This window comes from Homo sapiens, chromosome 4 (genome assembly GCF_000001405.40).
Source record: "Homo sapiens chromosome 4, GRCh38.p14 Primary Assembly".
In the NCBI taxonomy this organism is placed as follows: domain Eukaryota; kingdom Metazoa; phylum Chordata; class Mammalia; order Primates; family Hominidae; genus Homo; species Homo sapiens.
The window spans coordinates 174,041,889-174,606,132 of NC_000004.12; the positions used below are offsets into that span (position 1 = coordinate 174,041,889).

Below are 564,244 nucleotides of genomic sequence, written 5' to 3' on the forward strand. Positions count from 1 at the left end.
TCTTTTACCTATGAAGGGTGGTCTATTGACTTAGCTGCTGTGCAAAACAAGGCCCTGCAGGGAGCCCTGGCCTCTCGAGGGGATTTTCTGGGAATTATTCTTCACGTACTCCTAAGCTTGTTTCTTTCTTTGTTTTCTACGTTCTTACTTAACCTTAATTTATATAGTCTAGCTTTGTATTTTCGAGGCATTATGCCATCGTTAAATTGCTAATACTTACCACATTGTTTAAAGCAGGCATCATTCCTCATGTGCGACGCAGAGACCCAGAGATGGGTTAAGTAATTTGCTCAAGGAATCAGAATGGGAGTGAATGATGAGGCTTCAATTAGAACTCAGAGTTTCATATGTACTGTTCTTTTCTCAGGTCTCTGGGGCACAGTGTTATTATCTGGGAACTGATCCCAAAGACCAAACTAAGTATCCCTAGCTGTGGTGCTTCTTCCTAACATATAAACACTTCTGGGGGAAGAGGATGGAGGAGGAACTGAAAAGAAACAAGTATCCTCGTTTCCCTAATGTATCAAATTCATTGAAACATAATGAAGGTATTAGCTCTTATTCAATCTTTGTAAAATCATTTCCTCATTATTTTAATATATTTTAACACAGTCGTTTAAAACCTAACTCAATTACACCTTAAGAAATAAAATATTAGATAAAAACTTTTAATTTCAACTTTTGTTGAGGTACTTTATCTGTTTTCTCTTAGATAAATTGCTACATTGAAAAGTTTATGATTCATTTTTTCAGGTAGTATAAAATCAGAAAAAAATGTATATTTTATCAGTTTCTAGTGGATATCTGCTGAAATTAAAATATTTATTTTAATACAAACCTAAAAATTTGACATATAACCTAATAACAGAAGGAGGTAAAATTCAGAGGAATTACCCTCTTCTAATTTTCCCCAATCCCTTCTCTCACTGACAGTTCTCTTGTGGATATCTAGTAGTTAGTTTTCTTCTTCCTCTGTCCTCCCTGGATTACTGTAACTGACCTGTTTCCATTGTCATGCAGGTTGCATCTAGGTCTTTCTTAACCTGTACTTAAGACCATTAGGGTACTCTAGAATCTGCTATTGTATATGTAAAATTTCCATCTAGATGTATCCCATGACTCCAGAAGTCTACTTTGACAACTCGGTTCAGTGTTTTATTTTATGCTGCCTTACTTCTCCAACAGTGCCAGTGACAAACATTCTCTTGAGTCTCTGGACCTCCTTCTTTTTTTTTTTTTAAATATATATCATTTACAGAAAGGCAATACATTTCTATGTATAAAACGTTTCTCACATTTCCCACTCCCTTAGAGGTCCACTAAACAGCTTCATCTCTCAGTAACGTTCCCCAAAGTGCCACCAACATAATTACCCCATGTTCATCATTCATACCACATCATCTCCATTCTGAAACTCTTTTCAATGGCTTTCAGGCTTATATCTCCCCAAAATGGGCTGTATAAGCCACTTCATTCAGTCCTCATTCTAATATAACATTAAGTCTTCCCTGAAACAATTTAGGGTGTGACTTTTTCTCCGATCATGGCCCAATTTGTTGGTCTCTAAGGGCTTGGCAGAACTCCTTCTGAGCATTCCCTAGATTTCAACTTACACATGTCATAGCCTCTTCCATTCCATTCTACACATTGTAATTCTTGCCCTTTCATCTCGAACTCCTACTTCCATCAAGAAGTCTTTCCTTATTAACATGACATGCCCCAAATCTCTCTGTTTACCAATTGTTTATTACTGCAGTTTTCATACTTTGGCTTTTTAAATTTCCATTTGGTAAATTCTTCTTGTTATTCTCACATCTGTCTTGCCTTTGTCTCAAAGGACAAAGTCTTTAAAGTTTTTATACCTATTTAATCTTAAATATATAATGACAATTCTATGCTATGCCCTTAATTATCTTTTGTTTATTCAAAAAACTGTTGAAAAGCACGTCTTGAAAAATTCATGTACCTTTTTCTCCTAGGAAAACCTCAGTGTTGATATTGGAGGTCAGTGTTTCAGAAGGTAGGTGCTAGAGTCAGATGTCCTCGCACTGCATCCCTAGCCCAACCTTAATTATTAGTTTTGCATACTCAAGCAACTTCACTTTCCTGTTACCCAGTATCCTCATCAGTTACAAAGGAATAATCATAACACCTGTTCCTTAACATGGATGTGAGGTTTTAATAAGAAAATACACTTAAGGAATTAAATGGAGGCTTGCACATAGTAACTGCTCAATAAAATACAACTATTACCAATTTATTCAAAAGTGGATTTCATTTATGTATATTTCAACATGCTGACCTTTGGAAGAAGGGGTACAGACAGCAGAGTGGAAAATAATCTACTACTATCTTCAAAATAATTTGTATTATAAAATATTTGGTGTGGTTAGGTATTAGTTCAAGTTCTTACTTTAATTATAGTGAATACTACTGATAAATTTCATATTTTTAATCATTTAGATTAAATTTAGTATGCATTGGTCTAAAGAAAATTTATGCACACAGATATAGGAATTTCCCTGTGTGTTCTCAGTAATGAATATATGTAAACTTAAATGTTCTTCCTTGATTTGGTCCTCTTTACCAATCCAAATAGAAAGTCATATAATACAGCATTCTCATTCTACTAGAACATTATCCATAAAAACTGATTCAGAGAAGTTTCTATATCTCTCTCCCAGCAACTATATTTACATCTAAATTTTCCCAAGACCTATATTAAGTGGAATGATCCCACCCAGTAATAAAACTTCCTGGTACCATGCTTGCAGATAGCCTATTATCAATTTAATTTAATAATGTTTTGCTATGCATATAAAATAAAAACCGACATGTCCTAATTCCAATTTTTGAATATATTTATAGCAAATATATATACATTTACATGGGTAAGTAAAATAAGCCTTGCAAATATCTTAAAAAATAAGGAGTTATTTTCCTAGTTAAGGAGCTGAAGGTCAAATACAAGCAGTTTCCTTAAGAAGATCAAGAAAGGCTTCCAGTCAAGACCACAGGGTAAGTTGTGAATCATATCCCGCTCACTGGACACATAGAAATAATAGAAAATATAAAAACTAAGACCCTCTCCTAGAAGGTTAAAGAAGGAATCAAAAGCAAGACAATCATCCATAATTTTGGTTGCCATAAAAAAATACGTTAGACTGCGTACATTACAAATATAATTTTTTTGATCACACAGTCTGGAGGCTGAAAAATCCAAGACAAAGGTGCCAGCAGATTCAGTGTCTGGTGAGGACTCATTCCCCGTAGATGATGGCTTCTATGTGTCTTCACATGGTGAAAGGAGCAAACAGTCTTTCTCAAGCCCCTTTTACAGAACTAATCTCATTCATGAGGGCAGAGCCCTTATAACAATAACTTCCCAAAAGGTCACATTCCTTAATACCATCATATTGAGCATTAAGTTTCAATGTATGAATCTGAAGAGAACACCAACATTCAGACTATTGCAGAAATTGATTAAAATCATAGCCAAAGCACAAAGCTGTGGGTCAGGCTGAGGCCTGGGCTAGCAGCAGCCAGTAGCAGCTAGAAGGGAACAGGGTCTAAAATGTACTTAAAATTAGGTTTTGGTGTAGCTTTGCTATAAGTGAATAAAAGCCCCAGTAAGCCACTTAGGAATCAAGACTGATTGGAAGATATGAGACTAGAAGATGTAGGAGGACCTTGAGAATACAGATGTTGTCAGGACAGGACAAGAACCAAGACCATTCACCTTTGACCTTGGCGATTTGACATATATATCCCTGGTATCACTAATGACTAGGGATGCTAACCTAATGATATAAAGCAGGATGCTATACCATATGGAGGCAGCCACCTAACTCTACAAAGGGAGGAAAAGACAGGGAGAAAAAGAAAAAGAGTACACTGCAAATTTTCCTTCGTTTTTCAACTCCAAAACACACAAAGAAATCCTTTGATTGGGAAGACAGTTGACAAACAATATAAATTCATTTTACAAAAAATTAAAATAGTATCACATAAAAAGATGATTTAAGTACATTTAAGCTTTCCAAATACATACAAGAAAATAAACCACAAGATGACCATCAATGATAGACTGGATTAAGAAAATGTGGCACATATACACCGTGGAATACTATGCAGCCATAAAAAAGGATGAGTGGGGTTTTTTTAAAAATTTTTTTTTATTATACTTTAAGTTTTAGGGTACATGTAAAGGATGAGTTTATGTCCTTCTTAGCGACATGGATGAAGCTGGAAGCCATCATTCTGAGCAAACTATCACAAGGGCAGAAAACCAAACATCACATGTTCCCACTCATAGGTGGGAATTGAACAATGAGAACACTTGGAGACAGGGCGGGGAACATCACACAATGGGGCCTGTCGTGAGGTGGGGGGATGGGGGAGAGATAGCATTAGGAGAAATACCTAATGTAAATGATGACTTAATGGGTGCAGCAAAGCAACATGGCACATGTATACATATGTAACAAACATGCACGTTGTGCACATGTACCCTAAAACTTAAAGTATAATAAAAAATAAATAAAAATAAAAAATAAAATAAAATGCAATTTTCAAAAAAAAAAAAGAAACCACAGGAAAATTTGTGAAAGAAAAAATCAGAAAAAGAAGAAAAGAAATGAGGAAAAAATAAAAAGTCACATATAAAATTCAAAATAACAGAAATAAAAGATTATAATGGAAATGACTCAATAGTATAGATAAATATTAGACTGGACACAGTAAAAGAATTAGATGGTACTTCAGTGAAAGCACAGAACTTAGTTCAGAGAGATAGAAAAGGTGAAAATACATAAACATACATTTAATAGAAAAGTTAAGTGACATGGAGAGCTGCAATAGGTGCCTATTATATGTTTTTGAAAGTATAATGGAGTGAATTGTATGAAACAACATTATAATTTACAGTCTCTGAAAATTTTCCAAGTGAAGGAAATAGATAAAATAATGAATTATATGACTGCAAATGTACTCGAACTATAAGCAAGATAAATAAAAATAAGTACATTAAAACATATTATAGTAAAAATGTAGAAACAAAAAGGTAAAAAGAAAAATCCTAAAAGCCATCACATAGAAAAAAAAATACTGTTAGGAGGAAAACAAATTGCACCAGTATCAATAGATGCCAGAAGACAACACAATAATATGTTTAAGGATGTAAGAAAATAGAGTTCTTCAATTAAAAACTGTTATCCTGGTTGTCTGTCTTTGGAGATTAAAGGTACATCCATATATTTTCTGAAATAGGATAAAGGAAAGTATCTACCACAGGCTTTTTCTTAAAAGAACAAAACAGCAAAATGAAAAGTAAATCTTGAAGGAAGGAACAAATAAGAGACATTTTGCATTGTTTAACTTGTTAGAAAAGTTTATAATCTTGTGTGTGCCCATTAAATGCAATCAATAACTTCCAAACACAGAAAAAATAACTGAGTATAACACTGTCAAGCAAACATAAGTCAGGTATTATCAGATAAATTTTGATTCCCAAAATTCATATGCGGAAGACCTAAGCCACAGTACCTCAGAATGTGACTGTATTTGCAGATAAAGCCTTTGAAGAGCCGATTAAGTTAAAATAAGGTCGTGTGGGTGGGGCCCTAATTAAGTTAAAATGAGATCATGGGAGCGGGGTCCTAATGCAGTGTGACTGGTGCCCTTATAAAAAGAGAAAACTTGGACAAGCAAGAGAGATATCAGAAATGCACACACACAGAGGAAAGATCATGTGAGGACACAGGGAGAAGGTGGCCATCTGCAAACCACAGAGATATGCCTCAGAGGAAATCAAACCAGCTAACATCTTACTTTTGGGCTTCTACCCTCCATAACTGTGAGAAAATAAATTTGGGTTGTTTAAGCTCCACAGCCTGTGTTATTTTGTTATGGTAACACTAGCAAACTAATACAGCAGGAAAGGAGGGGAGAGAAGCAGCAAATGATTGATAAACAGATACAAGTTGATATATTAAATGATATAATGAAGTCAATATAATAAATTCATAATGATGTTGATATAATGAAGTTTATGTAAATTGATGCAATGAAGTCCAAATATATAAGCAATTCAAGTAAATTAATCTGGCATACCGTAAGAGATTAGCAGATGGATTTTTTTAAATCCACTGCATGATGTTTACAAAACACACACACTTGAATACATGTACATACACACACAATTGCAACTAAAACAAAACTGCAGAGAAAATTTGCAAATATAGTGATGAAAAATATATTATGCAGATATTAGATGAGTTTGATACAGCAATGTTAATATCAGACAAAATAAGCTTAAAATGAAAAAATTATTACTATGAATAGTGGCATTCCATTATTTTAAAAAGAAAAATAAATCACAATGTTATCATCCAAAATAGATTTCTACTTAAAGAAAAATTGTCAGAATTGCAAGGAGAAATTGACAAGTTCATAGTCACAGTGAGAGTTTTTATTATACCCACAAATTGACAAAATAAGACATAAATGATTTAAACAACAAAAATAACAAAAGCACCTTGAAGCCAATAAGTGGAAAAGGTATATTTATTTCAGCAATTTGAAACATTTTCAAAAGTGGGTAACATGACTTTTTTAAAAATAGATTTTAGTTTTTCAGAGCAATTCTAGGTTCAAAGCAAAATTGGATGAAAAGTACAGAGGTGTCCCATGTACAGTAGTGGATGCCTGAAAGCCTGGATATACCTAACCCTACAGGTAATATGTTTTATCTGTATGTACATACCTATGATAAAGTTTAACTTATGAATTAGGCACAGTAAGAGGTTAACAATAACTAGTAATAAAAGAACAATTATAACAATATAGTGTAATAAAAATTATATGAATGTGTGCTCTCTCTCTCCCTCAATGTATAATATTTTTGGACCGCATTTGATTACAAGTTTCTTTTTCTTGTTTTATTGACTAGGATTATTAACTAGGACTTCTAATATGATGTTGAAAAGCAGTGGTGAGACGTTCTTGCCTTGTTTCTGATCTTAGTGAAAAATCTTCAAGTTTCTCACTATTAAATATGATGTTAGTTGTAGGTATTTTGTAGATATTTTGTATTAAGTTGAGAAAGATCCCCCCCGTTCTTTGTTTACTGAGAGTTTTTATCATTAATAGGTGCTGGATTTTGCCAAATGATTTTGCTGCATCTACTAATATGGTCAAGTGATTTTCTTCTTTATCCTATTGATGTGGTAGATTATATTAATTGATTTTTGAATATTAAATCAGCCTTGCATACTTGGGATAAATCCCACTTAGTTGTGATATATAATTCTTTTTATACATTGTTGGATTCAATTTGCTAATATTTTATTAAGGATTTTTGCATTATGTTCATGAGAGAAATTGGTCTGTAGTTTTCTAATAATATTTTTGCCTACTTTGTGTATTAGTATAATGCTGGCCTATAGATTAAGTTAGGAAATATTTCCTCTACTTCTATCTCTTGAAAGAAATTATATAGAATTAGTACAATTCCTCCTAAAATCGTTAGTAGAATTCACCAGTGAGCCCATCTGGCCTGGTGCTTTCTGTTTTGGAAAATTATTCAGTATTAATTATTAATTAAGTTCAATTTATTTAACAGATATAGGCCCACTCGGATTGTCTATTTCTCCTAGGGTGAGTTTTGGCAGGTTGTGTGTTTCAACAAATTAGTCTATATTATTTATGTTATAAAATTTGTAGGCATAGAGTTATCCATAATATTACTGTATTATTTTGTTAATCACTATAGAACCTGTAATGATACCCTATCTTTCATTTCAGCTATGAATGATTTGTATTCTTTTTTCTCGGTTAGGCTGGCTAGAGGCCTATCAATTTTATTGATCTTTTAAAAAAACAACTTTTGGTTTCATTGATTTTTCTCTATTGATTTCCTATTTTCAATTTCATTTATTTCTTTGCTATTGTGAATACTGCTGCAATAAACATATGAGTGGGTGTGTCTTTATAGTAGAATGATTTATAATTTTGGGGGTATATATCCAGTAATGGGATTGCCTGGTCAAATGGTATTCCTGGTTGTAGATCCTTGAGGAATCGCCACACAGTCTTCCATAATGGTTGAACTAGTTTACACTCCCACCAACAGTCTAAAAGCATTCTTATTTCTCCACATCCTCTCCAGCATCTGTTGTTTCCTGACTTTTTAATGATCACCATTCCAACTGGTGTGAGATGGTATCTCATTGTGGTTTTGATTTGCATTTCTCTAATGACCAGAGATGATGAGTTTTTTTTCATATGTTTGTTGGCTGCATATATGTCTTCTTTTGAGAAGTGTCTCTTCATATCCTTTACCTACTTTTGGATGGGGTTTTTGTTTTTTTTCTTGTAAATTTGTTTAAGTTCTTTGTAGATTCTAGATATTAGCCCTTTGTCAGATGGATAGATTGCAAACATTTTCTCCTATTCTGTAGATTGCCTGTTCACTCTGATTATAGGATAGTTTCTTTCGCTGTGCAGAAGCCGTTTTTAGTTTAATTAGATCCCATTTGTCAATTTTGGCTTTTGTTGCCATTGCTTTTGGTGTTTTAGTCATAGTCATTGCCAATGCCTATGTCCTGAATTGTATTGCCTAGGAGTTCTTCTAGGGTTTTTATGGTTTTAGGTCTTACGTTTAAGTCTGTAATGCATCTTGAGTTAATTTTTGTATAAGGCGTAAGGAAGGGGTCCAGTTCTCTGTATTTCCTGAATTTGAATGTTGGCCTGCCTTGCTAGGTTGGGGAAGTTCTCCTGGATAATATCTTGAAGTGTGTTTTCCAACTTGATTCCATTCTCCCCATCTCTTTCAGGTACTCCAATCCGTCATAGTTTCGTTCTTTTTACATAGTCCCATGTTTCTCAGAGGTTTTTTGTCCATTCCTTTTCATTCTTTTCTCTCTAATTTTGTCCAATTGTCTTATTTCAGCAAGATAGTCTTCCATTTTTTATATTCTTTCTTCCCCTTGATCGATTTGGCTATTCATACTTGTGTATGCTTCACAAAGTTCTTGTGCTGTGTTTTCAGCTCCATCAGGTCATTTATGTTCCTCTCTAAATGGGTTATTCTAGTTAGCCACTCCTCTAAACTTTATCAAGTTTCTTAGCCTCTTTGCATTGTGTTAGAACATACTCCTTTACCTCAATGAGGTTTGTTATTATCCACCTTCTGAAGCCTACTTCTGTCGATTCATCCATCTCATCCTCCATCCAGTTTTGTGCCCTTGCTGAAAAGTTGTTGCTATCATTTGGAGGAGAAAAGGCACTCTGGCCTTTTGGGTTTTCAGCATTTTTCCATTGATTCTTTCTCACCTTCATGAGTTCATCTATGAAATCATGTGCAAAATCACAAGAATTCCTATACACCAATAGACAAGCAGAAAGCCAAATTGTGAATGATCTCCAATTCACAGTTGCTACAAAGAGAATAAAATAAATAGGAATACAGCTAACAAGGGGCATGAAGGACCTCTTCAAGGAGAACTACAAACCACTGCTCAAGGAAATAAGAGAGGACACAAACAAATGGAAAAACACTCCATGCTCATGGATAGGAAGAATCAATATTGTGTGAATGGCCATACTGCTCAAAGTGATTTATAGATTCAATGCTATCCCCATCAAGCTTCCATTGACTTTCTTCACAAAATTAGAAAAAACTACTTTAAATTTCACATGGAACCAAAAAAGAGCCCATATAGCCAAGACAATCCTAAGAAAAAAGAACAAAGCTGGAGGCATCATGCTACCTGACTTCAAACTGTACTACAAGGCTACAGTAAACAAAAGAGCATGGTACTAGTACCAAAACAGATATATAGACCAATGGAACAGAACAGAGGCCTCAGAAATAATGCCACCCATCTACAACCATCTGATCTTTGACAAACTGGACAAAAACAGGAAATGGGGAAAGGATTCCCTACGTAATAAGTGATGTTGGGAAAACTGGCTAGCCATATGCAGAAAATTGAAACTGGACCCCTTTTTATAAAACTAATATAACATTGATCCTCAAATCACATTCATTACTGACTTTTTAAAGTTCTGAGTCAAAACTACAGGAACAGTTTTCTAACCAGACAAAACAAACTTATCTAAAAACTGTAGTAAAATTCATTTCAGAAATGATGGTGTGAGAGTATGACACATAATTTCCCAAGAACAAAAAATTTACCGGCTAAAAATTATTTTAAAACAAATATTTAAAGTTTCTGTAAATTTGCCAAGGAGAAATCTTCTTCAAATAGCAAATGAAGAAACATATATTCAAAAAGATTTAATAAATCTTAATATGATCAGTGAGAATCTGTGGCATTTGAGCCATGACCCACTCATAACTCCTTCCTCCAGCTCAGTGTGTTAACAGTTTTACTCTTGGCATGTGCAGCCAAGAAGGTAGGGGTCTCTCTCCACCTTGCTTCCCACACAGAGATATGGTTTCATGCTGGGAGGGACAGACCACTAGCATTTTTCATCCCTATCTTCTGTTCCATATTTCAGAAGCAATATTCCAGACAGACATGGCTGAAAGAATCTATCTCCCTTCCTCCTCTCAACCCCCACTAACAGAGAAGCTCTACCAGAAGGAGCGTAGGCTGAGAATACAAGGCCTTAAATGCTTCCATCAAAACTCACTTGTAAATGAGAGAAAATATTCACAAATATCCACAAGCTATGCATAGACAAAGGTCCAATTTATCCAGCATCTATAAGGAAATTAAACAATTCAACAAGCGAAAAACAACCCCATTAAAACGTGAGCAAAGGACATGAACAGACACTTCTCAAAAGAAGATATAAATTCAGCCAATAAGCATATGAAAAAAATGCTCTGCATCACTAATCAATAGTGAAATGCAAATCAAAACCATAGTGAGACACCATCTCACACCAGTCACAATGGCTATTATTAAAGAGTGAAAAAATAACAGATACTGACAAGGCTATGGAGAAAAAGGAACACTTACATGTGGATGGTGGGAACGTAAATTAGTTTAGCCATTGTGGAAAGTAGTTTGAAGATTTTTCGAAGAACGTAAAACAGAACTACCATTTGACCCAGGAATCCTATTGCTGGGTATATACCCAAGGGAAAATAAATTGTTCTGCCATAAATACACAGGCACTCACATGTTAATTGCAGCACTATTCACAATAGCAAAGGTATGGAAACAACAAATGTGCCCATCAGTGATGGATTAGATTTTGTTAAAAAAGTGCTACATATACACCATGCAACACTGTGCAGCCATAAAAAAGAACTAGATTATGTCCTTTGCGGGGTCATGGATGGAGCTGGAGGCAACTATTCTAAGCAAATTAATGCAGAAACAGAAAACCAGTACTGTATGTTCTTAGGTATAAGTGGGAGCTAAACATTGGGTACTCAGGGACATAAAGATGGGAACAAACACTGGAGCTAGAGAGGGTCGAGAGAGAGAGGCAAAGGCTGAAAAACTACCTATTGGGTACTATGTTGACTACCTGGGTGACGGGATCATTTGTACCTCAAACCTCAGTGACACACAATATACTCATGTAACAAACCTGCGTATGTACTACCCAACCTAAAATAAAAGTTGAAAATTTTGAAAAGTCAATGAATGCTACAAAAGTATTTTTATAAAAATAAAATTAAAATAAAATAAACTCACGTGTAAAGATTCCATACTAGTAGGAGCAATTTAAGAAGACCAGGGTAGACAGGGCATGGTGGCTAACATCTGTAATCCCAGCACTTGGGGAGGCTGAGGAGGGTGGATCACCTGGGGTCAAGAGTTCAAGAACAGCCTGGCCAATATGGTGAAACCTCGTCTCTACTAAAAATACAAAAATTAGCTAGGCGTGGTAGCTCTCGCCTGTAGTCCCAGCTACTTGGGGGAGGTTGAGGCAGGAGAATCTCTTGAACCCAGGAGGCGGAGGTTATGGTGAGTGGAGATAGTGCCACTGCACTCCAGCCTGGGCAACAGAACAACACTCCATCTCAAAAAATAATAATAATAATAATAAAAGAAAGACCAGGGTCTACTGTTCCCACCCAAAGCTCTGTTCATAGAGCAGGGGTTTTACTCTGAGAGAAGTGGGTCTCTTCTTGGCCAGAGTTCCAGAGTCTGTGCCTAAGGGGAACAACAGATTATAAGAACAAACAATGCCACAACTGTGCTTAAGAGAACTGACTATACTTGGAACAGAGTATGAGGAAGTCCGTGCCAAAAGGTATTGTGGAAAACAATGAAGATATTGATGCTGAGCAGTTAAGAGGTGGCTGATACCAGCTGATCATTTCTAATTCAAAAACCTGAAATCCAAAATGCTCCAAAATCTGAAACTTTGAGCACCAACATAATGCCACCTATAGAAAAATTCACACCTAACCTCACGTGATAGGCCAGTCACGACTTTGTTTTATATGCAAAATTATTTAAAATGTTATATAAAACTAAATTCAGGCAAGTGTGTAAGGTTTATATGAAATGTAAATGAGTGTTGGTAAAGGTAATTATAAAATAATTGTAAAAGTATATTGCATATTTCTTTTCTTTATGAATCAATTCATTTAAAAATAAATTTTATAAGACAATATGTATACAACTATTATTGGACTTATAAAAAATGTAATGCACTTGGCAACCACAGCAAAAGAGACATGGATAAAAACAAAGCTGTGTCACAGCACAAAAATGACACCAGATGGCAACTAGAATTCACAAGGAGAAATTAAGGGAACTAGAAATTGCAAATAAAATGCAAAATAATGTAACAAATTCCATAAATATATAATTGTCTTCCTTTCTTCTCTCAAAATATATAAAATTCTAGTAAAAATTATAACTAAATTTTTGGATAGGTTACACATATAGACTTAAAATGTACAAAAATAGTAGCAGAAATGAGGGAAGGAAATAAAATTTGATAAGAGTAAATTGCATTTTCCTATGATTAAGTTAGTGTAAATCAGAAGTAGATTCCGATAAGATGTTTTTGTACTCTTGGAATGACCATTAAATTTTTTTAAAAATGTATTTTAAAATCATTAAAGAAATTAAATGGTACACTAGAAAATATTCAGTTAATACAAAAGATGGCAGTAAAGCAGGAACAAAGAAAAAATATGAGATGTAGAGGAAACAAAAAACAAAAATTCAATCATACCAATAATAACATTAAAGTGAATGTATTAACAATCCAATCAAAAGGTAGAAATTGTCAGACTGGAGGGAAAATCCAGATCCAAATATATGCTGTCTAAAGGAGACACATTCTATTTATTTATTTATCTATCTATTTTCCACTTTTATTTTGGGTTCAGGGGTACATGTGCAGGTTTGTTATATAGCTAAATTGTATGTCACAGGAATTTGGCATACAGATTACTTCATCACTCACATAATCAGCATAGTACTTAATATGTAGTTTTTCAAGCCTCATTTCCTCCCACCTTCCACCCTCACGCAAACCGTGGTATCTGTTCTTCCCTTCTTTGTGTCCACGTATGCTCAGTGTTTAGTTCCCACTTATAAGTGACAACATGTAGTATTTGGTTTTCTGTTACTGTGTTAGTTTTTTAGGATAATGGCCTCCAGTTTCATCCATGTTGCTGCAAAGAACATGATGTAATTATTTTTTATGGCTGTATAGTATTCTGTGGTGTATATGTACCACATTTTTTTAACCCAGTCTATTGTTGATGTGTATTTAGGTTGATTCCATGCATTTGCTATTGTGAATAATGCTGCAATGAACGTATGTGTGCAGGTGTCTTTATGGTAGAACATTTTCTTCCAGTAATGGGACTGCTGGGTCAAATGGTAGTTCTGTTTTAAGTTCTTTGAGAAATCACCAAACTTTTTTCCACAATGGCTGAACTAATTTACATTCCCACAGCAGTGTATAAGCATTTCCTTTTATCTACAACCTCACCAGCATCTGTTAGTTTTTGGCTTTTTAACAATAGCCTTTTTGACTTGTGTGAGATGGTATCTCATTGTGGTTTTGATTTGCATTTCTCTAATGATTAGTGATATTGAGCGTTTTTTTCATATGCTTGTTGGCTGCATGTCTTCTTTTAAAAATCGTCTGTTCATGTCCTTTGCCCACTTTTTAATGGGGTTGTTTGTTTTTTGTTTATAGATTTAAGTTCCTTATAGATGCTGGATATTAGACTTTTATCAGACGCATGGTTTGCAAATATTTTCTTGCATTCTATAGTCTGTTTACTCTGTTGACAGTTTCATTTGCTGTGCAGAAGCTGTTTAGTTTAATTAGGTTACAATTATCAACTGTGGTTTTATTGCAATTGCTTTTGGGGTCTCCATCATGAAATCCTTGACAAGTCCTATGTCCAGATGGTATTCTCTAAGTTATCTTCCAGGGTTGTTATAGTTTTAGGTTTTATGTTTAAGTCTCTAATCCATCTTGAGTTTTTTATATGGTGTAAGAAAGGGGTCTAGTTTCGATCTTCTGCATAGGGCTAGCCACTTATCTTAGCACCATTGATTGAATAGGGAGTCCTTTCCCTATTGTTTGCTTTTGTCTATTTTGTCAAATATCAGATAGTTGTAGGAGTGCAGCTCTATTTCTGGGCTCTCTATTCTGTTCCATTGGTCTACTGTTGATGTGCATTTAGGTTAATTCCATGCATTTGCTATTGTGAATAATGCTGCAAAACATCTGTTTTTGTACCAGTACTATGCTGTTTTGGTTATTGTAGCCTTGTAGTATAGTTTGAACATGGGTAACATAATGCCTCCAGCTTTGTTCTTTTTGCTTAGAATTGCCTTGGCTATTCGGGCTCTTTTTTGGTTCCATATGAATTTTTAAACAGTTTTTTCTAGTGCTGCGAAGAATGTCATTGGTAGTTTGATAGGAATAGCATTGAGTCTGTAAATTCCTTTGGCCATATGGCCATTTCAATCATACTGATTCTTCCAATACATGAATATGAAGTGTTTTTCCATTTGTTTGTGTTATCTCTCATTTCTTTAAGCAATATTTTGTGATTCACAGTCTAGAGTTCTTTTACCTCCCTTTTTAGTTGTATTACTAAATATTTTCTATGTCAATTGTGAATGGGATTGCCTTCCTGATTCGCCTCTTGGCTTGGTTGTTGTTGGACTGTTGGAATGCTAGTGATTTTTGTACAATAATTTTGTATACTGAAACTTTTCTGAAGTTGTTTATCAGATCAAGGAGCTTTGAAGTAAAGACTATGGAGTTTCCTATACATAGCATCATATCATCTGCAAACACGGTTAGTTTTACTTCCTCTATTTCAATTTGAATGCCTTTTATTTGTTTCTCTTGCCTGATTGCTCTAGCTAGAACTTCCATAACTATATTGAATAGGAGAGGTGAGAGAGGGCATCCTTGTCTTGTTCCAGTTTTCAAGGGGAATTCTTCCAGCAGGCGAGACATTTTAAATTCAAAGATACAAATAGATTTAAAGTTAAAAAAGAAAGGAAAATAATATTTATTGCAATTACTTTGCTAATATCAGACAAGATAAACTAAAATAAAGTGTCACTAGTGAAAAAGATGAACATGAACATTTTATAATGATAAAATAGTCATCTTAAAATATATATATATTTATTTATTTATAAAATTACAGAGGACCAGAATACATGAAGTAAAAGCTGACAGAATTAAAAGAAGAAATGCATGATTCAACAATTATAGCTGGAAATTTTAATATTACACTTTCAAAAATGTATAGAACAAAAAAGATTAATAAGTGTATGAAAGATTTGAAAAACATTGTAAGCCAGTTATACCTAATAGACATCTAGAATACTGTACCTATTCTTTTCAAGTACACTTTGGAACATTTGTCAGAATAGATCATATGGTAGGCCATAAAACAAGCCTCAATAAATTTAAAAAATTAAAATCATACAAAGTAAGTTATTTTACCACAATGGAAAAAAATTAGAAATCAATAACAGAAGAACAAGATAAGGGTATTACTTTTGCCATATTATCTTACACTGTAATGGAGGTTCTAGCTATGGCAATTTGGTAAGAAAAAGAAATAAATGCATCTGGAATGGAAATGAAGAAATAAAACTGCTGCTATTTGAAGATAAACCAATCTTATACATAAAAAATTTTGAGCAATCCACTAAAAGCCTATTGAAATTAATAAATAAGGTCAGAGGGGCTGCAGGATACAAGATCAATATTCCAAAATCAGTTTTATTTCTCTTCACTAGCAATGAACAATCTGGAAAATAAATTCAGAAAACAATTGTATTTGTAGTAGCATCAAAAATAATAAAATACTTGGAAAGAACTTTATAAAAGCTATGCATTGTTAAAAGAAATTAAAGAATATATAAATAAACGAAAAGACATTCATGTTCATGGATTAGAAGACAATATTGTTAACGTGCAATACTCCGCAAATTGATCTACACACTAAACATAAATGTCTATAAAAAATCCCAGCTGGCTTTTCATATAATAACCCTAAAATTAGTATAGAAATGCAAGAGACATCAAACAACCAAAACCATCTTGAAAAAAAAATGCAACATTAGAGGATTCACACTTTCTGATTTAAAAAACTTACTACAAAGCTACACAGTGCAAATATTGACATAAATAGACATCCAGATCAATAGAATAGAATTGAGGGTAAACCTTCACATTTATGATCCTTTCATTTTCAACACCAATGACAAGACAATAAAATGGGAAAAGAATAATAATCTTTTCAACTAAAGGTGCTGGAACAACTGGATATTCATATGTAAATGAATAAAGATAAACCCCTACCTCACACCATCCACAAAAATTAATTCAAAATGAATCATAGACCTAAAGAAAAAATAAAGTGTGCTTCCTCAAAATTGTAAAAGTGTGTGCATCCGAGGATAACATCAAGAAAGTGAAAAGAGAGGAGAAAATATTTCCAAATTATGTATTTGATAAAAAGCTTTTATCCAGAACATATAAAGAACTCTTACAACTCAACAATAAAGAGGCAAATAACTCAATTTAAAAATAGGCAAAGGATTTGAACAGTTATTTCTCAAAAAAAGATAACAAATGGGCAATAATCACATGAACAGATGTTCATTATTAGTCATTTGTGAAGTGCAAACCAAAACCACAATGAGATACCACTTCCAAAACACTAGATTACTAATCAAAACAACAGGATATGAAGAAATTGGGACCTTCATACATTGCTGGTGGAAACATAACAAGACATATATAGCATCTATGGAAAATAGTTCAGCAGTTCCTTAGAAGACTAGCCATAGAATTATCATATTACCCAGAAATTTCACTCCTGGGTGTATACTCAGGAGAAATAGAAACATATGTCCACAAAAAAATTGTACATGAAAAATTGTACATGTTTATAGCAGCATTATTCACAATAAGCAAAAAGTAGAAACAATCCAAATATCCATTAATTGTTGAATGGATGAATAAAGTATGGTATAATCAAAAGGAATAAAAATCTGATACATGTGCAACATAGATGAACCTTAAAAATCTTATGCTAAGTCGAAAAGTCCAAAAACCAGTCACAAAACAAACAGTTTTTGCATCAATCCTTTTTATTTAAAGTGGTCTGAGAAGGCAAATATATAGACATGTCATGATTAATTTTTTGTGTCAACTTGACTGGGTAAAGAAATGACCAGATATCTGGTAAACACATTTTTGGATATGTCTATGAGGGGGTGTGTTAGGCCATGCTTGCATTGCTTTAAAAAAAATACCTGAGACTGGGCTATTTATTTTACCTTTTTTAAAAAAGAGGTTTAATTGGCTTAAGGGTCTGCGGGCTGTGCAGTAAGCATAGCAGCATCTGCTTCTGCGGAGGCCTTGGAAAACTTAAAATCATGGAAGAATGTGAAGTGAAAGCAAGCACATCATATGGCCAGAGAAGGAGGAAGAGATAGTGGGAGGAGGTGCCACACATATTTTAATGACCAGATCTCACGTGAACTCAAAGTGAGAGCTCATTTATCACCAAGAGAATGGCCAAAGCTATCCATGACAAATCCACCCACATGACCCAAACACCTCCCACCAGGCCTCACATCCAACATTGAGAATTACATTTCAACATGAGATTTGGGTGGGGACCAATACCCAAGCTATATTATTCCACCCCGACCCCTCCCAAATATCATGTCCTTCTCACATTGCAAAACACAATTATGCCTTCCCAATAATTCCCCCAAAGTCTTAACTCAGTCCAGCACTAACTCAAAAGTCCAAAGTCAGATCTGAGATAAGGAAAATCTATGAGCCTGGAAAATCAAACCAAATTAGTCACTCTCAAGATACAATGGGAATATAGGCATTAGGTAAATACTCCTTTTTCAAATGGGAGAAATCAGCCAAAAGAAAGAGGCTACAGGTCCCATGCAAGTTTGAAACCCAGCAGGGCAGTCATTAAATTGTGAAAGTCCAAAATAATATTCTTTGACTCCATATCCTGCATCCAGGTAACACTGGTGCAAGGGGGTGGACTGTCAAGGAATTGGGCAGCTCCATCTCTGTGGCTTTTCAGGGTGCAAGCCCCGTGACTACTCTCATGGGCTGCAGTGAGTGCAGTGCTTTTTTAAGGCACAAGGTGCAAGCTGCCAGTGAATCTATCATTCTTGGGTATGGATGGCAGTGGCCCCCTTCTCACAGCTTCAATAGGGAGTGCCCCAGTAAGGACTCTGTGTGAGAGCTCCAATCTCACATTTCCCCTTGGCACTGCCCTAGTAGGGGTCGTCTGTGGGGGTTCTGCTTCTGAAGCAGGCTTCTGCCTGAACACCCAGCCTTTTCCATACATCCTCTGAAATCTAGGTGAAGGCTGCCAAGCCTCATTCAGTCTTATATTTTGGGTGCCTGCAAGCTTAACACCATGTGTAAGCCACCAAGGCTCACAGCTTGCATTCTTCAAAGTGGCAGCTTGAGCTGTACCTGGGCCCTCTTAGAGCCCCAGCTGGAGCTGGAGCTGGCGTGGCCTGGATTTGGGGAGCAGTGCCCTCAAGGCTGTTTAGGGCAGTGGGGCCCTGGGCCTGTCCCACAGGATCATTCATTCCTCATAGGTCTCAGGACCTGTGACAGGAGGGGCTGCCATGAAGGTCTCTGAAATGCCTTTGAGGCCTTTTTCTCATTGTCTTGGCTATTAGCACTTGGCTCCTTTTTAGTTACACAAATATCTCTAGCAAGTGGTGACTTTACAGCCTGCTTGAATTCCTCTCCTGAGAAAGCTTTTTCTTTCTCTGCCATATGGCCAGGCTCCAAATTTTCCAAACTTTTGTGCTCTGCTTCTTGTTTAAATGTAAATTTCAACTTTAGGTCATTCCTTTGCTACCACAGCTGAGTGTCAGAAGCAGCCAGGCCACTTCTTGAGCACTGTGCGGCTTAGAAATTTCCTCTGCCAGATACCCTAAATCATCACTGTTTCGTTTAAACTTCTACAGATCCCCAGGACAGGGACAGAATGCAGCCAAGCCCTTTACTAAGGCATAACATATGTGATCTTTGTTTCAGTTCCCAATAAGTTCCTCATTTCCATCTGAGACTTCAGCACTCTGGCCTTCACTGTCCATATCGCTATTAGCATTTTGGTCACAACTATTTAACTAGTCCTAATAAGTTCCAAACTTTCCCTCAGCTTCATGTCTTCTTTTGAGCCTTCTAAACTCTTCCCATCTCTGCCCATTATCCAGTTCCAAAGCTTCTTGCACATTTTCAGGTATCTTTATAGCAATGTTACACTCCTTTCCAAACAGAAATTGGTACCATTTTTTTTTTGTGTTAGGCCATTCTGGAATTCTTTTAAATAAATACTCAAGACTTGGTGATTTATTTGGTTTAATTGACTCAAGATTCTGCAGCCTGTAGAAAGCATAGTGACGTCTGTTTCTGGGGAGGCCTCAGGAAGCTTACAATCATGGCAGAAGGTGAAGGGGGAGAGGTACATCACATGGTCAGAGCAGGGGCAAGAGAGAGAAGTAGAGAGCAGTTAGGGGAGGTGCCACAAACTTTTAAATGACCAGATCTCAGGCCTGTGAACTCAGAGCAAGAGTTCACTTATCACCAAGGGAATGGCTCACGCCATTCATGAAGGATATACCCCCATGACCCAAACACCTCCCACCAGAGCTCACCTCCAACATTAGAGATTATATTTAAACATGAGCTTTGGGCAAAGACAAACTATACCAAACCCTATCATGTGCTTCTGAAAGAGATTAGAGTTTGAGTCAATGGACTGAGTAGAGAAGATTCACCCTCACCAATGTGGGATGATATCCTATTCACAAAGGGCCCCAGTACAACAGAAAGGTGGAGGGAAGGTGACTTTTCTTTCTCTGTTTTTGAGCTACAACATCCCTCTTCTCCTGACCTGGGACATTGGAGCTTTTGGTTCTTGGGCCTTTGGAGCCTGGGACTTGAACCAGCAGCTTCCCAGGTCCTCAGGCTTTGGGCCTCAGACTGGGAGTTATACCATCAGCTCCCCTGTTTTTTAAGACTTTGGATTTGGACTAAATTACACCACTGGCTTTTCTGGTTCTCCAGCTTATAGACAGCATATTATGGAACTTCTTGGTCTCCAGAATAAATATCCACTTACATATCTGTATATATTCTATTGGTTCTGTTTCTCTGGAGAGCCTTGACTAATACACAGCCAAAAGTAGGGTTCATGGTTGCCTAGGGCTGGGATGTAGTGAGAATTGGTAGCAACTGCCAATGGACATGGGGTTTCTTTTTGAGGTGAAAAAAATGGTTTTAAAATTAGATTGTGCTGATGGTTGCATAGAGAATATCTCCGCAATATTCTATACTTTTATTGCACACATTTACAAAAGTTTCAAGGATTTTATAAATGATATATTAGATGGATCAATTTTCCCTCAGTGTTATGTTTTGAAACTTAGCCATGTTAATACAAGAAACTTGAGTTTTATCTACTGTATGATTTTTCCTTATGTAAATGTAACAAAATTTACTTATCCATCTGCTTATACAGATGGACATTTCAGAAGGTTTTAAAAGCTGCCACCATAGATATTTCTGTAATAAACATCTTGGATATGTTCCATTATAAACATATAGATGTGTTTCTCTGGGATATATACACTAGAAATAAAACTACTGGGTCATAAAATACATACCATCTTTAACTCTGCTTGATATTACTACATACCTCTCTAAATAAAAGCAGTTTGCTTCACATTCTTGCCAATAGTTGTTTGGGTTAGACATTTCAAGGTTTTGCAAATCTGATGGAGTGGGAAATATTATGTCTTTGTGGTTGTTATTTGTATTTCCCTAATTACTACAAAAGTTTAATGTTTGTTAATATTAACTATTTGAGTTCCCCCTTCTATTATGTATTCACACCATATTTATATTTTTCCATTGGGATCTGTATCTTTAAATGTTTGGAGTTCTAAATCCTGGGAGTTCTTTAAATGTTTTAGATACAAATTCTTTTTTTGTTGTGCATTGTTATGCATATGTATTGCATTCTGGCTTGTCATTTTATTTTATAATGTCTTTTGTTAAAAAAAGAGTTTTGGTTGGGGTTTGGTGGCTCACACCTGTGATCCCAACTCTGTGGGTGGCTGAGGCAGGAGGGTGGCTTGAGGCCAGGAGGTCGAGACCAGCTGGGAAACACAGTGAGACATCATCTCTACAAAAATTTTAAAAATTAGCTGGGCATCGTGTCGCATGCCTGTAGTCCTAGCTATTCAGGAGGCTGAGATGGGAGGATCTCAGAGCAACTTCAAGACAATATTTAGAGTTGGAAATGGAAGGGAGAAAAGGAAGGGAATGTAACTAGAAAAGTTCAGAGAGGGTTTTTAATAGATCTAAGATATTTTCCTTTTCTTAAACATTTTTGATGCAAATTTAGCAAAATGCTAATCCTGTTTTTCTATTTTTTTTTTTTAGAGACAAGGTCTCGCTCTGTTGCCCAGCCTGGAGTGCAGTGACACGATCATAGCTCTCCTGGGCTCAGGCACTCTTCCCACCTCAGCCTCTCTAGTAGCTGGGACTACAGGCATGCACCACCATGCTCAGCTAATTTTTTGTATTTTTGTAGAGATGGGGTCTTGCTATGTTGTCCAGACTGGTCTCAAATTCCTGGGCTCAAGTGATTCTCCTGCCTCAGCCTCCCAAAGTGCTGGGATTACAGGCATGAGCCGCTGCGCCCAGCCTAAACATTTTTAAAGTTGGAGAGTGACCTCATGGTATTAGTTAGACTATAATCCTCTATAATTTCTTTCATTTTGAGATTTTTCACCATAAAGATCTTTAAAGTAAAATTCATTTAAGAAACACAATAACAGTGAATATATTCAATATTGTATGGTGGAAAGCAAATGGACTTTGGGATCTGGCACATGAACTGTGCATCCTTGAGAAATTTTTTAACCTATCTGAACATCAGATTCTCCATTTGTAACATGACGGATAATCACACTTGCTGGCTGGTGAAATTCTGAAGGGTAAATGAGTTGGTATAAAAAATATGTGCCTGATATCTCTAATAAGTGCACAATAATAAATATTAATTATCTTATCCTGGAAAATTTACTACTTCAATATGAACATATGCATAATTGCTTTTTATCATGTCCTGTAATGTTACTGAAAAAAATCATTGCTGAATTTTTCAGCAGTGAATATCAGCCTGGAATATATTCGGCTCCACAAAAAGAATTATATCTTGCTGTGGAATGGTGTGTTGACTCTATGATGGCTTCAGGGATCTGAATCTCTTCTCTCTTTCTATCCAGCCATCTTCAGTAGGTAGTTTTGTCTCTCACACCCTTTATTTCTAGTCACGAAACGACAGTTCCACATCTAGCATTATATTTTCAGCCTAGCTATGCAAAAGAGAAAGGGCAAAGTCAGCTCCCCCTTTTTAAATAATTTTCCAAGAAGTCTTACCCAGGGTGTTCTGGTTACTTCTCATTGGCTAGAACTGTGTCACATGGCATCTGTCATAGCAAGAGAGGCCTGGGAAGGTGATCTTGGAGCTGGGTGTGCCCCTGGAAAAAGAAAATGAGGTTCTGTTAGTAAGGAAAATGAGGAGAATGAAAAGTATTAAGTGAAGAAATTGCAAAGACAGCATCAGAGACTGCCATTTTATGCATTCCACAAGAACCTCCTTTTTTTTTTTTTTTTGAGACAGAGCCTAGCTCTGTCACCCAGGCTGGAGTGCAGTGCTGCGATCTTGGCTCACTGCAACCTTCGCCTCCCGGGTTCAAGTGAGTCTCCTGGCTCAGTCTCTCAGGTAGCTGGGATTACAGGGACCCGCCACCACACCCAGCTATTTTTTTGTATTTTTAATTGAGACAGGGTTTCACTGTGTTGGCCAGGCTGGTCTCGAACTCCCGACCTTGTGATCTGCCCGCCTTGGCCTGCCAAAGTGCTGGGATTACAAACATGAGCCACTGCACCTGGCCAGGACCTCCATATTTTGAGTCAAGATTTCTTTTTCTGGTGTGTGATGGCTTCAGAATTCCTACCTAGAAATGATTTTAGGATGACAATATTGAAGGAAATGAGTTTCTTTAAGTGGTTTTATTTAAGCCTATGTGCAATGTCAGTACAGGGCTTTTGCTGAAATGGCATGTTTATTTGGGGCACTTGGTGTGGGCGTGAGAGAAGTAGTTGATGGAGCTGACGGGTGAGGAGAATTCGAAGTCCTCTATAGTCTTCAGCTGAACCACCGCTTCTAATAAATATGCTTTTAAATCTCCAGACACAAACACTTAAAATCGAGCTTTCTTTGCTCTTGCAGTAAATCAGTAAAGTACAACGCTCACAACTATTATTAATAATGCTTCTTCATGAGGGGGACTAACTGGATTTGGCAGAATTGTGCTTTTTCCCTTTTAGCTGCTTTCTTTCTCTTCTCACGGTATTATAGGAAGAAACTATTAGAACTAATTTTTTTTAAGGAGAAAAAAACAATACTTCTCCTAAGAGGGACCTTGCCTGAAGCAACCTCTTTTATATGGTGCTTCCTAAGGCAGTAAGCCAGCCTTTTACAGACATGGCCAGCACAGGTGTGGCAGAGCCGCACTAATGAGCAGCATATGCTTTTAGTTACATTCTCATTATGGTGTCATCAGGGCCCAAGAAAGCAACCATATTACACGTTTAAGTTTTTAAAAATGGAAAGATGCTGGGGCTCCTTTAATTTTAAATATTCTGGGAATCATAATTGAAATCAAAACTTCTTTGAACTATTGTGGTGTACCCCAATTACAGGAAATCACTTACCAGTGAAAATTACACGGAGAAAGAATATTTTCAATTCTATGGAAAAGGGGGGAAAACATTTTTCTTTAATGTTGGTCTAGTCGGGAAAACTTGACCAACCTTGTCTCTAGATCCAAAGATTGGTCCAATGCATTGATCTTTATGTAAATTCTGTTAATATTGAATGGCACTTAAACAAGGTCAAAAATGAAATTCCATTAATGACTCACATCAAGTTTTAGCATCAATGGACACTGCAAACCAAGCCTTGGGCTCCTTAAAATTCTAACTGGCTCATTTAAAGTCAACCTCAGAAGTTATCTTGGTTTCATTTGGATCCCCTTACCATCAGAGGTAGTCATGAATGATTCTTCTTGGGGGACTGATGTGAATCTTTAAAATTTATTCACCACCACAAACAGTATCTGAGTTCATATGAACTGTCATGGATAAGGAAATGTGCCTGAGTTCCTTATTGTACTCACACAACATAATGAAGACACACAATTCACACTCATGCCATTTTCTGCTGCACTAAAGTTTGAAACTGTCATAGATGCTAATGCATGAAAAAAGTGCAAAGTGCTTCCACTTGGATTTTTAGCTCCAAGCCATTTGGCAGTGAGTTGAAGGGAGTAAGCATACTGACAAGCAAATGTGTTAGCCTTTTATATCCCATTTTGAGAGTTTTGGGTGTGAAAAAAGTGGGAGAAAATGGAAGATTATACATCTACTATTCTGGACTGTTGAGTTCCTTCCAATGGAGAATGATGATGTAGAAACTGCAAAGCAAATCTCTAGGGGATGGGATGAGGTCAGACACTGGATCCCAATCCTAGCATTTAGAGCAAAAGCAGAGTGGGAGCCAGGCCAGTCACAAGCTAGACAGCTGGCAGAAGATGCCAAACCAAAGCTGGGCAGGTGCAAGAACCAGAGTCCTGGAGCACATTTAAGGTTATAACGACTAGAGTTAAAGAGGAGGAAAGGAAACTAAGAAATACTCCTCCCAGGCGACGTTCTTTGTGGGAGTTTCTTTCCAATCCCTAAATGCCATGCTGCCTCTGGTATGCTTGGAGCAGCATTTGATAACATTTCATCAGCTGTCGTGTCCTGCACACACCTTTCCAGTTTTGACACATTTCACACAGTTATCACACCCACTGTCCTCAGACAAGTTTATGTGCTTCAGACAAACCAAGCTGTGCTCATACATGTTTATATACCTGCAATTGACAAGAATGAGGCATCTGGAAGACTTGTGGCAGCTAAGACCAGAAAAGAGCTCTGTTCCTTCTCCTCCTCTCTTTGGAAATTGATGCCCTTTCATCTTCCCATCTTAACACTTATTCTTCCAAATTTTTCATTCTGGCTTAAGCCAAGATAATTCTTGCAGGAGCCAAATCTCTCATCTTTGACTCAACCTCCTCCCCTTTCTTTTTTCCATGGAATCTCATCAAATCTGCCAATATCTTCTTTTGAAGAGCTTCTGAATTTATGTTTTTCTTTTCTCTCTCACTCTCACCACCTTGTCTAGACCCTGGTCACATCAAACCTGGATTGTTTTAACATTAACTCTTCTCATTAGATGTGCTGGTTCCAGCCTTTCCAGCCCTGACCTATTCACACATCAATCCCCAGCGCAGGGGTTCCTGAGAGGTCCCATTGCCTATAATGCTAAGTGTACACTCCTCCTGCCACTCTCAGTATCTGGCCCACCTTCTCTATCCAATCACATTTCTCTCCTACTCTTTCTTATCACTCATCTCTCTATCTCCAGTTTTACCATTTCCCCCACTTCTACTAATCAATTTTCTTTGCTTAAAATGTCTCCCCATTCGTCCTCAGCTATCCAAACACTAGCTATCCATCTAAGTTCATGCCAAATTATCCCCCACTAAGTCTTCTCTGAAAAATTGGGTCCCTTTCAATTCCATAGTTCTAACTGCCAATACTTCATATTTCTGTTATCTAGAAGATTATGTTCTGACTCGAGGTTACTTAATGCTTGTTTTATAAACCTGTTTGCCTCCTTAACTCTTTAACTTTTGAGAGCATTGTCTTGATGATACATTTCTCCTGCATTGAGCTTTTTCCCCTTTGGGGAACACGCTGTGGAAAAGTAGACACCCAATAGATGCTTAATGTACATATTTATAAAATTTGTCTGGGAACAAAGATTTAAAAAATTTATATTAAAAAGGACTCTGGGAAAGTCAGCTTGGGATTTGGAGAGTTTTAAACATTTTATGCACAGAATTAGTTTAAAGACACAGGACTGAAGTATCCTGCTCCCTCTGACCTTTGGGCTGGCAGCAATGCTGGCAATATTCTACTCTTTCATTTTTGGCCCTTCTTCCACAGCTTTCTGGGCTGCTTAATTGGCCTGCATTCCAACTTCATCACTGGAATGTAAGCTATCACCTACACACTTAAGTAAATAGTTAAATCGTTCTTCTGGCTTTACCAAATGGAACAGTGGTTTCCAAAAATGGGACTCCACAGCTCTGCCATGTCCTTCGTTACTTGGGAAAGGTTCTGTTATAATCTCCTTGCATCCCTACACTGAATTTACTTTCTTCTTCTCTGAAAATAACACTAAAGTAAGGCAGGGGTAACACTAAAGTAAGGCAGAGTTCATTGGAAATGGAAGGATGAAGAACATTTGATTTTAAACTGAGAAAAGTTTTCATTCTAAAGAACTTGAGGCCGGGCGCGGTGGCTCACGCCTGCAATCCCAGCACTTTGGGAGGCCAAGGCGGGCGGATCACGAGGTCAGGAGACCGAGACAATCCTGGTAACACGGTGAAACCCCGTCTTTACTAAAAATACAAAAAAATTAGCCAGGCGTGGTGGCGGGCGCCTGTAGTTCCAGCTACTCGGGAGGCTGAGGCAGGAGAATGGCGTGAACCCGGGAGGCGGAGCTTGCAGTGAGCTGGGATTGCGCCACCGCACTGCAGCCTGGGTGACAGAGCGAGACTCCGTCTCAAAAAAAAAAAAAAAAAAAAGAACTTGCATATATGGTATCTTCAGCTAAACAAAATTATATGGTTTTTATTAAGCACCAGAAAAGCAGAGAGCCTGGGTGAAGTTGTAGCCAGCTCTGGGCCTGCTTTATAATTGGATGATCTAATCAGTGAACACTACAATAAAGTAGAAAATATACCCAGAATATGAAAACTTATTAAATAATAAGAGTGTGCAAATTCTCCTTAATTCTGTCCTTCCTATTCCATCTTTAGAAACCATAGTAAAGTTGTTTAAAGTATGGAATCTGTGTAAATTTTGTAAAATCATACAGGAAAGGAAAGTTGATTTTTGCCTACATGGACAACACCAGGACTGGGATCATGGAAAACTAAATTGGCATGTACTATCTAGAGGCAGAAGTAATCAAACAATTAATTTTGAATAGGAGCATCTCATTTGTATCACTCTTTCTTAATACATGTGGTTTAGAATTTCAGTAATCAAACCATAATAGCTTAAAAATACCAAGTTAGCTACCAAATCTATGCGCAGACGAGATTAGGATTCAATAATGTGCTGACTAGTCTCATTCACTCTAAACATATTATTTTCAGATTTGACTTAAATAGCTAAGTTACTACTTTATCGCTTTGTCCAAACCAATGCCTTCCCTCTCCTTCCTTCTACAGTACCATCTTTTTTCCTGCTCAATATTATCAAACCAAGCTACAAATCTAATTAAACTGTCTTGATGCCAAAATCTCTGCTCCTGGAGAAATGCATCATGCAGCACATCTAGGTAAGTGAATTAAAAAAGCATCCAGGCAGGTATCTGGTGAATGTCTCAGTTCATCCTTGCATAATAAACTATCTTCTCCTGCTCATTCATTTGTCAGTCACAGTAACTAAGGATTATTATTTGCTGAATGTACGTGACACCAGCAATTTGCAAAGTCTGTTGGCAAGAAAATCAGGTTAGCATGACAGAGTGAGAAATTAAGCAGAAGCCTGATGTAATTAGCTACAACAATCAGTGCTCTAATTTCTGATTTATTGTTTCCTGTTTTCCTGCTGCACTCCACTCTGTGTATACTGTATGTACTTCATATAGGTCAAACAATTGCCTTATCAGTCCTGGCAAAGCGAGAGGTCAGAGTTAACAATATTTATTTAAACATGCAGGATGCTTCCCTCTGCAATTAGGAAATAACTATTACTAATAGGTCCTTGGCACTATTTCCTCATTTATACAATTTTTGGGGAAAAAAGAAACAGAAGCAAGGAAGAATTGGGATTCATTTCTTACATATGCACAAAAGTTTATTTAGTTCTCCCTCTTGGATAATTCTTTTACTCTCAAAAGATCTATGATTCTAAAAGAGCCAAATGAATCATTACTGTTACAGATGAATATTTATAAAAATACAGTAAAAATATCTTTCTTGATAAATAGTGGGGTTTTGTTTTCAAAGCCCTGTTAAAAGGTTATTGCAGAACCCCCTTGGAAACTCTAGTCCATGGAGAATTTTCTTGCTGTCCATCATTCAACCACAAACAGAAAGTGGTGTTAGCTGTTCTTTTCATATTTTTAGAAAGCATTCTTTCAAATTGCATATAGGTTCTATTTTGCAGAACTATGAGCTTTCTTACATTCAAAATAGAATTTTCTTAAAACCTCTGAAATAAAGCAATGAACTTCTATAAGATAAAAATACTTCACTCAAAATAATGTTAACATTTCTGAAAGAATGAAAATAACTTAATTCAGGGTAAATTAAATGAAATTTGCATCACTGGCATGTAAAAGAATAGGTTCTAGGTTTCTTTAAAAACAAAGGACCTGAATATAATAAGACAAATATTTCTGTTTGTATTCTTTTAATTAAAAAATTTTATATGTTAATTCTCTCAAGACACTGTATACCTTTGAGAAGATAAAATAGAACATACTTCCAAGGCTTTCAGAAAATCCTCAGAATCTAGTCAGACTGAAAAGCAAGATGGGACATAGAAGACACATTAGACTGCCAGGAAATCTGGATTTTTCTAAGGTCATCTCTTTCTTAACTAATAGCCTTGGGTAAATCATTTGACCTCTTTAAGTCTCATTTTCCTCATAGACCAACCTGTACTATGAAAGGCATGCATTCATTAGTTCTTTCATTATTCCACAAAATTTTACCGAGTACTAAACAGGCACTGTTGCACTGTGCTAAGTGTTGAGAAAACAGTGGTGAACAGCAGCAAGTAAGAGAAATCTTTGTTCTCATGAAGCCTACTCTAACAACTGCAAGATAAAAGTAGATATGCTTCAGGACCAATGATAACAGTGTGTCATTAAGTCAGTGATTATAATAATGTCTTTTTCAGTTGCTGATATCCACCAAAATGATGGAGGGGAGAATGAGCAAATAAACAAATAAATGATCATAATAGGCTGAGAGAAGAAAAATAAAACAAGTGAAAGTAACAGAGAGTTACTGGAGGACAACTTGAAAGGGGAGGTCAGGGAAGGATTCTCCAAAAAGGTAACATCTGAGTTGAGACTTAAGTGACAAGAAAGTGCCCACTGTTCAAAGATCTGAGAATAGAGCATTACCAGGAGAAATAGGAAATAGAAGACTTCAAGTGGGAATAAATAAGTTGTGACTAAGCAACAGAAAGGAATCCAGTGTAAGCTGCTGTAATTTCCAAGTGTGGTAGTGGAAAAGTATTTAAATGAGGTCAGAGAAGTAGGTACAGTTGTTATCATACATTTTTAAAACCATAAGCAATTTGAAGTATATTCTAGGTTGGATGGGCAGTAATTGAAGCTAAGTAGGCTTATACTGTAATCTAATTTAATATGTAAAACTAATTCAGCCTCTAGGTAGAGAATTGAGAGCAAGAGTGGCAGCTATGGCAACTGATTGGGAGTGGATGGCAGTAGTAATATTGGCTTGGACTAGGCAGTGAAGATGGAGAGAAGACTAACATAATGAACCTTGGAGACAGTTGGTAGGACTTGCTCTTGGGTTGGATGTAGAAAATGAGAGGAAATGAGAAATCAAAATGACTCCTAGGTTTTGGACTTGAGCATCTGGGTGGATAGTGTTTGCATTAATGAGGTAGTGACTACTGATTGGGGTAGAATAAATTTGGCTTCAGCCATGGTAAGTTTCAGTTATCTATTATATGCCCAAGTAGCATATAAAATAGGTAGCTGGATATTCAAGTCTAACTAGCCAGATCAGGACCAGAGTTATTGATACAGAGATGGTATTTAAAGCCATGAGGAATTAGATGAAATTATCCAGAAAAACATTATAAATAGAGATGCAGAGAAGTCCTAAGACTAAACTCTAAAGTACCTTAACATTAAAAGGTTCAAAAAAGAAAAAGGAATCCACAAAGGTGATTGAGAGGAAGAAACTCCACATGATTTGATATTATGGGAGCCAAGACAAGAAAGAATTTCAAGAAGGAAGGAGTGATCAGTTTTGCCAAATATTACTGACTGGTAGAGAAAACTGATGACAGATGATGGTAAAATAGAAGTTAATGACCTTGACAAAAGTAGTTTCATGAACTGTAAGGTTACACATCTATGGATTTAAAAATCAGGCTCAGGCTGGGTGTAGTGGTTCATGCCTACAATCCCAGCATTTTGAGAGGCTGAGGTTAGAAGTTCGAGACCAGCCTGGCCAACATGGTTAAACTCCATCTCTACTGAAAATACAAGAATTAACCAGGTGTGGTGGTGCATGCCTGTAGTCCCAGCTACTCAGGAGACTGAATCAGGAGAATCTCTTGAATCCAGGAGGCAGAGGTAGCAGTGAGCTGATATTGCATCACTGCACTCCAGCCTAGGAGACAGAGCAAGACTCCATCTCAAAAAATAAATAAATAAATAAATAATAATAAAAGTAAAATAAAAATCAGGCTCTACAACTTAATAGCGAAGCAGGATATTTCCCTGCCCCTTTGCAGGTGGGAACTTGAGTACAGGGATGCTGGAACTAGCTGGCTGCTTTGGCACTGGCAGGGGCAAATTCCACTCACTTGGATCCACTGCACTTCACCCTTCATGGGGGGCGGGGAGTGTGCAGGTGAGTGGATGCAGGAGCTGGGGCGAGTGCTTTTGAGCACTGGCAGAAGCAAAACTCTGTGCGGCCCCACAGCAGCATCTGGGGAGGTGCCCATGACCCCTGAAGCCCCAGAAGGAGTGTTACCGTGCCCTTTTAGCTTTACTGTCCATGGACAGCTTAAGTGGTAACAGCTCAGTGGAGGGTCATTGTGACAACATTTTGCACCTGCACTCATGGCACCCAAGTTCTTGTCCAGTATCCAGAAGGAATGAGATCGCATGAACAAATTGAAGATGGTAAACAAGGGGGATTTTATTGCCATTGAAAGTAGCTCTCAGCAGCAAGGGGAGCTGAAAAGGGGATGGAGCCGTAAGGTAATCTTCCCCTGAAGATTCCCCGTGGATGGCCAGACTCCTCTCCAAAGCTACGCTGTCAAGCTGTCCCTCTGAAGTAAAGACTCTTCTGTCTGACGTCCTACCATAGTCTCTGACATCCAGCTACTTCCCCTCCTTCTGCTGGCTGAGCCTGGGGTTTTTATGGGCACAGAATGGGGGTGGGGTAGGCCATGGGTGGTTTTGGAAAGGCAACATTCGAGCAGGAAAACAGGGATGTAAGTTCTCACTTTGGGCTGCATTGACAGGCTTTTCAGCTTAAGGGTGGGGCCCTCACCAGGGACCTGCCCTCTTCTGCCCAGAATTTCCCTGCCTCCTGTCCCTATCAATAGCTATATGACCTTGGGCAAGACATTTAAATCTTCTGTGCCTCAAATTTTTCTTCTTGGCAATGGGAGTATAGCACCTACAGTCAGACTGGTTGAATGATTCAACACAGTAATATATTGGAAAGATCTTGCCATGATTCAATAGACCTTCTTTCTGTTCCCCTTTTCCCAACTCACCAGAAAATTTAAAATATAGTTAACTAACCAATTCTGTTAAAGTCAAATAAAGTCCATACATCAAAATTTGAAAAAATAGATGCTAGAATTCTTTAAGCTACTCTTTTACTCACAATTTTATGTAGGACAGCAAAGCTTAAACTTTGTAATGGAAATGGTCATAAGTTACTACGTAGTTATATGTAGTTATGTAATAGCCAATAATTCCAATAAATTATCTAAATTTCTATCACAAAGGAAATAACTAAAACATATTTTTTACCCTTAGTACTAAAATTTATTCTGAAATAAAGGCACAATGAAAGAAGAGATCATGACAATGGGAGTATTCTAACGCATATTAATTTTTAAATTAAATAGTATTAATGTCTCAGTAGGAATGAATCTATGCTTTTTTGACTGAGAGAACAATTTCATGTATAATCTCTGACAAGATAAATACCCTCCTTGCAGTGGAATCTGTTGTTTTACAATTAATTAAATGTTTTAGCTAGGTTAAATCTCAATCTCTGCCCAAATTCTTAAAGCAATATGAATTTCTACCAAGATATTGAAACACCTAAAACATTTTGTCATCTGGCAATTTCTGTAGTATCTTCTTAATCGTATGTTTAGATTAATAACATTTTCTAATTTTAGTGGAGTCTGATTTGTCAATTTTTTTCCTGAAGGGTTAGCACATTATTTGTCTAACGAACTTTTAGAAGTTATTTTTTTCTCATCTAAGCATTTATTATTTATTTAACAATATTACTTCAGTGCCTTCTGGGTCAAAAATAGGATATAAAAGTTCTCTCTCTGCCTGACTCATTGATGAGAGACATGGATCTTCTGCCCTTGGACTGGGACTTACTTCATTGATGCTCCTGGTTCTCATGCCTTCAGACTCAGACTGGCATTTATTTAATACAACACTGGCTTTCCTGGGTCTCCAGCTTTCAAACAGGAGATCATGGGACTTCTCAGCCTCCTTAACTGTATTAACCAATTCTTATAATAAATTTATAAATATATATGTATAAACATGCATATGTGTGTATACATATATCTCCTATTAGTTCTATTTCTTTGGAGAACTCTGACTAAAGAATGTGAGATAGAGATTAAATGATAACTTTATTTCCCATGTTGATATTCAATTGATGTAGTACAGTTTACTGCAAGTACAATCATTCTTCACTGCCCTGCAGTGTCAATTTTTTATAAATTAATTATCCTTATGTGTGTGGTCTGTTTCTGAACTGTCTATTCTGTGCCTTTGGTATATTTGTGTATGTCTGCCTAAATTCTACACTGTCTCAATCGTATTAACTTTATATTAACTTACAGAAGAGAAATGACTCCTCAAACTTTATTTAGCATTTTAAGATCGTCTTAGACATTCATGGCTCTTTGACTTTCCATAGAAACTTTTGTATTTTTCACAGAGACAGGGTCTCACTTTGTTGCCCAGACAGGTCTCAAACTCCTGGCTTCAAGCGATCCTCCCACCCCTGCCTCCCAAAGTGCTGGGATTACAGGTCTGAGCCACCATACCACAGACTAGAACCTTCTTTCAGTAGAAGGCTGTTTTATCTACAATGAAAATTTGTTCTTTAGTTCAGCCACCTTCATCAATTACCTTAGTTAGATCTTCTGGATTACCTGCTACAACTTCTCCATCAGCACTTGCTGCTTCACCTTGCCCTTTTAGGTTATGGAGACGTCTTCTTTCGTTAAACCTCATAAACCAACTTCTTCTAGCTTCCAACTTTTCTTCTGCAGCCTCCTCACCTTTCTCAGCCTTCACAGAATTGAAGAGAGTTAGGGCTTTGCTCTGGTATAGGATTTGGCTTAAGAGAATATTGTGACTGGATTGATCTTCTATCCAGACCACTCAATTTCCTCCATATCAGCAATAAGGCTGTTTTGCTTTCATATCATTTGTGTGTTCACGGGAGTAGCACTTTTAATTTCCTTCAAGAACTTTTCCTTTACATTTATGATTGGCTGACTGTTTGGCCTAGCTTTCAGCCTATTTCAAGTTTGGACATGTCTTCCTCACAAGCTTAATTATTTGTAGCTTTTAATTTAAAGTGAAAGACATGTGACTCTTCCTTTCACATGAACACGCAAAAGTCATTGTAGGGTTATTAAATGGCCTAATTTCAATATCTTTGTGTCTCAGGGAAGAGAGGCCTGAGGAGAGGGAGAGAGATAGGGGAACAGCCTGTCAGTGGAGCATTCAGAGCACACACACTTATGGATTAAGTTCGCTGTATTATAGGGGTGTGGTTTGTGGTACTCCAAAACAGTTATAATAAAAACATCAAAGATCACTGACCACAGATCACCATAACAGATATAATACTACTAACAATAAAGTTTGAAATATTGCAAGAATTACCAAAATGTGACACAGAAACACAAAGGGAGCACAAGCCAGTGGAAAAATGGCACCAATAGACTTGCTCAACACAGCGTTGCCACAAACCTTCAATTTGTAAAAAACACAATATCTGCAAAGTGCAATAAATCAAAGCATCACAAAATAAAGTATGCTTGTACTTATATATCATATCTTCATTATTATTCAGTTTTAAATATCTTCTAATTGCAATTATGTTTTGCTGCCCCATATATTTCTGCAAAATTACGTTGGGGATTATATTGAAGATTTTCCAGTTAATCTTTTTAAATTTAGTATTTTTATGATGAATTTTAGCAAATGTTTAAAATACATTTGAAAAGCATAGGCATTCTTTGGTTACTGTGTACAGTGGTCTGTATCTATTGATTATATCAAGTAACTTAATTGTGTTTATAACCCTATAATTTTTTCTTGCCTGTTCTATCAGTTATTGAGGGATGTTTGCTAAAATCTTCAAATATATTGTGGATATTCTGCTGTCCTTTTAGTTACATCAATTTTTGCTTTATGAATTTTCAGGCTATGTATTAAGTACATGCAAATTCAGAATTCATAAGTCATTCTACTGAATGGAAAATTTTATCATTCCAAAATGTCCTTCTTCAGTTCTAGTAATGTCTCTTGCCCACAATCAACTTTGTCATTCATTTAAATATATCAGATTTCCTTTGGTTAGTTTGTACTGTGTGTGACTTTCCATCCTTTTTTTTCCTTTTTTAAGGCATGTATCTATTAAGTATTACATAGTTGAATTTCTTAAGGAGTCTGACAATTATTGCCTTTTAATTAGAGTCTTTATTATATTGATATTTAATATAATTCCTGCTGTATTGGGATTTAAATCAATGCCTTGCTTTTTATTTATTTTTCTGCATCCAACGTGTCTGACATTCCATTTTCCTCCTCTCTTACTTTCTCTATGGTTAATTAAATATTTTGTCTCATCTTATTTATCATTCTGTTTCTTCCTGGTAACATTAATATTTTTAGTCATTAGTCAGAGATTACAGCATGAATCCTTGACTTATTAAAATCTAATATAAATTAGCATTTACCACTTTCCAGATATTGCTAGAAGCTGAAAATAATATAACTGCAATTACCTAGCTTACTTGTTGTACAATTATTCTTATGTATTTTAAATTGACATATATTTCAAACCCCCTGTTAAAAGACAAACTTCAGCTGAATTAAATTTAAAGGAGTTTAATTGAGCAATGAATGATTTGTGAATCAGGCAGGCCCCCAGAATCACAGTAGATTCTCAGAGACTCAAGGGATGCCTCATGGTCAGAATAAATTTATAGACAAAAATAAAAATGATGTACGGAAATTAGAGGTGAGGTACAGAAACAGCTGGATTGGTTGCAGGTTGGTGTTTACCTTATTTGAACACAGTTTGAACACTCAGCAGCTTATGGTTGAAATATGGCTGATAAGACTGACCAAGACTCAGCCACTGTTACAGGCACATACTCCAAAGTTAGGGTTTCAATCTTGTCTACCTACTAAGTTAGGTTGCAGTTTGTCCACAAGAACTCAAATATAAAAGTACAGAGTCCTTCTCAGGCCATATTTAGTTTGCTTTAACACTCCTAAAGCAATTTATACAATTAATTTTCATTTCTATATACTCAAATATTTACCCTTTATTTTGCTTGTTTTTCTTAATGCAGCTACATGGTTCCATCTGGATCATTTCACTTCTGCTTAAAGAAATCCTCCTGAATATTTGCTGCTTTGGTAGATAATCAACACCTTCAGACAATTACTTTAAATTTTTGTTTAGATTTTCTAGTTATTATTGGTAGGACTTTTGGTCTGAAATAAGCTTGTCTGATATTGCTGGAAGCAAAAGTCTCACAAAATATCTCCCTCTCAAACCTTTCTCCCAGATTCATATATTCAAATACCTGCTGGACATCTCCACGTAGATGTCTAACAGCTCAAACCATATTGAAACCCTGGTCCTTCCCTCCCCCTCCACAACAAAAATCTCACTCCACCCATATCACTTCCATCTTACTTGACGAAAATGCCAACCTTTTAGTTGTTTGACCCCAAATTTTGGAGTCATCTTTTATTCCTGTCAGAAACTGTTGGCTCTATCTTCAAGACTTGTCCAGAAATCAACCATTTCCCTCCATCTGTACTGTTACAACTCTGATCCGAATCACTATAATATCTTTTCTGGATTGCTACAATAATTCCCTGATAGGTCTCCCTGAGTCTATATTTGATCCCCACAGAATGCTCAACAGTGCAGCTAGAATGACACTTTTACTGGTTAAATCACATTATGCCACTTATCAGCTTATACCACCCAATGCCTGCCCATCAGACTAGCCAAAGATCTTACTATAACTTGCAAGGTCCTCCTGGATCATCGCCTCCTTGCCTTTGATTTCATCTTCTACCATTTTCACTGTGCTCCATCACACTAGCCTCTTTCTGTTTTTAAACATAAAAGGCATTTTCATTCCCACATCTCAAAGTCCTCGCTCTAGCTGTTTCTTTTGCATGGAAGTCTCTTCCTCCTCATAATCTACTGGCAAACCTTTACCCTCTTGAGTCATTGCTGAAATCCTACCTTTTCAACAACCCCTACCACGATCAATCTATTTAGATCTGCAACTCACCCCAACTTCTGCATGGCCCTCTCAATCTCCCTTACTCTGCTCTACTTTTTTTTCTATTGAATTTTTCATCTTCTAAAGTAAAATGTGCTTATTTTTATGGTTTATTTATATTTGCCTTCAACTACTAGAATATGTGTCCCAAGAAGAAAGGGGTCTTTGTGTTTTTCATAGATGTATTCCAAACATCCACAACAATGTCGAATATATAACAGGCTCCCCATATATATATCTGTTGAATGAAGAAGTGAATGAATGAATAAATGCCTTCCTCTTTCTACACAGTCCTGCTTAGAAGGTGAATGAGACATTTGGTTTTCTTGAACATGGAGAATATATACCATTCCCTAGGGTATTACCGTTTGTATCTGCTATAAGAAATTACCACAAACTTGATGACTTAAAAAAACAAAAATTTATTATCTCACAGTTCTGGAGGCAAGAAATAATCAGATTGCTGGGCCAAAATCCGGGTATCCAGAGCCACACTACTTCCAGAGGTCCTAGAGGAGAATCCATCCATTCCTTGAACTCAGAATTCAAGACGGGAACTCCTAGGCTTGTGACCACATCACTCCAGTCTTCAAGTACAGCATCTTCAAACTTGTTCTGCCTTCAGTGTGTTTGTGTGTGTGTGTGTGTGTGTGTGTGTGTGTTTATAAAATCTCTCTCTGCCTTCATTTATAAGGATATAGGTTATGGCATTTAGGGGCCACCTGAATAATCCAACATAACCTTCCCATCTCAAGATCCTTAGTTTAATCACACCTGCAAAGACTCTTTTCCCAAATAAGGTAGCATTTACAGATTCTCAGGACCTGATATCTTTTGAGGCCTAAGATCTTTTTGAGGACAGCCCACCACACCTGGGCACAATGTACAGTGAATATAGTTCCCTTATGACTTAATGGAGCAAAGCAGTCATGCAAGCCTTGGAAATCCTTACTTTGAGATACTAGGTTGAAGAGAAATAAACATATTTTAAGCCACTGTTACTCTGGGCCTTGTTGAGTTCAATCATAATGAATCCTAACTGATAACAGTGAATAACTGTGAATATTTTTAATTGAAATATTACATTTACCGAAATGGAGTTGCACAAACTCTAATGTTATGTTTCTTTGCTTTGGACTGGAATTTTATTGCCTAATTGGGTAACCCTGGTTATTTCATGTTGAAATACTCTCTGATACACAGTGGAAATAAAATGTATAACTTTAAAATAAAGTTTGGTAGATAGTTTAAAAACTTGAAGTGCCTAGAGAATACAAAAATTAATATTTAAAAATCTGATTGTGGAACTGTTTAGAACCACTGCTCTACATGAAAGCACATTAAATGACTGAACAGTTATCCTCTTTACCTACTACATTTTCTCCTAAAGCCTGGTAAGGAGCAAATTGCAACAGCCTAGACTGAGTCACAAAGACATGGATGTTCACAAGAAAACATGTGCTAAACAAATACCATATTTGGTAAGTACAAGTGGTTAGCAACTGAAAAGCCTTGCTTTGTAAATAGAAAATTCCCTCTTTAACCTAATGGTAAAAGCTGGCATTTATTCTGACATGTTTGTCCAACAGTAAATTAACAAAAGAGTGGCACTTCTAATTCTACAAAATTAATCCCCAACAAGCTTCCCTGGATATCTTCGAGGATCAGATACTATTGGAGATAACAAACTTAAAAGGTGTTAGAAGATTGGAACTGTGAAAGACAGCCTCAGCAACCTGTGGAATTCCAATGAACATTTGTGTTTGGTCATTGCCATGTATGTTCTATTATTAAGTAACTGTTGGGTAACATGTCTCAGGCCAAAATAAACAGTATTACCTGATAGATGTATGCACTAAACATTAATATATTATAATGAACAGAGCTACATTGCTGCCCAAATGATCATATACAGATCATACAACAGTGTAATCTGTTTATCACGATACCAAATATCTTACGTTCTGGCTTTTTCTATAGAGTATCATCAGTTAACATTCAGAATTAATGCGCCCCATCCAGCCAGCTGCCCAAGCCAGAGGGTTTTTTCCCAGTCAACCCATAAACACCTAGTGGAGAAGTCTTAGCTATTTAATATCTCCATCCATGTGTCTCCATCCCCATTGTTACCACTTAGGTCAACTCTTGAATTCACATTTCTCATTCAGGTTCCATTAAGCTCCTAAGCGAGCTCCACACACCCACTGATGCCTCTTTAATACATTCTCCACTCTGCATCCAGAGGCATCTTCTAATAGTATAAATATGTCATTGTTCTGCTGAAAACCGTTTGATGATCCACTATATTCTTCAAGGCTATTCATAATCTGGCAATACAGTGGAGCCATCAAGAACTTGGGCCCTAAAGCCAGACAGTCTAGGTACAAATCTTGGCTCTAACACCAGATGTGGTTCTGGGAATTCACTTTATGTCCCTGCTTCTCAATTTTTCCTTCTGTAAAATAATTAATGTAATATTAGTGTTGCATTAATATGGTTGGGATTAAAAGAGGTAATGCTTATAAAGCCCTTAGTCCAGTGTCTGGCACACACATAGTACACATTCCATAAAAATAATCTGTTATCATGTCTTGAGTTCTGTGTTCTCTACAGTTAAAACAAACTGCTGGCACTCTCTGAAGACATTATTCTGCCTCTGGATGCTATCTTTACATGTGCTGCTTCCTCAGGCAGGAAACCAGTCTTCTCCCATGGCCCCAACACCACTTTCTCTAGTTGATTCCCACATTTAACCTTTAAAAAATCATGGAGATTGAATGTCCTCCTAAAAGCCTTTCCTCACTTTCTGCCATCTAGGTTTAATTCATATACTCATGGAGTAGTCCATACATAACACTACTCTAGGGCCTTATAGATTATATTGCAATTGTCTGCCTAATGGCCTATAACCCCACGTGGGTTATAAGCTCTTTGGAGGTCAACAATATAACTATTTGTCTCTGTATCATTAGTTCATTTTTTGTTTTTTTGAGAAACAGTCTCACTTTGTCTAGGAGGCTGGAGTGTAGTGGTGATCTCAGCTCACTGCAACCTCTACTTCCTGGGTTCAAGCAATTCTCTGCCTCAGCCTCCCAAGTAGCTGGGCCTACAGGCATGCACAACCATGCCTGGCTGATTTTTGTATCTTTTATAGAGATGGGGTTTCAATGTGTTGGCAAGGCTGGTCTCCAACTCCTGGTTTCAAGTTATCCACCGGCCTCTGCCTCCCAAAGTGCTGGGATTACGGGCATGAGCCACCACGCCCAGCCTCATTAGCTCACTTTTGCACTGCTATAAAGAAATACCTGAAACTGGGTAATTTATGAAGAAAAGAGGTTTAATTGGCTCATGGTTCTGCAGGCTGTACAGGAAGCATGGCTGGGGAAGCCTCAGGAAACTTACAATCATGGAGGAAGGTGAAGGGGAAGCAGGCATCTCTTCATATAGGCAGTGCAGGAGCAACAAAGGTGGAGGGAGGTGCTACATACTTTTAAACAACCAGATCTTGAAATAACTCATTCACTATCACCAGAACAGCACCAAAGAGGAAACCTGCTCCCATGAGCCAATCACCTCCCATCAAGCCCCATCTCCCACATTGGGGTTTACAATTTAACATGAGATTTGACAGGGACACAGACCCAAACCATATCACACAGTGACTGAAGATAAGCAAAGGAGAAGTAGCAGGAATAAAGATTCTGTAGACTTAGATGAATCTGAGAAAAAGAAGACTGTCTAAGGGTCTCAATCATCAAGTGCATGGTCATATGCGAGTACTTAGAACTGTATCTTTTTCTCACCAGATAAAATCCAAACTAATTATATTCAAATGTAGAATATGAAACCATACTAGTACAAGAAGAAAACATGGGCTAACTCCTTTATGGCCTGAGAAAGGGGACAACATTCACAATTATGATTCAAAATCTAGAATCAGTAAGGGAAAAGATGGATAAATGTTAATATAAATACATATAGATAAATACACCCATATATACATTCATACCTGAAAGTTTTGCATGACAAAAATAAAAGCACAAGCAAAGTAAAAAACAAATCATAATACAATTTTGAAAATCTTACTTATACAATAGGCAAAGATTTATTATTCCTAAGGTGCTTATTTTAAAATATGATAAGTAAAGTGAAAGAATAGTGGGTTTTTCCTGCCTGGAGTGTTTTTAGATGAAATAATATGATGTTTGAAATTTGTTTTGTGAAAAAAAAAAGCCCTCCCTTTCGACAAAAGTAAGGGGATAGGTGAAATAAGTTTGACAAAATGATAGCATTGGAATTATGCAATTGATTCATAGATACTCATTCTGCTGTTCTGTCTACTTTTGTGTGCAAACTTGCCATAATAAAAAAGCTTTGGAAGTGCATTGGAAGAAAATTATGCAATCATCTGAAGGGTTAGGCTAGTTGAATTCCAACACTTACTTATCAGTTTCATAAAATATATTTCCTAGGAAAAGCCTTTATCAATATTATAATTTTCACTTGGGATTGAAATCACTACATGCTAAGCTCTATAAAAAGCTAAGAAATTTTATCTTGCATGTTTTGTTTCAGGAAGGGTCAGCAACATTCAAGGACGTGCTATCTGAATTAGGGATTGAGCTTCCTAAATCTCAGCTTAAGCTTGAATGTGTCAGAATGGTTCCCAGCTGTCATGATTGCACTCAATTAGGCTGAACTTCTGGCCATCATCTAAACCAAGACCTTGCTAGACACCTCACAGGCCCAGGCCCACACATTTGAGCTGCCTTGAAGCCAAGGCAGGTCCAGGATATTGATATATACCATATACACATGACTGTTACACAACTGTGGCAGATGCATCCTTACCATCTCACCATCTCCTACTGCTTCCCAGTAAAGTCTACTCTGCACTTCACTGCAAAATTATTTTTCAAGAAGGTCTTTATCGCTATATTCCCTTTTTGGAAAACGATACATCTTTAGCTGTAGATTAAAATTCACAGTGTGGTATTCACTGCTCTCAATCCGGGCAAATTGAGAAGATTCTGGTCTCACCTTTGTGGCTATAAGCCTCCCTCAAATGTTTGCTCCCTAGTCTATGTTATTCTCACTGGCAACCTGTACTTAAAGCGCATCCTCTTCTGAACAGGTGCTTTTCTGCTTATTATACGATGCTCGACATTTGTAAAAGTAAATGTCTTATGTCCCCATCCAGATTTTTGAGATTTCTTCTCAGTATTTCCTGAATCCAGCATTAGGATAAGGAGTGGGCACTCAATAACAGCGATTGATTCTTAGAGTCGAAGCTGTAGAATTTTGTGGTGAGGAATATGATTCTTGCAGGACAAGTCAATGAAGGTACCATCACAAGCTACTATATGGTTCTTTAAGTGGCACAAAATGTGTGAGAGCATTTAGTGTGTCAAAGGAACAAGATTATCAATCATTGAACACATATAACAATTTCTACTTGTCCACTCATCACTATAATTTTCAAGTGTTCATTTCATCTCATATACTATTTCCAGACTTCAGAGTTATTCCTTTAGATTCCCCTTTCAACTGACTCATATCCATCCTTTATTCCAGTTTTCCCATTATTCTCACCCCATAGTTAAGTGCCTCATCACTTCCTTCCTGAACTGGAATGCTTACTATTAAAGGAAATCTCTTCTTCCTCTATGTCAGTGATTTCAACATTCAGCAAGAAGCCACCATTCCCCATGACAATCATCCTGCCATAAACCACGGTTAACTGATCAGAGTGTAACAACTCCTCAAGTTCAGGGAAAAAATCATTTTGAGAATTACTGCTCCAATCAACTTCCTACAAAATTTGTCCTAAAATTATCATCCTAAAATAGCCCTGTGATCAAACTACTCCCTACTAATACACCTTCAATGGAATATTGTTCTCATAGAATAAATTGCTAACTCCTTACAATTTCACATTACCTGACATATCTACCTGTAACCTTTGCAAATTTCAAGGTAGCTCATCCCTTATCTACACAGAACATTTCAAACTTACCTCCCTCGGGGCCTTTTCTCAGCTGACTCCTTATCCAAAAAGCTGTGCATTGCCTGCGCCACATCTTAGAGTATCATGCTTTTACTTATTTTTATAATTGTATTCTTTCTACCTCCACCTTGACACTAAACTTCTTAGACAGTAGAAACTACATCTTAAAATTATTTTTCTCCCTCAGCATTCTTAACACAGTGTTGTAATGTGTAGTCAACAAATTAGATTTATTTTTACAGTACACATTTATCAAGCTATAATTTTCACAATGTTTTAATTCTGTTCTGAGGTCTACAGATATCTCTACATAAACACTAAAGCCAGTGATTTAATAAGTGAAAGGAATGCATACATTGCTTTGCAAAAAAATTAGCCTGATACATTTATATCTATATATTTATAGAATCATTTTCCCAAGGCTCATGAAACTAAAGCGCACACATACACCATAGACACACACACACATGCACACACACACCATTATAGTCAATTCAAATGGATTTATATTGTGTCAAATTAAATGCCATATGAAATTTATAATCAGATACACAAAATATGAATGGAATCATGAATACACTGTTGATAATGGATACCATAGCTCACAAATATGATCTCCAGTTAAGAAGAGAGAAATAATTGTTTCATTGGATTTTTGGTATGCGCTAATCACCATCACAAAAAAATCAATTTAATTACACAGTATTCAGAAATTTAACAAACATGCAGATATTAAGTTGACCACAATAAAACCTTTAAATCTGCAAAAAGACATGAAAATATATGGTCAATAATACCATTGTTCACTTGAGTCAGCTTAACATTTTACTTTATTCAGATGCCAAAGATAAGGTAGTTAAACAAGATAACCTGTTAGGTTTCTTATTCTGGATTTCTACACTCCATCTCTTAGACGTCTGAGACCAGGTATTGAACTGTAGTTCAAAGGAGCTTATTGGTTTGCAAATGTGTTTTAAATAGATCCACTGTTAGATCACTAAGCACATTGCATGACTCATTTTCAGAAAACTTACATTTTCATACTTATGTAATTTTCCTGATAAACCTAAAAAGTTGTTTTTATTTATGTATTTTTTTTGATTGATTGATTTAGAGACGCAATCTCACTCTGTCATCCAGGCTGTAGTGCAGTGGCATGATCATAGCTCACTGCAGTCTCAGACTCCTGAGCTCAAGGGATCCTCCCATTTCAACTTCCCAAAGTGCTTGGATTACAGGTGTAAACTACCGCACCCAGCCTATTTATTTTATAAATAAACAACTCTAACAATTATTTGTTAGATCACAAGTTTACGGTGGCACAGAGCCTCCGGGAATTTATGGGTATGTGAAAGAAAATTTCTATGTGAAGTGGCAATTGCTTACTTCCCTTGTAACATCAGATGAGACCTTTTCTAGGAAGGTATAATAAAATTTGGGAAGCCAGGATTCGCTTCAAATTGGCAAGCCCCAAGCAATTTTTTCTTAAAACTTTGAAAAGTTTCTAATAATGATGATTATTCCTTAAAAATCAAGATTATGAAAAAAGTACGTTTAGGATGCTAATAATTCAAGCGTATATCTGAATTTATCTGTCCATCCATCCATCTAACCTCTCTTTCTCTCTCTCTCACTCTCTAAGGCTCACTATAGGAAAATATAACATTATGAATAAAAAGTGTTGCTCACTTTTGAACTGCAAAGCAAAATTTAGTAAAAGTATACGCTGATGCTTATCATCTAAGCATGATCCGTTACTTCATGGGAGTTTGGTTTTCTTAAACGTTAAAAAAAAAGATTATCCTAGTCATAGCTACAATTGCTGAGATAAATCAAAGACACCATTTCACTTCTTCGTATTATCAAAATCCACATGTTGTTGCCAAAATAGACACGTGCTCATTTTTCCAGGGGTCTTTTTAGGAGGGAAGTCCCTGCAAGACGTTATCACTAATTTGCTGCCAGTAAATGTGTGGTACAAACCAGAATTTCAGTTTGACCCTTGATTTTATAATTTAATACCAATATTACTTACATTATTAGTTTTACTGGTAAATCAGGAGTAAGTTGTTGGAGTCCAGCTGTGACCCCAGGGCAAGAACTTTTTGCCTGCTGTCACCTTCTGACAGTTTAGGCTGTTAATTACCTCCATCAACTAGAACACAAGCACCTCTCTGTCTGCCAGCTGGCAGGCTGAGCTTCAGAAATTGGCAGCTTGGGAAGATCTAAAAAGCTGTAAAGGGGGCTGCTATGTAAACAGTTTATTGTACAATATTTGATGACCACAGTAGGCCCGCATCAGTAATCAAAGGTAGGCTCCGCTATTGGGCATTGATCGGTTAGCAAAGAAGAAAGTTTAAAATAGCTTTTGTTTCTATGTTTTTTATCCGGCAGAGTGAAACTAAGGGTTTAGTTCTGGAGGCATTATGTTGGTGGCCGTGGGAGGAAGTCAGTCAATCATTTAGTTCTGCTGAGATAAGCTTGGACCCAGTCGAAAGAAAGGTAAGTCAGCGGTTGTGTGTGCGCCTTGAAAGTTTAAAGCTCACTGCTGGTTAAGGATACTCTATGCACATTCCCTATAAAAAGGAACTTGTTACCATAGGCATGTGTGTAAATTATGTATGCACTGTATGGAATAACTAATTATGTTTGCAACTATATTCTGATCAAAATGCCTTTCCTAACATATCAATGATTTTGTTTTGTTTTGTGACGGAGTCTCACTCTGTCACCCAGGCTGGAGTGCAGTGGTGCAACCTCAGCTCACTGCAGCCTCCGCCTACTGAGTTCAAGTGATTCTCCTGCCTCAGCCTCCCAAGTAGCTGATATTACAGGCGCCCACCACTGCACCCAGCTGATTTTTGTATTTTTAGTAAACACAGGGTTTCAACATGTTGGCCAGGTTGGTCAATGATGTTTAAGACACATTTTCCAAAGCCATGCTCAAATTTTGAGATTGTATCTGATATTTCACAGTCTCCTTTCCAAACTCCACAGAAACATTTATAAATGTTAATTTGATAAGACTATCAAATAAATAAAAATGTTAAAAACAATACTGACTTAATCTTTAATTCTATAATTCTATTTGAACATTAAAATTCTGTCATCTGGTCTTTGTTGATTAAATGGCTAATTTCATAAGCCACGTGGGCTTAAGTTTAAATCACAATCAAAATCCAAGTTACTTATTTGTTTTAAAGAAATAAAAACAAGCATAATACACTGTGATAAAACAACATTCAGTAATTTTCAGCAAAGAAATGAAACCAAGTTAGCATGCATTTGCCTTTGATTCATTTCTTTGAAGCATTTCTTCATCAGTCTTTCCAGAGAAAAAAGTAGCCTTCCTGACATTTTCTTTGGAGCCTCTTTTTATAGAAATTATCAGACCTGTTTAGAATTAACCATTTTTATTCAGGTGCATGCATGAGTGCGTACACACACACACACACACACACACACACACACACACACACACGCCCCATCCAAACATTCTACAGGTATAAAGATGACTCTACTGCAAAAAGACTTGAAAACTCTACATCTGCGTAAGAGGAATTCCTACAGGCCTGCAATCTTTGCCTTTGCCTCCAGAGAAGATCTCAGATCCGCATGCCCCTCATTCTTTTTAACCTTCCCAAAGGATCTGTCACTAATATTGGTAATAGTAGCTAATACAGATTGCTTACTGTATGCCATACAATATGAGAAGCACTTTAAGGGCATCATTTCTCATTTATTTTTGGCCACTGTCTTATGAGATAGATTATAAAATTGCCCTCACTCTACAGATAAAGGCCAGATAACTTGCTCAAAGCCACGCAGCCTACAAATGTGAAAGCAGAGATTCAACAGGAAGTCTTTCTAACTCCTGGCTCCAGACTCTAAATCACTCCACTACACCACCTCCCAAGTTACTTTCTTGAAAGACAATCCCATTTCTGTGCTTTCCTGGCTCTCCTTCTTTCTGCCAAAACTTCATCAACTTTCTATTATTGTCTCTACGTACATGAAAGACTTTTCCCATTCCATGCGCTTCTTCAAATTCACTGTTCTCATTTATTTCAGTAGTTTTGAATTTTACTACTATGGGTGTGGTTCTAAAATCTTCATCACTTTTCTTGAGTCTCTGAAAGCTCTGTTTGGCTGTGGTTGTGCTTAGCCAACCAGGCTATGACCGGTCTGTCCAACATGGTGAAACCCGTCTCTACTAAAAATACAAAAATTAGCCAGGCGTGGTGTTGCATGCCTGTAGTCCCAGCTACTCAGGATGCTGAGGCAGGAGAATTGCTTGAACCCAGCGAGCCACTGCACTCCAGCCTGGGTGACAGAGCGAGACTCTGTCCTCTCTGGCAAACCTGCCCTTCCACTTGTAATTGCATCTTAGTTGATGGTGCACCATCCACTCAGAATTTAGGATTATCTTTCATCTTTTCATTCACCACTCATTCAGGTGAAAAAAGTCTCATGAATTCCACTTTGAAGAAATCTTTTTTTCCTGTACTTATCGTATGGCCTATTTTGTGTCCCCATTGTTACTCACCAAAGTAATAATGCAGCAGCCTCCTAACTGCTTGCATAGCCTCTTGTCTCTGTCCTCACTAATCAGTCCCACATTGTATCACCAGAAGCATCCTTTTAAACACAGAACCAGTTCTTAAACTCTCCTCCTCAAAAACCTTCAGTGGCTTCCCAATGTAAACAGATGTCCAGTATCAGTAAACCCCTGGACTTAGTTCTGGCTTATCTTAGCGCAGATTAACTTCTACTTCAATACTCCAAGAGGCATGTGCAGCCATTCCCTAATCGCGCCCTCCCCTTGCCTCTCCTATGTTTGTGCTATCCCTTCTTTGTGGGCTTTTTCTCCTTCTCTCATCTTAATCCCTCACAATCCACCTCGAATTTCCTCCCATGAAACTCCTGATGGCCCTACTAAAAATTTATCCTTTTCTTCATTTACTTAACAACTATTTATTGAATATTTACTAAGCTTTAGAATCTCAAAAATAAAAGACAGGCTCCCTTCCCAAGAACAGTCTATAACATTCTAATGGGGAAGACAAGTAAATAAGCAATTAAAATTACATATGGTTTTCATGAAACACACAAACTACCAATGCTCTCTCAAGAAAAATAAAATTAGTATTTTATTAATATATTATATTATTTAGTTTTAAAAATTTTGTTTTGCTATAATTTTGTTTAAAAAAAAAAGATTGTTGGCTGGGCGCAGTGACTCACGCCTGTAATCCCAACACTTTGGGAGGCCAAGGCGGGTGGATCACCTGAGGTCAGGAGTTCAAGACCAGCCTGGCCAACATGGTGAAACCCCGACTCTACTAAAAATAGAAAAATTAACTAGGCATGGTGGCACATGCCTGTAATCCCAGCTACTCTGGAGGCTGAGGCAGGAGAATCACTTGAACCCAGGAGGTGGAGGTTGCAGTGAGCTGAGATTGTGCCATTGCACTCCAGCCTGGGTGACAAAAGTGAAACTCCGTTTCAAAAAAAAGAAAGAAAGAAAGAAAAAAGAAAAAAGAAAGATTTATTCACTAGTGAGCTCTTCTCAACATTTAAGGAACAAGTGATACCAATTTTATACAAACTCTTCTAAAAATTGAAGAGTTCACTAGTACACTGATATTAAAACCAGGCAAAGACCTTATGGAAAAGAAAACTGGGCCAGATGTTTTGGCACATGCCTGGGCTGCTTGAGGCCAGAAGTTTGAAACCTGCCTAGGCAACATAGCAAAACCCTGTCTTTACAAAAAATAAATAAATAAAAAATAAAGTAATTAAAAGTTAGCTGGGCATGGTGGTATATGCCTATAGTCCTAGCTACATAAGAGACTGAGGCGGGAGGATTACTTGAGCAGTCTTTAATTGCTTCAGTTTGAGGCAGCAGTGAGCTATGATCATGCTACTGCACTCCAGCCTGGGCGATAGAGCAAGAAGACTCTGTTTCAGAAAACAAAACAAAAGAAAAAAGAAAACTAAAGATCACTATCTCTCATTAGTATAGATGCAAAATCCTACACAGTATTTTAGCAAATTAATTCAAGCAATATATTTAAAAGGATAATGCTTCATAATGAAGTAGATTTCATCCCAGAAATATGAGATTTGTTTCAATATTTAAAAATCCATAAATGTAACAGTTTCTCAAATTTTGCTTGTTTCGATGACCTAGGCAGTTTTGAGAATTACCAGTTGGGTATTTTTTAGAATGTTCTTTAATTGGAATACATATGAAAATTTTTAAATAATTAGTCTGGAATTATGGGAATAGGAAGAAGAACACAGAGGTAAAGTGCCTTTTTTTAATCACATCATTTCAAGTGGACATGACATAAACGTCACTATCACTGTTGATGTTGACCTGGGTCACTTGGCCAAGGTAGCAATTGTCAGGTTTCTTTACTGTACAGTTATTCTTTTTCCCTCTTTTCATATTGTACTCTTTTGAAAGAAATGAGTATGTTCATGTCCGACTTAAAGAGCATAGAGTTATGCTCTTCCTCATTGAGGAAGTAGTATCTACATAAATTCTTTCAAATTTTTCTGCACAAAAATTTGACTCTTCTTCCTCATTTAATTATTTTTTTATTTTACTTATGCTTTAAGTTCTGGGATACATGTGTAGAACGTGCAGGTTTGTTACATAGCTATACATGTGCCATGGTGGTTTGCTGCACCCATCAACCCATAATCTACATTAGGTATTTCTCCTAATGCTATCCCTTCCCTAGCCCCCGACCCTCTGACAGGCCCTGGTGTGTGATGTTCCCTCCCGGTATTCATGTGTTCTCATTGTTCAACTCCCACTTATGAGTGAGAACATGTGGTGTTTGGCATTCTGTTCCTGTATTAGTTTGCAGAGAATGATGGTTTCCAGCTTCATCCATATCCCTGCAAAGGACATGAACTCATCCTTTTTTATGGCTACATAGTATTTCACGGTGTATATGTGCCACATTTTCTTTATCCAGCCGATCATTGATGGGCATTTGCATTGGTTCCAAGTCTTTGCTATTGTGAACAGTGCTGCAATCAACATACAGGTGGATGTGTCTCTATAGTAGAATGATTTATAATCCTTTGGGTATATAGCCAGTAATGGGATTGCTCGGTCAAATGGCATTTCTGGTTCTAGATCCTTGAGGAATCTCCACACAGTCTTCCACAATTGCTGAACTAATTTACACTCCTACCAACAGTGTAAAAGCATTCCTATCTCTCCACATCCTCTCCAGCATCTGTTGTTTCCTGACTTTTTAAAGATCGCCATTCTAACTGGCGTGAGATGGTATCTCATTGTGGTTTTGATTTGCATTTCTCTAATGCCCAGTGATGATGAGCTTTTTTTCATGTTTGTTGGCCACATAAATGTCTTCTTTTGAGAAGTGTCTTTTCATATCCTTCACCCACTTCTTGATGGGGTTGTTTGTTTTTTTTCTTGTAAATTTGTTTAAGTTATTTGTAGATTCTGGATATTAGCCCTTTGTCAGGTGGATAGATTGCAAAAATTTTCTCCCATTCTGTAGGTTGCCTGTTCACTCTGATGATAGTTTCTTTTGCTGTTCAGAAGCTCTTTAGTTTAATTAGCTCCCATTTGTCAATTTTGGCTTTTGTTGCTTTAGTCATTTGCCCATGTCTGTGTCCTCAATGGTATTGCCTAGGTATTCTTCTAGGGTTTCTATGGTTTTAGGTCTTACGTTTAAGTCTTTAATCCATCTTGAGTTAATTTTTGTATAAGGTGTAAGGAAGGAGCCCAGCTTCAGTTTTCTGCATGTGGCTAGCCAGTTTTCCCAAGATCATTTATTAAATACAGAATTTCTTCCCCATTATTTGTTTTTGTCAGATTTGTTGAAGATCAGATGGTTGTAGATGGGTGACGTTTTTCTGAGGCCTCTGTTCTATTCCATTGGTCTATATATCTGTTTTGGCACCAGTACCATGCTGTTTTGGTTACTGTAGCCTTGTAGTATAGTTTGAAGTCAGTTAGCATGATGCCTCCATCTTTGTTCTTTTTGCTTAAGATTTTCTTGGCTATATGGGCTCTTTTTTGGTTCCATATGAAATTTAAAGTAGTTTTTTCTAATTCTGTGAAGAAAGAGCTATGATGACTAAATGTAATGCCTTAGGATGGGTGGGATTCTGAAACAGAAAAAGATGTTGGATAGAAACCAAGAAAATCCAAATAAAATATGGAGTTTAGTTAATAATAATTTGTCAGCATTGTTTCCTTAATTGTAACAAATATACCATACCAATGTAAGATGCTAAAAGGGAAACCAGGTGTGGGGTACACAAGAATTATCTATAATATGTTTACAATTTTTCCGTAAATCTAAAGCTGTTCTAGAGTTTTAAGTTTATTTGTTTTTTAAATGCCTCAGTTTGGAGGCACCATATACCGATCCTTGAAAGGATGTGGTCAGGTCTCTCAGAAAGAGTGAAGAGGCCAGGCGCAGTGGCTCACGCCTGTAATCCCAGCACTTTGGGAGGGCAAGGCAGGTGGATCAGGAGGTCAGGAGATTGAGACAATGCTGGCTAACATGTTGAAACCCTGTCTGTACTAAAAATACAAAAAATTAGACGGGTGTGGTGGTGGGCGCCTGTAGTTCCAGCTACTGGGGAGGCTGAGGCGGGAGAATGGTGTGAACCCAGGAGGCAGAGCTTGCAGTGAGCTGAGATCAGGCCACTGCACTCCAGCCTGGATGACAAAGCGAGACTCCGTTTCAAAAAAAAAAAAAAGAGAGAAGAAAGTGACTGGATAATTGACCTGGTATTTACATTATTGGGAAGCACTGACCCTATCTAATGTTGGATTTCTGGGCTTCTGGTGTGCTCTTTTCCTTTTTCTCTCCTGTTCTCAATCAATATTGTAGCCCACTCTCCCCAGAAAAGAGCTTTTGGTGACTTGGAAATGAATGAGTTTCATTCCCCCTGCCTGAATTATAGATTTAACTGTAAAAGAGATACCATCTAATTTTATTACCGATACCACTAAAGCATAACCCTAGTTTGGGGAGAGATCTGATCTTTATGCGGTTTGCGGAGTAGAATGTAACCACCAATTTGTTTCTGGTATTGCTAAATGAACTAGACTTATACTTTTGTTGTTGTTATACTACTTATAATTGCTCTTTTGTTACTTTAAAAATTCAAATAGTTGTAATTTCATCTGGTTTGACCAAATAATAATGTCAAGAATAAAAGGGAATAAACATTTATTTGAGCATTGAAAAAGAATCCATAAGTGTAATTCATCATATCAATAAATTAAATTTGACTACAAAAGAAAAGCCATATGATCATCTCAATAGATGTAGAGAAACCATTTGACAAAATTCAATGTCATTAGTGCATGGTAGAAACTCCCAGGAAAGTATAAATAAAAGGGAACTTTCTCAACTTGGTAAAGGGCATCTACAGAAACTGTACAGTTAATCTTATTACTAATGGTATGTGATAGTGAAAGCTTTCTCCCTAGATATTAGAATCAAGAAAAGATGTCTGTTTCCAATACTTTTATTCAACATTATTCTGGGGATCTTAGTCAGTACAATAAGCTTTGAGAAAAAAGAAATAAAATACAAACAAATTGGAAAAAAAGAAATAAAAGAGTACTTGATTATAGATGACATGACAGTCTTGGTAGAAAATCCTAAAGGATCAAAAAAACCGTGGCCAGGCATGGTGGCTCACGCCTGTAATTCCAACACTTTGGGAGGCCGAGGCAGGCAGATCACTTGAGGTCAGGAGTTCGAGACCAGCCTGACCAACATCGTGATTCCCCTGTCTCTACTAAAAATACAAAAATTAGCCGGGCATGGTGTTGCGTGCCTGCAGTCCCAGCTACTCTGAAGGCTGTGGCAGGAGAATAGCCTGAACCCAGGAGGCAGAGGTTGCAGTGAATGAAGATTGTGCCACTGCACTCCAGCCTAAGCAAAACAGTGAGACTCTGTCAAAAACAAAAATGTCTAGAAATAATAAGCGACCATAGCAAAGTCACAGGATATAAAGTCAGCATCCAAAATATATTGTAGCTGGGCGCAGTGGCTCATGCCTGTAATCCCAAGACTTTGGGAGGCAATGATGGGAGGATCACTTGAGGCAAGGAGTTTAAAACCAGCCTGGTCAACATAGCAAGACCCCGTTTCTACAAAAGAAAAAATTTTTTAAAATGTTAGCTAGGTTTGGTGGCATATACCTGTAGTCCCAGCTGCTGGGAAGGCTGAGGAAAGAGATTAGCTTGAGTCCCGGAGTTCGAGGCTGCAGTGAGTCATGATTACGCCACCACACTTCACCTGCGTGACAGAGCAAAACCCCTAAACCCTGTCTCAAAAGAAATTTTATATATATATATATATATATATATATATATATATATGACATTAAAAAGATCAAATTGTAAACTGCCTCTGAGAAATTCACCTGACCAGTAAAATATATATGTAAAATATATATAAATAGATAACATATAAAAATATATATGGAATATATAAATATATAGATAATATATAAATAAATATACATATATACGATATATAAATATATGACATACATATAATATAAAAAGTATATTTATATATTATATATTCTATATATAATTTTTATTTGAAATTTCACGATATATACTGTTTTCATGTATTAGAATGTAACAATTAGAAATTTTCAATAAAAATAACAGCATCAAAAGCTAAATATTTAAGGATCAATTTAACTAAATCAGTGAAAAATCCTGGAAATTTCAAAACATTGTTTAAAAAAATTAAAGAACACCTAAACAAATGGAGACATATACTATGTTCATGTATTGGAAGGTCCAATATTGTAAAGAAATCAATTCTTCACAAGTTATAAATTCAGCATAATCTCAATCAAAATCCCAACAAGCTTTTGTTGTAGAAATTGACAAGCTGACTCAAAAATATATATGAACATGTAAAGTACCCAGAAAAGACAAAACAATTTTTATCTAATTTTTTAGATTGACAAATAGTTATTGTACATATTCTTAGGATATATAATGAGGTGTTGATAAATAGACAGTGATCAGATCAGCATAATTAGCATATCCATCATCTCAAATTTTTATCATTTCTTTGTATTAGGAACATTCAATATCCTCCTTCTAGCTATTTAAACTACATGATATATTATTGTTAACTATAGTCATCCTACAGTGGTAGAGAACACAAGAACTTCCTTTCATCCAGTTTAACTTTTATATTCTTTAACAAATCCCTTCCTATCCTTCCCTTCCCCCAAGTTTTCCCAGCATCAGGTATCCTCTGTTCTATTTTACTTCTATGAGTTCAACGTTTTCTTACCTTCCAAATATGAATGAGAACATGTAGTGTTTAACTTTCTGTTCATGGTTTATTTCACTTAACATAATATCCTCCAATTCTATTTATATTTTCACAAATGATAGCATTTCATTTGTGAGGAGGCAAAACGTAAGAAATTACTCAATAGGCAGCCAGCCTGGGGTCATGTCTGCCCTGGGGTCATGTCAGCCTGGGCTGTTACTCAGATGTAGGATGTGGGCTTTTGGCTGTATGGCCAGCCTGGGATCATACCTGCCAAGAGTGGCCTGTGAAACTGTTTCTCAGGTCATGATGCTTCTTAGGTCTGAAACACAATTGCAAGGATGCTTGGTTGGCTCAGGGGTGTCCTCACCAACAGCAGCCCAAAAAACTGTTTCTCAGGCCCGGAATGTGGGTACATGGCTGCTTGGCCAGCCTGGGGCATGTCCACCTGGATTGGCCCACAGGGCTGATACTCAGGTCTGGGATAGGTGTTTTTGGCTATTTGGTCAGCTTAGTATCATACCTGCCAAGAGTGGCCTGAGGAATTGTTTCTCAGGCCCTGAATGGGGATACAGGGCCACTGGGGCAGGCCAGGGCTCTCTCTGGAGGGTGCAGGTGTGCTGTGGGACTGTTTCTCAGTTCCTGGGTGCAAGCACATAGCCACTTCACTGGCCCTGGAGCATATCAGCTGCTCACAGGCTTGGGGGCCTCTCCTGCTTTGGGGAGGGTATGCAGCAGTTTGGCCAGCTCAAGGGCAGGTTCACCCTGAACAGAACAGGACCAGAGCCACAGCCCATCCTTGGCCCATGCTTTACGAATCTGGGATTGAGGTGTTCAGCTTCCCATATGGGCTTGGTGGAATGAAGATGGAGCCCAAGTGCTGGAGAGGTGAAGTGGCTACTGGCCCTCAGAGCAGGGCACACTGCAGAAGTAGCTCTGGTCTCAGTATGGTGCCATGCTATAGCACCATGGCTCACAGGGGATGAATAGAGGGTTGGGGGTCCACACCTTGTTCTCCTAATCTAGGACAATGCAGCTGTGTGAATTCCCAGCAAGACTCCAAACCTGTCTCAGGACTTGTGAGGACTGCTGGATTCACCTGCTATAAGGATTGTAGGTGTTTGTGATGGCAGTGGGCACTGGTGGAGATCTTCTGCTTACCTTTATCCTTGCAGCAGGAAGTCCTTCCTGACTCCAGCAGATCTCACCCAGATGAAGAAGACAGGCTTCAGAGGCCAGGTGCCTCCAGCTGCCCTCCTGTACTTCCAGCCACCACAGCTGCATCTCCATCCCCGCACTGCACTCCAGTGCTCTCCCTTTCATACTCTAGTAAAATCTTAGCTGTTTATTTGTTGCCTGAGTCCTTTCCTGTGGAGGAGGGGATGAACACCAGGTGTCTGTATTCAGCCATCCTGCTGACATCACTCCCAATACAATTTTTTGAAGAACAACAATGTTAGATGGCTTATAAGCCATGACTTTAAGAATTACCATAAAGCAGGTGCTGGGATAACTGCCTATCTATATGCAGAAGAATGAAACTGGACCCTTATCTATCACTATGTACAAAAATTAATTCAACATGGATTAAAAACTTAAATGTAAGACCAAAAACTATAAAAATCCTTGAAGAAAACCTAGTAGGTACTCTTCTGGAAAGCCTCAGCAAAGAATTTATGACTAAGTCCTCAAAAGCAATTGCAACAAAAACAAAAATTGACAAGCGGGAACTAATTAAACTATATAGTTTCTGCATAGCAAAGAAACTATCAAGAGAGTAAAGAGAGAATCTATAGAATGGGAAAAAATACTCACAAACTATGCATCTGACAAAGGTCCAATATCTAGTATCTATGAGGAACTTAAACAATTCGGCCAGGTGCGGTGGCTCACGCCTGTAATCCCGGCACTTCGGGAGGCCAAGACAGGCAGGCAGATCACCTGAGGTCAGGAGTTTAAGACCAGCCTGGCCAACATGGCAAAACTCCGTCTCTACTAAATACAAAAATTAGCCAGACGTGGTGGTGGGCCCCTGTAATCCCAGCTACTTGGGAGGCTGAGGCAGGAGAATTACTTGAACCTGGGAGGTAGAGGTTGCAGTGAGCCAAGATTGCGCCACTGCACTCCAGCCTGGGTGACAGAGTGAGACTCCGTCTCAAAAAAAAAAAGAAAAAAGAAAAAAAATTCAACAAGCAAAAACAAAGAACCCATTAAAAAGTGGGCAAAGGATATGAACAGACATTTCTCAAAAGAAGACTTACATGCAGCCAACAATCATATGAAAAAACGCTCAACCTCACTAATCATTAGAGAAGTACAAATCAAAGCCACAGTGAGATACCATCTCACATCAGTCAGAATGGCTATTATTAAGAAGTAAAAAAAAATATGCTGGCAAGTCTGCAGAGAAAAGAGAATGCTTATACACTGTTGGGAATCTAAATTACTTCTGCCGCTATAGAAAGCAGTTTGGAGATTTCTCAAAGAACTAAAAATAGAACTACCTTTTTACCCAGCAATCCCATTACTGGGTATATAGCCAAAAGAAAACAAATCATTCAGCCAAAAGACACATGCACTCATATGTTCATCACAGCAGTATTCACAATAGCGAAAACATGAAATTAACCTAGGTATCCATCAATAGTGGATCAAATAGAGAAAATATGGTACATATACATCATGGAATCATTTTAAAAGAACAAAATTATGTTTTTCACAGCAACATGGATGCAGCTAGAGGCCATTATCCTAAGTGAATTAATATAGAAACAGAAAACCAAATACCCCATGTTCTCATGAATAAGTGGGAGCTAAACGTTAGGTACACATGGACATAAGGATGGGAACAATAGACACTGGAAGCTACTGAAGGGGGGAAAGTAGGATGGGGACCTATTGGGTACTATGCTCACTACATGCGTGACAGAATAATCCCACCCCAAACTTGCCTCACACAATATACCCGTATAACAAATCTGCCCATATACACCCTGAATCTAAAATAAAAGTTGAAATGTAATAAATAAAAGACGAATTACCGTAAAAGCAGGGACTTAGCAAAGGACAGAAATAAAATAAGCTTAAGGTAATTCAATGGTGAATTAATAGTATTTTCAACAAATCATAATAGAACAAGTAGATATGCATATTAAAAAATAAGCTTCAAGCTTTGCTTCACACCAGATATAAAAATGAACTCAAAATGGATTATTGACCCAAATGTCAAAGATAAATCTACTAAATTTCCAAAAGAAAACATAGGAAAAAAAATTATGACCTTAGGCTAGGTAAAAAACTTTTTAGAGGAGATAACAAAAATGCACAAACCATAAAAGAATAAGTTTATCAGATGGACATAGTCAAAATCAAAAACAGCCAATCTTTGAGAGACAGTATAAGGAAATGAAAAGACAAGCCACAGATTAAGAGAAAATATTTGCACAATACATAACTGATGATCTTCCAGTATCATAGACTCATTAACTCATGAGTTATTCATTCAAACAGCATTTCAGCCTAACTGACTTTTCTTAGGAGATAAGTGTAATCAAGTACAAAATTTACAGTGAGAACTGTTTTGTATTGAAGCAATTATATCTTTTTCTAAAACACATTCAGATGTGAAATGAAGCAATTATTTCTTAATCCAAAACTTCCAAAGCAAGTAATTCCTCTGTGGTTAAATGGTCTGTATTAAATCTGGTTATGTAAGCCAATAACCCAATATTTTAACGCAATAGAAGTTTGTTTCTTACTGTTGTCACAGTCAATTGCAGTTTGAGAGGGTCTAGGGATGATTCTGCCCTATGCTGTCATTTGAAGATTTCATCTTCTTGCTTCCTGTGGTTTTGCTACCTTTATAGGGCCTCGTGTTATTGCACTGGACCTAGCTGGAAGACTGGCAGAGATAGAGTGTGGCAATCACAAGATCGATTTGAAGTGCAAGGTCTGAAAGTGGGGTACATCACTTCTGCCTGCATTCTATTGCCAGAACTCAATGCTATGGCCACACCCATAGGCAGGGAAATGTAGTTAAGCCATGTGCACAGGAAGAAAAGGAAGCAAGTGAGCATATACAATTGCCTCTACTACAGTAACCATGAGAAGAACACATACTTAACCATTTTCCTTTAGTACCACATATATTTTAGTTGCCTAAAATTTTTTGGAGCAAAGTGGATTATAAATCAATCACTTACACTTTCCTTGTCATTAAATTATTTTTATTTATTTATTTATTTTTTGAGACAGGGTCTTGGCTCTGTTGCCCAGGCTGGAGTGCGGTGGTGTGATTTCAGCTTACTACAACCTCCGCCTCCTGGGTTCAAGTGATTCTCCTGCCTCAGCCACCCAAGTAGAGGGGGCTACCGGCACGTGACACCATGTCTGGCTAATTTTTGTATTTTTGGTAGAAATGGGGTTTTGCCATGTTGACCAGGCTGGCCTTGAATTTCTGAGCACAGGTGATACCCCCGCTTCAGCCCCTCAAAGTGCTGGGATTACAGGAGTGAGCCACCACTCCCAACCATCTTGTCATTAAATTATAACCAGTTCAATAACAGGGATGTTCTGTACATGAAAACTTTCCATAGTACTTTATTATATTTACCATTATGGAAGGAGATCATTAAATTTTTGCTATGATCATCAAAAAATGCTATAAAAATGACATCTAATGAAATTCGAAAGTTTCCACATTTGCACCCATGTGTGTAAATATGACTGACTGCACATAAATATCTGAATCCATGTTTCCAGATAAGCTCAAAAAAATAGGTATAGTTCATTATTTATTTTCTTTATTTCTTCTTCTTATCTAGGACAAAAGTGCATATTGACTACCTCATTATATCATCATGTGATAGAAAGAGAAGTAGGGATCCCAGGCTCTAGCTCTGGCTCCCAATACCTGTGGCCTTGACAAACCAGGTCATGTCTCTGGAATTCACCAGTAAAGTAAAAAGTGCGTGCCAGATGATCTCCAAGGTACTTTCTGTTTCTGGTATTCTGAGAGTCTTTATGGGGCCATCAACTCAAGCTAGCTGGCTCCCATTTGGGTCAAAGTGTCTTATCTTTCAAGAAGTGAATATTTTGGTGTCAGAAAGTCAACTGAAATGAAAAGAGAGGGAGTAAGGGAGGCAAGGCGGGAGAGAAAGAAACTAAAGTGAACCAAAATTCTTCTTTACCCTAGGAATTTGTAGAAATTTGTACAATTAACTCTACCCAGGGAAAATTAGTTATTTCTTTTCTCCCCACAAGACATTATTTGGGCCACCCTATGCAGCATAATGAGGCCCTGCCTCTACAAAAAAATTAAAATAAATAAAAAATTAGCCGGGCATAGTGGCACGTGCCTGTAGTCCCAGCAACTGGGGAGACTGCGGTGGGAGGATCACTTGAGCCTAGGAGGTCGAGTCTGCAGTGAGCCATAATCACGTCACTGCACTCCATTCTGGGGGACAGAGGCTGACTCTGTTTTTTAAAAAAGAGATATTTGGGGCTCAGAAAGTCAGTAAACATTGCCACAGATTATAACCTAATCTACCCTGCACCTATTGATTGTGGGACAAGATGTAACATTTCAATGGCTAAGATAATCAAATAAATATTAAAAATATTAAAATTTCCTAATCACCTCTAATTCATTTATAAGGACTAACCACAGATAAGATGATTTAGGTTTCAAAAGAAGCCACATGAAGTAGTGAAAAGAGCACAGAAATGTAAGCTTGAAAATCTATATTCTATTCTGTTCTCTGTTCTGACCCATTTGTAGGATACTGGCAAGTGACTTAAGATCTTTAAATCCCAGTTCATTAATTGAAGAATAAAATGTTTGGATTTGTTGGTATTTAAGATGTCTGGCAACAATGGAATTTCTTGACTCTATGAAAGATGAGACTTATTGAGAAATAGAGGTAACTTTATAACACTGAAAGCCTATCCTAGTTAGATGCAGTAGGAAGGCTCATGAGCAACGTTTTCTTAGAAACCAGAATTCTTGCTTATTTTGGATTTACCACCACTGTTATAAGGAGCAAAAGAAAAACTTTTCCATCCTGGTTAGAAGATAAAAGGATGAGTTAAGATCATATGTCACAGATCTCAAGCCAGCAAAGTTTATAGGTAGAATAATTTAAAAATAAGCAAGTATGTAATCTACATCAATGAAAACATGGGAAACTTGTTTTTTTTTATCATTAATTAGAGCAACAAAACTGGGCAGTGGGGGTGGGGGCAAAGGCTTCTTAAGAGAAATTAATCTCAGTTTCATGCCTCAACTTGAAATGTACCAAACTTTCAGGTAATAGATTTATTTCATAGAAAGCAAAAAGAGAATATGTATTGAAAAAATTATTCCAAATAAAATGAAAATAATTTCCAGCAAAGATTAATATTGCTCTTAGAACTTAAGGTACAGGAATTTTTTTAAAAAAAGAGATTTCATATTCAGAAATATTCTCATAGCAGGAACTTTTTCTAGCGTAATATTAGAAAATTTCCTGAATATTATAGTAGTGAGAAACTTCATTTTAATTTAAATCTATTTTGCTGTTAGATTTCACACACCAAACATCCTATTAGTCTAGGTGGTTCAATTGCATAATAACAGTATTTTTTATCGCTTTAGATGATCTCTTTAGATCTGCTGGATAATTTTATCAATGAGAGAAAATGAAGACTGTTATTTGATTACTCGAGTCTTGAGACAATCATAAGTATTTAGATTCATAAAGCCAAATAAACAAAAGGGGGGTTTGTTGCTGGCCATATGATGAGCACCTAGCTTCTCTGTCGTTAAAAGTTTCCTCACACCTTACGATGTAACAAAACATTTCACAAATAGCCAGAAAGAAAATCAGATTCTTGTGAGGCTTCTCAAGATAGTTATTGTGAATGTTTGTGCATAAACATTCTGAGACAGACAGGGGTGCGCACCCTCCTGCACCCCACCGCCACACACAACCTATCTCAGAAATTTGCGAAAACATAGTCTAACAGTTTCTGTGGAAAATGCCTCATTAATCTTGGGTGAATCACCATAGGAACCTGTGGAAGGTGAAATCTTGAACAGGATGGAGCCTTCTCATCAGTCATTGATTAGTGTTAGAAATAACTCCTACTGTTTCATGTTACCTACAATCTTCAAAGTAATAATGGTTTTCAGTACAGAAATAAGTTAGAAATATTTCGAAGATAATGACTCAGATGTTATTTTAGAATTCCCCATTACACTAAATATCTAAAACAATAAAATGTTTACAGTTATACTTTGTTCTCTGCCCGATTTTTTCTAACTTTCCACGAATTCTCCTGTATCTCTGGATTATCTATGCCTCTGTTCTCAATTAAAATCTCCAAAGAATGGAAAGACTGAAATACAAGAAAAAGAGACAGAAGCTACAAGAGAAGAGAGAAGAAATAAAAAAGAAAGACAGGAACTTCACGTTCTTAAAATAAAAGGTAAAACTTCCCTTCTAGACTCTATTGCTCAAGATTTTCAGCATTGACCGCGATAACAAAAACTTCTAAGGCTTTTCAAAGTAAGTCTTTCGAAAAATTTCACTTATTTTTTTAACTCACTAACTATATCCAGAGGGAAACAAAATTCAACTGAAATATGAAACTCTCTTGGATGTCATAGACAGCCCATACTACATGTTTTCCAAAAGGGAGGAAGTTTTCCAAAAATTTGTAGAATGAGGTAGGTGTTTGTTCATTCTGGGCAAATCATCCATTAACACTCAGAAGACTTTTAAGTATGCCATGAGAGATTCTACCCATAGTCTCTATAGCACTTGTATTTCTTCAGCTAATTATATGAACACATTAATTAACAGTGGCAAGGACAAGCCTCAGCCCTCTAAAGGCAGGCAGTGACTTTACAATTCACAGAGAATAAATTGGAATCAAAATAAGGCTTGGCTTCTGTCAATGGTGTGCTGGTGCGTGTGCCAGGCTTAACGCCAGGCTTTCCAAAAGGGAAATAAATAAATATGTATATATGTATATATTATATATATATATATATATATAATATACCTGTGTTTATTATTTCTTATAAATTTTACTAATATACACAATGTATAGTATACAAATTATAAGTAATAATGAAATACCTAAAACTATTTTACATTTTATATAGCCAATTTATTCTCACAGAAGGCTTTTGTTTATTTTTGCCAGATTCTTAAATCCATAATCAATCTTTTTACAATTAATGAATGCGGTATCAACGTGAATGTTGGCTAATATTCCATTTACCTTAACAAGCAAGGTGAAAGTAAACACGTCAAAGTATGTTGGAACTTTATTCATGTATCAGGGATGTGTTCCTTTGCTGAATCAGATAATAGTTTGCAAAAACAGTACTGGAAGGATATGTCATCAAATTGTGTGCTATTCACAAGGTAGCAGCTACAGCTACAACATCCACATCCTTTTAGGTTTGATCTGTGTTCTTAACATTTCTTCCATAGCTTCCTCAAGTCTAGACTACCAAAAATAAATAAATAAATATTAAAGGCTTGATTCTTAGTGTTTGCTGATTTCCATGGTTTAAGTACTCCCACAATGACAGAATTTAAGCTACCAAAATCCCTGAACACGGAGTTTGGAAGAGATATGCAATAGCACAGCATTATATAGTATTTCCACCAGACGGACACAATAATTATAAATAATCTCAAGAGCACAGATAATATTATGATGTAAGTTAATTAGAAACTAGTGAATTTTGATTATTACCTTTCCTTTTGGTATAATTTATTTAATTGTAAGTTTAACCACTCCAATTTTCATTATTGGCTGTCTTTAACAACCAGATCACAAAATACCTGACTATTTAATAATCTGTTCTTGTGAGCCAGTGTGAACCAGCTACGGCACTTCACTGCCTCTTGTTCAAAGTTTACTGGGAACTTGAGTACTGAACATTTTGTTACAGCTTCATGAATCTAAATTCCTGTCCAGGTAAAAGATTACTGGAGTTACCAGAAAAGAATTTTGTTTAACTTCATCTAAGACTAAGACTATACCACTTAATAAGTCCTAAATTTGACAAATGCTTTTGAAACTTAATTTGTTAACATTATGAACTTCTTACCTCAATGTGTATTTACACATCACTGAAGAACAATAAAGGGTAGTTTACATGGGTTGACATGCTACATAGGCTTAAGGGCTTTCTGTTTCTTTGTTTCCAAAACAGATTACAGTGATCAGAATAGAGGTAGCAGGCAAATAGTCTGCTTATTCTCGCTGAAGCCATTCAGAGCAAAATTTATTTATACTATAAAATGCCAAGGCCTATAAAATTCCCAAAGCCCCATCTTTAAGAATGTAAGCAACAGATACTTGGATGTACAGACCAGAGTTTGGCCAGAATTCCATTAAGTGATCTTGAGTCCTATCAAAAAGCTAAGCTAAAAGATACATTAAAATAAGTAATATATTTAGTTGTGAATAAAACTGTGCCTCTAAAAAGTGAAGAGACAGTGACAAAGCAGAAGGACCAAGAGGGCCAGGAAGGTGGCCTCAAAGAGGGTCTGAATCGAAATTCCAGTCAAGCGGCTACACTAACCATGTAACTTTGGGAAGTTATTCAATCAGTCTAATCTTCAATTTCCTCAAAGATAAATTAGAGATGGCAGTACTATCAGGATTATATGAGAGACTATTTGAACATCACCTGGCACATAGTAGCAGATCAGTAAGTGACAGTATCATGAAAACATACTCCCTTCTGCCTAACCAGAAAGGCGAAGACTCAGGTGGGAACCTCATTGCGAATACGTGTGAGTAATTACTCAAGATTCTTTCTCTTGGAAGATTTTATTCAAAGGTGAAGTAAGCAAATACTAGCATTAGCTCCAAGGCTACCTCAGCCCCCAAATATCTACAACACACAGTTGGAGTTTGTCCTTTGAGTTAAGGCAATGCACATGAAATATGGGACTCTGAAGCTATACAGTATTTGATCACCATCAAATACAAGATATTTGGAAGTACTGCTAAACCTCTGCAGTCTGTTACAAAACAATAATAAAGCAGAGGTGTTAAATATCTGCTATCTGCTATTGAAAGAAATACAAACCATTCAAAAGGCACAATTTAGATATGATGAGATTAGAAAATTCCATTTTAGATGCATATTTTACCTGAAATTGATTTCCTTAGCCCTCAGTAGCCACTAATTTATTAATCTGTATTAGTTTTTCCATTTCATTTTTCTGAGAGAAGGTGGAGCAAAGAACAGGTAACTGATTTAGGTGAGGATGGGAAACTCCTACCACCTGGGAGGGCAGTCTTCACGGCATGAGGCAGTGATGGGCTTGGGCTGACCGCAGCTACTGGGGAGCAATGGGGGGCAAGACAAGGGAAGAGCTGCTCCAAACAAAATGATTTCATTTTCTAGTTTTTTTGTGAAAACACTTCTGTCCACAGTCATAAAATCACTTTCTTTGAGATACACAATATTTTCTTGGCTATTCTCATTAATATAGCAATATTATAACAATTTTGTAAATTTTAAAGAAATTACTGGGACCTTTAACTGCAAAAGTCATCTTGTGAGGTAATGAACAAAAAAGAAATGCTTCAACTGAATTAATAGTACTTCTTCATGCTTGTAGGACTCTAGAAAAAGTGTATGAGCTAGAATTTTGGAAATAGCACGTAACAGAAACAACAGCCAAGTGGGAAATTAAAGTCCAAAAGCAAAAGCAGTGGCAGTTCCAGAATGTTTCCAAAGGAGAGGCATAGGGGTCATCTTTTAGGTGGAAAGAAAACTAGGGAATTTTCCTTGATACAGTATTTGCAGAGTTTTTGCTTACAGGATATATTTATTTAGAGTAACTTGGTACCAGGAGTTGGAGGGGGCCCTGACGGAGATTATGAGTGAAATAAAGTCCCTACAAGACAAAAAAAAAAAAAAGTCTCACATTTCTTTGCCCATATACCTGGAATTGCTAAAATGAGAAGGGAAAAAAATCTAAAATTATATCCTTAGCTGAAAAACTTTACCCAATATTTTTCTGCTTATAAGAAACTAAGTTTAATCAATAATCAACATTGATTGCCTACAATATGTTTGGCATAGAAATTGGTACTGGGTAGGAACAAAATATGTTCTCTGCCCTCTTGTTGCTTAAATCAGGAGAGAAGACGGACATCAGGCAAGAAAGTGGTGTGATTGGTTTCAGAGGAGGAGGAAGGATGAGTGGAGATTCAACCTGGTCTAGAGGGTCGGCGAGGTCTCCCTGAGGAAGTGGCATTCCAAAAGGGGTTGCCTAGGCAAAAGCTGTGAGTTAAGGGGTGAGAGAGCTGAAAGGAGAACAGGAACAGAAAACATTTCTAGCAGAAGGAACTGAGTGTGGGAAACTCAAGAAGCAGAACGATAAAGAGTCTGAGGAATTTAAAAATCCTATCTGTCTGGAGCCGTGAGGGTGTTATCGGCCAAAGTCTGTAAGAAACAGGAAAACCACATTGGTAAGTCTAACAAAGAGAATTGAGAATTGCTTCATAGGCATGAGACAACAAAAGACTATAACTTCAAGAAACAGGAATCCCTAAGGCTAGGAGTACAAGGAGAAGAGAATAGGGTTACTAGAACCTAGAAGCTTGGAGGAGGGACCAGAGCTGGAACCTAGACCTCGGAGCAAGGGACTCTGGCCAACAGATCCTGATGGTATCTGTGGGGACACAGTGAGGCTGTTTTGGGTTTTGCAGGGAGGCTGGAGCCCACTGCTATTAGGGTGAAGAGCTCCTGCTGGGGTGATCTGCATACTCGGGAAAAACTCAAAGGAGCCTGCAATCACCCCTACCTCGTTGTTGCCAGCAGCATCTCATCCTTATGCTGCTGTTGTAAGATCAGGAGGCTGTTGCCCTAGTCTAGGTGAGAGAAGGCAGTGACCTGGACTGGGGTGATGTGTAGCAGTTATTTAGTAATATAAAATCTGAAGAATTTGTGATGGATTACACTGGAAACGGAAGGAAAGGGAAAGAACAAGGACAACTCATAGATTTCACCGGAGCAAGTAGGTGGGTGCTAAGGCCATGAACCAATACAGGGTTCCAAGTAAGAAAGGAGGGGTTGAAGAACAGAAGTTTAATTTGGGACGCCTATAAGGCATTCAAGCAGGAAGAGGGGCTAGAGCTTGGGGGACATAAGTGATCTAGAAATATAGTTTGGAAAACTTAGGTAGGACAGATAGTAGCTGAAGCCATGGAAATGAGTAATCTAGCCTAGGAGGGTATTTAGGTCACCAAAGAGGGCTTGGACAATGCTGGAGCAAACTTTTAAAGGAAGCTGTACCATACATGAGCTAAAATGCTTCTCTTTGATCATCCACACGTACAGCCGTGAACTGGAGAATTATCACTGAAATATGAGAGACAGCAACATACCAGCAGAAGAAAAGACAATAACCTTATCAGTCGAAATTATTCTGGTTGTTGCTAAGCAATTTAAATTTGATAGAAGCATAAGTTTACTTCTGAATAAAATTACCTGTCAATTTATACCTTTTTATCAACCGCTATCTTCCACCACTGGAAAATAATGCAATTGAATCTGACACTCTCTTTAAGAAAGTCTCCACATGCATAGCCAATTGCATTTTGATATGGAATTGCCCCCCTTTTTAATATTAATACTTGATTTACAACTGTATATTCATAGTTAAAAACTACCATTTTATTAAAGTATATCAAGTTGTTTTATTCTCCATTATTTTGCTTTTCACTTAATCTTTTTAATTCCTGCCCCAAATTAGAGTAATTCACTCCAACCAAAGCCTATTGTAAATGTATGCTGCTGGCTAAGTGTTCTCTTTTCAGTTTAAAGGGGCATCAGTCAGGACTCTCCATTCTTCCCAAAACTGCAGAGTGAAAAGTACAGCTGCTTCTTTCAAGGAAAGTGAAAAAAAAATGAAAAAAACTGAAGCCAAGTGTTTTGCTTTTCTGTTATTTTAAAATTCAAACTCTCAGAAGAGCTTCAATTTCTGTCTTTGATCGCAAAAGCAATTTATAAATAGGAAGAATTACTAAAGAGGTGGGATTTATCCTTTTCTTTTAATCCAGATTTTTCTGACATTTCAACTATTTCTAAAAAAAGATGAGAAGGTAAGATCTCTGCAACAGCTCTGCAAGGGTGAAATAACAGATACAAAGCTTTATAACATTTTTATGTATTGAAGTTTTTAAACTATACTAGAATAAAGTTACAAATTTCAGGTAGTTAGCAAGAAATTTTGCCTGACTTTTGTATTTTTTTCTCCTCAAATCACCTTACAAAGTGTTTTTAAATCGTGACAACCTCCAGAATTTCTCATTTTATTTGTCTTGGGCTCATAAGTCTCTTTCATAGATATTTCAGCAAGGATTGGAAAAGGCAGGGTGAAAAAAAGAGTAAGACTTGCTTCATCATTTTAAAAACATCAGAACTAAAATATATTATGGACATAAATACAAACTTAGAGTTTCCAAAGTGGATACAATTTGTGCAGCTCAATGTTTGATATCTAGATATATTTGTAACATCTCAAAGCACTCTGCCCTGATTTTTTTAGACAGATTTACAGAACCCAGCTTAAGTTAACAGAAGTTGTAAATTATGTCTAAGTGGAATTTATAAACAAAAGTTAAAGTTGAGCATGCAAGGGAATATTGAAAAGTTTGCATAATGCTGTCAACATCTACAGTGCCAATGTTCATCCTTTCTTTTGTTATTAGCTGAACTTTTTTCTGTATACATGGATATATGTCTGAGTAAGTACGTGTGTACAGATGTATGTTTTCAAATGAAACAAAGCTGTGCAGTTATTATCGCAGGGGCCGACTGGTCTCTAGGAGCACGTGCTTCCCCTGGCCTATTAAAATACAGTACCAACATTTCCCTCCTGTAGCATTGTGAGTGTGATCTGACGTGAGCTTGCGTTTCTGGGAAAGCGCCTGGAGAATAGCAATTTAATTTAGAAACTGCTCAGCGTAAGTGTTGGGTAGGGTTTGACGGTACTGCATCAGGTGATGAGATAAATTTTCAGAGATACCACAAAGAAAGGTTGGAAATGTCATCAGAGAGTTTATATTAAGTGTAGTTTTCCTACAAAGAAATTGATTTTAAACACCATTTAAATTTATAATCTGTGTCAGATTTCAGTGTTTTATTGCATTACAGAAGTTAGATATTAGTACCTTGTTTTCAAACTGTTTTGGTACCTAGTATGGGCTTTTTCTTGAATTGCAAACATTGCTATTCTTTTGGATACTATTAAGCTAATAGCCAAAATGGAAATTCGTATGTCATGGAGATGACAAATATGTCTCCTGCTAATTGAAATGCTCTAATGTTGTTAAATAGTATTTTCGGATATGTTTACTCTTCTATAGCCTTTTTCATTCTTATTATACAGTCAGATGTTAAAATATGTGCATATATATATATATATATATATATGCACACATGCATATACACACATAATTTTATAGTTGGATTAGACCTAGAATGTCTTCAAAAAAATTATGAAAAAATTCCTCCTTCTCCACTTATCATCATTATCTAAAAAGCATGCATTCAGCTCAAATTTTATTGAGCACGCACAATGCATCTTAAGTAGTATTATATATTGTCCCTGAAATTAATAGGGGAAAAATATTTCAGTCTAGATGAAAATCGTGTTCATTAGTAACCGATACAATGTTATTTCCAAGGATACTCAACTTTATTTTCCTTTTGATGACACTCCGTGGAGAGAAAAAGTTGTTTAATTCTAAAATTGGACTGTTTCTTCTTAACTGGCCTATCAGCTTGCTTCTCTTCCTGCCTTTTTATTGAATCCATACTTTGTATTTCAGTGGCCCATTAAATTCTTCCTGCTTTTTAGAGTTTCTTTGAAAATATCTTGTGAATACTGCAGGAGAAAAATTGCACTGAGTGTTACAAATCTCCTGTATTCTCTAAACAGGGACAGAAATGTCTTTGGGTTTTGTTTGCTTTGTTTTGTTTTGTTTTTAAAGGAAGGATAGAACATTAACACATGACAACAGTGAGATTACACAGATAAATTTTTGAGTCCTTTTATCTAGTAAACATTCTAATGACCTACTTCAAAGGCAGGCTGGGAAGAAGCCTCCCTGTCCTCCTGCCAGAATGAGAGGCGAAGCTCTTTACCACTCATATGGGAGATATGAGGAGACTTTGAATGGATCATTGCTTTTTATGAGTAGTAATGAGGTGAGAAGTATTCTAGTGTGTGGCACAGGCCTTCATTAAGAAGCGTGAAACAGAATGGCTTATGGTTAAAGGGGGTAATTTGTTCTAACATACTTGCTAAATTGTGTTGTAACCATGCCAGTTAACAGCACTATATTTTCCATAGGATTCCTGAGTGCATTTGTGTGCAATTATTCTTCCCATACAAAATTCAGGGATTTTTCCAATAGCTTGTGTTAACTAGTTGACAATGCTCACTCCTTCAGTGGAAAGTACACGGAGCCCCACCGTTAAAAAGGGGTGAAAGAATCCAGAGATGTTCTCATTCTCTTTCTAAAGCCAAAGGGTTCTTGTAAAATCAAAAATTCACAGAACCCAAAATTAAATGAATACCATTTGTCCAAAAGGTAACATCAGAAGTAATAGGTAGTTTAATAACTACAAAGCTTCAATTTTCAAATATGCATTATAATTAATAGAATCCATAAGAAAGAAAATAAGATTTGGTGGTTTCAAGTCCTTCATTAAAAAAAAAAGACAAGAAAAACTGAAAAGTAAGAGCAATAATTTTGCTACATTTGTGAGGAAATTCTGCTCATAACAGAACTTGAAGTTCTACAACATACCAAGATTGCTTGTTCAGACTCTTACTGGGAACATTGAGCTAAGATTTTGTTCACTGGAAAAATCTTTCTACTTAGAGAAACATAACATGAAAACATAACATGTTTTTTTCACATGACCAACTATCAAATGAGAAAATGTTGTAGGACAGAAACATAAAGGTTTGGACAAGACCCAGAATTTGGGTATGTCATACGGGAAAACTATTTTATAAGTGGCAACTTTTTAAGACACATTATTACACGGGAAATGTTATAACATTAAAATTTGAGGGGAATATCCCTATGAATTTTCTGGAATTTTCTTGAAAGGCAATAACACGAATATGCATTGTTTTATAAAATATTTTGTAACTGATGGCACAATATTATTGTAATAAAAACATTAATTAAATATAATTGATAGACAATCACAGACTGAAAATGGAGACTTAAAATTTAAGCACCAAAAACCTTTACAGTGAAACAGGAAGTATTCATGTTTGTCCACTCTCTGGAATTTTTGAGCCTTTGCTGTGGGGGAGAAGAATTTCCGTTTTGTCACTTTCCATCCATTTCATTATTATTCAGTTTTTGCACATTCGTTATTTGATATTTTGAAAACAATGTTTGCAATCATAGGTAAGTACATGATTCTAGCTTCAAAAATAAATACTGTCAAACTTAATAGAAACCAGGCTGTGGGCCTCCAATAAATGTAATAGGCCCAGCCTCTCCTTTCTACTTCTTTTATTGGGTTTTCAGGAAAGTCTATGAAAGAAATTCTAATTGCAGCTGCTCCTAGCCAATGCTTAGGTTCTCTTCCCCTTAGAGAGGGAAATGGTAGCTCTGGGCTATACGGTGGAATGAGTGGTTTGGTGTTTGTTTTTTGTTTTCAAGCTAATTGAATATGTAGCATAGTAAATAACAAAAATTATATTTACACATTGCCTAATTTTCCTCACTGCGCCACAAGGGGTAAACCAGATACAGCTGTTATTTGAATACAAAATAACATCTTATTCAATGCTAAATTCACTGACCTAGAATGTTGCCCAGAGAGAACAAATCTTTTTATCAATGTCTGAATAGTTATTCTCAGAATGAATTTCACCTTTCCTCAATTTAACACAAATATGAACACTCTGAGTTAATAAGTGACAACTAGGATAGAAAACCTGGAGACTGACATAGGAAGAAATGTACTTTAAAGGGATATTTACCATTCTTTAAGCTTTCTTGTTATTTTTACTTCTTTTTTTTTTAAGAGACAGAGTCTCACTATATTGCCCTGCTGGTCTAGAACTCCTGGCCTCAAAGAATCTCCTCACCTCTCCCTCTTTAAGCTTTCTTTTGCATTGTGTCTTATTTATATCTGACTGGAAAAATTAAGACTTGTGAGACTGATAAAAAGAAGTAATACAAGGATTATATTAATACAGTGTGAAATGAATGTATTTCATTGAAACTGTTCTGAGCTAAGCTGGTCTAATTTTCTTATGACATCAGGGCTTCCCATAACTGGGAATTCTCATAGCTTCATGATATCAAATGCCTGCACTGGCTTGCGTGTAGTCTGGAGGTTTCTCTGAAATTAATTTTTTCAAATCAAGAATAAAACAAATATGAAGAAACAAAAGCATAATAACTATCAGAAAGAAAATATGTATCCACATATGTTGAGACTAAATGCTATGTAATAAAACATGAGTCCTGAGAGAGAAAATAGCTAAAATATTCCATGCCAAGTGTATACTCACACTTGAGAAAAGCTTTTATTGGAAGAGTACTAGTGGTTGCATTTTCATAAGAAAGGTGAAGCCATTTAAAAAAACTCTTGCATGCTCCAAGCCTCTAGCAGGTGTGAAGGTGACAATCCCATTCATCCAGTAGGAACTACCTGGGCAGTTGAAACGATGTGACAGCTCCATTCTCTCTGTTGTGGACATCTCTACTTAGGTGGGATTAAAGCAGTAGAATGCATAGGAATATCTAAAAAAAAAAGTACAGTTTTATTCTGTTTCATCAAAGTGTCTGAAAATTGAGGAGTAGAAAGGAAGAGGGATAAATATACTTGGGGCAACACTGGCAGAAGCCAACATTTTAAAGCAATCATTGTTGATCTTTTGATTCTCCTCTTTTGGTTGTATTAGACATCTTTCCAAATCCTCCTTGTGTGAGTCTCGGAAAGATGCTAAGCAAACTTAAGCATTTCCTTCATGACTTGGCACACTTAAGGTGGTACCCTAGCCTCCCCAAAATTTGTCACTGCCATATTAGTCATTACGGTACTTGAAATTTTACCTCTGTTACATCCATTCAATTACATCTGAAGATACCCACTCTTGATTTATACTATAACCCAAGGCCCAACTCAAGCGACTTCTACACATAAATTGGACTTATACGCTTCTGCCCATCGGAACCCCCTTGTCCTGGCTAGTATCTGTATCACATTTATTTTAGGTGGTTTTATTTAATTTCTCTACTTACTATTAGCTTTAGTTTGTTCCTAGATTGTTTCATGATAAACTCCTGAGGACAAATAACATATATTACAATTTACAATTTTTTTTGTTTCACCAAGAGTAATATACAAACAAAAAGTAATAGAAAAGTTGAAAGACACCCAGCACTTTGGGAGGCCGAGGCAGGTGGATCGCTTGAGCTCAGGAGTTTGAGACCAGCCTGCTCAACATGGTGAAACCCCGTCTCTATCAAAAATACAAAAAATGTAGCCAGGTGTGGTGGCGCAGGCCTATGGTCCCAGCTACTTGGGAGGCTGAGATGGGAGGATTGCTTGAGCCTGAGAGGAGGATGCTGCAGTGAGCCAAGATTGTGCCACTGCACTCCAACCTGGATGACAGAGTGAGACCCTGTCTCAAAAAAAAAAAAAAGAAGTTGAAAAACAGAAGAAACACACCAGCCTCAATACCTCCTTTCTTATTGTGTATATTAATATCTTTTAAGGAAAGACTCCAACCTTAATGCCTGATTTCTAATGAATCTCATAGTGGGAATTACTATCTCAATAAGAAGAAAAGAAATAAAATTGGCAAACAGCAGAAGTCTTGAGATGAGCATTACTTCATGGTACTTCTTGAGATTTCTCCTATATTACCCAGTCTGCTTGGCATTGTCTAGAAAAGGAGAGAGCAAAAAATGAAAGCAAAAATGAATCTGAAATGTTAGATATTTGGAAATGAATGAGAGACTGGTTTGAAGAAATATAAGAGAACAAAGACATGCTTGCATTTTGAAAGCCGTTTTCCATAAATTCTTCAAGAGCTGAATATGCTAATTTAGCACACTGAACCGGTGATTTGATTTATCCTGTTCTGGATTTCTGTAATATAAAGAAATTATACTACAGTGAATGTCTAAAAATAGCAAAGTGCAACCAATCATGTTCCTTATTTATTGAAAACCACTAAGTGAACGTGACATGAGTGGTTCTATTCATGATATTGAAAGAATTCCTTTTTATACCTCACAGAACAGAAAAGCCTTTTATCCTTTTAATCAGAACAACACCTTTCCAGATTATCTAACAAGTCAGAAAACCCATTTCTTATAGTATGATATGGCATGTTTTAGGTTGCTGGTCAAAACCTCCTTTAATTAAATTGGTCATATATATGAACCCAAAGTATTTAGAATTAAGGTCTCTGTAGTAAGACTAACCCATTTAATTTTCTTATTTATGCTATTCATAACTGAAGGAAATTTAAAGAAACTGCTAAATACTGCCCATTAATTTTCTCCTTGCTCAATTTTGATGTAGAAATAATTTCGCTTTTATTTGTTTACCAAGAAGTACCATATTTAGGAACATTTAGCTAGACGTTTCAAAGCTATAAATAAAATTCTAACTTAATTCTGCAAACTGTTTCGTACCCCAATAACTAGAACCATAGAAAATAACTGGCTGGCTGCCAAAAAGTAAGGCGTGGGATAGAAAGCCTTTCTAGTATTCAAGTTTCTGAAATGAGAAATTTAAATGAATGCTCCTTATGATGTCAAGAAATCTCCATCCTGCTTAGTCCAACTCAAATATTTCCAGTTTTCAAGTTAGTATCTCTGTTTAAAATAAGCAAATGTGGATTGGTCTTCAGTGTTTGTCTGGATACTTTCTGGCAGTGGAGAAACGGGCATGCAAGGGTTCCCAGATTCACCCCACAGCCTCGCATTAGAGCAAAGGTGTTAATTTCCCTTGTAATTTTTCCTTCTCAATAACAGCATGCTCAAACCCAAATATTTCTCAGTATATTATTACAATTTTAAAAAATTGCTGGCTTATCCAATTCTGATCTGAAAAACCTTTCTCTAATTAGTGTCTTTGCAAAACTGAACTCAGGCAAATTTTAATCCCTCATTTACTGATTTTATTTTAATACTATTACTCAGCATATGTTGGCTGCATTAAACCATTACAGTAAAAATTAAAATGAAAGTCATATGATTTATTCCCCTTTAAAAGTGCTCAATTGGTCTAGTAAAAGTCAAGTGCCAAATACCAGATGTCGGATTTAAAAGAAATTCTGAACAAGAAGGAAAAAACCCTCCCATTACTCTCTTAAGATATTTAGTTGAAATTAATGCCATCCCAGAAAAAAATAATATTAACATATGAATACATTAGTCTGAATATATTTGATTTAAGAAAGAAGAGATGCAGGGAATAAAAATAAAAATATATTAATATTTATTGATTTAAACCCCGCTTTTGAAAACTACATTTGTATTGCTGTTACACACAATTTTCAAGCCAACTTGATATTTTACAAAGAAAATTAGAGTGGTTGTTTCAATTTAGAATGCAGAAGGTCAGAATAGGAAGACAAGAAATAGTATAGATACTTATATCAAGTTTTTATTACTTTTCCTCCAAACTTTTGTTTCTCCTCACTATTTATCAGCATAATTTTTAACCAAAATCCACTTCCTGGAAAAATAAACTGATGTGCTGAAGTTAATAGAAAGATATGTTCAAAAGAAATAGCCAAATAAAGATAACTACCTTTTCAGTTCTTATCATACTTTCAAGACAGCTATTTCATATTCAACACTCCTAAAACATAGTTATTCCCCAACTCCAGATCTTTGCCTACATTACTTTTTTCTTTCAAAAATTGCTGTTCTCTTTCCAACAGTTAAGACCTACACCTCAAAGATGGTCTAACTATAGCATTTCTTCCATAATTTTTTAAAAATTATTCCTCCCCCACCCACTCTGCCATAACTACAATGCTGCTATAGTGGTCACTGGCTAGCAATTCCCAAAACACTACTGCCTTTCTCCCTGGATGCGGCAAGATTACAGTCCCCGGCTTTCTTTTTTAGTAAGGTATGGCCATGTGAAAGTAGACTGACCAATGGGCTGTCCGCAGAAGTAGTTATACCCTCTGTATGGGTATTTCCTTTCACTGTGCTGGCTGCATTTGATTGGCAGTATGATCGTGGCGGAAGTCCGTGCTGGAGGTGGTAGTTCTGGGGTTCCTGATGGCTCCATGCGGTAGATCCTGCCCTCCTGTTCACCCCAAACCCCAAACCCAGCCCTCCGTCCTATTGAACTTTACATAGCATAAAATATTATACTGTGTTTATCCACTGAGATTTCTCAGTTCCTCAGCAGCTGACAATATCTTAACTAATGTAAGTAAAATTATGATCTCTCAGTTGACAGAATATACATAATATTTTGTGTTTTTCTTGTCACTGCCTATATTCTCCTTATTTGTTAATGATACCTCTTCTGACAAGTTCCTTAAAGTCAGGAACTCCTCTTTTTTTTCAGCTTTTATTCCTTACAGCCTCTGGTAATAAGTAGATGCCTAATGAATTGCTCTTTATCTGTCAATCTGAGTTTATTATGCTACCCAAAACTAACAGTCTCTTGGTTCATTCATTTATTATTTTATTCATTTATTTATCCAAAATATCTGTTGCATCTTTGCCATTTGTCAGTGCATTAGACACCTTTGGGATATCTTCCCAGCTCACATTAACTCCCCATTCGTAAGGGGTGACCTTCGACAATAGTCTCAGTGCCTAAGCTTGTGGCTGACTTGACCAGAGTACATTATCTCACTCAAGCTGGGCCAGTTAGATCCGGTCCCCAGGCAAGTTGCTAGGAAATAGCTAGTTCATCCTAGCTCATGACTGAAATTGTACTCTACCTACTTGAAAGCATTGGCAGCTATGTAATGCCACATTGACCTAAGAAGCCCAAAAAAGTATAGAGCAAAGAGGAAAAATAAAATAAGCACCCCCAAAACGTAAAACCCTGAAGCCTCTCCATGGCCTGTCTGCAATTATTTCCTTAGACCAGCCTGAATTCTACCACTGTGCTCTATAGCTTAACTATACATTACCTGTTTTGTATAAGCTATGTCAGGATGGCTCCTGTTACTTGCAACTAATAAAATTTTAATTAATAAAACAAGACATTTTGCTTTTCCCAGGGATACAATGATGAACAAGAGATATATAGCTCTTACTCTTATAGTAAAACCAGTAGGTGGCAATTCAGTAACTTTGCAAGGGAAAAAAATGAACTTATTTTTCAACCCTCTCAGATGCTGATTTTCCTTCCTTTTGAAGAAAAAGATTTGGGGGTGATTTTCATTTGTGCTACACATGAAACAAGAGTTTTATTATTCATGATAATATCACTTTCTCCTCTCCTAATGTTTTTTCTCTTGTTATTTTGCGATTCCAAAGTGTAACAAAAATTGTAAATTTAAACATCGGAAAAAGAAGTCAAATACATCTGTGTTGAAAAGAGAAAGGTGGGAAACTTTGAATTGGGGTGATGGTAATGGCGATGTGACAAAGTGGAAAGATATAAAACATTAGTGAGATGAAAGACGCGGAACTTAGGAACTAACTACACACAAGAACAACAGAGGGGAGAACCAAGATGGCTGTGTTTCAAGCATGAGTCACTAGGAAAATGGCGCAAGACCAGGATGCTGGTTAAAGGGAAAAAAATGACACATGGCATATTGCTGCATTTCAGAAAGTCTCCATTCTCAGGGTACATCAAGATATTTTGGAGATCTTTGAAAAGATACAATTGCCCCTCCTTCAGCCCCAGAGATGATGAATCCATTGGTCAGGAGTGATTCTGTGTATTAGTGTTTTTAAAAACCCATGTTGATGGGATTGAGAACAAAATTCATTTGAAGTGTCTGGCTCTTCCACAAAAGTATTTGCTTGTTTACTTTCTAAAAGATGTTTCTTAGTAGACTCTGGGGACTTCAAAAGTGTGGAGGGAGGAAGAGGGCAAGGGTTGCAAAACTTCCTTTGGGTACTATGTTCACTATTTGGGTGATGGGTTCAATGTCAGAAACCTGCATGTGTAGCCCCTGAATCTAAAATTTTAAAAGAAAAATAAATCAATTTAAAACTAAAAATTTTTTTTTATTTAAAATAGTAAAACACTGTACAGAAAACTTGAAAACCATGCCACTTAGTAATATGGAGTTGAAAATTAAGGCAGAAGATAAGAGGAGGAATGAAAAAATGAAAACAAAGCAAAATACCTATTAAGTAATACAGAGGATGGAAAGGAAAGGGTATATTCTGTAAGTCCTGCAGTTTCTTTTCCTTACCTCAGATACTGAAGCTTCTAACAGAAAATCCAGAAGACTCTGGGAAGTAGGTGAGGTTTGACTTCAATTCCTCTTCTTGCTGAATTCCCAATCTTTCCGTGCCTCTCACACCACACTCAGTAATTGCCTGTTGCTTTTACTTACACAGACACTCCTAATCACTGACTTCAGCTTTTCTCTTCATTGCTTTCTGGGATGGAAAAGAAGGAATAGTTAGCTAGGGAATTATCCAAAGCATCGTTAATAATTACCTACAAAACAATTCGCTTCTATAGCTACTGAATGAATGAATAAGTTGCTACATAAGAATCAACTACAATTCTTTCCTTTTTCTCCTCTTCAAAAGGAAAAAAGAGAAGAGGCATTATCTACTATTTATTAAACTGAACTTAAACAAGAGATGAAACCTAACGCAGCTTCTCCTCCCTTACAGAATAGGTAAAACAGATATGAATCAGTGAAGCAGAAACCATGTAATAGAAAAAGTGGAATATAATGAATTTGGATTTGATGATGTTTTACAAGCAGATATCGCAAGTCAAATTTCACAGCAGTAAAAACAACAGAAGTCCACAAAGGATAGATGAAAACATGTCTCTCTCCTGTCTCTCTCCAATCTCTGTGTGTGTGTGAGAGAGTGTGTGCGCGGGCGTGTGCGTGTGTGTGCGCGTGTGTGTGTGCGCGTGCGTGCGTGTGTGTGCGTGCGTGCGTGTGTGTGTGTGGTGTAGGGAGAGGGATAGATTCCTTTTCAAAAAGTGTCCAGAGGGGGAAAAAAAATGCATCATGCCACCTAGTGGCGGAAATTAAGTTGATTCCTTTTAACTCGACAAAGCGACTTTGCCTTTCTTTAGAAAATCAGATGAATTCATTAACATAGTGGAATCTTGATTTGGCAAACTACACAGTAGTTAAAATGTAAATACCAGGTCTATGTTTTAATTTTTCATCCACCAATGGCATTAAGAAATATGATGAACTTTAAAGAGCCCTGAAGTCAGAAGCAGGATATCTTTCCTTCTCTTTCGACCAGGTCACTTAACCACCCTGGAGCTCAGTTTCCTCCATAAAGGGCCAGAATAGATGAACTCTTAGCTCTTCAATTCCATGTTTCAAAGTATGCAATAGACCACATAATCAGGGTACTCTTATCTAATGCAGTTCCTTGTGACAAAGTCAGGCCACCATCTTCACTGATTAAACGCCGGATGACACAACATGCCTTCTACACTTTCAGCCTCATTCCAGTCACATTTTACAGAGTCCGTGCTTCATTGCAAGCCTTTCTTTATTACTGCTTTGCATTATTGGATGTCTGCTGCTGAGAGTCCCTAGATTACAATTCTTAACTTCTGTGAACTGCAGTGGTGCATATTTGTGATGTATTTTTCTAACTTACGTGAATGTCCACAAATTCCCCTTTGAAATCAAGTAAAGTATTCCTCCAAGAGAAAAAGAAATAGTTTGGAATTATGTAGCAATATTTTTCAGACATTGTGAAGTATAATTGCCCCTTTCTCCCACTCTCACTAATAATATACATCCATAATGATATACATCTGTGAATCAGATTTAGAAAGGGCATTAAAAGCAACAATTAATCTGGGCTATCCAGAATACATAATCTCCTACTAACTAATCTGTCCTTGTAACTTAGCGACTAAAGTGTGAACATTTTGTTTTAATTCAAAAAGAAATAAAATTTTCTTAAAATATAAGATTTTCTTTTTTATTTATTTTATTTTATGTATTTATTTATTTACTTTTTGAGATGGAGTCTCACACTGTTGCCTAGGCTGGAGTGCAATGGTGCAGTCTTGGCTCACTTCCACCTCTGCCTCCTGGCTTCAAGTGATTCCCCTGCCTCAGCCTCCCGAGTGGCTGGAATTACAGGTGCCCACCACCACGCCCGGCTAATTTTTTGTATTTTTAGTGGAGACTGGGTTTCACCATGTTGGCCAGGCTGGTCTCGAACTCCTGACCTCGTGATCCACCCACCTCGGCCTCCAAAAGTGCTGGGATTACAGGTGTAAGCCACCGTGCCCAGCCATAATATTTTCATTATTCCAAATGTGATGGAAAACCCATAACACTTAGCTGATGCAAATTGTTTAAAAAGTATCAGATACATAGATGAAAAGTCTTTTTAGTCAGATATTTGACTTTCTCTGCAGCAAAGCCTTGCCCCTCACCCTCAGCCCCAGCCAGCTGAGGGAAGAGTAATTAGCTCTCCAAAGAGAATAAGTGGTTAATGCAAGAACATGTTTATTTGCTCTAAGAAGACTGTCTTAAGGTTATATTCTCTACCCAGATTGCATCTTCACTGTTGACAACACAGTGTGTCACAGATGAAATTATGCTTGGGGTAAAATTAGTATTTCCTTCTCCAAACTGGAGATTAGAAAATAAATGGGTCAAGCATAGGAATGGGATAGTACACACATTAGCATTCTATGAACACACAGAGGGACTGGCAATTAGATTCATGGTAAATATTGCTGACATTCCCCTGATGCAAACTCACAAATATAAGAGAGAGAATTTTCTAGAACATGCTTATCAATGTATTTGTTTCTTTGTTCAACTCCCTTCTTAACATTGTCCAGACATCCTTTAAGCCTCCAACCTCCCCCAAAGACATGCATACAAACATATCCAAACACTTCATTTTTTCACGCAGTACCTTATAACACCTCTATTTAAGCCTTTAAATGATATGTTTACTTGTCTTTCTATCTCACTAGACTGTTAATTACAGCAGGCAGGGACCTTTTCTTTGTTAAACTTAGGACTTACTACTATGACTAGCATATAGTAGGCACTTTAACACCCTTGATTGAACTGAATGTACTGTGTTAATTTAAACAGTGCATTATTAATACTGGGACCAGATGAGTCTATCTTCCTCCTATGTCTCATTGCTAAGGAGCTGTGGATTCTCAATAGTAGAGTGTCACAAAGGGAGCAGCCTCTACTTCATTTGGAACTATTACAAAACATTGCTTTCCTCATGCTTTTTTTAGAGTATGGACAACAAAATTCTTTTCATACTGTTATGAAACACTTCTGATAGCTGGGCAACAGCTAGGAAGTCTCTTCAGTGAGGCCAGAGGCAAGAATCAGAGGATGTTATTCCCTTCATTTCCAGCGTATTATGTGGCAGGACAAAATTTTAAATTTCCTTCAAACACTTCATTCCTTCCCTTCTTCACCCATAGTAAGGAAGAACTTTTAGCATAATGACACACTGAAGTTAAACAATTAGACATGGTAAAATTTAGAGAAAGATGTTTGTTTCATTGTCATTGATATTTTTACTGTTCGAATAGTTCACTCTGGAAAAATCTCCAAAGACAACCTGAGCTTGTTCCTAGGATGAATTTATCTATTCCTATAAATGGAGCCAAGAATAAAAGTCTCAGAGCCTTTGACCTTAGCATGTTACTAAACAGAAGCCAGGACCTTGGAGCAAGGGATGGAGTAGGCAGATGGGTAGAAAAAAACAGGAGAATGGCCCCTTGACTTCTGTTTGAAGTGAACTCTCTGAACTAAAAGGTGCTGTGATGGAAAAACACTTGGCAGCACTTTCCAGATTCTATGCATCTTTATAATAAGCAAACATTAAGATTATTTTTCAGTAAAATCATCTTTCTGATAATGGTCTATATCCACATATCCTTCCAGATGTTGGAGGAAATAATGAAGTGATTACAGTCACTGGATTTCTAGACAAAGCTGAATGAACAGCAATCTTGGGGGGTGGTGTTTATTAAGGCATCAGCAAGTTTAATATGGAAGGAAGGGAGCCATTTCACACTTTTCTATCCAACTAGTAGCTAGCTTGTCTGACATTAGGTTGCTTGTGGATGCATTGCTTTGTCAAATATTTTTAGAACTTTAAAGGAAAGAGCACTTGTTGATTCCTCAATTGGATTGTCCACAGCTTGAAGACAAGCCGAAGACATGGTGATATTTATTGTTTCCTTCTATCTCCTCTGCAATCTTAACCTTCCACTGTCATCCACAGATAGTATTTCTCCCCAAAACAAATTGTACATGTGGATAAACTCTTGAGTTTGTTGTGCACAGAATGATGCTAATACTGGAAGGAGTTTAAAGAGTGCAGCAGGGTGGTAGAAAATATAACTGTCATGATGAAATGTGGAGGTAATTAAGGCAAGTGTAAAGAATTACAATTTTGTGCCTGATGATTTTTAAATAATAATAATAGTCACTATTTACCGAGCATTGATCAGGTGCAAATTACCATGCTAGATCATTTTCATATGTCACCTAATTTCATTCTCACAAACACCCTGTAATATTGAATATTACTAGCCTGGACTGGAGGGACTGACTTGCCCAAGGTCACTCTGTATGTAAGTGGCAGAGCTGGTACTCAAACCTGGATCTGTCAGACCCCAAGTTCCTGATTTCAGCTTCTACAAAGAAAAACATTTTCTGTGCTTCACCAGGAGTGTGTTTTGGTTGTTTGTTTGTTAGTATGTGTATCTATTTATGTGAGAGGGATTGTAGTTTTACTCAAGATAACTTAAGAAATGTGACAATAGAGATAGATACGATATTCCAGACAATGTAAAGAATGTCATGGTAAGGTCCCAACAAAATATTTTTAAATCAAGGGTATATTTCGCCATATTTTTTACTATAGGACCAAGATTCATTTTATCTGGGGATCCAAATATTCATGGCTCTATTTGTATGTCTCACAAACCTGGAGCTTGATGAGTCCAAAACAAAGCACTAATTTTCTACATCCCATCCATGTCCCCTTCCTCCCCCGCTTATTCTTAATCTTGGTTGGGGGAACAAAAATGAAGCCTCCAAGACAGAAGCTTGAGAATGTTATTTAACTCCTGACTACGATGGACTCCTCACCAATCTCACTTTTCTGCCTCCTATTTCTCCATCCCCTTCTTCTCAGCTCCTTTTTAGGAGTTTCCTTCTGCATGCATCTCTTCCTTGCTAGTGTTCCTGCACTCAGCTTTCTTCTCACTTGTCTCTCTCTTCTCTCCTTATGTAAGTCCACTGATGCTTAATGCTTTGCATACCATCTTAACATGCTAATAAATCCTAAATCTGTGTCTCCATCCTAGAATTTTCTCTTTCTCTATCTTCAACAGATACCCAAAAATTAAGATCTCTAAAGCAAAATTTTGTTATTTCCCTCCTCAGAATCTGCACTTCCTCCAATATTTAAATGGCATTACCATTCATAAAATTGAACAAGCCAGAAACATAGTGGCATATTTATCTCTCCTCTTTACTCTTCCCATCCCTGCCTAAACACCAAACCCTTCACAAGTCCTGCTTACCCATCTCCTAAACATTTCCTGAGTCTTTCCACTTAATACCATCCCCTTTGCCACAGTTTCCTAGTTCAACGCCCCCATCCCCAAAATTCTTTCACACATGTTATTGCCCAGCACCTTAGATGGTCCTCTTGCCTCCAGGCTTGAAAGGAATAGATCCTTTCAATCTATTCTCTATTTGGGGTAGAGTTGCTGGAGCATGCAGAGAGTATACTAAGGAAGAGAACAGGCAGGTAACTGACTCTACTATCTCATTCTAATACACTATATCTTACAGTTAGAAGAAACATTAAAAGCCATTTAAGCCAACCATTGCATTTTAGATAATGAAATCAAGGCCGATGATATGCATAACATCTCTTTTCTAAGTCAGTACTACTCCTTTACAATTTACGCTCTTACATTCTGTTGAGTTTCACATGTTCCAGTCAAATGAATCATGCCCTTTTCTGACCAGATATTAAAATGAATCCTTCATAGTCAGAAACGTTTTGAAGGTAAATAAACTGAGTAGAAAACTGGGAGCATAAGCCCCTCTGACAATAGATCAGAGGGTACTTACTTCTCCCACTGTATTTTTTCACATACAGTCAATTCCGAAGCCAGTGGACGTAGTTGATTGCACTTAGAGGGATCCTCACTTTTTTGCCTTGTGCATTTTGCTGTGTTACATGTGACTATATGAATATAAATTTAAATTAATGAAATGAAATGAAAAATTTAGTTCCTCATTCACTCAAGCCATATTTCAAGTGCTTAGTAGCCACATGTGGCTCATGGCTACTGTACTGGGCAGCAAAGATGAAGAACATTTTCATCACCGCACACAGCTACATTGGGCAACACTCATCTAGTGCTCTGTAAAACTGACCACAATACCTCCTGGCCTAGATTCAGGTAGGAAAAAAAACAGCCTTGAATGGAGTAATTAAGAGAAGGAATAGAAACTTTGGAAACCTTAGCCATACAATACCCTTTTTAAGAAATGCTACTCCTCCAAATCATGACATCATGAAAAATTGTTTTCTGAATGAAACAAAGTATAAGCATCTATGGTTGGTATGGTTGAAGATAATCAACAATTTTCATTGAGAGAAAATCAAGATCCCAAACATGAAAAAATAGACACCTTTCCCTTTCAGTGCCTGTTAAGAATCCAATGATCAAAAGTAATTGCTCATTAATTTTACAATCAGAGGTAGTGAGAAGGGTCAAAAAGTCACCAGGGCCTGATAGAACCGTAAAAATGAGTTTTGCAGAGACATGCCAAGAAATATTTGAAATCACTGAAAAGAATGGAGCTTCACTGAGCTGCCGAGTCCTCCAAATAATGAAAAACAGCACAATAGGCCATCAATTTCAACAGCACCTAAATGAGTCACATATTATGGCTGATATATATCAGATGTATTTTTCTTTTATTTTTATATAATGTCATCTTTTAATAAAATGTTTTATTTTAAACTTTCATTTAATTAAATAAATTCAAGTAAGCTTTATTAAGAAAAAGATGGCATCAAACCATGTATTCATAACTTTTGGGCTAGTAAATAAATATGGTGTCCATATGTGAGTTGAACTATGAAATTGCCACAATTTAACTATTTTTGCCTTACAAAAACAGCAATTTCATATGATTCAACTACCTGATTTAGAAAAGCTATTTTTAATCTTTGAATAAATAAAATGGAGTGTATGTTAGACCTGAAGAACAAATATCATTTTGCCCCAGTATTTTAAATGGAAAAGAACCTTTAAATTCTCCATTTTAACCTTTAGTCTTTATGATTCTCTGAAATGATATAAAAGAATGTTACAAAGGCAGCACTATCTACCCCCTAAATCTGCTATTGCTTGTCAAATTTCAATTAGTGAAGGGAAAAGCATGCATTATAGCTGTAATATGTTGCCTTGAAGTTTAATTTTCATAGTTCTGTTTTTCCAGTTTGCAGTACTGATGGTTCACCTTCCTTAGAAAAATAGGTATAAGGCAAGTAGCCTCAAGCAGTGTGTAACAAGCTACTTTATATCATGCTCATTTAAAATCCATGCTTCCTCACCACTTTTTAAGTTGATCAGCAAGGAGACATCAGGGATGTTGGCTTTGGGTCTGTGGGGGACTGACGTAGATTAGTATATGGAGTCACTGCACCCCTGAGCCCAGTTTGTGACCTGAAATATGGTCGTGAATTTAAGCTGATCACCAGGAGTTGTAACCTTTTGGATTCATGCCTCACAGAAAGCATTAGCCCTTCACCTGAACTTGCAACTAAGGAAATAACCTTATTGGAAGACCCATGGCAATTGGGGCTGTTCTGGTTCCATCAGGAGCCGAGAGATCAGAGAGCCAGCACAGTCCACTCTCACCCCCAGCCTCTACAGTTCCATTCCCAAACCTCAGAGAACACGCTGCCCTGCTGGCAGCACCCCTTCCACTTTCCTGTAACCCACACCTCCTGCTGGAGACACTCAGCTGCTGCTGATCTCTGAGGAGCCCCACAACTGCGGAGGTGATCCTTTCTACCAAGAAAGGTGTCTCAGTGCCTAGGGCCACTGGCCTGCCCCCATCAAAATCTGTACTGTCAGCCAAGAGGAAATTGAAAAAGCTTTACACCACAGGGCCCTAGCCTCATAACCTAGCATGCCTTTCATGGAACATCAGGTTAAGAAATGAGCATCTCACCTTCTGAAGATGAGTTTCTACAGGGAGCGGCAGAATGCTGGCAATGTGGGGAGTTGGGAGCCACACCCGGCTCTCATGATTTAGACACACCTCCACTAAGCTGCCCTTTACCCTCCACTGCCATTGACAATCAGAGTTACGATGGAACTCGGCAGCTAACAGGGAAGGCTTGGAAACTGGGATGGGATTTGAGTGGATTTATGAACTTTCTGTTACTTAGAAAGTGGGGATCTTGCGTATCTGAATTAGGAGGACTGTTTGGAGTAAATGAATTATACTTTTAGAGTGCAAGGTGAGGCTCCAGTTACACAGGCCTTTGTGCTTAATTTGGTTTCACGTTCTACTTCTTATAGATTTATCAAACAATGATTATCTAAAATGAATATCTAGACTAGCAGCTTTGGTCAAAAGAAGGGATTCGTATAGAACATCTGACATGATTGTAGACATAGAAGCTCACCATTTTTTTTTAGGAAAAATTGAACATCAGATCTTGTAGGAAATTTTCTTAACAAAGCTTAGAACTGTCAAATGTAACAATATCCAAAAGTATTTTAAATTGGTTATTTTATCTGCCCGAACTATTTAATTTTAATCAAAATCTTAACAAAGTTTTGAAGCTGAAATAATGATCACAAATTGTTTGGGATCATGTGTGGATCATGGGGAACATACTGTTTCTTGTTTCTTCTTTTATTTTTTTTTTTTTTTTTGGAGATGGAGTCTCACTCTGTCGCCCAGGCTGGAGAGCCAGTGGTGCCATCTCGGCTCACCACAAACTCCGCCTCCTGGGTTCAAGTGATTTTCCTGCCTCAGCCCCTGGAGTATCTGGAACTATAGGCGTGTGCCGTCACGCCCAGCTAATTTTTATATTTTTAGTAGAGATGGGGTTTCACCATGCTGGCCAGGCTGGTTTCGAACTCCTGACCTCGTGATCCGCCTGCCTCGGCCTCCCAAAGCGCTGGGATTACAGCCGTGAGCCACTGCGCCCAGCCCACTGTTTCTTCTTTAACCAAGTTCTATGGTAGTCATATACAATGCTTTGTATTTTACATTCACACCATCTGTATTAAAGGAAAATATTCAGATAATAAGCATTAATTAAGAAAAACTGCTTCCAATGGCCAAAATTGGGACAACATGGGCATCAAAAAAGTAAATGAAATCAATTAATACACATTGAATACATATACATTTTAAAAGTTTATGTTTCTGTAATACTGCAAATAAATGAAAAACCAAACAACTCAAAACAACCTGTAGGCAGCATAGGAAATAACTAGAGCACCAAATCTTCATTGTTAAAATATGAAAATCAAGATTTAAGCTGACTTAAATGTATAAATTACCTTTGCACCGTTCTTGTATGAATTGTATTTCCAGCCATTTTTCAGACAGGTAAATTTGATTATGGACTGCATATTAAAAGATATGATATTACTCTTCTTTTTATTTGGTTAGATTGTGCTTATACCCATATGCATTAGTATGGAGGGGTAAAGTGATATAATTACTGAGTTCTTTTTAAACGTCAACTAAAAAAAATAGATAAAACAAATGTAGCAAAATCTTAACTGCATAATCTGGAAAAGGTATTAAATGTGATTCATTGTTCTACTCTCTCTACTTTTGTCTTCAGTTGAAAATATTTCAAAACAAAAATTTTGTAAAAGAAACATTTGCTTTTTAAAGTTTCAGTTAACACCAGTGTATTTGGGTCTAAAATATACCGTGCCAGGTAGATACCACTTCCTAAATGCTCTCAAATCTGCCCACTTCTCTCCATTCCCACTAATGTCCTTGGACTTTTATCTCTTGCTTCAGCAAATGAAATACCCTCCTTTTAATTGTCCTTCCTTACTCAAAGCCCATCATCCATGTGGTGTGCCTTTGGCCCTAGCCAGGCACCAACCAAAGGTGCTGAAGCAGCAATCGGGAAACAGTCCTATAAGACAGGTCACACAATTAAGAGAGGAAAGACCAGATAAATGAGAAAATATGCAGAATTCAAGAGGTTCTAATGATGTAGGGCTTTTGGGGTTCACTAGATGCCAAGTCTAGGGGAGTATGGGCCATTTTCATGTATCATGGCCTCTTTTCTGATGTATACTCTTCTCATTCACCAAATATTAGGTGCTCATAGGAGTCTACCATCAACCTCTGGTTCTCATCATGGGTTTTGAGGGATGTGAGCGAGATCTTCATTCTGTGCAGCTGGAGAGTATAGTGTCTCTGCAAGGATGGATCAACCACAGCCATCCCATCATGGGCTAGCAGTGCCATGAGCCACCACCTCGAATGGCCATTTGAATGGTTTGTCCTTGCTTTCATGTGATTCTCAGTCTAGGAATATTTTCTTAATTAATAAGTGTATTTTTCTAATTTTCCTTCAAATAAAATATAAGGTTTCAAAAAGTGTGAATTTGGGGGCAATTTCTGAAGCAGAGAGTAGGATAATGTTTAGAAGTTAAGGTGGCATGGAAAGTTGCTTTCTTCCAGGTAGGGGGAATAAAATGCACACAGGTGGGACAGCATGAGGTCCAAGAGAACTGCATATAGTTCTGAGGGTCTAACAGGTGGTTATATTGATTATCTCACATAAGCCCTTATGGGCACTAAGCTCGTTCAAGGGATACAAAGATGAAGAAATTACGTTATTCATACACTAATGAGCCAGAAACATATTGAAAATGTACCATGTGGCCGGGTGTGGTGGCTCAAGTCTGTAATCCCAGCACTTTGGGAGGCTGAGGCAGGCAGATCACGAGGTCAGGAGTTCAAGACTAGCCTGACCAACATGGTGAAACCCCATCTCTACTAAAAATACAAAAATTAGCCAGGCATGGTGGTGCGCGCCTGTAATCCCAGCTACTCAGGAGGCTGAGGCAGGAGAATCACTTGAACCCAGGAGGTGGAAGTTGCAGTGAGCTGAGATGGCGCCACTGCCCTCCAGCCTGGGAGACAGAGTGAGACTCCATCTCAAAAGAAAAGAAAATGTACCATGTGCCAGACACTGCAATAGATGCTGAATAAGACATGGTTCTACTTCTCTGACTTACTATTGGGAAATTTTGGTGCTTTGTTCATTAGGCTGCTGCTTGGGGAACAGGAGGTCCATGCTCAGGTTTATGACCTCATATCAGTGTTGACAAGAAGTTAACTTTCGTAATTTTTTTCAACATCTTTTTTGGTGCTTAAAAAATTGAATATAAGAGCTGTTCCAAAAATAATTACTGGATTAGAAAAGTTAAAAAGCATATGTGTGATGGAAGATTATGTTTTTAATATATATGAACTTTGTATGAGAGAAAACTAGTACATATTAGAAAATGAGATAATATGGTAGTTTAACAAGAAAAGACTGGCTAGGGCGCGGTGGCTCACGCCTGTAATCTCAGGACTTTGGGAGGCTGACGTGGGCGGATCACCGGAAGTCAGGAGTTCAAGACCAGCCTGACTACTTGGTGAAACCCTGTCTCTACTGAAAATACAAAAAAAAAATAGCCAGGCATGGTGTTGCGTGCCTGTAATTCCAGCTGCTCAGGAGGCTGAGGCAGGAGAATACTTAACCCAGGAGGCGGAAGCTGCAGAGAGCCGAGATTGCACCATTGCCCTCCAGTCTGGGCAAAAAGAGTGAAACTCTGTCTCAAAAAAAAAAAGGACTGGCTAAAATTAAAACCTCATAAGGTACTAAATGTAAGTCATTTCTATCATTTAAATTTGCATTTGAACCCAAGGTGTGAGTGACCTGAGGATAATTTTTTATTATAGAATTCTACCACTTCAACTACAACTGAACCCAAATTTCACTTGCAATGCATTTGTCTTTCTCCTTATTGATTCTCAAATCACAGTTAAAACTGCTAATTTAGGATCTAAGATCAGGAACTGGATGGATTGAAGGAGTATTGCAGTGAACGTGAACAATGACTACTAAATGTTCATATAGAAGGGGGTTAAAGAGTAGTAAAATAAATTCTTGTAGGTTGGGGCCAAAAAATAAAAGCTCATACACATTTGTTTGATCTTAATGTCACTAAATTTGGAGTATGTTTCCTTTAAATAAATGTAGGACACTAATCTCTTTAAATTTCAAAAGGGAAACTTTCAGATGTGCTATTAGTAAATGTGCTATTATAGTAAAACTCCAAATAAATGATGGGTGGAAATCAAGCTGTTAGTGTAAAAGCAAGACATCTTTTTGGCTTTGGGCACTGGAATATTGCCTTTGGTTGATACAGCACAAAAACTAGAGAAATGTTGCAAAAAAAAATGTTTTAAAATACTTCCAGGAATAGACAGCTAGAATGGGTGGGCCATACTTCTATCTTAATGGCCTGTACATCAAAAAGTTTTTAACTCAATTTATTGGAAATGATTTTTTCCACTGGAAATCATCTTCACTAGAATCCAAATAGAAAATGGATTCGCATTTCCAATATTTGCTTTACAGTCATTAACATGTTTGTGTTGTTTAAAGTGACGTTTGCTCCACTTCTTACAATTGTGATTGTTTCTACCAAACAACTTCAAGATAACTTTAAAACAAATTATTTACTAAAACAGAAGGAAAGTAATGCAAGTCCTCAAATTATAAGAATCACTGATGGTGAAATATCTCTATTTTAAAATTTAATAATTAGAATGCTATATTTATTTAGTGGATATAATGAAAACACAACATTTTAAGTCTGTTAAGTATCATCTTACTAAGTCAGTGTTACCTTAAGAAGTAACTACTTACCTTAGCCACAAAAACTTTTTTAAGCTTACATAGGTTGCATGAGGCATCAAATAACTGACACTTTATACTTTAAAAGTCAATCCAATCAAAGAAGAGAATCCAAACCAATTGTTTTACGGTGGGAAACCTGGCTGATTATAGACACTCTTCTGAGACATACAGCCACAGCTCCATTTCGACAGCAACAGAAAAAGCTTAGCAATAATCCAAACATACATGCAACTTATGCCAATTATTTGTTATTTTCCTGTTTTGGATACAATTTTTACATGAATATATAACATATAATTTATTCGTGTATAAAATTTTCCTACCAGTAATCAAACTAAGAAAAAAAAAACATAAAATAATTGAGGATCATTGAGAAAGTTACATTTCAGGATACCAAATAATGGAAATCATAAAAAAGATCAAGGTTATTTCAGTTATTGAGGCAATATGACAAAGTTATATTTGGTTAAATAATATACACTCTATTATGACAAGTAAAATAATCAGTTTAAGTCTAAAAGTCAACAGTACAGACACTCTTTTGTGCTTCTACTAATGACAATTTTAAAAGAATTAATAATATAATTTACTTGGAATTTTGTGGATCTTTAATGTTTAGTAATGAATGTCTCTTTGTTACTTCAATTAGTAACTCCCCCAAATTGCAAATGATCCAAACAATTATTTGTACATTTTTCCAAAGAGATTTTTCCCAAATGTTTCAACCATGAGGAAGAAAAAAATATATATATATATATAATAAGAGGAGAGCTTTGTGTAAGTAATAAATGGTGAATATATTCTATATTAGTGTTTATTGAAAATCAGATATTACCAAACAAAATGTTGAAAATGTATTTATGTACAAATCCTCTTTGTTTGTTTTTTAACATTCAAAGATCCCACTATGACTTTAATTCTAGGATTATACTTTTGGATTTTTTTTTGTTATTTATTTTAAGAAACAGCTCGTATCTTTAAAGCTCTGGAATGGTGTAAATCATTACAGTGGTTTCACATTTTCATGGGATCAAGGAAACAACAGTAAGCTCATAAAACAGATACCACTAATTATGCAGAGAAGAAGCCATAAAGTCACTGGGAGAAGCATGTTTTATATTCATGAACACATCATTAAAAGTTTAAGACATGCTATCAAATTCTACATTTTAATACTATGCCCAACAGCATTAAACCCTCCCAACAAGAAAATCAGATTGTTTAATGATCCTTTTTGTGTCACACTGGTTTTATATGTCTGCAGTTGAAGCAGATGTGGAATTTGTATTGCTGAACTTTTTTTTTAAATCATTGGATAGTTAAAAAATCATTTATCCTTTATATCTAGTTAAAACAAAGAAGGTCTGAATCATCTTCCAATGTATATCTCTTAAATAAAATGTATTTGTTGAGGTAATAAGCCTCAATTCCATATTGCATGTATTTTTTAAATAATAATTTGGGTTTTCTTTAGAACATGTAAAAATGTAAAAGGGGTTAATAAGGATAAAATAGCTTCCATTTTAAATTAATTTTTAAAATGCTAAATAAAACAGAAATCAAATGAAATCAAATTTTATGAGGCCATATGAAAACACAAAAGTATGTGATATCATTAAGAGAAATCCAAGAATCATACAAAATGTTAATAATATTACAGACAGCAATTTTAAGAGCTGTTCATAGAACATCACATTTGCCACCAGTGCCGCACAGATTTAAACTGCAGCCTCTCTTCACTTGCCCACAAAGGGACTCCAGATGCGCTAATATTTTAATTTGCGTGTAATTCTAAAATGTTTCCATTTGTACATAATAAAATGCTCAGCATTCCACAATTTAAGCACATCTTGTAGACAGCTCAGCAATACACACTTTCTTGGATGGGATTTTACATAGTAATATGCTTCAAGCTTAATCTCAAAGTGAAAGTAAAATGGAGTTATGACAAATTTAGAGAGGAGGCCAAAAATGCTGCAAATGGGAAAAAATTAAGTAGGGGGGTTAGTTGTTGTGGACAAGAAATAAACTATATAAAAGTAAAGACATTGAAAAATACTTAAAATGTATAGGAGAGATTTATGCCCCATGGACAGAGCCTGAATAAAAGAGCCAATCACTTCAAGGAATTTAGTGGGGATTGATTATTTGAATTTGGTGAAGACGGTGTGTGTGGCATGTGTGGCGTGTGTGACGGTGGATGTCCATGGCAGAAGACAGGAAGCCTGGGGCTGCTCTCCTGCTGTCTGGCTTGGCAGTTTTACTTTGCTATGATTTCACCTACATTAAGTAATTTTTGATTGTTTTTCATGTCTTGTAGTAGACTTCCAATAATGAAGATGTGTGGATAAAATACTAGCCAAAAAATTCGCAAGCTTTGAATTTTGGACACATCAAATCAGGATAGACATTGAACAGTCTAAAAGCCACAATATTTATTATAAAATGTACACTAGCATGTTGCAGCAACACAAATCGATAAGCGTTGTGGACTACAAAGTGAATAAAACAATAATTCTATTGAACTGAAATATGGAGGGAAAGGTAGACAGATAATGAGGGATTATTATTATATGCCAATTTACTGTTTGATAAAACTACATTCAATCTATACATATGCACACACATCTACAGAATTGCAATTACTGTCAGGCATTATCCTAAGCATGTATATTAATTTATTTAACATGTACTGATTTGTTTAACGCTTTCAACAACTTAAGAGGTACCACTATTATTGTCTCCATTTTATAGTGAGGAGACTGAGGTAAAATAATTTGTTCAAGGTCCCAGAGTTTGTAAATGGAAGAATTGAAATTAAAAACTAGGCAATTTATAAAAAGTTCTCGGACTATGATGTAATATTAGTCTATTCCACAAATCGGGAAATATATAAACAAATTACTCAGGCTTTAAATTATCTGTAGGTATTTTTATAATGCATAGAGATACTTATTAACATTTCTAAGCTTGTGTGTTTTTTTCTATCTGAATCTCCACCTGTGAGCAAATCTTCAGTGTTAGGTATCTAAGGACACAATGACTTCAGGGCTAAAACCATTGAAACCTGTAAACATGAATAAATGCAAATTTGGTCCTTTGGGGTTAACTAATATGTAAATGTTTTTAGTGAAACTACTGGTATATAGACAAGCACAGAACTTTTCTAAGCTTTCAGGAATCAGCTTTTACAAATGCTGAGCTGGTTTTAATTTAAGCACTACAAGTGAAATAGAACAAACTCGGAAGAAAACATGGTTACTCATTTGCATCTCCAATTTAATAACGCCTATAATTGTCCAGTTACCAAAGTTAGATCCAAATGCTTTTTCTCTGCCAAACGCAGCTGCTCGAGAAACCGAACACTGATTTGATTTTTCTGCAGGGTACATGTTCACTCGCGGCTCTCATGATGAATAAATAATGCCATGATGCCGAGGAGCTGCGGACCTTGCCCTTCTGTGAAAAGGGCTGCATCTGCTTATTCTCAGACATTCACGATCCTAAAGGAATAAGACACCAGAGGCCTGTGAATAAGAGGGCCTTTTCAGACTTAACAAAGCCTTCGCTCCTGAATCCACCTTAACCAGTTGCGAGAAAAGAGCTTTTGGCACCAAGTCATCCTTCAGGAAAAGACTGATAATGATCACTAAAGACATACTCGGGGCTGCTGCCTCACTCACTTCAAAGGCTTTCTCTCTTAATCAACATTAAATCATCATTTCGCCAGGGATATAGGGACAGCTGTACACAATCTATTTATTTTAAAACAGATTACAACCAGGTCCCTCTGCCAAAATATAAACTTCTTAATGTTGCATGTTACTTCAATATTTTTCAACTTGGAACTTTTATTTCTAATTTAGTGTCCCAAATTAGCATTTCTGTCTCAGCTTATGGACTGCATCTTCCCACAAAAGCTGAGCTAATAATTTTATCAATTATACAGATAATTTAAGCAACAAAACAAAATAGATCAAAACAAGACTTTACATAAATTATCCAAATATTTTAGGCTAAAAAATATAAAGTCTCCATTCGCTACATCATTTTGTGGTTTGTACAAGACACAAGGCCTGTGTTATTGTCTTATTGGTTGTTATTAACCACTTGATATTTCGTCATGCCTTCTCTGTTCCTCTTTAAAATGTAGACCCCTGTGCCCTATATCTTTTACCTTTGTTTTGGTCTCATGACAGCTGTAACCCTCATCTTACTTAACCTCGAGGAAAACTACAAAGGCATTTTTCCCCCTACAAGCTAATTCTTTAAAAAAGATAATGATCCAGGACCTTTATCCAGTTTATCACTTCAGTTTTATACAAAAGAATATTAAGCTACAACATATAAAGTTAATCAATGATCATCACTTCAAAAATGTATGTAGTAAGTAGGTACAATTAGGTAGATATAGGTACAATTTCTGCTACTTTGAATTATAATCAACTAATACAATGGCTTTGCTTAGTTAAATTTGGTTCAAAATAATATCATTAATAATGCAAGTGATTGAAGAAGATGTTCATACTGTATAATATTTTTATTGATTTTGAGTAGTTCACCTTTGTTGATAGTTTATTATGAGTCATTGCCCACTTTGTGCTGATTACTGAATGCAACAACACAAAATAATTTTTAAAGTTTTAATAAATTACTTTGCTACAGTATTAGATAAGAATTTAAAAATATTTACTTTGGTCCTATAATTCCAGTATCTCTTGCTATCAACATTTTATAAAATCTCTTACATTATTTGTTAGAGATGTAGAAAGAAAAAAATTAATGTAGATTATAATTTTCTTACTTAAAATATATAACAGAAGATAGCATTTTATAAATCTATAGAATCTTAAGAAAGTCCTCTCTGCTAAATTAAACTTTTTCAGTTAGAATTTATATTATACAGACAGTGGTGAAGGCTTTTAATGTTTATTGGAGAGATTCACTTAATTTCCATTGTCTTTCATCATCCAGAGGGGTTTTATAAATGAAAACCCAAAACATGAGGAAATACAGAATAGAAGAAATTAAAGACACCAGATGGATGAGCACCTCTTTTTTTCCACTCCCATTAGAAAGAGTGCCAACTGCCAGGAAAGGCAGGTGCCATTGAGTCTCCTTCTAAGAGTAAACAGGGTCTGGAACCTCCTACCCCAACCAACCCCATGGGCTAACCATAGAAAGATGTAGGAGAGATCCGCAAATCACAGCTATGCCACTTTCACACCTTCCAGTGCAGGAGGAAACTTCTGCCTCTGTCCATATTTCAGGTGCTGACACATTTCATAAGTGCCGTAAGGAAAGTTCAAAAGGACTTCTACCTGAAGACCATGCTACCACAGCACAGCAATGGATGAATAGGAGTCTCTAACCCAGCTCAGGAGATCTGGAAACTACTTCTTGTTTTTTTTTTTTTATTCTGTTTTCTCCCCTTTCCTTTTTCTCCAAGCCTTCAGCCCTCTTGATAAAATTTTTAATTTGATGACCCACTTAATTCTTGAGTTTTCAGACAGCCATAAATGGTACAGTTATGAGGCAGTATAACCCGGCAATTGAAAGCATGGACGCTAGAATCACATGCACTGCCAGAATTCCAATCGTGGCTTAGCCACTGTCTAAGGGTGTGCCTTTGAGATGTTACTTAAGTTCTCTAATACAAGTACTTAAATACTTGCCTGTAGGATTGCTGTGAGAATTAAATGAGGAAGCATGTAAAGGGTGCTTAGCACAGTACTTAGTATATAGTAATTGCTCAATAAGCATAACATATTATTATTATCACCTCACCATAAATAGCATTCAGGTCTGTGAGAGAATAGCATTAAAGCTACAAAATAAAGATTATTAATTATAGGGTGATATTATTATTCCGTATCTCCAGTTTGCATTCACCCTAAATAGACAGCTCTTGTTGCTTTCCTGAACAAAAATGAATATGACTCCAAAATAATAAATAACTTTTAGAAACCAAAATTGGAAAAGAAGAAAAATTTACTTTTTGGTTGATTGATATGAAGTTGTAAGAGGCTGCCTTTGGAATTCCTAAAGAGATACCCATCTCCCAAGGAAAGCAATGGAAATCCTTTGATTGCCGCATTCCACAAACCATCATGAAAGTATTTATTTAGTCTAAAAGCCTAACTAGTTCATCATCTCTAGAGGTTTCATATCTAATAGTTTATCCTTAAGCTCAGGAATTCATATCACCAGTGGAATTTTTTCCATCATAGTGAAATAGCTGGGTTTCAACACTAAGGAAATACATGCAAGCATTTTATGACTGGACTTCTCAGAACCAAACTAAGAATTCTATTTTAAATGTTACATGATGCAAACATTTATTCTTCATCTTTTCTTCATATTATTAATCAAGACATTTCTCTTAGTTATTTTCCTTGAAATAATATTTTATTGGCATCTAATACATTTTATTTTTTTGAAAATAAATTTATATTATTTTGTGTATTTTTATAGCCAACGTTGCACAAACTTGAAGGCAGTATTTTGAAATATTGAAATATCAGAGGCCTGAATACTGAACGGGGGAAATTATGGACAACTGAAATATTAACAAAGCATGTATTCGAACTCCTGAAACCCAAAATAATAATATATACTACGACAAGAAAATAATTGGCAAAAACTTTATTTAAAAGACACCCAATGAAATAACCAGAAAAGGAAAAAAATCTCCCTAAAATAAGAGCATATTAGCATTGATTTGAATAAATTCTATTTCATGTCCTTTTAAAGGGGAATATTGATTGAGGTATTTCTAAAGGAGTATTGATAAAGGTTGTGTAACACTCCAAAAGTTATCCATGCAGTATAATCAATATACACATTATAACAGCATAGAAACACATAAAAGAAGCATACCAGGGCATTATCATTGGGGTAATTTTATTTTGGGTAATCGAACTACTTAAAGTAAAGCTAGATTTACATTCCTTGATGTAGAGCCAGCTAAGATGTTACCAAATCTGGTACCCACGACTTCCTCTAATCCCTCCTCTTTATTTTCGGTCATGTGTGTCCCCTGGTGTGCGGCAACCCCATTTTATCCTCTGATGCTCTGCGGCACACTACGCAGGGCAGAGTTCCCTCCACCAAAATATATTCCCTGTGAATCTTACTATTGAAAGCTGCTCACCACTGCCTGGAAAACTATCTGACAGTTCATTCATGATTAGTGTGACTAGCTGATGAGGTGGTTAAGGGAATATCTAGTTTAAATATTGTATGAGTCTATGTTTTCATGTGTTACCATTTCCAAGAGTTAAGGGGGTGATTCCTTAACAATCGACAATTCCAAATTAATAGTAAATGCTGAAATTTCTTGCTGGTGAGAGCTTTCTGAAACTTGTAAGAAATTACTTGTTTCCGCCGGGTGCGGTGGTTCACGCCTGTAATCCCAGCACTTTGGGAGGCCGAGGAGGGCGGATCACGAAATCGGGAGATCCAGACCATCCTGGCTAACATGGTGAAACCCCGTCTCTACCAAAAATACAAAAAATTAGCCAGGCGTGGTGGCAGGCGCCTGTAGTCCCAGCTACTCGGGAGGCTGAGGCAGGAGAATGGCGTGAACCCAGGAGGCGGAGCTTGCAGTGAACCGAGATCGCGCCACTGCACTCCAGCCTGGGCACAGAGCGAGACTCCGTCTCAAAAAAAAAAAAAAAAAAATTACTTGTTTCACCATTATCTGTTGCTATGCAATTGATCACCTGAGACACCGCATTTGTTACAATACATCCTTTTATTCATAGCATATAGATCACTCCTTAGAATGTTCTTACATTGTGTTAAAAAAAAAAAAAAGCTATATGAAATCATTCCACCTGAAAGAAAGAAACGAGTTAATGATAACCTTCTCCAACATTTTAATGATCTCTGAGGGAGAATACATTAAAGTAGAAGAATGGTTCATTGGAGATTTTCTAAGCTTTTTTATACATAATGACTTCAGTCCATATATGAGAAAATAAAACTATATGAAATAATTTTATCAGCAACGAAAGTTGTTTTCATACAAAGTGAAGAACTCAAGCAATCATTAAAAGAAATGTCCTCCCCAAATGCTCAATTTCATGCAATATTAAGACGAAATGACTTTCCAGCTTGAACTATGTGGATAATTGGCTCAATTCTCTAATTTATTTTGCAAATATAGTCACCATCAGAATAATAAAATTATATCTATTATAAAGATACCTCAAAAGGCTGAGCCATCCAGGTCAGAAATTGAAAACAAAGCCAAATATTTACCCAAAATCAAACCCAGAACTTCTTTCGAAATTCACTGAAAGAGCAATCATTTCCAATGTCTTTTCACCTTCTGGTATGAGATGGAAGTCAAACTGGAAATACTGAAACACTTTAAGAAAGGCAGTAAAACAAAAACAAGCCTTCTTGTAAGACTTCCAGATGAAAGAGTTTTGAATAAGCATTTAATCATGTGTATCCTGGTTCAAGCCAAGCTGAACCTCAAAGGTTTACCTGCGCTCATTATTTAGAATTCACAATGAAATGGAAACGCATTACATCTATTGGGAACATTGACGATATGATGAAATGATTTTTGTAAGGAAACTGAATGTTTACATTAAGCCCATAGCCATGGTTCATCTGGCAATAGGGAAAAAAACACAATGCTGCACTTTTGCCAGGCTGTGTGGAGGGAGTTTTGTTTTCAACTTCAGTATTCGCACAATCTGAGTCTTTTTTTATGCCTGCATGGAATTTTGAGACTAAGTCAATGCACAAACTAATTTTTCTAGCTTGTTTTAGATTTCTGTGATTGTAATGTTTCTATGTAATGAAATACCATTTTGTTAAAAATGTTTTTGGAAAGATAGTTGTTTACAATATGACAAGGAATATTAATAAAGTTAAATATTACTAACTATAAGTTGCTCCTAAAGCACATGCCTAATGAACCACAATTTAAATTTAACATTTAATTTAATTAAGAATGCCAATTTCCAAAGAAGTTTTTGAACTTGGAGTATTTTAGAACTGGTAGAGTGTCTGACTGGCTGCCACATTGGCAAACTGGCCTGGTAAAATCCATATTTTCTACTGTGTTATGAAATACATAACTAATAATCAAAGAGGGAAAATAAATCATGAGTTTTCTGCAAGTGGAATTATCTTTCAGAACACCAGGGTCAAATTTCCTGACATTTTGTCTTAAGAATCACTGGAGATTGTAAACTGAATAAATTGGCACTACCAAGAAGTGGACCTAACATAATTTGGCGTAATTCCAGAGCTGATTTTATTTCTTCTTCCTTTAGAAGGTGACAGCGCCTCTTCTCCAAGACAGGATATCCAAGCACACTGTATACATACTCTGAAAAAATGATGCTTACAACTGTCACATGAAAGAATTTACAAAATTACATTTCCACACTGTTTTGGCTTCCTTCATATCCTGACAATAACCAGACTATACGTTTCACTTGTTCTGCAGCCATATATAAATAATAGAATGATATAAAGAATAAAACAAACTGCTTTCCAAAAACAGGGCCTGTAAATCACACAGTGCAGCAGGTTTTGCTTCCAAAACATCTAAACTCTTCCTGGGTGCCAGTAATATCCACCACAGAAGCCTCACTGCATTACCTTTGATAAGGACTGGTTAATCTTACAGAAGATAATTACAGAAAGAAGAAAAAAAACAGAGACCCTGGGAGTATTAGAAATCTATTATGGATGAACATAACATCACCCAAAAAAGGTCTTTTTACAATAAGCAATAGAAAAAGTACTCTCTTATTGAGAATGTAAACAATGAAGGAAGTGAAATCAATATTGATAGTCTACTGACCACTGGTGCACTGAGTCATAATTAGTAACTCCATCTAGTATAATTTGAAGGTCATTAGCAGGATTTAGATAGTGGGATTTTTTTTAATTAAACTCTTTTCTGGAAGTATAACATACATAAACAATGCAAATTATAAATACACAGCACAATAAATTTTTACAGCATAAATACACTTAAGTAGCACATTCAAATCAAGAAATAATTACCTGTAACTTAGATGACACCCCCATGAGCCCTCCAAGTCACAACCTCATCCTCATCACAAGATAATTAGTAGCTTAACTTCAAAGAGCCTAAATTGTCTATTCTGGAAACTTTTATAAGTGCAATTATACAATATGCACTCTTTTACCTTTGTCTTCTTTTGCTCAACATTACATTTGTGACATTTGTCTAGGTTGGTGCATGTCAAAGATCTTCATTCTTTTTCATTGTTATATAATATTCAATATATTGAATATTATATAATGGATACCACAATATTATATAATGGATACCACAACATATTCTACTGCTGTCAAACACATGGGTAATTTCCAGTTTTATACTATTGCAAACAATATTGTTCTAAATACAATTATGCTTGTATTTTGGTGCACATTTTTAAGCATTTCTGTTACAGGTATACATACAAGTAGAGTTTTTAGGTCATGAAAGATACATATCTTCAACTTTAATAAACAATACTAAAAAGTTTTTAAAGTTGTCACAACAAATGATACTCCCACCAGCAGTTTGCTTCACATCTTTACTAGTACTTGAATTTGTATTTCTCATTTTAGCAGTTTTAATGGGTATATAGTGTTATACCATTGCGGGTTTTTTGCAGTGATTAAGGAGGTTGTATAGCTCTTCACAGGTAGATTGTCCATTTGAATAGCCTCCTTTGTGACATATTTGTTCTAGTCTTTTCATAGTTTAGTTTTGCTGAAATTATTTCACTTTTCTCTCCTTTAAGGTAAAAAATTTATATCTGTAGAACCAACTCAGAAGAGTCCTGTGCCAAACCACATAATTGCTCACTCAGTCCTCACACCTCTATCGGATAGGCCCCACTTACCCTTCTTCATCTGTCGGCGAGAATACTGAGTCTCAGAGAGGGTAAATCACTAATCCAAGGTAACACAGCTCATAATTTCCAGAGCTAGAATTTAAACCCAACGTTTTCTTTAAGTTGATCATCTTTCCACTTGGAATATTGAATCTAGGCAACGCTGTCATGAGCAAAGGACTAACCAATGATATATACTAAAGAATATTTAAAAGAAAAAAATGTGACAAGTATATTTGCATTTATTCTCACAGGTCCTTAGTACAATTAATAACCCTACTAAGGAAAGGAGACACATTATACATGATAGTAAGGTTTCAGCCAGGCAACTCATAAAATCAGAGTAGAATTACTACAATCAAAACCAAGGGGTCCTTAGCCATATCTACTTACACTGTTACTAATCCTTTCCACAGACGTTTGAGTAATTACTGCATTTGACATTTCTACATCACTAAGTTAAAGTTAGCAACACAAAGCTTCAACTTCACATTTTACCCGCATACTTCTTCTGATGAATTCAATTGAATAGAATTAAATTGTTCATCTAGGTTTCTTGGGTCTCTTCGTACATTTCAAACACATAAGACCTTCTTTCAGTTTAGACAATATTTAAATTGAGAAACAGAGAAAAGGCAGAAAGGAAATCTGTCATGTCATATGAGTGGGAACAGTTGACAGGCCAGATATATGATGGTCTGTTAAGAGATTGCCTAGTTATAGAATTTTATTATGCACATTATTGTAATAATTGTGCTGTCTACTTTGAACATGATTCAAACTGGTCTCCCAGCTTACTATCAAGATAGAGCAAAACAGTTCCATTTGTGGAGCCAACAGAGCATTCTGAATTCTGCTGTATGCACAGAGACATGGTCAGTACCCAAGAGACAAATTGTCAAAATTGGAGGCCAGAATTTTAAGTTGCTTAATGGCTTTTCTGGCTTTTAAAACTATACACACATTCATATGGTAAACATTCTATGAGGTTCATACTGTGTCGTTGAAACATTTTACTATTTTTTTAATATAAACTAATCCGAAGCTCACAATGAGGAATGAATTGCCCTGAACTTGGAAAGATATAATGACTTCTAGTCCTCATGAGATTTCACCTCTCTCCTGCCTGCGCCTTTAGCCATAAATGAGGAGGATAGACACTGTATCTCTAGTATCTCTTTCAATGAAAAGCCCTATCTCTTCCAATAGATAGTCCTATTGTTTCCAATTTGGGGGAAGCATGCCAGGGTAAGGACCTGGGGAGAAAAAAGTCCTGAACATGAAACGGCAAGTGTAATGAAGGGGGGTGATTTGCTAGTTTTGCTTTTTAGTCATGTGTATCTGGATATACAATCCTCAGTCTGCCTCTTTCTAGCCGGGTGATTATGGACAATTAACCATTCAAGGATCTCTTTCAATGTAAGAGTAATCTTTGGAGAGTTGCAGGAAATTGTCGGGAGAGAAATAAGATATATTCAAATGGAAGGGGAAAAGAGAAAGCCTCTTGCTTAATAAATCTTCCCAAATTTCCCCAGGTAGCAGCTATTGACAAACCAGGACACACAGATAATGAAATAATATTGGATCATATGTATAAAGTGGTTGCCATGTGTTAAGTGCATTACACATTGAAGGAGTTTACACACACAAACACACACACATGAATATGCAGTATGCCACCTGGTCTCCTAACTTCCTGCCCTGTTTAGAGATATTTAAAGTCCAAGCTTCTTTATAGTTTGATCCTCCATTACAATTTTTAGCAATATATATCTGCTTCCACATATGATGCTTGCTCTTTTAAGCTATGCTTTATGTTCCCCACAATAACATTTTTTTCTTGTGAAATCTCTGGTGCAGTCTTAAGCAAATAATATTCATCAGTTTCCTCATCTTTAAAATGCAAATGATAATAATCCCTTCTTCACAGCGTTGCTGCAAGAGTTAAATGAGCTAATTTTTCTAAAATTCTTAGAACAATGCCTAGCACATAATAAGAACAATGTAAATATTTGTGAAACAAAATAAATCTATTTTGTTTTGTAATTTAGTTTTTATATTTGGATTTCTTTTCTTAACAATGTTTTCTTAGGAGAAAATACTATGCCATAGATATTTGTGTTTCATTCAGGAAAGCAGGCTAGAAGGAAGAAAAGAAATGATCTTTTATTGAATAGTTCCAATAATCTGAGCACTGTACTGATGTTTTTAAAATAAATTTTGCCATCTAATCTTCCAAAGACTATATGAGTTGGGTATGATTATCCCTGGGTATTACTTCTCACTTCAAAAATGAGAAAATAAGATCAAATATAAGTTTCTTGACAACCAGGCATAGCAGTGGCTGAAAAAATAATTTTAAAAGATTTTGCCTTTTACATGCTTTTGGTCATTACCAAATCTGGCTTTGCGTAATTTCTACATCTGAAATGTACTAAAACTAAGTAACAGCACTGATAGCTGTGGCACCCTCAACTTAGTGCATAGCATCCATCTGTCTATCTACCTATCTACCTACCTATGTCCTTTCTTTCTAAGGACGCCTTCTTATCATAAGTGTCAGACTTTGTGTTATGCTGAGTGTGAACCCACTGGCACTTGTTAGCTATAGGGATCTAAAGTAGCATTTTTGAAACTGGGAATCCAACTGGATATATCATAGATGTTCTCCAAAACTCAGTTCTGAGGTCAAAAAATATTTGATAAATGCGAGATTAGACAATGTTAAATTGGTTGCTTGCTGCATAACTTCTCAGAAATTTGAATATTCTAATATTGTCATATATTTCCTTGAGGATTAGAGGGTATGCTACAGTGCCAAGTTTATTTTACTACAGGATTTTTTTTAATTTTACCCATTAACATCTCACAAGTTAATGGCATTCAATAGACCATGGTTTAGAAAATTCTGCCTTTTCCAAAAAAAGACCAGACACAATGAGGAAGCACATAAAAGTTGAGAACAAGTTAACACAAATATCAAACTCTCAAGAAGAATCTAGACACCAAAGAACAGCATTTTAATAGAGACACTTACAATGTAGCTTTCACAAGCCAGTAGCTAGACCCACACCGCATAGAAACTCAATGGATATATATTAAATGATGAATGAATACAAGCCAGTTATTCTGTTTAAAGAAAATGCATTGCTCTATTCTTTTTCTCATCCTATGTGGAATCAAAATTACAGAAAGGAAGGAGGAAGAAGTGACAAAAGACATCAAAATGTTAGTGTCTCTATTAATATTGTTACTTAGGCAAAAAAATTTAAAAGGTTGTTTACCCAGAGTAAGAGGAAGGAGGATTGTGTGGCTAAGGGGACACTGGTGCAAAACCAAGAGCAGTCCCTTGAGAAGAAAGATCACACATGCATGTGCACACACACACACACAATCCCTGGCATCCTTCAAACAAATTTTCTCACTCTCCCAAGGCAAACATTTGAGTATTTTCACTATCCATTTCTATGAAACAGAAATCTCTGGAAGCAAGAGAACATACATCACATGAGGAGCTTTTGATATGATTTTGAATTATCCAACCACAAATATCTCAAGTTTGTGTTGGACCACAAGGTTGGTAGAAGAGAAAGGCAAATGGGAAAAAACAATTGATAATTTGGCTCATGAATAATTGTTTTCTAATACACCTCTGTTTCTTCATTTCTCCACAAATCTTTTCTTCTCTGCCTCCTACTCTGTTTTTCTCCATGATCTGTTCTGGTTATTTCTTAACTTGGTCTGCGTTTTCTTACTAAGATGCCCTTAAAAGTAGGGTTAGAGGTTTTTAAAAGAGAAGAGAAAGAAAGAAATCAGAAAAGCAGGGAAATTAATCAGAGATATTTCCAGTAAAAGAGCTTTTCAGATGAACATTAGAAGCGAAAAATGGTATGTGGCATAAAGTTACACCAGCAATATTCTTAAGTCATGGAACATTTTAAACTAGCAGCTGTAAATGCTGTCTTCTTCCTAATTTAATAGGGCCCTACATCTAGATGTGGCCCAGAATAGACTTGGTGGAGTACACCAATTAAAACTAATTCATTTGTTCATATTCCTTATGCAGGTTTTCCCTTTTTGCTTCATATACAGCAAGAACCCACTATTCCACTAGTTTATTTTTGAAATAAACTCCTTGTGCTTTTTCAAGCAAAGTGCCGGCACTGGTTACAACCATTACAGAAAGAGAAGAGGTTATACAGAAAGAGAAGAGGTTAACAGAGAGTGAGAATCCGAGTGTAAAGCGCATGGGCAGAATATAAAGAATTTCCAAACTGCCTTGAGCCGCTCCATATGTTCCTGGTGCTCAGTGGCAGCCCTCAATAGGAGCACCATATCTTTTAGTCCCATGTATAAATTTGTTCTGTAAATTAAAATGTTGGCTTGTGCTCCCCTGGTGTTTAAGAAGGTGAGTGATGACCTTGGTGGGAGTACGTTTGTGTAGAAATGTGTCATAAAAGATGATGTCTTGGCCCAAGCAATGCAGGGTCCAGGTTTAGTCATTTGTTAAAAAAAAAAAAAAAAAGAGTTAAATATAACTAACACATCATGGGAGTGAGGCTCTTGCCAAATGTAACTTTCTTTTGAAATCTGAGATGTCAGCTTTCGCCCTGTGCTTTTTAAAAAATATTTTTAGCATTTTCTTTTACAGAGTTTCCTTGCTTTGGTCATTTTTTTAAGTTGCAAACAAAGCAATAAGTAGTATACATTTTTCACTAATTAAAATACTGTCAATTGATTCTTTCTCTCTTGCACATTTATTGGACAATGATGGACTTAGTTCAACATGGCATTTATTTTCTGAAATGACTAACAAATAGCAGGTTTTATGTATTCATTTATACTACCATTTTGATTTGAATATTAAAATATTGTTCATAGATTTGAGTGAGGAATTTTTTTAACCATTCTTCTTCCTATCTTCTGTGTCACTGTTTTTTTATTTTGCACGTTAAGTGAAATAAATAAATTTACGCCATTCATTCACAGAGCTCTTTGGCAAATCACATTTTGGAGGATGCCTCAAAGACAAATATCAATGACTGGCTTCCTCCAACTACATTGCTCCTCAGAAAATGGGTTCCATGATGTTCTGATACTCTCATGCTAGTTTATCTATTTTTTAAGACAAAAACAAAAGCTATATTTCAGATTGACAAATACTGTCACTTCAGGGTGATTCATTTAACATATGTTAGGATGTCACATAGGCTGATACTGTGCTATTTCAGAAGCAGCTGGACTACAGAAGCATGCGATAAATGTAGATTTTATAAATCTAAAATAAAAGGTACTTAAAACAATTATTGAAAGTATTATGTGTACCTGAGATCTATAATATAAGTTTTCCAAACTTTCACGGAAGGTGCTATCAATGGCTAAATATCTCCAGGGAATGCCTAAATTGATAAGGATTGCACAGGGAAGGAGATGAAATATTATTATTTTCTATAGGGAAACTGGAAAAATACTATTAAGTTGTTTGCTAAGTGCCAATCAGTCTGTGTTTGTAAAGACTAAAATTCCTCATGATTTGAGCAATGCATGCTAACGTTATAACTGTATCTCATTTTAGTCCAGTGGAAAATGAACTATAATGCAAAACTCAAACAAGTATGTTCTGCTCAGATAAAAATTTATGGTTCATGTATCCAAAGTGATATCTGGAAAGTTCACTTGTTCAAAATCCAACAAGCTTGTTTCAAACTTTAGTGACCATATAAACACTGCCTTTCTTCTCTGGGCTATTCTTTATCTAGTAAGTGGGGATGCTTTTGATTAACATTTAAATAGTATATTTTAAATTTATTTTGTTGATTGTTCCTGATAATACACTGAGGAATCATCTGCTTTATTTGACAATAAATGCAGCTGTAAACTATAGCCATCAAGAGTCATAATCTGAATGACATGTCATGCTTTCTTGGCCACAAACCTTTCTTTTAATTATTTTTTATTTAATAGCGAACTTACATCAAAATAAATCTGAGCCATCACTTCTGTTAAGGGCCTCTCTGGGGGGCCATCATTTTTTTTTCTTTTTTATAATATAAACTTTTGGTAAAATTTACTTGTTTTTAAACTCTCTTGAAACTTCATCCAATGGTCAAATGTAAGATCTTAGAGGTGGAAACAAGAGACCTATTCCTCAAGTCCTAGAGCAGGCCTAGATGTGAGTGACAGAAATCTCTCCATGCCCACTAGACAACAAACACTTAACCACTCATTGCAACTATTTTTCAAAAGCACCTCTCCAGTTGTACATTATGGAAATCAGCTCCACCAAAATCGCCTGTACTTGCTGCTTAGGGATGGTTTAGATACCACAGATCCTGCAGGCAGTCTCTGAACCCAAAATGTAAGCAACATTTGCAATGACAGAGAAAGAAAATCTCTTGGAGGGATACAAAGGCAAACAAAACAACTGCTTTTCATTACCAGACAGATGAACAAATTAGAATTCCATTAATGAATAGTTTGTTAGTTTTTTCTCTCTCTGGACGGGAAAAAAAAACTAAAATTTAAAGCCTATGAAAGTCATTTTCTTATAATAACTAATTTTAATGGAATATTATCAGTTTGTTACAGAATAAACTGGAAAGGTGGGTGTGAAGGACAGGGCCTTTATAACATTAAAAGACAATATAAAAAAGATAAAGTGAACCCAAAAAATGGTAGGATGAAAAGCAAGTGAAAAGTAAATCTGTGTTCAACCAGGACATATGTTAGATTTTACTCTTTTATTTTAATTCTATTTATACTTCAAATTACATGTCGGAATGTTTTTCTACTATAAATATTTCCAGTGTGTAACAGCAGAACATTCCTAGTAAAACAAAAGGAGAAACCATGACAAAAATCTGAGTGACAGCTTTCTCTCACTTCCAAATACTGATACAATGATGGGTAAGGTAAAGCAAAGGATCAAAAGGCATAAAAGTTGAAATATTTTCCTTTCTCGCCCATTTCCTCCCTCACCGTGCAACCTCCATCTATCCTACTTTTATTGTCTTTGAAAGTGAAGCTCATTTTTTAAACCTTCTTGAATACTTTTGGATCAGGGTTCATTACACTGGCAACAGCCCACTTACTGCTTTCAATAGAAACTTTGCAAACAAGCTCTGTGACATTTTTGCATTTTGTTTGAAGGCTAAACTGGTCCCTCAATGCACTCAATATTTCTTTCCTGAACAAGAGGTGAAAGATAGAAATTGAGCTTGGCCATCCATTGAACATGTCAGACTTTTTCCTCAGTTTTGCTAAAACACCCGTTTTTCTCCCTTTAGAAAGATACAAATGACCATTGGTTATGAGGTAGAGGAACAGGCACTTAATGTCAGATAACTGAAAGTTCTACAGTGCAATTCTTTTAACTGCACTAGCTTGTGATAACCAATAGGATTTGGGCAGGAGTGGGGTGGGCTACTGGGATGAAACTGGAAGAAGAAAAATTATACAAAAAAGTAAAATACATGCATGGAAGAATAGAGAGTGAAATTAAAAGTCATTTAAATGAATATAAAAAAATATAAATACATAGCTGAGATACATTTAGTTCCTCATTTTACCACATTTCTCATCTTTTGAAAATGTGATTTTTCATTTCTTTAATGTGGGATGCCAGGGTTGTTGTAAATAAAATACAAAACAAAATTTAAAATATTTAAAGTAATAATATAGGAAGAGGCATAATGGGAAAGGGAATTACTGATTTCTCCCACGGCAAAAAAAAAAAAAACTTGAAAACAATTAATGTGAAAAAAAATAAACAAAGATCAAGATACATTGAGAAGCAGCACAGAGCTGTCACCTCTGTGGCACTCACATCTGCTTCTTTTCCACAGTCTAACAACCAGCCAGGTGAGAGACGCTCAAGAAAGCCGCTGCAGGACACAAGCATCCCAAAGGTGACACAGGTTTCCTACTGATAAAATAGCTGCCGTCTTTTTCTATTTCTCAGGAAAGATGTATCATCCATGGATAATATGTTTTCAATTTTAAATTTTACTCATATAAATTTTTCTTTAACCTATGGAACGTGCAACTGCCTAGCTGCCAGCAACTGCTAGCAAAGGACAGAATAAATAACCAGCAGGAAGACATTAACTTAAAAACTTAGCACAAGAATATTTGTTACCATGGACTCATAAGTTCAAGGCTATAGATGTAAAACTCATATATAGTCAGACTTCTGCTGTGATAAAAATGTTCCTACTTCATATGATGTAATATTTTCTGGTGTGCTATAAAGGGCATCAGAACTTTGGGATAGATTTTCACCTCAATAAGTTGGAGAAGCACTAGCATGAGGATTAATTTAATTAATTTTATTAAAGGCACTATTTTTTTAAATGTTACCTTCCTGTCCAATTGATAACAATGATAGAAGAGGATACCTTAACCAAGGAATAATTAGGAACATGGGACAAAGACCCAGTGTTCTTTGACTGGTTAATAATTTGTACTTTCCTTGGTCAAAATCAAGAGGGGCTTGATAGAAAGTTCTCTGAGTATTTCAACAGGAAAAAAGCTGAAGTTTGACTTAGCTTAAATTAGTTATCACCCTCAATATCATAAACTTCTACCATTTGGATCATTCCTTTGGTTTACGGTACCACAGTCCTCATGAAAATGATCACGTTTATCAAAATACTTTTTTGCTTGAGGAGCAATCCATAGTAGGCATTTAATATAGAAAAACTTTGGTAGTGTAAAGGATTAAGGAAAGGTCAGACAGATTGCTGCTTGACAAAACTTGTGCCCAGAATGTCATATAAATGTGCACATAGTAACTGCACAATAAATGTTGACCCACGGAAGTGGCAAGCTTAGAAACAAGGCAAGTGCTGAAGGTGAAAATGAAATGCTAAAATGGGCATAGCCATGCCCAAACCACACTCCTCAAAACCAGCCCTCAAGCTCCAGTTTCCTCTTTTGATTTTCTTATCCATAATCAGTATTTTTCAGCCTGATGAACAATTCAGAAGAGACAGTTTGAAGAGTTCAAGATTTTAATAAGTCAGAATCTCCAAAATCTTGTTTTCTTTTCTGCTCTTAATGCAGGAAAATTTGCTTCTGCTCTGTGAGTAGGAAAAATGAGCACATGGAGAGAGAGAGTGTGGCCTGAATGGTAATCCCTAGCCTAAAGCTTCACAAAGAAAAACTGAAAAGGCTTTTATGAAGAGAATTCAGCCTTTACGTGCATGACTTGAAGCAATCTCTTGAACTAGGTTCTGAAGTTCAGAAAACAAATTCTATATAATCAAAACAGAGGGCAGAGTTATGTGTGGATGTCTTGGCTCTCCTAAAATTTTGAGCATTTCCTGTAGGAAGTCTCTAAGAATAATGTGGCTCAGCCCCAGATAGAGGAGCAACAAGAGGACACCAGGGTGCTGCCAATCCTACTTGTCCATCCTTCTGGTTTTACAGCAAACCTAGCAGGAAGCAGCAATTGGAGCCTGGGAATAATGGGTGAGGGCGTTGATCTTTGGCCACTGAAGACAGCCTGCTTAAAATTGGAGAAAACAAAAACAAAAACAAAAACAGAAGAAAAAAAAACCCCACTGCACTTCTTCCAACATGTAGTTTCAAAATGTAAAAGAATAAAAATTAAGCTTCTTTCCCTTGGAATCTTGAGTTTATCTTTTCATCAGGAAGATATAAATTGTAACCTCCTCTCTTTGCTTAACAAACAGCTAACTATAATACAGAGGGTTTCCCTCCTTAGAGGTAATATGATATTTCCCCCCCTTTCTCACTGTCATTTATACATAGTGGAAGTGTCTTAAAGAATAAGCATGATCATGTAAGATATACATTGTGGTTTGTAAAATATTCAAGTTTTTTTACTTAGTCACCTCTATGCCAGCTTTTAAATATGACTGAAATATGTTCATAAGATTATTTAAACTTTTGTCCTAAAGTTTTGTTCTCCTTATTAATTTATCACATGTGTCCTATGTAATATGATCATCTGTATATGGTATGTAAAAAATATATATATGTTTAGCTCCTACAAAGGTTTTTCTCAGATAAATCCAACTACGAATAAGTAGACACACCCCATCCACATTCAGAAAGTGATTTAAAGCCCAGGAGACCCCATGATGTGGCCATACTTTGAAACAGGGGAGCTACATTCAATTTTTAAGAAACCTAATGAAAAAATTATAAAGTCATGAAAAAAGTTATAAGCACAAATATCAGGGTTTGAGAATGGCAGTTGTATAAGGTCACTCTGGAAAAATTAATATTTTGTCTAAAATAAAGTCCTATATTATTTAAATAGTTATAAATATGTTTATAAGCCAAATTAATTTCAAAATGCTACATTTATAGATATATGATAAGCAAATGAGTAATGAAAATATATTAATATATTAATTATATTAATTAAATATATTATTTAAAATATATATTTCATACATAAATTAAATATAGTACAATATTTATATGTACTACAATTATATATCTACATATAATAATTATGTTATGCATATTACATTGCATATATTTTATATGTAAATGACATATATTTATTCTTTTTAACCATATAGCTTAAACTTTTCTATTTCAACAAAGAAAGCAAAATACGTATTTTATTTCTAGGATTCCATTCAGAAGACATGTGATACACCTCGAAACTGAATTTTTATTTGTTTATTAAAAGCCTGACACATGGATTTTGATATTTTTTATGTCCCTACCCTGTGCTAATGTGATAAATATAATTTCCTTTTTCAAACTACTCATATCTTAAATGCTCTTTTACTACATGTTTGGCCTCAAATTCCTTTTTGAATAAGGTGGAGTACTATAAACAAACAATATTTAATGGCTGTTTTGCTGAATAAAAATATAACAGTTAACAGCTTTCTTCATTAACATGCTCGCCCAGGAGCTGGTTTAACTTTCCATAGCAAGACGTGGTCATCAAAATTCCTATTCCATATTTCCAAATGCTTTTTCTGTCATATTATTTACTGGAATTTAGATTATTATAAGCATACGTTCTATGAGGAAATTTTTTAAACTGATAACACCATAAAAACTACATCACCTGGGAGACTGAAGCTCTGGTTTAGATGAGAAAATTCTTTTCAGATCCACAGTTTCGATTTGCAGCAGGGATGACTCAGCCTCCGATAGCACACTGTGTATCCAATGCCTAGTGATTCAGCTTGGGACAGTTGGGATTATAGAAGAAGGAACAGATTTTCTTATAAAAACAAGTGGTTTTTTTCCTTCTTCATGCCTTACAATCTGTTCAAGAAACAAATATCATTCTTATCTTACCCTTAAGACAAAATTTTTGTCAGCCACAAAAAATCAAGTAAATATTAACCTTAGAATATCTGGAGTACAGTTCATCTAGAGAAAATGATAGATTCATTCTGGACAAGTAGGAAATAAAAGAATAGTAATACATATTTTCTATTGTGTACTTCCAGAGATAAAGTTGATTGATTTTTTTCCCAATTTTTTATTTTGAAAGATGTGAAGAATTATATAATGAACACCAACATATCTTAGGGTCATCCTTTTTTTAACAACTTGCTTCATTTGCTTTTTTCTTTCTTCATCTCTATGTATATTTTTTGTGCTTATTCACTTGAAAGTTAGTTGCAGTCAACATAACATTTTAGCCCCAAATACTTTAGCATATATCACCTTAAGAACAAGAATATTCTCCTATAAAACCATAATATAACATACCCAAGAAACATATTATCTAGTAGACAGTTGTTCCTCAATGCTTTATTGTTTCTGATCCAGGATCCAATAAAAAATTACACAGTGAATTTGGTTGTCTCTTTCGACTCCTTTAATCTGGAATGAGTTTTTAATTTGATACAGTGAAAATGCTTATTTTCAAAATTACTCAGTCTCTAGAGTATCATCAATTAATACTGTCAGCAAATAATCAGGAAGACAATCTTAGAAACCTGGCCAGATACCAAACTTAAAAAAAAAATCTATAATCATTTCACTGGAAAAAAAATTCCTTCCCAATTCAACCCATGTAAACCTCGGCCAGGTAAAGAACAAGAGAAGCAAACTTGAAAGTAACCAGGGGCTTAAACCATACAAACCCCATACATCAAGTTCAGCAGTTTGAATTGAATTGGTGGTCAGCCTACTTTGTGTAGTACAACAAGGTAAATGTGCTGGCAATACAGTAGAGCCAGCCGACAAAATAAATGTTCATTTTGACTGATACTTCACTATTCAAATACTCTGCCCTTCTTTCCCCCTGAAACCCTCAATGCCATTTTATATAAAAATTTAAACATATTCTGACAGTGGTTTTATGGATAATACTAATGAATACTATCATATTAAATTTCTGTTCGTTCTCTGAATACTTCTCTTCCTCCCAGTTTACATTATTTTGGGAAAAGCACATCTTTAATCTTTATTGGCAATAAGCTCGCCTCTTGTTATTCACTTTAGGAGAAAATCCTTATTAGAAATGCAGTGCTAAAAAGGTACCTAAGTCATCAATATTATGGTATTTCATGAATTGAATTTGATGTATCATACACAGATGCTTGCATTAAAGCATACAACTTATTTTGGTTCAATAAAATGTTAATACATTGTTTAGCATTTATAAACAAACGTACCATCTTCAGTGCTAAATACGCAAATGACAAATGTAACAAACATGATGAACTTATTTTCCAAATCCTGCATCATAGGCACATGAAATACTTTGGTTCACCTGAAACATAATCTTTCATCATAAGAAAGGGAATATTATGATGAGAGAGGAGTGATAGAAATGTGGCTGTTTTCCTGTTTTTGATTTTTATGTGAAACTTAAAAGTCAATAAGAGAGAGTGGATTTCAAATGCAAGGTAATGGACAAAGGCAGCAAAGGGGGGTTTCTATTGCCACCTAGTGTCTAACTTTATAAGGGACTTATTTTTGAACATGACAGCAGTCACACAATGTGAAACAGACTCTGAAACGGGAAAGGTAATTACGGCACTTTCCAGCCAAAGAATTTCAGTCTTTTTTTCTTATGGTCAACCTCCTGTCACTGTATAACTGGTCTATATATATAAAAATACCAAAAATTTCACATATTAAAGAGTGATATTTATGAAGATGGTGATTTGTGTATATATCATGATATATACATGTACATTTGAAATTAATTCCATTATTATTTTGGATCAGTATAACTATTTAGAAAGTATAATTCCTGATGAAACAAGAAATAGTTATCTGTCACACTTACTCCATTGATATTTACTTAAAATATTACTACGAAATTTTTTCACTTTTTTTTTTACTTTATGTAAAGCAATCTATTTAGTTTGGCTAACACATTTTATGTCCTCAAGGCTTTTGCCACCTTATAATTAGACTCTAATTTTAGAAATTGAATTGGTTATTGTGTCACTGTATAAACTACTTAATCTCCCTCCCCGCAAAAATGTCCAGCAGTTCACTGAAATAAGAAATCAATGGAGCAGATTTAACTAGCTTCAACTGTGCAATGAAAATATGCTAGTGAAAAGTTACTGGAGATATGCCCCAACATAACTGTAATCTAATGATCCAAATCAATACATATTTGAATAGTCAGTTATTTTTCATCCTTTTCATGTTGTGAGCATAATGCAGTCATGTAGATTATGCTGTCTGAGGAGTGGTTTAGATTGTTTTATTGGTCTGCAACATGATTGCCAAAGTACAACTCCTTTCTTTTATAAATAGATATCTGCGGTTGGCGTAGAGATGTCATCTTCTCCTATAACAGCCTGATAAAGATCAGGTTTTAGTATTTAAGGTTTTGTTTTAAAGTCAAGTTGAAGTTTTTAGGCATTAATTTTATCTGGCATGAGGCGAGCTGGAGTGGTGTATGCAAGTGATAACCACTCTTTCTTTGAAAATAAACTGCACAGTTTGACTTTGGCAGGGTTTCAACGGTGGAAGACTTATCTGCTTGTAAAGTTCTCCCTCACGTACGTGCTTACTCCATTTATTTTTTTACTTAGTGTAATGAGGTCTGTGGAATGGAAAAAAATAGCAACAGGAGAGTTGGAGACTATTTTATAGAGCGAAATACATATGTGTATGAATAATGTTAACTCTGTGAATGAGTAAATTCTCTTTAGTTTTTTCAATCAATCATGCAAAGCGAGAATCAGAGCCTTTAAAAATACAAAAGATGGTATTTATTTTCTTGAGACTAACTTGCAATCATATAAGCCACATATTTTATCATTTTGTATCTTTACATGGAGTGCCTATTCTTGAGGGTGTATTCACAAACTCATATTTGAGTCATTGCTTCTTTGGCCATGTACGTCCATATTGCAAAGGCACTGATTAAAATATGACAATAAAATGGACTAGGTGACTTTTTAATAAGTGCATGTAAATAGTAGCAGAAAAATGAAAAAAAAAGTGTTACTGAAAGATGAAACTGAAGAAAATTTGACCCATGCTAATTCTTCACTCAAAAAGGGGAAAAGAAAATATCTACAAATATGTTCTTAAAGGCAGGAATAAAACATTGCAGCTAGGATTTCCTGGTAATAATTAAGCTTCATAATTATACCTAAAAATTGTATCATCTCAGTTCTATTTAGTAACAAAGCAATTCTTTTCCAAGTTTTTTTCATCAAGCACCCCACCACACACAGATCCCTGCAGTCACTAACTCACCAACATCACCCATATGTCCCCAGTCTCCCAAACCATATAGAAAGCTATTTTCCTTTCATCACCTCTCTCAAAGTCAGCAGTTTTAGGCTTGAAAATCCATACAAGGGACAAGCTCTGTCTTAGTTAGAGTTCTTAAATTACCCTAGACTTGGGAGGCTTAAACAAGAGAAATTCATTTTCTCACAGTTCTGGAGGCTGGAAGTCTGAGACCAGGTTACCAGCATGACTGGGTTGTGGTGAGGGCCCTCATGCAGGTTGTGGATGGTCATATTTCTTGCTGTATCTTCACAGGGTAGAAAGAGAGTGAGAGAGCTCTCGGGTCTCTTTTATAAAGGCACTACCATTCATGACGGATCCACTCTCATGACCTAATGACCTCCCAAAGTCCCCACCTCCTAATACCAGCACATTGGGAGTTAGGATTTCAACACTCGAATTGGGGGCAGGGGGCACTAATGTTAAGTTCATTGCAGGCTGCTGGACAGAGACTTTCCAGGCAAAATAGACCACGATTAGGGACACAAGTGACCATGGAAGGCTGCACGCTTCTTTATGACTGTGGCTATTCTAGTCAGAGAAGGGGACAGAGACTTAAAGAGTATTTGGAACCAGGTGAAAAGGTTCATGCCCAAATTTTATGGTGTCCAGCCATGTGTCATGATAGCAACAAAATTCTCGATATTTCTATGAGCAATATCAGTCGGTCTCTTTTCCACATTGTTAGGAGATCCCAACGGGCCACAGCTATGGAAAAGCAGGGAGAAGGGAGGTCCAGCAATGGTAATTCATGTTTGTTTCCCTTAATTAGGTGGTGGCTTTATATCCCAGTGTCCTGTATTTTAAGGGACATATGTTGGGACTTAATTAATACTGAGGAGGAAAACAATTTTTCAAATCCTTTGTGTACAAAGAGAAATCAAGCAACTTTGGCAAGCTTCAGTAACTATTTCTGGAGACCAGAGTATTAGCAAGTTTATAAAATATTGTGTGCCAGTAGGTTCAAAAGTATTATTAAAATTCTCTGAATTATTGAATTTTGACAAATTCCATGTGTGAAAATATATCAAAAGGTACATATAAGGAAGGTCTCATGTCCTAAAGTTGGAGAAACCGGACAAATGAAAACTTTATAAAAGCAGAAATAATGCAGGATTAAATGCCAATTCACTAAAACAGACCATCTACACTGACAGAGTTCAGAAGGAGGAGAAACGGTGGCGGGAATAGCAGTATGGATGGAAAGGAGTCAGCATCCAGGCTGACCTTGAAGAGACATTGGGACATACACCAGTGGGTGTCAGTAGGAAAGTCAGGACAGGCAGGGGAGCAGCAGGCACAGAGGATGGGGTTCAGAGATGGCCTTGATTCCAGAACTGACCAACTACACCCACCTGTTCCAAAAATAAACACCTAGTGTGTTCTTTCTGTCTGAGAGACACTGTGGGAAGAGGTGTGAGGGAAGAAAATGTTTGAGAAGGAGAATTCATGCTTATGGCTCTCTTCAAAGCACCAGACCCCATGCTAATCACTTTACCCTTGAGTTCCTACTCCAGAAGTCTGTAGTGAAACAAACACAAAGCATACCAATAACTACAGCACTGGGTAAAGGAGGAGAGTTGCTGTATGAGAGTCATAATGTTAGAAAACTCCAAGCACAGAGATGCTCCTCAAGCTAGGAGAAATAAGGAAAACTCAACAGAGGAGGAGGCACGATTGTCAGGACTGAAACTCGTGTGGGATTGAAGACGGAGTGATGTCCCCAAAGAGAGAGATGTCCCAAAAGAGAGAGATAGAGCCAGACTCAATGGGCTTTAAATATAATAGAATGGGCTTAAATGATTTTCTGTGTTCAGTGAGGGGCATTAGAGATGTAAAGCAGTAGAGCAGAGGTATGGAAGTTACGTTTTCTGGATGGTAATTGGGTGCTGAGGAGCAGAATAAATCTGTTGGAGAGCCTTCCTTCAGGCAAACGAGGTGTATTATTCTGTTCTCATGCTGCTAATAAAGACATACTTGAGACTGGGTAATTTTAAAGGAAAGAGGTTTAATGGACTCACAGTTCCACATGGCTGGGGAGGCCTCATAATCATGGCAGAAGGCAAAGGAGAAGCAAAGTCACACCTTACATGGTGGCAGACGAGAGAGCTTGTGCAGGGGAACTCACATCTATAAAACCATTAGGTTTCGTGAGACTTATTCACTACCATGAGAACAGTATGGAGGAAACCACCCCCACGATTCAATTATCTCCACCTGGCCCTGCCTTTGACATGTGGGGATTATTATAATTCAAGGTGGGATTTGGGTGGGCACACAGCCAAACCATATCACCAGGAAAGAAATCTACTGGAGTGAAAGGAAAGATCTGGCCCTGGGTAGTGGCCTAGGAAAGAGCTCCTGCAATGTGATATTAAAAAAGCAGAATTTTGGGCTTGAGTTTCATATAAGGGTCACTAACTAGATTGTAAATTTGGGCAACTCTTTCTTCCTCTTCAACATTTAATCTTTTCATTTGTAAAGAGAGAAATGAAGGACACTTAAGTAGTGAATTCTTCGGGAGATTGATAAATTACATGTGAGTAGTCTCTCTGCCTTTTATTTGTCTCTAGTGTTTTTGATATGAGAAGGTCCACTAATATAAATAGTTCTCTTTTTAATTAGGTTGATGAAAAATATGTGTACAGATATAATCTACTAATCAATCTTTAAATTATTGAACTTTATTAATAGTTGGATAATCTGAGTGCAGCTATCACAAAAGCCTAAAGCTCAAAAGACCTGGAAGATCATCTGGTTTAATTCCAGTTGTAGATTCAGATACTAAAGCCGTTGGAGGGTCAGTTACTAATCAAAGTCACATAAATGCAAATAGCCAATGAAAAAACTTAATTCAAAGTCCTCTGATTGGTGAGCCAAATATATTTTTCCCTGGGCAGGCTGTCTCTGCATAATATGTTTTATTTTTTTTTCCATGTTTCAGAAGGTAGGTGATATGCATAGTATTTTTCAATGAAATGGATGCATTACATACCACCAGGCAAGGAGTTCTGACTTGACTCTGCCATGTTAGCAAATCTGCTTGTATGCTACCCTAGGAAGACAGCAGAGTATCCGAGGATTTGGAAATGCAGTTGATTGGATTAATACCCTGGCTCTGCTACTTACGACCTTAAGCAGGTTATTAAAACTCCGTTAAACTAAATTTACTCATTGATAAATGGTGAAAATAATGTTGAGCTTCCAAAGTTGTTGTAGAATCAAAAGAGAAAATGTAGGTAGGTTACCTAGGGCCTCATCTGATAGCTTATTGCTGTTTATCAGGTTTTCTTCCTTTCTGTGTCATTTCCTGAGGAAGGCTGGTATTCATTTAGTTCTCTTCCAAAACTATGACATTTGAGGGTATGACTCTAGTAAATGCTTACTATTGAATGAATGGCTCTTCCTGAACATGCTATGCTTTACTACAGCACTTTTCACAGCAGTGTCATTCATCAACTTGCAGAAAAAATAAATGACTAAGTGAATAGATAAATAAATGAATAAAATAGATGAGTGACTAGAACTTAGCCCAAGACTGTAAAATTTCTTGTGTTTGTGAAAGTCTCACAGACCTTCTCCAGAATATGGAGGTAAAACCTAGAGGGGCTCAAGTCTTGTCAGATCCTAGGGACTCCTCAGGTTACATAAATAGCTTCATGTGGTCTCAAAATTCTAAGCAAGTATTTGTAAAGCTGTGTGCATGCGAATATTTTAAAGGTAAAGATTCATAGCTCTCATTAGATTTTCAAAAGAGTTTGTAATACCCAAAATATTAAGAACTACTACCATAGGCCTGGCCCAAGACTCTATTCTACATACATTTCAATCTATGTAGTTCTGCCAGGCAATATATGGCCCTCCCAGCAAATAGCACCACAGTATTACACTTCAATGGAAGCCATGTTTTATTCGTCAATACCATCTCACAACAATTCACAATTATCCACATAAATAGCTTACAGATCAGGAACTGTTTGGGAAAACCATTCTGATGTTTTTAAAGAGCTGTAGTTACATACTAAACATATGTAATACAGAAAGTGGTCTCAGGGAAAGAGTGAGAAAGCTGTAAATTCAAAGTATATGTTAAAACTCAATGTGAATATGTAGTTAAAATTCAATTAAACTTAAAATGCATATATAATTTGAAAGAAAGCTAAATAATGAGTGTAATTTATAAATACATGATAATTATCCTATGAGTTGTGAAATAATGGTACTTGGTAAATATGAGTAACAACGAATGTCAACAAATATTTATAAAATTTCTATGGTGATTGAAGCTCCCTATATAAAATAATTTGCATTTAACAAATTTTCTGACCCAGCAAGTTGTAGCATATATTATATTCCATTGAAGGAAGAAGTTTCCATTTTAGCAATAAGATTTTTTTCATCAATTAGAAGTTGCATCTTTCCATATAAATGTGAAATATAATCCTAATTTTCTTCATTAGCAACTCCTAACATGCTAATTTTCTTAATGTATGTATTCAGTATCTGAACAGTGATTTTTAAACCTGAAAATGTTTTATTATTGTGAGTTTTTAAATAAATAAAATGCGATTGATATTGCAAGCAGGCTTGTCATGCCTGAACGCAGCACCATACTGTTTTACAGAATAAAGAAGATCTTGAACCATAGAAATGTTTTGCTGTTGAAGGATACTACTGTTGATTCTAAGGACCCTCTATGAAATGGAAGGATCTTTAGAGGGTCTTCCATTCCTCCTTTTTTCAGTAAGGGCACCCCAATCTTCCTTGGGAAAGCATGGCTATTCTACTGTCAATCTATGTAGTTCTGCTTAGCATGGTTGCACATGCTTGTAGCCCCAGCGACTTGAGAGGCCAAGGTAGGAGGATCACTAGACCCCAGGAGTTTGAAGCCAGCCTGGGAAACAGGGGGAGAACCCCATCTAGAAAAAAACACAAAACCTATGTAGTTCTGGTGAAGCTGATTCTACCCCTTACTTCAGGAGTGAATATTTGACCCAGTCCTGGTGAATCAGAGCATCACAAAGTCCCTGTGAGTTAGATTTCTGCCATTTGCAAGCAAAAGAGCAAACCTGCTACACTGGCCTATGTTCATTTTTCTTCTGGGATCATTTTGCCACTTCCATTCTGACATTACTAGTCCTCCTATTACTGTAGGAGGTGCTGGGTTGGTGCCGCATGTCATGTACATTTCAAGATGGGCCACTGCCTTTATTATTTGGTAAGAAAACATACATTCTAATTTTTATAATATTTATATAGTGCTTTATGGTTTACAAGGCCTTTCACATTAGAAACCCCTGTCTTGTACCCTTTTGCTTTCTCCTACCAAACTTTTCTTATAACCAACTCACAATTATTGGAAACAGTTTAAGAAACGTGAATCTCAGAGGAACATGGTCATCATGGATTAAAAACAGAAGAATGGTCAATATATTTAATATTTATTGACTGCCCACTAACACCAAATTCTTTAAGTTTGTGGTTCTCATTTATACTGCTAGCATTTGTTCAAAGTCAATGTTATCGATCTATCTGGAGACACAGTTTAAAGATATTACATAACTCAACCAAGATCACAAAGTAACTCAACCAAGATTGTTAAGTGGTAGAGTTGTGATAAAAACTCAGTTCTACCTGAGTCCAGAAACAGATTGTTTAACCAATATGTTCAACTGCTGGCTCAGTCACAAAAGCAAAAACAAACAAATAAGAAACACATCATGCTCATGGAACTCCTTAAAGAAACACCAATGGTAGTAATGTACTTTTCAAACTGGATGAATACATATGTTATCACAACAGATATGTTTAATTAATACTGACTTTATCCCTTCCAGTTTCTGATCCAACAACTCAGATTTGGGGAACCAAGAACTGAAAATAAGAAAAGCCTTGCTCCATGATTTCAGTCTTAAAAAAAACTCAGCTGTAGAAAAGGTCCACTTTGAGAAACGTAATCTATAATCAAATGGATAAAGGCATAAGAGTGAAAAATGAAGTTGTTAAGCTGAAGTGATGAGAACTGAAAAGGGTCAGAGATGCATGGAAATTGAAATGAACTAGATCTGTCTGTTAGGATGCTGTTTTTGTATACTACAGGCAGCAGATTTTGAGTCAAAGGTGAACCATGGATTCCGTACAGACTACTCAGGCTCACATGTGGAAATGAAATCTCAAGGAACAAGACACACACACACACAAAAACCTGCTTTAATAGATTTGTGGGGATGTTGGCCAGTCACTCTAACCATAGAGAAAAAAAGACTTTAGGAACTGCGTCTCTGGCACATGCTTCAGGATTCCTTCTAGAGATCAGGAGGTTACTCTGTTGGTAGGAAGAACACCAGAAAGGCATCATCTTGCCAGGAAGACCTTGCTACTCTTTTGCTGTAAGCAGTTTATTCCTTGATCCACAAGAGACCACAATTATTCTTAACTTTTAAAACATAAACTTTGAGTTAAAGGAAAACTGGTTGAAAATATCCAATTTGAATTTTATAGCTTCAGAAAGTTGGATCATAATTGCTCTCTGAAAAGAGAGCTCATCAATTCACCCTCCCTGTAGGAGATAGTCAGTGTCTGATCCATTAAGTTATCATCCTAAAGCAGGACATTTATCATAATTTATTCTAGGATATTCTAAATTTGCTCTGTTGATTACCATTGTGTAAACAATGTCTTCTGCGAGCTTGGGTTGCATGATTGAGCGTTGGAACTGGCACTGATTTGAAGTTACCATTTGCTAAAGAGCTTCTGGTTGTTCTATCAGTACAAACTCCAGGGATGTCTAACAAGGGACATAGTGGTTATGAAAAAAAAATGAGGCTCTTCCTCTATGTAATGTTAATGGGCCACTTACTGAACTATATCTCTTTGGAGAGGCAAGTCTAAATGGTATGAGGTTAAAGAACATTAGAAAGTGGTTTGTGCATGTTCAACAACATGACTTTTCTCATTAAAAAAAGAAAAAAAAATCCTGCACCTAAGATATTTGTAGAAGTCAGCATTAAAAAGGTTTTTTTAAATAAATATCTTAAATGACAATGTACAGAGCAAAGTAATGGCAAGTTTTCTCATAACTATAGTAGAAGCTGTCCAAACTGGAAGGAAGGACTTATTTTTTAATTTGCTATATTTTTCTTAAGGAAAAATATATATTCAAAAATGTATTTGACATTGGCTGAAGACACTGAGTATTTATTAAAATTAGTGACATCTGGCTCTTTCTTTCCTTCAGACATTGCTCATAACTCTTCTACCCTTTTTCTCCCCAATATTTCTCTTGCTTCATTTCCAACCGTATGATAATTATTCAAGTTATTCCCAATCCTTCAGCCTTTGGCATTGAAAGGGACTTGACTTTCTCCATCCAATGTTACCTTTATGTTTTTGTCCTTCTCTATCTTTCAGAATGGAGAAAACTGATGTAAAATCTTATCTGAGGGCCGGGCGCGGTGGCTCACGCCTGTAATCCCAGTACTTCGGGAGGCCAAGGCGGGCAGATCACAGTCAGGAGTTCAAGACCACCCTGACCAACATGGTGAAACCCCGTCTCTACTGAAAATACAAAAATTAGCTGGGCATGCACCTGTAATCCCAGCTACCCAGGAGGCTGAGGCAGGAGAATCTCTTGAACCTGGGAGATGGAGGCTGCAGTGAGCAGAGATCGTGCCACTGCACTCCATCCTGGGCGACACAGCGAGACTCCATCTCAAAAAAAAAAAAAATCTTATTTGAATATTTTTGTCTCTGCTGCAAAAGATTCTTTCTTCCCTTTGTTCCTTGACTTTCTCCTAAGAAATATTTTATTATTTTTTTCATACAGATATTTGTGTCAGACTAATGCCTAATATACTGAGCTTCTTTCCAGATGATACCAATAGAAAGTTGGAAGAAATTATCACAAAAGAAAGGAAGTTTATCTAATATTTTTTCGGCACAGCTTTCTGTCTCTTTGGCTTAGCTCGAATCAAATTCAGCCTTTAGTCTGATGTCTCTTTTAATGCTATCTTATTTCTTTTTTTCAGCAGCATGGTTGCCTCATTGAATGTATTTTCAACTCAATTGATTGCAGTTATCTCTGAGTGATACTATAGCTGTTCTGGATAATCCATGAAATTCTAAGTGTCTTATTTACAACCTCATTCTTTGGATAATGCTCACATAAAGATGTCATTCCTCGTGCTGTATTAACTGTTACCATGTTAATCTGACAAAGGACTGGCTGATCTAAAACATAGCCCTGAAGAGGCTGAACATAGAAAGTTTACCGATCAAAATGGTGTCCTCATGAAGTGCTCTGCCCACTTTGATAGAACAAGCTAACCCCATCATATTACTTTATGGCATCTAGATATTTCATTTCCATCAGACCTTGCCCATAATTCTTCCACACTTTTCTCCTCAATTTTTCTTTTGCTACCTCATCAACCACATATTCATGGTAACCTAGTTATTTTCAGTATCTTCAAGCTTTGGTTTGATGAGGACTTGATTTTCACCACATGATTTTACCTTTCAATGTGTTCTTTTCCATTAAAGTTTTTTCTCCACCTTTGCCTTTTCAAAGTGAAGTATAATGTAAAATCATATTTGAATATTTTTTCTGTGCTTTGAAAGTTACTTGCTTCCCTTTTTCTCTTTTCTTTCCCTTTGAAAGTCCTTTGTCATGGTGGAGTATAAACATAAGATTCACACAGGAGCCTAAAAGGACAGTAATAGAAAGCTACAGAAAGACAAAATGTCTGGGTCACTAGAGCTTCTAGTGAATGCAAAATTAGGATTATTCCAATTTTCCACAAGGCCTAGGGCTTAGACTCACTCTACAGCTTCTGAGATGTTGCCATCGTTCCATGCTCTCCAAGTATCTTCACTAAAAATTTACATTTCTTTGAAATTTTAAAAAACCTCATGCTCACCTTTTCATCTCAATGAAAAATTTGTCCTTGAGTAAGTTTATCTTCTTCCCTCCTTCTGACCTCAATCCAGTTCCACCCTATTACAAGATGATACTCGAGTTCTGTTTCAGAGGAGAAGGTTGAATCCATGTGGCCTAAAGTATACTTCTGGAAAGAGCTTCATACTTGCCTTCTATAAAATCAGCAAGCACAAAATGCTCAAATTGAGTGAGGGTTAATTGTAAATTTACCTCCTTAACCGTATATAAGAATAATTACTAGCTAAATACCTTATAGAAATTAAGAAAATAATATATTTTTGTGAGATATCATTAGACACAATTTATCAAAAGAGCTGGAGTCAGAAAGGGGTAAACAGAAAACAGAACACTACTTTATTCTTTCTTCAAACTTTCCCATTCAACCCACCCTATTCTAACCTATTGTATGAAATTCTTTAGTCATTTTCAGTGATTGAAAAGTCAAGCCATTCTACAAGGCAATTTGCCTGTTCTCTTCAAAAACTCAATATCATGATTAGTAACTTGAATAATGTACTTAGTAGAAGAAACACGACTAACAGAGATTTTGAACTCCTAATGTTTAATAATTTAAAATATTGAAATGTGTATATGGCATTTATAAATATTTCTCATTAAATAAACGTCTAATGGAAATATATAGGAATATAATACACAAATGTTTCAAACCCTACTATTTGCAACAAAGTGGGAAACTATAATACTAATAATACTTTCAATTTTTAGCCAGTTGGCAGAATTGGCAATTCTGGTACTGTTAACTCTTTATATAGTAAAACATTGGATCTATTGGAACCCTGCAAAGTCATTATTGTCACTATTTTAGAGACAGAGAAACTAATACCCAGAGAAGATAAGTAACTATCCCCAAAACAATACAAGATATGTAATGACCTCAAGCTCTTAAACAGGTGAGCAAATAGACCAAAGCTAGCAAAAGTTGTGAAGGAGAATGACTATATTTACTATTTTCTGATGTTTTTCCATATGCTATGGCATATATGTGGAAACTGACAAATGTCATCAACAGTGGGCCACTCAGCCCCTTCCAACTGCAGAACAAAAAAAAAAGTTATTATTGTACAATCTTTAAAATCATCCAGGATTTGCACACTTTGATAGAAGTACGCAAATATAAAATTAATAAAATTTGAATAAGCAAAATGACCACAAATATTAGAATACTTATCTGTCTGAAGAATTTTTGTAATGGTAGAAATCAATCTCACTTGTGTCTTTTTTGGGGGTATTCTGTTTGTTTTTCGGTTTTGGCTTGTTGGTAGGATACAGAGTTCTATTTTAATGACAGTATACTCATTTTCACCGGTGTAAATACAAACACGGTTCAATTTAGAGATGGCAACCTTGAAATGAGAGATGTTGTCTTAAATGTGAACTCTGACAGGTAAGAATAGAGCAAATTCATTTTGACCTCCAAAATCATGGGAGACTGTTCTATATTTTAAAAGACAGAGACATACAATGTATAATTAAAATATAAAAATAAAAACAACTATACAAAATATTTTGGGGGGGGATGGGGAAATTTAAACATAAATTTGGGGAAGAAGATGCCAGGAATATGCAGTATCTTTGTAATTGAAGTAGTAGAGACTAGATCTCAGCAGCCTGGGAGATAGTCCTTCCAGAGCTGAAGTCCCTCACGAGGTCTCTGTGGGTTAACATCAGCAAGGGTCCCAACTGATACTCACTGATACTCAAAGGGCGCGCCTGCTCTCTCTCTCTTTTTTTTTTTCTGATGGAGCCTAACACTGTTGCCCAGGCTGGAGTGCAGTGGTGCAATCTTGGCTCACTGCAACCTCTGCCTCCCAGGTTCAAGTGATTCTCCTGCCTCAGCCTCCCCAGTAGCTGGGACTGCAAGTGTGCACCATCACACTCAGCTGATTTTTGTATTTTTAGTAGAGACGGGGTTTTGCCACGTTGGCCAGGCTGGTCTCGAACTCCTGACCTCAAGTGACCCACCTGCCTCAGCGTCCCAAAGGGCTGGGATTACAGGTGTGAGCTACTGTGCCCCGGCCAGGGTGCACCTGTTCTTGAGAGGACAGAAGGCATCAAATCAGACCCCAGTCAGTTTCACCAGCCTCACTCAGCCTGTAAACGCAATACAGAAGAATCTACTTGTGATCCTCTCTACTATAGGACACTGAAAATTGCCACAATCTAACAATCCAGCAGATTACACCACTAGTGAGTGGCAGTGGCAAAATGTGAATCCTGGTTGCCTGACTGCAGGTTTATAACTAGATACATAATAGCTCAGAAATAGAACCACATATCCATGGAGGCATTGCTTACGACATGTGGCTTTGGCATAACAAATCATTAAAGCAAAGATGCAGATTACATCATTTTTGATAGTAAAAATATACATTACTTTATTGAAAAAATAAAAATAACACTATCTCACTCCATACACAAAAATAAATTCTAGATTTTGACTATATAAATATAAAAAATTAAAGCTCAAAATTCTAGAAGATATTATAAGATTTATGACACATCTAGACAGGAGATAATTTCTTAAGGCACAAAAAAGAGAAAGATTGATTTGTTTAAACTTTCATGTTAAAAAGCCTTGAAATCCACAGACTTCATAACGTATTTTCCTAACCAACTGCCTACAATCAAGATTTTTAATTTTTCCAAAGTCATTCCAATAGTATACATATCATTCCAAGATAATGCCTACTAAAATTACAGTGTTTTAGTTTCTGATAAAGTTTTTCATTTAATAAAGCCAAATACCTGGACGAGCGCAGTGGCTCACACCTGTAATCCCAGCACTTTGAGAGGCCAAGGCGGGCAGATCATCTGAGGTCAGGAGTTCAAGACCAGCCTGACCAACATGGTGAAACCCTGTCTCTACTAAAAAGACAAAAAAGTAGCCAGGCGTGGTGGCGCATGCCTGTAATCCCAGCTACTCAGGAGGCTGAGACAGGAGAATCACTTGAACCAAGGTGATGGAGGTTGCAGTGAGCCGAATTCACACCATCGCACTCCAGCCTAGGCATCGCGCCACTGCACTCCAGCCTAGGCAACAAGAGTGGAACTCTGTCTCAAAAAAAAAAAAAAGAGGAAAGCAATCAAACGCCTATACAGGGAGTATGCAATAATGTTCTTTCACAGAGTGTCCATTTGTTGTGAAACACTGAAGATCAACACAGAGGAGCATGGAAGGAAGAAGGAAGATAGTTGGAAGAAAAAACATTAATTACTATTTTTGCCTCTTTTTTTTCCATGTCTATCTTGTCTCCTTAAGAATCCCAGGATGAGATCTCTCTTCACATACATTCCTATTTATTGGTTGGCCTTGAGTGGGTAGGTTTCTATGTAATTAGCTGGAATACTATGGTAATATTGAGGATGTCAGACCTGTCAGTTGGAGCAGCCAAGTGGGAGGTCCTTAAAAGGGCCACTACAATGTGGAGGTACTTTTTGTCTTTTTATAAGACAGGATTTTTGATCCTCTTTAAAAATCAACCAGTCAAACTGCAGTCTGGCTCTACAATTTCTCTGGATCTGTCTGAAACTGCCACACAGGGAGAGGGATTTCACCCTGGGAAACGAGCTGATGCTTCCAAGGTCTTAAAATAAGGCATACACCTAGGACAAATATTGCGTTTGAACCAGACGAGTTTGGGCAACACACACACACACACACACACACACTCCCAGATGTACACCTCTATCTCTATTTATCATTTTATACCTTTCTGTTTTAAAATTTCTTTATTGTGTTTTCCTAAGCTACACAAGTAGAAACTGCATGACTGTTGCTGTCCATTAAAAGACTTTCAGTGAATTACTTTCATCTAATTGATCTAGATTTGTATTTCAGCTGCAGATTTGTATCTCATCATCTTCAATAACTTTTACTGTTGTGTGTTCCACATCCAGTGGCAAAACTAGGAATCCCAGCATCTGATAAGGACCACAAATGTCAGGACAATTCATTGGCATATGCAGAGAGTAAAGTTTCACTTGCCGTAATTCTTTGACCAAACAATACATGTGTGCCTTGGATCTTTTTACTTTTAGGCTTAAACAAGGGGATAAAATGAAAAGACAGAAGCTCAAGAGAATTTACAGAATCAGCTAACATTCTCTTTACTCCTTAACTTCAGTTCAAATATGAATAAAAGAAAACTAACATTTGTCCTAAAGACCTGAGTCTTGAAGAGCAACAGACACAGAATTATGATTTGTGAATAAGTAGTTGAGAAATGGGAGAAAGTATTGGAGTAAGCTTGGCAAATGGACTGGGGCAAGGTGGGGAAAGTGAGATCCCACTTACATTTCAGGCCCATGAGACACCAAACAAGCAGAAATGAATAAATTATGGAGAGTTAAGCTGAGGAGAACAAAAGCTAAAGGCATCACATGGACCCACAGTTATAATTTAGTGCACCTCACATGCAGTGTCTCCTGGAGTTTAACGCATTTGCAGCACGGCACACACAGATGGATCATCCCTCAGTAGATACTTTAGTTTCTTTTCTCTTGTTCCTTCCATCCCTTCAAGAGTACAGGATGAAAAGAGTTTGGGAACAATCACCCCAAAACAGAAAGGCATATACTGTAGTTCTAAAGGTATCTAATGAAAAAAATTGAAGTTTCTTCATTGAATACTAAGATTTAAAATTATCTTAAAGACTTAAGGTAATTTAAGCAATTTGCATGTCAAAGAGCATTTACTGCCTTACACTTTATAAGATTGTACATTAGTGGAATAAAAGTTCTAATTAAAAAAAGAAAATTCTTCCTTCTATATATATGTGAAAAACATAATTTCAAGGGTTTCTTTCTATAAAGATGAACAAATGTGATCAAGTTGCTATATCTAATGGATATCCAGCATTTATGTGAATGAAAATTCAGCAAACCAAACCATGTATAAAGAATCAAAGAGTGATTAATGGCCAGACAAAGCAATAAATATTATCAAATCATGTGTACTATCTTCTCTACATCCTGAGCACAATAAGATATATGCCAAAAAGATTATGCTTACCATTTTTTTGAGTCACTATGTATTTTTTACCCAAATATTTTGATTCATTTCCTAAAAATATACTTACTCTTTATCATCCTTATAAGTTCATTGATAAAGAAATAAAAATCTATATAAAATAAGTTGAGCTTTGAGAAAAACAGCATATATGAGAAATCACAATACTATGCCAACCACTCAAGTATGTGAATTTAATTACATATAAAAACTTTAAGAGCAAATTAATGCTGACAGTCTCATGCATCATTTTGTCAAGAAGATAAGTCATAGATATTGCTCATATAAACAAAATAATCAGTGTCAACATTATTAAAATTCTAGAATTACGGTATTTGGTACGTTATCAAAACCTGACTTGCTGCTTTATCACTACATTTTCAGTAACTACTATGTTAATAAGAAATTAGCATCCAACGGACATTTTATAGTTGTAAATAAATTTGTCCATTTAAAATATACCCATATGTTATCAAACTAAAGGATACTGACATCTCTTAAGGAAAAAAGACATCTTATAAAATGCTGCTAGTTGTGTTTTCTGGTTGTGTATAAAATAATGCCAGCTCCAGTAAAATGTTTACATACCTTTTAATAAATATTTTCTTTAATCACGAGCAACCAAAAAATTGTGTTTGCTTTCAAACACAGTTTATATATAACATTTTAGAAGCCCTGAACTTTGTATTAGTCACATCGATATAATAGCATGTTTTTAGTATCAAAATAAGAATAATAAGTTAATTACCCATTGACTACCCAACAATGGTTTTTATTTTTTTAATTCTGTTCAGTTTTTTGACCAAGACTCTACTAGATAGTAAAATGAGCGTTAAATAAAGTACACAAGATTTAGCAAAAATATTCTCAGTGAACACGGGATGGGGCAACATAAAAATTAGATAGTCACTTAGTAATTCAGTCAAAAGAACCCAATAGAAATCTCTAAATACTGATGAAAACCTATAATTTGTGTGTCTTTTATGTCTGTTTGAAAGAAAGCCAGAGTGGGGTGATGAAAGTAATGTTCAAAGTCCCCAATTTATATTTAGTGGTAAAACAATTTGTACATTAATAAAAATTTTAAAAGAAAACAATAGTTTGAACTGAAAGCATCATTTTCCTCCTTAAATTTTCACTTAAATGTTAAGATTTTCCTCTTCTAAGAAGTCAAATGAGGAGCAAGTACAGCTGTTTTTTCTTTGAACATGGGAATGGCTTTTACAGTAGTTATAAGTTTGATTATATCCAGAGACAGACTCTCCCAGGGGAAGATTTATCAACCAAGTCAGCATCAACCACAAATATTCACAAACAGTTGTTGAAACAGTTGTTTATCAATTATATCAAATAACATTTGCTCAGTCTCTTATGTTGGGGGGAGGGAGGGCAGAAGTCTTAAGTCTCATTTCTCTCCCTACATACTTAGCATATTTGGTTCTTGAGCTTATTTATTATGCTGATCAAGAGACAACCGGAGAAGGTTTAGAGAGCACATTGATTACATTGAAAATGGCCAAGAGTTACTACAGGAAGAAAATAGGCCAACAGCCTCAGTGAGAGACCTGAGGAAAAAGAAACAGACCTGAGACTGGTATTAGTATATATACTATTATATTATAATAATATTACATGCTATGGTATTATAATATCACTAATATATAATATTTACATTTTATTAAAAATCTAGAGTTATGATATTCAGTATATTACAATATTCAGCACATTATCAAAACCTGACATGCTGCCTTATCCCTACATTTTCAGTTACTACTATGTTAAGAAATTAGCATCCAATGGACACTTTATAGTTGTAATTCAATTTGTCCATTAAAAATATACCCATCCTATTATCAAACTCAAGGATACTAACATCTATTAAGGTAGAGAGAAATCTATATATTCACTAATATATAGTATTAGTGATATTATATAGTAATAGTGTTGGTCATATTAAGGTAGAGTTTGAGGGAATTTGGAGTGGAAGAGGAGAGAATATGGAAGGAAACTACCTTGCAGGAGGAAGATTGGGAGGTGGAAAAGGAGAGTTTAAAATATCTTTCATGCCGGGCGCGGTGGCTCATGCCTGTAATCCCAGCACTTTAGGAGGCTAAGGGGGGTGGATCACCTGAGGTCAGGAGTTTGAGACCAGCCTGACCAAGATGGCGAAACCCCGTCTCTACTAAAAATACAAAAATTAGCCAGGCATGGTGGTGGGCACCTGAAATCCCAACTACTAGGGAGGCTGAGGCAGGAGAATAGCTTGAATTGGGAGGCAGAGTTTGCAGTGAGCCAAGACTGCGCCATTGCCCTCCAGCCTGGGTGACAGAGTGAGACTCTGTCTCAAAAAAAAAAAAAAAATTACCTTTTATACATGTAACTCACTTTGGCAATTTCTTGAAGGCTTTAACTTTTCACTTATTTTGCCTGCTGAACTGTGATTTCCCTCGCTGGGATAATCTGCAGAGATTGCCTTCTATCTTCAGGTTAAGTTTGTTTGACCAGCCTTTCACTTGAGGCTTTTACCTTTTCTAAAGTGACACTCAGTCCTCTCCTTTCCTCTATGTTTTGTCCAGAGTGATGAGCTGAATTCTGTCCCTCCAAAATTCATATGTTGGAGTCCTAAAACCTAGTACCTCAGAATGTCACTGTAGAGATAGAATCGTTAAAGAGTTAAGTTTAGATGAAGTGGGCCCTAACCCAGTATGACTGGTATCCTTTTAAGAAGAGATTAGACACAGACACACCCAGAGGGAAGACCCTGTGAAGATCCCAGAAGACGGCCATTTACAAGTCACAGAGGCTCTCAGAAGAAAACAACCAGTGGACACTGTTACCAGAAAGCGGTCCCCATCCAGACCCCGAGAGAGGGTTCTAGGACCTCACTCAAGAAAGAATTCAGGGTGAATCCATGGAGTAAATAAAGTGAAAGTAAGTTTATTAAAAAAGTTAAGGGGCCGGGCCCAGTGGCTCTCTCCTGGGAGGCCGAGGCAGGTGGATCATCTGAGATCAGAAGTTCGAGACCAGCCTGGCCAACAGGTGAAACCCCATCTCTACTAAAAATACAAAAAATTAGCAGGGCATGGTGGCAGGCGCCTGTAATTCCAGCTACTTGGGAGGCTGAAACAGGAGACTCACTTGAACCTGGGAGGTGGAAGTTGCAGTGAGCTGACGTCACACCATTGCACTCCAGCCTGGGCAACAAAAGCCAGGGGGAAAAAAAGAAAGTCAAGGAATAAAAAATGGTTACTCCATAGACAGAGCAGTGGCATGGGCTGCTCAACTGAGCATACTTATAGTTACTTCTTAATTATATGCAAAACAAGGGGTGGATTATTCATGAATTTTCTGTGAAAGAGGTGGGCAATTCCAGGGACTGAGGGTTCCTCCCCTTTTTAGACCATATAGGGTAACTTTCAGATATTGCCATGGCATTTGTAAACTGTCATGGTGTGAGTGGGAGTGTCTTTTAGCATGCTAATCATTATAATTAGCATATAATGAGCAGGGAGGATGACCAGAGGTCACTTTCATCAGCATCTTGGGTTTGGCTGGCTTCTTTACCACATCCTGTCCTTTTTTTTTTTTTTTTTTTTAATACTTAAAGTTCTGGGTTACATGTGCGGAACGTGCAGTTTTGTTACATAGGTATACATGGGCCATGGTGGTTTGCTGCACCAATCAACCCGTCACTTACATTAGGTATTTCTCCTAATGTTATCCCTCCCCAAGCCCTCAACCCCATGCAGGGCCCGGTGTGTGATGTTCCCCTCCCTGAGTCCATGTGTTCTCATTGTTCAACTCCCACTTAGGAGTGAGAACATACCACATCCTGTTCTATCAGCAGGGTCTTTGTGACCTTTATCTTGTGCCAACCTCCTATCTCATTCTGTGACTAAGAACACCTAGCCTCCTGGGAATGCAGCCCAGTAGGTCTCAGCCTTATTTTACCCTACCCCTATTCAAGATGGAGTTGCTGTGGTTCAAATGTCTCTGACAACACCTTGACCTTGGACTGCTAGCTTCCAGAACTGTGAGAAATTAATTTCTGCTGTTGAAGCTGCCCAGCCTGTAGTATCTGTTATAGCAGCCCTAGCAGATTAATCCATCACCCCTTAAAATCTACTTTTCTTTGCTCCTGTCTTTTCAGTTCCACTCTCTCTTTCTCTCCTCAACTTCCCAAAATAGCCAAGGTTCTCTATACCAATGCTTCTTACCATAGTTCCTTGCAGACTACCCAGTTATCTAAATTCAAATCAGGGTCGGTTACCTAAATAAGGTACAAAGTAATCTAGGACTGTGAAGTTATCAGGCAAGGGGTGGACTGTGAAAAGGACAGGAGGGAAGTGCTGGGAAGAAAAATCATTCAGGAAAATCACCCCTGGACCAGAGAAGGAAGACAGAATAAAAGGTGCTTGAGAGATGGAAGAACATAGTTCACCTTGGGGATGAAAAAGAAGAAGGAAGCAGTATCATTAATTGACCAATCTTCTTGTGCCAGACACCCTACAGAATTAAATGTTCCACATGTTTTATGATATTTAACCTCTTTAGTGGCATAGGGGATAGGTATTAGTATTATCCCCAACTTACTGTTGAGGAATTGAGGTTCAGAGAGGTTAGATAACTTGGCCAAGTTCTCACAGAAAAGGAGTAATTAAACCATACATCTATTCTGATCCACCTTCTTCTAGATTATGGGTCCATTATCATTACACTCTACCCCCAGATAGATAAATCAAGGAAGTGAAATTTCTAATTAATAAAGTTGAGTAAACAAGGCTCTATGCTAGTGTGGCTACTCAAACAAGATAGAGAACAAAGCAACAAGATGCAAAGGGAGAAAGAGGCATAGGAAATGACCCCAAAGACCAAACTAACCATCTGGAAATTGGTAGAGTTAACTCCCATCAAACCACTCTATCTCCTATTCTCCATCCTAATATAGGACTTAGGTCAGATTCCACACATGTATGAACATTCTTACTTGATTCCCAGCCACTAAATGATTCCCTTTCTTGCCATCCTAGCTTCCCCATCCCCATCCAACTGTATTTAAAAGGTCCTAGGAGTATTCTAACTAAGCAGCCACCAGCTGACCTCATCCACAGAATAACTTCCAACTGGCATAAATGTGTTTGTTCACCTGCTGACTCAGACACCTGCCAACACTTAGACACATCTGGGGCACCTGATGGCAAAAGCACTTTTCACCAAGCAAAACACACCTTCAAAAAACACAAAAATCATGGTGAGTTAAGCTTCAGAATTTGCTGGACAGTCATTAGGACCATAGGATTTCATTTCCCAAGAAACTCTTTGGCAAACTTAAACTTTTGCCTTTGTAGCTAAAATAGGGAAATTCAATCAAAAGAAAGTTCAGATAGGAAAATACTGGAAATAGACCACAAGCTCACAACATTCCCCAGTCCTGAGTATTTGAGCCCTAACTATTCAGTAGCTGCTTTTGCTGTGCTCTGGTTCCTGCACAATGTTGATGAAATACATTTTCTGTGTATGTGAATAGGATTTTGCAAGATGTTTATGAATTCAGAGACTTTACTGGGGACTAAAAGCCCCTGCCCTAGACACTCCACTTGTAGAGTTCATAAATCAAATGGCTAAACCTTTCCTACATCTTCCAGACACAGCTAGAAATGTTTTCAGTTGGCATAACAGCAAAAACGAGGAAGGGATTATAAGATACTCACAACCAGATTTTAAGTGGCATCACTAAAACTCTTGTGCACATGAGTCTGAAATATGTTTAAAAAACTTGAATTTCAGCCTCTCTCATTCTAATTCCTCTCTTGCTTAATATAATTTGAAGCTGTTATGGTCTTATATTAAACAATCAAGGACAAAGTAGCTTCATTATAAGTTTTTTGCACATTTTAGCATTAAGGTAAGAGTGTTATTTTTCATCACTTTCTAAATCTGTTGATCTTTATGTACATTGGTGAGATGTCACATAAGTGAATTTTAATCACTCTATTGCTTGTTTTAATTTTTTAAAGAATATTTTTGAACACTTATCAGTAAGGTTTTTAGTATACTATTATCTGCAAAGTGTTGCTGAAATTATATTTTTCTACTCTGATGATTGAAATTTGATGCCATAAAGAAATTTGTATTTGTTGTACTGATTAGAGTTGTGAATGAATCTCATAACCTTAACATCCAGTTTTAACATTATTGAAAATCTATCTCCCACATACTAAATTACTTCCATGACAATTATCAATATAATATGACTCCTTTAGCTCTTGAATAACTTATTTCTGTTTTTGTTATTCTTAGTCAAAGGTTTCAAAACAGACTTCAAACCCCAAATGGATTTTATGCCTTGATGCTCTCATGTCCAGCCATTAATCAGGTTAACTACAGCAATTTATAGATTAATCATAGTAATTAGAAATGCATCTTTATGTAGAAAAGTAAGGCCAACTAATTTTATCTCAACTTTCTGGTCCTAATATTACCCATTTGAAACATTCTGCAGACCAGCCTGGCCAACATGATAAAACCCCATCTCCACTAAAAATACAAAAATTAGCCAGGCGTGGTGATGCGCACCTGTAATCCCAGCTACTCAGGAGGCTGAGGCAAGAGAATCGCTGGAACCTGGGAGGGGGAGGTTGCCGTGAGCCGGGACTGAGCCACTGCACTCCAGCTTGGGCGACAAGACTGAAATTCCGTCTCAAAAAAAAATAAAAACATTTTGCATACCATCATTTTAGTACATCTCTATTGAAAACAAAGCATCATCTTTTCCTTATTCTTTATAAAACTTTCCAATGTTTGGAGGAATTTCCAAATTGATCATAAAAATAAGTTGAAAGAAGGAAAAGTATTTTCAGTCCAACAATTTAAACTGGCTTTGTGCCTCAAGCTAAAGTAAATTATGTCAAGGAAAGTTTATTTTGGTCGATAGATATGCCTATAAATATTCTTCCTCTTCTTTGAAAGAGGGTGACAGAGAGGGTCTAGGATTCCAGAAAGGTATATTCCAAACTGCTGATAACTCACAAGCCAAAGAAACAGCTGACATTACTACCCTTCATAGTAAAACATAGAAAGATTTAGCCCAAATGGAATTGTTTACTGGCAGCATACGTTAAATGTCTCAGTGCTAAAAAATCTTTCAAAGAATATACAACTTTCTATGCCAATCAGGAAACTTTCATGGAAAATCTGCCTTAATTCTCATTTATACTTTTAAAAAGTAGGTAACTATTGATCCTATATTTAAACACTTCCAAAAATGTTTTTAAATTCCCAAAACAATTTAGCTATTATTGTTATGGATTATTAATCCCCTTATAATTTTTTACAGTAATAGCAAAGAGAAGGCTAATTCTTTAAAGGACATTAGCAATAATCTCTCTCCTATATCTAGGCAACAAATATGTGTTAATCACTTACTAAAGTCGCAATAAACTCTGTAGGAGGATATAAAAACATACAGTAATTTAAAATATGTAAAGAAAATAAAATATGTAAAGAAAATAAAATATGAAGGAACATTTTAAGAGATAGATTGGATAAAGGATAGTAAAGACAAAGGATAGTAATGACAAAGTATCACGTGAGCTCAAAAAAAAATAACGTGGTTTTTGCCTAAAGGGTAAACGGATGATTTTATAATGCAGGTGCCCATTCAGCCGGGCCTCCAAGGATGGTCAGGATGTGTGATCCCGTGAAGCAAAGTGGGACACCTTCCAGCAAAGAGAACTGAAAAGGAGACAGAATGAATGAGAAAGTATTCAGCTAGAAAATGCAAAATACCCTGAATCTTAAAATCCTCAAATACTGACAAATCCTGCAAATATTGAGGCAAAAGAGGTCCTGTCCAAAATGCAAATTAAATATGTGAGCACCTGACATTAGTCATTTTAAAATAAAAGTTTATAAAATCCAGCCTTTCTTTATAGCAATGTGAGAATAGATTAATATAGTAATGTCTGCATTCCTCATTTTTCATACACACAGACACGCAAACGCACAAACATGCAGGTGTTCTATCTTTTTCTTTCTCTCCTCTTTCTTTCTTATTTTTTAGGAACAGTTTTTCCCATGACTACAAGAAGTCTCCCACAACTTGATCTTCCATCAAAATGGAGCTTTGGCTGCCTTCTATCAAACATCTGAAGGCCCATTTTAATCAAAGTTTTGATGTCCTCTAAAACAGATGCCACCAGGTTCCCAAGCCACTCAGTGAGACTTCTCATCTAGATATCAAAAGATTTGTGTTTCCTACTTCTTCTTTTTAGCCTTGAAAAAGTAAAAGATTTCGCCTCAGTCATCAGTGAATTATGAATGAGAGTGCAGGATTAATGTGTGCTACGGGACATGAGAGGTGCATATGGAACTCTTCCTTACTGTGTGTCACATGTTAAAAAATATTTTTTAAAGCATTTTGTAATCCTGTAGGCGTGATATTATTTTAATAATGTAAAGTACTATCTAAGTGTACATCATTACTACTCTAACTTGTAGAATTATTTAAAGAATAAAAAGTTCTCCTCAAAAAATTTCTCAAATCATGTATAAAAATGTTATATAGGCTGGGTGCAGTGGCTCATGCCTGTAATCCCAGCACTTTGGGAGGCCGAGACAGGCGGATCACGAGGTCAAGAGATCGAGACCATCCTGGCCAACATGGTGAAACTCCGTCGCCACTAAAAATACAAAAATTAGCTGGGCGTAGTGGCACACGCCTGTAGTCCCAGCTACTTGGGAGGCTGAGGCAGGAGAATCGCTTGAACCCAGGAGGCGGAGGTTGCAGTGAGCCGAGATCGCGCCACCGCACTCCAGCCTGGCAACAGAGCAAGACTCTGTCTCAAAAAATAAACTAATCAATTAATTTTTTAAAAAGACCAGGCGCAGTGGCTCACGCCTGTAATCCCAGCACTTTGGGAGGCCGAGGTGGGCAGATCACCTGAGGTCAGAAGAGGTCAGGAGTTCAAGACCAGCCTGGCCAACATGGCAAAACCTCATCTCTACTAAAAATACAAAAATTAGCTGGGCGTGGTGGCGGGCACCTGTAATCCCAGCTACTCGGGAGGCTGAGTAAGAAGAATTGCTTGAACCCGGGAGGCTGAGGTTGCAGTGAGCCAGGCCTGCGCCATTACACTCCAGCCTGGGCCACAAGAGTGAAACTGACTCAAAAAAAAAAAAAAGTTATACAATAGGCCCAATAATAAAAATAAGATGAGATGTAGTTGTGGACAGTGTTGATACATACTACTCTTTATTTTAAAAATGAATCCATATGCTTTGGACGCAGTATCCTAGATTTTATGGCTAGATCATGTAATAACAGTGATGCTAATTTTCTTCGCTAAACAGCCATCATTCCTAACATCTCTAAATGACACCATCCTAGGCAAGTTCTTCATCAGCTACACAGCTGTGACACAAGACGATGTGCAGCGTAAAATGTTCTGCCACATCTGCTTGGTCTTTCACATATTTAACTCAGCTTTCATCTCTGAAGTACAAAGATAATTATTTCCAGAAGTCTCTGAAGGAAGCTTGACCATTGGAGGACATGGGGTGTTAGAGATTTGCTTGTCTTTCAGACAGTAAGAAAAAGTGAAAATCTTCAAGAAGGATTTGTGAGGTCCTATAGGGAATACCTGTTTTACAGTTAAATTTCCATCTTAGAGGATGAGAAATCTACTATACATCAGAAAATCTCACAGGGATGTGGGGAAGTATGTTGTTCAGTAGTCATTCCAATGATTTGGAGAGCTCCATGAATATATAAAAAGGGAAGATCAAAACCTATCCTGAAATACTCAAAAGCCCCTAGTGGTAACTGGTTTCTAGCTTTGGCATGGAGTTGCACACAAGCCCCATCTGAATAAGAAAAGATGGGTTATAACAAATAAACATTAATTCAAATATTTCTGCCAACACAGCTCAGATTTCACTATCATTGTGCTAAAACATATTATGTGACTATTAAGTTTCCTTTTATTAATGAAACAAATTAAAACAGTTCCTATTGGCTTAAAATTTTGCAGGTGCTTTTGATTTTGTTACTATTAAGTCACAATGTTCAGAAATAGCCTAATTTTTTTCTTTTCCTCCATTCTACGTGATTTGGTTATGATGAGATGAAAAAATTAATTATGATTAGGTTCTTTATCTGTTGGTAAAATTAAAGAATTTTATATCCTGTCAGCTAAAACAGAAAAACAATTGATAAATAGCAGGGATATACTTGGTTATTATCCTGATAAAACCATAAAAGTTAGAACCGTGGATTTTAAAAATGACATATGTACATCAATATATATCTCACCACTCCCATGTAGGTAACCATTACTTTGTAAAGGTTACCATTACAATAACGAATCTGTTGAATTCAAACTGTGTGGCAAACACAGTGCTAAGAGCTTTCCTTCTTTTATCTTTTATATGTTTTAACTTTTAATTATCAAAATATTCAAAAACACACAAAAGTTGAAAAGTATAACTCATTCTCATCATTCATCCTCTACAATTACAAGCTCATAGCCAATCTAGTTATTTCTATACCCTCACCCATTTCCTCTTATCTGCACTATTTTGAAGTATATCTTCACCTTCATATATTTCATCCATAAACGTTTCACTGTATAATGTCTAGAAGATAAGGATTCTTTTTAAGAAAACAATATTATCTTATGTAATACTCAAAGCAACCTCATGGAGTTGGTAGTATTAATACTCCCATTTCCCAGGTGAGAAAACTAAAGCTTAGAAGTAAAGCATCTTGTCCAACGTACCTAGCTAGCATGTAATCTATTATACCAGGGATTCAAATGCAGCTCTATCTAAATTCAAAGACAAAGCTCCTGAACATTACATTGACTCATTAGTACATGATAACTTCACTTGCTAGAAATGTTTCTGATTTTTGAACACCTCAATAATGATTGGTACTTCATGTTAGCAAACACCAGGGAAGTAAAAATAGTCCTAATCGCTTCAAGATAAAAAAAAATTACTGAAGGTGCTAGATGACATGAATTTCTAAAAACTAAGGTGATCACAGAAATCATTATATGCTTCTTTCCCTGCTCTCTTAAGTTCATCAAAACTTACAACTTAAACATACAGAGTCCTGAGTTTCCAGCTCTAAAGTAAGAAAAACCCCTGCTCTTTGCTACTCTGAAGCCACAGCCAGCCCTAAGCCATAACCCTGCAGCCCAAGATATGGGTAAGTCTCAGGAGTGAATTCTTTACAACTTATGACTTCTCCACAACACTGTTACATGCCCTAGTTATGTGGAGGCAATACATAAGTGCTGCTGGCTGGTGACAGTTTTAGTTGTTTGTTTTTAATGTTGCCATTCTACACAGATCCTTAGACAAATAAAATATACATTCTAAAGTAATTTTTTCATGCATAAGGATTTTTCTCTGAGTCACATGTGTCACTGTAATTGTTGTAAAGTCAGCATGGAATTACTTCCATGTTCTGCAAGTATGAATAATGACAAACTATTACATAACAAAATTTCTAGTTGAAGCAGTGCTATGTAATCACAGCCATTTCCATGCGAATTACCCTAGACATCATTCTGGCCTAGAGAAACCTAACCTGCAATTTACTATTGTCAGGTCACATAGAAGTAGTTGTCATAGAGGCGGGCCCTTGGAATAGTCAAGGGTCCATCAAAAAGAGTGATTTCCTTGGGTATATGATGATTGAATGTCTGAGGAGGCTGAACTGATAGAAGGGAAAACTGCAAAATATTTTCTTGGCATTCCTAACATTGAACTTACATACTTGTCTATATTTAAATAAGATTCATTCCCTTCTAGCACATCTTATCTTTATAAAAACAAATAAAACATACTCAGTAATTTTTCATTTGCCATTTGGTTCGTTGGCCTTTTCCTTTATAATATTCAACTCTGTGACTATGTACAAGCACTGTGGACACAAATACAGGTAAGTCACAGGTTTGCCCTCACAATTGGGAGAAGTAAGTACACTGATAACTATAATACATTGCAGTATAAGATGTCTCATGAGAAGAAAATATGAATGAAGTGCTATTGGGTTGGAGATGAGGGTCAAAGGAAGGATTGACATGATCCAAATGAGATGGAATTTTAAAATTGTGGCATTTTGGATACGCTTTTAGGACACCTCTTCTTAGCCTTCTTTACTCGTGTCACCTCTCCAGGAGTATTTCCACAACTCCTCTCTAAGCCTGCATTATGTGACCATTTGTAGTATTCCCATATGTCTGTCAATGCCCTTCCTGGAGGTCCTAAAATGACGCTGCTAAAATAATGCTGCTACAACATGTGTTGGTTGAATTTGAGGGCTTTGATTTATTTATCTTTGTATCACCTTTGCAGTCCTAGCACAGAATAGGTGCTCAAAATTTTGTTAAATCAATGAACAATGTTAAAATTTACATAAGACTATACCTCAGAGGACAGATAGTATTAGAGGTACAGATTTGAAAATCACCAGCATAGAAGCACTGGTTGCAGAATTTAAAGTTGATGAGTTCCCCCAAGGAACATGGTACACAGGAAAAAAAGATAAGCCCTTGGTGAACTATCTTCTCAATGAGATCTACTCTTATTCATGCTTCCTGCTGCCTGCTTCCAATCACCCACATTTCACCCTCACTCAGAATGCCCCTTATCCTGCTTGCATTTTCCTTTTTTCAACTGAATTTTAATATACCATGTAATTTTAACTTATTTATTTTATTTACTATTTTCTAACTCTTGTTGCTAACATATAAGTTCATGAGGGTTGGGATCTTAGAATATTCTGTCCATGAAATGTAGTCCAAGCACCTAGAATATTATAAGCACTCAATAAATATTTGTTGAGTTAATGAATAGCTGCCTATATTTAGAGTACTAAATAAGAAGAGAAAGAGCAAAAAGGGTAGTCATAATTTAGGAAGATAAACACAAGATCACCCTGTATAATAGAAAGGGAGATATGAATTTTAATAAGTAAGGGGTAGATAGTAATTGAGATAGCTATGAACAATTTTAGGAAGAAGGAATCAGAGAAGAAACTTTTGGATTTAGCAAATCAATGATGATTGACAATTCCAGAAAAATTTCTATGGTAATGATCAAGGAAATCAGATAGCAAAAGATTGAAAATTGAGAGAGAATGGCATCTAGCAAACACCACTCTTTTGAGTAATTTAGTGGCAAATAGCACAAGCAGTAAAAAAGAAGTTTGTGGTAATAATAGGGATGATAAAATTGTAGATGATTTTAAAACAAGGGGCAAATGGCCATTTGGTAGAATGCAGGAAAAATACTAAAAAGGAGTTGTAAGGTAATATTGGGGGAAAAAAATGAAGCAGGCAGTGATGATAACATGAACACAGGTAAGTTTAACCTTTTCAAATAGTCAGCAAACTCTTTCTTCCAAAACACTAATAAAAAGGAGACGACAAGTGCTATAGAGACAGATTATTTAGAAGAGAATACAAAGGGGCTCCTGTATCATAGACATTTCTGTGCATAATTGTAGCTATATCAGTTTATAGGTATATGTTCCACTCTGTTCACACATGAATATTATCAACAATATTTATCAGGAGGCTGGATCATAATCCATTTGCTTACTTTCCACCTGCATGGATATCAGTGATGCAATACAGCAAGTTAATTTATTCAAAAATATGCATGAGCTGCCCATTATGGGCCCATCCTTGCTCTAGGCAGTAGAGCTACAGCAGTGAACAAAAGAGATGAAACGCTCTTCCAGAGAAGAGAAAGAATAAAGAGAATAAATAAGTCAAACATATGATATATTAGATGATGATATACGCTAAGAAAAAAGAGTGAACAGGTGGGAGGGAAGGTAATGTCAAAAACTGTGGAGGGTCTGAGAATTTACCCTAATTGCAAGCTAACAAATTAACCTGAAATGGTTTTATGGATGCCAGCAGAAGACATAAGACTTTACTGCTCACAGCAAGCAGTAACCAGAGTATCAGATTGTACTATTTTTCCAAGGCCGAATTCCCACAGGGTGATGAGAAGATGGCCAGGTGTGAGCTGCATTATAGGAGAGAAGATCTGAGCCCAGGGAACCCAAATACTTTCTGATAGACAGCCTGCCTGGCTTTTCCACCACAGGAAGCCATTATCATTTATATATTGAAAGCAATCATGTCTTTTCTTTGTTCTGCAGATCAATGCTATTTCTATCTTCCAAGGGTGTTAGTGATACCAACATCATTAAAAGGATAATCCAGAATAAAAAGCGCTCAGTGTTTTGCTTACATGATATGCAGAAACATGAAAGACACATGGAGAATTGCTTCTCAATAATATCAACTTCTTCTTTAAAAGGAGGGGTCCAAAACTATAAAAACGTTGGAAGAAAACCGAGGCAATGCCATTCTGAACATAGGAGCAGGCAAAGATTTAATGATGAAGACATAAAAGCAACTGCAACAAAAGCAAAAATTGACAAATGGGATCTACTTGAACCAAAGACCTTCTGCACAGCAAAAGGAACTATCAACAAAGTGAAAGAGACATCCTACAATGGGAGAAAATGGGAGAAAATTTTTGCAAACCATGCATCTGACAAAGGTCTAATCTTCAGAATCTATAAGGAACTTAAACACTTTACAAGAAAAAAAAACCCATTTAAAAGTGGGCAAAAGACTTGGACACTTTTCAAAAGAAAACATATATGTGGCCAACAAAAATGTGAAAAAAGCTCAACATCACTGATTATTAGAGAAATGCAAATCAAAACCATAATGAGATACTATCTCACAGACAAAATGGTTGTTATTAAAAAGTCAGTGTTGGTAGGAATGTAAACCAGTACAACCACTATGGAAAACAGTGTGGAGATTCCTTAAAGAACTAAAAGTAGATCTACTGTTTGATCCAGCAACCCCACTACTAGGTATTTATTCAGAGAAAAAGAAGTCATTATACAAAAAAGATACTTGCACACTCGTGTTGATAGCAGCACAATTTGCCACTGCAAAAATATGGAACCAGCTCAAATGCCCACCAATCAACGAGTAGATAAAGAAAATGCGTATATGGTACATGGTATATATATGTATACACCATGGAATGCTACTCAGCCATAAAAAGGAATGAAATAATGGAATTCACAGCAACCTGGATGGAATTGGAGACTGATTATTATTCTAAGTGAAGTAATTCAGGAATGGAAAACCAAACATCATATGTTCTCAATCATATGTGGGAGCTAAGCTATGAGGATGCAAAGGCATGAGAATAATACATTGGACTTTGGGAATTCAGGGGAAGAGGTGGGGGTTGGTGAGGGATAAAAGACTACACATTGGGTACAGTGTACACTGCTTTGATGCATGCACCAAAATCTCAGAAATCACCACTAAAAAATTTATTCATATAATCAAACACCACCTGTTCCCCCAAAAAGCCTATTGATATAAAGGTATTAATTTTTTTAAATAAGGTAATGTAAATTTTAAAAAAGAATCATTGTTATTAAAAAGTCAAAAAAAAAGATGCTGGTGAGGTTGCAGAGAAAAGGAACACTTCTACACTGTTAATGGAAGTGTAAATTAGTTCACCCATTGTGGAAAACAGTGTGGCAATTCTTCAAAGAGCTAAGAACAGAAATACCATTCGACCCAGCAATACCATTACTGGGTACATACCCAAAGGGATAAAAATCTTTCTATCATAAAGACAAATGTACATGTATGTTCACTGCAGCACTATTCACAATAGCAAAGACATGGAATCAACCTAAATGCCCATCAATGGTAAACTGGATAAAGAAAATATGGTACATATACACTATGGATTACCGTGCAGCCACAAAAAAAGAATGAGATCACGTCCTTTGCAGAAGGGTAGATGGAGCTGGAGGCTATTATCCTTTGCAAATGTATGCAGAAACAGAAAACCAAATACTGCATGTTCTCACTTATAAGTGGGAGCTAAATGATTAGAACACTTGGACACATAGAGGGGAATAACATACACTGGGACCTCTTGGAGAGTGGAGGGTGGGAGGAGGGAAAGGTCAGGAAAAATAACTATTCGGTACTAGGCTTAATACCTGGGTGATGAAATAATCTGTATAACAAACCTCCATGACACAAGTTTAGCTATATAACAAACCTGCACATGTGCCACTGAACATAAAATAAAAGTTAAATTTTTAAAAAAGGATGGAGTCAGGCTTAGCTTGAATTTCTTCATGAGAATGCCACTCTATTCATCTCTCTGATGAATCGTACTGACACAGGCTAAGACCAAATCTGTTCAATTTGTCTCATACGGCCATTAATAAGGCTACTACCAACAGAACACCAAGAAGCAGGATGAGGCCAACCTGCGGTCTTAACCTCAACCATGCTACCCAGAGTCCAGGACTCAACCAAATAAACAAAGCCCCTAAACCATCATGGCCTTCCCTAGAAAGTCAGGTGAAAGCTGACATGCCTAAAGGCTCTTTGTTGACTTCTCCACTTCACCCAAGGCATCAACCCAGTTGACTGACTGAGCAAAGGCACCTGACAATGAGGATGGGAAAAGCAGCCATCTAGAGGTGTTAACAGGTGTTTCGCATGGAAAGCCCGGAAGCTGAGGCCATTCTCTGCAGTTTTCAATAGATTTCTCAGTAAAGTTAAAGTGGAATGGTGATAAAATCATAGTCAGAGGGGTCTGGGAGAGGATGGTAGATCCATCCATTATATTTAAGTAACTTGAAGCTCTTTGGGAGAGCTGTACCAGGGCATTTTCATTTCTAAGAAAGAAGCCAGGAGTATTCTGAAAGTAAAGATTTCTAATGTTTCTCTCTCCCTCATATGATGCGGGGCATGAATGTTCCCTCCCTGAGAGCCAGGGCTCTTGCTCTTCCTCTAATGTCATAAAAATCAGTGTGTCTCATTTCAGCAGATGTAACTTCATCTTTTTTGCAATTATCTCCAACTTACACCCAGACCTATGTAGTACAGTACATATAGAGAGAACATAGAGTGTAGGTAGAAAGACAAAGACAGTTTTGTAAAACAGAGACCCATTATGTCTTCAAATTTAGCCCACAAGGGACACTATCATCCATTTCGTAAGATGTTATTCTAACAGTCAACAATATCAGATGCCTTTGAAGCTCAGGAGGTTCTATGACTCCTTGACTATTAGTGCACTACTCATGGCTCTGCAATAAAAGCTCATCATGGTGAGATTGCAAGTGGTCTAGAAAACTGAAAACCTGGCACAGACTGGTTTCAAGACTCCCATTAATGTCACCCAGGGTTGCCTGATCAGACCGCAGCAGCAAGCAACTCTGTAAACTGAAAGAGTCAGCAGCAGTGAGGCAACCCTGAGAGCCCCACTCAACAGGCTGTAGGTTCCACGAGCCAATGTGCAACACAAGTTCCTTTTGTCAGGAGTCACAAATCTATGTGAACTGTGTTATGGGGTAAATCGTGCCCTGCCCCCCGAAATTCCTATGTTGAAAGTTTTAACCGCCAGTACATCAGAATGTGACTATATTTGGAGAGGATATCTTTAAAGAGAGCAGTAAGTCAAAATGAGGTCATTAGGCTCATGATGAGGCTATCTCTAATCAGCAAAACTATCAATCACCAAGACATATATAGCTTTATTGAGCCTTAACCCAATATGACTGTGTCTTTATAGGAAGAGGAAACTTTGACTCAGACACAACACAGAGGAACACCATGTGAAGACATGGAGAGAAGACAGCCATCACCATGCCAAGGTGAGAGGCATCAAAGGAGCCAACCCTGCCAACATCTTGATCTTAGACCTCCAGCCTTTGGAACTGTAAGAAAATAAATTTCTATTATTTAAGCCACCTGGTCTGTGATACTTTGTTATGGTGAGTTTAGCAGACTAATACACAGTGGTAGCTTCTGCATCAGAAACATCGTCCTTTACTTTGTGCCCAGTCTCTGGTGGTGGATGTGTTGCCATGTCTGGGTTGTTGATGGGTCCAGTGAGCTCTGGCGGTCAACTGGGTGGTGGAGGCTCTATCATCAGTTTGAATCCAGTCAGTATCATCAGAGAACAGTCTCTAACTGTAGCCATCTATACCAGTGACCCAATAGTGTGATCAGGATTTGTTTCCACATTTTGGGACCCCAAAAAGGGGTATTTAATCAGCCAACCTGTAGTTTTCCAAGTGGCAAACCAACCAAATAGGCCACTAGCAATAGCCCAAGTGTTAGTGAAAATACAAATTCATCAAGGGGAGTGTTGATCAGAGCTGGGAGAATGACCTTGAATTCTGCTCACTGAGTAAACTCGCTGTGTCCACTGTAGGTACTGCTTAGCTGTGCTGAGATTGAAAACACAGCAGCCCAGGGGTACTATCAAGTTTTATCTCAGCCAAACCAACAGTGAACCCAGTCCTAGACATTCAAGAAAACTCTGTGTACCCAGTGTCCCATTGGGGCAGCAGCTTTGTTTCAGGTGGTATAATAGGAGATAAAGATACTGGGAAAAAAAAAAAAGCTGCCACTTTTTTATAGAAAGTCAAGATACCACTGGAGCCAGGCCAGCTGAATTCTTAAATATATCCTTTTCATTTGGTAAGTAAGGCTTACTTCCCAGCGTGCTAGTCACTGGATCCAAATTGACCCACCACAAAACAGGAATATCAGGCTGGAGGGGCACAAGGCTTCCATGGGACAGACAGGCATTCAATGTCAACAAACACCCAATAAAAGCTAAGAGCTGCTTTTTAAAAGGAGAGTATCAGGCAGCCATGTCTAGGAGGCCACAAGTCTGAAGCAGCAAGAGCTTCCTGACAGAGGCTACCTCTAATCAGCAATGCCATCAGTCACCACAATGTGTATAGCTTTAAGGGGACATTTGAGTTGTTGGACTACAAAGAGAGCATGCTTCAGTTTGCTGCACAGCTTTCAAAGTAGCCTATTGGTTGGGTCCCATTCAAAGACTGCAATCTGTGGGTCAGCCAATGCGAAAGCTTAAGTAGAATGCTCAAGAGAGGCACGTGCTCTCTCCAATGCCCAGAGTCTAATAAGATCCTGAGTCTTTTTTTTTTCTTTTATTTCCTGCAGGACTGATGAGACAGCAGTTTTTTCTTGACTTTCAGAGAAACTGAACAGTGTGAATCCACTCCCAAAATAAGAAGAACCTTTATTTGGTGAGCAGGCCACCGAATTTTGTTGGCATTTATCAACCACGTCCCTGCTAGTGAAGGTGTCACAGCATCACAATCTGGGCTATTGAGACTGAAACATCTGCCACGTCAACCAACAGGACAGCACCTGTGTAGTGAGAGCTGAGGACATCAGAAAGCAAGGGCACTCATGTTAAATCCTGACCCAACCCAGTGGCAAATGGCAGAGAAGTCCCTCTATCACTGGGCTACATTCTGCTATGGGTTGTGTCACTGGGGAGGAACATGGAGCTTTGGGACTTCAGTGCCGGCCCATTACTCCAGAAGATGACATTCTTTCTAGTTTACAAGACTTCAAGCAAACCTGCCCTTATCTTGATTGAGTACTTATAAGAATGTTTGCTTCATGAAGGCAGGAATTTTATGCCTTTTTCACTTCCATATTTCTAGCCCCTAAATAGTAAAATAGTAGGCTCAAGATAGATACTTGTTGAATGCGGTTTAATTATGAAAATGCCTGATTTTCCTACTGAGATGAGTGACAACCACTTTCAGGTCAAATGGATTCTGAGACTATTTCCTACTAGGGATTTAAATATCAATTTGGAAACAATTTATAATATCATTTTAAATCATGTTTCTAAGTAATAAAAAAAGGATAAAATCAAGCCAAAATGACTATACTGCCTTCATTGTTTCTAACAAATTAATTGTTTTAATTTGCAAATACTTTTTAAAGCATTAACGTATTTATCTGTTTCAATGAGTTGACTTGAGGTAAAAGCCAGGTGGGACATGCTAGGTAAACTAATGAAATAATACATTATTTTTTGAGAATAATGAAAATATCAAAAAAGGAATTGCTTTTAACCATACACTTGCATTCACGTTTTTCTTCCCTTGGGAGAACATCAGTTTATTGATTTTTATAATTAATCTGGACTAACAGATGTCTGACTGATTAGTTCTGGTAACAATATTTGTCATTTTTGATATCTTCTCAGCTGTTCCATATGGGATTTTTTTTTAATTTCTATAGTTTCTTAAATCAGAGCCAATGTGTAGTCATTTCTTGACATTTATGACTCAAATTTTGGTACTGCTAAACTTTTAAGAATTTCTCACACTTAGTTCTCATATTTCTGCATTCTTCACAGAAACAACTGCAATCTCCTCTTTCTTCAACTTTAAGGATGAGGCTGACACTGTCAACACTGTGAGAAAAGTAATGCTAGATGGGGGCATGAATATCCTAGAAGTGTTCTAAAAAGGAGCTTTGTTAGAGGACAGGTAGGTAGAAGATGCTGAAAAGCATGGCTTTCCCAGATGCCCTTTCTAGTATCATCACAGTAAGAAACAGCGGTATGACCAATAAAACTAAATAAAACAAAAACCAAGCTTTGTTCGGGTAGTACAGTTTGTGGTCAAGAACATAAGTTCTGGAATTGTACAATTTGGATCCCAGTTCTGACTCTAGCTCATGATCCTGGATGAGTTATTTAACCACTCGGTTTCAGCTTCCCCATATAGAAAAATGGGATTAATAGTATCCCAACCAACCGCACTACTGGGAAGACTAAAAAGAGAACACTTGCAAGGCACTTATCACAATGTCTGGCAGACAGTGAATTCTCACTAAATCTTTGCTATTAACTATCGTTTTGAACTTCAATTGGCTAATCATACTTATCAAAATACCTTCTGGGAAGTGCAAGTCTTTAGTCAATATTGCACGTGTGTTTACCAAGGGCCTACTCAGCAATATCGCAGTCATAAATACTCATTATGTTGCTGATAAAGTCTATCTTAGCCATGTTCTCTAGAAACAGAGCCCAAGGCAAAGCAGATGTGCTAACACTTTATTGGGGGAGTACAATCCAGGAATGCAGTCATGAAAGCAAATGTGAGGGAGATAGAAGGGAGTGTGTTGTTCTGGATACAGCTTCATGATAAGTTGACTGCCCTTTTGCACAAGATCTCTCTGGTGGACGTTTATGAAAGTATGGTCCTTTTAGGGTAAAGGAGAGAATAAAACTTATCTACCAGCACTCACACTATTCAAAATTTGCCCCACAACCATTAACACTTATAGGTTCTATATACACGGGTGACCATCAGATTCCCTAGTATCCTGCTAACTTCTCAGCAGCAGGGAAGCCACAGGACCAGAAAAAGAGGTGTTCATTGAGGAGAGTAAGTTAATGATTTAGGAACATTTCTATGAAAAACACAAGGAAGTATGGAGAAATTGCCACAGCAGGCCCACTCATCTATAGGAACAGGGACACCTCCGGCCAGAGAGCAAGGCAAGTGCATGGGGCTGGGGTAATGACTCAGCTCACTGATGCACACACTAGCTTAGGGAGCTCTGAGCTGAGGGAAACAGGATTGAGAATTACTAGACTAATCAAATCATACCTCTTTCTTTTCTAAATTTTCTGGGCCTGGGGTATATCAAGTTTATCTGAATGTCTCAAGCTCTCATGGATGGACTTTTCTATCTCCATTAGGCCCCAAGAAATCTACTATCGTAACTGATTTTCAGTCTTTTCAAATCCCATTTTATTATCTGTCATATGAATGAATGAAATAATAAAAAATCAAATACAGACAAAAAACAACTGAAGCAACCTATAACAGTACAGTTAGAAAACATGACACACATAAAGAAAAGAACTTCCTCAATTATTGTTTTCAAAAGTGATGTTAAAAACTGCTCATATTGAATAATATTTAGACAAAAGTATCTTTAGGGTGTCTGTGCAAGTTAGTGTTTCACATGCATTTTACTGAGATGCCATGATCCCTGGAGGCAAACCAGAGCTACTTTGGGTATATCACATAACTGAAAAATAGCTACTTTATCTCAAAGAAAATATGAGATAATTGGAAAACTTTAAAGAAATATTCTAGTTAAATCTGAATGGAAAGAGGTGTGAAACAGATGAAAAATATGAAGATTTTTTAGATGATGCCTGGCTCACAGAGATCCTACTTTAGTCTGTTAGACCGGCTTCACCAAACAGCAAATAAATTGCCACTGCACTGAAGTGAATTTGATCATAACATGAACAAAAATAACAGCAGTTTTAGAAATTAAAAAGAATTAAAGGGAGAATGGTACACTAGATCATCTGAAGCAGGTCTCTAATACATTAGAAAAGCTGGACAAAATGTATAAAATATTTACTTTAAGGCATGGTAAAGCTTACGTGTTAATGAAGTTACTAGTTCAGGATCCTGAAGTATAAAAGATAATCAGAAAAGTAAGTCCAGCTCTGTGGCCACTTTTCCCCTGTTTTGTGGGGTTCTGTCCTCTTAATCTGAAAGAGAAAAGGTGAGAGAGGGAATGGTGCTTTTGACTGAGAGAACAGAAACAGTCCAGAGCCTGCCAAAGGGAGTTCCCAGTTGAATTCTCCTTATTTTGAGTTGAAACTCTGGAGGAATGAACCTTCAGATGAAAAGGGTGAAAGAAAAGATAAGAGTGGGGTGGTGGTGTACAGCACTCATAGGAACTGTAATTGAGCTTAAAATCATCTCAATACTGAAATTGAGTTAAGATAATCCCACTTGGCTCGTGCTTCCAGTTACTTGGTAGGGGGAAAAGCAAATCCTCTCTGGAAATTACAACAGTACCCTGTTTTCCAGAATATTATTAAAAACAATTGTGTAAACACAATGTTCAGAGAATATTTTTTAAAAGCAGGTACAAAAAAGCAACACTAGTGAAAAACAGCAAAAACAAACAATACAAACACACTCACAGGAACACCTAATTTGGAGTTAACATTTACTATGTTCAAGGTCAGGGACAATATTTCAAATTTAAGTAGAGCACTAAAATCTATTTTTAAAAATGAAAATTTCAGAACAGAAAATGAAATAACCAGAATTAAAAAGCTCAATGGATGAGTTTTATAGTAAATCAAATACGGTTGAAGAGAGATTTGTGAACTGAGATGTAAATCCGAAGAAAATTTTCAAAATGAAGCATAAAGGGACTAAAAAACAGAAAATACAGAAGAGAAAATAAGAATGATTCGGAGATATAGTATAGTATAAAAGTTTAACAACAATGGATAGAAGCTCCAGAAGAAAAAAGGAAGAGAATGAACAGGAGTTATATTTAAAGGCAAAATCACTGGGAATGTTCATAAACTGATGAAATAAATGAAGCCAAAATTGAAAAAACTATAAATGCACAAAAAGGAAAAACTAAAAAATAATCAGCAACTACTCACATCATTATAATACTAATGTTGAAACCCATGCTGAAAACTAATCCAAAGAGAAAATCATAAAAGCAATTAAAAGAAAAAGAACAGGATGGGCACGGTCGCTCACGCCTGTAATCCCAATGCTTTGGGAGGCTGAGGCAGGTAGATCACCTGAGATCAGGAGTTTGAGACCAGCTTGGCCAACATGATGAAATCCCATCTCCACAAAAAAAAAAAAAAAAAAAAAAAAAAGGAAAAAGTAGCCAGGCATGGTGGCGCATGCCTGTAATCCCAGCTACCCAGGAGGCTGAGGCAGGAGAATTGCTCGAACCCAGGAGGCGGAGGTTTCAGTGAGCAGAGATCGCAGCACTGCTCTCCAGCCCGGGCAACAGAGCGAGACTCCATCTCAAAAACAAAACAAAACAAAACAAAAAAAAATACCTTCCATGGAGCAGCAATTAGAAGGACAGCTGACTTCTCAACAGAAACAACATGAGCAAACAACAACAACAATTTAAAAATGCAAACAAAAAAACAAAGCAAAAGACAAAAAACCAAAAACCCAGAAAGCTATATTTAAAGCATTTAAAAAATAATAATCTAAATTAGAATTACAGTATATGCCTAACAAGAATACCCTCCAAAAATGAAAATACATTTTCAGACAAACAAAAACTGGGCAAATTCATCTCCAGCAGACTTGAACTTAAAGTATGTTTTACGCTGAAGAAAATGTTTCCCTGAGGAAAACTCAGAAATCCAAGAAGAAATAGAGAGCAAGAAACCTGATGCATATTTGGGTAAATCTAAATGAATTCGGTATCTGATAAAAGACTCCTATAGGGAATGTCTTTGTAATGTTGCTAACCAAGGACTAAAACATCAAGGTATATGCAGCTTCAAGTGTGCCTCCAAGTTAGCACGACCATAACCTTGAGTTCAGCTGCTTTTGCTTCAGAACTCTGCTGTCTAACCTGGTAGCCACTAGCCACACGTGACTACTGAGCACTTGAAATAAGGTTAGTATAAATTGAGAAATGCTGTAAAGATCAAATACACACTGAAATGAAAGAACTTTGTTGTTTTGTTTTGTTTTTTAAGTCAGGGTCTCGCTGTGTTACCTGTGCTGGAGTGCAGTGGCCGATCATGGCTCACTGCAGCCTCCAACTCCTGCGCTCAAGTGCTTCCCCCGCCTCAGCCCCCAAAGATACTGTGATTATAAGCATAAGCCAATGTACCCAGCTCTAGAGAACTTAATTTTTTAAGATATAAATATCTTATTAATATTTTACATTGCTTAAATATTGAAATAGTATTAGCATACTGGATTAAATAAGATATATTATTAAAATTAACTTCTAATTTATCTGTTGCATTTTGTTTGTTCTAATGCGGCTATTAAACCACTAATTACATGAAGTATGTGGTTTCCATTCTATTATTACTGGACAGTGCTGCCTTACAGCGTGGGTTCCATTAACTCAAAATGAAAAGTCCTGTATTTGATGCCTATTCCCTGAAATCACAGTGCAGTTTATTAATAGCAGAGATGATGATAATTCACAAACACTCTGTCTTCTTCCCTTTAAGATAAAGTAGCTTTTAAATTTATCACTTTAAGAGTTATATCCATCTTTCAAACAAATTTCTCTTTCAAACCCAATCAATTTGTAAGGCTATAGGTGAATATAAGAATGCAAATTTACAGCAACAGCAGCAGCCTCAGCACACCACACATTCACTCCATAGAAACACTTTGCATTTTAGGAGCTAACCATATTGACTTTAGTGGAAGCTCAAGTTGCTTTTGAAATTATGAAATATAAAATCACTAAAACAAGAAAACAATTATGTCTTAGAGATGGCGTATGTGTTATTTATTACAGTATCTTGGTAAGTGCTTCAAGGTTTTTGACATGCAAACAATGTTGTCACTAGGAAATGAAGTGAGACATCAAGATCAGTCCAGAAACCATAAATGTGAATGTCCACACACAAGCATGCTTGATGGCACAGTAGAGAGAGAAAGTATGTGGAAAACATTATGTGTGTGTATGTAGGTATATGGATATGCAGAATTCTCCCCTTTTGAGCTCAAAAGGACATTTACTGTGGTCCTCCTTGCAAGTGTTCAATAACCAGCTATTTGGAAGACAAATTTGTTCTGTGACATTGTCTTTTATCTTCATTCCAGGTCCTGTTCCCTTGCAGGTTGGTGTGTGCCTGAGATAAAGAAGTGATGCTATACAAACATTACCAACTGTTTGTGGGAATGAAGTACTTCTACACTTCTCTTCATACCAAACATGAAGCCAGAAATATGATCCAAGGGGCACATGGACAACTAAACCTGATACAAGATGAAGTAAAGTTAAGAGGAAATAACAATAGAGAAAAGATTTTTATGTGTCCATAAGTTAACTCCCTGAAGCACCCTCATACCATTTCTTTAAATTATCAGGCCTAATAACCATGTTTCTATTCTGCATATTAAGGGGATTCACAACCTGACCCATGCCACCACTGCAACCTCAACTTGCATTACTCTCACATGGGCCATTTACACTCCAGAAAGATCAACTTTCTTATACTTTCCTAAGCATGTCATTTTCTTTCACACTTACGCTTCTCACATGCTTTTCTTTCTATATGGAGTGTTCTTCCTCATTTCCTCTGGTGGCTTAAATCTATTTATTCTTTATAACTAAGCTCAAATTTCATATACTCAGTGAACTTTCACTTCATAAAAATGATTTTTGAAATTCATTTCAAAACATTTTTAGTTGAGTTTGTGAAAAACATATGAAAATCTTGTGATTTAATCTAGAATCTTTTCAAGGATCTTATTAACAATTATTCAAATGTAATGAGCTTGTAAAAGCCTAGACTATAAAACAAACACACATACATATATACATAAGTATATACACTTTCCTAATTCCCCTCAGAAAGTAATATAAGGAATTCTATATACATCCATGTATGTAAATATACGCACATACAGCATATTTATGTTAAACAAAACTATGTTTTGCCACTATATTTGTTAATGTTTTTGAAACAAATAGTAACTGGAGATATATCCAGTATTATTTTGTTCTTAGAATATTTTCTCACTAAAATGACTGAAAACATTAGCTTATGATGCAAAAACAAACTACATTATATGAAAAAGGATACAAATTAAAATCTCAACTTCAGTCATGACAACAAAAACATATTTCTCTTTCAATTTAATTTCCATGAGAAACTATTCTAAATTAAAACCTTCCAGTGTAGTGTCTTTCATTTTTTGCATTTTTACTACCTAGGGATCAAACAGTTTGACACAGCAAAAATTCTGGTGAGTTAGGAAGAAATGCTGATTGGTTTGTTGGCTGGTGGCCGGGGGAATGTTATGACCGAGTAATTACGTGTTCTGGACAGATGCATTAACCAGGCTTGGGGCTGGAGCCACTGGATATTATTTTAGTCATAAGGCTAGAGGAACTGAATCATTTTCAAAGCATTGGCTGGCTGACATTGCCTTACTGATGCCTGTTCCAATGACTCTTTGGCAGTAACTTCCAACGCTGCACTTATGACATGGTAAACAAAAACTACATTAAAGGTTTGCTTTTTAATCATGAAGGAGTTCAACATTTCCACTAAGCTCTCTTGCTATTTATCAAGTCACATTGAAGGCTATTGCAGATTTTCACAGTCCTGTCTTCTGATAGAAGAACTGTAGCAATGTAGCAAGCAGAAAGCTTTAGGTTTTTCACAGCATTAAAAAAGCATATGATCAAAATTCAAACGGATAATACATTTTTGCAACTGTTCTCACTATGAGACTGAAAATTGACAATGTCTTCTGCCTTTATCAATGATTTATTTCAATTCATAAAATGTCATTCTTTATAAAGCATCTGTTTAATGATTAGAGAAATATATAATAACACACTCAATATGATAGCATTTGGCTTCTAGGAAAAGACAATACGTTCCATAATAATCAATCAATTGGTTAGGTTCGGGTAGCTTTTCCTTTTGTGCCATTTAAACCTGAAATTTTATTTTGACAGCAGGTACTAATTACAAACTTCACAATAATTTAATTTTAACCATGCTTAGGTATCTCAAATATCTTTGTACTGATTACTAAAAAGCTTAAATAACATAATTTTAATATGATATAAAATATTCATTTTTGCTTTTTTTAAGTGGTTTTTGAATTATGAGGGCATAGTGATGTTTCTCTTAAATATAGCTCTACTAAAGTAAAATGCAAATAACAGTCAGCTTTTCAGGACATTTGGAAGTCTTAAATTTTTTTTTCATATTAGCAAATGATTGATGGTATTCAATTGCTAATATGAAGGCAAAGTAGGTGATGGATGGATGGATAGATAGACGTTGATAGATGAGAGATAAAGGTAGATAAAGATGAGAATGTTTCCTTTCTTCTTATTTATTTTAAAATATAATAACTACGAGCTTTAAAACTATTAAATAGGAGTATTAGAAGATATTCTTCAGAATCAAAGAGATTTTAAAACATTTTTGAAGAGGCATCATTTTGGTTCAGTTTTGTAATATTATTTTATAATTTTTTTTCTTCTGGTTATTCACAAAGCATCCATTAACATAAAATGAAAATCACTTTGCTAATGTAATTTTTTAAAGTTAATTAACACTCAGGAATAAGTCTATCTGAGTTATTGTAGTATCAGTGCATATGTCATAGCTAAGTTATATGTCTCTTAAATAACTGCAATTGAAATTTCTTTAAAAATACCCCAACAGAAGATTATAAACTAGTAATGAAATATATTAATGTGATCATTAAAATCACTGTAATCACCCTATTATTTTTATTTACAAAATTTACTATTTAAAAGGAAGTGTTATTCTCTTGTACTAAAGAGTTTTATCAAAAGGCTGGAGGGGTAAGTTAGTTGGAAGACACTTACTGAACTTGTGAGGGAAAATTTAGAAAAACTCCCCTCTAAACTGCAAAGCAGTTCCAGAAACAGAATATAAATCGACACTTTATGTAATATCTGAAAAGGACTTACTGAGAGAACATTTTTAAATGTCTCTAAAAAGCAAATGCTTATAAATGAAGCCACAATGATAAAACTGATACAAAAATTTTTCCTAGAAAAAACGGAGAAAACAAAAAGAAAGGAGGAAACTGGGTTGGCAAAGAAAAGGGCAGATCTAAAAGCACCAACTGAATTGTCCGAAATCAAATTGCATCATGTTTTAAGAAATGATCATTTGCTTATGCTTCTGAAATATAGGTTATGTTAAATTTTACTGTGTGAAGAATAATCTAGTTGGATCAAAATATTGAAATATAAATAACATATTATAATTATACTATAATGAAATATTATAGTTCATATCAGAACTTAACACATAACCAATAAAACTAACAGAAAAGCTTTTCCAGGCAAAGACTATGTTGTCTATTACAACAGTAAAAACACAGTGTAGAAACCTCTCATTTTTTATTCCTGTTCCTTTCGTTGCTCTAGGGACTCAAACATTCTTACAAAATAAATTTTCTTAAACTATTTTAATCATTTTAATAAACTCATTTTGCTCTGAATTGTTACTAATTCCACTAATAGTGTTAACTGGTGCAAATAGTTACTAATTGCCACTTAAATCAATCATTGGATAAATAAGTGGAATATTAATTAGCACAATTTTATTATATGTGGTATATTCTATTCTTTTCTCAAAAACAAAAAATCAAAATAGTTGATAGTGTTGTTTAGGTTGTACAATTAAATTATTTAATGCAATGTTTGTCACATAATGGATCTTTAAGAAATATCATGATTAATAAATTAATTTTCTCAATAGATGGACATTTTTTGTTTACAAAGTATAATATTTAGCATATTTTTAGTACTTACTCCATACTCCTAGATTGTTTACATTCAATACATGTGCTAGGTACTTAAATAAATTATAATTATTTTATTTTTAAATATAAAAAATTCTGGAACTCATTTTTTCAAGTTTGTATAAGAAGATTTTTTATTTTTAAAACCTCTATTCAATAAGATGTCCATCTTGTTAAAATACAAAAAAGTGGGTGGGGGGGTGGATCAAGGCAAAGAAACTTTGGGAAAAAAAAGGTCTTTGAAACAGCAAAGTATAAAATATGGTGAAAATGATGTTTAAAGGTATTTTATTACCATAAGCTGCAGTAAATGTGAACTTAGCATGGAGTGACCTAAATTAAATACAGAAACTTACATAATATTTCCTCTGATGGACCTAATGAAAATACAGTATTTAAGGCAAGCTTAAAAAAAAATACTATGAACAAAAGAACGTATGTTAATGTGAAACAATCCTCCACTAATGATTTTCTTTAAAAAGAAAAAACTTTTTATAAAGCCTAAACAAGGCAGAAAAGACACACAGACACACATCTGTCATATGTTTGCTGCTTTATGGTCACTGCTTTAAGAAAGGATGTGAGTTATGAAGTGAGTCCTTTCGTAAACATTGTAATAAAGCCTGGGTAAGATATACAAGGCATCAGAACCCTTCAAGCTGCTGTTCTCTAAATAACACTAAGAATTATATGAGCCTCCAAGTTCCTTGTATAAATTGCTACACCAGCTCAAAACACTAGGCTGCTTTATCATTTTTGAATCCTTTTCAGAAAACCTGAGTTCTTCCTTCACTTTACAGAGAGGTGAGAATGCAGCAGTAAAGAATCTGTATTTTATCAAATGTCCATACTTTTTGGAGACAGAGATCAGTACATTTAATTTATGAGCACTAATTATTTTTCTTCCCCTTCTAAAATCTCAATTCATTAACACTGTTGAGGATACCAAAGATGACATGAGCAAGAACACATTCTAAGCATTTATTCTTCCGAAAGAGATTGTAAAGGGGACACAGTAGATCAAATTAACCTCTGATTACTTTGCTAGCTGTGGTCTTTAAGAGCCAAAAGAGAGAATAACTTTTGAAATCTATTTTGAAATAGAATTGAGTGTAGAAACAGCAGTAGATTCTCTCCTCTTGGTCTCACCTACCTTTTCTACTATTTTTGAATTAAATAATTTAAATCCTTTGGGATTGATTTCTGCAGACTATTTAAAGAATTTAAAATTCCTTCCTGTCTTCAGACTGTAGTATAGTTGTTCAACTCTATTTCTAATAACTTTAATAACTCTTTTTAATAGCTTATTTTTATCATTCAATTCTAAACTAAAACCAACTCCTGAAAAAGGAAACGTTATACATTATAAAATAATTCCAATAATTACAAAAATTGAAGAAAAATATTTTCTTTGGTTTCTAAAAATACTTAAAGAGGAGGCAATGTTAATACAGTGAGAAAATCTCTAGTTGAAGAAAGAAAATAAACTGAACTCAAATTAACAAATTTTTATCAAAGCATTGATTGACTAGTTTTAATTATTTTATGACTATTTACAGTGCTACCAATTGAAAACAACAAAAAGTATATAATGACAGAAAAAAAATAAGCTAAAACACAAAACTAACCATACAGTTTAAGCATATGGCTCATACAGGATATGGAACTATACTCAGCTTCCTAAGACATTCTAATTAGTGTTTCCTATTATCTCATAAGGATTTATGTCCTTTAAATTTACTGCTAAATTTAGTCTGTAAGTCTAATATCATTAATTTCTTTTTATTTTCTACAATAGAAATTACATATGGAAAAGAAGGACTACTACAAAATTAGATGTTAAAAGAAGAACGCTAAGTGAAGCAAAGTTTAAGATTACAGAAGTTTTAGGGATCTTTAAATTCTTATTTTTCTGTTAAAAACACCCAGAAACTCTTGCACACTCACTCTTTTTGACTGATACTATATAATATTTATGCATGCATGACAACAAAATATGTTTCAATAAAAATATATTTGAACTAGCAAAGCAAAATTGCTTTAAGCTTTTGATCTATCTCATAGCTCACATCTCTGAAAGTCTTTTCCTTTCAGCAGTTACATTCAAAAAGTCAAAGATATACAGCTGACGATTCAAGCTGAATGACACCACGATAAACTATGGTTTCTCCTACAGATAAAATACATCATAAATCGGTGCAACACTTACCTCATTTTAAATATTACTGTCTCCTTTTATCAGGTAACACTATATGACCTCCTTTTGCCTCCCTTCTTCCCATATTTTACATGAGATTTTAATTCTATACAATGATCACAACCAGAATTTATTTAATTAAAATAGGATATATGGCTTTAAAGGGTTAGGTTATCTGACAAACAGATTTAATTTTAAAAAATAATAATGAGGACAGACTGACTTCTAATGCCCCGCAAAATGTGGCAATAACAGAATTATATTTATTTTTAAATTGCAATAACTCTTTATATTTAACTGCAATTTATCACATGATCTAAAATGATAGGCAATGCTGTTTAAGAAAATAGAAATGCATATCCAACTAAACGACAAAGATATGTCTGCAGGGAGTGTATGCAACATAATATGCAGCTTTTCTCATTAAAATATCTATTCCTGAATTACAACGGCCCTATCAACACTGTGTTTCTAGCTAACGGCTTGATTTAATCCTGTTCAGTCTCCAGCCAGAAGTTATTCTTTTTCTGAATACTCAACTTCAGATTACACTCCCCAAGCTATTAAATGCATTAAATGTACCAGGATAAATCCTGATTATCATCTACACAACTTTGGATTCTTATCCTTCATCCTCCCAGGCCTGCTGAGAGGTAGGCTTTCTCATTTAGCTGAAGTAAAGAGGAAGGCGGGCTCCCCCTGGTCAGGAGAGAGTAGCTGTGAATGAGGCCCCACGGTCATCAGACACCCCAGAGTTGGCAACTTGTGCTTCCTTTTCCCTCTGTGGCCACCCCAGAGCAGACATCAGTGCTGGCCTTCCAGATGCATCAATCTTGTCTACCACGGAGGAATATCAGTCACAAAGAGGCTTGTTCCCATTTCCAGTTGCTTTTCATCTGAAAGCAGCATTGGGAAAAGAAACCTGTGGACTCAATCCCGTCAGTTCTTATCTTTCCAAAACATCTCGGACCAAAGCCACGGAATGAACTCTCAACCGTATCTTTTCATCAGAAGGTCCATGGCCACCCCGATCTGATGATTATTTCACACAGTTTCAGGGAGACTCCCAAACTAGCTGAAAATCTCTACTGTTTCAATTGATCCTTCTTAAAATTATTATCTTTTACCACATAGGGGCTACTTACTATGCGAGATCATTATATATACAAGTAAAGAATATATCTTATTTTCATATAGTATGCAAAAATAATAAAATGCTTTTTACATAATCCTACTGGTTTTAAAGATTTCTGTTTAGGCCTTGCATTATGAGAGTTTTCAAATTAGCAGTGATGGATTTTTGTTGATATGTAGCAAGTTCTATTTCAGCACTTCAGGCTCTATGTAACCATACCCCATGTGTTTGCCACACCACTGCCTTGAGTTGACCTGGCATTGAAGGTGCAGTCTATAACCCTGAAACAGAAAGAAGCCAATCAGTTTCAGCATACACCCCCACTGGCTATGCCAAACCCATATTCCTCAAGCCTCAACTTTACATTCAAGGTAAAGCACCCCGACTTGAATATTCTCAGCTTTCCTTCTTTCAAACTCTGAACAGCATTACCTTTATACTGTCGTTTTCTTTTCTTCCTTTCTGACTCAAAAAAAAATCAGTGTCTTCTTTTCCACATGTAAGCCTCTGCACCTGTGCTTAATTTCATCTCCTCCCACCTCCCCAAGGAGTTTGCATCATTAATTATTTGTTCTTGTCTTTGCCATAAACTCCTTCCAATATGCCTTCAAAGACTTGTCTCTAATTGGGAAAAAAATTATTTCATGTGTCCCCATCGCATTCCTACAACTATTTTTCCATTTCTATCCTTCTTTTCATTGCTATAAACTTCACGAGCACCTATTTTTCTTCTCATATGATGGAACGTAATCCACTCATTATTAATTACTTATTTAATGTCTGTCTTCTCATAACATCAACTCCATAAAAACAAGGATTAAGTCTGTCTTCTTCCAGTTTATACAAGTGCCTAATGCAGTTTGTAGAACATGTTAGACATTCAAAAAGTATTGATTATACTGGATTATTTAATCTTTTTTTTTTTTGAAATGGAGTCTCGCTCTGTCGCCCAGGCTGGAGCGCAGCGGCACGATCTCTGGGCTCACTGCAACCTCTGCCTTCTGGGTTCAAGCGATTCTCCTGCCTCAGCCTCCTGAGTAGCTGGAATTACAGGCGCCCGCCAGCACACCCAGCTAATCTTTGTATTTTTTTTTTTTTTTTTTTTCATAGAAATGGGGTTTCATCATGTTGGCCAGGCTGGTCTCGAACTCCTGACCTAAACTGATCCGCCCACCTTAGCCTCCCAAAGTGCTGGGATTACAGGCATGAGCCACCGCGCCTGGCCTGGATTATATAATCTTAACAATGTTACTTTTTTGTTGTCGTTTCTCATCACCTCCACTATAACTCCTGAAAATCTGGTTTCTACCCCCTCCACTCTCAAGGAAATGTACATTCACCAAAAACATATGCTATATTATTTTTCTCAACACAGTTACTTACAAATCGATAAATAAAATAACGTATTCTCAGTTTCTACTCCTTTTGACCCTTAAAAATCTGACGCTGATGTTGACCCTATCTTTACGGACCCTCCGGCATACTGGTTCTCCTCACCCCTCCTATCACTTTGTCTCAGTTCATCCCTCCAACCTTTACAAACTAACCCCACCACCTAACGCCCAGCCTGCTTGCTTACACTATTGTATTAGACTCCAACCTCTCCCACTCCAATTCACACTGAGTATTAATAGGAGACTAATTCCCTCCTATTCAAAAATCTCAAAAGTTTCTCACTGCCTGTATTATTTAAAGTCTAAGCTCCTTATCCTGACATTCGAGACCCCCTTCATAATCTGTACCCTAATCTCTCCAGCCATACCCCCAAAATTACTTACACCCAGTCCCTTCTACTTATTGAAACCACACATGTCTTATTTTCCTACTTGATACTTTTGCTTCATGTCAGTTGCCCTGACTAGAATGCTTCCGGCTACTATCAGTGTATACAAATATTCTTCATCTTTTCTTTCTTTTATTATTATTATTATTTTGAGACAAGGTATCTCCCTGGCTGGAGTGCAGTGGCATGATCTGTTGCCCAGGCTGTTCTCAAACTCCTGGGCTTGAGGAATCTTCCCGCCTCAGCCTCCCAAAGTGCTGGAATTACAGGTGTGAGGCATCGCACCCAGCCTTATCCATCTTTTAATATTCAGTCCAGACTACTGTTTCTTCATTAAGGCCAGCACAAATTTCCAAGGTATCTTGGTGTCCATTTGAACGATTATTTTGGAAGCCAACCATGTGCTTAATTATTTTATTTTGTTAGTTTTATAATAGTTGTATAATACATTCTCAGTGTTTAGATTTCAAGGTGTACAAAAGTGTTTAACTGTCTTCCCCACAACCTTGTCCTTCAGCCAGCAAGGTTCCCTCCTGGAAGCAACCAATATTATCAGGGATCTTTCCAGGGATCTTTCCAGGGATAATTCATTAGAAGCAAATGGAAATTACTGTCTTTTCATATGTTTAGCACTTTGTACCAAGCAAATATGTATCTATTTATTTTTTCTACAAATATTTAACATTTTATGTACATACAAGTTATCCTCCTATTTATGGAGTCTATGTGCCTTGGCTTCTTTATATTAATGTCTGTCAAATAAATATTCATTGATTGATTGTGCAATTCTTTTTTTCAAGTCTGGGATAGACTATTTCATGGTAAGATTGACTCTCTACCCCCTTCTCCTCAATTAAGAAAGATAATAAAGTAAGCAGTCGGTTTTTTTCAAACACTTCCTCCCCATACACAGTCCTTAAGAGGAAACTGAAACATGACTAATCACATATGCAGATGTGCATTGTTTTACTGTGATAGTTTAATATGTTCCAGATACAAGCACACATTGCCATGTTTCCTTTGGTTCTGATACATACGCTGATACAAAGATTAGCAAAATTGCTGATTTGTAATGGATGATTCTGTTTCATTTTAGAACTCTCCCATCCCTGCAGCATTCCAAGTTCACTAAAGGTGTGTTTGCATTGAAACTTTTTTTCATAATTACGTCTATCTCCATTTCATATTGCACCTATTAGAAATGACATGACAGCCCACCCACCTTGTTGCTGCTTCCTAAATACCCTACAGTTTCTTCTTATCTTAAACATATGTATCAATTTGTGAAATGATAAACCCCAAAATGCTGTTTTATATAAAGAAATAAAATAATGCCTAAGTCAAGCGTTGGAAGCAAAGTCAGCTTCATTCATAGTTAAACATTGTACCTGGCATTACTAATTTAAAGTATCATACAGAATATAATAGATATTTGGAATCAAATGGTTTATTTGACCAACAGAGAGCCAAACCACATAAGCTAGAATGCCTCAAAACCCATTAGTTAAAAGAGCCTTTAACTATCAAATTGGCTGCTTTTAATGCATCAGACTCTGGGCATGTGCCAGATACTCCCTTGATTTCACAAAATAGAACCTCAATGTATATCCCACACACGTACCTTGAATTGGAATTATTTCCTTTTTATTAATCTTGTATTTAAATCAATGCCCAAGGTTTAAATATCATCTACAAAGACACAATTTTTCTTAGAAAAATGTATCTTGAACCAATAAATACAATTTTAGTATGTATGTAGGTATGTATTTACATACACAGTGAGATGGGACCTCACTATGTTGCCCTTGCTGGTCTTGAATGCCTGGCCTCAATCAATACTCCTACCTGGACCTCTCACAGTGCTGGGATTACAGGTATAAGCCACCACACTTGGCCTAGTTTTTCAAAATTAATGTAGGCTATCTTTATCTATACCAGCACAGATGCTTTTAAAAACTTGAAAATATTTTTTATCAGAACTACATGGAAAATATCAGTATTTTAGGCTTACAGTTTTAGTAGCTATTAAATCACCAAAATAGTAAAAAATGTTCCATTTTACTTGATTCTTCTTGATGACTATTTCCTTCCCAGCTAAACACACACACACATTTTCACAAGCTCACGCACAAGCTTACTCACCTAAAAGTCTCATAAATATAAAATTTATGTTACAAAATATTCAGGTGTGAGTGAGATTAAGTAGGAATCAATAATTCTGATTTGTCATAAAGATTGAGTTTATTTTTATCCTCAATTTTAATAAATTCTGTTCTGGGTTTTAGTTCAGATTATGAGTATATATTATCATAAATGGTTTGAATATTTACCAACACAGAATTTAGTAACAAGTGAGATAGTTGCTAAGACACTGTTAAGGTAGGTTGGAAGCACTTAGTTTTGATAGGCATGATATATAGCTAGGGAAGCAAGTGTATGCAAATAATTATGCTGTCTTTGAAAGAGTGGCTTATTTAGATGTAGCATAGCCAATGAGACTGTGGTAGTACTTGTGAAACTTACAGGAAGTAATTAAAGACGCACAGATTCTCTTCTTTTACTGGCTGTTTCTGCATTACATAGAGATTATGAAGAGAGACAAGAAGAATGACAGAGAAGCCTGAACAGCCCGTCACATTTTCAACTAAGAAAATTGTTTTTTTCCATAGGCAAACTTTCTAGTTAACAAACACTTGTTGTTTTTATTTTATTCTCTATTACTTGCAAGTTTGGGAAAAATTCTGATTTCTACATTTTAACAAAGATACAGACATGTTTATTCTCCAAAGGGTTTGTTCTCTATGTCACCAGCATTTTGCAATCCTCTTCATCCTCAGGTCCTCTGGTTGGTTGCCATCTGGCAGTTTACCTTTGATTTTATGAATAAGGTCCCCAATTGTTTTTGCAGCTGTTATCAGTGCAGCCTGATCTATTTCGAATGGGGATAACAGAAAATATATCTCCACAATGTTCTCTGCATTTCATTCCTGTGGCTCTCTTCCCAGACTTTGAATTGTGATTTTTCTAGTGTACATTCCTCAACACAGATGGTGACAACACAGATGGTGACAACACAGATGGTGACTAGACACTTGGTTTAAAGAAGATATAAAAGTGAATGCTTCCCAGTAATCATTGTTTATAAACATATTTATGAATCTGTGACTATGGGATCTATTAATTGTACACATATTTTATACATATATAGTTATTCTCATCATGGCCGCTGAAAATGCTTCTAATTATACGATTTCTTTCTGCCTCCGATTGTTTCTTATTTTTATAAATGATGTTTATATCTTCCATGCTGACCCCATGAAAGATAATAATGTTAAAACTGTATTCCCAGGAGCCCCGGGGAAGAAGTGAAAAAGATGCGAGTGATTGGCTGCTATTAATATTATCCTAGTTTACAAAGTAATAGGTCCATCAGTCTCCTTTCAACCAAGGTAGTCATTTTGAATTGATTTCATATATTAGACTTCCAGGTAACATTCCATTTGAAGAAAAGATTTCACTACTAATTTAGAGGATAAGTGAATTCACTCATTACTAGAGATGGCCTGGCCAGTTCACCATAGGTAAACAAGATATTATTGCAGTGAAAAGGTCCCTTACAAGCAACCTCCCCCTGAGTATTTCCCCTTGTAAACAATGCTGCCTACAATTTCTACTTCTAGTCCCATCTTTTTAAAGGCATTGAAAACATTAGTTTTAGGGCAGCTATAACAGAGTGGACCAGAGAACACATTAAACCATCCATTAGCACCTCCATACGAATAAGTTTATCTATTAGCTCTTGGGACCTCGAGAGGCCTGGAGAAAATCTAGTAAGTTTTGGTGGATCAGGGGATTTAAAAAAAAAAATGCTCCCTGGGTTGTCACTTTAGGGAACTGTAAAGTACTCTGAAGCTCAGGGCAGTGGAGGGGTGAAGAAAAGGAATGCAACCCTGAGCAGTAGAGGGCAGTGATAGGAAACCCAGGCTCTGACAGTTGAGGCTTGCCACCAAGAGAGTGGAGGGCTGATCCCTAGTAAAGGGGAAGGCTCTCCTCCACCCCTTCCCTTGGTCAGCCAAGCTTCTACTTCCAGATCAACATAGATTTTTCTTCTCTGTTATAAGTATTTTATTTTTCTGATCCTTTCAACTATCTTTTCATTTTAACTGAATCTTACTCTAAAAGCCTTCTGTTGTCACCAACACCAATAATAATTTCTAAAATATTCAACCCGAGTTCTGTTTTATAAAATATTATAATCTGCCCCAAATCCATGCAAGAAAGTTTTCAAAGGTCTGCACAAAATTTGTTATACACATTGATGTTTAGTGCCTCTATTTTTGCATAGAAAATTATTGATAAATGATCATCTAAGGTGCTAAAGTGAAATGTGCCATAATTTCTCAAATTATATTCTCCCTGCAGCAAGATGTGGGCAGAGCATTTATTTAACTTTTGCAATTTTTTAAATGAAATGAGAAAAAATCCTACTGTGGCTAGTTTTTACATTATATTAACGTGAGAAGTAAACTGGAGTCATAGCTGTGACTCGCTATGTGTGAATTATTAGTCCACATTTCCAGGCCTACACTAGAGGAAGTTTCCTTTAAACATACCTCTGTACAAATGGTAATTTTGTGCTTCTGAATGGAGAGTGATTCCTGGTTAATTCTGAAGCCAAGTTTATGAGCAGCTTAACTTTACAAAAGAAAAAGGAAGCAGAAACACTGGATTTTACAAGTAAAGTTTCAGTAAACGTCAGCTTCGGATGACAGTGGGAACTAAAGGACATGGGACAGAGACAATGAAACGAAACCAGAACTCTACCTACTGTTTTCTTACCAATTGTCCCTGCATTTATATATGAAATTTTCAGAAGCGCATGGTAATCTTGCCATCTAATCCTCTACAGTTGACAAAGTGCTTTCATACGCATTTTCTCCCTTTTCTGCAGGCTATGATCCCTGAACACTCTCAGCCTTGTCAGAGAGACCTCCAGGATGCTACTTGAGGCTGAAGAGTAGCGTTCTGGGTCCCCAGCTCAGTAGGCACCACCTCTCAGGGAAGTGACCACCACTACGCTCTCAGCTCCGCAAGTCGCTGGACAGTCAATAGCGCTCACACGGTGTCTACCGGATCTGGCACGGTCAAGACACAGGAACAGCCGTACTTTCCTGCGGGTAAGAGGCTTTTCTTTTGTGCATCACGTGCAGAAGAAGCCACTCCGAAGTGCAAACACCTTTCTAAAGTTTTCAGTGCTTCCTAAAATGCAGACATCGACGCCTTGCTGAGTTATCCGATCCTTTGATGATCAAATAAAATTAAGGCCAGCTCCCTGCTGTTTGATCTGTGGCTCAGTTTCTCTAAGGGCTGCCGCGGGTTCCGCAAAGACTCACTCCAGAATCCCCAGCTCCCTCGCGTCAGCGAATGTCCCGCTGGTCCAGGCAGCCTTTTCCTGCGCGGTTCTTCAGTTCCTTTTTCTAAAGCTCTATTTATACAAATTACTTTTTTCTTCTTTTCATTAAGCAATCAGGATTTATTTTCTTTTCTCTCTGTATCAGCCATGGACACATTCACTGATGAAGAACCAATCAACGTTTTGTGTTCTTATTTATTTTTATTTCTGATGAGGCAGGTTCCAATCAAAGAGCAAAGTCAGAGAAAATAATCAAACAGCTCGCGGTGGCCGCTTTGCCTTTGTTTTTATTCTAGTTTTCTTTGGTGGGTCATTTTTAATTCTCTTCTTTGTTAAGGGGTAGTTAAATCTGTATCTTTGTGCTCAGCAAGAGTGGCCCGTGTAGTTAAGAAGGCCCAGAGAGCTTCCTTGCCCCAGTGTTCAATGGGCAGCTTCCCTTCTCACTGAGGAGGAGACTTTCAGTGGAGAAAGAGAAATGGAAAAACTTTCCAGCAAAATCAGTCAATGCATGGAGAAACCTGCCTTTCAGGAGCTGCTAATTCTTTCCCAGGCAACTCCTACTCCCCTAGAGAGGAGGAGGAGAATGAGACCTCAGGTAAGTAAAAGATCCAAGCTCAGTGCTGATGGAGTGAGAAAAATCCCTCTCTCAGTGAGGGACAGAACCTGCTTTTTGTCTTGAAGTCGGCATTGTGTTACTGAAGATGTGGGGGCCAAGATTATTTTCAGGACACTAAAAATCTGAAATTGTTGACTTCATAAGTTGAACAATGACCAACACCAGTTGAGAATGGCCTGGAGTACCCTTCATCTTACCCCCCACCCCAGCAATGAAAATAGCCTCTGTGAGCACAAAGGTGTGGAGAGTGCTATCTGCTATTAAGCACATCAATTACATTGTGGAAAGGCTATGACTTAAACTACACATAATGAAGATACTTCTTAGGTGACACAGAGAAAAGTTTTGACCAGATGATTGGCGTTGTTCCTTACGTTTCTGTTAAAAATCACATCCTCTCAGCTCCCAGCCCAAAGTGAGTCCTAATGTTAACCTGAGACTCCTTCTAGAGTGGAAGCTCTAGGAAAGGGTCTGTGTGTGTGTGTGTGTGTGTGTGTGTATGCGCACATGTGTGTCTTTAAACTGTTGTGTGCATGTGTGTCTTTAAACTGTGTCCCCAGTGTCTAAAACAGTAGGCATCAAGTAAATATTTGTGAATTGAATGACAGAACATTAGAAGCAACACTACCATCCCCACTGCACCCCACCCACCCACCCCGGTGAAAAATGGAATTTCCCAGCCAAGATTAGTGAAAGAAGGAAAAGACAGGGGTTAAAGTGCTCTTTGCCAGAGTTTTGGGAAGAATTGGCCACCTGGTAAAATAAGTACTGACCCAACGACATCTTCGCCTACTCTTTATAATAAAGGGAAGTAAAATCACAGGTAAATAAGATGGGGGCGTTGCCGCAGAGAGTGCTTCTGAGGGTCCTTCTCTGGGATCTTGGAAAGAAGATATCCTGGAACAGGGGGCTCAGTTGGAAGGTGGCATACACATTAGCTTTCTAAAATTAAATCTATAAACACAAAACTGCAGAACTTTCAAACTACTGTGTAAGTAAAGGAAGTCTCTCCACTGAAAGCTCAGCTGGCTGTTAAGTGGGTTTTAGAAACAGCTCTAGTAAGCGAACCTATCTGCGATTTTCGGGTTTCCATTCCTATTCGACTTCCCTCCTCTGGGTCCTTACCGAAAGGGAAGGTCCCAAAGGACCACCAGCGCGCTCTCGGAGGCTCCAGGACTAGACATTGGACTCCCACAGCGCAACACCATAGGGACTCCGGTGTTCGGTTCCCGTGGCCCTCTCCTTGGCTCCCGGTCACCGTCCTCACACCCCCTGGCCCCAGTTACTGACGGAAGCCATGTGCAGCTGCCATAATGTGTATAAAAGAATCTCTCCCTGGCGTTGGTTTCTTCTCTTCTTGGAATGCTTTTGGCAGATCCTCCGCGTTTTCCGGGTCTCTTGGGAGTCTGAACATGCATTTTCCTTTATTTCAGACAGGATTCCGAGTGTTAACTAGATTGTGCCCTCCCCACTACCTATCCTGCCCATCTTCCTTCTCAGCCGTCGGGTGCGGGAGGAACGCCCTTGCCAACCTCAGCCTTTTTGATCTTCCGCGGGCAGAGACTCATCAGAGCCAGGAGGACTGTAACTACCCCCGGGGCGTGTACCGCCGAAGCCTGAAGAGGCTGGTTGGGCCAAAATAGCAGTCGCTGCAGGCACCAGTTTCAGCCCGTCACCTGAGTGCCGGTTCCTGTGGGCGCGCCAGTCTCGCAGGCAGCGCGCCCAAGCTCGCGGATCGCCCTCTCACATTTTTAGAAGCCAAGAAAAGCACTTTTGAAATTCACTCCTTCGACCGTGGGCAGAGGAGCAGGTGGGCGCCGAGCCCTAGCTGAGGGTGGGGGGTCGCGGAGGAGAGGAACTGGAAAATGGGAAATAGGTGTCTGCTGACCTAGAGTTCTTCGGCTTTGATTTTAAGCGGCAGTGAGGCTGGGTGGTTTCGCCCCCCTCATCCCCTCGGTCGCTGGCGCAGATTGATCCTGGAGCTAGTTACGGGTGTTAAACTGGTACGCGGGTGGGGCAATTCATTAGGCAAGAAATGGATTAGTTGTTTATTATCTATAAACATTCCAACCACAGCAACCAATCATAAAACCGCGGAAGGGCCTGTAAAGTAAAGCAGCAGCGAAGCCTCCATGTGGGCAGCTCAGGCTTAGCGATTGTTCCCGGGTGATAAAGGGTCGATTAGGGAAGTAGAGCTAGGAAGGTGGGGGCGGGGGAGCGGGCGATAATTAAGCGAGTCGTCAGGAAATTGCTTTCTAGATGGGGATCATGATGCCTCTAACTTGAACGGGGCAGGAGAAATATTGGGGTGATTTGGAAGACGGTGATAAGGGAAAGCACAAAATAAGGATTGGAGGGCCGCAGTGAGGTCATTAGTGAAGCTGATGCCGGAGATAAAAGCTGTTGATTAATTGAGGGGAGCAATTTAGTCTTTGGTTTCTTGGTAAAATGCTTAGTCACTAACCATGAAAGCGGCCTAATAATATTTTATGGGGGTGGGGAGGAGTTTAAAACTGGCATCTTTCTAGTAGCAGAAATTCACCTTTGAGTATGGCTTTTTAAAATTCCTCTTTGGAATAAAACGTTTTCTAATAAGAGTTAGTCTCAAAAAAAAGTTAATATTAGGTTGGTGCAAAAGTAATTGCGGTTTCTGCCATTACTTTCAAATGACACAAACCGCATTTACTTTTGCACCAACTTAATACTTTTTCTTTTTTAAGTATAAAGCTTTTGTTTTTAACAAAATAACTATTTGGTTTCTTTGGGGTTTCGTAAAACAAACTTTAAACTCATTGCATATTTGACATTTTACTATATTAGAAAGTGATGAAATAATTATGCTGGTTTTCGAATAACTAATTCAAGTATACTGTTTTCACTTTGATTCAGAACCTATTACTCAGAAAACAAGTTAGTGGCAAAGTTCTTAATCGTTTAATAAATATATTGGTTTGGAAATTTATTAGAACTAAGATGTAGAATATAGTAATATACACACGTTAGAGGTTTCCTTTCTCAAATTAAAAAAAAAATGGTAATTTAAGTGTAACCGTCCAAAAACGGGCATGAGGCATAAATGAAAAGTTTGATAAATTATTTTTTAAAACCTTCTTATGGAATTTCTTAGATCAAGATAAAGAGCGTTACCTGCATCCCAGAAATTCCTCTCCTGCAAGATGTTTTTTAAAATCAATTTATTAGATTTTTGTTTTGGGGATGTTTATGTTTAAATAATTGCTCATCAAGTGCTTGGATTTCTTTTCAGGACGAGTATTGTAGATTTTCCTCCCTTGGGGACTACTTGCCTAAAAATAAAATGATTCGAGCATTTTGAAGAAGGAACAAAAACAGCCTCCACATCCTTTTTTTTTTTTTTTTTTTTCCTGCCTCTGGCAGCCCACACTCCTTCCCCCAGCTTTCTTTATTCCATATGAGAGACATAACAAACAAACGATTACATGTTGAAAAACACATCTGAAAACAGAAAGGTCACGTTACTACCGAGTCCTGGGGAACATTAATCTGATGTTTGGAAAACAGTTGACAGTTGAAGGTTGGAGTTTCTCTTTTCAACTCCTGGACAGAGAGAGAGAAAGAGAGACAGAGAGAGAGAGAGAGTTGAATGAAAAAAAGAAGGGAAGAGACCACTTTGTGGCCTTTTCACTTCAGGAATAATTGAGGGACTGCCAAATTTCTAACCCAGATTTAAAAATGCAAACACATTCACAAAGAGGACTAACGATTTGAAATGGCTCAAGTTGGCATTGACTCTAAGTGAGAAGGTGTGTGTGTGTGTGTGTGTGTGTGTGTTGTCTTAAAATAATTAATGTGAATAGCGAAAAGTAATCACGATAACATCAAGCCCTGCATGCCTGAGGGGAGAGTTTGCTGGACAAAAAACAGTCCCTTTACTAATAGCTTGTGAGAAGGTGAAAGTTGATTGCCTGACCACTCGTCTCTCTCCAGCGTTTCTCTAAGTCCGAGCCCCCATCTCTCCCAGTCCTCCCGGCTCAGCGAGGAATTCCTTTTCTTGACTTGTTTAAGTGCTGGTAACCCAGGGCTCAGTGGCTGAAGCAGCTGGGTGTCTAAAACCCCGATATCTGGCTGCCACTGGGGTTCCTCCTATGTGAATTGTGAGGTAGAATGAGGAAGAAGATCTGAAGTACATTCCTGGGACTTTGGAAATTATCATATTGAAAATTGTACTAGTAAATTGCAAAGACAACAAATAATGAGTCCTTCTCTACAGGCATTCTCAGATCCTGGTATCTCTACAACACAGTGGATATTTGAGGCAGGACGATGGATGGGGCCAGGTGTGAGAGCGAGAATCAAGAAACCTAGGATCAAGGAGTTTTACCAGAGCTTTGTGTGACCTCGTGCAATGTCACTTTAACCTGGATAGCGTCAGGTTTCCTCACGCATAAAATAAGATCAGATGATGCCCTCTTGGATTCTTTGACTGCAGGACAATCATTAGGCCATAGTGAACAGATGCGCTTGGTTGCCAGACCGCGCCCTTTGCGGGTCTATCAAAAGGGCAAGCGCATATTCTGGAGCTGTCTCGGAGACTTGGACAGAAAGATTCGAGGCAAATATTCTAGGCTGGGAAATTTCGCGCCGAGCCCCCCCCTCAGTTAGCCTGTCTAAAGGCTGGTGTGGCCAGAGCGAGGCAGAGAGCTCTGCACCTACTGTCGGGGCTGACAATGATTTATGCGCTTGTGACCCACGTAGACCATAAACCTAGTTTGCTAGACGTACAGGGAACTGCGCCGCAGTTAATGCAGAGGACTTATCCTCTGACCTGCAATGTCTCCCCACCTGGTGCTCTACAGCTCCAGAGAGCAGGGATTTCAGCTTTTCCTCCCTCATTGGATCCAATTTCAATCCCCTCGGTTAACTGAAAGTGTGTTGACTTCCACCCAGCCGGCAGGACCCTAAGGGCGCCTGGAGCAGTCTGGTGCGGGTCCTGGCTGCAGCATGCCCAGCAGAGCTCCGGGTGCAGGAGGCTGCAAAGCCACCGCCGCGTCCAGGCCCCTTGAGCGGAGGTGGGAACGATCCGCCTTAGAGTTCAAGGTGAATTGCTGTGACAGTGGCGGGTGGAGGAGGGGAGTTCGAGCCGTTCGCCTCGGGGAAGAATTATCCCCGATCATTTATTTTTAGATCTGAATTCCTCCAGAACCCAGCAGAGGCTGTGGCCAGAGCCCCAGGGCCAGGCAAGCGGCCAAGCTGCGCTCTCGATAAAGGAGCCAGAATGGTTCCATCTGGTTACAAACATATCTTTTTATTAAAAAGCAATCAGATCCTGAAGCGCTTCCCTTGCGGTTTACCGCTCTCCGCAGGCTGCTTCTCCGAAGCCAGCGGTGGTAGCGCCCACTCGGTTGAGCCCACGCCTCCGCCAGGCAGCGCCTCCGCCAGGCAGACCTCCTGCGGGACATTTTGTGGCCAGGGGGGTTCCTGCCCAGGGACCTCTAATAGGGTCGGTGGAAGCTAATTTGAATCTTCCCAGTTCCTTCCCTGTTTATTTCTCAACCCAGCAGTTCAAAAATTCACTTTATAACGGTCCCCTAACAAAAACACGAGTAAGAAAGATAGCAAAGAATTAAGCTGGACAGGCACCCATGTTGCGAAAAAGGTTTTGCTTGGAGACTGCAGGAGAGGGCTATCCCTCTTTACAATTCACGACGTTACTACCAACTTTGCCATTGAGTGGTTCCTCTCCCTGCCCGAATTCCTGGCCATCTTCGTTCCAGAGAGCGATGCAATCATGGCCTTGAAACCGAACGGGGCGTAACGTGCCATTCCTCTCCAGCTCCCGAGCCCCACTCCCACCCTTGCCGTTGAAACTGTGAAAAAGCCGCCAAAGTTTGGGCACCCAGCCTGGCAGTCGGAAGACAGTGAGATAAAGAATGCGATAGTAAGTCCTTAAGTGCTTCCTAGAGATAAGGTCCCGGAATCCTGGAAAAATTCAGTCTGGCCTCCCTACTTCAGCAAGTCGCCTCCTGCTTCTGTCAGCCCCCTCCCCACACACACCTGGAGGGAGAGGCGGTGGCCACAGGGGTAGCTGGGGCAGACCCTCCGCTCCTCCACTCCCGGTGGCCAGGGGTCCTAAGGCCACGCGGCTGGCTTTCTTCTCTGGGAATCAGGAGATGATAATGAGAAAATCCCTCAACCATTGGCGCGACGAAACTCAAAAATGGACAGCCCTCCCTTATTCATAAATATTACTTCAAATATGTTAAAGACGTTAAGTAATTTTTAGTCTCTTTAGAATTTCCAACGCTATAGTTTATTATGACAGATAAGGTTTGATTTGTGCTAGTCGCGTGCCAGGACACTGAAGGTGAAAAGAAGGAAAACAAGAAAGAGTTTCTAAAAGAATACACGTAACATTTAAGATAACTACATACAAAGTGCTCACTTAATTTCTCTTAAAACAGTTACAATGAATAAATTACATTTCCAACTTAATAAAATTTAATTCTCTTAGTCGTTTGTACAATTGATGGCCTTTGGTTATAAAATTTTACTTTTTGGAGAAATATTGCCCCTCTGTCAAATTATAGCACATGACAAATAATATAGCAAATAATAGGTTTGACTTTTAAACATACACAGTTATTTGAAACAAAATGTTTTTAACTTTCTGGCAGCATAGGCAAAACAGTAAAAGCACAGTTATATTTTAGGAATTATCTTAATACATTCCCCTCTATGATATCAGAACTTACTCCTGATTGAACCAAGGAAGAACAGCTAACTCTTCGGATAAAACAATTTTTTCTCCTTCATTCCCAGGCATGGTTTGGAAAGCAATAAATGCATATTTGCAAGAAGTCATGAAAAATCAAGATTAAAAATACTGTATAATCTTCCTGGTAAAACATATATACATTTTATATCTGACCATATGAAACTGTCATCTATAAGTATTACATTTTAATGAAGCATAACTCCTCATGATATATTTATTTCATAACAAATGGCAAAGGTAATATTACTTATCTTCAAGTATTTTTTCTTTTAAAAGCTCCTCCCACCAAATGAGAGACCTCTATTTAAACAGCAACTTCTATTGAAATATATGATCTGAAGGAATTCGCTATTTGAAAGTCTTTTGACAGCTTTACAGATTATATCTGTTGAGTTTTTTCTCTCTCTCTTATTTCCACAATTTACATGTGTGAATATATGGGTAACCCTCACTAACTTTTCAACATCAGTCACGCACATTAGGTAGAAAAAATTAATTTTGAAACTATTCTTTGTTTTTAAAATGATATATGTCATTACTGTTAGGTGAGTAAGCTAAGTGTGTTTTTTTGGAAGGGGAAGGTAGGTTAATCACAATGATAGAGCAAATATAAATAGTATTATGTTGTTGGTGTTAAAAGGCAAAACCTCTTAGTCTGTGAAGATCACCTACTTACCTTCTCTCCATTAAAAAAAGAGTTGAACTTTTTGGCTCCCTGTATAATGTGTGTTCTCCATAGATTTTATACTAAATATTAATATTAAGATTATAGAGCTAACCTTTTTCTAATGTCAAAGAGCTTTTGAACAATACAGGCACAAGAGAGAAAAGACACCTACCTCATACATTCACATCCCAAATTTCCTATCTCCAATGCAACAGGAATAATCTTTTTATTCCATTAAAATGGTCACTAACCTTATAATAATAAAGGCATGTTTTAATCTCTTACCTGAAGGAGTCTTATCAATGTAACAAGAACTGAAATTGTGACTGGTCCTTGTTGTCGTTTACAGTACAGAGATCTGTACTGTATTGCCTTTGTGGAGGGCTGAAGTAACAACATATGACTACTGCCTCCTGAGACCCTTATGAAAATAAGATATATAGCTGGTTCAAATAAATGTTTTAGGCCTTGACCCAGGAATATAATTGAGAAAAACAAATTATTTCACATACACTAAAACATAATTAAAATGTTATTCTAAGCTTTGCTTTTGTGTGTTATGTTGTATGTGCATACTAATGTTATCCTCAATCATAAAGCTATGTAAGAAATGATTGTACTTTTAAAAATGTTACGTAAACATCTTTTTTCCTAAAAGTGGCAAAAATTACCTTAGAAAGCAGTTACAGTGCAACTTTCACTTTTAAAGGTTTTCAAGATTGAATATTTTAATTCATAACATATTTCTCATTGTTAAAATTCTTTGGCTTCCTCATATCTGGCATTTAAAATTTTTCAGTTGTTTTGTAGACTATGTATGTAAGGTTGCATTTTTCACTGTCAACATAAAGTTATTGTTTGCTTTGGATTTAATATGTATTTGGATATGTATGCATATTTGTTTAAAACTATGAACTCTGGGGAGGGTTTTAATTCTATGCAACATAAGTCAGTTTTATATAATGAATATATACAACTTCAGCTAATAAAAAGTAAGATTTTAATCTTGACAATATATTCCTAAAATGCATTAAGATATTGTCAATCTAAAATGAGCTTGATTTGAGAACAAAAAGAATAAGTTCTTTTAATGAACTAGTGGTATATTGTTATATGTATATATGTTTTGCTGATTTTAGCAAGAAAATGGAAAATAATCCATAAGAAAATGGAAAATAATCCTCCTGCAAAAGAAACCTGAAGTGGATTACCTAATAAATTGTTTTCAGCCTGAATTTTAAGGTATCACGACATAGTCATGTTTGTTTTTTAAAATATCATTTTCAAAAATCAAAGACATTAATGGTATTCTCTATTTCAAAACTATGATCATTATTCTGCTTTTTGCCACCAATATTTATGCTAGGAGAAACATGTTTAAGAGTCATCAACACCTTGGGCTCATTGACCATACGAATGAGTCACATGGTCAAAATGAATAAAATGTTATTTAGAAAAAGGAAAAATATATATATATATTTATACATATGCATAGGTATTCTTTTTAAATGAATAAAAGGGCTTCATAATTTGGGACAGCAGAAAAAGGGAGTAGCAAGCATCACAGCCCAAAGCAAGAATGAAAGTAGCAATGGTGTCTAGACAAAGGAGCAAGGATATTTGCTTTTACAGTTAGTTTTATTTGGGATATCTTGGAAGAAAGAAGGGTAGGCTCTCAATGGCTAAATTAAATTATCTGGATGATTTGTCTACACAGAGCAATAATGACATCTCTTTTTGTTGTTGTTTGCTTTTGTTTTGTTTTTTGTTTGTTTGTTTGGAGACAGAGTCTCACTCTGTTGACCAGACTGGAGTTGCCCGGGCTGGAGTGCAGTGGCATGATCTCGGCTCACTGCAGCCTCCACTTCACGGATTCAAGAGATTCTCCTGCCTCAGCCTTCTGAGTAGCTGGGATTAAAGGTGCCCACCACCACACCAGCTAATTTTGGTGTTTCTAGTAGAGACAGGGGTTTCACCATTTTGGCCAGGCTGGTCTTGAACTCCTGACTTCAAGTGATCCGCCTGCCTTGGCCTCCCAAAATGCAGAGATTAGAGGCCTGAGCCACCGCGCCCGGCTCCTCTTCCTGATGTGCTATGTAGATACATCTCTAACAGGAAACTATAGATCCCCCAGCATTTGCTTTTGAAATAATTCAAAACTTTCATTTCAGTTAGGAAACACATTTTGCCAACATCATATTGTCTATCTTTTCCATTACATTCCCCATAACAATAGTTTTTAAATGAAGTATGCCTCAACTTAATGTTTATTATTAATGTAACAACTATTTGTTGACTGTTTACTACAATTCTCGGAGCACCAATGACTAAAACAAACAAAATAACCTTCCCTTGGTAGAGTTGGGGAACTTTTCCGCAGAGCATGGAAATTAAGGGGAAAAATCCTGTAGGTTTCAGGTTATCCACTAGGTGGCAAGGTGTGCAAAAGTGACTGCCTATTGCAGAGCAAAATTTGGTACAAAGAATGTGGCTTTCTATGAAAATTTCCACCATATTTTGTTTGTAATGATATTTGTAAAGTCTCTTTTTGAGCTCTACAGTTAATAGCTAACGGTCAGGATTCACTCTGTGTTCAGTTTTACAAAGCATTCTTTGCTTGGGGCTCATCTCTTCAAGAAGAGAGCCAGCTGTGTTCCCTAGTGGCCCATCTACAAGATCCCCCAGCTTACCTTAAGAGATTTTTCTCTTTTCCTCCCTATATTTCTCTGTGCCCCCAGATGTGTGGATTATGAAATCTGCCTAAGGGTCTGAACATCTGGCTTTGCAGAAGGACCACAAAGCGTTGGTTCAATTTTATTCAAATTTACCTAGATCAATTTAGATATCACACTTTGATTTGCTGATGTGGGGGGTTAGTGTCCAAAACACTAACATCTTACAATAACATCCATGCTGATAAGTAGTCAAACACATATGCCCATATGTACATACATGCAATTATGAATATATTTTATTTTCAGAGACTACTTAAGTGAGATCTCACATTTATAGCAAAGAAATAAAATTATTTCATTTAATCAGACCTCTTCTTTGGAAAAGAATTGTGATATTTTTCTCAGTGAAATTGGGCCTTTATGCATGTATTTTGTTTTCAGAGACCATTTAAGTGAGATCTCACATTTATAGCAAAGAAACACAATTACTTCATTTAATCACACCTTTTCTTTGGTAAAGAATTGTGTTCTTTCTCTCAATGAAATTGGATCTTTATGCATCTTTAGATCTCCCAAAGAGATTAAAGAAAAAAAATCTTTCCGTCTTTGAAAAATGGTTTATACAGGATGTAGAACACTTGTAGGGTTGTTTAAATATAGAGTTTGAGATTTTTCTGTGCTTGTCTAACATATGAAATCTGTATCTTTGTTTTCAGATGAGTAGCCTCTAATCCAAAAGTGAGATATTAGCTAGGCATGGTGGCACTCACCAGTAGTCCCAGCTACTTGAGAGGCCAAGGTAGGAGGACTGCTTGAGCCCTGGAGGTCAAGAGCAGCCTGGGAAGCATAGCAAGACCCCACTCTCTAAAAATACATAAATAAAGTGAGATTTTAGAGATAAATATTTTTCTTTGTGAAAATGTTCTCCCCAACAAGACTGTGTGTCTAAGGACATAATTATTAGTAAAACATTAACATTTTAATGTTTATAGCTGAAATTTTTCTCCTTAGATATTCACTTTGGCTGTGATAATTCTCAACACATTCAAAATGTGTGCCTCATAGCAGAGTTTATACATTTGGCCATGAGTTTTGATAACAGCTGTGAATAAGCAAAGGATATATTATTTTATACATAAATTGGAAATATGGGTTGTTTCTGATAGATGTGGTTGTTTTCCATTTATCAGAGTTGTAGGGAAGCTATTTTTCGAAGTTAGGGAAAAACTTTTAAGTCAGGCTCAATTCCTCTCAATACACAATCAAGCACCAATTTATATCTGTTCTGCTTAGCTCAGGGCCTTCCACATAGTTCAATTAACAAATTTACTGATTGATAACTACAATTTGTTTCATGGAGAAGTCATTCATACAAAATGTATTTATAGATCATAATGTAATCAAGCCAAGGTATTACTAGTAAAAAAAAAATCCATTCTTAATACAATTTTAAATGTAAAGGGATTTTACCTTCAGTTAGTTTAAACAAAGGAATAAATCTCACCCACCCTCCCCCCAACCCTCACTGCAATAATTCTGCTTTGGGTTTCAGGACCTAGAAATAGAGCTTTTAGTGTTTTTATTTTTAATTCCCATTACAAAATATGTCAACTTTTTAATGACTTTATTATGATGAAATTCTATTCTGGATTACTATCATTTTAGGCTTTTCTCATAGACTTACTGTCTTTTACGAGAATTTTACTTTTTAGTTCACAATAGTATGACAAGCAGAGCAGAACTCAATAAAATTTTTTAAAACCACAAATTTCTCAATAACTCCTCAATACATCAAAGTTTTCATGTAACCATATTTTCTACTCAAAATTTTCAATATACATTTTCTTCATAATTATAATTATTGTAAACATTTTATTTAGGGTTTTTACTTCATATGTTATTATAAACAGTTATCTTATCCTTAACTAGTTTTTATATTTATCTAGATTAATGGCTAAACTCCCTTGCATTTCTTTCTAAGCATTATCCTTCCCAGTGTTCCTCATTTCAGTAAAGGGCACTAGCAGCTGTCCGGTTTTTAAAGCCAAAAATCCAGGAGTTCTCAGGCCCTCCCTTCTCCTCCCCTCCCCTCCCCTCCCCTCCCCTCCCCTCCCCTCCCCTCCCCTCCCTTCCCCTCTCCTCCCCTCCCCTCTCCTCCCCTCTCCTCCCCTCTCCTCCCCTCTCCTCCCCTCCCCTCCCCTCTCCTCTTTTCTCCCCTCCCCTCCTCTCCCCTCCTCTCTCCTCTTTTCTCCCCTCCCCTCCCCTCTTCTCCCCTCCCCTCCCCTCCCGTCTCCTCCCCTCTTTTCTCTCTCTCTCTCTCTCTCTCTCTCGCGATATATATATATATATTTATTTTTGAGACACAGTCTTCCTTTGTCGCCCAGGCTGGGGTGCAGTAGTGTGATCTCAGCTCACTGCACCCTCAATCTCCCGGGCTCAAGCAATCCTCCCGCCTCAACCTCCCGACTAGCTGGGACCACAGGTGTGCACTACCACAACCAGCTCATTTTTATATTTTTATTTTTTGTAGAGATGGGGGTCTCACTATGTTGCCCAGCCTGGTCTTGAACTCCTGGGCTCAAGCAATTCTCCCACCTCGGCCTCCCAAAGGCCTGGGATTACAGGCATGAGCCATGGCACCATCTCAGTTCTCTGTATCTCCACTGCCGCCACCCAGTTCTAAGCCTTCATGACCTTCCATCTGAACAGCCTCAGATGCCTGCTAACTGGACTCCGGGCTTTCACTCTTGCTCCAGCCTATTACCCGCTCTTCACGCAGCAGTCAGGAATGATTGTTTTAAAAACATACATCACATCACATGACTCCTCTTTTAAAATCTTTCTGTAATGTTTTATTGCCCTTGAAATAGAATTCAGATTCTTTGCTACTACCTACCAGGCCCTGCCAGATACGGCTTCTGCCTTTTTTTTTTTTTTTCCAAACCCATCTCCCTCTGTGAGTTCCTTCCTTCCTCACATATTTCCTGACCTTTATCATGTTTTAGTGGCTTTTTTAGGTGCTGGGAATGGAGAAGTGAATATAACAGTGTCTTCTTTCATGGCGCTTACATTTTATGGTGCATGGACCAATGTTGTTTCTGCCTCCCGGGCTCAGCCTTTACTGCTCCTCTGCTTTGGAAAGCACTTATCCTCTCAGGGCTGCAAAGACAGAGCGAGATTAATCAGTAGATCCAGGACTCGCTAGCCTGTGACCTCTATAAATGGTCATGTTTATCTCCTCAGAGCATACTTCTGCAGGCTAAATAAATTAAATAATACAAAGCCCTTAGCACAATAAATGTAAGATAAATATGATCTATAATTTGGATTTTTATTATCAGTTTTGCAAAGAAATATTTCTACAACTTTTTCAGAGATTTCTGAGACTTGCTTCCTTATGGCATTGACCAAACTGCAAAATGAGCTCCCCTGCAGGAATTTTGAGCTACAAAATACATTCCCAAGAAGCTGGAAAAGTATTTCCTCCCAGAGCCAGGGCTCTGCTGTGCAGCATAATACAAATATCCCAAGCTTAACGCCATGGTTTTTATCATGGATGCTGATTAGAACATAATTTAGTGATGTTTTTGATTGGAAACAAATTTTGACCCCATGGTGCGTTACATTCAAAATGTCTCCATTGCAAAGTGTTTAAACTTTTATTATTGCATTTATCACATTGTATTATAGTCGTGGGTAGGGTAACCACACATCCTAAGTTTATGCCTTTTGTCCTGAAGTACCATCTGGTTTAGCATTTTAGCACTCTCAAAAGTGTCCTGGTTTAGACAATAAACTCTATAGTCCCCCAATTATGAGGCAGGTGCCTGGCTGCAGAGGCTGAGGAGCACTGGGGTGGTCCTAAGCTAAGTGTGGGTCTGTTTGAGAAATTGGTGATGCTGGTGACCCAGAGATGTCTGCTTGTTTTGCATGCAGAGAAGGGCATAGAGGAGAAACTTAGGCACCGAGGGCCAAGGGCAGAATCAGTGGAGGAGAGTAAGGAGGGTCTCCAAGACTACACCTAAACTCTAGAAGAAGAGGGCTCCTCTTCTCATTTCTGCTAAGAACACAACACATTCTAAGGCAGTGAGGATGGAAGAGAACAGCTTCGTTTTGGTTCTTTTGAGGCTTGTAGTTGTATTATAAGACAGCAAGGAATCAAGGGCAATGAGACAAAACTTAGAAGATGCCTTGCAATCCTAAACCTCAGTGAAGTGTGAAAACAACTAAACCTGGGTTTCTGAGGACTAGAAGAAACATTTGGGGTTGGCTGAGGATTGGGTTTGCATGCATCTTAATCACCAGAGTAAGATATAATTTGGTTTGGTTTCATGCTAAAGTTTTAGTTTTCGGTACTTCGAATTAAAGGGTCAGATACAGTCTGTCAGCTAAAAAAGAATATTTGTTAAGTAGAATACTTCATGTCCTGGCAGGAGGAAACCTTTCTGAACAGAGTGCACCTTGGTTATTTAGTTTAAAATTTTTATTCTGGAAGATTGTTTAAATTGAGACAGGATGGTAACTTTTTATATACAAGGAATGTTATTAAAGTACTTTGAGATTTTTGGATGCTTGATTTGAGAGCACTTGTCAAAATCAATTTGTTCATACAACACGTATTTAGATCCTACAGCTTGCCATGCACTGTGCTAAGTGCTCATGACAATATCACAATGCATATCAACTCCTCTAGTTTCTTCTGCTATGTCTATGCTGAGGACTCTCCCAGAACAGTATCTTAGCCTTTATCTCCCATCTTAACACTATACAACTAACAGCTGAATACCTTCACATAATTGTCTTATGAATACTTCAAATTGACCACAGTGAACTCATTCTCACCTGCTTACATCCTCCCCATCATCACTACCTTCCTCCCAACCCAAGAAGACGTGTCCTTCACTGACATTCCCTCCATCTAGAATAGAACTCCTTCTTCAGAGTATTTGGAGTAGTTTTTAACTTCTTCATCTTCACGTCCAACAGCCAGTAGTACACCAAAATGGTTTACTTCAAAAGTTTATCTCAAATCTTGCTTCTATCACTTCTACTCCCAATGACAGTACTAAAGTTCAGATTTCCATTGTATTTCACTTGCGTAATTATAGTAGCCTCTTCACTAATTTCCTTAGACTACAGTCTATTGCATTTCTACTTCATGTATTAGAGAGATCTTTCTGAAACACAGATCAGAAATGATACTTTTCTTCTTGAAAAATATCCAATTGCCTACACAATAAAGTACTGACTCTCTATTTTAGCTTACTGTCTGTTCAAACTATATTTTCCAGGCTTTTCTTCCACATCACTCCCACTTTACCCTCCAACTCTAGCAGATTATTCACTATTTCATGACCCTTATATGCTTTTGGTTCCATGCCTTTGATCATGTTATTAACTCAGTCGGTAATATACCTACTGAAATAGCATTCATTCTTTCACACTAAGCCAGTTGGTATTAATTGCTTACTCTACTCTTTCTAAAATACTAGTACTTTTTTAAAAAGATCTTTTAACATCGTTTCTTCTGCTATTCATTAAGGTTAGTAATAAACAAAAGGCACATGGGAGTCAGTGTTTGTCTTGGTCCCTATAAATGGTCATGTGATCCTCCAAAAGTCACGTAACTCCTCCAGACCTCTGAAAAATTGTGGTGATACTATATATGAAGTATTACAGAACTGTATGTGATGTATTATGGTTGCCTTCCTCCCACTGAAGTCCTTAATAATGAGGGGTAGTTTTCTTCATTTTTGTCTCTTTCACAACACCTAGTAAGTTCCTTTCTTGCACAACATAAGCCATCTTTAAATGCTTATTTAAATATTAAAAATTAAAATGTCACTGTAATATAAAATAATGCTCTAAATTTATCGTTGTATCATAGGTACTTAGGGGTTATGGTAAATTTGAACTTGAATATGTGAGAAATGATATTTCCCTTAAACAGTGAGAAAAGCACAAAGTACATCAGAATGATGTTGGAACAGCAGGTCTTGCCTGTAACGTGATTGGCTACATTAAGACTTTAATAAATTGATGTAATAATAAGTGGAAGTATTAGAAACATTCTGAGTCAAAGAAAGGGGAAACTGATGAAAGAAAGGGCAAAACACCATGCTACTTAGTATAAAATTAAAAGCAATATGGGAGCAATTCTTGGCAGTTTCTAGTAGAAAGTGATTTCAGCTATCAAATTTTAAATGTGCAAAATGATCTCTATTGAGGAGTGCATTTGGCTATTTAAGTCTGATGCAAAACACAAAGCATTTGATTCAGGTAACTCCCCTTGATCGGACTCCATGCCCATCAATCAATTTACTGTAGGCTGGTAAACAGAGAGAGAGAAGGTGCTGATCACATTTAGTAGGTTATCACTGTAACATTTCCTTTAGTTCTGGATTTAAAATCATGTCATGAAAAATACACGTGCTTGAGGGGTGCTGACAAAACCAGATTTCTGAGGCTAAGAACCAGACCCAGAACCAATACAAATCCATCATGGTAATAAATGCCACTCTGGGAGAGCTGTTACAAGGCATTGAATTTCACCTAATCCAATATAAGCTTGGTTTCATTCAAGTTTTTCATTTCTCTGGCTTATTATTGACAATGGTCATAATCTTTTTTGGATGGCATCCAGGAAAATACTATATATTATAGTACCAAGATTAATTAAAGGAAGGAGAGAAATACATATTTTTAGAATTTATGCTGTAAGAACAAAAAACTCCAAAGGGAAAGAAAATGAATAACTATGAACTCCTTTGCAAACACAATTGCCTAAATTAGACTTTGCAATCAGTTTTTAGGGAAAAATATGTATTTCTCTCCTTCCCTTAATTTCACAAACATTGAGAAAATAAAATATATAATTGTTGAGAATTATAGAGATACAATAAACTATTCAATGGCTGCAAGACTGAAAATGACATGGGCTTTGGAAGAAACTCACTGGAGGGCAATGTGATGGGTGTCACTGTGCTAGTATATACACGGAGCTACTTTACTTAGCTCCTTTTATTGTCCTCTCTAAAAGGGCAGCAGCTTTGATAAACTTTTCTGGGCCACCCCACTTTTCTCAGACTGCCTACCACAGGAGCACAGGCAGATATTCACTGGAACTCTGGCCCTGGCAAAAGGTAATTTCCCTTTGGGAACATATATTCATGCAGCTCAGAGGAGACAACTACCCTCAACTTGTTCAAGATGAGGGCACTCTTTGTTCATTTTTTGTTTAGATAAAAATTGGCAAATACACATTAAGTTTCTGTAAAAGGAGCTACTGGATGTCTTGTTATATCAAGACATTTTCTATGAGGATTTTTTTGGAAGAATTTTCTCTGGCTTGAATTCTTTTGGACAGGTTTTGAAATAAAATGATAAACACTGGTATTGGTAATTGCTACAAATACAAATAACAATTTGTACAATTGTTATTGTAATTTGGTATTGGTATTGTTTTTGGAATTAGCAATTGACATTTGGTGTTTAATTGGTATTAACATTTACTTAACTTTCAGTTAAACACAAATGTCAAATACAACAATTTGTACAATACTAAATACAATATCAGTATTGAAGCAAAAATATATATTCCATTTGCCACCTAGTAACTAGGTATATTCAGCAATTTGAGTTTAGCTAATGTCATCATTTTTAAACAATACATACATAAATAAGGGTGTATTAAGTCATATTGCAACCTTATACCTTAATTTAAAAACTTGATTATAAAATTAGTCATGCTTGTTTTTTAAAAGTATTTTGAACAATGAAAAATGATTTTACTTTTAAAAAAATGCTTCACTTTAATTCTTTAAGTTAAAAAATAGAATGTAACCTGAGATCCTAAAATTCCTTGTTTATTTTAATTTTTAAAACAAATTGAGAGGGGACATTAGTACAGATTTTGTCTTCAAAGTTTCCTTTAGAAAATGTCAACAACTTAAATATTTAAAAAGTGATTAACTACTTGCAAAGAGACTAAAAACAATATCTTAAGTATGTGAGTCCCCAAACATACATATTTCTGATTTAGACTTTTAAACTGTCAATACCAGAGAGACAACGCCACTGATGGGGACCTGGCACTAGTCCTTCCAGTTAATTTTTTCCTTGGAGAATGGTTTTGGGCGACAGAGTGGCGTCCGGCTTCCCAGGTTGTTGCACTGACAAACTGCAGTGGTGGCAAAGTCAAGGAGTCTGACAAAATCTCATTAATCATTTTAAATTAAATCCAACCTTCCTGTCCAACCATGCCAGGAAGAAAGCCTTTATTTTTTTTTTAACAAATAAAAATTTCCTCAGTAAAGATTTGATATCTTTCTCTTGTTGGTCTTTAATTTGATGAGACAAAAATAAAATAAAACAATGTACATTTTTAAGCTTGAAAACAAAACATTTGTCCAGATAATGATTTAACAGGTCAACTAAGTGTCTTTTTAAAATAAATTTTGAATAAAAATACATGGAAACATTCTGAAGGGAAAGCCTACTAGGTAAATTAGGGACATTGTTCATATTCTGAATAGTTTGATTAATTTATTTTGTTCTATCTAAAATATATGATCCTTAAGAAGATTTTAAAGAGGAAATACACAAAAAATCCACTATCTATAATATTTTGGTATATTTTATGCCAGTCTCTTCTTTGTATTCACAGGTTTTTGCTTTGTTTTATATAATAATTGTAATTTGTGTATATATATGTACAATACACACATGTACAATTTTATATACTTTATAATATCTGTAAGAATTTTCCCATATTATTGATAAATATCATTGCATCATAGTAATACATCATGAGGATGTATTTTGGTCTTCTCAACCAGTGCTTAGCATAGTGTCTGGTACATAGAATGTACTCGAATATTTGTTGGGTATTTGTTAGAATTTCAGTGTTTCCATCTCTTTTTTCTTTTAAAAACTGATGTAATTAAAGTTGTGCATATTGCCTTTTCCCAATTTGGAATTATTTCCTTAAGATGACTTTCTAGAAGAAGACACATTCACTTATGAATGCTTGACAAGAAACTGTAGGCAATAGTGTTATTAATAATGATATTTAGGAAAAAGTTCACTTTTGACACAGGAAAACAGGTTTTAATTTGAATAAACAAGTTGTTATTTTAAATATTAAAGCTTATGAATAAGCTTACTCTCATTGAGCACAATATTCATAATATTGTCAAAAACTTAGACCAATTAAAAGAAGTAACAAGATCAATGACAAACTCTTGATGTTTTTCTTATTTTTAAAAAAGGTCACCGAGTCTGCACGAAAAAAAGTAGGTAGGCAATCTCCAAGTAGCAATAACTCATTCAGATAGTTCAAATTATTTCTGGAGAGGTGAATTTATGTCTAGAATAATACACAGTTGAATCTTAATATTTTTTAAAAGTTAGCTAATATACTCTGGTTTGTAAATTGTGAAAGGTCTGGATGTATTTTTTAAAAATGGAAATAGTAAAGCCATATTTCTATGTGATTATATAGAATCTAAACCAGAGCAAAAATGATTCAACTGGATTTATTGAGAAACTACTCTGGGCTAACATCTGTGTTAGGCACTGAGTGAGATACAAGAACAAAATTTCCACCTGCAAGAATTAAGAAAGTTGTCCTGGAGGGGAAAGAATCTAACAGGACTTGGAAGGACAAATAACATTCAACAGGTAAATATGAAGAAAGGTTAACAGCTTTCCCGAAGAGAAACACAGTGCAAATGAATGGAAATATGAAAATACAGATTTTTATGAAAATACAAATTCATCAAGATTAGAGAGTGCTAATTTTAAAAGAATGTATTCAGTAAAAACCCTATTGATGACAAATTTGGAGGGAATTCTAAAAGTTGTTAAGCATTTTTGTTCTTTCCTCTCTTCTTCTTTTCATTTTCTTTTTCCTTCCTAGTAGGACACCAACTAGGAAACACTGAATTGCTAATTTGGTAAACATTTACTAAATGTTTATAATTAAGGTTTTTCATAGATAGAACATGTTAAAAATTTCTACTCACCTAGTTTTAAAAATAATCAGGAACAAATCCCTACTCAGTAATCATAGGAAGTAGAAAAAGAATACTACCCAATTGGAGAGGGTTCCACTTCAAGTGATGGTCAAGAAGTTCTTTCAGACCAACCTGCCAACATATGAAATTACAAACTCTGGACAAAATATTTAAAAATTAACTAACTGAAAGTAATAGAAAACAACCAAAAGCAGGTTGATCCTACAGAGGAGTGAATACTTAGAAGAAATAGCACTGGGTGAGTTTCCTATTTTTATAGTTCATAGCCTGAGGAACTCCTCACTCTGCATCATGTGGAGACTACAGTTGTATTGACTTGAAGAACACTAGGACACGTTTGGGGTAATGGCAACTGCTGGAAAACGCAGAGGGAAATCCTGATACGAAAAGAACCACAGAGAGAGCCCTAAATTCTGTGTATGACTCTGCTAAAGCTGGCTGGTCTCCCACGCATGCATGTACAGAAGAGATTTCAAGTACAATAGCCAGGTTAAAAAGCTGAACTAAAATCTGAGCTGCCACGAACTCTAGGGGAACCAGAGCTTGCAGCTGGCAGTTTGGCCAAGTTAACTAGCTGCTTTAAAAAAAAAAAAAAAAAAAAAAAAAAAGAAGCCTTTAGAGAAACAAATAAAAATCCAGGGTTTCTGCAACATTTTACTTACCATGTTCCAGACACAATCTAAATTACTCTACATATGAAGAAACAGGAAAATGTAACCCATTCTCGAAAGAAAAGAAAATTAGAGAAGACTGACAATGAAATGATCCAGAATATTGAAATGAATATTGAATATATTCATACATTAAAATAAGAATTTTGAAAATTGAATATTGAAATATCCAATACTGAAATATTGAATATTAAAATACTAAATATTAAAATAGACAAGTATTTAATATTGAAATAGAATACTGAAATGAGCCATCAAGTATCTTAGCTATTATAACTATGCTAAAAGGTGTAAGGAAAAATACACCAGTCATGAATGAAAAGATAATCTCAGCACAGAAATATAAATTATAAAAACTAAATAGAATTTCTAGAACTAAAACATACAATAATTAGAATAAAAGTTCACTGAATGGGCTTAAAAGAAAATGAGTACAGAAGAGTCAGTGAGTTGGACTATACAAATCAAGTGAAAAAAATCCAATTGAAGAAAAAAGAGAAAAAAAGGGATGAAAAACCAAGAGCTTCAAAAACCTGTGAGACAATATCGAAAGGTCTAGCATATTCATAAATGCAGTCCCAGGAGGAGAAGAGAAAATGAGATTGAAAAACAATATTTGATGAAATAAAGCACTCAGAGGAAAATTACATTTGTTCACAAGGGAAAAACTATTTGAACACTACTCTTCTCATTGGAAACAATGGAGGTCAGGAAACTGGAACAATATCCTTAAAATGCCAAACGTGGGGTGGGGGGAAGTTAATCTAGAATTATGTATTCAGCAAAAATATTCCTCAGGAAGGAAAACAAAATAAAGACATTTTCAGATTTTAAAATTTGTCATACTTAATTTCCAGCAGATCTGAACTATAGATGTTAAAGTTTTTCAGTTTGAAAGGAAAGATGCTACAAGGAAACTTGGATTTTTCAGGAAGAAATAGAGCATCAGAAATGATAATTTGGGTAAATATAAAAGAGCATTTTTTTAAATTTAAAATATATATGTCTGTTCAAAGAAAATTATAACATTATATTGTGGAGTTTATAACATATACGTAATACATTTAATAAGATAATGGATGGGGTGATAGGGTAAAGAGGCTTACATGGTTGTAAGTTTTCGATGTTTCATGTTATATAGTACAATATTATCTGTAAATAGGCTGTAAAGTTGTATATTTTGAACTGGGTTTGCTTTGCCCAGGTATACATGCATTTGCGGAGACTCATTGATTAGTACACATAAATTTTACCTCAAACAAAAAAGCTGGCCTGGCACGGTGGCTCATGCCTGTAATTCCAACACTTTGGGAGGCCGAGATGGGTGGCCCATAAGGTCAGGAGATTGAGACCATCCTGGTTAAGCAAGAAATGTGGTCTTACTATGTTGCCCAGGCTGGTCTGAAACTCCTGGGCTCAAGCAGTTCTCCCACCTTGGCCTCCCAAAGTGCTGGAATTACAGGCTTGAGCCACTGTGCCTGGCCTGGTTAACACGGTGAAACCCCATCTCTATTAATAATACAAAAAATTAGCTGGGCGTGGTGGCACGTGCCTGCAGTCCCAGCTGCTTGGGAGGCTGAGGCAGGAGAATCGCTTGAACCTGGGAGGCGGAAGTTGCAGTGAGCCAAGATCGCACCACTGGACTCCAGCCTGGGCAGCAGAGGGAGACTCTGTCTCAAAAAAAAAAAAAAAAAAAAAAGCTAAAAAAATGATCTCTAGCTAATGATTTGCAAGTTTAATTAAGTCTTTAGGAAGGAAGTTACGTCTCAAACTTATTTTTAGCTGTATCAAAATAATTGATGGATAGAGGAATAGATAAACATGATTTAGTGAATACAGTAAAATTTTAATTGTAGAATCTAGGTGGTGAGTAGGCATTCTCTGCAAAATAATTCCACTTTTCTATTTTAAAATTTATTTTATTTTTAAATTTTATTGACACAGGGTCTCACTGTTGCCTAGGCTGGAGTGCAGTGGCAATCACAGCTCACTGCAATCTCGAACTCCTGGGCTCAGGCCATCCTCCTGCCTCAGCCTCCTGAGTAGCTAGGACTACGGACAGGTATGTACCACCACGCCTGGCTAATTTTTTAGTTTTAAGTAGAAACGTGGTCTTGCCATGTTGCCCAGGCTGGTCTGAAACTCCTGGGTTCAAGCAAACCTCCCACCTTGGCCTCCCAAAGTGCTGGGATTACAGGCATGAGCCACTGTGCCTGGCCCCACTTTTCTATGTGTTTGAAATATTCCTAAGAAAATGTTGGAAAAGGAAATATTGCCAATCCACATTTATAATCAAGTCAGGGTAGAAAAATAAAATAGGAAAAAGAAAAAAAGTTAGGAAATTGAGGATACAAAAAAAGGAAAAGATATAAGCTAAAACAGAAGCAGAGAGAACTGGATGGTAAGAGACAGGTATGAAGAAAAACAAAGAAGGAAAGACAGAAGGAGGTAGACAGAGGGAGAGGGCAAAGTGTTAATCACTGAAAACTAGGCATGATAGTAAATAATAGTTATCACCACCCTTTGTCTTTTGAAATGTAATAAAGCAGTTTTGAAGTTAAAAATTAGAATTGTCATGGAATTCAAAATTGTGCACATGCAAAAATGATTTGGATATTTGCTTCAGAATCTTAGAAATTATTTACTATCAGTCTAAAAGTCCCTTAGACATTCAAAATTTGATTATCGTATGTCTTGTCCTTGAAAAATCTGTAGTACAACATTCCAGTTGTAATATTGACAACCACTTTTGACTAAGGGTCAGATCTGGAAGGAAGCCAGGATTCAATACCTCTAGTAAGGAGTTTTTACCTCCCTCAACTCCCTCCTCTAAACTAGTAGCTCAACCCATCACATACTATTTCATTCCTAAGGTTATGCTTTTTACTTGGAGGTCACTTTTAACTTACCATATAACTACACTGTTCTCTATCATTCTAATGCTGCATATTTTAACTATTAAATAATTGTTAATTAAGATATACTTCATATAGTTGCTCTCCATTCAGCAGATTTTTTCTTCTCAGTACCCAGTTATGTATTATCTGTGAGAGCAGGGCCCATGTCTAGTACCTCGCACAATGTTAACACATGTAAAGCCCTGGATAGACATTCACTGAACCAATGAGTAAAGAGTGTTTACTGTTCTTCACAATATGTCTTTCTCAATGGACTCTGAACGGGGATCATCAAGATTACAAAAATAGTAAAGTTTGCATAATCACACCACATATAAGCAAGCAAACATTTACCAGAGTTCTAATAATATTTTATTTTATTCCTATGAATGTAAATCATAAATTTTGATGTTTTAAAAATCCTAAATGGTTTAAAGGACTTACCGAGACTTGATTAACCCAGTTTTTAAAATAAAAAATCAAATTATAAATTTATATTATAAAAATAACTGCCAGTTTTGCATAGTAATATAGTAACAAATCAACACTCTTCAAAGTTTAAAGGAAAAGGAAGCTGGTATTGGTTTCTGTCTGAAGTCAGATCTAACTTTTACGAAGACAATAGTTTCAGATCAGAATCAAATAAATTTCAGAACTCAGTTTGAGAGAAAAGGAAAAACTTTAGTTAAAATCTTTACAATAAAATAATTATGACTATAAATCTCTTTAGTTAAATATGTACACATTACATGGTATTTGTATAAAGAATGGAAATGGATAAAGTTTTTCAGGCAAATCTAATGCACAAATACACCATCTTTTAGAGTATAATGTCAGTTTATCATTCGTTAACAGCTGTGTTAGACAGTGGCTCTGCTTTGTGCAAAACGTGATAAACAAAATTAGGAAAAATTCTGCAAAATTATTTAGTTCCCCAAGGAAATTACTAAAATAGAAAATGGCAAAAGAAAAAAAGGTTGCACACTGAAGCTTGATTGTATACTCAGGCTACAATGACCAGCACTGATGTAACCCCCATATCTGCTAAGTCCTTGGGTAGCTTTAGTCTGAAGTAAAAACTGAAGTCCTAGCAATTGTGCTTTTTATGCAGCCACATGGCCAATAAGGTAGATATTGTCATAAAGATGCCCTACAAAATCTTCACTAATATTTTGAGCAGCGCGACGGGTATTTCGAATAAATTCCCTTTTTGACATTTTATTCTTCACATGAGGGCTAGTGAGGTCAATGGAAAGTAGAATCAAAGAGTAGCACAGTACATAGACAGCATCTGGAAAGAAAAAGAAACAGTTCAAATTATTAGTTGGTTTACAAAATATGATTCCAATGGCATTATATAAGGCAAAAATGTTCATAATTTCAAGATATCAAGATTAGCTCATAAATACAGAGTGACCAATCCATCCCAGTTTGTCTAGACTCTTCCCAGTTTTGCACTGAAAGTCCTGTCATCCTGGGAAACTCAATCCTGAGCAAACCAGGATGGTTATCATCCTATCTTAATACTAACTAAGCATGCATTTCCTTCATTTCAAAAGAACTTTAGAACAGTTTAGGAGTGTATAGTAAAAATTCATTCTAGATTTAAAAAATTTAGAATTGGCTTTATTTTCGTCTTTGCTTTCAAATGTGATATTTCTATTCAAACATCCATAAAATACATTTGTATTTATCTCCTCTTTCTAAAAAAAAATTTATATAGAATGCTTTCATAAAAACCTATTTTAATTTGAGAGCATCTTTAATGACAAGAAAACATGAATCTGGTACTAGAAAATAAAATGTAAATAACTCAAAAGATTATTAATATTCTCATTTAAGATGTTATAAAGGCCTGTGGAACTTACATATTAATTTTGAAAGCAAATCTTTAGGGAAAAGACTGCTACACCTGAGCACCATGCAACAAGATTTTATATATGCCTAGGGTAATATTTGATGTTTAATATTAAAATAGTAACAATCGTCATAATAGTTCTACTACTATAGTGCTGATATTTCGGAATCCTGCAGTCTTAAGAAAGCCAAGTTGAACATTATGTCTTGTAAAGCATGCTCAACAAATTTCACACGACAGGAACAGTTTTGTAATTTCTGTTTAATCAGATAAGCACAATAAAATTTTTGATATGAAAAGATAAGCTATATGAATTGAAACAATATGTAGAAGATTCAGGCTATATCATAAGCATACAAACATACACATATAGATAGAAGTACACACAAACAGACATATATAACAACTTTATATATATACAAATGTCTATATGTCTATATGTGTATATAGACATAGACACAGTCTATGTGTATGTCTATATGTGTATATAGACATAGACATTTGTATACATATAAATTTGTAATATATATATTTATATATAAATTTGTAGGTAATATATAAAAAATATAAATGGCTATATATACATAGCCATGTATATATATATATACACACACACACACACACACACGCACACCATAGCTATGACAAACTGTTTTTTCCAAGCTCCCATAAATGATGAAGTAGTCAGTCACTGCTACAAACAGTAAAACAAGTATTTGTAATTACTGAGAATATTTTTCCCCACAGTGAGACAAATGTCTCATATATCTCTGTTTTTACCTAAAGATGGGCAGGGGGTGATGTACTATTAATATATATATTCTTACCAGGACTAAGGCCAAGTTCTCGCATTAAATCAGGGTTGCAAGCACAGAATCTATGTGAGAACTTTGTTATAAGAGTTTCAAGATACTCTCCACGCTCTTCAGGGGCATGGATATGACGAAAAAATTCTCTCAGTGCATTTGGCAAGAACTGATTTCTAAAATTATGCAATGTTACAAGGTCATCCAAGACATCTCTCCTACAGAAAGAAAAAAAGGCACAGCTTTGGTTAACTTTTCTTCATTAAAAAAATGGTAAGAAAAATAACAAATTTCCATTTTTTGGATAAAATACCTTATTACTGATTACTAGATCAGCTAATCCTATAAAAGTATATATAATTCCCAACATTAAAAAATCTAAGTATGATTATTTAAGAAGTTAACTTTGAAATCTCTCATGAGTAGTTTATGACAAAATGAAACAAGGTAAAACCTAGTAATTTTACTTCTAAAATGAAGAAAAAAGGAATTCTGCAGTATTAAAATGAACAATTTCTTTTTAAGTGCCTTCTTGGCCAAATCCAAATAGCAATAGAATTGTTTATTTTTCAAATTATGAAAGTAATGACAGTCTCCACCTATACCAATTCACATCTTCAGAGGTAAAAACTATTTACATAGACTTTTAAGAATGCCTACATATGCTATATATTGTTTTATAATTTGTTTTTGCTTTTTTCACATAGTATATTGTGGACAGCTTTGTATATCTTTATACCTAGATCCACCTAATTTATTTTTAATGGCACAGTATCCTGTCTAATGGATGCAACAATCCTATTGATATACATTTAGCTTATTTGCTATAATATAAATATATGTGTGTGTATATCTAATTTTTTAAAAAAATCACTAGCATTTCAATATAGAGTCACACTTTGTTACAATGTCCTTCAATTCTTATTGAACTCAATCATGATTTTATGATCAAATCTTCAACTTCTACCAATTGCATATAACAGGAACAGGCGAACTACAGCTACTGGGCCAGATCTGGCCTGCTGCCTGCTTTTGTAAATACAGCTTATTAGAACACATCCACACTACTTTATGTATTGTCTATATCTGCTTTCACCACAGAATGGCAGAGTTTTAAGTAGCTGTGACAAAGATCATATGACCCACAAAACCTAAAATATTTACAAAAAAAAAAAAAAAGAAGAAAGAAAGAAAAAGAAAAGAAAGAAAAAAACCCCTGCCTATCCCTAGGTACTTGGCACTTAAAGACAAAAAAACTTAATGATGCGATCTTTACATCTTTCAATGACCAGGATGCTGGACTCTGAACTTCTCAAAGACAGGGACTGTATCTTAATCATCCGTGTGCTACTACTCTAGCAAAGTTTCTGGAATATAATGAATATTTACAGATTGCTGTTGAAAAATACTGATATATACAAAAGTTTGAGAATTACAATGAAGGTAAACTATTTTTAAGCCATACATTACATTAGCACGAGAGCTATAATTTTAAAAATGGTAGTTCAGTTATGTGGCATCAAAATGTTGTCCCCAAATTTATGTTCTTTAATAATCAAAAGTAAAGTGTACAAATGAATAACTATCAAATCAGAACAGCATACTAACCATCATCTCTGTGTAAAACTGCTAAATGTTACATTTTCATAATTTTCACACTTGAACATAACATTTCTATATAGTGTCTACATGCAAATATATATACCTTATATCCCTAGGATTTGGGGTTTATGACTATAATCTGTCTTTGTACTAGGTTTTTTATATGGATAATTTCATAATTCAGAATTTTTACCACTATAAACACTTAGATTATGGCTACTTGTCTTAAAAAATCAGGGTTGCAGATTCCTGAAAAATATTTTGTTTTGGTTTGCTATTACAAAGACGTTGGGCTTCCATTTTGTGTACATGTGGACTTTTACTTACTTTTAAAATGGTAACTTCCTCATCAACAAGTCAAAGCTCACGAAAGAAATGATGTGTGAGATATAGGAATCTTTTCCCTGTCTTTATTCAATTTTGCAACCAGATGATTACTATGCAGTATTAGTTTTAAAGTAAAACTTAACTCATCAAAAACATTACTTAACTCATTTTGGATGAAAAGTTAATTTTCGTTTTTACCTTTCATCAAGATAGATTCTCAGTTTTTTCCAATTTAGTGTTCTTGTACAGAAGATAAACTTTGCTATTTCCTTTGGCGAATCATCCAGGATACCCTTGGACATAAAGTAGTTCACTCCCTAAGGCAGAAAGACAAGTCTACATAAATAAAATTGCTCTTTATTTATGCATTTTAACAATTAAGCAATAGCACAACAGTAGCTATAAATTCTTTCCAGCATTAATAGACTTTTTGTAGCTTTATCATGCAAAATACAAGCTAGAACTTGAACTGAAACTATTGTTTGTGGTTGATAGTTTACATGCAATGAAAAGCAGGAAATTCAAAGTTAAGACTGTTAAAGAAATCTTATTTAATTTTCTGGCTCATGTCAGGTAAAACTAACTATACAGAAATACGGCCTAATTTGGGGAAGGGGGCTGCAGATGAAACCACAATACAGACGTTAAAACAAGCCTTTTAACAAACACTTCTGCTGTCTAATACAAAACATGATTTCTTAAAGCTCACATATATATTGCAGTATGCCTTTCAAGGAAAGAGCTTCTTGATAAAAAAATGCTCCAAATGAAAGACTAGCAATTTTATTCTGGGAGAAAAATATTAAATTATTTAACTTAAAGTAAAGGAAGCCCAACTCCAAACCAATGTATAGGTTGTACTACTTTGGCTTTAAACATTGCTATGTTCTACAAAAACCTAGCTACAATACACACTGAGGGAAAACATAGTAAGACAAAACAATTCAATGTTTTTCATAGAATTTATCTTTGAATTTCCTTTTCTCTGCATGCAAAGTTTTCCAGAGAAGCATTACCCATAAGTTTTTACCTACTTTAGATTTAAACCACCACCAACAAAACACCACCAACAAAAAAATCAAATGCTGAAAACAGTATTCTCTCACATATACAGAGGTTACATTCAAATAAATGTCTTCGCTGGATTTGAATGTGCAGTTATTGAAATAAAAGGCAGGTGGGTTTATTTCAACTTGCGGTTATCCAGATACATGCATTCCCATGAATACTTATGTCTGGATACTAGCACACTATGTGCCGTTAATTGGCAGAGAAAATGACGTATTATATACACACAACATAATGTTTTCACACATAAATTCCTTTGGCATTTCTTCACTTTACAAACACTTACATAGTACTCAGAAATATTACACACATTAAGAATTTTAAAAGTTGGAAGAATATCTATAAAAACCTTTTCAAGATAAAAACTTTCTCATAAAACTTTTATGGTAAAAATTTTTTTTAAGTAATTAGGTACCACGAGGTAATGCTTTTGAAAGGTTATAATTATCTATAAGTTGTAATTCAAAGATCAGACTTTTTATATAAAACTAACTTTATGAGCCATCAACATAATAGCCTACTAGCAATTCGATCAAATTTTCATGTGAATTTTAATAATACAAAAGCAATGCTAAGGCACTGATTTTAAAAATGTACATGAAGAAAAGAACGTGATAACGTGAAACTTTCTTGTCAACTCTGTTGTAACCTGTATTTCAGACTAAATCCTGAATACAAGGGCTAGAAAATGTAATATGATAAGATGGAAAGCCAAAATACTTCTTTGGAATGAGGCTTTCATCAACTGTCCGAGGGGGCAGCAACTAGAAAACTGTTAATGCTTGTTCTATCCTTTCCTCCATTAGTTTGAATAATCGAGAGTTGACTGTATACTCAATCTGCTTAGCAAAAGTCAGGTTTGTTTCCAAAATTCCTCAGTGTAAAAGGATAACAATATTTTAGAATTATTTCCAGTATTTAATTTTAATTGAAATGATTTAAAAACAATGTCAATTAAGCATTATTTAATAGATTCTTTATTCATACCTAAATCAGTATCTGAGATGTAGAACTAATGCTAAGCTACTTTTTAAAAATTGTGCAAAATAAACAAACCTACTAATAGTATACATTAATGATATCTAATTCTCTAGTTACATAATCTATGCCACTTTAATATCATTTGGTGATAGTTATAAATTAACACTGGTATTTGCCTCATGTAAACATCATAAAAATACACTGTTAGCCATATTCTGTTTTATAAAAAACACATTTTGAGAATTTTATATCTAATCTAACCTCAGTTCTCCCAAATCAATCAAATACATAGAAGCAGTCATGAGCACAAAGAATTTTAAATTCAATCCTGAAAATTGGGAACATAGATTGAAATAAGCCAACTCTATTGGTTTTATGAGGAAAAGAGGCATCAGGTTCAAGCTTGGGATTCCTTTGGAGAGGAAGGTTACTTTAGAAGGGCTACCAAAGTGAATGGTAAAGGAATAACAAATACAAAAAGACATGAGAACAGATTATAACTGTCTCTAATAAGCAAGCTGTAAGTCACCCAAATTCTTATCTTCTTATGTATTAGGTTGGTGCGAAAGTGATTGCGGTTTTTGCCATTAAAAGTAATGTCAAAAAACCGCAATCACTTTCGCACCAACGTACAATTAAATACAAAAAAATACCACAGCATGAGGTCTGTTGAATAACTACATATTTGTTTAGTAAGTGGTATAAACATTTTTAAAAATAAAATTTTAGAAGAATGGTACAGAGAAACTCCTAGACCACATAGCATATCAGTGACTAGTCAGGACTAGAACTCTGAGCAGTGTGTATGTGCATGGACATCTGTGCAGTGTCTCACATGCAAAGGAAATCATTAGTCTAGATATATATATATATAGTATTCTAAAGAAGGAAGGTTGTAGCTCAGTATAGTCTACAAAATTGACTATAAAAGTTTCCAATTTTGGGTGTCACATTTTATAAGGCATACTGACAAATTAGGACTTATCTGGATAAAGGAAATCAAGACCTGGTGAGATCGTTGAAGGCTGTAGAATTCATGTTATGTAAGAAAGAGCGGAGGGACATAGGAGTATTAGGCCAGAGAAGAAGATATACTTAGGAAAGAAGAAAAGATTAAGACTTTAGGATATCTAAAAGACTGTGTCACAAGGAAAAAGGAAAAGATGTGTGTGGTTGTAGTGAAGATATTAAGCTCTTTTGGGGGGCTATGGACCCTTTTGAGTACTAGGAAAGTCACAGAACTTCTTCCCAGAATAATGCACATACACATTTTTTAAAACAGAAATAGAGTTCCATCTAAGGACTGCAGGTTACAAATCCTTATCCTAGATGAGTATAGATGTAAAGTCAGGAAATCTCAATTATAGGCAGACAGATTAGTACCACATAAGGAAGGGAATGCTTGTAACTTTAGTTGAGCTGTTCAAAGACCAATCATTTGTCTTTGCTTGATTCAATTTTGTTGTTGTTGTTGTTGTTCTTACATTTTCAAAATAAGATTAAGCTTCAAACTCAGAACTACTTAAATTTGACCGTTTAATCTATACACATTTTAACTCCCATTTGCAACTCTGTTCAACTTTTAGAATTATCTAAATTGTTGCAGTCATAATGTAGTTCCTTTTTATTTGCATGTGGGGAGAATTCTAAGATAGTTTTGTCAGATAACTCTGAGATGAATCATGATGGTGTTAGTACTATCATGGGCTGAAACCATCATGATTAATCTCAGATACCTCCAAGCATAGAGATCAGCTCCTGTCAGGTGAAAGGAAACTACTGGCCAAAATATATTTTTAAAAAATAGTTTTAAAGGATAGTTACAGTGGGGTAAATAAAATTCCTCTTATTAAAATAGATATTAGGCCTCATATTTCTTGGGAAAATAAACTGGTAAATAATGTCCATGCTACTAATTAAAAATTTCCTAGTCATTTGATTTTTTTAAAAAAGTATCCAATTCACTTTACATTTAGATAGAAAGATGAATGCCTATAAGACTAGCTTGTAAAATAGATATATGTATATCTGTGCATATTTACATATATGCATCTGCTTTAAAATATTTTTTAAAACATGAAGCAATACATTAAAATTGTCCACATTTTATTTTTGAAACATATTAAACACAAGGTGTGATATGCAAGGTATTCAGTGATAGACACTGAGTAGTGTAACACAGAGTTTTGCCCTAAGAAAATTTAAAGTTTATCTGTGGCAATGAGACACATACATAAACATCTAGAATACACACGTGCCAAGGTACATCAATAATACATGGCAGTAGAAGAAAACCTAAATGAATGCTTATGAAAAGTAAGTGTTTCAGAGTTCAATGAAAGGAAAAGTCACTATGGGATAGGACGTTTGGATAAGGTTTCCTGCTAGAGATTAGACTGAAGTATTGTAAGGGGTTTAGACAAGGAATTTAAGGGGTTTAGACAGCTCTGAATGAGGGGAACACTGGAGAAGAATGTTCCAGTTAATACTGTATTATATGAGCAAAAGTAATATATAATTTTTAAAGACTATTTTTAGGAAGGCAGGGGAAATATTTTGGGTTGGAGAGTAAATGTACAACCAGACTATGACAGTGACAGAAATAGTGCTGAATTTTAGGGTAAGAAGTTTATTCTCTATCCTAAATCTAACTGGAAGCCTCTGAAGGCTTTTAAACCTGATGAAGCAATGGGCTATAATGTGAATTTGGCAGCAATATAAAGATAAATAATGAAAGAAAAATTAGATAGTGGGCTATTCAGCGGAGCACTCACTTAAAAAATAAAAATAAATAGATAGCGGGCTATACAACTGTATATGTTACATATATGTTACATATATGAAAATAACTTGATAAATATGCTGACTATCAAGCCATGTGACAGTGAAAAGTGAAAGACAGCTGATGGTTCTGGCTTAGATGAAGAGGGAAATGACTGACAGAAAAATGATGGACAGGTCAAAAAAAGTCAAAGAGGGTGTTGATTTGAAGAAAACAGTGATGAGTTAGCTTTTAGACATGTTGAATTTTAGGTGATGACAGATATAACTAGAAAGGCATAGTAGGCAGTTGGTAATGTAATAGGATATATTTTAAAAGTGAGGGTTGAAGATATAGATTCAGGATCTTGGATAAGAAGGATTAGTAAGGGAGTAATGAAGAGAATGATAGAATAATGTTCCAGAAGCCAAGAGCCTTCGAGTTAAAGAACAGGGTGTCTAGTGCAATTATGCAGTATGATGGAAAGAGCACCATTTTTAGGACAGGGACCAAGCCATGGTTCTGCAACTTAATGATGATATGAACATAAACAATCTACACAATCTTCCTGAGCCTCAGTTTCCTAATCAGTAAAAATCTCAGTGGGCTAAGTGCATAGCAAAAGGAACACAGCTAGTTTTCTTTTTCTTTCAAATAGCTGAAGGATACTAGAATAGGAAGAGGGCACTGAGTTTGGTGACTGGGAGGAAAGAAGTGACTTTCAAGAGGTCTCTTTCCACACTGTAGCAGAGGCTGAAATCCAAGAAGAAAACAAAAGAATGAGCTCAAGGTAAGGAAACTGAGTATTGTCCACTCACTTGAAAAATATATTAGTACAAAGGAGGAAAAAATGGCAAAATTAAAGGGAAAAAAGAGAAAGTATTTTTTTTTCAAGATAATTATGACCTACTCATGTTAGAAGACAAAAAGAGAGGTCAATGCAGACAGGAAAAGACTGATGTGCGGGAGATTTTGCTGCAGGGGCAGCAAAGCCGATAAAAAGAGAGCAGGGGAAAGGTCTGAAAATACTGCTGGAGTTTATAATGATTAGCCTGGGGGACAGCACAGTAGCACCGGCTCAGAGACAGCTACAGTAAGAAAGTGAAAAGCAGAAAACAAAGAACATGTTGGTTTCTTTCTTAGGTCTATCTGGGGAGCATTGGAAAAGAGAGGGCTGATTTGGATTCTTGGGCAAAGTGGTGAAGATTTCTATCAACAACGATGCAGGATATGACTGGATATGACTGGGAATTCACTAGGAATAAACTAAAGGAGTGCCAAGCAGCAGTGAGAATCTAGGTGAAGTTAATGTGAATTCAGCCCATCTCTTGTTAAGGTTAAGCAAAATCTACCATACATATGTTCAGAATCAGTAAATATATATTTGGGAACAGAGTGAATTCTAGAAAATTAGACATGCAAAGCCAAATGAAAAAGTACTGATAATTGGTACTGAAAGTACTGTCTACTGCCACAGACACCTGGCACACACATTGTGTAACAGTTGGTATCAATAAAAGTTACATGATGTTTTGTTTTGTTTTATTGGTGTCACTAATAAAACAAAACTGTCACATACTAGGGAGTACCTTTAATTTTTTTCCTAAAGAACAACATAGTAAAGAAATTTAGAAAAAAATTTGATTTAGCAAGTTTTGTTCAATTTCGTCCTTGTATAAAATGTAAAATCTAGTACAATGGCCACTACTTTTCAGGTCATCAAACTGCCCTTAGACCATTATATAATAGAAAGCCAATTGGATACTGCATTTAATTTTCTTTTAAAAAAACATTTTGAAGACTTTAAAAATAGTAATACTTAAACAATATAGCTCAATCTAGATTTCTAACTTTTCTTTCAACATGATAACCAATATATTATTTTTCAAGTATACATTTTAACCACAGTGAAACTAACTGAATATATTATTTTTCAAGTATACATTTGAGCACAATGAAACTTAAACTGAAATGTAACATTTTCAAACTGAAGATAATGTAAAAATTAAGTGACACAATATACGTTATTAATAGTAAAAATAATTGACACATCTGCAGGTCAAATGGGAACATCCCCATTGTTTTGTTTGCAAATAGCAGCAGCAATGGTTAAGATGACTGCTCTGATACTATTTCTTCTTTTCTACAGTGTTTGAAGAATTGCTAAGGTAAATGTAAAATCTATTAATTTTTATCAGTCCAGAAGTTCTCATTCTCCCTATTTAAGCAGAGAACATGTGCTCTATAGTTAAGGGAGGGTGGGCCTCACAGAATGTGAATAATTGACAATATTTATCTGAGGATATTTATTATGCAAATAAAAAATCAACACCTTGCTTTTTGGCTGCGGTGAAATAAGCGCAGAAGATTTCTTAATTAGTATGTTTAAGACTAGGTGTCTATGTTTTTATCCTGTCATTTCATTTCTTTCTACCCACTAAATTTTGTAATGTTTTCTGCTTTCTGTAATTTTCCATGACCTTCTATGTTTAACACTGACCTTGAGCACATACATAACAGAAATGTCACACATTGCTTTTATTAAGCTGCCTATAAATATAACAATAGTTATTCCTAATACAGTCACTAGATTCAAAGACTAAAGTAAAATCTATGCCCAGATTTTAAAAGTTGTCCTAGATAAAAAGATTATAAGAGTACTAAGTTTTCCTCTCACTGAGGAACCCATAACTAGGCTATTCACCAGAAGGCTCTGTGTTACACAGAACTAAGAGGAAAGGGGGCAGTGAAAATTGGGAAAGAAATGTAAAGATAGTTTTGATGTCAGTTTTAAGTCTAAATAGCAGATTTCAGTCTCCTTTCTTCCAGAGCAAGAACAGAGAGCACACACTGTCCACACTGAAGTGGGAGAATTAACAGCTGTGAAGAGAGAGTGCCAGTATCCTGTAGCCAGTTTTCTCAGTTAGCTATGAAACATAATACCATATTTTGTCTGGAGGATAATGAAGAGTTTTGATTTTACATTTACCTTTCGTATAATATTAAACCAGTTTATGTATAAACATTGTTTGAATTGGCAAGGATTTCAGCTAGAATGATTTATGGAAGACTTTTCAACATATTAAAGAGCAGAATGCTGAGGAACTGCTAAGGACAGAGATATATACACCTGAAATTATCTGCAGTTAAAAGATGTCAACAGAAAATCCCACATAAAAGAGTGATGGTTTAAGGAAAATCTAAATAAAAATAACAATTCCCTCCAATGGAGTCCAGGGAAAACACAGAGGAGGTATAGGACAGGTCTTCCTGCTTATTTTTCAAGAGAGAAAAAGCAATGGCAAACAAAATAACATGAACCTAATTTTCTAAAGTTTTAAATAATTAAAAGCCCCTATTAATTCGTTCTAATAGCCTCAAACAGAAAAAGAACATCTGTGAATTCTAATATCCCCCAAAAGAACCACATTAGTGACTGGGATGGATCAATATGATAGCTAAGAAAGTATTTCCTAAATAATAAATTACTACTATCAATTAAATGTAACAATCATTATTGTAATTATTATCAAAAAAGTTGCTGCTAGTTGAGTCACGCTTCTTGGAAAAGCCCCCTCTATCTCTAACCTGTCTCTATATTAGAAAAAGAAAGCATTCTAATCAAAATATGGAGATAAATCTCTATTAGGTTATGATTAATAATTGAAACTAATGAGAAAGTGACACATTTAACAATGATGCTAGCTAATTTAGAATTCTTGCTTTATAAGAATCACATACAAATACTGGATTTGCAATGTGCATATATACAACTGTTTAAATGACTAACCCATAAATACTAGTTTTATCATATTACCTAGATCTTAATATGTACATTTATAAATATATTTTAACAGCTCTGAAACAGTTTTAAAGTAAACAACATTTTTAAAAAAAGTCTACTAGTAGACAAGCAAGTTGGGATTTACATGGTAGTTTCACTGCTAGCACATGTATATACTTAATCATGTAACGTAAGTATCTGTTCATCCTGCCAACATTGTAGCCAAGACACATATTTTAATTTTAACATAACTCTGGACCCCTAATTATTGCTTAAATGTCAAAAAGATTAAACTCAGCAGCACTACTGAAACAAAATGTTACTGTATATGCAAAAGATTGCATATACATGTCAGAAAATACAATTAAAGACAAAGGGTATCATTTAAAGCTAGGAGATATTGATGTGACCAATACATACTTCATGAAGGACCATTCGTCAGGTGTCATATAGTTATCTACTAGAATCCAAAAGTTCAAGAAGAGGAAGAACGTCAAGGCCTAGAACAGTGCCTGGTTCTTGGTATTTTAAGTTGTTGTAGTTGTACCTTTAGTATAAACATAGAGTTACAGTTTGGTGAACACTTAGAGGCATGTTTAACATGTCTTATTTCATTTAATCTTCACAAGAACACTGTTATAAGTATTATTACTGTCCCCATTTTACAGATGGGGAAACTGAAGCACAGAGGTTAAATAACTTGCTCAGAGCCAACATTACATAAATTGTAAGTGGTAGAGATACTTAATAAATATTTGTTGAATGAATGTTTGAATCTACGTGTACAAAGCTTCCAGCTGACTTTCAAGACATGCTGTAAACTTCCAAGGATTATATAATTCAACCAAGGGAAAAATACAAAAACAACCCCCTTCCATAAAATGTATAAGCTGGATCAAATATTAGCGGCAGATAAAACCCCAGCACACTTTGAAATACCTCAAGTTATAGATTCTCAAAGGTCAGAGTCACCAATCCAAATAATCCAAAGTAGCATATCACTTTGATGCTATATTTAACTGCTAACAACCAAAAGAGATTTACAGAAATCTTAGGAATTTTGTTATAAAGAAGGCATCTCTCTAAAAACTTTATGATATAAAAGAAGAAAACGTTATATAGTTTTATGGATAAATGTACACTACAGTTAGCTGGTTTTAAAAAATGCACTTAAGGTAGTGTTTCCTTCATACTCCCATATTTGAAAAGCTGAAAGTAAGTTGATGGATGTCTTACAATTGATGACATCCAAGAATTGAGGAAATATTATCCTTTGGGTTTCTGACACAATACTCATATTTTGAAGTGACATCTACTGTGACACTGGTAACAATTGCTAAATTCATGAAAGACATGTAGAGGCAGACACCTTGGACATTAAAGCTGAGAACTTAAATCTAGAAGTAATATCAAGTTTCACTGAAACTGTGATCACAATAGATAAGGAAAAATATTTGGGAGGTATCAAGAGGGTCAGGTAGTGTATGATGAGAAAATAAAAAGCAAACAGATTTTTCATTAAAATGCACTTAAAAAGCTCAATGTACCACTGTAAAGTCTCTAGTTACAATTACTTAAATTGCTAACAAAAGTAAAATTCAAATAAAAAATTGTTCATTGTAGCATATCATATTTTAATATTAAAAATTTAAAAATGTATCCTAGGATGAAGACATTTTCCACTAATTTCAGTTTTTACCCTAGACAATTCACACTCAATGATACAGCAAATTAGTAGTTCCCATAGCACACTGAATAAAACAAGAGCAAAATACATCAGGTGGTTTGATTGATGAATAAACTATGGAATATTCTAGGGCCTGAATCTCTTTTTCAACCAGATAAAGATTAGAAGAGGGCCTCGGAAATTTGTCTTTCTTTCAAGTTTCTAAAAGGTTTATTCCGAGTCCACAAACCTCCTCTGGGAACTGATTCTACACCACATGTTGGAGTGACTCTGGGAGAAAAGGGAAAAGGAGGGTGGCTGGGATAGAGTATGGTTAGGGTAAGGTGTAAACTAAAGTTGTCCTAAAAGGCAAAGGGTAAAGCTGCCTTCTTAACCATAAAATCACCTGATGGATTAGATTAAAAAGAGATGGATACATACACACATACACACATGCATATCCACACATACCATATTACTCTCAAAAAAAAGAAAATCACCTCCAGTTTAGCACCATTTGACTAATTGTAGCTAGTCGCTTGAAGGTATTAAGTTGTCTAGGCAGAGGAAGAGGCTATTTAGTGTCTGAGAGGCATAATTTTTCACTTTGACTCTAATGCTGATCAAGGAGAAGGAGCCTGCCATAAACTCCAGCATTTTAGCTCCTATGGGTAAACAGTTCTTACAGAGGGGGGAGCTACTTAAGCCATATTTGGTGAGGGACTCCTCTCACTGTCATCTAGCTTCTTTTGCCCTGATTAAATTCCCTTCAGCAAATTTGGAGATAAATTGATCTGCTACTGAGAATTAGCAATGTTTATTTATGAAACAGGGTCTTGCTTTGTCACTCAGGCTGGAGTGCAGTGGCATGATCATGGCTCACTGAAGCCTCAACTTCCTGGACTCAAGTGATCCTCCCACCTCAGCCCCCTAAGTAGCTGCGACTCCAGACACATGCTATCATACCCGGTTAATTTCTGTATTTTTTGTAGAGACAGGGTTTTACCATGTTGCCTGGGCTGGTCTCAAACTCCTGAGCTCAAGTTATCCACCCACCTTGGTCTCCCAAATTGCTAGGATGACAGGTGTGAGCCACTGACTGTACCCAGTTAGCAATGTTTATTTTTAAAAATTTGCATTGAGGATTACATCTCAAACTCCTAAGAGTCTGGATAATAATAATAGCAATAATACATCAAGATGTTTTTGGTTATAAACAACAGGAGACCTAGTTCAAAATAAAGGGATACATTTACTTCAAAAATAAAATTACCTTGTATAACAAGAAGTTCCAAACTAATATGGCTCCAGGTTGTTGGGCTCACAGATAGCATCACAGACCCAATTCTTTCTTTCCAGTCTGCTATTCTTGGTAGGGTTACTAATACCCCTCATGGCTACCAGATGGCTGCACATGGTCATGCCATTATATTCTCACATACCAATGCCTAGAGGTGTACATGACACATGTACTTGTGCATGTGAGTGCATGCACACACACACACACACACACACGCACAGACAATACTACCTCTTTGTGTCTCTTTTTTAAACCTAAAAAATAGGCTAGGTATGATGACTCATTCCTGTAATTCCAGCACTTTGGGAGGCCGAGGCAGGTGGGTCACTTGAGGCAAACCTGTCTCTACTAAAAAAAATATTAGCCAGGTGTGGTGGCATGCACCTGTAATCCCAGCTACTCCAGAGGCTGAGGCACAAGAATTACCTGAGCCCGGGAGGTGGTGATTGCAGTGAGCCAAGACTGCACCACTGCACTCCAGCCTGGGCAACAGAGTGAGCCTCTGTCTCAAGAAAAATAAAAAATCTAAAAAATCTTTCTCTATACACATATTTTCCAACCTCATGAGTCAAGAGATAGATTACACGGATGCCATAAAAGCATCCTTCAAGGTGAATGGAGCTTGGAATAAAGAATCCATATTCAACTCTGGACCCTAGGAATGAGCCAGCCACACAACTGGTTGAGGTGCTTTCCCTAGTGAGGAGTCTAAATGGTGAGTTATAAGCCTTGGCCATGTAGGCCCAGTGTGATTTTTAAAAAATTACTTTTATCATAGGATATAGTGCCACTAGAAGGAACCCCAAGACATCTCTTGAGTTCCACCTATATCCTTTTCTTTTGCCACACTGTGTAGTAGTATTTCCCTCTGGTTATCAGGCTTAACCACTTCAATCACAGCATAACCACCTCCCCTCCTATCCCGTCTTCCTCCCTTTTAAAATTTTGATATGTTTGCTTAGTAGCAGGAAGACCTAAACTGGCAAGAAGGTAGGGTCAGCTACCAACCAAATTGTTGTGCCACAGGTGCCAATGTTCCTCCTTTGGATACTAAGGCCTCTAACCCAGCAGAGACCAGAAACAAGGAAGGCTGAATCACATGTTTTAAGTGTATCACTAGTTAAAATGGCGTTACAGATGCTTGGATGCCTTAACAAAGGCCATTTCCCTGTTTTTCATTTCTTCTAGCATCCTAGCTGCAGTTGTTGAATTATAAGTCTAAGCCAATCATGTAATCTTTCTATTCTATTCGCTAGTGCTCTAGGGGTGCTCGTGTGATTCAATTATGTTCTATAAGAAATGAGTAGAAGTACGCCAAAGGCTTCTCAAAAAGATTTTTCTCCCTAATAAGTATAAGGAATATGAGGAGAAAGCTTCTTTTTCTGCCTCTCTTTCTTTGTACTGGGGACACTATTATGGGGGAAGTGATATTTTGAGTTGTGGTAGCATCTTGCTATCAAGAGAGGGTGAAAGTCAACACACTCAGGTCCATCAAGAGATCATCATCTCACTAAAGTAACTGGGATACCTGCATCCAGGACTCTTTTGAAGTAAACAAATGTAAAGGGTTTAAGTCACAGTTTAGGTTCTCTGTTCCTTGCAGCCAAAAACATCTTAGCTGATACATACAGGGAGAAGTGGGTACTGCAAGAAGCCAGTCATAAAATGTGGAACATGCTGAGTCGAGCAGCATAATGAAGGGTGCTGAGAACTCAATTCTTCCTAGCTAGATCTTAGTTTATATCACAGCCAAGAATTAGAATTTCGAGTTTATCTTTCTCTTTCTTTATGCTATCTGGCATTGTTTGAAGTATGTGTGTCTTACTGTCAACTTGGTTCACATTCTACTACCTGTAAGTTTATTCCTGAGAGATTCACTTTCAGTAGAAAGATAAAGCCAAATTTCTAGATGTATAGAACTAAGGATAAAACCTCAAAAGGTAGTATATTTTCTAAAGTAAAAAGTATCTTAGTGGCCTGTCAGCTTTCATTAGGAATACTTCTGTGTTGCAGGAGGTACTAAGATTTAAAAGAGTTAGTACAGAGAATGCGATACCAAGTAAATAATGATGAATGGTCTATTAGTTACAAATTATTTGACACAGATATATTTATCAATATGTACAGGCAGTTATTTGAATTCAATATTGCTTTCAGGTTTATTGCCTTACCCTTACTGTCCAAAGTAATACTTCCCTTTCCAAATCAGATGGTAATCAAAATATAAAATGGAAAAATCTCTCAGTCTGTCAAGACTCAATTCAACTCTCAGGGTTTGTTTGTTTGTTTGTTTTGTAGTAAGTACTATCAGACCAAAGGAAAGAAAACAATTACAGACCCACAGACTTTGATAAGAGAGAAGATTACATCAGATAACTGCAAGTGAACAACAGGGTATTTCAACCATTCTAAAATATTTATTTATACACAGTAGGATTACAGATAATCTATACTAGGTTATTTCAAAATGTATTCCCTGGAATGTTTTTACCTTCCTCCTCCCAAAAAAGAACACCACGTCAAACAAAATTAGATATATATTGCATATAACATCCCCCTTGTTAGATAGTCACGATGTACATCAAAGTATTAACGGCTTTGAAAAGTTAGGCTGTAAATAAGCCAACTAATCATAATCTATCATGTTCAAATTAGACTTAAGAATTCCTTTTTAACTGTGTATTCCCAAGGAATGCACTTGGGAAATGTTTATTGGTACATTCTAATAATGCCCATGAGGGTTTTCATTCCCTAGGAATAGAAGTTAAAGTTATTTTTCACCACTGTTGCTACGCTATGAAGTAATGGTAATGACGATTTTGTTGTTGAATACTGGAGCAAAAAGTCATTAACATATATCTGAGATACTATTTTTAAGAACTGAATGTAAATTCCTGAAATGCTTTCTATAATGGAGAACTACAAATTTCCTGTTTATACTTTAGCTGGTCCAATAACAAAAATAACATGTTATCTTGAAAATAAGTTGCATATTCATTTCTACCTCAAACATGTGGATAGGTCAAATTTAAAATATTTTTATAATAGATTATTTAGTAAAATGTATAAAATTATACACATGTGGATATTTCTGCATAAATACCAGAAAAATGTGCTTACATAGTCATTAAAAAAAAAAACTTGTTATCTGACCCCAATGAGGATATTTAAAACAAAAACTGTTTAAAAACACAATTACACAAACAAAAATAAGCCTATATTAAAGTTAAACCATGTTCACTACCAATTTTTCAGATCCTAAATTTAAAAATAACTACGTCAAGAAAGTGTTTTAATATACATTGGAGCACAAGTAATATAGTTTACTGGTTGTTAAATAAAATTACTTCATTATACTACTGCTAGTGGAATAAAATTGACACACACAACTTGTACATGCAGGGAAAATACAACTTAATGTAAACAGATGGTTTTCAGCACATTCCTTTACTAGAATGTGGCCACCTGCCACAAAGTACACAAGCTCATGCACAAGATCAAGACGTTACATACAGCTGAGATCACAATGTCATGCATAGTACAACAGCGTGCCAGATTATCGTACCACAAACTGTGCAGATGTTCTCCCCCACCCCATGAGCCACTGCCAGCAGCTGCTGTGGAGCTTGGTTACCCATATCCGTGACATGAACGGTGTCCTTTGGAGAATCTTGTTCCCTGTGGCTGTAAGTATTCTTATTTTTATAATATTTTAATGATGTTTGCTATCAAAATGTTAAGTACAATACTGGAAATTATGAAAAAGTAGACTTTTTACAATACTAAGCAATTATATACATCTTATCTCAGGTACTTGCAAAAAGCATCACATATTTAAACGTATCATCAAAACTAATTTACTGCTCAGAGTTAAATGAACCTAAAATAATATATCTGATGACAGTGCTCCAGTGAGTGGGGAAAAAGAAAACAAAATACAGTCTCCAAAAAGTACTGCCTAATTTTGAGCACTCAAAAAACTTGGCAAGAGTCATTCTAAAGTCTGGCTAAAGTATGACTCATACAGATAAGTGCTATATAAGAACATTTATTAGGATGGATCTTTCACTTACATGATTTCAATTTTGAATACTTGACTTGGTAAACAATTAGCCAAGTTAACATTATTTATGTTAGTCAATGAAAGAAAGTACAGAATATAGTCACTGAACTACTTCCCCTCATTTCTCTGACCTTATTAAGTGTATTGCAATGTCCTTTTTTTCCTATATATTTCCTAAGTGCATTCTGGTAAAGATAGCATTTTCTTTTGCTATTAGGTAACATCTGCTAAATTACATGTTCATAAAAGCATAGAATCAGAATTTTGGAACCTCAAGACACATTGAGTGGCTCAGCTCTATGCCTCCTGGGAGTACTACATGGCCCTTTTAGAATGATAAATTCAGTGCCTCTGGAATGTTCCAGAGTATCTTTAAATCAGGCCAGGGAGTAAAAAAAAAAGAAAATACAGCCAACTCTCAATAACAATGGAAGGTAGGATAGATAAGTAAAATCTGAAGATCTAAAAATCTTATTTTAATTAATAACTTAAATCCCCTCCCTTAACAAACATTTGACTTATAATTTTAAAAAATTATGTCAGATATAAAAACAACTTGAATTTGAGCTCTTTTCTCTGCCCCCTCTCCAAACACCCTAGAGGAGGTACTAACAAGAACTGTATAGTTTGATATTGGTAGCTGCAAGGATGAAAACCTATTTATATGTCTAGCTTTTCCAAATTAGATATTTAAACCTATACATATAACATTTTAGCATATGAGGACCCATGTGTATTTTCATCTTTGTGTAAAAATGATTGCTTTATAATTTGTTTAAAAATTGGCATTCCTTTAGCAAGGAAAGACTACTTACCATAATCAATATCAGCAATTACATCCAACTTTTCTGACTCTGTAACAATCTACAACTTAGTACTTACCAGGTTACATTTCTCTTATAATGTAACATTTGAAAGTGATATGAATTGAAGATGACAGTTTTACTCAACATCAGAATAATTCATGACAGGAGCCAGCATGCCTTGATTAAATGGGCATAATAAGACTGGGGCTTAAAACAGCTGCCTCTCCTGATTCTTATGTACTGTACAGTACAGCACTGTACCATTCTGCCTCAGTTTTACTCCAGCAATCATCATTCAATTACCTCAACAGACTGATGCAAAATATATATCTTTATTGTGACTATTATTAAGATCATTGAGACAGGGTCTCACTCTCACAGCTTATTGCACTCTTGACCTCTGGGGCTACATATCTTTATTATGATTATGATTATTATCATTGAGACAGAGTCTCACTCTCACAACTTACTGCGCCCTTGACCTCTGGGGCTCAAGTGGTCCTCCTACCTCAGCCTCCGGAGTAGCTGGGACCACAAGAATGCACCACAATGCCTAGCTAATTTTTTAAAAATTTTTTGTGGAGACAGGACCTCCCTATGTTGTCCAGGCTGGTCTCAAACTCTTGGGCTCAAGTGGTCCGCCTGCCTCAGACTCCTGGAGTGCTGGGATTACAGACATGAGCCACTATGCCTGGCCTGAAAAATATATATTTTATTATAAAGTTCATCATATGAACTGTTTTAATTAGCAACAAATAATGTTTAAGTCTAAATAAAGAATTAAGAATAATAAAGTCTCTATAACTGTGCCATCATTTGAATATGTAAGTGCAGCAGAATCTCTTGTAAGAGCAGGTATGCCACAGTGCAGGATAAAAAAAGTGACGTTCTTATGTTGCCATATGTTTACATGGACAGTAACTGGGATTTGACCAAAAACAAGGTGAAAACAAGTATATTTTATAATAAAAGGCATGAGAAAAAATGTGCAATAAAGGCACAATAACAACATTTAAATTTATGATAAATAGTTTATCCATTTATTTGCCTTTCTGAAGAATGATCATTTGATTCTAAAAAGCAATATTATATTGGTAAATGTGTAATTTGAACTTCGTATAAATCATTCTAATTTCATTAAGGTATCAGTTTGCTATTCATTGACAGTAATACCTCTTTAAATAGTGATGAAAGAAAAGAAATATCTGAATTTAAATATTATACCTGGCTTTACAATATATATACTTTGTTATATTTCTGGAGATATGACTTAACTGGTAAGAAGTGTATCAGTAAACCTTTGCAATGGCATTTTATTTTATTTTAAATTTATGTACCATAAAAATTTAACAAAAAATAAACCATACATAAGTAAAAATCAATTGATTAGAAAAAGATATTATTGGTATTTTTATATGCATACGTATAAAATTGGTATTTTTGTTTAAGACTCAAATATTTTACATAGGAGAAACATTTCCCTAATTATAACAAAGTTAAGATAACTTTAGAAAATACTTGGCTGTATGATTTGAACTGTCATTAATACCTCGACAACAAATGAAAAAAAGTTGTTTTTGAAAATTAGGTAAATTAAAATAATGCTGCAGATTAAATTTTTCCACAAAAAATAATGCACCCAAAAGTAGTAGTTCTGAGTGCTGTATAATTTTCACTTAGATTTCTAAGAATAAATCTGTAAGTATTTAAACATTTCTGAAAATCTGAACTTTTCCATGACATAGTAAAATAAGAATAGAGAAAAAAAAAATCAGTGAAAAAGTTGTTTTCACATTTTGATCATGCTTACATGTTATGTTAAGAAAGAATTAAATAATTAATACAAAATTATTCAATTTTATAACAATCTATAAATAGTTCCTATGTCAACATGGAATTATATTGTTAAAGGCATTATTTGAAGACAACGTTTTGATTTGTCAGAAAATAGAACAATGTCCTCAATGATTATCTTTGATAAAAGTAACATCACTACTAAGGAAAAACAATAAACAGAAAAAAACTGCTGCAGATAAAATCTGATGAACACACTCTGTGTTCTTATTATCAAATTTTTGTGCTCTCTACTTATAATGTACTAATATTGTAATCAGGTCAGTAGAGGACTGAATATATATCATGGATGCTGCTACATAAAGTGAACAGGTAGAAAGGTTAGAACGTGACATGGTAAGGCGAAGAAAAATGACTATGTCACATAGCAATAGTTTAAAATATTGGTTTTCTCAGTGATCAAAAAAGCATGTTCAATGACTTTTTGTTTTCCCTGCTAGTTTATGATATTGGAAAGCTGCAGCAAGATAGTAATAAAGGTCACTGGATACAAATATTCAAGTTCTTCACTAACCTCATCTGGGTTGGCATTAAAGGTGAGGCTGCCTTCATCCAGCTGCATATACAATTTTCTAAAAGAAAATCCTAAAGGTGGGTTCTTATTGTATATGGAACAGTGACCCCAAGTGGATTTGCACAACCTATAAAATCAGAGAAAATGAGACAAGAAAACATTACTACATTTAATTTCCTAAGTTAAATATGCATATACATGCAAAAATAGTAACATGAAATAAGATTGAATTTTATAGTTCTAAAGTTTAAAATTTTTAAGTTTGTACTTGTTTTCTATTTGTTTACTAGAGTATGACAGATGCTTTAAATTTAGCAATTTTGACAGCATCTAATAAATGTGAGTTATAGAGATTAATAATATTCATGAGTACTATCTGAAGTTAAACATAAACTATTCCTAATAATAGTAATAATAGCTAACATTTACTGAATACTTACTAGATGTCAGACCCTATTTCAAGTATTTTAATTGGATTAGCCTGCCTAATCTTCACAACAATCCTATGACGTTGGTGATACAGATAAGAAACACAGACAAAACAGTTGCCCAAGATCATACGGCTAATATGTACAGATGCAGGATTTCAACCCAATGAGTAATCCACAGCTTGCAATTATTAACCAAGAATCTAAATAGGGTTTATTAACTAACCTATGTGCTCTATTGTGAAATAAAACTAAATGGGAGGAAAAGAATGCTGGGCAGGGAAACAGCTTTTGTTTTTCAAATAATACACGTTACAACAGACAAATTAAATACAGAAATTGTTTGTAATGCCACAACTTGAATACATTCATCAAGCTGTGATGTTCAACATAGCTGTTTTTAAGATACTGCTTCAAAAACACTAGTTCTTTATTATCAGAGTGATACATGATTGTTTAGAAATTCTATAAAACCGAAAATACTAACAGTTCATATCTCAAAACACACTGCAGATTGGGATACTTTCTAACTCTTCACAGAGGCAATAGCTACTGGTTATTTGAAAGTTAATGTTTTATCTTATTATAATGCCTGGAAATTCTGGATATCCACCAAAAAGCCTTAAATATAAATGCATTATTCTAGAGAAACAGAGAATACTGAAATTATATTCTGATACAATTGTGATGAGTCTTTGTCTCAAAATTATCTGATTTGTTGTGTATTCAAAAACACCTGCTACTTGTTGAGACAAATGAAACTGTTTACTTTCTTATATTCATTATTAATTTCTGCCTCAGATTTCCTTCTTTTAATAAACACACAAAGTGCAGAGCAACAAGAAAAAGTTACTGTCTGAGCATATAACATCAAAAATTGTGAGGACAAGGGGGTAAAATATCTAATTTAACATGAGACTACCCTCTTAGTAGTTGATTTATACTGCTGCATTATTTTTACCCACCAAATGAAATCACTGACTCAAAACTGTAAGTATAAAAAATTGTTTAGAATATTATCAATATTTTTTCAGTCTTATTAATCTAGTCCCAATAAAACCCAAAACTAGAGTTTTATTACTAAGCTTTGTGAAAACCAGAGAACTTCCCAACATCAATGAGTATTCAATACATCCAAAGTTGAAATTAAAACTAAGCCAGCCTTTAATTTCAAATAGAAGCAATTTATTATTAAGGAAAAAATCCAAGTATTATAAAAATAGGCATAATTATGGCAAATATTTCTTTCACAAATGAAAAATTCAGATTTAAACCCCAAATGAAGAATACATTCTGGTTGACTTCAGGTAAGGCTAGAAATTAAACTTTTAAAAAAAGTTCAAACAAACAGAAATTAAGTTAGTAAGGAATACTAAAATGTAGAAAAGAGATTAGAAAGAATGAGCCAGTTTAAAAGTACTTTCATTTCCTCTTCTATTCATGAGTAAAAAATTAATAACATTTATTTTAAAGACTCCTCATTAACAGAATTTCCTCTCACGTAGTACTTTCACTATGTCAAACAAATGAGTAAAAGAATAACAAGATATGATATTGATGATTTTTATCTATTTAGAGGTTGAGAAATGACCTATATAACTTGTACTAGAACTGTGTGACATCAGAAAGCCTAATTTAGGAATGTCATTACTGAAAATATATTTTGACTAAAGTTTGTAATTTATTAAGTCTCTCAATTAGATTTCTAGTTTGAAATTATAGGAAGTCTTAAAAAGATATTTGTTTTTAGTTATAGTCTATATTTTTATAAAGACCTATTTCAAGATAATAAGACAAATAAACTTTGGTAAAGGATGCTAGAAGGTCTGAGATCCAATGATTCCATGTTTGGTAATATTTTTAGGCCAAAAAATCATGTACCTATACTTTTTGTTAAAGTATATGATGCTATTTAAGGAGTAACTTAGGTTCAATAAAACAGATTCTATTCCAGCAAATGTTCTTAGATTTGTGGTTTTAATTCAGACTAGTACAATGTGGAAATTTATGTAATCTAAGTTCAGCAAGTAAATAAAAACAACTATTTGTCCCCTTGCTTTCTAATATTTGCCTACTTCATTGAAATGCTGGTTAGAAAAAAAAAGTAGATAAAATTTTCACCAGTTAAATTTTATTCTAACAAGCACCTTTGAAGAAATATAGAATTGAGTAAAAATGTAAGGCTCTATATGAAGAAAATTAAAAACAGTAACATTTGAGGACTATTCATTGATTTCGAAGTCTGCCTATTATTCAGATGGCAGGTATCCTATGGGAAGCACAAACTACACAGCATGTGAACACTCCAACTTTTAAATTAGAAATTCTCACTCCACAACTTTGCGGTATTTTCAGAATAAAGTGAGAGTTTCTGACTTATAATCAACTGACAGAGCCTGATTGGTAACCTCTCTTCTAACTGTAAAGTTATTATTCTATTTTCTATTGTCCTCCTTTTCACAAGATCAAATTTGACTGTGATGCTAACTGTATATTTTTCCAGGTTTTAATAAAGAGCATCTCAAAGTACAAGCCCAAGTTTAAAGAAAATATTTTGTAATATACATTATAAAAAGAACATTGAAGCATGATTATGTTTAGAGATACCTGAATTCAACTTTGGTGGGTTTAACTTACCCTTGCCAGAGAAGTTCATCATTCGCAAGGTCCTGCCAAACACATGAAGCCAAGCAAAGGTCAGTTGCATTCAGGTAGGACAAGATGGTAAAGCTTAGCTCAGGAGGCAACATTTCCAAATTAATGAATCCTTCCTGTTCTTTCGATTTCCTTGCCTTCAAAAGATGATATATGTCAATGCCTCCTTGGACTTGTTTACGATGATTGGTGTTAGAAATGTTGCTCGCAGCCATTCTCCTGCTCTGCTCTCTGGTGAGGTAGCCTTGCTCACTGTAGCCTTCTTGTTGCAGCTGCTGGTTTCTGACCACTCTCCACAACCCTTGACCCATCTGCAAGCCTGGGAAAAAGCCAGAATGTAATAAGGGTGACATTTAAAAAGTAACCCATTTTTCCCAGTGGTATAACAAATCTGACATGAAGCATTCATTTATCAGAATTAAAACTTCTCATTAAAACCTACTAAAACCAGAAGTATATTACTAAGAATAGCTGGAAAATTATAAGTGCAAATTTTGATAGACAAAGTTTCAGAATTACTTGGTTCGATCATCACCTTTATCCCAGTTTGCTAACTACTTCTAAAGTCCATATGTGACATAATCATTTTTCACGTGGTAAGATTTAAAAGTTACTGATGTCCTTAATACTCTTACAAATTATAATTATGTGGACTTATGGGCCAGTATTAAATACAGCTCTGATCAGAGCACGGACTTTAGTTAAAAGGCCTCCAGACCCTGCTTTTTATCACAATTCAGTCTAAGCTAAGCTAGCTCCTTTTAACCAAACTCCCAGATGCGTAACAGCTGGGAAACAGGCTTTTAGTTTAATTCTTGCCAGTCTACACTTACATTGTAGACTGTAATAAAATGTAACATAGGCCCTGAAGTCTAATTCAGAAACCTTGTAAATTAGACACCTAGAACTCCATGATAAATAGCTCGGTAACAGTAGACTATTTAGTTTTGTTGTTGCCTTAAATTAAAAATTGTAATTTAGAGAAATTTTCTAATTCTTCTCCACAAATCCCTATGGATTCTTCAGAAGTACCTGGGAAAAGACACCAGAAGAAAGGTGTGCTCTAGTCTCCCCACTACCATCTGACCTCCCACCAGAGCATTCTACATTTGTCTGTCACATATATTGACTTCCTCATGTACAAATGTATTAGAAAATTCCTAGAGCTAGATTTGGCATTGCCTTTAAATAGCTTTTCTGGAGCAAATAAAGTCATTCAGAACAACTAAATCGGAGTTCCTAATGAATACAAATAATTACTTTCATGATCTCTTTTTCAAACAAAATACTTTTATCAACTCGAGTTGACTACTAATACCTGTGTGTTTCAAAAACTTGGAAAAAATACTAACTTTCCCATAAAATCATTAAAATAGTCAAATAATTTTTATAGCATGACCCGAACTTAAAATATAATGTGGCTTCAATTAACTGTTTACAATAAGTACTAACAAAAACAAAAGCAAAAACCCCAAAAGACAAAAAACAAACCAACAACAGTGACTAGATATCTTTTAATCAGAAATAATTTGAAAATTGAGTGGAACTTCAAAGAATGTCAAAGATTGTTGTTGATTAAAACAGAAAAAATAGTGGGCAGACTAGAGCATGCCTTCTTCTGGTGTCTTTTCCCAGGTACTTCTGAAGAATCCATAGGGATTTTATTTTAGTATTTAAAAAGGTATAATCCACGCATTTATTTACTAAACCATTGGCTATTATTTGGGTAATGGCCACTAAATTCGGTCATTTGTTGATTAAAACAGAAAAAATAGTCCAGGATAATTTTTAACTCTTCCCCCACCTTATATTGCACTGCTTGGAATCCCAGCAGCTTAAGCTATACAGGTATGGTGGGGAGGTACAAAGAGAAGAAACATATTAATAATTTTAAAATGTAGGCACATTTGTTTTTGAAAAGAAGGCACAAAAGATAACCCTTCTCTCCCTACTACACACGACACCATGGTATTTTTTCCTAAATCAGTGGTTAAGCTATACAAATAAAATTCTTAAAAAAAAAAAAACAGAATATCGGGAAAATAAAAAGACAAGCCACGGACCAGGAGAAAATCTTTGCAAAACACATATATGATAAAAAGACTGTGCATCCAAAATATGTGAAGAACTCTTAAACCTCAGCAGTAAGAAAATAATCCACTTTAAAAATGAGCAAAAGATCTGAATAGACGCCTCACCAAAGAAAATACACAAATGGCAAATAAGCACATGAAAAGATGCTCAACATCATATGTCGTGAGGGAACTGAAAATAACATAACTATGAGATACTACTACACACCCATTAAAAGAGTATATCCGAAACAGTGACAATACCAAATGCTGGCAAGAATGTAGGAATGCAAAATGATACAACCACTTTGGAAGACAGGTAGTTTCTTTAAAAATTAAACATACTTTGTATGATTCAGCATTAGCTGAATCATTTACCTAAATAAAAGCTTTTTATTTAGGTATTTACCTAATTAAAAGCTTTTTATTTAGGTATTTACCTAATTAAAAGCTTTTTATTTAGGTATTTACCTAATTAAAAGCTTTTTATTTAGGTATTTACCTAATTAAAAGCTTATGTCCACACAAAAACCTACACGTGAATGTTTAAAGCAGTTTTGGTAATTAATTTTCAAATCCTGTAAGCAACTACGATGTACTTCATTATGCGAATGTATAAATAAGCTGTGGTACAGTATATCTATACAATGGGAAATTATTTAGCACTAAAAAGAAATGAGCTATCAAGCAATGAAAAGACATGGAGGAACTTTAAGTGCCTATTATTAATGTTAAGTAAAAGAAGCAAATCTAAAAAAGTTCTTTACTGTATGATTCTAATTATAAGACATTCTGGAAAAGGCAAAACTATGGAGACAGTAGAAATGATCAACGTACAAAAAATAGAGAATGTCAACAAAAAATTATAAGTACAAGTTTTATATTTGTTTAAATGTACCATGTCACATTACAACATTAAGTACAACTTAATTTTGACACAAATTGAACATTTTAAGTCTACTAATCATAAAGAAAAGTATTTTATTTTCACCATTGCTATTCCTCTATTTAACTTAGCAAGAAAATATCTAGAAATCACATTAATTGCTGAGCTCACCTAGCACAGCTGTTATTTTAAATAATTAAATTTATTCTCTTTTGTTTTTGTACCACTAAAGGTAAATTATCAAACATGGTAACTGCAGTATCTGAAGTCTCAATATTTAAAACATTTATAACAATTTCAGTCTATTTTCCTACAGAATCTTTCTAGTGGCATATGGTTAAGCAGCTGTTGCTACTCTTAGGCCTGTTGCTAGGGAACAAAGAATCAGGGTGATTTCCCTAGGCTCCGGACTTTAATGGGGATCACTTAAATTGAACACACTGGATAATATGATTCAGAAAGCATCCGGCAGGTAGAAAGAGGTAAAGCCAGCAGCTGGTTCTTTAAAAAATAATAATAATAATAATGGGGAGGTTGGAGGGTTGAGGCTCATGTATACATAGTTCAGACAAAGAAAACTGCAAAATTATACCTTATTTTCTGTATTCCTACTGCTAAACAATACTGAAAATTGTCCCCTTGGGACTTTCGTTTCCCTTTAAAGCAGTTCTTGATCCTGGGTAAAAACACAGTAATGATAAAGCACTCTGAGAAAGAGTAACATCATGAGTTTAGCATTTGGAGAAAGAAAAGGGAGTCTGTAGCGTTCTGCCCCCATTCCCTATCTTCCTTAGCATAATAGGGATGTGAAACATGGGTGTAACTGTCAGAAAAGCTTTAAAACTCTCAAAATGACGTGACATCCATTGTATAAGTTGTAAAGCAAGTCATGGAGGGAGTATAGTGGTATGGGTTTTGAAGTCAGACAGACCTGGGTTTAAATCCTGACTTTATTAGTTCTTACTTACAGGACCCTGGGAAAGTTACTTGACTACTCTGAGCTTTAGTTTCTTCATGTACAATGCAAAAAATAATAATGATAAAAATGTCTATAGCTCAAAAAGCTATTGTGTTAAGTAAGATAATGTACATAAAGTTAATTTCATGGCTAACAGTTAACTAACAGTCAATACGTTAGATATTACTTTGACAAGCATATTTTTATCAAGTGAAAATAAGCACTTTCATAAAGCTTATTTAATGATACTTAAACTGTTCTGATGTCCTGCCTGTTGAATAAGCTTATTTGTTCATGTTGCTACTTGCACAGCTTTGTAGGGCCTCTACACACAATTCACCTCCTTTAGTTATTTCATATTGTGACCATGTTTTTATGTTGTTTCTTCTTGTAAATCCAATTCTTTTATATCAATGACCCAGCAACAACAACAAAAAACTCTAGAAAACAAAAAAAGGCTGTGTTGTCTTTCACAGAAAATTTTAAAACTCAGCATGCCTGAGGATGGTGCCAATAGCAGTTCCATGAAATAGGTCTTTGTGTTATTGTTAATAATCTGTCAAGATGTGGCTAGGTATGGTGACTCATGTCTGTAATCCCAGCACTTTTCGAGAAGCTGAGGCAGGAGGACTGCTTGAGACCAAGAGTTCAAGACCAGACTGGGCAACATAGACCCCGTTTCAACAAAATACAAAAAAAGTTAGCTAGGTGCGATGGTGCATACCTGTAGTCCTATCCACTCAGGAGTCTGAGGCAGGAAGATCACTTGAGCTCAGGAGTTTGAGGTTATAGTGAGCTATGATCACACCACTGCACTCCAGCCTGAGTGACAGAGTGAGACCTTGCCTCTAAAAAAAATTAAAATTAAAAATTAAAAGAAAATAAACTGTCAACACTAGCTCTAAAAGAGATGTAGAATATGATGCAGTTTCATGCGGGGTTCGTCCATGATTTCAAACTCTTGAAAATAGTGTTTAGACTGAACCAATTAAAACTTAATTTCAAAGTATAAAGTTTTCAGATTTGTGTTAAAAGTTTTAATAATATCTTGGTATAAAGATTTTAAAACTGAAACATAATATTATAAAAGATATATTACTGTCCTGTCACTTGCAGCAATTGTTAGGTAAAATAAAATTCAGCTGCAATGTGGAATCACTGAATATGCAAAAAGTTTCAAATTCAAAAAAAATTCAACACAAAATAAGTTTTTGTATTTGAAATCACTAGTTTTGGTGTAAATATGGATTTTGTGATGAAACTACAGCTTTATTTGTTCACTCAAAATAGGTGGAGAAAATAGATATTTATTTCTTTGAAAAAATATTTACTCTTCTAAGAGCATAGTCTATGTTAGTCTATCTCATACAGAAATAAAAGAAACACGGTTGCTTCTTGTTATTCATGGCAATTATGTTCTTTAAAGTTTCTGCAAACACTGAATTAGCAATACTGAACCATTGTTCCTAGGGAATTACAGGGTTAGGTTACTGTAAGCCTCTATTCACAATATTTTCATTAACTGATCAATACATAACCTTACTGTATGTGTGTTTCTGCTGAAAGACATTTAATACATATTGCTAATTCATTAACTGTGAACTCATGGCCAACCGCACTATAACTCAGGCTTGAATGAGGCTTATCTAACATGTATTTTATCCATAAGGCACAACACTTAGGAAAACTAGATAACGCTTCTGCACTAGGCTTGGGGGCCATTTTTTGTTTTGTTTTGTTTTGTTTTGTTTTTGAGATGGAGTCTCGCTGTGTCGCCCAAGCTGGAGTGCAGTGGCGCGATCTCGGCTCACTGCAAGTTCCGCCTCCCTCCCAGTTTCTCGCCATTCTCCTGACTCAGCCTCCAGAGTGCTGGGACTACAGGCGCCTGCTACCACGCCCGGCTAATTTTTTGTATTTTTTAGTAGAGACGGGGTTTCACCGTGTTAGCCAGGATGGTCTCCATCTCCTGACCTCGTGATCCGCCCGCCTTGGCCTCCCAAAGTGCTGGGATTACAGGCGTGAGCCACCGCGCCCGGCCGGGGGCCGTTTTAAACACTAAAATCACCAAGAAAAAGCATGTGGGAAATGTGGCATTAAATAAGCCACAAAAAGGACACTTGTTTATAATGACAGCTAAGATAAGAAGGCAGAGCCTTGCCTTCAACTTCAGCTGCGAATGTGCACCTTGAACAACAGTTTTTTCAGCTCTTGCGCATGTTTGCTAAAGGCGGCAGAAGCACCAGGCGTACTCCTTTGGGAGATACAAATAAATGTTAGTGAGTAGGTAAATTCACAAATACAAAATTATAAATAATGAAGATCAACTGTAATTAATACAATTCAAGGTGTCCCATGCCTTTTCTTCCAAATTTGAATTTATTTTGTTCAAAGCTTCTTTATCATGTTGAGAGGATCTATAGAATTCTTTCTAAGGAGCTTCGAAATGAAACCAAACATGTTTTTTCTTGGTCTACAAACACAGAAACATAACTTCATTATTTATCATCTGACAGAAGTAAACAAAAATTTCATAATTACTTAGGTCACAGAGAGAAATTATGCTACAAAAAAATTCTCCATAAGATTTCAAAGTTGAAACTCTTCCTTTCCAAGGAAATAAAAACAAAAAAAAAAATGGGGGAAAAAACCCCAAAGCAATCGCAACTGTACATTTTCTCCTTATTTTTCAGAATGGTAATAAAATGCGGCCAGGAGTGGTGGCTCATGCCTGTAATCTCAGCACTTTGGGAGGCCGAGGCGGGCAGATCACTTGAGGTCAGGAGTTCCAGACTGGCCTGTCCAACATGGCGAACCTCGTCTCCACTAAAAATACACAAATTAGCCTGGCATTGTGGTGCACGCCCGTAATCCCAGCTACTGGGAAGGCTGAGGCAGGAGAATCACTTGAACCCGGGAGGCAGAGGTTGCACCGAGCCGAGAATGTGGCACTCCAGCCTGGGCAACAGAGTGAGACTCGTCTCAAAAAAAAAAAAAAAGAATGGTAATAAAATGAATACTTACAACTGAAGATTTAGATACTATTTAGTAAACTTAAATTGATAATTTCCAGAGAATGATTAGCACAAAATAGAATAAATCAGAACTCCTTTATAAATTGGATGAAGCATCAAATGAAGCAACAGCCAAATAGGCAAACGAATATGATCCCAGAATTTCTACTCCCTGAAATTATGCAAATATAACTATCAATTAATTATAACCATTTTAATACAGCAGTCAACTAATGCTCCTTGTGTCTCAGAGCTATTATATACTGTTTTGGTTTAAGGATAAAATATTCATGTTCAATTCTGTACTACCTGCAAATACACTCAGGGAGCATGGTAGTAAACAGGAAACTTAGAAGCCTGACATGAATGGCTACTGAATGGCTACTGAATGTGGACTGGCAACCAAACTGTGCGACCTTGAACACTCAGTGGTATTGTGTATAAACATGCCACATTAGCCGAGACAGAGCTATTTTATTAAATTAATCTCATGTATAAGAATTTCATATTTTGGTTTATTATCATAGCTTACATTTCAAACTTAACTTTCTGTTCCTAAAGTCCTATGCTGCTGTGGCACAGTAGCTGGGAAGACGTAAATGGAAAGTAACATGATTTTAGGAAGAGTCCAGCATTATTAAAAAATAATGCCTTTGAGAGGTATTTATCTAGAAGACTGCATAAAGTTTCCTACTTAGCTAAAGGTCCTTTTATAGAGCAAACAGCCACTATCACCCCTATATGATCTGTTGTCCTCCCACCTGCTAACATTTCAGTAAAGTTATATCTAGGATTACTAAACATATATGGTGTTTTTCTTTCTACAAAAGCTCTTTTGGTATTACATAGCTTAAATTTAATATGCTAAACTTCAAGATCATTTTTATTCATGCTCATGTCTTAGGAATAGTATTTTTTTTTTTTTTTGAGATTTAGTCTTGTCTTGTTCCCCAGCTGCAGTGCAATGGCGCGATCTCGGCTCACTGCAACCTCCACCTCCCAGGTTCAAGTGATTCTCCTGTCTCAGCCTCCCGAGTGCTGGGATTACAGGCACCTGCCACCACGCCTGGCTAATTTTTGTATTTTTAGTAGAGACGGAGTTTCACCATGTTGGCCAGGATGGTCTACGAACTCCTCACCTCAGGTGATCCGCCCGCCTCGGCTTCTCAGGAATAGGTTTTAAACTAATATTGGGATAAGTATAAATGGCAGGGTATCATCTCATGACCATGATTTGCAATTTGTAAGATATCAATTGGACAGGAAACAGAAGAAACAATTTTTGGACTCACTTTTGAAACAATCTTTTATGGAACTTTTTTGGAAAAAAATCTCAACCTTGGTTGTATTCTTGTAAGATGGAGCACATATATTTATCACCTCTCTCTCCCATAAAATGACAGAGAAAAAAAAGGTAGAAACTACAACTAAAAGAAAATGAAAACAGGACATTCATGAACATGAGATTTCAACATATTTCTGCAACATGAAAAGTAGAAGGAGGAGTGGCTACTAATGAAGCCATGTAGAGAAAGACAGAGGATAGTCTGCAATCGTATGGAGAGGGAAGCAGAAGCTTATGTACCTTGCAGAAACCTCAAGAGGCTTGGGAGTCCAAAACATAGGACAAGGAAGAGAGAAATTCAGAGTCAAATGAGCAAAACAATGAGGATATTAACATCTCTGGGTCACTGTTTCCTTCCCTACACAATAAGAATAAAAATGTCCCCCTTGTATGATTTTTATGAGAATTAAATGAAATAATGTGCATATGTATATGTAACAATGGACCACAACCTCTCCCCTCAACACACATACATCACATATCTAGAATGCTTAGGTATGTACCCCAACCCCTTTCCCTCACTCAGGCAAAATGAAGAAGCATTTTTGCTAAAGAAATTGAATGACATTAGAGAAAAACTCCCTGCCACCACCCTCCTTATATTTACAATTGGCCCAGCATAATGGCTGTCAAACCAATCACCTCAATGGAAGGAATATGGTGCACAAATCTGTAAGTCACTTCTTATTGCCTCAAAGATCCAATGTTCAAGCATTAAAATGTGGCTGAAACACTTGCATAGCAATTACTTGATTTATTTTTCCTGATTTCATCTGGTAACTGGTCAATAAATTTTAATCTTAATTTAAATAGATATAAAATCTTATATATATTATGTATTTGGGGGATTTACCTATAGGAGGTACTCATCAAAGTTCTGCTATACACTAATATGGTGAAAAGGTGCATCTTCTTCTCAACTTGTACCTTTCCAGTTTACTTGGGACCCCCTTAGGGGCTACAAAGAAACTCCTAAGGCAATGTTTCCTAAACTTGGATTATGAGTGTTCAGTGAACTAATAGCAAATCAAAACAAAACAAAAGCAATGGGATAACGTCAAAAGGACATTAGGAGCTAATTTGAAGGAGGCTTCTATTGGCCAAACCTGGAACATCAAAATAAAAATGACAGTAATGAATTAATTGCTCCTTAGTATTTGCAGTAGACTGGTTCCAGGATCACCCCCTCATGTCACCTCCCCCAGATACCAAAATCCATGAATGCTCAAGTCCCTTGTATAAAATGGCATAGTATACATCCTCCTGTATACTTTAAATCATCTCTAGATTACTTATAACATCCAATAAGATGTAAATGCTATGTAAATAGTTGTTATACTGTATTCTAAAATTTGTATTATTATTTATTGTTGTACTGTTACTTTCTATTTTTTTCCAAATAGTTTCAATTGTGGTTGGATGACACTGGATGCAGATCCACAAATACTGAGGACCAACTGTATAATCCATTACATAAAAAAAGAATCTGTGAGTCTACACTGATGATGATCAATAAAAACATAAAGGAGAAGGAAAGCTCTTTTTTAGAGTAGAATTCTAATTAAAGAAGATAGAAAGAATAATGTAGTTAGAAAAATTATCATTTTACCATCAGAGAAAAAATAATTTAGGCAAGAATTATCAATGGATGTTGTTGAATCTGGAGTTTGACAAAGAATGGAATACTTACAGAATCCCAAAGTATCTTCCCACATATCAGTCATTAATTACAAGAAAAAATTAAGAAATAAGACAAAACCTTAACCAAATGATGAAAATTAACATTTACAAATAAGAGGCAAATGCACATCATATGCCTCTAGATGTGATGCCCTGAGGACACAACATCATTATATAGTATTCCAGCCAAAAATCCATAATCTGAATTTAATAGGGAATATCAGAGAAACTCAAAAGGCAGTCTGTAAAATAACAGAATATTTTCCTTCAAAAACACCAATGCCAGGCTGGGAATGGTGGCTCATGCCTCTAATCTCAGTGCTTTGGGAGAGCAAGGCCAAGAGGATTGCTTGAGGACAGCCCGGGCAACATAGCGAGACCCTGTCTCTATAAAAAATTAAAAATTAGATGAGTGTGGTGGCATGTGCCTGTAGTCCTAGCTACTTAGGCGGCTGAGGCAGGAGGATCACTTGAAGCCAGGAATTGGAGGTTCCAGTGAACTAAGATTACACTACTGCACTCCAACCTGAGTGACGGAGCAAAACTCTGTTCCTAAAAAATAAATCAATAATGCCAATGTCATAAAAGTTAAAAAAAAAAAAAAGAAAAGAAAAGAAAAAAGGTGGAAGAACAGTTTTGGATTAAAAGAGGCTAAAAACAATACCACCGAAATGCAGTATGTCAACAGGATTGGAAAAAAATTGCTATGTCGCACATTATTGAGATAAATAAGAAACTAGATATATGGGCTGAAGATTGGATAAAAATATGGTATCATAGTATCAATGTTAAATTTCCTAAACTTGATAACTGTGAAATGGCTATACAGAAGTATATCCTCATTCTTAGGGAACACACACTGAAGTGTGATGGTGTGATGTATGCAACCTACTCCAAAATGGTTCAGCAAAACAGTAACGTCTATGTCTATACAGATGGAACAATAAGGTGATGTGGCAAAATATTAAAAATTTGTAAACCTGGCTAAAAAGTATTCAAGGGTTATTTTTATTCCTCTAACAATTTTTTTGTAACTACAAATCTCCTAGTTGTGGAATCCAGGCATGTAAATTTGAAAAAGATGTGTGTTTGAGTTTATGTACTCAGTTTAAGAATTATTATTATTATTATTACCTTAGGGCTCAGTGTAATACAGACTGAAGACCATTACTAAAGAAATAGTGGTCCAGAGAGGTTAAGCAAATTTGCCTGAGAAGTCAAAGCTGGAAAAATGGAAGATTTAGGATTCAAACTCAGTTCTATCTGAGTCCAAAGCTTTTATTCTTAACCCACAAACCATATTCCCAGAACCGCTGGAGCCCATGGATGACAAAAGCAATTTACCATCTGTTTCTTCACCACTGGTTCTCATCTCTTTTTACCCCGTCACTGTTTATTACCTCCATCGTTGGTCCCAGCTGCAGCTGCTCTTTCAGGCTACTGCTGTTCTTGTGGAAAGCACACAGGCTTTGATGTGAAGAAAGATCAGCATCAAACCCCAACACGGAATCTGATTAGCCTGTGATTTCTGATCCTCATTCTTCTCATTAGTAAAATAACGGATAATAATTCTTATTCCATGGGACTTAGTAGGGATAACATTTATGGAACTTAACCCATAGTAGGTAGTTTACAATAAAAGGTAGTTTCGTACTCATCCCTCTCGCCCTCTTTAAATGATAACTATTATTTTGGTTCCTTCATTTCAAATACACCTGATAACTGTGGATTAATTACCTGAGTAGTCATAATCCTGGTCCTGAATTTCATTAATTTGGGATCTGTGAAATTTGGAGAGATGCCATTTACATAGCAAGGCCATAGTTCCAACACGCACTAGTTTCAGTTAACATGGTAAAATGCAAAATGATGACTGTAAGTACTAAAATAAGGAACTGACTCCACACAATAGGTTACATGAATAAACCCAGTATCAAACACAGTGCCTTGGCATATAAAGTGCTCAGAAAATATTTGTTGAATGAATAAACGATTAGTAAGCACTGATTTTAAAAAAAATGAATTACATGAACCTTGACCTAAACCTTACACCTTTTACAAAAATTAACTCAAAATGGACCATAGACTTAAACGTAAAACATAAAACTATAAAAATTTTAGAAAAATACATAGAAGGAAATCTTTGGGGTCTAAGGCTAGGCCAAGAATTCCCAGACTTATATCAAAAGGATGATCATGAAAGTAAAAATTGATCGAATTCATCAAAATAAAAAATTTTTGCTCTTTGAAAGTCTATATTTGGAAGATGAAAGGAAAGCCTACAGATTGAGAGAAAATATTTGTAAACCACATATCTGACGGACGAGTATCTAGAATATATAAACAACTCTCAAAACAATAGTAAACAAAAACCAAACAATCCAATATAAAAATGGGCAAAAGATATAAACACACGTTTCATGAAAGAGGATATACAAATGGCAAATAAGCACATGGTAAGATGGTCAACATCATTAGCCAGGAGAGAGGTGCGTACGGTTATAAAAGCACAGTGTGAGAGATCCCTGTGGTGTTACAACTATTTACTATCTTGACTATGGTGCTGGATATGTGAACTTGCACAGAACTTCATACACACACATATGTACACTGAGTAAAAATAAAACTAGGGGAATATGAGTAAGATGGGGGATTGTATCAATGTCAAAATCCTGGTTTTGATAGTATATTATAGTTACAAAACTATTACCAATCAGAGAAACTAGGTAAAGTGTACAAGGGATGACTCTATATTTCTTGAGACTGCATGTACATCTACAATTATCTTAAAAAATCATAGAAGGATGGAAAAAAACAAAAAAAGTTTAAAAAAGGATAGGCAACTGCACATTTAAAGTGAATGAATTTTATTGTATGTAAATGATACCTTAATAAAGATGTTTTATAAAAAGGAATTAGAAACTCTAATGAATGCTTTAAAGAGGGTGAGCAAAGACATGGGAAGTCTACCATCATTTCACAAATAGTAACTATTTTAGATTTTGGGAATCCAACTAATTGTGAAAAATCTACAACCTATGAATCATCTCTCACTTCAGGTAAATTTGAATACATATGGATCAAAAGAAGATGGAATTAAGGAATACAAATCCTTATAGACACAAATCCTAAATGATGTTTTGACCACTTACATAGGATATATAAACAACAGAGTAAGGTACAAATGCAAAAAGGATCGATATTTGTGTAACTCTTAGTCTAATAAAAAAGACAATGTACATATAAAATACATTAATTAGAAAATTGGTATAATTACTTATTTAAAAACAAAGTAATAAGCTATATGAATTAATTTGGATTGCTACAAATATTATATTTCTAATATCTGTAGAAAAATGCTTCTACTTATTAAAATACATTAAAATTGGTAAATTTTATTTAGAATCTCCTATATTCTTATATGCCCTTGTTTCCATTAAAATAACAATAGCAATATTAACAGTAATACTTTTATTACATATTGACCAAATATTTATTTGACAGAGCCAACTTGTTTTTTCTGAGTTGGAGTCTTGCTCTGTTGCCCAGGCTGGAGTGCAGTGGAACAATCTCGGCTCACTGCAACCTCTGCCTCCTGGGTTCAAGCGATTCTCCTGCCTCAGTCTCCCGAGTAGCTGGGACTACAGGCGCGCACCGCCATGCCTGGCTAATTTTTGTATTTTTAGTAGAGACGGAGTTTCACTATATTGGCCAGGCTGGTCTTGAACTCCTGACTATGTGATCCGCCTGCCTCGGCCTCCCAGAGTGCTAGGATTACAGGCATGAGCCACTGTGACTGCCTGACAGAGCCAATTTTTAAAAAAAATTTAAATATATTTAGATTTTGTTTTGTTTTGTTTTTTTGAGAGGGAGTCTCGCTCTGTCAACAGACTGGAGTGCAGTGGCGTGTAGATCTTTGGTTTTTAAAAATTAATTTGTCCACTTTCAGTTTTATTATGCTAATTTCAGCATAAATAAATAAAACTGAAATCTCTAAAGTGGGCTATATACTATAATCTCTGTTTTACAGTAATGTAGAAGTTTTTTGACACTACTACTGTGGAGGATGAATTTAAAGGTGGAGCTCCAATTACGCTGTAACTTGCTGTGTGACCTTAGGTATTTCAAACAAGGTTCTGATCTTTTGTTTCCTATAAAATGGGGGAAATCATTCCTATCTATTTTACAGGGTGGCTATGAGCCTTAACTAAGAGAATGTATATAAAAGCATCTTTTAATTGGTAAAGCAGTATGTAGTTTCTGAAACAGCTATATTGTTCTGACATAATTTTGGATGTATTTTTTTTAAAGTAGCAGTTTTAGTCTAACCAAGTCTGTTACAACAGCATAAAAGCGCTTCCACTTAAAAGCAGTACAAACTATGGATTAACTACAAATAATTACACATTTATTAAAATTTATAAGAACAATAATAGTTTTCTATACTTTTTAACTTCTAGAAGATCGTTACATTTCTAAGAGATGGTATTTTTGACTACTATGTTTTGTTTCCTATTCAAAATAGTAGACTATTTCTTAAAAAGACTAAAATACAAGTTTTATTAATATTTTGTATCTAATACAAAGTCTATCTGTAAAATATTAAGCAGCTTTAATCAAACTATCTCTCTGTAACAAGTTAAACACCAAAATAAAGTAGTATTTATTAAGAAAAAGGTAACTACTGCTTATAATTTCATGGCACTAAGCACTCAAATGGCACATGCTGTGCAGACAATAAGTAATGAAGAATGGTTTATATACTATTTGGGCATATAAAATCTACACAGGGAAAGATGGCAAGAATAGAAAGGAGTCCGGATGTCTCAAAAAAGCATTCTGCTTTAAGTACTTTTGTTTGAAGCAAACCAATTCCATAAAGCTTTTACTGAGCAAACGGTGTTAAATCATTGGTATGTAATGACTGACATATGAATAGCCTCATTTAAATACACATTATAAATGGTCATTTTTCTTCAGTATTTCTTAGTTGTCTAAATAGTGGAATTTATAAGTAAATGTCCTGTCTCAGATAAAGGTTTAAAATGTGTGCTACAATAGTTATCTCTAAAATACAAATTCTAACGATAAGGAAATCCACTTATATGTTTTTATAAATTTTCAGTGCTTTTAAGTAAAAAGTAGCAACTCTATTTTTGGTTACTTCAGGTTTTAAAAATCTTTAAGGGATATCATGTGATATTATTCAATAGCATAAGAACATGGGAGAGTCTATGAGAAAATATTTTCTGAGACATTTTGAATCAAATCAGGAGCCTAGCATTTATTTCTTCACTTCCAAAAGAATAGACCACCAAAGAAGTTTAGAACAGACTGCGTAGAGAAATTTTTTAAAAAAGAAAAAAACCCTGATAACCAATCACATCCCTAAAATTTAAAGGCAACAAATGTAGAGAAATAAAGGAAGGGTAAGTCCACAAGGAGGTCTTTCTAAGGAGAAAAGGGAAATAGCTAAGTACTAAGAGGTCACAAGGTACATTGAACACATAAAAAGCCCCTACTCATTAAATTTAAAGATCTGGTCCTGCAAGAGCAGTTTTTGTTACTAAAAGGCATACCATTTGCAGGTTTTGGTTTTTTTTAATTCAAAAAGATTTACAATATTACTTTGTTCCCTGAAGGTTTTTTTCCTGTTAATTTTATTCTATAAAAAGTGTTACCAAAATGGCAACTAAATAAATGTAAAAATTAAGATGTGTTATTTAAATGCAACCAAAAATCTAAGAATTTTAGGCTTATTCAATTTCTGTGGTTTGTTTTTCAAGAAATGCTCCATTGTCCAACTATTTGAAACTTTAAAATAAATGTATCATACTTCTCACTAGCATTATTTTTAATTATATGGTTCTTACTTAATTGTATCACTATTTACTTAAAGTGGCTGTAATCAGCTGTAGTCATGGTAGCATATCCTAACCCACCTTCTCAGTATACACATACTCACCTGCCCACTAACCACAAAGGCCATTGCTATGAGTGCTATGGAATTAAAAACCAAAACAAAAGTCATAATTCTCACTGAGTTGCTTTTATACAAATAAAACAAGGTATTAAATTAAATGAATATTGAAGGCAGCCAGAAATAGGAGGAAGGTGAAAAATGAGAAAACATTTAATAGTGAAAAGAGACTGATGGAAAGAAAACATGAGTTTGACTCAGTCTCCTTCCTTAGCTAGTAGGGAGCATCAGCCAAGTCACTAAAATTTTGAGGTCTCAGTTTCCTCCCCTGTAAAATAAGGGTTTTGAAACTGGTGTTCCCTAAGGTCTTTTTTAGCTATAAAATTCCATGGTTCCAAGAGTAATTAGACAAGAAAAAAAGTAAAAGACAACCAAATTGGAAAGAAAGCAGTAAAATCCTTTGTAGTTACCCTAAAGATTCTACCAAAAACTTACAACTAATAAATCCATTCAGCAAAGTAGAAAGACATAAAGTCAAGACACAGAAATAAGTCGTATTTCTATACATTTACAATAAACAATCTGAAAAGGAAATTAAGAAAATAATACCAACTACAACAGCATCAAAAAGAATAAAATACTTAGGAATTAACCAAGTAGGTAAAAGGCTTCTGGAATGAAAGCTACAAAACACTACTGAAAGAAGTGAAAGACAAATAAATGGAAGTACATCCTGTGGTTACAGATTGGAAGACTTATTAAGATGGCAATACCACCCAAAGTGATCTATAGATTCAATGTAGCTCCTGCCAAAATTATAATGACGTTTTTTGCATTAATAGAAAAAAATTCTAAAATCCACATGGAATCTCAAGGGACCTCTAATAGTCAAACCAAACTTGAAAAAGAACAACAAAGCTGGAAGACACTTTCTGATTTCAAAACTTATTACAAAGCTACAGTAACCAAAACAGTATGGTATTGGCATAAAAAGAGACATACAGACCAATGAAATAGAACAGAGAATCCAGAAATAAACCATCACATATATGGTCAAAAGATTTTTGACTAGGTGTCAAGATCATTTAATGGGGGAAAGGACAGTCTTTTCAACAAATGGTGCTGAGAAATCATATCCACATTCAAAAGAATGAGGTTGGAACCTTACCCAACATTATCTATGAAAATTAACTCAAAATGGATCAAAGACTTAAATCTAAGACATAAAACTGTAATACTCTTAGACGAAAAAACAGGGCAACAGGGCAAAAGGCTTACAGCACTGAATTTGGCAATGATTTCCAAATGCACAAGCAACAAAAGAGGAAACAGACCAACTGAACATTATGAAAATTAAAAAAAAATTGTGCATCAAAAGACAGTATCAACAGAGTAAAAAGGCAACCCACCGAATGAGAGAAAATATTTGAAAATCATGTATCTGATAAAATCTAATATCTATAATTTACAGATAACTCCTTTAACTCAACAATAACAAAAACATGATTCAAAAATGGGTAAAGGACTTGAAAAGACATTTTTCCAGAGAAAATACACTAACGTCCAATAAGCACAGGAAAATACAGTCAACATCACTAATCATTAGGGAAATACAAATCAAAAGTACAATGAGGGACCACCTTATACCCATTAAGATAGTTACTATCGAAAAAAAAATAAGTCTTGGCAAGGATGTGGAGAAACTGGAACCCTTATGTATTGTTAATGTGAATGTAATACGTATGGTACAGCCTCTGCGGAAACAATATGGAGCTTCCTAAAAAAAAATTAAAAACAGAATTACCATGTGATCTAGCAATTCCACTTTCAGGTATATACCCTCAAGAATTCAAAGCAGGGTCTGGAAAAGATATTTGTTCACCCATGTTCATAGCAGCATTATTCACAACAGCTAAAACATGGAAGCAACCCAGGTGTCCAATAACAGATGAATGGATAAGCAAAATGTGGCTGACACATATAAGGGAATGTTATGTGACCTTAAAAAGAAGAGAAATTCTGGCATATGCTACAACAAAGATGAACCTTGAGGACATTATGCCAAGTTAAATAAGCCAGTCAAAAAAAGTCAAATACTGGATAAGCCCATTTATATGAGGTTTTGGTTCTTTACCACTTTCCAGTAATATGAATACAAACACTTCCGGTTTCCAAAACTGGAAACAAAAGGTAGAATGGTGATTGCTAGGACCTAGGAATGGGGAAGGGGAATTATTGTTTAATAGGTATAGAGTTTCAGTTTTACAAGATAAAAAGAGTAATGAAGATAGATGGTGTTGATGGTGGCACAACATTATCAATGTAATTAATACCATTGAACTGTACACTTAGAATGGTTAAGATGGTAAATTTTATGTTACGTATATTTTACTACAATTTAAAAATTGGAAGAAACAATTCTGTGATCCCATAAAAATAAAATGAGGGAAAAAACTCTGAAAAACAAATTAATAAATAAAAGAAGAGATGATGGCGTGCGTGTGTGTGTATTTAACATCTGTCCTTTCCATCTCTTTTTTCCCTATATTCATGACTTCCACAAATCACTACTCCATATAGAGTCTCTCCAAGCTTGGCTTACTTGCTAAAATCTGGTTCCTTCATTCAAATAGCTTATGAATCCTATGCAATCTATTCTTGAAAAATACACGAACTGCTGACTAAATGGTTAAACTCCCTAAAGCTGTTGCCTAAACTCCAAACCACAAATATTTTTATCTTATATTGCTATAAAGTACTTGCACCAGCACAGTGGCTCACACCTATGATTCCTGAACCTTGGGAGGCTGTGGAAGGAGGATCGCTTGAGCTCAGGACTTCAAGACCAGCCTGGGCAGCACAGTCAGACAAAAAAATTAAAAGAAATAACCACACGTGATGGCGTGTGCCTGTGGTCCCAGGTACTCTGAAGGCTGAGGTGGGAGGGAGAATTGCTTGAACCTAGGAGGTCAAGGCTACAGTGAGTCTTGTTCGCACCACTGCACTCCAGCCTGGGCAACAGAATAAAAATCTGTCTCAAAAAAATACTTGCCCCAAATATGATATAAATTTATTCAAGTCAGCCAAAAATGTTTTAGTTTATTAGAGAGCTAAGTCAAGAAATTTGTCAGAAAAACAAAACAATGAGAGCAAAACGAAAAAGAAATAGTGAACATAAATTTCCAGAAATAGATGTATTTCATTTAAATTGTTTAAAAAATTATTTAAGTAAAATAATTCAAGAAAAAGAAACAGAAATTAAATGCATAATTCTTAGACTTTAGTATTAATGATTTTGATGCATTATCATGGGTCAGTCAATGGAATAGTGCCAGTTTCCAAATCTGAATCAAAATGAGGAAAAAATTAGTTGTACATTAGCAGTTGGTTAAATAATAAACCATAAAGTTACAAATCTGAATGACTAATTTCAACACACTGTGATTAAAGATTTGGTAATTCAATGTTTTTATATTGTAAAATGAGGAAGATATCTTTTAACCTAGCAACAGTAAACACACAAAACATTCCCCATTAAAGTGACCATATGTAATAAATTATGATCAATGTTTTGGCTTATCTAGAAGTTACTATAATATTTTGTGGATGGAAGTAATTGATCCAAGGGCCCCAAGTAATATTAGTTAATTTGCTGTAACTTATTATTAAATGAAGTTACGCTGCACCCTAATTCCTGATGTACAGAAACTGATAATATTTGTTGTTTTAAGCTGGGGTAAATTTGGGGGTAATTTGTTACCCAGCAATAGACAACTAATGAAGTACCTCATCAGACATATTGTCAGGTTAATTGGCTAAAGATGAATTTCTGACCCAATATGAAAAAAATAATAAAACTTATGCATTCTTTATTCTGAAACCTACTCTGTTTCACATATCATTTTCGTGAAGGGTAGAGTTGAGAAGTGTGTAGAGCTCCTACCTCAGAAATACATTACTTCAAACATTAAAAGAAGGAAGAGGAAAGCTGAAATAGAAAACATAAATTGTCTTCACTTTACCGTAATAAAAATCATGATATATTCATTTGTGGATATACACCTAGGAGCCTTGAAAATGAATATTTTACTTGTAAAACAAGTAGAATCAATTATTTTATTAGTAAATTCATACAGAACCTAAAAATAAAACTAAAAAAATTAAATGACTGAGGATTGGGATCCATTTATGTGATTTTGCCAAATAAATATTGAGAACCTTCTACGTAAGAGATTAGAACCCAGTCGCTGAGAAACAAATAAAAGACAAGTTTGACAAGTTTTATAACCCAAGTTTGACTACTGTAGCAGCTAGCAATCCATCGTGATCTTAACTATACTTGTGTTTGCATTCATATTACTGGAAAGTGGTAAAGAACCAAAAACTGTCTAGGAACCAAAATAACACTCGACCCGAAAACCAACACTTGGACCTGAAGAAAGTAACCCTTGTCATTTCTCAGGTTTATTTCACAATGACGCTGGGTTACTACTTGGAGTCCTAAACCGAACTACACCCCAATGGCCTAGAAACAGAAGGAACACACCCAGTTCCGCCTCCTGACAGTGATTCCTCACTTTAATGAGCCACCACTACTGTCACTCAAGATGCTTCGCACTGTCATTGGTCGCAAACTCTTGCTGGTCGGCCAGTTTCGGCCAACTGGCAAGCACTGGTTGTCTTTATTTTCGAGAAAAGTGAAGGTGAACAGGGAAAAGAGACAAGAGATCTAAAATATCTAGGTTGACTCCTGTACCTGAGCGACCTGCGATCTCCACCGCCGCCGCGACGAATTGGCCTCTGGGCGGGGACTTTTAGCCAAAAGGAAAATGGCTCAGCCGGGAACTGGTGCCCAGGCCATGGAGAAGCTGATTCAAACTTTACTTGTCCACACCGGTAGAGGTGACCGCGATGAGAATACCAGAAACAGCACTACGACCCTCAGAACTCAGGGTACCTCCAGCTGCAGGGGCCAGAACTGCCGACTATCCCAATTTTGACGTTTCCTATTGTTGCCGGAAGTGACGTTAGGCTCCGACTCTTAACGGAGACGCATTTTTATTTCTGTTGTTTACGATTCGCTATAGATTCCTTGTTTCTCACTTCGTAGCACGAGCCACTCTGACCATCAAGATCAGAAAAACTTCTCAGCTGCAAGTTAGAAGTGGACTGGCCATTGAGGAGGCTCTCAGCGGAGTCGCTCTTCACAGGAGTCTTGAACGCGGTGTGGAATCGGCAGCGAGGAATCCTGGAGCACAGAGAAGCTCCCAGCTTTGAAGGTCTTGCGGTGGTGCGTGGCGGGCAGGAACCCACAATTCCAAATACAAACGGTCGGCGCGAGAAGCGCTTCTGGGCGCAGGCGCCTGGCTGTAGCGACTGGTTGCGGGAGGCTGGACTCTGGTGACTGTGTATGGTTGCATATGCTCCGTTTTCCTCTCCCTGTCGTGCTGGGCCTTTGAAACCGGCTTCTTTGCTGGTGGCTGCTTGGTGAGCCCCGAGGAGACGGCAAGGCTGCGCCTGGTATTGGGCGGAGGTCGCCTCTCTCCGCCGTCCTTACAGAGACCCCGGGCGGAGACGAATGACCAGATCCGCCTTTTCATTCTTTTAAATCAAATGGCGGGAGGGGAGCCTTGCTTATATACCCAACTAGTATATGCTTTTAGTCACAACGAAGTGGGAAGTATCGTGGTAGCTCATCCTATCAGAATTAGGTTGTGACTTAGGGTTGGAAAGTTATAGGCTTACTGATTCCTATTGGATCCTCTGGGGTGAGGATACAAACGGCTCCTGACTATAAGGAAGACAGGACAGCAGTTCGTGTTTTCCTTGTTGGCATTTCCCCAGCTTTTCAAATATTTCTCCACCTTTATTGAAGGCTACAGATTTTTCCCTCACTGTAACAAGTTAATCTTGAAGTTGTTATTCTCTTTTACTCTGGAATTATGGCCATGCTAGACTGTTTTTTTCCCGAATTATCTGCAGACCTTTTAATTTTATGTGTGAACACAGCAGTCCCGTTGAACTCTTTACTTGTCCCTTACTCCTCCCCACTCCCGCCCAGCTTTCTCGATGCTTTGCCTTTCTCAGACCTTTCTCCTATCTCTTAGAGAAGTATTTCCCTAATATCTTTTGCAGTTTCATAAACTGTTTTTCTCATCTTTACTTTTTTGTTTTTGATACGTGTTTTTAGATAATATCGAGCATTATGTGCTATGTCACAAACTCTTAGCCATTGACTGTTATTAGAGTCAGTGTAGTTGCTTCATTCTAAACAAAAATCACTCTGGTCCAGTGACATTCTATTGGGAGGCATTGTTTTAATGACCTCTAACAGCAATGAGATTGAGCGATGTTGAAAATCCTAAACTGCTAGAGTACACTATTTTCACAACCTCTCCCACAAGTTCAATTGCGCAGATCTGACTTGTAGACAAGGAAGGAAGCTAGAAAGGAATATTGAGAGCTTCTTTATTATTGAATCTATGCTGCAAGCTGAGTGGTATCTCCTTTTTTCCTTAGTTTGCCTTTGATCAGTGCTATAAGTTGAAAATGTTAAATTTTTAAAAGTATTTTTCATTAATGAAAGTAAGGTGTTAAAATGTACATAAGTAATAGATTGGCTTCTTTTAATGTCTTGTTTTTAAGGCTTTTGAATTTTATAGTAGACTTAGTAAAGCCCTTTGTGAGAATGTAGAGCAGTAGCTGTAATTTTATTCTGTGATAATCCCAATTTTAAATCCCTTTATTTTTCTGTCTCCTATCACTTACCTCGTTCACGAGCTCTGCTTGTATTACTCTTCAAAATATTTATTCACTGGTACTGAAGAGAGACATAACTTTGTTGTCAGAAATTCCATTATCAGAGGTAGAAATCATGTAAGAGACACTGAAATGTTTTCCAAAATGTCAGAAAAAGGAAAGGTGAGAAGATATCATAAAGTGTTACGTAAAACAGAATTACTTGCACTGGGAAAATGGAATATACATCTGGAAGGACTAAAGGAAGTCTGGAAAGACATAGAATTTACATTAAAGTTACTGGGAAGAAGGTATCCCTAGAAGAATTGTGTTACGATAGATGGGTCTGGAACCCGAAAGAAGCTCAGACCTACTATATTGGCCAGTGGCAAAATCCAAGAATACATTTTTTGCGGTTAAAGCCAGAGTAGTCCTCACTTCATGTTTTTCAGGAAAGTAAAGGCTTATCTTGGGAAATCCCTTTTAGGCTTCCGTGTGTCCATCTACCCCCAGTCAGTCTAAAGGATATTAAATAGGGTTTACCTTCTTGGCCAGTGTTTTGTATAATGTGATTTCAGGATGACTTTCTCTTTTTCTAGTTATCTCCCATTTGACAGTACCTAAAATTATCTCTGTCTAGAAATGTAAATGTTTAGTTGAAGTAATTTATTGGCTGAAAAATAGTGACTAAAATGTGCATGCACAAGTCTATAAAGTATATTCAATAAGCTGTTGCCTACCATGTTGATAAAGGAGACTAGGAACAGAAAGGTAGGTTCATAAAGAGGGAGCAGTTGCTCTACCCTGGGGAAATGGCTGTGGAAATGAGTGGCGAGGGGCTTAAAGTAGGAAGCTTACTAAATTTAGGATTTTGTAAATCGGTGACCTTCTTACCTTTCCTTATTTAAAGATAGAGAAACGGTGTGTAAAGGGATGATTTGTATCCTGGACAGCTGGGTAATGCGAATTGGAGGAAAAGATCACACTAACCCAGCTTCACCTGATTTATGAATTGTTCTGTTTTCATTTTAATATAATGACTTCATTTTAATGTGATAACTTCATTTTAAAGGAGCTTCATTCTCAAAGGGTTCATTACTCAAGGTATTGTTATGTATTACTTTTCTTCTATGAAGTGTCCATGGACAGTTGTGGTAGATGTTTTTATGTAAGTTATTGAGTTTCACGTTACTGGCTGACTAGACTTTTATAGTTCAGAAACTTACCTCCTTCCAGCAAAGGTTCTTAATCGTTTATATACCTATTTATGACTCTTCTTTGGGAAAAATCTCCTTTGATAATCTAATGAAAGTCCCACTCCATGCAAGAAAATTAGTCATTTAGAAATAAATTCCATGCTATTACTTTTGGGGCAGTTTTTAAAAAATGAATCATTTTGTTTAAAGTCTCAGTTCGTTCAAATCTTTTGGTTCACGTATGTGTTTTTCTGTTGTGTACATTCTTCAGAGTCATATTCCTGTTTCATAGGCCCCATGTATGTCAGCTTTTAGTAGGTATCACCAGTAAGTTTTCCAAAATAATTGTACCATTTACTCTTTCTGTAAAAAGCATAGATATTTTGAATTTCTTGCCTTTTTTTCTGTGTTCACCTTTTCTTCTTGGAAGTAGACAGCTGGCTAACCAGCAGGAGTTTGGGACCGATGACAGTGCAAAACATCTTGACTGACAATGGTGGTGGCTTATTAAAGTGAAGAATCAGCATCAAGAGGGGGAATCGGTGTATTCCTTCTATTTCTAGGCCATTGGGATATAGGTCGTTATGGGACCCCAGGTAGTAACCCAGCTCATTCTGAAATAGAGCTGAGAAATGACAAGGATTAAGTGTTGCTTTTCAGGTAGAGTGCTATTTTGGACCCTTGGCACAGATTTTGGTTCTTTATTATGATAAGTACCAAGAAGGAAAAGAACTGGGTCTATTAGAGAAAATTAATGAGGGGGATTAATTAGTTTGGGATCTAAGACTTATTTGAGGTGGTGACATTTAAGCAGGATGCCGAGGGGTATTAGCCAGATGGAGAATGGGAGAGGGAAGGAGTTGCTCTGTATCTCTTCAAGCTTGAAGAAATGGCATGTGCAAAGGTGTTGAACAGCTTGAGATATCACCAAACATCCTTATCCAGGTCCAGGAACTTTATCCCAGATACCATTTCTGTTATTTGTTGCTTTCTATAATATTTTAAATTAACTAAATCACACACATTCTCTTTTTCATCATTACTTGGTAAGTGGAATGTTTTGATTTTCCCTTCTGGTTATGATTTACATGTATTAACTTATTAATACACGAAGATCAAAAAGTGACCAAAATTGTTCAAAAGGTACAATTTATTATAGGATAATTATAATTATTTCATGCTGACAATATGTTTATAAGTGTTTTGCAGTAACCTTTTTGTTTCTATAATTTCATGGTAAGAAAGAAAATGAATTAGGTAGAGCTAGTAATACCAGGTATAGACAAGAATGTAGTATTTAAAGCTAATATCTGAAATTCTCTTCTTGCATCTGCTAACTGAACGAGAAAATTCTGTGTGTGAGAATGGAAAACTTTGGGTGAAAAGTGAAAACTTGGATTTTGTAGTCCAGGCCCTTAATTAAGTAGATAACACACTCAGAAGGAGAAAATTTGGGGTGCTTTATATACAAAGGGACTATTTTTAGAGGTGTGTGTACAGGGATCTGGTGCTGCTTCATTTTTTAACCTGTTTATTGCGGTATGATTGACATACAGAAAGCTATAGACATTTAATGTATACAGTTTCTGTTTGGAGATAAGTAGATATTGTGAAACCATCCAACCATTATTACTACAAGAAATCAATGCCATCACCTTGAAAAGTTTCCTTCTACTCATCTTTTTTTCACGTTTTGTGATAAGAGCACTTAACATTAGATCTAACTTCTTAGCAAAATTTTAAGAATACAATATTGCTAATCACAGACACTGGGTTGTACCTGCAGATCTTATTTATTTTGCCTAACTGAAACTTTGTACCCTTTGAACAACAGCTTCCCATTTTGTTCTCCCCATGTTCCCTTACAACCACCATTCTATTCTCTGCTTGCATGTATTTGACTATTTTAGATTTCACATACATTGAGATAATACAGTATTTGTCTTTTTGTGTTTAGCTTATTTCACTTAGCATAATGTCCTTCAGGTTCATCCATGTTGTTGCAAATGGCAGGATTTCCTTCTTTTTTAAAGGCAAATTTGTTTATTCTCACATTTTTGTTGGGGTCCCTAAGGTTTTCTACATCTAAGATCATGTCATCTGCAAACAGATATTGTACCTCTTCTCTTTTTATTTGGATGTTTTTAATTTATTTTTCTTACCTAGTTATTCTGGCTAGGACTTAAAATACTACGCTGAATAGGAGAGGCTAAAGTAGGCAACCTTGCCTTGTTCCTCATCTTATGGGGAAAGCTTTCAGTTTTTTATCTTTAAGTATCTTAGCTGTGGGCTTCTCATAAATGGACTTTATTTTGTTTTTCCTTTACCTAATTTGCTATAAGGTTCTTCCATACCTAGTTTATTGGGAGTTTTTATCACAAAAGAGTATCGAATTTTGTCAAGTGCTTTTTCTGCATCTGTGCAGATGCCCATGTGAGTTTTATCCTTCATTCTATTAATGCAGTATATTACATTGGTTGGTTGTCATATGTTGAACCATCCTTGCATCACAATGAAAAATCCTACTTGGTCATGGTATATGATTCTTTTAATGTGCTGTTGTGTTTGGTTTGCTAACATTTCATTGAGGATTTTTACGTCTATATTCATCAAATGTATTAGACTGTAGTTTTCTTGTAGTGTATTTGTCTGGCTTTGGTATCAGGGTGATGCAGGCCTCAGAATGACTTTGGAAGTGTTCCCTCTTCTTTTTTTTTTTTTTTTAGATATGTTTAATAAGGTTTTGTATTAATTTTTCTTTAAATGTTTGCTAGAATGTATCTGGCTCTTGGCTTTTCTTTGTTGGGAATTTTTTGATTATTCCATCAATCTCCTTTTTTGTTATTTGTCTATTCAAGCATTCTATTTCTTCTTGATTCAGTCTTGGTAAGTTATATTTTTCTAGGAATTTACCCATTTTTTTTTAGATTGTCCAATTTGATGGCATATAATTGTTCATAATAGTCCCTTATGATACTTTTTATATCTGTGGGATCAATTGTGTCCTCTTTCATTTCTGATTTTGTTTGAGTCTTCTATTTTTAAAGTCTAGCCAAGGATTTGTTGATTTAGTTTGTCTTTTCAAAAGAGGAACTTTTAGTTTTGTCAATTTTTAAAATTGTTTTTCAATTTTCTATTTCATTTATTTCTAATCTAATCTTTATTATTTTCTTCCTTCTGCTAATTTTGGATTTAGTTTGTTCTTTTTCTAGTTCCTTGAGGTGTAAAGTTAGGTTGTTTTATTGAGACCTTTTTTTTTTTTTCTTTGAGACAGAGTCTTGCTCTGTCACCAGGCTGGAGTGCAGTGGCGTGATGATCTTGGCTTACTGCAACCTCCGCCTCCCGGGTTCAAGTGATTCTCCTGCCTCAGCCTCCCGAGTAGGTGGGAGTCCCAAGTAGGTGGGACTAGAGCCACGCACCACCATGCTCAGCTAATTTTTGTATTTTTTGTAGAGATGGGGTTTCACCATGTTAGCCAGGATGGTCTCAATCTCTTGACCTAGTGACCCGCCTGCCTCAGCCCCCAAAAGTGCTAGGATTATAGGCGTGAGCCACTGTGTCCTGCCTCTTTCTTCTTCTTAATGAATTTATTGCTATAAACACTTCTCTTATTCTGCTTTTACTGCATCCTATATGTTTGGGTATACTGTGTTTTTATTATTGTTTGTCTTGAGATATTTTATAATTTCTGTTTTGATTTATTCTTTGACCCAGTATTATTTAATAGTATGTTATTTAATTCCCCTGTATTTGTGAATTTTTCCATTTTCTTTCTATTATTGATTTCTAGTTTCATTCCCTCGTGATCAGACAAAATGTTTAGAATGTTTTTAGTCTTCTTAAATTTGTTAAGACTTGTTTTGTGACCTAGGCTGTGATCAGTTATAGAGAATGTTTCATGTCCTTTTGAGAAGAATGATTATTTTGCTATGGTTGGGTCTCATGTTCTGTATATGCATGTTAGGTCTTTGGTCTATAGTGTTGTATAGTTTGCAATTTACTTGTTGGTATTCTGTCCGGATGACCAGTACATTATAGACAGTGACGTATCAAAGTCTCCTTCTGTATTGTATTGATATCTATTTCTTCCTCCAATTCTATCAATATTTGCTGTTGGCATTCTGTCTGGATGACCTGTACATTATAGAGAGTGATGTATCAAAGTCTCCTTCTATATTGTATCGATATCTATTTCTTCCTTCAAATCTGTCAATGTTCACTGTATATTTTAAGGTGCTTTGATGTTGGGTGCATATGTATTTTTAGTTGTTGTATCTTTCTATTGAATTGACCCTTTTACTATTATATAATGCCTTCTTTGTCTCTTTTGACAGTTGTCGACTTAAAGTCTATTTTGTCTGATATAGATAGCCACCCTGCTCTCTTTTGGTTATAGTTTGCATGGAATATCTTTCTCAATCCCTTCACTTTTAGCCTACGTGTGTCCTTAAATGTTAGAGTCTCTTGTAGATAGCGTATAGTTGAGTGTTGTTTTTATTATCCATTTCAGCCATTCCATGTCTACTGAGAGCCCTTAATTATTAAAAATTTAAAGTAATAATTTTTAATAATTAAGTACTTAATTGTTTCCATTTTATTCATTGTTTTCTATTTGCTTTCTGTTTCTCCTGTTTTTCTCTTGTTTGTTGTCTTTGTGATTTGATGATTGTAGTAGAATGCTTTGATTTTTTTCTTTTTTTTGTTTATTTACTATACTTTTTATTTTGGTTACTATGGGGTTTGCATCAAATATTATGTAGTCATAGCAGGCTTTTTAAAGCTAGTAACAACTTCATTCATATTCAGAATCTCTACACTTCTCCCCCCTCTTCCTCACCAATGTATGTAATTGATTTCAGATTTTACTTCTTTCTATATTGTTTCTATTAACAAATTTCTGTGGTTGTTGTAGTTACTCATACTATTTTTGTCTTTTAATTTATATACTAGTGTTCAATGAGATTTACGTGCCACAGATTTCAGTATTGCAATATTCCATGTTTGTTTTCATGTTTGCTTTTAGCAGTGAGATGTATACTTTCATATGCTTTCATACTGTTGGTTTAGTATCTTTTCAGTTAACTTGAAGATCTCCTGTTAGCATTTCTTGTTAGGGCATGTCTAAAAGTGACAAACTCCCTGAGTTTTTTAATCTGAGGAAGTTTTCATGTTTTCTTTATTCTTTTATCTTTTTCTTTTCTTTTTTTTTTTTTTTTTTTTTTTTTCCAGGTCTGGCTCTGTTGCCCAGGCTGGAGTGCAGTGACATGATCTCAGCTCATTGCAACCTCAACCTCCTGGGCTCAAGTCAGCCTCCCACCACAGCCTCCCAGGTAGCTGGGACTAGAGGCATGCACCACCATGACTGGCTAATTTTTGTATTTTTTGTAGAGACAAGATTTCACCATGTTTGCCAGGGTGGTCTTGAACTCCTGAGCTCAAGCAATCTGCCTGCCCTCAGCCTCCTCAAGTGCTGGGATTACAGGTGTGAGCCACCATGCCTGGCTATTTCCTTCATTCCTGAAGACAGTTTTTTCAGGTAATTATTTTCAGTTGGCAGGTTTCTTTTTTTACTTTCAGTATGTTGAATATGTCATTCCCTCTCTCCTGGCCTGCAAGTGTTCTGCTGAGAAATTCACCAATACCTTTATGGAGGCTCTGTTATATGAAATAAGTTACTTTTCTGTCACTGCTGTCAAAATTTTTTCTCTGTCTTTGAATTTTGACAAATTCATTATAGTGTCTATTGGTACAGACCTCTTTGGCTTCAACCTATTTGGGAACTTTTGGGCTTCGTGAGTCTGGATGTCCATTTTCCTCCCTAGATTTGGTAAGTTTTCAGCCATAATCTAAATGTGCTTTCTGCCCCCTTTCTCTCTGTCTTTTTGCCTTCTGGAACTTTTATAATGTGTTTATTAAGTTACTTAGTGGTGTACCATAAGTCCCGTAGTATTACTTCATTTCACTTTTTATTCTTTTTAATATTTCTTCCTCTAATTGTATAATTTCATATGACCGGTGTTCAGGTTTGCTGATTCTTTCTTTTGGTTGATTGAGTCTGTTGTTGAAGCCTTCTATTGAATTTTTTAGTTCAGTCATTGTATCCTTCAGCTCTAGGATTTCTGTTTGGTTCTTTTTTATGCTTCTCCTTTATTGAACTTTTTGTTCATGTATTGTTTTCCTGATTTTTATTTCATTTTCTATCTGGGTTTGTTTATTTGTTTGTTTGTTTTTGTAGCTCATTGAGCTTAAGATGATTATTTTGAATTCTTTGTCAAGCAGATCATGGATCTTCATCTTGTTATAGTCAGTTTCTGTAACCTTATTGGTTTCCTTTGGCATGTTGTATTTACTAATAATCCCTTGAGTCTTTCATTGGTGTCTGTACATTTGAAGGAGCAGTTCCCACTTCTGTACTAAACAGAGTGATTTCAGTAGATGAAGATCTTCTCTTGCTGGGTCCCTTGGTGAGACTGACTTCCAAACCACAGTCACTTAGGTGGAGCCAGGTTGTGGGTCTGCTTACATGTTCAAAATCAGGTCTGCGGTTGTGGGCCTGTTACTGGGGCTTGGGTGGGTGTGGTTCCTTCTGGGTTCCCAGACAAACAAGTCTTCCTGTGAGACCTTGGACAGGTGAGTTGAAGCCCACATGCTGATGAGGCTGCTGCTGGGTCTGGAGCCAGTTCTGTAGTCACATGCCTGCTACTGGGGCATGATTCTGCCTTCTCAAAATGGCTTCTATCAGTCTTGGACTCCAGAAGGATGTCACAGCCTTCTACTTGGACCCATCAGGGCACTTTTATACATAGATGGTTGCTAAATTGGTGTTTCTGTGAAGGACAAGGGCTGGGGAGGTCCTGTTCCACTATCCTTTTCTAGCTAAAACCTTCTTTGATTTCTTTCATAGTTTTGTAATTTGTCACATACAGATCATTTACATATTTTGTTAGACTTATAAGTGTTTTTTGTGCTATGATAATGGTGTTTTTAGTTTTATATTTCATTCTAATCATTTATTGCCAGTATATAGGAAAACATTTGACTTTTGTATATTAACCTTATATACTGTGACTTTGCTATACTCACTTTTTACTTTTAGGGGGTTTTTTTTGTTAATTCTTTAGCATTTCCTAAATAAACAATCATGTCTTTTGCAAATGAAGACCACTTTATTCCTTTCTTCCTAAGGTATTTTATTTCCTTTGCTTGCTTCATTTCACTAGCTAGGACTTCTGGAACACTGTTGAATAGGAGTGGTGAGATAGGACATCCTCGTGTTATTCCCAGTCTTTGGGGGAAGTATACAGTTTCTCAGCCTTAAGTGTGGTGTTAGCTGTTGGTTTTTTTTGTAGGCTTTATGGCCATTCTAATAAGTGTGTAGTGGTATTTTGGTTTAATTTGCAAATCTCTAATGATAAATGATTTTGAGCCTCTTCATATTATTTACAATCCATATATCCTCTTTTTTTTTTTTTTTTATTGATCATTCTTGGGTGTTTCTCACAGAGGGGGATTTGGCAGGGTCATAGGACAATAGTGGAGGGAGGGTCAGCAGATAAACAAGTGAACAAAGGTCTCTGGTTTTCCTATGCAGAGGACCCTGCGGCCTTCCGCAGTGTTTGTGTCCCTGGGTACTTGAGATTAGGGAGTGGTGATGACTCTTAACGAGCATGCTGCCTTCAAGCATCTGTTTAACAAAGCACATCTTGCACCACCATTAATCCATTTAACCCTGAGTGGACACAGCACATGTTTCAGAGAGCACAGGGTTGGGGGTAGGGTCACCGATCAACAGGATCCCAAGGCAGAAGAATTTTTCTTAGTACAGAACAAAATGAAAAGTCTCCCGTGTCTACCTCTTTCTACACAGACATGGCAACCATCCGATTTCTCAATCCTTTCCCCGCCTTTCCCCCCTTTCTATTCCACAAAACCGCCATTGTCATCATGGCCCGTTCTCAATGAGCTGTTGGGTACACCTCCCAGACGGGGTGGTGGCTGGGCAGAGGGGCTCCTCACTTCCCAGTAGGGGCGGCCGGGCAGAGGCGCCCCTCACCTCCCAGACGGGGCGGCTGGCCGGGCGGGGGGCTGACCCCCCTACCTCCCTCCCGGAAGGGGTGGCTGGCCGGGCGGGGGGCTGACCACCCCCCACCTCCCTGCTGGGCGGGGGGCTGACCCCCCCACCTCCCTCCCGGACGGTGCGGCTGGCCGGGTGGGGGGCTGACCCCCCCACCTCCCTCCCGGACGGGACGGCTGGCCGGGCGGGGGGCTGATCCCCCCACCTCCCTCCCGGACGGGGCGGCTGGCCGGGCAGATGGGCTCCTCACTTCCCGGTAGGGGCGGCCAGGCAGAGGCGCCCCTCACCTCCTGGACGGGACGGCTGGCCGGGTGGGGGGCTGACCCCCCCACCTCCCTCCCGGATGGGACGGCTGGCCAGGCGGGGGGCTGACCCCCCCACCTCCCTCCCGGACGGGGCGGCTGGCCGGGCGGGGGGCTGATCCCCCCACCTCCCTCCCGGACGGGGCGGCTGGCCTGGCGGGGGCTGACCCTCACCTCCCTCCCGGATGGGGTGGCTGCCGGGCAGAGACGCTCCTCACTTCCCAGACGGGGTGGCTGCCGGGCGGAGGGGCTCCTCACTTCTCATATGGGGCGGTTGCCAGGCGGAGGGTCTCCTCACTTCTCAGACGGAGCGGCTGGGCAGAGACGCTCCTCACCTCCCAGACGGGGTCGCGGCCGGGTAGAGGTGCTCCTCACATCCCAGACGGGGCGGCAGGGGCAGAGGCGCTCCCCACATCTTAGACGATGGGCGGCCGGGCAGAGACGCTCCTTACTTCCTAGATGGGATGGTGGCCAGGAAGAGGCGCTCCTCACTTCCTAGATGGGATGGCGGCCGGGCAGAGACGCTCCTCACTTTCCAGACTGGGTAGCCAGGCAGAGGGGCTCCTCACGTCCCAGACGATGGGCGGCCAGGCAGAGACGCTCCTCACTTCCCAGACGGGGTGGCGGCCGGGCAGAGGCTGCAATCTTGGCACTTTGGGAGGCCAAGGCAGGCGGCTGGGAGGTGGAGGTTGTAGCGAGCCGAGATCACGCCACTGCACTCCAGCCTGGGCACCATTGAGCACTGAGTGAACCAGACTCCGTCTGCAATCCCGGCACCTCGGGAGGCCGAGGCTCCATATATCCTCTTTAGTGAGATATCTGTTAACATCTTTTGCCTATTTTTTAATTGTATTGTTTGTTTCAGAATTCTAGGTATTTTTCCAATTAAGTTGAGGGACTTTCCCTCTATTCCTAGTTTGCTGAGAGTATTTATTATGGATGGGTGTTAGATTTCTTTCAAGTGCTTTTTCTACGTCCGTTGATAATACATGATTTGCCTTCTTTGACCTGCTAATGTGGCTTACATTGATTTTTAGAATGTTGTACTAAGCCCCTGCATACCTAGAGTAAATCTGCTGGGTGTGGTATTTGATACCTTGCTTTAGTATAGAATTCAAGATTATAAGTAATTCCTCTCAGGATTTTGAAGATAATGTTTCTTTATCCTTTAGCTTCTAACATTGCTATTGAAAGTTTGGTGCTATTTTGATATTCTTCCTATGTGATCTTTTCTTGCCTTGTTGGATGTTTATCAAAACTTCTCTTTTACTTTATGAAATGTCACAGTGATATATCTTGGTGTGAGTTTTGTTTCACTTCTTGTGTTTATCACTCATTGTGTTCTTTCAATCTAGAGAATCATGACATTCAGCCTTAAGAGGTGTTTTTGTATTATGTCACAATTTCCTCCCTCATTTTCTCTCGTTCATGAGATGTTGAACCTTTCAGTTTGGTCCTCTAATTTTCTTATAATTTCTATTCCACTTTTGTGTCTTTTCATCCATTGTGTAACTATAATTATCTCCTCAAACTTGTCTTATTTAAATTTTTATTTTTGCCATCATTTTCAATTCTGTTGTTGATTTCTATTTAAATCCATTGTGGTCTAAAAGCAGACATTGTATGATTTATACTTTTTAAAAATGTGTTAAGGTATGCCTTATGACGCCAAAGATAGTCTATCTTGGTGGATGTTCCATGTGAAATTGAGAAGAATATGTATTCTATTGTTGTTTGATGAAGTAGTCTATAAATATTTGTTATATCCAGTTGATAGATGATATTGTTTGTCCTTACTGATTTTTTTTTTTTTTTTTTTTTGCCTGCTGGATCTATTTCTCATAGAGGAGTGTTGAAGTCTCCAACTAAAATAGGGGATTTGTATATTTCTCGTTGTGGTTCTGTCAGTTTTTGTTTCATATATCTTGACATTGTGTTGTCAGGTGCATATACATTAAAGATTGTTATATTTTCTGGGAGAATTAAGTCCTTTATCTTTATGTAATGACCCTATGTCCCTAATAACTTTCCTTATTATAAAGTCTGCTGTCTGAGATTATTATAACTGTTCCTGCTTTCTTTTGATTAATGTTAGCATGGTATATTTTTCCCTATCCATTTACTTTTAATCTTATAAACAAAATGGATTTCTTATAGACAACATGTAGTTAGATCTTATTTTTGATCCACTTTAACAATCTCTGGCTCATTTTACATTCTCACAAGCTTAATATTTTTTATATCCTTCTATTCTTGTTTTAGGTTTTAATTTTTTTTTCTAATCTCATTGAGAATTGAAAGCTTCATTTTGAAATTTTTTCTCTATATTATCTCTATTTCCACCAAATTTTTCTTCTCTGCTTATTTTGTTTAAGGTATTTATATATACTTTTCATACTGAAGCTTCCCTCTAATAGTTATTGACCTTTGGGCATATATTCAGTTTTAAACATGAGTCTCTAAGAAAAAAAGGTGCCTGGTTAGGGCTTATCAATAAGTGAGTTTGCTGCAGGTTTATTGGGCAAGACCTGCCCTTTTCAATGGGGATTTTCCTCAAATGTCAGAAATGTGATACTTTTTTCTCTAGGTCCATCCACCTTCTCTAGCATAGAACCTGATAGTCTGCTGTCACAGAGGATGTAAGTCTAACAGCTTCTTGAGGCTGAGATATAGGAAGAAACTTTATTAGTGTGTGTGTGTGTGTGTGTGTGTGTGTGTGTGTTTTCATTAATACTTCTTTCTGCCTTCGAACACTTCCTTCTGTATTGTTCGCCTTGCCTGATGTTACCAAATTTAGTGCCTCCTTGATTCAATTTCTTTGGAGTGTAAAGCTCTTTTCTCTTTCCAGGGAAGGTGAGAGGTAGTTGCCTTGCTGAGCAAGTTATGTGTGTAGGGATAGGAGGCGGGAGGGAAAATAAATTCTAGGGTTAGCTGCTTCTTATGTAGACTCTCAAATAATCATTCTTATTTCAGCCCCCTGGACTTACCCCTTTGTCTTTCAGAAGCATCAAGTGTACCTGATTTGTGAACCTATCTTGCTTCAGTTGGTTTCCTCCTAAATATTAGGCAGATGGGATTGGCTGGTCTGTGCTCTGCTAGGTTGGTTATCCCTTATTCATTTGCTTTTCATTTTCCAAAATTTTGTTGATACTTGTTTTGTTATGTGAAATCTCCTGTAGTTCTTTTTGTCCTGGTGGGTATATATGATTTTTTTTTTTTTTTTTTTTTTTGAGACGGAGTCTCGCTCTGTCGCCCAGGCTGGAGTGCAGTGGCGGGATCTCGGCTCACTGCAAGCTCCGCCTCCCGGGTTCACGCCATTCTCCTGCCTCAGCCTCCCAAGTAGCTGGGACTACAGGCGCCTGCCACTACGCCCGGCTAATTTTTTGTATTTTTAGTAGAGACGGGGTTTCACCGTTTTAGCCGGGATGGTCTCGATCTCCTGACCTCCTGATCCGCCCGCCTCGGCCTCCCAAAGTGCTGGGATTACAGGCGTGAGCCACCGCGCCCAGCCATGATTTTTAATTATTTACTTTCATTTTAGTGATCTTTAGAAAATGGAAAGGAAGGTAACATGCATTTAATCTGTCATATTTATCCAAGTGAACCCTGCATTTTTAAAATGTATTTTTAGTTTTTAGGAAAGGTATCTTTTTGGCAACTATGTGAGATCAGAGCCCTGTGACTCTGATTAAATCTGCGCTAAATTTGTCTCCATTTTTTATTGATTGTGTTATGTAGCTTCTATAAGCATCCAAAAGAGTCACTGATGGATGTTATTCCAAGTTGATGTGTCTTCTCAAACGGTGCTTTATGCTTAAAAAAAAACTATTTGGGCAAGTGTTATATAAGATACATTATAATAAGATGAATATAAGGCAAACTTATTTTTTTGGGAGGAAAACATGTAGGAGGGTAGGGGAGACACCCTATATTCAGAAACTTATAGTAGTTACAAAGTAGAACTTGAGTAGTAGAGAAGAAGCTCGGGGAAAAAGAGCTAGGGTAAGATAAATATGGTAAGTGCCAATAGGAGATATGACCAAAATAGAATCAAGAAGCTTCAAAAATACAGAGACTTAACCAGTATTTCATGGATTTCTATTTTCAGGTGAAAAATTAGACGATTTCAAGAATTGGAGCTGAATCTGATGTTAAGTAATGGCAACAGGTGACTTAAAAAGAAGCTTACGGAACCTAGAACAGGTGCTCCGCTTGCTAAATTATCCTGAAGAGGTGGACTGTGTAGGGTAAGCTATAATATCAAACTTAATTGTATTCTTCTTGCTAGTGATTTGAGATGATATTTAACATGGGGGACTACCTGAGAAAAATCAGATTTTACCTGGTTCCTATTTAAATCTGCCTTGAAATGATTAAAATATTTGAGAAAGCAGGGAATTATAGGAGTTTATTTCTAAGTATGAACTAATGAAGAATTCCAACTTAAAAGATTTAAAACTGTTTAGAAGCACAGTATTTATCTGTATAAGTTATAATCTCTGTACAGCTTTTAAACTCATAGAGGTATAATAGATTTTATTATTTGTATAATCTACCATTCTCTCATATTCAGTTGGATGATATTTCTTACAGTTAAATATATCCAGAATAAGAAGAGATTGTTGCCATTTCTTGTCAGTCTTTTCTTATCATTTATTTGTTTATTCTTTTATAGAGGAAAGATTTTATACATTTAAGTCGAGTGTTCTTTTTCATATGGAATATTCTAGTTAGTAGATTTTTTTGTGTATGGCAACCTGAAGATTGCGCTTAAGCTCTCCCATTTAACAGACCCCACTTTGAACCTTTCACTTTAGCTCCCATTTTGCAACTATGACAACGTTTTTAGAATATGGCAACATACATTTTCCTATATTCATGCCTATATAATATGGTACTGCAGTCATTCTGTATCCCTTCATAATTCTGTTTCTTCATGACACTTACCCTTAACCTTTTATCATTGATTAATTGATGGATTGGTTAAATGTTCATTGGTTACTAGAATGTAAGCTGAAGTCTTGGACTTTGTTTTTTGTTTTCACTGTGGAATCCCCCCATCTAGAATTATGCATGGCACATATTAGGAGTTGATTAGACATTTATTGAATGAATGAGTGTCCAGGGACAAGTCCAAGTTAGATGTTCAAGAGTAGAGGGAAACTTGTAAGTAGAATCCTTCAGTAATGGGCTTTACATATAAGAATGGATATCCATATAAGAATGGATATTCTAATAACTCTTGAGGTTACAGTAGGGAGAGGTAACTCAAGAGAAGGCTGAAAGTGAAAGGATAGAGAGGAGAGTAAGGAGAAAGTTTAGCTCAAGTTGCTGTTATTATAGGCATTATATGTGAGAGGCAGAAGATATGAAACAGATGTAATCCATGTATGTAAAAATCATCTTGATTCCTCAAAACATGAAAATCCTGACCATCCAGAACTTGCAGGGGTTTAACCAGTTTGAGTAGCCAAGTCTTCTCCTTGCCACTTTAAGTGTCAACATTTTAAAAGACATTTTAAATAGGAATAATTCTAAAATATACCAGTATTATCTTGTTTTCTAAATACAGTGTTTAAACATTTAATTTTCTTATTACCCAAAAGCATCATTAAGAACAACAATTTTTAGATTATTATATAACATACTAAAATCTGCAGGGTCTATTGAGATTTGAAATGCTACTTGCTTCTTCCACAGAGGCACTCAGATTGCTAGTCTCCCTGCCACACACATTTAAGCACACACACAACACCCCCATCATTTTGATTCTTTTTTCTACTTTTTCACATTTGTTATGTTTTCTGGCCATTTGCTGTTTTTTGTGTTGGCATCTGTTTTTCTTACTGTTTCTAATATGCTAAGTCCTTAGGAACTAGATAATCAAGATTTTTGAAATTGTTTAACATAAAAAGTGTTAAATGTGTGCCTGGCTATCATCTATGTATAGTGTGCATAAAATGGACAGATTTTGCTGTTCAAAGGTATTTTTTTTTTCATTTCCTGTTTTTGGACTGTGTTTCAGATAGACAAGGTTGCCAGAGGAGTTTTCTGATTGGGTGAAATATTACAGTATTTCAAAGAAACATAAAAGAAATAATTCATATTTGTCCAGTAAAACAAAATGCAGTGCTATCATCATGTATTTGTTCTCTGTCTTACTAAAAATTTGGGTGGAGATGGGGATGTTTATGTGAACATCTTGAATTTTTTGGAAAACATTTGCTTTATATAAGTACAAAATACTGCAATTGAACAAATGTAACTGGCAAATTGAACAAATACCTCCTGTGCTTTGTTGTGGGAAAATCAGTGAAGGTACTTCACATTGAGAAAATAAGACAGGAAACACTACCAGACAGATAAAGACACAGCAGATACTGAGTAGCCTGGGAGTCTTTCTTGGAGAGATCAGTATAGATCAGAAAGTTGAGGAAAGCTTCATGGGAAGCTTGAGATTTGATGAATGATTTGTAAAAAATAAATAATAATTGGATAAGCAAAGAAGAGTGGGATACCTTTCTAGACTGGTGGAATTAACATAGGTAATAATATACGATTTAGAAGGAGCAGTAAGTGAAAAGTAATAGACTGGTCAACCAAGTCACAGTTCATGCTTTTTCCCATCCCATCTTCCTCATCTGTAACTTAGAATTCATAATATTTACCTTTGGAAGTTTGTGGTAGAGAGCAAAGGAGGTAATAGAACAAGTGTTTGCAAAACCATAAAGTGTACTTCAATTTTGTAAGATGGTACATTGCTTTTATTAGTAGTAGAAAATGGAGTAGATCACGTAAGACTAAGCTTTGGAAAATCAATGGTAAATAGTTGGTACTAGAGACCTATAGTAAGTTTTTTGAGCAGACGAACAGTGGTATTTCATAGTAGTCTGGCTAGACTGGTTTCAAATGGGGAATGGAATCTAGAAAGTCTCATGTATCACCTAATTATTATAGCTATAGTGTTAAGTTTTAAATTATTATAAACATTTCTAATATTTTCTTGATTATCCAACTTTGTGGAATTATGCTTATTAAATGCTTATTAAAAATATTTTTCTTTTTTTCCTAACAGTTTGATAAAGGGAGACCCAGCAGCATCTTTGCCCATCATCAGCTATTCTTTTACCTCATACTCACCTTATGTAACAGAACTTATAATGGAATCCAATGTAGAGCTCATAGCAAAAAATGACTTGCGCTTTATAGATGCTGTCTATAAGGTATTTTGAGTTTATCAAACAATAACTATTAGTTATTGAATGATTTTTAAAAATTAATGATTTAGTCATAACTTCTTAAATATATGCAGCATATACAATTGACAGGATATTTTCATTTGTATTTATCTCATTTAAATGTAGTCTCTATTGAAATCAAGATGCAATTCATGTTTGCTTTTTGAATGTTACCTATTCTAATAAATACAGCAACTGGTAAATATTTGTTGTTGGCTATTGTTTGCCCTTTTTAATCAAATTTTAGTAAAATTTGATATACTGGCAGAAATTAGAGAGTAATGTAATTATATTCAATAAAACTTACAGTTTTTTAGAATTATATGTTAATTTAGTTGTTTGTAAGAAGGAACTATTACTGACATTTTTTTTTTATTAAACTGATATATTCTTTGAGGTCTGAGAGCATGTCTTATATTGTATCTACCCTAGTATTTATACTTGTACTATGTGTATACTGAATTTAATCTCTTATTTGATTTTTTTAAAACCCTGCTTTTATCATTAATTTTTGCTTAAGTACTGTGGTTTGTATTAAAGTTAGTTTTTAATGGTAAAAACCCACTTATCAAATGTAGTCTATTTTTTTTTTTTTTTTGAGACAGAGTCTTGCTCTGTCACCAGGCTGGAGTGCAGTGTCACGATCTAGGCTCACTGCAGTCTCCGCCTCCTGGGTTCAAGCAGTTCCCCTGCCTCAACCTCCTGAGTAGCTGGGACTACAGGCGTGCACCGTGACCACGCCTGGCTAATTTTTTGTATTTTAGTAGAGAGGGTTTCACCATGTTGGCCAGGATGGTCTCGATCTCCTGACCTTGTGCTCTGCCCACCTTGGCCTCCCAAAGTGCTGGCATTACAGGCATGAGCCACCGCACCCAGCCTCAAATAGTCTTTTAAAAAAAGCAGAGTTGCAGTCAATGAAATGGGAGCTTTTATATGTAGTCTCTGTTTAATCTTTCTCTTTCTTGCTTTTGATCCCAGAAGACATCCATGGAAGCCTAAGAGGCACTTTTAAGAAATTCTAGAGCTCCACAGAGTAGATTTAGGAAACTACTGATCTAGTGTGTTTTTTTTCATTTTACAAATGAAAAATTGAGACCAAAAGGCCTACTGACGTATCCAAAAATCACATAGTGGAAGAGTTATAAACAAATAGAACTATAGTTTCTGACTCTGGTATGGTATTCTAGTGAACTAAGAAGTTTTTCTAATATCTCTGAAGATATTTACACTTTTTGATGATTGACTATATTTTTCCATCTCTCTGGACAGACATCTGTTCTCCAGCATATCCTTTGCTACCTGTTTTCCACCTGATACCTGTCTTACTGGATCATGACTTAACACCAGCCCTATGAATTACTTTAGTACTCTTTAGTTAATGGCTTGGTTTTCCTTGTCCTCTCAAAGGTGGCCATTATTCCCCTGACCAGGTGGGCATTATCATTTGGAATTTTAGAAATAAATTGCTCCCAATTATTACAAGAGTCTGTTTCCTCTGCAGCTTCTTCGTGATCAATTTAATTATAAACCAATTTTGACAAAAAAGCAGTTTATCCAATGTGGGTTTGCAGAATGGAAAATCCAAATTGTTTGTGATATTTTGAATTGTGTGATGAAAAAGCACAAGGAATTAAGCAGTCTTCAGAAGGTAATTTTATGAATAGATATTAATGCTGATGTATGCTATTAATAGATGGCTCAGTATTTTAATGTATAAAATCAAAACCCTAGACAGCAAATTATTTCATAGTGTAATTACTGTATTATTCAAAGATTTGAGTAACCTTATAAAGCTTGTTGTTTATTTTAAATACTACTCTCTTGTTTTATACACCTGTGACTGGGAACTCCTAGTGTTAAACTAATAGTTCAAACATAATACATTTTCATTACTTCTTAGTTTTTAAAAGTCATGTAGTCTCATTAGAGTCTCATTATTTGTCAGCTATATTTCATATATGAAAATTTAAATGTTAATGGAATTTTAATATATAATTATGCTTTCACACAAAATTTGTTATTTTGACTAATACCTTTTTTTTTAGATTCCATCACAACAAAGAAAGAAAATCAGTTCTGGTAAGTCAGAACCTCCTTTGGGCAATGAGAAAATATCTGCAGAGGCTGTTGGCGTTGATATCAGTGGCAGGTTTATGACCTCAGGAAAGGTATGCAACCACAAAGAAAATATCATATTGTTTAAGAGTTATCTAATTAATCCAATATACAGTTTTCACTTTTCTGATTGGCACCTGATGAACATTCTAGTTAGATATTGGAGTTCATTGATTTTTAACAGTGCATGCCATATATTTTTGGGCAGTATGCCTGAAGTTATAACAATAGGATAGAAATATAAAATTAAATACGTGTTCTCTTTATATTTCTAATTTCTAATTCTGCCGGATTTCCTAAACAGAAGAGTAGTGATTTAGGAAGATTATCTTATGCAGTTATCTACATTTGCTCTTAATTGTGTTCTGGTCTTCCTAAAACATGGGAACATATGAAGAGCCTACATTAGCAGTAGTGATAGGTTATAATGATTCATTTATGTACATTATATTTCTGTAACCAAGTATGAATTATCCAATAATTGGTAGTCCCTACACGTAGAATCTGGTTTTCAGTTAATATTTTGAATATTTTCTCTTTCTTGAAAGATAATTTTTCTGCCATTATCTGCTTTGAGCAGCTGTGGCAAATTGAATCTAATGCACTTAGAGCTACAGTGTTTCTATCACTAAGGGAGACTTAAGCTAAAATATTATTTATTAATATATTTTCAGCTGTCTTCCAGCTGGAGAAGACTCTGATTGAATGATAGAATATCAGATGAATTATCAATGGTGTAATTAAGTAAAGGATGTGAATACTTTCTGACTGAAGTATAATCTAGAGTATTATTTCTGCCCTAATCCAAAATACATGAGTTATGTAAACAGAATCTATTTTAAAAATTTATTCTTGGGTCTAGCACAGTAGCTCATGCCTGTAATCCCAGCACTTTGGGAGGCCAAGGCAGGTGGATCACCTAAAGTCAGGAGTTTGAGACCAGCCTGACCAGCATGGCGAAACCCCATTTCTACTAAAAATACAAAAATTAGCTAGGCGTGGTAGCTGGTGCCTGTAACCCCAGCTACTTGAGAGACTGAGGCAGGAGAATCGCTTGAACCCTGGAGGCAGAGGTTCCAGTGAGCCGAGATTGTACTACTGCAGTCCAGGCTGGCTGACAGAGCGAGACTCCATCTCAAAAAAATATGTTTATTCCTTTATACCTTAAAAAAGTGAAATTTTATTATAAGAAAATGTTCTTATGCCACTTCTTTTTAATGTACCTGTTTTGCTCTAGGTAATGAAGACAATATAAAGAATGATACAAAGCCGCCATTTTTGAATAAGTGCATGTAGTTTTTGTACACTTGCATCTCTAACTCATCTAACTCTTGTTAGTTTTATTTATGATTTTCTAACTGTTAAATGACTTATATCTTGTATTCTTCCCCAACTAGAAGGAACATATATGAACAGGGATTTTCTTATACTGATTTTTTGTACCTTCATTTTGCTTAGCACAGGATTAGGAACACTGTGAGCACTTATTAATTATTTATTGATATAATGTGCTTTTCAATGTTCTATTTCAGTATGAGAGTTGAGGGGACAGTGTAAATTGTCCTAGCCAAGAAAAATGTAAACTTCAAAACATTAGACTTATTTTTAATTTTCTTAAAGCAAAGTTTTCTTTGTTATCTATTAAAATTTATACCAGATCTTTATCAGAAATTTGAATAAGTATTAAAAGTTCTCAGATTTAGAAAAGAGTCTACAAGTACATTTCTTTGTTTACAAGCAAAAGTTGAGTCAATATTAAAGCAAATTGTCTCCTATCCCAGTGCCTTATATAGTATGCCTATTTGCGCTTCTGAGTCACATATGTTTTTATAGTGTGTATGCAAACTGTAGAATAGGAAGCAGGTAGAGGATTTCTAGGTAAATGCATACCGTGACCTAATGCTTTTTTTGTCAGGACTTCTTCGTTGTCATTATTAGGTTTGAATTGTTAGCTGAAGGTCTAATAAATTGCAGTTTGTTTAACAGAAAAATTGTAATGAGCCCTACTCATAGAGCCAGTTTTTGATTATTTATAAGTGAATTATTTGGCAATCTTTTTTAAAAATAACTTTTTATTATGGAACATTTCAAACATTTACAAACATACCCATCATCCAGTTTCAGCAATTTATCAACTCTTTGCTAATCTTGTTTTGTCTTTATTTTAAATCAAATCTCAGACATAATTTAATAAATATTTCAGCGCTTGTCCTAAAATGTAAGAATTGTTTTAAAAGTCATAACCCCAATTTTATCATCACACATAAATTATTGGTAATGTTAGTAATGGTAATATTTTGATATATATATTATATGTGATAATTTAAACTTTTTTTAATTTTTAAAGATTGGTGTTCCTTTTGCAAAATTGCTGTATGTTTAAAATAATTGTAGGAGGATCTTCTCAGCCCAAAAGCTTCTTAAGCTGATAAGCAACTTCAGCAAAGTCTTGAGATACAAAATCAATGTGCAAAAATTGCTAGCAATCTTATCTACCAACAACAGTCAAGCTGAGAACCAAATCACAAACAAACTCCCATTCAAAATTGCCACAAAAAGAATAAAATACCTAGGAATCTAGCTAACAAGGGAGGCAAAAGATCTCTACAAGCAAAACTATAAACCATTGCTCAAAGAAATCAGAGATGACACAAACAAATGGAAAAACATTCCATGCTCATGGATAGGAAGAATCAATATTGTTAAAATGACTGTACTGCCCAAAGCAATTTATAGATTCAATGCTACTCCCATTAAACTACCATTGACAGTCTTCAGAGAACTAAAGAAAACTACTTTAAAATTTATATGAAACCAAAAAAGACCCAAATAGCCAAGGCAATCCTAAGGAGAAAGAACAAAGCTGGAGGGATCATGCTACCCAACTTCAAACTATACTACAGGGCTACAGTAACCAAAACATCATGGTACTAGTACCAGAACAGACACATAGACCAATGGAAGAGAATAGAGAACCCAGAAATAAGACCACACACCTGCAACTATCAGATCTTCAACAAACCTGATGAAAACAAGCAATGGGGAAAGGATTCCCTAGTCAGTAAATGGTGCTTTGATAACTGGGTAGCCATATGCAGAAGATTGAAACTAGACCCTTTCCTTACACCATACACAAAAATCAACTCAAGATGGATTAGAGACTTAAATGTAAAACCCAAAACTATAAAAACCCTGGAAGACAACCTAGGCAGTACCATTCAGGACATAGGTGTCGGCAATGATTTCATGACGAAGACGCCAAAGGCAATTCCAACAAAAGCAAAAGTTGATAAATGGGATCTAATTGAACTAAAGAGCTTCTACACAGCAAAAGAAACTATCAGCAAAGTAAACAGACACCCTCCGGAGTGGGAGAAAATTTTTGCAAACTTGTATCTGACAAAGGCCTAATATCTAGCATCCATAAAGAACTTAAACAAATTTACAAGAAAAAAACAACCTAATTAAAAAGTGGACAAAGGATATGAACATCTACTTCTGAAGAGAAGGTATACATGCAGCCAATAATCACATGAAAAAAACTCAACATCACTGATCATTAGAAAAATGCAAATCATAACCACAATGAGATACCATGTCACGCTTCTCAGAATGACTATTATTAAAAAGTCTAAAAATAACAGATGCTCGTGAGTTTGTGGAAGAAAAGGAACATTTATACACTGTTGGTGGGAGTGTAAGTTAGTTCAACCACCGTGGAAGACAGTGTGGCAATTCCTCAAAGACCTAAAGACCATTTGACCCAGCAGTCCCGTTACTTGGTATATACTTAAGGGAATATAAATTGTTCTGTTGTAAAGATGCATGCATATGTTCATTGCAGCACTATTCACAATAGCAAAGACATGGAATCAAGCTAAATACAATAGCAAAGACATGGAATCAACCTAAATGCCCATCAATGATAGAGCAGATAAAGAAGATGTGGTACATACACACTATGGAATACTCTGTAGCCGTAAAAAATAATGGGATCATGTCCTTTGCAGAGACATGGATGGAGCTGGAGGCCCTTATCCTTAGCATATTAATGCAGAAACAGAAAACCAAATACCACTTGTTCTCACTTGTAAGTGGGAGCTAAATGATGAGATCACATGGACACATAGAGGGAAACAAAACACATTGGAGCCTTTCAGAGGGTGGAGGGTAGGAGGAGGTTCAGGAAAAATAACCAATGGGTACTAGGCTTAATACCTGGGTGATGAAATAATCTGCACAACAAACCCCCATGGCACACATTTACTTGTGTAACAAACCTGCACATGGACCCCTGAACTTAAAAGTTAAAAAATAAATAATTGTGGGAGGAAAACATTGAAGTGTTTCTTACATATTTTTCTCTATGCAGAAGAAAGCTGTGGTGATTCGTCACTTGTATAATGAAGATAATGTTGACATTTCTGAGGATACATTAAGTCCAATAACAGATGTTAATGAAGCAGTTGATGTGTCTGACTTAAATGCTACTGAAATAAAGATGCCTGAAGTAAAGGTTCCTGAAATCAAGGCTGAGCAACAGGTAACAACTTTGGACTTTTTAAATAGATGCCAGTATTTTTTACTTAAATATGTGTAATTATTTCAGCCTCTAAACTTTGGAATATTTCTAGCCTTTTGAATTATTAATCATGACATTTTATCTATGTTACAATTACTGAAGTGTCAATAAGTCTTACTAAAATAATTCAACAAATATTTGCTGCATATGTGTAGGGTGCTGGGCTAAGTGTTGGGGTGATGCAAAGTAGAATAAGATATGGTACTTGGCTTTAAGGAATCTACAATTTAGTGAGACATAGCGATATGCTACTTTGCATAGTGGAGGTTCTCTACCACCTATTTTCTTTATTGGTGAATGGAAAAGATTGGCACTTTATTGCCTATTCATTTTCCTTTCTGGGTCCCTGCTGTTATTTTCTGTCTCTCTTAAAAAACCATTTCTATTACTCTTAATTGCCACAGACCCCAATATGTCTGATCTCTACTGTTTCTGCTAAGACTTCTTTTTCTGTGTTTCTATGTCTTGTGATTTCTATATATCTCAGTATATCAATATACAGTTGGCACTTACAAAAACTACCAGATGGCCATTGGACCTACTTCCTGTTATATGGCAAACCGAACAATCTCAATGCACTAAGTGTTGTTTTTGGTCATTTCCTCTTAGCTTTGTGCTAAGCGTTGTTTCAAGAAGCTAGTTAATAATAGTTTTATTTTACTAGCTGGTATTAAGAGAATCATGCAAATTAACTCATTATCAGAAGAATCATATGAAATAGATACTGCTCTTATCTCTTTTTTTTTAATGAGGAAATGGAGGCATCAAGATCATAAATCTCAGAACTGGTTTAAGTGGCCAAGTAGTCTCCATCCAGAGATAGCTCTCTTAACTCTCAAGCAGGACGGTCTCTCCTAACTGTTGAGATAACGCTGTGGAAGTGAGAATACATTAATTTTAAAGAAATTTCAGTTTGTTTAATTTTATTTTTAATCTCTCTAACCTTTTTAGGATGTAAATGTTAATCCTGAGATTACTGCACTACAAACTATGCTTGCTGAATGCCAAGAAAATCTTAAGAAACTGACTTCGATAGAGAAAAGGTTAGACTGTTTGGAACAAAAAATGAAAGGAAAAGTGATGGTAGATGAAAACACCTGGACTAATCTTCTTAGTCGTGTCACTCTTCTTGAAACAGAAATGCTTTTGTCTAAAAAGGTATTTTCCTCCTTTAACATTTATAAAATATCTCAGATATAACAAAGTTTTTTTTTGATTGTTATATGTGTATTTTTTTGGAAATGCTAAATATGAGAATATTTGAATAATGAGAAAATGTCTAGTTAGAATGAAGTCCTGTTTAAATATAGCCTGTATGTTGTTGTGGCTGTTGTTTCTCTCTTCATTGAATAAGATAATCTGAAAAACTTGTCAGTTGAGCTTTTACAGATGTTAATAATGCTTGAAGAATTTAAAATGAGGTAAGAATATGATAGATATGAAAAGCTTAAAATTATTTTATATCTTTTAATAGTACAAATAACCTATTTTCATAGGGTAGAAAAGATACAGAAGATATAGGTAACTCTTCCCATCTTTTTTTCACTCATTTACTTCAATCATATTGTGAATTTCATAGAATAGTTACCAGATTTACCATTGCCTTATCAAATCTGAGAAATTTGTTTTTTTTTACTCAGGATTTCAATTTCTGGTCTGTCTTTCCTTCCTAGAAGGTGAAGTCAAGTAGCTTGCTATCTGCTTCCATATTTAAAACATTTCTTATATGTAGGAATATGCAGTATATGTATTGCTTTAATAAAAAATTAAAAATATTTAAACATTTATCATGCTACCTTTATATTTTATGCTCAGCATTAAGAATATAAAATGAGAGGGTTTTTCTTTTTATTTCATTCTAAATATTTAACTGTGTTATTCCAGAATGATGAATTTATAGAGTTTAATGAAGTTAGTGAAGACTACGCTTCTTGTAGTGACATGGACCTTCTGAATCCTCGTAAGTTTGTAAATACTATGAGAATTGGTATGATGAGTTTTCAGAAAAATGATTGTTATAGTAATTTTAATATTCTTAAGCTTTATTGTTTAGAAATTGCAAAGCTCCTAGAACAAAGAACATAATGAACCTACAGACTACTAAAGCCAAGAATTGCTTAACTAACCAGCCTACTTATTTCACATAACATAGTGGGTGAATAAATTTCAGTGTACAAAATTGAAAATTTTTAGAGATATTTTACTGTTTTAATCATTCGAGAATAATCAAGTGCTCTAGGATATTAATGTTGGCCTCCAAGTTTTTAAATTTAAGCTTAGGTAGGTAGTAGCTTTCTCATATGTAAATAATAATATGTAAGAGAAGAAAACACATTTGTCAGTATCTATAAAGTATTGCAAACTTCTTCCATGTGAATAGTTCACTGATAATGATAAAATGGGAAAGATCTGATATTAGGATAGGTCTTTTCCTGGTCACTTTACTAGGCTACTGATATTTTGCTTAGTGTGACTGAGCAGCAAGGGTAAGATTTCTGTTTTTCAGTGACAGCTTTGTTTTGATTGTTATGTATTTTTAAAAGATCTAAATTTTGTGCCATATCTATGATTAAATCATAGCTATAGAAGAGATGTTTTGTCCAATTGAGAATTCATCGTTAAGTTAAATTTTTAATATCTGTGGATTGTTAACGTTATAAAATCTTTCAGCTCTACTATATGTGTAACAATAAAATAATATATATTCTAGCACTAACAGTGTGCCTGGCACGATTCTAACTACTATATTAACTCATTTAATTCTTGAAGTAACCATTGCAAGATAAGTACTATTTTTATATTTTACAGTTGAGGAAACTGAAGTACAGCAAAATTAAGTAACTACAGCAAAGGTCACACAGTTATTGAATTGTAGATCAAATTTGAATCCAGGCAACTGATCTGAAGTTTTTTCTTGACTGCTGCATATTTGGAGCACATATCAATATCATTGCACAAAGAACAATTTCAGTGATTAGCTTGTTAAGTATAATTATTTGAGATGCTATTTAAGGCAACTAAATTTATTATAGGCTGCAGATTTCAGATTTGGTAAAATGTTGCCTGTTTTATTTATCCATTCATATATCTATTCAACAAATGTTAATGCTTGAGTATAAGATCCTTGAGAGCAAAAACTTTATCTTATGGTCTGCCTGTCTAGCACACAGAAAGTATGTCGGTGCTTTTATCACCAGTATTTGCATATAGTAGAGTTTAAATATTTATTCACTGAAAGAATATTGAATGCTTGTGATTTGCAAAACATTGCCTTTTTCAAGTTTGATTTTGCATGCTCAGGCTTATTTTTTTTTAATGACATGATTATAGAATATACCTTTAACCTATTTAGAAAACACATGGCTAAGTTTTTTTTTTTTAATTTTTTAATTTTTTTGAGATAAGTGTGGTCTTACTCTGCTGCTCAGGCTGGAGTGCAGTGGTGCAATCATAGCTCACTGCAGTCTCCTAGATGTTAACTCCTTGGCTTAAAGTGATCCTCCTTTCTCAGCCTCCTGAGTAGCTGGGACTACAGGTACGTGCCACCACACCTGGATAATTTTTTATTTATTTACATACTGTTTTTAGTAAAACAAGGTCTTGCTATGTTGCTCAGGCTGGTCTTGAACTCCTGGGCTCAAGCAATCCTCCCATCTCTGCTTCTCAAAGTACTGGGATTACAGGTGTGAGTTAACATGTCCGGGTTCACATAGCTAAATTTCAACAACTGTGCCAGGACTGAAAGTAATTAACAGGCCTCTATCTGAAATGGATTACAGATTATGATTAGGTTGAATACCTGGTCTCATAGAGTTTATGATCTGATCTAGATTAATTAAAAGACTCAAGTTTATAAAGACTTACACATTATACCTTATACATGCTACTTGGAAATAGGGTTTGATTTCATTTGAATGCAGAGAGCAATAATTTACTACTCTGGGTTTAGGATCATATTAAATCAGGAATAGTTTTTGTGAGGTTCCAGATTTGTTTTGCCTTTATCAGGAATACAGTGTTCCATGGGGAATTGTAAGGCACCTTAATGTCTTGGTAAGAGTGAATTAGCAGAGGCTTTTAGGGATTGGACTTGTGTTGGATAATTTTGGAGAGGGTTTGAGGAAGCAAGGGCTACGGGTGCTGTCAGGGAGCAGGAGCAATTTGATGATTGATGGTAAGAATGAAATTTTTAGCATAAAATAAGTACTCATGTTAGGCAAGGGGGGCTATATCTGCTCATTTATGTGGTTACATGGTGCCCTTGTTTTGTCTATGTTCGGACATGAATGGTGGTTTTGGGTGTGTTGTTTCATTATGCTAATGAAGTGACCTCATGTGATGTTCTTTTTCATGAAATTATTTATATTCATTAGAGGGTACAGTAGTTTAGGTGTTAATTGCCAGACAGGGCACCAACTGTTAGTGCTCCTTTTTTATTTGCTTGTTTGTTTCGCTTTGTTTTGTGCCTTTTTTCCCTCAGAGGAAAAAAAAAAAAAAGGTGTGCTACCACAGAAGAGTGTGGTTTGTTCCTGTGTGACTAGCAGGAAGGGTACATGTGAGCACCTGAAGGAAGCTGTAGCAGAAGAGTAGAAAGATCAAGTCATGGAGTTTATCCCAGAGTCGTAGGAAGATTTTCAGCAAGGCTAATATTCTTAGGTTTGTGTTTCACAAAGGTTATCATCAAAGCAGAATAGTGATTTGTTAGGAAAGTAAGATAGGCAAGGATAATTTGAAGAGAATTTTAGTAGTCATTATTTCAGAATAATAATGAGGGTCTCTACTAAGGCAATGATAGTGAGGATAAAGAGCAGGTGATTTATTTGGGAGAAATTTAGATGTTAAAATTGATATGCCTTGATCCTGATAGATACAAAAAGGGTGAAGGAGAGTAAGGAAGGTAACACTGACTACTTGTGTTTGGCTCATGTGATTGGGTAGGTGATTGTTACTCTTTAATAAAATAAAAAATTCAGGAAGAGGAGAAGGTTTGGGAGAAATAATGAGTTCACTTTTGAATATAATAAATTATATATGAAATCCTTAAGACAGAATATCTAGAAATCAGTTGGATACATACATTGGTCCTTGATTTAGAAGTATTGGCTTACAAATTATTAAATGGTAAAGGACCCTACTGATTCCCTTCGTGGAATAAGGTGATAAGCCTCCAAAGATGGCAGTGAAAGATTAGTTGTTACGTGGTAAGAGTTGGGTAGAAGATTTCATGTCCCATACCCCCATAATCTTAGAAGTAGAAGAGTCCCTTTCTTTACAGAGACTTCTTAGCAGTCACTACTGAAGTACATAACAACTGGTGTCAGGGTCCTTGTGTCAGTGGCCATTGCCTTTCCCCTTTCCTTTCCAACCTGAACTCAGTTACCAATTCTTTTCTCAATCCCCTATAGCACAGCTAAGAAACTATTAATGTTTAAACAAGTAAGGCTTTACTAAAGGTTCAGGATAGCAATAAGAAAAAATATAGAAATTAATGTGCAGTTAACTGATCTGGCTATTAAATATAGCTGGTGTTCTGTAATGGTCCACTCTGTAGCCTCTGGAATCCTCTGTAGGAATAACTATGAATAGCCTGCCAGCCTGCCAAATACCAGCTTTCTCCCACCATGAGGCACACTCTTGAATAAGGTTAGACACCGCAAAGTCTGGACCCCAAAATGGAAGACAAAGAGAGCCATTCCTTCACCCTTTATCTGTCTTCCCGGACCTGTTTCCTTTTCCTAGGGCCCCCTCCTCTTTTTGGAAAGATGTCCGAAATGTTCAGGACAACTATCTGTACCCACAGAAAAAAATCCAAGATTTAGTGCATAGTAGATATAGTTCCTGCCTAATTTCAAATTATTTCTTAAAATAACCTCTTGTCCATAGCTCCTACTAAAAGATCTGGGTTTAGGTAGTCTTCAGAATTACACCCTGTAATCTTGACCTCCAGGCTTAGCTAATTGGATTAAGAGTAGACACCTGACCCAGAGAATTCCAGTTCAAAGTGTGATGAGTCAAATTACATTCTCTCTCTTAGCATTTGGAATTAGGACACCACGAGTTAGTTAGTCAAATGATATTGAGCCTGGGCCGGGCTGGCCATGTGGTGGAAGTTTACGCTGATGAGTCAGCAGAGAAAGCCATTCTACAGAGAAGAGCTGAGGGATGGAGCAAATGGCAGAAGTAGGCAAAAGAGACTGTGGCTCTATGAGAGATAAAAATTAGTCTTCTAGTTGTTTCAGTTCTCAGTGGTAATAGTTTGTTCCCCAATTAAGGTTGTCTGTGTAGGCTTACAATAAAGCTCTCTTTATGTGAACCAATTTAAATGGGTGTCTAATTTTTTTTTTTTTTTGCATTGCTTTTGCAGCCAAATGTATTCTGACTGAAACACAGGGTTTGTAGGATTTATTACATTATCCGTAATCTTCTCTAATTGATATTTTTGTAGGGGAGATGCCATCATTTTGTCAAATTAATATTATCAGGATATTTGAAATGTTAGGTTTTTCCGTTTTTTAGAAAAAGAAATCTGTGGATCTTAAATTTTTGCATTACTTATTTTCATATATGTCAAATCAAGTTAGAATGTTTCTTGATTTTTAAAAGATATATATGGTCAGTTATAGTAATAGTTGTCACTTGCCACAGAACAGTAGTAAAAAAATTTGTGAAATGCTTAAATGTTGCTGAATAAAAGCATCATGACAAATTCATGGATACTAATTATTTAATGTAAATATCACCATTTTAAGAAAAGAATACGGTGAAACCCTGTCTCTACTAAAAATACAAAAAATTAGCCGGGCGTGGTAGCTGGCGCCTGTAGTCCCAGCTACTCGGGAGGCTGAGGCAGGAGAATGGCGTGAACCCGGGAGGCGGAGCTTGCAGTGAGCCGAGATCGCGCCACTGCACTCCTGCCTGGGCGACAGAGCGAGACTCCGTCTCAAAAAAAAAAAAAAAAAAAGAAAAGAATATACATGATTGATTCAATAGGTTATATTTTAAAATAAATTATTAACTTACCTGTTTATTCAAACTGATTGCTATCATGATAATAATACTGCCTTTTGTAATTTTTATTGGGCAATTTTTAACATCTAGATCTCCATATGAAAGCTGTTACCTTAAGAGTACTAAAAACTCTTTGATCTATGCGGATAGCCATTTTTAATTAAAATAGTATGTTTTTCTTCCATCTGTAAATAATATTTTTAGATATTTGACTCTTCTGTGAAAGGAAAAGGTAATCTAAAACTTAATTTCTTCACAGACAGAAAAAGCGAAGTAGAGAGGCCAGCAAGTATTCCTCTGTCCTCTGGCTATAGTACAGCATCATCAGATTCAACTCCCAGAGCCTCTACTGTTAATTACTGTGGTTTGAATGAGATTTCAGAGGTAAGAAAATGCTTAGATTATTTCCTTTCTAAATGAGGAAAACAAGCAAGCATTAGCTTTTGTTGTAAATATTGCTAGCAAGAAAAATAGCAAACGCGAATCTTAGTCTCTCAAAATTCTTTCATAAGTAAACAGTACTTAATGCAATGTTTCAAACTGTGTTTTGTACATTCTCGGTCCATCTTTGATGATGGTTTACTTTGAGAAATCATCTAAATTTGTTGCTTTTTAAATTAAAGGAAACAACAATCCAGAAAATGGAAAGGATGAAAAAAATGTAAGTAACAGAAAGGGGCAACAGAAATTCATTTCTCTATAGGGAATTGTATTGGATTACAGTATATATAGAATGTGCATGTGTGTTTCAAACCTTAAAGGTCTCTCAATCAGGTGTGGAATTTCCTTCAGGACTCCACTGGATAATAAATCCACCTACAGTTATGTGTTTGTGAGATGAGTCACTGTTTTAGTTTCCAACAAGCGATTTAAAACTTGTTGGAATTGTTAATGGAATTAACTGCAGAGAGAATACAAAGATATTTTTGGTTGGTAACTAATCAAGAGTATTATCTATTTTTGATAACTGATTTATCAAAATATTAAATAATATATATAGATGGATGGTTTGGAGACATTTTCAGTGTTGTGAAAATATCACTGGTGTTTTTCGGCAAGTTATTGATGAGATACTAAAAATGATGTTTTTGTCTAGTACAAATGGTGTGATTTTTCTAAAGAGCAGTTCAAAGGAAATATGAAATGAAATTGCATATAAGATGATTATGCAGCCTACTACTATAGAAAATTATAATATTATTTAGAAATGCAAAAAGTACTTAACTTACACTTCAAGAATATGACTCATAATCGACTCCTCTTTGTCTTCCCTCTGGTCATACTTAAGTTTATTCATAGTAACTGTACTTATAGATAAGAAAAATATTCAAATTTATTTTAGGCTAAAAAGCATAATTTCAACAACTAAAATGCTATGCTTTATTATGAATTATTGATTTACTTAATATATTATTTATTATATTTCAGGTTTGAAGAAACTGCAGAGTTACTGAAATGTCCAAATCACTACTTGTAGGATTTTCTACATGAACTTTTTTCTAGGACTTTGGTTACTATACATATTGTATATTTTAAGAATTCTTTATACAATTTTAATATACTGCAATACTGCAGTTTTTGACAATTTGGATTCCATTTGGTATATGAATTTTTGCATTCATTATTGAATAACTCTTTTAATATTTTTGAGCAATGATTATACTGCTTTACCTTGTGTCACTTTTTTTTTTTTTAGGAAAAACTCATGTTCCAGTATATTTCTCTTACAGAGTGAAGTCATTACAGCACTGTATTTCTGTGTTGACATTTGTTGGCAGTGTGCTAAGTAATGTTTTTTAAAGCACAGGCTTGAGGACTATGGTTTACATCCTGTTGGAAACATTCCAAATGGGACTTGTGTATTATACCCAGGAGGCTCTCATATATACCATCTTGGCATCTGTACTGATGAATAAGTTATAATGAACAGTTAAAAATGCTCATTGAAAATTAAATAAAACAAAAAGGCAGTTATTTCATGCTTGGTCAAAAACATCAATACCTTTCCAATTAACACTGAGAAATTAAGGTTAAGATTCTCCTTTTGTACTGGGAAACAGGCTGGAGGACTATGGTCCTCAAGTTTAGACCAAGAGGACTATGGTCTCAAGGTTCACCATGAGAAATGTGTTGAACATTTTAGTATGCTCTATTGTATAATTTTTTTGGAGGGGGGGATGGAGTTTCGCTGTTGTTGCCCAGGCTGGAGTGCAATAGCACGATCTTGGCTCACCGCAACCTCTGCCTACCGGGTTCAAGTGATTCTTGTGCCTCAGCCTCCTGAGTAGCTGGGATTATAGGCATGCACCACCATGCCCAGCTAATTTTGTATTTTTATTAGAGACAGGGTTTCTCCGTGTTGGTCAGGCTGGTCTCAAACTCCTGACCTCAGGTGATCTGCCTGTCTTGGCCTCCGGCGTAACACTTTTTAAGACCAGTGTAACAGAAAGAGAATGTAGCCATTCTAGCCACCGTTAAAAGATACACAGTGAGGTGTTGTGTTTTGTTTTTTTAATGATGAAAAGTTACACATTTTTTGGAGAGAAAAGTCTTAGCTGAAGGTAAATCAATGGAAAAATGAAATTTATTTTTAATATTACTACTATATGAATTATCTTTTTTTAAACTTGTAGATAAAAGTGTTCCAGTAATCAGAAAATCCTCAAGAAAATTGACTTCATTATTTGGAAGGAAAATTAGTATTTTTTTTAATATTATATGGACCATCTGATTATATTTTATTTATTCATCTATTTATGGTATGTATGTATAATTCTATATTACACTGTCAAATATAAAATATTGTTATATGAGTAGAAATCACTTAAATTTTTTTTGTGTTTGTGAATTTGAAACAGTGTAAGAAATCACTTTTAAGAAAACATTTTTAGAATTCCTTTGTTTTTTTTTTTTTTCTTTTTGAAACAGGGTCTCACTCTATTGCCCAGGCTGGAGTGCACTGGCGTGATCTCGGCTCACTGCACCTTCTGCCTACCGAGTTCAAGCGATTCTTGTGCTTCAGCCTCCTGAGTAGCTGGGACTATAGGCCTGTACCGTCATGCCTGGCTAATTTTTGTATTTTTGTAGAGACAGGGTTTCACCATGTTGCCCAGTCTGTTCTCAAACTCGTGAGCTAAAGCTACTCGCCCACCTGGATGTCCCAAAGTGCTAGATTCCATGGGTGAGTCACCATGCTTGGCCACATTTTTAGTATTCTAATAAACAGTTGGTCATCAGAACTTTAAAATGGTAGCCTACAGAAACATACAATTTTGAATTTAACAGAGTTTCAGTAAATATTTCCAGAATTAATGAAGCATGTTAGCTTTAATTTTTTCAATTGTGAGAGAAGTACATTTATAAAAATTAAGAGGTTAAGAGGTTATAGTTATAAGGGAAAAAACTTCTGTATCGATTAACTCCTAAAATATCAGTACCAGCATGGAATTATAGCACCACCTTGTGGTTAACATGCCAGTATTTTACCTTTTGTTAAAACAAGTGATTTCCCATCAAACAGGATAATATTTTTTCCCTTTTGAAAAATTCAATTTTAAAAAGAAACATTTTTGAAGTTTTCTTATGGAAGATAGAAAAAAAGTTAAGTCTCTTTCTACCCTTTCTTTTTTTCTTTATATAGTGCAGATATACACACAGAGAAGGGACTTAAAACATTTCTAATCTCCTAGTTTATATACAGTGTGCAAAATATAAGTAAGTATATATTGAAAATATAAAATATTTCATATATGTTATCAGGTGGAAATTTAGAATCCAAATTTTCTTAAACTTTAATAACTTGTCTAACAACTCTCTAATAGGGACTAAAAATCAACTCAATATATCATACATTTACACTTACAAAGAGTCTTTATCTAGACAACATAATTTTTGGAAAAATAAAGCAAATTCAACTTTATTGGAGTTATTGGACAGATCAGCAAATTGTTATTTTAAAAAGTTTTCTTGTTTAGGCAATTTGGTAAGTGGTTTCTAGTTATAAACTAGCCACTGTTGATTAACTTGAGAAGGTGAAGCAGGGGAGTTCTGAAGAGATTACCTAGAGCTACATAACCCTAAGTTAAGTAAAATTTTCACTTTCATTCTTTTCATTCTCTCATAAACTGGTTGAAAAAACACTGTACTACCAACAAAGGTGTCAGTTGCTTGTGCTGCCCTGTCTATGTTATGCTCTGAATAGGTCTCGGTAAAGATTATATGGAAATACTATAAAGAATACATAAGGTAAAATACTAGTCAGAAAGGGTTCAGAAGAAGTTAGCATCAACTGTATGAAAATTCTAGGTAAAGCTAAGTACTATTGAGTTGGAAAAAAGTAATTCTATCATGTTTGCTTGTTTTCCTCTACTGTTTTTAATGTGATGTTGTAATATATTTTAAAAATAAAACTTGAAAACGTTGGGACTTTGTTTCATGCCATTCATTACTCATAACTTTATATAATTGATACACTCTTCAGGAAGCATAAAAATTAATATAACCTTCTCAATTTTATAAACTACAACACTTTTTGAGCTCAAATAACATTGTAACTTTGATTTTTACTTTTTAACAGTCCCCAGGTTTGTCTCCTTTCTTTGAAACTGAAGGCATCAAACTGATCAGCGTGGAAGGAAGTGATGTTTATCTTAAGTCCTAAAGAGTGAACAGAATATAGCCAGGGAAGATGGTTTACGCAAAAGGACTAGCATAAACAAAGGCTTGAAAGGAAGAGCATTTGAAAGAAATTCACTAGGGCTAGCATACTGAGTGTGCTCTGTGTGTGTGTGTGTGTGTATGTGTGTGTGTGTGGCTAGAGGTCAGTTGACACAGGCCCAAGGGGCAGCTTGTATCTTATTTACTGAACCATTTAAGCAGCAGAATATGATAACCAGATCTGAGTTTTTGAAGGATTTATTTTACCGCTTTAATATGGAGAATGGGTAAGGGGGCAAAACTAGAGGCAGAGAAATCAGTGGGAGACTATTACAGTAATCGAAGAAACATAGTAAGAGTGACTTGAATTATGATGACAGTGGAGATGGAGGGAAATAATGGGATTTGGAGCAAATGTAGTACTTCCAGTTTAAGGACTATCTTCAATCTAGTATCTGGACTGAGAGATAGCAAAAAGATACTACACTAGTGTTTAATCTGTTATCTTGCCTAATTGGTTCCGTCTGGAATCTTGTTAGAAGTGCAAAATCTCAAGCCCTGCTCTTGACCTACTTACTACATTAGATTCTTCATTACACAAAGAACCCAAAGACATTTGTAGGTACTTTAAGTTCAAGAAATATTAGTTTACATTCACATACTTCTTGTTTTATTATCATAACTAACATTTGAATCTAAGCCTTCAAATTCAGATTCTCCGGAATTGCTTTTATCTAAATATATACAGCTTCTTGCAATTCACATTTAGTATCTTGGCCTCCTTAGCACCTTTGGTTAGCGTTTTAGGGTTTTGAGTGCATTTAGTTAAATGATTTTTTTTCCTCAGTCAAATAATATATAAATAGGAATTAAAACATCCTTTCTTCAAAATTAGGTGTAAGCTTTGTACAAATAACTTGTTTGGTCCTCATCAATAATGATTCTTTACTAAGCATGCACAATTCATACCATTAGCCTCCATCTTTGAAATATCTGTGTTTATGTTGAAAAATTTCCTAGTTTTTTACTTTTAATTATGTTGCCCAAAGTACAACAGGCAATATTCTGCATACATATTTGTTTTTCTCTATTATGTCATAGGGTGACTTTTCTGAAGATATGGAAAGCAATTATTAGAGATCCATGTTTCACATTTAATTTAAAATTCAGTATTATATGGTCTTACAAACTTTTTCTGAAAATCATTTGTCAAGGAAATCTCATTTGAGTAGTAAAATGAAGTAAATGAAGGAGTAAAAAAAGCATCTTAAGTTTAAGAAAATACAATATTTAGAAAGCAGTTTCCATAGATGAATTAGGTGCAAAGAGAGCGAGAGGAGAGGAAAACAGAAACCACTAGGAGTTCTTAAACTTTACCCAATCAATATGTATCTTGCTTCAGATTTGCCATCTTCTGTTTAAGTAAGCTTTGATTTACTGGGTAAGAATCTGATTATTGTTTTTAAATTCTGATCATTGTTTGTTGATATTCACACTAGGACATTTAAAACAACACCACAGCTGAGGACTTTTAAATGAAGATCAGTAACAAACATCAAAATGTTTAAAATTTATTTATTTTTTCACACTGCCATGAGAAAGTAGAAAAATGTTTAAAGTTTAAAAGCATTTCAGTATTCCAATTATCCTCTCAATTTCGCACCATTTTTTAAAATCATCATTCTCTTCCACCTTCACTTTTTATATACTATGCTTTTCCACTTTCTGAATGTGCTGGGCTTTCCATGACTTTACAAATGCTCTTCCATCACCTAAAATGTTCATTTGTTCTCCACTCTTCATTTCCTATCCTCTGCACCACATTGGCTGGTAGAATTCTACTCATCATAGGGGCTTCAGATTAAACATAACTCCCTCCAAATAATGCCCCCTAGGTCCCTAGAATAGTTTAGATTCCCTGTTTATGCTATGAAAAGCACCCTGTAATTTTTCTTCATTTCGGTTTGTACATTATAAACCTACTATTTGCAATTGTTGCTCAAGGTTGTCCTCCCTGCGAAACTATGAGTGTTATGTGAAAAGAGATCCTGAATTTTGTTTACTGATGTATTCTCCATGCTTAGCACAATGCTTGGTACATAGGACATTCTCATTTTATTTTGTGGCTTGACAAACAATTAAGATGTCCTCCCATCCCCCATATTATGATAGAATTCAAATTTTGTAAGCAACTGTTAGCTGATTTTTAAATTCAATATCTGAAATTAATTTCATTTTAATGTCAACTTTATTGTTATACTACATTTCTGTATTTGGTCACATATTTAAATGTAGAATATAGTATGTAGCATTAATGCCCAAGTTGGTAACTTTTAAAATAGTTTCTCCATACTTTAAGCACTGATATTTTTGAGCCTAAATGTGAGATTTTCCTAATAAAAAGGTGAGGAAATTTAATGATATTTTTGAAAAGTTACTCAAAAAAGTACACAGGTCTCATTTAAAGCACTAAAAGGCAGCAAATTTTTAGAGAAAATGATATTTCTGTTTGCGGCAATATGGCATACAAGGTATTAAAAAATATAAAAAACTCCTGCAACAAATCATCAAACATTCTTGAAAAAAATATAATAAATATTTATCACAGATATCACAGGAAATTAAAAGAAATCCCTAAAGGCCAAAAGAAGAGGAAGCAGAAATTCAGAGTATTATGCTTGCCTGAAGCAGCAGCTGCCCTGAGAGATTGTTGATATTAGAAACTAAGGCCTTGAGAGGTTTTCCCCCCTCATGTTTCTGCATCAGCGTTTATTGTGTTATAATTTACATACGATAAAATTCACCAATTTCAGTCATACATTCATATAGCCACCACCATATTTAAGATATAGAACATGCCTCTTTGCAGTCATTCCTCTGATACCAAACCAGGCACATTCTGCCCATCCTGCAGTAAGCCAATCACTGAGACAATGAGTTTTGCAGTGGAGAAAAGATTTTATTCATGAGGCAGCCAAGTGAGGAGGTGGGATAACACCCCTCAAATTCTCCTCCTTGAAGTTGGGGCATTAGGGATATTTGTGGGATAAAGGAGCAAGGCAGTCCAATGCATGGAAAAAGTTAATTGGTGGTAAGGAAAAGTGAGGTAATTGCTGATCTGTGCGAGTGCAGTTAAGCTTCATGGCTTTTCATAGGATCCACGTTCGCAAGATGGTGTCGTTGGCACAATCTGAGGGTGGAGTTTTTGGCCTTCTGATGTCAAAAGGGCACTCATTGGGCATTCATACAGGCCATTGGAGGCTCAGTGGAGTCAGCTTGAACTGGACAAGAGCTGATCCTAATTTCCTGAAAAACAAGCAACTATTAATTACTATGGTGACCTGTACATCAGAGATGTTATCTATAAGGAAACTAGTGGAAGTTTAGTTACATATTGCTTAGTTGCATTGACTTTTCGCTATGTAGGTTTTAAAATCAACTAGAAGCAAGCGACTACAAACAAGGCAAGTTAAGTTTGATAGGCCTAATTAGGTTAGCCCTGGGTTTCACCTTGTCCTTCAGCAACCACTGATTTGCATTCCATCATTTTAATGTTGCTGTTGCTAGAGTTTTATATTAATATCATCATACCATATTTAGTCTTTTGTGTCTGGCTTCTTCCATGTAGCATAATGCTTCTGAGATTCATCCATGTTGTTGTATGTAGTAGTTCATTCCTTTATATGGCCAATGAATATTTCAGTGTGCTAACATACCACAATTTCATCAGTTGATGGACATTGTGATATGTCCAGTTTGGAGGTATTCCATTTTATAAATCTGCTATGAACACTGGAACATGTGTCTCTGGACACATGTTTTTACCTCTCTTGGGTAAATGCCTAGGAGTGGGATGGCTGGGTCAAATAGTAAAGTTATGATTAAGTTTATGAAAAACTGCCAAACTCTTTTCCAAACTGGCTGGCCCATTTGCTTTTCCCACTAGCAATGTATGAGAGTTTCAGTTGCTCAGCATCCATACCAACACTTGATTTTGTCAGTCTTCTAGTGGACGTGTGTGGTGTAAACCAAAAGTTAAGGCTCAATGTTATGTACTGTCTTGACATCTGGTAAACTGAGAAGGTTTCAAATGGCCTAACCAGAGGATCCCCTCCTCACTCTCCTTCCATGGATAAGGTACCCTAGCCAAACAACCACTCCTTAACAGAGGGACCAGACACTTACCCCTGAGTAGCAGGGTTTCAGTTCCATGCCAGCTGTGAAATTGTTCCAAGAAACCAATCATATATTCCTGTGGGAACCAGGGGATGTCTCACCCTCTTCATATTACAAAGTCTGCCTCCCACATCTCCCAGCTGTTCTCTGTTCCCAAATTCAACCCCCATAGAGCAGGCAGTGTCCTCCCCTATAAGCTGTGAGTACATATGACTAATAAGCTGTTATCAGTTTCATCTGCGTTGTGCTGGGTTTTGTGTTGGGCCTTCCCATAACCCTAGGTGGGAATTCCTCCCTCACCAACATGGTGAATGGGGGGTGATTAAAACAGTGTGTAATGGTCTCTCATCGTAGTTTTAGCTTACATTTGTCCAAAATGTTGAGCATAAAGTATTTATTTGCCATTAGTATATCTTCTTTGGTGAAGAGTCTATTCAAAGATATTCCCAATTGTATTTAGGTTGTTTGTCTTCCTGTTGGGTTGTAAAGGGCCTCTATTGAACAGTTTTGCAAAGATTTTCCCCCACTCTGTGGTTTCTCGTTCATTTCATTAACAGTGTTTTTTAAGGAGCAGAAGTTTTAAATTTTTATAACATCCATTTATAAATTTATTCATCACTGAGAGAGGGGTGTAGCCATGTACAGTCACTCATGCCTGTAATTCCAGCACTTTGGGAGGCTGAGGTAGGAGAATCATTTGAGGCCAGAAGTTCAAGACCAGCCTGGTCAATATAGCCAGATCCTGTCTCTACAAAAATTTTTTTAAATTAGCCAAGCATAGTGGTATGCACCTGTAGTCCTAGCTACTCGAGAGGCTGAGGTGGGAAGATAACTTGAGCTGAGGAGGTTGTGGCTTCAGTGAGCTATGAATATATCACTGCACTCCAGCCTGGGTGACAGAGCAAGACCCTGTCTCTAAAAATAAGAAAAAGAGAGGTGTTGAAGTCTCCAACTAGAACTGTAGATGAAGACTAAAAAACTTTTATTTTTTCTTTCAGTTCTATCATGTATTTTTAAACCTGTTTTTAAATGCATAAACATTTAGGACTGCTATTTCTTCATGATAAAGAGACTTATTTCTTATTATGAGTTGGCCCTCTTTATCTCTGGTAATATTCTCTCCTGATATCTATGTTGTCTGACAGCTATTCCAGATTTCTCTTAGGAAGTGTTACTACAGTATTTATTTCCCATCTTTTTACTTTTAATGTATCTGAGTCTGTGCATTTAAAGTGGGTTTCCTGAAGATAACGTAATTTGGTCTTGCTCTTTTATCAAATCTAAAAATCTCTGGAATGTTTAGATTATTTACATTTAACTTGATTATGGATATGGTTCAAATCTACCACCTTCTTATATTTGTTTTCTGTTTTTATCATTTGTTCTTAGCTGCTTTTTTGCCTCTTTTCCTGAATTATTTTTCACTGGATATTTTTTAATGTTTTTTATTTTTTTCTTGGCTTATGAAGTATCCTGTGTGTGTATGTGTGTGTGTGTGTCTGTGTGTGTGTCTGTGTGTTTGCTCCAAGATTTGTAGTATATATATTTAACTTACTATAAGCTACTGTCAAATATTATACTACTCATTTTTCAGTATATATATTTAACTTAATATAGGCTACCTTCAAATATTATACTACTCATTTTAAGTATAACATAAGAGCCTTACGATAATATACTTTTCATTCTTTCTGCGCCCGCCAAGCCTTTTTTTGTCAAACATTGACTTCTACATATGTTATAAACTGCAAAACATTATCATTACTTTTGCTATAAGCAATCCATTATCTTTTTAAAAGGTTTAAATAATTTTTTAAAAGTCTTTTATATGTGCCAACCTATTTACCATTTCCAGTGCTATTTATTCTTTCATGTAGATCCACATTTCTTCTTGATATAATTTTCCTTCTGCCTGAAGGGTTTCCTTTAACTTTTCTTGTAATACTAGTTGCTGGTGATGAATTCTGGAAAAGTCTTTATTTCACCTTCATTTTCAAATGAAGGATACAATTTTAGGTGAATAGGGATTTTTGGTTTTTTTGTTTGTTGTTTTTCATTCTTTTCAGTAATTTAAAGATGGCCCTCCATGGTCTTTTGGTTTGCATTGTTTCTGATGAGAAATCTACTGTTATTTTTATCTTTGTTTCTTTATGGAATCTGTCTTTTTTTACTTTGTCTGCTTTGCTACATTTGAGATTTCTCATTACCACTGATTTTCAGCAATTAGAAGAGCTATGTAGAAAAACCAAAATAAACTACAGACAGTTTTTTAGAATTAATAGAATTTGGCACATTTTTAGATATGAGATCAATATATCCAAACCAATTTTACTTCTAGATAGGAGCCATAAGTGGACATTTACATATATATGTATATATATATCTACATATATATATAAGTAGTATGTGTGTATACGTGTGTGTGTGTATATATATGTATATATATATTTAGAGAGAGAGAGAGAGAGAAAAAACAGATAAATGGTATCAAAAAAACAAACGTAATAAAATATGTGCATGAACTTTATGTAGAAAATTATTAAACTTATATAAATTAAAAACAAAATATTAAAGAAAACCTAAATAAATGGGTAGACATACCATCTTCGTGTTAGGAAGACTCAATACAGATTAATTCTTACCCAGATTATAATTTTAATTCAAGTAATCTCAAAGTCTTGACAGTTTTTTTTCCCCCAGAGTCTAAGATTATACATATTAAAGAAGAGAAAAATAGAAAAGGTAGCTAAGACAACTTTGAGGAAGAAAAACAGGGTGGGGGATTTGTCTTATATTTAAAATTATTTCCTAATTGTAGCAATTATAACAATAATTAAATTTTTTATAGCAATTGTTGTAGGGCAAATAGGCTAATTGAAGAGTACAGAGCCCCCAAACAGACTCTACAGAATATGATGTATGACAAATACTGTATTACTGACTGTAGTGGGGAATGGATAGATTATTCAGTAAAAAGTTCTAGGAATACCTGGCTATTTATATGGACGGGGTGTGTGTGTGGTGAATTTAGTCTTGTTTCACACCATTCACAATCATTTTCAGGTAGATTAAAGACATAAATGTGAAAAGAGAAATGAAAGGACTGTAAACAGTAATATCAATACCACCTACAAGCTAAATCTGCATTTTGAAAACTTTTCAGGTGATTATATGAATATTAAAGTTGGAGAAACACTGGTAAAGGAGATTTATCTTTATAACTTTGGGTGGGAAAATAGTTTTTAAAAAACACAAAATGCACAAACCATAAGAGAAAAAATAAATTTGATATTAAAATTAAATACTTCAACTACTAGCTAAAAGATAGCCTTTTCCCAGAAGTTGTCCCAAATAGGTGTCAGAAAGCTTAACTTAAACTGGCTTAAGCATGAAAGGGGATCAATTGGCTCATTAATCTGATGACCAAGGGGGAACTGTAGACAATCCAGAACCCAACATTTCCACCAAGAAGTAGGAAAAGGAGAAAACATCTAAGTTGTGGCCATGTGGCCGTTCCAGTCCCAAAGGGCTGACTGGTTGGATAACGGAAAGAAAGGAAGAGGATATTGCTGTTTTGAGTAGATGATGGTTACCTAGAATGTTGGCAGTAGTCCAGAAGATAACTCAATATAGATAAGGAACTTTTGCTAGTTTTTCTAAGAAATAAATTTTGTATTTCCATAGTAACTATCAGAAGAGACTGGAATTGATACAGTGATTTGTACTTGAATGAAAAGCTGCCTCGTAGAATTCCAGGAGGAAGCCAATATCTCGAACAGTGCAATTATAAGACAGTGTTTGAAATGCTGGAGGAAGCTTCAGTCAAAGCCAGGCCTACCTATGGACTTTTCAGTTCCATGAAGCATTGATTAGAGTCTTATGGTGTATCCAGAAAATTGTCTGTAATTTTTAGGAGCAACTCAAACTTATTTCTTTCATTTTTTTTCCGTCATGGCAAAGAATTTCTCAACAAATATGATTTTTTAACCATAACACTTTGACATATATAAAAGATATTGTTAATTTACAACTCAGGCTAATTAAATTCTGCATAGAAGTTATCAATTATGCTTAACTTTTCAAGCCTAAATCATCCTTTAACAATATAAATTAAAATAGGTTTCTATTCTGAAATTACATAGAAAAACTTATGATAAACCATTAACATTTAAGATCAGTGTGTACAAGAGTAATGGCAATACTTTTCCTTTTCTTTTTTTTCTTTTAAGACAGAGTCTTTTTCTGTCACCCAGGCAGGAGTACAGTGGCACAATCATAGCTCATTGCAACCTAGAACCCCTTGGCTCAAGCAATCCTCCCACAGCAGCCACGTGAGTAGCCAGAACTACAGATGTGTGCCACTGCACCTGGATTTTTTTTTATTGGTATTTTTTCGGATTTGGGATCTCACTATGCTGCCCAGGCTAGTCTCAGACTCCTGGCCTCAAGCAATCTTCCTACCTCATCCTCTGAAAGTGTTGAGATTACAGGTATGAGCCACCAAGCTGGCCCTATACTTTTCCATTTTATTAGGAAGATGATTCAGGATGAATAGGAAAATATCATGGGAAAGCCCTTTGCTCAAACACAGACACACACACAGACACACACACACACACACATTTTAATAGGAGTTAATTATAAGAATTTTTAGAAAAGTTGTTAGCACTTTCCCTCTTAGTACAGTTTTAAGTTGGTTTTACATTGTAAATGTTAAGGAAACGTGTTTAAATTGTTTTGATATGCCTTCAAAGTTATAAAAGTTATAAAGTTGTCAATGTTGAAATATATTTGGTATTTTAGCATTATCTTGCTTCCAGGATAATGTTCTCACACTTTATAGCTTGAAGAATGTACTTTACTCATGGGAACTAAAAATGTTATGCTTTGAGAAACCAAAGGGGAAAAGTTCAAAAGGTACTTCATAACTTTTTTTTTTAGGTTTAGAGAAAGGATAAGACTGTTTGGATTATGTTCTTCTCTAATTTAGTTAAAAAAATATTAATGAATATATGTTAACCTTCAGGCTATCATCATTCTTTCTCAAGATAGATTTATGGTAAAAATAGACTACTGAACTGTCTTGTTAAATTTTTAAAGATGAGTTTGGATGAGTTGCAAATAACATCCTCTACCCTTAGGTCAAAAAGAATATGTAAACCAAAATATTTTAGATAGGAATACTTATTATAGTTTCAACTTTCATACTTCGTATTAAAATGATTGTATAAGAAAATACAATATTTTTAATGTTTTTATTCAGAATATGTTCTGAATTTGTAACACATGTTCATTTTTTAATTGTTCAAAGTAACACACATTCATTTTATTGTCATTAAAATTTTCTTTAAAAGTCAAAGATCAAGTTGTACCCAGAAATAAACTTTGTTAATATTTTGACGTATCTTATTTTCTTATTTTTTCTATTTATATTTATGTAGATTTTGTGTTTATTAAAAATGAAGATTGGCTGGGTGCAGTGGCTCACGCCTGTAATCCCAGCACTTTGGGAGGCCGAAGTGGGTGGATCACCCGAGCTCAGGAGTTCAAGACCAGCCTGGCCAACATGGCGAAACCCCGTCTCTACTAAAAATACAAAAATTAGCCAGGCATGGTGGCGCGTGCCTGTAATCCCAGCTACTAGTGGGGCTGAGGCAGGAGGATCACTTGAACCTGGAAGGTGGAGGTTGCAGTGAGCCGAGGTCATACCACTACACTCTAGCCTGGGCAACAGAGTGAGACTTCGTCTCAAAAAAAAAAAAAAAAATTATGTGATACATGTAATTTTTATTCTTTTCATGGAAATCATGAATATTTTCCATATCATTAAATATATTTTCAAATGCAAAATATGGATTTTAATAACTACAAAATATTCTTTCCTAGAAGTTCAACAAACATTTAATCTTTTATGTGCCAGGCATAACACCATAATCTTTTTTATTATAGCATGTGTTTTTTTAATTAAAAAGAAGCATTTCAAAACATTTTCTTAATATACTTCTCTCCAGGGATTATGCCAAGTATGCACATGAAAGCCTGTTTCTCTTTGATCAAGGGAGCTAGAGGCAACTCATAATCTAATAGTCAGGGGTTCTCAGAATTCATTCTCAACCTCTTTATTAACCTACTAAAAATATTTACCATAATCTTTTAAATCATTTTCCTATTGCATATTTTGCTGGTTTATAAAGTTCGTTAATATAAAAAGTACCATGGTAAACATATCTACATGTAAATCTTTGATGATATGTATTATTATTTTAGGATGTGCTTTCAGGATATGCAGTGGTTAAGGCACTTGATATCTACTGATGTCTTTACACCCATAAAAGGTATACTTTTCTATAGGAATTGTTGTTTAAGTGTATGCTCATCACAATGGAGTATTTTCATTTTTAATTAGTACGTAAATTAGATCTCATAATTATGTTACCAATTTTTTAATTAAAGTAAGACAATTGCATAGATTTCTTATTGCCATCACTCCTCACCAATGAGAAAAAAAAAAAAACTCTGAACATTTAGCTGTTTATTCTGGTATCTAACAACATATTTCTAAATAATATGATTGTCATTTCTCTTTGTTTGCTTGGTCTTCTTTAGGCATTATTTTCAGAGTACCTATTATGGAAGAGGAGGAAATATTAATAGCACTCTGACACTGCTCTAATTCCTATCTACCCATTCTGCCAATGCATTTAGATCATATTTTAATGTATAATTTTGTGTTTCCTTTCTAGAATTTTCCTGCATGGAGTGCTACATCCTCTTGTTCCAGTCTCAGCTGGCTGCTCCGTGGGCATACTTCATACCTTTCATCACAGAGCTTTGCTTGGCCTCTCTCCTGTGTGTAATCTCTGTTTCTTGGATCCTGTGCTTACCTTTTCCTGCTGTACTCTGATGTTTCAGTGAAGCTCATCCACGAAGTCCAGAATTCTGCCTGGAAACCAGCTTCCTCCTCAGCTCCAGCTCTTTTAATGGGCATATCAAAACTGATGACTTTTTCCTTCCTGCTACATGGGTAACACTTAGTTGTTTGTCTAATTTCTATTTTCCAGAAATTTCTCAAAATGTCTGCTGATAGCCCCTCACTCATATTTTTCATGTGGGTTTATAGCTTTCATATTTCTTTATTATTGTAAATGGGGGCTGTGGAAGGTGAGAAAACACATGCTTTCTTAAAACAGAAGCTCTCTCCTTCATTAATTTAAATATTTTTATCGGCTCTAGAAAATGCATAAGGTTAGTACAAGATCAGTAGAGAGAAAGTCAAAGATTACAGAAGTGCTGAAGCAGACCATTCTTCCTTTCTTCCCAATGTCTATTAAGATCACACATAGGTAAACTGTTACAAATCCAGAATGGTGAAAGAGTCCAACAATGGCTGAGGGAAGTAGAGGTTAAGATATAGCTCAACAGTGAAAGTAGCAGGGAAAGAGCTGGGCAAGGCCAAGACCATCTTTTGTACCGTTGGTACAGTAGGCTAAAGGTACGGTGTTCCATATTAAATACAGCAATATGAAGAAAAATAAATTAAGTCCCTTATACCTAAGACCTCTATTTCTCTGTTGATTACATACACAGTGGCAATGGAAAGAAGGGAAAATAATGGGGATAGCATTTGCTCATTCTCTGACCATGCAACACTGGCAGCATTCTATACTTATTCTATTAACTGCATCAACCACATCTTATAAAACACATTTCCATAGGCCATATGTAATAGGCCTTGGCTTTATTCATTGCATTTATTGGCTCCTTAAATTGACAACATATAATTGTTTTCATATAATTTTCATCAAATAAAATTCACTTTAATTTGTATGAACATATTTAAAGTGGAAAGTATCTTCCCAAATGGTCCATATCTTAAAGTGTCAGATATTTTATGGGCTTCACATCTGAACTGCCAGAGATCTCAGGCATAGCATGCATTAATCACAACCACTTACTGACCTGGTTCAGATACTTACTCAATACATGGGGCTAGACACAGAGTGTGCCTTAGGCTAAAGAAAAAATTATTCAAGTTGAGCATATCCATAAACTCTGGCTCAAGCAGTGTATTTTGGGGGTAATAAACACAAGTTTGTTCCTAGTTGGAGGGATATGATGCTTAGGTTTGAACCTGTTAACCTTCCTGGGTTTGAGGGCTAGAAAACGTGGAGACATTCCTTTCTAACTAACACATTTTCTAATAGAAACAATCCACCAGGATGTTGAGCCCACATTTTAAGAGTTCTTCGGAATTTACTGAAAATGGAAAACTGATTACATTGGGCACATAGGACATTTATATTTATAGAAACATTTTAGATAAGACAAGAATTTTAAAAGCCAGAAATCACTTTTAGTGGGCATTTTCAGAAAAATGTTGTCAACTTTTTGTAATTTTTAATAGGCATAAAAAAGATTGTTATATTGATATTGACAGAAATTAGGTGGTTAATTAGAGAGCGTAAAAGGATGAATTGCTCTAACATTGGTTTAGAATTTTTCTTTATATGATTCAATTTTGTGGTCTGGCAAAGGCCCAATAGTCATTTATCTAGTATGCATACCTTTCCACAGCTGGATTTTCAAATATGATGATAAAGTTCATATGACAGACCTATTCTGAAAATAAATATGTCAGCAGGCTTTGCTTTATTTTATGCATTTATTCTGGATATAACATAACTTGGTACAAACACAGAATACAATTTAAGACATTTTGCCAGAGCTCTTCAAGTATAGCATCGTTTGAGATTGTGGAAGGTGATTTAGAAACACCTGGGTTGAGTATTTATATCCCAGCCTTAAATCCTAAAAGCCTTGCCGTTTTATAGTCCTTTCGGGGAAATACAGGAACTACATTAATACTTGTTAGTGTAAAAGTTAATGCATTGCTGGAAAAGCCTTGTAAAAAATCAGAAAATTATGCAAAAAATGAAGGGAAGATTAAAAAGGGTAGTGTTTGACCAGCAGTTATAGGTTTAGGGATGTATTTTTTTAGAATATATTTTTAGGAATGTATCCTTCAAATTTTAGGGTTTGGGGGCATAATGAGAAGATTCACTGGAATAAAATTCTAAATCTTATATGTAAATGAGCATTTTTGTTCATAGTAATATTTAATGGAATGTGGCTAAGAGTCCTATCTAATGGTGAAACAAAAATGAACAAAATATTCTCCTCAAGCTCTATGTGGTCCTTCTGTTACCTCTGTCTTTTTAATGACACTGTTCTCATGCTCTCCTTCCTCCCTTCCTTACATCTGTTTGGTCCAACTTGATGCCACACAAGACAAAAAGCTTATTTGATGGAAGAATATAAGCTGATAGATTAGTAGGGAGAAGAACCATAAGGTTTCCTCCTCTCTTCTTGGGTAATATGTTTACATTAACGGCAGTCATCTAGAGGAGCACCTCCAGCTTCCCTATCAGAGAGAGTGATTTTCAGACAGTGTAGTAGGAGAGCAAGCAGCACTGTAGCTCATGATGTAAATATTTTCTCAGAGTGGAAATTTTATAGCCTACCAGATAACATGTTAGCTGCGTAACCTGTCATACTTTTGAAAAAGTCCCTTCACAAGATAATCTTTATCAATAATAAATAATAATAGTCATTGCTAACATGTTTGAGTACTTTAATTACTCTGGCCAGGCACAAAGTGGTTTACATATATTATCTCATTTGAATCTCCCAACAATCCTATTAGGCAGGTGCTTTTGTTATCTCATTTTATGGATGAGATATCTGTCAATTCTCTTTTGTGATTAACGCACTACCTCTAAAATTAGTGGCTTAAAATATCAACCCATCATTTAACTCAAGATTCTGTGGATTGATGCCTTGGGTGCAGCTTAGCTGGCTTGTTCTTGGTCTTAGTTAGCCAGGAATAGGTGATCTTGGCTGAGCTCTATGAACCTGTGATCAGCTGGTGAGCCAGTTGGGGCTTGACTGGTCTATAAAGACCTTAGCTAGGTCCTACTCCAACAGGGCCTCTCCCCACACAGTTTCTCATTCTCTAGCCTGCTAGCCCTGGCTTGTTCATGTAGTAGTCTCACAGTTTCTAAAGCTCTCAAATGGAAACTGCAAGACCTCTTGAGGCCCAGGCGTGACACTAGCATAACCTCATTTTTGTTGCATTCTGTTGGTCAAAGCAAGTCACGACTCCTACCAGGTTCAAAGTATGGGGAAAAAGACTCCACTTTTCGAGAGGAGTGTCTTTGTGAGTATTTTTACATTTGTTTCTGACTCTAAGAGATGTGTCATGACTTGCCAAAGATCACACAGTTAATAAATAAAGGAATTGAATTCAAATCCACGTGGTTTGAGGCCATTACACTGCATAATTCAGCATTGTGTTTCAAATGTCATTGTTAACCCTTGACCTCTTCCTCCCTTAATGCTAAGTAACCACATCAATTTCTTATTGTAAATTCTCTTTAAAATGTTACTAGTAGCTTTGACTGTGCAAACTGCAAATTGTTAATCTCTGCAAAATCTAATGGGTCTAGACCAGAATCTTGTAGACTCTCCATGAGTCTTAAGAGTTCATCAAGTCTCTTGGACAAGGAAGGGTGTCATATCTGAGACTCCAACTAATGACTTACTAACTCACTTACTAACTCATCTCTTCAGAATGGTCTCTAGGATTGGAAGCTAAATGTGGAGATTGAGAGTAGCTTTTGGGCCAGGCAATGGAAACCAAATAAACAAAATGAGTTACCAAATACCCTTTCCTACATTCAGTTCCCTTCCCATCATTTTGATCAATGCTGAGTCTGTTTAGTCCAGGTGCAGTTTTATTTACTGACATCAGTGGCCTGGAATCATCAGGATTGCCTTATAGTTATTGGTTTTCATTTTGAATCCCAGATGACTATGGTTTTTCCCTCGATTATTTAACCACACATTTAATTCAAGTCTTATTCATGCTCAGTAAGTTAGCTTTTAATATCTCCATTTTCCCTAAATCTGTGAGCCTGGGGCATTGACATGAAATACTTCTAGGACCCAGGCTTTTAAAATTGGAAATATGGTTAGCTGCTTCTTATCTCAAATTTCCTTTCCCTATACCTTGGTGTACTAGTGAGCATTTTTTTTTCAACTTAGACTTCTAGTTTTCTTTTTGAGTAAGAAAAAAAAATGAGCTGAAGTAGAATTCTTCTTTTATTCATTGCCGTGCCCTTTAGTGGTTCCTGTACTGTGTATTTTGGAGAGTTACAGACCTCAGGAGTCAGCACTGGATCTTAGGCAGTGATAAAAGCTACTGACACAACAGCTATTTTCTCCAACAAGTCCAAGTGCTTTTGCTTTTGATTCCCTACTTCGTGATGTTAGCAGTGAGAGTGGAAGAACAGTCTCAAAAAAGAGGTCAGCTTCTTTCCAGAGCCATTTGGTAAAAATAGGGAATGACTGCAGTTTGGATTTTTCAATTCGTCACTCTGTCTAGAAATCTATTCTTTAACAAACCCCTGGTTCTTTATATTTTCACAGATGGGGACCATATTTATTATTTATTGTTGTGCATATCTTTTTTTAAATTTTTTTTTTTTTTTTGAGAAAGGGCCTTGCTTTGTCACCCAAGCTGTAGCACAGTGGAGTGATCATAGCTCTCTGTAGCCTTGAACTTGTGGGCTAAAGCAATCCTCCTGTCTCGGTCTCTGGAGTAGCTGGGACTACAGGAATGCCACCATGCCCCGCTCATTTTTTATTTTTTTTAGAGAGAGTGTCTCACTATGTTATCCAGACTGGTCTCAATGCTGATCTCTAGCAATCCTCCCATCTCAGCCACCCAAAGTGTTGGAATTACAGTATTGAGCCACCATGTCTGGCTGTGTATATCTTGTAGATTTCTACCAATAGTGTATGTGTCACTTATTAAAGGCCAAGCATCATTTTAAGTGTCTTCTCAATACTTAATTTATTTAACATCCATATAATAATGTGCTGCAATATACATTGCAGGCTTAAAAATGTTCGTATTATTAAAACCTGGTATCTTTATATTCTGAAAAAAGGACATAACTAGATATACCTAGGTATGCATTGCAGACCTATTGATAACAGAGAAATAAAGGAAACATTCTATTAAGCAACAAGGGAATTGCAGTCACTCATACCGTGTGTATAAAGGATAGTGGCTGCAGTAGTAAGGCAAAAGCTAGACTTGAATACTTTATGTAGAATATAGAATAACATCTTAAAAGCCTACAGACATACACCAACATGTTATTCTGGGACATGAGAATATGGGTTTCTTTTTCTTTTAAATATTTACATATTTTTCTGTTTTCTAAAATTAACCCACTTTTTTTGATATTTTACTGAACAAAAATTATATATGTCTGATATATATCAGATATATATCTGAATTTGTTTCAGATAATTCAAATATATATATATATATATATATATTTGTTTGTTTGAGATGCAGTCTTGCTCTGTTGCCCAGGCTGGAGAACAGTGGTGCAATCTCGGCTCACTGCAACCTCCGCCTCCCAGGTTCAAGCGATTCTCCTGCTTCACCCTCCCAAGTAGCTGGGATTACAGTTGACCACCACCATGCCTGGCTAATTTTTGTATTTTTAGTAGACATGGGGTTTTACCATGTTGGCCAGGCTGGTCTTGAACTCCTGACCTCAGGTGATCCACCCTCCTCAGCCTCCCAAAGTGCTGGGATTACAGGTCTGAGCCACTGCACCCAGCCAAATTCACGTATATTTTTTGATATATCAAACATTTGTATTATAATGATAAAATAGTTTATTAAAAAAGATAACATTTGCAGAAAGTACAGAAAAAATAAAAAGATATGTGAAACCATCATTTATAATCTCACTACTGTGAAGTGTAAGTACTGTTATTTTCTCATATTACCTCACATTCATTTTTTCTATATATCATTATATATATGCAAATGCACACCTACACATATACAGACACATATATATACAAACAATTTTGATTCCTAAAGTTTACCTCATCATTAATTCCATATTGCAAAAAATTCTTCATAAATATTTTAATTGCTACAAAATATTTCTTGGTACAAATGTGACATAATTTGTTTCCTCTCTTATTAGACTTTTGTGTTGTTTTTAATTTTTGATTTTATAAAAAATAGTGAGATTAACATACTTTTTGATAACTTTTTGTCTACTTTAAAAAAATATTTCCCAAGGGAATTGTTGGTGGCTTTCTAATCACCAAACCCACTGCTGTTTGTCAGTCCTCATCCTTCACATCGTTTGCACTGCTTGCCTGATGTCGGCCACCTCGTCTTCCTTGTCACATCCCTCTTCTCCTATGGCTTTCATGAAACAGTGGTTTCCTGATTTTGCCACTGGTCTAACACCTTTCTCAGTTTCCTAAAGGTTTGTTTTTCATTGTACTTTTCTAACTTGATGGTCCTAATATTTGCAATTCAATCTCTTTTTCAGTTCTCATCTCCCTCATCCCTAAGCCATGTTTTTTGTTTTTTTTTTTTTTTTTTTTTTTTTTTTTGAGACTGAGTCTTGCTCTGTCACCCAGGCTGGAGTGCAGCAGCACCATGTTGGCTCACTGCAACCTCCAACTCCCAGGTTCAAGTAATTCTCCTGCCTTAGCCTCCCCAAGTACCTGGGACTACAGGTGCCTGCCACGCCTGGCTAATTTTTTGTATTTTTAGTAGAGACGGGGTTTCACTGTGTTAGCCAGGATGGTCTCGGTCTTCAGATCTTGTGATCTGCCCACCTTGGCCTCCCAACGTGCTGGGATTATAGGTGTGAGCCACTGTGCCAGGCCAACCGTAAGGTTTTTTCTTTTTCTTTTTTTTTTTTTTGAGATGGAGTCTAGCTCTGTCACCAGGCTTGAGTGCAGTGATGTGATCTCAGCTCACCACAACCTCCGACCCCCTGGTTCAAGTGATTCTCCTGCCTTAAACTCCCAAGTAGCTAGGATTACGGGCATGCGCCACCACACCCAGCTAATTTTTGTATTTTTGGTAGAGACGGGGTTTCACCATATTGGCCAGGATGGTCTCCATCTCCTTACCTCGTGATCCACCCGCCTCAGCCTCCCAAAGTGCTGGGCCTATAGGTGTGAGCCACGGTGCCCAGCCAGCCCTAAGCTTTTATGCTTCTATGAGGATTGCTAGTACATCTTTTCTTTGAGCTTTGAACTCTTTCCCATTCTCTAGATTTTCATTTCTCCTTGCTGCAGATGGCCACTTCAAATTCAAAATGTTTGAAATGGGAAGCAAATTTACCACCAAGTCAACCTTTTCTCCTGTTATATTACCCTCTTATTTCTACCTATAACACTACAGTGCTTCCAGTCAGCAGGGCTTGAACTTGGAGTCTTTTTTAAAAAATGGCTTACTTGAGATGTAATCAAACTTTACATATTGAATGTATAAAGTTTGGTCTGTTTTAGAACCATTGCAACCATCAAGATGATCAACTCTATCACCCCAAAAGTATCTTTAAGTTCTTTTTAAATTTATTTCTCTCTCTAGCTCCATCCTGAGGCAAATGCTGATCTAATTTCTGTCACTATAGATTTCTTTTCATTTTCTTGAGTTTTGTATGAATGAAATCATACAGTGTGTACTCAGCACAATGATGTGGAGATTTATCCACATTGTTGCATGCATTCATATCTTTTTCTTTTTATTGCCAAATAGTACGTCACACATGGATGTACCATAATTTGTTTATCCATTCACTTGTTGATGACATTTGGATTGTTTCCAATTTTTGATTTTTAGAAATAAAGCTGCTATTAACATTGGTATTGTAAACCAAAAAGTACCTGAGACAAGTCTTAATCAATTTAAAAGTTTATTTTGCCAAGGTTAAGGACGCGGCCATGACACAGCCTCAGAAAGTCCTGATGACATGTGCCCAAAGTAATAGGCTACAACTGGGTTTTACACATTTCTGAGAGACAAAAAACATCAGTCAGTACATGTAAGATGTACATTGGTTTGGTCCCGAAATGTAGGACAACAGGATGTGGAGGCTTCCAGGTCATAGGCAGATTAAAAGATTTTTCTGATTGGCAGTTGGTTGAGTTATATAAAGACCTGGAATCTAATCTGTCGTGGGAGTTTTAAGAAAAGTAAAATTAAAATAAAGACCTGGAATCAGTAGAAAGAAATGTCTGGGTTACAATAAAGGGTTGTGGAGACCAAGGTTTTATCATCCAGATGAAGCCTCCAGGTAGTAGGCTTCAGAGAGAATAGATTGTAAATGTTTCTTATCAGACTTAAAGAGCCTTTTCTATCAGTTTTAAGGTCTGTGTTGATGTTAATGGTATTGAGGCACGTCTGACTTCTCCTTCCCATCATGGCCTGAACTAGTTTTACAGGTTAACTTTGGAATGCCCTTGGCTGAGAGGAGAGGTCCATTCAGAATGTTTGCGGGCTTAGAATTTTATTTTTGATTTGAAGTATACAAGTCTCTCGAGTAAATTTCTAGGAGGTAAGTGTATACTTAAATTTCAAAGAAACTGCCAAGCTGTTTCCGAAAGTAGTCGTACAATTCCTATCAGCAGCATGTGAGAGTATAGTTGCTCCATATCCTCACTGTCTTTATCCATTTATGATACTATAACAAAATGTTCCAGTTCTAGTACACATATATACATGCAGAATATATAACAAGCAGAATATAATCTTTTATCTTTTAACTTTAATCTTTTCTGACTCTATTAGTCCGTTCTCACGCAGCTAATAAAGACATAATAAAGACTGAATAATTTATAAAGGAAAGAGGTTAATTTGCTCACAGTTCAGCATGGCTAGGGAGGCCTCAGGAAACTTACAATCATGGCGGAAGGGAAAGCAGGCATGTCCTTCTTCATATGGCAGCAGCAAGGAGAAGTGCAAAGTGAAGGAGGGGAAAAGCCCCTTATAAAACCAACAGATCTCGTAAGAACTCACTCACTATCACAAGAACAGTATGGAGGTAATTGTCCCCATGATTCAATTACCTCCCACCACATTCCTCCCACAACATGTGGGAATTATGGGAACTACAATTTAAGATGAAATTTGGGTGGGGACATAGCCGAACCATATCACTGATCATTGAGTATATTATTAACTTTCTACGTAGATTCAATGATTCAGCTTCATATTATTAACTTTCTATGTAGACTCAATGATTCAACTACTTAAATATGTCTAGGCTACTAATAAACCTTCTTGAATGAATAACAGATGAACAACTGAATATAAATGAAAACAGATGGCCATAAAGAAGAGGATTCAGAATTGTCATCAGCCCTTCACAATCACTGCATTTTCTCTAATAAGCTCACATGCCCATAGCACATTGCCAAAGTTTATTGACTTCTTCCAGAATTTTTATATAAAATTATGATTATGATCTCATAGAGTTCAGGATTGCTTACCAAAGAGCATACCCTCACCAGGATGATGCCCTTTCAAAGGACCTGGTGCCCCAAGGAGCACTGGGGGAGGGAGGCATACAGATGCATTGCATGACATTCTTAACCTAAACCCTGCTTTATGATCTCAGAATCTTCCAAACTTCTAGTCCTTCCAGATCTGAAAATCTGTAGTCACTCCATGATCCAGAGACAGAAGGCAAGCAGAATTTGGTATCTGGATACCAAACACTGATGTTGTGTTGTGAATCTTTGTTATCAAGATTCTTGTGCCTTTAAATTACGTATTTGTGGATTTGACCTATTGAGATATATCAATATTCCTATGCATATATACATATTTGCCCAATAAATCTTTTGATAAACAAAGAAGGGTAGTATAATTCTTAGAAAACAGTGGTTTCTGCTATTGAGCTATTTGCTTTAGATTTGATGTGTCTATAAATGGCTATACAAAATATGTTTTAAGTAGTGATAATAGATTAGATATTAAGCAACTGAATGTGGCAGCTAGGACTAAGGTATATTACCAAGTTTTTATCTTCATTGAACAAATCATAGAAGAAAGTGGGGAATTCATTTCATACCTTTCTCTGTATATACTCCATATTGATTTAACTACTTAAATCATCTCATGGGTATATAACTCTTATTTCATCTATATCTTTTTTTCCCTGACTCCTCTGATAGCTTAGGAGAGAAGAAAGGTATGTTCAGAGGCATATGCAAAGACCTGCCAGAACACTCACAAATGGGGTGATGAGAGTAACGGGGTAGTGAGAAGCATTAATTTTGTATAGAAGTCAGATATACAAGCATTAAAATATATGCCTATTATAACCACTTAAATTATGGTTCATTTTGATAGAAAAAAATTCTGCTGAAAATCTAATTTCAGGCAGTTGTTCACCAAGCAGAATCATAGTAACTATCTTATCTGTGCTTTCTATGTATTTATCTTGCTGACTGATTGTGCTTGTTATGGTAATCATTTACTAGTCACTCTATGTAATGTCTCACAAACTGTAACTTGAATAAAGGCAAGTTATTAGACCTTAGTACCAAAAAGTATTTGAAAATTCAGAGTGCTTATCTCTTCCTTTATAATATCTGACTTCATCAGGAGGATTGCTTGAAGCCAGGAGTTCCAGGCCAGTTTGGTCAACAAAGCCAGACTCTGTATAGAAAAAATAAGGAAGGACGGAAGGAAGGAAGGAAGGAAGGAAGGAAGGAAGGAAGGAAGGAAGGGAGGGAGGGAGGGAGGGAGGGAGGGAGGGAGGGAGGGAGGGAGGGAGGGAGGGAGGGAGGGAGGGAGGGGAGGGGAGGGGAGGGAAAGAAGGGAAGGAAGGAAAAGAAGGGAAGGAAGGAAGGAAGGAAACTGGTACCTACAGGCAGAAATGCTTCTTCAAAGAAGCCTAACTCTGCATTTAATTTTAACTGATTGAATAAGACTTACACATATTACCTATGATATTCAATAATTTCCCTTACTAGAGCCAATTGATTACAAACCTTAATCACATCTAAAAAATAATATCTTCATAGCATCACCTACCTAAGTGTTTGTAAGTGGGAACTGTAATCTAGCCAGGTTGACACGTCAAAAGACAATCACAGTTAAATTCTCAGAAATAGAATAGCTGAATCGAAGAGAGTAAATTTTTATTTTTTTCAATGTTTTTTAAATTATAGACAATTTTTAGAGCAGTTTAAGCTTCACAGCAAAATTGAGAGGAAGGTACAGAGTTATCTCATCTACCTCCTGCCCACACACATGATAGCTCCCTCATTATCAAAGTCCTCCACCAAAGTGGTACATTTATTACAACTGATGGAACTACATTGATACATTATCGTCACTCAGAGTCTATATTTTAGGGTTTTTTTTAATTTTGTTTTTGGTGTTGGACATTCTATGAGTTTGGACAAATGTGGATATGAATGACATGTATCCATTATTATAGTATCATACAGAGTATTTTCACTGTCCTAGAAATCCTCTGTTCTCCACCTATTCATCCCTCCTTCCCCAAACCCCTTGGCAACAACTATTCTTTTTACTGTCTCTATAATTTTGCCTTTACCAAATGTTATATTGGTAACATACAGTATGGAATCATACAGTATATAGCCTTTCCAGATTTTTTACTGTCTCTATAATTTTGCCTTTTACTTTTTACTGTCTGTATAATTTGTCTTTACCAAAATGTTATATTGGTAATATATAGTATGGAATCATACAATATGTCGCCTTTTCAGATTGGCTTTTTTTTTACTTAGTAATGTGCATCTGAATTTCTTCTATGTCTTTTCATGGCGTGGTAGTTTCTTTCTTTTTAACACCAAATAATATTCCATTATCTGGAGGTACAGCAGTTTATTTATCCATCATCTACTGAAGGACATCTTAATTGCCTCCAAGTTTTGGTAATTATGAATAAACCAGCTATAAACATCCATGCATAGGTTCTTGTGTGGATAAAAGTTTTTTATTTTTTGTGCTAAATACCAAGGAGCATGATTGCGGATTGTACAGTAACCACGTTTAGTTTTGTAAGAAACTATCAAACTGTCTTTGAAAGCATCTGTCCCATTTTGCATTCCCACCATCAATGAATGAGAGTTCCTATTACTTTATAAACTTTTCAGCATTTGGTGTTGTCAGTGTTCTGAATTTTGGCTATTCTAATAGGTGTGTATCTCATTGTTGTTTTCATTTGCATTTTTCTGATGACTTATGCTGTAAGGCATCTTTTCTTATGCTTATTTACCATCTATATGTCTTCTTTGGTAAGATGTCTGTTAAGGTCTTTGGCCCATTTTTACTGTTTGTTTTCATATCTTTGAATGTTAAGACTTCTTTGTATATTTTGGGTAACAGCCTTTTGTTAGGTATGTCTTCTGCAAATATTTTTTTCCAGTCTGTGGCTTATCTTTCATTTTCTTGGCAGTGGGCTTTAATAGAGCAGGCATTTTTAATTTTAATCAAATCCAGCTTATCAGTTCTTTCTTTCATGAATTGTGCCTTTGGGGTTGTAGATAAAAACTCATCACCAAACCCAAGATCAACTAGATTTTCTCCTATGTTGTCTTCTAGGAACTTTATAATTTTGTGTTTTACATTTAGGTCTCTGATCTATTTTGAGTTTTTTGCAAAGAGTGAAAGGTTTATGTCTAGGTTCATTTTTTTGCACTTGCACGCCAGTTGGTCCAGAGCCATTGGTTAAAAAGAATGATACATATTTTAAAATTCCTTTTCTTTTCTTTTTTTTTTTTTTTTTGAGATGGAGTCTCACTCTGTTGCCCAGGCTGGAGGGAAATGGCACAATCTCAGCTCACTGCAACCTCTGCCTCCAGAGTTCAAGCAATTCTCCTGCCTCAGCCTCCTGAGTAGCTGGGATTACAGGAACTCGCCACTACGCTCAGCTAATTTTTTGTATTTTTAGTAGAGACAGGGTTTCACCATGTTGGCCAGGATGGCCTTGAACTCCTGACCTTGTGACCTGCCCGTCTTGGCCTCCCAAAGTGCTGGGATTATAGGCATGAGCCACCACGCCCAGCCTTTGTGCCAGTTTTCAAAGGGAATGCTTCCAGCTTTTGCCCATTCAGTATGATATTGGCTATGGGTTTGTCATAAATAGCTCTTATTATTTTGAGATATGTTCGATCAATACCTAGTTTATTGAGTGTTTTTAGCATGAAAGGGTGTTGAAGGCCTTTTCTACATCTACTGAGAGACTTATGTGGTTTTTGTCATTGGTTCTGTTTATGTGATGGCTTACGTTTATTCATTTGTGTATGTTGAACCAGCCTTGCATCCCAGGGATGAAGCCAACTTGATCATGGTGGATAAGCTTTTTGATGTAATGCTGGATTCAGTTTGCCAGTATTTTATTGAGCATTTTCGCATTGATGTTCATCAGGGATATTGGCCTAAAACTTTCTTTTTGTTGTTGTTGTGTCTCTGCCAGGTTTTGGTATCAGGATGATGCTGGAGTCATAAAATAAGTTAGGGAGGAGTCCCTCTTTGTTTCTATTGTTTGGAATAGTTTCAGAAGGAGTGGTACCAGCTCCTCTTTGAATTTGGCTGTGAATCTGTCTAGACATGGGCTTTTTTTGGTTGGTAGGCTATTAATTACTGGCTCAATTTCAGAACTTGTTGCTGGTGTATTCAGGGATTTGACTTCTTCCTTGTTTAGTCTTGGGAGGTTGGGATGGTGTTTATGTGTCCAGGAATTTACCATTTCTTCTAGATTTTCTAGTTTTTTTGTGTAGAGGTGTTTAAAGTATTCTCTGATGGTAGTTTGTATTTCTGTGGAATCAGTGGTGATATCCCCTTTATCATTTCTATTGTGTCTATTTGATTCTTCTCTCTTTTCTTCTTTATTAGTCTGGCTAGTGGTCTATTTTGTTAATCTTCTCAAAAAACCACTCCTGGATTCATTGATTTTTTTTGAAGGGTTTTTCATGTCTCTATCTCTGTCAGTTCTGCTCTGATCTTAGTTAGTTCTTTTCTTCTGCTAGCTTTTGAATTTGTTTGCTCTTGCTTCTCTAGTTATTTTAATTGTGATGTTAGGGTGTCAATTTTAGATCGTTCCTGCTTTCTCATATGGACATTTAGTGCTATAAATTCCCCCTAAACACTGCTTTAGCTGTGTCCCAGAGATTCTGGTATGTTGTGTCTTTGTTCTCATTGGTTTCATAGAACTTATTTATTTCTGCCTTAGTTTCATTATTTATCCAGTAGGCATTCAGGAGCAGGTTGTTCAGTTTCCATGTAGTTGTCTGGTTTTGAGTGAGTTTCTTAATCCTGAGTTCTAATTTGATTGCACTGTGGTCTGAGAGACAGTTATAATTTCTGTTCTTTTACATTTGCTGAGGAGTGTTTTACTTCCAATTATGTGGCCAATTTTAGAGTAAGTGTGATGTGCTGCTGAGAAGAATGTATATTCTGTTGATTTGGGGTGGAGAGTTCTATAGATGTCTGTAAGGTCCACTTGGTGCAGAGCTGAGTTCAAGTTCTGAATATCTTTGTTAATTTTCTGTCTCGTTGATCTGTCTAATAATGACAGTGGGGCATTAAAGTCTCCCACTGTTATTGTGTGGGAGTCTAAGTCTCTTTGTAGGTCTCTAAGAACTTGCTTTATAAACCTGGGTGCTCCTGTATTGGGTGCATACATACTTACGATAGTTAGCTTTTCTTGTTGCATTGATCCCTTTACCATTATGTAATGCCCTTCTTTGTCTTTTTTGATCTTTGTTGGTTTGAAGTCTGTTTTATCAGAGACTAGGATTGCAACCCCTCCTTTTTTTTTGCTTTCCATTTGCTTGGTAAATATTCCTCCATCCCTTTCTTTTAAGCCTATGTGTGTCTTTGCATGTGGCATGGGTCTCCTGAATACAGCACACCAATGGGTCTTGACTCTTTATCCAATTTGCCAGTCTGTGTCTTTTAACTGGGGCATTTAGCCCTTTTACATTTAAGGTTCATATTGTTATGTGTGAATTTGATCCTGTTATTTTGATGCTAGCTTGTTATTTTGCTCATTAGTTGATGCAGTTTCTCCATAGTGTTGTTTTTCTTTATATTTTGGTATGTGTTTTGGAGTGGCTGGTACCAGTTTTTCCTTTCCATATTTAGTGCTTCCTTCAGGAGCTCTTATAAGGCAGGCCTGGTGGTAACAAAAATCCCTCAGCATTTGCTTGTCTGTAAAGGGTTTTATTTCTCCTTCACTTATGAAGCTTAGTTGGGCTGAATATGAAATTCTGGGTTGAAAATTCTTTTCTTTAAAAATGTTGAATATTGGCCCCCACTCTCTTCTGGCTTGTAGGGTTTCTCCAGAGAGATCCGCTATTAGTCTGATGGGCTTCCCTTTGTGGGTAACCTGACCTTTCTCTATGGCTGCCCTTAACATTTGTTCCTTCATTTCAACCTTGGTGAATCTGATGATTATGTGTCTTGGGGTTCCTCTTCTTGAGGAGTATCTTAGTTGTGTTCTCTGTATTTCCGGAAATTGGATGTTGGCCTGTCTTACTAGGTTGGGGAAGTTCTCCTGGATAATATCCTGAAGTGTGTTTTCCAACTTGGTTCCATTCTCCTCATCACTTTCAGGTACACCAATCAATCGTAGGTTTGGTCTTTTCATATAGTCCAATATTTCTTGGAGGCTTTGTTCCTTCCTTTCATTCTTTTTTTCTCTAATCTTGTCTTCATGCTTTATTTTATTAAGTTGATCTTCAATCCCTGATACCCTTTCTTCCACTTGATTGATTCGGCTATTGATACTTGTGTATGCTTCATGAAGTTCACGTGCTGTGTTTTTCAGCTCCATCAGGTCATTTATGTTCTTCTCTAAACTAAGTGTTCCAGTTAGCAGTTCCTGTAACCTTTTATTAAGGTTCTTAGCTTCCTTGCATTAGGTTAGAACATGTTCCTTTAGCTCGGAGGAGTTTGTTATTACCCACCTTCTGAAGCCTACTTCTGTCAATTTGTCAAACTCATTCTCCATTCAGTTTTGTTCCCTTGCTGGTGAGGAGTTGTGATCCTCTGGAGGAGAAGAGGCATTCTGTTTTTTTGAATTTTCAGCATTTTTGCGCTGCTTTTTCCTTGTCTTCTTGGATTTACCTATTTTTGATCTTTGATGCTGATGACCTTTGGATGCGGTTTTTGCATGGGCATCCTTTTTGTTGATGTTGATGTTATTGCTTTCTGTTTGTTAGTTTTCCTTCTATAGTCAGGCCCCTCTTCTGTAGGTCTGCTGGAGTTTGCTGAAGGTCCACTACAGACCCTGTTTGCCTGGGTATCACCAGTAGAGGCTGCAGAATGCAAAGATTGCTGGCTGCTCCTTCCTCTGGAGGTTTCATCCCAGAGGGGCACCTGCCAGATGCCAGCTGGAGCTCTCCTGTATGAGGTATCTGTTGACCCCTGCTGGGAGGAGGTGTCTCCCAGTGAGGAGGCACGAGGGTCAGGGACCCACTTGAGAAGGCAGTCTGTCCCTTAGCAGAGCTCAGGCACTGTGCTGGGAGATCCGCTGCTGTCTTCAGAGCTGGCAGGCAGGAACATTTAAGTCTGCTGAAGCTGTGCACACAGCTGCCCCTTATCCCAGGTGCTCTGTCCCAGGGAGATGGGAGTTTTATCTATCAGCCCCTGACTGGGGATGCTGCCTTTCTTTCAGACATGCCCTGCCCAGAGGGGAGGAATCTAGAGAGCCAGCTGACATATTTTTTATCCTCATGCCTACTTATGATCTTGCTTGATTGGTGATATCTAATTTTGAGAATTTTGAAAAAAAAAAATTGAATATTTCTTTTACACGTGCATTTGCCTTGAAACATGATAAAAGTCCCACTTATCCTCAAACAGAAACCACCAATTTCTTTTGATCCAACCATTATATCAAGTTCCTGTGTCCTTCCTATTCCTTATCACATTTCTTAAGAGGTCAGTCACACTTGATGTGTCTACTTTCTTAAATCCCATGCAATCTCCAACTGATTACAGTTTATTTTCTCCCATTGAAGGAAACTCTTTTAATTAGGAAGACAATGACCTCTTGCAGCCCAAATCCAACATGTTTTAATTATGCATCCTATTTAACCTCTGGTTAGTATTTGACACTATGCCACACCTGTGTGTCAAGAAGATTTGTTTTTTTTAAAAGAGTTCAGCATTGTACACAAATGTTTTTAAAGCTCTATATAAGGAAATATTGCTAGAACCGGAAGTCGTACAACTCCTCCTTCTTGAGAACTGCTCCAATGTGTTATACTCTACACATCAATTAATGCCCTTTGTATGGTACTGTGTCATTTCTCACTTCTTTCTTTTTCTCAACTCTCAAATACAGGAGGATGCCAAATCCCATAGCTTCGACCTGAGAAATAGTTCTTAGCTATTCTTCTTCTTCCCAGAAGTGATTGTGATGGGAAGCCCTCATTTTTCTCTCAATTAGAAAATATAATAGTCCCTAATCGATTTTCCTGTTACTAGTGTCCCATACTCTAGTCATATCTCACACTGTAAACCAAAGCCAATGATATGGATATCTCTCCCATGAAGTTCTCTATCATTTCTCTATTGTTTCCAAGATGAAGCTCCAGCACCCTATTTCAGGATCTCACAGGGTGGTCCCTGGATCAGGAGAATCAACATTTCCTGAGAACTTGTTAGCATAACAAAACCTTTGATCCCATCTCAGAGCTATTGAAGCCCAAACACTTTAGTCCAGGTGATTCTGATTCACAATAAAGTTGGAGAACCACTGCCCCAGCTGGCTAGTAGAGGAAACTGTTTGTTCAGGCTGCTACCAGACTTCGCTGCCTCTCCTGCATTTGTATTTCTCTTGCACTTTATGTTATTTTCTTATTGACTATCTCATCTGGTAAATGCCAGACATTAGGACCAACCTTCCAGACTGGAATACCACACCTGAATTTTTTTTTCCTGGCAAATTGCTATTATTACTTCACTATCCATTTCAAATGCTGTGAGAATTCCAGCCTCCTTCAAGATCCATTCTTGCTCCATCCGTCCTCCATTGGTATTTTGCTCACATCTCTGTAACAGCATTTACCATGTCATATCTTAATTTATCTTTCTAAAGATCATATTTTCCTCCTAAAACTGTGAATTCCTCACATATAGACTAGATCTTGTTCAACATCGTTCCCCTAGTGGCCTAGCTTGCTGTTTTCTGTTTTTCTCTTCTTTTTTTTGCCACCTCTTTACACAAAAGATTTGAGAGTAGGAAAATATTTTTGAAGTGAAATATTTCAACTCAACACCATAATGGTAATCAAGAAGCTTGGCAACTATTACAACTGTGTAGGGGCCTTTTTGCATATCAAAGCAACCAGTCTCCTATTTTCTTTTGTCTATCTGTGTACATAAAATGACAGTAATTAATTGAGACAGACTGATTCCTCTCACACACTTCCCATATGTTCTTTCTAGTCTACTTTATCCATGTGTCCCGATAGGCCTCTTTTATACAACTTCCTTTGTGACCCCCAGATTCTGACAACAAGGATCTAATGTTTCCCAGGTGATTTCTCTCTATTGTTCAAAAATCCTATTGCCTTAGGTGCAGTTCTTTCAATTCCCTCTCCTGATTTTTTAAAAATCTGATTGCCATTTGTGATGAAGGAACACTGTGTGGTGAAGAGATGAAGGAACCTCAGGGTTTGGGCTCTGTTTGATGGCCTCTTTCATTAAAATGCAGCCCTCTCCCCTTGCTCATATTTAATTCAATAAGATGGATGTAAAACAGGCAATTTTACTCCAGGTGTGAAAATACATTAGTTTCGAAAAAACAGGAGCTGATATTTCAGATCAGTTTGGGGTAGCTTTGCTATTACTATGGACTTGTTACAGGTGTCTTCATGTTTCCATAGCTTGATGTTAAACTGCTTAGTAAATAACTATACCAAAGCACCAAATTAAATTCATTAGCTTAAAAGCTTAATGCAGTTTCAACTGGTAATTGTACATTTACAGAGAAAATCATATGCCTTGTTTTAGAGAAATGAAATTAGAGTTAAGCCAAAATAGATTATTTTAATTACCAACTAAACAGGTTAGAACACTTTTTGAATAAAATCTAGCAAAACAAAATCAGTCAATAATTTTTAAATGATCTCTTAATTTCATCAGAGTATTACATATTCCTTGATGACTTCCATAGATTTATTTTATGATATGCAGAAAACTACATCTGCAGAACCAGAAGCAGAGTGACTTCTTAATGTGATTTTCATTGTCATTGATGGGACAGATTTTTGACAAATCTCATTGTTAGCTCTGAACAGTTAGAGCAGTTTATTTTCCAGCAGCAAGTAATTCCAACTTGATACAATGGTTAACATGAACATCTAGTTCATGAGCTAAATCTAAACCCTTAACTGTTAAATTTACTTCACGTAAGGAAAACTTAGGGTCGACCTGCAGCAATTTCTTACGGTAAAGAAAGGGAACTATTGCAATACTTTGAACTCCAGGTAAGTGAGAGACATAAAATTGATGTCTCTCTGATGTTCCACTTCAAGATAATAATAGATCTATTCTTAAAGAATCGTGTAAAGCTTAACTTTTTGAGCCATAGTATCTGTGAAAAGGATACATTTGGAGACCAGTTGTTCGAGGTGCTGATGTGCTGCCCATATGTCTCAATCTGCTGTAATGGGCAACTGAGGCCATATAAATACAACACTTTTTTTCCCCTGCAGGCTCTGTGTAATCCTTTCTGTGTCAAAGGCAGACAGGACATCATCCTAAAACTGGTCTCTGCACTTGAACTTTTTAGCCTCTGCCAATGGCCAGAGTTGTTAATTAGCTATCATAAATTGCCTTCTCTGAGCATTTCCAAATGTTTGCCCCTAGTTTTGCCTATTATGATTGTGTATCTATTAGGAATATTCCAAGGCAGGAGAATAATCAGTCTTTCTGTACCTTAAAATATAGATGTAGGGATTAGGCAGACTGCGGGAAGGGAAGAGTAGCACTTTGCCTTCTACCAGGAGAAGCCCTGAGGAGAATTTATCCTTGTATCACGATTATCTTTTCCAGCATTGAAAAGAGGTATTCAAATTCAGTGATAACTAAATCAACATCAGGCTCCTACTACGGTTTTTTCCTTCTTACTAGTCTTCTGAGAGGGGTGCTCTCCCTAAGCACCCTGGAGAGTGCTGTCTGCACCCTTAGAGAAAGGCAACGATGCTTGGAGAGTGTGTTTTGCCATGTGCTGCGAGGTGTGTGTGTGAAAATTCTAATTGACAGCTTTTGTATTTTCATCAACCATACTGCATCCCTTGTAATTTAGCCCAGAAAACTAGGTGGAGGATAAGAAGCCTAATTGTGATCTTGCATGGGGCATCTGAATGTCCAGGATATTGTTAGTTGCCCTGAAGAATGCTGGAGAATGTTCAGGTCCCCTCTGAAGGAACTTAATAACCTCAATCTCTCCATGAGGGAGACTTATTGGCAAGTGTTCCCTGATGAGAAACCTGGAGTTAAAATTAAGAAACCTGGCTGCAATTAAAAATTATAAATTTTTAATTGAAATTAAGTGAAAGTGACCAGAAAAAAGAACCAGATATTGTTTATGTGTGCGTGCGTGTGTGTGTGTGTGCGTGTGTGTGTGAGTGTGCGTGTGTTTTAGGAAGGAAGTTACTTAAAGAAGTATTTCTTTCTGTCCTGCAGAGCTAAAGATTTTTGGTTGCTTCTGATTGACTTGGATGGATTCTTAATGCTATTTCAGGCTGGTGATGCTGGTGGCTAAAATTGATGAAGAAGTGTTTGTTTAACACCTACAGCCAATTGTGGCTTTTATTTATTCATTCACGTATTTATTAATCATCACCTGTGTTCCACACACTCAGGCTGGCACCTGGATACTCTTTCAAGAAAAGCTAAGCATTATTTTTGTAATTATTGTGTAATGAGCTAGGCAGCTCACTTTACTTCTCTGGGCTACATGTCAAGAAAACAATTGTTAAAATAAGTTCCTCTAATCAAGCCAACACAGCTGGCTTTTGTGGCTGTGGGAGCATTGCCAGAATATCAGAGAAAAGTTGTTACAGGTTGAGAATCCCTAATCCAAAGATCTGAAATCTGAAATGTTTCAAAATGGAAACTTTTTGAGTGCCAACAAAATTATTTAAAATATTGTATAAAACTACCTTCAGTCTATGTGTATATGGTGTATATGAAACATAAATGAATTTTATGTTTAGAATTGGGTCTCCTCCCCAAGAAATCTCACGATGTATATGAAAGTATTCCAAAATCCAAAAAAATCTGAAATCCGAAACACTTCTGGCTGTAAGTGCTTCAGATAAGGGATATTCAACCTGTACAAAAAATGAGGGTTCACATTACTTGGTGATAAGTTGATAAAACTTAATGAAACACGGATTGCCAGACAGAAATCCTTCATCTAGAGCAAGATGTTAATTACCATGGTTGAAGATCAATTCTTTCTAATTTATTTAACAAACTACTTTGACTGAATATTAGAATACAAATTATAGAGGAAAACCAAGATATCTCCTTCAGTAATTTCATTGTAACAGAATTGGTACTTATTCATCCATTATTCCACAAATGTATTTGAATGACCAATTAATAGTGCTAGAAGCTTGCAGTATAGGAGAGGAAGATGTAAGTGCACTGCAATATCTAAATTCTGAAAAAAAGAAGCTTTAAAGCTACAGTGCCAGGGAGGCAGGGAGCAGGGTGCAAAAAAAGTCGTAATAAAAGCCAAAGAATAACTCACTAGCAGTAAGATAATAGTCTCAGCATCCTCTTAAACACTATGTCTCCTTCCTTTCTTTTTTCCCAGACAGAAAGAAAAGAGACAGGTTTATAGCTGTTACCTTAAACCTGTATTTTTTTTTCTTCTTCCTTTTTAACTAAGTGGCTTTACTTGACTAAACTCTTAGATAGGTAGAAGGAGAGGCCTCTAGGCTCCAGAAAGAAGAATCAAAGTAAACAGCTTTGGGAAAAAGAGCTCCTGGGGAAACCTAAAACAACATAAGGGGTAAATGGAGTTTTCTGGATTTAAGTCTGTAAAACTACATTTCACAGCATTTTGCTAAAGCTTAATTCTGAGTGATGATGCACCCAAATAATTTGCTCAAATGTTTATTCATCTCGTTTTAATCCTGGTTCCTGATAGTTTAAAGAGATTATTAAGCAAAGTATATGGGAGGCGATTTCATTGTTTAGACCGAGCTCCTACACTGGGCTCCAGCAGACAGTGAAGTCACTCATGCTAGGTGTCATGCACAATTACACTAAACTTTGAAACAGGCAAGGTTTCCAGAAATGAGAAGATTCACAGCAACTAAGCAGAAGGGGCTCATTTTACCTGAGCCAGCATGATAGGGAAGCCCCTTCTGTGTTAACCCTATAAGTAAAGTAACTTTGAAATGACCAATCTGCTTTTGTTCCTTGTTTCTGCTTTCTTCAGCCCTTTTCTGCCTATAAAGCCAAACTATAAACCAGAGCACGCCTTCTGTTTTATAGAATGAGATATTGCCCAGTTCTAGAATCACTAATAACAGCTAATTACATCTTAAAACCAAACTTGTTGTAATTTTATTTTTTAACAATATCAGTAAAGGTGCCTTTATTCTAAGAGCTATATGAGGTGGTTTGATCATATTATTCACAGAATTATAAAGTTAGCATAAGAAAATTATGAAATTAAACCCCAAATTGTTTGTTGAATATGGTGACTGGTTATTAATCTTGAAGATAGGAAATAAGATGTTCCTTGATTAGTGTTGGTCCTGAAAGAACTTATTGTCTTATTAAGAAGAAAAGACTCAAGAAAAGTAATCCAAAACAGAATATAGTCAAGTTTCAACTGTATGTATTATAGATGTTCAGAGAATTGTGTTGTGTTGATTTTTGTTAGCATAGAAGGCATTGTAAAATGTGTGTGACTAGGAGCCAATTAGAACTGAGTGTGTGTGTGTGTGTGTGTGTGTGTGTGTGTTTGAGACAGTCTCGCTCTGTCGCCCAGGCTGGAGTGCAATGGCGCGATCTTGACTCACTGCAACCTCCGCCTCCTGGTTCAAGTGATTCTTCTGCCTCAGCCTCCCGAGTAGCTGGGACTACAGGTGCCCACCACCACGCCCAGGTAATTTTTGTATTTTCAGTAGAGATGGGGTTTCACCAGGTTGGCCAGGCTGGTCTCAAACTCCTGATCTCACGTGATCCACCTGCCTCGGCCTCCCAAAGAGTGTTTTTACAGGCTCCATTCCTTATTCCTGGAGTCATCTTAGGGAAATTTTCTGACATTTTATTGCCTTAGAACTCTCATCTGTAAAGTAGAGAGAAAGATGCCTCACTTGCTTGCTGAGGACTAATGAGATACAATTTTGAGAATTCATTTTTTTCATCCCAATGATTTTCACCAACCATGATCATGCTAAATTTGTCTCACTCAAAACCAGGCATAATGTAATGCTGTTAAGAACATATTATTCTAATATTCGGTCCAGAATTCCTCTCTGTGAACCGTTTCTGTTTAGAATCTGTGTTCATAAATGCTGGGAGTGTGTCAGCTGGTGACTTCAGAGGAAAGGGGAACCACTACACATGAGGTAAAAGGAGGAATGTGTTGTTTTGCTACTGAGAAGGACTGGGGAGGGGAGTGGAATAAAAGGTGGGAGCAGAGAAGAGACAGGCCAGCAAAATCAAAAAGCAGGTGCTGCAGAGAAAGAGCCAGGAGAGAAACTTCTGGTGGTGAGTGATAAAAATGGACTTGGGGGACAGGACAATATAATAAGTGATGAGCTTTTGCCCCCCGTCTCTCCAGTCATCAGGAAAGTCTATTGTGCTTATAAATGCTTTGTTTCAATTTTCAGCAAACACAGTAAAGGAGCTGTTTTATATCTGGTAGCACCTCATGTTGACCCCAATATAAACGAGAAACAAGAGCCCAAGAAGCAGAGGAAGTTAGGAGATAGTAAGCTGTCCAGAAATTAGCCAACGACTGTGGAATGGCTCTAGACTTCTGTAGCAAATGGAAATATGAGGTTAGTTCCAGGTTTATGTAAATCACCAAGGGTTAGATGAACTCCCATATGGCATATTACACCAATTTGTAAGGACATCAGAAAATAGTTCATATTGTTTCAAAGTTGGCTCCATAAGCGGGCAATTGTTTTTAATATATATCAGGGCTTAGAACATGATATCCCAAAATATGGCACCTTGGCATAAGCAGAAAGCTCACTCTCTGACTTTCTCCAACCTTCTCTCCCAGGCCATAAAAATCATTCTCTCTCCCTCCATGTGGAGAATGAAGACTTTTTGGGACACCTTAAATCCAGAGAAAAGGAAAGAAGATACATACAGCCAGAGCAGAATCTGAACAAACAGGCCTTGCTTAGTTCCCCCCAGTTTATTGATCATATCCTTTTTGATCAATCAGGCTTCTTCTTTCTTGCTTTCTTTTTTTTTTTTTGAGGCGGAGTCTCACTCTGTTGCCCAGGCTGGAGTGTGCAGCGGCATGACCTCGGCTCACCTCAAGCTCCGCCTCCTGGGTTCAAGCAATTCTCCTGCCTCAGCCTCCCGAGTAGCTGGGATTACAGGTGCCCGCCAGCACGCCCAGCTAATTTTTGTATTTTTGGTAGAGACGAGGTTTGACCATGTTGGCCAGGCTGGACAATCAGACTTCTATGTGACTGTCCATTCTTTAGCAAACCTAGGCATAAAAATACACAGCTTTTCCTAAGTCTTCAGGTCATTTCTGAAGTTTCCCGTGTCACACAAAATTTTGGTTAAAAAATTTTGTTATGCCTTTCTCGTTAATCTGTCTTTTGTTATAGGTGTCATTCACCAATTGTCAACTTCGCAATTGGTATGAAAAAGATACTACTTTTTCTCTCCTGCACATCTAATGAAATTCTTTAGTTGAAATCCTTAGGTGTAAACCAATAATATCCCCAATCTTTGTTTTGTACTAACAGTCTTGACTTTTTCTAAATCAAATACATCCCTGTGGATTATTACTCTCACCTGCATGGTCTTCAGAAAAGAAAAATAAAATTACTCTACTGGAGATCACAATGACACAATATTCTGTAAGTGGAGCTGCCTTATAAAACTATTTTTGTTCCATTCTTTCACAGCTATTTTTAAAGTTCTGTTTTTAGAATTCACAGTTCTGCTCTTTGGGACTTCAACTACAAAGTGAAGTATTGCCGGTTTTTTTTGTTTTTTTTTTTTTTTTTTGAGACGGAATCTTGCTCTGTCACCCAGGCTGGAGTGCAGTGGCATGATCTCGGCTTACTGCAAGCTCCACCTCCCGGGTTCACACCATTCTCCTGCCTCAGCCTCCCGAGTAGCTGGGACTACAGGCGCCTGCCACCATGCCCAGCTAATTTTTTATATTTTTAGTAGAGACGAGGTTTCACCATGTTAGCCAGGATGGTCTCGATCTCCTGACCTCATGATTTGCCTGCCTCGGCCTCCCAATGCCATTCTTAACATTTAATTTAAACTTGCGGCCAGGAGTTCAAGACCATCCTGGGCAACATAGTGAGATCCTATCTCTACAATTTTTTTTTAATTAGCTGTGCATGGTGACATGTGCCTGTAGTCCCAGCTACTTGTGAGGCTGAGGTGAAAGGATTGCTTGAGCCCAGACGTTCAAAGCTGCAGTGAGCTATGGTCACACCACTGCACTCCAGCCTAGGCAAGAGAGCAAGACCCGGTTGCAAAAAAAAAAATTCTTCCTGCATTCAATGACATCGCCTTTCATTTTGGCCATTTCCTCCCCTCCCCAGTTGTGACCTCCATACTGGGTTATGCTCCAGGTCCCTGATTCCTTTTCAGAAAGTCTCTGTAATTGGAATTGGAGGTGTGAGAGGAGTTCACAGTCACACAAAGCCTGCTGAAGTATGGTAAGCCTTACTCACACAGGCAACTTTTAACTGTGATGACATCTCAGTAAAATGTTATACAACTACGGTGTCATTTAAATATTCTGTGACATTTTCAGAGGAAACTTTCCAGTACATAAAATCATCTCGTGTTACCTGAGAGAATGACAACTCTGTTTTTAAAATTACTCTGAAATTCCTAGAAAATCAAACCAAACCGAAAACCTCACTATGTTTTTTATTTTACTGGTAAATAAATATTTTTTCTTGGTCATATTTAGGTTATGGTGAGAGTTAAGTAATATGTCTGAGAGTACATTATTTACCATAAATCTTTGTACAGACACTCCTATTTTATTAGCTATTTTCAAAATATCAGAAACTAATAATTCCCCTTCATTTCTACAGGGCAATAGTGATCCTAGACCAAATTCCTTCCTTTTTCTCTCCAAATTGGTTATGATACTGCTTCCTCAGGTTGGTCCACTATATTTAGGCGTGAAGGACAAGGAGAGACAAGCTGTCACTGGTCAAACAAAACAAAACAAAACAAAACAAAAAAAAACACAGATACAAGGGCTTTTCAGGTTAGTCCTAGAGAATTTCACAACATTCCAGGGTTTTCACTGCTTCTGTGAGTAAATTTTCTTTCCTGCTCCCATGCAGGAAATGGTTCAGCATCGTCAAGCCATTCAGGCCTTCGTTACTGCCATGTTTTGAATGTGCCCCCCCCTCAATTTCATGAGTGGGAAACCAAATTTCCTATGTGGCAGTATTGAGAGGTGGAACGTTTAAGAAGTGAGTGGTTCATGAGTGCTCTGCCCCCTGAGTGGATTAATCTACTCATGAGTTAATAAATTGATGGGTTAATGGATTAATGGGCAATCATGGGAGTGGAACTGGTGGCTTTCTAAGAGGAAGAGAGGCCTGAGCTAGCACGTTAGCATGCTCAGCCCCCTCACCATGTGATGGTCTGCACTGCCTCAGGTCTCTGCACAGTCCTCACCAGGAAGAAGGCTCTCACCAGACACTGAGCCATGCCCTTGGACTTCCAAGCCACCTGAATTGTAAGAAATTTCTTTTCTTTATAAGTTACCCAGTTTCAGGTGTTCTATTATAAGCAACAGAAAACAGACTAAGACAGCTATGTTATGAAGACTCATTTTTGAAAAAACATAGACATGATCCTTAAAATAAATACATATGTGTGTAGGTGTATGTGAGTTACACAATTCTAAGATTGCTTGTCTTCAAATTATACAACAAAATAATTAACATGAAAAAGAAGCACAGTATAATGTTATTATTTTTCAGAAAAAGCTGTTAGACTAGGATGGAGAAAGTGATGTCATGTAGTCAAGGGAAGTCTTTGATTTAAAGGGGGATCTATTTACTTATTGCACATATATAAACAGCTTTAAAGAATATTAAACCTACTAAGCTACTTATGGTTTTGCTCTGACAACTACTTCCTTTGGTTTTTGGTTTCAGTTGGCTTCTCTGAGTCATCTTGCTTCTCTGAACAAGTGAGGTATTTGCTGTCAGTGATGTGGGCTGAATCAATACAGTGTCACTGTTTATGCTTTAAATTGATGAGTTTTCAGAAGGTGGCAGTGGTATGAGAGCCAGTGATTCAGCTCACCCTAGGATTGTTAACAGAGGTTAATATAGTAGATAAACGGTGTGTTCTATTTTTCTTTCAAAATAATGATATGTTAAAAATATTATGAACATGGAAAAAGCTTTCAATAAAATCCAGCATCCCTTCATGAAGAAAACCCTCAACAAACTAGTCATCGAAGGAATATACCTCAAAATAATAAGAGCAATCTATGACAAATCCATAGCCAACATCATACTGAACAGGCAAAAACTGGAAGCATTCCCTTCAAACTGGAACAAGACAAGGATGTTCACTGTCACCATTCCTATTCAGCATAGTACTGGAAGTCCTAGTCAGAACAATCAAGCAAGAGAAAGAAACAAAGGACATCCAAATAGGAAAATAAGTCAAACTATATGACTTCATGGATATGATTCTATACCTAGAAAACCCTAAAGACTTCACCAAGAGGCTCCTGGAACTGATAAATGACTTCAGTAAAATTTCAGGATACAAAATAACTGTACAAAAATTAGTAGCATTTCTAAAAACCAATAACATTCAAGCTGAGCGCCAAATCAAGAACGCAATTCCATTTACAATAGCCAGCCATATACAAAAATTATGTAGGAATGTGTCTAACCAAGGAGGTGGAACATCTCTACAAGGAGAACCACGAAACTTTGCTAAAAGAAATTACGGATGACACAAACAAATGGAAAAACATTCCATTCCATGCTCATGGATACAAGAGTCAATGTTGTTGAAGTGACCATACTGCCCAAATTATGGTCATCAATCTATAGATTCTGTGCAATTCCCACCAATATCATTTTTCACAGAATTAGAAAAAAACAATCCTTAAATTCTTATGGAACCAAAATGGAGCCCAAATAGCCAAGGCAATCCTAAGCAAGAAGAATAAAACTGGAGGTATCACATTACCCAACTTCAAGCTATACTACAGAGCTGCAGTAACCAAAACAGCATGGTTCTGGTAAAAAAACAGACACATACACCAATGGAACAGAATAGGGAAGCCAGCAATAAAGTCACACAGCTGCAGCCATCTGATCTTCAACAAATTGGACAAAAATCAGCAATGGGGAAATGACTCCCCACCCAATAAGTGGTGCTAGGAAAGCTGGCTAGCCATAGGCAGAAGAATGAAACCGGACCCCTAGCTTTCACTATATATAAAAATTAACTTGGCTGGGTGCAGTGGCTCATGCTTGTAATCCCAACACTTTGGGAGGCTGAGGAGGGTGGATCACCTGAGGTCAAGAGTTTGAGACCAACCTGGCCAACAAGGTGAAACCCTGACTCTACTGAAAATACAGAAATTAGCTGGGCATGGTGACAGGTGCCTGTAATCCCATCTACTCGGGAGGCTGAGGCAGGAGAATCACTTGAACCTGGGAGGCGGAGGTTGCAGTGAGCCGAGATGGTGCCACTGCACTCCAGCCTGGGCAACAGAGTGAGCCTCTGTCTCAAAAAAAAAAAAAAAAAAAAAAAAAAAATTAACTCATGACAGATAAAAGATTTAAATGTAAGACCTCAAACTATGATAATCCAAGAAGAAAACATAGGGCGTTCTAGACATTTACCTTGGGAAAGAATTTATGACTAAGTCCTCAAAATCAATGGCAACAAAAACAAATTGGCATGTGGGACCTAATTAAACTAAAAAGCTTCTGCACATCAAAAGAAACTATCAACAGAGTAAGCAGACTACTTACAGAATGGGAGAAAATATTCACAAATGATGCATCCAACAAAAGTCCAATATCCAGCATCCAGAGGAAACTTAAACAACTGAACAAGCAAAAAACAACCCCATCAAAAAATGGGCGAAAGTCATGGACAGACACTTCTCAAAAGAAGATACAAGAGGCCAACTGATATATGAAAAAATGCTCCATATCATTAATCATCAGGAAATGCAAATCAAAACCGCAATAAGATACCATCTCACACCAGTCAGAATAACTATTATTAAAAATTCAAAAAAACAACAGATGCTGGTGAGCGTGTGGAAAAAAGGAACACATACTCTGTTGGTGGGAAAATAAACTAGTTTAGCTACTGTGGAAAGCAGTCTGGAGATGTTTCAAATAACTTAAAACAGAGTTACCATTTGACCCAGAAATCCCCTTACTGGATATATATCCAAAAGAAAACAAATTATTCTACCAAAAAGGCACATCATGCGCTCACCTGTTCATTGCAGCACTATTCACAATAAGAAAGATATGGAATCAACCTAGGTGTCCATCAACATTGGACTGAATAAAGAAAATGCAGTACATGTACACCATGCAATACTACACAGCTATGAAAAATAATGAAATCATGTCCTTTGCAGCAACATAGATGCAACTGGAGGCCATTATCTTAAGCAAATTAAGCAGGAACAGAGAACCAAATACCACGGCCTCACTCGTAAGTGGGAGCTAAACGTTGGGTACTCGTGGATGTAAAGATGGGAACAATAGAAACTGGAGACTACTGGAGGGAGCAGAGAGGGAGATACATAAGCATTGAAAAATTATTGGGTACTATACTCAGTATTTGGGTGACGGGATCATTCATACCCCAAACCTAAGCATCTTAGAATATAACTAGGTAACAAACTTGTATATATACCCCTGAATCTAAAATAAAAGTTGAAAAAAATACGAATTAGACTTATATTCATAATTGATAAGTAACCACCGTGCTTTAAGCTTCCATACAGAATTTTCTTTGCTGGTAATAGTTTCTTATATATGCTAATTAAGTTGGTAAAACTCTGCTATTCTTCCATAGAATATTTGCCTAATCTGTGTTTCTTTCTCTTAAAATATCAAATAAACTTAATTTTCATGGGTTTGCTAAATATTTTTGCTCTGTCTTTAAGAGTTAGGTCAACCGAGTTGTTGGTGTTGAAATTCTCCAGCATTCAAACTATGGTTGGTCATTATGGAGACTGAAACTGTTTAGTCTCATATGCCTCTGGTAGCAATAGTTTCTCTCCCATCTCTATTTTGCATGTTCTGATTTTGCTTGTAGACTATAAAATGCAATCTAGCATAAGGACTGCCTTTATTGCTTTTTAATCCTAGCATCTAACATAGCATGTTTTGCAGATGCTCCTCAATTTACAATGAGACTGTCACAATAAACCCATCATAAGTTGGAAATACTATAAGTCAGAATACATTTAATGTAGCTAACCTACTAGACATCATAGCTTAGCCTAGCCTACCTTAAACATGCTCAGAACATTTACATTAGCCTACAGTTGGGCAAAATCATCTAACACAAAGCCTGTTTTACAATAAAGTGTTGAATATCTCACGTAATTTATTGACTATATTACACTGTGTAGTATAGTACTGGTTTACCCTCATTATCACCTGGCTGACTCAGGGCTATGGCTCACTGCCATTGCTCAGCATCTAGAGAGTGTCATACTGCATATCACTAGCCTGGGAAAAGATCAAAAGTCAAAATTTCAACTCTGGTTTCTACTGAATGTGTATCGCTTTTGCACCACTGTAAAGTCAAAAAATCATAAGTTGAACCATCCTGTCTGGGACTGTCTGTATACATCTTTGAGCTCCACAAATATATGATATTAATAATGGTACAATATTGTAAGTAATATTTTAAATTTTAGAAGAGTAGTACTTACTAGAGGAGTATTTCCTGTGTAACTGAGCACTGTGATAAATCCACCTAATACTTTAGCTCACTTGTTCCTCATAACAATCCTATTTTACAGATGAGGAAATGCACTTAGACTAGGAAACTTGCCCAAGGCTTAGGATAAATATATTTCATCTTAAAAGATAGGTGTGATTCGAGCTGTCACTGGCATTATCAGACTTTTTATATCAGATTTTATTGATGATAGATGACATAAATTGGGTTCTTAATATGTTAAGCATTGTTCTGTTAATTAACTTATCTTCACAGCAACATAAAGAGGGAGGTAGATTATTACTTGTATTTTGGAGATGAAAAATGCCGACATTGAGGGGTTTAGTAGCCAGGCCTCAGAGGTCCTGTAGCTAGCTGCTAAAATACCTTGCCAGGATTTAAATCATGGAAGTCTCTTCAATGGTATGGCTCTCTGCTGATTTGTTATACAGCCGTTTATTTAAAATTAGGTTTTAACCCAGCACATGATATGAAGATTATTTAAGATTTCATTTCCCATTTTGAATAATTTTCTGTGTTTTACTAGCCAAAGACATTTAATGTTAGTTTTCATTTTGATAAAATTATCTCATCAATATTTTTACATTACTGTCATCAAAAGGCTGTTGTTGAGATTAATCATGCAATGTGTTTAACTAGAAGATGAAATAAAAGTCACATGTTACACACAAACACACTCAACTGATTTTTAACAAAGGTACAGAAACAATTCCAGGGAGGAAGGATTTTCTTTTCAACAAATGGTGCTGGAGCAATTGGACATTCTAAAAAATGCACCTTGACTAAAACCTCATACTTTATTGAAAAATTAACTTAAAATAGATCATAGGCTTAATGATAAAATATAAGAATATAAAACATTTAGAAAAAAATCAAATAGAGAATATCTTCAGGACTTAGAGCTAGGCAAAGAGTTCTTATTGATTACACCCAAAACATGATATGTAGAAAAAGTTTTTTTATAAATTGGACCTTGTATTAGTCCATTTTCACACTGCTAATAAAGGCATACCTGAGACTGGGCAATTTACAAAAGAAAGAGAGGTTTAATGGACTTACAGTTCCACGTGGCTGGGGAGGCCTCACAATCATGGTGGAAGGCAAGGAGGAGCAAGTCACATCTTACATGGATGGCAACAGGCAAAGAAAAAGCTTGTGTAGGTGAACACCTCCTCATAGAACCATCAGAGATCTCATGAGACTTACTCACTCTCATGAGAACAGCATGGGAAAGACTCACCCTCATGATTCAATTATCTCCCACCAGGCCCCTCACACAACACATGGGAATTCAAGATGAGATTTGGGTGGAGACACAGCCAAACCATATCAGACCTCATCAAAATAAAGTGTTTGCTCTGTGAAAAACCCTGTTAAGAGAATGAAAAGGCAAGCTACACAGTGAGAGACAATATTTTTAAAGACCATATAGGACAAAGGGATTGTATATAGAATATATAAAGAATTCTTGAAAGTCAACAGTTTTAAAAATACAAAATGATCAAAAGACAGACACGTTTCCAAAGAGGAGTGGATGGCAAATAAGCACAGGAAAAGTGTTCAGAGTCATTTGTCATCAGGAAAATGCACATTCACACTACAGTGAGATACCACTGTAAACCTATCAGGATGGCTAACATTAAAAATAGTGGGCCGGGCATGGTGGCTCTTGCCTGCAATCCTGGCACTTTGGGAGGCCAAGGCAGGTGGATCATCAGGTCAGGAGTTCAAGACCAGCCTGGCCAGCATGGTGAAACCCTGTCTCTACTAAAAATGCAAAAATTAGCTCAGTGCAGTGGCACATGCCAGTAGTCCCAGCTACTTGGGAGGCTGAGGCAGAAGAATTGCTTGAATCCGGGAGACAGAGGTTGCAGTGAGCCGAGATCACATGCAACGGCAATCCAGCCTGGGCAACAGAGCAAAACTCCGTCTCAAAAAAAAAAAAAAAAAATTAGTGATAACACCAAATGCTGATGAGAATGCCGAGAAACTGAATATCTTTTACTTTGTGTGAATCAAAAATGACAGAACCACTCGGGAAGTAACTTGGCAGTTTTTAAATAGAAATATATGTACCATTTTTGTAACTTCATATTAATCTATAATTATTTCAAACAAAAAGTTAAATTACCTGTCAAAGTAAGATGAGAATGAGTTGTTATTGTATTCATCATTTTGTTGCAATGTTTAAAATAACATCATTGATAATGTACTCATAGTAGATATGTGTGGCTATTTTTTAAAAGTTTTTGTCTCAAGTTGCTTCATATTAAAATGTCTGAAACATTCTAGCATTTCAAGAATAAAAATTTCCTTTAAAATGTTAGTCATGACCTGGCAAAATTTTTTTTTTAATTCTGAACAACCACTGGGTGGCAGTAAAGGCTTGGGTTTTTGTTCATTTGCCTGGTGTTTTGTTTTTTTTTTTTTTTTTTTTTTTTGGAAAGTTGAGAAAATAAGGAACTAATTTGGTTCTGCTCTTAGCAAATAAAAAAATCTGTAGTGATAGATATTATTGCTGATTGGCAAGGTTTAAGCTGCAAATCCAATCATTAAGAAATAATATTTGTATAAGTTAAAGCAATAAATAACACACACTCTAAGGGATCATATGCAGAGTAAAACCTTATAAAAATAAACCTTGGGCTAACAGTCTGAGACGAGATGGACAATTCTAGAAAAAAAAGGAGTTTGGCATTGCGTGTTGTAATGGCATGTGGGATTTTCTGGTTCAAAATTTTACTGGCTTTCAGAAATTCTAAACAACCCCTTTATTTTTCTGTTTCCTCTCACTAATAATTAATTACACAAAATTCAACTAGTCTTCATTTCTTATTTGGAAAATAGTTTTCCTCTTTTAAATGTATATTAAAATGTCAGAATATGAGGAGAATGATAGATTCTCCTCTATAGGAGACAGAATATATCACATTTTGAAATGTGATGAGTAGATACATTTTGAAATGTGATATCACATTTCAAAATATTAATGTCTTTTTATCTTGACAAAACTGAGAGAAAACCTCTATACAACCTGTTGCATTTTTCATAAAGTTTACTTGCCAGGAGCAAATTGAGACATTGACTTTAATAGCAAGTTTGATGAGATCCTATGCTTTTCTTCACAGCTTAACCTCATTAATGCATCTCATTCTAAATATATATTATCATCAAGGATGAGGCATTTATTTGCATATGTTACTGTTCTTTTGTGTCATCCTAATGTCATATAAAATAAAACAATGGATATTAGGTCTGGCACTACCCAGGTAGAAGAGTCACATTCAAAACTTCTGCTGAATATTCATAATAGTATTGTCAAACCAGATTTCCATGTGAATCAGGCATCAAAACAATTTACAACCAAAAGGTCCAGTATTTAGTCTGTCTTCTCAACCTTATGGCTGCAGGACAGTGAGGATGGAGCAGAATGTCTGTAATGAGACAACTACAGTGAGGTTGGGATAATAATTCATCATATCATTGTGTGATTTGAGTGTGATGATGCCGTGAAAATGCTTAGCACTGTTCCTGGGTGACAAGAGCAAAACTCTGTCTCAAAAAAAAAGAAAAAAAAAAGAAAGAAAAAAACAAAAGCTATGCCCTGATCACCTTGGGTATATGTCATCAGGACGTCCTGAGGCTGCGTTATGGGCATGAATCCTCAACCTTGGAAAAATAAACTTTCTAAATTAACTGAGACCTGTCTCAGATATTTGGGGTTCACATTTGGGTGACCACAAAGGGATTCTGCATGGAGATGCCCCTGACCTTTGACAAATCTCCTATTGGTGTTTGGTACCAGCTTGAGCTATCTTTATGGCTCAAACCAACAGAACAATTTGCTGAGGCCTGGAAGAACCCCTCCAGAGAATCCCTGATCTCCTAAAATTTGGTCAAGATCTAAAGTTTAGTTTGCTATACAACTGTTTTGGAGTTTTACTTGCTTCCAACCCAAGAAAGGCAAGTTTTTTCTGCTTCCATGATGATGGAAGGCAGGTAACTCCTTTATGGAGTTTGAACTCACTTCCAACAGGTAAGATGAATTTGAAATTTATCCTGTTTCTAGGATAGTAGAGAGCAGTCTTTAGCATGAGACATATTCCTAGGTAAGTAACTGAATTGGGAATTTTCTTGGCCAAAGTGAAGATTAACAACCAGCTGGTCTTAATTTCTCCTTACCATTAGAGCGCTCAGTAATCATGTAAGTTGTGCCGTCATTTGTTTTGCTTAACAGTTTTTTTGTTGTTGTTGGGTCTTTTCCCCGTTGGGTTTGATTAACTCTATCTGACTTGATCAAATCTGAAGGAAAGTTCCAAACTATCCAAAAGCAAATTACAAATTATAACAAACTATCCAAAAGCAAATTATAAATTGTCTTTTTCTGACCTAATTAATACTTTAAGATATTAAGTTCCCTAAAGTCCAAAAATGACATAATTTGGCTTATTTGCTATAAATATTATATAGGAAGCATTGTTAAATATGAAATGGTGTTTGGTTTTCTTTGGGCTGTATTGGTATAAATATGTTATTGGTATATGTTACAAAATTTTGGGAAACTCCTATAATTCTGATATTACTTAGTGTACATTATCAGTAATAATAATTGCTATGTTAAATTATTCTGTGCCACAAAGGTAACAAATTTCCTTGTCAATTGTGTGTTTTGACTAAGGCTGCCCTAAACTTTTTGTCATCTATGGACAATTGTTGTCTTGTTTTTGTCCTCTTTAGAAGATGGCTGTATAATCAGCTATAAAACCTGACAGGTACTCTTGAATGCAGGTTTCTGATAACTTTGGAGACTGATATCAGAATAGAGAAAAAACTTTCAGGACTCATGGAGAGCCAAAATGTTCATAAATATCAAGCAGAACAGGAATTAACTGCATGGACTGACTAAAGTAATCGTTTTTACTTTTTTCTTAAAATGTTACTGGTTCTTTGTTTTATTTCTCAAAGAAACATTTCTTTTGAGCTATTGGCAGCTTTTAACAATTAAGTATACTCCTATGAACAAAATTTGGAGCATATTTGTTTGTCTCCACCTGATTTCTCCAGAATTTGGAAACTATTCATGAGTATTCTTAATATATGTCAATATAGTTATTTGCATGAGTGCAAGAAGAATCTGTTTTCATTTGTAACAGGATACAATTAGAGAAACTGGTTATTTTACCAAGGCCTTGACTGGAATGGAGTGCTTTCCTTTAAGGAAAAAACTTCACTTATACAGCCAATAAAAGCCCCTTGGGAAAACTGGCCTCATATTTTGTCTACGCCATCCCTGTACAGAATTCTTGACCTGTGGTAAGTAAAGAATGTCACTTTCTGACAGACCCAGCAGCCCTGAGTTATCTTGGGACCTCAAGAGGAGAAGGATTCACCCAATTCATAGATATTTGATGGTACACATCCATAGCTGGACTTAGCTTTAAAAAAATCTTATCTGAGATTCCTTCTATAGAACAAACTTCCATCAAAGCCATTTATTTATTTACTTACTTATTTATTTATTTATTTTTTGAGATGGAGTTTCACCCTTGTCACCCAGGCTGGAATGCAATGAAGCAATCTTGGCTCACTGCAACCTCCGCCTCCTGGATTCAAGCAATTCTCCTGCCTCAGCCTCCCAAGTAGCTGGAACTACAGGTGCCCACCACCACGCCCAGCTAATTTTTGTATTTTTAGTAGAGACAGGGTTTCACCATATTGGCCAGGCTGGTCTTAAACTCCTGATCTCAGATGATCTGCCCACCTCAGCCTCCCAAAGTGCTGGGATTACAAGCGTGAGCCACTGTGCCCCTCCCATCAAAGTTAATTTAAATGCCTATATGAAAAATAATTATTCTTGCTGTACTTTATACAAATAATCTGGCCAGGCATAATGAAGCAAATGGTTTCTACCATGATTTGTCTTTAGTAAACCTGGGAAACTGCAGAGAGAAAAATTAGGTTTCAAAAACTATAGTACACCTGTTGTTAGATTCTAGTCTTGCCTAATGTTTTTCAATTTTTACTATTTTCTACAATTTGGACTGAATTCTAATTTTTCCTGACTTCAAGTCTCCAAAGCAATGTTTTCAATTTTTCTTCTTTTTCTTTTCCCCTGCATTTTTGCTGATTAGTAGTCACCAAGAATGTAGTTATGCTTTCTTAAAGCCCCACGAACTGAATCTAGACAACTTAATCTTCAGAAGAAAATAACAGCAATCTATTTACCTACATAAGCCACTTTCCTACCTCCCTACTAATGTATGGACTTCCAAGGAGTGTGGACTATATGGATTCTCCAGGATTCTTTGTTTGTTGTTATTTTTCTCTTTTCCTCTCCCTATTTTCTCTTCATAGGACATGCAACTTCTCAACCTTCTAAAAATGGGGTTTCCTAACAGCTTGGGGCCTACCTATCTAGGAATAAACCATTCTAGCCATGAGAGATCAGACAAAACCTGACACCAGAGACTCATTTTCTTTTAAAATGCTTTCCCTAAAACATTTTTAAAAGGAAAGGAGGGGGAAAATGTGAGAGGAAAAGAAATCTTGGGGCGCCAAAAGTCACTAAGCTAAAGGGAAAAGTCAAGCTGGGAACTGCTTAGGATAATTCTGTTTCTCTCCTCACTGAGATAAAATACATATGTGATTGCCTCCTTTGTAAAGGCTAATCAGAAACTCAAAAGAATGCAACAGTTTGTCTCTTACCTACCTGTGACTTGGAAGCCCCCTTTCTGCTAGAGTTGTCCCGCCTTTCCAGACGGAACCAGTGTATGTCTTACATATATTGCTTGATGTCTCACATCTCCCTAAAATGTGTAAAATCAAGATGTGCCCCAACCACCTTGGGCACATGTCATCAGAACCTGCTGAGGCTGTGTCATGGTCACACACCCTCAATCTTGGCAAAATAAGCTTTCTAAATTAACTGAGACCTGTCTCAGATATTCAGCTTCACATATTCATCTCATCTTGGCCCCCTCAGCAAAGTGGCAAGAGGTAGACAATCCGTTTTTATTAATGACAACATTAAAGCAGAGAATATACTGTAGGAGACTGTCTCCAATACTTTCCAGAAGTGTTGTGCCACACCAAAATCAGTGGCATTTACTTTTGTGAGCAGATAATTTATCTGTGCTACCGACTTCACAACTGAGTGGAATTAAAGTAAGGTAGCAGAAAAAAAAATACTAAATCATTTTAATTACGAGTTCATGGTTACCAATGTGCTAGGCACTATAAAATGATTTTGTCAGCAAACCTTTGCAACCCTATGATGCAAATTTGTTTTTACACATGAGGAAACTGGGTTCAGCAAGGTGAGATGACTTAGGTCACACAGCTTGGAGCAAGTGGAACAAGATTTTAAGCCCTGATATGTTTGCCTCAAGGCTTAGCTGTTTCCACTGTGAATACTGCTCTTTAAATTAGGGCGTGAACTCAACTGAAAATCTCATTCTAACCCAGAGATATGAACCCACTAATAATCATCCCCAAAGCCATTCCTTATTTGCTGTTTTCTAGGGTGTGGAAACCTTGGCATTTCAGGATCCAGTCTCTGTTTGGGAAGCAATATAGTCTTAGAGTTAGGCGTATCTGCTAGATATAAAATGCAAAAGCCATGTAGCTTATTTATGTCTCAATTTCTTTATTGCTACATTATTAAATTTGTATACTAATATTTACTAGGTTGCAGAAGGGATCAAATGGGAAAATTTATCTAAAGTACTTACCATAGTACTTGTCACGAAGTAACTTATTGTCTCTTATGTAGTGCATGGTTTTTGAGGCATATGTTGCTAAATTACTCATTATTGGCCAGCACCTGGGTCCAAGTTATCTGGGGCTTTGCCATTCGGAGTGTGATCAGAGGAACAGCAGCACTGGCCTCATCTAGGAGCTGGTTAGATCACAGAATATCAATCACAGTTTCTGACCTACGCCTATTGAACAGAGACCTGCAATGTAACAAGATCCTCCAAAGATTTTTTTATGTACATGAGATTTTGAGAAGCACTTAAACATAGGGTATTTTCTCATTCTTATTGGCCTCTATAATAGGTAAGTCAGCTTACTTCCTCCCTTTCTATCCATCGTATTATCCCTCTATGTCTCAATACACGTACACATACATACAGGCACATACATATATCTATATATGTGTTTGTATGTGAATTTATATGTATATTCATTATATGTATGCTTTGTGTCAGGCAGTATGATGAAAACTTAGGTTTGTTAGTGAACAAGAAAGTCTTTGCTCTCCTAGAATTTGAAATCACTGGAGGACAAGCACCATGATCAAAAGGGGAATCTCTCTGAGGGCCGAAGGTTGAACCAGGAATAGGTAGCAGGGGGATTCGCAAGAAAGAAGGTAGACATCCCACCTGAAATTCATGAATTGGTCTTTCCATGTAGCCAGTGGTAAGGTCTGATGAGCAGTCTCAGCCTCATGACGTTAAAAATGTATTTCCATGGGCTTGGGGAATCCTGTGAATCCACAGGTTGTCAGTTGAATCAGCTCATAAAATAATTCTTGAGGCATCTTGGTCTAGATTAAATTCACTTTGGTGTGAGCTCAAGGGAGCCTCTAATTGTTCCACTGGAGGATTCAGTTTATAGCCTCTCCTCCTAAACTATACTAGGTGAATGGAATTAAGAATTCTTAAAGTGAAGCTTGTTAGTTAAAGCTTATTTATTACCATGCTTTGTAATCATACAGATTACTATTATCATCATATAATATATTACAACTATATGGTAATATCGATAATTATTCATTAGGTACTAGTAGATTATTATTCAATTGATAGTCAATAATATGTTATAATCATGTAATTATAATTTACAATATATTATTCATGCATCATAATCAGAAGATTTGTGAATGGTTTTGATTTTCTATTTCAAGATATAATAAAGTTTAAAGCTTGAGCTTTCCTCACAGATGTGATTCCTGGGTTGATTGTTTCTGTATTTTGTAGCCCGATCTCTCATCTGAGAAGTTATTTACCAAGAGGTCAGTACATAAATGAGTTCCATAAAGTCCTCCAAACTGAACAGCACTTTGTCTCATATTGCATTGATACATAGAGTTTTGGCATTTTTAAAACCTCTGATATCAGAGAAATAAGGAAGCCAATTTGCTAACCTAAGAAAAGTAACCTTTTTTGGTGGGCTGAGGAAGTTAAGGAAGCTGTCTTTGGCTCTTCCTGGGTGTATTGACTGATTTACATGCTTGCATTTACTTTTAAATTGTGTGGATATTGAAGTCTTCTCTCTCTTTACAGCTATGTTTTATTCACAGCAAAGCATAAGGACCATTTTATGGTCCCAATACACCCCTCAAAAAAAAAAATTTTGAGGGGTGTATTGATTGGTGAGCATTTGCTTTCCAGTATACAGGAATCCTATCTGGACACCATACCACCACATGGGAGAAGTTCTTTCATAAGCTTATGAGATAGGTACTGTCATTATTACTATTTTTCTAAGGGCGGAAACTAAAGCTCAATAGTATTTATCACTTGAGCTTGTGAAGAAATGTTTTACCCAAAAGAGGCTGCATAGGCCAAACACTTAAATACATCCAATAAATATTCACCTAGATTAATTAATTGATCTTTACCCAGTCTGAAGGTGGTGATAGGATAGCCCAGTTTTCTTTGGGACTATTTTATCTCACCACATTTTTTTTTCAGCTACACATATTCTTAGCTATGTTTTGTCTGAATTAGTATGGAATTAAAATTTTTTTTCATTTTTTTACAGCAGCTTTATTGTGATATTACTTCCATACCACACAATTCACTCATTTAAAGTATGAACTTCAAGATTTTTAAATGTATCATTCCATTTATTTTATTTTATTAATTAATTTTTAAATTGTATAACTGACACATAATAATTGCACATGTTCATGGGGTACAATGTGATGTTTTAATATATAATGACCAAATCAGGGTAATGACCTTATCTATCACTTAAGACATTGATCAGTTCCTTGTGGTGATAATATTTAGAATCTTCTCTTCTAGCTATCTTGAAGTATGTACTACCTTGTTATTTGCTATGGTCACTCTATTGTGTGATAGAACACCAGGACTTATTCTTCTGGTCTCACTGTAGCTGGCATTATCAATTTTTAAGGAATCCTCTTCTAATTTAATTTAGTCCCTGGATATGGAATATGGTTTATTTTTGTTTTTATTTTGATATAATTTATTTTGTCTTTTTATCACTTTACTAAAAGATTACCCGCTTGCTAGCTATGTAAACCTGGGTGGGTTACTTACTAGCTCTGGGTCTCAATTTTCTCATGTAAAAATGGGGTAAATAACAATAATACATACATCATAGGGTTGTTATAATAAATAATCAGGTAATTTTTTAAAAGTTACTATAACAGTGCTTGGCACATAATAAGAGCTATGTGTTTGCCAAGAAAAAATTAAAGAGAGATAATATGTCCAGAAAATTAGCTTAATTATTTTCTAGATAGTTTCTAATTAACTTTCTTTAATTGTGAGAAATTGAAATAGCGAGGCACAGTGGCTCACACCTATAATCCCGGCACTTTGGGAGGCCGAGGTGGGCAGATAGCTTCAGACCAGAAGTTTGAGACTAGCCTGGACAACATGGTGAACCTACCCCCCCTCACCACATCTCTACCAAATAATACAAAAGTTAGCCAGGTGTGATCAAACCTGTAGTGCCAGCTACTTAGGAGGCTAAGGTGAGAGGATTACTCGAGTGCCAGAGGTTGAGGCTGCAGTGAACTGAGATTGCACCACTGCTCTCCAGCCTGGGCAACAGAGTGAGATCCTGTCAAAAAAAAAAAAAAGAGAGAAATTGAAAAATTGAAATACAAAATGCTGGCCCCTCAGTAGAAAAATCAACATTTTGTTTTTAGAACTATTTTCAAGGGGTTATTGGGAGGGTGCCATAGGGCCATAGCCCTTCCCTTCTAGGCTGTAATTCTCCAACACGGGTGTCAGTTATTGAGTGGCTGGCAGCATAACAGGGAATCTTCCAGAAAGTTGGTGACTGATAAATATTGTCTGAATTAATGAGGATTTAACTCATTCTTTCTCAGTAATTCTCCTGCAATTCTCAGCTTGGTCAAACACCCCCTCTTCCAGACGTCCCTTGTTAGTCCAGATCCTTGTGACCACAGCAGTCAACCACAAAGTCACTGTGGTGGGAGAATTCTGACATAACTAGGAGTGCCTGGAAGAGGCAGAGGTTGATAGATGGTAACTTCCAGAAACCATACCACCAACTTCTCCATCTTCCAGTTAAGTAATTTGAAATAAATTTTTGAAAATGGGATGACTTCAGTATCCTGTTTGTATTTTCATAAAGAAGCACATCAAAGTATCTCATGCAAAATAATAATGATAGGATAATCCTTGGAATTTTAAACCATTTTGTCCAAAGAGTAGGGTTTTTTTTTAAGATTTCTCTAGAGAAATTCAATATTTAAAAAACATTGTTCAGCACATATGCTTGTTGAACAATCAGCAAAATAAAATAATATGTTGTCCACATTCAAAGCATTTTTGAAAGTTGTAGATAAGTATTTTTTAAATATTGCCATTGTTTTAAAAAATATTTGTTGATGTCCTGGTTCTTAGGGAGATATGCACTTAGCATATGAGTGTTCATGAATTTTAGTGTCATTATTGTTATTGCTATTATTACTGGTATTCTCATCTTTAATACTCTGCATTCCTCACCCTTCTACTTCTTACCATTATCCTTTTAGGTCCAATTGCAATCTTCCGTGGCTTGCTCCAAGCCTGGGTTTGGACTCATGCTGCTCCCTACACCCCCAAGTCCAGCAAGGGTTTTCTGTTGGAATTTACTTCCAGAAACCAAGTTTAAATCTTTTTCATCACTTCCTCTAACCAGTAGCTAAATGGGATCAGCAAAACTAACCCAACAGCCACTCTGCACACACTTTAACCTCCAATGAAGTTATGGCAGCTGGGTCTCCAGCATTGTGTCTAAGAGAGTCATGGGGGGAAGATGAAGAGAAGATGGGAAGAACGAAGTAGGTAGAAAGTTGATAAAGTTATGAAAGAAAGCAGAGTAAAGGTGGGCAAATGAATATGAGAAGGGATCTGTTCCCTACTGAAACTTAGGTCAGTGGTGGAGAAAAATATATGGAAAGGTGCAAGGGCCTAGTGAAGTAAACATGAGCACAGTCTCTTTTCTCCTAAGAGTCTTTCAGTTTTCCTTTCATTACATATTTTTCTTTTTGAAAATGACATCTCAGAAAATTGTCTTTTTTTTTTTCCCACGATGTCCTTGTTAGGTCTCTAGGATATGATACTAATATAAGAAAACCTATATAGTAAGATGTATTATGAGACCAAAGAAACCTAGTGGGTTATGTATTTCCTTTTGACTATTAGCTGTTGTGGCTGCACTCTGTGATGAAAATAGATCACATTGTGGAAAACACAGGATCATGGCAATATTAAAATGTTGCCTTTTTTTTTTTTTTGAGATAAAGTCTTGCTCTTGTCGCCCAGGCTGGAGTGCAGTGGTGCGATCTAGGCTCACTGCCACCTCTGCCTCCCAGATTCAAGTAATTCTCCTGTCTCAGCTTCCCGAGTAGCTGGGATTACAAGTGCCTGCCACAATGCCTGGCTAATTTTTCCATTTTTAGTGGAGATGGGGTTTCACCACGTTGGCCATGCTGGTCCTGAACTCCTGACCTCAGGTGTTCCGCCCCCCTTGGCCTCCCAAAGTGCTGGGATTACAGGCATGAGTCACCGCGCCCAGCCTGTTTTTAAAAATGTTGTTGATGTCCTGGATTCTTATGGAGATAAGCACTTAGCATATGAGTGTTCATGGGGTAAAGTATATTTGCTCTTAGTGCCTGTATTCGCTTGCTAGGGCTGCCTTAACAAGATACTACAGATTGGATGGGTTAAACAATGGTAAATTTTTGTGTCGGAGGTCCAGAGTCTGGATGTCTGAGACGAAGGTGTCGGCAAGGTTGGTTCCTTCTGAAGATTTTGGAGAATCTTCCATGCCTTTCTCCTAGCTTCTGGTGGTTTGCCCACAATCTTTGGCTTGTAGAAGCATCACCCCATGTCTGCCTTCATCTTCATATGGCATTCTCCCTGCATGTGTGTCTGTGTCCACATTTCCACTTTTTGTAATAACACTGGGCATATTGAAAGAGGGGCCTACTCTCCTCCACTGTGATTTCATCTTAAGTAATTAAATCTGCAATCACACTATTTCCAAATAAGGTCACATTCTGAGGTACTGGGAGTTAGGACTTTAACATGAATTTTAAGGGGACACAATTGAATCCATAGCAGTGCCAGTTCAGGAAAATTTAACTTAATTTACTGTTCTTGGAAACCTATCATTTAGGTTGAGGGTTCTTTCTTAGATAGGACTTCTTAATGAATAACGTAAAAATTTTTAATTAACAAAGTACCGTTTCCAAGCTACCTACATAGAAATTTTCACATGTATCTCACATGGAAAAACCTACCTATATGAAGTGGAAGTCGTCATCCAAGTAAATTTGTAAAGAGTGAAGAGGGCACAGGTGAACACAGGAGTCCAAGTTGTTCCTCCCATAGGTCAGTCCTAAAATCAAGAAGTCATCTTTCAGTGTCAATGTCAGGTCCAAGTTGCCTGAAGAAATCCTAATGGTTTGTTTTTCTTTTTCCAAGATAATTACTGTCTGGGCTAATGGTCTGTTTTTGATAGACTATTTCTATCTTGACTGGATAAATTCTTTCCAAGTCTCTCTTCACCCCTTCTCCTATTGGTTAAAGGAAATCCTTTGTGAAGCTTGTCTCCAATCTCTAGATATGGGGTCTGGTAACAGAGAATCTATTCATTCTTTTCTGTGCACTTTGTCTTTAAGGAGCAGGGGAGGCTGGGGAGAGGTAATTCCATTTCTGTTTCATCTCTAGAATACATACACACACCCTATGAAAACACTTAGTCCTAACCAAATGTACTCCACACCTATCACCCTCTCCCTACCCCCGACACGTGTATACACACATGCACACACACACAAGCTCTCTCTTCATGTGTTGTGGGAAACTTTTAGGGGCAGTTGCACATGGAATCTTCTTAAAACTCCCTGAGCAGTTTGAGGCTATTGTATTATACTTGAAAATGAAGAGTATCTTATTTTTAACATTGAACTGTTAATGCACGCAGGGAATTGGGAAGAAATGTGAGTCTGACTAATAGTTGATTAGAGAAAACGCCATAGGGTTAACTGGAGTACAAACAGCAAGAGAATCATGAAGTGATTTTATTTGGAGTTTTTGAAACTTTCAAATTTGTGTTTTAGATTCTGGTAGGAAAATATACAAGCTGTTTCTCCTCCCCTACAGAAACCTGGTATCAGAAATAAGTCAAAATTTTAGACATATCTTTTTCCATTTACTAAAATTCTTATGGAATAAGTACTTCCAATTATCCAAGGAGGAATTTTGAATATTATGCATGCGTGCTTGCATGATTGAGAGAGAATTTTTGCATCTATTTTTTGTAAAAATACAAAATACATGTATTTATAGAAGGGAAAGTTCAAAAAGTAAGATAAGGTAAAGTGTGATTCTTTATTTTGAGCGTATTTTAGATTTTTTCTTTCAAAATCATGAATTTAAAAGAAAATAGTATTTGTCCAAATATTTCAAGATTCCTTTCAATAACTACCATCAAGACACTATTCTTTTCTTATGAGACCTTGCCCCTGGTTTCTGTGGCACCATGAGAGTGATTCAATAGGAGCAAATGAACAGTTACACACAAACACACACCCAGGCACACTTAAATGTTGGCATTCCTCTTTCCAAGTCTCACATCCTTAAAGACAGAGTTAATGTTTGTGCTAAAGATAGTGGTGTTCACTGAACATTCCATTGCTGTCCATATTTCTCAACCTCCTTGCAATCATGCAGGACCTTGTGATTCGTTTTGGTCAATGGTTGTGGGTGGAAATGATGTGTAATGTTTGCCATTTTAACATAGCGGATGTGTAATGTTTGCCATTTTAACATAGCAGCCTACTCAGCTAATACAAAGGTTTTACACAGCATAAACCACAACACACTTTAATTGTTCAAATATCCACAATTTTATCTTCCTGGTGTGAAAAAGATCTAAAAGGTATATTCTGATGGTCATGGACTCTCAGTCTTGGGTCATCTTTCTAGCTGGGGAAGAGGAGGAGGCTGACACATCTTTCTAGCTGGGAGGTCTATAATTTTTTAAAAGACAGACAAATTAGAGCAACTGGCCCCATCGTAAGAGGATGAGGTGGCCACTTGAATAGAATTTTAGGGTGCTAACCGATGCCTTTTTCACTTAGAGCACACTAGGGCTACACAGAACATTAATTAGCTTAATTTAAACACACTTTTAAACTTCCAATTCACGTGTTTAACATTGAAATGTTTAAGCATTTGAATCCTGCTACATTTTAAAGATTCAACACTGGCAGCTGTTGCATTATCTCAAAAGAAAATGCACCTTAATATCAATTCAGCTTGTTCCATTTGAATATGCAACTCGTGATAATAAAACATTTAAATATTCCCTTCAAATATTAATGTTTGACAATTACTGGGCCTACTAAAATTATCTTCCAAGAAAGAAATTGCTCAAAGAAACAGTATAAGAGGAAGAAACTGGCCCTACCTCATATTGCTGCAGGACAGCTCACCTTCCTCTCTGTACTGTGATGTTTCCAAGATTGCAGCTTCTATGACACTCAATAATTAGGAATATAATCAGTCATTTTCACTGCTGTAAATAGTGCATGGTAGAGTCCCCACCAGCATCTGAGGTCCCAATTAAAATCAAAGGAGGAAGAGAGGATCTACTACTTGAAAGTATCCCACTGATATATTTAAAAAAAATTTTTTTTAATAGTTTTGTTCCAGCCATACCAGCTGGAAGTAATTTCCTTTTAACTATTAAATAGAATTTTCTCTTTTGGCATTCTGTAACACTTGCATTTATCTCCAGCTTAGTTAATTGTAGCAAACGTTTCTAATATTTCAGAAAACTCCAAGTGCAAATCATTAATATAGGAACATAAAAGACATTTAATACCATTAATCCTTTCCCACAATTTAAAAAGATTAAATTTAAATTAAAATTTAAATATAGGATTAAATAGGATTAAAGATTAGGGCTATCTGCTTCAGAACCAAAGGTATAATTCTATATATCCCTTGGGTACTGCAGCTAAAGAAATGCAAAAACTTTGTGTTTTCTTCACTAAAGGAGCTATTGAGAGGGGAAACCTGTTAGTTCTCTGCATCCAAAAGGCTGACTACATTTATGTTTTTATATGTACAGATGTTCCTAGTTTGAAATATCAAGACTCATAGAGTTGAGCTGACAAATTTTAAACTGTCTGCAATTTTGGATTTACAAGCACTACGCAAGGCACTAGACAATAGTGAAGAAAACTGTACGTGAGTTGTGTCACCATGGTGCTTGGAATAGTGATGGAGACAGAGATTACACAAATAATGTAAAATTGTATTTGTGATAAGGACAGTAAATGAATGGTATTTGGAGCCATAACATCATTTAGCCAAGGGATGTGATATATTACTTGCAGACCAAGCAAACTTTCCTTGAGAGAGTGATGATAGGATGAAATCTGAAGGTTTACTTTCAGCAAATGAAGTGGGAGAGGAAGAGTGTTCCAGGCAAAGGCAACAGTATGTGTTAAGGACTTACGTTGAGATGATATGCAGACATTGCATTTTTAAGCTCTAGAAGTTTGATTTGAGTTCTTTTCCATTATCTTCCATGTCTTTGCATGCTCAAAGCTTCTTGAATATATGGCATGTATTTATACTAACTGATTTGATGTTCTTGTCTACTAAATCTGTGTTATTTCTAAGTCTGTTTTTATTGATTGATTTTTATCCTTATTATGGGCTATATATTCCTGCTTCTTTGTAACTATGGTAAGTTTTAATTATATGCTAGAAAATGTGAATTTTACCTTTTTGGGAGTTGAATATTTTTGTATTTCTATGCATATTCTTGAATTTTGTCCTAGGATGCTGTTAAATTACTTAGAAACAGTTTGCTTCTGTTTTTTGTTCTTAAGATTTGTTAAATGGGACCAGAGCAGCATTTAGTAGCCAATTTTGCCCTTTTAGTAAAGTAGTAATGTTTTTAGTATTCTATCCAATGCCCCTTGAATTAAGAGGGTTTCCTGTGGGGAAAAGAAAGAGAGATCAGAGTGTTACTGTGTCTATGTAGAAAGAAGTAGACATAAGAGACTCCATTTTGTTCTGTACTAAGAAAAATTATTCTGCCTTGAGATGCTGTTAATCTGTAACCCTACCCCCAACCCTGTGCTTGCAGAAACATGTTCTGTGTCGACTCAAGGTTTAATGGATTTAGGGCTATGCAGGATGTGCTTTGTTAAACAAATGCTTGAAGGCAGTATGCTTGTTAAAAGTCATCACCACCCCCTAATCTCAAGTACCCAGGGACACTAGGAAAGCCAGGTATTGTCCAAGGTTTCTCCCCATGTGATAATCTGAAATATGGCCTGGTGGGAAGGGAAAGACCTGACCATCCCCCAGCCCGCAGTAAAGGGTCTGTGCTGAGGAGGATTAGTAAAAGAGAAAGCCCTCTTTGCAGTTGAGATAGGAGGAAGGCATCTGTCTCCTGCTCGTCCCTGGGCAATGGAATGTCTTGGTGTAAAACCCGATTGCATGTTCCATCTACTGAGATAGGAGAAAACTGCCTTAGGGCTGGAGGTGAGACATGCTGGAGGCAATACTGCTCTTTAAGGCATTGAGATGTTTATGTATATGCACATCAAAAGTACAGCACTTTTTCTTTACCTTGTTTATGATGCAGTGACATTTGTTCATATGTTTTCCTGCTGACCCTCTCTCCACTGTTACCCTATTGTCCTGCCACATCCGCCTGTCCGAGAAACGCCCGATAATGATCAATACATACTGAGGGAACTCAGAGACTGTGCCGGCAGGGGTCCTCCGCATGCTGAGCACCCCTGGGCCGACTTTTCTTTCTCTGTACTTTGTCTCTGTGTCTCTTTCTTTTCTCAAGTCTCTGGTTCCACCTGATGAGAGAAGCCCACAGGTGTGGAGGGGCAGGCCACCCTTCAGTTTCCAATCTCACCGGTGGGCACATAAGCTATTCTCAGCTCTGGGTGAACCCTAAGGGTTGTTTCCCCTGCTGCTTGGGTGTTTCTTTTTCCAGCTTTGGATAATTTGCTCACATGCATATCCTGATCAATATTTGGCTGAATACTCAAGGGGGACCCTCTGCAGATCTCTGGGTTTTCTTTCTCTATAGTTCTCTCCTCTGCGGTAGTCTGCCATGTCCAACTAAATAACAAACAGACAGGGAGACTCTATAAAAGAAAATAGTATTTATTCAGGAGTAGCATTGCAATGGGAATATGCATAACATGTAAATTATGTGCATATTCCAAGAGGTTGAGGCAATGGGGAGTTTTTAAAGGCAAATGAGGAGGATTACCTATGTTTTCTTGTTTGTTGTTTTGTTTTTAAATCAATCATCCTTGGCTACAAAGATCAATAACAAGGGCAAATCAGTCCAAGGTTAAACAGAAAGTTGCTGGGCAGACGCCCTTGCAGAAGCATTTACTGGACAAGGTTGTGGTGACCTTTGTGCAAGGTTGTGGTTTTTGCAGTCTGTTTTGATAGTTTTGTTATCAGGCAAACATGCATGAGAGCCCTCCCTTCATGGCCTTCCTCAGGTCCATTTTGTCAGGGCATGACACAAGTAACTCCATTTTGATTCTGACAGCTTTGACAGCCTTGTGAACTCTTGCTTCCTTGGCCTCCTTGAACTCTCAGCTCCATCTCCTCAACTCAGGGAAGTCAATGGACTTCTCCTAGGTTCTTCATCTTTTTCTATTTTGTGCTGCTATAACAAAATACAAGAGACTGGGTAATTTATAAAGAAAAAATTAATTTTCTCACAGTTCTGGAAGCTGAAAAATCCAAGATCAAGGCACTAGCAGGTTTGGTTGTCTGGCGAGGGTTGCTCTCTGCTTCCAAGATAGTTCTTTGTTGCTGCATTTTCTGGAGGGGAGGAAAACTGTCTTCTCACATGTATGGTAGAAGGTGGAGGGGCAAGTGTGAAGCATCTTTTATAAGGGCCATAATCCCACTCTCAAGGGAGGAGCTCTCATGACCTAATTGCATGTTAAAAGCTCCACCTTTTAATACTCTCACATTGGCCAGTAAGTTTTAACACCTAAATTTTGGAGAGTACACATTCAAACCATTGCACCCACCCTGCACTGCAGCCTGCAAACTCTTTAGGCGGTGAGCTGATCCAACTGCAGGGCTCACATCGTTTGCTTTCCTTGTCTCAGGAATTGCAGTCCTGTGCTACCAGTATCTACAAGCCATTGTTTTATGTCTTGTCCATTTTTATGGTTGTTTCACATGGAAGGGTAAATTAAGTCCCTGTTATTCCATCATGGCAGGAAGTGGAAGTTTGAAAGACTGATAAAACACCTGTGTGGCTAGAATTACATGTTGCCAGATGAGACCAGAGGAGTAGACTGGCAGCAAGCAGATTTTCCAGTTTGAAAAATATTAATGTATCTTTTTCTCTTTGCCTTTTCATGTACACAATGTGTAGATGCTAGCATAAGGCACCTGTTTACTTGGAGCGGGGGATGTGACATAGAAGAGACACAGAAGCATCCTTATGTTATTATTATTATTATTATTATTATTATTATTATTATTATTATTTGAGACACAGTCTGATTCTGTCACCCAGGCTGGAGTGCAGTGGTGCAATCTCAGTTCATTGCAACCTCCACCTCCCAGGTTCAAGCAATTCTCTTGCCTCAGCCTCCCGAGTAGCTGGGACTACGCGTGCCCGCCACCACGCCTGGTAATTTTTGTATTTTTAGTAGAGATGGGGTTTCACCATGTTGTCCAGGTTGGTCTTGAACTCCTAACCTAAAGTGATCCACCCGCCTTGGCCTCCCAAAGTGCTGGGATTACAGGCGTGAGCCACCATGCTCAGCCTGCTATCTTGATATTGAGGGTACAAGGTGAACTGGGAGACCTGGAGAGCCTAGCATGGTGCAAAGAGGGCATGGTACCTGGGGATTTGGTGTGGTCAAGGCTAGCAGAAAGGAAAGGTGATGGGAAGAATGTGGGGAAAAGAAAGAGAGATCAGATTATTACTGTGTCTGTGTAGAAAGAAGTAGACATAAGAGACTCCATTTTGTTCTGTACTAAGAAAAATTCTTCTGCCTTGAGATGCTGTTAATCTGTAACTCTACCCCCAACCCTGTTCTCCCTGAGACATGTGCTGTGTCCACTCAGGGTTAAATGGATTAAGGGCTGTGCAGGATGTTCGTTGTTAAACAAATGCTTGAAGGCAGCATGCTTGTTAAGAGTCATCACCACTCCCTAATCTCAAGTACCCAGAGACACAAAACACTGCGGAAGGCCACAGGGACCTCTGCCGAGGAAAGCCAGGTATTGTCCAAGGTTTCTCCCCATGTGATAGTCTGAAATATGGCCTCGTGGGAAGGGAAACACCTGACTGTCCCCCAGCCTGACACCAGTAAAGGGTCTGTGCTGAGGAGGGTTAGTAAAAGAGGAAGGAACGCCTCTTTGCAGTTGAGATAAGAGGAAGGCATCTGTCTCCTGCTCCTCCCTGGGCAATGGAATGTCTCGGTGTAAAGTCCAATTGTATATTCCATCTACTGAGATAGGGGAAAACTGCCTTAGGGCTGGAGGTGGGACATGCTGGCAGCAATACTGCTCTTTAAGGCATTGAGATGTTTATGTATATGCACATCAAAAGCACAGCACTTTTTTCTTTACCTTGTTTATGATGCAGAGACATTTGTTCACGTGTTTACCTGCTGATCTTCTCTCCACTATTATCCTATTGTCCTGCCACATCCCCCTCTCTGGGAAATGCCCGATAATGATCAATAAATAGTAAGGGAACTCAGAGGCCGGTGTCAGCGTGGGTCCTCCGTATGCTGAATGCTGGTCTCCTGGGCCCATTTTTCTTTCTCTATACTTTGCCTCTGCATCTGTTTATTTTCCAAGTCTCTCTTTCCACCTAATGAGAAACGCCCACAGGTGTGGAGGGGCAACCCATCCCTTCAGAAGAGTAGCACTTTATGATCACTACTGGGAGGGTCCCAGAACAACCACTTCATGCATAGGCCAGCCAGGACCCACAGAACTCTGGGGAGTTTCAAACAGTCTTATTTCTCCGTCCTCCAGCAGCATGAGATCTTGTGTTATCTTTACTTTTCTCATAAACTTCATTGTCACCTAGGAGGAAGGTTAAGAGAGGGGACAGAACTCTGATTTTGGATTTTCCTGGCTCATTTAAATAGCCTAAATTACTTAGAGACTGTTTAAAGGGGCATGCACCAAAATTTCTCCATCTTTTGACTTACCAGATTCTTTTTCCTCTGATACTTCTCAGAATGAGGTCTTTTAAGTAAATGAGGTCTTTTATGGTCTTTTAAGTAAATGAGGTCTTTTACTGATGAGGTCTTTGAAGACCAGAACAGTAAATAAAAAATAAAGGAGGTTTTTTATATTTTTATTTTATTTTATTTTTTACACATCTGAATGTTGTGTGAGTAAATCTGCAACCTCACCATAAAGTTAAGAATTTCTGTTTTAGGGCCAGGCACGGTGGCTCACGCCTGTAATCCCAGCACTTTGGGAGGCCGAGGCGGGCGGATCACGAGGTCAGGAGATGGAGACCATCCTGGCTAACATGGTGAAACCCCGTCTCTACTAAAAATACAAAAAATTAGCCAGGCGTGGCGGCGGGCGCCTGTAATCCCAGCTACTCTGGAGGCTGAGGTGAGAGAATGGCGTGAACCCGGGAGGCGGAGCTTGCAGTGAGCCGAGATGGTGCCACTGCACTCCGGCCTGGGCGACAGGGCGAGACTCCATATCTCAAAAAAAAAAAAAAAATTCTGTTTTAATAATGGAGAGTCAGTTATGTTTTTTAAGCATAGGTAGTTGGTATGAGGGACAGGATCATATTGGTGTTTTCAAAATTTCAAAGTTAATTTCAAAAGTTCACTCAGCCAAAGTAAGTGAACTATTAAAGCTTAGAGATCTTTCAGAGACTATTATAGTACCAAATGCCAAAACTGATTGAAAATACTCAGATTTTAAGAAAATATTTTATGATAATCTGTAGTATGTATTTATATAAATATTTATTTATTTGTATGTATTTTTGTATCTGTAGAGTTTACCACTATTCCAAGGCACCTAGATGACCATGCTACTAATATAATAATGTTAGAAGAAAGGCAAATCTAATTTTTATAAATGCTAACCCATTTTGAATTCAAACCACTATTTTTTAAAATTTCTCATCTCTTTTCAGTGGAAGAACCACCTAGTCCAAGAAATTTTAAAAAAAAATTACAATAGTTATTTTTACCACGTGTATCAAAGTGCATTGCCTAAGGCCATGTACTCTTTCAGGAAGTGAAAATCCATAAAAATAATTCTATACTAAGAGGTATGTCACCATTCTTTCTCAGGCCAGAGGCTCCATCCTTACCTTGGGCATTCCCAAGTGTCCAATCTGATTGTTAATAACTGTCACAATTTATGAAGTTCTTTGAATATGCCTTATCTGGATGGTTGGTAAATCAGAATAATAAGGATATTTGGCCCTTGAATTAATTAGTAGGTGCTTGATTTGACTAATCTCTTTTAGTCCCTACTTTAGCTGGTACTATCTTGTAAATCTTACTTATGGAAATGGCTGACACAAAGTTTTCTAGTAATTTTGCTTCTTGTTACCAAATGTATTAGTCCTGTCTTATGCTGCTAATAGAGACCTACCTGAGACTAGGTAATTTATAAAGGCAAGAGGTTTAATTGACTGACAGTTCGGCATGGCTGGGGAGGCCTCAGGAAACAAACAATCATGGCAGAAGGGGAAGCAAACACATCCTTCTTCATATGGCAGCAAGAAGGAGAAGTGCCAAGCAAAGTGAGAAAAGCCTCTTATAAAACCATCAGATCACATGAGAACTCACTACCATGAGGACAGCATGGGGGTAACCACCCCCATGATTCAATTACCTCCCACCAGGACCCTCCCATGACATGTGGGGATTATGGGAACTACAGTTCAAGAGGAAATTTGGGTGGGGACACAGCCAAATCGTATCACCAGTGATCCCTTTTCTCATGTACCTAATGCAGGAAGAAAATTGAGGTTTTACATTCTGAAGTGCTATTCCATCTTTAAAAATCGGAACTTTATTTCTGCTTGAATGTCCCATTCCATATTTTAATGTAAGGGGATTTGAATCAAGTAGATTTCTTTGTTTTATTTTTATTACACAGGCAATATATGAATATATGATTGTTCAGAAATAATTGAAAGATATAGATAAGTAAAATAGAATTAAAAAGTCACTTATACCAACAACAGCCAGGAAGTAATCACTGTTATCTTCATCTTATTGTATATTCTTCAGATTTCATATTATTGTTATTTGTAAACATAAAAAGACATCATGCTTCTTTGGTTTAGCAACATATTATTAACCTTCTTTGCCAGTAAATATTGTTTTAAAACATTATTTTAAAAGGATGTTCCATTATATGAATATGCCACACTTAATAAAGCCTTCATTTTTGGGTGTTCAAGTTCTTTTAATTTTTTATAAATATTGCAAACATAGCTACACAATTTAACAAAACACAGTTGCAAAAACAGGTAAATGTTTGCATATATCATGAACTGCTTTCTTCAAATTAATTGGGAAATGTGTAATGAATTCAGATGACTTAAAATTGACCCCTGTTGCCATTTTCCTAATCATGGAAAAGAGTAAAATATATAAGTTACCTTTCCACCCACAACACAGAAAAATGCCACATAACAATGCTACCGTGAGGCATCTAGAGAGTGAATTATGCCTCCTCAAACTCCCAGTCGGACTAATTAAGTTTGCATAACCTGTTTCACCATGTGGCTTGGTTCACAAGGTATGGACTGCTAATGACCAAATGACTTATTAAAACATAAAGTACTCAAATCAGTTAAAAACAATAATAATAAAGCTCAACTTGGATAAATCTACTGGTAAAACAAACTACAGTTTATAGGACATCTGATAGGAAAAATAACAGCTTTTATTCCTGTACATTAGCTGTGAATTGTGATTCCATTTTTGGCTAGATCCTGACTGGAGCATACAGGAAGCATCCAGTAATCAGTTTGCTGGTGGAGTCCTAATGGTAAAAGACAAGGCAGATGAGCTAACGACTGAATTGTGGAAAGGGTCCCAGGGAGACCAGGGCTGCATAGTTCCTGTTTCTTCATTCCCTTTTCTATGTTAAGAAAAGGAGACAGAGAGAGAGAGAGAGAGAGAGAGAGAATGAGGGAGAAAAAGGGGAGAGGCAGAAAGAGAAAGAGAGGCACTGATTGGCTTGGCCCAGGAAATACTCAAGCAGATAATTTTTGGTTATTTCATCTTTTAGATCCCTGTGTCTTTGACTCTTAGAGGATCAGTTGGAGCAAACAATTTAGAAAGTGAACCCACTAAGAAATAAGCTTTAGGCAATGCATTTGGAGCCCATCAGAGAGTGTAACTATTTTGGTAGTAATTATAAGTGCAAAGTGGAAAACTAAAACTCACGTGTCCAGATCTGTCTCTGATTACAAGTCTGAAAGATAGAGAAAATGAGCAGTATAATTGAAAGGCAGCTGGCAAGTGCAGTTTTATTTCCAGATGACGTTGCCAGAAAGCTCCTCTGGTTTAAAAACACAGTCATAATTTTTAAAACAAATCAAACTGTTAACATTTTTTACTTCCATTTATTTATTTAAAAGATAGGAATATAATATATGTATATATGTATCAGGTATACCAACGTGTAATACAGAGGAAATTAATTAATAATATAAAATGTACCAAAGAATATAGAAAATAATACCATGAATACTCATGGCTAGACAAATACTGCCAAGGCTCTTTGTGTTTCCTCAACAATTGCTTCATGACATATATAAGCATTGCTAAATATTACGTAACAATTTTGTATATTCTTTAACTTCATATAAATACATTTTCTCTGTATGTATTTTTCTGTAACTTGATATTATATTTGTAAGAATCAACCATATTAATACCTGTAGCACTACGTCATTTGTTATAATGTCTATTTTGCTTGACATTAATGTAACTATATATAGGTATTTTGGTTTTTATAAGTTAGTATATGTTTTTCTATGTATATAAGTCACAGATTTGTATGTGCTTTTGCTTTATGTATGCCTCTTGCTACGATGTGAATGTTTGTGTCCCACCAAAATTCAAATGTTGAAACCTAATCTCCAATGCAAGAGTATTAAGAGGTAGAGACTTTGGGAGGTGATTAGATCATGAGGGCTCCACCCTCATTAATGGGACTAATTCCCTTATAAAAGAGGCTTGAGGGAGTCTGCCTGGTTTCCATGTGAGGACACCTAGAAAGCAACATCTACGAGGAATGAGCTCTAACCAGACACCAAATCTGCTGGGAGCTTTATCTTGAACTTCCCAGCTCCACAACAGTGAGCAACAAATTACTATTATTTTTTTCTTTCCAGAATAAATTAATTATGATACTACCAGGGTCAAAGTGAATTTGACTTTCAATTTTATATAATCCATCAATGACTATTCTCTTTTTAAAGTCTTGGCAGCTCTTTGGGGGATGGAAGAAGACCATGAAGCTCTAAGTGCTTCAGAGGAATGGGGTTGCCAAAACAGATGTGAGAGGCCCAGAGAGGAGGCTGGGCCAATGCTGAAGGTAAAGATCCAATTCACAGTTCCAGCTAAACTTGACCTTACCTGTAGTTTTAATAAAATAAAGTAACAACTATTTCTCCTAAGTGTTTACTATAGCCTGTGTAAGAAGCAAATATACTGTTGGCTTAGAAAATAATGGGTTATTGTTTTCCTTTTGAACAGTTTTCTTTTTCTCTTTATTTTTCTTACCTCCAAGCAGCACCAGAACAGATGAATTCAGTTTTCTGTGCATGTATTCTCTGGGGAGAGTCAGGGAGGAAATTTTTACTTTTGTAGCAGCTGGAAAGTACATGTTTCTTCATAGCAAGGAAAAGTTGTGTATGACACTTCAAAAGTGGAATCCTTGAGTTCCTGCTGGGGACCAGCATAGCAGCTGCAATGAGATCAAAGTTGCAATAGACCCCTTGCTCAGAAAAATTTAGAAAATTGAATCCCCTGGAACTAGATATTTATTGCTTTATGTAGTTTAGTTCAGGTTGTGATTTCAATGGGAATCTTCAATCAGAACTGTAATGAAGGTTTATCTTCCTTGAAATGAGATAAATCGGCCCAAATCATCCCCTACTTGCATAAACATACAATTTCAGGTAACAGTCACTGGTTGGTAATGTTTCTCTATTTTGTATCTAATGCCTGCTCTATTTGTTCTCTCCTCCTAGGGTATTATTTTGGGGCTGAGTGCAGAAATAAGAGATGCGTGCTAAAAGGTCATCGGTTTAGAACCAGCCCTAGATCTCCTGGGATCCTGCCCAGCTGAATCTTCCTCCTTGTAACATGGGCTTTGGGAATTTGTGAGAGATTTAAATAAAGTAAGAGACACTTAGGAAATGAATTCATAGGGCACTGGGGAAAATGCTGAGCATATAGGGGCAGGAACTATGGTTTGAGCAGAGAGGAACAGGAGATATGGAGATATTTATAGCAATGAGTTGCCACTCAGTTCATATCGGATGACTAAAATGAGGTGTGTCTGCCCTCTGAGTAACCTGAATGGAAGAAAGCCTTTTCACCTTTTATCTGCAGTGAGTAGGTGCTCCATAGAATGTTCAATCAAATCTGAACTGAAAGAAGCATTTTAAATTCACACTTCAAGAGATCACAGAACAAACAGAAATTAGCAAGAGATTTTAATTTCAATTTTCTACTTGTGATAGTCTGGTAAGAAAAAACTATAAAATAAAATAACAACCTATATTCTAGTTAGTCTCAAGCAGAATTTTTGGGGCTTGCTATTGAAAGTTCTATGTAATCATTCTTTATATTAAAAGTATATTTGCCTAGGCTCGGTGGCTCACGACTGTAATCCCAGTGCTTTGAGAGGTCAAGGCAGGTGGGTGGCTTGAGCCCAGGAGTGCGAAACCAACCTGGGCAACAGGGCAAAACCACATCTCTACCAAAAATACAAAAATTAGCTGGGCATTGTGGCACATACCTGTAGTTTCAGTTGCCTGGGAGGCTGAGGTGGGAGGCTGAGGTGAGCCCAGGAGGTCGAGGCTGCAGTGAGCAGTGACCATGCCACTGCACTCCAGTCTGGGTGACATAGTGAGACCCTGTCCCAAAATAAATAAATAAATAAATAGACAAATAAATGTATATATATTGTGTATATATATTTGTAAATATATATATTTATAAATAATTTTTATTTACAAATATTTACAAATAATTAACCCGTGGTCTGATGACCTATTCAGAAACTTGTAAGTGATGTGTTAGCCCTAGCGTTGCTATATCCCTATTTATTTTCTTCTCTTAACCTTCCACACACTGTGTTTTATTAGGATTTACTAAAGCAATGTCTTCAAAGAGGTGTTTAAGAAGGAGAGGTTGGTCGGAACCAGAAAATGCATTCCTGGGATGATCTTTGGGATACACCCAACTGACCCTCTGAAAAGGTCAGCCACATGTATTTAATAATTATACTATATCACCAAACTCCAAAGTCAGGGTGGAACTTATCTACCAAATCTCAGCCTTCCAAGCCAACAGAGTTACTTTCTGATCCCTACTATATATCACACTAGAAAATAAGTATGTAGACCTTATTATCAAAGTGGCTATGCATGCTCAAAACACAAACGAGTTTAAAATGATTTATAATTGTTGAAGCATAAATTTGAGATAATGCTGTCTGTTTTTGAAGGGCTTATGAACTTAGAATTGTTTTTAGATTTTTTAATGGTTAAGAAGAAAAGAATAACATTTCATGACACATGAAAAGTATTTGAAATTCAAATTTCAGTGTCAATAAAGTTTGATTGATGACAGTCACACTCATTCATTTATGAATTGTCTATGGCTGCTTTGTACTACAATGGCAGGATTGTGTACTTTTAACACAGCCTAAAATTTCCAGTATATGGCCTTTTAAAGAAAAAAGTTTGATATTCCTTACTTTATGCCCTTGTCAAGTAGAATCAGTAGAATCCAGGGTCTCCATGGGTCAGATCCAGGTATGGCTATCCCCTGTTCTTTCTTTTGTATAGCAATGTATATAAATGGTCTTTCCTCTGGTCTGTATGGCCAGGAGCATAGCTTGAGTAACCAGCTATAATGTTTTCTGATATTCCAGAATATCAGATAGGAAGAACTCACAGGGACACTCCAAATGTATTCTGGGGGACACTAAATGTATTCACAGGGACACTCCAAATGATATTCTGGATGGGAAGAACTCACAGGAAAACTCCAAATGTAGTACAATCTGTATGTATATGGCACTTCAGTCCATTTATGGACTGAAAAGTTGAGAAGCCTATTTCTGGCATAGCACTATATTCTGGCACCACATAGGCATCATAAAATTTTAACTTGAATTTTGCTGTATTAAGAATACTACCTCTGTGATCTTCTTATTTGGTCATAATTTCTTTGAGTTTTTTATCTTTCAAATAGCTAAGCCATTATTTTGGAATGTTCAGACTTGTAGATTTTTTTTTTTTTCAGTTAATTCCCACAATTCGGAGTGGAATTTGCATGACTTTAGACTATTTAAAGTGATTTCACAGGTTTACTGGGGCATCCAAAGTCAAGTAAAACTGTGCTAACAATATGACATTTTTCCTTTGGAGTTACATTCTGGGGAACTGAAATTCTATTTTTCTATTCCCAGTGTTTTGGGAAACCAAGAATACTGGCTTCATAGCAGCAAAGACAGCGAATAATATTCTGTGCTCAACGTTCCATTGGTCTGAGAGTAAAGGGAAAAGGGTTCAGAGCCATTTCTGCCTCCAACTAGTTTTGTGGCTTTATGCTCCTCATTTAACTTATATGGACCTTAGTTTCTTTTTTAATTGGCAAATAATAATTGTATATATTAATGGGGTCCAATGTAGTATTTTCATATATGTATACATTGTGGGATAATCAAATTAGGTGAGTTAGCATATCCCTCACTGAACATTTGATATCCTCTTTTAACTGTTTTAAAATATATAATACGTTATTATTATTATTATTTTTTTTTTGAGACGGAGTCTCGCTCTGTCGCCCAGGCTGGACTGCGGACTGCAGTGGCGCAATCTCGGCTCACTGCAAGCTCCGCTTCCCGGGTTCACGCCATTCTCCTGCCTCAGCCTCCCGAGTAGCTGGGACTACAGACGCCCGCCACCGCGCCCGGCTAATTTTTTGTATTTTTAGTAGAGACGGGGTTTCACCTTGTTAGCCAGGATGGTCTCGATCTCCTGACCTCATGATCCACCCGCCTCGGCCTCCCAAAGTGCTGGGATTACAGGCGTGAGCCACCGCGCCCGGCCATAATACGTTATTATTAACTGTAGTCACCATGCTATGCAATAGATCACCAGAACATGTTCCTTATGTCTAACTGAAACCCTGTACCCTTTAACCAACATCTCCCCTTTCCTTGTCTACTCCTGCGCCCCAATCATTGCCAACCTCTGGTCCATTCTACTCTCTACTTGAATGAATTTGACTTTTTTTAGATTTCTCATAAAAGTGAAATCATATGGCATTTGTCTCTCTGTGCCTGGCTTATTTCATTTAGCCTAATGTCTTCTAGGTTCATCCGTGTTGTCACAAATGCCAGAATTTCCTCTCTCTCTCTCTGTGTGTGTGTGTGTGTGTGTGTGTGTGTGTGTGTGTGTGTTAAGCCTTAAGAGTATTCCATTGTGTATATATACGACATTTTAAAAATCCATTCATGCTTCAGTAGACACAGGTTTTTTGCATATCTTGGCTCTTGTGAAAAATTCTTCAGTGAAGATGGGAGTGCAGATATGTCTTCAAAATACTGATTTCAATTCCTTTGGGTATATACTGTACCCCAAAGTGGGATTGCTGGATTATATTGCAATTCTTTTTATAGTTTTTTGAGGAAGCTCAATACTGTATTCCAAAATGGCTGTACTAATTTATAATATCACCACCAGTATACAAGGGTTTCTTTTTCTCCACATCCTCGCCAACACTTACCTTTTGTTTTTTTGATCCAATTGAACAGGTAGGTATGAGGTGATATTTCATTGTGGTTTTGATTTGCATTTCTCTAATGATTAGCGATATTGAGAATTTTTTTCTTGTATCTGTTAACTACTTCTGTCTTCTTTTGAGAAATGTCTATTCAGGTTTTTTGTACATTTTTAAATAGGTTTATTTGTTTTCTTGTTACTGAGTAATTTGTGTCCTTGTATATTTTGAATATTAGCCCCCTTATCTGATGTACAATTTGCAAATATTTTCTCCCAATCTGTGCATTATCTCTTCACTCTATTGTTTCTTTTGCTGCCCTGAAACTTTTTAGTTGAATACAATTATATTTGTCTATTTTTGCTTTTGTTGCCTGTGCTTCTGGGATTATATCTGAGAAGTCACTGTTACAGACCTGTCATGGAACTTTCCCCCTACGTTTTCTTCTAGTAGATTTACAGTGTCATGTCTTACATTTAAGTCTTTAATCCATTTTTTACTTTATTCTTGTATAAGAGTGAAATAAAGGTCCTTTTCATCCTTTTTCATGTGGATATCCAGTTTTCCCATTTATTGAAGAGACTGCCCTTTCGTCATTTTGTCTTCTTGGTACCTCTGTCAAAATTGACTGTAGAGGTGTGGGTTTATTTCTGGGCTGTCTATACCATTCGGTTGGTCAGTGTGTCTGTTTTTATGCCAGTACATTCTGTTTTGATTACTACAGCTTTGCAATATATTTTGAAATCCAGTTGTATGATGCCTTTAGCTTTGTTATTTTTGGTTATGAATGCTTTGGCTATTGGGGTCTCTTGTGGACCCATATGAGTTTTACAATTGTTTTTCTGTTTCTGTTAAAAATGACATTAGAATTTTGATAGAGATTGCATTGAATCTAAAGACTGCTTTGGTAGTATAACATTTTAACAATATCAGTCCTTCAAATCCATGAACACAGGGTATCTTTTCTTTTATTTGTGTAATCTTCAATTACCTTCATCAATGTTTTATAGTTTTCAGTATAAAGATCTTCCATCTCTTTGGTTAAATTTACTCATAAGCATTTTATTTATCTATTTTTGACACTATTACAAATGGGATTGTTTTCTTAATTTCTTTTTCACATAGTTTGTTATTAGTATGTGGAAACACTACTTTTTTTTGTATGTTAATTTTATGTTCTGCAACTTTGCTGAATTAGTTCATTAGTTCTAACAAGTTTTTGGTGAAGTCTTCTGAATTTTCTATGTAAAATATCATGTCAGTAAAGAGACAATTTCACTTCTTCCTTTCCTATGCAGATGCCTTTTTTTTTAATTGCCTAATTGTTCTGGCTCAGATTTCCAGTACTATGTTGAACAGAGGTGGTGAGAGTGGGCATCCTTGTCTTGTTCCTGATCTTAGAGGAAAAGCTTTCAATTTTTCACTGTTGAGTACAATGTTAGCTGTGGGCTTTTAATATATAACCTTAGTTGTTTTGAGGAACATTCCTTCTACACCTAATTTTATCATAAAAGGAAGCTGGATTTTATCAAGTGCTTTCTCTGCATCAAATTGAGAAATCATACACTTTTTGTCCTTCATTCTGTTAATATGGTGAATCACATTTATTGGTTTGTATATGTTGAACCAAACTTGCATTACAGAGATAAATCGCACTTAATCATGGTGAGTGATCCTTTTAAAGTATTGTTGAATATGGTTTCCTCGTATTTTGTTGTGAAATTCTGCATCTGTTTGTCAGTGATATTGGCCTATAGTTTTCTTTTTTCATAGTGTCTTTGTCCAGTTTTAGAGGAAGAGTAATGCAGCCTCATAAAATGAGTTTGGAAGTATTCTTTCTTCTTCAGTTCTCTGGGAGAGTTTGAGTATAATTGGTATTAGTTTTTAAAAAATATTTCATAGAATTCAGTTATGAAGCCATCTGGTTCTGGGTTTTTCTTTGATGGGTGACTTATAAAGCCTGATTTAGTACTCTGACTCATTATTGGTCTGTTTAGATTTCCAGTTTCTTCATGATTCAGCGTGGTAGGTTACATGTTTCTAGGAATTTATCTATTTTTTCTAGGTCGTTCAATTCATTAGTGCATAATTGCTCACAGTAGTCTCATGATTCTTTCTCTTTCTGTTATCAGTTGTAATGTCTCCTTTTTTATTTTAAATTTTATTTATTTGAGTTTTTTTTTTCCTTAGTCTAGACAAGGGCTTGTCAGTTTTATTTAGCTTTTCTAAAAACCAATTTCTTAATTTTATTGATCTTTTCTATTGGTTTTCTAGTTTCTGTTTTATTTATTTATGCTCGATCTTTGTTATTTCCTTCCTTCTGCTAACCTTGGGCTTAGTCATACTTCTTTTTCTAGTTCCTTAAAGTATAATATTAGGTTGTTTATTTGAGATCTTTCTTCTTTTTTTGATGTAGATGCTTATTGCTATAAACTTCTCTCTTAGAACAGCTTTTAACATATCCCATAAGTCTGGTATGTTGTGTTTCCATTTTGATTTGTCTCAAGATTTTAAAAATTTCTCCTTTAATTTCTTCTTTAACCCAACAGTTTTTCAGGGGCATGTTATTTAATTTCCACAAATGTGTTCATTTTCCATGATTCCTCCTGTTCTTGATTTTTAGTTTCATACCACTGTGGTCAGAAAAGATAGTTAATATAGGATCTTAGTTTTCAAAATTATGAATCAATGTAGCTTGACTAGATGACCTTGATGGCCACCTACAACTGTAAAATATAATGCTCTTATTTTAACTCACTGAAGATTGCCCTCCTCCTCCACTGAATTGACTCAGAATACTTAGGATTTTGTCAAGTTATATATTTGCTGCCTATCTATCTGAAATTTAGTGGAATTTTGTTTTGTTTTTAATGCAATTGAACTATTGCAATGAATAGATATAATGGAAATTTTGTAGTGAAATGTTTTTCACTACATTTAAAGAAAAGTCACTGGATGGCAGTTAATTATATAAAAGTACAAAGACAGTAATAATAAAATAAGTAAATATAAGATAACTAGCTGTATGTATATAAACTAAGAACATTCTGATGGTAAAGATGGGCATGAGTTAAAAAAATTTCTAGGCATTATATTTAAAACAATCTGCCTGCACTGATCTAAATAAAAACAGCTTCTCAAACTTCCATCTTCTTCTATATCACCATGTTTCAGGATTAAATTGTTGTTGTATTTTTTGACTATTAAAGGCACAACATTTGTCAACTCAACACTCTTCAGACTTTATCAATAACAAAAAGTTGCTAATGCTTGATGAGATGATGAGTGAGAAGGTGGGAGGCAGAAGCAGCCAACAGAGAAGACAAAGGATCTAAGAAAATGAGAGAGAAAGAAAGGAGAAAAATATGTAGAAATTTCAAGTTGATGATAACATTCTAAGACCAGATGAACACTTACTTTATTTTCTGGAAAAGAATCATTGACCTCATGAAACACATTGTGAATGTGTTTTTTTCTTCCTGACTCAACCTATGAACAGGACATTGAATTCAAGATTGACTACAAAGTTAATAATTACATAAAATTATATAAAATAAAAGTACGAAGGCAATAATAATATAAGTAAATATAAGATAACTATGTATAACTATATGTACAACTATATATACATAGTTTGTAACTATGTCTACAAGCTGAGAACAGTCTGGTAGTAAAGATGTGCCAATATAAGAAAGTTCTATTTGATGTTGACCATGACAAGGCACACTTCATCCCGAAGGCATTTTTGACGGTAAATCTAAACAGCCTGTTTTCTTTTTCAAAGAGTTTACTGGTGAGCAGCCAGACATTTGAAAATAGTTTCTGTTTTTCCACAGCTTGAAGATCGAATCAGAAAAAGTAGTACAATCATTTTGAAAATAAATATTTTTAAAACAAATCTCTTGGACGATGATTTGTTTTATATAAACAAATTATATGTAATATATTTTTATTCCTTCTCTATATAAAAATACTTACTTTAGGCATTTTGCTATGTTGTATTAAGAAAATGTCTCCTCCACCCCACTGCCAAGGGGCTGTTTCTTTCAGATGAAAAGGTTGTTCTTTTCTTAATACTAGCTAGGTCACTTTGGTAGTTTGCTGTCAGGACATGAAGTATTATTAGTGTTCTCTCACTTGCCAATGAAGGTAATTTTGAATGCCTCCAGTCAGCATTTTGTTTTGGAAAGAAAATTGATTCAGGATCTAATGCTTGTTGAGATTATGGGAATAATTCACCAATCTGTGCCTCGTCTAAAAGGAAAGCAGTGGACATAACTTACCATTGTCCATCTTTAACATTTTATGATTGGAGTAAAAACCAGAGAGAAATGATGTAATGCTTGAGGCAAATTATTACACTCAAACTCTTTCATGTTGTATCTCTAGTACCCTAAGGATGGAGCTGTCCATGACTGTCAGCTGACAGTCACATTATTGCCTTGTAAGGTAAGAAAAGGTTACTTTATTTAACTTCTATGAACCAGGATATGCATTACTTGTTAAAGATACAAAACCAAATAAATTGTGACTCTTGTCCCTGAGCAAGTGTGGCAGTATTTGCAGATGAAGTTGTAAACAGAGTTAAACTGTTATATAATAGTAAATAGAAAGCATACATTCAAACGAAATTATTCAGGGATTGAAAATATTTGCTGATTATATTAGTTTCTTATTGCTGTTGTAACAAAGTACCAAAACTTAGTGATTTTAAACATCACAAATCTATTATTTTATAGTTCTGAAGTCAGAAGTCAAAATGAGTCCCAACCAGGCTAAAATCAAGGATTTGGTCGGGCTGTGTTTCTTTCTACAGGCACCAAGGGAATTCATTTTCTTACTTTTTCCAGCTTCTAGAGGCCACCTGCACTTTTTGCTTCATGCTAGCCCTCTCCTCTCTTCAAAGCCAGCAATGAACAGTTTAGTCTTTCTCACATCATGTTACTCTGACACTGACTCTTCTGACTCCTCTTTCACTTATAAGGACTCATATGATTACCTATCACCCACTAGAAAATCCAGGATAGTCTCCCCATCTGATATGGTTTGCCTATGTCCCCAACCAAATCTCATCTTTAATTGTAGCTCCCATAATTCCCACATGTTGTGGGAGGGACCTGGTGGGAGATAACTGAATCATGGGGGTGATTCCTCCATACTGCTCTCATGGTAGTGAATAAGTCTCACAAGATCTATTGGTTTTATAAGGGGAAATCCCTTTCACTTGGTTCTCAGTTGCTCTCTTGCCTGCTGCCATGTGAGACGTGCCTTTGCCTTCTGCCATGAGTGTGAGGCCTCCCAGCCATGTGGAACTGTGAGTTCATTAAACCTCTTTTACTTCATAAGTTACCCAGTCTCGGGTATGTCTTTATCAGCAGCATGAAAATGAACTAATACACCTTCTCAACATTAATTTATTAACAATTTTAATTCCATCTGCAGCCTTAATTCCTTCTTGTCATGTAACATAGCATATTCACAGTTTCCAGGAATTAGGATGTAGACATCCTTAGGAAGCTATTATTCTGCCTACCACATTGATGGGACTATAAATCTTGGGTTTTCATGTAGCTTTCATGACCAATTCCAGTTAATCTTACTCATGCAATGGTCATTTAAAAACATGCAATTAGTTCCATGAATTTGAAGTCCTCACCAATCTGATATGAGCCTTTAAAAATTCATCCAGAACAGAAAGGACAACTGGATTAGAACATTGCTGGCATGGCTTTTATGAGAACTGCGTGCCTATAGTCCCAGTCTGTATGTTCAATTCTGGTTCATTCTGACCGTGTGTTGCTTCAGTATGTACAACTCCAAGGAACTGATGTTTTCTTAGCACCATCTGTTTATTACAGATTATGAGTCATCAGTTGGCTCCCAGAACCTTAAGGCCTTAGACACTTTAATATTAATTCATAAGTCTTTGTGAGTATGAACCCTGAAAATCTGAGACAGGTCTCAGTTAACTTAGAAAGTTTATTTTCCCAAGGTTGAGGATGCATGCCCATGACACAGACTCAGGAGGTCCTGATGGCATATGTCCAAGGCGGTCAGGGCTCAGCTTGGTTTTATACATTTTAGGGAGGCATGAGACATCAATCAATATGTATAGGATGTACATTGGTTCAGTCTGGAAAAGTGGGACGACTTGAGGCAAAGATGGGACAACTCAAAGTGGGGAGGGGGCTCCCAGATCAAAGGTAGATAAGAGACAAATGGTTGCATTCTTTTGAGTTTCTGATTTCTGTCACTCAGGCTGGAGTGCATGGCCTGACCCCAGCTCACTGCAATTTCTCCCTCCTGGGTTCAAGCAATTCTCATGCTTCAGCCTCCCAATAAGCCGGAATTACAGGTATGCGCCACCGTGCTAGGCTAGTTTTTGTATTTTTAGTAGAGACGGGTTTTGCCATGTTGACCAGCTGGTCTCAAACTCCTGGCCTTAAGCAGTCTGCCTGCCTCGGCCTACCAAAGTGCTGGGATTACAGTTGTGAGCCACTGCACCTGGCCAGTGGAAACACATTTAAATGCTCCTCTCTTTTGAAAACAACAGTTATTTTTTTGAACTGTAAAGGAAATACTTGTTAATTATAGACATTTTGAAACAATTCTAAAATTCAAAGAATTAAAATCATCCATAACTCTTTTACCTACTTGTAGTTAGGTTTTTGTTATATTTTCTCTCTAGTCGGTAATAATATTTTCTTGAATGATGTGAAAAAATCAGTAGTTCTTGGTGTTTTGTGGTTTTTTTTCATTATTTATAATTCAATCAGCCTCATTTTACCAATTTATTTCCAACTCAATAAGGAGTTGAAAATTTTATATACAGCTAGAGCCTAAAAATGATAAATCCAATTTTCCTGTCTTACAGAAATTTGGAAATGGAGTTTACATAAGCATTACCTTTCTACTCTTCCTAACCTGTAGGGCCACTACATGGCATCTTTTCTTTTTAATAAAAAGGAAAGAAAAGTCTAAGTATTTATTTAGAGCAAACATTCTGTTAGCCATGGGAAAATGAAAGGTTATAAAACACTTGTCTTCAAAGAGTTTATAGTGCAGTTGTATAGGAAGGCACACCTTCAAAGAAAATGTCAATGCAACTGGAAGATGGGCTCTAAGGACCCAGCCTCTCTAATGGAGGAGGTAACATTGCCCAAAGAATCTCTTTCCAGAGAGGATTAAAGCTTCCTCTCTTTGGTTATAAGAACATGGCAGGTGCCAAGTGTTCATCCTGGAGGGTCACCAGAAAATGATGGGCCGGTGAATCTGGAGAAGTACAAAACTGGGTCAGGTATAGTCAGTTCCTGAGAGAATCATGGTACCATTCACCAAGATAAGTAAATCCCAAGGAAAGTGGACATTATTTTTCTGAAAAGGAAAATGAATGATTTTTTCTGGACATGATTGACTGTGATCCTGTGGTGATATCCTGCATCAGGTATCAAAGAATCATAAATCAATGAACAATTAATATTTGAAGGGATTTTAGAGTCAATTATTGTGTTAAAATTTTTTCATTTTAGACATAGTGGAAGATAAATTTCCAAGAGATTTAATAATTTTGCAAATGCCACCAAACAAGTTGGTTGTAGAAGTGGGACTAAAAGATAAATTCCTTCCTTTTATGCTACCAGTGTGGGGAAAAGAAAGAGAGATCAGATTGTTACTGTGTCTGTGTAGAAAGAAGTAGACATAAGAGACTCCATTTTGTTCTGTACTAAGAAAAATTCTTCTGCCTTGAGATGCTGTTAATCTGTAACCCTACCCCCAACCCTGTTCTCCCTGAGACATGTGCTGTGTCAATTTAAGGTGAAATGGATTAAGGGCTGTGCAGGATGTTCTTTGTTAAACAAATGCTTGAAGGCAGCGTGCTTGTTAAGAGTCATAACCACTCCCTATTCTCAAGTACCCAGAGACACAAAACACTGCGGAAGGCCACAGGGACCTCTGCCAAGGAAAGCCAGGTATTGTCCAAGGTTTCTCCCCATGTGATAGTCTGAAATATGGCCTGGTGGGAAGGGAAACACCTGACTGTCCCCAAGCCCGACACCATAAAGGGTCTGTGCTGAAGAGGATTCGTAAAAGAGGAAGGAACGCCTCTTTGCGGTTGAGATAAAAGGAAGGCTTCTGTCTCCTACTCATCCCTGGGCAATGGAATGTCTCGGTGTAAAGCCCGATTGTATATTCCATCTACTGAGATAGGGGAAAACCGCCTTAGGGCTGGAGGTGGGACATGCTGGCAGCAATACTGCTCTTTAAGGCATTGAGATGTTTATGTATATGCACATCAAAAGCACAGCACTTTTTTCTTTACCTTGTTTATGATGCAGAGACATTCGTTCACCTGTTTACCTGCTGATCTTCTCTCCACTATTATCCTATTGTCCTGCCACATCCCCCTCTCCGGGAAATGCCCGATAATGATCAATAAATAGTAAGGGAATTCAGAGGCCGGTGTCAGCGTGGGTCCTCCGTATGCTGAACGCTGGTCCCCTGGGCCCATTTTTCTTTCTCTATACTTTGTCTCTGCGTCTGTTTATTTTCCAAGTCTCTCGTTCCACCTGATGAGAAACGCCCACAGGTGTGGAGTGGCAACCCACCCCTTCATACCAGCACATGGGAGGTATCAGAAATCCTGAGTTTTTGTTCTTTGTTCTTTGGTGATGGTGGGTTCAGTTGTCTCAGATAATCTCAAAAGGGAATTTTGGACAAGGTAACCCCCAACATTCTTTCCAGCTTTGATAGTCTGCTACCATCAGATAAGCTCAGGAGAAATGAGTCTTGCGGAAGAATGGATTTGTAAGCACTGAGAATGTTTAAGATCCCTGAGGGAAAAAATGATGACAGGGATCAAGATATCAATGATTAACCTTTGTGCTACTCTTTGATATACGGTGTGGAAGAAAGAAGAGAAACCACAAAGGACACCCACAGAGAAGTGGGTAGTGAAGTAGAAGAATAGGAATAGGCCTGGGACTGAAACAAAAGGAGGGGCTGAAGAAGGACTGATTAAATATGGCAAATGCCACAGACATCAAGGCGGATGGGAACTGGGAAAGGGCAACGAGATTTTATAATGAGATTGGACAACAAGAGTCTTTGTATATAAAATATTTAAAGTACATTGATTAAATTATCTATGAGAAGATGGATACAAAAGAGAAAATATTGAATGTAGGTAGTTGGAAGATATATAAGAGTCAGAGATAAAGTGTATAGAATTGGGCAGGCTATAAGCCCAATTGCAGGCAGAAGAGATGAAGAGCAAGAGATTGAAGGTTTGTGAAAGAGGATTTGTCTGATGGCATGAAGTTCCAGAAGAGGTGGAAGATGGGGAATACCCTTAACACAGATAGAGAGGCTGATTTGGGCAAGGAGAAGGGCACCTCTTCCTCTGAAAAAGGAGTATAGGAAGAGTAGGCACCTGAAAACACAGAGAAATTTAGAGTTCTGTGGACACAGAGCTGGTTTGAGGTGGGGGAAAGAGTATACAAAGCATTTTGTGACAAAGAATTTGTCTTCTTAGTCATTATGGTGGCAACGCCCAGGCTGAGTGGTGAGACTGAGTAGCTGAGGACTGAGCAAAAAGATCCAAGCAGGGGCTGGAGGGAGAGATCCACAGAGAGTTAATAAAAGAATGGGGAGCTGCTGTAAAGTTAGGTAGAAAATGTTTCAGTGCTTCTCTGATGCATAATTTTATGACCTTGATTTTAATGTTTGGAGACTGAGGGTAGAACTGTAGAAAGCAGGTTTCCCAGGGCTAGGGCTTAGCAGAACTGAAAATTAAAGGATAGAAGCTGCCGGGGACTCCAAGCAGCTTAAAGTTGCTGATCATGTGTCTCAGGCTGAACAGTGAGGTGATGAAGTGGTAAAGGTACTAATGAGCTAGATAAACTGGTGGGATTAAGGGGCTGGCCCTCACACTAGGGGAGCAGCAAGATCAGTAACATGAGGGAATGGGAAATGCTAGGTCAGAAAGTCGTGGCTGGAGAGAAAAATAGTTGAGTGAAAGGAGGAAGCAGAGAAAATGGCTTATGAAATAACAGATCTCTGACCCTGTGGAGCTCACATACCATCGGAGAAACCATCAGTAAACAATAAAAATAATAAATGAGAAGATTACTTAGCAGTATGAGGAAAAGGGGAGAGGAGAGCAGAGTAAGGGAGATTGGGACTGCCAGGGGAGGGGGACGGGAAGGAAGTTTTCACAGTGTGGTTGTCAGGCGTCACTGAGGTGTGATTTGAGTAAGGATGGATGGAGGTGAAGGTGGTCCAGGGCAAGAGAGTTCTAAGAAGAGTGGGCAGCGTGGAGTGTGCGAGGCATAGCAGGGAGGCTGTCCACTGATTTTTGCTACATTGTGTTGCTGGGCTTGTGCCTTCTCTGAGCTGCAGAGCTGTGAATCTCTGCTTTTATGTCGTGACTAGAGCTTGGAATGGTGCATGCTCTGTCCCGGATCCCTTTCCTCTACGTAGTAGCAGTATCCACATTGTTGTTTTTGTGCCTTACTTCTAAAATACAAGAGTCTGTATCGCAGGTATTAGGTGTGCAAGTTCCTGGCTGTGAAAAAAAATAATAATTTTCTACCTAATCTGATCTTAAGCTAGAGGAATAGACTCAGAAATGGAGCAAATGAATCTTTACCCTTTTGCGATTTGGATATTCAGAAGAATAGACTTTTATCTATTAAAATGTTTCACTGAGACTGTAAGTCTTTATTGGACAGTAGGGGTTTAGAATTAATAGAATCACCCAAAAGATCTCAGTAACAAAATACATTCTTAGTAACTGATATGAGAATTCTTCTGAGGAAAAAATACTTGCTGTTAAAATGCCTGGCTGGATAGGCCCTGAGGAATTCATAGATTTTGACGAAGGCTTTGGATTATGAAGTTATGAAATTGAGGGGTTGAGTCAAGACTGTTAATTTCTTCAGGAGTCAGAGAGGCTTGATCTTGGATCTGAATTATATAGGAGTTAAGAGTAATTTGGAAATTGATTCAAGTCAGAAAATATATTAACAGTGGCTATTCATTTGTTATGATTATGCACATTCTATTATGCATTGCTGACATTCAAAGAGAACCACCTGACATGGAATTTTCCCTTAAGCACAAGAATTCTTTCGTAAATGTTCCCTAAGTATCTATAATAATGAAACAAAGAGGATTTCCAAAGATCAAACAAACTTTTTAATCAACAATTAATCCCAGGAACAAGTTGTAAAAATACATTCATTACAGGAAAGCCACGTTTACCTTAGCATTCTAACAAATAATTAATTTGAAATAGAGTTTGAGTAAATTTGTAATCAAAGACAAGAACAAAGCCCAGAAGTCAGGGTGTGAGTGACAGTATTGCTTGATAAAACTCCCTGGGATTTCTGTAGTCTGTTACATGTTTGTTTATAGGAGCTCAGCTGAGAATGTTCAATTCATCAAAACAAAGTTATCTTTCCAAGATGTTCTTATAAACGCCATTAAGACCACATTGTCTAAGATGAACTCCTGTCCAGACAGAATTGGAAACTGACATGTAATTTTCCAACCCATATAGCTAGTGAAGTTGGAATCTTTTAATGTAATTTCTATTAACTGGTGACTGCCAGGAGATTATAAAGAATTTATGTTCCCAGATAATATAAGTGCTCACAACTTCTGCAGGGAAATCTCAAATCATACTCATTTACTGTATCATGGTCTAGGCCGGAAGGTTATCTGTCTTCAGTAGCCAATATTCAAGGTAGCAGTTGGCTTTGTTTTTGCTTTCTCTCTTTAATGAGGTTGCTCAGCTTAAAATGTGTGTCCCCACCCCTCCCCTCTACTCCCTTCCCCTTCCCTCCCCTCTCTTCCCCTCCCCTTCACTCCTCTCTCCTCCCCTCATCTTCCCTCCCCTCCTCTTCTTTCCCCTCTCCTCCCCTCCTCTTCCTTCCCCTCTCCTCAACTCTCCTCCCCTCCTCTTCCTCCCCCTCTCTTCCCCTCTCCTATTCTCCCCTCCCCTCCCCTCCCCTCCCTTGCCCTCCCTTCTCCTCTTCTCTTTCAGTTCCCAGGGAGGTAGCAAAAACACTGAATTTCTAAACTGCCATCCTAATTGATAAAGTTTAAAGTCCAAGAGCTTTAATGTGCCACTGTGTTCTTCTGAAACCCTGTTTGTAACATGTCAATAGCTTTTTGATGCTCTTAAGAGCTCAGGGAAAACACATATGATTCTTCTATCTGTCAAGCGTCACCTTCTGACAATCTCACCTCACACACCAAGCATCATACGAGGGAGGAGGTTGAGTCAGGAAAAAATTTCTGGTGGAAGATATATATATATATGTGTGTGTGTGTGTGTATGTGTATATATATGTGTGTGTGTGTATATATATATATATGTAAAAGCTAAAAACCAATGGATGAACAGAAGCTACCCAGGCAATGAAGACAGCTAAGAGTGTTCTGGAAAAGGGGAGAGATATCAAAATAATTTAAATATGGATCCTATGGATCCTTGTAATATAGTTCAGTATGGATCATAGTAGCACATTAAAGCTCTTGGCTGCATTGTAGTGAATAACCTAGGGGATAAAATGGAGATAAGCAAGTGAGGTGATAACCCAGGTGAGTAATTAGGGTGACTCAGAATAGGGCAATTGTGGGGGCTATTGGAAAGAGACAAATCTGAAAAATGATTAGGAGGTAAGTTAAACAAAATTTGATTTTCGGCTGAATATGAGAGTGAAGGAGAGAAAAGAGTGAGGGAAAACTCAGGTTTCCAGCTTGAGTAATTGGTTGGAGAGTGACGTTATTCACTAGGAAAGGGAACACCTAGGGAGAAGCTGGTTGGAAGAAAGGTGAAGATGGTGAGTTCAGTTTTGAATATGTTGAACTTTAAATGTCCAGAAGCCATCACAGTAGCTGTGCCCAATAGACAGGTATGCACACAAGGCTGGGGCTCAACAGAGAAATCTAGCCTAATGATTTAAGTAAATATTGAGAACGTGTACTAAGTATTACAGCAATATTCAATTTTTATGCCATTTCCATTGTTCATCAAACATCGTAGAAGATTTAAGTCAGGCATAACATTTATTTTGACTCATCATTTCCTTAATATAGACCTGGTTTAGATTTTATTGTTTACAAGATATTTGAAATCAGAACTTTGTGAGCATATTCGTCCAGTTGTTACACATTTTCATGGCAAAAGTCTTTTCAACTTTCTGAGTAATAGTATTAAGCATTATGGTAAACAGTCAAAGGGTGCAAAACTATGCAAATGTCCCATTCTGAGTAGAGTGAAAAAGTTCGTGGTATAAATTAAGCAGATGTGTTATACTAATGAGAACAAAATTAGCCTTGACACATTTCTGGCAGGTCTAGAGAAATAGAAGATATGTTCTCTACCACACACGAAGTGTTGCATCAGGGTAACCAAGGATATCATTGTTGAGCCTAGAAAGTGCCAGGAATATGCTCTACTTGGACAAATCCTGCCTCCCAGTGGGACCAGCGTCAAAACCTCAGTGACTTTCCAGGTTGAACCAATTGAGAGATTTTGAAACTGTCTTGAAGATCAGACTGGAAACTTAGGCACCACCATTGAAGAACTTAAGAGGTGATAAATTCCACAGGGATGTGCATTTGGTGAAGACTGGCCACTTTAGTAAACACTAATCAGCTCTTATATATAGAAGTAGAAACCACAGAGAACTCCAACTGCATTATCAGACAGAAAAAACAAAAAGCATTGAATGTTACTTTGATTTTGTCCACACTTTCTTTTCTTTCCCAATGGATAGAGTCATAGAAATCATTCTAGAAAATAAAATGGGAAATGCAAATGTTTTCTAACTAGATGGCCTAATTTTGGAGTACTTCTAATTAACTGAACATTGGATGAAAGGGACTTGGGCTTTCTGTCTTCTTTAGTAAACTTTAGGGAGGTGGAACTTGTAAAATGTGGTGGGGAAAAGGTCTAAATTTCATCATTTCTCCTTAAATCTACAATTAAAAATATTGTATGTTCCCTAAAATTACACAGACCGATTTAATTTGGAAATTCTTATAATGGTATATTTTAGTTATTCTGAGAACATAATTACCTGCACTGAGTATATTTTTAAGGAAATGACTATTTCCCAAAAGTATTGGGTACAATAAGCTGCCATTCCGAGCCTCAGATACATTGGAACATGTTTTCATGCTACTACTTTTGATAAAGCTGATTTGAATCCGAATAAATTGTCAATAAAGAGAACACAGACTTGTATGGGTTTTATTTTACATATTCTTACATGTAAAATGAGAATTTTAAAAATTATTAAAAGGCAAGTCAAATGCCTGAGTTACTGATTATAATTAACAATTTTTGGAAGAAGAAATAAGAATGTAATCTCTTTTTTGTTTGTTTGTTTTTGAGACAGAGTCTTGCTCTGTCACCCAGGCTGGAGTGCAGTGTCGCAATCTCGGCTCACTGCAACCTCCGCTTCCCGAGTTCAAGCAATTCTCTTGCCTCAGCCTCCGGAGTAGTTGGGATTACAGGCACCCGCCACCACGCCAGGCTAATTTTTGTATTTTTAGTAGAGACAGGGTTTCACCATGTTAGCCAGGCTGGTCTCAAACTCCTGACCTCATGATCCACCCACCTCGGCCTCCCAAAGTGCTGGGATTACAGGCGTGAGCCAACGCGCCCTGCCAAGAATGTAAATTTTTTAACGTAGAAGAAGGCATCAGCCTGATTCTGAAGAGCATATTGGTATTCACTGATTAGATTAGCAAACTTAACATCAACATTCCAAATCACTACTAAGTTATTTTCTTACAAAAGCCTTCCATTATTAACCTTAAAGGCCGAAGTAAAGATTTATAGGACTAAGTGTTTGCTTTAGTCTTTTGGTACATAGTGATGTGATAGAAATTGTTGTGTGTGTGTGTGTGTGTGTGTTTGAGACGGAGTCTCGCTCTGTCGCCCAGGCTGGAGTGCAGTGGCGCCATCTCGGCTCACTGCAAGCTCCGCCTCCCGGGTTCACGCCATTCTCCTGCCTCAGCCTCCTGAGTAGCTGGGACTACAGGCGCCTGCCACCACGCCCTGAGAATTTTTTGTATTTTTAGTGGAGACGGGGTTTCACCGTGTTAGCCAGGATGGTCTCGATCACCTGACCTCGTGATCCGCCCGCCTCGGCCTCCAAAAGTGCTGGGATTACCGGCGTGAGCCACTGCGCCCGGCCTAGAAATTGTTTTTTTTTTTTTTTTTTGGTGGCGGGGGCAGATAGGCTGCCAGGGTTTTTATGTTGCTTTATTAAAATCATTTGTATACTGCTGAGGCTGGATTTTAAAGCTGTAATTCTGACCCATTTTCCTCTGCAGTTTGAAAGGAAACAAAACAAGAATGAAGTCTCAGCTGAAAATTACTTTCAGTCTGATCCCTTGGGCCTTGGCCTCCCAAAGTGCTGGGATTACAGGCGTGAGCCCGGTCGCCTGGCCTAGATTCTTTTTTAGCAGACAATGCACCTATCACTCATTTGCTCTAGTATTGGCTGATAACAGCCCTTATTCTAATAGCCCCTTCCTTTAAAGAATTGCCCTTGGCAGGCCTGGCTCAGTGTCTCACATCTGTAATCCCAGCACTTTGGGAGGCCGACGTGGGCGGATTACCTAAACTCAGTAGTTCAAGACCAGCTTGAGCAACATGGGGAAACACTGTCTCCATAAACAATACAAAAACAAAAACAAAAACAAATTAGCCACACATGGTGGCCTGCGCCTGCGGTCTCAGCTACTTAGGAGGCTGAGGGGGCAGAATCGCTTGAGTCCAGGAGATCGAGGCTGCATTGAGCCAAGATCATGCCACAGCACTCTAGCCTAAGCTACAGAGCTAGATCCTGTTTTTTTTTTTTTTAAATTGCCCCTGGCAACACCTGCCTGCCAGGAAAGCACCAACCTAACCTCCACCCTGCATGGAGGTATAAAAGGCTGGCTCATAGCCTCAAGGTCAGTCTACTTCTCTGGTAGAATTTCTTTTCCCAAGGGATCAGAGTGAAAGTAATTTTCAGCTGAGACTTCATTCTTGTTTTGTTTCCTTTCCCCTGTATATCCAGCTTTCCTCACTCAATTTTTTCTGAAGTACGCCCTCAACAAGTCACATAAACCAGAATCTTCATCTCAGTCTTTGTTTCTAGGAAATAAGACCCAATATAAGACGGTAAAGTCCAATCATGCACTAAAGCTGTGTAGTCCAATGTGGTAGTCACGAGCCACCTGCAGCTATTAAATAAAATAAACTAAGAATTCAGTTTCTCAACCGCAGTAGTCACATTTCAAGTGCTAAAGAGTCACATGCAGACATCACAAATATAGAACATTCCACCATTGCAAAAGCTTCTATTGGATAGCACTACACTAAAGGCTCTGTGCCCTGAAATGTTTCCTCTATTTCTACTCCTCCCCCTTAAACTCTCCAAGAAGGGCATAGTTAGTGCACAAGTGTAGTTTGAGACTTCAACATTCCTCTCTCAGTAATTGATAGAGCAAGTAGATATAAATCAATACAGATAGAGAAGACTTGAAAAGTGCTATCAAACAATGTGACCTAAGATATAAATAGAATATTCAACCTCTCATATCAGAATATATCACCTCAAGTGCACATGAAATGGTCATCAAAATATACAAATTTTAACCATGTAAAGTAATTGAAATCATCCAAGTATATTCTTTGATAATCATGAAATAAAAAATGGAAAATAATCTGGAATATCTTCACAATTTGAAAGTTGAACAAGGCACTTCTAAAATATTTCGTGGTTCAAATAGAAAGAAAAATTAGAAAATATTCTGAATTGAATGACAATGCAAGCACATTATGTGGGGTGCAGCTATAGCTACACTTAAAGGAAAACTCACAGCAGTAAGGGATATTTTAGAAAGGACCAAATTCTTTATATTGATGATATAAGTTTCACCTTAAGAGAGAAAAGAGTAATTTAATTCAAAGCAAGCAGAAGGAGACAATAAAGAATAAAAAGAAAAAGGATAAATTAATGAAATTAAAATCAGAAAAACGCCAGAAAAAATGAATGAAACAAAAAACTGGTTCTTTACAAAAATCAATGCAATTTATAGACAACTTTATGTCATAAATTGAAAATCTTTAGATAAATAGGCAAGTTCCTTAAAGGACACACACTACCAGTGCTCACTTAAAGAGAAATAGATAACCTTAATTGTCCTATACCTATTAAAGAAATTGAATTTGTGGTTAAAACCTTCCAGCAAAAAAAAAATCTGTGGTTCACTAATAAATTCTACTTAACATTTAAGGAAGAAATAATGCTAATTCTATGCAAGCTCTTATAGAAAATAAAAAAAGAAGAGGCCAGGCATAGAGACTCATGCTTGTAATTCCAGCACCTTGAGAGGCCAAGGTGGGAGGATTGCTTTAGCCCAGGAGTTTGAGACCAGGCTGGGCAACATAGAAAGACTCTTGTGTCTGCCAGGAATAAAAATAATTAGCTGGGCTTGATGGTATGCGCCTGTGGTCCCAGCAGCTTGGGAGGCTGAAATGGGAGGATGGCTTGAGTCTGGGAGGGCAAGGCTGTGGTGAGCCGTGATTGTGCCACTGCAGCTCAGCCTACGTGACAGAGTGAGACCAAGTCTCAAAAAAAAAAAAAACAAAAGGAAAGAAGGAAGAGAGGGAGGGAGGGAGGGAAACGAAAAAGAGGAAACTTTATCACTCATTCAATTAGGCTGGCATTACTGTATACCCAAACTAGCCAAAGTCATTAGAAGAAAACTTCATATCAAAACCCTACATTTACATTGACAGTATAATCCTCCACTAAACATTAGCACACTGAGTGGAGTAATATGAAAAATGATAATATATCATGACCAAATTCAGTTTATTCTAGAAACACAAGTTTGGTTTGAAGTTTGAAAATGAATTGATATTATTCAACATATCATTCAACATAAAATACTAAAAAAGAAAAGTCATATAATCATCTCAATAGATGCAGTAAAAATAATTGACATAATTGAATATTCACTCATGATCTAAACTCTCAATAAAGTAAGAATAAGCAGAAACTTCCTTACTGTGATAGAGGGCATCTTTGAAAAACATTCATTTGCCGTCACATTTAATGGTGAAAGACTTTTCCCTTAAGACTGGGACAAAAGCAAAGCTGTTGGCTGTCACCTTTCCTATTCATCATTGTCCTAGTCAGTTCAATAAGGGAATAAAATAAAATAAAAAGCATTCAGACTGGAAATGAAGTTGTCTTCGTAAGTTATGTGATTGTGTCTGTAGAAAATTCCAAAGAATCTACAAAAAATGACTAAGACTAAAAAGTGAGGTTAGCAAGTTTACAGAACACAAGATTAATATAAAAATCAACTCCATGTCCATATATAAAAAATCACTAGCAATGAAGAATTGGAAACTGAAATAATAATAGTTCTATTATGTCTGTGGCCTGTATGTAGAAAACTAAAAAAATTGCTAATGAAGTGTATCAAAGAAGACCTAAATAAATGGAGAGATATACTGTGTTCTTATATTAGAATATTCAATATTATTAAGATATGAATTCTCCCTAATTTGATTTATAGATTCTATGCAATCCCAATAAAAATTCTAGCAGAATTTTTAATAGAAATTTACAAAATAATTCTTTTTCTCATTTACATTTACTCAATTTATTTATCTTTAATAGTTTATCTGTATTACTCATGAGAACCTAGACATTAGACAAAACTAATCAACCCAAGTTATTCTCCTGTTAACCTTTTTTTTTTTTTAATTATACTTTAAGTTTTAGGGTACATGTGCACAACATGCAGGTTAGTTACATACGTATACATGTGACATGTTGGTGTGCTGCACCCATTAACTCATCATTTACATTAGGTATATCTCCTAATGCTATCCCTCGCCCCTCCCCCCACCCCACAACAGGCCCCGGTGTGTGATGTTCCCCTTCCTGTGTCCATGTGTTCTCATTGTTCAATTCCCACCTATGAGTGAGAACATGTGGTGTTTGGTTTTTTGTCCTTGCGATAGTTTGCTGAGAATGATGGTTTCCAGCTTCATCCATGTCCCTACAAAGGACATGAACTCATCATTTTTTATAGCTGCATAGTATTCCATGGTGTATATGTGCCACATTTTCTTGATCCAGTCTATCATTGTTGGACATTTGGGTTGGTTCCAAGTCTTTGCTATTGTGAATAGTGCCACAATAAACATACATGTGCATGTGTCTTTATAGTAGCATGATTTATAGTCCTTTGGGTATATACCCAGTAATGGGATGGCTGGGTCAAATGGTATTTCTAGTTCTAGATCCCTGAGGAATCCACACACTGACTTCCACAATTGTTGAACTAGTTTACAGTCCCACCAACAGTGTAAAAGTGTTCCTATTTCTCCACATCCTCTCCAGCACCTGTTGTTCCCTGACTTTTTAATGATAGCCATTCTAACTGGTGTGAGATGGTGTCTCATTGTGGTTTTGATTTGCATTTCTCTGATGGCCAGTGATGGTGAGCATTTTTTCATGTGTCTTTTGGCTGCATAAATGTCTTCTTTTGAGAAGTGTCTGTTCATATCCTTCGCCCACTTTTTGATGGGATTGTTGGTTTTTTTCTTGTAAATTTGTTTGAGTTCTTTGTAGATTCTGGATATCAGCCCTTTGTCAGATGAGTAGATTGCAAAAATTTTCTCCCATTCTGTAGGTTGCCTGTTCACTCTGATGGTAGCTTCTTTTGCTGTGCAGAAGCTCTTTAGTTTAATTAGATCCCATTTGTCAATTTTGGCTTCTGTTGCCATTGCTTTTGGTGTTTTAGCCATGAAGTCCTTGCCCTTGCCTATGTCCTGAATGGTATTGCCTAGGTTTTCTTCTAGGGTTTTTATGGTTTTAGGTCTAAGATTTAAGTCTTTAATCCATCTGGAATTAATTTTTGTATAAGGTGTAAGGAAGGGATCCAGTTTCAGCTGTCTACATATGGCTAGCCAGTTTTCCCAGTACCATTTATTAAATAGGGAATCATTTCCCCATTTCTTGTTTTTGTCAGGTTTGTCAAAGATCAGATGTTTGTAGATGTGTGGTATTATTTCTGAGGGCTCTGTTCTGTTTCATTGGTCTATATCTCTGTTTTGGTACCAGTACCATGCTGTTTTGGTTACTGTAGCCTTGTAGTATAGTTTGAAGTCAGGTAGCATGATGCCTCCAGCTTTGTTCTTTTGGCTTAGGATTGTTTTGGCAATGCGGGCTCTTTTTTGGTTCCATATGAACTTTAAAGTAGTTTTTTCCAATTCTGTGAAGAAAGTCATTGGTAGCTTGATGGAGGATGGCATTGAATCTATAAATTACCTTGGGCAGTATGGTCATTTTCATGATACTGATTCTTCCTATCCATGAGAATGGAATGTTCTTCCATTTGTTTGTATCCTCTTTTATTTCGTTGAGCAGTGGTTTGTAGTTCTCCTTGAAGAGGTCCTTCATATCCCTTGTAAGTTGGATTCCTAGGTATTTTATTCTCTTTGAAGCAATTGTGAATGGGAGTTCACTCATGATTTGACTCTCTGTTTGTCTGTTATTGGTGTATAAGAATGCTTGTGATATTTGCACATTGATTTTGTATCCTGAGACTTTGCTGAAGTTGCTTATCAGCTTAAGGAGATTTTGGGCTGAGACGATGGGGTTTTCTAAATATACAGTCATGTCATCTGCAAACAGGGACAATTTGACTTCCTCTTTTCCTAATTGAATACCCTTTATTTCTTTGTCCTGCCTGATTGCCCTGGCCAGAACTTCCAACACTATGTTGAATAGTAGTGGTGAGAGAGGGCATCCCTGTCTTGTGCCCGTTTTCAAAGGGAATGCTTCCAATTTTTGCCCATTCAGTATGATGTTGGCTTTGGGTTTGTCATAAATAGCTCATTATTTTGAGATAAGTCCCATCAATACCTAGTTTATTGAGAGTTTTTAGCATGAAGGGTTGTTGAATTTTGTCAAACGCCTTTTTTGCATCTATTGAGATAATCATGTGGTTTTTGTCTTTGGTTCTGTTTATATGCTGGATTATGTTTATTGATTTGCTTATGTTGAACCAGCCTTGCATCCCAGGGATGAAGCCCACTTGGTCATGGTGGATAAGCTTTTTGATGTGCTGCTGGATTTGGTTTGCCAGTATTTTATTGAGGATTTTTGCATCGTTGTTCATCAGGGATATTGTTCTAAAATTCTCTTTTTTTGTTGTGTCTCTGCCCGGCTTTGGTATCAGAATGATGCTGGCCTCATAAAATGAGTTAGGGAGGATTCCCTCTTTTTCTATTGATTGGAATAGTTTCAGAAGGAATGGTACCAGCTCCTCCTTGTACCTCTGGTAGAATTTGGCTGTGAATACTTCTGGTCCTGGACTTTTTTTGGTTGGTAGGCTATTAATTATTGCCTTAACTTCAGAGCCTGTTATTCGTCTATTCAGGGATTCAACTTCTTCCTGGTTTAATCTTGGGAGGATGTATGTGTCCAGGAATTTATCCATTTCTTCTAGATTTTCTAGTTTATTTGCATAGAGGTGTTTGTAGTATTCTCTGATGGTAGTTTGTATTTCTGTGGGATCAGTGGTGATATCCCCTTTATCATTTTTTATTGCATCTATTTGATTCTTCTCTTTTCTTCTTTATTAGTCTTGCTAGCGGTCTATCAATTTTGTTGATCTTTCGAAAAACCAGCTCCTGGATTCATTGATCTTTGGAAGCGTTTTTTGTGTCTCTATCTCCTTCAGTTCTTCTCTGATCTTAGTTCTTTCTTGCCTTCTGCTAGCTTTTGAATGTGTTTGCTCTTGCTTCTCTAGTTCTTTTAATTGTGATGTTAGGGTGTCAATTTTAGATCTTTCCTGCTTTCTCTTGTGGGGCATTTAGTGCTATAAATTTCCCTCTACACACTGCTTTAAATGTGTCCCAGAGATTCTGGTATGTTGTGTCTTTGTTCTTATTGGTTTCAAAGAACATATTTATGTCTGCCTTCATTTCGTTATGTACCCAGTAGTCATTCAGGAGCAGGTTGTTCAGTTTCCATGTAGTTGAGTGGTTTTGAGGGAGTTTCTTAACCCTGAGTTCTAGTTTGATTGCACTGTGGTCTGAGAGACAGTTTGTTATAATTTCTGTTCTTTTACATTTGCTGAGGAGTGCTTTACTTCCAACTGTGTGGTCAGTTTTGGAATAAGTGTGATGTGGTACTGAGAAGAATGTGTATTCTGTTATTTGGGGTGGAGAGTTCTGTAGATTTCTATTAGGTCTGCTTGGTGCAGAGCTGAGACTAATTCCTGGATATCCTTGTTAACTTTCTGTCTCGTTGATCTGTCTAATGTGGACAGTGGGGTGTTAAAGTCTCCCATTATTATTGTGTGAGAGTCTAAGTCTCTTTGTAGATCTCTAAGGAATTGCTTTATGAATCTGGGTGCTCCTGTATTGGGTGCATATATATTTAGGATAGTTAGCTCTTGTTGTTGAATTGATCCCTTTACCATTATGTAATGCCTTCTTTGTCTCTTTTGATCTTTGTTGGTTTCAAGTCTGCTTTATCAGAGACTAGGATTGCAACCCCTGCCTTTTTTTTGTTTTCCATTTGCTTGGTAGATCTTCCTGAATCCCTTTTTTTTGAGCATATGTGTGTCTCTGCATGTGAGATGGGTCTCCTGAATACAGCACACTGACGGGTCTTGACTATTTATCCAATTTGCCAGTGTGTGTCTTTTAACTGGAGCATTTAGCCCATTTACATTTAAGGTTCATATTGTTATATGTGAATTTGATCCTGTCATTATGACGTTGGCTGGTTATTTTGCTCATTAGTTGATGCAGTTTCTTCCTAGCATTGATGTCTTTACAATTTGTCATATTTTTGCAGTGGCTGGTACTGGTTGTTCCTTTCCATGTTTAACGCTTCCTTCAGGAGCTCTTGTAGGGCAGGCCTGGTGGTGCCAAAATCTCTCAGCATTTGCGTGTCTGTAAAGTATTTTATTTCTCTTTCACTTATGAAGCTTAGTTTGGCTGGATATGAAATTCTGGTTTGAAAATTCTTTTCTCTAAGAATGTTGAATATTGGCCCCCACCCTCTTCTGGCTTGTAGAGTTTCTGCTGAGAGACCTGCTGTTAGTCTGATGGGCTTCCTTTTGTGGGTAACCCGACCTTTCTTTCTGGCTGCCCTTAACATTTTTTCCTTCATTTCAAATTTGGTGAATCTGACAATTATGTGTCTTGGAGTTGCTCTTCTCGAGGAGTAACTTTGTGGCGTTCTCTGTATTTCCTGAATCTGAATGTTTGCCTGCCTTGCTAGGTTGGGGAAGTTCTCCTGGATAATATCCTGCAGAGTGTTTTCCAACTTGGTTCCATTCTCTCCATCACTTTCAGGTACACCAATCGGATGTAGATTTGGTCTTTTCACATAGTCCGATATTTCTTGGAGGCTTTATTCATTTCTTTTTACTCCTTTTTCTCTAAACTTCTCTTCTCACTTCACTGCATTCATTTGATCTTCAATCACTGATACCCTTTCTTCCAGTTGATCAAATTGGCTACTGACGCTTGTGTATTCATCACGTAGTTCTCGTGCCGTGGTTTTCAGCTCCATCAGGTCATTTAAGGACTTCTCTACACTGGTTATTCTAGTTAGCCATTTGTCTAATCTTTTTTCAAGGTTTTTAGCTTCTTTGTGATGGGTTTGAACTTCCTCCTTTAGCTGGGAGAAGTTTGATCGTCTGAAGCCTTCTTCTCTCAACTCGTCAAAGTCATTCTCCGTCCAGCTTTGTTCCATTGCTGGCGAGGAGCTGCGTTCCTTTGGAGTGGGAGAGGTGCTCTGATTTTTAGAATTTTCAGCTTTTCTGCTCTGTTTTTTCCCCATCTTTGTGTTTTATCTACCTTTGGTCTTTGATGATGGTGACATACAGATGGGGTTTTGGTGTCACATCCTTTCTGTTTGTTAGTTTTCCTTCTAACAGTCAGGACCCTCAGCTGCAGGTCTGTTGGAGTTTGCTGGAGGTCCACTCGAGACCCTGTTTGCCTGGGTATCAGCAGTGGAGGCTGCAGAACAGCGAATATTGCTGAACAGCAGATGTTGCTGCTTGATCGTTCCTCTGGAAGCTTCATCTCAGAGGGGTACCCAGCTGTGTGAGGTGTCAGTCTGCCCCTACTGGGGGTGCTTCCCAGTTAGGCTACTCGGGGGTCAGGGACCCACTTGAGGAGGCAGTCTGCTCATTCTCAGATCTCAAACTCCGTGCTGGGAGAACCACTACTCTCTTCAAAGCTGTCAGACAAGGACATTTAAGTCTGCAGAGGTTTCTGCTGCCTTTTGTTCGGCTATGCCCTGCTCCCAGAGGTGGAGTCTACAGGGGCAGGCAGGCCTCCTTGAGCTGCGGTGGGCTCCACCCAGTTTGAGCTTCCCAGCCGCTTTGTTTACCTACTCAAGCCTCAGCAATGGTGGGCACTCCTCCCCCAGCCTCGCTGCCACCTTGCAGTTCGATCTCAGACTGCTGTGCTAGCAATGAGCGAGGCTCCATGGGCATGGGACCCTCCCAGCCAGGCGCAGGATATAATCTCTTGGTGTTCCATTTGCTAAGACCATTGGAAAAGTGCAGTATTAGGGTAGGAGTGACCCAATTTTCCAGGTGCCATCTGTCACCCCTTCCCTTGGCTAGGAAAGGGAATTCCCTGACCCCTTACGCTTCCCGGGTGAGGTGATGCCTCGCCCTGCTTTGGCTCATGCTCAGTGGGCTCTACCCACTGTCCTGCCCCCACTGTCTGACGAGCCCCAGTGAGATGAACCCGGTACCTCAGTTGGAAATGCAGAAATCACCTGTCTTCTGTGTTGCTCACACTGGGAGCTGTAAACTGGAGCTGTTCCTATTCGGCCATCTTGGAACCACCCTTTAAAGGTTGCTGAATTTTATGTAATGAAAATATCATTAGAATATCAGATGTAACTCATAATTTAGTACTTTTTGTAAGCATAGCAAAAAGTATAAAATAAATATCAATTTATTTGAATATTTAAATTTGTTTCTCCTATTGATATTGTTGATTTGCTCGTCCACTTGAAAGAGGCAGGAATCATCACTGTAGTATTCAAACCATGAGTGTTATAGTGGTTTACAAGAATTAGGAATGAAAGGAAAAGAAAATATGTACAAAACTTAGAGAAAATGGTAGGAGACATACCCTTGGATGGACACCATCTTAATATTTGGAATGTTACTGTAATCCTACAATTCATTTAAAAAATATTTTACATAGATCTCGTGCAAGCTTGAAAGTAAGAAAAGTGCAGATTTTTTAAAAATTTCTATTATCAGAAAGAGTTCTTTAAGTTAAAATAAGAACAAAAACACATGGAAATATGAAGTGAAGAAATTTGGTAAAAATTTAGCATACATAAAATCTAGGTAATAATTTGAACATAACCCATTAGATTATTGTTAATTTATTTTCCAAGATAACATTAAATTACTGCATCTCTGATTACTAAGATTTGGTTAATTTATTTTTTATTTTCATGCTATTTTCAAAGACATGAAAAGAATCTACAAATTTTAGCCATTAGTACTATCTTTCTATTTAAGAGATGCTAACTGATAACAAAATAAGGTCTGATTGGCATATTTCTGCATATTTTACGTCATATTTCAGTAACTGTGCTAAAGAATGATGCAATATCATAAAAGATAGTAGCAAGATTGAAAAAAGCTAAATTATATCATAAATCACAAATGAGGGTGAGTTGTCATTTCTATAACTACTAAGAAATATCCCGATCTGGAAAAGCTAAAGATTTAGCTATTGCTAAAGATTTTGGGTAAGAAAAATTTACTGTATTGTCATTGACCTAATGAGGATCACTGATTCATTAAAAAGTAAGTAAACATCTCTGGAACCCAGATTTTTATCAACCATGACCTTTGGCCTAAATTTGTGAATGCATTCAATTCACTATGTTGCTTTTGGCAAGCGAAGACACAATAGCTAAATTCTGACACGTTATGCATAAAGAGAGCCTTTCTTTCTTTTTCTTTTTTGACCACATCTTCTAAACTTAACAAAGTCTCTCTCTATATGTAGTCTTATATTATATATATATAATATAAAGTCTATATACTATATATAACATAGTCTTTTATATAGAATATAAAGTCTATATATTATGCATATGTAATTTTTTTTTTTGAGAGAGGGTCTCACTCTTGTCACCCATGCTAGAGTGCAGTGGTGTGATATCGGCTCACTGCAACCTCCACCTCCCTGGCTCAAGCAATCCTCCCACCTCAGACTCCAGAGTAGCTGGGACCACAGACACACGCCACCATGCCTGGCTAATTTTTGTATTTTTTGCAGAAATGGGCTTTCCCAGTGTTGCCCAAGCTAGTCTCAAGCTGGACTCGAACTCCTGAGCTCAAGTTATCCACCTGCCTTGGCCTCCCAAACGCTGGGGGATTACAGGCGTGAGCCACTGTGCCTGGCCCCAGATATATATTTTTAAATCTCACTCCTTCAAGGAACTTTACTCAGTTTACATATTGCGAACATCTGTCCTTGGTGGTATTATTCTCTGCTTTCTCCCTCCTATCCTTTTCCTGCATAAATAGTATTGCTCTTCACATAGTATGTAGATTAGATACTATCTTTTTTTAAGGCAGTTTACTTATTTGAGAGAAAGAGACATGCTATATTCATATAATATATCTGATGTATAAAACTCATAAATAAGGTTTGCCTTACTTTAAGACTTAGATTTATTGGGGGAACCAGATATCCTAATGACTGTCAAGTTTTAAATTTTATGATTCCTCTCTCTGTCTTAAATTCCAAATCCACATTTCCCTGAATCTACTTAACTATATGATTATGTCTCACAAGCAGTTCACACTCAATGCATAGCTATATGTATTATCTTGCTTCCTATATACAAGTGAGTACAATCATTATAATACAACTTTCTAAATGTCTACTTTAACCTATTTTACAAATCTGAAAAATCATAATAATAACACCTATCTTCTAAATTTGTGAGAATTATATGAACTAATATGTGTACAGTGCTTTGTAGAGACCAGCGATTTTCAGAATTATTTTTATTGCCCCCTTTAGCAACGTGTTCTTGGTTACTATATTTATATTTCCTTCCTGTCTCTCAAATTTTTTTCCATCTCTCTTCTTCTTCCTGCCACTTCCTTGGTTATGTTTTCTCATCTACATTATTTCACAAACCACCTACCTTATCTTTTGGCCTGCAAACCAGACCATACCCTGTATGCTCAGCGTATCCTCTACGCTGCGGGAAGAGTGACAGCAAGAAAGTTAAATGCTGATTTTATCACCATGATTCTTCAAAATCCCTCAACTCTTTGCAAAAATAAAAGATAACACCCATTGTCGGTAAGCATGCTAGAAAATGGCATCTCACATGCCATCATAGGCATGAAAATTGACATTTTTTCAGAAAGCGACTTGCCTCTATACCAAACCCTTTCAATAGTACTTCTTGCTTGACCCAGCAGTGCCACTTACATGTATAATCCTGAACTAAAGGAGAAAATGTGCTCTGGATTTCTGGCAAAGCTTCCTTTAAGAGCAAAACCCTTTTTCAACAAGTGGTCATACGCTAGGAGAAAAACAATAGGAAATAATAATAATAAAAAAGAGAACTACCTTTACTGGTGCCAAGAGTAGAAAACAACAATCACATACCATAAAATCAAGGAAATATCATCCAAATCTAGGGAAAATTTAATTATCCAGAAGGCACCAAGACTGAGAAAAGAATGCATCATTGTGGAAAATAAGTGGAGAACATTTTGGTGACAGTTGGGAGAAGTATCGTTGGTCCCAGCTGACTTGGGGGACAGTCTCATTTGCTGCCCATGGCCTCAGATCAGTATCACTGCAAGGCTGTTAGAAGCACGGCTGTGGAATAAAGCATGTAGTCAAGCCACACAATTCTTTGCTGACAGAATTTGAAGTAGGTTTAATTTTCTTCTCTATGTTTTCCCCATTTTCAAATTTCCAAAGATGAAAAATTAATTTGACAGCAAAAAAACAAAAAACAATAAAAATAATGGTGGCTTCTTAATTCCTTATTTTAATGGGCAAAGTTATTCCCTCTCTGTTTATACTCCAGATATTCCACATGTGCTAAAACATTTAGAAATCTTCTAAAATACGATATGTTCTTTTTCCCTTCCATATCTTTGCAACTACTTTCCCCTGCAACCGTCTAGGGAGTTCCTTGTAATTATATGTCACTCAACTGAAAATTTACCTTCTTTATGAAATATTCTGTGATGTCTGTGTGCATGATTACATATTTCCACTTTTGTGTTCCCACTGTACTCTGTCAGCATCTAAGTTGTGGTACTCACCACACCAGTAAATTTCTGTGTACATTTCTCTCTCCTGTACCATGAGAGCTCTAGGACTGCAGGAATTGTTATTTTAAACTTTGTATGGAATTTAGTAAATGCTTATTGAATCAACTCATAAGAAAATTGGATGCTAATATTTTACTTTCTTCAGTTTCCTCATTGGGTTTAGTGGAGAAATTTCTCACAATATTGCCTGAAGGACAAGTTTGAGTACAGGTACATTATTCTTACATATTTTTTCTTTTTATATTTGTCATTATATGTCCATTTCCAGTGAATAAGTGTTTAATTACATTTGTTCATTCCATATTCACATTCCATTTACTGTTCAGAATGTGGAGATCATGTTTCTTGTGTTTGACTTGCTTCACACATGGGAGAAGTTGCATGCATGTGAATTCACTTAAATTATTTCACAAAGCAGAAGGGCACGGTGGCTCATGCCTGTAATCCCAGCACTTTGGGAGGCTGAGGTGGGTGGAACACTGGAGGTCAGGAGTTTGAGACCAGCCTGGCCAACATGGTAAAACCCTGTCTCTACTAAAAATACAAAAATTAGCCAGCATCGTGGCACAGGAGCTGCCTGTAGCCCCAGCTACTCAGGAGGCTGAAACAGGAGAATCGCTTGAACCCAGGAGGCAGAGGTTGCAGTGGGCTGAGATCGTGCCACTGCACTCCAGCCTGGGGGACAGAGCAAGACCATGTCTCAAAAAAAAAAAAAAAAAAAATTCACAAAGTGATGACTGCATTTTCATTCCATCAAAAATAAAAATTATTAGAGTTACTAATTGTATTATTTATCAGATGTGGAAGCAAAAGGATTTTCAATTCACTGTGCAGAGGAGGTATGCTTATAGAGACTCAAGAAAACAATCTGATTGTTTTAATTTTTCTCTAAGCTCGCCTGCCAAAAAAAGAATTCTGATCTGGCTCTTAGATTTTAGTAGATTAAATTTATGGAAAACAGGAATATGGTCCTATGCAAAATGTTCCGGTAAAAGTTTTTATGCTGATATTGAGTGAATTTTAAGCTTATTTAGTCTAAAGTAAAACACTAAGTTTTTTCCAGAACCTCAACTAAACCCAAATATTTGGAGAAAAAAAAGGAAGCAAAAACAAATGTTCAATTGTATGACAGAAGTTAATTTCAAAAATGAATGATGAAAGATGTTGACTTTTTTCTGTTATAACAACATATAACATATAATATTATAGCAGTAATATTATAATGACATAATTGTTTTCATTTCTTTTAACAAAATCATTAAATTGGTCCTTTCCACGCTTTACTACAAACTCTTTCAATTGTCTTCCATTTCTTTGACAAGCTAGAAGGGTCTAGATGTTTCTCATGTGGTGAGCCCTGTCAAACACTTTTAAGTTTGCATTTTTTTCCAGATAAATGTAACAATACCCATAAATCACACTTATTTGGATTCTTATCTAATATTGCATTGCAATAATTGGAAATAAGGCAAAAGCTTTTTGGAAGGTATGCAACACTTTACTCTCAAACCTCAGATAAAATCTAAAACCTGTGTGAGACTAAACTGAAAAGAGGAAGAGGGAAAGAAGGAAACATATTCAATGGAGGACACTGTGCTAAAATGTAATTTTACATTTCCATTGAATCCTATTTTATCAAAACCTGCATTTTTAGTTTTAATTTTGATTCATAGTGTGATTTGGGAATCATTGAAATGACACATGTTAAAGATTACAATACAAATAACACAATTTGCACTTCCAGTTTGCAGAATTTCCGATTTGGCAGTTTGCCAGCTCTTTGAATCTAAGAGAAACAGGGAAACAAAATTTCTGCAGAAGTGTTACTTCTTTCCAAAACATGATCCAGACATTCATAGAACCATTGAATTCGCTATTGCTATTCTGACTACCGGAGAAATACAACCTTTTTGCGTGTGTGTGTGTGTGTGTGTATATGTGTGTGTGTCATGTGACATTTGGCATTGGGGCTGGTGGAGGAAGATAAAACAAAACTGCATGTCTTGCCTGTTTTTCTGTTGAGTCTGACATCTGAGGTGTAAATTCAACAAAAATTAGACATCTCCTTAGATAAGATGACTCTAAATAAATATTCTATTTATAGTTCTCTGCTGACATAAATATAGCTTGCTTAATCATGCACGTATCCTGGAATATGTGTAAAGCCAATTTTGCTAAAGTGATTAATTTGTAGACTGTGTATTTTTTCTTATGTGTTCCTTGAGTCAATGAGTTAAATAATGGGATATGCTGTGGGCATGTCACAGTCTGACTCAGTGACTCATGTGCTGGCAGTGGCCACGTAAATAGAGCTACTGTGTCTGAAAGCAATGGGTAGCTAGAAACCTTTTTGACAGCTCATATGAAAACTTAAAGAATTTCAAAACAGGCTGGGTGTGGTGGCTCATGCCTGCAATCCCAGTACTTTGGGAGGCTGGGGTGGGAGGATCATTTGAGCCCAGAATCTTGAGACCACCCTGGGCAGCCTCGCAAGACCCTATCTCTGCATGTAAAAACAACAACAAAAAATTATAATAGTAATAAAAAAGAAGTTCAAAACGAAAAATATTTGCAAGGATTTTGTTTCTGGGTTTTTTGATTTTGTTATTAGATTTTTAATTAAAATAGAATAAAAACCTGAACTTCAAAATCAAGATCTGCTTATTTGGAAATTTTGTCTGTTACTCAAGTCTGTCCTTTTAATTTTTCAGAATAAATTAATATTATCTATTTCTAGATCTCCTACATTGCAGTTTCTTCCAGATTAATAACAGTATATTTAAAAATTATTTTTCAACAGAGCAGTGTACCTTTGCCAGGCTGTAGTCCGACATGATAAGATAATGGAATCGTATGTTAAGCAGACTATCATCTTGATTCCAAGAATTCATCTAGGAAAATTACTTAACAATTGATGATTTTGAATTATTTATCCTGAGAGATTTTGCCAAATCCCAAAGTAAAAATCATTGGAATTACTAATAGTACTAGCAAGCATATGTACTACATAGGGTGCTAGGAAACCTACTAGCTTTCTAGCCTTGTTGACTAGGTTTAGAACCTCACCTCTGCCAGTTACAAACTACAAACTGTGTGAAGTTAGGTCTAAGTTCTTTACCTTCTTTATCTTCAGTTCCTTATTTATAAATAGATAAAGTACTAATCATACCTATAGGATTTTTTAAGATCAAAAAACAGAATGCTATTTTTAAAATTTTCCTTACACCATACCTAGCATAAGTAAATCCTCAATTTATAGTAGTTTCTGCTATATTTTTAAGCTCATAAACAAAAGGACATGTTGCAGTTACACCTATTAATACTAGATGGATCAATAAAAACAGGTATTTTAGCAAATATAAAACTTCAATAATGAAAATCATATAATGACTGAAGAGTGTTAGTTTTATGATTTTTTTTCTTTTCTTTTATTTTCTTTTTTTTTTTTTTGGAGACAGGGTTTCACTCTGTTGCTTAGGCTGGAATGCAGTGGTGCAATCACAGCAGGGTCTCACTGTGTTGTCCAGGCTGGTCTTGAACTCCTGGGCTCAAGTGATCCTCCCACCTTGGCCTCCCAAAGTTCTGGGATTACAGGTGTCAGTCCCTGTGCCTGGCCAGTTTTGTTGTATTATTGTTGTAAACATTTTGGCAATACTGGGACAACTTAATTTATCAAAAATCAACAAAATGTTTTAAGAGCTCTGTATTGTTTTTGGCTCAATTAATTTGGCTTAAAAGCAAAAGATTGAGTTACCTGGATATGTTTAATTCTACCATAAACTTATTTCATAAGGATCTGTGGGGAAGCTTTGTAAATTTTTGTTTCCAGTTATCTAACTTCAGAGATTATTTTTTTAAAAGGAAAATATCAGAATTTTCTATTTTTAATAAAGTAGAACAAGAATTTTTTAAACGTTTTATTTTACCATAATTTCAAGTTTTACAGAGAGATTATCCGAATAGAACAAATGATCCTCATTTTATTCTTTACCTAGATTCACAAATTATTAACATTTTTGCTCTGGTTGCTTTATCATTTACTCTCTTAATAAACATTTTTTAACCTTTCGAACAGTGTGTGTTTCCTAAGAAAAACACATTCTCTTGAATAACTAGTAAAATTACCAGAGTAAAAAAATATATATACCATTTATATAATAGGAATACCTCTTCCAGAGCCAATATTCAAATTTAGTCCATTATCCCAACAATGTCCTGTGTTTTTTTTCCTGGTCTAAAATTTAACTCAGTGGTAAGAATTGTGCTTAATCATCATGTCCCTGGAGTGTTTTTAATCTAGATTAAATCCTCAGTCTTTTCCCTTATAACCTTGGCAGCTTGGAGAGTACCTGTTATTTTGTGGAATGTCACTCAGTTTGGGTCTGTCTGATATTTCCTCTGTTTAGAACCAGGTCATGCATGTCAGATAGGGAAACAGACATGAGACTGTACTCTTCTCAGCACATCACATCAGCAGGCAACATGATGCTGGTCTGTCCCATGATTGGTGATGTTAGCTACGATTGATTGGCTAAGATGGTTCTGCTAGGTTTTTCCACTGCAAATTTTTTATTTTCCCCTTAGTAATTTATAATTAATTTGTGGAGAGATACTTTGAAGATACCTAAATCTTCTTTATTCCCCAAACTTTGACCTACTCATTTAAGTACTCATTGATAATTTTTGCTTACATCAATTTTTATTGTAATAGTTCCAAAATGGTGATTTTCTAAGTCTACCATCCCTTCTACATTTATTAGCTGACATTCCACTTAAAGGGATAAGATTCCCCCAGTACTAATTTAGTTTTTGTTCATTTATTTAGATTTGGATGGATTAATTGATTCTTAGAGAACTCAATGATTAATAATCCATCACCAGGATTATTATCAGGACTCTTTGAGCTATCTCTTCCTGGGGTTGGCTTTAACTCAATTGTCCCTTATCTTTCTTGTGCATTTTTTCAGAACCCCTTTTCTTTGTGGGAATGACTTCAGAAGAGCTTCGAAAGTTAGCTATGCTGGAATTTGGTGCTTATTTTTATACCTATGGGTAATTTTCACTTGTAATATTTTTCTGTCTTCTAATTTTGCCAAAGGTGAGAATTTTGTGTGGTTTTATTCTTGTTGCTTAGAGGTTGTTTGAGGAGATTTGGGTTCAGGCAGCTGTTATTCATATACCTCAGCTGCTCAGGACTCTTGGATGCAAAGACTTTCACCATCTGGCTTAACAGTTCCTTTAACGAGGAGGAATCGTCTTGTTTGTAAACTAACGTGAGAAACTATATTTCAGTATAATGTGAAAACTTAACAGCATGGGTTATAAGAAAATAAAAATGAAGAAGAGCTATATTCTTTGTGAAAGTGATGAACAAATATTAGAAAAAGAGTCGTAGCCAGGCGCCGTGGCTGACGCCTGTGATCCCAGCACTTTGGGAGCCTGAGGCAGGTGGATCACTTGAGGTCATGAGTTTGGGACCAGGCTGGGCAACGTGGTAAAACCCCGTCTCTACTAAAAATATAAAAATACTGGGGCATGGTGGCATATGCCTGTAATCCCAGCTACTCGGGAGGCTGAGACAGGAGAATCGCTTGAACCTGGGAGGCAGAGTTTGCGGTGAGCCAAGATTGTGCCACTGCACTCCAGCCTGGGGGACAGAGTGAGACTCCGACTCAAAAAAAAACAAGTAGTAAAAAGAGTAAGAAAGAAGAGAGGAGAAAGAAACAGACATGGCCGAGTAACATAGCAGAGCAAATATCCATGGAGGAAAATGAACAGTAAGAGATTATTGAAGGCAGGTCAAATAAATGTAAACAGTGAGAAAGTATAATATTAAATTTTAAAATTTCAAAGGCCATGTAAATACATTTATGTATCATTTCAAATCATAAGGTAAATGTAACACATGAACAAATATTATGGGTGAGCTGTTTATAGGTTATTCAGAGGAATAAGGTTGCTTTTCATGTCCTGGTTGTCACAGAGCAGAGGGCAGGAGAATAGTTATAGGGGATCAGATGCCAATGACATCAGTAGTCTAGTGGAGGCAGGCAGGCAGAGCCAGAGTAACCATGAAGATATGAACCCCAAGGAATTCTCAGAAATGTTGATAAGGGTACTAGATTTCCCATAGAACATGGGATAGAGTTTTTGAATTGTGGGTTTAGAGGAAGCAGGCACGAGCTGCATGTAGTCTACACTGTGACTGAGAGATGGTCATTGCGCCATATATGTATGAACAGTCCAGGCAGGGTCAGAGAGCAACTCAAGTAGGTGGTATATAGCTGTCCTACAGGAAGGTGTTCCCTAGGAGGTCGTTGTGCAAGGTAGATATCTGGATCAACCACACTAAAGAATTAGGAGAAAGTGGGCAACTGGAAACTGTGTCAGGGGTGACTAAGCTCTGCTTCTAGTGTAAGTCCAACTTATATTTTGAAAGGATCGTGATGCAACATAACATTGTAAGAATCTACTACAGTATTACTTAAGTTTCAGTTTGTAGGCATAGTTTTGATCTTGTCATTCATCAAAGACATTTGTACTCATGTGAATGTTTTGATTTATTAAACATGCCTTCCTAATTAAGATAGTCCAACTATGCAGTAAATACTTGAATCCTACTATTCCTCTTTGTTTTGCGAGCATTCTCAAAATCAAATTCTTTACCTGTTCCTAAGATTTGTGCATTTATAAATGACCAAAGTCCTATGGTGTTTTGGGTGTATAATCTTCCCCTTTGCAGTTTTGGTTCTGTAATTGGCCTTCTGGAGAATACATTTATATATTCAACACATATCTGTGAAGTGCAGGAGTAATGCATGGAAAGAACATGTGAGGGATATATGTGTGATATTTTCCATGGAGTGGTCAGAAAAGCTCTCACTGAGAGAATGGGAGTTTTGAGTTAAAAAAACGAATAGGAAAGAAGCAAGGCAATTAGCCATACACATATCTGGGAAAAGAGCATCCTAGGTAGAGGAAAATTCATATGCAAAAGCCCTGAGTAATTTAGGAAAACATTAAACAGGCCAATATGCTTTAAGTAAAAAGAGTGACAGAGAAATAATAGGACATGAAGTTTGAAAGCTAATGGGGACCGGAGCATGTAAGGGCTTGTAGGTGCTGGTAAGGACTTTAGCTTATATTCTTCTTGAGACAGGAAGACATAGAAATGTTTTAAGTAGGGGAGTGGCATCATCTCATTTATATCTCTCAGGATCATCATTTTGGCTACTCTTCTGAGGCTAGTGCGTTTGGAATGGTGGCGGGAACTGGAGAGGCAGTAAAGCAGGCCAAGCTCAGGATTGTGGAGAACACTGGGAGGTTATCACAAAAATTCTATAAAGGTATTGTGGTGTCCTGAACCAGTATGATGGCAAGGAAGGTGATTAGAAGTGCCAGATTCTGGATATATATTGAAAGTAGAATTCCCATGTGGGATGTAATAGCAAGAGAGGAGTCAAAAATTACTTCAAATTGACTGAGGAGCTTAAAAAAGGATGAATTTATTTACTGAGAAGGGGAAGACTGTATGAGGAGCTACTTTAGTAGGAATTATCCATTTGGATTTGGACATAATAGGTTTGAGATGCCTGCTGGATAAGGAAATGTCACTGTGGGGTGTGGTGGCTCGCACCTGTAATCCCAGTGCTCTGGAAGGCCTAGGTGGGAGGATTGCTTGAGCCCAGCAGATCAAGACCAGCCTAGGCAACATAGGGAGATCCTGTCTCTACAAAAAATTTAAAAATTAGCTGAGTCTAGTGGCACATACCTATGGTCCCATCTACTCAAAGGGAGGCCTAGGTGGGAGGATAACTTGAGCCTGGGAGACAGAGGCTTCAGTGAGCCAAGATTGCACCACTGCACTCCAACCTGCATGGCAGAATAAGACCTCATCTCAAACAGAAAAATTGGAAATGTCAAGCAGGAAGTTATGAGTATATGAGTTTGCAGTTAAACATGCTGATAGTATTTAAAGGCAGGAGATAGGGATCCCTTAGGGAGTGAGCGTAGGTAATAAAGAGAAAAGAGTTAAAGACAGTGCGTGAGACACTCTAATATTTAAAGGGTGAGGAGACAAAAAGGAGCATAGTGATATCCTGGGATCCTGGGAAGTTGAGAGAAGTTTGATTTGGCTAACTCTAATTGCACCATTGAGCGGAAGCAGGGTGGGGTTCATCATGAAAGCTGGCTTTTTCTTGCAGGGTGACTTCTTCAGATCAGGATGCAGCAACATTTTCAAACAGGAGAACATCCTGATAAAGGTCTAAACTATGATCCCATGGACAAGGGAGGCTCAGCAAGTGGTTGGAGTTTCAGGATTTCCAGGTACATGCAGAACTTGAAATTCTTCACATATCTCCATTTCAATTCTCCAGTGCTTATTCACTCCTGACCAGTGGGCTGCACGATGTGCAATCAAGCATATGGATGGTGAATCAGTCTAATTATTTTTGTCCTTGCTCCAATACTACCAGCTATTTGACCTATGAGAATTTGCTTAACTTCTTTATGCCTTAGTTTCCTAACCCATGAAACATGGAAGACAATAGTACTTACTTAATAGGGTGTTTCTGAATATTAAGTATGATAATATAAATATAGCACTTAGTACAGTGTCTTGAATATAGCATTTTCTAAGTGTTAGCCAGGACTATCATTCTGAGACTTGGTGAGGCTGGGCATTCAACAGATGGTGCAACTGGTGCAGATGGACAACTTACAGCATGAAACTTTGGCCACAGCAGCCCTGCAGCTGCCTGAACTAAATAATTATTTTGCATGATTTTAGAAAGTCCCTGGGTTTTTAAATGTATTTGACTTAAGCCAAGAATTTAGAATTTTGAACTTTTTAATAAGTTAATACTTTTTCTGTTCTAATTATATTTCACGACAGAGTATGTTTATGATATTTTTCATTATAGAAATAATATAGGTTTGTTGAAAAAAAATGGCCACCATAGATAAATGTTAGTAAGAAAGTTAAAATAAAATGAAAGCTCTTTACCTTAAGGTAACATTAAAATTGTGGTGAATTTTCTCTTACACATCTCTGTATACATCTACGAAGCTCTGAGGTCCTGCGTCTCTCCAGGAGTCCCAGAAAGTCCAGGCTCCAATCAGGTCTCAAAGTTCCCTCCTGGTACAAAAGCAACTAAGTGTTGCATTCATTTTCCCCGTCAAGATCTTGGAAGAATAGAGGCCGTGTTTGTACTGTATCAGCTCCTGAAACTGCCCTGCTTAGAAAACAGATGGTAATTGACTTGTATTTGAGAGAGGCAGGCTGTAGACTCATTCATGTCTCCCTTTTGCAGTATCCACATTCTCTTTAATAAGTGTCTATATAAAAAGTGCCAACAGATTAACCTTTCTCACACTCCAGTCTTTTTATTCACATCCTTTACACAGCCTGTGGGCTGGGCAACATGGTCACAGAAAGCCTTACTCTAGAGGATATTTTATTCTAGAAGACAATATATAGCACAGATTTTCTTCCTTCATGACCATTTATTTATGACTTTTTGTTTTACCATCTCTTGAAACATTTACCTCTTTGTGAATGACTCTGTTCTTTTTTAGTATAATGACTTTTTTTAACCTAAAGATATATATTTCTAAAGATATATATGATACAATATTTTAACATTATGTTTCTAAGCAAAGACATCCTCATCAATAGACTTGACACACAGTGTACAGTCAGACAATATTATATAAAACAATGTTTGGATGAATAAGAAATTATGTTTTGTATATGCATGCCAAGTGAAAGGGCATGAAAGGGGTGCACCTTCTATGACTTTTGAGTCCGTTTTGTGCCTGCACTATTTCCATATTTTAAAGTCTCTGTGTACAAATGTTTTTCACCCTAAAAGTGGTTTGTATGTTATAATGTTATTTTTAAGTGCAGTTTGTGGTGGAAAATTGATGAATAAAATGGTGCAAAAGAAGAGCATACCTGTGTGCACCTGTGGCCCCAGCTATTCAGGAGGGTCACTTGAGCCCATGAGGTTGAGGCTACAGTGAGCAATGTTCCCACCCACTCACTCCAGCCTGGGCAGTAGAGGAAGACCCTTTCTTAAAAAAAAAAAAAAAAAAAAAAAAAAAAAGAACTTACCTTCCAAAGAATAACTGCCTTGAGCTCTCTCTCTTTCTCCAGTGACTATTTTCTACGTTCAGTCTCCTCATTCCTTTTCAGTGAAGACAGTAAATCTTCATGGCACTTAATTTTATGTGTAAGCTGTATTTATTTACTTTTAATTGTTGTTCTTAATTATATAAACTTGTTTTCTTTGTTCAATTGATATAGTTTTCTATCCACTGGAAATTGAGTATTTTGGATTGGATGAAATGAATCATAATTTGATCCATCAAAATTAATGGAAAAAATGTCATATAATGGCTTTTCATTTAGCAGGAAAGTTTTTAGAAATGAAGTAAAATTATGGGGAAGGATATTAAATATATACGGAAGCTAAAGCAACTCCATTTTGGATGGGAGGCTAAAGCAGCTCCACCTTGGAAACTAATCTGCCATGTTGGCTTAACTGATTAACTCCAATATCTGGAAGGCCTCTAAAATTTCCATTTATCTATTGTTCCTTGTGTAAGAGAAGGTACTTAACTTTAAATCCTGTCCTTAGGTCAAACAACCTTGATGTTATCACACTTCAATTGGCCTACAAATTCCATCTGAGCCACTAATTTCACTATGGTGTGTAAGCCCTGGATCAGAGACATAATGGTGCCAGGATCCGCCATCTTGTCTTGCCACCACCAAAGACACAGACATGGCTTCTGTTCCTTAAGTCCCTATTAAATGTTTGTTTCTAAGAAACAGGATATGTCAGCCTCTTTCTTAGGCCTCTCAGCTTCCTTGGACATTGGTGTAGGTTTGCACAGACCTGCCTATCTTGAAATGGTCTAGGTGTACTTATTTAGCTGCTTCATCACTGTTTCCCATGGACTTCTGATTCCTACTGGGGACTATTCATGAGACTGTCTACCTGTAGTCTCCAATAGCTAGATAATAAATCCTAGATTCTCCATATTTTTATTTCTTACAAACTTCTTCCTATTATTAATAACTGTATTTGTTAGGATTTTTGCTTATAAGAGTGAAACAAAATCTGTCATAGCAACATTGGGATTTTCTGGAATTATATAAGGGATTCACAGAATTGAGGACAGACTGGAAGAAGAAATCAAAGCTACAGGGTCAGTCAGTCCTGGAAACTACAGTCCAAAGTTGCTGGTGGGTACTAATACTGCCACCAGATCATTACTAGTGCCATTGGATCTGACTTTTGCATCATTAATTCTAATAATCTCTGGTCATTGGCTCATTTGGTCCACATCAAAAGTAGTGGGACAGTCTCATTGACTGAACTTGGGTCATGTGTTTTCTGCCTTTGGATTCTGTAGTGGAAGGTGGGGCTCTGCATCCCTTCTGCATAGCCCCCATGGGAGATTCTCCTGAAAGATAACAGGGGAATTAGTGTTGGAAGTCCTACAGGAAACAAATATCCTTTATTGTTGCCTTCATCTTATAAGTCATAATAAACCTAGTTAGTAAAGAAATAAATCTCAAGGAGAGTCATTTTCAGGGAGAAAGGAGACGTGTTAATGTAGCACCATGTGCTAAATTAGGAGGAGGCAGTTTTGTAATAGACATGTTTTTTGTAGAGATATCTGGGTGAGCTTATTTAACAGGGGCTCTAATGTATAGGCAATCTTTTTTTTTTTTTTTTTTTTTTTGAGACAGAGTCTCACTCTCACTCTGTCACCAAGCTGGAGTGCAGTGGCATGATCTTGGCTCGCTGCAACCTCTACCTCTAGGGTTCAAGTGATTCTTCTGCCTCAGCCTCCCAAGTAGCTGGGACTACAGGTTCACGCCACCACACCCAGCTAGTTTTTGTATTTTTAGTAGAGATGGGGTTTCATCATGTTGGCCAGGATGGTCTCAATCTCTTGACCTTGTGATCCACCCGCCTCAGCCTCCCAAATAGGCAACTCTTTTAATTGTCAAAGGCTAATGTGAGGATACCAGAGGAAGTTTAATATTTTAAAGTGCATCACATAAGGGCCAAATCACATGACGATTTATTGTGTGAACACAGTTTGGATTATCCATATGATATTCATATTGACAGCACTGATTTCATTTTAGGACAACAGCATCATCTGCTATATTAATGTTGTTAATACACTTTTTGTGGGTTTTGTTTATCAATTTACTTTGGTCTCATACTTTTATGAGAGCTATAAGAATATAGGTTTTCTATCTATTTCTATGTTTGTGCATACTTAAGTCAGCACAGTACATTTGTGAATGTTTTTTCTTTCAAAGGAGGTAACACATTGCTCATTCTATGGAAACATGACTCCTAGCTTTGATTAATGCACAGATACTCATTTTTATTCCAAATGCCATTCATCAATATAGTTCTTTTGATACCTTTTATCCCTGCTACTATAAAAATAGGGATTTTTTTTTTTTGCTTTGTTTTGTAGTGCTCTCATTTGGAGGCAGTTTAGCTGAATGGTTAAGAATTTAAGTTTTGAGCTGGGCACAGTGGCTCACACCTGTAATCCCAGCACCTTGGGAGGTGGAGGCAGAAGGATTGCTTGAGCCCAGGAGTTTGAGACCACCAAGTTTTAGTAACTTATTTTATTTTATTTTATTTTTTTTGAGATAGAGTCTTACTCTGTCACTCAGGCTGGAGTGCAATGGCATGATCACAACTCACGGCAGCCTGGGCTCAAGCGATCCTCCACCTCAGCTCCAAAAGTAGCTGCAACTACATGTGTGCATAACCACACCTGGCTAATTTTTGTATTTTTTGTAGAATTGGGGTCCTATTTTGTTGCTCAGGCTAGTCTCTAACTCCTGGGTTTAAGCAATATTCCCATCTTGGCCTCCCAAAGTGCTGGGATTACAGGCATGAGCCACCACGCCTGGCCTAGTAACAAAATACGAAAATTGTTTTGCCAGACAAAAGTCATCTTTAACATTTGCCCTTACTACCCACACACATACCTGAAATGGTTTCCTGTGGCTGCTGGGTGTGCAAAAAGAGACTCTAAGGCCTTTAGGCACATGAATTCAGAGCTCAATCCTTCGCTGGGGAATGTAGTTAGAATCCACATGGCTTGAACTCCATAATGGGAGCACACTGGGTCAGCCATTAACATCCAATTCATGTAAGCTCATGACTGAGGTTGCCCTTTGAAACAACCTGAGAGTCTTAAAAAATGCAAATATCTGGGGCTCGTCCCCAGAGATTCTGATTTAATTTGTTTGAAATAAGACCTGGGCAACTATTTTTTAAAACTCCTCAGGTGTTTTTAAGGTTCAGCTTTGAAAACCTCTGCTTTGCCTAGCTTACTTCAGGACCTCATTCTTATCAATTGCCCTCCTCTACATTGTAATTAAGCCATCTGTGGAACAGTTCTCCTATTAGATAGCCAATGACTATTTCACTAGACATGTTAGACCCTTGATGAATGATGATCATTCATTTCACCTTGGACATACAGCCCAAGAATGTGCATTGCCAATAAACAGCAACTACAAGCAAATGAGTTAGTTATTGTAATGTACCCCAAAGTGATACTTCACTGATTTCTGAGAAAAAGAAAAATACAATTTATTTTTGGACAGTGATGTGATACAGAAGATCGCTATATTAGGATGGTGAGATATGAGGGAGGCTTTGGGTGGTTAGAGGGTTTATTCAATCCTATGATTCTGTGATTCTAGGTATCTGAGATCTAAAAAGTAAAGCAGCAATGGGGTTAGAAAAAAAGATTTGGACAATGAAAAGAAGGTTGTGAAATCAAAAGCCTGAGTTCTTATTTCTTTCTCGTCTTCCGTTAGGGGCCTTGCGCAAATACCACAATGAATTTACCTCCAAGCCTCCCATTAGACACAAAGCCACTTTTACTCAGAGGTTTAGTTCTCTCTTCCATTCCCTGGCAGACAAATCCTAAATTGATTCCTCTAAATCGATTTCCTCTTTCTCTTTACATTATTAACATTGCTACTAAAACTTTACTGTACTCATAGATTCAAATGGGTTCAGATTTTCCAAAACATTTCTTGCCATAATGAAGGTGCAGCCACCAGCACGAATTTACTTGTCTCGGTTTGTGGTGGAAAAAAGTGAGAATGGCAAACTAGCAAGCTTCTACTTCTTCTGGCACATATCAGCCCCCTCCATTTTACCTGAATATCTCCTTCTCTGACCTACAGCCTTTGGACATTTGCTTAAATTCCAATGCATACCTACATATGCAGCTGTTTAGTGCCCACTTCCATCTGGGAAGTAGAAGCCTCGCTCGTTGCAACCTCTTTCGCCTTCTTCACCTTCTCTAGCTGCTCTCTCTTCTTTGCTCCCAGTGAGAGTGAATGGTTCCACCATGAACCCGGGGCCTAAAGCCAGGAAGCTGTGTGGTATCCGTACTATTTTCTTTTACCATGATCTCCAATCCATCACTACTATCCCTCCGAAGTATCCTGGAATCTATTCACTTCTCTCCATCTCTACTATGGAAGCTTTTAAGTATGCCATCACTATATCTCATCTGAATTACTGTGACAGTCTCCTTACTGATCTCCTTGCCATTAGCTTAGTTCCCTGGAGTTGCCATGGAGACATTCTTTCCTGTAAGGACAATAGGGAATGTAGCTTGAGAGTTTTAGAAATGACAAGTGTAGCATCTCAGTCATTTTTCCAGTGAACCTGAGAATTAGGGAAAACTTATTTGTTACCAAAATCATGACTTCACACTTATTCCTAGGTTGTAATGCTTTGGAAAACATAAGTTGTTATTATTTTGTCGTTTTGAGGAAGTTTTTATTACATGTTTTTGATTTGATTCTCATATACTATAGACATTATCTGATCTATTCTTGCAATACTCCTAAGTGATTACAATTAACCACAAACAATTGTTTCTACTTTATGGGTAGGGAGATTGATGCAGAGAAAGTATTTTTATGTCCAGTCATGCAATAGCTTCAATCAATAATCAATCAATAATCAATCAGAAATAAAGCCAGGTTTCTCCAACTTCTGACTTTACTATCTCTTGACTATGACTATATAGGCTGGCTGGTGAGGGGTAAAGAGTGAGGGGAGATAACCAAAACCTTGATTATTAGTGGTTATTTAAATTCACAGCAGGTAATGGGAAAATATAGGACCACGAGTTAGCAAGAAAGTTTGATTTTCACTGGTGGCTCTGCTACTCATTTGTTGAGTGACCTTTCAATAAGTCACTTCTTAGCCTCTCTGGGTTTCATTTCTTCCTTTTCAGGTAAGATAGGTATTTGGACCACATCTGAGATAGTTGACCTGGGCTCTATGGAACCCCCCATCCTGCCACCAGTCTCATCGTCCATGGATGGATTTCAAGGAGTTGGCAAACTAAACCTGTACCACCTGTGGAACACATGCACTTTTCTAAGCAGGAGGTTCAGAGACAATATCAGAATTTTAAAGAAGTCTGTGATAAAAAATTATTGACAACAAACAAATGAATAAAATTAGAATATACTGCCTAATAAATACCTAGGATCAAGTATTTTTAGGATTAAATGTGGTTATGTAACAAGAAAAGCTCCTTGCCCAGTGTAATTTCCAAGTATGAATTGTTATCAAATTTCAAAACACATAGCCCCCAAGTCAACCTTCAGAGAGATGTAAATAAATATGAGAGGTCAATCCATGATGTCTTTGTATCAGAATGCATTTGGAATCCTGATACTTTTAAATCTCTTCATTTGTCTTTAGTTCAGATTATATGGCTCCATTTTTTGTGTGTGTGAGAACTCCTGAGGAATTGTTGAGTCATTCATTTTGCAGACATGTGGGTACTCTAACTTCTCACAATGTGTTAATGTTTTAAATAAAAATGTACTTAAGAGGGCAAACAGTGACATTCCAATATGTACAGCTCATATTTTTGTTTGCAAACCCAATTAAACACATCATCTTGAAATCGTGAAATCATTCCAGAAACTGTACATGGCTTTCGAAAAAAAAAAAAAAGATTTTGGCAGCAAATAGGGGAGTTTCCTTGGAATTTCTGAATGCTTATATTATGCTCAGTGGGAGTTTGCTGCTGGAGCACTTGGAACTTGTCTGTGTTTGGAAAGCTGGGGAATTCTTATCATTGTACACATGGGAAAATATAGCAATTTTTTATTTGGAGGATGCAGTGAAATGAATGGTGGTCCATCTGGTGGTCAGGGAAATGTTGAATGATTCCCAATTTAACTTTTCTGTTCAGCCCTAGAATGCCTTTGATGCACATTCCCATGCAAATGTCTTTATACTTCTCTTTCTAGGCAACAACAACAATGCCAGTGATTGTTATCTATGCAAAGACTGAAGCCACTGCTCTAAGGTTGTGAAATTCTAGACGGTCTGCAACATCTCTGTCTCCTTCATTTCTATTCTTATCTTATACCACAATCACCATGTCTAACTCAGTCTTCACACAGGCATTTTATAGATACTTCCCTTACACTGAAGAGTAAGAATTATCTTCTTCATGCATTCTTGTTCATACATACATTTTTTTTTTCAGGATAGTTTTGTGCTTATCAGTTAAACAACCTGTAAGTAAATATTTCATTTTTTCTCTCTCCTTATGCATATTCTCTATCTCAGTAAATTTGTTTAACACATATGCTCTACAAGGCCCTTGATATTAAGAAGAGAAAGATGATTTAAAAAGAGCCTTTGGCTGGGCATGGTGGCTCACACCTGTATTCCCAGCCCTTTGGGAGGCTGAGAGAGGAGGATTGCTTGAAACCAGGAGTTCAAGATTAACCTGGCCAACATAGTGAGACCCATCTTTAAAGAGAAAACAAAATTTAAAAGAGCCTTTATCACTTAGGTGAATCACAGTTTTGAAGATGAAATAGGTGTGTGGACAATTATACTTTTTTCTTGGCCCTTGTCAAAATGGTAATTAATTAATCTGTTTTTGTCTCTCTCACCAGGTACTATTGGTATCTATTCAATGTTATTCCTAGCATCTACACATTGTGGGGCAAAACATGTACTTGTTGAATAAATTAATGAATTATGGCTAGGGCAATAATATTCTTTTTAATATATAGCATAACTGTATTTATTTAAGAATATATTCCAATATCAAAGGGAAAATTCCAACAATGCAAAAACCATGATTCCTTTTGCACGGACCTAATATGTACCGATGGGTTATACATGCCAATCAAGTAAAGGATTATCAAGTAAGTGTGATTTTTTAGTATGGACATTAAGTTGCTGATCACAGATTTTGACTTCAGTGGTGGAGCGTCTCATCGACATCTAAGGCAAACTCAGGAATTCCTAGAGCTGAGTCAGCATTTCTGTCAAGAATTGGCTTTGGGTCCATTCTGGCAAAAGAACACCTGCAGTATTGAATCCCTAAAACTTTACCCTAAAAACAGGATCAGGATGATTCCTAAATACTTATTTTTTATTTTTATTTTTTCCGTAAGTTATTCGGGTACAGGTCGTATTGAGTTACATGAGTAAGTTCTTTAGTGGTGATTTGTGAGATTTTGGTGCACCCATCACCCAAGCAGTATACACTGCACCATATTTGTAGTCTTTTATCCCTCGACCCCCTCCCACTCTTCCCCTAAAGTCCCCAAAGTCCATTGTATCATTCTTATGCCTTTGCGTAGGACAACAATATTCTAATAGAGGCACATTCAAGCTTCAGTGGAGGCAACTAGGATCTTCTTAATTCGGCATAGAGACATCAGAGGTTTCACAAAAAAAGACAATGTCTAAGCTGAGACTTATAAGAATCAGTAGGCGTCAAGGAAAACAGGTAAGTTGACTACGTTTCTGTTGGATGCAGCAAAATATAAATACAGGAGCTGTTAGGAGATAGAGCTGAAAAGAACTTTTTTCCTGTAGGTTGGCATTTCCTAAAGTGTGTTCTGAGAACAGTGGTCCTATCTGTTGCTCAGAGAAAGTAGTTTTCCATGGTACGCTGGTAAATGTTTAACAACTGGCTTCCTTGAAAAAATAAGTCTAAAACTTCTCACTTTAGGTTGCAGCCTAAAACTTCTTAAAAGAGGTATGGCTCAAGCAGAAATTTTAAAAGATAAAATAAGATTCAGAATAGCCATTCTAATGGGGGAAAATTACTTTTATCCGGAATTGTTAAAAAAGAAAAAAGAAGATAATAGAAAAAAGCAAAAGGCGGATCACTTGAGGTCAGGAGTTCGAGGCCAGCCTGGCCAACATGGTGAAACCCCATTTCTACTAAAAATGCAAAAATTAGCCAGGTGTAGTGGCAGGCACCTGTAATCCCAGATACTCAGGAGGATGAGGCAGAAGAATTGCTTGAGCCCGGGAAACGGAGGTTGCAGTGAGGACTAAAAAATTCCTGATTTGTAACATTTGTTGGGAAGAAATGCTGAGTAGCACATCATTCTATAATATTTCCATCACAGTTATACAGGAGATGTGCACAGATACATAGATATTAGTACATGTAGTCACATGATTAGGAAATGATAAATGTTGAGTATTTATTGCTTTAGTTTTTAATATAATTTATCCAATTGTAAATTTTTTATAATTTGTATGATGGCTGTTTACTGGTTTTCCTAATTCACAAAACTTTAACATTTGACTTTTATAAGCTGATAACAGCTGGATTCAGCATATCACAGGTCAAGTATACTCAGGGAACATGGTTTAATACAGTATATTTGTTATATATTAAAGGGCCTGAGAAGTCTTGAAGCAAAAATACATGTCTTAGCTTACTGGTTGAACAACAAAACCCATTTTTCGTATACTAGGTATTAACAAGTCACATAGCCAGAGCACCATGGCATCATATATTTTGGAGGCATGGTGACTCAGTATTCAATGTGCTTATCTCTTTTCTATTACTGGAAATGGTAATCAAATTTACTTTTTTCTATTATCTTCTTTTTTGTTTTTTACCAATTCCTGATAAAAGTAATTTACCCCCATTAGAATGGCTACTCTGAATCTTATTTTGTCTTTTAAAATTTCTGCTTGAGCCATACATCTTTTAAGAAGTTTTAGGTTGGGTGCAGTGGCTCATGCCTGTAATCCCAGCACTTTGGGGAGGCCAAGGCGGGTGCATCACTTGAGGTCAGGAGTTCAAGATCAGGCTGGCCAACATGGTGAAACCCCATTTCTACTAAAAGTGCAAAAATTAGCTGGGCTTTAGTGGCAGGCACCTGTAATCCCAGATACTCAGGAGGATGAGGCAGAAGGATTGCTTGAGCCTGGGAAATGGAGGTTGCAGTGAGTTGAGATCACGCCATTGCACTCCAGCCTGGGTGGCAGAGTGAGACTCCATCTCAAAAGAAAAAAAGAAGTTTTTCTCATTACCCTGTATGAGTCTATTTTCATGCTGCTGATAAAGACATACCCAAGACTGGGAAGAAAAAGAGGTTTAATTGGACTTACAGTTCTACATGGCTGGGGAGGCCTCAGAATCATGGTGGGAGGTGAAAGGCACTTCTTACATGGTGGCAGCAAGAGAAAATGAGGAAGAAGCAAAAGCAGAAGCACCTGATAAACCCATCAGATCTCGTGAGACTTATTTAGTATCATGAGAATAGCATGGGAAAGACTGGGCCCAATGATTTAATTACCTCCCCCGGGTCCCTCCCGCAACACCTGGGAATTCTGGGAGATAAAATTCAAGTTGAGAGTTGGGTGGGGACAAACCATATTATTCCACCCCTGGTCCCTCCCAAATCTCATGTCCTCACATTTCAAAACCAATCATGCCTTCCCGAAGTCCCCCAAAGTCTTAACTCATTTCAGCATTAACTCAAAACTCCACAGTCCAAAGTCTCATCTGAGAAAAGGTAAGTACCTTCCACCTATGAGCTCATAAAATCAAATGCAAGCTAGTTATTTCCTAGATACAATGGGGATATAGGTATTTGGTAAATATAGCCATCCCAATGGGAGAAATTGGCTGAAACAAAGGGGTTACAGGGCCCATGGAAGTTTGAAATCCAGCAGGGTGGTCAAATTTTTTTACTAGGCAGTGCACCAGCAGGGATTCTGTGTGGAGGCTCTGACCCCACGTTTTCCTTTTGCACTGTCCTAGCAGAGGTTCTCCATGAGAATCCCACCCCTTCAGCAAACTTTTGCCTAGGCATGCAGCCATTTCCATACATCTTCTGAAATCTAGGTGGAGGTTCCCAAACCTCAATTCTTGACTTCTGTGCATCCACAGACTCAACACCACATGGAAGCTGCCAAGGCTTGGAGCTTCTACCCTCTGAAGCCACAGCCTGAGCTGTACGTTGGCTCCTTTCAGCCACGGCTGGAGCGGCTTGGACACAGGGCACTAAGTCCCTAGACTGCACACAGCATGAGGACCCTGGGCCCAGTCCTCGAAACCACTTTTTCCTTCTGGGCCTCTGGGCCTGAGATGGGAGGGCCTGCCATGAAGTTCTCTGACATGGCCTGGAGACATTTTCCCCATGGTCTTGGAAATTAACATTAGGCTCCTTGTTACTTATGCAAATTTCTACAGCTGGCTTGAATTTCTCCCCAGAAAATTTTTTTTTTTTTAATCCCACAGTCAGGGTGCAAATTTTCCAAACTTTTATGATCTGCTTCCCTTATAAAACAGAATGCCTTTAACAGCACCCAAGTCACCTCTTGAATGTTTTGCTGCTTAGAATTTCTTCTACCAGATACCCAAAGTTCCACAGATCTCTAGGGCAGGGGTAAAAATGCCACCAGTCTCTTTGCTAAAACGTAACAAGAGTCACCTTTGCTCCAGTTCCCAACAAGTTCCTCATGTCCATCTGAGAAGACCTCAGCCTGGATTTTATTGTCCATATGTGTATCAGCATTTTGGGCAAAGCCATTCAACAAGTCTCTAGGAAGATCAAAACTTTCCCATATTTTCTCGTCTTCTTCCAAGCCCTTCAAACTGTTCCAATCTCTGCCTGTTACCCAGTTCCAATGTTGCTTCCACATTTTCAGGTATCATTTCAGCATCGCCCCACCCTACTGGTACCAATTTACTGTATTAGTCCATTTTCACACTGCTGATAAAGACATACCCGAGACTGGGAAGAAAAAGAGGTTTAATTGGACTTACAGTTCCACATGGCTGTGGAGGCCTCAGAATCATGGTGGGAAGCAAAAGGCACTTCTTACATGGCAGTGGCAAGAGAAAATGAGGGAGAAGCAAAAGCACAAACCTCTGATAAACCCATCAGATCTTGTGAGACTTATTCACTATCATGAGAATAGCAGGGGAAAGACTGGCCCTCATGATTCAATTACCTCCCTCTGGGTCCTTCTCACAACACATGGGAATTCTGGGAGATATAATTCAAGTTGAGATTTGGATAGGGACACAGCCAAACTATATCAACGGCAATTTTCTTTTCCAGTCTAAATCTTTTTCTTGTAATTTCCACTTTCCCCACAATTCATTAATGTTTTCCTATCACACCATTTCTAATCTGATATATACAGCTGTAAACATAATGTATTTATAACACAGATTTGTGTCCATGCTTGTCTCACCTCTGCTAGAGGGTCACTGTCCAATAGAGTAGGTTCTGTGCCTTTGATAGTTTCATAATGTAACAATGCCTGATACAGAGTTCCACAAAGAGTGTTTATTATATTATATTTATATTATATATAATATATATTTTATTTATATTATATATAATATATATTCTATATATATTATAATATTATATTTCCAGGCTAACAAATGGATGATTATAAAGAAGAGATAACACAGAGCTTCAGAATATTCAAGGTTTGTTTTTCTAGTTTACACAAGCTTGTTAATCAGAGCTAGAAGCAGATGTAATAGAAGATTTTTGCAGCACCTGGAAAATAATTCTGAATCTATATAATGGTTAGCTAAATCAGAGGTCTGGCTGGGACCCTTTTATTTGTCATTTGAACCTAGGACTCTCTGGGAGTGTGCCAAAAGAACACATAAAAGAACATTTTTTCTCCTATTTACTCTTTAATCTCATCTTCCTCCTTCCTCTTCTTCCCTCCTACTCCTCACCCTCCTCCTTTTCTTTCATCTCCTTGTCTTCCTCCTCTCCTCTCCCTCCTTCTCTTCTTCCTCTTCTTGCTGTCCTCCTCTCCCTCCCACTTCTACTTCCATCACTCTTCCTCCTCTTTCTCTTCATTAATAGAATATGTTTTCAATTTCGATCGTACCCTACAAATTGTAGAAATAAAGTCACTAACTTTGGAAATGAAAGCTAGAAATAATGATTAGAAAATAAATCCCAGGTATTATCATATTGTTTGCTGTGGCACTGTACTCCTTACCAACAGACTTCTTTATTCATTTCTTTAGAAATTCGAGAAACTTGACAGGTGGCCATGTAGCTTCCACTCACACTTAAACTCTTAGAAGTGCCAACAATCCTCTATAATGCTTAATAATGGTATAGGGTGATAACCCAGCTTGTTTATGTTAGTATCATTGTGTGTTGAACTATATCTATGATACGTAGAATGCATTTAAGAACTTTTCCTCCTGATATTGTATTATAGAATTACAATACTTATTTTATTATTAAGAAAATTTACATATTTTATTAGCAATAGAAGAAATCATAGAAACTATGTTATTGAACTGCATCTATAATATTGAAAAGAACAAAAATCTTAAATGCACATAACTAGCTTGCTGAAGGCATGAGGAAGAAAGCAGCTACTCACATTTACTCCTTAGAACCACGATACTTCTTTGTAATATAATTTAGTGTTGTTAAGGAATAGTCATTTCTTATTTCCTAAAAGATTTCTGTGGTTTATACACCTGGCCTTTGGAGCCTCATTTCTTTATCACCTCATGCTTTTAAAAAACTTTCTCCAAAGTTGCAGGGAAGGGACTTCCCTGGACCTACATGGTTTACTGAAAAATGAGAGGTTAAATTGACCTCAGGGTGAGTGAAGGACAGAAACCTGACTTGCTCCACAGAGAAAAACTCCTGAGATTTACAATGAGATGTATTCTCAGCCCTCACTTCCCTTTTCTGTGGTCATTTTTTCCTCCAGGCCTAAACACTTTAAGCTGTTCCTTCTGTGTAAGGAAATCAATTTGGCCACCTCTTTCATAATCAAGAATTATAGAATGAATTACTACTCATGGAGAATTTGCCATTTAAAAGGTGGTAACTTGACATCCCATTCTTACCGTTGTTAAGCAAGAGTGGAAGACTGGTAAAATTAATCACTTCAACTGCCATTGCTCTTTCAAAATCCAGGCTGTTTCCTTGAATGCATCACTGTTAGGAAGAATGCTAACTGAGTCCCATTCAACATGTACAACTGTAGCCAGATTCTGACAACAGGGGAAATATACTTGCAGCAAGACTGGGCAAGGTGGCCATAGGCGATAGAGCGAGCCTTGAGGTAAAGGAATTCTGTTTCTCCTAATTGATAAATCGGTCCTGATCATGACCCCCTGCTGGCAAAATATCGTAAACGCCTTTTTTCACACATTGGTTAACAGGCAGCACAGGACAGTGATTCTTGAGAGAAAGCGAACAAATCAGGTGAGGCCTAAAATCATCTTAGCTTCCCACCTGGAGGCCCTCTCAAGGTTGATTCACAGGAAGGGGAATCCAAGCAGAAGTAATAGTTTCACAGAGTCCACTGAGGAGCCAGACTCAGAAAACACAGAGGGTGAGGATTTTCAATTTATGTGGGAAAGCACTCAGTGAGGACGTAGCTATGCAGAAAAAAGAGCTACAGAAATTTGCCTAATGGTCACCTGAAGTCTGCTGCTGAATTCTAAGCTGTGGATTGATAGGGTGAAACTGTGGTCAGGCAAAGAACTGCTAGGGAGCTGATAAATTTCCAGAACTCATATAGCACTAAGAGGCTTTACATTTCCAAATACCAAGAGTAGAAATACCTCATTAAAAAGATCAATAAAAACAACATACCTGTAATCCTAGTACTTCGGAGTCCAAGGCAGTAGGATCACTTAAGCTTAGGAGTTTGAGACCATCCTGGGCAACAGAGCAAGGTCTTGTCTCTATAAAAAATTAAATATTTAGCCAGGTGTGGTGGTGCATGCCTGTAGTCTTGCTGCTCAGGAGGCTGAGATGGGAGGATTGCTTGAGTCCGGCAGCTCGAAGCTGCAGTGAGCTGTGATCATACCATTGCACTCAAGACTGGGTGACAGAGAGTGATTCCCTGTCTCAAAAAAAAAAAAAAAAAAGAGAGAGAGAGACAGATTGTCAATATCATATGATACTGTTTGGCTCTTTGTCTTCACCCAAATCTCATGCCGAATTATAATCCCCACTGTTGGAGGAGGGGCCTGGTGGTGAGGCAGGAAAACAGGGTCTGGATGCAGGGAATATAAGGCCAATTCACACTTCAGCTATGACAGGAAATATCCTCTCTGCAGGGCACAGGCCAAGTAAATAACTTTGTAACTTTACTTCACCCTCTCCATTTACATAAGGTGTACCTGAAGTAACCAGTGGAATCCTCTAGAGGGTAAACTCCCCAAAATACTGTAACGGGGCCCTTGAGCCCCTATGCCTGGGCTCACTCCCACACCATGGAGTGTACTTTGATTTTCAATAAATCCCTTAATTTCTTCCTTGCTTTGTTTGTGCATTTTGTCCGATTCTTTGTTCAAGACTCCAAGAACCTGGATACGCTCCGTGGGTGACAGTGGGAGATGATTGAATCATGGGTGTGGTTTCTAATGGTCTCGTGATAAAGTTCTCACGAGGCCATTAGAGTACTGTTTCATGATAAAGTTCTCATGAGAGTTGGTTGTTTGAAAGCGTGTAGCACTTCTTCCTTCACTCTCTCTCTTCCTGCCAGCCATGTGAAGATATGCCTGCTTCTCCTTTGCCTTCGTCCATGATTGTAAGTTTCCTGAGGTCTCTCCAGAAGCAAAAGCCTGCACAGCCCACAGAACTAGAACTATCAGCCACTTAGACCTCTTTCCTTTATAAATTACCCAGTCTCAGGTATGTCTTTTAGCAGTGCAAGAACAGACTAATACATCAGAAATAAAGGAAAAGCCATCAGTCTAGATCCTATCAACATTTAAAGAATAACAAGGGAATATGAACAATGTGATGACAATACATTTGGTAACTTTGATTAATGGACATACTCCTTGAATGACACAGATTACCAGAATAAACACAAGAAGTAGCAGAAAGTCTGAAGAGTAGTCTAGAAGTTACTCCATCTTGAGGTGGTACTTTAGGTTCCCCATCCTTCCTGGTTTTGGCTAAGGTAGCAGAGTTGCTTACCCTGACAAAGCTCAACATAAAGGTCAGAGCAGTTTACTGCATGTTTCATGAAACATGAAACAGAGGGTGTTTAGCTGTGAAGGCACTAAGGTAGACAGTGTAAAAGCAATAACGCAAGCAAAACCCCTCCTGAGAAATTCATCATTGAAGAGTGAAAATAAGAAAGTGAAACTTGTGAGGGAGAATGGGGAATACCATTCAGTGAGCATAAAAGTAGGACAGAGCAGTTGCTTGGAATCAGCCATTAGGGAAGAATTCACTTGATATCCAAGAGATAATTCATAAAATAAGGCTGAAGAAGAAACAGATAAAGATGAGATTCTTAGTACAGGTAAAAGGTGTTTTGTTTTGTTTTTTTTTTTTAAATAGCAGGATATTTCCTTTTTTGGCTAACAAAACTGAAGGAGAAGTGGTAATAAGATAAAGTTTTCAGATTAGGAAAGAAAGAAGTCAACAAAACTTCTAGTTAAGTTGGAATTGAGAACTTATGTACCTTTTTAAAACCAAAGAATGATGAATCTGTGCAGAAGAAACAAGACAAATAAAAAGGGAGTTAAGTTTCCAGGAGTGGGAAAATGATTAGGAAATATATGGGGGAAACTATGAAAGATAAGGGTTATTTTAGTAGGTTTGTTTATACAGATCCATTTTGGTGGATATCAACACCCAGTCTCCCATTCTCATGGGAATTTTTATGACATGGTTTTAGGTAGAAACATGGAGATCAGAGACCCCTTTCTGCATCTGCTGTTTCTCAAGCACCTTTAGCTCAAAATAACCGATATGCCCACGCTGCATATTTTGGGTGGCATGTTCTGAACTCCTGTGGAATGACTGAAGTCTTTGTTCAAGGTCTCATAAGCCTATAATCAAAGTGTAGGCTGGGCTTAGTTATTGTCTGGAGATTCTGGGGAAAAACCCATTTACAAGTTCATCCTTGTTTTTGGCAGAATTCAGTTCCTTGACTGACAGTCAAGGATGCCTGTCAGTAGCTAGAGGTTTCCCACGTTCCTTGACATATAGTGCATATACACACACACACACACACACACACACACACATGTGTATATGTATATACATATGTGTATATATATACACATATGTGTGTGTATATATATAGTGTGTATATATGTATAAAGTTTATTTATATATATATATATATATATATATATATATATATATATAAACTTTAATGAGGATTGTGAACCTGCTGAAAGCCCTTAGGACATTCCAAAGTCCAAAGGTCCAAAGTGAGTCACTTGAGATTATGTGTGGCTCTGCTTGCCCAATTAATGTACACATCTGTAGTTGAAGTATAGCTATTCTAATGTCATCATGCTGAAGGTAATCTAGTTGGTGTCTTTTGAATAAATAAATGATGTACATTCTCTAGTCTCTAGAGCAACTTTTGGATGACCAAGATTGAATCCTTTGAAAAAGGATGACCATTTTCTCACTTTTTTTGTTATGTTGCATGTTTTTCTAATACCTGTCACAGTTAGTCCTGAGAATATTATAGGATAAATACTGGTCTTTTGTATATGGGCTGTCCCATCTGCATTGACTTTGTACTTATGATTCATACTTTCAGGCAACATTTACGCCAACTATGCCAAAGAGCATGAAGATTTTTTTTGGCTTATTCCCTACCTACTGTCAGCTTATGTATTTGCAGTTATACTTCCCTATTTCTGTTGGCTTGTAAAAATGTGTTTCTTCAGTACAAAATTTGTTCATATTGAGTTAAAATGCCAATTTGAGTTAAACTGGGTTTCACTGATCATCTTGTGAGTGCCTAGCTGATCTAAATTATCCTTTTTTGCAATCTAGATGGAAGTTGAGGCTGGGTGCGGTGGCTCAAGCCTGTAATCCCAGCACTTTGGGTAGATCACCTGAGGCCAGGAGTTCAAGACCAGTCTGGGCAACATGGTGAAACCCCATTTCTATAAAAATACAAACATTAGCTGGGCATGGTGGTGCTTGCTTGTAGTCCTAGCTACTTGGGATTCTGAGGCAGGAGAATCACTTGAACCTGGAAGGTGGAGGTTGCAGTGAGCCTAGAGCACACTACTGTACTGCAGCCTGGCAGATGGAGTGAGACTCTGTCTAAGAAAAAAAAAAAAAGACGTAAGTTTAAAGCATCAATTATAAAATCAGTAGCGTTTACTAATTTAACAAAAGTTTACATTCCTTGCTTTTGCATAGATTGGTTAAAAATGTTGTTAATTTTTCAACTCATGTTTAAAAAGGGATGAATTTCTGATTTTAATTTAAAATGTCTCATCATTAGATATTTTTTAGAATTTAAGTTGTGTAACTAATATTTGTCACTTTGATTTGCCATGTATATAATTCAATCCTCTAGATATTACGCAAATGCATCCAAAACTTGGTGATAAAGCACTGCTCTCCATAACCAATATGTTAGCCAAGGCCTTGAATTAGTATTGTTTAGAGGTATCTGTCCTACTGAGACAACTCTAACTGAAATGAAATGTTTTCTGGTGAACAACTTTCCAGACTTAAGTCATCTGTGCACTCTGTTCAGCTCATCACAGTAATTTAAAGGACTTGGCATTAGGAAAATGATTGTAAAACTTCAAAGTCATGTACTAAAACTTTTTCTAGCAGCCACATTAATGGCAATATCTCCATGAGTGAACATTTAGTTTATCCCACCTGCCAAATATATAAATGTTTACATCTTTCAAAATGGTAGAATGTGTAGGTTAAATAAATTTTAAAATCTTCTTCACCTTGTAGCAATATCACTGACCCAGCACTGGGGAGGGGTCACTCTTCCAGGTGAAAGATGTTCTTGAGCTGTCTCTCACTATTCCATTGCTCAGGGGTGGGTCTATTTCTGCCGTTTCCTGGGCTTCCATCCCTCTGGACCACTAACTGGATCATGTCGGTTTCTTAGGGATGTGGGAAGTTTGTGGGTGTGGGTATGTGGGGAAGTGAGAGGTAGCAAAATCTCCAGAAGCAATCTCATTTTGAAAAATGTATGCATTTATCAAATATATTAGGCTAAATATCTCTGAAATGTGTGACAAGTTTCAATTTCCCGAGAAGGACATTGATTCTATTCCACAGATTTTCTCTGGAAACAATAAATCAATCATCATTTTACATCATCCGTTCTGTAGAATATTTTGCTCTCATGTTCTTGTTGATAAACAAGAAACATTCCACTCCACTTAGGTCAGACAATACTTGGAGAAATGGAAATGTCCATTTCCAGCAGGGAATGTGTTGATCAGGAGAAGTTGAGCAGACAGAGAGCTCCAAGGACTTTTCAGTTTCTCAGATTCAGGTCTCTATGGCCTACTTTTATTACTTTGTCTGAAATGCAAATTCTCAGAATGCCAGGCACACCCATATTCCAGTGCAAGAATAAAAACAAAATTGAAAGCCAACTACAGTTGAGCTTTTTATTGCCTATCTCTTTGATCTTGTCCTCTCTCGTCTATCCTTCTCACTCCCAATTAACTGGAATAATCCGAAGGCTGTCTGTATTTAGTGATAAACAACTATAAAAAGGAGGTAATTCATACAATGTAGATACATTCCTAAATGACCAGAAGGCCTCTCTTCTTGCTGAATGTTCTGAACAGTATCAGGTGTTACTGATACGTTGTTTCTCAGTGGTATAGCTGACCTTTATTAAGAGAAAAAAATGCAGGGATGAATTCTCAAATCCAGCCGCTGCTGCTGTTGGGCCTGTTTTCTTTTCTCACAGAAGATTAAGGGTAGGCTTACTTGAGATTCTATGTTCTGGCAAGTCTTGTTGCTGAACTTGGCAGGAGCATTCAAATATCTTTATTAGATGCCATGAATCAAGTTCCATTGCAGAATTCATAACCTTTCAAATCTGGCTGCCTTGTTTTGTCAACCTCACAAAAAAGGTGTGGCTTCAAATAATGTTCATTTTGTGGTGTAGTGATCCAGTGATAAAGGTAAATCTTGTTCCATAGCCTATGCAGGCAATCTTCATTTAAAACACATGGATCTGTGAGTTTGAAATGTCTACAGAAGTTCCAAATATGATCCACAAGATTTTGCCAAAGAAAAGAGTTGGGCTGAAAAAGTACTAGCTTTTTTTGAAAAATGCCAATATTTTCTTTGAGCCTGATGACAGTCCGTTGGCTTTTGTTCTTTAAAGATACAAATCGCCATAGTTTTAGTGGGAAATTATGTTACTACTTTCTTGGAGCAAAGATTTGAAATTGCTCTCTCCAAATCGCTTCCAATTCCAGAAATCTGGCCTAAGGGGATCCAAAATCTTAGAGATGTACAAGACTTAGCCTGCCATTCAGGCATGGCCCCAGCTATCAAGAAAAGCTATAGACAATCAGGAGGTTTTGTAAATACCAGTGAGAAAAAAACTTAACTTGTGTATGGTATAGGCACTCTTGAACCTGAGTTTTGCTTTTGTAGCAGTACTTTAGCCTGGAGGCCCTTGGAGGTGAAAGAGTATATTCAACAGGCACATTCAGAAACCCATCTCTCTATGGAGGTGAAAGGTATTGAAAGATAGACTATCAGTTCCCTGAGATTAATAAAGGGAAGATAGCATCTTCAAGGATGGTTTTGGTGTGCACTAACATTCTGTATGACAGGCGACAGGTGACAGACTAGCATAAAAATTCTGGTCCAAATCTGAAAATCATAAAATTGCCCAAATAAATATAATTTAATGGCATTTTTGTCTATGCATGATGCAATTGTGGATATGAATGTATTAGACATCTATTGCTTTGTATAAAGTAAAACTGTTCTTTTGTGTTTATGAAAATATCCGTGGTGAGCTGGGGGCATTAGCTTTATGTAAAAAATGTTGTGTTTGGGGTATTGTATGTGGTTATTTCATAGAGAATAATTCTATGTTAGAGTAAAGACAGAAAAGCACTTGCTATTTCAGCTCCTATTTCTGATTCTGTGAAACTTTGATAATAGGTCCATGGATGTAGTGGACTAAATGATCAACGTGCATTATGTCTCTTTAAGACTCAGATTACCTAGGAATGCAGTTTTTTTCCCAGTTGTGTAATAGCAGCTGACTGAACACACAGATTAAATCCTATTACCTTCACAGTGGCTATCTATTGCTTTTAATTGTTCAGAGGCACTATGCCAGGGTAAAACCCTGTCATTTTGAGAGGTCACATTCGGAAATGGAACACCTTAGTTATGTATACTAGTGCCATTTACATGCTTAACACTCCACCTGTGTTCTCACAGCCACTGTATGCTGTAAACACTCTTTGTTTATTAAGTCTTATGATGCAAACTTAACAGAATGACTGAGAAAACAACCTGCCATTGTTTTTCTCCAGTTGCCATCCATTAAGAACATTTTGATTTGGAAATTTATCCTCTCCTTCCTATATATTTAAAGCCTCTGTTAAAAATCAAATGGACCTTGAGCAAACTTTTAAAGGTCTGGGAGGTGTTTAATTACTTGGTACTGAAACTCTGGCATTTTGTATTTTTTTTTTTTTTTTTTTGGTAATTGCTATTATACCTCCTCCTGTGGTACAGACTCCCCTTCGCAGAAATCCCCATAAATTAAACTTCTTTCCATTAGTGGAGAGATGAAGAAAGGACAGCCCTGTTTTAGTTTCCTCCATAGAATAATGCATATTTATTTTATATCGTGAGAGGCTGTTAGGTTTGGGCTCTGCTTCCAGAGGTCCAGATGGTTTAATAAAAAAAGTAGAATACATGGCATATTTTCTTTTTCTCATCGAGAAAGAAACAGCTTTATGTCAAGTTAATTTGTAAGTTACAAGTTGAAGGAAACTGCTATGTAAATAAAAAGACTGATAAAAGAGAAGAAAACAGGGCAGGTAGAGGCATCCTGCCCAGAAAAAAAAAAAAAAAAAAGCATATAATAAAAAATGACTTCTTTTAAACAAAGACTGAAATGTTTACATGATTTACCTCAGTCTGAGTTTATACATAGCTCTAGCCCCTGAAGTAATCTCAGCTCCAGTGTATTTGCAAACAGCTAGTGTCCTAAATTCTTCACTATGTAATACATTAAGAAGAACATGTTATGAGTTAAAACCAAAAGAAAAAAGAAACAGTATGAATAAGCAAGTTAAGACTATGAAGGCTTGCCCAAGGGCAGATATTCAGCAACATCCAGACACATACAGTTTGGAGCGAACTTGATTAATGCTTACACAAAACTTGTTAACCTCTAATAATTAAAACTTTCCCTTCTGATGGAAAGTTCAGTACAGTATTTTTAGAGCCTTTTGGATTTTATCTCTTAACAGAAGTATATACATGTAGTTCATAGACTTGCTCTTTTGTTTTACAATATCCACCTTTAAACAAGAAAGACTGAAAGAATAGTTGAGGATTTTGCAGCATTATCTTGGCTATATCAACAATTTAACAATAACAAACTAGTTTTTTGAGAAAAAAATGGAATGAAAAAATATTAAAGATGGGAATTTTGGATGGAGACTTTAAAAGTATAGTATCATATACTAAACACTATATGGGAAACCATATTTAAATCTAGAATATTGAAAGAAATTCCATTAACCCTATGAAAAAAATGCTTCTTTCCTTTGAATAATAGTCTTTTGTTGGGAACACCAGACACTGGAGAATACAAGAGAAAAAGAGGGGTAAAAGTTGAAAAAGCTACCTATTGGGTACTATGCTCACTACCTCCATGACAGATTGATTTATATTTCAAACCTCAGCATCATGAAATATAGCTTTGTAACAAACCTCCATGCATACCCCCAATTCTAAAGTAAAAGTTGAAAAGAAAAAAATAATAATCTTTTGTATGCAGCAATTCATACACATTTATTATATTATCATTGAACATTCTAGTCACATAATCTTTAAACATGAGGAAATATTCTGACAATGGAATTGAAAAGTTCATGAATCATTTTCATAACAGTCTATATATATTTACACAAGGAATAGCCAGGATATTCAAATAATTTCAGCTTTGGCTAAAGTTGCTAGCACCATCAAAGTAGAATTTCTTGATCCATTTTTGGAAGGGATAGGGCAGAGTGGGGAGCAAAGGCTTGGGCAGGCTGGGCTGGGACCTGACAGGTGTTCATGCCTGGTTGGTGTTTTGAGTACAGCATTGGATCTGTTGGGATAATTGCTAACAGAGAACTGATAAAAATAAAACAATACAAATAAAAATAAGAATAAAATAAACTTTATTGAGTACTTACTAAACTCAGAGATTGTTCTAAATGCATTATATATTTTTTCTTTTTAAAACTCACAGTAATCCTATAATAGTTACTATTAGTTTTAATATCCCAATTTTCTTTGTTTTTAATCAGACTTATACAAATACTTACATTGCCATGAAATTAAGATACTCAATCAGAGTTTCCAAATTCTGGAGGAATCAGTCAGGAAGAAAAATACATTATTTGTAAATGTACATTTTGGTTTATTAAGATATAATCCACTAAATTGTTGTGAGTGATAGATTGCTTCAGAGAAAGGTGCTCTTCATTTATCTGGAAAAATAGAACGTTAAAACATCAATAGTGTTCCAAACAAAACCCTGCAACTATCCCTCATCAATTCATTCAGTTCTATATAATTAATTCTTGTTCTGCTCAGACCTGAGTTAGACTCTTGGGTCTCATGAATCCATCTGTTTCTTGACTAGAATTGGGGAAATCCTGATTCAGTCCAGTGAAATTTCCATGTTAAAAAAAATTGAGGAAATTAATTACTTAAACAGAAACCCAACTATTCATTGCCAATAGATCTAGCTTCCTGATCAAGATTTTGATAAGGTCTCCCCAAGGTTTTTTTGTTTGTTTGTTTGTTTTTGTTTTTGTTTTTTTTGGACAGAGTCCCTCTCTGTTGTCCAGGCTGCGGTGCAGTGGCACGATCTTGGCTCACTGCAACCTCCTCCTCCCGGGTTTAAGCAATCCTCCTGCCTCATCCTCTTGAGTAGCTGGGACTACAGGCACCCGCCACCATGCCAGGCTAATTTTTGTATCTTTTTAGTAGAGGTGGGGTTTCACCACCATATTGGCCAGGCTGGTCTTGAACTCCTGACCCTGTGATCCGCCCACCTCGGCCTCCCAAAGTGCTGGGATTATAGGCATAAGCCACCGCGCCCGGCCTTTCCCAAGGTTTTGATAAAGACTTCCTTCTTATCTTTATAGGGAGAAACATACAAAGACTTGGCAAGCTCAGAGGCCATGTAGGTAAGTGACCAGATCTAAAGGTAGACCCAAAGGCAGCAGCTCAGACAGTTTTCTTGCATTAATAATTACATAGAGCCAAGCAAGGAGCTAATTTTAAAAATCAAAATTAGCTTAATCATAAAGGAACAGAACTCACACCCAGAGGGAAAGTTACCTTTACTGGTGTGACTTTCTGCTATTACTTAGAGGCCTTTGCACTTTGTCCCTGAGGTGGGTACCTTATGAACTGGCCAATATCTAACCTAGTAGAATGAAGTTTAGATGTATTCTGTGGGAGGGGAGGCTTAGATCCTAGTCTTAGATCTACTAGTGAGTCAAGTAGTTTCAGTATGTCATGGGAATATTGGGTAATCTATTAACAATATAAGATATATATATATAATATATATAAAGTATATATATTTTATATACATTAGTATATATAATATATATAAAGTATATATATTTTATATACATTAGTATATATAATATATATAAAGTATATATATTTTATATACATTAGTATATATAATAATATATAAACAATATAAGCTATATAATTTATTAACAATGTAAGCAATATATATAGCTTACATTGTTAGCTATATATAGAGAGCTTACCTTGTTAATAGATTACCCAATATTTGTTTTATATATATATATTATGTATGTGTGTATATATATGTGTATATATATATTTATTTTTTATTTTTTATTTTTTTTCGTATATATTTTTTTTTGAGACAGGGTTTCAATCTGTTACCCAGGCTGTAGTGCAGTGGCACAATCATGGCTCACTGCAGCCTTGAACTCCCAGGCTCAAGCGATCATCATTCCTCAGCCTCCCAAGTGTCTGGAAGTACAGGCATGCACCATCATGCCTGGCCAATTTAAAAAAATTTTTGTAGAAGTGCAGTCTCACTATGTTGCCTAGGTTGGCCTTGAACCCGTAGGCTCAAACTATCTTCCTGCCTTGGCCTCCAAAGTGTCGGGATTACAGGCATGAGCCAGCGCACCTGGCCAAAGTATATATTTCATTCCTCTTACATTTTATATTCAAAATCAGAAGCTTGCACTTGAGCTGCACATACTATTTATACTTTTTTTATTTTACATTTAGAAGTTGTCTACCAATGTTTGGGAGCTAGAAAGCTATGAATAATAAAACATGGTAGATCTTTTACATGCACTCAGTATTTTTTCAATATACAGTCTCAGGGTTTTGTAGTTGTTTTTTTCCCCCGTCTTGGAACTATACCAGTATACTGAAGGTTAGAAGTCATACTGAAGAATTTGCTCCTTTAAGATTTTAGCAAATATAATATTCTAAAGCTGTCACTTGGGCAATCAAAGCTTCTGTCTTTGAAGTAGAGATTTTCAGAGAGAAATAAAAAATAAGATCCGGAGTTTGCCTCATGCCATTTTTAAAAGTTCTTTCTGGTAAGTACTTCACACACTTTGCAGAAATTGGATTCAGATCCTTTGGCTATAAGAAGGAAGCATAATTATCAACTGGCCACGGGACCATTATAAGAATGATGACTTGTGTGTTTAAGCTGACTTTCTGAATTTTAATTTTTGGCATCATACTTACAAATGTTTTGTTAGAGATCAATAAACAAATGTAAATTGATCTTTCTTCTGAGACTGGGATTTTTTGCTACACTCTATTTGATTTAGTAACTCTAAGTTTCTTTTCTGGATTGTATGACTAGTTTTTATGGTGGGAGTGCGGATGTGGAGTGGAGAGTGATGAGGAAAATTGACTCTGTAGTTCCGGTGGCTCAATAAACTTTGATATTCCACCAGATTTAGTCCATTTTGCCAGAACCCCAGTGGAGAAGAACAGGCTTCTGGTGACTGAGCTAATCTGAAACCTAGAAGCCTAAACAGTATAATTTAAAATATATTCTGATTAAATAAAATAAAAGTAAAAGGTCAGAATTTCAAACATAGAAGGATTTGACATTAATCTACTGGTAAATTGGTACTGTACTTGAAATGAGGCTTGAATGGTGCTTTTTTTTTCCCCCTGAAATCAAATCATAGACATATAAAACAGGATTTTTCATTTCTAAAAACTATGCAAAGCATTACATTTTCTTAATATTATAACTTTACACACAAAAGCATTTTCTCAAAATAAAATACTAGATCAATAACAAGTGGTAGTTATACACCTTCATTTAATACCTTTCTCTCTTTCTGTCTCAGACAGAAAGAAATGAAAACATTTAAGGCTTTTATTCTGTAGGAGGAAAACATCTTTCCCAAAGTGATTTTACAAAGATTTTCTTTCAAGCTACTCCATAAATATTTGGAAACCTCCCCTAAATCAAGTAATCTTTTATTTGACATATCAGAAAAAAGGCAGCCAAAGATGTAGTAGACAGATAGCAGAATGGAAGGGAAAAGAATGGCCCTATTGCTTTAGGAGAAGCCAAGTGTATTAAATAAGAGCTAAACCAGCTTTGGTTATGTCTGGATGCAATTCTAGTACTTAATCATTGCTTTTTTTTTGTTTGTTTCCAGTGAGACAAGTAGACATTTTTTACGAAGCTGGTTTGTTTCCAGTTTGGATGGAAAGTGCAGCATAAGTATCATGCAAATATCTTGTACGGACTAATCGCCAAGAAAATCACTGACTCGCAGGATACGGTGGAGTGAGGCTGTAGGGAAAGAGAGTAGGGAGGCAAGCTGTAAGGTTTAAAATATGGCATCCATTCGGGTTGTTTGTAGCAAGCTTCTGGCCTAAAAGCTCTTCTTGTGCTAGGACATGTTCTGATTACTTTGCCAAGTGTTGGTGTCAGGGTTCATAGTCATATAAATACGCAGTCCAAGCTTTAAGACAGAATTCATAAACACTCTCTACACAGTACTGGCATGGGGGGAAGTAAGTGCGGTTAGTTTGGGGATAATTTTTGTCACTCTACTACTCTTTCCTCATCTTTACCTGTCCTTATCATCTGTTCCCCACTCAGACCTGCTTCCTCTACAGGTCGTCACACACTAGAAAACTCTTTCTTTCAGGACTTTCCTTGACCTAATAATACATATATTCCATTTCCTTAAGGTTCTTATCTCTGTTGAAGCTAATCTGATAAACTAATATCTGCTGAGTTGTTTAATAACAAATAACTTCTACCTTGCCCATCTAAGAATATAATTTTAAATATTAACATCTTGCTAAGCTTTATCTCAAAAGAATGACTAAGATTGAGTATTTTATATAATAGAGCAGCTGATTAGTACAGAGAAAATATTAGACTAAGCAACCCTGAAATGAGTTGCTTTTTGGGCTATTTTTTAACCAGGGCTTTCAAAGTTGGCATCAAACACTTATAAAAAGCAGTTGAATGAGCTACTAAATATATGCAACATTGAAAGAGTGCTTGGTCCTAATTAACTCATAGTTTTTTCCACTTCGTATTTTTTTCTTAACTTTAAAATATTTAATTGGCAAACAAAAATTGTATATATTCAAAGTACATAGTGTGATGATTTGATACACCTACACATTTTGTAATGATTACTGCAATCAAATTAATAAACACATCCATCATCACCCATAGCTACCTTTTGTGTGTGTGTGTGAATGTGTGGTGAGGTTCACTTAAAATATGCTCTCTTATCAAATCTCAAATATACAATAAAGTACAGTAATTAACTATAGTCACCATGCTGTATGTTAGATCCCCAGAACTTGTTCATCTTATAACTGAAAGTTTGTCGTTTTGACTAACATGTCCACATTTTCCCCACACTCCAGCCTCCGGCAACCACCCATTCTACTCTCTGCTTCTGTGAATTCAACTTTTGAAGATTCCACATACAAGTGAGATCATTCAGTATTTGCAGTATTTGTCTTTCTGTTCCTAGCTAATTCCACTAAGCATAATGTCCTTCAAGTTCATCCATATTGTTGCAAAAGGCAGGATTTCCTTTTTTAATGACTGAATAATACTCCATTGTGTGTGTGTGTACATTTTCTTTACCTTTCAATGAACACTTACATTGTTTATGTAGCTCGTCTATTGTGAATAACATTGCAATGAACACAGGAGTATAGATATCTCTTCCAAATACTGATTTTATTTCCTTTGTTTACATACCCAGAAGAGAGATTGCTGGTACATGTGGTAGTTCTATTTTTAATTTTTTGAGGAACGTCCATACTGTTTTCAAAATGGTTGTATCAATTTACAGTCCCATTAACAGTATACAAGGGTTCCCTTTTCTCCACGTTCTTGCCAACACTTGTTATCTCTTGTTTTTTCTATGACAATCATGCTAACAGATGTGAGGTGATATTTCACTATGGTTTTGATTTACATCTCCTTAGTGATTGGTGATGTTGAGCACCTTTTCATATACCTGTTGGCTATTTGTATGTCTTCTTTGGAAAAATATCTATTTGGATCCTTTGCCCATTTTTTAATCAGGTTATTTGATTTTCGCTTTTGAGTTATGTGAGTTCCTTACATATTTTGGTTATTAACCTCTTACCAGATCTGTGATTTGTAAATATTTCCCCCATTCTGTAGGTTGCCTTTGCATTTGTTGATTGTTTCCTTTGCTGCGCAGAAGCTTTTTTGTTTGATGTAGTCTCAATTGTTTATTTTTGCTTTTGCTGCCTGTGCTATGGATGTCATATCTAAAATACCATTTCCAAGACTAACATCAAGGAGCTTTTCCCTACGTTTTCTTCTAGTTTTGTGGCTTCAACTCTTCCATTTAAGGCTTTAGTTAATTTTTGTATATGGTGTAAGACAAGGGTCCAATTTCATTCTTGAACTCCTGACCTCATGAACCGCCTGCCTCAGTCTCCCAAAGTGCTGGGATTACAAGCATGAGCCACCGCACCCGTCCCAGTTTCATTCTTTTATGTGTGGATATCCAATTTTCCCAACACCACTAACTGAATGGGCTATACTTTTCCCATTGTGTATTATGGCACCTTTGTCAAATATTAGTTGATTATGTATGTGTGAATTTCCATCTGATCTTCTTATAGCTATGAAATGCTATAGTGAATGAAAATATATGACAGTAATTAGTTTAACCTTCACTATTTTCTAGTGTTCATTCCCTGGATGAATACTACATTACTTTTAAATGACAAAAACTGTAATTTCTTTTGCACCAACCTGATAGATACTTAACATATTAGTAGCAATACTTTTGGTTACAAGTAACAAATCCCCAACTTAAATTAGCATAAACCATAAACTAGAGTTTTTGGCTCACATATCTGAAAAGTCCAGGTATGTTTTGATCAAGGCAGTCTCTCAGTTTCCTGTGATTCTCTTGGCTGTTCCCTCCTCTCTATTCTGGTTTCCATCATATTCACAAAATGGTTGCCAATAGTAGGGCAACCAGGGCAACAGGTTACTTGGTTCACATCCAAGAAGAGAGACAGTGTCACATTCTATAATCGTTGAACAAAAGTCTTGAGATTTACTCTGATTGGGCCAATCACTGTGGCCAGGAAGAAGACAAATGCTGATTGATCTGGGTTTGGGAAAAAGCCCTTATGGAACCAGTATCTGTTTTAAGTGAGGTAAGATAATATAGCTTGAAGCTGAGATAGAGTCAATTCTTCCAAAGTTCATGGCTACAGTACAATGGGGAAGGGATATTTCTAAAGGAAAATCTGAGTGCATTTTGTAAAGGTGAAATACATTCTGAGTATGTAGTAAAATATTATTCATCAAGTTTCTCTACATGGAGTCTATTTTTTAACCTCTGAAAAATGTAAAGGAAAACAGAGGTTCAGAGTTCATTGTTTGCCAAATTGATAAACTGTGTGTGACTCATATCTGGTTTGGCAAAGAAAGTTCCTTTCTCCTCTGTAGTAATCAAATCTTCATTCATTTCATAGAACTGGACATACATACTTAGCCATGTGAAAGATTCAAAGTACTGTGTAATTAAATGGCACTTCTCACTACGAGTCCTAGGGAGAAGTTCTGATATGCCTCACATAATTAATTTAAAAGAAGAAAGACCAAGATGATACTCAGTCATATTGATTTATTTTACCCAATTTTTTCTAAGGTTTACAATGCCCATCCTGAGACTGAAGGCAGGGCATGGATACATTTAAAAAAAACCAGAATTTTGAGGAAATAACAAATTATGTTTAAGGAGTTATTATCTACAAATCAATTTATCCTTATCTTCCCTTGTAGATTCTATTATTATCATATCATTTATCAATAGCTATTATTACCTCTCCTGCCACTGACAACACAGCTCAAGACATCCCTTTACTTAATATCCATTGGATGTGAATAAATGAATTCTGTTATCTGACTGTTTAGCTAACTTTTTTCACCACCTAATTTTAATTTGATGTCCTTATGATATTGACTTCTTCATTACAGTGGTTTTCTTTTAAATCCATGAAGAAAAAAGCTAGGAGAAAAATCTGTCTTTAATTTGCTTACTTTTAGGTGATTATGTTTAACTAAGGACAACTCAAGTTGCAGAAAGCATCAGATAACTATTTTCTTGCCTGGTGGTGACAGCCTACAGCTGTCATGCTCCAATGCCCAACTTTATTGCTACCAGAGGTTCTTTATCCAAATATAACCTGTTTACCTTTCTCTGGTGTCTAAAATTCTTATCTGTACGTTTATCTCTTATTTGCTTTAGCCTTGTCCCAACAAGTTGCTTTTTAGGGTCCTTAATACAGCTTACAGTTAGAAACATTTCCAGGTACTTAAATGCAAATTAAATGATTGTTTCAAGCTTAGAAAGTGAAATGGCTGGATTTTGCTCTTCTGGCCCTGGCTGTGGGTCTCTCTTCACCTACATGCTACAAAGTTCAACTTTTGAAAAGGGAGAATTGGTGTGGAACTTTACGTGCTGTCCCAGAAGGGCAGACGTGGGTGAGTCATTGCTGTGACAACATGTGGATAGAAGAGCAGCCCTTGAAGAGAAGGGTTAGAAAGGTTAGGAGTTGGGAAGAGTCCAGTGACTATGAAATTTTCCTTTTTTCCAGCTGAGAATCAGAATATTGTTTCTTCATCAACTTAAATTGAAGCAAAATAAATCTAACCCCATGAGTTTTAATTGCTATGTACTGAAAATCTAAGGGATTGTCTGGCTGACACCTTTCCCTTTATTCTCATACCTGAGAATCAGAGGACGTTTCCTATAATCTCTTCCTCCTGGCACTGTTGATTGGTCCAGAGACAGGCACAATCCCTGAAATGTATCAAGAGGAGTCCTTAGAACAGTTTTAGAAATGGAAACTCAGAAATGGAAGTTTCTATCTTTTAATATGCCAGGAATGTACCTATAAAGATAGGAGTGCTGGGAGCAATTAGGATCATGTTTTCTACCCTGAGAATGAGAGAAGGTAGGAGTCTTCACTAGTCTGATATTTAAGTCAAACTAGTCATAAAATATATTCAAGGTCCAGTAAATGTCATTTAAATCTAATAAGAAACATAAAAAAGAAATATGAAATGCAATTAGGTGGTGAAAAAAGTTAGCTAAACCCTCAGATAGCAGAATTCATTTATTGAAATACAATGAAAATATTAAGTAAAGGGGTGTCTTGAGCCCTGTTGTCAGTAGCAGGAGAGGTATCAATCTGCATGACCCTTCTTTCAGGTCTCTCATCCTTGCCCCAAATCACACAAGTCAATAAGCACTTTTAACATACTGAGATTGTAATACTATTTCCTTCTTCAGTTAAAAAAATTGACTTTTTGGGGAGGTTTAGAATTAAATATAGAAATAGTTAAGTATATAAAATCTATAGTATTAAGGCTCTGGTATTAAAATAAGAGCAATATGTTCATATTTGGTTATATACTATTTATAATGTTTAATATCTATCTATATTAGTTGTCTATTGTTATAAAACAAATTATCCCAAAATGTATTGACTTAAAGTAACAAAACTTTATTATTTCATAGTTTCTGTGGGTTAGGAATAAAGGAAAAGATTTGTTGGATGCCTCTGCCTTAATGTCTCTTCAAGGCTGCAGTCAAGGTGTTGGCTGGGGCTGCTGTTTCATCTGAAGACTCAACTGGGAAAGGATCTGTTGTCAAGCTCATTTGTATGGTTGTAAGTAGAATTCAGTTTCTCATGAGTGGTTGGACTGAATGCTTCAGTTTCTCACTAGTTGTTTGCTGAAGGCCTCATTTGGTCCTTTGCCACAAGGGCCCTCTTAGGGCAACTTACTTTATTAGATCCAGCAATCAAGAGAGGATGAATGGTCACCATAGACAGAAGCTAGGTTTTTTGTTGTTGTTGTTTTTGTTTTTTGTAACCTTATCTTGGAAGTGACATTGTTTCTCATGCATCCTATTCTCTGGGAGGGAGGGGGGTTACATAGGAGTGTGGATACCAGGAGACAAGGATCACGGGTGGATATATTGGAGGCCACATAACATATTGGCTTATTAGAGAACCTGACAGTTGAGACCTTTGAATCCCATTTAAAATTTTAACTTAAAATTTGATTTGGACTTGTTATTTGTATTGAAAAACCTAAGAGAATTGTTACAAGATTATAGAGAGTATTGGGATGTTTGAGATAACTTTAGAATTACCATTGTTATGAATTTAATTTGTCTGGTTTATTAGAGTGATTCAAGTACCTTAGAAAGTTTTGCTTATCAATTTAGGCAAGTAAAAAGTAAATCAAATACATTAACTTTATAAGCGCTGTCTAAAATGTTTAAGTCAATCAAATTAACTAAATTGTAAGAAGCCTGATTGCTTAGTGCATTCTGCTATCCAAGTTACTCAAACTTTAGTCCAAGACCAATTTGAGAGTAAATGTTAAATTTTACTGACTTTATAAATAGAATTATATGATGTATATAAAGTTAAGGGCTTAAGATAAACTAAATTTGAGAACTTTTTACTTTGACAAATTGAATATTAATTTAAGAAAATCCCAGTAGTCATGATTTGTTCTTACCATGTAAAAATATATCTATTACATATAAAATAATTGGATTTTTATGTGTCTATATGTATGTATAAATGTCCTCAGAGAAAATAAAATCTTACATTGACAAAAGCTAGTCTTCAGAGAGGGGAAGAAAGAAGATTCAAATAAACCAGAAGAAAGGAGGAGTGCTAACACTTCTGGAGAGCTTAGTTTCAGTTGTTCTTTCCTTTAGTGACATTCCTATTCTTGAGTCCTGTAAGACACTTTAGTCATTATGCTTAAATTGAAGATAATTTTTTTTACTTGAAACAAACAGCCCTAACTCATCTATATTTTTCCTTGAATCTTTGTTGCAGAATTGTAAATTTGTGAAATAGCACAAAGCCAAGTTGAAGACAATATCTTCCCTAATAACAGTAGTGCAATGACAGCCAGCCAGAAAAGTTCTCCACCTTGGCAGCAATGAGACTAAGACTTTTATGCCTGAATTGCTATCTTTTTTTTCCAGGTCAGTAAATTTCTTCATATATTAAAGTGGATTTAATATCTGGTCCTTGACTCATGTGGATATGGAAAAGTAATAATAAATATTAATAATAAATAATAATAGTAAATATCAAAATGTGTTGAAAAGTGATTCTAGTGCAAGGTTGAAGCTATTAGTTACATTTCAATGATCTTTCCAAGGGAGTTTAAACTCATTCATTTTGTAGTATTGGAATAATAATGGTAACTGTCTTATATGATTATTACAGGATTTGAAATGCCATGCCTGGCACAGTATCTGGAACAGAATATGCCTTCAATAAATATGAGTGATGCTGCTGATGTGTTAAAAAATTATTTTTAGATGGGGTCTTGCTCTGTTGCCCAGGCTGGAGTGCAGTGGCATAATTGTGACTCACTGCAACCTAGAACTCCCGGGTTCAAGTGATCCTCTTGCCTCAGCCTCCTGAGTAGCTGAGACTATAGGCTCGTGCCACCAAACCAGGCTTTTTTTTTTTTCTTAATTTTAGGAGAGACAAGGTCTTGCTCTGTTGCCCATGCTGGTCTAGAACTACTGGGCTTAAACGATCTTTCTGCCTTGGCCTCCCAAAGTGCTGGGATTACAAGCGTGAGCCACCATGCTGGACCCTGATGTGTTTCAAAACTTTGTGCATAGGATCTAAAAACCTATGAGTCATTCTAGAGCTCTTCCTCCTTTTTCATTGCTTAGTTCCAACCTGACACTAGGTTCTATTTCCCTAATTGTGCTCCTGCCTGTGTTTACCTCTTTAGTTCCATTGTTACTGCATTTATTAAGACCTCTATCATCTTTCATATGGAATGTTGCAAAATTCTTCCACTTAGTTCTCCAGACTTTCAGGTTCACTCTTACCTGTTTTATTCTGAACCAACCCCAAACATAAATCTGTTCATCTAACTTCTTGATTAACATCCATGAAAAGTTCCCCATTGCTAAGACAAAGTGCCAGCCTCTTAGAATAGCACTCACGATGCTTCATGCTTGCTTCCAGCCCCAAGTTCTGTGCTGAACTCATAGAGAACTATTATCAGAGAACTGATTATAGTTTTTTTTTAACTAATTATGCAGGGTCTTTCTCCCTGGAACATCCCTCCTCCCAAACTCTTAAGAATCTTTCAAGGCTCTGCTCAAATGTCTCCTATTTTATGAAGCCTTCTCCTTCCCTGACTCGCTCAGGCAGAGTTCTCATTATAACTGCCTATTAACTTTATACATAAATCAATTACAGTCATTATAACATGAAATTTTGTCTTTTTCTTCCTTACATATTGGTTTTCCAAACACAGTTGTGAGCTCCCCGAAGGCAGGCACATAGCTTATTTATTTTTGGCTTTTTACCCTCTAGTATTATGCTTGGAATTGGGTGGCTTTTCAATAAATGCATGTAAAATTAAAGGCAGACCTGGTTTGATACAGTGGCTCACATCTGTAATCCCAGTGCTTTGCGAGGCTAAGGCAAGAGGATCACTTGAGGCCAGTAGCTCAAGGCCAGCCTGGGCAAGATAGTGAGGCCCCCCTCTCTACAAACAATTTTTGAAAATTAGCTAGACATGGTGGAGTGCACCTGTAGTGTTAGCTCCTCAGGAGTTTAAAGTGGTGGGATAACTTGAGTCCAGGAGTATGAGGCTGCAATGACCTGTTATCACACCACTGAACTCCAAGACCCTGTCTCTGAAAAAAAAATTAAAGGTAGATCAGCTGATACTCTTGGAATTCATAATATTCCAAATTAAAATAATAAATTCACTCAGTAAAGATCCTACTCAAGAAATCTAAGAAGATTATGTAACTTTCCCATCAATTTCTCTTATACTGGGGGAAAGGCCTATTTTAGACTATAACAAAGCACTAAAATAAAGCAAGTTTGTGCCATTCTTTAAGTAGTGGGACAAGAAAGAACAGAAAAGTATTTCATTTGGTTTTTAAATTTTTCTTTTTTTTTTATTTTTTATTTTTATTTTTTGAGACAGAGTCTCATTCTGTAGCCCAGGCTGGAGTAGAGTGGCACAATCTCGACTCACTGCAACCTCCGCCTCCCAGTTTCAAGCTATTCTTCTGCCTCAGCCTACCAAGTAGCTGGGATTAAAGGCGCCCACCACCATGCCTGGCTAATTTTTGTATTTTTAGTAGAGACAGGCTTTCACCATGTTGGCCAGGCTGGTCTTGAACTCCTGACCTCAGGTAATCCACCTGCCTCGGGCTCCCAAAGTGCTTGGATTATAGGTGTGAGCCACCATGCCCAGCCATTTCTTTAGTTTTTTGCATGCCAATTAAAATACCATTGAAGTAAGATTTGTTATAGATAAGCTGAAATACAACGGACTTGATTGACTCTAAGTTAAAAGGGAGTTTAAAGAAGGACTCATTTTCCCCTTTTTAAACTTTTTGTTTCTGTATAAAGGACAAGAACAACAACAGGGAGGGATTCAGGGAAGTTTATGATTGAGAATTACTATGGGGTTGCCTCGAGCTTTTCCCTCTACTATAAAATACTTACAGAGTAAAGAGGGAGTACATGAAAAAAGATACAAGCGTTTGCCTTAAAGATCTCTATAAAAAAAAGTAATCATTTAAAAGAGTAAGTTTTAGTGGAAACTGCTATTTCTATCCATTCTGGCTTTCTGCTCATCAAGCTGTGTTTTTGTGTGTGTCTGTCTGTATATGTGAAGAACTCTCAAATTACTGTTATTTTCCTTCATTTTGTTTTGTTTTTCCTTCAAGTTTTGAATATTTTACAGCAATAACAGAAAACAGAATTGTTCAGAGTCCAACATTCCTCATTAGTCATTCACCACAACTTGTAATGAGACGGATAAAGACAATGGGAAGCAGAGATCAATCACTACTCTGTGTGTGAAATAATTTCACACTGTGTGTGAAATAATTTGTGATACAGATGCAACCCAGTAATGCTGGGGCCTGACTGGGATGTTTTAGAACACATACGGAAGTAATCGTCCAGAGATGAAATCCTGTGACAGAAAGGACAGTTTTGGATTACAACTGATAAACCCCCACCAATACATGGCTCAAATCAACCAACAAGTAATGAGTATTGCTATGGACCAGTGAGACAGGGAAAGGCCTGCTTGTCTGTCTTAGGTGCTAAAATTATAATATGAAAAGCTTATTCATTCTCTAATTGAATCTGAATCAACAATGATTATAAATATCTGTATGCAGAAAATTAAATTCAGAAATCTATACCTTACATTTTTACACTAGGCTAAATACAAAAAAACATATTTATCTGCAATTTATCCAAATCTCTTCGTAGTATCTTTACCCTAAAACTCCCACCACTCCCCACACATCTCCTGATCTTCACTTTCTTCCATTTGCAGGAATTCCACCCTAACCATCCTCCTCACTCTCCTACCTGCTTCAATATGGGGAAGATTTACAGATGAGTATAAAATGGGAATAAAGTAGGCAAAGCCACGGTGGAATTTAGGAAAGCTTACAATTTGATAAGGAGTAGCCCAGATAAGGCCTGAATGGTGAATTGTGGTCTGATTGCAAAGGTTCTGGCTGGAGGGCTGGATTTCATACCTCTGGAATCAGGCATGTGTTAGATAGATTATACCAACAGTAGTATTTAGGGCTAATTGACTAGAACAGAAACTGGAGACTTGAGAGTAGTTATGAAAAAAATCAAAATACATTAATACACATGACATTATAAGAACTTGGCTTTTGGCAGTGAAAGTGGAAGTGGATCAGAAAAGAAGGAATGAAAAAAGAAAAAAGAGATCCTATGCTAGAAACATGTAACTTTCCCCCTCAATCTCATAAATCTCAAATGCAGCATGTTCACCCCATAAAATGCTAGGTATCTGCTTGTGTTAGTCCCATACACTTATACTATTCTCTCACTGATGTTATCATGACAGTTCAGTGGTCATCAGCTAAGGACAATAAAATTTACTTAAGAAGACTAATGCTGCAAACATCATTCTTGTTAGAGAAACCTCCCTACCTCCACTCTGACCCACATGAACGGGAAGCATGGACCAGGACATTAATGAACTAACATTTTGCCACAACATCTAGATAACATGAACGTTGGATTTATCCAACGTTAGGTGGCTACCGTGAATCAGAGGCTGCAGGGAGGCACCCAGGCGGCATTAGGTTGGGGCAACAGCAGAAATAGCAAACTAGGGCCATATGGTTCTGGAAGCATTCCTACCAAAATTCTTCAGATAGTAAATGGAATGGAGAAACCAAATGTTAGAAAAAATTAGAAAGAAATCAAAATAGGGAGAGAATACCATAATGATCCTTTATGATTAAGGAAATATTACTATGAGTTGTATTTACTTTGTGTAAACTGAACTGTGATGACATTATATAGCACTGTAGAATAGAAACAAAGTTTAAGGAGCTCTCAAGGTCATTCGGTCCAACTTCTCACTTTTACAGATATGTTGTATATAGAATCTCTAATATGTGACTAGCTGGCATCGGCCTCAGTCATCTCAATCACAGCAATTTTTTCTGTCAATGAAAACTACAAAGGCATTTCATTTGGAGTATCTTAATTCTGAAGGTACCTTCAACTACATCCCTTTCACCTTTACTCATTCATAGTTCTGTTTACAGGAGGCAACTATCTATTCTATTTCCTTATGACAATTTCAAATATTTGTAGTTTTGTGTGTTTTTCTCCTGTTGTCGTTACGATAAAATCCAAACTCCAGACTGGCAAAAGCCTCTAAAATGTGATACTTAGACTCAAATACAGTATCCCAGAAATCATCTAATCAATAAAAGAATGAACATATAAACTTCCATGTTTGGGAAATTTATATTTCTTTTAAGACAGCCTAGTGTGCCTTACCCACTTCATTAGACACTTCATTCATCCATTCAGTAAATATTTACTTGATGCACACCGTATTCCACGCACTGTTTTATATGCTGTGATTAGGTAAAGAACAGAAACAAGTAAGGTCTTTGTTTTTATAGAGCTTATGTTATGGTAGAGTAGAAAAAAACATAATGAAGAAAAAAACGACTAACATAAATTCAGAGGATCAGTGCTATGAAGCTGAAAACAAAATAAGGGTGGTGTGATAACCTAGAATGGGATAACTAACTGATTAATTTAGAGTGGAGGACGTGGGATGCCATTTGAAGGACATAATATTAGAGTCAGGCTATTCTTGGAAATATATGGAAAAGAGCCATCTAGACAGAGTGAAGAGTGAGTGCAAAGTTCCTAAAGGGCAGATGCTTGGTACATTCAAGGTGCAGAGAAGCTAGTGAAGCTAGAGTGAAGTCAGGAAGGAGGGGGGTGAAAATAGGTGAAATCAGAGATGGAGTATTTGATCTTATTTGCAACCAGAAACCACTGGAGGGTAGTAAAGAAGAGTGTGGGACGATCTGACCTTCAATGTGATCCTTGATGCAACTGCTGTTGACTCTTGATCAATGAGGGACTGGGGCACTGACTCCCTGAGGCAAGGTTGAAAATCCACATAACACTTTTGACTCCCGGCTAATTTAACTACCAATAGCCTACTGTTGACCAAAAGCCTTCTTGATAACAAATAGTCAACACATACTTTGTATATTGTATGTATTATACACTGTATTCTTGCAATAAAGTAAGTTAGAGAAAAGAAAATGTTAAGAAAATCCTAAGGAAGAGAAATATATTTACTATTCATTAAGTGGAAGTGGATCATCACAAGGTCTTCAGCCTCTTCATCTTCATGTTGAGTAGGCTGAGGAGGAGGAGGAAGAGGAGGGACTGGTCTTGCTGTCTCAGGGGTGGCAGAGGTGGAAGAGATGGAGGAGGTGGAAGGGGAGCAGGAGATGCAGGCACACCCAGTGTAACTTTTATTGAAAAAAATCCCTGTGTGAGTGTGCCCATGCAGTTCAAACCGTTTTCGTTCAAGGGTCAACCGTATTTGTTTTCTATTGGGTCTACTCATTATATACTCTTTGCTTTATTTCCTCCCTTGGACTCATCAATTAAATATTATTATTTAACTCTCTTCTAAATTACCTTATTAGTTTTACATTATTTACCTTCTGTATTACATTAGGCTTTCTTGACCTACTAATATCTAATTTTAATTTTAATTAGTGTTTTTTTTTTTTGACAGTCTCACTTTGTTGCCTAGGCTAAAGTGCAGTGGTGCAATCTCCGCTCACTGCAACGTCTGCCTCCCAGGTTCAAGCAATTCTACTGCCTCAGCCACCTCAGTAGCTGGGATTACAGGTGCATGCCACTGTGTCCAGCTAATTTATGTATTTTTAGTAGAGACGAGGTTTCACCATGTCGATCAGGCTGGTCTCAAACTTCTGACCTCAGGTGATCCACCTACCTTGGCCTCCCAGAGTGCTGGAATTACAGGGGTGAGCCACTGTGGTTTTTTTTAACCAGATCTTTGAAAACACAAACACCTTAGAACACTTTAACTCTGTTTGATCTCACCTGCCTTTCATGCTTTTTTGTATTTTAATTCTACATATGTTTTAAATACTAGAAGTCATTATTTTCCTGACTTAATATAGTAAATATTCATTTTGATTTCCTCACTCCTTTTCCATTACCCTTCAAATTACCCTGAATTTCTCTTCCTTCATCTGGAAGATTCTTTTCCCCTCCTGAAAAATTCTTTACTTGTATTCCTTTGAATCTGAATCTATTTATGATGAATTTTCTGATTTTCTTTTTTCCTGGAAATGCCATTAACACACCCTCTTTGATTTTATAAGATTTTTCTTAACTCAATATAGAACTTACATTCAGTTTTTATTTGTTTGGAACCTTAAGATAGTTTTCATTGTGTTCTGATTTATGTAGTTTCTGCTAAGAAATTAGCGATCAATTTTATTTTTGCTTCTTGTATAGACAGTTTGCCTCCCCCTGCTCCCCTTGGCAGGTTTTAAGATTTCTTCTGGTCACTGGCTTTTACTTCTATTTGGTGTGCTCTTTTTCTTCTTCTTGCCATTTGTATTGCTTCTTGAATCAGCAGCTTAAAATCTGATTACTTTTGAACATTTGTTGAATATTAGTTACAAATAATGCTTCTGCTTTAATTTCCTTTTTTTTTTTTTTTTTTTGGTAGGTCTCTAATTACACCTATGTTAGACTGTTTTGGGTTTTTTTTGTTGTTTTTTTCAGTTTTTTGTTTTTTTGAGATGGAGTCTCACTTTGTTTCCCAGGCTGGAGTGCAGCTGCACGATCGTGGCTCACTACAACCTCCGCCTCCCAGGTTCAAGCACTTCTCCTTCCTCAGCCTTTTTTTGTGGAGACAGGGTTTCACCTTGTTGGCCGGGCTAGTCTCAAACTTCTGACCTCAGATGATCCACCTGCCTTGGCCTCCTAAAATGCTGGGATTACAGGCGTGAGCCACCACGCCCGGCTTGTTAGACTGTTTTTAAAGTCCATATCTCTCTTATTCTCTTTTCTGTATTTTTCCATTCCCCTTTCTCTTTTTGTTTCAATCTAAATATTTTCTACTGGCCTATTTTCTATTCGGAAATCAGAGTCGCAAATCCTCTCTCAAGCTGTGTTGAATCTCTTATTCTATTGTTTTCTTAATTTCAATTTTTTTTTTCATTTCTAAAACTGTTCTTCATTGTTTCTAGTTTTTTGGAAAAATTCCCAATCTTTTCTTCTAATTTTTGAACATATCAATCACAATGATTTTAAAATCTGTTTTTGATAATTCCTGTATCAATCCCGTAGGGGCTGTCTTTTTTTTTTTTTCATTTAATTATTATTTTTTTCCTGTCTCTTTATGTGTCTGCTAATTCTTAATTAAATGCTAGAAATTGTATGAAGAATTGTATATGCTCTGGCTTATAATTTTTCTTCAGAGAGGGGTTCATTAGCTGATGGTGGATAGGTAAAGTAGTAGCCTGTCAGCTAAATCTGATTAAGATGAAGCTCATTTGAGCCTAGGTTTTCATTTTTGTAAGGCCTGCTCTCTATTTCTGGTTTGCCTTTTTGTGTGTGTGTGAAATACAGCCTTTTTGGAGCCTGAAATGAAACGCTGGGCCATTTCTTTGTATTCTACCTACTTGCTGATTCTTGCTAATAATTTATTAGAAGTTTTAAAAACTTTTATACATTGATAGTTTTGTTCCCAATGTTTACACTGCATTTTCCTTTCACTGCCTGATTGTACTGGATTTCACCAGTAAGTATGATGATTGCAATATGTTTTTTGGTGGATGTTCTATATGAGACTAAGAAATCTCCCTTCTATTATTAGTTTTTAATACTTTTGTTGTTGTTTTTGAAAATGTATGTTGAATCTTATCAACATCCAAAAGCTTTTTCTACATATATTGATATGATCATACAATTTTTCTTCTGTAGTCTGTTAATATGATAATTTTCACTGATTAAATTTGAGTGTGAGACCAAATTCAATTACTATAACTCCACTTGTTTATGACTTTTTCTTATTTTTGATATAAAAGAACTTCTTTTTCCAATTTATTTAGGAATTTTATATTTATGTTCATTATGGCAAAAGTGAGATTGGCCTATACCTTTTTTTTTCCTTTGTAATAATGCCTTTTCAGTTTTTGAAATCACAGTTATAAGTTGGCAGTGGTCTCTTTCTCTGTACTCTGGGAGAGCCAGAGTAAATTTGGAATTGTTTCATCTTTAAATATTTGGTAGAATTCACCACTGAAACAACCATCTGGACAAGGAATGTTCTTTATGAGAAGGTTTTTAATTATAAATTAAATAAATTGATGAGTTTGCAATCTCTTTAGTAGTTATCTGACTAATCCAATTTTTCTGTTTCTCCTTGTGTCGGTTTTGGTAAATTGTTTACTTCTAGGTATTTGCTTATTTTATATAAATAATCAAATTGACTCATAAATTTAATAAAATAATTGAACTTTTTTTATTGTCTGTATGACCCATTTTTATTCTTGAAATTATTTATTCATAATTCACCTTTCTTTGCTAATAGTGTGAGATGTTTTACTCTAGTTTCATCTAATTTTGACCCCATCAACAGGGTATTTCTGAGCAAAATAAAAAAAAAGTAACAGCTGTAGTTAATAGTCATTTGATAAATTCTAATCTATTGGTATTGATTTCAGTAAGAAACAAATGGCACTCTCAAACTGGGCAATTTTAAGTTAATTTATTAAAACAATTATTTATAAAGTTATCTGCAGGACTCAGGGAAATAGCAGAAATAGCACAGGACCCTGGGACTAGTAACTGCAGGGAGGTGTTACCACTTCTGGACCCGGAGGAGCAAAGGGGGGAATGATAACTAGAACACAATGTGAGTAGCTGTGCAAATGACTGCCTGATAGATGCTGAGATAACCAAACCAGGAATGAAGTCAAGGAAAAATATCTTGATCTCGCTTTTCTCTAGATCTCAAGTCTCTTGAGAGCCTCCTACTGATTGAACTAAATCAGGTGCTGAAAGGCAAAGGAGTTGCCAGTCTTTAACCTGGAGCTCAAAGCAATGTTAAGAGTGAATCTAGAGGGCAAATCAAGCTATCCAATGTGTTTTGGAAAGCCATTTTGTTATATTTCTTAGCAGTTGAGAAACTCATAGACTCCTAAGAATAGTAAATCATTTTGCAAGAAAGTTGCCTTCCAAATTTTGCTTTCAAAAATTGGAAACAGATACCACCTGATAAATCACTAAAAAAACTTATTTTGAGGACAGATTACTATGTGTTTTTGCAATATAATTTAGAGGGAGCTCAAAGAACTGAGTAGTACTATTACAACAAAACTTTCATTTTCATCGGCTTACTTATGTGAACAATTTTTCTTAAAACTTATTGCTATAATGAGACTAGAATTGATCCTGATCCTTATTTTATCAATAAATAATATTTATCCTTGACTGTATTATTTGAGGGAAAAGCTCCATTCATATTGGTAAGAATGCATTTCTGATACATTTTAATTTCTAATTTAAAATAATTTTTCATAACAATGTTAATATTATAGCTATGCTTCTCCCTGGAATATTACCCCAGTGGCCAGGAAACTGCCTGTGCCTGCTCCTGGGAAACCAGAGCATGGACTTGCCTGACCCAGCCCCCACCTGGCTTTGCCCCTCCACACACCCTGGTAGTGTAGCACCATGGACAGGGTCCTTTGGGCTCTCCATGGCCTCACCCATTGCCCAAGGCACTGGAATACCTCCTTTCGGTAACATAAGGCAAGCACAAATTTCACAGCTACCGCCACTGGTGCTGTTTTGCATGTGCCACGTCGTGGCTGGAAGCCAACTGCCTCCAGTCTTTTACAACATCTGCAGGAACAATCACACAGAGCCCTGGAGAAAGAAAACTTTTGTGTGACCTCGGCCTTCACCATTGCCTGCATCACCCTCGCTAACCAGTAGGTCTTGAGTCTGTCCACATGCCCTGTACATTACTACTACTGCTGACATTTGAAAAAGCCAACACACTAAGGCTATTTATAACTAAGGAAATCTCAGAGTCTACGTCACTGCCCTCCTACCTCCATCAGAGCTGGTGCTGGTGCCCGCTGCTGTGAGACTAGAGGACATGTCACATCACTGAATCTCTTGCAGACACTTCCTAGTACCAGCCTGAAGTGTGGCAGCCCCACTGGGTGGCTAGACCCAGTAGAACAGCAGCATTCACAGTAGTCTCGTTCTCAGAGACTCCTACTCTTAGAGGGAGGGGGAGTGCACCACATTAAGGAACACCCCATGGGACAAAAGAAACAAGACCACAGGCCTTGAGTCCCTGAACTTTCCACTTGTGGGAAGTTTCTTTCAGCAGAGGCACAGGTACAGTTCTGGGCTTAGTGAGGAAAGTCTGTGGCTCTTAACCCAACAGTCAGGCAGCCCTTGTACTCATGAAGCGTCGTGGAGATGGAGAAGGGGACCTCTTCTCCCTCTCATCTACCATTATAGACACAGCTGGGGCAACTCCTACGGGAGCATGGCATGGGTAGATCTGTAGACACCCTTTCTGGAACATTTCAGGACCATTCCTGAACATTTCTGGAGGATTCTTAAAGGAATATTCTCAAAGGAAGAGTGCCATCGAGGCTTGTTTGAAATGTAGAGTCACAACCCCTCTCTACATGGAGCATGAGCCTTCCTGCAGATGAAAAGAGGTGCCTGTCTGATGTGAACAGCTGGAACACTGAGTTAGGGGTGTGATGGGAAGGTGGATCACTTTTCTGCTGGCCTGGAAGCAGAGCTGTGGCAGCTCCCTATCTACCCTTGAAAAGACCTCAGTGCATCTCACTGATAACTTCCCCAGCCACTGCTGTAAAGGCTGGGATCTCTGCCGATACTGGGGTTTGTATTTATCCGCCTGCTTTAGCCATAGCTGGTTTTGACCTGTGGGCACCTCAAACTGGCCAGAAGCCTGAATTGTTCAATCCAGTGAATAAAAAATACTAGGGAAAAAAAAATTTCAGTGCACATCTCTGGGGAATGAGATAAGCTTCATAAGACCCCTGTCATTCCAGCCCAACAGGGGACAACGAACCTGCTCACACACCCAGTACGTCATTATTGCAGCCAGCATCGAAGAAAGCCATCACGCAAAGATTCTCCATAACCAAGGAACTCATACAGAGTCTTCACCACTGAAAGCACTTAGAGCTGAAGCTAGGTGACAATAAACTATAAACATTAAAGTCACATCCTCAAGGGGAAACAAGAGATATAAAAAACCAGTCTAATAAAAAAATAAATTCAAGAATAATAATAAATAGTTTACCCAAATAAGAAGGAACCAAGAAAATAATTCTGGCAATATAAATAAATACAGTTCTATAACACCCCCAAAAGATCACACTAACTCTCCAGCAGTAGATCCAAATCAAAATGAAATATTTGAAATACATGACAAAGAATTAAAAAGGTTAATTATTAAGTTGTTCAAGGAGATACAAGAGAAACAAACATAAAGAAATTAAATCAACATAAAGAAATTAAAACCAACTTAAATTTTAAAAGCCAACATAAAAAATTTTAGAAAATCGGGATATAAATGAAAAATTTTCTAAACAGATACCTATTTTAAAGAAAATCCAATCAGAACTTCTGGAAATGAAAGACACATTTAGGAAACTACAAAATGCAGTGGAAAGTCCTAACGATAGAATAGACCAACTAGAAGAAAGAATTTCAGAGCCTAAAGACAAGGCTTTTGAATTAACCCAATCAGATAAATATAAAGGAGAAAAGAATTAAAAGCAATAATCAAAGTCTCCAAAAAATATGGGATTATATAAATTGGCAAAACCTAAGAAATATAGGTGCTCCTGAGGCTGAAGAAAAAGTTAAAATTTGGAAAACTTATTTGAGGGAATGATTGAGGAAAATTTCTCTGGCCTTGCTAGAAATCTAGACATCCAAATATGAGAAGCAATTTTTTGTTTTTTTTTTTGAGACAGAGTCTTGCTCTGTCACCCAGACTGGAGTGCAGTGGCATGATCTCACTGCAACCTCTGCCTCCCGGGTTCAAGTGATTCTTCTGCCTCAGCCTTCCGAGTAGCTGGGATTATGGGTGCCCACCACCACATGGCAAATTTTTGTATTTTTAGTAGAGACAGGGTTTCACCATGTTGGCCAGGCTGGTCTCGAACTCTTGACCTCAAGTAATCCTCCCACCTTGGCCTCCCAAAGTGCTGGGATTATAGGGCTGATTCACTGTGCCTAGCCCAGAAGCTCAATATTAATGTCAAATGCAAATAGTCTAAATGATCAACTTAAAAGATACAGATTGGTAGAATGGATTCAAAAAGGGCATCACCAAGGCATATAGTCACCAGGTTATCCAATCAATATGGAGGAAAGAATTTTAAGAGTAGTGAGACCAAATATCAAGTAACATATAAAGGAAAACTTATCAGACCAACAGCAGACTTCTCAGCAGAAACCTTATAAGCCATTAGGGACTGGGGTCCTGACTTCAGTCTCCTTAAACAGAAAAAAACTGTCAGTCGAGAATTCTGTATCTAGCAATACTAAGTTGAATAAATAAAGGAGAAATAAAGTCTTTCTTAAACAAGCAAATGCTGAGTGAATTTGTCAACGATAAACCAATTCTACAATAAATGCTAAAAGGGGTTCCAAATCTTGAACCAAAAGGTGTATATACACCAGAATGGAAACTCCTGAAAGCATAACATTCACGGGGCTTATAAAACAATAACACAATTACAAAATCAACACATGGCTGGAAGAATATTTCACATCTCAATATTAATGTCAAATGCAAATGCCCTAAATGATACATTTAAAAGGTAGATTGGCAGAATCGACTTAAAAAAATCAAAGACCAAATATCTGCTATCTTCAGGAGACACAGCTAACATATAAGGATTCTTATAGACTCAAGATAAAGATGTGGATAAAAGTATTTCATGCAAATGGAGACCAAAAGTGAGTGGGAGCAGCTATTATTATATCAGATAAAACAGACTTTAATGCAACAACAGTAAAAAAAGAGAAAGAAGGGCATTATAAATTGATGAAAGGATCAATTCAACAAGAAGATATAACAATCCTAAATATATGTGTATCTAATGCTAGAGCTCCCAGATTCATAAAGCAATTACTAGACCTAAGAAAGGATATACAGCAACACAATAGTGGGGGACTTTAACACTCAACTGACAGCACTAGACAGATCATCAAGGCTGAAAGTCAAAAAAGAAACACTGGACTTAAACTATACTCTAGAACAAATGGACCTAGCAGACATTTACAGAACACTCTACCTAAGAACTACGGAATATACATTCTTCTCATTAGCACACAGAACATTCTCCAAGATAGACCATATGATAGGTCACAAAACAAGTCTCAATAAATTTTAAGAAATAAAAATCATAGGCCAGGCACGGTGACTCACGCCTGTAATCCCAGCACTTTGGAAGGCCGAGGTGGGCGGATCATGAGGTCAGGAGTTCCAGACCAGCCTGGCCAACACGGCGAGACTCTGTCTCTACTAAAAATTAGCTGGGCATGGTGGTGGGTGCCTATAATCCCAGCTACTCAGGAGGCTGAGGCAAGAGAATCACCTGAGCCCGGGAGGCGGAGGTTGCAGTGAGCCAAGATCACGCCATTGCACCACTCCAGCCTGGGCGACAGGGTAAGACTCCATCTCAAAAAAAAAAAAAAAAAAGAAAAAGAAAAAAAAATCCTATCAAGTATCTTCTCAGACCATAGAGGAATAAAACTAGAAACGAATTCCAAAAGGAACCCTTAAAACTACAAATATACATGGAAATTAAACAATCAACTCCTGAATGATTTTTGGCTTAACAATGAAATCAAGATGGAAATTTAAAATTCTTTTGAAATGAATGATAAGAGTGACATAAGTTATCAAAACCTCCAGAATACAGCAAAAGCAGTAAGAGGAAAGTTTACAGTGCTAAACGCCTACATCAAAAATTATTAAAAGTCACAAATTGACAACCTAACATCCTAGCTAGAAGAACTAGAAAAATAAGAACATACCGAAGCCAAATCTAGTAGAAGAAAATGAATAACTTGGGGTCAGGGGTGGTGGCTCACGTCTGTAATCCCAGCACTTTGGGAGGGCAAGGTGGGCGGATGACTTCAGCTCAGCAGTTTGACACCAGCCTGGGCAACATGGGGAAACCTCATCTCTACTAAAAATACAAAAATTATTTGGGCATGGCGGTGTGTGCCTGAAGTCCCTGCTACTTGCTGGGGCTGAGGTGGGAGGATCGCTTGAGCCTTGGAGGTTGATGGAGGCTGCAGTAAGCTGAGATTGCACCACTGCACTCCAATCTGGCTCACAGAGCAAGACCCTGACAGAGTAAATAAATAAATAAATAAATAAGTAAATAAATAAATAAATAAAATAAAAGAAAAGAAATAACAAAGATTAGAGCAGAGCTAAATGAAATTGAAATAAAACATATACAAAAGATAAATGAAACAAAAAGCTGGTTCTTTGAAAAGATAAAATTGATAGACCACTGGCTAGATTAACCAAGAAAAGAAGAGGAAAGGGTCAAATAAGCTCAATTAGAAGTGAAAATGGAGACATTTCAACTGACACCACAGAAATACAAGATCATTCGAAACTACAATGAACACCTAAATGCACACAAAACAGAAAATCTAGAGAAAATGAATAAATTCCTAGAATCATACAACCCTCTTAGCTTGAATCAGGAAGAAATAGAAATCCTGAACAGACCAATCACAAGCAATAAGATTGAATCAGGAATAAAATAAATTGCCAACAACAACAAAAAGCCGACAGCCAGACAGATTCACAACAAAATTTTACCAGACATTCAAAGAAGAATTGGTACTAATTTCACTGAAACGATTCCAAAAGATTAAGAAGGAATCCTCCCTAACTCATTCTACAAAGCCAGTTTCACCATGATAACAAAACCCAAGAAAGGCCATAATAAAGGAACGAAACTCCAGGCTAATTTCCCTGATGAATATAGATGCAAAAATCCTTAACAAAACACCTGCAAATCAAATCCAATAGCATATCAAAACAAAAATAATTCTCCACCATCAGGTGGATTTCATTCCATGGTTACAGGGATAGTTCAACATATGCAAGTCAATAAATGTGATTCAGCTGGGTGCAGTGGTGCACACCTGTAATCCCACCACTCTGGGAATCTGAGTTTGAGACCAGACTGGGCAACATAGCAAGACCTTGTCACTACTACTACTACTACTACTACTACTACTACTACTATTACTCTTACTACTACTACTACTAAACTAGCTGGGTATGGTGGTGTGCACCTCTGGTCCTAGCTACCTTGGAAGCTGAGGCAGGAGGATCTTGAGCCCATGAGGTTGAGGCTGCAGTGAGCTGTGATCATGCCACTGCACTCCAGCCTGGGCAACAGAGTGAGACCCTGTCTTAAAAAATGTGATTCATCACATAAACAGAATTAAAAACAAAAACCATATGATCATCTCAACAGATGCAGAAAAGTCATTCAATAAAATCCAGCATCCCCTTGTGATAAAAACCTTCAACAATCTAGGCACAGAAGGAACATACCTCAAAATAATAAAAGTCATATATGACAAACCCACGGGCAACATCATACTGAATAGGGAAAAGTTGAAAGCATTTCCCTTAAAAGCAAGAACAAGACAAGGATGCCCACTGTCACCACTTCTATTAACATAGTACTGGAAGTCCTAGCCAGAGCAATCAGACAAGAGAAATAAGTAAAGGGCATCCAAATTGGAAAAGAGGAAATCAAATTATCTCTGTTTGAAAGTGATATGATTTCACACCTAGAAATCCCTAAACACTCCTTCAAGACTCCTAGATCGTATAAATGAACTCAGTAAAGTCTCAGTTTCCAAAATCAATATACACTAATCAATAGCACTGCAATACATCAACAATGACAAAGCTAAGAATCAAATGAAGAACTCAATCCCTTTTAAAATAACTACAAAAAATAAAATACCTAGAAATATACTTAACCAAGGAGGTGAAAGATTTCTACAAGGAGAACTACAGAACTGTGCTGAAAGAAATCATAGATGGCACAAACAAACAGAAATATACACCATGCTCGTGCATTAGAAGAACCAACATTGTGAAGATGACCATACTGCCCAAAACAATGTACAGATTCAGTGCAATTCCTACCAAGATCAGTTTTCACAGAATTAGAAAAAAAAATCCTAAAATTCATATGAAACCAAAAAGAGCCAAATAGCCAAAGCAATCCTAAGCAAAAAGAATAAATCTGGAGGCATCACATTACCCAACTTCAGATTATACAAGGCTATAGTGAGCAAAACAGCATGGTACTGGTAAAAGATCAATGGAACAGAATAGAGAATCCAGAAATAAAGACAAAAACTTACAGCCAACTGAACTTTGGCACAGTGTACAGAAACATAAATTGGGGAAAGGATGCCCTATTAAACAAATGGTGCTGGGAAAATAGAATAGCCACATGTAGAAGAATGAAATCGGATCCCTATCTTTCACCATATACAAAAAGTAACTCAGGATGGATTAAACACCTATATTTAACATCTGAAACAAACAAACAAAAAATTCTACAAGAAAATCTAGAAGAAACGCCTCTGGACATTGGCCTGGGCAAAGAATTTATGATTAAGACCCCAAAAACAAATGCAACAAACACAAAAATAAATACATGGGGTGTAAGTAAACTAAAAAACTTCTGCATAGCAAGAAGAAATGATCAGCATAAGCAGATGACCTACAGAATGGGAGAAAATATCTGCAAGTTATGCATCTGACAAAGGACTAATATCCAGAATATACAAGGGACTCAAACAAATCAGCCAGAAAAAAACAAATAATCCTGTAAAAAAGTGGGCAAAGGCCACGAATAGACATTTTTCAACAGAAGATATACAAATGTCCACAAACATGAAAAAAATGCTCAGCATCACTAGTCATCCAAGGAAATGCAAATTAAAACTACAATTAGATACCACCTTACCTCAGCCAGAGTGGTCATTAAGAAAAAGTCAAAAAAAACAATATATTTCCATAAGAAAATGGAATGCTTATACACTGCTGGTGGGAATATAAATTAATACAACCTCTATGGAAAACAGTATGGAGATTTCTTAAATAACTAAAAATAAAACTACCATTCAATCCAGAAATCCTACTACTTGGGTATTTACCCAAAGGAAAAGAAGTCACTATATCAAGAAGACACCTGCATGCATATGTTTATCACAGCACAATTCACAATTGAGAAGATATGGAATCTAATATATATTATATTATCCACTATATATATATATATATACACACATATATATTATATATATAATATCTCCCATGGAATACTACTCAGTCATTAAAAAGAATGAAGTAATGTCTTTCGCAGCAACTTGAATGGAATTAGAGGCCTTATTCTAAGTCAAGTAACTCAGGAATTGAAAACCAGATACAGCATGTTCTCACTTATAAGTGGGAGCTAAGCTGTGGGTATACAAAGGCATGCAGAATGATATAATTGACATTGGAGATTCAGAAAGAGGGCAGGATGGGAAGGGCATTTAGTGTGAAAAACTACCTATTGGGTACAATGTGCACTACTTGGGTGACAGATACACTAAAATCTTAGACTTCACCACTATACAATTCATCCACATAACCAAAACCCACTTGTACCCCTAAAGCTATTAAAATTTAAACAATTTAAAAAATGTTAATATCATTATTATTTTGATCAATTTTATATTAATTATTTTAACTGTCAGATCCACTTAGACCTTATGAAAAACAAAATTCAAAATTCAATGTGTGTGTGTGTAGTGTGTATACTTGTTGCAGAGAGCTATAATCTTAAAATTCACAGAGAAATATTTAGAATAAAATTCTGTAGAGGAAGCAATTATGATTTAAATGATAAAACAAAACAATACAAAATTTCTGACTCTTGAGAAGGACCATGTTCTCGAATTTTAAAGTGGTTCATAAAATGGTTATAGTATTTATCACCCATTGGACATTTTTAAAGCCAATATTGAAAATATACGAAAGTAATTACTTTGTCATGAATTTAAACTTATATATATTATATTTAAACTTAAAAATATGAGAGGGGTATGGCAGAAATAGCTAGCTCTCCACCAGAGATAAATACTTACCTTTCCAAAGGGTAGCGCTGTTGCTGGAAAGTGGGTTTCCAGGCAGAATTTACATTTCCCAGCACTGGAGCCCAGCCTTGCACCCAGGTGGGGCCGTTTAAGCAGCTCTACAAAGGGTATCTGCACCCAGGTGGGGCCGTTTAAGCAGCTCTACAAAGGGTATCTGCACCCAGGTGGGGCCGTTTAAGCAGCTCTACAAAGGGTATCAGAAAAGGCTGAAGTGATTAAGGAGCAGGTGTGCCTTGTCCGCCCTCTGAGTAGATCCCAAGGCTCTGAGTGATAGTGGAGCTATAAAATGTAAAGGACCTGAATCTTTCAATCACCCACCTTGGAATGCTGCCCACTCTACACCTGCATTGAATTCTTGCATCTGAGAGTAATAAATTTTTATTTTGTTAAGCCCCTGCGATTTGGGGAATTATCTCCTATAATACCGAGCATTACCTTAGCTAATACAGATTGATTCCAGAAGTGAAATGCCGCCAAGCAACAACAAACCTAACGTATCCGGCATTGGCTTCCCAGGTGAGTTGTGGGCAGTGAGGCTAGAAAAGTGGAGGACCCTGTTAAGCAAAGATAAAACATTTGGCGAGTATGTTACCTCCCATGCCTACCGAGACCAATTCCTCTGTGAAGGGGTTCAAAGATAGAATGATGATGGTATGTTTTGGTGTTCTCTGATTACATCTAGCAAATTATAGAACCAAGAGGTGAGCTCAGGCTGGAATTGGCTTGTTTGCAATTAAAACTTAAAGAAGAGATAATCCAAAAATGTGGAGCTTTTTGGGTTGGAAAAGTCAACTGCTTCTAGTCTCTAAGCACAGAAAGATAAGACTCAGAAATGTTTTCCGCATGAATGATCCATTAACCCTTAGTTATGACACAAATTGCAAGTGTGAGTTCTATCCAAGTCTGCTTTTCTCAGTGTACTCCCATTACGTTGAAAGAAGAGAGGAATAACGAGTGGGTAGGGTGCAAAATAAAATATCAGGCTTGAAAATTATGACTATTAATGACTTGTGACTTTAAAAATATTTCAGTGTTTTAAAGCAAATGAAATTCACTAGAAGTAAACAGATCAGAGCCTACTAATTTTTTAATACGATGCAGAGCTGAAGAAATCCCAAGTCAGAATTTAAAAGCTTTTAACTAGGCCCGGTGCGGTGGCTCACGCCTGTAATCCCAGCACTTTGGGAGGCCGAGGCGGGCGGATCACAAGGTCAGGAGATGAAGACCATCCTGGCTAACACGGTGAAACCCCGTCTCTACTAAAAATAAAAGAAAATTAGCCCGGCGTGGTGGCGGGCGCCTGTAGTCCCACCTACTCGGGAGGCTGAGGCAGGAGAATGGTGTGAGCCCGGAAGGCGGAGCTTGCAGTGAGCCGAGATCGCGCCACTGCACTCCAGCCTGGGCGCAGAGCGAGACTCCGTCTCAAAAAATAAATAAATAAATAAATAAATAAATAAATAAATAAATAAATAAATAATACAAAAATTAGCTGGGCCTGGTGGTGCGTGCCTGTAATCCCAGCAACTTGGGAGGCTGAGGCAGGAGAATAGCTTGAGCCTGGGAGGCAGAGGTTGCAGGGATCAGAAATCGCGCCATTGCACTCCATCCTGGGCTACGGAATGTGACTCCGTCTCAAAATAATAATAATAAAAAAAGCTTTTAACTGTTTAAGACTTAAGCCTTGGGTTTCAAAGCAACTTGCAATGATAGGACACAGTATGTGTAAACTCCACAACTTCCCAGAAGATTTGGCACCAAAAGATGGAGGGTAAGAGACAAAGAAAAAATTCACTAAGTTAGAGAGAGAGGCTCCTGGGCACCATGGTAAAATCACGAATCCCAAACTGAAGATTTCAATATCAGCAAGGAAATTCCCCACTGCCACGGAAGAGAGACCTCATAATGCCTACAAGGTAGGACTGTCTCATTGCTATTGACCACAGACTGGTATGTATCCCATTCTTTTCTTTTCCAAATGAGGTATTTTATTGCAGTTTTTCTCTTCTCGCTCATCATTAGAGTGTCCGTGTTTGTGTGTGTGGACACACATAGCAGATAAGAGAGATTGCCTTTTAAGTTCATAGGTCACTAGATCATGAGAAGCCACGTGCATCCTGACAGGGAGGACTGTGCATGTGTTGGTGATTCTAAATCTAAATTGAGGATAGTAACTACATAGGATTTTGGGATGTTACCGTTGAGTAGGAGTAAAATGTATTCAGTGTGAGGAGCAAGGGATTTATAGGGATATTAAGTGTGGCAAAGACAAATGATTTGTCAATCAAAAACTCAGCCTCCCTGTAGTGTGTAGAGTTGTTTCTGGGAGGCATCACCCACAGTTTCTACATTTCCCAGTATCCCTTGCATTTAGATAGGGCCATGGGACTAGTCTCACCAGAGGACTACGAGTAAAAATAATGCATGTTACTTCCAGGCTGAAATGTTCAAGAAGCAGGTATGCCTGCCCCATTCTTTCTTCTTCAGTTCACTGGCTGGAAGTAAATGATTCGAAAGCTATAGACAGGGGAGCTACAAGGTAGAAGGATCCTGAACAACCTCATGAAAAGCTGCTCACTGAATACAGCACTACATTCTTGTGTGTGTAAAGGAAAAAAAAACTATTGTGTTAAGCCATGAATTTCAGGGGTTTATCTGAATTCTCTGCTACTCTTACTCAATGATTACAAAGAATACATAGTTATAAAAATTACTTTGTGGGTATAGGAGCAAAACATTTGAAAGCCATTGATCTAGTTCAGTTCTACACACACACACACACCACACACGAATTTAGGGGCAAATAAAAATTTATGTAAATGTATACATTAAATTTTAAATAATGGTATATCATTAGCATGAAATTAGGGCAACCTAAATGCAGGAATTTACCAGTTTATCCTCTTTCGATTTAAATCTAGCAGATTGAGCTTAAAAATGTAGTAGGATCTAACAAGACAGTCAACATGTTTTATTTATTTATTCGTTTATTTATTTTTGAGACAGGGTCTCACTCTGTCACTCAGGCTGGTGTGCAGTGGCGTGATCTCAGCTCACTGCAGCCTCTGCCTCCCACGTTCAAGAGATCCTCCCACTTCAGCCTCCAGGTAGCTGGGACTACAGTCACGCACCACCATGACCGGCTAATTTTTCTGTATTTTTTGGTAGAGATGGGGTTTCACTATGTTGGCCAGGCTGGCCTCAAACTCCTGATCTCAAGTGATCTTCCTGCCTCGGCCTCCCAAAGTGCTGGGATTACAGGCGTGAGACACTGCGCCCGGCCCAACATGTTTTAGTAGCCTTGTTTCCTTCATAGCACTTGTAAGTGAGAATGAGACAGTGTTTTTTTTAACACATACTTAAGTCACGGTAGTAAGACAAATGATTTTAAGGATTAGTGATAGGAATTAGTAATAAATCCATACATCTGGAAAGCAAAATGCATAGGCTAGTTACATGCAAATGACTACATGACCATTAGCTACTGTGGGAATAGACCCCAGAAACATCACACCATTGAATAACTATGGAGTTAGAGTGATATCTTTACTCACGATTCTTAAAAACAAGCTTTAGGCTAGGCACCGTGGCTCATGCCTGTAATCCCAGCACTTTGGGAGGCCAAGGTGGGTGGATCACCTGAGGTCAGGAGTTCAAGACCAGCCTGGCCAACATAGTGAAACCCCATCTCTACTAAAAATACAAAAAAATTAGCCAGGTGTGATGGTGGGTGCCTGTTATCCCAGCTACTTGGCAGGCTGAGGCAGGAGAATCGCTTGAACCCAGGAGGCGGAGGCGGAGGTTACAGTGATCACAAAGGCCAAGATCACACCATTGCACTCCAGCCTGGTCAACAAGAGTAAAACTCCCTCTGAAAACAAAAGAAAACGAAAACTAAAACAAGCTTTAGAAGGGAGTAAGTGGCAAGTCGAAATCCTTATTGTAGCAGGGAAAAATGTAAAATGTATGTCATCTGCCTGTTTGTTCTCAAATCCACAGCCTTCCCTTGTGCTGCTCTGCTGTGTAACACAAAGGGCTGGCCCTGAAAATGACGTTTTTCGTAACTCCCTTCCTGGCTGAGAGATACTTAATAGGATATTGCAGGGGGAGATTTCAGGGTATTTCCTCCCCCTCCACTCTCTTGGGGTGGCATCTCTGACAGTGGCTGTCTCCTCCAGAATTCCACCTCCCACCTGACAGCCCCTGCTCTGTAGCCCCAGCTTTGATTGGCAGCCTCCCATTGGTTCCTTGGCACTGGTAGTACCCTGAATTGCACCAGTTCTTGAAGTGATAGAGCCTTCCTGCTGTTGCTGGGTTGCCTCATTACCCATGTTTGGCTCTTTAGCTCTTCCAGGATCTTTGTAACTATTAATAGTTCCCCATATTACATTTCTTCAGGACTCAAATGCTGTTTTCCATATTGGACCTAATAACTGATACATGTCTGCCCTAACATCTACATAGAATATAATATACTTAAACATGTATATATAAATTTACCAACAACACAATTTCTCAATAATTATTTGTGTTTGTTTTGTTGTTTGTTTTGAGACAATCTTGCTTTGTTACCCAGGGTGGAGTGCAGTGGTGTGATTTCGGCTCCCTGCAGCCTCCACCTCCCGGGTTGAAGCAATTCTCCTGCCTCAGCCTCCTGAAAAGCTGGGATTACAGGCACCTGCCACCACATGCAGCTAATTTCCGTATGTGTTTGTTTGTTTGTTTTTTAGTAGAGACAAGGTTTCACCATGTTGGGCAGACTGGTCTCGAACTTCTTGCCTCAAGTGATCCACTTGCCTCAGCCTCCCAAAGCACTGGGATTACAGGCAGAAGCCACCGCAGCCAGCCAATTGTTATTTGTTGAATGAGTGAATGTTATGTGTGGAAATATTACTTGAAAACTGTGGGGAAAAGAGTTTCATAGTTCAAAGATAACCTTAGAAATCTTGTAAAATTTAATGTAATTGTCAGGCCTCTGAGCCCAGGCCAGGCCATCGCATCCCCTGTGACTTGCACGTATACATCCAGATGGCCTGAAGTAACTGAAGATCCACAAAAGAAGTAAAACCAGCCTTAACTGATGACATTCCACCATTGTGATTTGTTCCTGCCCCACCCTAACTGATCAATGTACTTCGTAATCTCCCCCACCCTTAAGAAGGTTCTTTGTAATTCTCCCCACCCTTGAGAATGTACTTTGTGAGATCCACCCCTGCCCACCAGAGAACAACCCCCTTTGACTGTAATTTTCCATTACCTTCCCAAATCCTATAAAACGGCCCCACCCCTATCTCCCTTCGCTGACTCTCTTTTCGGATTCAGCCCACCTGCACCGAGGTGAAATAAACAGCCATGTTGCTCACACAAAGCCTGTTTGGTGGTCTCTTCACACGGACGCGCATGAAAGTAATTATATGCTGACAATGAGATTTTAGTAAGAAGAATTAGAAATGGTACTAATACCAAGGCAGGAGGATTTTTAAAAATACACAAAAACTAGCCAGGCATGGTGGCGCATGCCTGTGATCCTAGCTACTTGGGAGGCTGCGGCCAGAGGATCACTTGAGCTCAGGAAGTTGAGACTGCAGTGAGCCGCATCATGCCACTGCACTCCAGCCTGAGTGACAAAGTGAGACTTTGTCTCAGAAAAAAAGAAGGAAAGAAGGAAGGAAGGGAGGGAGGGAGGGAGGGAGGGAGGGAAGGAAGGAAGGGAAGGAAGGAATGAAGGGAAATGAAAGACAGAAATGAAAGAGAGAAAGGAAAGAAAGAAAAGAAAAGGAAAGAAAGGAGGAAAGAAAGAAAAGAAAAGGAAAGAAAGAAGGAAGGGAGGCTAATAAGCTTGAATGTAATGGTAGAATTAAGGTGGTCATATATTCAGAATCTCAAAAACAAAGCAAGTCTAGAGGCAATGATTGCAGTTTTGCAGTCAATATTAAATCAAGTAGCTTTTGAACCTTTTTCACTGTGTTTCACAATGAGAAATATATTTTATATCAAGAATGAGTACAATCATATATGCATGAGATGCCTCCTGTATTTTCCATTCATTGTCTCCTCTTTTATCATATCCTATCCAGAGTGATTCAGTTTTTCACACACTTTGAAAACATGGATCTAGGCATGTTATAGGAACCAAGATAGTATGCAAACTTATCCAAAGGATTAAGACATAACTCATCTTTTATCACTCTGTCTTTCTCTACATACAGTGGCTATTGTTTCTGTCACCTCAGCATGCATTCACCTACTTTCTGGTAATGACAGCATAATTTTCCTTTTGGAAATTTTCCTTCTCCTTGTTTTAGTCCATAGGACTCATGTCAATGCCCTGCCCACCTCTCCTGTCTCCCTCCCACCCCATAATTCTGCCAGCTCTGGGGAGGCATGCCATCTCCTTCTGGGCAGGCAGAGTAGCTATCTCTCTGACCACAAGGACTGTCTCAGTAGTGGGCATATAACCTAGGCAAGGCCAAATCAGTTCTTGTTTTGGTGGACTGCAAGCTGCTGGGAATCAGGCCTGTAGATCCGGGAAGTGATCATGTGAAAGAGCTGCCTAGAAGGGACGCTAACAAGAGAAAAGGAGATGGAGACCTTATGGCAGCAACTGTGACCCTGGATCCAATCACCTTTTCCTATGCACCAGTAAATTTCCCTTTTGAAATTCTAATTTAAGAAAAACCATCTGATGATGTTTAGTATGTGAAATACCTTGAATTTTTTTCAAAATTTGCATTCTCAGATCTCTTCAGTATGCTAAATTTATAGAGAGCAAAAGTAAGGAGAAATTGTCATATAATCACTTGAATGTTAAATGATATTACAAGTGTCTAAATTCATTTTTACATGAGAAAATAAAATTTGTAGGACATTTCAATGCATTATCAAGTCTTGATCTTTTTCTCAATGTCTACGTATTTCTAGTGTTGCTGTTCTGAGAAGTACCAACTTCATTTTACTAAGAAAAACACATTGGAAAAATATATATACCATTTACATTAGGATATTCACTGAAAAATACAAGAAACCAAGGTCCCCCTCCCCTAACTTCAGTTTAATTATTTTCTCAATCAGTATACACCAGAGATGCCATATAACCATATGAATTTATTTAGAGCTACCTATAGAAGGTAAGATTTAAAGTAAGTTTTTAACTTATGTAACTCACATTTTTCAATTCTACTTGATATTTGATTTTAAATGTCTACATAATTTATTGATTTGAAAAAATTAATTCAAAGCAGAATGTATATTGAAGGCTACTAGTCCAAAAAATTGTCCATAAATGAAAAGGTTATACTATTTACACGACAGAGGAAAAATACAGAAGATAAGTGATACTGGGCAAACCGACATCATTTACTGATTAGTCACTGCCAGAACATACAAACAAGCTTATGCCTGATTACAGTTTATCTCTATCAGATGTTCATTGATGTTCACTACTTTGTCTTTAATACATTATATGAAAATCTAGACCAGAGTTATTAATATTCAAATTACTCCTTAAAAGTGAAGGCAATTGTTTTCTATAGCAGAATTAAAATAGGGCAAGATATGACAACATTCCAGTACTTCTAGGAAATCCATATCAATCTCACATGGAAAGATTTGGCTTCAAGCTGGGAGGTCTGGAGTTAGCAGACAGGATGAGTCACTTATACGATATTTTTTTGAGAAAACGACTGATTTGGAAATCTTGTGCTTTCACTGTTACTAGTGTTAATTACTGCTTGCAAAGAGTTTTACCCAAAGCAGGTGTATTTAATGATTCTTAAGATAGCTGACAACAAAAAAAGCAAAACCTCACAGCTATTTTTATGTCTGTGTTGTTATGAGTTTCAGCATGGGTACAAAAACATTTACAGTTGTGGCTGTGGCAAAATTGGTTTTATTTCCTTGATAGCTATACATAGAAGACTAAGTAATTTATGGAGATCAGAATAAAAAAGTTTTATTGAAGGGTAGGCACTTTTGAAATTTGGACAAGTCAATAAAGAAGTAATTTGAAAAAAATATTACATTTGCATTTTTTTCTTGTTGAGCATCTTAAATATAATATTTTTGGAGTACTAACTATTCTTTATTGCTGTAACTGTTAAAAGTTTAATTCCTGAGATTTTTGGAGTCGGTAAAAGTTCTTAAAGTGAGCAGAGGAAAGAAATGTCTTTCCCAGATAGGAGGCTGAACTGTGAATCAACAGTGTCAATCAGTTACTTTCTGTCATTTTTCCATACAGCAGTTTTCATCTGGGATATGTTTACACTGTAGTTTATTCCTTGACTGCCCCCAAAATATACTACTCTAAGAAGCTCTTGGAAGAACTGAAATGTTCAGTTGAAAGATGGTATATAAGTAAAAATTATTATTGTGAAATATTTGTCATTGTTAAGTAGCTTTCCTCTTTTAAAGTATGAACTTGTATGTGAGTGTTTTACATCTGGTTTGATTTAAATAACAATTCAAGTATCTCCTTTAAAATGATGTTCTGAAGAACATTAATATTTATGAAGCACAGATATAAATACACTTTCTGAAAGGCAGAATATTGAATATTCCTTGAAAATCATTTGTTTTGATCATTTTTTAGACTATCAAGATTACAACCTAGCCTTTGGTCCACATCACATTTTTAATAGTTCATAACTTTTTATCCATATACTTAACTAAAAATTTAGAAAACGTTTATCACCAAGTGCATGAAGGAAAACTTCAAACTGTAACATTTCATTTAAAAGCTATATTCAAATGAAGATAGGATCTGAATATAAGCTATTTGTGCTTATTTTCAGCTATGGCTAACACATAAGCTGTTCATTGGGTTTTTGCTTGAAATGGAGTTGTATCATAGTCTTGAAAATGAATTCCCTTAGAAGTTGTGATCTTCATAATAGCACCATTTAAAGCATCATCTTCAATGAGTGTTATCAATCCATTGGCAATCAATGGTGGGCTAAAAATAAAGAAAACAGTATTTTGAAACGAAAGAATGAGGCATATTACCACTTCATTTTAAGTTATTTTCTGAAGAATCTATTAAGTTGAACATGTTATAGGGAAATGTGTGTCATTAAACTATTGCTACTTCCAATTTTTATTTAATTCCATATTAGATATCTAGATTAGATATCTTATTTATCTAATTTATTCAATTAGATTTCTTTCAATTGGATATTAACTAAATTATTTGATAAATTTAGCTGTAACCTTCCATCATTTTGGCAGGAGGAATTTATACTCATTATTTTCACTGAGCAAATGATCATTTTCTCATCTTTATCGTATCAGTAGATCTTAGACTTACCAGATATAGATGTTATTAGTGTAGAAATATGATTGGTAACAGCTAGCATTTACTGAAAATTTTATTTTTTACCAGTTACCATTTTAAGTACCTTGTATGTATCATTTTATTTAAGTTTTTCAAAGTCCCTAAGTCTGTTGTATTATCTCTATTTTATATGTGAGAAAATTGAAGCATCTAGAGGTATGATGGGTAAGTTCATGGTTAGTGGTAGAGCCAAGATTTGATCTCAGGTCTGATTCCTTCAACATGATAACTATGATTCATGAAATCCTCAGTTGCTTGAATTCAGACATAATTCACTGAGAAAGTATGTGTCCATGTATGTGTGTGTATCAACTATTTCTTATAAAAGTGGTTGAAGTCATGGAAACTTGCAATATTTCACAGACTATATTTGAATATTGCTTGGAATTTAGGCAGAGAAGGTATCATTGCCTTCAAAGGTGACTAAATATCAACTTTATGACTGATGGTAGTAATGAAGCATTTTACATATTTCAAAGTAACATTCATAATGTATAAACTTACATTCTATTTATAAACCCAGAAAAATATATTTTCTCCCAGAGAGTTTGCCAAACCAAAAGTTTGAAGCTTGTGTTCATTTCTCAACTGTATAAGCTTATTTCTTCCCTTTTTATAGCTTATCTAAATAATGCTTTGCTTCATCATTTAAAAGAAAATAGACATAGTTTTACTTACTCCAAAATTCCATAGTATTTAATCATATCCTTGATATGATCCTTATATTCTATATATTGTCCCATGTTTTCTTCTTTTTCAATTGATTCAAGGATGGCTGTGTTAACAAAGCCTGGACAAATGGCATTCAGTCTCACACCACTGTTCATAAGATTAGCAGCCAACTGCCAATTAGAAGGTTGTAGGTTTCAGCAGTTTCATAAACATATAGCACAGGACAAACTGATCATTAAAGCATCTTACAATTTTCTGATGTAAAAAATACTAATTAGATATCCTCCCAGCTATGTAACAATGACTGGTAAATAGATAGTAAAATAACACATACATAAAGTATTGTATTAATTCCTGAAAATCTCACCTAATTAATTTTTTTTAAAAATCAGTATTACTGGACAACTCCTGGAAACAATTATGTAAGCTTCTCTTATCTACTGAACTCTGCAGGAGCCTGAAGCTAAGTAGCTGAGACTTAGAATCGATATCCCAAGTGTTATTTCAAATATGGTGGTTGTATAACAAATAATACTTAATTAAAAAGACTTTTAGTGAAAATGTTTAGAACTTTGATTCTAAAGACACTCTTAATAATCTGTCCTATCTGGAAGACAATTTAAGTATTTTCAGACTAACATTATTTGGCTTAATTTACAAACTATTGATTTTATTTGCAATTATTAAAAAATTAGTCAATTCTCATTATTCATGGATTACATATAAACAAATTTGTTAAATTTGCTTGCTAAAATTTACTTGTAACCCTGGAAATCAATACTTGTGGAGCATTTGTAGTTATTTGTGGACATGCACAGGGCAGTGAGAAATTTGAGTCACCGATGTGCATGTTCCTGCTGAGGTCAAGTAAGACTATACTCTGTCGTGCCATGTTTTTCTAATTTTGTGCTTTTTTATTGGTGATTCTGCTGTTTAAAATGGCTGCCAAACCCACTGCAGAAGTGCTGTGTAGTGTTCCTTAGTGTAAGAAGACTGATGTCCTGTACAGAAAATATTTGTGTTAGATAAATTTTGATCAGGCATGAGTAATAAGTGCTTTAGTAATGAGTTCAATGTTCATACAACCTATGATAAATAAGGTTCTTTAAACAGGAATACACATAAAATAAGGTTATGTATTGACTGGTTGATTGGAGTTTTGTGACCAGAGGCTTTCAGGAACTTAACCCTCTATTTCCCCTAAAAGCAATGGTTCAGTAGTCACTAATGTAGTGTTTGTAAGTGACTTCATGGAACATAACCACCATGCATACTGAGAATTGACTGTAGAAGTTTCCAGTCTTGTAATTTTAAATATAAAATTTCTGGTCTTTCAGGTTTACTTTGCTTTGTAAGAGAGCTTTATGTGTTTATAAGAAGTCTGTCTGAAGATTATGTCTTTGCAAATTAAGCAATAATTTCCAATCAATTTAAGAGTGTGAGAACTACTTATCTTCCATTTTGACTGAACAGTTAACATTTGTGCATCTGTTTTTTCTGTCTCCTACTAATTCTTTGATTACTAATATTTTTCTCTTCATCTCTCTAGCTGCTCTCTTTGTCTCACCTAGATGAACCACCCAGAGACCCCCTACAACTGTTCTTTCCGCTTTTACACTTGTCTTTTGTAACACAATTTGCAAAAGCAGACAGAATGGTCTTCTTAAAAAGGAAATCTGATCTTATCACTCCTGCGTGTAAAAGCCCCATGGATGGTTGCCCTTGAAATAAAATCCAAGCTCACAACAGTGGCCCATAGCTGCTTTTGGTCTAGCTCCTGTGCTGGTGTCTTGAGTCATACCTCAAACTACATTCCCTTTGCTTGCCAGGCCCCTTTCAAGCGTCTCTTTTGTGAGTTATAAAAAGGCAGGCATTCTCACCTCATGCTGTCAATGCATGTGATCAATTAGGTCTAAAGTATTTTTCTAAGGTCTGTGCACCTTTCACCCTAGGCCTCCATGGAGACATTATCCTTGACCACTCTATCAAGTAAATGCCTGGCCCCACCCCTCCTTCCAGCTCCATGTTCTCACTCCTTTTCATCGTATCTCTGGTGACAAATAATGGCTGGGGCCTATTGCATCTTGCATTTCAGAAAAGCTGAAGTTAATAATATTTCCATTTGGGGTCATTTTTGGAAATAAGTACTATCTCCCCATTACTTATCCTTAATACATTTTTTTTAAATAACACATCTGTATTTAGAATCCACTTCATTTAAAAATGATCTATTATTTATTTGGTTCTTTATGTGATCTGATAACTTTTTATAATTGAGATGGAGGTATGTCATTTTTCCACCTTTCATCCAAGTGATTTCTCAAGTGATTCCTCTCTACAGAATTCATGTTTTATAAATGTGTACAAAGAGAAAATGAGATATGACGGTTGTTGTAGCCTCACCGCTGCTGAGCGTGTGAATCCAACTATGCCATGCTTTGAAGCACAATAAACCGGCTGCTGTGCAACGGGCATGAGTCCTGAAACAGACAAATATAACATTTAAATGCTTTGATGAAAAAATAAGTAGACTATACCCAGTAATGAAAATGCAAATGAATATTTTGTGATAATTTCAATTTAAGATGAATCTGAATAACACAGTAACATAAAACCAGATAGCTTTGTGAAACTCAGTAGCCTAAGTGTAGTTTATTTGCTCCATGACCCGTGTCGTCCAGAATTTATAGTAGCTAAGTTACACAGAGATACAGCCAAGAGTTATATGTGTTTTTCTGCCTCCCCAGGCCTTCTGGAAAGTCAAGGAAAGTAAATGGTATCTAAAACACAAAGAAAATCATCTTTAAAGTCAGTAAATTACCACCTAAGTTTCCATTTTTAAGTCTGGATTTTAAAAAGTATATATTCTACATTTTTAAAGCTTCCTAATGGCTGAAGGAATTTGAATCTTCAGAGAGTCTTGGAGATTATTAGTCTTCACTACAAATTAGTATGCAATTTCCTGTCACCAATCTGTCTTGAACAATGCCTCCAAAAGTTTAAGAAAATTAAAAGTTAACTTCTTCTTTTTATTTGATCTATTGTAGATGCCTAGATCTTTTTGTCCTATGACTTAGGAAGATAGAAATAAACATTTGTGGTCCTATTTTATTTCCTTTCATAATTATGTAGTCAACTATGAAATTCAATCAATTACAGAATGTTTTATTTTGTAATTTTCCACATATGCACAACAGTAACTGATTAAATTCATGGTCTGGAGAGAAAAAACAGTATAGCATATACCTATAGCATCTCTTCTCCCCCAACTCCAGCCTAGCTCAGCTCTCCGAAAAGACACAAAACAACAACAATAAAAACCTATTTTACTCTAGTAACTATTATTATCAAGCTTATTTCTCAAAATTGTTAATTATCTAATCAGCAATCAAATTGAACCAGAGTCATTCTTGTATTTGTTTTTGACTAATTTGGATTAACTTGTTTTAATGCTTTTTAAGTTTGTGACTTCTCTGAGTCAAGTAACAGTGATCCCTGATTATTATACTATATTTAATATCAAATGTCATGCTAATAATACCAAATTATTCTGCTGAGACATGCTCATCTCCACCCAGCTAACTATTCCCAGAATGCCACCAATCATTTGAGGGTGTTGGGCCAAAGTTCAGCAATAAATGCAGACCATAACCACTCCCTGGGTGCCTGCCAGGTTTCAATTTATAAAGTATGTTTGCACAAGGGCAGTTTAAATCCCTGAGGATGGTAGATCACACCTAGTGTGTCCACCCAATGATTTCAAAGTATTGTTAATATGTTGCTTCTCTTGTTGTCATTGTTGTTGTTAAGTAAAATGTGTAAGTTAATTAAGTTTGTCAGTGTCAGTCAACAAGAATTTATGATGTTTCCACAGGCTACATAGGTATACTAGGAGTGGAAGATAAAGGGAATAAAAAAGTATAACCAGGAGTTGCTGCTTCTGGTTCTTGTTAGTCCCTGCTTTACCCATTCCTTAAATGTTTATGAGACAAAGGCAGTGGTTTCAGGACAATGTTCATATATAGCAGGAAATGCAGCATGAACCTTAATCAGAGATAAACTAGTTCACACAGCCGCAAGAACTACAAAGACATTGTTCATAAGAGTTGTCAAAGATGAATTTGAAATGAATTTTTGTTACATATGCAGAGATGATGAACTTTGGAACCCCAGCTAGTTCAAGGTGTCATAGAGGCGAAAGAAATATACTGCTTTGTGGGTTCTGGTAATAAGCAAAGACAACATACATACTTTCCTTAAAGGTGGATTCGTAAATGCAACTGGAATGTGAAAGAAATTGCTTGCAGTTTTTAAATGGCAGTTGGTTTTATGAATCTTGTAACATTCTAATCACATTTTCACTGCTATTCTGCAAAATGTTTACCCTTGCATTGCTTTCACTTTCTTTTCTTTCTTTTTCTTTCTTTTTTTTTTTTTTTTTTTTTTTTTTTTGAGACAGAGTCTCGCTCTATCAACAGACTGGAGTGCAGTGGCCTGATCTCTGTTCACTTCAACTTCTGCCTCCTGGATTCAAGGGATTCTCCTGCCTCAGCCTCCCAAGTAGCTGGAACTACAGGTATGCGCCACGGTGCCCAGCTAATTTTTGTATTTTTAGTAGAGATGGGGTTTCACCATGTTGGCCAGGATGGTCTTGATTTCCTGACCTCATGATCCACCTGCCTTGGCCTCCCAAAGTGCTGGGATTACAGGCATGAGCCACCATGGCCGGCCTCACTTTCTCTCTCTCTCTTTCTCTCTCTCTCTCTCTTCCCCCCGCCCCATACCTTCCCTCCCTTCCTTTCTGCCCCCTTCTCTCTCTTTTGAGACAGAGTCTAGCTCTATTGCCCAGGCTGGAGTGCAGTGGCAGGACCATGGCTTACTGAAGCCTTGACCTACTTGGCTCAAGCAATCCTCCCATCTCAGCCTCCTGAGTAGCTGGGACTGCAGGCATTAGCCACCACGCCCAGCTAATTTTTGTATGTTTGGTAGAGATAGGATTTCACCATGTTGCCTAGCTGATCTTGAACTACTGAGCTCAAGCAATGCACCTGCCTTGGCCTCCCAAAGTGCTGGGATTACAGGCCTGAGCCACAGCACTGGCCCCTCACTTTTTAGTATTAGATGAAAACCTACACAAATCAATTTCAGACATTCAGAAACCAAGTTTCCTTTTTTCATTTTTTTTTTACAGCTTCATGGAGATCTAATTGACATACAATAAAACTGCACGTATTGAAAGTATACAGTTTGATAAGTTTTGACATATGTATATACCAATGAAACCATGACCAGTCAAGATAATGAACATGTCCATCACCCTAAAAGTTTCCTTGTGCCCCTTGGTAATCCCTTTCTGCTGCCCCTCTCCTCCCCACAGGCAACCACTGATCTGCTTTGTGTTACTATACTTTGCATTTTCTAAAATTTATATAATGTAATCATATAGTATAAATTATATTGTTGTCTGACTTTTCACTCAGGATAGCTGTTTTGAGATTCATCCATGTTGTAATGTGTAAGGAACATTCTATTTTTTTCAATTGTTTCATTTAGTCAAGTTGTTAATTGAAGTTTTTTTTTCTTTTTTTCCCTAATATAGGTAGATTTTAACTGGTGCTTCTTATGTTTTGAACAGGCAGGGTGGATTTGCAGTGCTTTCTCTCCAACTTGCAAACTGACTCTCAATGTAGAAATTTACTACCTATACTTCAGTTTGTTGCTTTGAAAATGAAGCCTAAATGGAGGGAGAAAAGCTCTTGTTGTTTTATTATTTTTGACAATGATTTTAGTTGGGGGTGGACATTTTTTAGGAATCCAACATTTTCTACTGCATCTGATTCATTTTTCTTCTGTAGGTATAGTATTATTGCTACTGTGGTGTAGCTTCAGGATTGGTTAACCACGCTTCCACTACTTACTGTAGGCCCACAACACCAACATAGAATTTGTTTCCATGTGCTTCAAATAAAAATTGTGTTCTGGGGCTGGTAATAAGGGTCAGCTCATAGAGTTAGACTAAGTGTGCACGGTATGACTCTGGAGACACAATTTACAAGGTAGTTGGTGTAAACTGTGCCGCTTATGTTCCTACCATTTACAACCTGCACAACTATACATGGTAGTCATCTCTTGGAGAGTAGGTGACTGAGCAAAAGGACAGAATAAACCAGCCCAGGTAGGAAGAGAAGCAATTAAGTGTTGTGTAACAGAAATTACGGATGAAAGTATTTTAAGAGACTTAAAATGGTCACTGATATCAACTGCAGAAACAGAATCACTCTGAGATATAAACATATCTCAGTTATTACCCATCTAAAAATAATACTTATTTTTTCTCCAGCTACCACCTTGTTTCTCTTTTCAATGGAAAGTCCTCAGAAGAGTTATTATATGCCTTGCATTGTCTCCACTTTCTTGACCTCCTATTTGCTCTACAACTCATTCCCATCAGGCTTTCATCTGATCACTCCAGTCAAACAGATCTTATGGAGGCTGCCAATGAGCAATGGTTTGCTAAGGCTAAATCTCTGTCTCATTTTCCTTGATCCCTTCCTCAGCAGCAACTAGCACAGCCATGCTTTCCTTGAAACATTTCCTCCTCCAGGCTGGTCTCCTATCTCACATTCACTGGCAGCTTCTTCTTCATGTCTTTGGCTGGCTCCTCTTCCTTGACTAGACCCATAAACATGCTGGAAAACTCCAGAGATATACCTGGTCCTCTTTGCTTTTCTATGAACACTCTTTCCCTACATGATTTTATTCACTCCTGAGGATAAAAATTAATTCTCTCAATTTGTCTCTCTCAATCTTTGTATGACACACACACACACACACACTCAAATTTAAAATACTTATCTCAAGCCAAGACCTCTTACTCTGCCTTGAACTCTAGAGAGGGAGCCTTGGGTTACTTCTTGTAATATTTCCTAGCAGTTTTCTCTCCTTAAACTATAGTGGGTGCTCAGCCTGGGCAACACAGTGAGACTCTGTCTCAAACAACAAACGAAAAAGAAAATATGATAAATATCAGATGTTATAGGAAATTTCAAATTAAAACAACAATGAGATTCTACTACACACATTAGAATGGCTAAAATTTAAATGCTGAAGACACCAAATACTGATGAATATGTCAAGAAACAAGAACTCCAATTCATTGCTGGTGCGAATGCAAAATGGCACAGCCACTTTGGAAGACAATTTAGCAATTTCTTTCAAAAGTAAACATGCAATACAATCCAACATTTAGTTCCTTGGCATTTACTCAAAGAACTGAAAACATGCTTGCACAAAAATCTGTGTGTGGATGCTTATAGCAGCTTTATTAATTGCCAAAACTTGGAAGCAACCTAGTGTCCTTTAGTAGTTGAATGAACAAATAAACTGTGGTATATTCAGATAATGGAATAATATTCAACTCTAACAAAGGGCTATCAAGCCATGAAAAGATATGGAGGAAACGTAAATGCATATTACTAAGTGAAAGAAGCCAACCTGAAAAGGCTACATACTGTATGATTCCAACTATATGACATCTGGAAAAGGCAAAACTATGGAGACAGTTGAAAGATCAGTGGTTACCAGGAGGTGGTGGGAGGAAGGGATGAACAGGTGGAGAACAGGGTTTTTAGGGTAGTAAACCACTCTGTTTGATATTATAGTGGTAGATATATGTTATTATACCTTTGTTCAAGCCTACAGATTGTACAACATCAAGAGTAAACCAGATGAAACCTCAAATAATTATTTTATTGACCTATTTATCGGTTCATCCACATTGTACTTTTTAATGAAAATGTATCTTTTGCACTAAAATGCCACAAATCTGGTATAGTGTCCTAACTTGGTTTGATTTCTGAACCTTGGCAAACTGGACTGTTTCTAATCTTAAATCAACAGGCTCTACAGAAGTAAATTCACATAAGAACTATGTGTTTAGTTCCTTTTAAATGCAAAGTATAATGAAGTAATATTTTAAATATACTCAATTGAAGTGTGTAAAACCAATGGGAGGACCCCTGTTGCAGGACGAAGGTGGAATTTTACCGGTTGAAGAGCCAGATACCAGTATAATGACTATAGGACCAGTTACTATAACTAATATGGGTTTTTTTTAATCTTGCAAATTAATTCTCAAAATTAGGGAGCACATGGAAATATTCTGTCACAACATTAAGGGATTTAAGAATAGCAACAACAATAAAACAAAGGATTGTGACCATGTGAGAGCAGTCTCTGCTTTTAAAGAAATGGCATTTTGTTTAACATTGTGAGAAATCCTGTGTGCTTAAAAATAGATACCTTATATTAAAATAGTTAAGAACAGTATTTTTCAGTACCTCTGATAGGCCCACCATTGTGCAAGTTTATTTATAGAAATACACAATGGCTCTTTTTAAAATATACCAAGTATAATTAGTAGCAGATTTATGTCTGTCACAACTGTAAAGTTACAGAAAAAAAAATCAGTAGAGGGAGAAATTCTACCCACAAAACAAAGAAATATTTTCTAAAACCACTCAGGATAATAACACTAAACAATTAGACTGACGAAATAATATATATAGCACTTAAAATACCTGAAAGCATTTAAAATATCTGAAAATTACATGTGTACTAATAGAACAAAGAAAGTCATTCAGAAAAAAAAATGTAAATTCCATCTCTACATTAGTTCTTCTATTCTTCATAATCTTTCTACCCATATTTACAAAAGCCAGTTTTAATCATTTCACAGAAGGTAAAAAAGCTCAAAAAGATTTTTTTGCAAAAACAGAAACCTCCTCAGACAGGGCAGTCATACTAAATCCGCAAACAAGATTTGCTTTTAAGGAGAGAGAAACCATGTAGAATGGACTATATAAAAATGCTGAAAATTCAACTTAGGGAAATAAATGGTGAATCTAAGGATGCTGATACTCGTATGATAACCTGGAGTTCTGTAACTACGCTAAAAAAGCAGGAATCTAAAGCTGTCACATTTTCTTTACAACCAACAACAACAAAAAAATGTGTACCCGTCTGTCTGTTTTAACCACCACTTCTCCAACTTGAAGAAAAAAGGGAGAACTAGCAAGAAATATTTATCTACGATTCGTGCATACACCTGACCAAAGTAACTGGTGAACTTCCTCATTTGTGATTTTCCGCATAATGGAACACCTTATCTGATGGCTGTTTTTTTTCTCATTCTTATGGGTGCCATTAAGTTATGCTTTAGAGTGTGACACGACATTAAAAAGTGACACATGCGGCCGGGCGCGGTGGCTGACGCCTGTAATCCCAGCACTTTGGGAGGCCGAGGTGGGCGGATCACGAGGTCAGGAGATGGTGACCATCCTGGCTAACACGGTGAAACCCCGTCTCTACTAAAAATACAAAAAATTAGCCAGGCGTGGTGGCGGGCGCCTGTAGTCTCAGCTACTCAGGAGGCTGAGGCAGGAGAATGGCGTGAACCCGAAAGGCGGAGCTTGCAGTGAGCCGAGATTGCGCCACCGCACTCCAGCCTGGGCGACAGAGCGAGACTCCGTCTCAAAAAAAAAAAAAAAAAAAGTGACACATGCTTTCATAAAACCACTATATATTCTATAACAAAAATCTTCCCAGAAAGATATGTTTAATAGCAATTTCTAGTGACTCAGACAGTTGCTACTAGTGTTCAGTCATTGCCTAGGCTGTGGTCAGAGGAAACTGACAGAAGCTCCCTTACCCATTCAAAGAATATCCATCCCTATGCATACTAGTGGCTGGCTTCTTAAAGTGTGGTTCAAGGAGCGGTATCACCTGGGAGCACAATTTCAGGAGCCATCTCTGTCCTATCGAAATCAGAATCTGCATCTGACAAAGTCCCTAGACATATTAAATCTGAGAAGCACTGTTCTAGAAGACTATTCGTTTCTCAGTAGCCCTCTCATTCCTATGTTAAGAAACCTCGAATCTCTCATCTATCCTTCAAAATGCCTCATTTACAAATATTTAATCATTCCTACTGATTACTTCTACTATGTGTCTTTTAAACTATTTTAAGCCAAAAGAGAGCAAAATGGACTCTGCAGAGTCCATTTGGGAGAACTTTGCCAGCACTAAGCAGGAAGGGTGGCTCCCATACTCATGGCAGTTGGCATCTGAGCACTTATGAATCACAGCATAGGAACAGTACATCCACTCTATGACACAGGCTAAAATGGAGCAAAATAAAATTGCTTTTATTACCACTGCTAATTCCCACATTCTTCAAGATCTGTTTGAGATTCATTGTTCAACTATAAATTGGAGATAATTAAATTGACCTCTATTGTAGAGACTTGTAAAAGTTAGATGTGGATGTCATAAAGCCAATAGTTTACCACAATGCCTGGAGCTTGGCAATTGCTCAATATGTGTTAGGCCTGCTTCCTTATCACGAGAGCAGTAGTAGAGGGTGGTGCCATGCGATTTTCTTACCTTTGGCCCAGAGATAGAAGAAGATGATCAATGTTTTATTTCACCTGGAATTTCTGGATATTCTAGTCCATTCTTCGGCTATTGGAGTCCCAAGGCCTTGCAACTTAAATATCATGCTTCTGGGTTTTTTGATTTTTTTTTTTTTTCTTTTGAGAGACAAGGTCTCACTATATTGCCCAGGCTGGAGTGCAGTAGTGCAATCATAGCTCACTGCAGCTTTGAACTCCTAGGCTGAAGAAATCCTCCCACCTCAGCCTCCTGAGTAGCTAGGAACACAGGTGTGCACCATCACACCCAGCTAATTTTTAAAAATTTTTATACAGATGAGGTCTCATTCTGTTGCCCATGCTGGTCTCTAACTCCTGGCCTCAAGTGATCCTCCTGCCTTGGCCTCCCAAAGCATTGTGATTATAGGTGTGAGCCATGACACCTGGCCAATGCTTCTGTTTAAACAGTTTATGTCATGGAAATTATTTGGTTCTGTCATCTTGATAAGAGACACTGATATACAGCTCTTGGGGTAGAAACTTTGCCTAGTTACTTTAATATCTCCATTTCCCTTCTGCAAATGCTCAACATATGTTTGATTAAGTTGAAATTTTTATTTAAGGTAGTAATTTTAGCACTTCTACCTTAACACAAATTATGAGCTAATTATATTATTATAGATAAAACTTATAGCACAAGCAGATATGCCACTGGGTTGTTACTTAAGACATGCTGAAAATTTTGTATGATTTTTAAATATTTTCTGGAGACTCCAATGTTTTGACTTCTGAGTAAATAAGACCCTCATGGTATCTCTCACAAAATGCTACTGAGTGACAGAGCATGTCCCTAGTGAACACCACAGCCTCACTAACTGAATATGTAGCAGGGTTGGTAGGTAGGCTCCTTTTCCTGTGACAATAACTTTTCCTTTCCCACAATCTGAAGCAATTAAATACTTAAGAACTGCGCCTGTAATCCCAGCACTTCGGGAGGCTGAGGCAGGCAGATCACCTGAGGTCAGGAGTTCGATACCAGCCTGGCTAGCATGATGAAATCCCGTTTCTACTAAAAATACAAAAAAAAAAAAAGCCAGACGTGGTGGTGTGCACCTGTAATCCCAGCTACTGGGGAGGCTGAGGCAGGAGAATTGCTTTAACCTGAGAGGTGTTGGTTGTAGTGAGCCGAGATCGCGCCATTGCACTCCAGCCTGGGTGACACGAGTGAAACTCTGTCTCAAAACAAACAAACAAACAAACAAACAAACAAACAAACAAACGGAGTGCATTTGACTCATGAGATGTTTTAATGGAGCATAGCTGTTTGATTATCTGCATTAAACCAGACTTCGTTCTTCTATTGTTCCTTCCAACTTTGTTTTAATAGTTCAGGATGGATGTGGCAAAATTAGTGTCTGTTTGTATATTATGTTTATAAATAAAAACTCGTGTAGAAAAGTCCATGTGGGTTAACCACACTCAGAACAACTTGTGGAACTCCAGACTAGAGCATACCCATCCCATAATCTGCTGAGGAATCATTGTCTACTTAACTACTCCTGTTTATTAAACCTATTAATTGCATTTGATACTCTGTCTGCGTCAGTGGTCATTACTCATTAACTTCTCTACTCAAACCAGTGTGCCAACTTAAGGTTTTACTGTGACAGTGAAGGACTCCACTGTATCCACGCTAGAGATCATGAGGATAGGCCCTGTTGAGTTGAATACTGAATATTACCCACAGCCATTCCTTCAATAGAGTAAGCAGTACAGAGAAAAACAGGAAAAAAAAATCTGTGAGGAAGCAAGGTTTGGAAAACACAGAGTAGGCAAATATTAGAAGTACTCTGTTAACTCCTTAAAGATTATTTTTGTGCTCTCACCTCTTCCTACATGCTATGACTCAAGGGCATAAAATTGTTGATACCATTTCTGAGGGAATGATGAAGACGGAGGGGTCCTCTTTTGCCTTCTCCCATTATTACAATATCCTGAATTTTTATCAAACTAATTTCATTATGGGAAGAATTGGAGGCTCTCCGTTGGTGGATAAAATACAAGGCAATTCATTTTAAGACTTTGTGAGTTGAAGGCATGTTAGTGGGAGCCCTGGATGGGAAAGGAAGTAGACTGTCCACATTGGCCAGTGGCAACGAGGAAACAGTATAAACACAAGAGGTGCGGAGGCTGGAATTACGAAGAGAGGGTGCCAAGGACAACTTCTGAAAATGGAGAGAGTAGTAAGCCAAGCAGAGGGAACAATGACAAACTTAAGCTATTTAACCATTTTACATAGTGTTGCCTTGTACATGTGGAGGAAAATCAGAGGGAGAAGCAGTTTGTAATGCAATATTATTCATTAAATTGTACCAGTGCCAGGAAAGTAATTTAAAACCAAAGCAATCTTATCACTGAATTTATATCAAGTCATCGTTTTATCTGCATGAATAGAGAAATGCCCACACATGATTGCAAATGTTGTATCTGACATAGGTAAAAAGAGGATTAACACCTGGGGTTGGCGGGAGGTGGCGGTGAGCGGGATGACAAAGCAAGCTCCTAGCCAACAAAGCAAAGTGGACATCAAATTGCAAGCCTTAAACTGCTCTGCTCAATGGCATGTTTTGACTTGTGACACTGGTAAGCTCCCCAGATATTTTTAGGACTTTACTGGAAGTATCAAATGGGGCAAAAGCTTAAGATTTCACTGAAGGTTTAGTAATGCAGCCATGAGATTAGAGCTGTGCCCATGAAGCCTGAAGAGACTAGCAAATTGCAAGGGTTTATTCAATTGAAACGATTTCAGTTGCTTTTACTTTTCTGTTAGGCTGGGATAAATACAGGTAGATTAACAAATAAATGCATAGATATTAGAGATAGATAAATAATCTAGTGGTTAAAATTCTAAGAAGACTTGTACCAGGCTATTTGCATGTGAATTCCAGCTCTGAGGCTTACTTGATGTATAAGCTTAGGCAAGATATTTCACACTTCTCCTGCCTTAGTTTCCTCATTTTCAAAATGGAAATTATATAGAGTTTACCTCACAGGGTTGTTGTGAGGATTAAATGAGTTAATGTACAGTGTTTAAAATGATATCAGGTAAACAGTGCTCAATAAATGATATTATATATTTGAATATTTTAAACAGATAAAAGGCAGTAATTCTACATTGCATTTCTTTATTCATGCTCTTTGGGGCAAGGAAGCACCCTCTTATGGTAAAGAATTTCTCCCAGATCGTCCTAAATTGATCCAACTCTGAGGCTTTCAGCCTTCCAAAGAATGAAATCAGTGCCTCCAGTGACATAAAGGCCAGGGGCTCCTTGTAGAATATTCATGGTACTCCAAGCTTTGCTGACCCTCTTAGCTTTATGAAAGAATACAGAGAATTATCAATCTTGATCACAGCCCCAGGTTTTTAAATATTTAAACTTTTAAGAAAATACTAAATATCTCTTTTTAATTCTCCAGTCACTTGTTTTTTTCTTATGATTTTATTTCAAAATAGTATAGATTTAGCTTTGCCAATTTGCTTTTAGGGTTTCAGTCTCCCACAGCTTAACATTTGGCCCTCTCTGGAACACATACCCCTTTCAAATATTGCCCGTGCGCTCACCTTTTAAAGTATCATTAGGATTAAAATGTTATAATTTATAAGTAGTTGTACCACTAGGAAAAAGAATCTGATTACCCTGAAAAATTTATAGAAATAGGTTTGTAATAGCTTTAGGGACATGATTTTGACTTTAAGCGACCCAGAAAATGAGATGCTAGTCTATTTTTGAGAACTTCTAAAGGAGATTTCTAAATCTCCTCTGGTGGCAGCTTTACAGTGATATAAAAGAACCATTTGATAATCATTCCTAGAGGGATGAGACAAATGCTGAGAATCAGACAGAGGTTCAATCACAGGTACCTCCAAACCCAACTTCCCAAATCACTGGAGCTGAGATGCCAAGGTTGGGGTGGGGTGTGGGGCTGAAATTTCTATTCTGAAATCACCACATTAACTAAAACCAAACAGATAATTTTTTAAAGTCTCACTTTTTTGGACAAGATAGCTTAGATTTGCTGTCCATGTTGATCAGACTTCTTAAACTTCACAATTTCACTTGAACTATTCAAGAATCATTGATGATTTTTTCCTAGAGTTTTAAAAAGTAAAGTCACTTGACTCAGTTGCTCCAAAAAGTCCAGTCAGAGGTTTAAGGCTAGTATTGAAGGATAAGATATCAGCTGATACTAAATCATACTACTCTGAAAATACTATAGTTTAGGATTGCATGCTGTGGAAAAGATGATTAGCTGCCCTCTGAAATCCATTCTTCTCTTAGGCACACAGCTAGACTGCATTTCCCAGACAGACTCGCTTACAGTTAGGTGAAACATGAGCTCAAGTTCTATACTGAAATGTGAGCAGAAGGTCTGCCATTACTGGGCTGGGGTTCTTAAAAGAGTAGCCATGCCTCCTCCATGTTCTTCTTCTCTTTCTGCTAGAGAAAAAGGAATCCAGCAGTTCTAAAGTAACCCTGGGAGCTCCCTGCTGAAGACGGCAGAACTTCTGCCAGCCAGGTTTTCAAATGTCTGCATACAGAAGAGATACCTGCAACAAGGATCTTGCCTCAGACTGATGTACGAGTTAAGGAATGTGCTTATACTACATGTAAGTTTGGCTTTATTTATTAGTTTAACATATCTTAACTATGATATATGCCATATTTTAAAATTACACACTGTTACTAAAATCACATGGGAGCAGAGACATCTTAACTTCACTTTAGTGCTTTTTACTTTGCCAAAGGTGCTTTCACATGCATTATTGCTTAGGAGTCTCACCACAACCTTTGAAAAATATTGGCTCTAAAAAAAAATTATATATATTTTTTCAAATATTACTGCAGTAAGATAACTTTAAAAGCCACAAGTTAAATTAAGAGAAATAAACATATTTTTCAAACTTTTGATATTTTGCAATAGAAAATTCCATGGAACTATAAAACGATCAGATTTTTAATTTCCAACTTGAGCTGATAATAAATATGCTTTGAAGATTTGTTTTTGTGGTCCAAATTACCAGTAAGAAAATGTTACATTTAATGTAATAATTGCCCTTACCTGCTAAAGATGACATATTGATAATGATGCCGCCTTCACCTCCATTTTGCTTACTCATGTAATCCAAACCAAGATAGGTTCCACTGATAACAGAAACCTAATCCAGAGGCATAAGTGAGAAAAGGAATACAGTCATTATCCTTTCCCATATTTTCACACACCAAAGTTTTTATAGCTATTCCAGATACCTAGGGAGATTTCTGCAAATATTATCAATGAAAGGTTTTAAAAGAGCTTTGTTTTTAAAGTTAGTCATTAAACCTGGATTCTTTGGGTTTGCCTAATCATTGTGGAGCTTGTCATATATCTGCAAAACTTCACTTAGTTGCCCAATATGAGATTTTATGCTACAGGTTGTATTCCAAAAATGTCTATTACTTTCACTCAATTCTCAACATCTTCAATAATTCCATATATTCTTTTTGTTTTCTAAATGTTGGATGCAAAATTTATTTACCCTTCTTCTCTGCATATGGTTCTCATGTCTCAGTATTCCACACTTAACTACTCTGTTTAATTCTCTTGGATCTTGGAATATAGAATAATGCTTACTCTTGATTTCCTAGAGGTTTTATTTTCTCCTTTTTTCTTTCTAATAAAAGTTCTATTTTGCTCCTGTATCTACCTCCTCTCCATATAATACGAGGAAGGTGATCTCCCCAAATTTAATGTAGACACTGATTAATTAATTTAATTCAGTCATGGAAATCCCATTCTCCTTGACAGTGGCTGGTTTCAGAGCCAGCAGGTGACCCAGTTTTGGTCAGTGAGACCTGGGAGGCAATCAGCTAGAGATGGGAACAGGATGGATGCTGCTGAGAAATTTTTTGTTGCTCTTAAGAAAACCTGAAGAAATGGTTACATTGCCTGCTTTATATGAATGTCGTAACTTAAATGGACAACCCCTATTTCCTAGTATCCTGAAGATGAAACCAACATAAAGAATGGTCGGTGGGAGGGATGACACAACCCTGGGCCCGATGATATCATTGACCTGTAAGATCAAGCAATCCTCAACTCCGTGTTGTGTGAAATCACATAAATGTTTTATCCAGTTTAAGTGGTGATTGTCAGTTAGCTGGACATCTGGTCTTTAGTAATGTCTATAACTAAATTTTATTAATCACTGCTTACAGCTATCCTTTTGATAGTTGACTGTTTTGCCACTTATATCCATGTGTAGGCACTTTTCCTGTTTTTGTTCAAATCACTACCAAAAAAAAAAAAGAAAAAAAAAAACCTGTGTGATCAAATTGATATTTCAAACCTTACTTTTCCTTTTGGATTTAAGAATTCCTATCCCTTCCAGCTCAGACTTTTAAAAAAGGAAAATTCTTTTTTGACATCTTAATTCCTATTTTTTTCATGCTTTACAATACTGCAAAGAAAACGATACAATAGGTAATGCGTCTGAAACGGAGGTTACACATGTACTTACCTTCTTTTTCTCTTAAAAATTTCCTTTTGAAGTTTTCTTTTTTTTGCAAGGATTCAGATATACTTCTCCTACCTAACAGTAGCTCTTGAACAAAAAAGGAAATTGGAGGTTCTATTCACTTAAGCCATGTGTCAATTTGACAGTAAGTAGGCTTAGGGAGAATGAATAAAATCTCCACATGATTTTCTTTAGAAAGGAAAACCAAAACATTAATTGTTTATATAAGAAGAAAAAGATGTAGATGGCTGAAATTAATGAAGCCAGTTGGATTCTGTTAGTTTCTGCAGAAGGCTTCAGCATGTCTGAACAGAATTTCTGTTCATGCGTATTGGCACTACGCTTTTATTCTCAGGTATTACAGCTTTGCTGACACCCCACTGTTGTGTTTTCGACATGAACAAGATGAAGCCAGATAGAAAATTTGAGATTTTTTAAGATTTATTTTTAATTTTTTAGAAAAGCAATATTTATCTTTAGGTCTTTGGTGGAGAAAGGCAAGGGATTATTTTTCTCATCCATTATCAGGTTAAGAACTGGGTAATTTTTCAAATGAAAGAGTTCAAAGGATGAATCTACAAGACAGGGTCTAATGCTTTGGCTGTGTAGAAATGACATTTTTCACTTTTCCTCCTTTACTATAACAACGTAGTCCTTATTCTAGATTATATACGCATGTGCACGTGTGTCTATATATTATATATTTCACCATGTTGGCCAGGCTGGTCTCGAACTCCTGACCTCAACTAATCCGCCCACCTCAGCCTCCCAAAGTGCTGGGATTACAGGCCTGAGCCACCGTGCCTGGCCAGAAAATGTAGATTTTGATGCTCTGGAAGGGAAGTGTAATTTATTGAATAAATTCTATGCAGTGGCACTGTGCTGGATATTCACATAAACTATGGTTTATTTAAGCGTAACAGTCCTTAGAGATAGGGAGTTTACCTTCCTCCCTGGGAAGCTCAATATGAGAGAAATAAAATAACAGTTTATAAATTATAGAGTCAAGACTGGATTCTAATTTTGACTAATCCCAAAGAAATGTATTTCCCAGGGCAAATCTTTAGTCAATAAGTGCATTTCAGAAAAAAAAAAAAAATGACTAGCAACATTCATTTATTTTGTTTAAATCTTATTTGAATATATTGACCCACTTATGCCTAGTGTTCCATTATTGGAATACTAAGCACGTGAGAGTTATTTATATCCTACTGTTCAAGGTCATTGCCAAGGTCTAATTTTTAACTCATGCAAAAATTCAAAATATTGCAACCTCTGGCATAAATGGGTTAAGGAATTCAACATATATTAGTTAAATGTCAAAATTAGACTGTAAGTTCCACATCAGTGGGGATGAACATATTTAGGTTTACAGAAACTTCAGAAAGTTACAAAACTACATGACAGAATTACCATTCCAATCAATATTCAAAGTTAAGTTTACCTCTGCCCAATTGCCAGCATGAGTGTTGATAGTTTTGCAAAGACTCATTCTTTCCTGAACATTTCTTTTTTTTAATTTTATTTTGTTTTTGAGACAGAGTCTCGCTCTGTCGCCCAGGCTGGAGTGCAGTGGCGCAATCTCGGCTCACTGCAAGCTCCGCCTCCCGGGTTCACGCCATTCGCCTGCCTCAGCCTCCTGAATAACTGGGACTACAGGCGTCCGCCACCACGCCCGGCTAAATTTTTGTATTTTTAGTAGAGACGGGGTTTCATCGTGTTAGCCAGGATGGTCTCAATCTCCTGACCTTGTGATCCGCCCGCCTCGGTCTCCCAAAGTGCTGGGATTACAGGCGTGAGTCACCGCTCCCGGCCTGCTGAACATTTCTTCTGTGTTCTGAACAGCAATACATAATGCTGCTGTTGTTGGCTTCAGACTAAGGAGGAAGTATAAAATAGCCTAATGGAAACCAAAGACTGGGAAAAGGTTTAGTGGGAAGAAGGATGAGATCAGCAAAGTGAAAAGTAAGGAGTAAATTTGATAAGGAGTAAAAGTAGAAGGACAGATGATACCGTTTGGAAGAACTAATGTATTTGGAAAGCAATGTACTGAGACATAGAAGTGAATACTCTCATGTATGCAAAATATCATATACAGGTAATGGCAGGTGACCCAGTAACTATTAACTAACATCTGTAAGGACACAAGACAATAGTTTTCTGCCTTGAAAGAACTTGTGGTTTACTAGCATGAATAGCATGAATTATGTATATATTTAAATAATTCTAATAAAATTAAAAAACTGGTAAGCCCTATGAAAATGGTATAAATATGTTGTATAATATTTTAGAAGAAGGAGAGATATATGGTAAAGTCTTTTAAGAGGTTACTCTCTGACATGAGCAGTAATACAGAAAAACATGCAAAAGAACAAACATGGAATTGTATAAGACCCAAGGAGGCAAATTAAATCCAGAGCAGAGTTTCAAAAAAGAGTTATATAAACTACACACAAATATTTGCATTACAGTAACAGAGATAATCAAGTTGGAAGTTAAATTATTGGTCAGATTCTACTCTTGCAACGGGTTTAGGTAGGAGGGGAAGTAACATATTTTTAAGTAATACATTGGTAACAAAGGTTCCATGGTGTTTTCTTTATGTAAACATATATCATCAGTTCCTGATGTGAAGCTGAAAAGTGGCCTATGTCAGCAGAGTCCCAAGAAAAATAAAGGCTGGATAAATTTCAATGGAGAAGGAACTAGGCCTGTTAGTTATAACTAAAGGATCACAATAAAATTCCCCTGGTCTTCCAGAATTTCCTATTTGCCCATGATATTGGCACTTTCCAGCTCAGAGCAGGTATTCACACAGGCTACATTAAAGCAAACATGCCCTCTCAGCTGGATGAAGACATCAGTCGAATTCTGTAACTTCGTAATATTTGCCTCAATATTTCCATGTTTCTTTACGTTAGCTGTAATCATTGCACACTGTTTCTGACAGCTGATTTTTCAGAGAAAAGACACAGCAAGTGTCCATTAGGAAGTCACCAAATACAGGAACTATATACTCTATTAATTTTATCTGTAAAAATATCTGTAGATATTACCGATGAAGCTATTACAAATATCAGTAGTAATGTTAAAGAGAGAAAGCTGTTGTGCAATTTGTGCTTTTTCACTGGGATAGCCTGGTTCAAAGAAAATCTCGTCATTTAATGTGGTTTTGGAAAGTGGCATGAGTCTATATTCTTAAAAATCCTTGCAGTTCCCAATTAGCCATATTTTCAAAATTTTTGTTTTATCAGGCTACCAAAAGATGTAATGAAATACAACTCTTAATAAGTCAGGGGTATCCTCCAAAGAGTAAATATAAAATGCATATTTTTTTTTTTTACCAGCATAAGAAAATTAAAGCTATATAATGCATTTAGGGAAGGAATAGAAAAAGAATAAAAACAAAAAGAAAACAGTAAATATTAAAGTATAAAACGGAAGAGTAAAAATAAATGGCTTAAACTCACAAATATTAAAAAGGCAGATGTTCCCAGTTGTGTCTAACTACAGATTAGAGGATTCTAAGATCTCACAATAAACCATCAGCAACAACAAATTTAACATAAAAGGTTGCTTATATTTTTAAAATAAAGTAATGGAAAAAGGTAGGTGAATGTGAATCCAAAGAAAATGATAGGGTACTAATTTTATATCTGAAAATATAGAATAGATTAAAAAATCATCAGACAGCAAATCAGAAGTTTAACTTTAAAAAAAATTTAAAAATCAATAAATTGCAATCATTAGCAACTTATGCTCTGAATATTATAGATTTATAATATATAGAGTCTAAACTTACAGAATTACTAAAAGAGGTAGGCAGACTGCCATTTGCCATTTGAGATAAGAATGCCTCTGTTGAGAAATGAACAGATCAAGGACATAAAAGGAAGCCAGGATATAGATGACACCCAAACCAAATAAGAACATTATAAGAAAAGAAAATTAAGGATAGTACAATTTATAAGTACAGAAGCACAAATACTAAATTAGGAATTAAAAAAATTCAATGGTATATTAAACATTCATATATCATAATAATGGAAGATTTAGCCAAGAGATGTAAGTATGATTCACAGACAGAATATCTCATTTCAATACATTTCTACCCTAAAGTAGAAGAAGATCACAGAACTGTCTCAACTCAGGAAAATCAGCTATCAGGTCTCTCCAAACACATGTATGTATATTTGCAATTAGAATCCCAAAAAGATTTTGAGGGAAGCTTGACAGTTTCAAGTTATTTTCAAATATAATGAAAGAGGTACACTGGAGAAAAAGTTTTAAAAGAACTGCAAGGAGGGTATCCATACTGTAAAATAGAACCTTCCTTCTTAATTAAAAGATTTTAGGTAAAATTCAACATCTTTTCATGTTAAAAAATCCTCAACAACATAGGCATCGAAGTAACATAAAGCAAACATCTTACTGAGTGGGAAAAAGCTGGAAGCATTCGCCTTGAGAGCTGAAACAAGACAAGGATACCCACTCTCACCACTCATATTCAACATAGTACTGGAAATCCAAGCCAGAGCAATCTGGCAAGAGAAAGGAATAAAGGGCATCTAAATAAGAAGAGAGGAAGTCAAACTATCTTTTTTTGCAAACGGTATGATTCTATACATAGAAAACACCATAGTCTCTGCCCAAAGTTTCCTAGAACTGATAAACAATTTAAGTTACGTTTCAGGATACATAACCAATGTACAAAAATCAGTAATGTTTCCAAACACCAATAATGTCCAAGCTAAGAGGCAAATCAAGAATGCAATCCCATTTACAACAACCACAAAAAGAATAAAATACCTATGAATACAGCTCACCAGCAAGGTGAAAGATCTCTACAATGAGAATTGTAAAACACTACTGAAAGGAATCAGAGATGTCATTATTAAATGAAAACACATTCCATGTTCATGGATAGGAAGAATCAATATTGTTAAAATGGCCATACTGCTCAAAGCAATTTACAGATTCAATGCTATTCCTATCAAACTACCATCATCATTTCCACAGAATTAAAAAAAACAATTTTCAAATTCATATGGAATCCAAAAAGAGTCAGAATAGTCAAAGCAATTCTAAGTAAAATGAACAAAGCTGGAGGCATCACACTATTCGACTTCAAACTATACAAGGCTACAGTAACCCAAACAGCACGGTACTGGTACAAAAACAGATATATAGACCAATGGAACAGCATGGAGAAGCCAGAAATAAGGCTGTACACCTACAATCATCTGATCTTTGACAAAATTGACAAAAACGAGCATGGGGAAAGGATGCACTATTCAATAAATTGTGCTGGGATAACCAGGTAGCCATATGCAGAAGATTGAAACTGGACCCCTTCCTTACACCATATGTAAAACCTAAAACTATACAAATTCTAGAAGAAAACACAAAGCACCCCATTCTGAAGACATGCCATGGCAAAGATCTCATGATGAAGTCTCCAAAAGCAATTGCAACAAAACCAAAAATAGATGGGACCTAATTAAACTAAAGAGCTTCTGCACAGCAAAAGAAACTATCAAAGCAGTAAGCAGATAACCTACAGAACTGGAGAAAATATTTGCAAACTATGGATCTGACAAAGGTCTAATATACAGATTATATAAGGAACTTGAGCAAATCAACAAGCAAAAACCAAACAACCCCATTAAAAAAAGGGCAAAGGACATAAAGAGACTTCTGTGAATACTTCTCAGAAGAGGACAGACACATGGCCAACAAACATAAAAAATGCTCAATATCACTAATCATCAGAGAAATGCAAATCAGAACCACAATGAAATACAATTTCACAGCGATCAGAATGGCTATCATTAAGAAGTAAAAAATAAATAAATAATGGATGTTGGCTTGGCGAGGCTGTAGAGAAAAGGGAACACTTATATGCTGCTGGTAAGAAAGTAAACTAGTCAGACACCATGGAAAGCATTTTGGAGCTTTTCTCGAAGAACTTAAAACAGAACTACCATTCAACCCAGCAACCCCATTACTGGGTATATACCCAAAGGAACATAAATCATTCTACCAAGAAAGACACAGCACTAATAGGGTCATCGCAACACTATTCACAATAGCAAAGACGGAATCAACCTAGATGCCCATCAACGGGGGACTGGATAAAGAATACGGGTAGGTATACAGCATGAAACACCACACACCCATAAAAAAGGAAATCATGTTGGTTGCAGCAACATGGATGCAGCTGGAGAGCATTATCCTAAGCAAATTAATGCAGGAACAGAAAATCAAATACCTCATGTTCTCACTTACAAACAGGAACAAAACATTAAGCACATATGGATACAAAGGGGAACAATAGTCCCCAAGGTCTACTTGAGGATGAAGGGTGGGAGAAGGGTGAGAGTGGGAAAACTATCTATGGGTTGCTATGACCACTATCTGGGTGATGAAATCATCTGTACACCAAACCCCAGTGACACACGATTTACTCAGGTAACAAATCTGCACATGTACACCCTGAACCTAAAATAAAAGTTGGAAAAGAAAAGCCAACAAAAATAATTGAAAAATTTAAAAAACTAAAAGAAAACTGTATTTTAGTTATCTGTCAAGTTTAGGGAGCAATTTTGTACTCTTCTCAAGGTAGGACTTACAGATTTGGCTCTTTTGTGAAGAAGTGTCATCCTCATTGCCTCTATCAAGTTATTATAGCAGTTAGGTAATTACTCATGGGCATTTCAATTTAAGTAAAAAATGTATTGACTAAGCACTATCTTCAAGATATTATGTTGATTACTGAGAGAGAGACAAAGAAAAACACAACCCAGTTCTTGTTTTTATGGAGTTTATAATCTACTAGGAGGATATCATGAAGTAGGAGGTCACTCCCTGTACCTTTATACATACACAGTGGCCAAATTGTACTCTACAATTACCTGCCTTGTAAGATTGGTGAGAATGACCTTAGCAAGGTCAGGGAGACCCCAGGCACAGCCTATTTGACATTTAGTTTTAGTTAACGTTTGATTTTTACTAAACTCCAATATCTTATGTCAAGGGTATTTATAGAATGAGGTAACCCATAAACTCATGACTTAATGGATAAAAGAGAAAATTTTATTTCTTAATTCTACCATTTTTAAGAGCTAAGTCATTATCAAACATTATGGAAATCACACACACACACGAACCACGAACTTTCAGGATAAAAAGTCCTACTAATTACAAAGTTCGATTGTCACTTTAATTTTGTTTTCTGTTACATTCTAGCATTTAATTAAGATTTACTTTTAAATAAATAAGTCAGCGGTTGACGAGCTTTTTCTGTAAAGGGCCAGATTGTAAATATTTTAGTCATTGAATGCCACAGGATCTTTTACAAATATTAAACTTTGCCCCTGTAGCATGAAAATAGCCAATGACAATTCTTAAATGAATGACTGTGGCTGTGTTCCAATAAAACTTTATGGACACTGAAAGTTGAATTTCATATAATCATATTATTCTTCTTTTGAATTTATCCACCATTTAGAAATGTAAAATGGTATTTTTAGCTTGCAGGTCATACCAAAAGAGTTGGCAGGCTATTTTGGCCTGTGGGTCATAGTCTGCCAATCCCTGAGTTAAGCAATCATTTATATTTTATTCATGCTTCTTTCTAATATTTTAAGATAGACTTACTTTCATAATTAAATGTCTTCCTTTTTATAAAAGAAAATGCTTTTATCCAGCTTTCTGTAACTTCCCTTTTTCAATATTGTAGGTCATTGTTTTGTTTCCATGACTCCAAGAACCTTTTTTTCTTTACAAACATCATGTTATTAAATAATTATAGACAAGAAATATAGCTAAGATAACTCACCAAATTAATTTGCAGAGTTTTTTCCCAGTTTTTCTCATTATTCACTCCAGCATTATTGACCAAAATGTCCAGTCTTCCAAAGTGGTCTACAACTTTTCTAAAAGTGTCTAATTATAAAACAAGATATTAGTGATACATTCTTATTTTCCATGTATACATTTAAATCATGTCCTATGCCATGAGAGGAATTTCAGTTTATTTACCCTCATAGTGAAAGTTACTAAACTCATGGGCTGAGTGTAATTAATTCCTTGTTTCTCAATGTGTGGTTTGTGGACTAGAAGCATCAATCTGGCAGCTTGGTAAGAATGCAGAATTTTGCAGACACCACAGACTAACTGAATAAGAATCTTAACTTTAACATATTCTTACATGATTTGTATGCACATTGAAGTTCTATAAGCAGTAACTTAATGGGGTACATTTTAGAGAACTGAGCTAAGATCCTAAGCTAAGAGCTCGTTGAAGTCAGTTAGAGCAAGCAATGTCTCTTAGTCCCTGAGAAGCTACTGAAGCTCTGTAGCTTAGACTATTGGTAAACATCCTTTTCCATAAGCCATATTAAATTCATAAAGTGTTATGTTAATACAAATATTCTTGTGTATTCAGATCTATTATGCATGTTTGGGGGAGTTTTTATATCTTAGTAAAAGTCTACTTTTCATTCAGTTGATTTTATTTGATTACTGAAACTTCGATGTTTACTATTTCCTTCTTCTTTCTCACTATTATTACTACTTCAGATTACTAGGATTACTAGTTTGTATAAAACTATGTTCAAACAGGATAAAGTTGGCATGGATTCTGAGGCCTGAATGTCTTTCATTACACTGTCCAATCACATGTCTATTGTTTCTCAAAGCAGCCTTTGACAGAGTTCTAATTGATTTAAACTGTTTCCCCGGGCCTTTGATCATTCATTCTACTTCTATTATTTTACACTATGGATAAAAATTGTGGTTGTTTTTCTACATGACGGAAATATATTCTCAGGTGTCCAGACCAACATATCAAGTCCTTAAAAAAAGTAGGTCAGCATAAGCTTTATTTTGATTGAAATAAATTCATATAATCATTAACAACCACCAGACATATTGGGGAAGACATGGATTAATCAGTTGCCATATAGATAAATTACTATGCTAGTTGTTTACTAAAAACATTTTCAAGATTTCCTAATATGTACCTTTTACACTCACTGTACGGGAATGGAAGAACAACAAACACAAACTGTTTATTTTTCATGGATTTTTTTTTTTTTGAGTCGGAGCCTCGTTCTGTCCCCCAGGCTGGAGTGCAGTGGCCTGATCTCAGCTCACTGCAAGCTCCACCTCCCGGGTTCACGCCATTCTCCTGCCTCAGCCTCCAGAGTAGCTGGGACTACAGGCGCCCACCACCACGCCCGGCTAATTTTTTGTATTTTTAGTAGAGACGGGGTTTCACCGTGTTAGCCAGGATGATCTCTGTCAGGCCTCTGAGCCCAAGCTAAGCCATTATATCCCCTGTGACCTGCACATATACATCCACATGGCCTGAAGTAACTGAAGAATCACAAAAGTAGTGATACTTAAATGGCCTGTTCCTGCCTTAACTGATGACATTCCACCACAAAAGAAGTGAAAATGGCCGGTCCTTGCCTTAACTGATGACATTACCTTGTGAAATTCCATCTCCTGGCTCATCCTGGCTCAAAAAGCTCCACCACTGAGCACCTTGTGACCCCCACTGCTGCCCACCAGCGGGCAACCCCCCTTTTTCCTTTACCTACCCAAATCTTATAAAATAGCCCCACCCCTATTTCCCTTTGCTGACTCTCTTTTCCGACTCAGCCAGCCTGCACCCAGGTGAAATAAACAGCCTTGTTGCTCACACAAAGCCTGTTTGGTGGTCTCTTCACACAGACGCGAGTGAAAGTCTCGATCTCCTGACCTCGTGATCCGCCCGCCTCGGCCTCCCAAACTGCTGGGATTACAAGCGTGAAGCCACTGCACCCGGCCTTTTTTCATGGAATCTTAAAAATGTTTCTTAAAATCTCAAATTGGGTCCAGAAAATGTCCCCCAGTATTTTTTTTTTCTCCTTCCATTCTGAGTATGTTCTAACTCTTCATAACTCCACAGAAACAACCTTCACCTTTTGGAAAATGAGGGTGTTAAATATGTATGTCTAATTGCCGCTTTAATTTTCTTTCCTCATTCTGTTCTCCACCGTATTCCTTATACTCTGCCCTTACCAATGTATAGTATACCATCTTGTTTTCTGACATCCCATTGAATTCCAGGCTCAAGCAACAGACAGTCTACCTCTTGCTGACATTTATATGCTATGGTACTCTTTGTAACTTACCTAAACTCTCTTGGCTGTGATTTGTTCATTTGGAAAATAAGTTATGTTTAGATTATCTCCAAGAAACTTTTCATCTCATATTTTTATAATTTCCACACTGTCTAAACAATTTTAAAAGTTATAGGCAACATTAAATCCTGAAACTGGAAGAATCAATGTCATGTTTCCTTTAGATGCAAGCAAATGCTCATGTCCAGACAACATGTGGATTTCTCATGACCAACATGCCTTCCCGGGTCACTTATGTGTCTGAGTATTTTTCCTCCTCCACAATCATTTATCCTTAAGGAATGAGTTTATAGCCAAGGTATTAATTTTAAATACTGGGAAAAAAACAATTGTAGTTAAATGTCATTTATGAAACTATATAAATTGAGACAGAAATGGCTTTCAGATTGTTTATACTGTTCCTTATGCCATCAGCATGAATGTTGAGATCTGACCTGGCTCTATCCTTGATCCAAAATATCATGTGCAATCAACATAATTGTCCTCTGGTACAATATGTTCCTCTTGCATTGTGTTTACAAATCTGTTCTGCTCATGCTTGTCATCTGTGTTATAGGTCTTTATTAGCATTTTCAGATTTCAGTTATGTAATTTCCTTTACAATTTCTCTTAACTGTTGGTACACCACTTCCTTCTAACACGTCAGTTCATTTTCATTCTCTTACAGAATATTTTAAAATTTTAAAATAAATGTACATTTGATGTCCCTTTAAGAACAGGAGCACTGGAATAAGATTTGCAAAAGTTTTCAGACCCCTTGATTAAAAAGTGCCTTACAATTTACTCAGTCTCTTTGAATAAAACTTTGTGAAATACAAATATTTTACTTTTCTAGTTTTTCTCCAGAATTTTTGTTTCCTGTAAGTTTATTGGGGCACTCTCAAGTTCTCCAATAGATGTACAAAAAAAAAAAAAACAGCTTTATAATCAAAGCTGTTTATTGTGTATGCCAATATTGTCCCTGATACTTCACAAGTAGATTGGTCTATTTTAAGTGAGTAGCCGGAAACAGGAAAGCATTGAGGAAAGGCTGATAGAGATGTTTCTACTACAATTCTAACATTGTATACTTTATTATGATTACTATTATTATTATTTTAAAGTACTGTCTCATTGGGGAAAAAGCCGGAGAAAACATATGGTCAAAAGCATCTAGCACTTCTGTGATGATGCTCCTTGAACTTGTATTCTGATATGTTTAAACGAAAAACACTGCCACATTTGATTGTCATTGGACTCCAGCTTTCTGGGAGAAGTTGTTTGTCAACAGTACCTTACTTAACCTACTTTAATTTTCCAAGTTTTGTCTGCAATTTCAATCATTTAATAATTACTGCAGCAGCACTGTCTTTGAATACATAAAGGAATTTTGATTACATTAATGCTGCCAAATGACTACAATAAAAGGATTTCTCCAGCAGTCTTGCCTTTCTTTCGGTTTTACAGCTATTGGGCTGTCAGAAGGAAACGTATCAGTCCAAACTGTCTTTTGGAGCTTCAAGGTAGCTGCTCTCGAGGAGGCAGCGGAGGCGGCACCCAGGGCCCCCTGGCCGGGCTGCCTTCAGGTTGTTGCTTGTTGAGAGCACGTTCCCAGTTGACAGATTGATTCCCCTGTCTTACCTCTCAGTTGTTGCTGGTCAGCCACATCGCACTGGATGAACAGAGTCTTCTGAGGTTCAAACTGCTCATCCAGGGCAGCTTTACACTGTACACCTGCTTCAAGATTCCAATCCACCAGCGCTACCTATAGACAAGAGGAGAGGAATCGCGGGCCTGCGCAGCTCACGAAATAGACGGACAAACAATAAACACACAAGAGGCTCCCCTCCTGGACCTGAAATTTGGCAATTAGGTTTGGGTTCCCTCCCAGCCACTTCTGAGGTGTGCTCACAGCCTCAGCTTCAGCAAATTTTGGAAGTGGCAAAGTGGGCACGCCGGGCGCGGCCTCCCTGTCTCCGCCAGTGCACCTCGGGCGGCGGGGCGAGTCTCGGAGTGTGTGGGCAGAGAAATTTCCGCGGCTGGGCGCCGGGCTTACCTTGGCGCCCTTAAGCAGCAGCGCCTCTGCAAAGGCTCTGCCTATGCCCTGAGCCGCGCCGGTCACCAGCGCCACTTTGCCGTTCACGTGCATGGTGCAGCCACTGCTGGGGCGGGCGGTGGGCGAGCTCCGCGTCTCCGCGCGGCCGCGGCTTTTATGCCCCCCTGCGCGCGCGCGCGTGCAGCCCGGCGGGGCGCTCCCCTGCCAGTGGGCGGGGAGGAAACTGTCAAGCCAGCGCCCGCCGGGGAACCCACGACTGTGTCACCTGCCCCCTGAGCGTTCTGGAGCGCCAAGCTTCGCGATCTTTGCCTTCCGGACTCGCAGACCGGCTCAAAGCCTCCCCTCAGCCTCTGGCTCCGTGATTGGCAGGCAGCTGACAGAAGAAAAGTTAAAAGGTTATTTCTGAAGAAGAGTTTCCTTCAGTGCCCTAAAGACCAACTGGATAGAAGGAGAGCGGAGCAGAGGCTTGGAAGCTTGGATCCCTCCTCCTGCACTCCCTCCCGGCCCCGACTCCGGAACAAAACAAGCAAACAATAAAGCAAACTTGTTGCTCTTTTGTCTCAAAGTTTTGTGTGAGTTCCCATCTCGTAATCAGTGGGGTTGAGGGTGACGGGGAGCAGAAGTAACTAATATCATTGTGTTTTCTTAGTTACATTTTGGACAAATTTTTACGGATACTGGAGATGAGAAGTGGACTCTGCTCTGTCCTGAAAACCTGGAATCATAACATTTCATGGCTAGGACTAGAGTGTCCTTGGCGCTGTGTTTCTGGTCAGTGTCAATTGTGTGTCATATTGAGATGCCCCCACAAAAACTGTCATCATCAACAGGCGCTCCAGAGCCGCTGGTAGCCTACCAAATTGTTGGCTCAATGGAATGCTTACTTGTTGAAATACACCAACTTTGGAAGCTCTGAGTCAAGTTTGGGACAGAGGTTCCTTGCTCTCCAGGAACTCCAGGGCTAGCTGTATGCGGACTTGCATAAATAACAAGGGCTATTCCACTGACTTTGTCTCTTTTTCTCAGGTTGTCAGCGGCAGGCTGCAATTTTAATTCTGTAAACGTAAGTGGTTGGCTTTTTTTTTTTTTTTTTTTTTTTAATCTTGAGACAAGATCTCGCTCTGTCTGTTTGGCTAGAATGCAGTGGCATAATCCCAGCTCGCTGCAACCTCAATCTCCAGGGCTCAAGCGACCCTCCCACCTTGGACTCCCAAAGAGTGCTAAGATTACAGGCATGAGCCACTATGCCCAGCTGGCATTTATTTTCTTAAAGAAAAAAAAAATCTAAATACTTGGGGGAAATGGGAGTTGAGCAAAAGACTGACACTAACAGCAGAATGAATCATTTTTATATCTTCTTTACCTTCTTTACTGGGAAAGGTGGCTGGCTCAGCAGGGAAGGAGTGTATGAGGAGACTGTGTAAAATGTGTCTTGTCGCGTTGTTGGTAAGCCGCTAAGCAAATGTCTTTAACATTAATTTGAAATTAGGTCTTGACAAAATCTTGAGAAATTAAAACAGGAAAATAGATATTTGTACTCTAGGATGATAATTAAAATTGTAATATGAAGAGTAAATTGAGGGGTCATATTGAAAGGGAATAATAGTAGAAGACAAAAAGAAAACAAGGAACCAAACAAAACTTCAGCTCCTCTAATGGCATGCACAGAACATAGAAGTTTCTGATGAAGGAACTGGCAAAAAAGACAGAAAAGGAACTGCTGGGGTAAAATGGCAACATGCTGGGAGAACACAGGTTTGCAGCTCTTGTGGGAGAAATACTTTCAAGAAGAAAGAAGTAGTTAATAATGCAAAATACTCAGGTGAGCACCAGGGAATAAAGGATGGAGAAATATTTTGAATTTTTCAGGACAATATTTAGTGTGAGTAAATTTAGAAGGCACAAAAACTGAACAGCTGAAATGATCTGTGAGAAGATAGATATTGTCATGGACTGAAGACCAAGGTTACATGGAAAGAGAAATGGACTGGATAATAGTTGAAAAGATTAGACAGCAAACATGTTTTTCTTTTAAGAAAAGATAAGAAGATTGATTGAGGTCAAAGTGCAATGAGTCAAGGATAGTGACAACTGGAAGAACAGGAAGCAGTTTGGCGGTGGCGGATAGGTGAGGCACAAGGACGTCAGCACTGGATTCAGACAAACCGGGTTTGGATCTTGTGTCTGCTACTGACCAGCTGTGTAACCTTGGGCAATTTGCTTCAACTCTGGGTCTCAGATTCCTTATTATAAAGTAAGCTTTTCTAAAAAAAAAAAAAAAGGTGAAAATTAAAATAGGTGAAGCATATTAAACACTATTACAGAGCCTGCCACAAAGTATTAATACATTAATATTAGTCCCAACATATTACTTCTGAAATATTAATGAATAATAAATGTGAGATAGAGAAAAATGTGAAGAATAGGTTTTTTTAGTAGATAGCAAGGACTGAGGTCTAGAGAAAACTTAGTACCCCTTCATCCCTTTCCCTCCTCTCAATTTCCACTGCCACTGTCCAGATTCATATTTTCTCCTATGATAGCAAACAGCAGTTAGCTTCTCATTACCTCCAAATACGCCCCCCACTTTTTTTCGCATTGTGAGATGCTTTTATTACAGTGAATTAAACTGCTTACCAAACAGTGATCTTTGTAAGGAAGGATTTTTTCCCTTTTTAGTTGACATGGAATAACTGTGCATATTTATGTGATCTATATATACAGAGTGATATATATGTACGGAGTGATATATCAATACATGTATACAATGTATAGTGACAAAATCAGGATATTTGATTATTAGCATATTTATTAACTCAAATGTTTATCATTGCTTGTGTTGTGTACATTCAAAATCCTCTCTTCTGGCTTTTAGAACCTATACACTAAATTATTGTTAACCATATTCACCTTACATGTGTTCTAGAAAACACTAGAACTTATCCTCTAATCTAGCTGTTTCTTCGTATCCGTAAACCAGCCTCTCCCTATACACATCTCCCCTTACCCTTCCCAGCCTCTGATAACCACAATTCTACTCTCTACTTCTATAAGGTTTTTTTTTAGCTTTCACATATGACTAAGAACATGCAATATTTATCTTTCTGTACCTGACTTATTTCATTTAATTGCTCCACATTTCTTAAATCCAATTTACCTTCTGCACTTCTCCTAGGAAAATTTCTAAAACTGATCTGATCGTGTTTAGATATTCTCATGTTTAAAATCCTTAAAATATCTAAACTCCTGGGCATCACATCTGAGGTGTTCCATGCCCCATGTCTTTCTTGTGGCCCTTCTTTACATGCCAGGAAGCTGTGTGTCAGTCACAGGTTTAGCATCCCTGATCTAAAAATCTGAAATCCTAATTGCTCCAAAATCTGAGCCTTCCTGGACTGTGATGTAAGCAAGATATAAACTTCTTATCTGTTGAGCCTTTGCATGTTTGTTTCTATTTTCTATCACAGCCTAACCTAATATATCTCCCAATAGAAAAAATCCTCCCAAATGTCCCTGATGACTAAATCATGTAGAACACGGGGCAAATTAAATCTTTTTGGTAGATAGCCATCAGGGCAACCAAATTGGCTAACCTACTAGATCATTTATTGCCATAAAGTCTCCAAATAGACATAAATTACTTACTTATCTAGCAAAACAAAGATAGTGTCATTATACACTGCCTCCCTGGCCCCCACTCCTAAGCAATAATCTTTTTTAAATGAAAGTTTTTGTTAAAAAGTGCTCCAACAATCTGAAACATGACAAGTGGAAAATTCCACATGTAAGTACTAGATACAAACTTGGTTTCATGTACAAAATTATTAAAATGCAAAAGATTATTTTCAGGCTATATGTATAATATGTATGTGAAACAAATAAATTTTATGGTTAGACTTAGGTCTCAGCCCCAAGGTATCTCATTATGTACATGCAAATACAAAATCCCCCCAAAATTCTGAAATCTGAAATACTTCTAGTCCTAAGCATTTTGGATAAGGGACACTCACCTGTATAGCCTATAAATAAGAATGTTCTTACAAAATTATATGGATGATGGTTTATCTCAAATTTAACTTTGTTTTAGCTAAGAATTATGTTTTTAATAACACAAATCACTGTGATGACAGAAATATATAGCTGATGTAATGTCCTGAACATAGAAGCTGAGAAATGCATATAAAAATCAGAGGAGTGGGGAGATGTTGACTGGGTAAGCAGCCCTTTTTTGGTTTTATAATATACCACATATAATGTTCTATAGATATTTTAAATTCAAAATAGACTTTTAATATAAAATATGGGAACATTCTTCTCCAAAAACCCATTATCAATATATTTCTGTTATATAAAAAGATAATCACAACATATGGGAAATCTCACCATCCTATTAAAATTTTCCATCTTCTCTTGAACACATATCTCATATTTATATATACTTTTCTTTGGTCAGCGTGTATTGCGCGTGTACTTTGGGTGGCCCTGTGCTGCGTCAGCTGGAAGGGATCCAGAGAAAAAGACAGAGCCCTCTTTGAAGACATCCAGAGAGAGTAAGCTCCTTATGATCCTGTGATTGGTATTTCCATGGTAGAGATCTGATAGCTGCATAGGAAAACAGTTGAAGAAAGTGGGAGGGCAAAGATACTCAAGAGGAGCGGGTATCAAACGGCAAAGGCCTGAGGGCATGGAGAGTGGCTATGTTTTAACTGACACATGGCTTCCTAGCATGTAGAGAGCTGTATTTGATTTAGTTTTGCAAACGAAGTTCTCTTAAAAACAAATGCAGCGCAATGATGCAAAGTTAAGAGAGGTGATTATTCCTTTAATGCAATTACAAGTGTTGAGTGTTGAACATTTACTCAGAAGCAGCCATCTCTTACTGTCTACACATACAGCCTCTGGAATCAGACCGCTTGGGTTTTAATCCAGCTCTACCATCTACTAGCTCTGTGACTTTTGGATAGTTACTTAATTTATCTGAATCTCAGCTTCCTCATCAGTAAAATGAGGATAATAGCAGCACCTATTTCATAAAGTTGTTGTGAAGACTATACTAAGTTAGATACAAGTCAAGTGCTTAGACCAGTGACCGGCACATAGCAAATGTTATATAAATGCTATTATCATTAAGCACTATACATATATAATTGCGTTTATTATTTACAACCAAGCTGTGAGGTAGTTATTATTGTGGTAATTTTATAGATGAGCAAAACACGTTTAAGGAGTTTGGGGAATCTGGTCAAGGTCACTTATCTAGAAAATGAAGGAGGAGGCTTTGACACAAGGTGTGGCTGACTACTGAGTATTACTTCTTTTTTGAAAATTAAACTCTTAATTTTGAGATAACTGTAGCTGAGCAGTACTTTTAGCCCTGTCTGAATGGCGATTTATTTAAGAAATACAAGTTGAATATAGACTGAAATCAGCACTCTTTGAGCAAATATATATTTTCCCATACCCTAGTGTCTGTCAGCTCAGTTCTGACCTGTTAGGCCAGGCTAGTCTTAAATTGATTTTTCCTTTATCCCATGCACACTGGTGAGCACAGACATTCCAAGAAGCACTCAATCACAGGCCCAGGCTCAGAGGCAGGCCAGTCACTCACCTGATAGACATGTTTACTGAATTTTAAAATAATGACATATCAATCAATACAAAAATAAGCTTTTTCTTTATTGAAACAAACAAACAAAAACCACTGCTGGCATAAGACAGTTACTGCTAGTACTGGGGTCTGGGGCTTGTTTTGACTTTGCTACCACAAGCTACAATAGAGGAGCTGACTTTTTAAATAGCTACTATGTTTTTGTTCCTTTGTAAGTTATTTCATTTAGTTTTCTTGCTAACCCTGCAAGGTAAGTAGTAGTATCCTCATTTTACAGTTGAAGAAAATGAGCCTCATGGAAGACAAGGGACTGATACCAGAACTTAGCAACAAACTTGGGTACACATCCAAGTCACATGGCTCCAAAGCCTTTGCTTTGTCTACTCCACTGAATTCTCTTAGATCTACATTCAAATGCTGTCTCATCCCCTTTGCTAATTGTATGATCTTTGGGTGATTACGTAACCTCTCTGATCCTGTTTCCTGAGCTGTTAAAAGGGGAACAAAATGACATTCCTTGAAGCACCCAGTACAATGCCTGGCACAAATTTGGTGATCAATGAAATATTCTTATTAAGTTTCTTCCTTAATATTCATATTTATTTCTGGATTAAGAGATACTTAGTTGAAAATGGAGAAAGAACAATGATACAGATAGATTTTCAACTCCAGAATATGGTGAGATGTTTCTAACTTTTCTTGGTGTTTCCCAGGGCTGCTATAACAAAATACCATAGACTTGGTGGCTTAAACAACAGAAATTTATTGTCTCACAATTCCTGAGGCTGGAAGTCCAAGATCAAGGTTTTGGAAGGTTTGGTTTCTTCAGGCCTCTCTCCTTGGCTTTCAGATGGTCACTTTCTCGCTGCGTCCTCACACGGCTTTTTCTCTGTGAATGTGTGTCTGTGTGTGTGTCCAAATTTCCTCTTCTTATAAGGACACTAGCAAGATTGGATTACAGTCCGCATGGTCTTATTTTAACTTAATCACCTCTTTAAAGGCTCTAACTTCAAATAGAGCTACATTCTCAGGTATTAGGTGGTAGGGATTCAATGTAAGGATTTGTGGGGGAATACACAATTCAGCCCACAAAACATAGATTTTCCAATCTGGAAATGGAATTCTGTTTACTGACTAAACTATACTGGGGAAACCAACAGATGGATGCATTAAGGATTGAGCCAGTCTTGTGACTTGTACTTAACAAAACACACATTCCTGCAAATGGCAAGAACAGAAAGGCAGTTCAGTTCAGTAACGGGAGAAGCATCTAATGGTCAAAGTTATTCAGTTGCCAAATGGTCAAGTGGTGGTAATCTGTGACACAGAGAAAGAGGAAAAGAAATTCATCACTTACAGGTGGACCTGAAGGCTGAGGAAGAATTTTTGAAAAATTTCTACCCATGTGTTCCAATATTGGGTGGTATCAGTTATAAACAACTACTCTAAAGTAACTTCTACTTAATAGGTTGTGCTCATATAATTTGTACAATTTATTCAACAAATGTGTTTTGGCCACCACAGATATGTCCTGTACTAGGGCATGAGTACATGCAGTAAATAAAACAAATGATCTTACCTCCATGGAGCTTGTAGCCTCTTTGGGGATGCAGACAATAATTTGGTCACAGGCAGGTATATGGGAGCGCATGTCAGAGGGGCTTAACATGGTGAGGTAGAAGAGGCAAGTCTCCTGTAGGAAGTGCTATTTCTCCTGAAGTCTGAAAAATGTTTATGGGTAGAATAGAAGTTAGGAGAAGGGAAGAAGGGGTAGTGCAAAACAGAAGGAGCTGAAGATTCTAGCATCCAGGAGAAAGGGAGAATACTGTGTATCTGAACAATTAAAATAAAGGCTAGAACACGGGGTGCTGATGCGGGATGAGGGAATGGCAGAAGATGAGGCTGGAGAAGAAGAAAGGAGGCACATCACTACGAACATTTTAAGCCATAAGATGGACTTCATATTTCACTCTCAGACAATAGGAAGTCACTGAATGGCTTTAAAACCTAGGGAGACCTCTAAGCTTTGGGTGTTTGAAAGATTATCTTGGTTTAACTTGGAGAATGAATTGCAGTCAGGGGCAATGGAACCACAGCAACTGTATTTTGCCTGTTTTATTGTTATAGGATCTAGGATGTTGGGAAGGAACAAAGAAATTCAGGCATCTCTCCTGAGAAGAGAAAGGGAGTAGAATGCTCCATCATGATGCTAACCACAAGAATTGACTTGACGGGACAGAATCAAGGGGAAGAACGTCAGTGAAACTTCTGGTGACAATCACCCACTTAGGTCTTTATTTTCCATTTTTGCATTTGTCATACTTTTCATAGTAATGAAAACAAATATGTTGTGTATAATACTGGATGTCAGCCTATACATTTGGTTTTTAAATTTGGGGAAGGAAACTTCTTTCCACTCGATTGAGCAGTTTCATCTTTGCAATGTATTTATTCTTTCTGAACTTTTGGGTAGTGTCCTCGTATTAGTCTGTTTTCATGCTGTTGATAAAGACATACCCAAGACTGGGTAATTTATACAGAAAAAGAGGTTTAATGGGCTCACAGTTCCACATGGCTGGGGAAGCCTCACAATCATGGCAGAAGGCAAAAGGTCTGTCTTGTGTGGCGGAAGGCAAAAGGCCCGTCTTATGTGGTGGCAGAAAAGAGAGAATGAGAGCCAAGTGAAAAGGGAAATCCCTTATAAAATCATCAGATTTTGTGAGACTTATTCACTACCACGAGAACAGTATGGGGGAAACTGTCCCTGTAATTCAATTATCTCCCACCAGGTCCCTCTCACAACACGTGGGAATTATGGGAACTTCAATTCAAGATTATATTTGAGTGGGGACACAGCCAAATCATATCAGTCCTAGAAAATTCTTCAGGACTGGCTCTTTTTACTTTTTGGCAATTTAGCCCTCCTGGTCATGAACGAGTTGTCAGATTAGCTTCTCCTAATTTCACACTATGATGGGGAGAAGGAAATGCAGGTTTTCTGCTCTTAAAAGATTCCACATACTGTTTGGACCCTCCCGTGCATAGTGGAGAGAATAACTTTATTCATTCTGTGATTATCCAGTAGGAAGTCTTATCAGACAGGAGGCCCTCTGGAGGGTCCTAGCAACACTGACCTAAACCTCAGAGCACTCGAGTGAACACCCAAAGTCCTCTGTGGAGAAATGATGTAGAGTCTTGAATGGGAATATGTTGCTAATGGGTCATTAGTAATTTGAGTGTCTTTTCAGCTGGCGTCAAAACAGGCCCTATTCCTCAGTACCCGGTATCAAGAGAAGACAACTTTCAGAAGCCCATTGCCTAGACTTGGAGGAGGCTCTTAATATGTTTTTTTTCCACATTTCATAAATTCTTAGGATTTTTTAAATTTAATATCCTTTATGAACTAAGGTCAACAAAACTTTAATCAGTGAATATATTTTTGGTTCTGAGAGTTAGAACACTCCTCCCTTTTAAAACAAAAAAGTTTTTAGAATTTTGTTGTTAAATATATCTGGACATATGAAGAAAACTGAAGTTATCAGCCTTTTCAATTGAATCCTGACACTGAAATTGTCTTTTGAAACTTACTTTTGTGTAACTATCCTGGCTCACTGGCACTCTGCTCTGGAATTAAATTTCCCTAATTTCTGTCAACTTTTTGAATCTGCAACAGTGGGAGCATATGATATGCTGTATGAGTAACTGCACAAGTTATTGTTAGAAAAATTCCTACTGATAAGCCCTATGAGTTTTATCTGTAACTGTGCAAGTAACCTAAGTATCTTGTGGAATTAGAGGCAATAGTCTGTTTTACAAAGAGTAGGAGAGAGAGAGAAAGAGGTAGAGACAAAGACCAAGACCAGGAGAGGAAGAAGGAGAGAGACAGAAAGGGAGGCAGAGGGAAGAAAGGAAAGAAGAAAGAAAGAAAACATTAGCATAATTTTCCAAGAATAGGCATCTCAGTGTCTTGCCTAGAAATCAAGGTCTTCCTCTGCTCAGAAGCACAGAAACTGTCCAGGAGGGGAAGCTCTAAGTAACGATAACAATAGAAACTGATTGGCTTGACAATGAGATAAGACCAGGTATGTTCCCGGTGACCCACAGTGAAGGAAAATTCAGTTTTTGCACAGTTTCACTGTGTGGAGAGAATATAGCACCATTACAAAACTTCTTTTAAAGAAAAGACACTTTGGGAATTGGCCTCATCTGTTTTTTTGTAGGCAGTTCAGATAGGAATAAAGGAAAGAAGAAAACATCTCCTTCCTTATTCCCCATCTGTTTATCTCACTATTTCTCATCCTCCTTACAGACACTCAGCTGGAGGTTCACAGATCCAGTTTCTTGTAGATTGCTCCTCAATGTTGTGGGTAATTTTAGGCAAAATATGCAAATTTCTTGTTTGGCATAAGGTTTTTCTTTCTCCTGCTAAAACAAAAATGTTTCCGCTACAAACCATTTAAATACTTCGTAGGGATTTTGTCAGGATTAATGAGGCAACAGACAGTCACAGGTGATTATACTTATTTCAAGAATGCATTATTTTAGTATGTCTATTTGGCATTACATTGATTTTTTTTCAGGTCATTAGCTTATTAATTTCTACTAGACAGCAGAGCTGCTGTGTCTTGTTATTTTTGGAGTTAAAATGGTGTAATATTCTCAGAGAGCTAGACATCAACTTAGTGAACTGGAACTGGAGAATAATTTATTCTTTGCTACCATAGATGTTAATTATTTACCACAAGACAGAGCTGGGCAAGAAGAAATCTCAGAACTTTAGTTTGGATACAGACTTTGCTTTTTATGGTCTGTTTCAATCCCTTTATTTTACAGATAAGTAGATTAAAACAATTATGATTAAGTATCTTCTCTTATGTCACACAGTTGTTATTGATTGGTTTATACTTAGGAGCTAGAGCAAGTGTTCCCAGGGAGTACATTTTGTACTGAATATAGCTGTCTTTGTGAAGAGAAAAATAACAAGATTTGTAGGTACTGAAAGTTACCCAGAAATCTCACATTAGTCTAGGAAGAGGTATGTATTATGATGCTCAGGGTTACTGTGGCTTGATATAATTAAACAGATGTATATTCGTCTCCTAGAGTCTTCAAAATAATGATAGTGGTGACGATGACGATGATGATAGTTAGCAGTTTTTAAAGGCTTACTCTGCAACAGGAATTATACCTAGAGGTTTATACACATTATCTCATTTATTTCCTAAAATGATGCCATGAGGTTGGATCTATTATTTCTTCCAGTCTACAGAAGAAGAACCTGAAGCTTAGAGATATTTGGTAAATTGTTGCAACTTCACTCTGTAAGTAAATGTCAGATCTGACCAATATGATGCCACCCTATGCCTTGTCACAGTATTATTCTGCTATACGTTTGAGAATCTGCCAAATTTTCTTAGGCTCATTATCCACTACCACCATATTCTGACTTGTGGTGGAATTAATAATATTTCTAGAAGAAATATTTGCAATATTTAAGCAAATTTTAGAATTTTTATACTAGAAATAAGATCTTGGACATAATGTAACTGTATGTCTAGGTGGTGCTAAGTAACGAGACTTTCTGCACTGAGTTTTAGAATGAAGAATGGGAAGGAAAGCTCTTCCTAAATAAAGCAGGAAACATGGATACCAGCTTACCATTTGTAACCAGAGGTGTTTCTTAATCTTTTTCAGATCAGTTGTACAAAAGTTAAGACAGCAATAATGGTTTTTATAGAATGTTCTCATGACGGTTAAATATTAAGATGTATGTGAAGTACATAGCCCAGTACTAGAAAGATCTGGCGTCTCTTCTGATTATTTATTGCCTGTGCTGTACCAGTTAATGTTTGGAATATCAGTACTGTATTCAACAGATATCTATTTGATATCTAGTATGTGATTGGGCCAGTAATAGGCCCTAAGGGGACAGTACTATTTTTATCTTCATGGTGCTCACTTTCTAGTTGAAGGAGGTAGAAAAAATAATTATTGCGGGTAGTGATAAGTGAAACAAAAATAATAAGACAGGATTGGGGTAGAGTGACATGAATTGGGGAGAAGGAAGGATTCCATGAGATCAGTTGTGAAAGGAGGCTTCTAAGAAAGCAACACTGGAGTTGAGAAGGGAATAAGAAAGAGCCAACTACCTGGAGATTGGTAGAAGGATGAAAAGACATGCACAAGATTTGAAGAAGAGTTTATGAAGATGAAGGCTTCCAATGAACTGAGATTTCTACATCATGGGGAGGGTAATAAAAATGCTCTTTAAAATATGTTAAACAAGGTATCTGTATCTATGTCTGCATGAAAGTAGAGAGGAGACAGAATAGCTGATGCAACAGATGACAGTGAATAATCGAGTATCTACAGCTTCTACAATGATCATCAACCAGGTTCTTTCTGCCCAACTGCAGCAAGTCAATCACTGAGATAATGGATTTTGCAAAAGAGAAGACTATTCATGAGGCAGCCAGTGAGGAGGTGAAGAACAGGTCTCAACTCCACCTCCCAGAAGATAAGGCTTAGGGATATTTATAGGTTATAGAAGTGGGGTCAGCTAAGATGTGGGAAAAGGTGATTGTCAGTGGGGGAAAAATGAAGCAATCAGTGATCTATGCAAACATAGTTGGGATATGTGGCATTTCATAGGACACATTTGCAGAAAATGATGGTATTATGATCTGAGGGTGGAATTTTTGGTCCTCTGATGTCAAAATGCTCTCCGGCATTTACAGAGGCCCAGCTGAAGAGTCAACCAGTTTGAACTGGTCAGGAGCTGTCCCACATTCCTGAAAAATAACTGAAGTGACCATTACCATGGTGATTTATAAATGTTCAATTTATTATGCCGCTAATGAAGGTTAAGTTTCAGCGTTCAGTGGTGCAGCCTTCAATTACTGTGGCTTTCAGCTTCATGAAAAAAAAAAAAAAAAAAGAAAAGAAAAAGATAAAAAGCAGGTAACCAAAAGCAAGCAGGGCATGCTAAATTTGGCAGACCTAATCAGATGAATCCTCTGTTTCACAGTGCTATTTTGTTTATAATCTTCTTTATCCAGGAGAACATTATTTGAACTAAAAAGAACAAAGCAAGAATGGTCTGAAATCACAAGGGGTTCAGAAGAATGAAACAGATGATCTGGATACTTTTAGAAGGAGTAATAATTATTAATCCCAACAAATGACATTCTTCAGTGTCTAAGCATTTTCTTTTGTGATTAAAGAGCTGCCGTGAACAAACCTGGAGGAGAACGTGATGGGTACCAGAGACCAGAAATTTACACATGGCTATGTTTTCAAAGGACAGGTCAAGATGGTGAGAGGAGTGGGGCTAAGGAAGATGTTATCATATATAAATTCCAGAAATTGTACTGAGGTGACGTTGGTATCCATCTGCAGCATAATTCTATGCTTAAATATTGAACCAATTATTTTTGAGCTCTTAGTAAGGCAAGGTGGTGGAGCCAGGATGGGTTCAATAAGAAGTTCTCATGCTAAACTAACCTCTTTTTTGATAAAATTTCCAGACTTTAAAGTCAAGAAGACAAAACAATTCTAGATTTGAGTAGGGCATATGAAGAAAATATGTGGCTTAATAACTTGCTTTTTAAAGTTAACATTTTGAAATGGGATCTAAAAAAAAATGTCGATCTTACAGAATTAGAGAGTAGAGCAGTGGTTACTGACACCGGGGAGAAAATGAGAGATTGGGGAGGATGGGAGAGGTTGGCCAACAGGTACAAAGTTACAAGAAGATAGAAAGAAGTTCTGGTGTCCTTTTGCATAATAGGGTGAAGATAGTTAACAGTAAGGGATTGTATATTATAAAATACCTTGAAGAGAGGTTTTGGAATGTTCTTATTACAAAGAAATGAAAAATGCACAAGGTGATGAATACGCCAGCTACCCTAATTTGATTATTATACAACATATACATGTATCAAAACATCAAATTGTATCCCATAAATATGTACAATACAATGTGTCAATTAAAAAATAGAAAACAATATAATTATGTGGTCTACAAAGAGAACATAATGGACTAAATGTTGATTGGGATTCACAGAATATTGCCAAAATATTCGTGACTTTGCTAACCATATGAAACAAAATGTTCACATTTAAATATATAAGTTGATCTTAGTTGTATTTATGTAATAATTATTATGATCCATAATAAACCATACATATTTTGCTAATTTTATTATTTCTGTCCATGACAAGTGAAGTTATTAATAAGATATTATAAAATTTGGCACATAAATTAAAATGTATTCGTTATCCTATTAACAGTATTATTTTAAATGACAAAACTGTATTCCATATGTATTCCAATACACCAAAATTTTGTAAGTTAATTTACCAATATCCGTTTTTTGGACATTTAGATTATTTGCATTTCTTACACTTTTTTGAAGTATTCTAGTTATGTCCTTAGGTTAAATTCCTAAAAGTAAAATTTCTGAGCTATGAGGATATGCCAAATTACCTTCCAAAAATGTGGTATTCGCCGGGTGCAGCGGCTCATGCTTGTAATCTCAGTGCTTTGGAAGGCTGAGGTGAGAGGATGGCCTTGAGGCTTGGAGTTAGAGACCAGGCATGGGCAATGTAATGAGACTCTGTCTCTACAAAAAAAAATTTTTAAATTAACTGGACATGTTGCTGTGCACCTCTAGTTCCAGCTACTTGGGAAGCTGAGACAGGATATCTGCTTGAGCCCAGGAGTTCGTGGCTGCAGAGAGCTGTGATCACACCACCGCACTCCAGCCAGGGCAACAGAGTGAGACCCTGACTCCAAAAGCAAAAACAAAAGAGCAAAAACGAGATTCCAATGTATACTCCCACCAATTAATTTGAAGGTGACCATATCCCTCCTATCAAATACTGTCACTCATTTACATCTTTGCCAAATGTGGGTAAGAAAAGAAATAAATAGTTTTTTTATTTAAATGTGTATATCTTTATTGTTAGTGAGGTTGAATATTTTTCATATGCTTATTGATCACTTATAGTATTTTTATTTGGTTATCAACTCATTTGCTTATCTGTTTTTAATATTTTTAAATATTTTCATTTTGTATGAGAATTATTAGAGTTATGACAGAACACTTACATTATAGAAGTGCATCCTGAAAAAATTATGCATTAAATGACATGATGTCCGGAATTGTACGTAAAGTCACCTAGTAATGCGGTGGAGCCTGATGAAACAAGAATGGCTATGAAATGATATAATGATGGAAGATTGGGGAAGGGCTTCTAGAGTTTCATAATACATCCCTCTCCATTTGTGTCTACATATAAAATATCCATTACAAAAGGTAGACTAGGTCCTTGTAAAAATAATTTTATATGTTGCAAGCGCAGGAAGAAACTTTCAGTTTCAAGAGTTTAAGCATGTCAAATTGTATACTTCAACTATGCCATTTTATTTGTAATAACCCAAAACCAGAAACAGCCCAAATATCCACTAACAGATAAATGGGTAAACAAATAGTGATAATATCCATAGAACAGAATGCGACTCTGCAAGAAAAGAATGAACTATTCACATAAGCAACATTAATGAATATTAAAATAATTATGCAGCATGAAGAAAACAAGAATAATAAAAAACACTTTATAATTAAAATCATATAAAATTCCAGAAAATATTAACTAATTTATTTTGAAAAAAGGTAAATCAAGGGTTGCCTGGAGGGCAAGTGAGAGTAGGGAAAGATTATTAGAAAGGTATACAGGAGTAATGGATATTTGGATATGTACATTAGCATAATTGTGACAGTTTCATGAGTTTATATGTATGTGGAAAGTACCTCAGTTGTACACCGGTTTTTGTTTTTTGTTTTTTTTTTTTAAAGAGACAGTGTCTCACTGTGTTGCACAGGCTGTAGTGCAAGGCTGTGATCATAGCTCACTATAGTGTTGAACTCCTAGGATCAAGGGATTGTCCCCCCGAGTCTCTCAAGCAGCTGGGACTAAGGGCATGCTCCACCACGTGGAGCTAATATTTTTAAATATTTTTATAGAGATGAAGGTCTTGGTATATCATCCAGGCTGATAATCAACTCAACTGTACACCTGAAATATGTGTAGTTTATAGCATGCCAATTATGTTTCAATAGAACGTTAAAAATGACTTAAAGTCTGGATCTACTTTTTAAAGGAAAACATAAAGTTTGGCAACCCTATATTGACTCCACCATGCCTTGGGAAAGGCAGCCCGCATCAGTGGCAGGAAATATTGGTAAGCAATAAACATCATCTCTATATGAGTCAACAGAAATGTTAGAGGGGTGACAAAAGCCACAGCCCTGGACTATGAGATCTCTCATTTCTCTATTTTCATTTTCTTGACTGTGCAGCAATGGCCTTGAGGTCATTACATGAGTAAACAAAACCTTATTTGCTCTGACAGTTATGTCAGTTCCAGGAAAAACACCAGCATGGAGTGCACCCACCCATGCTCATAGCCTTAGCCACTGAAACACCTATGGAGACACTGCAGAAGAGGTACCATTCTCGACCTTGATGCAGTCTCCTCCAGACCTTATTAATCACACTCAGTGTTTCTGCGCCAATTATGGTTTCAGCCTGGCCTCTTAACAAATGACACCAGAAACTTGAGTTTTGGACATCCAGGCACATGGTTCCTCTGCAGTGCCTGGAGTCTTCTCAGGGGTGCTAGGAGTTATGTGACATCCCCCGAGAAAAAGGGATTCATCCTTCTCCCCAGAGTCCTACAGGATGTCACAACAACTTTCCCCTCCTCAGGGTGAACTCTGAGCCTACAAAGAAATCCTGGCATTCAGGCCACAAATTAGGATCACAAAGTGAAATACTCTTTCCTAGGTGGGTTTTGACAGCAAAGCAAATTAGACCAAAATTGGAAGAAGAGAAAATTATTTGCAAATTGCCGGTAATACCCAGGCTAGAGCAATCTTCTTAGACAAGATTGGGTCAGGATCGTGCCTTAACTAGTCAGAGAGGAAGGAATGACATTCCCCTAAGGGCACAGACTATTTGTGATTTTCTCCAGGGAATGAGAGAGAGAACAGAAACATCTGCTTTCCTTTATTACACTGAGGTGACTAATACACACTATGGGGAACCTGTCAGGTGGTAGAGGTGAAATGGCTTATGCCACAGAAACTGGCAGTGACCTAAATCTGGCAAGGGTCCTGGCCTGCGCAGGTTAGAAAGTACAACGCAGCTCCTTAAAGCTTCCCACTTACCTGGAATTTGTGGGGAACCTCTCCACTGTGGATGTTCAGATGTATGGAGTTCGATGCCTCCTTTACATTCACAGAGGCTTTCCTCCTGAGTTGTTATAGTGAATATGGAAGCCTTTCTCCAGCATGCACTCTCCAGTGTTGATTGAGTCCAGGGCTTTCTGTTGAAGGGATTTCCCATATTTACCAAATTCACAGGGCTTTGCTCCAGTGTGAACGCTCTGTGATTAACTAAGGATGGAGCTCTGGCTAAAGGACATCCTATATTCACCATACACATGAGGCCTAGCTCTAGTGTGAATTCTCTAGTGTTCAATGAAGACAGAGCTTTGGCTAAAGAAATTCTCCACATTCACCACACTCATAAGTCTTTCTCCAGCGTGAATTATCCAGTGACAAATGAGATTGGAGTTTTGGCTAAATAATTTCCCACATTTGCCACACTCCTAAGGCCTTTTCTCCATTGTGAATTCCCTGATGTTGAACAAGTTTGTATTTGTACCTGAAAGCTTTCCTGGTTCACTGCACTTGTAATGACTTTTTCTGCTGTGAAAGGCCTCCCCACATTTGGTGCTGATGTGTGGCTTCAATCCAGTTGTGAGTGGCCTATGTTGGAGAAGGTACAGTTGCCAGGAAAATCCTTCCCAACTTTCCCACAGGCGAAAGGCCTTCCTGACACTTAAAATCTGCAGCCTTTCACAGAGAAAGCATTGTCCACGTCTCTATTCCATTGTGTTCCTTCTGGTGCTGGTGCATGTTTGCACTAAACCAGAATTGTTTCCCACATGCCTCACAAGTGTACTATTTCTGCCCAGATAGCGTTCCTTGTTGCTCAGCCAGATACAAAATGTCCCTTAAGACCAGAACACACATCTCACAGGGATGAGCCTTCTGGATGAATGGACCTAGCTGTGACACTTTCTACTGAAACACTTCACTGAGGGTGTCTGCTTTCCCTTTGCTCCACACCAACAACCTGGCGAGGTTATATAGGCAAAGTTCTCTGCATCACGGGGCACAGCTCTCAGGCTCATCAAGGAAACTCCATTCCTCTCAGAAGTCATTAAAGGTCGGCTATGTTCATAAAGATCATACTGAGATGGCTTCTCTTTCTGTAGGTGGAGCGAGCTGGGACTTGCAGGTGACCAAGAAGGGGGATCCCGGAACCGGAATTGTCTCCCTTGGCGTTCCGGAAGTAGAAGCAGAGTCATTGCTGGGTGGCGCCAGCCCTCAGACTTGCCTCTTTGCAGTAGGAAGAAGGCCTCCCCACATACCTTCCCACACTCATCACCTTAAGCCAGACTCGGTGTCCAGTGAATATGACCATCTCTTGCCCATTTTCTAATGAGTGTTTTCATTAATGAGTTATAAGAATGTGGTGGGTAAATCTATGGGCTTTGAACTAGTGAATCAACTTGGTTTCAGAATCTGGCACTGCTACTTACTAGTGAATTTAAGCAAGTTATTTCACCTTTCAGAGTGTCAGTTCCCTCATGCATACAAGGAAGATAAAAAATAATGTATACAAAAGTATTGGAGTAATTAATACATGGAGAACTACATGTAAAGCGTTTAGCATGATGTCTGACATATTAAGCATCCAATATTAGTTGCTTGCAGAATTATTAGTAAAAGAGATTGCTTCTGAAAGCCATTCCAATTCTTAAATTTTATAATGCCACATTTGAGGTCACCTGAAGTACGTGTATAACATGTGTACATTTTTGCGATTTATTTTTTCAATTCCCAGATTAGAGGCATAGAGATATCCTAGCAAGGACTCCAAGTGTGTAGATCTGTCAAAGATATGAACATGAAAGAACAGCTTATTTCAATAAACCCACTTTACATACCTTGTGTGCTTGTTTTTAACAATAAAAATTGGAAAGATAATTAAGGAACTGAAAAACCAGAGGGTAAATTCTACAGTTTCCTTAATTTAAAGAGTAATTGTTTTTAATTCTGATTCACCTAAGAAGAAGGCATTTAACTTGTAGGGCTTTCTGTATTTACATGTATTATATATTAAATCCTCACAATTGTTTGCAGTCATTATTATTATTATTATTATTATGCCCATATAATATGTTAATGTGGAAACTGAGGCTCACAAAGCTTAATTAAATTGCCCAAGTTCCTAAAATTAATAAATGTATTTTGGGTTTGAACCTGTCTTCTGACCGCAAAATTAATGATATTTCACCACACTGTTTTCATTCAGCCTAACCTAGTCAGCCATGACCACATGGTGGTGTTTAAAGAAACAAAAAAATCTGAAGAACTAAAACAAACTTTTAAAGGTTTAAATCGACTTTCACTTTGAAAGAAATCTAGCCTACCTGTGCCTTAAAAGATAAAAAAGTACAATAGTAAAATGGAAATCTTTTAGAGAAAAGAATTACATAAGCTGATTGTCAATTAAGACTCCTGAACTGGCCTCTGTACTCTGGTTTATTAGGAGTGTTGAATAAGTGCTTTTGGACAACATTTAGATGTGAACATAGTCTTAAATTCTCTTTATTCCCATTTTTTAAAAAAATGTTCTTGAGAGTATTGCAGTACAAATTACATATTGACCAAAATTTTGTCCCTTTTGAAAATCAAGTTTATTTTTAAGTTTGAAAATTCATACCCATGATAGTAAAAGAAAGAGACTATTACAGGAGATAAGAAGACGTAGTTCCTAAAATAGGTTATCAGTTAACTAGCATAGGGATTTTATGCTGGGAAGTTACTAAGCAAGGAAATGGCATGATATGCCTTAGTGTGATTTTGAAATAATCACTCTGGCTGCTGTGGAAGAATGGGTGTAAATGGCAAGAGTGGACAAAGGAATACCAGTTAAAAAGTTATTGTAGGCCGGGAGCAGTGGCTCATGCCTGTAATCCTAGCACTTTGGGAGGCCGAGGCAGGCGGATCACGAGGTCAGGAGATCGAGACCATCCTGGCTAACACGGTGAAACCCCATCTCTACTAAAAATACAAAAAATTAGGCGAGTGTGGTGGCGGGCGCCTGTAGTCCCAGCTACTCAGAAGACTGAGGCAGGAGAATGGCGTGAACCCGGGAGGTGGAGCTTGCAGTGAGCCGAGATCTCACCACTGTTATTGTAGTTGCCTAGCAGAAACATACACTACATTGTAGTAAAAATGACGATGGAAGGAAGTAGATAGATATGAGAAATATTTATGATTAGATAAAGGACTCACAAATATTTTTGAAATGAGTGTGGTGTCTTGGTGTTGGTGAGGATTACTATGGGGTAGAAAGAAATATTGAAAATAAATCCCAGATTATTAAAATGGGGAAAATACAAATACCTGTACTCTGTTTTCCCCATGGATATGTGGTAGTCCTTGGACATCTGCACACTTATCAAGAGATCTTCATGTATTTCTGATCCAGTTAATAAAATGGACTGGAAAGCACTGATCTACTGCCTAGCATGGCAATGGTGCCCAGTGCCTGGTCCTCTGTAAATGATTCCTCAGACATTACTGAGGAAAGAATCTCTGAGCTTAGAGATATTTCAATAAAAAAAATTTCCAAAACTGAAAAGCAGAGGAAAAAAAAAAGACTACACAACAAAAAAGAGTACCCAAGAACTGTGAGACAACAACGAAAGGTTTAACTACACATAATGAGAATACCAGAAGGAAAAGAGAGAAAGGAAGAGAAGAAATATTTGAAGCAAAAACAATAATGACTAAGAATGTTTTCTAGACTAATGTCAGATACCAGACTACAAATCTAGGTAGCTCAGACAGTTGCAAAAAACAAAAAGAGAGAGGGAGAGAGAAAAAAAAAACCAAAAGCAAAACAAAACAAAAAACCCAAAACACAACAAAAACTACACGTAGGCATATTATATTCAAATTTCAGAACATCAAAAATAAAGAAAAAATTTGGAAAGGAGCCAGAGGAAAAAACATCTTACCTATAGAGGAGCAAAGAATTACATAGTACTTTTTCTCAGAAACCGTGCAAGTAAGAAGAGAGTGAAGTATTTAAAATGTCACGGAAAAAAGCCCACCAAATTAGAATTCTGTACCCTACAAAATTATCCTTTAAAAGTGAAGCAGAAATAAAGACTTTCTCAGACAATCAAAAATTCATGGAATTTGTTGCTAGTAGACCTGCTTTGCAAGACATGTTAAAGAAGCTCTGTAGAGAAAAGTACAATTATATAGGTCAGAAACTTGAATCTACATAAAGATAGGAAGAGAATGAAAGAAGAAATAAATGAAGATAGAATAAAAACTTCTATTTTTAATTCCTAATTCATCTAACAGATAACAGTTTGTTCAAAATAATAATAGCAACAATGTATTTGTGTGTATATATACACATATATGTTTACGTATGCTTATGTATAAGTGTAATGAATGCCAGCAATGATATGGATAAGAGAGAGGAATTGGAATTTTTTTTATTATAAGGTACTTACACTACCCATGAAGTGGCATAGAGTTATTTGAAAGTGGACTCAAATTACTTCTAAATCTCTACTGGAAATTTCATCTAGCAATCTTGCTCTTTGGTATTTATCCAAAGAATATGAAAACTTATGCCCACACAAAAGCCTGCATATAGATGTTTATGGCAGCTTTATGTAAATGCTAAAACCTGGAAACAACCAAGATGTCTTTCAGCAGGTCAATGAATGAATAAACTGTGATACAGCAGACAATGGAATATTAATCAGTGCTAAAAAGAAATGAGCTGTGGCTGGGTACGGTGGCTCACGCCTGTAATCCCAGCACTTTGGGAGGCTGAGGCAGGTGGATTACCAAGTTAGGAGATCGAGACCATCTTGGCCAACATGGTGAAACCCCATCTCTACCAAAAATACAAAAATTAGCTGGGCGTGGTGGCACATGCCTGTAATCCCAGCTACTCAGGAGGCTGAGGCAGGAGAATCGCTTGAATCAGGGAGTCGGAGGTTGCAGTGAGCTGAGATCATGCCAGCCTGGCGACAGAGAAAGACTCTGTCTGAAGAAGAAAGAAAGAAAGAAAGAAAGAAAGAAAGAAAGAAAGAAAGAAAGAAAGAAAGGAAGGAAGGAAGGAAGGAAGGAAGGAAGGAAAAGAAAGAAAGAAAGAAACAGGGAGGAAGGAAGGAAGGAAGGAAGGAGAAAGAAAAGAAAAGGAAAGAAAAGAGCTGTGAAGCCATTAAAAGACGGGGGGCGGGGAACCTTAAATGTACATTTCTAAGTGAAGTAAGCCAATCTGAAAAGGGTACCTTGGTTCCAACTATGACATTCTGGAAAAGGTAAAACTATGGAGACAGAACAAAGATCTGTAATTGCACACAAGATGTTTAGGGCAGTGAAACTATTCTGCTTAAAACTATAACAACGAATACCTGTTATTATACATTTGTACAACATCACAAATATTGGCTTTGATATATTTCCTCGTGTTGTACAACAAGAGGAAACCCTAATATAAACTATGGACTTTGGTTAATAATGACATGGCCATGTAGATTAATCAGTCTTAACAAACGTACCACTGGTGAGGGATGTTGATAGTTGGGGAGGCCGTGCATGTGTGATGGCAGTGAGTATATACAAAATATCTGTACCTTCTGCTCTCAATCTGTCTCTCTCTCTCTTTTTTTTTTTCTGTGAACCAATGCTCCAAAAAATAGTCTGTTAAAGAAAGAGCAACTAAAACAAGCTCCTTTCATCACATTGTTTTATCTCTCTGATTATTACTGGTGAATACCTCCCTAGCACCCTAGAATGTATCTGTCGTTCTATTGATTTTGTTCCCAAAGTTCTGTTCTTTTCCCTAACAGATAAACAGCAGAGAAGCTATGCCACCAGTACCTCCAGTCATCTTCTAGCTTTTTCTGTAAGATTTCACCCTAAGCAATGAATCAAAAGTCTACTTCCAAATCTTTTTCATGTTCTGTTAATTTCAAATAAGTCCACTATTTTCTTTGAACATAATTGAATTTCTTGGTTAATTAAGAATACGTAATAAAACAGTTGGTAATTATTTAAGATATGGTGACAAACAGTTAAATCAATATTTGTCCAAAGCATTCTGCTTTAAAACTAATTTTTCAATAAATTTTCAGATATATTAGTATGTTTTAACTTTTACCTTTAGTTGGACATTCATCATTGAAAATACATTATTGTAATCTTTTTGAGGCTCTTAAAGTTTAGATCTGTAGATCTTTGGCAATTCTACTTCTTCTCTGTCAGCCCTCTCTTGACTTTTCTCTATTCATTCTTTTCCAGATTTCACAACCCTTTATTTGCATCACTTTCTTGTCAATAATGTCAATGTCATGATGTTACTGTTGTATCCACATGGATGAATCTATCTAACTTGTGTATTTTCAAGTTCATGCTATTAGGGAGTTATGAGAGCAAATAATAAACTACAAAAATAAATGTGGCCCTCTTCACTCTCATGACCTACTGTAGCAAATTCAAGCATTTCCACTCTCTTCTAACCTCCCCGTCACTAAACTATCTTCTTCCCTGTGAGTAGGAGACATTTTACTTTACCTAAAAGTATAAAGTGTAAATTCCTTTAATTACTGTTAACACACCCATGACTACTTCCCTTTTGCTTGCTTCCAGATCATGCTAACAATGTCGCTTCTTTGCCGTAACTATAGATCTTTCTATTTTTACTTCAAAATCTAGTTCTTTTCCTCTTCATTGGAATACTACTTCACAATTTATCTGCTTGATTTTTATGTTATTTTCAGTTTCTTTTCCTTTTCTATAATAGCATCAATCCAATAGCATTGTATTAGTATGTTCTCACACTCCTATAAATACTTGAGATGGTTAATTTATAAAGGAAAGGTTTAATTGACTCACAGTTCCATATGGCTGGGGAGGTCTCAGGAAACTTACAATCATGGCAGAAGAGGAAGAGGCACATCTTACATGGCAGCAGGTGAGAGAGAGGGGCAAGCAAAGGGGGAAGACCCCTTATAAAACCATCAGATCTTGTGAGAACTCACTCACTATTGGGGGAACAGCATGGGGGAAATGGGGGAAACCTCCATCATGATCCAATAACCTCCTACCAGATCTCTCCCTTGACACATGGGGATTGCAATTTGAGATGAGATTTGGGTGGGGACACAAAGTCAAATGATATGAGGCAGGTAAATATTTGAATTTTCTTTTCTCTTGAATTAAAAAAAATGAAAATGAAAGAAAAAAATCCCTTGTTCTTGTATTAGGCACTTCATTTTGATGTTGGTGTATATTTGTTGTCTCAAATTCATCACATGGGTTGACTCTGTGTGCCAACCCAAATCTCATCTTGAATTTTGATAATCCCCACATGTCAAGGATGGGACCAAGTAGATAATTGAATCACGGGGGTGGTTTTCCCCATACTATTCTCATGATAGTGAGTGAGTTCTCATGAGATCTAATGTTTCTTAAGGGGCTTCCTCCTTCACTTGACTCTCACTTCTCTTGCCTTCCACCGTGTAAAATGTGCCTTTCCTTGTCCTTTGCCTTCCACCATGATTGTGAGGCCTCCTCAGCCATGTGGAACTGTGAGTCTATTAAATCTCTTTTTCCTTATCAATTACCCAATCTTGGGTATGTCTTTTTTTAGCAGCATAAGAACAGACTAATACAGTAAATTGGTACTGGATAGTGGGGCGCTTCTGTAAAGATACCCATAAATGTGGAAGCGACTTTGGAACTGGGTAATAAGCAGAAGTTGGAACAGTTCGGAAGGCTCAGAAGAAAGGAATATGTGGGAAAGTTTGGAACTTCCTAAAGATTTGTTGAATGGCTTTGACAAAAATGCTAACAGTGATATGGACAATAAAATCCAGGCTGAGGTGTTCTCAGATGGAGATGGGAAACTTGTTGGGAACTGAAGCAAAGCTCACTGTTTGCAAAGAGACTAATGACATTTGGCCCTGACCTAGAGATCTGTGGAAATTTGAACTTGAGAGAGATAATTTAGGATATCTGGCAGACGAAATTTCTAAGTGGCAAAGTGTTCAAGAGGAAGCAGAGCATAAAAGTTTGAAATCTTTGCAGCCTGATGATGCAGTAGAAAAGAAAAACCAATTATCTGGGGAGAAATTCAAGCTGGCAGCAGAGATTTGTATAAGTAATTAGGAACCCAATGTTAATTACCCAGATAATGGGGAAAATGTCTCCGGGGCATGTAAGAGACCTTCACAGCAGCCCCTCCTATCACAGACCTGGAGGCCTAGGAGGGAAAAGTGGTTTCCTGGGCCTTGTCCAGGGCCCCCCTGCTGTTTGCAACCTCAGGACTTGGTGTCCTGCATCCCAACAGCTATAGCTGTGACTATAAGAGTTGAAGGTATAGCTCAGGGCCATTGCTTCAGACGGTGCAAGCCCCAATCCTTGGTAGCTAACAAGTGATGTTGGGCTTGCTGCTGTACATAAATCAAGAATTGATGTTTGGGAACCTCTGGCTAGGTTTCAAAGGATGTATGGAAAGGCCTGGCTGTCCAGGTAGAAATCTGCTGCAGGGGTGAAGCCCTGATGGAGAACCTCTGCTAGGAGAGTGTGGAAGGGAAATATGGGGTCAGAGCACCCACACAGTGTCCCCACTGGGGCACTGCCTAGTGGAGCTGTGAGAAGAGGGCCACCATCCTGCAGACCCTGGAATGGTAGATCCACCGACAGCTTGCACCGTGTGCCTGGAAAAGCCACAGACACTCAACACCAGCTCATGAAAGCAGCTGGGGGAGGGGGAGAGGTACTGTACCTTGTAAAGCCACAGGGGCAGAGCTGTCCAAGGCCATAGGAGTCCACCTCTTGCATCCATGTGACCTGGATCTGAGACATAGAGTCAAAGGTGATCATTTCAGAGCTTTAAGATTTGACTGCCTTACTGGATTTTGGACTTTCATGGGGCCAGTAGCCCCTTTGTTTTGGCCAATTTCTCCCATTTGGAATGGCTGTATTTACCCAGTGCTTGTACCCCCATTGTATCTGGGAAGTAACATCATTCAAATAATTGAATCATGGGGGCAGTTTCCACCATATGGTTCTCACGATAGTGAGTGACTTCTTAGGAGATCTGATGGTTTTATAAATGGGAGTTCACCTGCACAAGCTCTCTTCTTGCCTGCCACCATGTAAGACATGCCTTTGCTCCTCCTTTGCCTTCCGTCATGATCATGAGGCCTCCCTAGCCATGTGGAACTGTGAGACCATTAAACCTCTTTTTCTTTATCAATTACCCAGTCTTGGGTATGTGTGTCTGTATTAGCAGAATAAGAACTAATACACATACCACTCATTCTTCAATAAATTAAAATTTCTTTTCCCTTCACTTGTTTTTTATTGACTGCTTTCCTCACTTCTTTTTGATATATCCCAACCACTAGAAATAATTTACTTTCTATTTCTAAAGTATTCCACTTCTTAGGACATTATGGACCCTTTAAATTTTTTTGAATAAATAAATGGATGATGAATATCAATGGATGTTGGATGATAGGCACTGGAGGGAAGGAGAGGAAATGGTACCACCTTAGCTTTTCTCTTAAGATAATAGCAATATTCATCATGCACTGTCCAAGTACACACATACACATTGTAGTCATTGTCATTTCTACTTCGCTTTAACATTTGACACTCTTTATCTTTACTTCTCGAACCATTTTCCTGCCTTTAGTTTCATGCTTCTGCATTCTGTTTCTTGCCCCCCAGTTTTTAGCCTTTTTAGGGTTCTCTGCAAGGTCCTCTTCTGTTAACCTATTGGTGTTGACTTCTGTCAATTCCTTCTAGGACTTTAACACAGGCTCTCTTATGTTCACAGTCTACATCACATACACTCCCTCAATAAGTATATTTACTCCCATGGCATCAGTTCTTATGCTTACATTCCATTTATAGTTATCACTTTGCCTTTTTCGCCTCTAACTACCCATCTCTAGCTGTCATGGAATCAGGTCTCACTCCTGTATTCCATATCTCTGTGAGTTGTGGCACTATATCCCCACTTTCCCAAGTCAGAGACCATGGTGATATTCTCACTCTTCCTTCATCTTTTCTTTTTCTTACTGATGATTCTTCTTATCAAGTCTATTCTGACTCTGCAGTATCTTCAGACTGACAATAAAAGCAATAGTTTTATGGACAGTTTCTACTAACAAATAACCTTAAACTTACCCATTATAGTAGAAATAATAGTACTGTATGATAATTGTCTGTTCATTTGTCCCTTTCACTTGAAAAAGTATAAACTCCTTAATGGTAGAAAGTATGTGATAGTCTTTGTTATATTCCAAGCTCCTCAAACATTTATTGGAAGTTAGTGTGTAATAAAACAATTTCTTCAGTTAGACATTTGAGATAAATTTTAATTTTGAGTAATGTAATAATTTCAATATTTTTGAGTTTAATAGTGTTGAGTACACAGTGGCTGAAATTATATATTGGGGCAATATGTTAAAGTTTTACCTTGATTGAGGAAATAGTTTAGATAATATACATTAGTCAAAAAATATATGACTTGAGTACAATCTATTAATAAATGCACGTGGTAAAGATTTACATATAATCATCAAATTAATACTAGTAGTACGAATAAATATGAAACCCTTCCTTGTGTGCATACACTTTAAACATTAGCAGACATGGGGTATGGCTGCAGATAACCAGAAAACTATGTTTGAAAGTAGGGAAGATACCCTAGGGAGATACTTGTCTTGCCAAGTAATGATATTGGCAATGTGTCAGAAATGTAAACACTATAAGAAATTCCAACTACAGCTTGGCCAAATTAATCTCAACTTGCTGATGTTCAGAATTTTTTAATACTCTAATGGCAGTTGTAAAGTTTGTGAAAGAATTTAACATTGCTCAGTAACTTGAAACAGAATCACAGCCCTTAAACATAATTTATTTTTCAACACATTTTTTTAAATAGGTTTTTTAGAGGAGTTTTAGTTTTATGGAAAAATTGAGCAGAAAGTACAAAAAGTTATTTTGGCTCTCTCCTCTTCTACTTTCTCTCCTCCTGCTCTTACTAATATCTTACACCAGTATGGCACATTCTTTACAGTTGATGATCCAATATTAGTACACTATTATTAACTGAGGGTCATAGTTTACACTAGAACCCATTCATTGTGTTGCACAGTTCTATGGGTTTTGACAAATGCATAATGTCATCTAACTACCATTATAGTACCATACAAAATAGTCTCACTTCTTGGTATGGTTTGGCTGTGTCCCCACCAAAAATCTCATCTTGAATTGTTGCGGGGGTCCATCCCGCAGACCCTGACCCAACGATGGATGAATAATATACACTGACCCAGATATTATGCTTATCAGTTTGGCTGAGGGTCTGGGCTGCTCACAGACTCCAAGGAGAGTGCTGTAAAGAGTTGCAACTGGGCCCCTACTAGCTGGCCCTCCTGGCATTTATTCAGCACACATTAAATGATAAAATTCTCAAGTAAACACTACTAGAAGGTAATTACCATTGCTAATCCCCAAGTAGAGAGCAATCATGCAAATGTGGATGGTCAAAAGTTAGTCTTATGACCAATGAGTAAACAAGCTATTTAGATAGACTCTTCTACATTCCTATGTTAATTACCCTTGCTATAGTCAGAGGATTAGGCTGCCTTCAGCCATAACTCTATCCTGAGGCTTTTGCAAAAACCTTCCAGTCTTCCAAGAAGGTTTGTATTTATTTTAAAATTTCTCCCACTATCCTGACTGAACCCCTATAAATTATAGCTCCCATAATTCCTAAGTGTTGTGGGAGGGACCTGGTGGGATATAATTGAATCATTGGGTCGGTTTCCCCCATATTGTTCTGATGGTAGTAAGCCATCATGAGATCTGATGATTTTATAAGGGGAAACCCCTTTTGCTTGGCTTTCATTTTCTTGTCTGCCACCATGTAAGACGTGACTTTCACCTTCTGCCATGATTGTGAGGCCTCCGCAGCCACATGGAACTGGGAGTCCATTAAACCTCTTTTTCTTTATAAATTACCCAGTGGTAGATATGTCTTTATTAGCAGCATGAGAACAGACTAAAACACTGCTTCTAAAACATCCTATGCTCCACCCTTTTATCCCTCTCTTCCTTTGCCCAAATCCTAGCAATCACTGATTTTTTTAACTACCTATAGTTTTGCCTTTTCCAGACTGTCATTGTGGAGACTAAAGCTACTCCATCTTGGATGCTAATCCACCGTGTTGACTTCTGAATAACACTAGTTCTGGAATGCCTCTAAGATTTCTATTTTACCTACTATTCCTTATGTAAGAGCATGTACTTACTGTAAATCCTCCCTTAGGTCAAAACAAACTTGATGTTATCATATTTACCATAAATCCTGCCCTTAAGCAATCGGACACATCCCTTCTGTAACACACATACCCTTTCCCTGTGGCATATTATACAAGCCCTGGGCAGTGTGGGAATCCACCATCTCATCTTGTGGCTGCTTGAGACATGGCTTCTGTTCTTAAGTCCCTATTAAATGTTTCTTTCTGAGAAACTGGATTTATCGGCCTATTTCTTTGGTCTCTCAGCTTCCTTTGCCTTCGTGGGTAGGTTTGCATAGACCTGCTCACTGCAGAACAGTCATATACTATATATCCTTTTTGACTGGTTTCTTTCACTTAGCCATATGTATCAACACTTAATGAATGCTTAAAATGTACACAGCAGTGAGCTAGAAGTTGGAGAAATAAGAATTTACTCCTTTAATGAGTCCGTTATTTAATAGGGCTGGCAGATATGTAAATAAATAAATAAATTACAATAGAGTTGTGTCCGGAGTTTGTTCCTTCCAGGGGGTTTGTGGTCTTGCTGACTTCAAGAATGAAGCCGTGGACTTTTGCAGTGTTACAACTCTTAAAGGTGGCACGGTCCCAAAGAGTGAGCAGCAACAACATTTATTGTGAAGAGCGAAAGAACAAAGCTTGCAAGTGTGGAAGGGGACCTGAGCAGGTTGCCCCTGCTGGCTGGGGTGGCCAGCTTTTATTCCCTTATTCATCCCCTCCCACGTCCTGCTGATTGGTCCATTTTACAGAGCACTGATTGGTCCATTTTACAGGGTGCTGATTGGTCCATTTTACAGGGTGCTGATTGGTCCATTTTATAAACCTCTAGTTAGCCACAGAAGGCTGATTGGTGCATTTTTACAGAGCACTGATTGGTGTATTTTACAAATCAGAGTGCTGATTGGTGCATTTTACAATCCTCTTGTAAGAAAGCTCTCCAAGTCCCTACTCGACCCAAGAAGTCCAGCTGGCTTCACCTCTCAGAGTGAAGTAAGTATAAGAGTCTTAATAAAAAAATATAGATGGTAGGCCAGGTGCTGTGTCTCACGCCTGTAATCCCAGCACTTTGGGAGACCGAAACGGGTGGATCATGACGTCAGGAGTTCAAGATCAGCCTGGCTAAGTTGCTGAAACCCCGTCTCTACTAAAAATACAAAAATTAGCTGGGCTTGGTGACACGTACCTCTAATCCGAGCTACTCGGGAGGCTGAGGCAGGAGAATCGCTTGAACCCGGATGGCAGAGGTTGCAGTTAGCCAAGATCATGCCACTGCACTCTAGCCTGGACGACAGAGCAAGATTCAGTCTCAAAAAATATATATATATGTATATATAGAGAGAGAGATAGTAGAAAACTATCTATAGATGGTATACATGGGGGCAAATGGTGGGTTGTTTGGTTAACCGTCCCAGAAGAAATGATTTCTAAGCTGGATTCTGAGAGATAGATATGGTTTTGCCAGAACAGAGGTGTCATCCTTCTCTAGTTTCTATATTTTCACATTTCCATGGGCCATTTATACTAAATGCATTTCATAAATATAGCCCTTTTAATATGTCTTGATGTTCTAGTATTATTAGGTTGGTGCAAAAGTAATTGCAGTTTTTTGCTAATATATTGGCTATACGTTCTGGGCACATGACAAATAGAATTAAGCGAACACAATGTAAAAATCTTGCACTGCATATGCAAATAGTGATGTTATTGACCCAATCTGCTTATACTTTGACTTGTTTTTCTGTCAGTGATGACAGGTTTGTGACCAATATGGGTGGAATTAAGAGTGTTGTCAGAGCCTATAAAAGAAACTCATCTGCTGTTACATGCTGAACCTAACCATATGACTTTAAGTTCTATGTCAGAATAAACTCCCAAAATGGTTTAAAGATTGCTATTCAAACATAAATATATACATACATACATATATATATATATATACACACGATATATCTCAACAAATATTGCTGGGTTTTTCCTTTAAGTAAATTTTTATTCTGACACAATTTGTACCTTAAAATGATTATAGATAATTTGAAGTTTTGTTTTTTACATTTCTGTGCTCCCAAGTATATTTTGGGTATCTGTAATTATGAATGCGAATTGGATGAAAACACTCAATATTTGTTGGATGAAAGCATAAGTATGGGACTGATAATGCAGAAATTAAAGATGTAAAACTCAATATCACACTGAGATATTTTTAGAACACATTTATTTCTTTTTTAAAAGATATCCAGATAGTTGCCAAACATTTACATCTATAGTTCCTTATTTATGCCTTCTAATTTAGACCAATAGTATGGATCATTACAAGTAATTTTGAAAACATGAGGGGTCTTATCATTAACCTGTCACTTTAGGTAGCTGAAGTTGGGTTATTGTGCATAATCATCTCACAAAGAAGTTTGCAAATCATGGACATAGCTTTAATTGGCTATTTGCCTCAGCTCTTCTGAAAGACTCAACCTTTAGTCATGTTTTAAATAAAAAAGAAAATACAGTGTGGCTCAAGTTATTTCCTGTACTTAAAACATTTGGCAAAAATGAGTTTCAGGGTTGTTAAAACTGATGTGTTCAAATTTGGCAGCCTCTTTTGTCCTCAGGGTACATTGTAACATCTGCTATTCCACAGTGTATACACTAATCACGAGAAGCCTTGCTTTAGTATTGTTTTTTTTTTAATCCTTAAATATATACGAAAAGCAAAGCTTACAACAATGTTTTAGGATGAATGATACTATAAAATTCTATTAGCCTACTTTGGGAAAACACATGTTTTTCTTTTGAATTATGTCCAAAACATATGAATTGAACACCTGTACAAAAATTTTATGCAAAGACCATGAAATAAATAAATTTCCTAAACTGCACCATTGAGGAAGACTTGTGATGACCTTAATTCTCATTGGCATGCCTATAGCAGCAGTCTTATTATTTCATCCCAGACCTGGGGGCATTTTTTGGTGTCTCTTAGATGGGAAATATTAACTTCATGAAGCACAGATAGACAGAGTGAGCCCTTGTAGAAGCAGTTTCTGTGATTACAAAACAAACAGGGATTCTAGTCTCAATGAACTGTATGTTCAAGGGAAATGACAGGCCACTGACTTGCTAACTAAAAAGTCTTGGATTAAAAGCAACCTATCTCATACACCAGGAAACAAGTACATGTGCTTTAACCCAATCATCTCAGCAGCCCTCTGTGTATGGGGGTGATTGTGTTTTTTTGTGTGTGTATGTGTGTGTGTGTGTGCATGTGCCCATGTATGTGATATTAATGAAACAGAGAGGTGAAGCCAGCTAGACTCCCTGGATCGAGAGGGGACTTGGAGAACTTTTCTGTCTTACAAGAGGATTGTAAAATGCACCAATCAGCACTCTGTAGTTAGGATTGTAAAACGCACCAATCAGCGCTCTGTGGCTAGCTAGAGGTTTGTAAAATGGACCAATCAGCAGGACGTGGGCAGGGACAAATAAGGGAATAAAAGCTGGCCACCCCAGCCAGCAGGGGCAACCTGCTCAGGTCCCCTTCCACACTGTGCAAGCTTTGTTCTTTTGCTCTTCACATTAAATCTTGCTGCTGCTCACTCTTTGGGTCCATGCCATCTTTAAGAGCTGTAACACTCACCGCGAAGGTCCGCGGCTCCATTCTTGAAGTCAGCAAGACCACGAACCCACCAGAAGGAACCAGCTACGGACACAAAACTTCATATAAGTAAGATTTCAGGTGCGTAATTTGCTAAGTGTTTTATATGTATGTAAACAGTTGAACAATTTTAAAAATAAATTTAATTTTTAAAAGTAGTATTAGATTTACAGAAGGGTTATGATAGCAGAGTTTCCACATACTTGGCACCCTGTTCCTCTGTTATTAGCATCTTATTTGTTACAATTAGTATGATATATTTGTTATAATTATTGTACCAGTATTCACCCACTATTGTTAATGAAGTTCGTATGTTATTCAGATTTCCTTAGTTTTTACTTAATGTCCTTCTTCTGTTCCAAGATCCCATCCAAGGTAATACATTTAGTTGTCACATTTAGGCTCCTCTTAGCTGTGACAACATGTAAGACTTTCCTTGTTTTTTATGTCCTGGACAGGTTTGAGGAATACTGGTCAAGTGTTTTGCATAATTTCTTCATTAATCACTCTCTTGAAAAATTACTTAGCCAGTGAATAAATTTATTTTTTGTCTAAGGTTTAGGGATCCAAAAAGTGACACTAATTACCTTGAGATGAAATCAATATACCCATTGCTAAATCTCACCAGCAAGAAGCTTCCTTGATATAGAAGACTGGATATTTTTCCATGATTCCTGCTGTAAGAAACAATATCCTGGCAGTTGTTATGAACCTTTTTCAAAAATACATTTTTATGCAGATGACCTCGCAAACTGCAAAAGTCTTGGGATGATCTAAGTGACTGTAGAGACAGTTCTGGGCCTTTCAGCTGGTAACTTTCAGGTGTAATTAGGGGCTGTTCTGAATCGAAAGTGTGGCTGTTAAGGACTTCTCTCATGTGATGGAAACACTGAGTTATAACCAGTAGTAGGAAATGTAGTGTGTGTACCTGTGTTTTTTCCAGCAGAATATTTTTATTTATTTGACAAATATCCATTGAGCCTCCATTCTATGTCAGATACTTGTCTAGTTGCACTGAAAACTTAGTTCCTGAGCCATGTTCATGTCTTTGTTCTGTGAGTCCCCAGCTTCCCTGTTCCCTATTTTCTGAGTTTCCCAGTAAACCATTGAAGAATGCTTCTTAAAGAAATAAACTTGAATTGACCTTAAATTATAAACAAGTTGGATCAGAAGTAAATATTTCTAAACTGTAAATAAAGGAAGTTAATTACTATACAAAGCTAACTTTGTACCTGGATTACGCCCTACAGTGTAATGCATGATGTGGTAACTTGTGATTACAAATGTAGATCATTAAATTGGGAGCAGAGGTTACATATTAGGTGGCATTGCTTTTTTTTCTCTATCTCCAAGTCATTTGCTTTTTAAATGTTTTGCCAATAAAGATTTCACTATTTTGTAAGTCAGCTAATATTTTTAGTTCCATAGTTTTAGCAGGTAGATTGCACCCGTATTGATGTCTTATGCAATCAGTAAAAACTGTCCACAAATAAAAAGAAAAAAATGTAAGGGTTCTGTATACAAGTTTTTAAAAAACTTATGCTTGTCATGCCATTTAGTTTTATTTTGTAAATTCCAAGAATTAATTGATGTACTTTTTATATCATGTCTTTTGTTGGATATGAAAATCAGTTATTTCAGTCTCTCGTTAGAAATAGGTACAAAATATCTTGTGTCTTCAGTACATGGAAAGCAAAGGGAAAATTTTTCTGTTACCTTGGGTATCTTTGTACCTTTAAAAGATATCATGTACTCCAAGGTTAATTAATTAGAGTATCTTGGAAATAATATCACTTAAATATACAACATCAATATAAAATCAATAAAACATTAGCTCTTGATTTTGAAAATGTCTACATATTAAAAATAAATAAATTCTGCAGAAGTCCAACAGGTTTTCTTTTCTTTTTTTGTTTTGTTTTGTTTTTTAGGATTTTCTTTTTGAGACAGGGTCTCTCTTTGTCACCGAGGCTGGAGTGCAGAGGCGCTGTCTTGGCTCATTGCAACCTCCGCCTCCCAGACTCAGGTGATTCTTCCGTCACAGCCTCCCAAGTAGCTAGGACCACAGGTTTGCACCACCACACCCAGCTAATTTTTGTATTTTTCTTTTAGAGATGGGGTTTTGCCGTACTAATTATAACAACCAGGCTGGTCTCCAACTCCCAGCCTCAAGCAATCCACCCCCTTGGCCTCCCAAAGTGCTGGGATTACAGGCGTGAGCCACCACACTGGCCCCCAAGCAGGTTTTTGTTGTGTTTTGTTTTATTAAAATTAGAAATGTTGTGGCATCCTGTGGAAAGATCTCAAATTAAATCCTGCCTAGTTTGGAGTGTGTCTGTAAAGATAGAAAATCATCATTAACACGTCAGAAACCTAAATAGAAGTTCACAAATTAAATGTTCTTTGGAATTAGGTATGTGGAAGAGGAGAGCTCAAGTCCTCTACTTCCCAGCCATCTGATATTTTTCCTTCTTATGGGAAGAGGGAATATTGATACATTTATGTGCTCAGTTCTTATGTACATTATGCCAAAGGTTTTATTATCTTTTATTATAAGATATCTGCATATAGACACTAAGAAAGGATACATATATTGGTAGATTCTCTCAATTAGAGTTCTTCTGCTCAGGGACCATGCTAGCTCATTCTGACTCTTCGCAAAGTGTTTAGGGAATGACTTGTCCCCCCTTTTTAAAGATTCACTTAGGACTTTTCAGACACTTAAATTTTCTCCCTTTGAAAAGAAGGTTGGAAGCAATGTGGATAAAATATAATATTCATAGAGCATTGTATTTATAAATATGTACTAGGAAATGAATGAGCAGGTAAAAGCCATTGGCCAGTTTCCTTCTCTCAGTCTCATGAAAGTACTATCTTGTTGAGATTAAGATAAAATTTTGTCTAACTCAGACATGAGATATGCGAGCTTCTAATTCTGTGTACCTCCCATTAATAACATATGTTTTTAGAGCTCAATCAACCACAGAAAGAAAGAAGGAAACAAGAAAAAAATCTAATAGGTTTCTTCCCTTATTCTGATGCTGGTAAGCTGTAAAATGAGGGAAATCCTGATGTTGGCCCTAAGCTGTAAGAAAGAGTAGTTAATAATAATAGCCTATTGTGTTAGCTTGCTAGGGTTGCACTAATAAACTGCCATAAATTGGACAGCTTGAAACAACTGAATTTTATTGTCTCACAGTTCTGGTGGTTGCAAGTCTGAAATCAAGTTCTCAGCAGGACCACATTCCCTCCGAAACCTGGATTAAACCCTTCCCTACCTCTCCTAACTTCCAGTGGTTTGCTGACAACTTTTGGTGGTCCTTGACTTACAACTGCATAACTCCAATCCCTAACTTTGAGGCCGCATGGCATTCTCCCTGTGTTGTTTTCACATGGCCATCTTCTTATAAGGACAATGATCACGCTGGATTAGGAGCCCACCCTACTGTAGTATGAACTCATCTAAGCTTAGCTAGTTACATTTGCGATGACCTTATTTCTTAATAACATAAGCATAGGTACTGCAAGTTAGAAACTCAAACATATTTTTTGGGGTGGAAGGAACATAATTCAACTGACAACATTTGTTTATTTTTTTGGCCAGGTGTACATTACATGGCCACGATTTGCTCTGAGAAGTGGGGTTACATTTACATTGGTGATACTTGTTCAACAAATCTGAGCAGGCAATGTCTAGAGATACCAAGAAGAGGAGCTTCCTGTCTTTATTAGTGGGTTAGAATCTAGTTGAGGAAACAGACCATTTTAAATTGTTTTATGTAAAGTGATAATTTCTGTCATGGCAATAGGGACAAAGTACTATGAAAAAGGTTGATGGAGTGATAAATTTTTCTTGGCTTGAAGTGATTTTTATTTTCTTTATGCTTTAATGTTTTCTGAGTTTTCTACAATGAGAGTTTACTAGTTCGAGGAGACATTCTTGCACAGGGAATAGACAAAAGAATATAATTTGAGGCATTTAAGATAAAGGCCAGAAACCAGCTATCCACTGCCATGGAGAAAGAGATTGTATAGAAATGTTTTCTGGGCTGGGCACGGTGGCTCACACCTCTATTCTCAACACTTTGGGATGCTGAAGCAGGCAGATTGCTTGAGGCCTGAAGTTCGAGACCAGCCTGGCCAACATGGTGAAACCTTGTCTTTACCAAAAATAAAAAAAAATCAGCCAGGCATAGTGGTGAGTGCCTGTAGTCCCAGCTACTCGGGAGGCTGAAGTGGGAGGATTGCTTGAGCCCAGGAGGCAGAGGTTGCAGTGAGCTGAGATTGTGCCACTGTGCCGGGTGACAGAGTGAGACTCCTCAAAATAAATAAATAAATAAAAATTAAGAAGTAGTAAATCTCATATTTCTGGTTTCAAAACTCTTTTACCCTCTTAAAAACAATGAAGGACTTCAAAGAACTTTTGTTATTGTGGGTTATATCTACAATGTTTACCTCAGATCTGATCTTACTCTTCTAATTTCATCGTTCAACTCAGGTTCCTCTTTACTGTGCCCTGGGACCAAGGTAAGCAGGCACAAAGGAATGGCTTCTGAAACATGTAGACGAGCATAGGCACATACCAGCATATGCTTTCAATAATGAGGAAGAAGAAAACGAATATAACGGCTGAGAAGCTTCCAATATACCACCAAATCCGGACTCTGGAGACTCCCAAGCAGACTGTAAAAGCTGATTGCCTCAAAGTGTCAAAATCCAAATCTAAAATCATATCCTGTCCTTTCTTCTGGCACCTATCAAGATGATTCTGAGGGGTTTATAAGTTTCTTATAATAACCTATTTCATAGTATGGAAAAGTTGTCATGAAACTCCTGTTTGTTACCTCATTATGGTGTCCTTGTTTCTTGTTTAGCAATAGCCTAAACAGGCTCTGCGGGATGCTCAGAAAATGGTTACATGGGTGTAGCTACAAGCAAAACAGGAATGCAGAGAAAAGAACTAACAGGCCCTGCTGGTTTCTCAGATGCAGTGCTGCATATTCCAAGAGGCCTTCATTAGGAGACAGGCATTAGGAGGGGTTGATTGCAGGCCAATCAACTAGCTGCAGTTTCAAGGCTGCTTCCAGCTTACTCGTCTGTTTGAATAAGTTGAAGTAAATTTAGCTACAAGGAGACTCCACTTCTATTTAATCAAATAGTCTTAATGCAGTAAGGAATCTTAGTGCAACAAACCATCACCATCCTAATGCGATCACCTTGTAAGATTCCTCATCTAGTGTTTGAATCCCTTGGGGGGCAACCCCCATTATTGCTAACCAGGTTTCCTTTAACATCTTCAGTAATTTAAATTTCACTGCCAACACCAGCGAACCTGCTCTTTTATTGAATAACTCGAACTGTTATGAAGTTGTTATACTGAGCAGCAAAGTATTTACTAAATAGAAAATGCCCTACTGTTCTAATTCTATCCCTTGGTATGACATTAAAAAAAAACTCCAGTCCCTTTTTCTCATGTGATTCCTTCAAACATTTCAAAGCAACCAGAGTATTTTGCCCAAATAGTCTTGTTTTCATTACAGCTATGTATAGTTTGTTCATCACATGGTTTCAAGTCTCTTTACAATCTTTGTCATTTTTCCCTGGACGTATTTGGAACTAAACGTTATCCCAGAGTTGAATACAAAATTCTGTGTCTGTGTACCAAAAAATTGTACATTCCTATGGCATTTACAGTTACAAAAAAGTTTTAAGTATTTTTTCAGATACTCTGTTATCTTACCTTTTTCTCTGTAGTATACTATTTGGGAACAGTAAGTTCCAAAGCGCTTTTTGGGACAGTAACTTTTTAGGGAACAATTCTTCTTTTTTTACTCAATTTTTGAATTTTACTCCTAAACCTGTGAAATCTAGTAGTGGATACAATATCACAACCCAAGGGTAATTCTGGATCTCTAATTTTTCATTCAAAAACTGGTCTATCTTAAGCAGCTTATAGGAATTCTTTTTTCTTTTGATTTTGAAAGTGATTCACTTCACACAGGTAGCTTTGCTTAGGTTTATGGCTGGTGTTCTGATTTCTTGATGCCCATGCCATACCAGTAGTTACATATTTTGAATGTCACTCATTCCTGATCTTCAATATATGTCAAAGGGATGGAACATATATTGAGGAATAGATCTAATGTAAAATATTAGAATAGTACATGTATATGTACTCCTCTAAAATGCTAGAGAAAATAAACTTATAAATGTTATATTGCCTATAATATGCACATTAAGGAAAGACTTATTCTTTGAATTGGCCAATTTATCTATTTTTATATGTTGATAGTTATGAAAGTTAAATGTTTTCTACCCTCCGGAAGTACACCTGTGTGATTTTTTTTTTTTTTTTAAGTTAATCTCCTTTAAGCAAAATGTGTTTGGTATTTGGAATGTTGGGTCCTTTCTGTGGAGGTTGTTTAAAATGTAAAATAATCCATTGTTCTCAGCTAAAATAGTTCTCTGTTACTATCTTCTTGCGATCTTTGTCCTTCATGCAGTTTTAAATCCGGATGCATAGTTTTCCTGCCAGAAGTTAATGCTTACTTCTCATTTGTTTTCTTTTCCTGTTGCCTTCAGAGCTCACAGAGAGAAGATGCTATTTCTGCAATCTCTAAGACATGTGGCTTTCCCAGGCAGATTGTTTATTTAATGAAAAAGAAGAGAGGTCCACTCTATTTGTTTGGAGTTATGTAAATATTCTTTAAAAGGAGGATTTCCTCATTTATTCCACTTCAGTCTTCCTGTTCAGAGAGAGCTTTAAATGCACCTTAAATCACTATATGATGACAGCTTGAGTTACAGTTTTATAACAGTACCAAATATATTCAAGACGTTGTGAATAAGAAAGGAAAAATGGATTAATTCCTAATTTATCTCTCTATATATTACAATATAAGATTATTGCATATCTTCACGTATAAAACCAGTTTATCATTATAAACCTAGTAATAAAAATAACACATAGTGCTATGATAATAGGTAAGTTTGAATAGAAGGTATCAAAAAGGAGACAGATAAGGTATTGTTCTATACATTTAGTACTAATAGTTTTGTTTCTTTTTTTATTTCACATTCTTACTCAGGTAGAGTTTGCTCACCATGTTGTAATTGAAGTTGGAAAACTCTTTAAAAGGTACCATAATAGAAGGATGTTTTCAATCGGAAACAGTATATTTTTTATTTCTCTTTTCATCATCTTGTGAGTTGAGTTTTAAATTAAACATAGAATTCAGATAACACCATGAATAAACCTTAAAGCATTTCACATTTTGCAAATATAATTATTTCTCAAATATGTAACCAGAATGGGCATATGGTAGGTACTACAGAGAGAAAAGGGTAACAATGATTAAAATATCATTAAAAATAATATTGTGGAATGTTAATATTTAATATAACAAATGTTTACACATATAATTATACATAATATATACATATGTTTTACATGCACTACATATAACACATATAATGTATATTTCACATAACATGTTACAAATAATCTTATATATGTAATTTAAATATATTTATATATTTATAAATATAAATACACTGTCAAGGGTTGGAATTACATTAGAGCTTTTTCATTTTATGTAGTGAATACTCATAGATCAGGTACAGATATTTTTTCTCAGAACATTTTTAGACTGTATTAAATATTATAGTATAAAATTGGTGAAGTGAAGCCATCAAAATGACTATACCAGCTCTTTTATAACTACTTTTAAAAAGGCAAATATTAGTATATAATTTTATCCAAAGCATAATATCTATGGACGTAGATGACCTGTTTAAGGAGAAAAGAAACATGTTCAAATCACATTGAAATAACAGAGAGAAATGTCAGGGTTTCAGTGTTACGTGAGGGAAACATTATGTTTCCTCCAAATAATAATAAGTTGCCAGGTATTTTATCATAGTTTCTTGAAATTGACACAGACCTTTAGGTCTGTTGTGCATCGTACGTAATTTTCTTGTTTGGCGTTGCACTGATTTTAAAAGTTCTGCAATAAAGCACATTAATTGCATTGTTTTCTTTTCATTTAGAATTTCAGACATTATTTCCAGAAAAGTCATAGTTTGAAGCGCTTCAAAATCTTTGAACTTAGAAAAGGAAAGGAAGTTCCTTTATGTCAAAACTGTGATAAAAGCAAACAAACATTTAATAAATGTTGGATAGACTTAAATAGTTTTGTGTTCATCTCAAGCATACATTGAAAGCTTATTAAACTGTATTAACTTGTGTAATAAATGTTATAAAAGAATCAGAGTTCTGGAAGATTCTTGTTTCCTTTAGGCAGAACCACATTTGAAGCAAACTGAAGTGAGAGAAAGCATGATTGTGCAAAAGAGCTTAGAGTTTTATACACCCTCTCAACAACTCTTCCTATTAGTCTCACCTGTACTGCCAGGTCATTCATGCTTCCTTTTCATTTGTCTTCTTTTGTCACTGTAAGTTAAGCCAAGTAATTGCTGCCTCTGCTGTCCTCAGGTTGAAACAGAGTTAAATTAGCTCACCTCTATGTGTGCCAGATGTTCCTTTGGTCAAGGTGGCTGGTTCTCTCTGTTTCTGTAGGTAAAGAATTGTAATTGCTTGAGCTTCTAGCCATTGTTCTTTTTTATCAAACCTTTCGTCACCATGAAGATTTCCTTCTGTGCCTTTTGCAGTCATCCACAGCTTTCACAAACGAGGGCTAATTATCACTGATGTGACTGACTGCCATTATTTCCTAGTTATAATTTTCTCAATACAATTTCTCTTCACAACTCCTCTTAGGATACTTTTGAGCTATTTCCACTTATTAGTTTAACAATTTTGTAACTTCTTTCTTTGTATTTCCTAATGTAGAAACATAGGTGGATTGAAACCCACGTTTCCAAGGAATAAAGCTAAGAGTGTGTTTAAAGAGAAGGCTCATATGTATTACTGAGCTTCTCTACTGTTAGAGTATATAGAAGATAGTCTCTTCTTTATTTTGCAAATACGACAACTGAATCACAGGGCATTCATTACTTTAGTAAACCTCTACTTAGCAAAATCTTTACAACTTACTGCTATTAACAATTAGAGTATTGGTAATACTGAGTGATGTAATTATTGCTATACAGGTGATTTCAGAGCCTGGTTAACACAGAAATCTAAATCTCAGATCTAACTTATTTCATTCCAAGGTTAGGGAGGGAATTTTGCTTAGATTTCCTGCTCCCAGTGAATCTTGAGTGGTGTCCAATAGTTCTAAGCCATGGACACTGGGTTTAAGTCACTATGGGAATTCCTCATTGATTGGTTCCACTGAATTGGTAAATACAGTTATTCACATCTCAGTTAGGTGGTATGTTCTGCAGTTAGCTTATAGGGCAAAATCCCACATATTAAAAATTCCATGCCCCACATCCCTCCCTCCCCTACCATCACATCCTACACTAGAGTGATACATTTGTTACAATCCATGAACCAACACTGACACATTGTTATCACCCAAAGTCCATAGTTTACATGAGAGTTCACTCTGTGTTGTACATTCCATAAGTTTTGACAAATGTGTAATGGCAGATATTCATCCTTATAGTAACATACAGAATAGTTTCACTTCCCTAAAAGTGACCTGTGCTCTACCTGCTTATTTGTATGTCTCTCTATTTTTCCCACACCCTGGCAACCATGTATTCTTTTACTGCCTCCATGGTTTTGCCTTTTCCAAAATGTATAAACGTGGAATCATATGGTATGTAGCCTTTCCAAACTGTCTGTTTTCACTTAATAATATGCTTTTCATGTTCTTCCGTGTCTTTTCATGGCTTGGAAAATGATACTACTTTTGAGTCAGAAAATTTTAAGGAGCACTTAAAAGCAATGTTTTTGTTTCATCCTGAAAAGAGAAGAAAATATGCTTTTTGAGTAGAAATTTTATATATTATTTGAAGATTCCCTGCTTCCCACATAGAATGTGGTCAGGAGCATGTGAAAACTATTACAGATCACTTAATGTGGAAGTTAAATAATATAAAAAGTAATGAAAACTAGATTATCAATTCTGATCTATGTTCATTAAGAAGCATGAACTATTAACAAGTATGTAGATAGTTTTTACTGTTGCTCAACCCTTGTAAGCTACAAATAAGAACCAACTGTATCTTACAGAATTGAATTGAGTGAAACTTAACATTATAGTGCCCCAAAAAAGAGAAAGGTTTAAACGTAATTTTTGTCTAAACTTATCCAATTATAAATATTCTTTCATTCTAATTTAATTAAAATGAAGGTAGACCTTGATGTGATATACAACTTCAGCAAAGTTTCAGGTTACAAAACCAATGTACAAAAATCACTTGTATTCCTGTGCACCAACAACATCAAGCTGAGAGCCAAATGAAGAAAGAAATCTCATTCCTAATAGCCACAAAAAGAATAAAATACCTAGGAATACAGCTAACCAAGGAGGTGAAAGACCTCTGCAATGAATATAAAACGTTGAGTGAAATCAATGATGACACAAACAAATGGAAAAACATTCCAGGCTCATGAATAGGAAGAACCAATATTATCAAAATGGCCATACTGCCCAAAACAGCATTACTTCGGTGCTATTCCTATCAAATTACCAATGACATTCTTCATGAAATTAGAAAAAACTATTTTTGAATTCATATGGAACCAAAAAAGAGCTCAGATAGCCAAGGCAATTCTAAGCAAACACTGGAGGCCTCACGTTACCTGACTTCAAATTGTTCTACAAGGCTCAGTAATGAAAACAGCATGGTACTGGTACAAAAACAGACACATAGACCAATGGAACAGAACAGAGAGCCCAGAAATAATGCCATATACCTACAACCATTTGATCATTGACAAAATCCACAAAACAAGCAATAGGGCAAGGATTCTCTATTCAATAAATGGTGCTGGGATAACTGGCTGACCATATGCAGAAGATTGAAACTGGACACTTTCCTTACACCAAATATAAAAATTAAGATGGATTAAAAACTAAAACCAAAGGCTAACATCAAAAACTACAACAACCCTGGAAGATAACCTAGAAAATACTATTCTGGACATAGGACTTGGCAAAGACTTCATAACAAAGACACCAAAAGCAATTGCAACAAAAACAAAAATTGACAAATGGGACCTAATTAAAGAGCCTCTGCACAACAAAATAAACTATCAAAAATGTAAACAGACGATCTACAGAATGGAAGAAAATATCTTCAAACTATGCATCTGACAAAGGCCTAATATCCAGAGTCTATGAGAAACTTAAATTTACAAGCAAAAAACAACGCCATTAAAAAGTGGGCCAAGGACATGAACAGACACTTTTCAAAAGAAGACATTCATGCAGCCAAGAAGCATATGAGAAAATGCTCAACATCCTTATCATTAAATAAATGCAATTCAAAACTGCAATGAGATACTTTTCACACCAATCAGAATGGCTATTATTAAAAAGTCAAAAAATAACATGTTGGTGAGGTTGTAGAGAAAAGAGAATGCTTATACACTGCTGGTGGAAATGTAAACTACTTCAGTTATTGTGAAAAGCAGTTCGGTAGTTTCTAAAAGAACTTAAAATAGAAGTACCATTTGAGCCAGCAATCTCATTGTTGGGTATACACCCAAAGAAATATAAGTTGTTCTACCACAAAGGCACATGCACATGTACGTTCATTGCAGCACTATTCACAATAGCAAAGACATGCAACAACCTAAATGTCCATCAAAGGTAGACTGGATAAAAAATGTTGTACATACACCATAGAATACCATGTAACCATAAAAAAAGAATTAGATCATGTGCTTTGCAGCAACATGGATGGAGCTGGAGGCCATTATCCTAAGCAAACTGATGGAGGAACAGAAAACCAAATACCTCATATTCTCACTTGTAAGTGGAAGCTAAACACTGAGTACACACAGACACAAAGAAGGGAACAACAGACATGGGGGCCTACTTGAGGGTGGAGGGTGGCAGGAGGGTGAAGTTTGAAAAACTACCTATCGGGTACCATGTTTATTACCTGGGTGACAAAATAAGTTGTACACTAGACCACCATGACACACGATTTACCTACATAGCAAACATGTACACATACCCCTGAACCTAAAATAAAAGCTTAAAATAAAAAACAAAATAAAATAAAATACAAGGTATAGAATAGGGTAGTCATTGGAAGTTCATGATTAAATAAATATAACTGTGGTGGGAGGATCACGACGGAAAATAATTTTATTTTATTTTTCTGTGCTTTAAATCTTATGTCCTATGGTTTGTTAATAAAAATCATGGACTCTCAAAAGTTTAAAGGAACTTAAAATGTCTTCAAAATTGAGGAACTGTATATATTTTATACTTTTTGACTATTTCTTCTTTCAGCTGGTTGTTTTGGCATAGATATTAACTCTGATATTTATCTAAGAAGAGCTGCTATTATTGATTCTATGTTATAGAATATGTTTTCAACCTTGCTCTAATCCTAGGAGGGAATTTAACCAGCTAGGAACGTGATACAGATCACCACAAGAAAACTGGGTGGATGATCACTGTCACCGGTGAAAATTTGTTTTGTGTGCATATATAAATGTTCCCTATTTACAATGGCTTGACTTCCTGGTGGTTAAAAAGTGATATACATTCAGTAGAAACCAAACTTTGAATTTCAAATGTTGATCTTTTCCTGGGATAGGGATATGAGGTCTGATACTCTCTAGATGCTGGGCAGCAGCAGGGAGCAGTAGCAATCATGAGGGTAAACAAACACTACTGTATTCCATACTGTACTATATTCAATACAGTACAAGAGATATTCAACACTTTGTTATAAAATAGGTTTGCATTCTATGAATTTGCTGTAGGCTAATGTAACTGTTCTGATCATGTTTAAGGTAGGCTAGGCTAAGCTATGGATTCCATAGGTTATTTGTATTAAATGCATTTTTGACTTATAATATTTTCAACTTAATGATGGGTTTATAAGAAGGTAAGTTGAAGTGCATCTGTATATATCAATCAATAAAGAATGGGCTTCCACTTCATTTTAAAAAATTGCTTTAAAAATAAATTGAAATTTACTTAGGAGAGGTTTGTTTTGTGTTAAATATTAGTTTTGTTTTACACTTAAATTATCTGGATTTATTAATTTCCCAATGTCTTCACTAAGGCAAAATTTAATTGGAATTGAAATCAGATACATTAGACACATTGGAGTTTATATAAAATCAAGAAAATTTTCTAAGTATAACATTAATAGTGATCATTCTAATCATAATTATTCAAAAGACCTGGTTCAATACAGCATTGGATTTATTCTATAGAAAATGAGATAGAAATATTAAGTGCACTGAAAATAAACTCAACTTCTCTATAATATTTTCTTTTCACTAAATATTAATATTTATATTTCAAGGATAAACATTGGTAGGGAATCTGCTGAAATCAGGTAACAGTATTCTATGAATCTAGTGATTAGAAAGGAATTCAACTAACTGGTAAAGGGGATACATTTACATATTTTCCAGGCTATCACCACCCTTTTTAAACAGTCCTGACTCGTCTTTGGCAATTGTGCTCTATGGGAAAATAATATAACACTTTGTTTTATAATTTTAACTTTGGAAAAACACAGCCTCAAATAAATGACTAAGTTTGCTTTTATTCCCATTAAACGTTAAACTTAAAAGTTCAGATTTGAGGCTGGGTGCGGTGGCTCACGCCTGTAATCCCAGCACTTTGGGAGGCTGAGGCAGGTGGATAGCTTAAGCTCAGGAGTTTGAGACCTGCCTGGCTAACATGGTGAAACACTGTCACTACAAAAAAATTAGGTTGGTAGGGAGGCACATGCCTGTGGTCTCAGCTACTCAGGAGGTTGAGGTAGGAGGATAACTTGAGCCCAGGAGGTCCAGGCTGCAGTGAGCTGAGATCACACCACTGCACTCCAGCCTGGGTGACAGAGCAAGACCCTGTCTCAAAAGAACAACAGCAAGAAAAAACAAAAATTCAAACTTAAAAGTGTGAATGCATCCACTGTTGGGGAAATATAATTAGAAACTAAATCTTTCCCCAACCCAGAACACTTCTCAACAAACATAGTAGAGAAATAAGCCAGTTTTATTATTTTAAAAAGCATGAAACCAGGATGTCATGCTAATCACATTGAAAAGACAGAAAGGAATTTCACCCCCTATAGGTCTAAGCAGATAGACTTATTACATACATGCGCTCAAGACAGACAATCATTAGTCCTCAAGTAAGAGGACTTTGCAATACCTTTTGTCACATTCTTTTATCTTAATTTTATCATGATAATTGGGGAGACTCCCTGTGGCTGTATCAGGAGGAGTAACAAACTTCTCATTGCAAATTGGAACAAGATGCCCACAGATGTTAAGCTCTTTTCCTCCCACACTAACTGAAAGATAGGGCCACTATCTCTCTTTATGTTTGCCTTTCAAAAAGATGCCTACCCGATGAAGTCTTCCTAAAAGGCACAAGAGAACAGGATTCAAAAGTTTCTGGATGGCTGAACATGTGGAGGGTCCTGGAGGGTTGACCACCCAGGGAGGATGTGGAAGCTCCACACCCCTTCCCCCATACCTTGCCCTATGTACCTGTATCCTTTGTAATATCCTTTATAATAAACTGGTAAGCAATTTTTTAAAAAAGGCTTACAGGTACTTGAGGAAACATTCCTGAATTGTGAGACTGGCAGAGGTTTATTTCGCCATTATCAAGATTTATATACATTTGAAAAGGACAGAGAAAGGAATTTTGAAATAAAAGGAAAAAGGGGAGAAGTCTCTTGCCTGGTAAAATGATAATTCTTATTTTTAATCTATATTTTCCCCTACATCACCCACAGGAATATAGAAGTAGTATTATTTTATTATGACTTTTTTCTCTCCCCAACCTTTCAAAAATAATTTGGAGAGCTTTCTTTGGGTGCTACCTATTTCGTTTAATGGCTTTATTGAAGTATAATTGACACCCAATACACTGCCCATATTTAAAGTGTAGAATTTGATATTTTGACATATGCATACACTTGTGAATTGAGAGAAAAGAGGGATGAGACTAGTCCCCCCACCCTTACTAATGCATTTTTTCCCCCACATTTGATGATACAGGCTGAATGTGTGCTCCCGCCCAAATCTCATATTGAATTGTGATCCCCAGTGTTGGAGGTGGGGCCTGGTGGGAGGTGATTGGATCATGGGGGCAGAATTCTCATGAATGGTTTGTTTAACTTGCTCTATAATGTTGTATAATAATATAACGTCTATAATGCAGGTCAGTCTATTTTACCACAGATAGTGAGGATTGTACAGAGATCATTGACAAGGTAGACAACAAGTGAGTCAAGGTTAGAGAGGGTAAAATCTAGCCTTCTCAATTCCAAGTCATATTTTTCTTCTCCCTTTTATGTTTCACAGTTCATTTCTACTGTTTCAAAGAAAACCGTTCTTTCTAATTAAATATTTATTCCTTAATAGACATCCTCTCCTCTTGGTACTGTCCTTGAGATAGTGAGTGAGTTCTGGTGAGATCCGGTCATGTAAAAGTGTGTAGCACCTCCCCTCTCACTCTCTTGCTCCTGCTTTTTCCATGTGAAGGACGTGATACTGCTTCATCTTCCACCACAAATAAAAGCTCCCTGAGGCCTCCCCAGAAGATGAATCATGTTGGCACCATGCTAATACAGCCTGCAGATCCAATTAAACTTCTTTTCCTTAGAAATTCCGCAGTATCAGGTCTTTCTTTATATCAATGTGAGAATGGACTAATCCACATGCCACCTACCAGACCTTGCAGTACCATGCTCACGGGCGCCATACCTGCTGACCAGACCTTGCAAACTGTGTGAAGAAACTAAGTTGAGCAGCATTCCACCAAAAATCTTACTCAAAGGAGTTTACCCTCTCATCTACAGTATGTACACAAATCAGGAGAATGACCCACCTTGACCCCTTGACTCATTATAATACTAAAATCCCTGCCAAAGGAGGGCGTATCCACCATTTTTTGATCATGTGTTGCGTGAAGAAGTACGTTTCTAAACTGTGCTTATGCCACTGAAACTCCTCCCTAATCATGCCTTGATACCTTTCCTCTTTCCCTCCAGAATTAAAAAATCTTGGGTGGCTCCTCATGGGAAGGCAGAGAACTATCATCCCTGTGCTGTTTCCCTTGTGCTCAAGCATAAGCCCCTAATAAAATCTTGTCTGAAACAATTTTCTTGGCCTTGTGTCAATTTCTATTGCTTAGGTGCCTAAGAACCTGTGGTCGTTAACAAAGTCATCACCACTTTATCTTCCCTACACCAGCCATACATCTTTAGTGTGATGTACGGCTGGTGTGTCTGGTCAAATTTCTTGCCCAATTTTAGTTTTATTTGGGTTGTTTGCTTTTTTATGGTTGAGTTGTGAGTGTTCTCTATATACTCTGCATGCGAATCATTTATAAGATATGTATTATAAGATACATGTTTTACAAATGCTTTATTGTAGTCTATAACTTTTCATGTTCTTAACTGTGGCTATTAAACAGCAAAAGTATATAGTTTTGATAAAGTTAATTTATCGATTTGTTCTTTTATGGAGTGTACTTTTGACTAGGAGAAATTTGGCTAACCCTAAGTCACTAAGGTTTTCTCCAATGTTTTTCCCTCTAAGTTCTGTAATAAGTTTTATATTTAGGCCTATGCTCAATTTTGAATTAATTTTTTTGTATATGGTGCAAGATATGGATTGTAGTGCTTTTTGTTTTAATATGGCTGTCCAACTATTCCAGCACCATTTTCTAAAAAGGCTATATTTTGTCCACTGAAATAAATGCCTCTGCATCTTTATCGAATTCAGTGGTCTATATATGTACAGCTCTATTTCTGGATTCTGTTATGTACCATTGATAACTTTATCTATACTTACATCCATTGTACACTGTTTTAGTTATTGTAAGTTTGTGTGATTTGAAATCCAGTAGTTTTTACCCTCCAACATTATTCCCCTTTTTCAGAGTTGCTTTACCTAATCTAAATCCTTCAGATTTTCATACAAATTTTAGAAACAGCTTGTTAATTTCTACAAAATTTCCTACCAAGGTTTTTATTGGGATTACCTTAAATCTATATAGCAATGTTGGGACAATTGACACCTTAAAATATTGAGCCTCTAACCCATGAATGAGGTATATCTCTTTATTTATTTAGGACTTTTAGAATTTCTTTAATTTGTATAAATATTACAAACCTGTAAACAAATCATTATAATAAAACCATGAGCCTACTAAGTAAATGCTACTAAATTATGCCTCCAGTATCAGAATTTTTTGGAGAGCCTAAAACCTTTCTTCTGATTCACAGTAAGTAGGTGATCATCAGGTGAACAAGCGAGATTGGAGAGAAAAGAAGTACAAAAGCAGAGAGTGTAGTTAGGATTAAACATTTAAAGACTTGCAAGTAGTTATGGTTTGACATATCTGAAACCATTGGTTCATATGGGGAATGTAAAGGAAGAAGTGTGGCTAGACCCTTGTCTTATGTGCTCCTGAAGACAATTGGTCTTCATCCTGCGAGCAATGGGGCTATTGAAAGATTTTAAACAAAAGAGTAACATGACTGTTTAAAAGATCACTCTGAAAGTTGAATGATTTGTTTTAATATTTTTAAAGTTATTTGTGCCTTAACCTTTCTAAACTATGGGAAAAGTCTCCAAGTTGTGGAATATTATAAATACTATATAAATATAACTTACTTTTGATTGACTTAAAAGCATCTCTTTTTAGCATTACAAAATACATCTTAGCTTGCTTTATATTGGATTTTGGTGAGCAAGTTAAACACTAACACTATGCCTGATTCTAATGTTATCTGTATTTTCTATTGTATCAGTTCTTTTCAGCATACTGTCTCTTATCTTCATTTAACTGTACAGTTTCATTCTTTTTCTTATTATTGTTCATTGTTGTTTTTATTATGTTAAATTATAGATCCCCTTATATATTTAGTAACTTACATTAATTACTCCCTTTATGCATTCCTCATTACTAATGTGTCCCCTACTTAACACTGCCACCAAAGTTGTCTTTTTCACTCTATCATGCTCCTTATTAAACAGTTATGGTGGTTTTCTATTACATCTTGTAATTAACTCTCTTTATATAATTAATTCATTTGCTTTTCCTTTCCACTCTACGGGGCAACATACACTCTGCCATTTAACTTACTTTCTACCTTTTCCACAACCGAAGTGAGTGTCAGCGAGTGAGGGATGAGCGTTTTTTCTTTTTTTTTTTTTTTAATGAGACACAGTCTTGCTCTATCACCCAGGCTGGAGTGCAGGGGCATGATCTTGGCTCACTGCAGCCTCTGCCTCCCGGGTTCAAGTGATTCTCCTGCTTTAGCTCTGGAGTAGCTGGGATTACAGGTGCCTGCCACCACGCCCGGCTAATTTGTTTTGTATTTTTAGTAGGGACAGGGTTTCACCATGTTGGCAAGGCTGGTCTCAAACTCCTGACCTCAGGCGATCTGCCCACCTTGGCCTCCCAACATGCTGGGATTACAGGAATGAGCCATCACGCCGGGCCTGTGGGCTTCTTAATGGTTTCCTGAATTCCTGTGTGTCTCTTTAAAAAAGAACTGCTACCCCATCCACAAACATTTTGTGAAACATCTATAATGCGGGTCAGTCTATTTAACCACAGATAGAGAGGACTGTACAGAGATCACTGACAAGGTAGACAACAACTGAGTCAAGGTTAGAGATGGTAAAATCCAGCCTTGGTCAATTCCAAGTCATATTTTTCTTCTCCCGTTTATGTTTCAAAGTTCATTTCTACTGTTTCAAAGAAAACCATTCTTTCTAATTAAATATATATTCCTTAATAAACATCCTCTCCCTTTCTATTTCATTTATTGATTATCTTTCCTTCTCTAACTCTGGACTTTTATTTATTTATTTATTTGCTGAGCGGGTTCCTCATTGAATTTAAAACAACTCTTTTCCCCACCATATCAGCATTGCTTGTATCCCTTGAAGGTGAAAGGATATTTCTGATCTGACCTAATTCTTCTCTTTATTCTGGTACTTTAAATTTATTATTGTTATTATTATTATTATTTTGAGACAGAGTCTTGCTCTGTCGCCCAGGCTGAAGTGCAATGGCAGGATCTCAGCTCACTGCAACCTCTGCCTCCTGGGTTCAAATGATTCTCCTGCCTCAGCCTCCCGAATAGCTGGGATTAAGCTGGGATTACAGGCACATGCCACCACGCTTGGCTAATTTTTGTATTTTTAGTAGAGACGGGGTTTCACCATTTTGGCCAGGCTCGTCTTGAACTCCTGACCTCAGGTGATCCACCCATGTTGGCCTCCCTAAGTGCTGGGATTACAGGCGTGAGCCACTGTGCCCGACCTACTAAGGTACTTTCAAATACAATGCTTTGTAAAGTCTCCATGAGATATTAGAACTCCTTTTCCTGGACTAAGTAGTGGGGGTAAATTGACCAAATCCATCTTCCTTGCAAGCATATTGCCTGCCCTCCTTAACCTTCTCAACATTCTTGATTCTAGCCTTTTAAATGGTTGTATCTTCATACCCAGGATAGCATAAGCTGTCCCCTATCTTTTTTTCTCAAATACAGAAATCTGGATTTACTTTTGGAACTCACTGAAGTATCACTGAACCAAATCCTGATTATTGGAATGTTTTATTACATTTTATTAAGTTGCATATTTATTTATATTTAAGATGTAGTTTACAAAAATCACTCTCTACTTGGCAAAATTCCAGTTTTTGATGCAAATTTTCTGATATGGCTTGCAGAATTATTTGTATTCAAAGAACGATTCTGCTTGTATTATGAACAATTGTCGTGAGATTGAAGAATATGGAGATGTGTATTAAGGTAATGAGTAATGAAATGCCTCTTTTTCCCCCACAGTATTTTGGATAAAAGTCAAGCTAGGTTGATTAGCTCAGTGTGGGTTCATAGTCAGAGCCATAGGATACTTGTTGAAACTTTCATCAAAGTGAGACTAAAATACAAAATCAAATATATTTCTATCTGAGACAAATTCAACAACTATAAGTAATAAATCATCTTTTTTCTCTTGATTACATGCTTCCAAATATTACTTTAAACTTTTCCCCATTATATTTAAGCAGTCATATTATTGTTGTGGTGACTCCGTCTAAAAATAGGAGTAATATTTTGTTTCAGATGCTTTTGAAGTATACAAAATAATTTAGAATCAATTGCTTAAAACATAAACAAATTATGACAATTTTCTACTGTGAATCCAAAAGTCATTTTAAATGAACCAGGATTTTATAAATTATAACAATACCTTCATACATTTAATGTAGTAATATACATATATAAATATGTGGGAAACATACTATTTATTTATCTACAGACCCATATTTGGAGCAAAGGTTGCTTCCTGGACACGTTAGATTCCAAGCAACTGATAAGTGCGTGGAGAGCAAATGAAACAACAGGGTGTGATCAGGGAAAGAAGAGAGATGTTCACAACATGAAGTAGGTCAAAGGGAGGTAGAGATGGTCAAATTCCTCCTTAATAAGAGATGCCAGCTTATGTTCAGAAATCCACACACCTGGCATTCCTAACATTAAGAATGCAATGGACATTCCAGGTCAAAGGAAATGCTCTGGCAGTTAATGTGCAGCTATTGCATTCTAACTTGTGTTTGTGGATTCCCTGTCACTGGATGGAACCAGACATTGCAGTACTTTTGCAGATATGTTATAAATGTGATCAGAGTTTATGTTTTCTCTTCCGGTGGAGTTTTTACTAGACTTAGCCCACGGCTAACTGAACTGACCACAGACAACACTTTGCTGCGTAGCATTGAAGGGCATATAGCTCAATTAGTAGATTTGTGGCACCTCCATGTAAAATCCAAAGAACTCTAGAAACCCAGCCAAGTCAACCAACATGAGTGTGAGCCAATGCTACATGAAAATAATTCCTCAGGCCATTGAATGCTACTTGGCATTGAATAGCAACAATTTGATTTATATTGCCTTTATGTTTTACAAGATCAAACTCCTTTTTTAAAGAATTTTTTTCAAATATACTTTGAAGAACAATAAACAATATTTTTAAATTCACTGAGGAAATGTTGGAATAGGTATTGTGCCAAACTATTCAAGGCAAAGTGTATAAGCTTTTTTCTGCCTTAGATTGTTTCATGCTTTGATCTCAATAAGCCATTATTTTTTCTCTTTTAGGCATTTAGCTGAAAAAAGATTTAACTACCCCACAATAAATAATGTCCCCATCTCCCTGAAGTTTTCAGATACTATTACTTTTCAGTTTATTTCTCTTAAGAAAGATATATTAATTCTGATTTACACATGATACTGTGCATTGAAAACAAGATGATGAGGGATAGTTTAAAGAGGTGGAGATTGGGATAATCTTCCCAAATTCTGTTTTCCCTCCACCCCTAGTCTATTCTAATGATACAGTTTGGATGTTTTGTCCTCTCCAAATCTCATGTTGAAATATGATCCCCAATGTCAGAGGTGGGGCCCAGTGGGAGGTGCTTGACTCATAGGGGTGATTTCTCATGAATGGCTTGGTGCTGTATTCATGGTAATAAATGGGTTTTCATTCTGTGAATTCACAGGAGATCTGGTTGTTTAAAAGAGGCTGGCATCTCCTCCCTCTCTCCCTGTATCTCTCATTCCCTCTCCAGCCATGTGATGCACCTATGCCCCTTTTGCCTTCTGCTATGATTGTAAGCTTCCTGAGGTCTCACTGGAAGCCTGATAGGTGCAGGTGCCATACAGAACAGTAAGACCAATAAATCTGTTTTCTTTATACATTACCCAGCCTCAGGTATGTCCTTATTGCAATGCAAAAACAAACTAACACATCTAACATACGTTTGAAGAACTACTGATTGACTTGGCTGTGTCCCCACTGAATCGTATCTTGAATTGTAGCTCCAATAATCCCCATGTGTCTTGGCAGGGACCCGGTGGGAGGTAATTGAATCATGGGGGCAGGTTTTTCCATGCTTGTTTTGTGATAGTGAATAAGTCCTACAAGATCTGATGGTTTTATAGAGGGCAGTTCCCACACACACACTCTCTTGCCTGCCACCATGTAAGATATGCCTTTGCTTCTCCTTTGCCTTCTGCCATGATTGTGAGGCCTCACCAGCCATGTGGAACTGTGAGTCCATTAAATTTCTTTTTCTTTATAAATTACCCAGTCTCTGGTATTTCCTCATAGAAGTATGAAAATGGACTAATACGACTCAAATATTAGATACACATTTTTATCAATAATATAGCATAAGGAACACACTCCCAAAATATTTAATTTAAAATCTAGAAAAAAAGTTTTGTTTAATCAAGGTGAACAGGTATAATGCTGTGCAGTAGTATTTAAGGAAAAGGAAATAGCTAAGATTATATTTAAAAGCTTTTTAAAAATAAGAAATGCTATATAAATTTTGAGAACCATTAGGGCTTTCTCTTTTAAATATTAACTTAATCTCATTTAGTCAAAGTGACATATGGGAGTAATTTAAAACTGAAGAATAATAAAGTGTAATCCCTTGCCCTAATATTCTCTGCACCCAAGTCCTTCCTCAGAGGAATATACTGTCAAACCTTTTAGCTATTTTTAAGACATTTCCTTTTGTATTCATACATGTTATGCTGCTACTATTATTACTTGATTTATCGTGTGTGTGTGTGTGTATGTGTGTGTGTGTATGTAGAGAGAGAGAGACTCCCTCTTGTGATATTAACATTTTAGACCTGTTATATAGACCTTCATGTTAGTTTTCCATTCTCATACAACATTTTGTATGTTCTGGAGTTAATAATTTCTCACTTCATCTGGTGTTTAGTTGTCAACATGCCAATCTCTAATATTTTCTTAAATGTGCCTTCTGATGTGTCAAATACATATCAATAAATGTACTGAAAGTTCAAACACATTGAATTATCTGTTAGTTACATTTCCTTCCCCAACCCCCAACAAGAGTTCCTCCTTCCAAAGCCTTCTGTTGCCCAGTTCAAAACAGAATTGTTTCCAGGAGAGAAAAATAATTCTTAAACCAGGCATACCGTAACTATCTGCAAAGGAAAATGTTAAAAAATTGGACTGGAATAAAACCACAAATTGTTTATCAAAAGATATCATCATGGGCTTGGACAGATAAGAGACATATTGGGAGAAAATATTTGCAGCTTATTTATTTGACAAAGAATAGAAATAAAGAATATTGAAAGTACTTCTAAAAATAAATAAGCAAAAGCTAACACCTCTAACAAGAAAACAGACAAAGACTTGCACAGGAAGATCACAAAAGAGGGCATCTAAATGGTCAAAATGCTTATGGAAAGATGTTCAATCTATTAATCATCAGGGAAATGCAGATGAAAACCACAGTGAGCAATACCACTGCAAATGTGCCAGAATGGAGTTGCCAAATTTAGCAAATAAAAACACAGGACTCCTACATATATTTGAATTTTAGACATAAAATGAATAATTTTTAGCATAAGTATATCCCAAATATTTCTCATGTAAGTAGACATCCTGTATTTTACATCTGGTAACGCTAGCCAGAAAGTATGAGATTGAAATAATGAGCAACACCAAGTATCAGCGGCAATGTGGAACAACTGGAACTTTCAAAGATTACTCGGTGGAGTGACAATTGGTACAACGTCATTTTGCAGAACTATCTGGTAGTGTTGCTTAAAGTGGAACACAGTAAATCTTAGAACTCAGCAATTCCTCTCTAAAGGTGTACTAAAAGTCATGTACAAGGATGCATACTGCAGCACTCTATGCATTACAACTGTTTAAAAAGATGTTCATGTTAAAAAGTTCATTGATAATGTAATCAATCAATAAATTGTGGTGTAATCATATGATAGAAGATCAAATAGCAATAAAGAAGAGAAAACTGCATCTATACTCAATAGATTCATATCACCCTGAAACATAATGTTGACTGAAAAAAGGCAGACACAAAATAGTACATTTCATATGGTTTCATTTGTATAAAGTTTAAAGACAATCAATCCACAGTGTTAGAAATCAAGAAACTGGTTACCAAGAGGAAAATAGTAATTGAGAGGAGGCATAGTGAGAGTTTTGATAATGTTTCATTTCTTGACTTGGATATTGGTTGCGTGGGTGTGTTTGTTTTGGAAAATCATCATGCTGTACACCTTTTTTGTTTGTACACATTTTTGTGTATATTATACATCAATAAACAGTTTGTTTAAACAATTATTAACAAACGGTACTTTGTTTTTAGTTATAGAATATGATTTGTGATTCACATGACAACTGATTTTAACTGGTGAGCCATGGTGACACATTTGAGGTCAACGGCTGTAAAGAGCTCCCATGCCTGTGCTCAGGAACAGAGGGTCTTGGCATTCTTCCTGTCGCAACTGGGGGTGAGAAAACAAAAATGACCTTTCTGGGAAAATACACTGAGATGCATGTGTTAGCTTTGTTGAGAATAACTGTTCAACAGGCTCAGGGCATTTTACTCAAGTCTTTTCTGTCTTACTCACTGTTAAACATTGCCTCTCTGGTAGGCTATCTCTAATATGTATTGTTTGTCCATCTTCCTAGCAGTTGGCTGGGATTTGGCTTTGCTTTAAAAGTTAAATGTTTCCTCTTTGTATGCCATTAGCTTCATGTGTCATGTTTTCTAACCCTTAGGATTATCTGGACCAGTAATCCCTTGCCCGTCCCTTGCCTGGTTCCTGTGCCTTTGGATTCCGTTTTGTCTAGGATGCAGATAAACTTAAAGCATTATATTATAAAGAAGTGACATTAGTGTCTAGCTATATGGCTGAGGGGTTCCTTTATCTCAGAACAGGAAAGTGAGAAGTTACCACTGAGATTCAGCTATACTTATCATTATCACAAACAATAATAATAATTATGTAACTCAAAGTGTCATTGTTCCTGATACAGGGGTTTGGCCCCTTGTCTGGTTGAAGACAAATTCCTGGTCTCCTGTGGGTTCTTCCTAAAATCCCCTAGACTTTACTATTATTTTTAAACTTAGAAATAGACCCCTAATGTTTTATGCTCTCCATGACCCTTTCCTGATCATCTGTAAACTTGAGTACAACTCCTTTGGAACACATGTTCTTTCATGTGGTGGAAAGAATGCTTTGGAGTCCGACAGACTTAGCTTTGTACCCAGGCTGCTCCACTTACTGGCTGTGTGAACTTAAGCATGTTACTCTCTGAGCCTCCATTAACTCTGAGGCTAAAGATGATATTGTTATCTGGAGCCTAGAATTATGGTTAGATTATATGAAGTGTAAGGCACTTACCACTTTTCTGGGTACAAGAAACTTTCAAAAGATACTAGTTTCTTCCTTTCTTCCTTTCTCTTCCATCCCTGCCATTACTTTCACAGCTTACCGCGTCCTTCCTAAATTAGTTGATCAAAGATCCAGAAGTGCATCAATTGTGCGTTCACAACATCACCACCATGTACATATCTGCTTGAACGTTTATTTCCTAGAGGAATATCTGAATGATAATCTTAGAATATCTTCATTGAATCCCATGCAGGAAACATAAGCAAACTGCAGCTGACTAATATGATAAGAAATATTACAGACAGTTAGATCATGTGGCTAATGAGGACACACTGTGGGTGGTGCAGGGAGGAGGAGGAGAGGTCAAGTGAGTGCAAACCCATCCCTAAGGAGGGTAGTGTGAAGTATAATCAGTAACTCCCTTTTTAGCTTTTCTTAGGAACTTCATAACTATACTTTCATTTTCCCCAAATACTCCTCTTACTCCCTATGACAGAAACAAACAGAAAAGTTTTAGGTAAGTAATCAGTTTTATTTGTTGACTGAGTGAAATAAATGAATGCAATAATGAGCAGTACCATGTATAAAGAGTATGAATTTTGGTACAAGACAGCACAGGCCAAAATCCATGATCCACAACTTACTAGCCATGTGATGTTGGAAATTTAATTCAGTTATACTCTGTAAGGCTCAGTTTCCTATCTGTCAAATGGAGATCATATCTGTCTCTCATGATTATGCTAAGAAGATGATGTTTATATGGTCTTTAGTGCATTGCTTAATAATGTTTATTATTAATATTACTATCACTCTATGACTCCTGTTACCGCTACCTTACTTAAATGTCTCATCCAGACGTTTCATGTCTTATGGTCCAACACACTCCTATTCTTGTATATAAAGGGCTCAGAGGCCCCAGGCTTTAATTCCAGAAAGGACACTAGGCCGCTTTTTCAGAGATACATGCTCCCTCCCTCTGCTGCTTCCAAGAGTCGTGATTTGCTGCCCCTTTCCACTAAGAGAGTTGTTGGAATTGCAGCCTCTCTCCTTCTCAAGCTTCAGTGGTTCTGGGATCACCTAAGTCTTCTCCTCTGGAAAACTGGAAAAACATTCTCCTCTTTCCTATTCAACATTCATACTCCTGACAGTGGATTTTTACTGCACTGAAATAATTTATATGCCCTTCAATCTATAGATGGAAATAATAAACACTGGCAGGTCTGTTCAGTTATCCAACATCAAATTCCCCTGGGCTGTGAAAATCAGATGTCTACGTGCTTTATTTTTGTGTAAATAGATTGTAGTTTGTTCCTGAAACTTGTTTTTAATGGCTGAGCCTCATCTTCCATCACATTTATATAGGGTATAAGTTTAATAGCAACTGCGGTATTATACACAAGTATTTTTAAAAACCAGAAGACATTTTCTCAAAATATATGCCTCCCTTGATGAAATCTTCTGTTGCATTTTCCAAAAAAATAAAAAAAAAAAGGGGGCCTTTGGAATAAAATCTGTCTAATTATTTGTAGTATAAGCCTTTTTTCTCTTTTTATTTTTTCCCTTATTTGGAATGCTTTTGTTGTTGTGTACAATGCTTATGCAACCAGTTTATTGCATCAGCAGGATTTCAATAGGCACAAACGTAAAGTAACTTTGTTCCTTCTCCCTAAATGCTCCTTTTGACTTAATGTGCCAAATTGTTCTTTTCTATCCATGGATGAGGATTCCACAGCTTTGTCAGCTACTTTCTGGAATTAATGAGTAGCATCAGTTTCCAGCATAGAAAGAGCAGCCTAATAGAAAATGATCCATATGTGATCAGATTTCTTTCTTTTTCTTAATTTAAGACAGATCTTGCTCTGTTGCCCCGGCTAAAGTGCAGTGGCACGATCACAGCTCATTGCAACCTCCACCCGCCAGGCTCAAGTGATCCTCTTGCCTCAGCCACCCAAGCTGCTGGAATCACAGGCACCCACCACCATGCCCGGCTAATATCTGATCAGATTTAAATCTCTCTTTCCCTACCTCAGTCCTGCTTCTGGAAAATCTGCAGTAAGAAGTAGGTTTTGTTTATGCACTCTTTCTTCATCTGTTTCTTCCACTTCCCCTGTGTTTACTATGCAACCTCTGATTAATGGTTGGGTGTGAGAGTGGAGATTGATTAATGGGGAAGTGATACGGGGCACAAAACTTCTTACCTGACTGGCGCAGTTATTATCTCCTACTGGAGCCCTCTGACATGGCAGATTCCAAATGCTGATATTTCTCTTATAATGCAATCCTTGCCTCTAGACTTCTCGACCATGCATCGGGTAGCAGACCCTGCATTTCTCTAATCCAGAGCTCACCAGGCCATCCTCCATTCATTGCTTTCACTTAGCTTGGGGATTTGGTGACAAAGACTCATTCCTTTTTTCCCCAGCTTTATTGAGGTCTGATTGACAACGTGGTATAAATTTGTGGTGTACAATGTGAGGATTAGATAGATAGATTGATGATTAGGTAGATAGATAGACAGACAGATAGATGATAGTGACATGATTACCACAATCAAGATACTTAACACTTCTATCACCTCAGTTACTGTTTGTTTTTTAATGCTGAGACAAAGACTCTCTCTTTTATACAGATTATAGCCAGGCTTCTCTGAGCCCTCTTCTTAACTAGACTTCAGCCTTGGCCTATTAAGACTTAAACAACACTCATGTAGTTTCTAGAAACTCAAAGTCGCATCTGCAAAATAACCTTTGCCCCCCTTAAAGTGCCTGTCTGAGAAAACTCAAGGCTGCCGAAGAAATGTATTATTCGTTCCAGGCAACACCTGAGAAAAGGGCCTCTGTCTCTGAGTCTCTTGGGGAGAACAGGGTCCTATCTTTGATAATTGTCAGTTAGTGGACACAGCTGGTCTAATGACATTTACACTAACTAACCCTCTGTAATTTTTCACTTCCATGACTCTGCTAAGCCTCTAGTTCCCTCTCCTTACTCCCTCACCCTCCCTTTAAAACACTTGCTCATCTCTGTACAAATTGGAGTTCAGTTCACTTTGGACCGTTTTTTCTATTGACATAGTTATTACTGATGAAAATCTGTCCTTACCATTTTAACTAGGGTCTAGCTTTGCTTATCTTTGACCTTGGGCCCGGGGGTAGGAAAGGAAGTCTCCAAGATGGTCTCTATCTCTTGACCTCGTGATTCGCCCGTCTCGGCCTCCCAAAGTGCTGGGATTACAGGCTTGAGCCGCCGCCCCCGGCCGAGATAATTTTTTAAAAGTTTCATGGGGCCGGGCACGGAGGCTCATGCCTGTAATCCCAGCACTTTCGGAGGCTGAGGCGGGTGGATCACGAGGTCAAGAGATAGAGACCATCCTGGCCAACATGGTGAAAGCCCATCTCTACTAGAAATACAAAAACTAGCCGGGCGTGGTGTGGCAGGCTCCTGTAATCCCAGGTACTCAGGAAGCTGAGGCAGGAGAATTGCTTGAACCTGGGAGGCAGAGGTTGCAGTGAACCCAGATGGCGCCACTGCACTCCAGCCTGGTGACAGAGCAAGACTCCGTCTCAAAAAAAAAAAAAAAAAACAAAAAAAAAAACCTCATTAGCAAGTTCCACATAGATGCTGGAACTTCTTTTTAGATTATATGGGTTCTTAACAATCCTTTATTCTATGCAATGGACCCTCAACTGAGAGTAAGACAACAAAATATGTTGTATATTTATCACAAAGCTGTACACCATGAATAGCATAAGAGCTTATAACCAGTTTCTGATGGGTAGCACATTAACCATAATTTGTTTTAAATCTTGATATTATAAAAGGAATATTAAGCAAACTGTGGAGGTCTGAAAGTATTGTTTTTTGATATACCTCATAGTATAGCTCATATTCAACTGATATCACATGATACTATCACATAATGTGATAGTAATGGTATATCAGTTGAATATGAGCTATACTATTTTCTCTTTAAAGTTTGAGGATCTTCCTTTTCTATTAATTTTGCCATGCTTATGTGGGTATCCTATTTTTTTTATGATGGGATGAAAATTATTAAGCCAAGGCTTCTGTGCTAGCTGTTATTATCAATGATATCAAAACACTCATTTTTGAACAGTATAAACATATTTCAAAAGCAATCTGTAATAACTCTTAAAATAGATATGATCATTAAAATGGTAAATGTCTACTGTAGCAAACTGAAAAATATAAACATATATGAACAGATTGAAAACACCAATAATTGGTGAAAAATCATGGGTAACTTATTTTAAATTTTGATGTATATTTTCTAGTTTCTACATCCACAGTGCATATTTTTTTCTACTAATGAGATAATATTGTGTATTTGCAGTTTATCCTACTTTAAAATTTAGTATATATCAGAATTAATCAATAGTCTTTGAGAACATGGCAAATATGTTTTAATGGCTGAATAAAAGTCTATCATATAGTTACAACATCACATATTTTATTTTGTCTCTACTATTGCGTATTTACATATTGCCCATTTTATTATAATAAGTATATCAATAAATTTCTTTATATATAAATCAATGTATAAAGCTCCTTTTATTAGAATGTAAATCTGCACTGACTGAATCAAAGATCAAAGTTTGAACATTTTGCTCTTCTTGAAAGAAATTTACAGTTTATTCCCTAGATTCTATTAGTAATGTATGAGTGCCACTATTATCAGACGCTACTAGATTGAATATTGCTTTCTAAATCTCAATGCTTTTACATGTAAAGATGGTATTTTATTATTTGCACTTTTGTTTCTCTGATAATCATGCCTTTTAAGTGGCTTTCCATTTTCATGAATGTCTAAGCCAATTGAAATATTCAATCTGAATATGCCTTACTCAAAATCAGATATTTAATGAGAATCTTTTCTAGTACTGAAAAAATAATGTCTTTTTCACCATGATGGTGGACTGGTAACTCTGTGTCTGAAAATCTGGGCCAAAACCATGTCAATATGAGTTATGTTCTAGAACTTTGTGGCCTTGACTTTTCATTTATTTTGTGTGTAGCAGGAAACCAAACTACTTTCTAAATGCAATTCTGACCCTATTGTCAGCCCAGCCTACATCAGTTCTATGTAAAGTCAACACTTGCTTTTCTTGTGAGTGTCATCCTAATGGCCCTTTTCACCCTAGTGACACAACACTCCTGCCTCCTTATAGCAGCAGCTGAATCCAGTTTGCAGCTTCCCCAACACTTGCTAGACTAGCTCCATCACATCTCATCCGACAGATTTTGGCACCAGGCAGCAGGCAGCCTGTCAGCAAAAGTTGAGGTGTCATAATAAAAAAAAAAAAAAAGTTGGGGAGTCAGGCCCAAGGAGCCCTTCTCCAAGCTCCCATGCACCACCATCAGTTGAGCTGCAAGCACTTCTAACTCAGAAGTCCGAACTTAACCTTCATGAGGTTGCTCCAAGTTTCTAGGTTTTAATAACATCAGCCTCTTCTTTGTTTCCCCAGCCCTAATTAGCTATTTCCTGTAATTGCTACTCATCATGGTCCCTTTCAATTCCCCTTTTATCCTTTTGTGACCTTGTTAATAAATATATATGTAGTTTAAAATTCTGTATATTATTTTCTCTTTAAATAACTTATGAGATTTCTCTCTCTTGACTGAACCCTGAGTGATACACCTAGATAAAGGCAATAACCAAAATTATGGACATATTTTCTTTATTGAAAAGTATAATGCCTATTATGGGAAGGGCCAGACTTTTATTTTTTATTTTTTATTTATTTTTATTTTTTTATTGATCATTCTTGGGTGTTTCTCGCAGAGGGGGATTTGGCAGGGTCATAGGACAATAGTGGAGGGAAGGTCAGCAGATAAACAAGTGAACAAAGGTCTCTGGTTTTCCTAGGCAGAGGACGCTGGGGCCTTCCGCAGTGTTTGTGTCCCTGGGTACTTGAGATTAGGGAGTGGTGATGACTCTTAACGAGCATGCTGCTTTCAAGCATCTGTTTAACAAAGCACATCTTGCACCGCCCTTAATCCATTTAACCCTGAGTGGACACAGCTCATGTTTCAGAGAGCACCAGGTTGGGGGTAAGGTCATAGATCAACAGCATCCCAAGGCAGAAGAATTTTTCTTAGTACAGAACAAAATGGAGTCTCCTATGTCTACTTCTTTCTACACAGACACAGCAACAATCTGATTTCTCTATCTTTTCCCCACATTTCCCCCTTTTCTATTCGACAAAACAGCCATCGTCATCATGGCCCGTTCTCAATGAGCTCTTGGGTACAACTCCCAGACGGGGTGGCGGCCGGGCAGAGGGGCTCCTCACTTCCCAGAAGGGGCGGCCGGGCAGAGGCGCCCCCACCTTCTGGACGGGGCGGCTGGCCGGGCGAGGGCCGCCCCCAACCTCCCTCCCTGACGGGGCGGCTGGCCGGCCGGGGGCTGGCCCCCACCTCCCTCCCGGACGGGGCGCAGACTTTTATTAATGTGCAGGAACTTTGAGTTATATTCAGATTGCATAGTTTGAGATATGTAAAGTATTATAGAACAACACCTTTTAAAGTTGAGTAGATGAAAATGGCAAAACTAAAAATTAGGGTGTTTCATAGGATAGAATATTTTTCATCCACTTTGAGAGAAATTATTAAAATTAGAAGGTTTGTGGATGAATAAATGGATGAAAATATAATTTCTGGGGAGAAACCTAAGGCAAAAGAACCATTCTCAGTGCTCACTGGTTCAGATAAATTCTATGCTTTGGAATTCCAGAAACCTAAGTGATTCTTATAGCTGGCAGTCATCAATTTAAGACACAATGACATTTCATTCGCTTATAAAACTGGCACCATTGGCTTTCTGGTACAGCTTTCCAGAAGCAGTGTTGAATTTTCCCAGATGCAGTCTTACTCTTTCATAGGACCCAATAGGCACTAAGAATTTGTTGAAGAACAAACAGAAGAGAGTTATTTCGATCAGGACCAGGCTGAATGTGTAGTTTCAGCTACTTTAGCATTGTGACCTATCTGATTCAACTATTTTAACATTAACTCACAGAATTTTAGTACATTGAAGGACCAGATCAAATTTCTTGTATTGATTGATATTTGCCATCCCAGGAAGGCATGTTTAGTCCCAGAAGACTGACAGACAGGTTAAAATAATCTTTTAGGTTGACAGTTGACATAAGCCACTGCCCATTTAAAAAATAATAGAAAATAGAACATGGGGAAAGAAGTGTTCCTAAGGGTACTGTTGCCCAGAAACGATGTAGTAACCAATCAACAACAGAAGAATAGAACTCAAAAACGTATACAAACCTGTTGAGGGGGAAATGTGAAAAGCAATTCTTTAAGTAAGAACAGGCAGCTTTTCTAAAATGTTTGATAAGAGAAAATAATATATAAATGGTATAGAAACAGACTAAAAATGAACAAACACTTATTCAGACACATTTATATTTGTGATACATTCTCATTTCTGAAAACAAGATGATTTGTGCTGTGGATGGTCCTTTGGTGAATTTTGTTTTCTTTTGCTGCTGTTGTTGGCTTGGAGGTAGGGGTAGAGCAGGACATACAGAATGTGAATTTGTAGCTGTGAGTAGCCATTTTGTTTTTGATTTTTGTGTTTACATGCATTTTGAGAGTGAATATATGGTGTAAACACTAAGATGACTATTCGTTCTTATACTTGAAATAAATTAGGTAATTTTCCACTTTTTTATTTCTAAGAACATAACTATAGTTAGAACTATTACTTCACAAATCCAGAGATGGAGAAACATGGAGATGAAATGATGTAAAAATAGTAAAAATATTCATATAGGAGTACATGTGGTTCACAAAAGCTTACATTTTGAGTGGAGTTTTATAAAACTAATATTTTACCTATTAAAACTTTTTCAGTGCTCTCTAACCTATGATATTTGCGAGTCAAAAATCAGCATGCATGATACAAATATTATTTCTGTAACAATTGTATGACAGTTATTTGGCAGAGTGAATTACTGATTATCTTACTTTAAACTGCTACCGGATTCAAAACCATAGCTATTACCTGCTCCTTAGTACAGCACAAACAGAAGGGGCAATATTGCTATTTAAGATTAGATTGAGTCTAGAACCTTTTATGACTGGATGGTTATTCATTGTGCAAAAGCCAGATCGATGAAAGGTGCAAATTTTAGAGTCAAAAGTGAAGGAGTAAGAAAGACTCAAGCTTTCCTTCTACATTGCATGTTCTAGTTGCTAAACTGTCGGCAGAGCTGGTTTTCAGTTGGAAATTATCAAGAAACTCTACCCAAGTTTTGGAAATCCTTAGGATCATGGTATCCTCAAGTTAGAGAGTAGAGTTACATGGATCAAGAAATGTATAAATACAAGAATATAAATTTTACACTTGATTACTACTTGTTTACCTGAAGCAAGTAAGCAAATGCATTATACATACTAACTGAAAACTTATGTGATTTTAAAAGGTCTTCTTGAGTGAAATTATTAACCATTTGATCATATCTAATGCATAAATACACAGAGTGAGTTATCCTTCTTCCTATTTCTTTTTTTTGCTTATCAATAGTAAAACAATATAGAATGCTTAAAAATTAGGAAAAAATCGTAAGCAATCAATCCTAAAAAAGTAACCTATTATTTTGTTTAGTCCCTTTAGGTTGTTTATATATATATAATGTAACTGTAATATTAATGAAAATAGCATTTTTCATTGCAATATTTTATAAATTATTATTGGATAAACATGTATATATCATACTAAAGACAATATAGCATATGCTATAACTATATACTATATGTTACATAAATTACATAAAAATAGTGTATGTACTATGTATTCTATAATAATTACATACTCTAATTTAACTATCTCTTGTTAGAAAACAAAGCTTCTGATCTTTTTTTCTATTAGAAAAATTGTTTTGCTTATAGACCTTTTGGGCTTACACTTTTTGATTTTTACCTAAGACGGCAATGATAAAAGGACTGTATGGGAATGAAGCTGTAGCTTGGAACTCATTAGTGCAGTAATCTGATTAACCAATGTAAATTAGCCGGAGTTGCTAATGTATTCTTCAGCTGAGCTGATGCTTTCTTTAATATGTCCTTCCAAGAATTGTGGGAAAAAGAGCAGGAGGCACTTCAGGGCGATTCTACTTCCTGACTCCAATTTCTGACTCCCAATAGTTTCTCTTTTGCCCGAAACATTTTACCTGTGGGGAGAATCCCAGGTAAATATGGAAATATCACTGTGGAAAATGGAAACATGGCAACGGTAGACTCTGAAATTGATGAATATTTTGGGGCAGGATACTAGTGGGCTCAGTTATGAGCTCAGTGTGAATGGGAAAGGAAAATGTAAATAAACAAAATTAAGAAATTCTAGCCGAGGTAGAGAGTCCAAGTTAAAAAAAAAAAAAAAAGACATTCTATGAGTTTTTTCTTCCCCCTCAGAGACTCTCAGATTTTATGACCAAAATGGTGTTAAAGGAAGAAAAAGAAGAAGAACATTATTGGTTGCATTGTAGCATATCCAGCTGCCATTGAAGTATTGAGCATGTGGAAGGAAATGTATTTTGTCTAAATCTAAGAAAAATTAATTTTGATTCAATAGGGACTATTTAAAATAAATATTTGGCTACTTCATAGTGACCTGGGACTAACAAAATCTGTTTTTGCTAGTTCATCATAGCTCAACTTGAATCAAACTACCAAAATGTTATTTTAATGGATTTTATTGGTCAGTTTTTAACTCTTAAGTATAAACATATAAATTCACTTAACCTCAATCTAGTCTTATTTATAGTATACATATGGCTAACATAGAGTTTTAAAAAAGCATCTTCTAGTCACTGAATACATTTTTAAGATAATTTAAACTTGTTGACTAGATTTTTCCAAGAAGGGTTTCCATGGATTTTTGAAAATAAATATGCCTTCAAAAATAGGACATTATTAAGATATTCTTCCTGATCCTCTCTTGACAATTTCCAAAACAAAAATTGAAACTTAGTTTGACCTCTTGTACCATACTGTTTGCCATGTATTCAAAAACTAAATTGTATTAACATCACAAAGAAAACATTCAGTGAAAGAGCTGCCATGGAAAACTGATTTTGAATGGGACATTCCAGAGTTTAGCATTATCTTCAGCATCGAAATCATACAAAACTTGAGCTCTCATAGGGTGTTTGGTACTCAAATTGGCAGTTTTTATATATTTTTTGTTTTGTTTACAATTTTATGTTGATTAAAATAGTATTACTTAATTCAATACAAAATAATACCAATTTGTTACTTCGGTGGGGTTATGACTAGAATATTTTTCTAGTGAGAGAATCTAGACAACAATCCTTTTTTATTCAATTTATACTGCAGAAAAGGTACTCTAAACTGACACGATGGAGTCCTGCAAATTTTAATTTGATTCATAAAGAAGAAGCCCTTTACTGATAATAATATTTACTTTTTTGAGTTGGCTTTAATTCCCCCACCCACCCCCACCCTGCAATTGCAGGAAGCAGACTTCATTACATCACACGAAACCTCCTTGTCCATGCCCTGGCACTCAGGATGCCTCTAAGGGTGGGATAGCTGTCCTCCCTGCAGCTCTTCCTAATGGGAAGTCATAAAACCAGGTTGGAGCAATTCACTGAGGCAGGATGATAGTTTTTTTGCATTTGTTTTCTTCACTCTTTAGTGATGGGATAAAATTATAAGCAAGAATGTGTGTTTTTTTTAAAGGGTTGTAGAAAGACACTGATAAAAATTCTTCTAAATTTCTTGTATCTTCCCAGATATAATCAGGTGACTTTCTCATGTTTTAGATGTTATCATAGGCAATCATTTAACCTGTAGTTATGGAATTAGATAACGGTAGCTGTTACAAGTAGCTAACACTTATGTGACACTTCCTGTATTATGTAAAACAGTATTGACTTATACATCATGCACATCTAGATAGGGAGCATTATTGCTCCGTTTGATAGATGTGGCAACTTATATTCCAGCTCAAAGAAATTTAAGTAACTTTCTCAAGCTCACACACAGGATAAGTAGCACGGTTGAGATGCAAACCCAGGTAGTCAGGCTCTGACAGAACATGCCATGATGATCATTGAACTTTGGTAGTTTGTCTTTCTTTCATAAGCAGAGATTTAAAAAATAACCTGGATTTTTCTATCTTATGTTTTCTATCATTTAAAATTAAGACTTTACTTATAAGGGCTGGGTTAATCTCTTAAACAGAAATCATAATATTTCTGAGGATGACTAAAAGCTGTACACTTTTCAAGAGATTATTATGCATGAGATGACTTAGAATCTACGGCTGAGAAGAGATAGGGAAGTGGTAAATGTGGTATCTGATCTGGCCCAACCCTACTCTAAATGGGACATTTCCCTTCACCCCCACCCCTTCTTAGTAGAATGATAAATATTTATCAGTACTTGCTAAGTGCCGGGCATTGTGCTAAGCATTTTGATAATAACATATCTAAGCATTTTGATAATAATGTATCTAAGCATTTTGATAATAATGTATCATGTAATTAATATCCTTCCCATTTGATAGATGAGACAACAGAGGCTTAGAGGGTTATGCAGTTTGCCAACTCTGCCATAGTCAATAAGTGGCAAAGGAAGTATGAACCCTGATGAAATTATACCAAAAATTTGCCCCCCTGGGCCTTTGATTAGATAAATTAATAAATTACCTGTACTAATTAGGCCTTATTTTTTTTTTTATTACTGGCAACCAAAAGCATCGTAACTGACATAAGAATGTACAGCCAATGCCATTTTGGTGTACTTCTTAGGAATAATATAGTCTTATCTTGGGTAGAGAACCTTGGGATTTGTTTTCAAAAATTTACATCTGCTTCTTCATTAATATTTAAAATGGTGGATGCAGCAGCAGTACATACTGTTACGATTATGCTTGCTTCAAAAGGAAGTTGTGATACAGAGAAATTAAGTACTCTTGTGATTCATGCCATAATTATGTAAAGTTAAGAAATTAGAGAAAAGAGTGTGCAGGAAGGTAGAAGGAAAGAGTTGAATAAGATGTAGTCATTTAAATGAGAAAAAACATAAATGGCATGGAGAAAACTCAATCTGTTTTTGTTTCCTCTTTACCAAATTAAAGAAAAACATATAAGTAAGGTCTCATACTCAGAGATAAAATGGTTAGATATTTATTTAGTCTCGTTTTAGTACCTCAAACTCCACAGTAGTTAGGCCCCTTTCAGGCTCAATATATTGAAGTGAGAAGAAGAAACACACACAGACTTAGTTGATAGCTGGACACAGGAAGATTTTCAGCAAGGTGATGAGATTAATAATTGATATTAATATTAATATCTTCTCTATTAATATCTTTATTATTAATTATATCTTATTAATATCTTCTCTATTATTTCAGTGATTCGGGTTTGTCACATTTACACACTATTAATGGATAATGAATAGTACTTTTTTGATTTTAGTAATCTGTTATTCTAGTTTTTCAAAGGAATCTTGCCACACAGCAAGATTTATCCCCCAGCATGGGGCTAAGCCAGGGACTTGCCTCAAAATGATCAGGATAATCCTGGATGAAGGGGCTGTGGCCACCACAACATTAACTTCCAGTTTTTATTTTTAGCACATGACTAGAGTCACAGAGCTATGCTTTCAGCCTGGCTGAGTCATGATTCATGAGGTGACTGCCATTCTATTGCTCAAACTTTCAATCCTGCAAATGGAGAAAATCGGAATACTCACAAGTCCCAGGAATTTTACGAATGGGTTCTCAATTCAGGCTGAACATTTAGTGGATCAACAAGCCACGAAATACCCTCCAGAGAGGATATGTGGCATTTTCAGTCTCTTTTCTTGCAAAATGTTGAGCCTCAGTTTATGGCCAATATCTAAACTGCCTCTTCACTGCCTATATCTGCCACTTTAAATTATTTCCTCATTTATGTTAGGTGGCTTTGTGTAGATTATTCATAAAAAAAAATTGTACTAAGACATTTTCTCTCACCTCAGTGCTTCTAAAATAAAAGGCACTAAAATTTCTTAAAGACAGTAAGAGCTTTCATGGTTGGCCACATGTAATATGGAATCATCGTATTGATTAATAATAGCTTTCAGATTGACTACTAAATCATCCATTATATTCAATGACATTTGCTACTTGTATATTTTAGGCCCTTAAAGAGATGGACATATTTTTGTAAAATCTTGTGCTAAAGTGCTTGTATTATTCTCCAACTATAATTCTTATTTCTGACTTTGACCAAAAAGGTTTCATTGTATCATAGTTCAAGATTGTGGAAGTATTCTTGCTTCTAGTTCTCCTTTATTTGTCTTTCTTGAATGGTTCATTTTGTTACGAAAGATACTCTTACGACTCTGATAATACTTTTCTCAAGATGCCATCACTTGAAAAGACAGTCATATGCATATTATCCAACTAGATTACATAGTCACAAGTCAGACGCCTGTGTCTTTCTGAGCTTTATTAAGAATGTCATGTGCAATATGGAAAGGTTGCACTTTCTTGTAGACCTTTGTTAAAGACTTATATTTGCCTAAATTGACTCATTGGCAGCAAATCAGAGACAAAGATAACTATGCATACTCCGTCCTATTAGCAAAAAGTTTTAGGGTTGCATATATCATTTTCGTCTGGACAGGTAGCAGGTCATTTTGTTTTTAGTGTATGTGCCCTGGAATAAGAGATGGTACTTGAGATTAACAAGACTATTGGTAAATCTGGTAAAAACCCATGCACTCTTTAGGACTTATGTTTGGTAGATTAAAAGGGTACCATTTTCCTTCTTATGTTTTCAGGATTTTCCTCATTTGTAGTGTCCTGCCACTTATACACACAAGGTTCCTCTGTGGTAATGATGGAATCGAGATTCCTTCTAGAAGAAATTTGCCCTTTTCTGCCCATCCCCACTTCCCAGTTGCATAAGAGAAGGAGATTGAAAAATGTGAATACTATACATAAAAACTGAAATCAGGGTATCAATTTCTCATTCGTCTACTTAAAAAACAATGTTAAAAAGACAATTTTATTTAAACATTAAAAATAATTTTATCCCAACTAAAATTTTTATTTTCTACATTCATTTTCAATTGTTCATATGCATAAATATGACATATGTAATTACCACCAAAGAATGGAAATTTTCTTGCTCTGTAGAGTTGATAATTTTTTTCTGCCTGTGTAATATTTTGTCTAATTGGTGAAACATAATTTATTTGAACATTTTCATGGAGTCAGATATGTAAGTTTTTTAAATGGGATTCTGCTGTAAAGGGTACTGCTAGGATTAGCAGCTTCATGTATAAAGCATTTTTGCTTCTTTAAAATAAATTTCCAGGAGAGGTGTTACTAGATCCTAGTGAAGATAATTTTAGTTTTATTTGATCCATTTCTAAAAGAACTCCTTCAATTTACTATGTTTTGAGCAGTAAGCCAATATTCTGGCATCACCACATGATGGTTAATATTTGAGTATTGCCATTCGTGCTGTCTCTCACAAAATATTTATGCCAAGCCATCTCCTAGGAATTGGGAATACATCAGTGAACGAAAACATGGAGAAACATCTGCCCTTGTGGAGAAAATAAAAGTGTCTATTTAGTATGGTCCAAAATAGGCCATAGAATTGGTTCTAAGTTACATTCTTTCAACTGCTAGTGAGAATTAACATTTTTCTATGTGTTTATTTACCATCAGCATTCTTTTCTGTGTGAATTTTCTGCATATTCTGAAGCCAGTCTTCAACGCAGAGATTCCATGGTCATTGTGGCCTACGTGACCTAAACAAATCATTCCAAAATTTTAAATGGGCTGAGACTGTTGACAGTCATCTCTGCTCCTTATACCCTCATCCAGCATTTGTATTTCAGGTATCTGGTGACACAGATTTCTGGTAATGCCTCACATCTGATCATCACTTCCTGAAAAAGATAACCAAAGGCAATGTAATAGGAATATCAGCAGCCACAGCACTCAGTCACCCAGGGGAATCTACATGTTTAAGCTTTCATACCCTGTTCGGTTTCTTGTAGAACTCACTCAACACCTGGAGTGGATTAAATAGATGATGTAGATTTCAACTGCTTAGAAATATCCATTTCTGCCACATTTCCTGCTGCCTGTTTTACTTCTGTGGAGTTATTTAGTTGTCATGTTGGATGAGTCTGAGCTATTTTCCCAGCACGCTGTACTATAGTGTGAGTGCACCTTCTAGGGAAAAGGGCACAGACTGAACAACTTATCATCAGAATCTGTGTTGACTGAAGGAAGGATGGCAACAGATTCCTGTCAGATGATTTTGCCTCAGACAATTTGGCTGTGAATGCTCAAAGAATGAGGAATAAGTACCCAGGGCATAGAGCATAAAGGTGAGTGCTATTTATCATTATATAACATCATTTTGATGACAGGAAAAATTGAAGTCACACTAGGGACCTACAGCCATGTTAGGGTAGATGATTGTACATAACACTTCTCTCAGTCCTAAGAACCCCTATGCTCGGATGTATTTTGCGGACTACCGAGTCCATGAAAAAAAAAACAGTGGAAACGCAGTGACCATCAGCATGACAAGTCTCCTGCAAAGTGAAGACAAAAGACCAAAATATACTAGCTGAACCCACTTTCCTCTGTTGATATTGAGATTTCTGTCTACGCTGGATAGCTGAATATTATTCATATTTTGCATCAAATTAGTAAAAGTGTTATTTTTAAATGAATTTTGAAGGCCAGACATGGTGGCTCACTCCTGTAATCCCAGCACTTTGGGAGGCCAAGGCAGGCAGATCATTTGAGGTCAGGAGATCGAGACCAGCCTGGCCAACACGGTGAAAGCCCATCTCTACTAAAAATACAAAAATTAGCTGGGCATGGGGGCAGGCACCTGTAATCCCAGCTACTCGGGAGGCTGAGGCAGGAGAATAGCTTGAACCCAGGAGGCAGAGATTGCAGTGAGCCAAGATCACGCCACTGCACACCAGCCTGGGCAACAGAGCAAGACTCTGTCTCAAAAAAAGAAAAAAAAAGAATATTGAATAATGTATCTGTCCAGCCCTCTGTCTTGACATTTTCAGCCTGTGTGTATGTTCATCTGCTGGTGTTCCTCTCTTGTCCCGTGTTTCCTGGGCATTTGTGCATTTACTGCTGCTTCTGCTGTAAAGATGCTTTTATCTTCTTCTGCTGGATAGCTCCTGATTACTCTGAAGCACAGCATCCTCTGGGAAGGTTTCCCTAACTCTCTTCTCATCCCTGTCTCCCTTTCAGTTATCTGTTGACACAGCAATGTGTACTGTTTATCATATCATTCTGCATTTTAATATTTTATTCTGTTGCCTCTCTCCTTCACTGTACTGAGCAACTTGAGAGAAGGAAATATTTATTTTATCATTGTATTTCCTGGAACCAACTATACTAGGTTCTGATAAAAAATATTTGAAGGAATAAATGACAGAAAAAAGCTAAAGAAGTAATGGCTTTCAGACAATACGGCAATTTTCACAACAGAGGGAGCAGAGCCATGTTAACAAAAAGCCTAGTGTAAAGTGATTGAGTGATTGCTCCTCTCTGAATCTTCTCTTATAATTTCCTTGCAGACCTTTTTAACAAATCTTCTTTCATCAACTAACTGATGCTGTCATAATCATTCATTAGCTGCTTTGTGAACCTCCACAATATAGCACTCTGCTTAAAATGAACAGGGAGTCACCAAACTTAGCTTGTGTGATGTCTTAATAGAAAATCAAAGGAAGTCAATTAATAGGAAAAGGCAAGTATACCCTTTATCTTTTAGTAAATACATGCATGCCTGTTATTACCTCAGGTAAATTGTGATTGAGATGTTGGACTGGAGCTGATTTATAATAATGCAGTCCTGATGGAATGATGGGATTAGAGTAGGATTTTTTGTCTCTCATTTGTTTTCTATATTGCTAAGGCAGTATATGTCAGATTAAAGACTTTGAGTGGACGGAAACGGTGACTTACGCCTGTAATCCCAGCACTTTGGGAGGTTGAGACAGGTGGATCACTTGAGGTCAGGAGTTCGAGATCACCCTGACCAACACGGAGAAACCCCATCTCCACTAAAAATATAAAATTACAAAATTCGCCAGGCGTGGTGGTGCATGCCTGTAATCCCAGCTACTCGAGAGACTGAGGCAGGAGAATCGCTTGAACCTGGGAGGCAGAGGTTGCAGTGAGCCAAGATTGTGCCATTGCACTCCAGCCTGGGCAACCAGAGAGAAACTCCATCTCAAAAAAAAAAAAAAAAAAAAAAAAGACTGAGCCATTTTTTGTTTTCTTAGCTAGCATGGCAAAAGAAAAACTTTGTGTAAATTATCAGATTAAGAAGTGTTATCATTTACACTCAGATAAATTAACAACGCAGGGAAAAAAACCTTAAAAGTCAAACCAAAATACCCCTAACCATCAGATTCAGTATGAAACATTGACGAAGTAAGAGAAAAAATTCTGGCCAAGCGCAGTGGCTCACACCTGTAATCCCAGCACTTTGGGAGGCTGAGGCAGGCAGATCACTTGAGGTCAGGAGCTTGAGACCAGCCTGGCCAAAATGGTGAAACCCTGTTTCTGCTAAAAATTCAAAAATTAGCTGGACATGGTGGCAGGTGCCTGTAATTTCAGCTGCTCAGGAGGCTGAGGAAGGAGAATCACTTGAACCCAGGAGGTGGAGGTTGTAGTGAATTGAGAACACGCCACTGCACTCCAGCCTGGGCGACAAAGTGAGACTCTGTCCCTCCCCCACAAAAAAAGGAGAGAGAGAAAATTTTATTTGTGGGTAATAACCCAGGAAATATAAGTAAAACTATTTGAAACAAGTGGACAATTCACTAATGTAGTGGTTTACTAAACATGTCAAAATCATGAGCTTATCTTTTTCTTTTAAATAAATTTTATTGCATATATTTGAGGTTTACAACATAATGTTAAGGAGTACAAATAGCAAGATGGTTATTACAGTGAAGCAGATGAACAAATTAACATATCTGTCATCTCAGATAGTTCTTATTTTTGTGATAAGAGCAGATAAAATCAACTTCTTTAACAAAAATTCCTAATACTATAGTTTTACTAACTTTAGAACTCATGATACACATGAGATCTCTGAACTTGATCATCCTGCATATCTGCTATTTTGTATCCTTCAACCTAGATCTCCCTATTTCTTCTCCCTCCCTCCTCCTGCCTGTGGTAACAACTGTTTCATTTTCTATTTCTGTATTTGAGCTCTTAAAAATATTCCACATATAAGTGAGATCATAAAATATTTTTCTTTCTGCGACTGGCTTATTTTACTTAGCATAATGTCCTCCGGGTTCATCTATGTTGTGGCAAATGACAAAATTCCTTCTTTTTAATGGCTGAGTAGTATTCCATTGTCTATTTCTACCATATTTTCTTATCCATTTGTCCATCAATGGACATTTAGTTTTTTTCCATATCCTGGCTATTGTGAATGATACTGCAATGAACATGGGAATGTAGACATTTTTATGAGGTGCTTATTTCATCTCCTTTGGGTATATGCCCAGAAGAGGTGCTGCTGGGTCGTATGGTGGTTCTATTTTTAATTTCTTTAGGAGCATCCATTCTCTTTTCCATAATGGCCCTACCAACATACATTTCCACCAATTGTGCATTTGGGTTCCCTTTTCTCAGCATCCTCACCAACATTTGTTATTGCTTCTCTTTTTGATAATAGCCATCCTTACGAGTGTGAAGTGATATCTCATAATAGTTTTAATTTGCATTTCCCTTTGATTGGTATGAGCACCTTTTCATAGACCTGTTGGACATTTTTGTATCTTTGGAGAAATGTCTGTTCAGGTACTTTGTCCATTTTTTTTTTTTTTTTTTTTTAGCAGAATCTTGTTCTGCCACCCAGGCTGGAGTGCAGTGGCATGATCTCAGCTCACTGCAACCTCCACCTCCCAGGTTCAAGAGATTCTCCTGCCTCAGCCTCCCGAGTAGCTGGGACTACGGTTATGTGCCACCACGCCCAGCTAATTTTTGTATTTTTAATACAGACGGGGTTTCACGGTGTTAGCCAGGATGGTCTTGATATCCTGACCTCGTGATCTGCCTGCCTCGGCCTCCCAAAGTGCTATGATTACAGGCATGAGCCACAGCACCTGGCCTTCTTTGCCCATTTATAAATCGGGTTTTTTTGTTTTTCTACTATTGAGTTGTAAGAGTTCTTTATAAATTTTGGATGCTAGGCCCTTGTCAGATATGTGGTTTATAAAAACTTTCCCAGTCCAGGCCAGGCACGGTGGCTCACGCCTGTAATCCCAGCACTTTTGGAGGCCGAGGCGGGCAGATCACCTGAGGTCAGGAGTTCGAGACCAGCCTCAACATGGAGAAACCCCATCTCTACTAAAAGTACAAAATTAGCTGGGCGTGGTGGTGCATGCCTGTAATCCCAGCTACTCGGGAGGCTGAGGCAGGAGAATTGCTTGAACCTGTGAGGCGGATGTTGTGGCGAGCCAAGATGGCGCCATTGCACTCCAGCCTGGGAAACAAGAGCAAAACTCCCTCTCAAAAAAAATACAAAGTAAAAATAAATAAATAAAAAAAACTTTCCCAGTCCATACGTTGTCTTTCAGATTCTCTTTAAATTATTTCTTATGAGGAAACAAAAATAGTCAATTTATAGTAATCAGGGCAAAGTTATCTTTTAAAAATACATGAACATGATTAGCTACTTTAAAACAAGTTACAACTTTAGACTTTGGCTTTTTCATAATGTAATGCCAGGTTCTCATGAAATGATAATATGATAGGACTGTTCAAACTAGGATACTGGCTTCATTCTTTCCTTTTTAAATTAACTCAGGCAGTGTATCTAAAACTAAATGCCGTGGGCCCTTGTTTTGGGGGCTTTCTTAGTTTTCTCTGCCAATTACGGTTTGTGTTTTTACTATGCAACATTGTTCAACAGGAACAAGTTTAAAACATTTAGTATCCAACAAGTGCTAACCAAACAAAAGTGAATAATGGAATTCTAGGCTTTGTCCCAGCTCCTCCCATTCTCTCCTCAAGGATGACAAATGCTTAAGTAATAAGAATCAATTTTGTGAGTAATTTTTGAGTTCCATCTGATTACTGTTAATAGTCACAACTTGAAAGCATGAGAATACATTTGAAGGCAAAAACTTTTGCTACAGCAAGTTTGGTGGTCTATGCTAACATTCCTTTAACTATTTCCACCAGCTTTACCATAATCATATGATAGAATGCATGCTAACACAAGAGCTTGCTGCATATAAAACATGCTTGAGACTAGGCCAAATACATAATCCAAGCATTTCTATTCTATGGAAGATTTCTTTTCCTTTAAGTTTTTGTTATTTTTTGTGTTTTATAGTCACCATAGAAATTGTAGTATACACAAATTATATACTATAATACTTATTGCAGTCTCCACCTATTTCTTTAAGGGGAGAAACTCCCCAAACATAAAAGCCTGCAGTTTTGTGAGTTTTGACAAACGTGTACACATATGAAACCACGATCCCATCAGAATAGGATGTGATTATCTCTGGAAAATGCCCTCATACTCTCTTCTCCGATAATTACCACCCCTTCTCCCAACCTTTAGAGACAGCCAATGTTATGATTTTTTCCCAAACCACAGATTTGCTTATAATAGAACTGTTTATATTAATGGACTTACAGAGTATGTACTCTTTTGTGCCTGGCTTTTGCTACAGATAATGTCTGAGAGATTCTTCTATGTCCTTGAATGTAATGGTAGGTTCTTTTTTCTTTTATTTTTTTTCCCGAGAATTTTTCCATTGAATGAATACACCAAAATTTGTTTATGCCTTGTCGTGCTGATGGACATTTTGGTTGTCTATAGTTTTCAGCTATTATAAATAAAGCTGCTATGGACATTTTTGTACAAGGTATTGTTCTCTTGGCTAAATTAGTTCTCTTGGCTAAATTAGTAGGGATGCAATTGCTCGACCATATTGTAAGTATATATTTAATCTATAAGAAACTGCCAAACCTTTCCCCAAGTTTGTTGTACCATTTTACATTCCAACCAGCAACATATGAGTTTTCCAGTTGCTCCCCAACCTAATATACTGTCAGGTATTTAATTTTAGCAATTCTCATCCATGTATTGTAGCATTTCATTGTGGCTTTCATTTGCATTTCCCTGATAATTAATGAGGCTGAATAATTTTAAACGGTGCCTTTTAGCCATTCATACAGCCTTTTGAAATAATTTTTCAAATCATTTTAAAATTCAAATTTTAAAATTTGCATGTTCATTTTAATAGAGTCTTTTGATGAGCAGAAGTTTTAAATTTTGATGAAGTCCATTAATTCTTTTCTTTTATGGTTATTGCACTCTATGTCATTCTTGAGAAATCTTTGTCTAACCTCAGGTCAGGGAGATATTATCCTATGATTTCTTCCAAAAGATTTCTAGTTTTAGACTTTGTGTTTGGTTTTATGATCCACCTTGAATTAATTTCTGTGCATGGTACGAAGAAGGAGTTAAAGTTCATTTTTTTTCTCTCCTGGCATATACCCCATTGTTTAAACACTATTTGTTGATAAGAATATCCTTGGATTTCAGGATAGCTAAAGACAATGGTAGTTGCTTAGGTTCCTGTCTCCCAACTTTTCCCCCCAAAATAACACAGAAAAACAAGAAGGTAAGAAAAGCAAAAACAAAATAAACCTATCCCAAAACAATGACCTCAGCATTATGTAAAGACAGAGAATGCTCATATCTCAAAATAACTTGAAATTTTAAGAATAAAATTGTAAATGTCCAGTAAGCAATCTCTTGCTGTCCTATCCTACTGTAAGTCTTTGTGGCAAGAAAAAACAGGTCATGAAAAACTATGGGAAGAGAGGAGAGAGAAAATGATGGCCATAAGATTGACCTTACCAACTTCCAAAAGTAAGTCTGCAGGAGAAAAGACCAGAGCATGGTTTGCAGGGAAGGGACTTAACAGCATGTATGATGTGAAGTGACAGTTTTTGAAACCTATAGCCTCTGTAGGAGAAAAAATCAAAACAGAAAGAAGTGACCCTTAGAAATTAGATGGTCAAAAAGAATGTAGCAAAGGGATAAATTTTTGAGTAGTTCATGTATTACAAAAGACAAACAAAATACGAGGAAACAAACAATCCCTTTTCCTCCACTGCAGAAATAACCCACTAAGGAATCTGGACTTTGTTATACTGAATGAAGGTAGTGCCACCGAAGCAGGAATCTTGTAAAGTTCCTCAGTACTACAAACATATGAAACTGCCCCAATAGTCCCATAGACTGTTCTTTTGGATAAACATAGAAATTAACCTTTCCGATCTTAAAGCTTCAAGCTTACATTTGTTTTCTTTGAGGAAAGGACCTTCTGGCCTCTTTAAAAAAGCATCAAAAAACCGAATCTCACCAGATCACCACATCCTCACAATGAGATGACAGGCCCCTCATTCATTATGATTGCTTCCTAGCCCTTTCCTAGTTCTTGAACATTGTTATATTTCTTTCTTGCTATATAAACTCCTAGTTTTAGTCAGTCAGGGAGATGGATCTGAGACTGAGCTCCCATCTCCTGTAGCACCTAATTAAAGCCTTCTTCCTTGGCAATATCTGTCATCTCAGTGATTCGCTTTCTGTGCAGTGAGCAGCAGGACCTAGATCAAACCCTGTGTGTTTTGGTAAAAAATGAAATAAATAATACAGAGTTATGAAAAATTACAAAATGAACTCTGATATGCCTCAACTAGGGAAAAATCCTTCCCTCAAAAACAGAATTCATGAGCCAGAAGAGATGATAATCCCTCAGAGTGATAATTTGTTGTACAGTTTGTGGACTTAAAGGAATTTACTGTTTAGCACATTTTAAGTTTTAATTTTTTTTTTTTTTTTTTTTTTTTAAGAAATAGTGTCTCACTGTGTCACTCAGGCTGGAGTGCCATGGCACCGTCATTGCTCAATGCAGTCTCAAACTCTTGCGCTCAAGCAGTTCTCCCACTTTGACCTCCTGAGTAGCTGGGGCCACAGGCACGCACCATCATGACTGGCTAGTTATTTATTTATGTATTTGTTTTGTAGAGATGGGGGTCTCACTATGTTGCCCAGGCTGGTTGAACTCCTGGGCTCAAGCAATCCCCCTGCTTCAGCTTCCCAAAGTTCTGGAATAAAGGCATGAGCCACCAAACCTGGCCTATTTAGCATGTCTTAATATTGTCCTTAGTATTTAATCTTTTAAGGACTCTTTGCATATCTTAACCTCTAATATTCCATTCACTATTGTCTCAAGTTAATACAATACCTGTTCCATTCTATTTTCTAGGACGATAATGAGGTTTGATGATTTTGGACTTCAAAGAAAGGGGAGAAGAACATATGTATTGTGACTTGGTACAAAATGCCAAATACCTTCTAACAGTAATGTCAATTTTCCCCTGAAAATTTGGTCAAAAGATTGAATGAGTGGCCAGAAAAGACTCTAATACTGGAATTAGAATTCCAGGACTATAAAGAGGAAGTCTCACATAGGTTAGGATATCACAATTTTACATAAAATAAACTGGGCAGATTTTCACCTCAGAGAACTTTGAAAATTATGCTAATGCTAAAATTTGAAAGCTATTTATACATTAAGGGGAAGATACAAATCTAGGCTGTAAAGGATTAACTACTGTAGATGCATATCGGAATTACAACACTGTTAGTTCCAAAGGGAAACCAAAGAAGTTTTTATACGGTGTGGGAGTACATGAATGTTTACTAAGAATTTGTCAGCATTATATAATACTGACTAAATGATAGCCTCCTTCCTGTATTTGGAGGACACAGATGTTCAAATCACTAAGCAATGTGCTCTTCAAGGTGGATGGGCTACTTAACTCAGGCTGTCAGGTTGCCTAAGTAACCATTACGTAAGAACACTTATCTTCCTGTGCTGATTCAACATACGTTAAACAACTGAGACTAAAAACCTACTAGGATGTGAACACTTGAAGGTTGGGTTTCTCTTATTTACTATTATATTAATGCCAGGACAGTGTCTAGAAACTAGTAGACACACAAAAAATTAGTTCATGAAACAAAGAAGGCTTATATACAGCTGCTATACTTTTTATCTTGTATTCCAATACTTGGCAAATACTAGCAGTTGAATTAATGTTTATTGAATTGAATTCCTAACTTGCATTCCTTGAAATAGTAGGCTAGGAACTATAAAATAAAAATAGACATGTACCAGCTGGGCGCAGTGGCTCACGCCTGTAATCCCAGCACTTTGGGAGGCTGAGGAGGGCGGATCATGAGGTCAAGACATGGAGACCATCCTGGCCAACATGGTGAAACCCCGTCTCTATTAAAAATACAAAAATTAGCCGGGCATGGTGGTGCGCACCTGTAGTCCCAGCTACTCAGGAGGCTGAGGCAGGAGAATTGCTTGAATCCAGGAGGCGGAGGTTGCAGTGAGCCGAGATTGCGCCACTGCACTCCAGCCTGCCAATAGAGCAAGACTCCATCTCAAAAAAAAAAAAAAAAAGAAGACATGTACCATAAAGTGTTAGAAGTCGCTGATAGAAAACTACATGTTTTTTTGTGGGAATCCAAAGATATGACTTTAAATATTCATCTGAACTCACTTATTCTACTGGTGGTTTTCAGTAACTATTGAATTTAATTTTTGATATTAAAGGCATACTTATTGGTATTCCTGAAACTATTTTGATATTTCCCAGCCCACAATTGTATATCTAGTAAAATTAATATTTTAAAATCTGATCTGCTCATATTATTTTAATGTAAAAAGGATTGTTGATTTTGAGCAATCTTTTCCACTCTTGTGGCTTTATAGGCCAGATGGTGTATAAAGCTTGTTATTCTATAAGCTTAGTGTTCTTCAAATATATATCTTTAATTTACACTTCTCTCAAGCTCCAGACTCTTAAGTCCTACAGAAAAATCGACATATTAACTTTCTTTCTTCAGAAAACATATCATATGTGCCCTGTGTGGAATCGGCTATCCTCCTTTAACTTTCTCTTCAGGGCCTAGTGTCTCTGCTCATTCAGAGCTTCAACAGCCAGTTTCCCAAAGCTAGTACTTTTCAGTGACTTTTCAGTGTTTCCATCTTACTCTCCACTGGGCCTACAGTAAAATATATGAATAAAAAGTAATGTGGTACTGAGAAAGTGAGACGGCCCAGGGGTTAGTGCAGGCTTTGCCAGTCACTGCCACTGTAGCCTAGTGCGTGCCCACAGTCTCACTGCTCCCCTCTTTAATTATGCTAAAAGTCAGATGTGCCAGTGGATAATTGCTAGGATTCTGTGAAAGGAAAATAAATCTTGGGGCCCCCAAATCACTAAGCTAAAGGGGAAAGTCAAGCTGGGAACTGCTTAGGGCAAACCTGCCTCCCATTCTATTCAAGTTATCCCTCTGCTCACTGAGATAAATGCATATCTGATTGCCTCCTTTTTAAAGGCTAATCAGAAACTCAAAAGAATTCAGCTGTTTGTCTCTCACCTACCTATGAATGGAAGCCCCTTCTCTGCTTGAGTTGTCCCACCTTTCCAGATGGAACCAATGTACATCTTACATATGTTGATTGATGTC

The 564,244-nt window shown here is 36.7% G+C and overlaps 3 protein-coding genes, 5 long non-coding RNA genes, 1 other non-coding gene and 1 pseudogene across 47 annotated transcripts, besides 15 other annotated features; 4 read left to right on the plus strand and 6 right to left on the minus strand.

Moving 5' to 3' along the window:
• Positions 785–1,342: an enhancer, noted in NCBI's record as "NANOG hESC enhancer chr4:174963824-174964381 (GRCh37/hg19 assembly coordinates)". NCBI's record gives its function as "activates a minimal SCP1, AML or CMV promoter by ChIP-STARR-seq in naive H9 embryonic stem cells {active_cell/tissue: H9 hESC(naive)}" and the evidence as "EXISTENCE:reporter gene assay evidence [ECO:0000049][PMID:30033119]".
• Positions 22,203–48,351, minus strand: LOC107986204 (uncharacterized). Of its 2 annotated transcripts, none has more exons than XR_001741466.1 (3): positions 47,796–48,351; positions 33,847–33,985; positions 22,203–23,051 (listed from the first exon to the last, which is right to left on the minus strand). It is a non-coding gene; the product is annotated as an uncharacterized LOC107986204 (long non-coding RNA). The 2 variants fall into 2 exon arrangements; XR_001741465.1 differs by having other exon boundaries at positions 33,824–33,985.
• A 4,420-nt stretch (positions 48,352–52,771) lies between these two features.
• Positions 52,772–178,510, minus strand: LINC02268 (long intergenic non-protein coding RNA 2268). Its single transcript, NR_125896.1, has 5 exons — positions 178,426–178,510; positions 78,009–78,198; positions 55,735–55,941; positions 54,844–54,895; positions 52,772–53,565 (listed from the first exon to the last, which is right to left on the minus strand). It is a non-coding gene; the product is annotated as a long intergenic non-protein coding RNA 2268 (long non-coding RNA).
• Positions 172,418–172,477: an enhancer, noted in NCBI's record as "active region_22161". NCBI's record gives its function as "activates an Ori minimal core promoter by ATAC-STARR-seq in GM12878 lymphoblastoid cells {active_cell/tissue: GM12878}" and the evidence as "EXISTENCE:reporter gene assay evidence [ECO:0000049][PMID:35858748]".
• Positions 172,588–173,248: an enhancer, noted in NCBI's record as "NANOG-H3K4me1 hESC enhancer chr4:175135627-175136287 (GRCh37/hg19 assembly coordinates)". NCBI's record gives its function as "activates a minimal SCP1, AML or CMV promoter by ChIP-STARR-seq in naive and primed H9 embryonic stem cells {active_cell/tissue: H9 hESC(naive and primed)}" and the evidence as "EXISTENCE:reporter gene assay evidence [ECO:0000049][PMID:30033119]".
• A 16,259-nt stretch (positions 178,511–194,769) lies between the features above and the next one.
• FBXO8 (F-box protein 8) lies at positions 194,770–241,779 on the minus strand. Of its 3 annotated transcripts, NM_012180.3 has the most exons (6): positions 241,522–241,779; positions 220,876–221,212; positions 217,811–217,937; positions 199,212–199,330; positions 197,106–197,302; positions 194,770–195,711 (listed from the first exon to the last, which is right to left on the minus strand). In NM_012180.3, the coding sequence occupies exons 2-6, from the start codon at positions 221,202–221,204 to the stop codon at positions 195,524–195,526; spliced, it is 960 nt and encodes a 319-aa protein (NP_036312.2). In that variant the 5' UTR covers positions 221,205–221,212; positions 241,522–241,779; the 3' UTR covers positions 194,770–195,523. The 3 variants fall into 3 exon arrangements, 2 of the variants coding, with proteins under 2 accessions (NP_036312.2, XP_047306018.1); XR_007096390.1 differs by lacking the exons at positions 194,770–195,711; positions 197,106–197,302; positions 241,522–241,779 and adding an exon at positions 208,028–208,154 and having other exon boundaries at positions 199,241–199,330; XM_047450062.1 differs by lacking the exons at positions 194,770–195,711; positions 197,106–197,302; positions 199,212–199,330; positions 241,522–241,779 and adding an exon at positions 212,971–214,257.
• Positions 241,780–241,817: 38 nt separating this feature from the next.
• On the plus strand, positions 241,818–291,493 carry CEP44 (centrosomal protein 44). Of its 21 annotated transcripts, none has more exons than XM_047416201.1 (12): positions 241,818–242,044; positions 256,078–256,174; positions 257,184–257,322; positions 260,151–260,298; positions 261,815–261,961; positions 262,359–262,481; positions 266,801–266,971; positions 267,962–268,168; positions 268,895–268,970; positions 274,278–274,402; positions 274,642–274,679; positions 275,447–278,440. In XM_047416201.1, exons 3-12 carry the CDS (start codon positions 257,234–257,236, stop codon positions 275,493–275,495), a joined length of 1,173 nt encoding a protein of 390 aa, XP_047272157.1. In that variant the 5' UTR covers positions 241,818–242,044; positions 256,078–256,174; positions 257,184–257,233; the 3' UTR covers positions 275,496–278,440. The 21 variants fall into 21 exon arrangements, with proteins under 21 accessions (XP_047272157.1, XP_024309997.1, XP_047272160.1 ...); XM_017008654.2 differs by having other exon boundaries at positions 242,023–242,252; XM_024454232.2 differs by having other exon boundaries at positions 242,023–242,173.
• Positions 241,974–242,223: an enhancer, noted in NCBI's record as "active region_22162". NCBI's record gives its function as "activates an Ori minimal core promoter by ATAC-STARR-seq in GM12878 lymphoblastoid cells {active_cell/tissue: GM12878}" and the evidence as "EXISTENCE:reporter gene assay evidence [ECO:0000049][PMID:35858748]".
• Positions 241,974–242,255: a biological region, named in NCBI's record as "ReSE screen-validated silencer GRCh37_chr4:175205027-175205294".
• Positions 241,988–242,255: a silencer, noted in NCBI's record as "fragment chr4:175205027-175205294 (GRCh37/hg19 assembly coordinates)". NCBI's record gives its function as "represses an EF-1alpha promoter that drives an FKBP-Casp9 reporter gene in an ReSE screen in K562 erythroleukemia cells {active_cell/tissue: K562}" and the evidence as "EXISTENCE:reporter gene assay evidence [ECO:0000049][PMID:32094911]".
• Positions 292,835–293,004: an enhancer, noted in NCBI's record as "active region_22163". NCBI's record gives its function as "activates an Ori minimal core promoter by ATAC-STARR-seq in GM12878 lymphoblastoid cells {active_cell/tissue: GM12878}" and the evidence as "EXISTENCE:reporter gene assay evidence [ECO:0000049][PMID:35858748]".
• On the plus strand, positions 312,841–356,498 carry LOC105377547 (uncharacterized). Of its 3 annotated transcripts, XR_001741920.1 has the most exons (7): positions 312,841–312,879; positions 313,610–313,780; positions 346,689–346,804; positions 347,463–347,612; positions 348,585–348,698; positions 355,621–355,680; positions 356,467–356,498. It is a non-coding gene; the product is annotated as an uncharacterized LOC105377547 (long non-coding RNA). The 3 variants fall into 3 exon arrangements; XR_001741919.1 differs by lacking the exon at positions 312,841–312,879 and having other exon boundaries at positions 312,940–313,780; XR_939487.2 differs by lacking the exons at positions 312,841–312,879; positions 355,621–355,680; positions 356,467–356,498 and adding an exon at positions 354,441–355,105 and having other exon boundaries at positions 312,940–313,780.
• Positions 316,698–316,827: an enhancer, noted in NCBI's record as "active region_22164". NCBI's record gives its function as "activates an Ori minimal core promoter by ATAC-STARR-seq in GM12878 lymphoblastoid cells {active_cell/tissue: GM12878}" and the evidence as "EXISTENCE:reporter gene assay evidence [ECO:0000049][PMID:35858748]".
• Positions 333,459–334,017: an enhancer, noted in NCBI's record as "NANOG hESC enhancer chr4:175296498-175297056 (GRCh37/hg19 assembly coordinates)". NCBI's record gives its function as "activates a minimal SCP1, AML or CMV promoter by ChIP-STARR-seq in naive H9 embryonic stem cells {active_cell/tissue: H9 hESC(naive)}" and the evidence as "EXISTENCE:reporter gene assay evidence [ECO:0000049][PMID:30033119]".
• Positions 340,686–341,333: an enhancer, noted in NCBI's record as "NANOG-H3K27ac hESC enhancer chr4:175303725-175304372 (GRCh37/hg19 assembly coordinates)". NCBI's record gives its function as "activates a minimal SCP1, AML or CMV promoter by ChIP-STARR-seq in naive H9 embryonic stem cells {active_cell/tissue: H9 hESC(naive)}" and the evidence as "EXISTENCE:reporter gene assay evidence [ECO:0000049][PMID:30033119]".
• Positions 341,334–341,980: an enhancer, noted in NCBI's record as "NANOG-H3K27ac hESC enhancer chr4:175304373-175305019 (GRCh37/hg19 assembly coordinates)". NCBI's record gives its function as "activates a minimal SCP1, AML or CMV promoter by ChIP-STARR-seq in naive H9 embryonic stem cells {active_cell/tissue: H9 hESC(naive)}" and the evidence as "EXISTENCE:reporter gene assay evidence [ECO:0000049][PMID:30033119]".
• A 25,408-nt stretch (positions 356,499–381,906) lies between the features above and the next one.
• On the plus strand, positions 381,907–381,976 carry MIR4276 (microRNA 4276). Its single transcript, NR_036236.1, has one exon. It is a non-coding gene; the product is annotated as a microRNA 4276 (primary transcript).
• Positions 392,534–393,155: an enhancer, noted in NCBI's record as "OCT4-NANOG hESC enhancer chr4:175355573-175356194 (GRCh37/hg19 assembly coordinates)". NCBI's record gives its function as "activates a minimal SCP1, AML or CMV promoter by ChIP-STARR-seq in naive H9 embryonic stem cells {active_cell/tissue: H9 hESC(naive)}" and the evidence as "EXISTENCE:reporter gene assay evidence [ECO:0000049][PMID:30033119]".
• Positions 432,530–432,824: a silencer, noted in NCBI's record as "tiled region #9212; HepG2 Repressive non-DNase unmatched - State 24:Quies". NCBI's record gives its function as "represses a minimal TATA promoter and a strong SV40 promoter by Sharpr-MPRA in HepG2 cells {active_cell/tissue: HepG2}" and the evidence as "EXISTENCE:reporter gene assay evidence [ECO:0000049][PMID:27701403]".
• HPGD (15-hydroxyprostaglandin dehydrogenase) lies at positions 448,287–481,005 on the minus strand. 8 transcript variants are annotated; one of them, NM_000860.6, is made up of 7 exons: positions 480,471–480,600; positions 480,056–480,179; positions 476,083–476,189; positions 466,808–466,904; positions 453,660–453,736; positions 451,263–451,426; positions 448,287–450,206 (listed from the first exon to the last, which is right to left on the minus strand). In NM_000860.6, the coding sequence occupies exons 1-7, from the start codon at positions 480,561–480,563 to the stop codon at positions 450,068–450,070; spliced, it is 801 nt and encodes a 266-aa protein (NP_000851.2). In that variant the 5' UTR covers positions 480,564–480,600; the 3' UTR covers positions 448,287–450,067. The 8 variants fall into 8 exon arrangements, 7 of the variants coding, with proteins under 7 accessions (NP_000851.2, NP_001243236.1, NP_001139288.1 ...); NM_001256301.1 differs by lacking the exon at positions 480,471–480,600 and adding an exon at positions 480,736–481,005 and having other exon boundaries at positions 448,289–450,206; NM_001256307.2 differs by lacking the exon at positions 476,083–476,189.
• Positions 477,410–477,939: an enhancer, noted in NCBI's record as "NANOG hESC enhancer chr4:175440449-175440978 (GRCh37/hg19 assembly coordinates)". NCBI's record gives its function as "activates a minimal SCP1, AML or CMV promoter by ChIP-STARR-seq in naive H9 embryonic stem cells {active_cell/tissue: H9 hESC(naive)}" and the evidence as "EXISTENCE:reporter gene assay evidence [ECO:0000049][PMID:30033119]".
• LOC105377548 (uncharacterized) lies at positions 480,725–499,161 on the plus strand. Of its 7 annotated transcripts, none has more exons than XR_007058491.1 (7): positions 480,725–481,533; positions 484,924–485,020; positions 488,206–488,368; positions 489,327–493,393; positions 494,754–494,993; positions 496,244–496,324; positions 498,428–499,161. It is a non-coding gene; the product is annotated as an uncharacterized LOC105377548 (long non-coding RNA). The 7 variants fall into 7 exon arrangements; XR_007058492.1 differs by having other exon boundaries at positions 480,725–481,241; positions 481,497–481,533; positions 488,206–493,393; XR_007058490.1 differs by having other exon boundaries at positions 480,725–481,042; positions 481,120–481,533; positions 488,206–493,393.
• LOC124900870 (uncharacterized) lies at positions 486,822–487,799 on the minus strand. Its single transcript, XR_007058494.1, has 2 exons — positions 487,658–487,799; positions 486,822–487,395 (listed from the first exon to the last, which is right to left on the minus strand). It is a non-coding gene; the product is annotated as an uncharacterized LOC124900870 (long non-coding RNA).
• Positions 497,325–498,295, minus strand: LOC100419741 (zinc finger protein 772 pseudogene; annotated as a pseudogene).
• Positions 544,275–544,822: an enhancer, noted in NCBI's record as "OCT4-NANOG-H3K27ac hESC enhancer chr4:175507314-175507861 (GRCh37/hg19 assembly coordinates)". NCBI's record gives its function as "activates a minimal SCP1, AML or CMV promoter by ChIP-STARR-seq in naive H9 embryonic stem cells {active_cell/tissue: H9 hESC(naive)}" and the evidence as "EXISTENCE:reporter gene assay evidence [ECO:0000049][PMID:30033119]".

Excerpts from the sequence above, each read along its gene's own strand:
- FBXO8 (NM_012180.3), bottom strand. The coding sequence starts at position 221,204 with ATGGGTCAAGGGTTGTGGAGAGTGGTCAGAAACCAGCAGCTGCAACAA. Across the intron at positions 197,303-199,211 it reads AGAATCTATCTTGATGAAAG|GAGAGATGTCTTGGATGACC; the intron begins GTAAAAACGAAA and ends TTCTTTCTGTAG. Across the intron at positions 195,712-197,105 it reads AGAACTTGGCCTTAGTCCTG|ATGCTGTCTATGTACTGTGC; the intron begins GTAAGAATATAT and ends TTTTCTTTCCAG.
- CEP44 (XM_024454229.2), top strand. The coding sequence starts at position 257,234 with ATGGCAACAGGTGACTTAAAAAGAAGCTTACGGAACCTAGAACAGGTG. Across the intron at positions 268,971-274,277 it reads CATGGACCTTCTGAATCCTC|ACAGAAAAAGCGAAGTAGAG; the intron begins GTAAGTTTGTAA and ends ATTTCTTCACAG. Across the intron at positions 274,403-289,593 it reads GTTTGAATGAGATTTCAGAG|AATTTTCCTGCATGGAGTGC; the intron begins GTAAGAAAATGC and ends TTTCCTTTCTAG.
- HPGD (NM_000860.6), bottom strand. The coding sequence starts at position 480,563 with ATGCACGTGAACGGCAAAGTGGCGCTGGTGACCGGCGCGGCTCAGGGC. Across the intron at positions 453,737-466,807 it reads CAATATGTCATCTTTAGCAG|GACTCATGCCCGTTGCACAG; the intron begins GTAAGGGCAATT and ends TGTCTGTTTCAG. Across the intron at positions 450,207-451,262 it reads AAATACTATGGAATTTTGGA|CCCACCATTGATTGCCAATG; the intron begins GTAAGTAAAACT and ends CTTTATTTTTAG.